Genomic DNA, 576,716 nt, shown 5'->3' with positions numbered 1-576,716 from the left:
GAAGAAAGGGAGAAATAGGATGGAGTCTGTAATCATGAATTCGCTTTTGTCGATGCGAGCAGGAATAAAAAGGAAGAAACAATGTTGCCACTGTTATGAATACGAATCAGAAGTGCCGAACCACACAGGAACTGTTACGATGTAAAGCGTCTGAAAGTACTTCACCCGCTACTACCTCTGCCTATGCTGTTGAACCTTCTGTGAAGTGGCCGAGCGATTCTAGGCGCTTCAGTCTGGAACCACGCGACCACTACGGTCGCAGGTTCGAATCCTGCCTCGGGCATGGATGTGTGTGATGTCCTTAGGTTAGTTAGGTTTAAGTAGTTCTAAGTTCTAGGGAACTGATGACCTCAGATGTTAAGTCCCATAATGCTCAGAGCCATTTGAACCAAGCCTTCTGTCGAAGAACATGTTGATAATCTGGAACTGTTCATTTTCTATCAGCTAAATTCGATGTGACGCATTTCATAATACTGTTCTATCTTCTTTTACGTAAGAGATAAATTTAACTGCCTCTTATTTTTCGTTACTAAACATACTCAGTGCTTAAAAAACAAACAATCTAATGGTTTTGTTAAACGCACGAAATAAAGTCTAGTGGTTTTGGTAGTTTTGAATAAGCTTTGTAGAGGGAAATTACATTTCAGTGCCTTCAACACTGTTGTACGCCTCTCTTTATTCGGAACCATTCTGAATTACCGTTTCCCACATGCACAGTGCTTTCACGGTTTTCTTACAGCGTTTGGATCTTTCGAGATACAGAACTTGGAACGCTTACTTTACGCAGATATTCCTATATTCTACCCATTGGAACAGCGTCGTAGACTTTTTCTGTTAACTGTCTTTGCCTTCATTCAATGCAACCTCCACATCGCAAACCTCATCAATACCACCTTCTGTTCTCCAGACTCGTGTCCCTTCACTTGTTAGTAGATGAGAGTGAATAGCTTGTCTAGCCATGTTTATTAGGGGAAAACCTGCTGTTTGTTTTGTTGAATACGAACGCCGAGCGGTGGTGTGCACCTTCACCAGACGAGTAAAATCGTTAAACTACTAAAAAAAAATCCTAAAGCAAACCACAGACGTAGCTCCGAACCTTTGAATTTATAGTCTTGACGACCCGCAATTCCACCACTCCACACTTATTCATGCCCCGAATCGTTTTCCGCCGGCCCTGCGCTGTATCATTTACGATGATGCAAGCGACGTTTAGATTACACCCGTCACCCTATTCCGGAAATAAGAGTAGGGGCAAAGCGGATCTGAACCGTGCCTTTTGATCTCGCGGAGCAGTCAGCCGCGATGATCACTGAATATGACGTCACGGCCGCCCCTCCACTCCAGCGGTGATGTCATGACTGTGGTGACGTCACTGCATGCGAGCCGGGCGGACCGGTGTCGCCTTTCGGAGTCACGTCTATTCCCGGCTTGCGTTCTCAGAACTGTTGACCCGCACCTGCGCATTCCGTACTACATTTCCTTGCCGTGTTTTGCCGTTTCTCACGGCTAATAGCAATCTTGTACTAGCCGGGCTCGTTAACGGAATGTCGCCGTAAATCTTACGTGCGAAGTCATGGCCTGCAGAGTTGGCGTGCTAAGTGAGGGCACAGATGGACTGCCGCAATAGTGCTACAAAATTAACAAACTGATGTATGTACATAGTCTCCGTTTGCCTGTCGTTATTTGCGTGTTTCTGTTGCACATTTATTACCTCCTCGTCTATGTAATAATTCATTACTTTAAGATCGTTTCGTAATTACAGTTTTCGCAGTACCGGTTTCGGCAGTTGATGACCATCTTCAGTTGTTATTAATCCACTAACGATTTCGTCATGATTCCAGCCGAGACCGGTAATGTGAACACTGCAACGTTTAAGTGCAAATTGTACTACAAACGCTTAAAATCTCGCATACTTCCAGTAGTGAATATGTAAGTTTTTAAGAATCCACCAAGCGTGTTCGTGATACACGCTAGTCTTCCTTGCCATTAATGATATGAGTCAGTCCTGCATGCAACATAAAGGTAGTGTGCGCTGCGGGATTGTTTCGCGGGCTTTTGAATTTGGCCATTTTTTTTTCAGTTCTTGCAACCATGTCTAACTAAGCTTTTCAAGAAGTAATACATTGTGTATCACCCACGCAACAATTTTAACGGCCGGTTTGCAGTGCCAGCAGGACTATATAATCGAGGACAATCTTCACCTACTCCTATCCTAAAAAAAGGCAAATCTTTCATCAACCTGAAGGATGTTTGAACACAGCAGTGCTTTACCAGGCACGATCCTGTTGAAGTTGGTAAACTGTTGCCTTTCTCCGACCTTTGAACTGACCACGTAGCCAATTATATGCGGACCTACAGTTTAACTGGGACTTCGAAACTAGACGCACCTCTGTATTTTACATACGATATTAATAATCAGTACCAGAAGTGAAATAAGTGATAAGTGGCACACTAAAATCTTTGGAGTGATCGGGGAACGAACTCAGGACCTTTCGTCTTGTAGTCTCGCACTTAAAAAAAAAAAAAAAAAAAAAAAAAAATCACCGAGTTACTGACTCTTCTGGTAGCGTTTGTATATTTCTCTATTTGCATTCCCTGTCCACGAATGCCCCTATGTGCTACCGTCTTTCGTATGGTGGTTTTCCCTCTTTGTCTCTTAAAAACAAGGATGTGTTTCAGAATCGTCTTTGATCGTCGACTTTTTATAAATATTTTCCCGTGACCAAACACTGCAAGTCATCGCCTTCCCGTTCCTCTACAACTGTCTTCTCTATCCTCATTGCTCCTCTTTATTCCTTAACTCTATTTCTCTGTTCATCAGAAAGGAAAGTTAAAGTTGAACGAATTGCTGAAGGCGAGGCCATTAATGACAGAGTAACAGCTCAGGTAGAGAGGAAGAGGGAGTATTCTGGTCTGTTGAAAGAATCATCCCAGTATTACCTTAAATCATTACGGAAACCACGGAAACCTTGAATGAGGATTACCGATCCGTGTTGTGTTGGGTTGGGTTTGTTTGGGGGAGGAGACCAGACAGCAAGGTCATCGGTCTCATCGGATTAGGGAAGGACGGGGAAGGAAGTCGGCCGCGCCCTTTCAAAGGAACCATCCCGGAATTTGCCTAGAGCGATTTAGGAATATCACGGAAAACCTCAATCAGGATGGCCGGACGCGGGATTGAACCGTCGTCCTTCCGAATGCTAGTCCACTGTGCTAGCCACTGTGCCATCTCACTCTTACCGATCCGTGATTACCTCCTGAATGTGATTCTAGTTCCTTAACCACTGCTCCGATTCGTTCAGTGATAACTCTGTATTATTTTGACACCCAGCAACTGTTCCTCAAAAGGTTCATTGCCACAATTTCCAAACACGATTGGTTGTCTTCAATGTTTTCAAACCTATGGATGTTGTGTGGCATCCTGTTAACTGCACCCAGAAAAGGGTGATCTAAGGTCCACAAATCCGCCCGCCCCAAATACGTGATGTTTTCTGTAAAATAACTGCTGATAAAGAGCACTAGGGGTTCTCGAGCAAAAATTTTTACATTCGGAGTTTATTATAATTTATTTATTTTTTGTCTGTCGCAATTTAAAATCTGTTACTAGTCACTGAATCTTCAGAAACTGAAATGGAAAACATAAAAATCAAATTTCAAATTTGAAAATCGTATTTCTTCCGCTTCACGTGGCTTACGTTAAAATAAACAAAGAATAAAATTTTGCCAGTACCTGTTGATTAGAGTATTGTATATGTAATGCTCATATGATATGTTGGCATATTAATTAAAGGCCAGGAGTATGCGTGTCTATGGGTGACGCAAGCTGAAACACATCTCCTCCCACTCCTAGCGCTACATACGCAGGTTTTCTATATGTGATATGAAAACATGAAAAGAATTTTCTTTAAAATTATAGCTCCGCATATCGTTGTCAGTGTTGCCAAGTGGAAGATAAACGAGCACTATAAAATAGTATTTTACGTGAGATGATCTTTAAAAGGACAGAATATTCATCACAAAATAACTTACGCAATAACACAATAGGATAGAGTCCCCATCCTAAAAGAAAGAAAAGTAGGATTTAAACGTCAGAATAACTGTAACCAGTGCAATATGCGTAAAGAACAGCAGCACACTGCTCAGCCGAGCGTATCATCATATCGACTGTGGTAGACGACATTCGGAGAGCAGATACACCGTGACTCATACAGAGCGTTTCTGATGGACGAGGTATCTCGGAGTGCAGATAGGAAGTGAAGTGAACAGGTAGTTCACAGATATTTGTATGGTGCAATTTTCATCTCCATCTATCTGAACATACGCGTGGGAAGAGGATCGTTTCCATGATCACTCGGAATCACGATGTCACACATTACCCGACACCATGGATGACCACTACGGAAACTGAAGTCTCCGCCGAAAGCCGCCGTGACCACAGAAACCACAAGCAGTAGACTCACCGCACCTCTCCCCCCCCCCCCCACCCCACCCCACCCACACCATAACCGGCTGACCCAAGTACCGGTTTAGGGACGCAGGCAGGCGCTCTCGCTCTCGCATCGCTGAATGCCAACCCGATGCGTCACAGGCGCCTGTTTAGAATCATTTAAGCACGTACCGGTAACTCCTCCAACCCACGTTTCTTTCAGGAATCACACCCTCATGCATAAAATAGCTCCAAAGATCTGATTACTTTGCAAATCGATTAATGAGTTAGATATTTGCCTTTAAGCTAATTTTTACACATCTCATTCTTTATGAACAATTTCATTTTCTGAATGTGTCTGGGCCCAGTCTGGGTCGACGGATCTACACGATCTACAGGAAAGCTACACACACCTCCATAAGAAATGCAATCATTACCCAAGAGAAAAAAGATGTGTCATAAAAACCTTGGGGGTGGGGGGGTGTCCACTGGGCCTCGCACCGCACAATAACCCTGGGTTCGGTGTGGGGTGGTGGACTGCTGTAGCCTGTTGTGGGGTTGTGTACCACTGCGGGCTACGGCCGGGAAGAAGCATCTCCGTCGTTTCTAGGTCCTCCTCTTGAATACACAATACACACACAAGTCACGGACGCTACAGTTTTAACTTCATGCGTTAGGAGAGCTGCTGTCGCGTCAGGTGAGGAGGCGGCCAGCGAACTTCAGTATGCGAAAGAGACCTCCGAGTCACCAAAGGCTGCCCACGCCTGCGAAAGGGATTCACAAACACCATAAAATTTTAACAGAATTAGAATTAGAATGGATTATTTTTAATGGAGAAAGATGACGCCAGCAGGAGGTTACCACGTAATCAGGATCACGTGACGAATGGTGGTGCCCTCTATACACCTATATACGTGCGAGAGCCCTCTAGACCATGATGCAGCTACCGTTGTTAGTTAGAAGAGTCTCCCGCAGTCGGGGACGAAACGTCGGAGAATAGCTTTACAACCATTTTATCTTGAAACTCTTCCATTGGTTGTTAGTACTTTCACATATCGATCACAGCCGGTCAGAGCGGAAGTTTTAAGTGAAAAAATCTTTATTCCTCCTTTCAATTTTTTCCTTGGAATTTGTTAGGTAGACAACTTGCAACTCTGATTGTGTGACCATTTTAGCCATTTACCAATACACAGGGTGAACCAGAACTCCACCGGCAAACTTACAGATGAGGTATTGTGGACCAAAAGATGAAAAGAAATCTAGTAAACATAAGGCTTTAAATCGGATACCTTAAAAGCTATGAACTCTCGTTCAGTAGAAGAGATATGTTTCTCAATATCAAAGATGAACAAGTGCTCATAGCTCTTTTAGGAATGCATTTTACAGGCCAGGTTTACCCGACATTTTTTTCTTGTTTTGGTCCATACTACCGCCGCTGAAAGTTTCTCGGTGGGGTTCTGGTTCACCCTGCAAATAGTGTTCGAATGCATACAAGGTGCGTTCAATAAGTAATGCGACCAAATTCATAAAAAAATCATTTATTGACTATATTCGTACAAATAATGCAAAATTTTCAAAATAGCACCCTCTTGCGTCGATACATTTCTAGAAGCGGTGTTTCCACGCCTTTTCCGGAATGCCTTTTCCGGAATGTCCTTTAGAGCTGATGTAACATGCGCCTGGATGCTTTCAATCGTGTCCCAATGTTTTCCTTTCATGATTCCTTCTAACTGAGGAAACAAAAAAAGTCAGCGGGAGCCAGGTCAGGACTGTAGGGGGGCTGGGGAGGCTGGTCTTGGCCACGAAGTCGTTGACAATGAAGGCACTGTGACTCGGCGCGTTGTCGGGGTGAACTTTCCACGTGTCCGTGATGTCGCTTCGGCAGCGCGAAACCCTCCTTTTCAGTCTTTCGAGCACTTCAAAGTAGAAAGCTGAGTTCACTGTAGTCCCGGTAGGTACGAATTCGTGGTGGACAATGCCTCTGACGTCAAAGAAGACAATGAGCATGGTTTTGATCCTGGACTTGCTCGTGCCGTCTCGGGAAGGGGTGACGTTGGGGTGTGCCACTCCGAACTCTGCCTTTTTGTCTCAGAAATCCACGACTCATCACCACTGATAACTGAGTTTAAAAAATTAGGATCATTTTAACACATTTCCAACATTTCTCGGCACCGAAACACTCGCATGTGCTTGTGTTCGTCGGTCAACACTTTTGTGACGAGTTTGGCACACACCTTTCTCATGTTCAAATCTTCGGTCACAATGCGGAAAATGGTTGTTTTTGACATGTTTAGAGTTTGTGCTATCAATTGAAGGCTCAGTCGTCTGTCAGAGTTCAAAAAGTCGCGCATACGCGTCACATTTTCGTCGACTTGTGCGGTTGATGGCCGTCCACTGCGAGGTTCGTCGGTGATCCCCTCTCGGCCCTCCATGAACGACTTGTGCCATCGGAAAACTTGTGATTTGGACAAGCAATCAGTCCCAAAGGCATGATGAAGTAATGGAAACGTTTCGGTGGCGGACTTCCCAAGTTGAACGCAAAATTCGATAGCGTACCGTTGCTCTACAGAATGATCCATTGTGCTGTGTTACTTAAACTCAAAACAGGGTTGACGGAAACGCACGTCCTGATTCTCCGGCAGCTCGCAGTCGAATGAGACAAAGAGCGTTTTGAAGCTAACACTCTCCTCCACCTAGCCCAGCTTGTTACAGCACGCTGTGGTGTACCGTTGCGTCAGAGAAAAATTGGTCGCATTACTTATGGAGCATAACAAAACACACTGTAAAACAAAAACAAGATACGGATCTTGAAGGAATTATCCGAATTGGAGGGAAATCGGTAGAGGTTATGTATATGTAGTGACAAACAAATGATTACGATTTCAGAAAAAATGGATGATTTATTCAAGAGAGAGCTTCACAAACTGAGCAAGTCAATAACGCGTTGGTCCACCTCTGTCCCTTATGCAAACAGTTATTCAATGCAAGCAGTTATTCGTCTTGGCATTGAAGGATGGACTTCTCGAATGTCCTCCTGAGGAATACCCTGCCAAATTCTGTCCAGTTGGGGTGTTAGACCAACAAACTCTCGAGATGGTTGGAGCGCTCTACCCATAATGTTCCAAACATTCTCAATTGGGGAAAGATCCGGAGACCCTGCTCCTGCTGGCCAAGGTAGAGTTTGGCAAGCACGGAGACTCCTGCCGTGTGCGGGTGGAATTTATCTTGCTGAAATGTAAGCCCAGGATGGCGTGTCCAGGCGCGTCTTCGGCCTGGAATCTCACTGACTAGAGTAGAATTGTCTTAAGTGACAGTACTGCCTCGAACAGAGCCTCGATGACCTGCGAAGATATGTCTGGAGCAGCCCCGGGACAGCGGTGGGGTACCAACCTGAGTGCCGCCCGCCATACGGCCCGAAGCCGGAAATGATAATCTGGTGTTTCATTAAGTAGCAGGACCCCTTTGGTTGCCATCTGCGGCACCGTTACAGCACAGCGGTAAATTGACGACATTCCACGCTCCGTTGTGTTGCACTTCTTCATGGCATGCCATCCTGGGCTTACATTTCAATAAGACAATGCCCGCCCGCACACGGCGAGAGTTTCTGTTGCTTGTCTTTGTGGTTGCAAACACTACCGTGGCCAGCGAGGTCGCCGGATCTCTCCCCAGCTGAGAACGTTCGGGGCGTTGTGTTCAGAGCCCTCCGACCACTTTGGGATTTTGACGATGTAACGCACCAACTGGACAGAAATTGGCACGATATCCCTCAGAACACCCGACAAGTCTCTCAATCAATGCCAAGCTGAATAACTGCTTGTTTAAATGCCAGAGGTGGATTAGCGCGTTATTCGCTTGCTCCATTTTTGATGCTATTTCTCCTCAATGAAACATCCACTTTTCCCGAAATTGAAATCATTTTTTTGTCTGTACGTGTACATCACATCTACCGATTTCTATCCCATTCGGATAATTTCGTAGTCGTGCGTCTTGTCTTCTCGTTGGAGTGCATTAATTTAAAAGATGCTTTGTAATGGAGCCCTAGAGCTTTATTGATGTTTCGGATTGCGTATTGTTATTATAAAAATATTCATTTGGAGACCATGCTTTGAGGTTTGAGCAAAACAATGTTTACGATGAAATGAATACCCCCTAGCTGCATACAAGCGTTATATAAATCAACGGAGACAGTTGAAAATGTGTGCCCCGATTGGGATTCGAACACGGGATCTTCTGCTTACATGGCAGACGCTCTATCCACCTGAGCCACCGAGGGCACAGAGGATAGTTCGACTGCAGAGACTTATCTCTGGCACGCCTCCCGTGAGACTCACATTCGCAACTTATTGTCCCGCACTATATTCATAGTGCGGATTCCCGTAAGAGTTCGGGCACTGTTTGTGCATCCGCACAGAAGAAGAAGATGCCCAAATGGCCGGTGAGCCTTAACTATATATATATAACAATGTTTGTTCTCGATCACTTCGGAGTTTCTGTTGCTAGATTACAGTTTTCATACAATTCTGTCTCAATGCTGACCAAAGAAGTAGCCTACTTGTATGGTGACTCGTGCACATCGATGGGCTTGCGCTTGTCTACTTCACGTGAGATATCTAATGACACCTCTGGTCACTTCTATAGCACTGTTGTGTATTAGTGGAGATCACTTGTAGAGCAACGGCTACCGCCGTGACGAAGTGTGTGAGCTCAGTAGCAGGCAGACAACCGAAGCAAAAATGCATTGAGTAATGTGTTTGAGTCGTGGAACGAATATGGACCTCTGGAGATCAGGCGGCAGCTACGTCAAAGATTAGTTCACTTTATGTGTTACTAAGAGACTTTAGGGTGAAACTTCCTGGCAGAATAAACTGTGTGCCGGACGGAGACTTGAACTCGGGACCTTTGCCTTTCGCGGGCAAGTGCTCTACCAACTGAGCTACCCAAGCACGACTCACGCCCCGTCCTCACAGCTTTTCTTACGCCAGTACCTCGCCTCCTACCGTCCAAACTTTACAGAAGCTCTCCAGCGAACCTTGCAGGACTAGCACTTCTGAAAGAAGGTTCGCAGGAGAGCTTCTGTAAAGTTTCGAAGGTAGGAGGCGAGGTACTGGCGTAAGATAAGCTGTGAGGACGGGGCGTGAGTCGTGCTTGGGTAGCTCAGTTGGTAGAGCACTTGCCCGCGAAAAGCAAAGGTCCCGAATTCGAATCTCGGTCCGGCACACAGTTTTAATCTGCCAGGAAGTTTCATATCAGCGCACACTCGGCTGCAGAGTGAATATCTCATTCTGGAGACTTTAAGGTGTTTGCCTTCCCTTTACAGAAGACTCTTGTAGGTGGGTCCTTAGTTAGGCCCGAGTTCTGCAGGGCGGACACGCGCAGCTTCATTTCGCGAACAGCTGCCTGCCTGCCTGCACAAACAAACACGCCGGCAGACGGCGTCTTCACAGGGCTGCCCGCCTACCGGAACAAACCGGCTGGCCCACGTCCGTCGGCAGCGTTGCGTAACTTACCTCACAGCTCAAGTACTCGCGTAATGTGCAAGCACGCGCTCCGGTGACGCAGCGTGTCACCGCTTCATTGGTGACACTAGGCGACGGGTGTTTAACGAGATTGAAAGTAATTATCACAGTTACAGGACTTTAACTGATGACTTTAACTGATGACGCTTTTAGAAGAAAGGAAGAAGGAAACGAGAGATGAAGGTTTGCTTTCAACGTTCCGTGGGCAACGAGGTCTACAGGACGCGACAGTGCGTCGGGCTGGGCAATGATCGGGTTGGGCAGTGATAGGGAGGGAAATTAACAGGCCGTAGCTTTGTCAAAGCAAATAGCAAGCATTTGTGTGCAGTGATTTTTGAAAACCGCAGAAGAAGCACACTATCTTATCGAAAGTACCCAGACACCTACTAGTGCATATTAATATGGGATGTGTCCACCATTCGCCTTTATGACGGCTTGAACCTTACTGGGGACACTTTCAGTGACGTGCCTGAATGTGTATGGAGAAGTGGCAGCCCATTGTTCAAGAGCATCCAGAGAATTAGGGTGATATCGGGCGCTATGATCTGGAGAGAACTCAGCGTTCTAACTCATCCCAAAGGTGTTCCATTGGATTCAGGTCGAGACTCTGGACAAGCCAATCCATTTCAGCTGTATTGCTGGCCGCAAACACTGCCTGACAGATATTTTTTCATGACAGGACGCATTGATGTGTGGCTACACACAGTCATCGTCTCCGAACTGGTCCTCTACTATTCGCAGAATACATTGTCGTAAAATCTGTTTATGCCGTTCCACATTTAGCGTTTTATTAAGCGCAGTAACGGGGTAGATCATATAACTAATGATGAAGTATTGAATAGAATTGGAGAGAAGAGGAGTTTGTGGCACAACTTGACAAAAAGAAGGGACCGGTTAGTAGGACATGTTCTGAGGCATCAAGGGATCACAAATTTAGCATTGGAGGGTAGCGTGGAGGGTAAAAATCGTAGAGGGAGACCAAGAGATGAATACACTAAGCAGATTCAAAAGGATGTAGGTTGCAGTAAGTACTGGGAGATGAAGAAGCTTGCACAGGATAGGGTAGCATGGAGAGCTGCATCAAACCAGTCTCAGGACTGAAGACCACAACAACAACAACAACAACAACAACAACGGGACAACACCCTAAACGAGAAGAACTCCGCTCTGCCGTGACACTATCTCCTCTGTGTTTCACTGTTGACACTACAGACTATAGCAGGCAACGCTCTCCAGCCACTCGCCAAATCGAAACTCCTTCCATGGGATTACCACAGGTATAGCGTGATACTCACTCCAAAACAGTCGTTTACAGTCATCTATTGCCCAGTGGCGTCGTTCCCTACATCACCTCAAGCGTCGATTAGCAGTGACTACAGAAATATGCGCCCTATGTGGAGCTCCTCTAATACTGTACCCCATTCTTTTTAATTCCTACACACAGCAGTTGTGCCAGCTGGCAGTAGCGCTTAGGAACTCACGAGTGATTTCATCAGCTGATTTCCTTCTATTTTTTACAACCATCCTCAGCGGTGCTCGACTATTCCTGTCCGTCAGGAAATGAAGCCTGCCTGGTCGTGCTTTAGCTATAGTTGTTCCTTCACGTTTCCACTCCACAGTCAGATCATCGGCAGTGGAATTGGGCAGATTTAGAGAGGCTGTAATGTGCCTTTGTATCTGTTTTCGTGTGACATCCAGTGACTAGTCCGAGTTCGAAGTCTCTGCGCTCTCATCAGCTGTTACTTCTCCTCTACTGATAACACTGCAGTCTCTGCCTTCTTTTATATATATATATATATATATATATATACTTCTCTATATATGATTCAGCTTTAGCCCTCCCCAATCTAATTGTTCGGAGATAGGACACATCACAGTGACCACAGCAGGAGCACATTAAAAACAATTGATGATCAGAATATTAATATTAACTAGTGTTAAAACTGCTACTTGGCTGAAGACGTCTCCTTTACCTGCTATTTTCTGATTTCTTTTAGAGTCAGGTGGAGAGTCGTCATTCCGGGCCGTAATAATATTAAATATAATGCAATAAATGGTTCGCATTACACAGAAACAGCAATCGGGCTTCATAACGAGAAATTTTGAGTGCAAGGTTTTATTTACAAAAAGTAAATGTGTGTATGATGGCGCATAATCGACACGTCGCCAAACCAATCGCTTTTCAACGTAGTTAAATAGCTGAAACTCACACGAATTCTGTATCATCGTTAGTAAAGAAGTACGGCCTATTGATTCTTAAAAAGAAACATAAATGGACTTAGATAACATTATTATTACAAACAAAATGACAGAATAAGGACGTATATCTTGACACGCAGACAGTCGCGAGACAAGAGGGTAACAACAAACTCCTTACTCTGTTTTAAAACAAATTATGACCGAAAATCAAACGCAGAAACATTTAGTTAAATGTGAAAGCATAAAGCTGGGTGCTGGCATCTGGCATCATGCTAGAAATAATGATGTAACCTCCAGAAACCATCTGAAGAAGAACCTGAAAAGATTCGAAAACCGTTTCATGAAATAATAATTATTCAAAAAAAGTGAGTGGTTGCAGTTTTATGTAACTTATTTACATTCAGTTAACAGTCACGGGTTCTAAAATACCCGTAATGGATAAGCTTGATTTAGTAAACGATGTAAGTTCCGTTAGAAACTGAAAATGGTTGGATTGCTGATGTTACGATCAGACTGATTTGCTGCACCGAGCCATAAGTAGTACGCGAAAGTGACTACGAAATCATTAATTATGTTTCTCTGTAGATACAGGAAGCAGTAGGCAGGCTAGTGTAAACAAACAGTTCAAATCGCAACCGTCTGCGTATCATGTACAGAACCGCTTATACGCGTTCGTAACTATAAACTTGAGTCAGCTCTTCCATTAAATTCAGAAAAAAAAAAACATTAGAGCGGACAGTTACGCTAAAATAAACCTCTTCACCACAGAGAAGAAGGTAGAATAAAAGAGTAGCGTTGGGAGAAAGTACATTTGGAAGGCGGTGGTCAATGAAATGCGACATGGATATTGGGAAAACTTAAAAAGATGAGATTGGAGGGCATCGAAATGTGCTTCTGTAAAAATAATTCGGAACTGAGCTCCCAGACTGTGACGTACTCACCCATTTACTAATTTCGAAGTAGATCTTTGGTACGTACAAATCTGGTGCTGCATTTCTGAAAAGTTGAAAGGGAAACTGCATCACCACTTTCGGGCGCCGATGCGGCTCTCAGCTTATTGTTCTTTACTTACCAGGCACCGAAAAAAGACTGTAATGGCAGTTGTGTCTCCTGCCATACATATTATCCACTCTAATTCATACATTCACAAAGCCATATTCGGAATTAGGTTAATATGTTTGACCCTTCGTAGGGTCTGTTTTGCATTTTCACACAATACAGTCACACTACCCAGTAACAGTGGTGATGTGAAACATCTACAGCGCTAAGTATTTGATTGAATGTTAAAAATAAGGATGGAAATAAAATAATGTCAACGGATAGAGAAACACGGATGGGTATACATAAATTATAAGAAACAGCCAAGGAAAGTTAAAACAGGTACTCCTGGCAATATGTCATTCACATCCTCCTACATGCCACTTGTGCATTCCACTCTGCATTCAACTGTGACACATAACCACGTATTGGTTTTACATCCAGTCTTGTTCTGGAAGCATTCTTGGACGGCCATTGTACTCTTGACGTGGAGTCTATATACATCGCCACCTTGACAACTGATTTCTTGAGATCTGTTGGTCATGGAACGTGCTTGACACTTGACAGACAGACTTCTTAAAAAAAAAAAAAACTCCCCCCGAACAGACCTCGGAAGACACAACAGAACCGACCGATCGTCGTGTCATCCTCAGCCGACAGACGTCACTGAATGTGGATCTGGAGGGGCATGTGGTGAGCATACCGCTCTTCCGCCCGGTGTCAGTTATCGTGACTGGAGCCGCCACTTTTCGTCAAGCAGCTCCCTAGTTGGTCTCACAAAGGCTGAGAGCACCCTACTTGCCACCACTGCCCCGCAGTCCCGGACGGTCACGCAACCAAGAGCCGACAGACAGATGAAGGAAACCTTCAAAACTACCGATGTAGGATGCTAATTCCTACATGTCTTTCCAATTGAAAACGGAAGACGAGAGAGTGCCTTTTTAAAAGCCGGACTCCAGCGTCTCTTGGTTGTGGGTAGAGAACCTGTATAGGGAGAGAGTGGCCAGCCGGACGATACGGCGGCCATTTTTCTGCCAAACTGCGGACGGGACTTTTGAATGGCCAGTAGTGGAGTACACACTCACCGAATCAAAAGCACAAGACAATATGGCGAAATCATTCGTTAAATGCCTTTCTTTACAGCTATAATATACTCATAGTAGCCTACTACGTACAGCACAGGAAAATTTGATACAGTGGCTATAAAAATTATTCGTTACTTGCATTTACCTCCTTTAAAGTTCGTTTACTAGACGTATTGCAATGAAAGTAACGTAAATAAAAAAATATACTGTATAGCATTTGTTTTGTATCGGAAGTGCATAACGCTAAAGATATAACGTACCTGTATTACGTCAGATGAATGAAAGTCGTAAGCAGTTGTTTACTTGTGACATCCACAAAGTGTGAGTCGTATCAGTACTTCTCGTCACGTCTTCAAACTTTTTGCATGTCACAAGTAAACAACTGCTTACGACTTTCTTCCGAATATATATATATATATATATATATATATATATATATATATATATATATCGTAGATAACAAAGGAAAAAGATTACAAAAAGCAGGTAATGTTAAATGTAGGTTACTGTAATAACTACCAAATATAACAAGAAAACTACCGTATCCCTTCTACCCCACAGTAAGTAAGTCTATTAAAAACTGTCTTCAAGAGTACCTACAATTATTTACTACGAATAATGTTTCAGCAACCACGACAACTGCAGAAAACGTGCTTACAACTTGCCTGCGTCAACAGTCAGGCAATAATACTGAAACCAAAATAATGCCTCTTACTTCGCATAGATAAGAGTACTTGGTTGGTTTCCACAAGGCTCCTGTTTGATTTATGTCAGCCCTGTTGACTGCGACTGCCCACTGCTTTCGTCTTTCTTCATTGCTTGGAAATGCTAACATGCGAAATCCACCTTTGCCTCTATTGAAACAACCAAATGCAGCACAACCTGGCATCGTTTACGAACGTCTGCAGAACGAATTACAGATGTCAAAAACAATACTGTACAATTACTAACGTGTTTACTTCAAACATGTAGGCCTACCGACTTCATCACAAAACGCTTCTTTATATCAACTCGTATTTAAGATCGCAAACGCTAATTACGTACTAAAAAGGATATACAACTAAATCGAACATGCATGCACAACCCATAACAAGCCCCTCAATAATTCAAATACCTTTTAATCGTTTGCAAAAGTCATCTGAACTTCATCTCAAAAGCACGGCGAACATAGGAAACGCGAGAGACGTTTGGCAGAAAAATGGCGCCAAAGCTGATCAACCAATCACGGGCAACTTCACCTATGGCCACTCTCGCTGTATACAGGCTCTTTGTGGCGAATCCGCCTCTCGTGACATCCAGCGGTCAGTTCCGCAGTACATAGTGGTCTCCGGATACTTTTGATTAGATAGTGTAATTCTTAATTTAGTTGCAGAAGGCATTTTCAGATGCATGCCGTTAGAATTACTCTGAACTGTAATCTGTTAGAAGGGTTGGGAGACATGCCTATGGGAACGTAACAGATAGAAATAGGCAATATGGTGAGTTATCTTTGCCAGAAAGGTGTGGTATTGCAATAAATGCAGTATTATCAAGGAAATAAATCTTATGCTCAAACTTCGTTCCCAAGTTCTGCAGTTGCTTCTAGGTAGTCTGCGCTCAAATAACTCAGCACAGAGAGGTTTTCGGGACGTTTTGCTTTCGCGTGAAAATTATAGCCGCTGCTATGTGCGTCGTTTTTGCAGCGACTAGCGTTTTCTGTAGTTTTTAGTGTTCCGTTGCACAGACGCGCGAATTTGATGCTCTCGCGGTTAATAGCGGCCGACAGTCAAAGCTGACAAATGGCCGAGCGAGAGTTAAAGGACCGCGTTAACGCGGAACGTCCTCTCACTTATCGGTGGTGCAGTTATTGGCTGTAGCGTACTGTTTTTGGCACACACCTGTCACCAGCCAAATGGCCAGCGTTAACGCGGGACGTCCTCTCGCTTACTGGCGGTGCAGTTATTGGCTGCAGCGTACTGTTTTTAGCAGGCACCTGTCGCCAACCGAATGGCGTCGCCGGTCAACTGTAGCTGCAAAGTTTTCTCTGTGTCTATCTTAAATTAATGTTGATTCCTGTTATTAATTCGTGACATTATGTCGGATGCTACTTCCAGCCACAGAGAATGAAGTCAATAAAACTGTTCAAAAAATAAAAAGTCAGTAGGCTTAGATGAAGTACTAATGTGTGTACTGCTTCACCGCATAGGGATTATGCAAGGCCCCTTAACAAATATAATAAGTGAATTCTTCACATCGCCGGCCGCGGTGGCCGAGCGGTTCTAGGCGCTACAGTCTGGAGCCGCGCGACTGCTACGGTCACAGGTTCGAATCCTGCCTCGGGCATGGATGTGTGTGATGTCCTTAGGTTAGTTAGGTTTACGTAGTTCTAAGTTCTAGGGGACTGATGACCTTAGAGGTTAGGTACCATAGTGCTCAGAGCCATTTGAACCAATCCTTCACATCAGGGGCATTTCCAGAGCAGTTAAAACAGGCACGAGTTCTACCTTTGTTGCCGGCCGTGGTGGACGAGTGGTTCTAGGCGCTACAGTCTGGAGCCGCGCGACTGCTACGGTCACAGGTTCGAATCCTGCCTCGGGTATGGATGTGTGTGATGTCCTTAGGTTAGTTAGGCTTAAGTAGTTCTAAGTTCTAGGGGACTGATGACCTCAGATGTAAAGTCCCATAGTGCTCAGAGCCATTTGAACCATTTGTACCTTTGCTTAAGAAAGGTAATGCAGAATACATAGAAAATTATCGGCCCATTTCCCTGCTGTCACCATTCTAAAAAATAATAGAAGCAATTATGAAATACAGATTAATGAATTACCTGAATAAATACAATCTTTTAAGCGAATCACAGTTTGGTTTCCGAAGTGGCAAAAATACGGAATAAGCCGTAGTTGAATTCACAAAAGTTGTACTTGATGCTCTTGAAAAAAAGATGAGTGTGTCACAGGCATATTTTTGGATCTTTCTAAGGCCTTTGATACAGTCGACCACAAGATTGTATTGAATAAATTAGAAGCATTAGGAATAAGAGGGGTGATGACTGGTTTCGATCGTACCTACCACATAGGGTACAAAGAGCAGAGATAACACACACTTCAAATAGATCCAAACATTTAGTAAAACACTTATCAGAACCAAAATAAATTAATATAGGGGTTCCGCAAGGTAGCATTTTAGGACCAATACTACTCCTGATATACATCAATGACTTTCCCAGTAGTGTTACTCGTGGTGAAAAAATTCTCTTCACTGATGACAGCAATATTATAGTCACTGAGAAAACAAAAGAACTCCTTGCAGAGAAAGCAAATGAAACTCTCAAGTAAGTTTATGATTGATGAATAAGCAAGAAAGTGACATTCAACATAAAGAAAAGTATACCATGAATTTCAGTTTGAAGAAAAAAAATGACAATGTTAAATTAAACGTAGATGGCACCTTTTAAACTGTGTAACAAATGCAAAATTTCTAGGAATGAATATTGATTCTCAGTTGAAGTAGTGTGAACACACAAAGACACTTGCAAACAGAATTTCAGCTTGTTATGCACTTAAAATCCTATCATGAGTGTGTAATATGCAGTGTCTTTTAGTTACATATTATTCACATGTACACTGAATGCTTAGCTATGGCATTGTTTTTTAGGGAACAAACGCACAAAATATGAACACAATTTTCAAACTCCAGAAAAAAGCACCGAAAATACCAGTCGATCTCATTGTAAAGATCTATTCAAAACACTGGGGATTTTAGTTGCTCCATGTGAATTCATTTATCAGACAGTTGTACACATCAAAAATAACACTAGTAATTACTGCACAAACAGCTCTGTCCATGACCATGTAACACGAGCTAGACTCAACTTTTATTTACCAAGAGAAAATAAACATAAAACTCAAAATAGCGTTTTCTACCAAGGAATAAAACTATACAAGAAATTACCAAAAGGGATTAAAGAAATCGCAAAAACATTTCATACATTGAAGGATAACTTAGATAAAACATAGTAGAGGTTTGATAAAAAAATGTTGTACAAATAAATAATAATAATAATGATTATAAAACATCCAACATTTCACAAACCACCTTCGCATTACGTTTTTTTCCTTCTTTTTTCCTTTGTAGAAATACTCACCCCCAAGGTATGCATAGCACAGTATTAACACCTCTGCCTCTTTCTGAGCTCAACATTTCACTCATTATAGAGGGATGCTGACTCAATTTTTCAGGATAGTAAATGGGAAGTTGTGGTGCAGAAAATGTCCCAGAGAGCACCAGTGTGTGTGTTTGTGTGTGTAGTGTGTGAAGTGTTATGAAACAATGTGGGTATAGCGTGTACAGTGACTGACAGTGAGATATGAGTGAAGAGTGTGGCATTACATTATTTAATAAGTTATTTGTAAAAAAACGTACTGTATATCAGGAGTACATCTAATGATTGTCTCTACCGAAAAGTCTGTAAATGTATGTGTATACGAATTAGCTTATTGTAAATTGGTCTAAACTTGTAGATGCTTTGACATGTCCTATATTCTTGTAAAAAGAGATCTACAGATGAATAAAGTTACTACTACTACTTCTGCTACTACTACTACTACTACTAACCTGAGTACTTAATTATACAATCTATATTTTATCTATCAGTATGTTTAGGACCAAGTATTCAGAATACGTTGTTGATCAGCAGAATGATGTTTTTATTTCTCTTGGAACATATTTCTGGAGTGTTCGGCTCGTCCGACTACCATGCGAAGCGAAGGAACCGGGTTCACCTGCCAGGGATTCTTCCTTGGTGGGAGGACTGAAACGGAATCCATTCAGTCTCGTGATTCCAGTTGAGGAGCTACATAAAAGAGAGATGTGGAAAGCCGAAAACGGCGGGGAGAGCGGAGTGCCGACCCCGTGCTCCCCCATAATGCATCGGTATGTGATCATACGGCGGAAGATGACGCGGCGGCTGTTTGGCGTCACGCAGTCCTCTGGGCCTGAGCGCAGACTTCAGTTTCTTGTTGTTATACTTCTGCAGTATTTATGCCGTACAGTGCCATACGTGACTCGCGCCTCTGCGTCTTATCACACTGCTGTTTTTTTTTTTCATTTGTAATTATGTCATGGTTTTTCTGCTGCAGTTCTGAGGCAGGCATGTTTCGCGAAAGTCAATGTTCCCTGGCCACTTTTCTACTGAAATCCAGTCATGTCACAAGTTAATAATCTGAGCACAAAACATCCTCGCAGCTAAATTCTCTGTATCAGAGTATGCGTCTGCTTTCATGTTTCCAGGAACCAAAATAGTTTGAAGATACTGCCAGCAAGTTGCGAATTCGTGCGATTCTTCAACTCCTACAGTTGATTTTTATTTTCTTTTTTTCTGCAGACATTTCAAATTTCGCTTTCCTTAAAGTAATAATTTCATTGTGCATTATATGTTCTGTTTTACCAACATTTTCTTAACATTTTTATTTTCTTGTATCTGCTTGTTGCATTTAGCACTCACGTACACATGACTGAAAATGCGTGTGCTGAGGTTACTGTCATCCATAGTCATTAAATGGTCGCGTAATTTAACTAGCATTATTCTTATATTGCCGGACACAATTTTTTTTTTCTTATATTGCGGGACACAATTGTTCTACATGCTATGGTACACTCTTTGACTCGTGTTTCTCAAATGCTATGGGATACCTTTTTCCTCCATGTTTCTAGTGGTCTGTATTTCTTGTGAACCTAACCTCAATATCGTACTGATCAAAAGATTCTTCTGTTTTGTTATATCTCTTGATGTAATTCAAGCACCATTCTGCAGCATAAAAACTTGCTGTTTGATTATTATTGTACTGTCTTGAGAGCCTCATTGTCTTGCTACTTCTGGCTGCACTACACTTCCTTTATCATCTTTATCTAACCCATTGATTTGCATAATCTCTTATACATATTCACACTTAATAAAATATATCACTTATACATGTTATGCAACTGAACGCTGAACTACCGCATTTTTCCATGAACAATTATTAAGGCCTATCTGTTTCGCGTTATTTCACTTGCTCAATAAAGCGTTTGAGAATGTTCCAACTTCTTGCAATCACTCGCTATTTTACTACCACGTACAGAATAATCTTTTTTCTTAGCCTCGACACACAACTCACACACAAACTAGTCCCTCGTATTCACTATTACTAAACATAACGATAGGTCGATGGGTCTTGAAGACTTAACAGACTCTAATTATTCCAAGCATTGTTATACTTGATAATGACTTAATGCGGAAATCATGATAGTAATATAAATCATGATAATAATATAAAATAAAGTCAATATTATTCAAACATAACAATAGCTATTTGTCTTGACGCTAAAACTTGTTGAGATGCCAGCCGACTAGTGCCATATCCTCTGTATTAGGCGTCACTGGGCAGTAATATTGGAATGCTTACCAATCCCTAGCCTTCCCCCTCCCCCATTTCACGATTTCCCTTGTCACGTCTTACTGAATGGGCAATAGGGAAACATGGGGATCGGCAAGTGCTCCTTTCCTTAGCTCAAGAGCATGATACTTGAGTAACATTTAACAGACGGAATTATCTTCGTATTATAACCTTAAAATTTGGCTATACAGGCATCACCACAATTCGTATTATTAACTTGGAGCGAGAGACCGAGCAACGTGGCGCAGTGGTTAGCACAGTTAGGACACTCAAGTCGCATTCGGAAGGACCAAGCTAGTATACATGAAGCAGTAAACAAGATCCGCATTCAGGACAAACGGACTTCAAATCCACTTGCCACCGCTTTGATTTCTCACCCCACCCCCAACGTTCTATAAGACCCCCCAGACATTGGAACGGCATGTTCACCTCGTTTTCCGTATCCGTTTACCTCCTCTCTTCCCCCCCCCCCCCCCCCCCCCACACACACACATACACACACAAGGATCCTTTACAATCTTTTGAATTTATCGTCACTCCTAACTCACACTGAACACCTCCGAACAACACACACCATCTGCTAACTCTACACCAATAATCCTACAGATTCCCCTCCCCTTCCAATCCTCGTACGCCTCTACCGACAAATCACACCAACCCTCCAACTACACACCCTCCACATACGCTACCAAAGAAATTTCAGTCAATTCGCTCTCTCAGACAGTGACATCCGGCCTGATATTTATCCCTCCTAGCACCTTTAACTCTGACACACCTATCCCACTTCATGTCAGGGGTCTTTGTCGCTCTTCATCCATCCCTATCCCTTTCGTCTTAATGCCACTACCCTACCCACACACCAATCTTCTCCGCTCCCTCGATGTTTCCTACCTCTGCCTCCCCTCTATCCCCATCCATCCCCCCACCCTAAACACCCACCTTCATCCCCATAGTTTTCTACCTAACAGACCCCTGTCGTTTCTACCCACACACCTCAACCTTCATGGAATATATTCTCCCCTTCTGAAATTCTTCTCTCCCGGCGCAGGTCCTTGATATTTTAAGTGAAAGTACAGTGCTTTTTCTTTGACGAATTTTCACCTTTTGCGATGTGGTTTTAAAATGTATATATTTTACGTAGTTTTTTAGCTGTTCAACCTTTGACTTCCTAATTTTAAAAATAAAATAGTTTCATGTTTTATTTTACATAGCTACAAATAATTTCAACTTATAATCTTCATTGCGATAGGGTTTGTAGCTGCTATGAATTCTTTTAATGCGTTAGTGATGCCGTCATCTGCCATTCTCTTTATTTCCTGTACGATTATACAGTTTCGAACTTAGGCCATCAAGTATCTAAAGCGGAAGCATAACACATTGGATCCATTCATGATATCACTTATGAATTTAACATAGGAATAACTCATATCCCAAGATATTCTAGGAGGATTATAATTATTTAACGAACGATTTTTTAATGCAGTCATAGCAGCAAGGTCGTACATGATACAATATACCGTTAAAGAATCGCCACACAATAAATTATAATCCTTCTAGTATATCTTGGGAAACGACTTATTCCTATATTAAATTAATAAGTGTTTCTAATGCATCCAATGTATGATGCTTCCATTTTAGATACTTGAAAATGGCCTAAGGTCGAAATTATACAATCGTATATCAGATAATGTGAACGGCAGCTGAAGGCATCACGAAATATTCAAATAATTTCATCCTCTTTATTGTCTTTAAAAGCATTTGCAACGTTTTTCCTTTTATAACATTACTTATCATCTTTGTTCTAGTTTTAAAATACTCATGGGTGAAGAGCGGAATACTGTACCGCCGACAGCCCACCTCTTGCCCATCTAGAAGGAAGAGAGATGAAACTATAATAGAGGAAAAATCGTAAATTTTCTCGTCGTTTTCTTGTCTCTCTGCTAGCGAACGCAGGTATTCTTAGTTTAACAATCCACCATTGCTTGCTTACCCATCCTTTTCTCAATAGCTCTAATGACTTGGATGTCAAAGAGACACCACAAAACTCTTACTGAAGTCTCGTGTATGATACACTCCACTTAGCATGACTTGTATGAAGTAGTGTTCCGTACACCCGATTTCAAGATGGTTTTATTTTATTCGTAAATGTTCATCTTGATCACACATTATTATGTAATTTACAATATGACCTGTTTCGGCTTTCTGTCATCATCAGACCTGTTAAAGTAACATCGAAGAAATAATAACGTAACAATATTAGGTTCAGTTGCCTAATGGCTAGATTCACAGAAAAAGCTCAAATAGTACACAATAAGGATAACATGGCTGACGGCCATAACATTATGTGCATCAACATCAAATAATTTGTACACGCAGGTGCATGAAGAAATCTCCATTTTATTGGGTATTGATCAGTGTCCTTATATCCTATGTTTTATGAAACTTAACCATTGTTGCTCCTTTATAGGCAGGAGCCATTTGTAATATGGTATTTGGATGTATTGTGTCCCCTGTCTGCATCAGATGAAGAAAACGAGGTCCGACGGAAGTGTTGGTTCGCTAAAAGGTGAGAATGTGTGAAAGTGGCGTGCGGTCAAAGTAGGAAGTTGGTGATTTGCAGGGTAGCAAGTCAACCGCTGCCCTACATGACATAATAGAGTCGCAGTGAGGAGAAGATACCGTTTTTCTGGTCAGACAAGTGAATGGGTTTCAAGGAGCGGTTTTCATTTTCATTGTCACCGTAGTGACTACACACCAAATGTGGAGTCAGTTTTCGTACTGTGTCCAGAACACCATATCCACCGCGTTTCTACTATTGTCCACCAAACGGTTATATAAATTGAAAGATGCAGACGTTGTCGAGAGTTTCGAAGAGAACCCTACGCAACGATTGACTAAAAATACGAAAAAAAATAACAGAAGTAGAATGAGTGGTCTTAATAGATAAAATGGTGAAGACAGAAGAAGACCAAATACGCAAGAAGAGTAGGCTCAGTAGAAATCTTTTGAACCCATACGAAATATTGTACTTAATTCACAAAAGAAGATATACAAAAATGCAACAAATGAAGCAGGCAAAACAGAAATACAGACGAATAAAATATAAGATTGACAACTAAGCAGGAACGGTTAGAGGAGTAATGCAAGGTTGTAGAAGCACGAGTGGCAAGGGAAAAGATATGTACCACCTACATAAAAATTAAAGAGGCCTTAGAGAAGAAGAGAGTGGCCTGCATGAATATTATGGGCTCAGATTGCAAGCCTATATTATGCAAAGAAGGGAACGCTGGGAGGAGGAAAGAATATATAGGTCTGTACAAAGAAAATGAGTTAAGACACTATTATAGTAAGTAAAGAGGACGAAAATGTTAATGAGATGGCAGAGGTGATAATGCTAGAAGAATTTGCTAGAGCACAGACTGACCTAAGACGAAACAAAGCCCCTGGAATAGGCGACATCAGCTGAGAATTCCAGAATTCTCATTCTGGAAACATCCCCCAGGCTGTGGCTAAGCCATGTCTCCGCAATATCCTTTCTTTCAGGAGTGCTAGTTCTGCAAGGTTCGCAGGAGAGCTTCTGTAAAGTTTGGAAGGTAGGAGACGAGGTACTGGCAGAAGTAAAGCTGTGAGTACCGGGTGTGAGTCGTGCTTCGGTAGCTCAGTTGGTAGAGCACTTGCCCGCGAAAGGCAAAGGTCCCGAGTTCGAGTCTCGGTCGGGCACACAGTTTTAATCTGCCAGGAAGTTTCATTAGCTGAGAATGTTTCAGATCCTTGGGAGAGCCAGCCATAACAAAACTATTCCACAAGGTGTGTAAGGCATGACACACTCAGACTTCAAGAATATTGTAATAATCTAAATTCCAAAGAATGCAGGTCTGATTATTACCGAACTGTCAGTTTAATAACTCATAGATGCTAAATAATATGACGAATTATTAGCAGGAGAATTGAAAAACTGGTAGAAGTCTACCGCGAGGAGGATAAGTGTTAGTTCTGGAGATAGTTACAAACACGCGAGGCCATGCTGACCCGACAACCTATCTTACAACGTAAAATGAAGAAAGAACCTACAGTATACCAATTGTGTGATTTATAGAAAGCTTTCGACTTTTGGCTGGAATACACTATTTGGAAACTCTGGAGGTAGCAGCGATAAATTATAGGCAATGAACAACTTTTACGGAAACCAGACTGCAGTTTTGAGTCGAGTGGCATGAAAGGGAAGCTGTGATTGAGAAGGGAGTGAGACCGGAGTATCTTACGGAAGATACTAGATTTTTGTTCCATACATACGAGAGTGTATAAGAAAACAGTATTCTGATACCGTAGTCTACCTGCGATAACGGATAAATAATATGGGATATTTGTGATAGGCAACAAATTTCCGTAAATTATCTCCTGTATTGAAACCCACTTTTGTATCCTTTTTGTGTACTGTTGATATCACTCTAGGATCATTTTCGTACTTCTCGCAAACGACACAGACAGAGTAGGCTTAACTTCCTCCCAGACAAATATTCATGACAGTCAGCTGATTTTCTGTCGTGTAACCGCTGCCACACGAATCGAATTCGCGTGACGTCACTCAGGTGCTTTCGCACGAAGAAGATTCGTTTCATACTTCTCCACGAGCACCCCCATACCTGCACCGTAGCTGATATTCAAGCTTATGCATAAAACAAAACCAAAAATTGCTTCCAAGACTGTAAAATGAGAACCCCTGTACTGCACTTTTAACTGTGATCGTGACCGTTGTATTTAGGCTTTTGACATAATTATATAAAATTAAAGTCAGGTTAATATATTTTTATACTTCGTATTTTGAAAATAACTTCCAGAGGTAGTTACAACCTCGCTGCTTTTTGGAGACTACCACTTGCAACCAATAAACATCGACATATTCTTAAAGAACTGTCTCTTTTATCTCGGTATAAACATAAATTTCACTGATTATTCATTCTTTTAATCTGTGCAGAGTATATGCTAAAAGGATGTTATGTGACAAGTTTAAACTGTTTGCCACGTCAGCGTCCGATCCGTATCCCAGCCGGCCGGAGTGGCCGAGCGGTTCTAGGCGCTTCAGTCTGGAACCGCGCGACCGCTACGGTCGCAGGTTCGAATCCTGCCTCGGGTATGGACGTATGTGATGTCCTTAGGTTAGTTAGGTTTAAGTAGTTCTAAGTTCTAGGGGACTGATGACCTCAGATGTTGGGTCCCATAGAGCTCAGAGCCATTTGAACCGAATCCCGACCGGGCACGCAGTAAATGATTGTTGTTGGCCCTTCCCTATAGTTTTGGGTTTATTGCTTTTCTGAAGCCCTTGATCTTCTCAAAGGTGCGTCATACATCTGATTCTGGCGATGCTACACGATTTTATAATTTAGAATGTACATGCAGAATGATTGGCGTTGTACCCACGACATGGAAGAAATCGCTCTTCTGAACCTTCACTCTACTTTTTTCCCGTACTAAATAGTTTCCTTGGTTCAGCACCTTGCACCTCTGCACGTAACATCATAGACTTATAAAATATCATCATAATTTCCTTATTTTTTATGTTTCCGTGTACTTTTTTCATATTTTGTTTAACATCTCCATTTTGTGTTTAATAATGATTTCTTCAAAAGGTCAAATGTAGACCAAAGAAGATAAACTTCTCGGGAAACAATAATTCGCCAGATGCTAAAAAAATTAAAAATTCCTTCGGCTTGTGCCAAAACAAGACCGTATCAGCTGCAAACTTACTTCAGTTTGTAAACGGGTCGCGAAATAAATTATCTGCAGATTCAATTTGTGTGGCTGGGGCCTGGCGTTGTACTGCAGCAAACGACCGAGAATACGTAACTCGTCCCCCTCTCCACATAAATCTTGAACTTCATTTCGATGCTGCTTGGTGAAAGGCCCCCACGTTTCTCACAAATCGTTGGCGCCTGCACGTGTTCTCGACAGACATCCCCCCCCGTTCCAAATACGATTTATTATGCGTTACGAACACTCTCGATATACAGGGCGTTCATAAATGAATATCGGGATTTTAACGCTTTATAATATTTGTCATATGAAACTTACAGTTATAAATGATATGTCAAATGAAAGAGCAACTCAAATAGTTTTACCAAGAACCTTATAAATGTTCAGTGTGATAACCATTTTTCACACGGCACACATCAAGTTCTCGCACACTCTTGGCACTGTGGATCGCCGAATATTGAATTCCCCAACGCTTTCTGAAATGGTATGTCCCATACGTCTAGCTCGAACTGCCACCCCGTGTTCAACGTCTTGCGCCCATGATCAAGTCGGAAAACTTTTTACATTAAGCACCTGAGTACAAATGACAGCTTCGCCATTACAGGTCGCTGACGACTGCGCAATTGAGCGCCTCACAAACAAAACATCATCATCATCGTCATCCGCCATTACACTGTCCTTTAACACGTTGTGTACGCGATAGTACCGCCATCCGTATATGTGCATATCGCAATCCCATGACTTTTATTTCCTCAGTGTAAAGTACAGTGGGGTTGAAAGGGACGGAACGGGGATGAATATCGTAATAGCAGAAGAAATATCACGAAATCTATAAATACAGGGTTATTACAAATGATTGAAGCGATTTCACAGCTCTACAATAACTTTATTATTTGAGATATTTTCACAATGCTTTGCACACACATACAAAAACTCAAAACGTTTTTTTAGGCATTCACAAATGTTCGATATGTGCCCCTTTAGTGATTCGGCAGACATCAAGCCGATAATCAAGTTCCTCCCACACTCGGCGCAGCGTGTCCCTATCAATGAGTTCGAAAGCATCGTCGATGCAAGCTCGCAGTTCTGGCACGTTTCTTGGTAGAGGAGGTTTAAACACTGAATCTTTCACATAACCCCACAGAAAGAAATCGCATGGGGTTAAGTCGGGAGAGCGTGGAGGCCATGACATGAATTGCTGATCATGATCTCCGCCACGACCGATCCATCGGTTTTCCAATCTCCTGTTTAAGAAATGCCGAACATCATGATGGAAGTGCGGTGGAGCACCATCCTGTTGAAAGATGAAGTCGGCGCTGTCGGTCTCCAGTTGTGGCATGAGCCAATTTTCCAGCATGTCCAGATACACGTGTCCTGTAACGTTTTTTTCGCAGAAGAAAAAGGGGCCGTAAACTTTAAACCGTGAGATTGCACAAAAAACGTTAACTTTTGGTGAATTGCAAATTTGCTGCACGAATGCGTGAGGATTCTCTACCGCCCAGATTCGCACATTGTGTCTGTTCACTTCACCATTAAGAAAAAATGTAGCTTCATCACTGAAAACAAGTTTCGCACTGAACGCATACTCTTCCATGAGCTGTTGCAACCGCGCCGAAAATTCAAAGCGTTTGACTTTGTCATCGGGTGTCAGGGCTTGTAGCAATTGTAAACGGTAAGGCTTCTGCTTTAGCCTTTTCCCTAAGATTTTCCAAACCGTCGGCTGTGGTACGTTTAGCTCCCTGCTTGCTTTATTCGTCGACTTCCGCGGGCTACGCGTGAAACTTGCCCGCACGCGTTCAACCGTTTCTTCGCTCACTGCAGGCCGACCCGTTGATTTCCCCATACAGAGGCATCCAGAAGCTTTAAACTGCGCATACCATCGCCGAATGGAGTTAGCAGTTGGTGGATCTTGGTTGAACTTCGCCCTGAAGTGTCGTTGCACTGTTATGACTGACTGATGTGAGTGCATTTCAAGCACGACATACGCTTTCTCGGCTCCTGTCGCCATTTTGTCTCACTGCGCTCTCGAGCGCTCTGGCGGCAGAAACCTGAAGTGCGGCTTCAGCCGAACAAAACTTTATGAGTTTTTCTACGTACCTGTAGTGTGTCGTGACCATATGTCAATGAATGGAGCTACAGTGAATTTATGAAATCGCTTCAATCATTTGTAATAGCCCTGTATTTCGAATTTGTAAAGCATGTTGAAAACGGCAGCTTTATATTAAAATAAAACTTCAGTTCACGGTTTCCTTGACACAAACGACATATTCTAGAACCGTATGAAGTTTCACTTGTACCAATAACTGTGCACTGACCACGCAATTCAAAAGGTTTGTACAGCGCCAGCGGACGGCCATCTGCAGTTTCAACTGCAGATTCTTACGAGATCATTTGCGGGAAAGACCATTTAAAACTTACATTAGACGCAGTTTGCATGTTCCACTTTAACACGAGTAGCACGATGAATGTCCCAAAATTCCCCAACAGCGTACTGGGTGCACGTCCATCCGTGCACAGGACAACAGCTCTCGCATTTGTTGTTCGATGGCGAGAAACACCTGCTAGCACTTACAGATGAACTACATACGAGATTAAAAGGCACCTCTACAGTAATCTTCTATTATGCTTCAGACCAACAGATATCAGCTATATGATTGCATAGAACTGAGGATAAGACTCGAGTAGAAGAAGTATAACAAAGTGTCAACAGCTACTTGAACATAATCCTTGAAGTCTCATAACCGAAAACCACTTTTATGAGCAGAGTGGGTGCCTTAATCGTTTAACCGAATTAAGTTAGAGAAGACCTGTAGTTAGCTGGGACATTCAATTATATCATTATCTGCCCTGCGAACCTACAGTTCAACGTGGATTCCGAACCACTGCGCGTATTTGCATTTTTCACATCAACGAACTCTGCCAGAGATAGAACAAGTGATAAATGACACATAATAATCCTAGGACTGACCGAGTTTCGAATTCGAGACCTTGGGATATGTAATCTAACGCTCTAACTCTGAGCCACTATTGATCATAATATTGTCAGGCCCCATGGGCAGTTAAACGAACTGGAAAACTGCGCAACTAAGCCTGCCGATAGATGACGCTAATTGTATATTATCTTGGATCTCCGAGGCAGTCGTGTCTTAATTTTCGTGTCACAGGTACAAGCAGCAGAGAAGGGAAAGCACCAAGTATTCGCGCAAAGTGGTGAACGAATTCGCACCGAAATCTCACTAATACCTTGAAGTGTACGAGGCGGGTCACTGAATATGAGACAAGCTGTCCCATAACAGAAGATGTTCAGAGTTATATATGTGTTAACAGTTTATTAACGTATGTAAAACTTGGTGGTACTGTCATTATGACAAGAAATGCGAAAAGTTATACGACACTAAGCACCAAGTACGTTGCCGACTTCGCAAACCTTACATACAGCTGATAGACAGAAGACACACTGGGAACTTCGAATGAGAAACATGGATCGGACATTTCGCACGAGTTGGGAGCAACATCTGCGACATGAAAGTGCCAAAATGCCATAACGTGTATCGTTGTTTTCAGTGTTTGTGCCAAAAAGGGAGAAACTACCATGTTGATAGTAATGAGTTTATTATTTGCACAATCGGTCAAGTGCCCCCTCTCGAAACGGTGTTGCCGGGCCATTTTAAGTCTCGGTTTCGTTCACTAAAAACAATCCTATGTATTATATGTATTACACATTCCAGCACCAGGTTGTTTGTGTCTTTTGCTCCGTCAATTGACTAAAATTGAAAAACCAGTTACCGTTACTTTAATTTGTCAGATACTGTGGAGCAACAATTTATGATAGCTCGCGCATCCGTTTATCTACACTTAACGCTTGCGCAGTGGAACCGAGGAAGGTGACCTGGTGGTTAAGGTACTGGACTGGTATTCCGCAGGAGAGGGACTCAAATAAACGCCCAACCAGCCTGACTTAGGCATTTCGTGGTTCCCCAAGCTTCTCAAAGGGTTTGCCGCGTAGTGTTCACCAGCCACAAACGTACCGTCAGAAGTGCCTCATTGAAGTGTACTAGGACAGCTTTTGTTCTCTATAGACATAAAAGACCTGACGAAAAAGTGAGCAGTAATCGGAGACTGCTTACATATGACGCTGGAGTGCACGGGAAAGTGTCATCGTTGGGTGATGGTGACGTAGTGACGCGGACAATGATGTGATGAGTGGCAGATTGCTCTAAATTTGGAAAAAATGTTAAGTTAATGCAGGTGAGGAGGAAAAACAATCCTACAATGTTCGAATAGAGTATTAGTGGTGTGTTGTTTGACCAATCACGTCGATTAAGTGTGTACGAGAAACATTGTAAGCGGCGTGAAATGGAACGAGTGCATAAGGTCGGTTGTTGGGAAGGCGAATACTCGTTTTACTGAGAAAAGGGATCTGCGGAAGAAAGTACTAAACCACCAGAGCGTAGTTTGAGGTACTGCAAGTTAGACGTTTGATCAAATTCAAAGACAGCAACATAAATAAGCTATTTATATACTGTAGTACATAGAGTTTCCTAGCAGTGTACAGGAAAATACTTGTTAATTATACATGTGGTGAATTCGAACACACAACTGATTACGTGAATAGACTAATTCTTACGAAACGCAGCGTTAGAGCGTTTTCTTCCGCCGACTCCTTCAATTACAGGGAAGCTAAACTCACCTATAAAGGAGACTGCGTACAGAACACTTGGGCGAATCGGTTCTTGAGCACTGCTCGAGCGTTTAGGATCCCCACGTCGGTTAAAGGAAGACATCGAAGCAGTTCACAAGCGTGTTGCTACAGTTGTTACTGTCAGAGAACCGGCATTTGCGGCTGACTGCCGCCAATGTCCATGTCGTTAAGGGACCGTGGAGGCAAAAGAAATTAGGGATCGTATGGGAGCATGCAGACAGTCGTTTTTCCTAGCTACGTTTGCGAGTGTAACAGAAAAGGTACCTCCCACCAAACATCATGTGATGACTTGCGGAATGTGTTTGCAAATATAAATGAGCATGTCGATGACGATGCTTTATTTATTGTGCTTCCTAAAAATGTATTTATTATACTAGGAAAAGGACTCATCTCAGCCGTAGTGGCTCATTTCTTTATAGTGGCTCATTTCTTTATATCGAAAGCCGTCACTATTTTAACGACCCTATCGGACAGCGTCCTCATGTATGAGTGCTTATCACGGGACTCCCTATGCTTGTATCTATTGAGAACAGCCAGGAGCAGTTAATTTCCCTACTGCAGAAATTCTCCATAGCAGCTCGTAGCGAGTGAAGTTCTGGCTTCACTGCCACTTTCCTCTTTTACGTCCCTGAGGAATGGAAGCTCGCCGCTGAAGAGTGCAATCCCGCTTGCAGAGGCTCCGTATTTAATATCCACCAGCCTCGTTAATCAGCATAACCTTGAGGGTTCCACCATGTCGTAGCGTGCAGTAGTCGGAAGAGCATCACCTGTATTTCTCACAAAATTAATGGCACAAATGAGAAATTAATATTTTGTGAAGCTTATATTTTATGATAAAGATAAGAAGACACCTGTGTTTTGCAACTGAAATTTATTCTTCTGTACCAAACATATTTCGTCTATTGCTGTTCAGTGGTCTACAATGCATGCATACAGTGCCCCACCACCGACCCTTCCTTCATCCCAACCCCAACACCCCACTCGATTCTCCCTTTGTACAGCTCCCATGATCCCTCAGTCAGTCATGTGACTAAGCAGTGCAAGCAGGTGAGGTGTACTACAGTACAGGTTATGTGCAAAGAAATATTTACTGTAAGAGACCTGTACAATCTGCATGTTGCCCATATGTAACAACAAATGGTAACATCAGCAGGACACAAAATGAATGTAAGCAAAAAAACACAAACATATAGTTATAAACAGAAGCAGCTAGATTGAAACAAATTGATAACGAAAAATTATAAATCTTATATTAAATATATGTAATTAAATAATTCTATGTGTGTTATAGGCAACTGGAGATGCCTAACATGAAGAGGCAAGAATAAATTTCAGTTACGAAAGACGGAAGTTGTCTTATCTTTATGATGAAATACTATGGAAGTTAAGAACTCGGCAAAATGGCAGCAACTATTAACATAATTTTTTGGCGAGAGGACGAATGCTTCGAGAAATACGCAGCTTTTACCGTAGTGTCTTGTGTTCAGTTCGTGTTATTCAAATATGTAAAACTAAGCTTCGCAAAAAGTGGAGTTTGGTTATAACGACGTACAAGGTAACCTACGCTGTGCAACATATGGTGACTTGCCGAGTATGTGTGTAGAAGTAGATGTAGTGCTTCCAGGAAAAAAAAAAAAAAAAAAAGAAACTGCTCATAGTCTTTCCCGTGTTTGTCAGTGCGGGAATGGGAATGTTCTTCGTCTGTAACGAACTCACTGGGAAAGGGATGTGAAACCCTAGTTATTTCACTTATTGGCTTTATGTACATTGTACTGAAACCGTCTGAATACGCTTCAGTGACGGAATGTAGACGTCTACGGAAAAATAAAATACTGCGAACGAAGATGGTATTTAATTACGGAAATTTTTAACGTAGAAAGACAATGTCTCTTCAAATTCAACTGCTCTCTTTGTAGATAACTGAGGCGAGTTTTTCCGCACCACATAAAGATATAACCTGGCAGTGTGACAATGGATCAGGGGGGACGATTTATGGCGGTGGCAGTGCATGTGAAGGACAACACGCATTCAGTAAGCAGAAGCGTGGGTCGCGCAAGTGTTGGCTGCAGCACCCTACTGGCTTGCATCTGGCGGGCAGTCGCTGAGGCCACGCCCACCTCCCACAACGTCTGCTCCCGGCTACTGGCCTAGTCGTATATTATCGCCCTCTTGCTGGCACTAAAGCTTGCAACGATTCAGCTGTGGAGGCTATTTGCTTCTGGCTGGTTATCCGAGGCCAGTAAAAGTCAGTGGTCTGAAACAGTCCTACTGATAACCAACGTAGGTGGTGATAAAGGTGTGCGTCTGGTGTTCGGGAGGATAGGGCAAAGTGCTGTGGTGTTCAAACCGCCCTTCGGCTTGATGATAGCTTTACAGTTATAACATGAGAATCGCACCGGAGTTTGTGACAGTTGTACAGTACACTTGTCTGGAAATGGAACGTATTGGCATTTCAGCGGAGCCCATGGCACTTCAAATATTTTTTTTTCTTTTTCACATTTATATCTTCGCCAACTCACAACGAGACAGTCGTATTATAACCTAAGCTAGACCTCGTTTGAAGATGAGCAAACTAGCCTGAATCTGGTAAAGGGAAAATAGGTTATCATAAAAAAGTGACTGGTCGCAGTTTTTTTCAACCATTTAGCATATTTTAAAATCAGTTTTTAATAACACGTTTCGTAGACTATAGCACGCTGTGCTATAGTGCTCGACAGGAAACGAGTTCTTAGTCTGCCTGTATGCTACCCGCGAAAGGCCGCTCATTCCAGCAAGAACCCAAGGCTACGCACGAATGTCTCTCCTCAGAATGTAGCCACGCTCAGAAGTGTCCCAACCCCTGTATACCGACTTTTGTGACTGTATAAAATCTTATTTGGACCAAACGCGTTTCATTTTATTCAAAGAGTGATCAGCGGCCATTTTTTTGGTTTCTAGATTACTACCATGTGTTCTCCATCAAACAAGCGTTCGATTGTTGACATACTAAACAGCAGTAACACTAAAACGAGAAAACATTGTATGTTAGTGCAGTGCAGTGTGTTAAAAATCGAAGGTCTATATACAGAAGAACATGTGGAAGTGAGCAGGCGTCTAAAAACCTGGCCACTAATGATGATTTAAATAAAGAGAAACATGTTTGATCCAAATAAGACTTTATGTAGACGCCGAAAACTCTATAATTCCCATATTATAAAAACTGCGGAGGAGAAGCCTGAAAAACAGTAAGAGAACATACAGGATCCCCATATGAGACCTCCCTGATTTCCATATGTAATTTAGAAAAAAAAGCAGTGCGATATAGATAATTGCGGGTTCCGATAACCTGAAAACTAACTCAAAAAAACTTGTACAAAAATTAATACTCTTCTATATGGACTATTCGTTAAACATGAAATGTTTAGAGCAGGAGTGTGCTGACTTGAAAGTGCTGCGGGCCGCAAATATTCTTGTTATTGAACGGATATAATTACAACAATATATTACTGCAGAAATATGTCGTTTTCAGCAGGCGCAAGTGGGCAAAGTGAAAAGTAAAGCACCTTGAGACAACTTATTATTCCGAATTGGGTTCCCCGTGCCCCAGCGCCATCTAGACGGGCGTGACTGAAAAATAATTAAATTCTACATGGTCCCGCCCTCGTCTTTACCTGAGGAAATGAAAGATGAGTAAAAAAAAAAAATTACGAGAACGGATGCTGAGGGGCCATCAGATCAACGACAGGCCACATGCATCAAATGGTTCAAATGGTACTGAGCACTGTGGGACTTAACATCTGAGGTTATCAGTGCACGAGACTAAGAACTACTTAAACCTAACTAACCTAAGGACATCACACACATCCATGCCCGATGCAGGATTCGAACCTGCGACCGTAGCAGCAGCGCGGTTCCGAACTGAAGCGCCTAGAACCGCTCGGCCACAGCGGCCGGCCACATGCATCCCTGGCCTAGAGGATACACTGTCTCATGTCTTATCCATCGCTGTAGAAATGTTCGGTCCAGGAAGTCACGAACGTACTAACTCCAGTGCGGTGGTGATGCACCATCCTGCTGGAAGGTCATATTTGGCTGAAAGGGAGAAAGCAGAGGGATAGTTCATTGCTCAAGCATGTCCGGATAAACGGTTCCTGATACTGTTTGCTCGATAAAGAAATATGCCGTCTTTCATCAGCGCATATCATACATTCAACTTTCTGCTGCCTCTGACATGTTCCCGAGCGTTCCACTCTGTGTGGAAGGTTGTTTCTTCAGCGAAAAGGTTTGTTATATCCTGTAGTTGGGATTTTGCCCTATCCGGTCTAATGACTCATAGCAGATTTATAGCGAAGGTGCAACTCGTTTTGCTTCAGTGCTCGCACAATTTGAAGTTTGTAAGCGTGCAACCGATGGCGTTAAAGCAACAGCTTGTGAGCTGTTTAGTGAGGGATGTTTAGTTCTCTTGATTCTGGCTCAACTGATTTTGTTGGGGTTGTTCGGAAGGTCTCTCTGGTGGTGGTGGTGGTGGTGGTGGTGGTGGTGGTGGTGGTGGTTAGTGTTTAACGTCCCGTCGACAACGAGGTCATTAGAGACGGAGCGCATGCTCGGGTTAGGGAAGGATTGGGAAGGAAATCGGCCGTGCCCTTTCAAAGGAACCATCCCGGCATTTGCCTGAAAGGTCTCTTTGATCAGCGCTATCATTTCACCAGACGTGCTTCTCCTGCCAGAACCTGTCTGTCCCCTTACACTCATAGTGGCTAGCAGTTTGTCATACCAATCCTAAATCGTCTTAACGCGTGGTGGCTTTCTTTCAAATTCATGTCTGAAAATTCTTTTTGGACAGAAGTGGGTGGTTTTGTTTCCACATATTGCACCATGCATTGAGTTCTTCCTTCAGGTTCAGTCGTTTCTGGTAATCGCCAAGGAATCGTATAAAAAAAATACACACATAACTTTGTGAGTTGCTTTAAATGATGCCGCAAACTGGAACTATCTCTGAATCACAGTTACTTTTTAATTGCATTTGGAAATCACGGAGGTTTCGTGAAGACAACCGTCCACAACGTCCCGCTATCTTTTCAAAAAGTCGGAAGTTGGAAACTATTACAGTCTGAGCATTGTGGTTTGTTGTAAAACGATTAGCACCTTTCAAAGATCGTTTTCTCGTTATGTCAGAATTACAGGGTGTGCTCCTGCTCGTACCGGGTCAAGGCGGTATTCGAGTTCTGCCCGCGTGCCGGTCAGTATTGCAGGATCAACAGTTCTGCTTGCTTCATTGATTCGTACACGAAGAGTAACAGCGTCTTGACTGGTGTTGCTGACGCGCAATCCCTGGTGTAACCCCTCAAAAAGAAGCCTAGTGGCGTGACGTTGGGAGAGTGTGATGACCGTTTGATGGGGCCATCTCGAGTTACCCACCTCTCAGGAAATGTGTCGTTCAGCACAGCCCTCATGTTCAAACTCCAATGTAAGGGTGTGCCATTGTGCTGGAGGACTGTGGACGGCTGCACTCTTCGATCTATGCCAGCAGGAAATATTCGATCATGTCCCGGTAAACATTTCCCGTTTGATACTCTTTATGAAGAAAAACGCATCTATCGCCAAAACGTACATTAGGCCACACCAAACATTAAGCGGATGTGTTCACGCGTTGTGTGTGGATTTTTGGAGCCTCAAATTCTAATATTGAGGTGATTCACATGTCTAGAAATGTGGAACGTAGCTTCATCTGGAAAGAGGCACTTTGTCAGGCAGTCGTTGTCAGCATTTACAGATGTCAGTAAGGAACACGCAAATGTATGCCGCAGAGGACAATCGTCTGGCTACAGTGCTTGGACCATTTGTACTTTGCACCCAAAAAGGCGTGACCACTTGTGCAACACTTTATGGCCACTAGAACTTCATTCCTGCAATTGGCATAGTGCACGACGCATCGACTTCCGCGATGTGATTTGACATGCAGCTTGCAGTCGGTCAATACGTGCTTGATTCAAATGGCTCCAAACATTCTGGGACTTAACATCTGAGGTCATCAGTCCCCAAGACTTAGAACTACTTAAACCTAACTAACCTAAGGACAGCACACACATCCATGCCCGAGGCAGGATTCGAACCTGCGACCGTAGCAGCAGCGCGGTTCCAGACTGAAGCGCCTAGAACCGCTCGGCCACAACGGCTGGCATACGTGCTTAAGACGTAGGGTGCTGCGCACTTTGTGGAAGATATTCGACATTGCGTGTCTCTTTAAAATTTTTTAAGCGCCTCATTATGCTTGTTTTTGCCGGTGGTGCCCTCCCATATTGGTGGCGACAATTCCGCAGTACCATTGTCACAGATTTGTATCCTGGATGCCTGATGACGCATTACACTCCTCCTCTGTCTTCATTTTGATGCACTCCATGCAAAATCTGCAACAAAGGAAAAGGGGAAAAAAATTGAGAGCTTCCTGAAGTTTCACAACAAACAACGATTCTCTGTCACAAGTAGTTTCCAAGTTATGATTTTTTGGAATGATAGCGGGACTTTATGGACACTATATGCTTGTTGTGATGTGGAGATATTGTAGTTGAACACTTCCGGTGATTACGACACGCAACAGTCTCGCAGCCATCTCAGGATGCGGGGACTTGACTTGCGGATTTAAGGTGTAGCGCGAGCTGCAGCCGACAGCTGGCAGGCACGTCACATCGGCGTTCCTGGAAGTCGTCCGGCGTGCAGACGTGCTCTCTGGCCGCAGTCACGTCCCACAAAGGCATGTCCGGCGCTTCACTGCTAGGTGCCGGACTGCTCTCTACAACTTTCCGTGCCATTTGCATCTCTTGTACGGTTCTTCTTCATTTTCATTTTTTAACTCATCTCAGTGGACGCAGCCGAAAGTGACAACGATCTCTGATTAGCAACCCGCTAAAGTGTACGATCGTCGGGAAACTACTCCGCAATATCGGTAGCAAAAAATCAGTTTAGTCGTACATGATTGACAAAAAATCTTCATAAGCGAACTGAATACTAAAAAAGATCTATGTACCTACGCCACTCCCGAAGTTGTACGGGTTACTTAAAACACACAAGAACAACAATAGTCATCTTGTGGTGTTGGGTGAGGCGAGAGAATCTGAAATGTATTTGGCGTTTGTTGCGTTTGGTTTGCGTGTGTGTGTGTGTGTGTGTGTGTGTGTGTGTGTGTGTGTTTTCAGGACGGGGGCAGAGAGAGGGGAGAGAGACAGAGACGGAGAAAGAGTTCTTTTTTTTTTTTTTTCTCGTGAGTAGTTTAATGTCGGTGTTATTTGTATAGTTCTTCAATTGTTGCGAAGAGGATTTTAATGCAGAGTGGTGCGTATTCATTGAATACTTTCTTTCCTTAAGTCAGTTTCACTGTTTGGTGATTGCGTGCTATTAGGTGGTCTGCAAGTACTGTGTATGAGCTATTGCTTTTCAGTGCTGTCGAGCTGTTCTGTATACTTGGTTCTGAAATTCCTGCATGTTTCATATCTCTCTCTCTCTCTCTCTCGCTCTGCCCCAGTGCTGAAAATACACACACACACGCACACACACGCAAACCAAACACCACAAAAGTCCAATACTCTTCAAGTTCGCGCGCCTTATCCAGCCAAACACACTACGAAACAAATGTATACTACATAGCCACAACAACACGTAATAGCGACGAAAACTCTGCCTATGTTTTGAAAAAACGGAGAAAGTGCAGTGTCAAGCGACCATAGGTCACGAAATCAGCCTATTCATCTCGCCATCAACATATGAGAAAGCACTACAACAAGGAAGCCGTAAGTTTCACACAAAAAAGCGATATACACTCACTTCCGTTTGTAAAAGCATAATAAACAAAAAAATTACGTTTTGCAGTCTGCAGATGAGAAGTTGTAGATTGTGTAGCAGAATAGCTACCAACATTAATGTCAAATAGCATCATATAAGGTACGTAAACTAATACATACATCCACTCTTTTGGCCAATTTAGCTATAAATAGAGTTTCGCTAAATGTTAACATGTAATAACAATTTTACAGTAAGAAAATAAAAAATAACCTGTTGAAGATAGCAAAAAAAGTGCTGAAACATGTCTGGGTAAAACACAAGAGGAAAATGTGTCTTGCATAAGGCGGAATTCCTTGTTCTAAGAACAACAATACCTGCTGTCGGTGAACTCGACTGCTCGTTTACTAAGTTCTTGGCAACATTACTACGGCGGCATCTCGGCTGATCGCACACTTATACCAAGGATTCGGCAAATTTTATTTGCAATCTAAATGGTTCCATCGTAATGGAAGTTTAAGCTCTGTTCCCCTGCTTGCAGAAATTATAATGAATTAAAAGGCATCATACTTCTTGCAAGAACACAATTTTTGTTTTGTTTAATCTCTAAACATTTTTCACCAGAGGTACGGCATCATCCGGTTTCTTTTTTTTTTTAGATTACGTATGTACTGTATTTTACATTCTTTTACATTTTGTGTGCCCTATGACTGCCAAAAGAACCTGTCGCAAGTCTACAGTAATACACCATTTCATCTGCAACACACACGTTAAGGCAACGCCTGTATTGAATATTTGCTTATAATATAAACTCTAAACTATGTGCGTATGTATATATACCAGAAACAAAAACCGAAAGAAATCCATTGAATATGCCACAACTGTGGTGAAAATGTTTGTGGATTAAAAGTTGTGTTCTTGCAAGAAGGCGGATCCTTTCTAATTCATTATCAAAATATTTACTGGTGTAATCGTAGGACATAATATGCTTCTTTCTGGTGCCGCTATTAACCATAACATTTACTTTTCTTAAGGGAGAAACAAATTATAAACTGCCACAGTATTGCGGAATTTGAAAGCAAGCCAGCGGTAGCGACCAGATACTAATGCAGTTACACAACAGCATATGCCTCTGGTGCGGGAACCGAACCGCTCTCTCACTAGCTGAAAGCAACACAATGAGTATATCCGTAGCGTGTTGCCGCACAAAGGGAAGTTATGTTAGCGGGAGGAGAAAGCGACGGGTCCAAACTTCCGCAGCCACAGAGCCGGGTTTGCGACCTGAGCTCGTCGCCGTGTAATCCAGTAATCCGGAAGCGGCGCTGCTTTCACAGCCCGGGTGCTTGCAGCGGCGGCCGACTGCGGCGCTGTCGTCGGCGGGAGAGATCCGCGGGGAACCCCCTACCCTACCACCCCAGGCGGCAACCAGACCCAGTTCTTGCGTGCTAGCGGACAGCTGACAGCTGTAGCCACACACGCAGCCCGTGCAGGCTGCGCTACACATGGCAAGGGGTGTAAATATCGCGCTGGGTTTTTTGCTGCTGCTCGCCGAAGCATCTGTTTTTGTCTGTCATATTCATTCCTTCATGACAGCTATTCTAATTTCGAAACGAAATGACGTTGTCAGATACAAAATTTGGTTTCTTAGCGAAATCACTCAGAAATACTCGATACGAAGCTATTTTTGCGAAACTGCAGGCAGGATGTCGCAAAGTACTTACAAAATATCTAATACTATTCGCCACAGGCAAATCTGCTGGAAAACTGAATTGCAGTGACACTCGTGTACGGAGAGAGAATACATCCGACGTCGGCCGCGGTGGTTTCGCGGTTCTAGGCGCTCAGTCCGGAGCCGCGAGACTGCTACGGTCGCAGGTCCGAATCCTGTCACGGGCATGGATGTGTGTGATGTCCTTATGTTAGTTAGGTTTAAGTAGTTCTAAGTTCTAGGGGACTGATGACCACAGATGTTAAGTCCCTTAGTGCTCAGAGCCAATACATCTGATGTGCAAATATTTGTATTCATAAGTCGGTACGGTTTGATGATAAAAGAAAGTAAATAAAATAACATCCCGTCGACGACGAGATCGTTGAGACGGACAGCAAGATCGGATTGGGAAAGAAATCGGCGATGTCGTTTTCAAAAGTTATACGTCATTTGTGGAAACCACGGTAAATCTAAATTTGTATGGCCAAACGGGGATTTGAGCCGAGGCCATTGTCGCACACGCTGCGCCTCCTCGATCCGTTTCGAAGAAAGAGAAAAGAAAGACGCCCGTCACCTTCTTCATAAGGTTAGATTACATCACGCGAAAAATCGAAGCGTGATCGATTATTAGATACAGAATGTTCGTTTGTATTCTTGCGTTGAGACTTGACATAACAAACGTAGGATTTACTATCGATGAAAATTCTGAGGTCAAGATCAATATAACTTAGATATCGAAACAGTTTTCTGTAGCTCTCAAGTGATTAAAGTTAGTTCATTACTGTTCTGAGTAAAGACAGGCGATGTTGGCAAGTGATCGACGTCAATTTCGATTTTATCATCAGTGGATGATAATAATCGACGGAAAAACATTGATGTTACATGATGAATTTATACAATGGCTTGAAAAGCAATATGCACCATCCGATCAAAATTATCCGGACACATTAGTGAAAAGTAATATGGGATACGTCCATCCTTCACCTGTATGACGGCGTAAACTCTGCTGTTGCAATGCTCAGTGATTCGCTGCTTGTCAGTACATGACTTCTGCATCGTCTTTGTATAGCTGTCGTTGCTCCTTACCGTTCCTGCGTTACAGTCACACCACCAAGAGCCGACATGGGCAGAGTTTCAATGGTTGAAAATTCCCTGTTGGCATTGTTTCTCTGGTGACATCCCATGTCTAGTCCTCATTCGAAGCCGCTGACCTCTCCTGACCGACCCGATCTGCTGTTCTGCTTTTCTGCTGACTACAGTATACTCCCTGCCTTCTTTTATATTGGCTCGTCTGTCTCTGGTGACATGTAATGGTCATTTCCGCAATATATAGTCGTACCCGGATACTTAAGATTAAATACCCTATATATAAACATCATATTTATTAATAAATGAATACAACAATAATCAACATTACGCACCCCACACCTTTCTATCTACAGTCTGTAGAAACAACTTTTTTTAGAGGTTTTCACCTTTAGTCTATTGTGTTGTTGACAGAGATCATATCGTACTTTTGAGAACATCTTTTCATAAACCGACAATGTGACTTTTGCGTCTCTGAATAGGTACTATCTATGTTGTTATTGCATATTTCTAATGGACCTTGTTTGAGCATTTGAAGGAGATTTTTTTTAATCAATTGTGCTATAATCATAAGTCTGTTCCTGTTCCAGTTTTCGTGTGCTATTTTAGAACATTTACTCCATCAGTCACAGTGGTTCCTCTGTTTTTCTGTATCGTATCAACGTGTTGTCGAACCTCACTGACAGTCATTTCAACAGCTGCAGTGATACATGCTCAAGCACAATGAAAATATATGTCCTCGAATCTCTGATCGAGCAACGTCGTTATGTCCAACATATTAACATATTCATTTAGTAGTAATCGCTTTTTGATTTATATTGCAATGCTATCCTTTAGATTCTCTCCAATAATCTGTATTGGTTGAATGTAAAATATTTTGAGAATGAACCCACTAGTTACTGGTTTTACTTTAGTGCTTTCAACGTACTTTTCTACGCAAATTTCAGGAGCAGTCACGTATACAACGCCACAGAATGTTACAGTCGTCAGCCAGACCGACATTTTCTGCGGTGCATGAGCATGGCAGTTAATGATATTATTAATCGTTGGATGCCGCTGTAAAAAGTCTGTCAGTCACATGAAACGTTGAAGTCCATCTAGTGGATACTTCTTGAATTGGTTTGGGAGTCGATCCTTTTCGTAGCTCATCGCAGCAGTAATGAACTCAGGCAGTTTGTCAGTTCTTTGTGTGGTGTCACCGCCAGACAAAACACTTGCTAGGTGGTAACCTTTAAATCGGCCGCGGTCCGTTAGTATACGTCGGACCCGCGTGTCGCCACTATCAGTGATTGCAGACCGAGCGCCGCCACACGGCAGGTCTAGAGAGACTTCCTAGCACTCGCCCCAGTTGTACAGCCGACTTTGCTAGCGATGGTTCACTGACAAAATACGCTCTCATTTGCCGAGACGATAGTTAGCATAGCCTTCAGCTACGTCATTTGCTACGACCTAGCAAGGCGCCATTATCAGTTACTGTTGATGCTGTAAAACATGTACCGTCAAGAGCGATGTTCACCAATTATGGATTAAAGTTAAGTATTCCAGCAGCTACGTACGTTTTTTGTTAGTCTCATTTCCTTGACCTGTTCCAGACCTCACGCCAGCCTGCGTGAGCTAAAACGCGTGCCTTTCGGCTTCCTCTCATAGTGGGTTGGCTGTCTTGCCAATCCACAACACTTTCAATAGAAAACTACCTCCGAATCACCGGGATCCCGGTTTCGGGAATTTCTCTGCCCTGGTGTGTGTGTACGTGTTGTCCTCATCATTCCATCATCAGTCATGGAAGCGGCTAGATTGGACTGTGTACAGATTGGGAATTTGTACGGGTGCTGATGACGGCGCAGTTGAGCGCCCCATTAACGAAACGTCATCATCATCATCATCAATAAAAGAATTTGCTATTGAACTCAACCTGTAGGCAAATCATGATATATGAAACTTCTTGACAGGTTAAAACTGTGTGCCGGATAGACTCTCGAACCCAGGATCTCTGCCATTCGTGAGCAACTGCTCTACCGACAGAGCTACCGAAGCGTGATTCACGATTCTTCCTTACGGCTTTAATTTCGCACGTACCTCATTTCCTTCACAGAAGGAGATGAACTTCAGAGAAGTTCTCTTGCGAAATTTGAAGGACTAGAACTCCTGGAAGAAAGGATATTTATCACTCTGCTCGCGAAAGACTACCGGTCCAGCACACAGTTTTAATATGTTTCTACGTCAGCGCACTATCTGCTCGGAGTGAAAAATTAATGTTGGCACGATATGACGTTTTCTCTCAAATGTTATTCTCACTCCTTTAACCACTGTTCTGGTGTTATGAAATATGTGCAAAGAACGATTCGTTTAAATAAAAAATGTGGTCGGTGGTAGCAAAATATCTAGAATTTTTTACCAACTTCGAAGGACGATATTGAATCTTCGACAGCTTAAATCTCATCAGAGCTAGTTTCCTTACAAAATATGGGCAGTTTATTAGCATTTTCTGTCAACGCGATGCGCTTTTCTGTCAACGCGATGCGCTTGAATTTTTACAGCACCTCTAATGCTGCTCTCGTCAGTAACTCTAGAATGCCAGTAAAAAGAATTCATTTAGTCGAATTGATTAGAAAGCAGCATTATGCTGTCGTAGAGACACCACAGTGATCTGTATATTCTAACTGTCTGATAAAGAAAGTCTAAATCACTTTTTTTTATTATATTTTCGATAATCGCGTAACAGTTGCTGCGACAACTTAGATATGAAGGTTGCCCGTTCTGGATGAAAACAGCCATCGAAAATACAATAAACGTTGTGATCTAGACTGTACTAATCCGACACTCGTATTTCTAGCTCTCGTTCATTTCTGTGGTACGCCAGTAGGAATTCTGCTACAAGTGGAGTCTCTCGCGTTCGTTTGTCACTATCAGAAATTGCCCATTTCAACATCATCATTTCCAGGGACCATTGTCCCATTTCAATACGGGGTCGGCCCTGTTACTATGAATTTGGCATTGTTAGTGTCAGAGGGTGGCCAGATGCCCTTCCTGTCAAAAAAAATGGTTCAAATGGCTCTAAGTACTATTAGGACTTAACATCTGAGGTCATCAATCCCCTAAACTTAGAACTACTTAAACCTAACTTAACCTAGGACATCGTACACATCCATGCCCGAGGCAGGATTCGAACCTGCGACCGTAGCAGCTGCGTGGTTCCGAACTGAAGCGCCTAGAACCGCACGGCCACCAAGGCCGGCCCCTTCCTGTCGCCACCCCTTACCCCCCCCCCCCCACCCCCACCCCCCTCCCTCACGGGTAGGAAGTAGTGTACCCAGCTGTCTGCGTCTAGTGTAAGCCATGAAATATTGCGAACGTTTTCAAATGTCTGCGAGTCGTGTAACTTAGGCGGGACATGGGGACCAGTTCGGTATTCACCTTGTAACTGCCCATTTCAACAAGGATAGTAAATACTTTCTGGTCAACCAACAGATATGCCATTTTGCATTTTTTTGTAATTCGCCATACTGGTAGCTCTCTATAATAGACAGACTTTACTCTTAGAAATTTGGTATGCGATTATGTTATTTAAAAACGATTTCAGATACACGATTTAGCAGTTTACACAGTAAGCGCGTAGCGAACGAGAGCCATTTACTGTATTTTTCGTCTCCGGATCAGAAAAGTGGTATCTTCACAGACGTGTTGAATGCGTTGCATGGTTACTCTTCAGAGTACAGCTGAACAGGACAGGACACACACTGTTCACGTTTACATTCTGAGTGTTCAAGTGTTCGCAGTTTTCATTATTTTTGTGTTTTATCTGTTAGATTACAGGTGTTGTACATATGGCGGACGAAGGCAAACATAACTATTGTCTCATAGGTAAAAACGTTACAGATATTAACTTTGCACTAAGAGTATTTAGCATTTGCATATTACCACTTAAGGAAAACTTCGATTCGATATCTAGAATTGTCAAGAATTTTGCACTTGTGTAAGATCTTTAGTGTAAGTCTCGAACGTAAAACAACAGTTCGCTGAATGTTTGCGTCGGGTAACAACAAACCGTAGCCTAAATTATATGCCTGTTAAACGAACGTCCTCTTAGAGCAGACCTTATATTGATGTGCATACTCCAACGGAAACTGTTTATCTGTGTGCCAACACAGACGGTAATTTCTACAGGGATTCGGTGGCACTAATACGCTACAAGGACCCTTTGCCGTTAGCTTCAATAATTACCCTCGTCTTTGCTGCACGAACGAAAAGAGTAGGATTTACAAAGCAGGGCAGGAAACACTTTGCACGTTCCTCGCGAGAGGAGAGGCGTCTCGTTAATTAATTATATTAGAGGCGAACATCCTGTCGTTAAACTAATCTCCCGACGGCATAACAGTCGACGTCCTGAAAGCGGCCGACGGCTAATTGCTTTAACGAGAGCGAAGGGGGGGGGGGGGGGGGTCTGCAGGCTCCCCTCCGCAAGCAAGTTGTGCCCTCCGACAATTCGATCCGACGCGAAACGCTGGCCGTAGCCGCTTCTGTAATCACGCCTCTGATGGAACAACTCGCCACCCAGAAGAAAAGGCTACAGTCGAGGCCTTTCCACGGGTCAGGCGCAGTGAGCAGTAACGGCTCCGTGTAACGACGCGCCACCAAACGTCAGTCAGGAGATGTTCGCAGTAGCAGCGCAAACAGAGCATCTGTCCGTCTGCAACGAGGTGTGGAGCATCTGGCGTGTCTACATACGATGCGGGGCAGATTCAGCCGCCTGTCCTTCCCTCACGCCTGGTAATGTAAGGCACATCTTCATAGCGTGGTGACAGACAGCTGTCCCTAAAAATGGTGGAGTAACGTGTGTGAAGATAGAAAGGATTAGAAGGATCCAGAATGAGATTTTTACTCTGCATCGGAGTGTGCGCTGATATGAAACTTTCTAGCAGATTAACACTGTATTCAGGACTGAGACTCGAACTGGGGACCTTTGCCTACTGCGGGCAAGTGCTCTACCATATGAGCTACCCAAGCACGGCTCACGACCCTTTCTCACAGCTTCAGTTCTGCCAGTACCTCGTCGCGTACCTTCCAAACTTCACAAAAGCTCTTCTGCGAACCTTGCAGAACTAGCACTCCTGAAAGAAAGGGTATTGCGGAGACATGGCTTAGCCACAGCCTGGGGGATGTTACCGGAATGAGATTTTCACCCTGCAGCAGAGTATGCGCTGATATGAAGATTCCTGAGGCAAATGTCCCGAGTTCGAGTCTCGGTCCGGCACACAGTTTTAATCTGACAGGAAGTTTCATATCAGCGCACACACCGCTGCGAAGTGAAAATCTCACTCTGGAAACATCCCCCAGGCTGTGGCTAAGCCATGTCTCCGCAATATCCTTTCTTTCAGGAGTGGTAGTCCTGCTAGGTTCGCAGGAGAGCTTCTGTAAAGTTTGGAAGGTAGGAGACGAGGTACTGGCGGAAGTAAAGCTGTGAGGACGGGGCGTGAGTCGTGCTTGGGTAGCTCAGACGGTAGAGCACTTGTCGGCGAAAAGCAAAGGTCCCGAGTTCGAGTCTCGGTCCGGCACACAGTTTTAATCTGCCAGGAAAGTTTCATAACAGCGCACAATCCGCTCCAAAGCGAAAATCTCATTCTGGACGCTTACATCATGTCACTCCTGGGCGCATCTGCATCTCGTCCTGGCTATTCTGGACGCTAATGCCTGTTTTCAGTATCCGAGGGACAGCGGCTTTTACCCAGCCTGGAGATGCAGTTTAGAACACTTGTGCAGACACTTTTACGGAGAGGCCTTTCTGCCGAGCCTCGGCCTCTTGCTAGGATAAGCGGCGTTTTACTGGTAGCCTCTTTGCGGGTGACAAAACAAACGATTGTCAAAGCAAGGAACCTGGTTGTGGTGACAGACTGGTGTGTATCTTGGCCGACGTCTAGGTTGGGTCGACTTGTGACAGTCTGATTGCGAGTTGTCGAAGTCAACGTGTGTTAAAGTAAAAGACCACCTGAAGTGACTTGGGTTCCGTAGAAATGTCAGCAGATTCCATCTCTGCACAACTGTTACAAACGACTGTGGATGCTGATTCGGTGATTAAGTAATCGTACTAAGTGGGTGTGGTGGGGACGTTCTGAGCTGTCTTAATTTTCCCTTGGCGACAGGTGTTGTCCAGCATGTGTTGAAATAAACATTTGAAAAAACTGGCCGGAATCGGCACTCAGCGGAGGATTGTTACTAACGTGAATGGGATTTGTGAATATAATTGTCTGCATTCAGCTCCTGTAAGCATTTGTCCGATTGGTCAAGATGTAAAACAACTGGGCGGGGTGTTTCAGGGGTTACTTATTCTAGGTGTCTACTAGCTGTTTTCGCGGACTTAGGAGACAAATTGTGCGCCCTCAGGAGCGCAGGTGGTGTTTTAAAGTGGTGAACATATTTTAAGAGGCGCTTGGCAGCCCTTGGTGTAAACGAATCAACTCGTGGACCCTGTGGGTGATATTTTAGAAGTGAGTGAGTGTGCTCCCTGCCGCCGCTGGATAAGCAGCTGAGCAGCAAGTCGTATACTCCTGGCTCACTCATTTGTTACATAGTTTAATTCTTAATTTCTTTGCGTGTTTTTGGTACTTGCATTGTTTAATTCATAAATTTCGGGCGTATTATAGTATTTGAGAGTTGTAGCATCGCGTTTTAGTACCTGAATAGTGTAAATTCGCTTAGTCTCCTTCCGCCGCCGAGCAGTGTCAGCAGTGCGCAAGTAGCAGCATTACTGCATTTACTAGGCAATCTTGTATTTTAATAACCGTTTAAATTTTGTTGATTTGTTTGCGCTCTCTGTAGATTAGTTCAGACGTTCTTTGCAATACAGTTTTTAGCATGGATAGGGACTGCTACTGCTGTGTTCGGATGCAGGCTGAGTTGGCATCCCTTCGCTCCCAGCTTCAGGCAGTGTTGGCTTCGGTCACACAGCTTGAGGCTATTGCCAATGGGCATCACTGTGGGGGTCCGGATGGGGGTTTGTCGGGGACGGCCAGCTCGTCACACGCATCCCCTGATCGGACTACTACTGTGGTTGCCCGGGATACTGCCCGCATTGAGGCTGATCCCTCACCTGTGGTAGAGTGGGAGGTCGTCTCAAGGTGTGGCAGGGGGCGAAAGACATTCCGGAGGGCTGAACGGAAAGCCTCTCCAGTTTGTCTGACGAACCGGTTTCAGGCTCTGTCTCAGGCTGATACTAATCTTCAGCCTGACATGGCTGCTTGTCCTGTTCCAGAGGTTGCCCCTCAGTCTGCAAGATCCGGGCAGTCGCAGAGGGTGGGCTTACTGGTAGTTGGGAGCTCCAACGTCAGGCGCGTAATGGGGCCCCTTAGGGAAATGGCAGCAAGAGAGGGGAAGAAAACCAATGTGCACTCCGTGTGCATACCGGGGGGAGTCATTCCAGATGTGGAAAGGGTCCTTCCGGATGCAATGAAGGGTACAGGGTGCACCCATCTGCAGGTGGTCGCTCATGTCGGCACCAATGATGTGTGTCGCTATGGATCGGAGGAAATCCTCTCTGGCTTCTGGCGGCTATCTGATTTGGTGAAGACTGCCAGTCTCGCTAGCGGGATGAAAGCAGAGCTCACCATCTGCAGCATCGTCGACAGGACTGACTGCGGACCTTTGGTACAGAGCCGTGTGGAGGGTCTGAATCAGAGGCTGAGACGGTTCTGCGACCGTGTGGGCTGCAGATTCCTCGACTTGCGCCATAGGGTGGTGGGGTTTCGGGTTCCGCTGGATAGGTCAGGAGTCCACTACACGCAACAAGCGGCTACACGGGTAGCAGGGGTTGTGTGGCGTGGGCTAGGCGGTTTTTTAGGTTAGATGGCCTTGGGCAAGTACAGAAAGGGCAACAGCCTCAACAGGTGCGGGGCAAAGTCAGGACATGTGGGGACCAAGCAGCAATCGGTATTGTAATTGTCAACTGTCGAAGCTGCATTGGTAAAGTACCAGAACTTCAAGCGCTGATAGAAAGCACCGAAGCTGAAATCGTTATAGGCACAGAAAGCTGGCTTAAGCCAGAGATAAATTCTGCCGAAATTTTTACAAAGGTACAGACGGTGTTTAGAAAGGATAGATTGCACGCAACCGGTGGTGGAGTGTTCGTCGCTGTTAGTAGTAGTTTATCCTGTAGTGAAGTAGAACTGGATAGTTCCTGTGAATTATTATGGGTGGAGGTTACACTCAACAACCGAACTAGGTTAATAATTGGCTCCTTTTACCGACCTCCCGACTCAGCAGCATTAGTGGCAGAACAACTGAGAGAAAATTTGGAATACATTTCACATAAATTTTCTCAGCATGTTATAGTCTTAGGTGGAGATATCAATTTACCAGATATAGACTGGGACACTCAGATGTTTAGGACGGGTGGTAGGGACAGAGCATCCAGTGACATTATACTGGGTGCACTATCCGAAAATTACCTCGAGCAATTAAACAGAGAACCGACTCGTGGAGATAACATCTTGGACCTACTGATAACAAACAGACCCGAACTTTTCGACTCTGTATGTACAGAACAGGGAATCAGTGATCATTAGGCCGTTGCAGCATCCCTGAATATGGAAGTTAATAGGAATATAAAAAAAGGGAGGAAGGTTTATCTGTTTAGCAAGAGTAATAGAAGGCAGATTTCAGACTACCTAACAGATCAAAACGAAAATTTCTGTTCCGACACTGACAATGTTGAGTGTTTATGGAAAAAGTTCAAGGCAATCGTAAAATGCGTTTTAGACAGGTACGTGCCGAATAAAACTGTGAGGGATGGGAAAAACCCACCGTGGTACAACAACGAAGTTAGGAAACTACTGCGAAAGCAAAGAGAGCTCCACTCCAAGTTTAAACGCAGCCAAAACCTCTCAGACAAACAGAAGCTAAACGATGTCAAAGTTAGCGTAAGGAGGGCTATGCGTGAAGCGTTCAGTGAATTCGAAAGTAAAATTCTATGTACCGACTTGACAGAAAATCCTAGGAAGTTCTGGTCTTACGTTAAATCAGTAAGTGGCTCGAAACAGCATATCCAGACACTACGGGATGATGATGGCATTGAAACAGAGGATGACACGCGTAAAGCTGAAATACTAAACACCTTTTTCCAAAGCTGTTTCACGGAGGAAGACCGCACTGCAGTTCCTTCTCTAAATCCTCGCACAAACGAAAAAATGGCTGACATCGAAATAAGTGTCCAACGAATAGAAAAGCAACTGGAATCACTCAATAGAGGAAAGTCCACTGGACCTGACGGGATACCAATTCGATTCTACACAGAGTACGCGAAAGAACTTGCCCCCCTTCTAACAGCCGTGTACCGCAAGTCTCTAGAGGAACGGAGGGTTCCAAATGATTGGAAAAGAGCACAGATAGTCCCAGTCTTCAAGAAGGGTCGTCGAGCAGATGCGCAAAACTATAGACCTATATCTCTGACGTCGATCTGTTGTAGAATTTTAGAACACGTTTTTTGCTCGAGTATCATGTCGTTTTTGGAAACCCAGAATCTACTATGTAGGAATCAACATGGATTCCGGAAACAGCGATCGTGTGAGACCCAACTCGCTTTATTTGTTCATGAGACCCAGAAAATATTAGATAAAGGCTCCCAGGTAGATACTATTTTTCTTGACTTCCGGAAGGCGTTCGATACAGTTCCGCATTGTCGCCTGATAAACAAAGTAAGAGCCTACGGAATATCAGACCAGCTGTGTGGCTGGATTGAAGAGTTTTTAGCAAACAGAACACAGCATGTTGTTATCAATGGAGAGACGTCTACAGACGTTAAAGTAACCTCTGGCGTGCCACAGGGGAGTGTTATGGGACCATTGCTTTTCACAATATATATAAATGACCTAGTAGATAGTGTCGGAAGTTCCATGCGGCTTTTCGCGGATGATGCTGTAGTATACAGAGAAGTTGCAGCATTAGAAAATTGTAGCGAAATGCAGGAAGATCTGCAGCGGATAGGCACTTGGTGCAGGGAGTGGCAACTGACCCTTAACATAGACAAATGTAATGTATTGCGAATACATAGAAAGAAGGATCCTTTATTGTATGATTATATGATAGGGGAACAAACACTGTAGCAGTTACTTCTGTAAAATATCTGGGAGTATGCGTGCGGAACGATTTGAAGTGGAATCATCATATAAAATTAATTGTTGGTAAGGTGGGTACCAGGTTGAGATTCATTGGGAGAGTGCTTAGAAAATGTAGTCCATCAACAAAGGAGGTAGCTTACAAAACACTCGTTCGACCTATACTTGAGTATTGCTCATCAGTGTGGGATCCGTACCAGATCGGTCTGACGGAGGAGATAGAGAAGATCCAAAGAAGAGCTGCGCGTTTCGTCACAGGGTTATTTGGTAACCGTGATAGCGTTACGGAGATGTTTAATAAACTCAAGTGGCAGACTCTGCAAGAGAGGCGCTCTGCATCGCGGTGTAGCTTGCTGTCCAGGTTTCGGGAGGGTGCGTTTCTGGATGAGGTATCGAATATATTGCTTCCCCCTACTTATACCTCCCGAGGAGATCACGAATGTAAAATTAGAGAGATTAGAGCGCGCACGGAGGCTTTCAGACAGTCGTTCTTCCCGCGAACCATACGCGACTGGAACAGGAAAGGGAGGTAATGACAGTGGCACGTAAAGTGCCCTCCGCCACACACCGTTGGGTGGCTTGCGGAGTATAAATGTAGATGTAGATGTAGACATCTGTAGCGTCATTCTGGTGGTACGGTATTTGAAACTGCTATCCTGTGCGCGGGCGTAGAATTGGGCTCCCGCCTACCATGGTGACGTAACATTTGGGGCAGCGAAACGTCGCGAACCGAGGGCGTGAAGAGGGAACGATTTTCGACTTTACGGATTCAACGCCTGTCCATAAATGGGATCGTATCTCAAAGACTAAGCATCTGATTCGAGTGACCAAAGTTTTGTCCTGAAAACGAGTGCCGTTGTCCGTTATTCTGGACTAGCGTTACATATCACTGGGCTAAAACGTGAACGATAAGCAGAGGCGTCTTATCGGAGTGTGTGGCCATTGGCTAGCTGGATGTGGACTTGACGAGATGTAACTGGTGGAGACAAGTTCCTTTGTTGACGTGTAGATTTGAAATGTGAAGTATTTGTGTGTGTCTTGTTCGCTTTTTGACTTTGAACTGTTATCCTTGTTTTGTTTTCATACAAGATTATCGACGAGAGTTGTTAGATAGCAGATAGAGGCGGTATAGTGGCTCTTTGCGGCGTATAATTTCCAGTCTGTTAATAGCTCGTAGTTCTGACAGTCTTTTTGTAAATACACTCCTGGAAATTGAAATAAGAACACCGTGAATTCATTGTCCCAGGAAGGGGAAACTTTATTGACACATTCCTGGGGTCCGATACATCACATGATCACACTGACAGAACCACAGGCACATAGACACAGGCAACAGAGCATGCACAATGTCGGCACTAGTACAGTGTATATCCACCTTTCGCAGCAATGCAGGCTGCTATTCTCCCATGGAGACGATGGTAGAGATGCTGGATGTAGTCCTGTGGAACGGCTTGCCATGCCATTTCCACCTGGCGCCTCAGTTGGACCAGCGTTCGTGCTGGACGTGCAGACCGCGTGAGACGACGCTTCATCCAGTCCCAAACATGCTCAATGGGGGACAGATCCGGAGATCTTGCTGGCCAGGGTAGTTGACTTACACCTTCTAGAGCACGTTGGGTGGCACGGGATACATGCGGACGTGCATTGTCCTGTTGGAACAGCAAGTTCCCTTGCCGGTCTAGCAATGGTAGAACTATGGGTTCGATGACGGTTTGGATGTACCGTGCACTATTCAGTGTCCCCTCGACGATCACCAGTGGTGTACGGCCAGTGTAGGAGATCGCTCCCCACACCTTGATGCCGGGTGTTGGCCCTGTGTGCCTCGGTCGTATGCAGTCCTGATTGTGGCGCTCACCTGCACGGCGCCAAACACGCATACGACCATCATTGGCACCAAGGCAGAAGCGACTCTCATCGCTGAAGACGACACGTCTCCATTCGTCCCTCCATTCACGCCTGTCGCGACACCACTGGAGGCGGGCTGCACGATGTTGGGGCGTGAGCGGAAGACGGCCTATCGGTGTGCGGGACCGTAGCCCAGCTTCATGGAGACGGTTGCGAATGGTCCTCGCCGATACCCCAGGAGTAACAGTGTCCCTAATTTGCTGGGAAGTGGCGGTGCGGTCCCCTACGGCACTGCGTAGGATCCTACGGTCTTGGCGTGCATCCGTGCGTCGCTGCGGTCCGGTCCCAGGTCGACGGGCACGTGCACCTTCCGCCGACCACTGGCGACAACATCGATGTACTGTGGAGACCTCACGCCCCACGTGTTGAGCAATTCGGCGGTACGTCCACCCGGCCTCCCGCATGCCCACTATACGCCCTCGCTCAAAGTCCGTCAACAGCACATACGGTTCACGTCCACGCTGTCGCGTCATGCTACCAGTCTTAAAGGCTGCGATGGAGCTCCGTATGCCACGGCAAACTGGCTGACACTGACGGCGGCGGTGCACAAATGCTGCGCAGCTAGCGCCGTTCGACGGCCAACACCGCGGTTCCTGGTGTGTCCGCTGTGCCGTGCGTGTGATCATTGCTTGTACAGCCCTCTCGCAGTGTCCGGAGCAAGTATGGTGGGTCTGACACACCGGTGTCAATGTGTTCTTTTTTCCATTTCCAGGAGTGTAGATTGTGACAAGGCGTTTATTAGTGGAATACGAGTAGTGAGAAATTTAACCCTGACTCGCGGTTCAGCGAGGCTGGAGATCAGTATTTGGCACGGTATAATAGTGCAGCACTGCTGAGGTTTGATCTGGGTTCGCCAATGAACGTTTATGAATAAATTTGTGGACCAGTAAGTTGCGTAGTTTCTCTCTCGCGCCGAACATCGCTGAAGACGTCCTCACACGGGACGCGTTCCTCATCGCGAAACTCACCAGACGTGACGTCCGTCTTTATTGCTGCACGCTCTGAAACGACCAGGGACATCTTACGGAGCACAACGTGCTCTTCATCGTGATTTGCGACCTCATCCCTCTCCAGTGGTAATTCCCCGAAAATGGACGCGCGTGAAGTAGCTGCATTGACTCTGTTAAAGATCGTCAAAGAATATTCTGGAGTCGCCGACGGCTTGATTAGTGAATTGCTGGGAGAATGGTTAAGGGCCACCACCTAATACTGTGCAACTGATATACTTACTAGTACAAGTTCTTTTGTTATTTTGGTTGAATTTGGAGCTCATTTTCGATTTCGAATTGAATACTCGTATAGGTAAAGTACAGTGTTTAATGTTACTCTCCGCATGCATAATATCTATTTCTCGATGTTTGGTTGACTAACAACACACTGAAGTAACGTAGTTCATCACATAGATTTCAAAATAGAAATTCGTTTCGAAATTTCGTTTGAATGGAGGAGGAGATTTTTTCGAAACTGCTCGCCGTCACTGAAAAACATATTTCCCGTCAAGATAAAAATGTGAAGCAGTCCATAAAACTAAGAGATGGGTATATATATTTTACACAAAATTTCGTAATAGCAGAAACTTACAGAGAGTAACTTGTGTTTACTGCCTGACGTGTATTGGTAGTCACGTTAAGATTTATGGCCACTGGGGAAACATTCCAGTCGTTGGCTTATAAAACACGAATTGTAGCAATTCTTTATTTATAATAAATAACATGCACTACTGCAGATAACTTTTCTATTAAATTAATAAGAAAGACCCAGAATCTTTTAGAAAACAATAGGTGAAAAACATGATTGGAAGGAAGTGGACAGGGAACTGCTGCTATAGTATTCGCAGCTGACAATGCTATCAACTACGCTAGGGCTTCGACATGGCGTGTGGGCCTCCACATATGGTATTCACCGTGTAAAGACTATATCTACAAATGTCAGTACAGTTTTCCGTAATTCCTTCTCGAAAGAAGACGAAGTAAATATTCCAGAATTCGAAACCAGAACAGCGGTTAGCATGAGTGACATAGAAGTAGATATCTTAGGTGTTGCGAAATAACTCAAATCACTTAAGAAAGGCAAGTCTTCCGGTCCAGATGGTATACCAATCAGGTCCCTTTCAGAGTATGCAGACACAATAGCGACTTTCTTAGCAATCATATACAACCGCTCACTTGATGAAAGGTCTGTTCCTAAAGACTGGAAAGTATCACAGGTCACACCAATATTCAAGAAGGGAAATAGGTGTAACCCACTGAATTACAGACACATATCACTGACCTCAATTTGCAATAGGATTTTGGAGCGTATACTGTACTCGAACATTATGAATCACCTTGAAGAAATGACTTATTGATACATAACCAACACGGATTCAGAAAATATCGTTCTTGGGCAACACAGCAAGCTCTTTATTCACATGAAGTAATGAGTGTTGTCGACAAGGGATCTCAGATCGAATCCATATTCCTAGATTTCCAGAAGGCTTTTGATACCGTTCCTCACAAGCGACTGTTAATCAAATTCCGTGCATATGGAGTATCGTCTCAGTTGTGTGACTGGATTCGTGATTTCCTCCCTGAGAGGTCACAGTACGTAGTGATAGACGGTAAATCAACGAGTAGAACAGAAGTGATATCTGGCGTTCCGCAAGGTAGTGTCATAGGATGTCTGCTGTTCCTGATTTACATAAATGATCTAGGTGATAATCTGAGCAGCCCCCTTAGATTGTTTGCAAATGACGCTCTAATTTACCGTCTAGTAAAATTATCAGACGATCAATTCCAATTACGAAATGATCTAGAGAGAATTTTTTGTATAGTGCGAAAATTACCAATTGGCACTAAACAAAGAAAATTGCGAGGTCATCCACATGGGTACTAAAAGAAACCCGATAAATTTGGGGTATACGATAAATCGCACAAATCTAAGGGCTATCAATTCGACTAAATACCTAAGAATTACAATTACGAAGAACTTAAATTGGAAAGACCACATAGATAATATTGTGGGGAAGGCGAAACAAAGACTGCGCTGTGTTGACAGAACACTTAGAAGATGCGACAAACCCACTAAAGAGACAGACTACATTACACTTGTTCGTCCTCTGCTGGAATATTGCTGCGCGGTAAGGGATCCTTAGCAGGTAGGGTTGACGGAGGACATCGAAGGGGTGCAAAGAGGGGCAGCTCGTTTCGTGTTATCGCGCAATAGGGGTGAAAGTGTCACTGATATGATACGCGAGTTGGGGTGGCAGTCACTGAAACAAAGGCGGTTTTCTTTGCGGCGAGATCTATTTACGAAATTTCAATCACCAAATTTCTCTTCCGAATGCGTAAATATTTTGTTGACACCCACCTACGTAGGGAGAAACGATCATCATAATAAAATAAGAGAAATCAGAGCTCGAACTGAAAGATTTAGGTGTTCCTTTCTCCCACGCGCCATTCGAGAGTGGAATGGTAGAGAAGTATAAAAATGGTTCGATAACCCCTCTTCCAGGCACTTAAGTGTGAATTGCAGAGTAACCATGTAGATGTAGATGTCATTATTTGATATTTACATACGACAAATTATACCGAAACTACGTGTTTCGCATAGATCATCACTGTGCTGTAGCACTGAAACAGTTTTCGTAGCATACAAGTCATAACACAAAAAATATCAAACACCAGACTATCGATATTTAGTTTCCTGTTATTTTATTATAATAAATCGTATGTGAAACGACGCTTTTGCAAGACATCACTAATTCGCTGTTGCTCTGAACAGTATAAATTCATAGAACGTACTCTATAATGAAAAAAAGCACCAAATACGAACTCTAACATCGTACAATATGGCGACTTGTAAGGTCTGCTCGTGACGTAAAACCGATGCCGCATCTCATTGGCCACGTCCCTCTCCTCGAGGACGTACCACGTTTTTCATTTCGCTGTATAATGGAATGTGGAATTCCACGCTATGACGTCACCAGCTCGTCGTCCTCCCTTGAGAAGACGGTTTAGCAGTGCGTGGATTCTGGCCATAACTACAAGTAGAATTTCGTGCCATGCCAAGGAAGTTTAGAGGAGGAGGCGAAAGGGGATTTTCAAGATGTGCCAGAATGGCAGCCTGAATGATCACTGTTGACAGAAGGCAGGCATCTTCACTCTTGTCCTAGTTTGGCTCTCAGTTTCTACCTAGCTCACATATATGCTCGGTAAATATTCTGATAAAGGGAATAACGTTACATTTCACCATGGCTATGTTGTAGACATAAAGGGACACATTCCAGAGCCGATATGTGCCGTAGCTACAATCACCGAGCATTGTGTGACGATGGAGACAGCACTGACCTAAATAAAAAAAATTCGGTGCGTGTATCCTAGGGAAACAGCACATTAACTTCAGCGGGGAACACTAATTATGACACAGCAGAAGGTCACTAGCCAGTTGCGTGTGTCGAGCGCATTAGTCAGAGCGCCACATGGCACGAGAGCGCCAGAGGTCGACGGACGCGCTCCATATTTTGTTTCTTCTTTGTTTCACAGCTGCTATGCTTCAGTGCCCCATGACAGGCAAGGCAAAGGAAATAATGTAGTGATGACTCACACTGGTTAATAGTTTGCTTTAAATTTAATGTGTGTCCACGTGATCAGTCCCTGCATGCTGTGCAAAACTAAGGATTCTCCAAGCTGTTTCCACGACAAGTGACAACTGTACTTTTCTGATATAGTCTTGCGGACGAGCGTCCAGCGTATCAGTTATGTTAATGAATGAGGACGTGCTTAAAGGTGGTGCCTCCGAGAGTTCTTTTTTTGTGAAAGCACTTAAGGCGTGTTAAAGAAAACAGACTAACACCATTCTACATCTTTGTTCTTCACATGTACTTATTTATCAACATAGTACCCTGGGGAGGATACATTTCTCTCAACGAGATACTACTTGAAACTTCCTGACAGATTAAAACTTTATTTCTGCCAGTGCGTCGTCATATCAGCGCACACTCCGCTGCAGAGTGAAAATCTCATTCTGGAAACATCCCCCAGGCTGTGGCTAAGCCATGTCTCAGCAATATCCTTTCTTTCAGGAATGCTAGTTTGGAAGGTAGGAGACGAGGTACTGGCAGAAGTAAAACTGTGAGGACGGGGCGTGAGTCGTGCATGGGTAGCTCAGATGGTAGAACACTTGCCTGCGAAAGGCAAAGGTCCCGAGTTCGAGTCTCGGTCCAGAACACAGTTTTAATCGTCCAGGAAGTTTCATATCAGCGCATACTCCGCTGCAGAGTGAAAATCTCATTCTGGAGGTACTACTTGATTGATACAATCACTGTAGAGTGTTTTGACTTTCTTGACGGAGCCCCATGTCACCTCTGCTTGCACCGTTTCATCACTACCAAAGTGGAGTCCTCAAAGGTGTTCTTTAAGTTTTCGATACAGATGGAAAAACTGGTGGGGTAATTCGGGACTGTATGGAGGGTGATGGACAACAATGACCTCAAGGCATCGGATTGTTGCTGATGACGCAGCGTTCGTGTGTGGTCTGGCACTGTCATGCTGAAGGAGGGGGCGCTCTATGTGTGGACGAACTCTTCTGCTGTTAGAAAGTCGATTACAGCACGCTGTTTCTCACTCACCGGTGTAGTTGCGTTAGATATATACACTGCTGGCCATTAAAACTGCTACACCACAAAGATGACGTGCTACAGACGCGAAATTTAACCTACAGGAAGAAGATGCTGTGATATGCAAATGATTGGCTTCTCAGAGCATTCACACAAGGTTGGCGCCGGTGGCAACACCTACAACGTGCTGACATGAGGAAAGATTCCAAACGATTTCTCATACACAAACAGCAGTTGACCGGCGTTGCCTGGTGAAACGTTGTTGTGATGCCTCATGTAAGGAGGAGAAATGCGAACCATCACGATTCCGACTTTGATAAAGGTCGGATTGTAGCTTATCGCGATTGCGGTTTATCGTATCGCGACATTGCTGCTCGCGTTGGTCGAAGATCCAATGACTCTTAGCAGAATATGGAATCGGTGGGTTCAGGAGGGTAATACGGAACGCCGTGCTGGATCCCAACGGCCTCGTATCACTAGCAGTCGAAATGACAGGCATCTTATCCGCATGACTGTAACGGATCGTGCAGCCACGTCTCGATCCCTGAGTCAACAGATGGGGACGTTTGCCAAGACAAAAACCATCTGCACGAACAGTTCGACGACGTTTGCAGCAGCATTGACTATCAGCTCGGAGACCGTGGCTGCGGTTACCCTTGACGCTGCATCACAGACAGGAGCGTCTGCGATGGTGTACTCGACGACGAACCTGGGTGCACGAATGGCAAAACGTCATTTTTTCGGATGACTCCAGGTTCTGTTTACAGCATCATAATGGTCGCATCCGAGTTTGACGACATCGCGGTAAACGCACATTGGAGGCGTGTATTCGTCATCGCCATACTGGCGTATCACCCGGCGTGATGGTATGGAGTGCCATTGGTTACACGTCTCGGTCACCTCTTGTTCGCATTGACGGCACATTGAACACTGGACGTTACATTTCAGATGTGTTACGACCCGTGGCTCTACCCTTCATTCGATCCCTGCGAAACCCTACATTTCAGCAGGATAATGCACGGCCACATGTTGCAGCTTTTGTACGGGCCTTTCTGGATGCAGAAAATGTTGGACTGCTGCCCTGGCCAGCACATTCTCCAGATCTCTCACCAATTGAAAACGTCTGGTCAATGGTGGCTGAGCAACTGGCTCGTCACAATACGCCAGTCACTACTCTTGATGAACTATGGTATCGTGTTGAAGCTGCATGGGCAGCTGTACCTGTACTCGCCGTCCAAGCTCTGTTTGACTCAATGCCCAGACGTATCAAGGCCGTTGTTACGGCCAGAGTTGGTTGTTCTGGGTACTGATTTGTCAGGATCTATGCACCCAAAAAATGGTTCAAATGGCTCTGAGCACTATGGGACTTAACATCTGAGGTCATCAGTCCCCTAGAACTTAGAACTACTTAAACCTAACTAACCTAAGGACATCACACACATCCATGCCCAAGGCAGGATTCGAACCTGCGACCGTAGCGGTCGCGCGGTTCCAGACTGAAGCGCCTAGAACCGCTCGACCACATCGACCGGCTCTATGCACCCAAATTGCGTGAAAATGTAATCACATGTCAGTTCTAGTATAATATATTTGGTCAATGAATACCCGTTTATCATCTGCATTTTTTCTTGGTGTAGCAATTTTAATGGCCAGTAGTGTACTTATATGGATATGGTGTCAGTTCTTTAGGACATTCCGAAAGAACAGACACCATATCCATATAAGTATATAGTTCTGGCAATACCGGTCATGACCTTCCTCTTCTGTTCGGATGCACACATATTACCCGAAGTCTTACCGAACTTGGTAAGAATGTCTTCCACAAGTAATGAGTCAGTTGGGTAGTGACACTACGAATGTAGTGGTGTGGACATATAAGGTGAGAATGTGGGTCTCGAGGGAGGCGTGCGTGAGATAGTCCCTGCAATCGCACTAACCTCTGTGCCCTCGGTGGCTCAGATGGATCGAGCGTCTGCCATCTAAGCAGGAGATCCCGGGTTCGAGTCCCGGTCGGGGCACACATTTTCACCTGTCCCTGCTGATATATATCAATGCCCGTCAGCAGCTGAAGGTATTAATATATAATCCGAATTTAGATGCGTTACACTCCGCCATTTCGGAGCTCTCTAGCGGCAGAGGGCTACAACTTGCGTTACAGGGAAGCGGGAAAGTCGACCGAGTAATACGCATCACAAATAAATCGGAGGCATTGCGTTTCAGCACGCCGTCGTTCACTGGATATCTGTAATATCATGCAATATTGTGTTTGTGTTCGGTGATCGTGCTCGAGTACAGAATTAAACGCACAGGCTCAAATCTCGTTACCGATGCATACAATAATGCTCTTGAATACTACCAAGAGGACCGCTGACATTAACGTCCACATTCCTAGGACACATCACGATTTATTGATCACTGCATTGAGATTTGCACTTCGTTTGAATACACTGCTAATAGCAAAATATCGGCCGAAGATTAACACATGGATTACTAATAGTGAGCACCAAACCACAGACGCAAGATGGTGGAGACGGTATTACCCTGTGGATGATATTCAGCAGGGCTTTCATGGGACAAGTGGTAGCAACGGAAGGAACCACGTCACCTCTGGACGACGTGAACATTATTCCAGACCACATGCTTCACTCTGTGCCTGATCTTTGATGTACTGCCCACCAAATTCGCCTGATCTGAAACAGATGGAACACATACGTGATGCTTGTGGGGAGCAAGCAGCGCGCCAACGAACCATCGGTCCGTACCGATATTTACGGGAACTGCGTGAGCTGTGTGTAGGTACCTGGTGCCACATACCTCCGGAAACCTGCCAAAGTCTTTCGAATCAGTGTCACTCAAAATCGCCATTGTGTTGCGTTCGAGAGATGCTACGAGGGCGTTCGAAAAGTCGGTGCAAAGTCCGAGAGATGGCACCACCGGCGCGTATCAAGGTCATGTTTAGTTATTAGTATCTTTGGAAAGAACGCACACCAAGTTTCAGCCATATTGGTCAATTTGTTTGTGTTTGGCATTCGTGTGAATCAAGGAAGTCGAGTGATTGTCAATAAATGGACGAAGAAGAATTTCATGTGGCGATTAAACATATGAAAGGCAAAACGCCTCAGGAGACTAAAGAGAACCTTGATAAAAATTACGGTCACTCTGCACATTCGATTAGAAAAGTTACTTACTGGTTTCAAAATTTTCGGAGTGGTGATACGGGCACAAGTGATGCTGAACGTTCTGGACGCTCTGTGGAGGCTACGATTCCAGAAACCAGTGATAAAATCCATGATATGGTGATGGATGACAGAAGGGTTAAGGTGCGTGAGATTGCTAGTGCTGTGGGCATCTCGAATGAACGGTTGCATAATATTTTGTATAAACATTTGGACATGAGAAAACTATCCGCAAGATGGGTTCCGCGATTGCTCACGCTTGACCAAAAACGGAATAGTGTGAAGTGTCGCAAGGATGGTTTGCAGCTGTTCAGGAAGAATCCGCAGGACTTTAAACGTCGTTTCGTCGCTGTGGATTAAACATGGATACATTACTGTACTCCTGAGACCAAAAAACAATCTAAACAAGGGGTACCAAGGGAGAATCTGCACCGAAAAAGGCGAAGACCAGTCCTTTAGCCGGAAAGGTTATGGCGACTGTCTTTTGGGATTGGCAAGGGATAATCCTCATCGACTATCTGGAAAAGGGTAAAACTATTACATGTGCATATTATTCATCGTTATCCGACAGTCTGAAAATCGAACTGCAATAAAAGCGCCGGCGATTGGACCACAAAAAATTCCTTTTCCATCACGACAATGCACCAACACACACCTCAGCAGTTGTGGTCGCAAAATTAATGGAAATAGGATTCCAACTCGTTTCACATCCCCCCTATTCTCCATACCTGATCACCTCGGACTACTATTTGTTCCCTAATTTGAAGAAATGGCTGGCAGGACAAAGATTTTATTCTAATGATGAGGTGATTGGAGCAAGTAATAGCTATTTTGCAGACTTGGAAAATTCCTATTGTTCGGAATGTATCAACAAATTAGAACAGCGTTGGACGAAGTGTATAAGTCTAAAAGGAGACTATGTCGAAAAATAAAAAAGGTTTACCAAAACACGTTTTTATTTTTGCACGGACTTTTCAAACGCCCCTCGTACTAAGAAGGTGGTCATACTTTTTTGGCTCATCAGTGTGTTTTTGTGGACGTGGAAGCCGTAGCAGAGTTAATGCAAAACGCTGTAGCGACTGAATGTTAGGCGACTGGCGGCAGGCAGGGCGTGCGCGGTGCCGCCTGCGGCCACTCTGGCTGCGCCCTGTGGGAAGCCGAGCACTGGTCGCGGGCAGGCTTAGCGCCCCTACCCCTACCCCTGGAGCGGCGCCGGTAATTGCGTCTCGAGGCACTCTGCGGGATGCCGAGCCCTGCAGGAGATTGCCTGCGTCGCTACCCGGGAAGCCACGGCTCGCCAGCCCCTGAGTCCGTATGTTGCGTAACTAAATCAAAATCTGTTCTAAAGCTGGAGGCCGTTCCATTCACCGAATATTCTCTCGTTTCAAGAGCGCCTCCACCTGCGCTGCTCGATGTGGTCACGCACTGCTTAAGGGGGGATTGCGTTTACAAAACAGGAATACGTTTTGAAGTTGTATTTTATATGCTTTTAATGTCATTTATAGGAAAACTAATTTTCATGGTATAGCCTGGTAGTGCATGAAACTGTCGATATCTAATCGGTGAAATATATGTAAGCCAGAGTTTCACCCGAGTTCTAGACCCGAGATATGAATCAGGTAGGCCGGCATCGGTGGCCGAGCGGTTCTAGGTGCTTCAGTCCGGAACCACGCGGCTGGTACGGTCGCAGGTTCGAATCCTGCCTCGGGCATGGATGTGTGTGATGTCCTTAGGTTAGTTAGGTTTAAGTAGTTCTAAGTCTATGGGACTGATGACCTCAGAAGTTAAGTCCCATAGTGCTCAGAGCCATTTGATATTCTGGTTGCAAGCTGAGATATGGGGCAAAGTGCTTGGAATTTTGCATGAATTTAAAATTGTACTTGTAGAATTATAATTAAAAAATTATGAAAATCCTCCTCTTTGACCTATTCCAAAAACCTCATCAAAGGATTTTATATGTAAATGTGTTATATTCATGTAAAGCGTGGTATCATTGCCATATCTCCAAAACTGTGGATTTGGTGCATTTTTGAAATAGTGTGTGTTTTTCATCAACGTCTCCCCTTAAGGCCTTTGGAAAGACACGGCCGACTTACCCCTGAAAAGACGCACATGGGGAAGGAGTACAGTGTCACGATAACGTTGACCGGAAATTGTAAGCTGTTGCAAGATATGGAAATCAGTACGCCCATGCAACCTCCCCACACCATAACACCTGCACCACCAAACCAGGCATGTTCGACACTGTTCCAGGGTGCATTACCTGTTCCCAACTCTCGCCATACCAATATACGTCCAGTGACGCTACCCAGACTGAATCTGCTCTCATCCGAGCACCCGTCCCCACTACTCGTTGATCCAGTCTCTGTGCTCTTGGCACAATCGCGATTGATGTTCGGCTGTCAACGGAGCACGACATTTTGGTCGTCGGGCAGACAGACCACCCCACTCCCACGCAGATGCCGCGCACCGCGGTGTCAGAAACTGTGGTTGCAATTGCACCTGCTATTTGACTTGGGTCCCTTCTTGCCTGTTGCACGACGCAGCGGTCACCTGCTGCTGTAGTTGGCCGTGGCAGGGCACCTCCTCTCCTTCGGGCACCAGTGTCTGTAGTTCGGAACGTTCCCCATGCACGTGAAACAGTGCTGTGAGCAATACCAAACTCCTGGGCGATAATCGTCGCATTTCGTCCTTCTTCGAGTCTGCGGATGATTCTTCCCTATGTGAAGTCATCGAGATACTGTCTCCGGGCCGTTTCGTAATGAAGAACACCACCACAGTTCACGTTAAGCGCTCGCTGACTGACACACACAGTCTTTTCCCTTCCCCTCAAATATCTCGTGTTGCGGGGCGCTATAGTCACGTTGACGTCACGCTATGTGACGTCCGCCTTTCTGTGCACGACTGTGAATCCTCTGAGATCATGCTCCCGTATTTTAATTCATTTCCCGCAAACCGTTAGTACGTCACCTTACTATAGCTACACTCATGTTCATAAATTAAGGACAATTGCAGAATGTGGTGCCACACAACGTGGCACTACACAAAACTGGCGTTAATAGCATAGGCACATAGGGAACACACACGACACAGATCTGCAACTCCACGGTATTGGTGGTAAGTTGAGAAAACCGTCCCGAAACACATGTGCAACAAAACGCCACTGTTTCCTGCGCATGTACCCCGACATCAATATGGGACATGATCACCATGCACACGTACACAGGGCGCACAACGGGTTGGCATTTTCTGGATCAGGTGGTCGAGCAGCTGCTGGGGTATAGCCTCCCATTCCTGCATCAGTGCCTGTCGGAGCTCCTGAAATGTCCTAGGGGTTTGAAGACGTGCAGCGATACATCGACCGAGAGCATCGCAGACGTGCTTGATGGGGTTTAGGTCTGGAGAACAGGCAGGCTACTCCATTCGCCTGATATCTTCTGTTTCAAGGTACTTCTTCATGATGGCAGCCTGGTGGGCCGTGCGTTATCATCCATCAGGAGGAAGGTAGGACCCACTGCACCCCTGAAAAGGCGGACGTACTGGTGCAAAATGACGTCCCGATACACCTGACCTGTTATAGTTCCTCTGTCAAAGACATGCAGGGGTGTACGTGCACCAATCATGATCCCACCCCACACCATCAAACCACGACGTCCATACAAGTCCCTTTCAAGGACAGTAAGGGGTTGGTATCTGGTTCCTGGTTCACGCCAGATGAAAACCCGGCGAGAATCACTGTTCAGACTATACATGGACGCGTCCGCGAACATAACGTGGGACCACTGTTCCAACGACCATGTGCTATGTTCTTGACACCAGGCTTTACGGGCTCTCCTGTGACCAGGGGTCAGTGGAATGCACCTTGCAGGTCTCTGGGCGAATAAACCATGTCTCTTGAGTCGTCTGTAGACTGTGTGTCTGGAGATAACTGTTACAGTGGCTGCGGTAAGGTCTCGAGCAAGGCTACCTGCAGTACTGCGTGACCGTCTGCGGATACTGATGGTGAGATATCGGTCTCCTTGTGGTGTTGTACACTGTGGAAGTCCCGTACTCTAGCGCCTGGACACGTTTCCTGTCTGCTGGAATCGTTGCCATAATCTTGAGATCACACTTTGTGGCACACGGAGGTGCTACGACGTGCTGTGTTTGACCTGCCTCCGGTCGCCCTAGTATTCTACTCCTCATAACGTCATCAATATGTGTTCTTTGAGCCATTTTCAACACACTGTCGCCATTAGCACGTCTGAAAACGTCTGCACACTTACTCGCTGCACCGTACTCTGACATGCACCAACACACCTCTGCGTATGTGCAGTGCTGCCAGCGCCACCGTGCGACGACCGCAGGTCAAATGCACCGCATGGTCATACCCTGAGGTGAATTAAACCCGCAAACCGCCCACGAGAGCGTCATTTCACCATGTATCAGCATTATCCTTAATTAATGAGAGCATGAGTGTAGTTCGTCCTTAAATTATGCAGAGCAGGGAAATTTACGACCTGTTATTCTACTGACGTGAGTCCACATTAACAATAATTTAGCACATTTTCCATATGTCCAATGCATTCCAGAGGACGACGGTTCAACTTCCAACCTGATTTACGTTTTCCTTGATTTCCCAGAATCGCGTTGGCAAATGCGGGGATGGTTCTTTTGAAAAGGCACGGCCGATTTACGTTACCATCCTTCCTTAATCCGCGCTAATGAACACGATGTCGACTAGATATTAAAGACCAATCTTCTTGGCTTTCCAGCTTAGTGCAATCATCACATAGTAGAAAAGAAGCAGAGTGTTTAATTTTTGTCCTAGAAGAGGAAAGAAATAAAACTTAAGTATGATATGTGCCTACAGTCATATTCTTTCAGAGAAGAGGCCACATAAATAACTAAAAAAAATTGTATGTACCGGCATTCAGCAGTGAAAGTAACGAATACTTCGTACGGGAATGCCTGTTTACAGAACGGAATACATTCAGTACAAAATTTAGCCGTTACTTCTAAAGCCCTAAGGGGAACTTATCTTTTATTTCACAGTAAAAGTGAAGCCCTACACTACACTGAATAATAGCACACAAATTCTCATATTATAGTTTGACACTGTTTTGAAAGCTCTTTATAAATAAAGCAGAAATTTAGGGGGAAGTGTTCTACTGGATCGTGAAAGTTTTTCGTGTTTTTATTAAGAAAAACAGTAGCCGTTCAAATGTGTGTGAATTCTTAAGGGACCGAATTGCTGACGTCATCGGTCCCTAGACTTACACACTACTTTAACTTACGCTAAGAACAACACACACACACACACACACACACACACACACACACACACACACACACACACACACACATGCCCGAGGGAGGAGTCGAACCTCCGGCGGGAGGGGCAGCGCAATCCGTGACAGGGCTCCTCAAACTGCGCGGCCACTCCGCGCACAGTAGCCGTACGTAACTGGTTAGAAACTGCTTTGGAGGCCGGAATGAGAGAAGTAGTCGTCAACATGGATCGAGGATTCCTTTTCACTACACAGAACTGGCGGCCCTTGCCCCTTATTTTTATGTGACAGCAATAAAATGAGTGGACACACATTTATAAGCGATTTGCATATGAGTTCATAGATAGTACGGTGCCCTGCCATCGTGAGGTATTTCCAGCGGGTCCTTTGGGTCAGCGTCCATTTCCATTACACACTCCATCTTTGAAGCAACGAAATCCACGATCAAACAAAACCCAGGCTCTTCTGAAGGAGCTGGGCTCTGAATTTTTGTTGTTCTTCTCTTTGGAATACTCTGCTTATACATTCGTACCCTTTTTTTATAACTCTCGCTTTACTTTGATTATAGCCGGCCGCGGTGGTCTAGCGGTTCTAGCGCTGCAGTCCGGAACCGCGGGACTGCTACGGTCGCAGGTTCGAATCCTGCCTCGGGCATGGGTGTGTGTGATGTCCTTAGGTTAGTTAGGTTTAAGTAGTTCTAAGTTCTAGGGGACTTATGACCTAAGATGTTGAGTCCCATAGTGCTCAGAGCCATTTTTTTACTTTGATTATATATCGGACAATTATGACCAAACAGGGAAATTTTCAAACATTGCAAATTCACAACAGCTTTACTTTCTGAGATTCGTACTCGGTGTCCAGAATGACGTATAACACTTATACTTCTATTCATAACAAAAGGTTGTTCTTTCGAGTCTGTTGAATAATCTCATGAGAAGCGATTCTATTTATTGACACGTGTCGAATTCAAAAAAGTCAAAAATTTTTGATCTACTGTTATCGTGCTCAGTTCGCGATGCTTGGCCACCACCATTGTTAAATTCAGTCTGTTATAAAATTTCGTCCTTCCTTTCTCGAGCGAAGCAAAGATGGCAGCACTTTGTGTTAATTTCAACCGAGCTATCAAAATTTGACCAGAAACAGGCTCTCATTAGGATGAAATTATTTTTTCTCACACATAGGCATTTATTTTAAAGCCGTTTACACGTCAACATGACCTTAATTTTGCTGCAACATTTCAATATCTCGAAGTACAATCTTTGACTGTGCATTAAAGGAGAAATACGAGCTACTGTTAGCCTCAGCAGCGTCGTACGGCCAAATGTGTGACGCCAGCTGCTGTAGCAAGACAGCAGGTTTCTTGGAACGGGGCAAGGCCAGAGACGGTGTACAAGCTTAGATTGTGGATGGATAGGGAAGGTATTCTATCGAGTTTGTTGCAAGGCAATCGTCCTGGCATTCACCTTAAGCGAATAAGGGAAACCCCGGAAATCTTAAATCTGGATGATTGGGTGAGGATTTCTAACATCACTTGCTATGCTTTGCCGGAAAGCAGCATAAATTTGCAAAATTTTACAGTACACATGTGTCGCTTCAACAGGGTTTGTCAAGAATACAGAACGCTCATAAGTGGAGCTGAACACTTCACTCGTTATTACTGCAGGAAACGTGATAGAATGCAGTAAGCACTAAAAGGCTTGCATACTTTCAGGGATCGCAGCGGTGACTGTGAGAAAAAGTGATAGCATAATTTCAGTCCTGGTGTTAATACCCCATGAATTAAAAGCAAAAAGAAGTCCGACTCCAGACGTATCTGTCTAGATCGGGCAGACGCTGCCTGTGATTCATTGCCGGAGGCCGCTCCCCGCCACCAACCGTGTTTACGCGCTGCTGCCTGTTTACACGGTCCGTGTCCCTGGCCGACACGAACGTGTTTGTTTACGCGCCCGCCTGCAGAATGTCCGTCCTGTTCCTAGCGCCTCTGAGAAGCGTGCTTGTTGCTCTTCTGATGACGAGTCTTCACCACATCTCGTCGCGACTCTTTCCCGGTTCGTTAACCGCCCCGCTAAGTTTGCTCGTGTCTCACTACCTGCCTGCAACGTCGTCTTATATTTATTTGTACCCGTGGCCAAGCTCAGACACAGTGGCATTACAAAGCATTAGCACACCTAACATTACGCAGGGTGACAATTATTGAACTATACGAAAGAAACGTAAATTAGCTACAAACTAAGGCGTGCACACACTTTATTCAACGTGTAAAAGTCACTACAGATATTCGGATCTAGGTCAAGAGTCGCATGTATTCAAGTCCGTAGAATATGGCGGCCAATCAAGGTCAATGCCAGTGGCCTCTGGATACACCAGAGTCATATTGCGGCCCCCAAAGTGCTCCTCGAGGACACCAAACAGTCTCCTGCTTCGATGGTATGAACCACATCTTGTCGAAATCAGGGTCAATTTGGATAATAGGGATGAAATCATCTTCCAAAACCTTCACGTACCGTTCGGTAGTCACCGTGCCATCAAAGAACATCGCTGTGATTATTCCGTGACTGGACACTGCACACCACACAGTCACCCGTTGAGGGTGAAGAGACTTCTCAGTCGCGAAATGCGGATTCTCAGTCCCCCAAAAAAATGGTTCAAATGGCTCTGAGCTCTAAGGGGCTTAACATCGGAGATCATCAGTCCCCTAGAACTTAGAACTACTTAAACCTAACTAACCTAAGGACATCACACACATCCATGCCCGAGGCAGAATTCTGGCCCACCCTTAGCCTTGATGACAGGTTCCACTCTCGGAGGAATACGTTCAGTCAGGGGCTGGAAGGTTTCTTGGGAAATGGCAGACCATTCTTCACGGAGTGCTGCACTGAGGAGAGGTATCGATGTCGGTCGGTGAGGCCTGGCACGAAGTTGGCGTGCCAAAACATCCCACAAGTGTTCTATAGGATTCAGGTCAGGACTCTGTGCAGGCTAGTCGTTTATCGGGATGCTATTGTCGTGTAACCACTCCGCAGCACGCCGTGTATTATGAACAGGTGCTCGATTGTGATGAAAGATGCAATCGCCATCCCCGAATTGCTCTTCAACAGTGGGAAGCTAGAAGGTGCTTAAAACAACGATGTAGGCGTGTGCTGTGATAGTGCCACACAAAACGGCAAGGGGTGCAAGCTCCCTCCTTGAAAAGCACGACCACACCATAACACCACCGCCGCCGAATTTTACTGTTAACACTACACACGCTGGCAGATAACGTTCACCGTGCATTCGCCATACCCACACCTTGCCATCGGATCGCCACATTGTGTACCGTGATTCGTCACACCACACAACGTTTTTCCACTGTTCAATCGTTCAATGTTTACGCTCCTTACACCAAGCGAGGCGTCGATGGGCATTTACCGGCATGATGTGTGGCTTATGAGTAGCCGCTCGACCATGAAATCCAAGTTTTCTCACCTCCGTCCTAACTGTAATAGTACTTGCAGTGGATCCTGATGCAGTTTGGCATTCCTGCCTGATGGTCTGGATAGATGTGCGCCTATCACACATTACGATCGTCTTCAACTGTCGGCGGTGTCTGTCAGTCAACAGACGAGGTCGGCCTGTACGCTTTTGTGCTGTACGTCTCCCTTCACGTTTCCGCCTCACTACCACATCGGAAATAATGGACGTCGGGATGTTTAGTAGTCTGGAAATATCGCGTACAGAGTTATGACACAAGTGACACCAAATCACTTGACCACGTTCGAAGTCCGTGAGTTCCGCGGAGCCCCCCATTTTGCTTTCTCACGATGTCTAATTATTACTTAGGTCACTGATATTGAGGACCTGGCGCTAGGTGGCAGCACAATGCACCTAATATGAAAAACGTATGTTTTTGGGGGTGTCCGGATACGTTTAATCACATAGTGCAGCTGCGGGGCTCAGCAAACTGTGGCAGATAAAACACTTTTGATATTCTCTGTGGTTTCCATTTAGCTACCAATCATTACTTACTTTGCGAATAGCCCTGGTACAGGTTGACCGCAATTTTTATAGAGGAAGCTCCAGTGGCGTTTACATAAGCCTTTCTGTCCTCTTACAAGGTCGTATTAACGAATTCCATTAAACCTGTTTGATGGTGAAAATACAGGACATTATACAAAAAATCACCAATAGGCCTATGATCATACAAGACATCATACAAAAAAAATTAGAAATAGACCTAAACATGAAGTAGGTCGTTTTTAATATCTTTAACTAGCTGTTCGCAATGCTGGACTCACTGTATCGGAAACAAAACATTGCAAACGTGAACATAATAATAAATTAAAATAGAATAATAATATCTGTGTTAGTATAGGCCCTCAAAATAACAATTTATTGCTTTCTGTCGAAGCCCTCTGCTCTGTGATGGATGCTACATTGGGAACACCATAAGGAAAACTTGGAATGTCGCTTGATGAAATCTCAAAAACCTTATTTCCTACAGTTTTCTTGTTGTAATCGAAGTGTTGTGCGAACTTGAAATGGTCCAAAAACTCATAAAGAAATTTTAAAAATTGTTTGTGTAAAGCTGCTTATACAGCGTAGGCTACCAGGCCGGGTAATGATACCAGTGCACTCTGCTGGCTGCGAGTGCACTCAAATACACTCCTCGGGTTTGCCTGCTGGATAATAATTTCTAAGTCGCATAGCAGGTTGTTACGGTACTTATTCCTGCAAGACGTTATTGCAAAGAAATATGCGACTAACACATTGTTCTGCGACAAACAAGAGAAGTTAATTTGCAGCAGTGCTGCAGGGAAAGCCTGAGAATTCACATACGCACACATATTTCGAAAGCAGCCGAAGAAATGATGAACAGCGTGAAAAAGTGGTGAAAAATGGGTGAGTGTTGAAAAACAAAATTACTCGTATTTCGGCGAACTTACACTATTCTACCCTCCCAGCTCTATAGTAACTGGTACAGCTGACTCGTCAGCTCCTCTACAGTGCTGATTTGGCAGTAGCTTTGGACAGCTAAGCACCGAATCCTCAGAAGGGCGGCGGTGAGTCACGGATTTGAATAAGCACTTACCATGAGTGACTACGTTAATGAGGAAGAAGAGAACTTCTCAGAAGCAGCCATCATTTATTTCGGTGTCGGGTGATGGAATTCCGTGAACAGTCCGCCACGCACCGAGAGCCAGAACGTTAGTAGATAGCAGATGCCGTGGAGAAGCAGGGGTTGACGTGGCGACGCAGTAACTCAAATTTGGCTGCTCGCCCGTGTGGCGATTGTTGCTTGGTACCGGGGTGACTCTGCCAATTACACTACTGGCCATTAAAATTGCTACACCAAGAAGTAATGCAGATGATAAACGGGTATTCATTGGACAAATATATTATACTAGAACTGACATGTGATTACATTTTCACGCAATTTGTGTGCATAGATCCTGAGAAATCAGTACCCAGAACAACCACCTCTGGCCGTAATAACGGCCTTGATACGCCTGAGCTTGGATGGCGTGTAGGGGTACAGCTGCCCATGCAGCTTCAACACGACACCACAATTCAGCAAGAGTAGTGACTGACGTATTGTGACGAGGCAGTTGCTCGGCAACCATTGAACAGACGTTTTCAATTGGTCAGAGATCTGGAGAATGTGCTGGCCAGGGCAGCAGTCGAACATTTTCTGTATCCAGAAAGGCCTGTACAGTACCTGAAACATGCGGTCGTGTATTATCCTGCTGAAATGTAGGGTTTCGCAGGGATCGAATGAAGGGTAGAGCCACGGGTCGTAGCACATCTGAAATGTTACGTCCACTGTTCAAAGTGCCGTCAGTGCGAACAAGAGGTGACCGAGACGTTTAACCAATGGCACCCCATACCATCTCGCCGGATGATACGCCAGTACGGCGATGACGAATACACGCTTCCAATGTGCGTTCACCGCGATGTCGCCAATCACGGATGCGACCATCATGATGCTGTAAACATCCGAAAAAATGACGTTTTGCCATTCGTCCACCCTGAGTCGTCGTTGTGTACACCATCGCAGGCGCCTCTGTATGTGATGCAGCGTCAAGGGTAACCGCAGCCATGGTCTCCGAGCTGATAGTCCATGCTGCTGCAAACGTCGTCGAACTGTTCGTGCAGCTCGTTGTTGTCTTGCTGTTTGTGTATGAGAAATCGGTTGGAAACTTTCCTCATGTCAGCACGTTGTAGGTGTCGCCACCGGCGCCAACCTTGTGTGAATGCTCTGAAAAGCTAATCATTTGCATATCACAGCATGTCCTTCCTACCGGTTAAATTTCGCGTCTGCAGAACGTCATCTTCGTGGTGTAGCAATTTTAATGCCCAGTAGTGTACAATTGCAATCAGGGCCGCACTGACGGGTGGCGAAATAGGCCACAGCCAATGGCGCCGGCACAGGCACAGGAAGGCGCCAGAACTAAAAAAAGAAAGGGGTTGAAAACTTGAGCGGTCTAACACTTCTGCTGAGAGACTTTTCTGCGGAACGTTGGGCTCTGGCTTTTCACAACTGGTAGACATAAACTCTGTCCGGACAAGCCTCGGATGGCTGGACGGCACCGACCGACAGTCGTGCCATCCTCAACAGACTGTCATCATCGGAGGCGGATATGGAGGGTCGTGGCGGCATCGCACTGCTCTTCCCACCGTTGTCAGTTTCCGTGACCAGAAGCCACTACTCCTCGGTCAGCTAGCTTCTCAACTGGCTTCTCAAGGCTGGCTGGACGCCGCTAGGTCAACAGTGCGTGGCGGTCCGGATGCTCACCAATCCACATGGCAACCAAACCAAGTCCGACAATGCTTAACTTCTGTGATCTGACGGGAATTGATGGATCGACTGTGGCACGACTGTTGATCAGGTAGTATACAGGCACACTGAGAATTTGTTTCCTATCTAGCAGTGGAGCACAGCGTGCTGTAGTCTACGATACCTTTCACTATGAATTACTCTAATATATTCTGACAGTTGAAGAGAAACTACGACCAGTCACATGTGTTTTATTACTTTGCTTTTACTAGTTTCAGGCTGGTTTACCAATCTTCAGACGAGGTCTAGGTTAGGTTGGAATGTGACAGTTTGGTTGAGAGTTGGCGAAACCAACGAATTTGAAAGCAAAGAATCTGGTTGCTTAACCTGAAGTCTAAGTGAGGTTGGTATGTGACAGTTTCGTTTTGAGTTGGCGAAGCGAACGAACGTAAAAACAAAAAAATTACCGATATTATCCTGTTCTTTGTAGAAATGCGAACACACTCCATTCTCGCCCTAGTGTCGCTTCCCACAGCTGTCACTAACTCGAAATAAAGACAGTTTAATAATTAATCGGAACAGTTACATGACTTTTTCCACCCCTCGTGGGTCTATATTCTGCCTACGAGAAGAATTGCTTCCCTCGGCCTGTGACTGTAAACACACAGTGTTGTCACAGTGTCACGTTAGCAGTGTTATTTCGGCTATTGCGGAATAGACATAGTGCTCTTGGTTCTCACAGCTCATATTTTTGACATTAGTATTCCGATTACAGTAGAAACTCGAATGTCTGGAAGCCGACGGTGAATCAAGTGTGTTATTTCACCGAGGGCTTCCACTTTTCGTCTGCTTCTGCCGACTGAGTACTGCAGCGAGACGTGACGGTGGATGAATCAAACAAAAAAGGTGGATGGGATACGTAATTAACGTGTACCTCCAACCAGTATATTCGATGCCCCCAAGTTTCGGTTGGTTCAAAAATGGTTCAAATGGCTCTGAGCACGAAGGGAATTAACTTCTGCGGTCATCTGTCCCCTAGCACTTAGAACTACTTAAACCTAACTAACCTAAGGACATCACACATATCCATGCCCGAGGCAGGATTCGAACCTGCGACCGTAGCGGTCGCGCGATTCCAGTCTGTAGCGCCTAGAACCGCTCGGCCACCCCGGCCGGATTTCGGTCGGTACCATCTCCTGTGCACATGACAAAGAATTCAAGAATAATCCTTCTATGACTTACACTAATATTGATTGTTGGTCACTGTGCCTATAGACAGGTAACTTTGTGACTCTTAAGTTTAATCCTCGTGGAAAAAAAAAGAGGAAGAAGAAGAAATTCTCTGTCAGTTGTCATCGGCTGCACTGATCAGGTTCCTGGTGTCGTAAGACCATTGGAAGTTGGCGCTACTTAACTGTTAGGTATTCAGTTGTTACTCTAGCGATAATCTTATCTTGAAATATATGCAGCTGATATTGGTGCCAAATAAAGCAGTGTGGAGTTAGTTAACGAAATAACTGCATTAAAGTTCCAGAACTGTTGTAGAAGAGCACTGACGCGGCTTCCCATGTGGATATTTTGGAAGTTTTTTTTTTAAGTATAGGTGAAGAGATGCTTATGCAAACATCGAGATAACTTTGAGGATGTCTATGACAATGCCAGTGTGTGCAGCATCTTGTGGACGCAGTTTCAGCGAATGCAGAGGCTAAAAAACTTCTCCCGGTCGAGTGCTGGTGACGGCAGATTGTCAAATTTAACTATGTCGTTAATAGAATATGATGTAGTTCATAAGCTTGACTTCAATGACACAATCAGTGAGTTTGCTTCGCCAAAAGCAAGGAAAGGCAAAGCATAAAAAAAACATTTCCTGGAATGTGGTACTACCTCACCTTTAATTATCACTCTTTTTCGTTTATTTCTACGTAATAATTTATCCCCTTGTCATAATTTTTGAGGAGCAAATGAAATCCGTTCTTTAATACACGTAACACTAAAGTCGATGTAGAGTAATTGTCAGAGAGAGTAAGATACATATTTTGTTTTACTTTCACTTTTTATTATGCTTATGCTACTTGTAACTTTACCACAACGGTTCATTGACTTTGTGTGCAGTACGTTTCATCACTATAATTCATTTTACAGTTCTTTTAGATAAAGTTTTTTTGTAATTAAAACTACACACAAATCTATAAAAGCTGCTAGATCTGCGCATAAAAAGTTGCTGAAAGGCAGTTCTGCAGAAGCGGCAGATGTGTTTAGCGGCGCATTTTGTAAATTTGTGGTTGCCGTTGCTAATGCAAAGTTACAAGATCGATCTTCCTGCTTCGGTGCTTTTATTTTATTTTATCCTCCGTCTTTTTCTCATTGTGCAGAAGAATATACCAATACGAAGTTGCACCATCTGACTAGAACAAAAACAACTGCCGATACTGATCCCATGCTCTCTTACGTACTGTAGAGTAACACTGTAGCAGACACACTGGAATTGCGTTTTATATACTGTTCCTATTTTATTATGTTTTTGAAGCCGCGTCACAGTGCATTTAAACCACTCATCTCCTAATTCGGCAATTTCGTTTGTTTCAGGTGAGCGCAATATCTGCAACTGCTGCCTCGAAAAGATGTCTGCCACCCGACACGTATGTATCATACACCAGCAGAAACACAAGTCGTTCCATTGTGGAACAAGATTATTATTATAAGTTTGTCACCATTGAAATAACTAGAAAATAGACATCATCAGCAGTATCACACAAATCAATCGTCAATTTGTGACCGAAATAGCCAAATTTATGCACCTTTACTGTTGCGCCTAGCTGCCGACATGGACGGCCTGCCCGCCAAGCAGATCAGTACAGCGCGTTGCCAGCAAACATGGCACGCCGCATCAGGAACAGCAACTACCCTTTCTCGCCGCAGTTTATAATTGTGTCATACTTTTTGCAAAGTTTACGAGTTGGACAACAGCTTCACGGCACCGCGGAGGACTACAGCGTACGTATATATGAAAGCTGCAGCCAGTGAAATTGCCCCCGTACAAAAATCTGTGATACTTGCGCCCGGTTTTCCTGGAAACTACCTGGTTACGACGTCACGGCCTACCTGTTCGCCGGGAGCGATGCTCCATCAGAAATGCCGTATGCCTGCAGTGAGGTCCTGTGTTCCCTGTTCCAGTCGCGTCGAAGCCGCTGTGCAAATGATCAGCAACATCCTGCTGCCGAAAGAAGACCATCAGTGGTCAACATAGTGTTCTGCGATAACGCGTGTTGCAGTGGTTCTAATTGTTTACATTCTGCTTTTATTTTTTTTTATAATGCATCCTCCGCCCTAATATGAAAAATAGTTTTATTCATTGTCACTTTAAAAATACTTTCTGAGTTATTACTTGAGATATTTTATGATGCATACTGTATCCTTCTAAAACCTATCTTAATACACAATTTTTATAACATTCACATACCCTTCACTTGGCAATAATGATATACAGAATTATACTTACAAAGGAAAATTTTTTGAAGTCACTTAGCGCTAGGAGTGAGAAAAGTATTATTACAGGTTATTTCACCTACATAAACTGTCAGAAAAAATGCAGACCTATCAAGGAAAATGTTATTTTATTGACAAGTGAGGTGACAGTTAGTTCATGATTGTAGGAGTATATTACAACAAATTCAGACAAAGTGAAACACACTTGTCACATTAAAGGATGTCCAAAGAGTGGTATCAATAGACGCTGTAGTCCCCCAATGGCGGCAATGCAGGCGTGTATTCCTAAATGCAAACGATCATAAAGGTGCCGAACGGCATCCTGCGATAGATTATCCCGAGCGTCTACATCTACATCTACATCTACATTGATACTCCGCAAGCCACCCAACGGTGTGTGGCGGAGGGCACTTTACGTGCCACTGTCATTACCTCCCTTTCCTGTTCCAGTCGCGTATGGTTCGCGGGAAGAACGACTGTCTGAAAGCCTCCGTGCGCGCTCTAATCTCTCTAATTTTACATTCGTGATCTCCTCGGGAAGTATAAGTAGGGGGAAGCAATATATTCGATACCTCATCCAGAAACGCACCCTCTCGAAACCTGGCGAGCAAGCTACACCGCGATGCAGAGCGCCTCTCTTGCAGAGTCTGCCACTTGAGTTTATTAAACATCTCCGTAACGCTATCACGGTTACCAAATAACCCAGTGACGAAACGCGCCGCTCTTCTTTGGATCTTCTCTATCTCCTCCGTCAACCCGACCTGGTACGGATCCCACACTGATGAGCAACACTCAAGTATAGGTCGAACGAGTGTTTTGTAAGCCACCTCCTTTGTTGATGGACTACATTTTCTAAGCACTCTCCCAATGAATCTCAACCTGGTACCCGCCTTACCAACAATTAGTTTTATATGATCATTCCACTTCAAATCGTTCCGTACGCATACTCCCAGATATTTTACAGAAGTAACTGCTACCAGTGTTTGTTCCGCTATCATATAATCATACAATAAAGGATCCTTCTTTCTATGTATTCGCAATATATTACATTTGTCTATGTTAAGGGTCAGTTGCCACTCCCTGCACCAAGTGCCTATCCGCTGCAGATCTTCCTGTATTTCGCTACAATTTTCTAATGCAGCAACTTCTCTGTATACTACAGCATCATCCGCGAAAAGCCGCATGGAACTTCCGACACTATCTACTAAGTCATTTATATATATTGTGAAAAGCAATGGTCCCATAACACTCCCCTGTGGCACGCCAGAGGTTACTTTAACGTCTGTAGACGTCTCTCCATTGATAACAACATGCTGTGTTCTGTTTGCTAAAAACTCTTCAATCCAGCCACACAGCTGGTCTGATATTCCGTAGGCTCTTACTTTGTTTATCAGGCGACAGTGCGGAACTGTATCGAACGCCTTCCGGAAGTCAAGAAAAATAGCATCTACCTGGGAGCCTGTATCTAATATTTTCTGGGTCTCATGAACAAATAAGGCGAGTTGGGTCTCACACGATCGCTGTTTCCGGAATCCATGTTGATTCCTACATAGTAGATTCTGGGTTTCCAGAAATGACATGATACGCGAGCAAAAAACATGTTCTAAAATTCTACAAGAGATCGACGTAAGAGATATAGGTCTATAGTTTTGCGCATCTGCTCGACGACCCTTCTTGAAGACTGGGACTATCTGTGCTCTTTTCCAATCATTTGGAACCCTCCGTTCCTCTAGAGACTTGCGGTACACGGCTGTTAGAAGGGGGGCAAGTTCTTTCGCGTACTCTGTGTAGAATCGAATTGGTATCCCGTCAGGTCCAGTGGACTTTCCTCTATTGAGTGATTCCAGTTGCTTTTCTATTCCTTGGACACTTATTTCGATGTCAGCCATTTTTTCGTTTGTGCGAGGATTTAGAGATGGAACTGCAGTGCGGTCTTCCTCTGTGAAACAGCTTTGGAAAAAGGTGTTTAGTATTTCAGCTTTACGCGTGTCATCCTCTGTTTCAATGCCATCATCATCCCGTAGTGTCTGGATATGCTGTTTCGAGCCACTTACTGATTTAACGTAAGACCAGAACTTCCTAGGATTTTCTGTCAAGTCGGTACATAGAATTTTACTTTCGAATTCAATGAACGCTTCACGCATAGCCCTCCTTACGCTAACTTTGACATCGTTTAGCTTCAGTTTGTCTGAGAGGTTTTGGCTGCGTTTAAACTTGGAGTGGAGCTCTCTTTGCTTTCGCAGTAGTTTCCTAACTTTGTTGTTGTACCACGGTGGGTTTTTCCCGTCCCTCACAGTTTTACTCGGCACGTACCTGTCTAAAACGCATTTTACGATTGCCTTGAACTTTTTCCATAAACACTCAACATTGTCAGTGTCGGAACAGAAATTTTCGTTTTGATCTGTTAGGTAGTCTGAAATCTGCCTTCTATTACTCTTGCTAAACAGATAAACCTTCCTCCCTTTTTTTATATTCCTATTAACTTCCATATTCAGGGATGCTGCAACGGCCTTATGATCACTGATTCCCTGTTCTGTACATACAGATTCGAAAAGTTCGGGTCTGTTTGTTATCAGTAGGTCCAAGATGTTATCTCCACGAGTCGGTTCTCTGTTTAATTGCTCGAGGTAATTTTCGGATAGTGCACTCAGTATAATGTCACTCGATGCGCCTTTTGATGCGGTTCGGAAATGGTTGTTGCAGGTCCTGGTAAACAAGTAAGTTCCCACTTCATCATGACCGTACGTATGCAATTGACGAGAGATCTGGCGATCTTGCTGGCCAGGAAATGTGTTATACACAACGAAGAGCACATTGCGCCCGGCAGCTGTATGTGAGCGTGCAATGTCCGTCTGAGAAAGCACATCACCTTGCTGTCGAAAAAATGGCAGTAGCGTGCGGATAACAACCTGTGCAATGTAGCGGGCACTGCTTACTTTGCCGTGCAGGAATAATAAATGTGATCATGAGTTGTAACAGATGGCTCCCCCCACACCATGAAGCCTGGGATGTGACCTGTGTGTCATCGGCGAATGCACTCCTGAATAGGCAGCTCAGTACATCTACGCCATACACGTGTATGTCCATCACTCGCATGCAAACAGAACCTACGCTCGTCACTGAAGACAACAGAGTGACATTCCACTCTCCTGGAAAGTCCTTCACGAAATCACAGTAGCCCTGCTTGGCGGTGTCCTGGTGTCCAATGGTAGTCTGGCCAAGAGCATACCTGATCTCAATCCTACGGCAAACAGACTGTTCCCAATGGTCCTTGATGACACAGGAGGTGAAACATGGGCCCGGATTTCGTCCGTGGGTTATGATTGGTTGGCCATCGCTGGTCGCACAAAGAGTCGGTCTTGACGTGCGTCTGTGATACGCGGACGTCGAGAACCTAGCCTATAGGTGTGGGATTTTCCACAGGTCGCTATTGAAAACAGCGACAAACCACCGATACATTCTGCCCAACATGTATAGCAATGCGTCAATACGTCCATCCAGCTGTCGATGATGATGATGTTTGGTTTGTGGGGCGCTCAACTGCGCGGTTATCAGCGCCCGTACAAATTCCCTCCAATCTCGTCACATTCGTGAATGATGATGAAATGATGAGGACAACACAAACACCCAGTCATCTCGAGGCAGGTGAAAATTCCTGACCCCCCGGGAATCGAACCCCGGGACCCCGTGTTCGGGAAGCGAGAACGTGAGCACGAGACCACGAGCTGCGGATTTCAGCTGTCGATGGCCCACAGTGCGACCCAGTTCAAATGGCTGAAGCTATTCGACAGGAGTATGTGGTCGTCGCTGGGGCATGGCTGTAGCCTACGATGAGTGTTGCAAACAACGTTCACCTCTAAATTCAGTACAGTTATTACTTGCAGAGTCAAACCACGGGGCGCACAGACAGGCCACCTGAACACCACGGGATCGCCGATAAGCGTGACAAATCAGTTACTGACAGTACAACACCTCACCAAGCACAGACTATGTCCCAGTGCCACTAAATATAGCCCTTGAAGGTGTTGCATTTCTTGCGGCAGTGTGTGTGCATAATCCTGGCCTTTTAATTAGTATAACAACGCATCTCATTGACGGGTATGGACCCCTTTTTTACTTTACATTTTTTTGACAGTATGTTCGTTAAATATACGTCAAAGATACTATTTTTAAATTCTGTTCTTTTTATTCTTATATTTTCCGATGAAATTTATGAAGCAGCATTCGTAAGTGAAAATTTTGTGAATGCGGCTGACAATAAATAAAATAATGTTTGATCACTTCAAATGGCTAAAATTTTAGCATTATAGTTATTGTCGGAGCAACTCCAGTCCTCATCATCAGTACACCAGGTAACAGACCTCGGCTCTCCTACCTGCCGGAGGAAGTTTTGTAGTTTGGACATTCCCTCGATGCTTTCTGGGAGCAAATTTCACTATGCGCGGTCCACAGGACCCAAAAAAAAAAAAAAAAAAAAAATTGGCTCTGAGCACTATGGGACTTAACTTCTGAGGCCATCAGTCCCCTAGAACTTAGAACTACTTAAACCTAACTAACCTAAGGACATCACATACATCCATGCCCGAGGCAGGATTCGAACCTGCGACCGTAGCGGTCGCGCGGTTCCAGAGTGTAGCGCCTAGAACCGCTCGGCCACTCCAGCCGGCTCCACAGGACACCGTAGGGTATGCATGCATTTGTTTATCCTTCGCCTTCTTTTAGCCTTTATTGTTTTGGATACTGATTCACTGAGTAGACTCAGCCACAAGCTATAGGGAGCCTCGCGGAGCCTAAATGTGTGCATAGCAATCTTTCTACCCTCTGTCGGGAAACGCTTGCCGTAGGGTCCACGTGGCATCTCGCGTGCCGCCGTTAGCGGAGAGTTTACGGTGAGGCGAGATGAGAGCACAGGCCCGCAGCCGGCAGCTGCGGCGTGTCGTGGGCGCGCGGCCGCGTGCAGCGGACGTCCGCAGGCCTCGCTTTACGGCTCCGCAAATAGACCGCCATCTGCAGGGAGCTGCGCCACGTGCCACTGACCACCGGTGGACAGAAGTCAGGACTATGGCCGCCAGCTCCTCGCACCTGTCGCGGTAGAGGTTTCGCATCTGAGACGATAAAGGAAAAAAGAATATGCTGTTTCTTCCCTTGTGTTCGAATATTGGGGAATTACGCTGTTCTAAACTTCACCACAATAAAGCGAAATGTGAACGTACACTACTGGCCATTAAAATTGGTACACCAACAAGAAATGCAGATGATAAACGGGTATTCAATGGACAAATATACTATACTAGATCTGACATGTGATTACATTTTCACGTAGTTTGGGTGCATAGATCCTGACTAATTAGTACTCAGAACAACCACCTCTGGCCAATGAGTCAAACAGTGCTTGGCGTGTACAGATACAGCTGCCCATGCGGCTTCAACACGATACCACAGTTCATCAAGAGTACTGACTGGTGTATTGTGACGAGCCAGTTGCTCGGACACCATTGACCAGACGTTTTCAATTGGTCAGAGATCTGGAGAATGTGCTGGCCAGGGCAGCAGTCCAACATTTTCTGTATCCAGAAAGGCCCGTACAGGACCTGCAACATGCGGTCGTGCATTATCCTGCTGAAATGTAGGGTTTCGCAGAGAGCGGATGAAGGGTAGAGCCCCGGTTCGTAACACATCTGAAATGTAACGTCCACTGTTCAAAGTGCCGTCAATGCGAACAAGAGGTGACCGAGACGTGTAACCAATGGCACTCCATACCATCACGCCGGGTGATACGCCAGTATGGCGATGACGAATACACGCCTCCAATGTGCGTTCACCGCGATGTCGCCAAACACGGATGCGACCATCATGATGCTGTAAGCAGAACCTGGATTCACCCGAAAAAATGACGTTTTGCCATTCGTGCACCCAGGTTCGTCGTTGAGTACACCATCGCAGGCAGCGTCATGGGTAACCACAGGCATGGTCTCCGAGCTGATAGTCCATGCTGCTGCAAACGTCGTCGAACTGTTCGTGCAGATGGTTGCTGTCTTGCAAACGTCCCCATTTGTTTACTCAGGGATCGAGACGTGGCTGCATTATCCGTTACAGCCGTGCGGATGAGATGCCTGTCATCTCGACTGCTAGTGATACGACGCCGTTCCGTATTACCCTCCTGAACCCACTGATTCCATATTCTGCTAACGGTCATTGGATCTCGACCAACGCGAGCAGCAATGTCGCGATACGATAAACCGCAATCACGGTAGGCTACAATCCGACCTTTATCAAAGTCGGAAACGTGATGGTGCGCATTTCTCCTCTTTACACGAGGCATCACAACAACGTTTCACCAGGCAACGCCGGTCAACTGCTGTTTGTGTATGAGAAATCGGTTGGAACTTTCCTCATGTCAGCACGTTGTAGGTGTCGCCACCGGCGCCAACCTTGTGTGAATGCTCTGAAAAGCTAATCATCTGCATATCACAGCAACCTCTTCCTGTCGGTTAAATTTCGCGTCTATAACACGTCATCTTCGTGGTGTAGCATTTTAATGGCCAGTAGTGTATTTCTTGAACGTGATTTCGGAAACATTACAGATCGAGGTAAAACTGGTCGATTTGGACCACTGTAGACGGTGTACAACTCGAACCAGGTGAAGTAACTCTCCACCGCTGACGTAGCTCGTAGTAGCGATGAGGCGCGTATGCGCCAGTCACTGCAGTAATATTGGGCGTCTTGGAGAGGAGGCAAAATGGCAGAAAGGAACTGCTGTTTTTCGACGTGACCACGCGGTGAATGAAGATGCCCGCCTTCAAGAATGTATTGTCACTCTGCAGTAGTACGTGTGCGACTTTGAAATCGTTAAAAGCGAGTGTCTCAACGGGACTCGAACGTGGGACCTTTCTTGCAGCTGAATTTTTAGTAGCGCAATGTATTCTGGAGAATTTCTGCGGAGTTTGGAGGGTTGGAAGAGTGGAGATGAGGTACTGGCGGAAGAGAAGGTGTGAAGGTGGGTCGTGAGTCGTGATTGTATAGATCTGCTGGTAGAACACTTACCCGCAAAAAAGAATGGTTTGCAGGTCCGATGTCCCGTATGGCCGACAGTTTTCATCTGCTAGGAAGTTTCATGTCCGATCTGTGGGTATATTGGAGCAGGCTATATAGCTCGCCTACAACAAATTGTGTACCACTCGCAGCCATTTAATGCGGCCTAGTAACAATGGCCGTTAACACATCTTCTAAGGCGGCAACAGCTGTATTCAGACGTTTGCATGCTTACTTTCCTGGGCTAAGGAACACTAGGTCACCCAATCGCATCTCGACCGCCCCGCTAAACCACCCGATCATAATTTCATAGAAAATTTCCGGGATTATTTGGAACAGCCGGTAAACTTACCAGTCAGCATCTTCGCAGTTTGGTAGTCTACGGGATCTAGCCACCAATGAGCGGCTTCGACTGGAAGTGTGATACCTGAAGGAACTAGTGGACTCTTTCTCGGCGAACTGTTGTCGGCGAACGTTGGGGGTGTCAGACGGCAGTAGCATGGTGTCTCCTGAGGCTGACAGAGCTTTAGTGTAGTGTGCTTATTTTGCGCGAAACAATGTTAAAAACACGGGAACAGGAACCTTGTGAAACCAAAGATACATAACATATAACAGTAGATACAGTTATCTGTTTTTACGGTTGCTGTTGTGCTCATCAATCTGAAGACTGATGTGATGCAGCTCTTTGTGCCAGACCGAGTTCTCCAAGCCTCTCCACATTTCCGTAGCTACCGCAACATACATCCAATCGAACCAGCTTTTTGTACTCAGGCCTCGGTCTTCGTCTACAATCGTGACACCCCACGCCTCCCACTTTATTATTCCTTGATGCCTTTGATCGTGTTCTATCCATTCTTTCAGCCAAGCTATGCCACCACTTATTTCCATAACTCTTCAAACAGCGCGTTAGTGGACTTCAAACAGCGCCGCTTGGGCTGCTTTCGTAAGAGGTGCATTCTGTTTATTTACGAACTCAAAGGCATTCCCATGCTTAGGCAGTAAACGTCTGGAAAAGTGCGGGAATCCCTCTTCGCTGCCTCGGCCAGGGCCCTATAGCGACAGTCTGTCATTGTCTTCTTCCGACATGTTTCGAATTGTCAAAAATCTTTCCGTACAGCGTTTATGAATCTTGTGGGTATTTGCAACAATATATTCTTGTATTCGTGCTGTCGTGTGTGATCGTCGAATGAGAGGAAGGCAAGCGGTGAAATCCAGTGCTGGCACATTGCATACACGACATCATTGTGGCGGCAGCGCTTAACGTCCAAGTTTGACTATCGGATGACCATCATAAGCGTAACATACCCTCACTCCATGATACACGGCGGAGAGGCCTGGAACTTTACCCAGGACTTTGGCCCAAAGTGTGGTAACCACGTAGCGTACGGCACCACAGGTCTCCTTCGCTTGCTGGCCACATATTGACGGTGAAAAATTCTTCCTACACTGGGATTCGGGCCGTCTTCCCTCCTGTGGCGCGTCGTCTCACTAGCGATCTCAGAAAGTCGTTTGTGCAACCATGATGTGTGTTACCCTTTCGGTATTTAGCTATATTTGTGTATCCTCTGAGGCCGCCAAGAATTAGGAGATGGTAATACCGGGTAGTTATAACTAAAATGCAGAAATTATGATTGTGAGGATTGGTTCGAACGTAGCTACTCATACAGGCACAGTATGGGTTGTAATTACCATATGGCAGTGAAACTTGGTAGATATACTAATGCGTTAATACGGAACCGATTTACTATCGAATACATTAGTTCCAGTTTTGGACACCAGATGCAAATCTACCGCTGTGAATGCAAGAAAGACATACAGAACTGTTTACATATGCAATGGTTTAGGAATGCGACGTCAGCAAAAATGGTCAAACAAGTAAGAAGAGATCACGTTAATTTTTTTATTAACCGCCACTCTGAAGATTTGTTCAATATGAACACCGGAGACTTCGACGAGATGCTGTACAGTGCCAGATTTGCACCTGGTGACCAAAATTGGAACTAATTTCTTCCAGCGTAAATCGGTTCCGCATCAGCGCAATAGTATATCTACCAGTTTTCACTGCCATACGATAATTACAGCTTACACTAGACATCCGTGAGTAGCTGCACTTAAATTATAACTACTCACAAGGGAACCTCCCCATCGCACCCCCTTCAGATTTAGTTATAAGCTGGCACAGTGAATAGGCCTTGAAAAACTGAACACAGATCAATCGAGAAAACAGGAAAAAGTTGTGTGGAGCTATGAAAAAAATAAGCAAAATATACAAACTGAGTAGTCCATGCGCAACATAGACAACAACAAGGACAGCATGAGCTTAGGATCGCCGTGGTCCCGTGATTAGCGTGAGCAGCTGCAGGACGAGAAGTCCTTGGTTCAAGTCTTCCCTCGAGTGAAGAGTTTAATTTTTTTATTTTCAGACAATTATTATCTGTCCGTCATCACTTTTTTGGGAGTGATTATCACATCCACAAGAAAACCTAAATCGGGCAAGGTAGAAGAATCTTTTTACCCATTCGCCAAGTGTACAAGTGACCTTGCGATCAAATGTTTTCGGTTCCCATTGGAGAGGCACGTCCTTTGTCGACTAATCGTACGGTTTTGCGGTGCGGTGGACAGATACGCCAATGAACGAACGGACAGATAATAACTTTGTGAAAGTAAAGAAAGTAAACTTTCACTCGAGGGAAGAGTTGAACCAAGGACCTCTCGTTCTGCAGCTGCTCACCCTAACCACGGGACCACGGCACTCTTGAGTCTACGGTGGTGGTGGTGGTTAGTGTTTAACGTCCCGTCGACAACGAGGTCATTAGAGACGGAGCGCAAGCTCGGGTTAGGGAAGGATTGGGAAGGAAATCGGCCGTGCCCTTTCAAAGGAACCATCCCGGCATTTGCCTGAAACGATTTAGGAAAATCACGGAAAACCTAAATCAGGATGGCCGGAGACGGGATTGAACCGTCGTCCTCCCGAATGCGAGTCCAGTGTGCTAACCACTGCGCCACCTCGCTCGGTCTCTTGAGTCTACGCTCTCCTTAATGTTGCCTATGTTCCACACGGACTACTCAGTTGGTATATTTTGCTTATTTTTTTCATAGTTCCACACAACTTCTTCCTGTTTTCTCGATTGATCTGTGTTCAGTTTTTCAAGGCCTATCCACTGTGCCAACTTACAACTAAATCTGGATCTGGGGGGGGGGGGGGGGGGGGGGGGGGTGCGATGGGGAGGTTCCCTTGTCAGTATATTTCAGTCTGCGTTTCGGTTCCATGTGTAAGTCAGCCCGACAGGCATGCGTGTTTTAAGGAAAATGAAGGGAAACTGGGTAGGTGTGTCCTGGAAGGTGAAAACTTCTTCATACAGTTGGAAAATGTACCTATACATATCGTTAGCCACTAAATACTGTTGTGTCTTGGAAGAATATCCAGTAATTGATCTGCGCACGTGATAAAAGTCTTGGGCTAGTATTACAAATAATTCGAGTAAAAACCTTGTCAAATTGGAACTCGTTGCTCTATTTATGTACAACCGAGGCATGTAATCTACCTGGTGCCACCTTCATTTCCGAGATGAATTCTGTATTTCCAGTCCAGTTACCAACACCCTGTATTCCACCGCCCGTAGCTGATAATATGGCTTCGGCTGATGGCCTCGGCCATTACTGATGGAGCCACGCCTGCCAGTAACCATTACGAGTATTGCGGCGGCAGTTACGTAGCGTGTACGCGGCTTCGTTACGCAGATAGCTGAGGGACGGTCCAGGCCAGTAATCACGTTCCAGTGGCGCAGTTACGTTAGGGAATAATCAGAGCAGCTCATCGCAGGAGCCATCACGGTACAGATAACGACGGGGAGAGGAGGTGCTGCTGTTAGGACACGGGTCGCTCATTCTTCGGGACTACGATTCAGATACCATTCGGTGGTTTTCCTAAATCACTTGAGACTAATTGGATGGTTCATTTGAAAAAGACACGGCGGATAGCCCTCCCGATTCTTCTCCTGTGGGAGCTCATGCTCCGTCTCTAATCTAGATCTACATCTGTACACCGCAAGCCACCTCATGGTGTGTGGCCGAGAATATTTTGAGTACCATCGTCACCTCGCTCTCTACCCTCTTCCTGTCGCGAATCGTCTACAGGGAGAACTATTGCTGATAAGCCTCCGTTTGAGACCAAATCTCTCTATTTACACCTTCCTGCTGCTTTCTTGAGATATATACAGGGTGTTACAAAAAGGTACGGCCAAACTTTCAGGAAACATTCCTCACACACAAAGAAAGAAAATATGTTATGTGGACATGTGTCCGGAAACGCTCACTTTCCATGTTAGAGCTCATTTTATTATTTCTCTACGCCGGCCGCAGTGGTCTAGCGGTTCAGGCGCTCAGTCCGGAACCGCGGGACTGCTACGGTCGCAGGTTCGAATCCTGCCTCGGGCATGGATGTGTGTGATGTCCTTAGGTTAGTTACGTTTAAGTAGTTCTAAGTTCTAGGGGACTGATGACCACAGATGTTAAGTCCCATAGTGCTCAGAGCCATTTGAACCATTATTTCTCTACAAATCACGTTAATCATGGAATGGAAACACACAGCAGCAGAACGTACCAGCGTGACTTCAAACACTTTGTTACAGGAAATGTTCAAAATGTCCTCCGTTAGCGAGGATACGTGCATCCACCCTCTGTAGCATGGAATCCCTGATGCGATGATGCAGCCCTGGAGAATGGCGTATTGTATCACAGCCGTCCACAATACGAGCACGAAGAGTCTCTACATTTGGTACCTGGGTTGCGTAGACAAGAGCTTTGAAATGCCCCCATAAATGAAAGTCAAGAGGGTTGAGGTCTGGAGAGCGTGGAGGCCATGGAATTGGTCCGCCTCTACCAATCCGTCGGTCACCGAATCTGTTGTTGAGAAGCGTACGAACACTTCGACTGAAATGTGCAGGAGCTCCATCGTGCATGAACCACATGTTGTGTCGTACTTGTAAAGGCACATGTTCTAGCAGCACAGGTAGAGTATCCCGTATGAAATCATGATAACGTGCTCCATTGAGCGTAGGTGGAAGAACATGGGGCCCAATCAAGACATCACCAACAATGCCTGCCCAAACGTTCACAGAAACTCTGTGTTGATGACGTGATTGCACAATTGCGTGAGGATTCTCGTCAGCCCACACATGTCGATTGTGAAAATTTACAACATTGCACTGACTGCAAAACCACGTTCGTGATGAACACTAACCTGTTGATGCTACGTACTGATGTGCTTGATGCTAGTACTGTAGAGCAAAGAGTCGCATATCAACACAAGTACCGAAGTCAACATTACCTTCCTTCAATTGGGCCAACTGGTGGTGAATGGAGGAAGTACAGTACATACGGACGAAACTAAAATGAGCTCTAACGTGGAAATTAAGCGTTTCCGGACACATGTCCACGTAACATCTTTTCTTTATTTGTGTGTGAGGAATGTTTCCTGAAAGTTTGGCCGTACCTTCTTGTAACACCCTGTATACAAAGAAGCAACTTACTGGTTGACCCTTAGAGGAACGCAGGCTGTGGGGAATCGTAAGAGTAAATCGCACCGTACGTTGTTTAGTACATTAAAGAGCCAAAGAAACTGGTATGGGCATACGTATTCAAATACAAGTGTATGTAAACAGGTAGTATACGGCGCTGCGGTCGGCAGCGCCTGTACTGTATAAGACGACAAGTGTCGGACGCAATTGTTATATCGGTTACTGCTGCTACAATGGCAGGTCATCAAGTTTTGAGTGAATTTGAACGTGCTGTTATAGTTGGTGCACGAGAGATGGAACATAGCATCTCCGAGGTAGCTCTGAAGTGGGGATTTTCCCGTACGACCATTTAGCGAGTGTACCGTGGATGTCAGGAATCTGGTAAGACATCAAATCTCCGACATCGCTGCCGCCGGAAAAAGATCCCGCAAGAAAGGGACCAACAACGACTGAAAAAATTCGTTCAACGTGACAGAAGTGCAATGCTTCCGCAAGTTGCTGCAGATTTAAATGCTGGGCCATCAACAAGTGTCAACGTGTGAACCATTCAACGATACATCATCGATATGGGCTGTCGGAGCCGTAGGCCAACTCATGTACCCTTGATGACTGCACGATGCAAAGTTATACGCCTCGTCTGGGCCCGTCAACACCGATATTGGACTATTGATGACAGGAAAGATGTTGCCTGGTCGGACGAGTCTCGTTCAAATTGTATCGAGCGGATGGACGTGTACGGGTATGAAGACAATCTCATGAATCCATGGACCCTCCATGTCAGCAGGGGACTGTTCAAACTGGTGGAGTCTCTGTTAATGCTGTGGGGCGTGATGCGTCTAGATACGACTCTGACAGATGACACGTACGTAAGCACCCTGTCTGATCGCCTGTATCCATTCATGTCCATTGCGCATTCCGCCGAACTTGGGAAATTCCAGAAGGAGAATGAGACACCCCACACGTCCAAAATTGCTACAGAGTGGTTGCAAGAACACTCTTCTGAGTTTAAACGCTTCCGTTGTCCACCAAACTCCTCAGACATGTACATTATTGAGCATATTTGGAATGCCTTGCAACGTGCTGTGCAGAAGAGTTCTCCACCCCCTCGTGCTCTTACAGATTTTTGGACAACTCTCCAGCATTCCTGGTGTCAATTCCCTCCAGTACTACTTCAAACATTAGTCGAGTACATGCCACGTCGTGTTGCGGCACTTCTGTGTGCTCGCGGGGACCCTACGCGACAATAGGCGGGTGTACCAGTTTCTTTGGCTCTTCAGTGTATAATACTATTATGCTAAGGATATTAGTAACTGACAGTCGTATTTCACTCGTAGTAAGTTTTGTTGGGTTCATTATATGCGATAGGGATTAGCACTGTTATCAAATAACCACTTACAAAAATGAATGCAGATGATTTCTTCTTTTGACACCAGTTTCTTGCAAGAACCTGTGTGGTGGAAGAAGTAATGCGTTTACTGTGGCTCGGTCTCCTCAGCTCTTGGAACTTAGAGATAAATGTTCATCTGTTGAACATGTCTTGTGATATGAACAAAGATTTTTGCTGATGGGCAAGGTTCGTGACACTTGCAGTCAGTGGAATTCCTAGTACGAAGAATTGCGTTATAGAGTCTGGCTTGGTGAAAGGCGTAGCTTGAACAGCCGTGCAGTGGGTGATTTAAATCTGCCCGTTCTCAACGGTGGTCTTCGACAAATGGAAAAATTAAAACTTTGATTCTTTGGGGATATGGAGGATTACACATGTGCCCATTTCCCATTCTTAGTATTGACGATGTGTGATGCGAATGTTTTAACATTAAATACTGTGTTCTCCTAGGACTGAATGGTTGAATTGTTACAATACTTTGTCCACTCATCTGGTAGATTTCCGAGAATAATTTTTGTTGCTTCTTCAGTTTTCTGTCTGGTCTGATATGGCCGATCATGATTTCCTTTTCGGCGCCATCCTCTTTATCGCTCAGTTATTTGATGCACATATTCTAAGCTTCGTCTTCACCCTACAGTTTTTACCCTTTACAGCATCCTCCAGTACCATGGGAGTTACTCCTTGATATTTTAACTCGTCTCCCATCACGCTGTCCCTTCTTCTTGTCCATGTTATCCACAGGTTCCTTTCCTCCCTATTCTGCGGAGAACTTGCACATTCCTTATCTTATCATTTGACATAATTTTCAACATCCTTCTTTATCTCCACAGCTCATGCGCTTAGATTCTCTTCTTCTTGCCCATGATTCAGTTCCATAGAATGCTATGCAGCAAACTTACATTCTCGAAAATTTATTCCTAAAATGAAGGCCGATTTTTAATTCTTTGACTACCAATGTTATTCCACAAACATTAATTTATTGTTATTTTAATTAATGTCTTGGTCAGAAGTAACAATATCAAAAGAATGTTTCCCGCCGTTCGTTTTGCAATGGGCTTGGGAGGGTGGGGCGAGAGGGGCAGGAGAGGAGATGCAGGTAAGTACCTCCACGGTTTCAGATGACGACTGCTCAAAACCTACAAGACGTACGGAAAACGCACACACATCAGTGGACACAGCGTCTCTCCGAGTTTATCAGGTGCTCGATATGTGACATGGCGAGCTCAATTCGTGGGTACAAGTCGTTGACGTGATGTGGCGGGGAAGGCAGCATGGTTTGCGAATCTGGTAGTTGGGTTGCGTATCTGCAGGTGCGACCTAATTCGATGTGACGATACGGTGACGGGGGTTATACAATGAAACTTGAGGACAGCACAATGTACAGATGCAGTCTGTAATTGTATGAATTCCGCTAACCATTAGTAGGCTTCCCTTTACAGTGGGATCTGGTACATTGTAATAACATGCAACAAATTCCATTTGGTTCTCCCACTAGCTATCGTGAAACACACAATGTTTCGTTGGTAGTTAAAGGGTTAAAGTAATACACTTTTTTCTGCCAGGACTGCCCTGTTTTCCCGTACTAGTCTGGTCTTTATGTCCTCCTTGTTTCGTCCGTCATGAGTTATTTTGTTTCACCTACCTTGCGGTCCCCAGTTTTAATGTTAAGTTTATCAATAATTCTATCCACATTCTGTACTCATTAGACTGTTAATCCCATTCAACAGGTCGTCTAAGTCTTCCTCACTCTTACTGAGAATAGAAATATCATAGCGAATCTTATCACCGATATCATTTCACTGCCGGCCGGAGTGGCCGAGCGGTTCTAGGCGCTACAGTCTGGAACCGCGCGACCGCTACGCTCGCAGGTTCGAATCCTGCCTCGGGCATGGATGTGTGTGATGTCCTTAGGTTAGTTAGGTTTAAGTAGTTCTAAGTTCTAGGGGACTGATGACCTCAAAAGTTAAGTCCCATAGTGCTCAGAGCCATTTGAACCATATCATTTCACTCTGAATTTCAATCCTGCTCCAAAACCGTTATTTTGTTTACTATCTGTACCAATCCTCATATGACCCCTTCGCTACAGTAGATACAAAACATGCACATGACGGACGCACAAAGAGGGGTATACGTTCTGTGATGTCAGTTTTTGCTGCACGGTCCGGTGTTTCGATGTCTTTCGTCCCATGCTGTCCTCTCAGCCGGGGAAGTGGAGCAGACGGCGATATTGTCCAGCAGGAGCCGGCGCCCTTGGCATTGGCCGCCGCCGCCGCCGCCGCCGCCGCTGTCCTGTCCTGTCTGAGGCGGGCGAGCCCTCCACGTGTCGTTGACCCCGCGGCCGTCACGCCCACGCAGCCTGGAAAACCTGCTGCCACCCACCCTGCTGTACTCTCATTGCCGCTCGTAAACAGACCGCAGCTGAGACGAGCAAAGCCATTCACAGCCATCGGAGAGCTGCGTGGAAAACTCAGCATCAGTGGTGACAGTCTAAATTCGCTAGCTCAGTGAAATATAACTCCCCTCCCATAATCGTTAACACACTTCATATATTTCTTGAATGATACCAATTTCTCGCACTGCCTGTTATTGTTAAGCTTAAAGGGGGACATTCTTGGAAAACACACACTATTTGAAAGATGCACCCACACTACAATTGTGAAGAGACGGCAATGAAAGTTTGTACCATGCTTTACATGAAATTAATAGATTTATCGTTAAGTTCCTTTAATTAAGTATATTTAACTTCTTATGTAATTTTAAAATTTTATTTTCAAAAATGATATGTGTATCGCTTTCTCAGAAACGATTCATGACATTTCTACAAAATTTTCTCTGTTCATTCTCATTCATTTAGTAAGTTGCTCTCATGTGCCTTTTCACTCTATCCAATAGTGAAAATTGTAATTCTGTAAGTATAATATAAAATTTATACAAAATTCCAAGCACTCCGACCCAAATATCAGCGTACATTCAGACTTTCAAAATTTATTCTTGAGAAAACATTTATTCGATTTACAGAAATAAGTGTACAAAATTTCTTAATTGTAGCCTTCATAGATTCTGAGAAAAGCGTACCTAAAGTAAAAAGGAAAATTTTCGGGATATCCAATTTAAAGTTCAACCTAAAGTTTTTCTTAAGTCGCCTTTGAAGCGGGTCCGAGATTTGTACTTAGGGTCCTCTTGCCCTTTAAGGCTAGTGTCTTGTCTACCGTCTTTAGCCTTTACCAGGTCTTCAATTGAGTTTTCAGCTGCAGACAGACGCTGTACATTTATTTTTCTCAAGATGTCTTGAGTGAAATTTCCTATCTTAAAGCCCATTCTCTCTATTGGCTTCATCCTCCGTACATCCATATAATTAACAGTCTAAATTCGCTAGCTCGCTGAAATACCTCCATTATGGCTCTCCTCCCATAATCTTTAACACACGCTATACATTTCTTGAATTGTAACAGGTTGTCGCACTTCCTGTTATTGTTAAGCTTAAGCATCAGAAGTTACAATTCTGACACCTATAGCAGATGGAAATGTGGTTTTAGAGCATCGTTTCCACATGAGTGAATTTAGATGGTGGGTTTTGCCATGAACACAGTTTTTTAGAAGTTCAGGGACGGCCAGAAACCTGTAAGTTGGCTTGACAACATCCAGGATTCAATATGGCAGCCTATTGTTGTGAATGAGTTGTTATTCCTCTGAGCCTGTAGATAGATGTGTTGCTTCAAAAAGTGGCTGTCGCAGGAACGTCGCGTCATACATTTAATTATTTTTCAGGCACGTCGGATGCGATTTTATCATTGAAACTTTGAGAACTTATTGTCCGCGACCTCCAGTAATAAATAAAAAACAAACTGAAAATTGACATTTTCTGTCAGTTGCATCTACGTCGCCCTTAAAGCATCCTTTTATTTCAACTTATTCACTACTGCGTAATTTCGGCTGTGTAGCCATTCTCAAGCGTCTCTAATATATTACATGTATGACATAATTATACAGAAAACATTCCTTGTTTAGTAGACAGGATATAAACAGAACGTACAGAATAGATATACAGAAAGGTAGAACATCATATAATAGAATATTTACCTGTAAAATTTTTAATTGCATTTTCGGTCTTTAGAATTGTAGACTTGGCACCAGGTGTTGCAGGAGTTAGAAGAGGTTATGATTGGAGAGTGGCATAACATTCCACTGGAGACTATGTAAACATTATATGCTAGTATTCCAAGAAGAGTCGCGGCTATATTACGGGCGAATGGGGGTCCAACACCTTATTAATAAATCATTTCCAAGTAAGTACAGGTCTTCACGTTAGTTTTCCTATCCCCTGTATTTCCTCATTCTGTTTCCACAGGCAATAGGACAGGAAATGGCTAATATTGTTTGTAATATTCTTCATGACGCATGGCACAGGATTCGCGGAATATATATGTACTTGTAGATAGTGGGTTTCGTCCTAAACTGTAGGTTCCTTCTCGGAAGTTGAACCTCCGTTATCAACTACTTCAATTTCTGTTTAACTTGTCCAGTCATCGTTCCAATAGTTTGCAGATCAGCTATATAGTGCGTTCCTAGGTTTCTTTCTACGTCCATCTCTTCTGTTATAGAAAAGGAGGCACATAGTTCCTCTATTTCAGTTACCTTATGTCGCTACATTTGTCTAAGAGCTGTGAAAGTTGTTCTTGCATCCAGTTGGTTCCATACTCGTAGAAACTTAACTCTGGATTAGCGTTTCAAATTAGAGATTATAAGAGTAAGCAGGCGATCCAGTCTAAATTTTTTTCTTGATAGATAACTTGAACAACTTTTTTTTAGGGAGGAAGGGTGTAATCATTAGCACACGCGTTTCAGGGATGTTGGGCGTCTTTTCCACTTGAGAACAACGCGGTGACCTTGCCGTATTAATCAGCTTGATAGTCTGTGCTACTGACATGTAAATTAAATCACATTCGCGATATGATTTAACCTTTCAGTTTTCCACTCCTGAGCGTTTCCGTCTTAGCTTGTGGGCCAGCCATTCAATCCATCCGCCTCTTATACAGAAGACTGGCGAGAGCTGCAACGTAGCAGTAGAATCATCAGCGTTTAAGTGAACCTCACGCAGTGAGGTGGTGCAGTGATTAATGCACTAGACTCTCATTCAGGTGCAGTGGAGCTCGAAACCCCGCCCGGCCGCCGATATTGGCATGTACCGTCGTTTCCAAAATTGTTCTATCCGAATGGTGAGATCGTATCTCGGATTTAATGGTGAATCGTTTTCTTCGTCATCCTTGCCAGCCGTGAGCTTGCGTTCCATATCTAATAACCGTGACATCAGCATGACATTAAGTTCCAACCTCGGTTGCTTCTGTCACGTGAGTGGACCCGTCTGCTCTACTTTTACCCACCTCCTAGTCAGCGTGACCGGCTGTGTTTTTTCTTCCAGAAGTGTAATTAAGCAGAGCGCGTTGTGAGCCTGCTGTAATTGAATCGGCGGACAATGGCACGCAGCGGCCCCTGCATTGTGCTCAAGCGTTAAGCCCTGCGGTCGCTCGTTTTAATCTTCTCCGACGCGGTTTATTAATAAAGATGACACTGCCTGCCGTCTGCTTGGACACCGTGCCAGATTCCTCGACACTTCATTAATGCCTCACTCGATAACTGCTTTCTCCAACTGAAAGCATGCACTCTCCTCTCCATTTCAGCTTGCTTGTTTTCGCATCACACCTTTTAACGGCGTTACCTGAATGGTGAAATAAATCAAAGGAGACGGTAATTGAACCCATACATATTATGAGGATCGGTGTACGTATATACACTGATCAGCTAGAACATTGTTGTTATAAACCCCGTCCAGGCGCTAGCAGTGTCACCTGGCGAGGAATGACTGCTGATCAGAAACACGCCGCACGAGGTAGCCGCGCGGTCTCAGGCGTTTTGTCACGGTTCGAGCGGCTGCCCCCCCCTCCCTTCCCCCCGCCCCCCCTCCCGTCGGAGGTTCGACTCCTCCCTCGGGCATTGGTGTGTGTGCTGTCAGGGACCGATGACCTTCCAGTTTGGTCCCATAACATCTTACCACAAATTGCCAATTTTTTTTTCAGAAACACGCATGGTGCATGTAATATCAGTGAGCGTATTGTCCGTGAGTAGAATGGGAAAGGAGTGCCATCTGATTATCGCCGAGGGCAGATTGTGATGGCCCGGCACGAGCATTTCGGCAAGTGCACGAATTGTCGAGAGTTCCAGGATTGCTGTGGTGGGGAAACACGTGGCAAAACCAAGGTGAAACCGCATCCAGACGTCGTGGGGTTTGTCGGACACCCCTCATTGCAAATGTCGGACGTCTTAGGCTGGGCAGACTGGTAAAACAGGACAGGTGGCGAATTGTGGCAGAACCAACACCGGGCTGGGCAGAGTACGAATGTGTCAGAACTAGAAGTGGGTCGTTCGCGGACTGACGGGTCCAAAGGAACGGCTCATCAAGATGAACGGAACGAGCGAGGAACGAATTCAAAGGAACAGTCTGTCATAGTTCACTTCGGTCGCGGCTTTCTACTTATAGTTCCCGGGAAAGGGAAACGGTCGGTCTCGTTCCCGCAAGGGCACGTCGGCCGGTCTCGTTCCAGCCTCGGCCCCGTTCCCGTCTGTCTCGGTCTCGGTCTTGCTCGGCCGGACTCGTCCTTCTTCGTGTGGCCTCTCGTCACAGTTCCACTGCCAACTGTTCCTGGTTAGTTCAGTATCGAGTTGTTCGTTTCGTTCGCTGCGCACGCCCATTCTAGATCTGTTTCAAACCTTTCTTGAACTCTGAACTTCTGTTTCTTTTCGTATTCTGTTCAGCGTCCATGACCGGTAATTAGAATGTATTTTATATTTACGTAAATTACATAAAAATTACGTGGTACGTAATACATATATCTTTCCACGTAACAAAACGGCATATCAGTTTACTTCACTATTTCGATAAACAGCAGAAGATTTTTTGTTATTGCACATGCAGAGGAAGTCGGCACGGCACACACGAGTGGCCATTTCCGTCTTTTTTTGACCCAAGGTAAAAGAGCATGTTCATTGTTATGGAAGGCAGACCGACTTACAACCGAATGAAGCCCGCGCTCCATAATCGAGTGTCTGGTGTCAGATTTTGTAAAGAGAATATGATAACCTCTACAATATTATTTCAGTGTTACAGGGTGGCGCACGAAAAATCGGCCCCGAGTACTAGGCTCCTCATTGTCGCCCACCAATCGTCATCTGTTGTTTCGAATCTGTTGTCTGCATTAGCTTATTTGTTATTTCTTCACTGCCTAATTAATACATGTTTATCTGTTCTGCTCGTAGAGGTCAACGAATCGTGCGTAATTGGCGAGTAGTCTGTACTCGGGGCCGGTTTTTCGTGCGCCACCTTACATCATTTCACTACGATCAGCCACATAACGCTACAGTTGGCTAAACGAGATGTTTTGCAGAATCACGAAAACTACAAGTGTGTGAGAATTCTGTTATGAATAAAAACTCTCAGGGGGAGGCAAGTGCCCTCTCTTGGCGCCTTCCATCTTCAGTCACCTATGCTACTAATTGTCAGTGTTTCATAAGAACCATATACCAAGCACAAATGAACGGTGAACGAGTAGAAATGAACGGTTCCCAAAACAGATCAATCACCAGTGAGCTAGTTTCCAAGGATGAACGAGTTTGCCTATCTCTAGTCTAAACACACAGTGCTCCGAACACTCCTAACGATAGGCCTCCGCAGCCGACGACCCATGAATGAGCCAATGTTAACACCATGACATCGGCACCTAAGACTGAAATGGGCACGTGACCATCGGCACTGGGCGTTGGTACAGTGGCAGAGCGTTGCAGGGTCTTGATGAATTCCGATGCATTCTTCATCATGCAAATGGAAAGGCGCGAATCCGTCGTCTTCCAGGGAACAGCTCCTTGGCACTTGTACTGCGGGACAGAGACAAGTTGGCTGCGGTCCCATTATGCTCTGGGGAATATTCACGTGGGAATCCAGTGGAGCTCTTGAAATGCAAGGAATATCGTATACAGGTTCCAGACCACGTGCAACCCTTCATGACCATCATGTTTACCTACGGCAGTGGCATTTTTCAGCAAGATAATGCGCCACGTCACATGGCAGGGGGTGTGATGGAGTTGTTCGAGGAAGACAGTGGCGAGTTCCAGTTGATATGCTGGGCCCCCATCTCGCCCGATAGAATACGTCTGATATGTTACTGATCGTGGCGTCAGAGTTCATCGCCACCTCCCCGGAATTTCCGGAAATTAGGTGACCTGTGTGTGCAGATGTGGTACCAGCTCCCTCCAGCGACCTACCAAGGCCTCATTGCTGCCATGCGACGAAGCGTCGCCGCTGTTATCTGTGTCAGAGGTGGGCATATCGGCTATTAGGTCGGTGATCGTAATGTTTTGGCTGATCAGTGTATGTATGTAATTATGTGCATGGATGTATGTTCCACGTCTCCTTCTAACCACTGGATCGATTTCAACCAGACTTGGTGCACATGTTACTTACTGTCTGAAAATCATCGCTGTGGGATAATATCCACTTACCTATCAAAGGTGTGCGGGTGAACAAGTAGAAAATCCCACGACGCGAGCCGGCGCTGTGGCCGAGCGGTTCTAGGCGCTTTAGACTGGAAGCGCGCGACCGCTACGGTCGCAGGTTCGAATCCTACCTCGGGCATGGATGTGTGTGATGTCCTTAGGTTAGTTAGGTTTAAGTAGTTATAAGTTCTAGGGGACTGATGACCTCAGATGTGAAGTCCCATAGTGCTTAGAGCCATGTCAACCCACGACGCGTGAATACCCTTACCTTAGTCATCCAATATTTGTGAATGAAAGCACTTGCAACAAACTTTGCACATAATTGCAAACGTTTACGAAGCTTTTTCTCGCTGACGATCCATACAAAATGATGAAAGGACAAAATTTCATCGCTTCACTACATTTTGGCTCTTCGTGCAATAAACCTACTGCATGAAGCCTGACGTTTTAATTTATTTCTTAACTAATAACTGTTTCCGCGACACTTTTGCACACAGTATTCACATGTGCGACTGAATGCACCAGAAAAATTACGTCATTGCGTAACGCTTAGTTCAGGAGATCTGATGCCATAAACACTGAGATGCATGAAAAATTGGGCGCATCATGAGGACATTTAAATTCATTACTTTGTCGCTACTAATTCTATTTGCAACACTTCCCGTAGACACTCTCTGTAGCTGCCGCTGAACGTACGTACAGAAATATTGTAGGTGCAGGTCCTAAATTTTTCTCTTTTACATAGTAATGAAGATAGCAATACCATACGTATAATAGTAATGAAGATAGCAATACCATACGTATAAATCCTGTAACACTTTAGTACACACACTTGTTTAAATGATCTAAGTAACGAATCATGAAATGGTTGGAATCTGTAAGTAGAATTAACCCATATAGGTCAGTTTCAGTTACCCTACTTTTTGTCAATTTTCGTTACTTGCGTACTCGTCCCGTTATATTCAACAATTAGTATTAAAAGTCATCGCTGATTCATAATATTATGACATCATGCGCTATACTGTACTGGATTTAAAGGTTCGCTTGTGCTTTTCGTACTCGCATAAACTACGATAATAATTTATTTCAGTCAGGTATACTTCTCTTTTTCTGTTCTTATTTATTTTCGTTATCTTTAATTCTTGTCGATATAATTTGAGAGTGAGTAAATAATCACGTGAACTGTGTTTGTAATTTTATCGTATGCTACATTCGTTTGTTTACGAATATGATCAGTTGCTTTCAGAGATTGCCCCTGTTAGCGTTTCTGCCTTAGGAGTGACGTCATTGCTCAAAGCCGACGAGTGGAATCGGACACTAGAATTGACCCGATTACGCTGTTCCCATGGAGACGTTTTACAGGTGGCCGTTACTATAGTTGAACTGAGGCTTTGCTCGAAGTTATCAATGTTGTGCTTATAGAATATCGTGATTTATAAAAGGCTGGGAGAATTAGATGACATTTGCAATAATTATAATGTCTGAGTAAATCAGATAATTAATTAAAATTTGTAATAAGAGTTACGTGGCTACGTCAGTCGTAAATTAGATAGTGTGGCGTTTTTAAAATGTCTTTTCCCTGTAACGTGCAATATCATTATTCGTAAAAGATTTGGGAAATACTGTAAAATATAAAAAAAAGTGACGGAGCCAATTGGTAGAAAATGAAATACGTAAAATCTAATACGTTCAGTGAAACATTTAAAAAAAAAATTATTATACAACCTTATTGAATGAGAATAAGAAAAAACAGCAATCTTCCATTCCATTACTTCTTTAAAATAGTCAAAAAAGGTTGTTTCGTGAAAATCTAATTGTTCGCTTAAAAGAATTAAAGACTTTTTTCATAAAGTAAGATCGCGTTAGCTGCAGCTGAGGTAATGCTAAAACTGTCGGCTACAAAGTACTGCTTAATTCGTGGCAGTACAGCCACTAGGAGCAGCTATCCTCTTGACAACAAACAGCTGCTCAGCATGTCGCCAGCTCCAGCAAACGGGTAAAACAATACCACTTTTTCGTTTAATCGTCGCACATTTTATGCAGGACTAATTTCCTTGACTACAATGCACGCTTATAATCTTTACAGTGCAATCAATTTGAAGATGGCCTACTGTATGTGCCGAAACGGGACATTTGAAATAAATGATATTTTGTGATCGTAACTTTTCTTTCAGAAGTAAAAAATTTGGTACACATATTAGTTACTACCCGGAAAGAAATACTGTGGAGGCAAGAAACAACAGTCTCCTGTTGGGATGAGCGTGATAACGGGGAGAGAGAAGGGTGTGGAGAAGATGGACAGACAGCGAGGGGGAAGGAGGAATGGGCACAGATTGGAGGCGGGGGGAGGGGGGGGGGATGAACAGACAGACGGGGGAGGAGATGGACAGAGGGAGAGTAAAGGAGGAGATGAGTAGCACAAGACTAAGCCGGGTACTCACCTATTTTATTAATAAAACGGCAGCTGGGTAATGAATGAAAGTGAAGACGTTTTCATAAGAATTCCCTGTCAAAGCAGTACAAATCTAGTGATTCCAAGGTCTGCTTATTGCATTCGGACTAATGCGATGCAGTCCAGGCAGAATTATTGAAAGTGCGGATTATAGAAATGGTTCCTAAAACAGCTGGAGCTATAATTACGAATGTAACAAACAGTGTATGTAATAGTTCAATGAAAGCTAGATGAACTCTCTCTATGGTGGCCAGTATATTGATGGGTATGCATTTCCACAACAAGCCAGTTTCATCTGCGTTGTAGATCTGTGCCAACAATTTTTTTCTCTTTTCTAGAACAAGCCTTAATTCTTTACGAAATGGTTGAAGAAATGCAGCGTTTGTACTTACAATTTCCACACAAACTTTTCTAGTACAGTTGTTGTGCTGTTTACGGTATATGCCAGCCACATAGTGCCTGTCTTGAAACGTGTGTGGCCTATTTTAAGCCGGCCGCTGGTGGCCGAGCGGTTCTGGCGCTACAGTCTGGAACCGCGCGACTGCTACGGTCGCAGGTTCGAATCCTGCCTCGGGCATGGATGTGTGTGTTGTCCTTAGGTTAGTTAGGTTTAAGTAGTTCTAAGTTCTAGGGGACTTATGACCTCAGCAGTTGAGTCCCATAGTGCTCAGAGCCATTTGAATTTTTTGGCCTATTTTATCCGCAGATCTTTCCGTTGACCCTGCAACTGGACTCTTCTTATAGAAATTTCGAGACAGAGAGTTGGTCGTCAGCAGGGACTGGGCACACAACAACAGCATTAACACTGTGTTTTGTAGAGTGAAGAAATGTTATCTGCGAGCTAAGTGCCGGCCGCGGTGGCCGAGCGGTTCTAGGCGTTACAGTCTGGAATGCGCGACGGTCGCAGGTTCAAATCCTGCCTCGGGCATGGATGTGTGTGATGTCCTTAGGTTAGTTAGGTTTAAGTAGTTCTAAGTTTTAGGGGACTGATGACCTCAGAAGTTAAGTCCCATAGTGCTCAGGGCCATTTCATTTTCAACGAGCGAAGTTCCGCAAAACATGTATCGTGTTTGTGTGTGTATTCCAACAAAATATGGGAATGGATATTTCGAAACTATGAGAATATAATGTGTAGTGTGGGCTACATAAGCCAGCAATGTTGAAAAATTAAGAACTGAATACAGAATAACCATTACCGACGCCACAGAAGTGCAGAAACATGTTTTGGATTTATACCAATTAAAGTTGTTTGCACAATGGACGGGCCTGACATACACTAATAAATAGTTCCGATTCATTGTCCTTTGAAAAGGATAATGACCCACATGACCCTCCGCTTACAACCATTCCTGGATGTTCCATTTGAAGTATCGATAGCTGCGATACTGGTTGAAATGGTTGAAGAGGTTGAGAAATGGCGACATGGTTCACGTCTATTGGGATGTCTTGCCGTATACTCCGTACAAGAACAAACTGCATTCTTCCTACACTCTCCATACACCATGAGCGTGTCGGATATTTCTGCATTGATAAATCGATCGTCCGTTCACGACCTACTATTTGTACTGTCACACACTGACTAGCAAGTCGCAGTGCAGTCGGTGAACACACAGGCACATTGTAAGGAAACTCCTCAAAATACGATATCTCTTAAACTACTCACATTACTCTCCTGCAACAAACACCACTGACATTCTAATTTACCTGACTTTTAGTTAATGTGAATAAGCAGTGTTCCATCTGGAAAACTGTATGTTTGCCCACCCAAAATACTGTGTCTAAATATTATTACAATCTGTTGACTGGGTAACAAGTGGTTCAAATGGCTCTGAGCACTATGGGACTTAACATCTATGGTCATCAGTCCCCTAGAACTTAGAACTACTTAAACCTAACTAACCTAAGGACAGCACACAACACCCAGCCATCACGAGGCAGAGAAAATCCCTGACCCCGCCGGGAATCGAACCCGGGAACCCGGGCGTGGGATGCGAGAACGCTACCGCACGACCACGAGATGCGGGCAACTGGGTAACAACACGAGCCCCTGACTACCAATCCATTCTGTGAAAACCGCACATCAGTAGCACTTGCCATTTTCTGCAATATTCGCCGTGCAGTTTTGAGGTGATTACCTCTGTTGTATCCAATACTACTGTATGTACCTGCAAAATTATGTCATTGTGCGATACCTAGGTCAGGAGGTATAACGTCATAAAGACTGAGTGCTTTGAAAAACTGGCTTTTGCTTAAAACGGAGCGCAATATACCCAGCCTGCAGCCTTTCACTGTTTGATAATGAGAACACTTGGCGACTTGCAACAACCTTTACAAGTAAATTGAAACCTTTTCCAATCTGTTTCTTGCTTACATGCTTAACACGAGATATTTAACACATTAACTGATTTTTAAAGTAATAAGACTTTTGAAGCAGCTCTAACATGGGAGTCCCATTCTTGGAAGAATAGAGGGTGGTGGTTTTCTAACTAGATACTAATTTTGTTTAATGCTAACGCATTTAGTGGAAATAAACACTGCTTAGGCGTGTTAGTGCAGTGCGTTGCAACTCATTTAAAAGGCACACTGTGGAAGGCTGACGAGGGGAGGCCACGACGTCTGGAACGCGGATTTACCGCAAACTTCGTACACTCGTAGTACTCCATGAGGACAACAAAATGTGTAACCAGTAGCGCGTACTTCTCAAGCGTTACTGAGAAAATCGCAAGATAATTTCGGCCGTCAAATATATATGGCTGTGCGTGGCCATTTTTAACACGAAGCGGCGGCAGCCGAGTGGTTAGCGTTAAATCCCCGTTAATACCTTGATCCGTATATCGAGTCCCGTTCGTCAGTTTTTTTAAATTTCAACACAGTCATTTTCTTTACTATTTATACTACAATTGATATAATGGGAAAATACGTGTAATCGGATGAACTTTTATTAAATTTACAATGTTATTTGGCAGTCTAAAAATTTTTATTATCACAAATAATATAATATTCATAACTATCGACTAGTAAACGACCAAACGCATAAAGTGATACTGAAAATGTATGCTTGTCCGTGATTTGAGAAATCCATATATACCTGGAAGGATCCCAAAACTACTTGTTACTTGCAAGTCTTGACCAGCATAGACGGCTTTCGAAAGATGTACAATTAATCGTCGGTTTCGACATTACGATTACAAGTTGCAGGATGGTATTTTTCGTAAAAACATGGAAAACATAAAGTTAAACGGCACCAGCTGCATTGAATAAATGCTATATTTCCACATACGCAAGGTCTTTTGAGGTTTTCCGTGGAAAAATAAATCTCGTTAACATTTTCGAAAACCTCTCTTTCAGCCAACAATTTGGAAGCAAACCATGCATAACGCAGTATTTCCTTAAATATCGGCGCTGACAATTGGTCATGCAGTATCGAGTGTATTTTAATAGCGTCTTCACGAGAAGCATTTTCTCGTTCTCTTTCGATTCAATACGAACAGTTTTGAAGACATGGACATGCATACGTTTTCAGTATCTCTTTATGCGTTTGGTCGTTTACTAGTCGATAGTTATGAATATTATATTATTTGTGATAATAAAAATTTGTAGACTGCCAAATAACATTGTAAATTTAATAAAAGTTCATCCGATTACACGTATTTTCCCATTATATCAATTGTAGTATAAATAGTAAAGAAAATGACTGTGTTGAAATTAAAAAAAAAAACTGACGAACGGGACTCGATATAGCCATTCAGCGATTACGGCGCTTGAACGCTAACCATTCGACTGCCGCCGCTTCGTGGTAAAAATGGCCATGCTACAGGGTGTTACAAAAAGGTACGGCCAAACTTTCAGGAAACATTCCTCACACACAAATAAAGAAAAGATGTTATGTGGACGTGTGTCCGGAAACGCTTAATTTCCATGTTAGAGCACATTTTAGTTTCGTCAGTATGTACTGTACTTCCTCGATTCACCGCCATGATTTCATACGGGATACTCTACCTGTGGTGCTAGAACATGTGCGTTTACAAGTACGACACAACATGTGGTTCATGCACGATGGAGCTCCTGCACATTTCAGTCGATAGTTATGAAGATTATATTATTTGTAATAATAAAAGTTTGTAGACTGCCAAATAACATTGCAAATTTAATAAAAGTTCATCCGATTACACGTATTTTTCCCATTATATCAATTGTAATGTAAATAGGAAAGAAAATGACTGTGTTGAAAATAAAAAGAAAACTGACGAACGGGACTCGATATAGCCATCCAGCGATTACGGCGCTTGAACGCTAACCATTCGACTGTCGCCGCTTCGTGGTAAAAATGGCCATGCTACAGGGTGTTACAAAAAGGTACGGCCAAACTTTCAGGAAACATTCCTCACACACAAACAAAGAAAAGATGTTATGTGGACATGTGTCCGGAAACGCTTAATTTCCATGTTAGAGCACATTTTAGTTTCGTCAGTATGTACTGTACTTCCTCGATTCACCGCCATGATTTCATACGGGATACTCTACCTGTGCTGCTATAACATGTGCCTTTACAAGTACGACACAACATGTGGTTCATGCACGATGGAGCTCCTGCACATTTCAGTCGAAGTGTTCGTACGCTTCTCAACAACAGATTCGGTGACCGATGGATTGGTAGAGGCGGACCAATTCCATGGCCTCCACGCTCTCCTGACCTCAACCCCTCTTGACTTTCATTTATGGGGGCATTTGAAAGCTCTTGTCTACGCAACCCCGGTAGCAAATGTAGAGACTCTTCGCGCTCGTATTGTGGACGGCTGTGATACAATACGCCATTCTCCAGCACTGCATCAGCGCATCAGGGATTCCATGCAACGGAGGGTGGATACGTGTATCCTCGTTAACGGAGGACATTTTGAACATTTCCTGTAACAAAGTGTTTGAAGTCCCGCTGGTACGTTCTGTTGCTGTGTGTTTCCACTCCACGATTAATGCGATTGCAAGAGAAGTAATAAAATGAGCTCTAACATGGAAAGTAAGCGTTTCCGGACACATGTCCACATAACACCTTTTCTTTATTTGTGTGTGAGGAATGTTTCCTGAAAGTTTGGTCGTACCTTTTTGTAAGACCCTGTATATCTGACGGCCGAAATTATCTTGTGAATTTCCCAATAACGCTAGAGAAGTACTGGTTACACATTTTGTTGTCCTCACGGAGTACTACCAGTGTACGAAGTTTGCAGTAAATCCGCGTTCCAGTGGTCGTGGCCTCCCCTTGTCAGTATAACTTTGCTCCTTGTGATGTCAGCGGGTGGACGCAGTGGGCACTCGCCTGCTCGCTCTCCAGTTTTCCAGGAAACAGACGACGCCACTCAGACGAATTACCAGAGCTTGTAGCTGCTGTTTACTCGCGACGCGTTTACAGCAAGCACCTTGTCAGGTAGTGCTCAACCAGAGCGGCAGAAGCGCCCCATTACCGTGTCACGTGGAACGGATCGGCGCCTGTGTGGGTGGGACGAGGACAGGCGGCAGCCAGTAATTAGCCGCGGCCGGACGCCGGGATTGGCAGCAGTGGCGGCCAGGCGCTTGCAACGCGGCGCCGCTTCCGCCGCCAGCAACAGGTGGCGAACGCAGCGCGCGCCCTGTCTCGCCAGACTTCGCGGAACGAACCGCTGCTCGTGCTGACCTCAGCAGAACCGGCCGAATATCGGGTTACTGTGTTCGCGTAAATGCAAAGTACTCGTATTTCCGTAGAGGCTCTCCGGAGACTCAATGATTCATTTTATTCAGGTCCTCAGACGAAAGTTTGTCGATATAACTTTGAATGTTTATGTCCTACTTACTTAGCAACAAACTGCAGGTCTAAACAAACTCACTTTTTCCCCTCTACCTGGTCTGCGGCAGCTAACGGCTATTTAGCCACCTAAAAGGTGAATAATTGACACACAGTACAAATCAAACACTGAGGTGACGGAAGTAATGGGATAGCGATATGCACATACACAGATGACGGTAGTATCGCGCACACAAGGTATAAAATAGCAGTGTATTGGTGCAGCTGTCATTTGTACTCAGGTGATTCGCGTGGAAAGGTTCCTGACGTGATTCTGGCCGCGCTACGCTGTAGGCAGTTCACGAATAGCAAGTGGATAGGAGCTCCGCCGTGCTGTGCTGCTTTTAATTCCAAGTCCTTCAGCACTCTTACTGGTCGATTTGCAGGGTAAACACATCACTAACGCAGTAACTGCAGAACGTGTTTCCCTTCGGGCTGATGGGCGATCATAGCGGAGCGGGGGCATGCGAGAAGTATTTTTCTCGCACGTTATCGTCCGCAGCTCGTGGTCTAGTGGCTAGCGTTGCTGCCTCTGTATCACGGGGTCTCGGGATCGATTCCCGGCCGATTTGGAGATTTTCTCTGCCCGGTGACGGGCTGCTTGTGTTTTCCTCATCATTTCATCATCATCATCCTTATCATTCGTGACAGTGCCTAGATTGGACTGTGAAGAAACATGGGACTTTCTACGGGCGCTGATGACCCAGCAGTTGAGCGCCCCACAAGCCAAACGTCTTCATCATCCCACATTACAAAAATCTGCCGAGTTAGTGGTTCCTTACCGAACAGTCAAGAAACCTATCCATCACCTGTGTCATATTTTTCGTTGTTGTGCTTCCGTTCGTGGATCGACACACAACAATGAGGTCGCTAGTATCTGTCACTGTTGTTCATCAACTACGGAAAAATGAACAACAAACTGGTCAACGTACAGAGTTCGTACTCCTCCCTGGACAGTCAAGTGGCAGTCACGTTGCAATTCACACGAGGAACACTGTTGCCACATCCGTGATTTTACACTGTTACAGGAATTTAGTTCAGATGTAAAGGGAGTCTCTGGCCACACGGCATATGGCCGGCGAAAAATGCAGTTCTGTGTCCCTTTTGTGCACAAAAAAAAAACTCCGCCCGAAGGCCCGATGGTACCGGCCCGCCGCCGTGTCATCCTCACCCACATGCGTCACTGGATGCGGATATGGAGGGGCATGTGGTCAGCACACTGCTCTCCTGGCCGTATGTCACTTTACGAGACCGGAGCCGCTACTGGTCAGTAAAGCTTGCCTCACAAGGGCTGAGTGCACCCCGCCTGCCAACAGCGCTCGGCAGACCGGATGGTCACCCATTCAAATGCTAGCCCAGCTCGACAGCGCTTAACTTCGGTGATGTGACGGGAACCGGAGCTACCATTGCGGCACGGCCGGTGGCCTTTCGTCCACAGTGCTTCAACGTATTCACCTTGAGGGTGAAAAATCAGTCTCTACACTTCAACAGTCTTCTGTCCGCCCCGATAGCTGAGTGATGTTCTCCTCGACCTAAAGATTTTTACACCCCACTGCTTCGCTCCATATCCAGCAACAATATCGAACTGAGACATCCGTCCAAGCGGTGGCCCATGGTTTGGCGTCATATCCACCAGCCTTTTCTTCCCTCCAACGTCCAGACAACGTGGTATCAAGCCGCAAATGAAAAATTCGCCACAAATCAACGTCTTCACGCCATCGAACTAACAGACTCTCCACTTTGTTCCATTTGCCACCTCATGGATGACGATGTCCATCAACTGACTTGAGCTGCCACCAGTGACGTCTGCAAACTTGCCCGACAGTTCGTTGCCTGTTACCTCCGCGTTCCGCCGGACTCGATTGACCCATGGACTTTTATCCATCCTGAGGATACATATTTCCCCCCCCCCCCAACCACCACCAAAAATCATGCGATTGTATGGGTCAAGGGATGGACGATCACCTACATGTATAATGATGGCGAAAAATCGCGACTTGATTTCTGGCAGTACTTACAAACCGGCCACAGTGAAGTCGAACACCGACCGCGCTACCGCGCCTTCTTCGCCAATTACTTACATGCGATCTTTACGTCACCCGCACTCAGTGGGATGGTGCCACACACTGACAGCACTCCCGCCCCCAGCCCTCTCCCCCCTGCTGACATCGGAGACTCCCCGCGCTACTTCCTATATTGTAACCCACAGTGGAGTAGGCGCATGGACACGCGCCTCCTTTCTTTTATGCACTATACGAGATCACACTGGTTTTTCCCCCACTTCACTGTAGATTGCTTTACTCCTCTTAGCTTATATCAGCATTATTATTCTCTTTTTTTCCTACACCTTGTTCATAAAAAAAATGTTCGCTTTGTACGAGTATAATGTCTTGTGTTATTTCCGCCGGGAGGATGGCATTTCTGTTGTATTTAAGTTTGTACCAATACAGATCTTTTCTTCATTTACCCTGTTCCTGGTAAAAAGGTTCAAATGGCTCCGAGCACTATGGGACTTAACTTCTGTGGTCATCAGTCCCCTAGAACATAGAACTACTTAAACCTAACTAACCTAAGGACGTCACACTCATCCATGCCCGAGGCAGGATTCGAACCTGCGACCGTAGCGGTCACGCGGTTCCAGACTGTAGCGCCTAGAACCGCTCGGCCACCCCGGCCGGCTCTTGGTTAAAAAAAAAATAAATAAATCAAAAAGCTACTTTGAGGGAGTGATTCAGGGACGGGAGGGGGGAGACATCACGGGCAGGCCTCGGGTTGCGACCCCTGCCCGGCTTGTCTCCACCTACTCATAACTGAACACACTAAACAAAAAAACAAAAAAGTGGCAAAAAATTCAGAAAAACATAAAAATATACAAAAGAAAAAGAAGTTGGTAGGAAAAAAGCCCCATAGTCGTAGGTAGTTGGTCGCTGGAAATAATAAAAAAAGAAAAAATGTGGTCAGCATGCTGGATTGCCGTCGTACGGTCCGGGGTTCGATTCCCAGCAGGGTCGGGGATTTTCTCCGCTCAGGGACTGGGTGTTGTGTTGCTTTCATCATCATTTCATCCCCATCCGGCGAGCAGTCGCCCATTGTGGCGTCGAATGTAATAAGACCTGCACCAAGGCGGGCGGTCCTGCCCCGCAAGGGGCCTCCCGGCCAATGGCGCCAAACACTCATTTGTATCAGTCTTCTGAAAATGTTGACAAATACCCAATTTTTATGATTCTGGACGCTTAGTAAACGTTGCAATATTTAAAATCCTCGATTCCAGCATCATCGTGAAGTTTCCAGCGGCAGTAGGTGGCTACAGTGGAAGCTCTCGCCTTTTCCCAGACTGCGATATTAGCCTAGTTTCGCCGTCAGAAAGTGAGCGTTAATTGCGCAGCTACGCGGAGCAGGTAGTTAGGTTTCCGAACAATGCCGGCGGGTCCCACGGCGTTTGTGGGCGCCGGTCCGCGGACGTGAGTCAGTGGCAGGCAGACTGCAGAGGCGCCGCTGCAGGCTCATCGCGAGAGGAAGTGGCACTTGGCGAACGGCAGCCGGCAGACGGAGCCAGCGCCGGCAGGCCCCAGTGCAGTGCAGCGGCCGCCGCTGCAGCCAGCCGCCATGATCCGCTCGCTGCGCACCACAGTCCTCCGGAGCAACTCGGACCGCGCCGCCAAGTGGCTGCGACGACAGGTAGGCCAGAGGCCACAGCTGCTATAAGGCATCTAGGTCAGGGGTCTCCAAACCTGCGGGCCACATTGATTCCTCCACGAAGTCATAAGGGCCAAGATCTATCTAGTGGGATTAAAGAACCCTAGCACTCCATGATCACCGTCATGTAACGCTAAGCGAAAGATGAACTCGCAAAAATCTAAGGTTGTGGGAATAACCAGCGCTAAAACGACTACGATTTCTATTTGTTTTCATAGTTTTGATTGGTGGACGTACCTGACCGAATTTATGGCATATTTTATTCTGGCGAGTTTCACCGACAAAAAAGTATGTCACTTCAATTATTCACGAAAGCTTCCTGCAAAGTTAACGAAATCTCAAAATCACTGTTAGCAACACTATTACTGTAAGATGTAACAGAGGTAGAGTATGTCAACGCATTATTATTTCAAGCAGCGCAACAATAAGTTTAGTTATGTAGTCTTGTAGCGAGTAGTTGAGCCAGAGCATATATTTGGTAGTTCTGTTGCGTGATTGTGTCTACGTTGCGAGTGTCTCACGAGTTTTTTTAGTGTCTTATGCGCTTTACTAGTAGGTGTGGGACAATTCAAAGTTTGGATTCTAAGAGACCAGGAAAATCTGAAAATCGAAATACGTAAAGAAAGTGAAACCTTGCTTAAGAAGCATCTTCCATAATGATTGATTACGAAGGCTAGTCGTCGAAGTGGCGTCCATTTGAAAGACTGGCACTTGACCCGTGACTAGAATAAAATGCAAAGCATTTTTTTACTTAAAATGTTTTCGCCAAGGCCGCGCGGTATTAGCCGAGCGGGCTAAGGCGCTGCAGTCATGGACTGTGCGGCTGTTCCCGGCGGAGGTTCTAGTCCTCCCTCGGGCATGGGTGTGTGCGTTTGTCCTTAGGATAATTTAGGTTAAGTAGTGTGTAAGCTTAGGGACTGATGACCTTAGCAGTTAAGTCCCGTAAAATTTCACACACATTTGAACTTTTTTGTTTTCGCCAAACTAGTCTGTTAACCTTTTTTTTCATTATCGCACGGAGAATGGTCTGTGTGTTTATTGGGAATAGCCACAAATTTAACCATGACCTTCCGCTTTGTAAAGATAGAGCTCCGACAATGTCGCGGTGTATTGGTCACGATAGGCCTCGAATCTCAATTGCTGGCAGTATAGGCACCACCTCAAATGTTTGGCGGTTTGCCGGCCCTCGCGGGCCGTAGTTCCGAGACCGCTGATCTAGGTCAACAGGTACAGTGCGCCTTCGTGTATTTTCGAAAGGCACCATACTCAGTTTTCGAAAGGCGTTCCACACTGTCGATAAATAATGAAGACGCTTTCTGGCTGGAGGGAGCACTCTGTCATCAGGCCACATGTGGCCCACCGTGGCCATCCGACCGCCGTGTCATCGTCAGCTGAGGATGCGGATAGGAGGGGCGTGTGGTCAGCACACCGCTCTCCCGGTCGTTATGGTGGTTTTCTTTGACCGGAGCCGCTACTATTCGGTCGAGTAGCTCCTCAATTGGCATCACGAGGCTGAGTGCTCCCCGAAAAATGGCAACAACGCATGGCGGCCCGGATGGTCACCCATCCAAGTGCCGGCCACGCCCGACAGCGCTTAACTTCGGTGATTTGACGGGAACCGGTGTATCCACTGCGGCAAGGCCGTTGCCGGCTGGAGGGAGGAATCCTCGAAATATCCCCTGGGTAAGGGTAAGCCGTCTCCATCACTTCCTGCTTCCAGTAGTGCTAGTCTAGCAGACCGCCGTACACTTGCGTTGAAGTCTGCAAGAACAAGAGAGAAGTATAGAAACAGTGAAACGCATGGTCGGGTCGTGAAGCTTGGTAGGAAAGCACAGGGCGCATAGTGACGTTTTGCTGCTGTGGTCTTCAGGCCGCAGACTATTTTGATGTAGCCGCCTTGCTAGTCGAATATTGCGACCAACATCGAATTGAACCTATTCATGCCTTAATTAGAATTATATATTAATACCTTCAGCTGCTGACGGGCGTTGATATATATCAACGGAGACAGGTGAAATTGTGTGATCCGACCGGGATTCGAACCCGGGATCTCTTGCTTACATCGCAGACGCTCTATCCACCTGAGCTACCGAGGGCACAGTGGATAGTGAAACTGCAGGGACTATCTCTTGCACGCCTCCAGCGAGACCCACATTCTCACCTTACATGTCCACACACTACATTCGTAGTGTCCCGGTCGGGGCACACATTTCCACCTGTCCCCATTGATATAATTTCAACGCCCGTCAGCAGCTGAAAGTATTAATACATAATTCTAATTTTGTTCTAGACGGGTGCAGGTCACCAATGGTGTCTGTTCTTTCGGACATGTGCGACAGAACAGACACCGTATCTATATAAGTATATTCATGCCTTCGTATCGTTATAATATCTCCGCTCCTTCTTTCCCTCCAGACACACTTCGCGCCATTGCCAATTCTGTTACTTTTCCTTCTTTTAGTGAAGTTGCCTCATAAATTTCTCTCCGATTCAGCTCAGTATCTGTTCGTTACTTATTCGAGCCGGCCGGTGTGGCCGAGCGGTTTCTAGGCACTTCAGTCTGGATCTGCGCGACCGCTACGGTCCCAGGTTCGAATCCTGCCTCAGGCATGAATGTGTGTGATGTCCTTAGTTAGGTTTAAGTAGTTCTAAGTTCTAGGGGACTGACGCCCTCAGATGTTAAGTCCCATAGTGCTCAGAGCCATTTGAACCATTTTTTAACTTATTCGAAATGCCCATCTGATCTATAGCAGTCTTCTGTGGTACGCAACATTTCAAAAGCTGTTGTTCTCTTCTTGTCTGTACTGTTTATCACACACGTTTCATTTCCGTGTAAGGTTACACTGTAGGCAAATACTTTCAGAAAACAGTTTCTAACACACAAAAGGTGCCTCATATGAGATGATTTTCTCTGTAACTTACAAAATGATAAGTCAAAGGAACATGCATTTATGCTTTCTCTTTCCATTGTAGCGGATGGTGCGAACGCAGCTGTCTGATGATTTGCAGTTACAAATAAATACTAGTCCCGAAATCGATTTTGCAGTAAAGAAATTAAAGAGGTGTTCAAACGAGTGCCCACTTTGTTGAATACATCGATGTGTCTGATGAATATTGAGGCTAGGCCATCATAATAGTATTGGTTTTGGCCAAAAATTTACGAACAATTGGTGAAGTATGCCAAGGTGTATTGCTGTGTTGCAGAGGTGAAAATTCTCTCGCGACAAATCTTGACAGCTATTTTTCGTATTGCTTCACGCAAATGGCATTGAACTTATAAGCAGTGCTGTTTATTGATCGTTCAACCCCCTGGTAAGAAGTCGCGGTGCTCCAGGCCTTTGAAATCCAAGAACTTTCATATTTGACGGCACCTGTCGCGCTTTTTTCGTTCTTGACTATCCAGGATGCTGCCACTGCGACGACTGACCGTTAGCTTCGGCATCATATTCGTAAAAGCTCGTCTCATCACGTCCTATTACGAAACGCTTCAGTAGTTCTGCGTCGTGGTGACTTCGTGTAGCGTCTCGTTAGCTATTTGCATTCGCCGCTGTTTTTGTTCGAAATTGACCCATTTTGGAACAAGTTTTGCGTCACTCGTTTCATATGCAATACATACGACAGATTTGTGGCATGAACCAGTGGATATGCCTACATCATTACCGACGTCTTTAATTGCGGCTGTGAGATGGTGCGGTTGATCAAGACTGAAAGACCACGGTCCGCATAGCCATTCTAGGTTTCCGTAAACCATTGGGAGCGCAAGCTAGAGCGATTCCTCCCAGGAGTCCGCTGTCTATTTTCTTCCCCATCTTACCTCTAGTGAACTCCACGGCGACAATATTTTGATCTTCATCTTTCCTTCCTTAAAACACTACAAAACTATTTTTGCCATGCAGTTAACTATTTTCCATTCTTATCATTAACCCTGTAACCACTACAACACTACTTTTGCCACAAGGTTAACTATTTCTCAGGCAGATGCAAAACTTTTCAGAAGCTCAGATGCTGTTAGTACTTTTGTTGTTTATATATTTTTTATAATTTATCGCATATACCACTTTCATGAACTGACAAACTCAGGCAGTAGCTAGTTTCATCATATTAAAGGTCGTAGAACTGCTGTCTATAACATAATGGGGCAGACTTTGAACAATCTTTGTGCTGTCAGCATACAAACAGTACAAATGTTACTTGTTTATAGTGATCAAAATAACCTGGAGAAATTTCTTTTTGATTTACGAACATTACGTCACCCTCTCTTTATGTATTTCGTGTTGCTAAGGTACCAGACAAATTAATACATTCTGGCGAGAGCCGAAGACATAATTAACGACACACAAAGGTTGCCAAATTTACTTCCGTGGCTACACAAGCAATACTTTTTATGTTTTAAATTTTCGCACATAGTAGCTATCAAACTATTTTAAATATTTCCATATATCCATTACGGAGCTGCATCAAACCAGTCTCAGGGCTGAAGACCACAACAACAACAACATCCATTACGGATATACCCAAGTAAGTCGCTAATTTTAAATATTACTTTATTTTCTAACTTAAGATCTTACATAACGTAATCAGCATTTAATATCTCTTTTGTATGCTATTCTGCAGCTACAAATTGTATTAAATGGAATGAAATAGTAGTCCACCACAACTGCATTTATATCCTTTTTTACTTATTGCCACCGGTTTCGAGCATTGCGGGTTTTCAAGTGGTACCTAAATATAATCAAGCTGTTATCAGTACATAAGAATGTATAAATGTGTAACATTTGGCTGTCTTGTAATTTCTTACTTACGCAATAATATCGTGAATGCTATGTTTCAAATGGGATGTAACATCGTCTTGTATATTTGTAAATGGTGTTTTTACTATCGATATATGTGTCAGAGATACTGTTTCTTTTCAAATACTTATCTTTGATGAAATTCGATTTATAGTGCGTAAAAATTAGGATTGTATTTGTTCTGAGTGATCGGTCATAGATTTGAGTTAGATTTGACTTTTTTTAGGAGTTCTCAATATATTTTTTATTCTTTAGTTCTGTTTGTTCACTTAGGAGGATGTTATTTGCATTTTTTGCCCGACGTGTACAGATTTCTATTTCCTCTAAGATGCTCGTGTAGCTTCCTTTTTCGGCTCTCTGACGAATATAAAGATTAGTACTTATGTCTACCGTAGAGTGTTGACTTCGCCGAAGATGCGTACTAAATATGGAGATGTTATTTTCATTTTTTTTTATAAACTATTTGTACCTTATAGTATATTTTCCTCCTGTTTGTCCGATGTAGAACATATCACAGTCACTACATTTAATTTTGTATTTTCCTGATCGGTCGTCTTCCTGAACTTCGTCTGTTTTGGGTATTATCCTCATTCCTAGTTTATTTTCTGTGCAGAAGCTAATTTTAACATTAGTATTACGAAATGTATCAGTTATTTTTGCGAAAGATTTTCCGTATATGGTAGTATAACGTATATTTCTTGTTTCTTTCTTTATTTTTTCACTAATGTTACTTCCTCATTTTCGTGTGCATATCTGGCACTGTATATTTCATAATTACCTATTTTAATATCTCAGGAACCTGTGCTCTTATTTGTGTCATATTAGGTGGTAAAGTTGACGCTGTTACGCGTTTTGTTCATTTATAGATGAAATTTGTTGATTTCTACGCTCTTTCCATTAAAAAGAATGAGGGTATCATCAACATAAGCTGATTACTTTGTAAATCAACAACAAGTAAAGTAACTCGTTTTGCCACCCGGGTGCTAGCGCTAGAACAGGGTATTTTTACGCTATCATAGATTGTGGGGTTAGATTTCCCCTTACTGAATAAAATATGAAGACAGAATTGGATATAATTAAAACTGTAGCTACAAATAACAGCTATTATCATAATATAGTCGATAAAATATTCAGAAAGGAAATTAGGGCCAAATGCGGTAACGAATATGAGGAAGTAACTTCAGTCAAAATAGAAAGAAAGAAGAAAGAAAAATTCACTACACTACCATACATGGGAAATATTTCGCAAGAAACAGGTAACACATTTCGTAATACTAATGTTAAAATTAGCTTCCGCACAGAAAATAAAATAGGAATGAAGATATTATGCAACCTAGAGAAACCTCAGAAAAACTACCGATCAGGAAAACGCAAAATTAAGTGCTGTGACTATAACATAGTCTACATCGAACCAACGGGAACAAAATTGACTATAAGATAAAGAGGACATGTAAGCAAGATGAAAACAAGCTCTTTATATTTAGTATGCATCTTCGACAAAATCGGCACTCTATAGCAGACATAAGTACTCATTTTTATATTCTTCAAAGAACCGAAAAAGGAAGCTACATGGGCATCTTAGCGGAAATAGAAATCTACACACATTTGGCAAAAAGTCCAAACAACATCCTAAATGAACAGGCAGAACTCAGGAAACAAATGTATTGAGAATTTCAACAAAGTTTTTATCGACGACAATTAATTCAGAACAAAAGACAATCCTGTTTTTGATTTACATATAAGTCGATGTTCGTCCAAGATAAAATTCAAAAACAAACCTTATCTCTGACACACATAGCGAATATGTCTAAATATTTTAATAAAAGTACGTCCTATCTGAAAAATAGCATTTACAATGTTATTGGGCAGTCAAAAATCATAATACGACAAAATATTACATACATACGGATGTACATAGAGATAATAGCCTGATTATGTTTTGGCATCGCTTGAAAATAAGCAATGCTCGAAGCCTGTAGCAATAAACAAGAAAGATATGAAAAAGAAGCTCTGATGGACTGTAGCTCAAATACATTTAATCAACACTTAGCCTGTAACTGCAAATGAAACGGGTTCACAGTTACAGAAAGGTACTTTTCGCTAGAAGAAAGTGAGAAATATGTTAGAAAGGTAAGAAATAAATAAGAGCGAGAGAGATAGAGAGGTGATGATGATGGCCATGATGAACAATTGGTCCTTCTATGTGCTGACACTTCCCTTGCAATGATTTGGTAATACTAAACAATCGTCCTAGTTACATATTTGATAAACAACACAGAAATGGAGAAAGAACTACAGTAACACCCTTCTAATATAGTAGGATAAAAGCAAGAAAGTCAGGATTCACCTGAGAATGGATGCATGTAAATCGTTTATGGAGGCTAGTGGTAAGTTAACCCGCTACTCGTCAAAATCTTGTTCCAATCTCGAGACAGGTACACTAAGAGTTTCCAGTATGCTTTAACGTTGCACGTATAATCGAAATATTATCTAACTGAAAAGTGTGGCAGCCTTTTTCAGTTGGTCATTTTCGGCAAAAGTTCTATATATGAGGAGAAGGGAGGGAGGGGATTCTGTGTTCTGTTGTTGCTATGAATGGACCAATCAAAAATTAACGGTAAAGGCGTGACCGTTAAGAAACAACTGAAAAGTTTGCTGGAATAATTGCCTGAAGCAGTAGGGTATGGGCAGTTAAACACTGCGATGCTGCATTGATACCCGTCCACAGCAACAAGCGGAAGGCGAAATGAAACAATGATTTGCATATTAATGGCCTAAGAAATTTTTCACAAGGGCTTCTTTAAATATTTATTACTACCTGTGGCTCTGGAGTCGTATTATGATTTAAAGGACTTAAATTCTAGAATACTTTCAGTTACAGAGTGGTTCATACGTTTCGAGGAAGCGAAAAGTGCAGTGACTTGGCCGCGTTTTGCATAGTATAATGGGCAGCAAGAAGATGTAAAGAACATAGACTGTGATGTCTGCGTCCTAAGACAACATTTTCCTCCTGCTGGAATTGAGAAATGTGACTGCTATTTATTTGAATTTGCAGCGGGTGCTAGTGCATCCGGAGTAAAAAAGTGGTTCGGAGCATTTTTTTCTGTGAGATTACGTCATCTAATTCAAAGGGATTACATCGTTCTCCCACATTATCATACTTCCTTCAAGTACATCTATTTTTAGACGACTGTTGTGAGAGTTTTTAGAGTACGTGGCTGTTGTTTGTATTGTTGGTAAAGTAAGTGAGACAGAGAAAGCTACAGTCTATACATCTACAGTGGCTGGAATTAAAAATGAGACAGTAAGAGCTATCTATGCAACTGAGTGCCCTTTCAAGCCGAGACACCTGTGATTTATGAAGTCCAATAAATTATGTTAATAATAAATGGAGTCCAATTCGCTGTTGCCTGTCAGTCACTTTTTATCCGCCTCGCTCGCAAAATATCGCTTATTAGAAGCATATCTCTGTCAGTGCGACGACCTAACAATCGTTGATGTCAATCACATCCTCTTTCAGACAAACGTTACGAGTGAAGCAGAGTTAATATCTTTAAATGGACTCATGAATATTGGTTGCTACCGACCGTTTTACACTGAGGGATTATTCTTGAAATCTGATGTATCCATGCATTTATTAACCGTTTCAATTTCAGAGCAAATTTGATATTCTGTTAACTGTTCTGTTTTTAGTTTCATTTATGTATATTGGTATGAAATTGTGTAGTAGTGTTTACCTGAACGTCCGATAATAATAGGATAGAATGTCCAAAATAAATCTACAAGTGTGTTAATAACCGTAACGGCACCCTCCAAAGTTAAGAAATGTTATTTCGCTATATTTAGAGAAGCTCCTAACTTATTATAAATAAAAAGTAAGTAATCTTAAATAAAAAAAAGGTCAGGAATACCACTAAGAGAAGCACCGAAATCTACGTACTCAAGTGACAGATACATTACTGTCATTTGTATCGTGTTTTCTTGCGCGACAAGACAAATGGTTCAAATGGCTCTGAGCACTATGGGACTTAACATCTGAGGTCATCAGCCCCCTAGAACTTAGAACTACTTAAACCTAACTAACCTAAGGACATCACACACATCCATGCCCGAGGCAGGATTCGAACCTGCGACCGTAGCGGTCGCGCGGCTCCAGGCTGAAGCGCCTTTAACCGCGTGGCCACACTGGCCGGCGCGACAAGACACTCTGAAGAGCTTTGAACAAACAATAAAAAAAATTTTAAAACATCTTCGAAGCCACTAAACTTAAGGAATTCACCCAGAAAATAAGAAATTTTTCAGAGATAGCCAAACTACTGATTTTTTTTCCTGGCCCATTTAATATGGAATGACCCTTACAGGATCCCACTGGCCCGATGCGACTAGTGCCGGAGTGGACAAACGTATTGTTCTTCCGGCCGAGTACGGTCACACAGCCATGTGACGAACCTTGAGTGAGGAAATGGGGTCGTTCGCGTCAAGATAAGTGTCCATATGGACAGCGAGACAATTCACAGAACACGACGATCTGTCAGCACGATGAGTGTTCTCTCGGCTTATTTTGACGCCACAACAGAGAGAGGTGCGCCTACAGTGTAGCACCAAGCCATACTGGAGTCAGGCGTACCACCATAATATTTTGTTTTCAGACGATTCCGGTTCTGCGCACGGAGCTACGATGGACATGTCGGTTTGTGGAGGCTCTGAGGAGAACGAACGTCGCCAGATAGCATTCGTCAAAGTCAACCGGGCCCGGCAACTCGCCAGATGGTGTGAGGTGCCATTGGTAAACAGCGCGATAGCCTCCGGTTCGCATAGCCGATGATTTGGACAGCAGTCTTCAGGTATCTGAGATGTTACGAACAGTCGCTGTGCTCTGTCTTCGAGGTCTTTCAAACAGATAACGCACAACTACATGTTGCCAGCACTGTCCTGATGTACCTCGTTACATAGCAGTTCGAATGTTGCCTTAGCCAGAATGTTCTGCAGATCTCTCAACCACTGAAAAGATCTGATCGTGTCCTGCTGAGAAACTGATTCGCCACTACTCACAAGCCACTACTATATATGAAGTCGGTATAGAGTTGAAGTAGCGTGGTATGACGTGACTGTATCTGTCATGAAAGACGGGTTTGATTCGATAGCTAAGAGCGTTATAGCTGGTGCTGCTGCCAGAGGTGGCATCTCCGTGTATTTAATTTCGCACCTCTGTATTCATTCAGGTCAGCTACAAATTGTACGCCGTCTCTTCCTACAACACTATACACGCATACTAAGCAAAATTTCGTTCTTTGTTGTTCTTTCTGGTGTTGCTGTTTGGGTACCAGGAGTGTAACGTGGAAGGGACGTCAGGAAAGTTGGATGTGCTAAGTATTTAAAGCGCTTTCAGGAAATGTACAGAGAGGCTCAAAACAGGGCCGGCTTGTAGGTCTGGTCTCTTCTCAGTCCACGGACGTGTGTTTGATTCTCAAGAAGTTTTGCCTTCGGAAAAGCGGCCGCTAGGTACGCCCAGCCTTGGCGGAGAACTGCGCCGTGGGAGCACTTCCCGCGCCGGCTTGCGCCATTTGTCTGCAAGTGCTCGATCGCTGCGGGCCCGCAAGAGGATTCGCTTGCTCCAAAAAAGTAGCCTGCTGTTCGTGGCGCTTGACTGCCACAGGGGGTATTCCAGTCTCGTGTTTTGGCTCTACTGCGTTTGTTAAGGCCGTGTGTGGTATTGTGTAATAATAAAGTGAAGCAAACGAATGATACAGACAGTAGGGAGAATACGCAACCCAGTGCAAGTTTCCTCCTAGTTAAATCTGCATTCAGCAGACCGTATATCCTTCGCACAGGGGAAAGCTGTGTTTGAAAAAGAAAAGCCCGCATCTTCCTCATTGAGTCGTTACACAAACAGTTCCTTTCCACTTAGCGATCGCTGACAGCCACGTTGTTCTCGGTGGCTAAGCTCATTACAAGAAAATAAACAAATAGGTAGCTTTTGCTATGGGAGAGGAAAGCTACCATACGATATCCATGGATGTATATATGTATGTGCCCTGGATGTGTATGTATGTTTCTCATCTCCTAAACAACTGGAACGATTTCTATCAGGTACACATATTCCTTACTATCAGGCAATGATCGCAGGGGGTCCAACAACCAGCTACCTATCATAGTTCAGGAGATATGACGTCATTAACAGTGAGATGCATTAAAAACTGTCGCACTGTGCGTGATGTTTAAATTTATTATTTCCTTACTAGCAACTCTATTCGCAACACATTTTGCAAACAGTATCCGCATCTGCTGCTGAATGTACCTATACGTGTATATCCTGGTACGACACATAGGTCAGGAGATATGACGTCATGAACAGCAGGATGCGTGAAAAGCTGCCGCATCGTGCATGAAGTTTTGATACATCTATTCTTTACTACTGAGACACTCCTGTAGATCAGTCACCTTAAGCAAATCCCTGACATTTCGCAGCGCCTTTGACAGGTTTCGATTGCGAAGCTGAAACGGCGGAAGGCGAAAACAATAGCCGTCTATAGACCTAAAGTATGTGATCAAGAACATCCGGACACCTGGCAGAAAATCACTTACAAGTTCGTGGCGCCCTCCATCGGTAATGCTGAAATTCAGTATGGTGTTGGCCCACCCTTAGCCTTGATGACAGCTTCCATCCTTGCAGGCATACGTTCAATCAGGAGCTGAAAGGTTTCTTGGAGAATGGCAGCCCATTCATCACGGAGTGCCGCACTGAGGAGAGGTACCGGTGTCGGCCGGTGAGGCCTGGTAAGAAGTCGGCGTTCCAAAACATCCCAGAGGTGTTCTATAGGCTTCAGGTCAGGACGCTGTGCAGGCCGGTCCATTACAGGGATGTTACTGTCGTGTAACCACTCCGCCACAGGCCGTGCATTATGAACAGGTACGCGATCGTGTTGAAAGATGCAGTCGCCATCTCCGAATTGCTCTTCAACAGTGGGAAGCAAGAAGGTGGTTAAAACATCAATGTAAGCCTGTGATGTGATAGCGCCACGCAAAACAACAAGGGGTGCAAGCACCTCCATGAAAAACACGACCTCACTATAACACCACCGCCTCCGAATTTTACTGTAGGCACTATACACGCTGGCAGATGACGTTCACCGGGCGTTCGCCATGCCCACTCCCTGCCATCGGATCGCCACATTCGTCACTCCACACAGCGTTTTTCCACTGTTCAATGGTCCAACGTTTACGCTCCTTACACCAAGCGAGGCATTCACCGGCGTGATGTGTGAATTATGAGCAGCCACTCGACCATGAAATCCAAGTTTTCTCACCTCCTGCCTAAGTGTCACAGTACTTGCAGTGGATCCTGATGCAGTTTGGAATTCCTGTGTGGTGGTCTGGACAGATGTCTGCCTAGGACACGTTACGACCCTCTTCAACTGCCGTTGGTCTCTGTCAGTCAACAGACGAGGCCGGCCTGTACGCTTTTGTGCAGTACGTGTCCCTACACGTTTCCACTCCACTATCACATCGGAAACAGTGGAGCTAGGGATATTTAGGAGTGTGGAAATCTCGCGTACAGACGTATTACACAAGTGACACCCAATCACCTGACCACGTTCGAAGTCCTTGAGTTCCACGGAGCGCCCCATTCTGCTCTCTCACGATGTCTAATGAGTACTGAGGTCGCTGATATGGAGTACCTGGGAGTAGGTAGCAGCACAATGCACCTAATATGAAAAACGTATGTTTTTGGGGGTGTCGTAGACACGCGAAGCAGCTGCGCCTATCGAACAGAAAAACTATCCTTCTGTATTGGATACTATACTGTGCATATTTCCTTGTATGACTGTTTCCTGACGTACGATGGAAGTCATCCCCTGATATTTTAGTACATGGTCAGTCATCCTGTCCCATCTTCTTGTGTATGTTTTCCATACGTACCTTCTAATTCTTGTCAGTGTCCTGCATATGTACCTTTCCTCACTGGTTGTCTCGCGAAACTCCTGATCTCATATCAGCCATCCTAATTTTCAGCATCCTCCTATTGCACTAGGTCTCAAAAGCTTCGCGTCTCTTCTTTTGTGATTTTCTAACAGTCCAAAATTCACTTCCATACAGTGCTGTGCTCCCAACACACATTTTCAGAAATTTCTTCTTCAAATCAAGGCTGATGTTTGATACTATTTTAGAGCTGAAATGTCCTCTTTGCCTGTGCTCGTCTCCTTTTTATGTCCTTCCTTCGTCCGTCGTGTCTTATTTTGCTTCGAAGGTAGAAAAATTGATTCACTTCGTCCCCTGTCTTGATTTTAAACTTATTATTAATCTAATTTCTGCTACTCCTCATTACTTTAGTATTTCTCGGTTATTTGTCGCTCCATAGTGTGTGCTCATTAGACTTCATTCATTCAACAGGTCCTGCAGTTCTCCCTCATTTCTACCGAGGATAGCAATGTTATCAGCGAATGTTATCGTTGATATCCTTTCACTCTAAATTTTAATGCCACTCTCTAACCTTTCATCTATTTCCGTCATCGCTTTTTCGATGTACACACTAAACCAGTGGCCGTCAGAGAGCCAATACGCAGATTGTGGGGCGGTACCTCGGTCCCCATATATATTGATCTTATTATTAACTGGTAACCTATATAACGTAAATTGGTATTTGTGTGTTATGAGCCCCCATAGAGTAGCTATAGTAAGGCACAATAAGTTGCATCCCCCCCCCCCCCTCCTCTCAGTACTGTTTCTTACTCGTTAGCACCAATCGGAATTATTTGCGTCGAGTTTTCTCCGTTTCAGATTGCTACCAACATCAGCAACCCCAAAGTTAGGACATTGTAATTGCGTGACGAAGTGTTTTTGTGTCGTCTGTGTGAGCCGATGAATGATCAATAACTGGAATTGCACTTACGTTGAAATGCATTACAGTCAATCTGGGTAACTTTGTACCTCTATCTTCTATTTTTTGAAAATTCTGGTCGCAAAGTAGGAATTACACCTCTTAACAGACAATGTAACATTTCACATCTACAATTACTGAGTGCTGTGGAAAGTCACAATGTACGATATTTATGCTCTATTAGAGTAAAATTTCATTTTTACTACTGGTACATAGTTACACGGTTATTTAGGTCAACCTAAGACAAGTTTTTTCTGTATCGAACGCGCTGACCAACTTTACACGCGTCAAAAGGAAATCAGCTGTTAATAAGGAGCAAAAAAATGTTTATTCAGTATTGCAGGTTCAGTTTGAAATAACAAGATACTCGTATCGACCAGGCATTGTTCAATTTCAGTCATTATCGTCAGAAGCTTTCCTCACAGTCAACGCATTTAAAAAATAGCAGAAGCCCAAAAGTTTGTAAGAAGGTGGAAAGATAATTAAAATACGAACTAGAAGTCACAGAGGTAGTAAAAGTGTTATTTTTAGTACAAAATAATACAAGCAGATGGAGCAGCAGCCATTTGAAACAAGAGTACTAGACCCTGATTGAGTGTATGGAGTAAGAGATGCTTACAAAATATTTTTAATGTCAATTTTCTTTTGCTCATCACGCTGTACAACAACATTCCTGCCGGCCGGGGTGACCGAGCGGTTCTAGGCGCTACAGTCTGGAGCCGCGCGACCGCTACGGTCGCAGGTTCGAATCCTGCATCGGGCATGGGTGTGTGTGCGATGTCCTTAGGTTAGTTAGGTTTAAGTAGTTCTAAGTTCTAGGGGACTGATGACCTCAGAAGTTAAGTCCCATAGTGCTCAGAGCCGTTTTTGAACAACATCCACAATTAATTTAATTTTCCTTGCTAAAAATAAATAGCGCATTCGAAGATGACCATCTCTATAATGCGCATTAACGGATCCGTGTTACTTCCGTGTCAATATTTACATCGTAGCAGCTGATTGGTATGAGCCGCGCACGCCCGTGAGTTGACGTACTAGAAGACAAACAATAAAACGTTCGACGCGTCACATCCTATAAACCAACAATTGCTGCACTACTTACCGCACTATCCCTGTGATAAGCGGCCAACTTTACTTAGCTCATTGCCAAATTCATCAACGCCAGTCGAAATTACGCAAATCATAAAATATTGCGGTCTCTGTCAGTATTTCACTGAGCAAGAAAACTGCAATGTTAAGAAGCTGTTAACGTTGGCTGACGTTTCAGTATTCGGCTGTTAGTTGCCAGCTGCATATTATTATAAATTGAGACTGAGAACCGCGGGTCGCAGTTTGACGACCACTGGACTAAACAGTAGGAGCAGCGATTGCATTCCTGTCATACATCCTTTTTAATACGAGGACTCCGCTCTTGATCTCATATTACTATTGTTTCCTCTTGGTCTTTGTTCGCAGCTTGCATCCATTTTTCTGAGAGGTTGCGAATGTCTTAACACGGTATTAGCGACGCTTTCCCAATCCGAAAGCACACAGTGTGCGGAGAAATGGAGCGAGAAGCCACCTTCGCTTTTTCCTCTGTCTCTGAGGTAAATCGGGACTCCCTCGTTACTCTCCAGCGCTCGCGAAACTAGGCCTTGCTTTACTTTTTTCTAGCCAACCACCGAAGAACTGAATACGAGCAAGGCTTCGTACTTTCCCTGCTGCACCAAACAATGATCTGCAGAAATGCAAATGTGGAGACCGCTGAGAAGGAGGCCACAAACCTCCCTCCGTTCCTTTCTTTCTCATGCGCCTTCCGCTGGAAACAATGCAGGCCGCTCTTGCTTCTCGAGAAGTAGGAAAGCGAGTACAAGATAATTATACCCTCTGCTGTTCCGAGCGAACTCGTTCCTCATGCTGTACAAAAGCGAAGTCCTGAACCGTTCGTCGCGAAATCTCTTTGCGAATACTGCTGGAGAGGAAGGACCGAGGACGTGAAACATTAATCTGCACTGCTTGCCCAGTACCATTAAAACACCTGGTGACCACGACGGAAAGTAGTCTGTCCAGCTAGCTGCAGCGCTCCGCAGTCTGTTTGTTTTGTGGCTGGGCATCGCGTGCCTTTGCTACTGCTGGTGAACACGCTACGACCCTTCTTCCTCACGTAACTCGTACATCACGGTGTTTTAATTCGTTTGTAAACAAGACTTCTGCAGAGCATAGCAGGTCCTCTGTTCCTTCGTGGAAACCTCGAGAAGGAGAAAATATTCCAGAATAATGAAACAGCGGCTCGAAGCTCTCTCTTTCAATGATTTTTTTTTTCCTGTTGTCAGAAGATCAAGCCAAAAGTCTGTTAGCAGCGTTGATGAAGAAACCTCGTCAACAACAGGCTTTTAGAATAAAAACGTATGTTTGAGTTTAGTCCATATGATATGATACCTCCTCTCTAATTGGCAAGGAATCATGAACAAACCGTTACGACTGTCAAATAGCGCAGAAACTTGTTCAAAAGCATACCTCGGTTGGGAACAGAACTGTGGGTTCTGGCTTGGAGCTTCCAAGAAAAGGCTGAAACCTGCTTCAATAACTTGTCTGAGACGGGAGAACGGCAATTGTGGACGACGGGTAAGGGTGAAAATTCGCACAGATTTCCCTCGAGAAACAACTGACAAATTTATGAAGGAAAACTCTGTGACCGCTGCTCGCCGCGAAACTCAGTGCCGTATGACAATGTTGCCGGTACGCAAAGTGTACACTGATGAACCAAAACATATGGCCACTGACCACCCCGACGTTGGATACTGCCTGCTGCACGTGACGCGGTAACAAAAACATGTAAGCAGAGCAGACGCGGACGGGTTATCACCCTAGTGAAGATATGGGCTGAAGATGGGGAAATCCATTGAGATAAGCGACTTTGACAAAGGACAGATTATTGTTACGCAGAGTCTGTAAACGAGTATCTCGAAAACGGCAAACCTGATTGAATGTTCGCGCGCTACTGTCGTGAGCTTCTACGGAAGGACAGTGAAACTTCCACTAGGCGCTAAATGGTTGGACGTCCACGACTCTTCACAGAACGTGGGGTTCGGAGGATTGTCTGCTCTGTAAAATAGGACAGATGGTGATCTGTGGTATCTCTGCCGAAAGAGTAAAATGCTGGTGCACGCACATCTGTTTCAGAATACACCGTTCATCGTACACTGTTGAACATGGAGCTCCGCAGCAGACCACACCTACGTATTCACATGTTGACCCGACAACATCGTCAATTACGATTGCAGTGGGTACGGAACCATCTGGATTCGACCGTAGACCAATGGAAACGTGTCGGCTCTTCGTCAGCGAGGTGTACAAAATGATTCCAATGGATCTAAGAACTATGGACTTAACATCTGAGGTCATCAGGCCCCTAGAAATGGTTCAAATGGCTCTGAGCACTATGGGACTTAACATCTGAGGTCATCAGTCCCGTAGACTTAGAAACTACTTAAACCTAACTAACCTAAGGACATCACACACATACATGCCCGAGGCAGGAATCGAACCTGCGACCGTAGCAGGCGCGCGGTTCCGGACTGAAGCGCCTAGAACCGCTCGGTCACAGCGGCCGGCTCGAGGTGTACAGCAGCTCGAAACATGCAGCGAGCCAAGGACCCAGGCTGCTGGGAGCAGTATTATGCTATGGGAGACATTCTCTTTCGCTTCCATGGTACCTGTGGCAGTAATCGAAGACTCGCTGACAGCTACGAACCGCCTGCAACCCCTTCATGCCTGACGTCTTCCCCGAAGGCGATGCCGTGTTTCAGTATGGTATAATTGTCCGTGTCTCGGATCCAGGATCGTCCTATGGAACCCATCTGGGTCGCTATTGGGCGCCATCACCACGTACACAAATCAGCGGCCCATTATTTACACGAATTGCATGACCTGTGCGTAGACATCTAATGCTACATAACTCCACAAACCTACTAACAAATTGTCGGATCTCTGATAACAAAGCAGAGCAGAGGCGAACGGGTAAACTTCGAGCGACGATACTGTCTGCAAAAGGACAAATCCACTGACATAAGCGACTTCGACAAAGCACAAAATGTTATGGACCGATACCAGCGAACGAACATCTCTGACATGACGGATTTGGTCAGCTGTTCATGTGCCACTGTCGTGGGCCGCTATGGAAAGTGATTGAAGGGCGATGAAACCATAAGTAAACAACAAGGTATTGGACGTCACGAAACATGGAAGTCAGAGGCTTGCCCGGTCTGCAAAGTTCGATAGAAGGCGATATGTGGTAGATCTGTTGAAAAACTACAGCGCTAGTCGAGGCACAGGTGTTTCGGAGCGCAATGTTCCGCGCACATTGTCGAATAAAGAGCTCTACAGAGGACAAGCCTGACATGTTCTCATGTCTACCGAACGACCTCATTTATTATGACGGCAGTGCGTACGGCATCATCGATCCCGGACGGTGGATTAATGGAATCGTATCGCTTGATCGAATGAATCACATTTCTTGGTACATCGGGTCGATGGCCGTGTCTCGATACGACTTGCGTGGCGCGGTGCAAGTTTCAAGCCTAGATGAAAGTGCATCTGGATACGATCATCTGCTTCGTAAAGTAAGAAACGTGATTCCTGGTGACAGGTTTCCATTGATTCTATGGCCCATTATCGATGATTCCGTGGCCACTGCAATCGTAATTGATGATGTCGTTGCATCAACGTGGGAAAACAAATGGATCGTCTGTTGCGGAACACGTCATCAACAATGTGCTATGAACTGTGTGCTCCGAAACACTTGTGCCTGCGTCAGCATTGGACTCTATTGTCAGATCTGCCACTTATCCACGAGCTCCTCGTTCTTTCTTGGGTTGTGGATGCCCACCCAAAACCTCCTCACCTACTCGTGGTTTCACCATCCAGCAGTCACTTTTCACAGATGCAAACTACAGTAGACACTGAACAGCGGACCAGCTACACCGTTTCCGCGATGCTCGTCCCCAGGAGCCGCGCCATAGCAATCTGCCCCTTATCAGAGTCGATTATGTCAGTGAATATTCCCGTTTACGGGCCGTGTCGTCGCTTTTATAATTCTCCTTGCGTTTCTGGTCCACTGAGGTCACGAATGTCATAGGATGACACAGTGTTGAACTCATTGCGCCTGGCGTAGAGGAGCAATTCGACGTGGCATCGACTCAACAGGTCGTTGGAAGTGCCCTGCAAAAATATTAAACCATATTGCCTCTACAGCTGTCGATAACTGCGAAAGTGTTGTCGGTGCACGCTTTTGAACACGAACTGACCTCTCAGTTATGACCCATAAATGTTCGAAGGGCAACCAAATCATTCCCTCGAACTGTCCAGAATGTTCTTCAAACCAATCGCGAACAATTGTGGTCGTCAGTAAAAAATCCGTCATTGTTTGGGGACAAGTAGCCGAACATAAACATTTCCAGTCAATGATGGGTTCAGTCGGACTAGGGGACACAGGCCATTTTGTATAAACACATCCCTCACCATTATGGAGGCACCACCAGTTTCCATAGTGCCTTGTTAACCACTTGGGTCCTTGGTTTCGTGGGGTCTGCGCCACGCTAGAACTCTACCATCAGCTCTTACCGATTGAAATCGGGACTCATCTGACCAGGCCATGATTTTTCATTAGCATATGGTCACGAGCCCAGGAGACAAAGACACTTGCGTGGTGGCCTACTGCCATAGCTCATTAACGCCAAATTTCGCCGCACTGTCGTAACGGATACGTTTGTCGTAAGTCCCATACTGATTTCTGCGGTTATTTCACGCGGTATTGCATGTCTATTAGCACTGACAACTCTACCCAAACGCCTCTGCTTTGGGTCGTTATGTGAATGCCGTCGGCCACTGCGTTGTCCGTGGTGAGAGTTAATGTCCCAAATGTATCCTTGGCACCACTCTTGACATTGTGGATCTCGGAATATCGAATTCTCTAACAATTTCCGAAATGGAACGTCCGATGCCTCTAGCTCCAACTACCATTTCACTAGTTAATTGTTGATTATATATGCTGCATACGTGTTTGCGGGATATGAGAAATGGCACTATGTGAGCGCATTCCGGCACCGGGCACCAGCACCAGAGCTATATAGTGGTGCTCGAAATGAATTGCAGAAGAAGCCAAACATCGGAGAAGAACTGAGAGACTGTCAGCTGGCGGGACATTTGCCCTAGCGAGACGTCCGGACGGAGGAGAGTGTCGCACTGTGCAGAGCGCCCCCCCCCCCCCTCTTTGCTCATTAAGCAGAGCCAGAGGCGGCTCTAATTAGCGACTTCCTCTCGGCCATCGCTGCCGGAAGCGGGCGACAAGCTGTCTACGTGCCGCTCCCGCAACTACAGCAGCGCAGGTGCCAAATGGCTGGCCGCAGCCGCGTCGCAGCTCACGGAATGTCAGCAGCGACTCTGGGACATCGCAAGTTGCCGATCACTTTTCCCTATTTCATGACTATGAGTTCCTTCCCTCAGACTTCACGTTTCCAGCACCTAGCACCACGAGAGCCTCCCAAAATATAACTCAGTTGTTCGGAACATAAACAAGCAAATCAGACTATTTATTGCCAAAATGCACTTCATCATTTGCTTGGTGGAGTAATTATTAATGGTAGGATGGCAGTATCGATTAGAAAAGCGAAGAGAGTGTGGCAAAGTTCTCTTCTTTTTGTTTCCAAGGAAGCTCAAATGCTTTATTGCTAAAGTGATCCAATAAATTTAAGTGACATGGCTGAAAATTTTGTTCTTTGCCGTGTGTTTTAATTTTTGTTCAGCGCAGTAATTATGCAAAACGCATTATCGAAGAGTCTTTACTGTACCTGTATACATACGATATTGTAGTTCCTCTGTTATTCTGATTACGATGCAAAGTTCCTTTGGACATGCATGCATGCATGTTTCTCCAAAGGAACTTTGCACCGTAATCAGAATAACGCAGGCCCTGCAAAATCGTATTTATCTCCGATAACGGGTATAAGGGACTTTCACGTACAACTTCTGACCTGTGTGGAAATATACATAATAGATGTACGAGTACAGGTCGTAGACGAGTTTGGGTATAGCCGTTAGTTGCGCACGGGTAGCCAAATGGTAAGGCGACCGCTGGCAATAAGCGGGAAATCCGGGTTTGAGTTCCGGTTTGACATAAATTTTCATTGTCGTCATTCCATTCTACAGCTGATGGTTTTCCTTATTCGCAATTGCGAATACATTTATTGTATAACTGTTCCTGTGTCTAATTCATTAGTATTCAGTCATAGATCAATCATTAATACACTTAGCAGAGTTCTAGAAGACCTGTAACAATATGGAACACTAAGACTCGAAAACATTAAGTTCTTAAATTGTCCTTAAATAAATTGCTCTTATTCTTCGTTTGGATTTTAGACGGACCGAATATATGGCACAATCATTTTGTTCTACGATCCTTTTTCTTTTAAGGGTGTACCAAGAGACATGTTTCCAGCACACTCGTAAACTCCGAAACCAATCTTGTCTTTGAATTTCCGTTGCGCTCGTGAAATTTTCAAAGCCAAGTCGGTGTTGCCGAACACGTGTGCAAAGAAATGAGTAGGTGAAGTAGCATTTGTATTGCAGCAGATAAAATAATTTGACGATAAATATCTTACCTAGTTGGACATCTATGCAACTGGACTAGACGTGTTTCGTACTTTTCATTCTCTTCTCCAAAAGAACTGCGATCTGTTTAAGATCCTGGGTTCTTTTCAGCCAAAAACAAGGAAAAATGATAATGGTTCCATCAGGGAAGTGGGAGGTATTACCTATTCCCAGCGTTCACCTTACAACGAAAGCAGACGTCTCGAAAACCTTGGTCAGAACTGCGGGACTGGAAAATTATTAATTTATTTTGTTGTTTATTATCTCTGAGAAATATTTAAAAAAGAGTTCCCGTAGAGAATTTTAATGCGTTACGCGGCGTATGTGGCTGAAAGTTTAATATATGAATTTATTTTTCGCAGACCCTTCTACAGTGTTATAAATATGTTGAGAACGTTGACCTCTAACTTCACGCCACATTTATAGAGTACACCAAATGCTGCGCTATCTTTTTTCCACATGTAATTCTCCTCCCGCTTCTTAGCTGAGGCGTCATTGCGTCAACTACACAGAGGGTCCAAATTTTTGACCCTGGTGTTGCCAAAGGGGGGACTGAAAATGACAGATCTCGTGAAAACCTTGGAAGTTACTTTCAGGCAAAACAATGGCTCCGTTTTAGAAAACTTTCATTTACGGTTGTGCTGACTGCACACGTCTCCTACGATGCCGACCAGCGACGCCTGAAGTGGAGCGTAAAGGAACAGGCAGACATACATTATATACTGTTTATACAGCGGTTGTATCTTTCATGTTTTCTCATTTGGTATACGCGGTAAATCTAGAGATAATTAATAACAGCAGTCGCCTGGAGCTGTTCTTCCTCGTTAGTCGGCGAGGATTGTGTGCCAGCGTAAACGCGGTAAATCTAGAGATAATTAATAACAGCAGTCGCCTGGAGCTGTTCTTCCTCGTTAGTCGGCGAGGATTGTGTGCGAGCGATAGCAGTGAGCCGCTGCAGCATTCTGCGGTCGCAGTCGATCAGCGGGCTGACAGCTGCTGCGACCGCATCGACGGCTGCGAGTAATCGAGTTGAGCGCGGCGCGGCCGCAGACAGGCGAGTGTCAGCTGAACGGCGGTGGCGGTCGACCACCGGCCGGTCGATAGCTGTAGCCGGGCGACGCGCTGGGCACCGGCGTGCCTGGACAGCGCGGCTCAACAGCTGGATCGACGTCCCAACATGGGAAGCGTGTGAGCTTGTTACGTGTGCACTATGGGAAGATCCCCGACTACGTGGCTGATTGGAGTGTGATTTATTTTCTGATCTGATAATACGAGGGGCGTTCAATAAGTAATGCGACACATTTTTCCGGAAAGCAGGTTGGTTTTGTTCGGGATTCCAATACGCGCTATTATTCCCCACTCTTTTGGCTACAAAACCCTATGTTTCAACACAATTTCCGTTCACAACGACAGCCTCACCCCACATTACTAGGAGGGCCTGTATGCAAGCATGGTACCACGCTGCTGGTCGGTTCTGCAGCTCGTGGTCTCGCGGTCGCGTTCTCGCTTCCCGAGCACGGGGTCCCGGGTTCGATTCCCGGCGGGGTCAGGGATTTTCACCTGCTTTGAGATGACGGGGTGTTTGTGTTGTCCTCATTATTACATCATCATTCATGAAAGTGGAGAGACTGGACTGAGCAAAGGTTGGGAATTTGTGTGGGCGCTGATAACCGCGCAGTTCAGCCCCCTACAAACCAAACATGATCATCGTCTACTGGTCGGCGTCAGAGCCGACGTCTTGTTGCATTGGCAACTGCCTTCAACCACGTACTGCTTCCGACTGTAGGGTGGATGAGGAAGAACAGTCCAGTCAAGTTTTGTACGCTCATCTTGGGTGTGCAGATTTGTGTGACTTCTAGTTGTGCAGCGAGGTGTTTGATGTGAACCGTCGATCACCCTGAATGAGTGGGTCCACACGTTCCAACATTGCAGGAGTCATAGCAGTGTGTGGCCGGCCTGCATGTGGCAGTTCGGACAGGTTTACACGACCTTGTTGCGATGGTGACCGACGGCTATCCTAACTACTTACCGTGCTTTTGTTCTCTGCCAGGTCTCTGTAGACAATCTGCAAGTACCTATGAATATTTGAGATGCTGTGATTTTCCGCCAAAAGAAAGTAATAATAATAATAATAATAATAATAATAATAATAATTCTGTGCGGCTCAACTGCGTGGTGCAAGTCTTCCAATTGGACGCCACTTCAGTGACCTTCGTGTCCCTTATCAACCCCGTGATCCTATCGGGGAAAGTGGACCAACTGTTTAACATTGAATCCGAGCCACGTGTCGTAGCTGACGAATCTTCACATCATTGAGAGGTGAAGTCTAGGTTGAAGGTAGAGTGACAATTCCGCGGACCGACCATGGCAGTGACTGATTTCTTATAACTTGTAGCTTTAACTAGTTGCGAACATCATGTGTAGTGCATCTACGTACAGGTAAAGAGTAATGAGACGCGAATATAACGACCGCTGAAAGTGAGAAACAGGGGTTTTGAAATTATTAAATATACTGTTTTCTGTTGATACTATATGACCGTACTATGCCGGCCGCTGTGGCCGAGCGGTTCTAAGCACTTCGGTCCGGAACCACCCTGCTGCTGCGGTAGCAGGTTCGAATCCTGCCTCGGGCATGGATGTGTGTGATGTCCCTAGGTTAGTTAGGTTTAAGTAGTTCTAAGTCTAGGGGATTGATGACCTCAGATGTTAAGTCCCATAGTGCTTGGAGCCATTTGAATTTTGACCTACTACCGATAGTGTAAAATATATTGCCCCTTTTACTGATAAGAACTTGAAGGCAACAGTGCATTTGGGTTGTGAACAAGCGTCAGAGCAGGCCTAGTGGGGAGAGGGGTGGGGGACATTTATCGCACTCTCACCGTGTGCAATGTGGAAAACGCTGTTTAGGTCACCCACACTGCTCAAGTTTAAATCTGAATCAGCACGCAGAAAAAGATGGACCTTGTTTGTGCTTAAATTATATGACACTATAAATATCGGCTTTGTTATATTTATCCGCAGCTCGTGTTCTCGCTTCCCGGGCACGGTGTTCCGGGTTCGATTCCCGGCGGGGTCAGGGATTTTCACCTGCTCTGAAATGACTGGGTGTTGTGTCGTATTCGTCACCATCATTCATCCCATTACAGTTGGAGGAAGGCAACGGCAAACCACCTCCATTAGGACTTTGCCTAGTACGGCGGTGCTGGTCTCCCGCATCGTTCCCATACACTCTGTCAAGAAGCATAAGACTTCATTTCCATTGTTACATTTACACACACTGTACCCGCTGAAGAAAACAGGAAATATACTGCAATATTGCAGAAAGACTTCGGAGGAATGTAACCACTGCACATGATTACTGGCAGCAGTGATCACGAGAATGTACGTTCGCAACAGCACCAGTCTCCGGGCTGCCATGTGGCACTGCCGAGAGGGAAAACCATCGTGTTCGGCGTATGGCTCTGTCACATCGTATCGCGCCTGCAGCATCAGTTCGAGCAGCAGTTGACACCACAGTGACACAACGAACTGTTACAAAATTGGTTACTTCAATGACAGCTCCGAGTCAGAGCCCTGTAGTGTGCATTGCACTGACCCCAAACCACCACCATTTGCGACTTCAGTGGAGTCAAGTGAGAACTTACTGGAGGAAGCGGTGCAGGTCTGTTGTTTGTTCTGATGACAGCTAGTTCTGCCTCGCTGCCAGTAACGGCCGTTTGCTGGTGAGAAGGAGGTCAGTTGGATGAGAATGAGGTCACTTGAGGACCTGCAACCAATCTGTCCGCGTGCTAGACACACGAGACCCACACCTGGAATTATGGTCTGGTTTACGATTTCGTATGGCAATAGGAGCACTTTCGTGGTTATCCCACGTACTCTGACTGCAAATTTGTACGCCAGTCTGGTGATTCGACCTGTCGTGTTGCGATTCATGAACAGCATAATAGAGGGTGTTTTCTAACAGGATAATGCTTGCCCACATACCGCTGTTGTAACCCAACAAGCTCTACAGAGTCTCGACATGTTGCCTTGGCCTGCTCTAACACACGATCTGTCTCCAACTGAGCACATCATCGGACGATGATGTGCTCGATTGGATGATGTGCTCCAACATCATCCACAACTAGCATTAACCGTCCCCGTGTTGATCGACTAAGTGCAATAGGCACGAACTGACATCCGGCACATGTACAACACAATGCTTGCTTGTTTGCATGATTGCAGTCAACATTCTGGTGGTTACAACGGTTATTACTGTACCAGCATTTCACATTTGCGATGTCTTTCCTCGCGCTTACATAGACATGTGATCTTGCAATGTTAATCACTTGAATATGTTACCTAGACAAATGTATTCTCGAAATTTTATTACTCTACATTAAGTATTACTCGGTGCTGCGATTTTTGGCTCAAATGGCTCTGAGCACTATAGGACTTAACATCCGTGGTCATCAGTCCCCTAGAACTTAGAACTAATTAAACCTAACTAATCTAAGGACATCACACACATCCATGCCCGTGGCAGGATTCGAACCTGCGACCGTAGGAGCCGCGCAGTTCCGAACTGAGCGCCCAGAACCGCTAGACCACCGCGGCCGGCGTTGCGATTTTTTCCGTCAGCGTAGTTTTAAGAAACAAGAGAATATTCCATTTCTGAAATCTTGCTTCTCCGAACTGCTTTCTCATTCACATATATTTGAAGTTCACTAATTTATCTCTGAGAAATAAAATTTGTGGTACAGCCGAGCGAGCTGTTGCGTCGCGTTTAACAAGCCGCTCCACTTGGCGTGGTGTGCGCCAACTAACGCCTATTATTCTGCATTGTGAGGCTGGCCTTGGACCTAATAAACAGGCCGCCCGTGCACTGCGCGTGCGTCGCAGAACGCGGGTCACGCGTGTTGGCAGCACGGGGGCTGCCCACTTGTGGCCGGCTTATTAATTTGTATACCGAGTTCAGGATCTGACGCAGATAACTAAAAGTCCAGCACCTAAATGTATATGTCACTTCTACAGCTTCCATTAGCGGAAAGCCCAAGTCTGATATACACACTCCTGGAAATGGAAAAAAGAACACATTGACACCGGTGTGTCAGACCCACCATACTTGCTCCGGACACTGCGAGAGGGCTGTACAAGCCATGATCACACGCACGGCACAGCGGACACACCAGGAACCGCGGTGTTGGCCGTCGAATGGCGCTAGCTGCGCAGCATTTGTGCACCGCCGCCGTCAGTGTCAGCCAGTTTGCCGTGGCATACGGAGCTCCATCGCAGTCTTTAACACTAGTAGCATGCCGCGACAGCGTGGACGTGAACCGTATGTGCAGTTGACGGACTTTGAGCGAGGGCGTATAGTGGGCATGCGGGAGGCCGGGTGGACGTACCGCCGAATTGCTCAACACGTGGGGCGTGAGGTCTCCACAGTACATCGATGTTGTCGCCAGTGGTCGGCGGAAGGTGCACGTGCCCGTCGACCTGGGACCGGACCGCAGCGACGCACGGATGCACACCAAGACCGTAGGATCCTACGCAGTGCCGTAGGGGACCGCACCGCCACTTCCCAGCAAATTAGGGACACTGTTGCTCCTGAGGTATCGGCGGGGACCATTCGCAATCGTCTCCATGAAGCTGGGCTACGGTCCCGCACACCGTTAGGCCGTCTTCCGCTCACGCCCCAACATCGTGCAGCCCGCCTCCAGTGGTGTCGCGACAGGCGTGAATGGAGGGACGAATGGAGACGTGTCGTCTTCAGCGATGAGAGTCGCTTCTGCCTTGGTGCCAATGATGGTCGTATGCGTGTTTGGCGCCGTGCAGGTGAGCGCCACAATCAGGACTGCATACGACCGAGGCACACAGGGCCAACACCCGGCATCATGGTGTGGGGAGCGATCTCCTACACTGGCCGTACACCACTGGTGATCGTCGAGGGGACACTGAATAGTGCACGGTACATCCAAACCGTCATCGAACCCATCGTTCTACCATTCCTAGACCGGCAAGGGAACTTGCTGTTCCAACAGGACAATGCACGTCCGCATGTATCCCGTGCCACCCAACGTGCTCTAGAAGGTGTAAGTCAACTACCCTGGCCAGCAAGATCTCCGGATCTGTCCCCCATTGAGCATGTTTGGGACTGGATGAAGCGTCGTCTCACGCGGTCTGCACGTCCAGCACGAACGCTGGTCCAACTGAGGCGCCAGGTGGAAATGGCATGGCAAGCCGTTCCACAGGACTACATCTAGCATCTCTACGATCGTCTCCATGGGAGAATAGCAGCCTGCATTGCTGCGAAAGGTGGATATACACTGTACTAGTGCCGACATTGTGCATGCTCTGTTGCCTGTGTCTATGTGCCTGTGGTTCTGTCAGTGTGATCATGTGATGTATCTGACCCCAGGAATGTGTCAATAAAGTTTCCCCTTCCTGGGACAATGAATTCACGGTGTTCTTATTTCAATTTCCAGGAGTGTATTTCAAACAAGGTAATTCCACATCACTAGAACAACAGTCAGCAGTATTCGAAAAACCTTGCATATGTAAATGCATAAAACTGCAGCCACCCCCTTTTTTGAAATAGCTATTTGTGTCCCGAAACAGCTTTCGAACCTTTCCAGGCTAATCTTCAGATGGTGTACGGGAAGTTCCATAACTATTTCTAAGCGTAAAGCTGGGTGCTGGCTTGCGACAGTATGGGCGGCTTTTGTTGTTAATATCCATCTGTCTGCTTCCATTGTGATGGCCAATTTATACCATATCACTCACTTTTACATATTATGTATGCATATACACTGTGTTAACGAAACTTTGCCAGCATCCAGCGTGTAACAGATGTATAGCACACGCTGGATGGTGACGAGGTTTCGTTATCACAGTATGCAATGATGACAAATATTAAAATCATATAAACTGTCAGCCCTTTTTATTTGTACGAGCTCTTTGGTTCAAATGGTTCAAATGGCTCTGAGCACTATGGGACTTAACTTCTGAGGTCATCAGTCCCCTAGGACTTAGAACGACTTACACCTAACTAACCTAAGGACATCACACACATCCATGCCCGAGGCAGGATTCGAACCTGCGACCGTAGCGGTCGCGCGGTTCCAGACTGAAGCCACTCTGGCCGGCGCGAACTCCTTCCCCACAGCTGCGTGTTAATGACGTCTCCACAGCAAGTAGTATTAAATCTTAAATATGTGAGGGACGTGGCGCTAAAACCTACAGGTAACGGGGTACAGGAATTGTCTCGAGAGTGTTACGAGCCTTATCTATAGGCTGCGAGGAATCTACATGCAATAAATGGTGGCCAAACCTACATTTTTTAGCTGCGAACCCAGAAAGGAGAAACGAACAAACCCGTGAGTCGTCCAACGTTCGCCGGTAGTGAAGCGACATGTAATGGATCGAGCACGTGCGGTCGCTAGTAGAGAAGGCGAATGGCCGCCTTCGGTTTGTTAGTAGAATTCTAGGAATTGTACCTCATCTATAAAGTAGACCGCGTGCCGAAGGACCACCACCATGTAAGATTAGAAGAACACATCGAAACAATTCGGAGGCGTGCTGCTAGATTTGTTGCCGGCAAATCCGAGTGCTAATGAAATGCTCCGTCAACTGGAATGGCAATCCTTGGAGGGAAGACGACGTTCCTCTGTTGAGGAAGTTTGCAGTACCGGCATTTGCGACAAACGGCAGAACAATTCTACTGCCACCAAAGTATATTTCGTATAAGGACCACGGAGACAAGATATGAAAAATTACGGCTCTTATAGAGACGAACAGTCAATAGTTTTTCCCTCGGTTAATTTACGAGTGGAACAGGGCTGGGAATGATTAGCTGCGGAACAACGTACCCTCCGTCATGAACCATATTATGACCTCAGTAACATGTTTGCAGTTGTAGATTAGGATGTTAATGGTAATATTTTATTTAGTGTGATGCCTGACGAATTTATTCGTTATGATAGAAAAATAGCATATAACAACTGTCGCCATCTCTTTCTCTTCACTATTTTTACGAGGTCACTGATGCGTCTTCTCTCGCTAGAGCGCTTGCCACAGAACACTCTGTGTGTGTCTCTAATGGGAACAGCCAGGAGCGGTTCACTTCCCTGCTGTAGAAGGAATTATCTAGAGAAGTTCGCAGTGTGTGTGAAGTTTTGGCTTCATTGTTCCTTTCCGCTCTTGAGAAATGGAGGGTCGCCGCTGAAGAGTGTATTCCCACTTGCAGGGGCCTCTTATTCAATATCAAACGCTGCCGTCCATATGCATGCCCCTGAAGGTTCCGCCATGTCGTAGTGTGCCGTAGTAGCAGTACGAGGAGGAGGAGAACGACCTGTATTCCTCGTGAAAGCTATAACGCAAGTATTAAAATAATATTTCTAGCGAGATGACGTAGCTACTACAAAATAAACAGCTTTAACCAAAGTGCCTTGGCCGGCCGTGGTGGCTGAGTGGTTCTAGGCGCTTCAGTCTGGAACCGCGTGACCGCTACGGTCGCAGGTTCGAATCCTGCCTCGGGCATGGATGTGTGTGATGTCCTTAGGTTAGTTATGTTTAAGTAGTTCTAAGTTCTAGGGGACTGATGACCTCAGCTGTTAAGTCCCATAGTGCTCACAGCCATTTGAACCATTTGAACCAAAGTGCCTTGTGTTCGGTTCGTAGAGTGTGCTATCTGAAAATACACGAGAGCTATTCGGAAAGTAAGGTCCGATAGGTAGCGAAATGGAAACCACAGTGAAAATTTAAAAAAAAATTATGTGCAACAGTTAGCTACATCTTCCAGCTACTTCTCTACACAGTCGCCGGTCCGACTTAGTAAACTGTCGTAGCATTGCAGCAACTTTCCGGTACCCTCGTCGTAGAAGGCAGCCACATGTGCTTTCAGACAATTTTGTCTGTGCCAAAATGATGCTGTCTTCGTAGCCAATTCACTTGAGCAGAGATGAAAATCAGAGGAAACCAAGTCGGTGCTGGCCGCGGTGGTCTCGCGGTTCTAGGCGCTCAGTCCGGAATCGCGCGACTGCTACGGTCGCAGGTTCGAATCCTGCCTCGGACATGGATGTGTGTGATGTCCTTAGGTTAGTGAGGTTAAATTAGTTCTAAGTTCTAGGGGACTGATGACCACAGATGTTAAGTCCCATAGTGCTCAGAGCCATTTGAACCATTTGAACCAAGTCGGTGCTGTACTGTGGGTGATCAAATACTTCACACTGAGAACGCTCCGCGAACGCCCTCATTATTCCTACAGTGAATGGCTAAGAAGTGTCATGAAGGACATGCATAACAGTTATGTTATGTGGGCTGTATGAAATCAAGCGAAATCTCTCGGCAGACACACATACTTGGCGAGAAAGGCTATTTTCTACGCATCTTTACGAGCTCACTGTGCGCTCAGAACTGAAACGAGCGACAAGCTGCAATCAACGGGCATACTAGAGACGCTGCCCAACACACCTGTGCAAAGCTTCATCGGATTTTCACTGTGGTTTCCATTTCGCGCCCGATCGGACCTTACTTTCCGAATAGCCCTCGTAGAACTAAGGTTCCCAAAAAGCTGGAGTTCGAGCATCAAGATGAACTTGCGTGGAGGAGCCAATGTGTTTCGGGTTTTCGGAGATTGGTCACACGTACTGTATAGCATATGGCTGGACAACAATCACGCGAAATCTCTGTTCGTTCACGAAACCCAGGAAGCAGTTGATACCGGCGCCCAGCTTGAGTCCGTGCTCCTTGACTTCCGTAAGGTGTTAGATACGGTTGCGCACTGTCGCCTGATGAAAAAAATATGAGCGTACGGAATATCAGACCAGCTTTGCGATTGGACCGAAGAGTGTCTACGAAACAAAACGAAGCATTTCATTATTAACTGGTTGCTTCATTTTGGGAGTGACCAGATAGCGAGGTCATCGGTCCCATCGGGTTGGGGAAGGAAGTCCGCCACGCCCTTTCAAAAAAGCAACCCGTCATTTGCCCGAAACGATTTTGGGAAATCACTGAAAACCTAAATCAGGATGACCGGACGCGGGTTTGAACCGTCGTCCTACCGAACGCGAATCCAGCATGCTAACCATTGGACCACCTCGCTCGGTCATTACTAACTGAAAAGTAACTTTTGGCATACCCCGAAAGAGTGGTACAGGACCAGTATTTTTCACAAAGTGTATACCAGGCTGATTGCGGTTGGAACTGCAGTACACAGGAAATTCGCAACAGTAAAAATCTGTAACGAAATATACGATAAATAGACGGACAAACCCACTATTGTGTGAGTACACGATCGTAGAACAATCGCTGCAAGCAGTTACATCTATTGAATACCTGGGAGTTTGCGTACGGATCTGTTTAAAATAGAACCACGTAAAACTTATCGCCGTTAAGATAGATGCCAAACAGATTCGTTTGGGAGAGTTCTCAAGAACTGTAGTCCACGCGCTATGAAGGTAACTTACTAAACACTCGTCTAACAGATACCTGAATATTGTTCGTCTGTTAGGGACACTCATCAGACAGAATTGACGGAAGAAACAGAGATCCAAAGAAGAGCAGTGTGTTTGGACACAGGTTCGCTTAGTAAGAGTAGAAAGCGTCACGGAGATGGTCATCTCACTCCAGTGGCAGAAGACACAAGAGAGGCTTTGTGCACGACGTTGTGTTGTATTGTTAATGTACGTTACTAGAAGACTCATCAAATAAATTGCATCTCCCACGAATACATCGCGGAAAAACCAAGAAGATAAACTAGAGATATTCGAGATCACTCTGAGCCTTACGTGCAGTCGTTCTTTCTGCCCGCCATTCCAAGTGACACAGGAAATGAGGGATGGTGGTACACGAAATACCCTCCTCCACACACCATAAAGTGTCTTGCGGAGAGTAGATGTCGACATAAAAACTTGAGTTGGTGACGCTGCAAAAAAAGGCATCCATGCACATTGCCCAATGGTCATGACGGCAAAATGAGAAAAATTGTGGTCCACAGCGAAAGTTGCCGGCAGTCTTTCCTCCTGCCTACCTTCCGCGAATGGAACAGGAAAGGAGCAAAATGGAACTGGTGTACCGCGTGCCCTTTGTCACAGACCGCAAAGATGACTTGATGTAGATGAGGATGGAGCGCGTCCTAAAGTGAAACCTAGGAAATTTTGCTGGGTAGTGTGCTGTAACTGGTGCCGTCGAAAGTAAGAAAAAAAATATTGATTAAAAATGGTCAAATATTTTGTTAAATGATTTGTCTTACTTTAAAAATAAAACATATTAGAGAAACATTAGACGCACCTTTGACTGATGCTCATAATCATCCACAGAAAGAGATGTGCCAATAGAGAATTTAAAGTTCAATGTTTAACTTAAATTTTAAAGATCTATTTCTGCTCGATTGTGTAGAGGGTGCAGTCTGCTGTAGTGTGCCCTTTACATTTATTTTTTTTCACGTATGCCGAAAAGTGTACAAAAGTTATCTGTAACAGTAGCATCTGATCTGCTAAAACATTTTACCACTTGACTTCACACAGAAAGAATATCTCAAGGACACAGAACAAAAGACTGCATGGTCTACATGCTCCAACTTGCTTTTGCCCAACATAATTCAGCAACACGATGTGGTGTGGACTCAACAAATCGTCGAAACACCCTGCAGAAATATTGATCCGTGCTGCCTCTATAGCCGTGCGTAATTGCAAAAGTGTTGCCGGTGTAGAATTTTGTTCACAAACTGTCCTCTCGATTATGTTCCATAAATGTTGATGGGATTCATGTCGGGCGATCAGGGTAACTAAATCGTCCTCTCCAATTGTCCAGAATGTTCTTCAAACCAGTTGCAAACACTGTAGCCTGGTGATATGACATCATTGTTTGGGCACATGTAGTCCACGAATAGCTGCGAATAGTCTCCAAGCAGGCGAACCTAACCATTTCCACTTCAATGATATGTTCAGATGGGGAAACACAGCTCATACCATCACGTAGCTACCACCAGCTTGCACAGTGGCTTGTTGACAATTTGGGTACATCGCTTCGTGGGGACTGCGCCACGCTCGAACCCTGCCATCAGCTCTTACCGACTGAAATCGGGACTTACTGACCAGGGCCCGGTTTTCCAATCGCCTAGGGCCCAACCGATATGGCGACGAGACCACGAGAGGCGCTGCAGGCGATGTCGTCCTGTTAGCAAAAGCATTGGCGTCGGTCGTCTGCTGCCACATCCAATTAACGCCAAATGTCGCCGCATTGCCCTAACGGACACTTTCGTCATACATCCTACATTGATTTCTATGGTTATTTCGCATAGTGTTGTCTGTCTTTTAGCACTGACAAATTTACGTAAACGCCGCTGGTCTCGGTCGTTAAGTGAATGCCGTCGACTACTCCGTAGTCCGTGATGAAATATGGTTTTCTCGGCACACTCTTGTAACACTGTGGATCTTGTAATATTGGATTCCGTAATGATTTCTCAAATGGTATACCCGTACGTCTAGCTCCAGCTGCCATTGCGCGTTCAGAGTCAGTTAATCCGTTCGTGTGGCCATATTCACATCGGGAGATTTTTCACATGAATCACCTGAATACAAATGAAACCCCGTCAACGTACTTGCCTTTTATACCTTGTTTACAAGCGATACCGCCGCCATCTATATGCATGCATATAGCTATCCCATGATTTTTGTCACCTCAGAGTAAAACTTTAAGTAAAATGTTTAAATTCTCAATCGGCACCAAATTTATTGTAAATGATTTCGAGAATGATACAAAAGTGCGTCAAATGTTTTCCTAGTCTGTTTTATTTCTTACTTTTAGTCAAATCAGCGTACAAAACATTTGATGGTGTACAAAACATTTGACGATTGTTTTCAGTGTCGAGTTATGTTAATAAAGCAAAACGAGGATAATGGAATGTAGTCGAATTAAGTTGGGTGATGCTGAGGGAATTAGATTAGGAAATGAGACATCTCGCGTCCGTCGGCCGTCGTAATTTAATATATTATTATTGTTATTATTATTTTTTGATTATTGCCGACTTACGTGGTGGGCCTTAATAAAAATGATATTTCATTTAATTTTGATTTACGATTAAATGCTTTCCTGAAGTTCTCCTTTTTAACAATATTGATCTCAAATTATTTGTTACGTTAATGAATGTTAGACTCGCTGAATCTTTTAAAACATGAGCATATAAGTTGAACAATGTAATAAACTTTTCATATTAATTTCCTCGGCTAGTCAGTTCACTTTAAAGCAAGATATCTTTAGTTATTAATTACAGTTGCGGCCCACACACGCGCGAGAGTATTTTTCTTACCTCCATTAACCATTGTATTGTAGTCGGAGTCCTGGCTCTGGCTCTCGGCTATGGTACTGAAAATAAGAATCTTAAAGCTACGTATTTCTGCAACTTCGTGCGGCTGTGGAGAAAAATTAATATTATGTTAATAGCGGGCGAGTATTTCGCTTCCGCTAATTTTTCATAAGTTAATATTGCCACGTAATGGCGTCGTTGGCTGCATCGGCCGCTGCGATTGTTGAACTGTAAATTACTTGAATGCAGGTCAATTCCAGGAAGGTGGACATGAAATCGAGATCACCTCTTACAAATTAAAAGTGCACAATAATATTAAATTAATATATTATCTGCTTAACTCATACAAATATGCTTACATTTGCCAGCACTCGAAAGATGTCCGTCTATACACACTCAAGACAAAAGAGGAAGTGAAGTCGACTACAAAATTAACAAAAGAGCGTATCTTGTCGTCTCTTTAGATCATTTTGTCATAAATTATTTCTTTGCAATCTAAATCTGCACAGAGAAATTATTATTTTACGGCTACATGATATAAATATATTATTCAATTTTTTAATGTCTCTTCTTTATAAATACTGTTTTTTAAGTCTTTTCGTAATATTGCACTGGGGACGCTATAGACACTTAAAGTAGTAAAGGAGTTTTGCTATCTGGGAAGCAAAAAACTGATGATGGTCGAAGTAGAGAGTATATAAAATGTAGACTGGCAATGGCCAGGAAAGCCTTTCTGAAGAAGAGAAATTTGTGGACATCGAGTATAGATTTAAGTGTCAGGAAGTCGCTTCTGAAAGTATTTGTATGGAGTGTAGTCATGTATGGAAGTGAAACATGGACGATAAATAGTTTGGACAAGAAGAGAATAGAAGCTTTTGAAATGTGGTGCTACAGAAGAATGCTGAAGATTCGATGGGTAGATCACATAACTAATGAGGAAGTATTGAATAGGATTGGGGAGAAGAGAAGTTTGTGGCACAACTTGGCCAGAAGAAGGGATCGGTTAGTAGGCATGTTCTGAGACATCAAGGGATCACCAATTTAGTATTGGAGGGCAGCGTGGAGGGTAAAAATCGTAGAGGGAGACCAAGAGATGAACACACTAAGCAGATTCAGAAGGATGTAGGTTGCAGTAGGTACTGGGAGATGAAGAAGCTTGTACAGGATAGAGTAGCATGGGGAGCTGCATCAAACCAGTCTCAGGACTGAAGAGCACAACAACAACAACAATGATTTCCGAAATGGAATGTCCCATACCTCTAGCTCCAACTGCCTTTCCGCGTTTAGTGTCTGTTAGTCCGTTCGTGTGGCCATATTCACGACGGAAACCTTTTCACATTGATCACCTGAGTACAAATGACAGCTCCGCCAACGCACTGTCCTTTTATACCTAGTGTACGCGATACCACCGCCATCTGTATACATGCATATTGCTATCCCGTGACTTCTGTCACCTTAGAGTAAAATTATAAATAAAATGTTTAAATTCTCAATCAGCACCTAATTTGCTGTACATGATTTCGAGCATGATTCAAAGGTGCGTCAAATGTTTTCTTAGTCTATTTTATTTCTTACTTTTAGTCAAATTACAGAACATTTGACGGTTTTTTCAGTGTTTTTCTTTTCGAGTTATGTTAATAAAGAATGCAAAATAATATATTAAAATATCGATAATTATTCTAGTATCGTTAAGATTATACAGATGAAGGGAAAATACAAAAGTTTCGATTTATGCTGCGATGTGATATTTATTTGACACTTTATCGACATGGGAAGCAGCAGCTGTTCGTAAAATGTTTGCTTTCTCCTGAAATCATTAATTAAGTTTTTCTTAATTGCCCTCATTACTATCAAGCAAAGCCATTAAATCTTCATTTACAGAACTAAACCGCACGCTGCATTATTTGATTCCCTATTTGTCCATGTCACACTCTTCGTCTGGGTAAGAAAAGTCTGACGAAAGACATTGTGTAATTTGTAGGCAGTTTTGTTTCCGAACCTCTCAGATATTTGATCGTGCGTGTCTCCGAGACGGAAGAATGTTGTTCAGTGGCAAGTGGTCAGAGGTTTCGAGTCGGATACGTATCGTTGCTATGGGGCAGATACGCCTCACAGCAAATTATGCGACTTAAGTTTAGGCCTTACCCTCTCTTTCCCCAGCATCTCCCCCGTCCGTCCCATGCCTTCCCAGTCCTTAACCCCGACCAGCCTTTCATTTCCCCCCGTACTTCTTGAATCCCTACTCCTCTGTCCCTCACCCCTATCTGGACAGCACAGTCTCATTTTTACAGCCTCCAGGCCGCCGCTATAAATCGCGGCGGTCGCGCCTTTACAGCGGCACAACCAGAGAGACGCCAGTGTGTCGCTGCGCGGCGTGCAGGTCGATAACCGAAGAAGCCCGTCTTCTCGCTCCGGCCAGCCTCTCCTTTCAGGGAAATCACCATCCGTGCCGTACCAGGCTGCCGTAGTTACGGTACCACAGGCTGCACAGCTGATCGCCAGTCCCCTGTTCCTCCATTCTCGGGGCTTTTTTTTTTTTTTTTTTTCATCAGTCTACTGACTGGTTTGATGCGGCCCGCCACGAATTCCTTTCCTGTGCTAACCTCTTCATCTCAGAGTAGCACTTGCAACCTACGTCCTCAATTATTTGCTTGACGTATTCCAATCTCTGTCTTCCTCTACAGTTTTTGCCCTCTACAGCTCCCTCTAGTACCATGGAAGTCATTCCCTCATGTCTTAGCAGATGTCCTATCATCCTGTCCCTTCTCTTTATCAGTGTTTTCCACATATTCCTTTCCTCTCCGATTCTGCGTAGAACCTCCTCATTCCTTACCTTATCAGTCCACCTAATTTTCAACATTCGTCTATAGCACCACATCTCAAATGCTTCGATTCTCTTTTGTTCCGGTTTTCCCACAGTCCATGTTTCACTACCATACAATGCTGTACTCCAGACGTACATCCTCAGAAATTTCTTCCTCAATTTAAGGCCGGTATTTGATATTAGTAGACTTCTCTTGGCCAGAAATGCCTTTTTTGCCATGGCGAGACTGCTTTTGATGTCCTCCTTGCTCCTTCCGTCATTGGTTATTTTACTGCCTAGGTATCAGAATTCCTTAACTTCATTGACTTCGTGACCATCAATCCTGATGTTAAGTTTCTCGCTGTTCTCATGTCTATTACTTCTCATTACCTTCGTCTTTCTCCGATTTACTCTCAGACCATACTGTGTACTCATTAGACTGTTCATTCCGTTCAGCAGATCATTTAATTCTTCTTCACTTTCACTCAGGATAGCAATGTCATCAGCGAATCGTATCATTGATATCCTTTCCCCTTGTATTTTAATTCCACTCCTGAACCTTTCTTTTATTTCCATCATTGCTTCCTCGATGTACAGATTGAAGAGTAGGGGCGAAAGGCTACAGCCTTGTCTTACACCCTTCTTAATACGAGCACTTCGTTCTTGATCGTCCACTCTTATTATTCCCTCTTGGTTGTTGTACATATTGTATATGACCCGTCTCTCCCTATAGCTTACCCCTACTTTTTTCAGAATCTCGAACAGCTTGCACCGTTTTATATTGTCGAACGCTTTTTCCAGGTCGACAAATCCTATGAAAGTGTCTTGATTTTTCTTTAGCCTTGCTTCCATTATTAGCCGTAACGTCAGAATTGCCTCTCTCGTCCCTTTACTTTTCCTAAAGCCAAACTGATCGTCACCTAGCATATTCTCAATTTTCTTTTCCATTCTTCTGTATATTATTCTTGTAAGCAGCTTCGATGCATGAGCTGTTAAGCTGATTGTGCGATAATTCTCGCACTTGTCAGCTCTTGCCGTCTTCGGAATTGTGTGGATGATGCTTTTCCGAAAGTCAGATGGTATGTCGCCAGACTCATATATTCTACACACCAACGTGAGAAGTCGTTTTGTTGCCACTTCCCCAATGATTTTAGAAATTCTGATGGAATGTTATCTATCCCTTCTGCCTTATTTGACCGTAAGTCCTCCAAAGCTCTTTTAAATTCCGATTCTAATACTGGATCCCCTATCTCTTCTAAATCGACTCCTGTTTCTTCTTCTATCACATCAGACAAATCTTCACCCTCATAGAGGCTTTCAATGTATTCTTTCCACCTATCTGCTCTCTCCTCTGCATTTAACAGTGGAATTCCCGTTGCACTCTTAATGTTACCACCGTTGCTTTTAATGTCACCAAAGGTTGTTTTGACTTTCCTGTATGCTGAGTCTGTCCTTCCGACAATCATATCTTTTTCGATGTCTTCACATTTTTCCTGCAGCCATTTCGTCTTAGCTTCCCTGCACTTCCTATTTATTTCATCCCTCAGCGACTTGTATTTCTGTATTCCTGATTTTCCCGGAACATGTTTGTACTTCCTCCTTTCATCAAACAACTGAAGTATTTCTTCTGTTACCCATGGTTTCTTCGCAGCTACCTTCTTTGTACCTATGCTTTCCTTCCCAACTTCTGTGATGGCCCTTTTTAGAGATGTCCATTCCTCTTCAACTGTACTGCCTACTGCGCTATTCCTTATTGCTGTATCTATAGCGTTAGAGAACTTCAAACGTATCTCGTCATTCTTTAGTACTTCCGTATCCCACTTCTTTGCGTACTGATTCTTCCTGACTAATGTCTTGAACTTCAGCCTACTCTTCATCACTACTATATTGTGATCTGAGTCTATATCTGCTCCTGGGTACGCCTTACAATCCAGTATCTGATTTCGGAATCTCTGTCTGACCATGATGTAATCTAATTGAAATCTTCCCGTATCTCCCGGCCTTTTCCAAGTATACCTCCTCCTCTTGTGATTCTTGAACAGGGTATTCGCTATTACTAGCTGAAACTTGTTGCAGAACTCAATTAGTCTTTCTCCTCTTTCATTCCTCGTCCCAAGCCCATATTCTCCTGTAACCTTTTCTTCTACTCCTTCCCCCACAACTGCATTCCAGTCGCCCATGACTATTAGATTTTCGTCTCCCTTTACATACTGCATTACCCTTTCAATATCCTCATACACTTTCTCCATCTGTTCATCTTCAGCTTGCGACGTCGGCATGTATACCTGAACTATCGTTGTCGGTGTTGGTCTGCTGTCGATTCTGATTAGAACAACCCAGTCACTGAACTGTTCACAGTAACACACCTTCTGCCCTACCTTCCTATTCATAACGAATCCTACACCTGTTATACCATTCGGGGCCACCGGAGCTTTTCGAGTGGTCCGCATCGGTTACGCACCTCGTGCAGTGGTTTGGCGTTCTCTGCGTTGAGCAGTGAAATACTGTTAACGACGATGTCTTTGCTCTAATATTATTGACTTTTCCATACACTATCATTCTGATGACCATTCTGTTCAACCAGTATATTGAGGAAGCAATGAAATAATAATTTAACAAGAAAAATTGTTTTAAAAAATGTTTTGAAGTAAAAATAAAATTGGTGGTGAAAGGATATCAAAGATGAGACTTATTGATGGCATGGCAGTTATTTGTGAAACTGATATAGAATTACAGGACCTGTTGAATGGAACGAAATGTATACTAAGCACAGAACACGGCTATAATGAAAATAAAAGGAAGACGAAAGAATTGAGGAGCAGTAGAAATAAGTTTGCCGACAAACTTAACATCAAAGTTAAGGACCACTTACAGTGTGTATGTGTGGGTGGGTGGGTGGGGGGGGGTGTCAGGGTTCCTCAACCTCTAGTTTATCAACACCCATACGAAGATTAGTAGAAACGAAGTTGGTTAAAACGTGTAAAATACGATAAAAAAGCAGTCTGAGATAAAATCACACTGACTCTCTACCAATCTCACCCATAATCACTCGCACAATCACATGTGAGATAGCGTTAAAATGGTGAGATGGTATGAAATTTTCAATTAAAACACAAGTAAGACAGGAGAAAAAACTAAAATAGATTCATAGGAATATGTGGCTGGCTGATCACTTACAAAAACACGGATGAACTAGCCAGACTGAAAAAACATTAAAATTGTCACCCTAAAATTTAAGGAACAAGTCAGACGTTATACAAAAATTATTCGTGTCATTGCCATTGTTACTGCGCGGCTGCCACACGAGTATATAGGTACCGATATGTAGGTTAAGGATTAGAGTGGCATTCGTGTCTTTCCGACGAGCGTGGCGTATTTGCGGAAATGTGAACTGTGGCGACAGTATTACCAAATGCGTCCAAACAGAGCCGAAATGCTGTTATTCTTTTCATGGCTGCCGAAGGACAAACAACAGTAGACACGAAGAATGTGTATGGCGCAGCACGTCCGTCGACAACCACCGTTGTCGAAACGTCGGAGGTAATTGCGACAAAGGGTGTTGCTGCTTCATGATAACGCACGTCCCCGTATCGCAAATGTCGTAACGCAGAAGCTGCAGCAACTCAAGTGGAAGACGGTCGAGCACGCGCCCTATAGTCATGACTCCAAAAAATGGTTCAAATGGCTCTAACTAAGCATTATGCGACTTAACATCTGAAGTCATCAGTCCCCTAGACTTAGAACTATTTAAGCCTAACTAACCTAAGGACATCACACACAACCATGCTCGAGGCAGGATTCGAACCTGCGACCGTAGCAGCAGCGCGGTTCCGGACTGAGGCGCCTAGAACCGCTCGGCGGTTCCTTAACATAGATCTTGAATACTCGATGGTTCCTGTCGGACGAGGATGTTCGGCAGGCAGTTGCGGAATTATTCACGCAGAAGGACACGATGATGTACCACACAGGTACCTCCAAAATGGTGTATCGTTGGCATGATTACCTCGATGCTCACCTCATTAGCATACCAATTCTGGACTGTACGGCATTCGAACGGAAACTTTCTTTTGCCCCTTATACATGATATTAGACGCAAATAAGGATAATTCAGCACACCTTCGACTTACAAGGGCAACCGATTCGGCTCAAATTTGGCAGGTCGCTTGTGTACAACCCAAAACGAAGGTAAGATATTATGGCTCAAAATTCTCCCGTTTTTGAGAAAAGTACCTTAAAGGTTTTAACGGACAATCGACTCAAAATTGGCGGGATCGATAGATAATTGTAAATAGAGCATTTATCATCGTCAGGTATGGGGTCTACAAATGCATACTTTTCCAGAAATCGAGGAAAGAAACTTCTACAACTGCCGCTTATGTACCAACGTGGTAAATGCTTTTCGCCGAGATGCCGATAGCGCAACGGCGCCATGCGAAGTGGCCGTGCGGTTTGAGGCGCTATGTCACGGACTGCGCGATCCCTCCCGCCGGAGGTTCAAGTTCTCCCTTGGGCATATGTGTGTGTGTTGTTCTTAGCATAAGATCGTTTAAGTAATGTATGAGTCTACGGACCGATGACCTTAGCAATTTGCTCCTTAGGATCTCTCACATATTTGACCTTTTAGCCGTCACGGTAGCTCAGCGTTTTCGGTCAGAGAGCTGGCTAGTCTCTGTAATAAAAAAACTGAGTGAAGGGATCAACAATGAACTTTTACGGATGTCATCTGACGTCCGCTACGAGCAAATACAACTAACAATTACGAACAAAAAGCAAAAAAAGGGCAATGTAACTGGCTGGGAAGCAGAGAACCCGGGTTCGAATCTCGAGGAAACCTAGTGGATGTTATTCTTCTCGCTTGTATTTTTCCATATCTCAATTGATAGGGATAGGAGGGTTAAAAAGGTAAGTAAATCAATAAGAAATGATAAAAAGGTAGACAAATTTCTGAAACCTCTTGCGATAGTAAACAAGTAAAATGTTATCCCTGGTCACTTTACAATGGGTCTTCCATTCACTGTTACGTGTCCTCATTTTTCTTCGAACAACTAGATGGATGGCACTTTTCTTATAAACATTCCAAACAAATAGACTCGCGGCACCAAGAACATCTAATGAATGCAATATTTCGACAACTACACTGTTCATTCCGAAGAGTCGGCGGAAAGCAAACTTGGTTTACATTTAAAAACATGTCTTTTTCGGGAGTTAATTTTGATGCCTACCACGCTTACGATATCATTGCCTGAAAAATCGGTGCTGAAAGCTGGTTATCAATTATGCTGTGAATAATTATTGCATCGTGCAGTTGTGCAATTCACGCTGGGTTTCCAGAAGCACAGTGCAGTTCTGAAGCCTCGGAATGCAGTTTTTAACCTGGCGACTGAAATAAACATCACACGGCTGGTACACAGGTGTGCAGTTTGGCGGTATTACTTTTTCCGTGAACGTCGGTTGACCCTCGTCATCTATAAATATGGTCTCATACGTTAGAGTATTAGTTTCTCCACCCCAGGAATCGAATATTGGACAAAACTTGTTATCAGCATCGTACGGTTTTAAAACATTCTCAAGTAATGTTCTGTAACTCGCATTTGTCAATTTCCCGGTTTTAGAGCAAGAAATGTAAACATTTTTCGACGAGTCGGTTAAGTGACTGACCTCTTCTATAACCCGAGGACCAAAATTAACATTCGTTTCTTTTAAACACAGGATGTTCCACAGGGTAATTTCAGCCACCTCTCGGAAACGATGTTCTTCCTCCGCGCACATTCACCCCCTTTCCTTGCGGATATATGAAAGTTGTACCGGATGTGTAGCCGCACAGTGTAATAGTTGCAAGTATAGTGTAATCTTATGTTTGTGCTGTATGATGATGATGATGATGATGATGATGATGATGAAGAAGATAAGAAAAAGAAGAGGGCGAAGCCCTGTATCGGCACATCTCGAGTAGCACCAAGAGGGCCGCCAAAATTAAGGCCCCATCCGACGGACGGATCACCGTCAGCTGCGTCACATGCACTCATTTCATGGAACCCTGCGCACATGTGTGGAACTTATTCGAGGAGATTCGCGCGAAGTCTTGTAATCAGGTACTTGCCGCCACCACATCTCCTCCCCTTTCCGGCCAAATACTACAGTAAAAACTTCGTCCAGCACCAGAACCAACTTACTCGCGAGTCGAGAGGCTCTGTACACGGATAGGTTAACGATCTCCGCTACGAAGCCAGATATCTAATAGGTTATTTACACTGAAGGGCCAAAGAAACTGATATAGACATGCGTACTCAAATACAGAGATACGTAAACATGCAGAATACGGCGCTGCGGTCGGCAACGCCTACATAAGACGACAAGTGTCTGGCACAGTTAGATCGGTTACTGCTGCTACAATGGCAGGTTATCAAGATTTGAGTAAGTTTGAACGTGGTGTTATAGAAGGCGCACGAGCGATGGGATAGGGCATTCCGAGGTAGAGATGAAGCGGGGATTTTCCTGTACGACCATTGCACGAGTGTACCGTGAATAACAGCAATCCGGTAAAACATCAAATCTCCGACATCGCTGCGGCTGGAAAAAGATCCTGCAAGAACGGGACCAACAACGACTAAAGAGAATCGTTCGGCGTAACAGAAGTGCAACCCTTCCGCAAATTGCTGCAGATTTCAATGCTGGGCCATTAACAAGTGTCAGGGTGCGAACCATTCAACGAAACATCTAGGATAATTTTCTTTCGGAGCCGGAGCCACATTCGTGAATCCTTGATGACTGTGAGACGCAAAGTTTTGCGCCTCACTTGGGTCCGTCAACACCGAAATTGGACTGTTGACTATTGGAAACATGTTGCCTGGTCGGACGAGTCTCGTTTCAAATTGTATCGAGTGGATGGGTGTGCACTGGTTGGAGACACCCTCATGAATCCATGTACCCTGCATGTAAGCTGGGGACTGTTCGAGCTGGTGGAGGCTCTGTAATGGTGTGGGGAGTGTGCATTTGGAGTGATATGGGACCCCTGATACGTCGAGATACGACTCTTGACAGGTGACACGTACGTGAGCATGCTGTTTGATCACCTGCATCCATTCATGTCGATTGTGCACTTCGACAATTCCAGCAGGACAGTATGCAAGATCCCCTCGCTTCTAAACTGGTACTGTTATTACTCAGCTTAGCCGCGAGTCCGTAGAGGGTGGTATATGTGACGTACAGTATAACTGGTCAGCACATCCACCCGGGATTTGCGAGTGTAATTCGGACCTTCCATTATCCGCCTTGGTGGGTCGTGTCGTCTGATTTCCTCTTACCTGTGCGCGGTGCAGCTCTCGTAAATGTCGTCCCGTGAAGATTCTTCATTGGCGCATTGGATGTCTCTGTTGGTGGAAGCTAATTATCTGAAATTGCTGTCGATCAACTTTGGGGTATCTATTTACTCTAAATTAACATTCAGAATACCGTAATATCCTATTAGATCAAATATGAAACACTCATGTCACAAACTACTCGTAACCGAGAGCATGGCTACCATCGAACAAGACAGGAAGAGCTCTTAACGCCGCCTGCCGACTTTGGCGCACAGTCCGTATCTCTTACTAGTTTCGTCACAGTTCGTGGATTTCCGATCAAGTTCGTACTTACTAATATATGCAATTGTTAATGAACGGGTGTGAATTTTAACGAGGCAAAATTATGATAAATAGTTTTGAACACCCAGAGGCTCCTCCTAGTATTCATGTTGTCATAAATGACTTTAATTATTGAATATAAATAAACAAAATCGGTGACTTAGGCGCCTAAATGGCAGTACTTCCTCTCATGTATATTTCCCAGGCTGACGCTTGTTGCTACGGTCCAGCGCCGAGTCCCACCCCACTACGCGCGACATATGGTAGCTTCGTCACCTAGCCAACCAGTGTGGGAAATACTCTCCGACTCATGGTCGGCTACGGACTACAGCACTTCCTAACTATAGTGAATACATCAATAAGAGACAATAATTTATTAAAACTGGTAAAAATGTCTTCCTCACGTAAGAGGCACCTTACAAGTACGACACCCCATACGTTCAGGACTGCTGCAGAATGGCTCCAGGAACACTTTTCTGAGTTTAAACACTTACGCTGGCCACCAAACTCCCCAGATATGAATATTATGGGATGCCTTGCAACGTGCTGTTCAGAAGAGATCAACACCTCCTCGTAGTCTTAACGGATTTATGGACAGCCGTGCAGGATTCATGCTGTCAATTCCCTGCAGCACTATTTGAGACATTAGTGGAGTCTATGCCACGTCGAGTTGCGGCACTTCTGCGTGCTCGCGGGGACCCTACACGAAATTAGTCAGGCGTACCAGTTTCTTTGGCTCTCCAGTGTATATTTATTGTGAACAATAATGGTCCTAAAACAGTCCCTTGAGGTTCGGGCGATGTTACCTTCACGCCTGGAGTTTTTTCTCAGTGAAGAACGACTAGCTGCAATAACAAACCATTCTTTCGGCTGCTTTGCGTGCAGCTGTCGTAGAGGTGTTGAACTCCAGCCACCCTTGAGTCTGCTGGCAGTCGATGAAAGCAGGCGAGAGGAGCTAGCAGCCAGCCCGCGCTCTATTAAAAAGAGCCGCCAGCGAGGGCGTCCGGCAGAGTGGGAACGATGACGCGGCCGTGGGCATTAGTATTCCGGGAATGGCGGCGTTACGTCAGAAACGAGGCTCCCGCCCCGCTTCGACCCGCCCGAGCCGCGGCTATAGCTAGCTGTATGCCAAGGCCGGCGCCTTGCGCAAACGCCGGCCGCGGCCGTACATACCACGGAGCCGCTCCCGCCTCCCTCGCCGGCCGGCCCAGTCCCAGTTTCCGTCCGCGATCGTGAGATCATTTCCAAAGCGGGATACCACAGCTACCTGCCCGGCCAGAGATGAAAGACGCGGGCTGTGGGCTGCGTAACCTCTCTGAAACAGGCGAAGGACGCCGCGCTGCATTCATAGTTAACATCGGCTCAGGCGAAAGGCTCTAGCTCGGCGTAGTCTCTGGGACCTGTGATGTGTAGGGTGGATCGGAGGAATGAGGGACAGTGCCATTGCGCGCAGTTTATACAACAACCTGCCAGAGCTGTGACAGTTTTGTTTAAAACGGCCACAATGATTCACATTGTTAACTACACCAGTATTTTAATGTTATGAAATCGAACTTCCTTGCGAAGGCAGCACTGTATAAAACATTCTCGGTTTACTAGCCGCGTCAAGTCTCGAGCTTCGACGAAATCCTCAATTGTGTTTGTCAGGAACTCAAAAAAAATGGTTCAAATGGCTCTGAGCACTATGGGACTTAACATCTATGGTCATCAGTCCCCTAGAACTTAGAACTACTTAAACCTAACTAACCTAAGGACATCACAAACATCCATGCCCGAGGCAGAACCGCACGGCCACACTGGCCGGCTTTGTCAGGAACTACTGACTGTCATGGCTGCTGGTATGGTTATCATGTACAGCCCATAGAATGGCTTGTGGTTGGTCGGCCTACGTCATCGTTACGTCACACTACCAGAGATAGTGTCAGTGTCTGCACTTGCGGCCCCACCACTTTCGTAGGAAAGTAAACGATTCAGCGGCTTTGTCTATCTGACCGTGGAAGCCAGCTCTGGTCTAATAAGGTAAGAAATGAGGAGGTTCTAGAGGATTATATGGGTAAATCAACAATAAGAACAAGTGACAGAATGAAAGGATGAGTTTTTAGAAATTAGCGAATAATTTACATTGTGCGTGGGGGAACTGAAGATGGCACAAACTACTGTAGGTGGAGGTAGAGACAGGAGCACGTGCAACAAGTAACTGAGGGCGTTGGCTGCAAGTGCTGCTCTGAGGTGAAGAGTTTGGTACAGGAGAATAATTCGTGGTGGGAGGCATCAAACCAGTCAGTATACTTCAAATGGTTCAAATGGCTCTGAGCACTATGGGACTCAACTGCTGAGGTCATTAGTCCCCTAGAACTTAGAACTAGTTAAACCTAACTAACCTAAAGACATCACAAACATCCATGCGCGAGGCAGGATTCGAACCTGCGATCGTAGCGGTCTTGCGGTTCCAGACTGCAGCGCCTTTAACCGCGCGGCCACTTCGGCCGGCAGTCAGTATACTGATTAAATTTGTAGGAGGGCGGAAACATTTACGCAGACGGAAAATGGGATGGAGAGACCAGTTGGACAAGGATCATCAGATACTTGGAGCAGGGGAAGAGGGTGTCAAGGACTGAACGCTGTGGAGGAGGCTGCTTGAAGAGGCGTTTAATCGACTCGGTTTGTGGAGCCAGGGGGTTAAGAATGTACAGTGTCTGTATACATACTGGCGCTAGTCAAACGTCAGACAAGCATAGTATTATCCTACTCATTCACAAAAAATGTTCAAATGTGTGTGAAATCTTATGAGACTTAACTGCTAAGGTCATCAGTCCCTAAGCTTACACACTACTTAACCTAAATTATCCTAAGGACAAACACACACACCCATGCCAGAGGTATGACTCGAACCTCCGCCGGGACCAGCCGTACAGTCCATGACTGCAGCGCCCTAGACCGCTCCGCTAATCCCGCGCGGCTACTCATTCACATTTCGTTACTAGTTACATCACACATTCACACACTTCTCTCTCTCTCTCTCTCTCTCTCTATCTCTCTCTCTCTCTCTCTCTCTCTCTCTCTCTCTCTCATCCTTTCGGCTGACTAGGACACCATAGCGTTAGTTCCGCACATTACCCTCTTCATATTTTCTCATATCTGTGTCTGAGAAACTGAGTCAAAATTATTCCGTATAAAAAGAAATCTTGAATTTAGGAGGCTGAAACTAGATCAGTATTCCCATCACAGATATCGAGTCTTCAGTTTTCCAGTAACACAAATTACTTGTTACTGTAAAATCACAGAGGCGCTTACATGTTTACAAACACTACTGCGTGCTAAGTAGTATTTGACTGTATAGGATACATTATGTAAGAGACATGTTTTAACCAACATTTTAAATATGGTGAATTTAGTGCGCTTTTATTTCCTTGCGCAGTCTGTTATGCGGTTTGATTATCTAGGAGAAAATAGTGTTGCGGGTTTTTCGTTTTTTTTCCCCTAAACGTAAAGTCAGTTCGTTTCTTGTTCCATGGTCATGGATTCAACTGTTAGTGCCACTATTACTAACGCTTTATTTAACGTGCACAATGCATTCGTTGACGTGCCTACATAATGCGATAGGAATACCAAGTTTTTTTAACACGTGGTTATAGCGCGCCAGATTTCTATTTTTGATTATAATTATTGTCTCTCTTTTGAATAATTTATTATTTTGACCCTGTTATGTGCATTTGGTCGCCGAAAAGCGATTCCTTAGGACGCTTAAATAGTACCAGCATGTAATTCGCGGAGTTGTAGTGCATTGTTTTCGACACCTGACCCACTGGGTCTGATTTAAATATTTTCCAAATTTACAGACGTATTTCATGTGAACAGCAGCTCAGTTTCCCAACAACACCCACTTCCAGTTCAATACGTTATTTAGCGTCCGTTGCTACCTCCCTCACACCTCTCACTGAATCTGAGTAGAGAAGCACTAATGAAGATCTCGTCTGCAGAGAGGTAGCCAAGCACACTTGTACCGCTCTCCGGCAATTACAGTTCATTGGACGTAACGGGAAGAGCTGAACATCCCGCCACTTGTCGGAGAATACGACTGGAAGAACGTGTTCCGCCCTATGAAGCTCATCTACATCTACATGACTACTCTGTAATTCACATTTAAGTGCTTGGCAGAGGGTTCGTCGAACCACAATCATACTATCTCTCTACCATTCCACTCCCGAACAACGCGTGGGAAAAACGAACACCTAAACCTTTCTGTTCGAGCTCTGATTTCTCTTATTTTATTTTGATGATCATTCCTACCTATGTAGGTTGGGCTCAACAAAATATTTTCGCATTCGGAAGAGAAATTTGGTGACTGAAATTTCGTAAATAGATCTCGCCGCGACGAAAAACGTCTTCGCTGTAATGACTTCCATCCCAATTCGCGTATCATATCTGCCACACTCTCTCCCCTACTACGTGATAATACAAAACGAGCTGCCCTTTTTTGCACCCTTTCGATGTCCTCCGTCAATCCCACCTGGTAAGGATCCCACACCGCACAGCAATATTCTAACAGAGGACGAACGAGTGTAATGTAAGCTGTCTCTTTAGTGGACTTGTTGCATCTTCTAAGTGTCCTGCCAATGAAACGCAACCTTTGGCTCGCCTCCCCCACAATATTATCTATGTGGTCTTTCCAACTGAAGTTGTTCATAATTTTAACACCCAGGTACTTAGTTGAATTGACAGCCTTGGGAATTGTAGTATTTATCGAGTAATCGAATTCCAACGGATTTCTTTTGGAACTCATGTGGATCACCTCACACTTTTCGTTATATAGCGTCAACTGCCACCTGCCACACCATACAGCAATCTTTTCTAAATCGCTTTGCAACTGATACTGGTCTTCGGATGACCTTACTAGACGGTAAATTACTGCATCATCTGCGAACAACCTAAGAGAACTGCTCAGATTGTCACCCACTCACTGGATACATTAGTCATATAAGAGCAGCGGCTGCCAGTCGTCCAATGGGGACGGCGTGCTTGGAGGTTACCGGGGACGTCTTTTATTGGCTCGTCAGCCCACTTTCACCTGCAGAGCAGGCGGCTGGATTCTCGTTCAGTGCTACGAGTCTGTTTGCGCTCTGCCGTCTCGCACAGCTAAAGGCGGGTGCACACTAGACCAACAAACGACAACCAATCTCTTCGTTATTAAAATTATATTAATACCGTCAGCTGCGCACGGGCGTTGATATAGATCAACGGGCACAGGTGAAAATGTGTGCCCCGACCGGGACTCGAACCCGGGATCTCGTGCTTACATGGCAGACGCTCTATCCATCTTAGCCACCGAGGGCACAGATGATAGTGCGACTGCAGGGACTATTTCGCGCACACCTCCCGCGAGACCCACATTCTCCCCTTGTATGTCCACACACTACATTCGTAGTGTCACCACCCCAACACACTCATGACTCGTGGAAGACATTCTTCCAAGTCCCGTAAGAGTTTGGGGAATACATGTACATCCGCACAGAAGAAGGAGGTCATGACTGGTATCGCCAGAACTATATACACTCCTGGAAATTGAAATAAGAACACCGTGAATTCATTGTCCCAGGAAGGGGAAACTTTATTGACACATTCCTGGGGTCAGATACATCACATGATCACACTGACAGAACCACAGACACATAGACACAGGCAACAGAGCATGCACAATGTCGGCACTAGTACAGTGTATATCCACCTTTCGCAGCAATGCAGGCTGCTATTCCCCATGGAGACGATCGTAGAGATGCTGGATGTAGTCCTGTGGAACGGCTTGCCATGCCATTTCCACCTGGCGCCTCAGTTGGACCAGCGTTCGTGCTGGACGTGCAGACCGCGTGAGACGACGCTTCATCCAGTCCCAAACATGCTCAATGGGGGACAGATCCGGAGATCTTGCTGGCCAGGGTAGTTGACTTACACCTTCTAGAGCACGTTGGGTGGCACGGGATACATGCGGACGTGCATTGTCCTGTTGGAACAGCAAGTTACCTTGCCGGTCTAGGAATGGTAGAACGATGGGTTCGATGACGGTTTGGATGCACCGTGCACTATTCAGTGTCCCCTCGACGATCACCAGTGGTGTACGGCCAGTGTAGGAGATCGCTCCCCACACCATGATGCCGGGTGTTGGCCCTGTGTGCCTCGGTCGTATGCAGTCCTGATTGTGGCGCTCACCTGCACGGCGCCAAACACGCATACGACCATCATTGGCACCAAGGCAGAAGCGACTCTCATCGCTGAAGACGACACGTCTCCATTCGTCCCTCCATTCACGCCTGTCGCGACACCACTGGAGGCGGGCTGCACGATGTTGGGGCGTGAGCGGAAGACGGCCTAACGGTGTGCGGGACTGTAGCCCAGCTTCATGGAGACGGTTGCGAATGGTCCTCGCCGATACCCCAGGAGCAACAGTGTCCCTAATTTGCTGGGAAGTGGCGGTGCGGTCCCCTACGGCACTGCGTAGGATCCTACGGTCTTGGAGTGCATCCGTGCGTCGCTGCGGTCCGGTCCCAGGTCGACGGGCACGTGCACCTTCCGCCGACCACTGGCGACAACATCAATGTACTGTGGAGACCTCACGCCCCACGTGTTGAGCAATTCGGCGGTACGTCCACCCGGCCTCCCGCATGCCCACTATACGCCCTCGCTCAAAGTCCGTCAACTGCACATACGGTTCACGTCCACGCTGTCGCGGCATGCTACCAGTGTTAAAGACTGCGATGGAGCTCCGTATGCCACGCAAACTGGCTGACACTGACGGCGGCGGTGCACAAATGCTGCGCAGCTAGCGCCATTCGACGGCCAACACCGCGGTTCCTGGTGTGTCCGCTGTGCCGTGCGTGTGATCATTGCTTGTACAGCCCTCTCGCAGTGTCCGGAGCAAGTATGGTGGGTCTGACACACCGGTGTCAATGTGTTCTTTTTTCCATTTCCAGGAGTGTATTTATATGGATATGGTGCCTGTTCTTTCGGACGTGTTGGGGTGGGACACAACGAATGTAGTGTGTGGACATATAAGGTGAGAATGTGAGTCTCGCGGGAGGTGTGCGCGAGATAGTCCCTGCAGTCGCACTATCATCTGTGCCCTCGGTGCCTCGGATGGATAGAGCGTCTGCCATGTAAGCACGAGATCCCGGGTTCGAGTCCCGGTCGGGGCACACATTTTCACCTGTGCCCGTTGATCTATATCAACGCCCGTGCGCAGCTGACGGTATTAATATAATTCTAATTTCGTTCTAGACGGCTGCAGGTCATCAATGGTGTCTGTTCTTTCGGACATGTCCGAAAGAGCAGACACCATATCCATATAAGTATATAATCTCTTCGTTGGGAGAAATTTGCTTAGTGTGTACGGGCGGGAAATCGGAGCCAACGAAGCAGTTCGCCTTGGTTGCAGCTCGGACTGCCAGCAGTAACATCAAAGACTTGGCTCCGATTTAGGCTTTGGACTGAGCTCCTAGTGTGGACGCCGGGTCGAATGTTTAGTGGTTCAGTATCGATTTGCTGTGTTTATGCTGTCTAAAAATACTGGAGTATTGAACAGAATATTGACATAGCATTGAAGCTGGCAGTAATAACCTGAACGTGAATGTTTATGGGATCCTACGAAGTGCGATTTAAAGAACAAATCGATACGTTTAGTAGCCTGGAGAGAAAGAAGTGAGTTGGTAGAGAATAAAGTGCACGACGCGAAAAAGAAAATTGAATCCTTATGGATATCTTTTTACTGCAGGTACAGCTCTCCTAAAAGACGTATCATATCTGGAAATTTTAGGGCTTACACAGTTAAATAACAATTCGAAATCTGTAGCTCTAATTCGCAAAAATTTCAGTTCAGCTTCAAGGTGAGGCTTTAATTTTGCCCCACCGCACTTGTCTCTTTTTTTTGAAAAGAGACGTCGTCCACCGGCGTCATTTCTTCTTCTTCTTCTTTTTCTGGTAACAGCTTCTTGCATTAAAATAAATGCTGCACATGCGACGACTGCAAAATCCTCTTATTCCCTCATAATATCGGCCGGTGAAACTGTTATTAAAAGGCCGGCCGAAGTGGCCGAGCGGTTCTAGGCGCTTCAGTCTGGAACCGCGCGACCGCTACGGTCGCAGGTTCGAATCCTGCCTCGGGCATGGACATTTGTGATGTCCTTAGGTTAGTTAGGTTTAAGTAGTTCTAAGTTCTAGGGGACTGATGACCTTAGAAGTTAAGTCCCATAGTGCTCAGAGCCATTTGAACCATTTGTTATTAAAATGCTTCTTCATAACACTATTGACATGGGAGCAGTCTCGAGAGGTTGTTAGAGCCAACTACAATTCCACATGGCTGAATCCTCGAGTCCCAGCACCTGGTTTGTGAGAATGACAGCTCGAACGCCAATGCACTGACGATCAACGTCGGCCGAATACAACGGCTGCCTTCTTTGGCATAGTGTATAGCTGTCTTAAGAGTGACAAAACAGCACTTTTATTTTTCGCGGGCGTTTTGTTATATACCCCTTAGATATTGTCAAGCACATTCGAACATACATTGTTGCACATGGAAGTGAGACTGTGAAGTGTAGCGGTTTTGAGTGCAGTATGCAATTATTGTTAGTTACCTTTATGTGAATACTTCCGTTATTGTACTAGGAGAGAAAAAAGTGGTCAGCATAATTTCTTTATTTACTTATTTAAATGTTAAGAAGGAAATTCGAATGTAGTTTGTCCACGTATCTCACTTGCGCTGAGGTGCAGTAAACTATTTACAGGTACATACATATGTTGGGGGAATATCATACAATGCCACGGACTTATAAAAGGAGGCATGGTGTTCTTCCGATGTGCAGTTATGACTCTCAGACTCTTGAAAAGGCGGCTGTTGCTATAAGTGCAGGTGGAATTTCGTGCAGAAAGGCATCAAGCAGATTTAAAACACCACGTTCGACATTAGAGAATAAACACATAACTGGAAGGAAACAGCTAAATAGACAGTTTGCGGGAATCGTAACGGAAGTATGTAGAGAGTAAGTGGAAATCAGGTTTCTCTGTCTATATCAACACAGCAAATTTATGTTTATTTTTCCTGAGATTCCAGGTGATGATATCGTAGACTAACATCAAATTGTCCAAGTGTTACCGATTCCCAGAGAAGAAAAGGCTAAGTTTTTATTCAAAAATGTTCAAATGTGTGTGAAATCCTATGGGACTTTACTGCTAAGGTCATCACTCCCTAAGCTTACATACTACTAAACCTAAATTATCCTAAGGACAAATACACACACCCATGCCCGATGGAGGTCTCGAACCTCCGCCGGGACCAGCCGCGCATCCATGACTGCAGCGCCTTAAACCGCTCGGCTAATCACGCACGGCTAAGTTTTTATTCGTAGAGCAGATATTGTAGATTTGTGATTTGTGCTATTAGTAGATTGTCAGCATTAATCAAATATTTTCTAAATATGTGTGTCAAAGTTTTTCTGAACATGTGTCTTATGCTTTCTGAACACGAGTAAATTATTTTTTTGCCACGTGTTAAATATTTTCTAAACACGTAAAAAGAATTTCTGAGCAGGTGTATTTTATAAAAAAAGATGGTGTGTGTCCTAAATAACTCATTATATGGAGTAATATGGTACTTTGTATGGAAATTCAATGAACGTCTGAAATTACAGTATCAGACAGGGTAACATTGGACAGTTTTAGCTGATAGGATCTGGTTACTTAAATAATATTTACTGTCATATTCTTTGATTACATAAGTTTTCAGTGTCATCCCAAATCTGTCGCAGTTTTTGTTGCGTGAATTTAGTATTCTTTGTGAAGCTACCTGAAATAATATTAAAATTACGTCTGATATTACCCCACGTTACGGTATTTCTGTTCAGTTAGCTGCTACCACGCAGATTGTTGTTATCAGTTAAAGCAAGTTATGTATGACTATTGTTTGAAGTGCGTGAGAGAGCACTAACGGACATTGGAAGATCCACAGAACAGCAGATAAATCAAACTGTGTATTCCTTCTTTCCTGCGACCGACATCTTTATCCAGATACGCAAATATCTGAAGCCGCATTCCGAGCAACGTGTCGGTTTGGAACGGTTCACTTGTTATCGTCGGTGGCGCTGCTGCGGCTGACGCAAGCAGGCGTGTCCAGGAAGGGACACAGGGCGCGGCGCTGAAGGGCTTGAAAGGGCTGGGCAGCTGATAGGACCGGCTGGCAGCCGTCGGAAGGGCGAGCCGTCCCCTGATAGCGGTATCTGGCCGCCAGGGCCGTAGGGCGGGGCGCAGATGCGAGGGCCGAGCCTTGCGCCGCTACACTATGCAATCACCACACAGCCTGTCCTCTGTACGGGAGCAATCAGACTGCAGAATATCTAGAGTTGTGGCAGACGCCTTGTATTTTGTCTATCCGCAAGAGCGGCGCTCTACCAAAACTGCGGTTCGGTATGTTGGTACACTATATAAATGACGTAGTAAGTGGTAGGATTACCGGTAGTATTACTAGGGAAAGAAACATAAATTAATGCGTAAGAGAGATTTTTTTTATTTTGCACATAATTAAAACCGCACATCATTCAGTGTTTGTCCACTGTGTCTTTTATACCTTTACAGAATGTAAATTGTAATTTATAAGGTATAAGAATAAATTGATTACGTATCGTCTGCCCTTTTATGTAGCCAAGACAGTTAACTTTTGGTGCAGGTACAGCTTACATGCACAAATATAACAAAATTTGTATAATTATCGTTGTTAATTTGTAATCAGTAGAACGTTCTTGCCCCGCGGGATTAGCCGAGCGGTCTCAGACGCTGCAGTCATGGACTGTGGGGTTGGTCCCGGCGGAGGTTCGAGTCCTCCCTCGGGCATAGGTGTGTGTGTTTTTCCTTAGGATAATTTAGGTTAAGTAGTGTGTAAGCTTAGGGACTGATGACCTTAGCAGTTAAGTCCCATAAGAATTAACACACATTTGAACATTTGATAAAGCACGTAAAACAACCAAATGAACTATTTTTACGCAGATACGAAGTCTTACTAGAATATGAAGATATTTTTGTGAATAAAAATGGAAATATCGTAGTTTCCAGTTGCACACGTGATCATAATCATAATCCAATGAATTTTTGCATTACAAAACTCATAAAATAATTATCACAGTATACTTCATGTATATTTCGAACATCCCGTTACTCATATTTGCACTTAATCGTCATCGATGACCAAACATTTTATGAGTTTGGTTGCGAGCTCCAAAATAAAAATCCCACCAACTTCATTATTTAAATCTTTAGTATCGTTGTCCACTGCCTTAATTTTACACACTATGAAAACTAGTAACACTGTGTTGGATTTGAACTGCGTGATAGACGCACCAAGTTTTCCCACGTAGGAGGTACCTAACAGTCTATGCCAAGGCAATTGTATCAATATCATTAGTTTCACGACAGTTCTTTTTGTACAGTTCATACACTGCCTAAACTTCGGAAGTCTATATCTCTCTCTATTACTTCCTTGATACTGATTACTGATTAACTGGACAACGATAGCCGCCCAGGGTGGCCGAGGGTTCTATGCGCTACAGTCTGGAACCGCGCGACCGCTTCGGTCGCAGGTTCGAATCCTGCCTCGGGCATGGATGTGTGTGATGTCCTTAGGTTAGTTAGGTTTCAGTAGTTCTAAGTTCTAGGGGACTGATGACCTCAGAAGTTAAGTCCCATAATGCTCAGAGCCATTTTTGAACCAACGAAATACGAAATGGATAACAACAATGGGAAATTTTGTTGAACTAATGTTTTGCCCACAGCTTTGGGATTAAAACAATGTTCACACTGAGGCTTAAATGGAACCATGTTGAACTAAAACTGTTTCGTTTTTCATGCTGTGTGTGCGGGCCATCCGAACATGGTCTTCAGTCATTACGCAGAAATAAATGGCTCAAGTCAAGAAACTGACTGGTTTCGTATTTATGTTTCGAAAATGGGTCCATAGCATTTTAGGAAAAATTATTGCAGATACTTGATGATTGTACATCGAGTATTTTGACAAGAGGAACGAATGGTCGGGAATGCACAATTCAGGGGGCATGAGGTCATGAGCGAGTAGTATGTGCAAGGCATATGTTTGTAAACTGCTTTTTTCACAACAATAACTGACCATTGCACAAACATAGGTGGCTCTACCTTGAAAAATAACATCCTGTCTTCTGCGATGTGTCACAGCGTACACCTTCATTTAAAGCTAATCCCGCACCTCCATTTAAAGCTAATCCCGCGCGGCCGTGCGTTATCGAACACAGCTGTTGTCATTTCTAAATTTGAAATATTTCGTGAGCATGTTAGCACGAAAGAGAACTGTAAGATAGGAAGCGGGGGAGCGAGAGTGAGAAGAGAAAGCCATTCACGGCAGACACCACCGCAGCCATGAGTTCTACACATACAAACGCTCATTTGGAAGCTGCAGACAAGAAGTTCATCCGCAACAGTTTAAAAATTCCCACTAAATCTGACAATAAGATATCTGTACAAAATGAGAAGAATGAAATAAAGAATACTTCTGAAATTCCCTGACAGATAAAAACTGCGGGCTGGCCCGGGCCTCGAACCTGGAACCTTTGCCTTTCGCGTGAAAGTGCTCTGCCTACTGAACTATCCAAGCACGACACACAACCTGCCCTCACAGCTTTACTCCCGCCATTATCTCATCTCGTACGTTCTACACAACACAGTATATGCTTTCTTTCTGGGGTGCTAGTCCAGCAAGATTCGCAGGCTAACTTCTGTGAAGTTTGGAAGGTATTGGCGAAAGCAAACCTGTGCGGGCGAGTCGTGAGTAGTGCTTAGCTAGATCAGCGTAAATAATGTAAATAAATATGCACCTATAACCCTATGAAGAAAACAACATAGATAATAAATTTGCGAACTTTCGTGTGGAAAGCTGAGAGTGCTGGAAGTGATAGGATGGGAGGTGTGTGTGTGTGTGTGTGTGTGTGTGTGTGTGTGTGTTTTAGGGCTGTTGATAAAATATCTTCGGTGTTTATTCACCGATATATCGATACCGAAATGGCAATACTGAGTGCCGATATTTTTATTTTGTATTACATTTTTCGCCATTTTCGATAAATATTTGAAGTTGCTCTTTTGAAATTGTAGTAGAACATGAGTTTACTTTCACTGTGTGAAGGAGTCTTTCTACTTTTTGGGCTTTCATCACTTCCAGTATCTCCCTTTGACTGTGTGAAACAATTATAGATGGCACAGCACAAAGCAGTAGTCCGATTGCTGTGGGGTGGTGACAGTGTGAATGGGATAACCAGCACACCAGTTGCGTTAAAAACAATTTTTAACGCAGATAGTGTGTTATTTCTTCACATCGGCATTGCTCAAAAACAGTTTCTGACACTGATGAATAAAAATCTAAATGACAAGGTTTGTCTTTGTGTTGGGCAGGGACGTGTGGGGTGGAAATCGGCGCTCGGCGGTACCAACAAAAACTGCAACGTTTAACTTCACCACACAATTTTGACGGTCGCAGGTTCGAATCCTGCCTCGGACATGGGTGTGTGTGATGTCCTTAGGTTGGTTAGGTTTAAGTAGTTCTAAGTTCTAGGGGACTGATGACCACAGATGTTAAGTGCCATAGTGCTCAGAGCCATTTTTGAACAATTTTGACACTACAGCTGCTAGGTCGCTGGCGTTTGCAGAAATGAAAAAACAGAAATCGACGTGAAGTATTCCAGACAAATCCGATGTAACGACGACGGACCCATCGAGCACCTTCTGTTGTGCGACTTACATGCAGTTACCATTGTTAGCAAAGTGGTTACCGCCAAGCGTGAGCGTGCATCGTTTTGCGTTGAATTCACGCTCTAAGGCTGACAAACAGGCCGCTAGCTTGTTGATGTCCAGAGTATCTAATAATAATTATTCAATACTTCAATATACAGCTCTAACACTGGCGGTATATTTACAATGTGCAGCTGATATTTTTTTAGCCGGTACGTCGATATTTTTTCTGTCGATGTATCGGTAACACTTTAGATATATCAGTGCCGATAGTGATATTTTTTAAAATATTGATATATCAGACTCCCGATATTTTTAAAAATATCGAAATTCCTAGAGTGTGTGACTAAGTAAGTGCATAAGTAGGCGCTGTCGTGTGTTAAAATGTAAAGCGAAAAACACTTTATTTCAAAGAACAAACCCAATCTATTGAGGTATTGAATTCGCTGGCTCAGAACCGAACAAAGACGATACAAGACAGCCAAAAGTAAAATATGTAGACTTCGTGTTCTAGCAAAGTTTATGTGACATTGTGTAAAAGATATCTAAGATTCCAGATAAAGGTTGTGTAAGGCAGCACATGTTTGCTTTGGCTCTTTTTTTTTTCCGCCTGGGACCACCTACAGTATTAACCACGCGTCTTTAAGAGAGCCTTTCTCGGGTGTGATGTAGGACCTATGCACGATGTTGCATTGGCGGTTTATGGAAACAGAATAAGCTCTTCTGCAGCTATCGTAGTATTAGAAGTACTGTGCTGTTATAAACCTAATTGCGGGGAGCTATTAAGGCTTTTCAGGAAAAGCTACGAGGAACTCGATTTTCTACCAAATGCCTGTATGCGTCGTTATAGCTATTTCGACAAAAGAATCGCTTTGTATAGCCCATTGCGATATGAATATTAGAACCTCTATAATCCGATAATAAAAGCCGCACAGAGACAGTACTAATTCCTAGAACACGGCCTCTCAGATAGAGAAGTGTGTGTGCGTGTGCGTGCATGTGTGTGTGTGTGTGTGTGTGTGTGTGTTTGTCGTGTAGTAAAATGTCACTTCACGCTTCCCATAATTCCTTTCCCAATGAAATGTGAATAACAATTTTCATTTGCAGTAATTACGATAAGAAAAATGCCAACAATTGTTTAACGCTCATTTGAAGATTAATCTCGTACAACACGAACATGTGATTGTAAACGCATCATTGAAATCAGTCTGCAACACCGCGACTTGCCATTGAATCGCGTTTATCGACTCGAGTAGCTCTTGTAGCACACATAAGACTAGCGTTCTCATTAAGATGTTGAGGCGGCCGCCATATTCACCCCCCGGGCTGTCATTCCTCGTTAGTGCGGCAGTGGTTTTGGCGCGTGTGCGCAATGAAGTGCGTGCGGAGCGGTGACCCAGTATCTGCGCGTGGGCCCGCGCCTCTAATTCGCCGTCGCATTCCGGGCACTTGTCGCGTGGCGTCACATCCGGCCGCCGGCCGCTGCGGCAGACGACGCGCCGGCTGCTCCCGAGGGCCTGCCGAGGGATTTCGCCTGATGTCATGCAGCCCACACAACATAACTGTCACGCGTTTCCTTCTTCATGTCGCTTCTCGAGCGCCGTCAGCATGGACAATGAATATGCTCCTGCAGCGTTATCGATGGGAAGTGTTCGATTACCCACAATGCAGCCGGTAATTGGCTCCCCCTGAGTTTCATCTCTGCGCAGACGAACCGCTGGATATGAAGACAACGTTTTGGCACAGACAACGAGCTGTAGTCCAGCGCGGAGAATTGGCAGAAAGCACAGGCGGCTGCCTTTTATGACGAGGGTATTGGAAAGCCGGTACAACGTTATGACAAAGGTGTAGCTAACTGTCGCAAAACATTTTTGATTTGTCACAGTGGTACCCATTTCGTGGCAGATTAGACCTTACTTTCTGAACAACCCCGTATAAAAAGAAAGAAGAAAGGAAGATTAGGGTTTACTGTCCCGTTGACAACAGGTTATTAGAGACGGTTGTATTACTACAGTAGGTATTGTTTGTGCTGCAGTGATCAATTAATTTGCGCCTGCTGACCCCTTGATTCCCTTTAGAACCATTAAAAGTACTACAATCCAATTGTAGTGTAGCTAGTTATTCCAATTCACGCAATAAGTGTGTGTGATTAGAAATCTTCAGCTGTTTAAAGCAGGAGGTAGAGAGCGAGAGAATCACTAATAATTATTTTCACTTGACTATTTTCTCGTCGCCTATTGTCGGTTCTTCCTTTTCTTGGAACAGTAGTGTAGCTTGTTGATTCCTTCATGCTAAAGTTGCAAAGAGATGTGTGGGTGTGATTTATCCATACATTAAATCAGTAATACCATGAAGCAGGAAGGTAATTTCCCTTCAGACTTAATTTGTTTCACATTTTGTTGTCTCCAGAGTTTAACACACTTCTTTTGACTCGCCATTACTGCATACAACCGCTTATTGCCTGTGTAATGAAGATGCATGATAAGTGTCCAAGAAAGAGTGTGACTGCTCCTTTAGACATGCATGCATGCCTGAAAAAAAAAGGCAAGCCGTGACGCATGGACGACGCCATATGGAAGTTTGGGTCTGGCAGTGATTCGTACACGGACAGTCGACGCAATTAAGGCAACCGCAAGCGTAAAGCAGAAATTCGGGTTCGAGTCCCAGTGCGGCAGAAGTTTTCAGTGTCGTCGTTCCAATATACAACCCATGGTGGCTCATATTCGCAGTTAGAATACATTTCCTGTATAACTTGTTATATCTCACTACAATAACTTTTTTATAATTTCTTCGCGCCAAAACGTGACACGCACTTCGTGTGGAGAAGGACAACGATATAACAATTTCAGTACCTAGATACGATTACATAATTGATAAAATCAATGTCTTTGACCAAAGAATTGCAGCTGCTTCATATTTCATGAAAACAGTAAGGAATACTATCTTCTACTGATTTTGTCTTTTTGAACAATAGTGGAAAGCGTGAAGTATTGGTATGATTCTGAATCTAAATATCTTCGATTTTAAAACATGAACAAAACTGTGAAGTACGTCAGAAATAGAAAAATAATTATGTTATTAATAATTCAGTTAATCTTATATCAGCATCATGCTTCATAAGTGTACAATCTCATCAAAATTAGAGAAAATATACAGTTTGCGGTCTGTGGACCGTGTTTTCTGAATTGTAATGTATCAGGTTATCCGATAGTTGATGAAAAAATAGGTATATTGACCATTTCCATTGCAACATACATCTACAGCTACCCTCTGCAAACTGACGTACAGTTTGTCGCGAAGGCTACATAGTGTTTCAGAACCATTTACCTACTTCCTATTCCATTCATGAATGAAACCCACCCGGATGGCCGAGTACGTTAACGCGCCCCTTCCAAGTTTGGGGAGGAGAGCTAGTCCCGGATCGAATATGCCTCGGGTATCAACGACGAGGGCTGATGACCCAGCCAGCCTACATGTGGGTTTTGTGGGTTGTAGGAGTTTCCCACACCCAGCTACTGGAGGTAAATACCTGGCTGGTACGCATGTCCTGTCTCAGTTACGCGCTAGACGAACATTTAGAAAACGTTTTCACACTTTCACCTGAGAGTTGCTCCAGACCCAGACAGATGAGGTACACAGATTCCGTCCCGGGGGGAGTGTTGGTGTCAGGAAGGGCAGCCGGCCAACACTTGTCAGTAACACTGCCAACAGTGGCTAGCACACAGGACTCGCATTCGGGACGACGACGGTTCAAATCCACGTCCGACCATCCTGATTTGAAATGATAATTAAATCAAGATCCTAAGCTGTCGACAGGCGTAGATATACATCAACGGGGACGGTCGAAAATGTGTGGCCCGACTGGGAGTCTACCCCGGGATCTCCTGCTTACATGGCAGACGCTCTGACTAACCGAGGACACAGACGATAGTGCGACTGCAGGGATTTATCCCTTGCACGCTCCCCGTGAGACCTACTTCCCAATTTAACGTCCACACACTACATTCGTAGTGTCCCTGCCCATTACACTCATTACTCGCGACAGACAATCTTACCGAGTCCCGTAAGAGTTCGAGCAATGCGTGTGCAAGGTCAATGGCCGGTTTGCCATAACTATATGAAGATGGTATCTGTTCTTTCGGACATGTCGGAAAGAACAGATACGATCTTCATATCCTGATTTGGGTTTGCCGTTATTTCCCTAAATCGCTCGAGACGGGATGGTTCCTCTGAAAAGGGCACGGCCGATTTCCTTCACCATCCTTTCGCAAACCGAGTTTTTGCTCCGTCTCGAGTGACTTTACTGTCGATGGGAAGTTAACTAAATTTCCCTCATCAACATTCTCCAAACCCAGCAATAAGTACCTGACATTGTAAGAAGGACAGCGACCTCTACATCATTATAAAAAGCTTCCACAATAGAGGTTTTATTGCACGCATCCCAGTTCATACATATCCTGACTACTAGTTTGAGCAAGGTCATATTGTCATTTTCAGATCATCAGATATGAGAATTGTAAACCCCCTATGGCACTTTACCATCAGGCCATCGAAAATATGGACGTAAACACACCCCCATGCAACACCAAATACACTAAAATAAAAGCCATACTGTATCAGTAAGGCACAGAGGTGCCAAACAAGTCAGATAAAGCACACGAGGGGAATGTGCTTGTATTTAGTGTGGCATGGGAGTGCCTTTTCTGTGACTTTACCTCCATGTTTTCAGCGACTAGATGGTAGTGTGCCACACGTAGTGACTTTCTAATTCTAGTATATAATGATCTGAAGATGAAATATAACTGTGCGGAAAGTAGCAATCAGGATATGTATCAACTGCGATATGGTAATAAAAGTTGTATCTTGACATCTTTTTTACATCCATATGACAATGCCGACTTCGTAGAGGAAGGGGGACGTCAAGGTAGAGGAAGAAGAAGATGATTCCATTCATGAACGGTACGTGAGAAGAAAGGTTATCGGTACGCTTTTGTATAAGCCGGAATTTCTCTAATTTTTGCGTCTTGGTCTTTACGCGAAATGTGCAAGATGTTTCTCGAAGAGTAGTAAACATTATAGGAGCAGCTATTTTTATCTCATCATGAGAATGAGTGCACTCTTTTTCAGTCCTCACAAGAAAAAATCAGTGGCACTACCTGGAATCGAACCATGGTCTACCGCATGCCAGACACGCTTACCACTCAGCAACAGAGGAGTACTTCAGACGTTAATAGGATACTTAAGAGTAGTCTAAGGATGGGGCTTGATCTCGGTGCAGTTTCCTTACTCGAATCACGATCAGGTATTTACATTATCGGCAGTTTTTAAGCTATTTGATTTTCTATATCGCTTTACACGTGTAAACTCGAGTGCAGTCCTGAGACATTGTCCACGACGCTTTCACCTGGCAAGCATTTGCATGTCTGCTAGGAGACTTATTTCGTCTGCGGACGAGTGTAGCAATCTTGCGTGGTTTATAGCCCGTAAATCACTTTTATTTCTCGCCGCAAAGAGCCTTTCACTAATTTTACGCACGGTGGAAAGCACGGAGAGGTAATATTAGCTTCGCTTTTACTTTTCATAAACGTCAGGGCAGTGGACAGTCACATTTAAGTTGGCTAACCGCGTTACTGATAGCGAAGCGAATGCTGCGCCACAGTCAGCCACACTTCCTTACGCACGAATAAGTCGTTATTCCTGTTTGTGAGAATTTGAGATTTCTACAGGTCAGCTTTAAAATGCCTGCAAATTGTTACCGACTGATATATACTACAAAATTGGAATATACTTTTCGAATGCTAAGAGTAGTTGAAAGTGGTGCCTCGCGTCGAATATGGCCCGAAATGAAGAACTATGAATATATTCAATCAATGCCACTCGCAGCTTGTTATTATGGGATATTAAAAAAAAGAGAGATTAACATATGACACATCATACTGTACAAAATTTACGTAGCCACCATTTGCTCTGAGCACTATGGGACCTAACATCTGAGGTCATCAGTCCACCAGAACTTAGAACTACTTAAGCCTAACTAACCTAAGGACGTTGTACACAGCCATGCCCGAGGCAGAATTCGAACCTGTGACCGTAGCAGTCGCGCGGTTCCAGGCTTCGCGCCTAGAACCGCTTGGCCACCGCGGCCGGCTGTAGCCAACATTGGTCAATTATTATATAGCAGAGAATATCTGTTTTATAAGGTTAACTGGTATTGTCCGTAAATTTCCTCTATAGGCTTGATATATTTGATGAATAACAGCTCACCTTAAAAACCACTATATGCTCTTATTTTAGGATATTATTTAATTTCTGAATTAGTTTCAGTCGATTAAGAATCTACTAGTAGACACATATTCAAAATTAGTAACTGCAACGGTTACTGTTTATCGATATATAATAGTCGAGCAAAAATAGTCCACAAATAAAATTTCACTCAGAAACAGCAGCTTGTAGTGGTTTTACGGTGAAATGCTGTTCATCAAGTTAATTGCTACCTCTTAGATTTACGGACTGAAAAAGAGAATTGCTTTCAATGTGGCTACTTTTCTGCTTGCTTGAACAGAAACCAAAGAGCAAGAACGTAGCCTAAATTGAGAACTTAATACTTGCAAAGAATTTAAGTAAATAATTGTTTGAAATGGTTGAAAGAACATGTTCAATGCATTGGAAGCAATTTTAAGGAGAGCGTATCACGTCGAACTGTGACCTACCAGTGAGTTATTGAAGGGCGATGTCTAACACAGCAAGAGCATTGTGAACTGAAAGTGACAGACTGGAGGGATTCCGCCTCCTGCTTGATGTACCCATCAGAAGCGCTTCCTGAATGCCCTTTATAAGTTTGTCTGCGAAGGGTGCTGGAAAACATTGGGTATCATCTAGGGACGGCTGTCATCACTGAAGCAACCTGTTTTCGGTTATGTCAGTTTTTATTCTCGCCGGTTTAACCTGACTGTTAAAACCGCTCATATTAGCCGGTTTCTGAAATAATCGATTTTCTGGTTTTTTTATTCCTATTATTTCATGTAATAAACGTAGAAGTCGAACAAATTTTGACTCAGTTCCAAGATACATAGAATCAAAATATTAAATTACATAGGCAAATAAAACTTAGTCTGTCCACCGATCGCTGCTTTTCTCCGAAAGTGATAAATCGTTTCATACTAAAAAGATCACCAATTTCTCCTATTGATTATAATTTTATGGAATCTGTGCTCAAAAATCGTGTTGTAATCGAGGATGATAACACTGTTCGGGCGGGCATTACTAATAGTTACTGCTAAAGGGTGAAAACTGAGGTTCAAGAACTCTGTTATTCGTGTTAATTTGTCCATTTTCAAGGGCTACAATCAGATAAAGGAATATTACGTAGACACAGGCAGCAGAACAATTACTTCCCATTTCTGTTGTATACTATGAAAGCGTTGTTGTTAACTTTTTAGTTTATTACTGCTACCATAATTTCCTTCCTCTTTTACTATTTCGTAGATACGGCAGACAAATCTTTAATGTTTTAAAGGAAAAAGGAAATGAGGAATTGTACTCCATTGCTACGTCACTTCGTAAAAATATTCCCAGCAATTCTGCAGTACAACTGATAACAACACAATATTTCAAAGAACGCAAATTTTACGAATTAAAGTCACTCTTTAAAAAAAAAAAACCTTAAAACGAAAAATTTAACAGTTCTGCTATTTCGTTTATTTACTCGGTTATTAGTAAAACGAAAGAAACACATGTTACTAATGAGACCATACAAATACCGCAAAACAGCGGCTATTCAGATCTAAAATACCGGTGTCGGTTTTAATCAGTCAGTTTCTCCCATCCCTAAGCATCATGGAGAAATCACTCGACCTTGAGATGGCCCAGTATGCCCAGTCCAGTACCCATTTAGAAGGATTAAGAGAAGACTGGCCCTTCACCTAAAGGCTGGAGGAAACCTCTTTTCCTGGCGTACACAGTAGGCACAGAATGGAGCAGATAGGTGCGATCTGGAACTGATATCTTACAGCATGGCTGCAGTAGACCTGTCCCACATCCGACCCCCCAAATCTCGTAAGAAGACCCCTTCCTCTGCTGCATTTTTAATGTTTCGAGTTTATTTCCTATTTCTCGATTTCGAGGAGTATTAATCGATGGCACTTTTTCTGATTAATTTCGTAGATACCCAACAAGATTTCTTCACTGAGTCTGATTTTGTTTCCATTCAATAATTTTATCTTCATTTGCAATCGTATGTCGTTGGTATATGAATTGAACTATCATTTGTACTTACGTAATAGCTTTATTATCTAAGTCGTTAGATACGCTGGATTTAAACACATGAGCATGTAAAGTCAGCATCCATACTCGCATCAATAATATCAAAGAACGTACTTTGTTTTGATATGTAAAAGGTAAAAGATTTAATTTGTATACGTAATCAACTTTCAAAAAATAATGTGTAACTGTCAAACGTTTGAGATAGCATACGATTTGCACGTTTCTGACAGATCCTTTGGGCACGAAACGTTCTCAGATACACCGAATCTGTTATGTCAAAAATGGCAGTTTTAGAATCATTTAGAACCACTTGGACGGATTTCCGGTGACAGCCCATGTGGTCTACCCACTTCGGTGTGACTTGCTTCCCAAACCACCTCCCACGCAGTCACCTCACAACACTGACAACGTACCGCCAGTGTTTTGCTTCCCACGTACTTTTATTGCTAAATTGTGCCCTTTCCCAGTGTTCTTTAGTGCTGAATCACGATGGGTACCTGGCACCCATTTTTGTAAAACGCTATTAATGAAGAAAAAGAAAATGGAGATTGTCCTTGATGACGAACAATTTGGTTTTAGGAAAGGCAAAGGCACCGGAGAAACCGTTCTGATGCAATGTAAACAAAGAGTTAAGAAAAATCCAGACACCTTCATTAGATTTGTTGATCGAGAAAAGACGTTCTATAACGTAGAATGATGCAACACGTTCGAAGACCTCAGAAAAATACATCTAAGCTTTAGAGAAAGACGGGAAATATACAGTATCTTCAAGAACCAAGGGAAAAATAAAACAGAACGGAATTCCAAGAACGAAGTGCTATTATTAAAAAGGATGTAAGACAGGGATGCAGTCTTCCTCCCCAAAATTCTTCTGGGCTGTTGACCGCATTGTCAGTAGGCCTATATAAAATTGTCTGATTTTCTGAAATTTTATCGAAGTGACAACGCCGTGGAAGCCTAACCTTACATTCCTCCCCTGCTGTTCAGTCTCTACATCGAAGAAGTAATGACAGAAATAATAAAGGTTCACGTGTGGCATTGGAATTCAGGGTAAAAGAATATTAACAATAAGATTCGGTGACGACATGCTATCCTAAACGAAATCGAAGAGTTACGGAACATATTGAATTAAATGACTGACTTTATTGTTACTATAACGCCGATTCAGCATTGACGAGTGCAGCGGGAAACAGGAACATGGTACAGTTTAAAGTCAACAAATATAAGAATCGCAAAAAACACCACATTCAAAGTTGAACGAAAGGAAATGAAATTCATCGGCTTTAGTGGCAACGTCAAGTCCGTCTCGTTCACTGAACACCACCGTGCAGTTAGCTACCGGGCTCCACACCCTACTTCGAGTTCTGGGACTGGACTGACAAGGGAACCTCCCCATCGCACCCCCCCCCCTCCCCCACCCCAGATTTAGTTATAAGTTGGCACAGTAGACAGGCCTTGAAAAACTGAACACAGATCAATCGAGAAAACGGGAAGAAGTTGTGTGGAACTATGAAAAAAAAAAGCAAAATATACAAACTGAGTAGTCCATGTGCAAGATAGGCAACATCAAGGAGAATGTGGTTAGCGTGAGCAGATGGAGCACGAGAGGTCCTTGCTTCAAGACTTCCCTCGAGTGAAAAGTTTGATTTTTATTTTCGGACAGTTATCTGTCTGTCCGTCTGTAACAAACTCCTATGTTTTCATCACTTTTTTGGGAGTGATTATCACAACCACAAGAAAACCTAAATTGGGCAAGGTAGAAGAATCTTTTTAACCATTCGCCAAGTGTATAAGTCAGGTGGGTCGACAACATATTCCTGTCATGTGACGCACATGCCGTCACCAGTGCCGTATAGAATATATCAGACGTGTTTTCCTGTGGAGGAATCGGTTGACCTATGACGTTGCGATCAAATGTTTTCGGTTCCCATTGGAGAGGCACGTCCTTACGTCTACTAATCGCACGGTTTTGCGGTGCGGTCGTAAAACACAGACACTAAAGTTATTACAGTGAACAGAGACGTCAATGAACGAACGGGCAGATCATAACTTTGCGAAAATAAGGAACTTAAAATTTTCACCTGAGGGAAGAGTTGAACCAATGACCTCTCATTCCGCAGTTGCTCACGCTAACCACGGGACCACGGCGCTCCTCAACTCCCATTTTCCTTGCTGTTGCCTATCTTGCGCATGGAGTACTCAGTTTGTATATTTTGCTAATTTTTTTCATATTTCCAAAAAACTTCTTCCTGTTTTCTCGATTGATCTGTGTTCAGTTTTTCAAGGCCTATCCACTGTGCCAACTTATAACTAAATCCGAGGGGGGTGCGAAGGGGAGGTTCCCTTGTGAGTATGGATCGAGAGTAAACCGGAAACAGACTAAACTAATTAGGAGGAGCAGGAATGAGATAAGTGATTAACTTAATATCACAATTGCGGACCACGAAGTAGACAAAGAGAATCAATTCTACTACATTGCGTGTTCCGTAAATCTACCAAGGAATTGTCGAATACATACCAAGTAGAATCGCTGCTGTACTGCTTTGTAAAAGTGGGCCAGTATTGTAGAACCAGTTAGTCATTGTATTTTGGCTCTGCATTGTAGGTGGCTAATGGGAGTGCAATCACATTTTCGGAAGAGTCCGGCGTGTTCTGATGGTATTGGCCCTTCAGCTGGCGATGCTGTTGTTTTCAAGCTCCATCTTTAGAGCATTGCTACTAGTCTGTAGGTTACTCCACACCCCAGGGTGCTTATCAACGTCTCTCTCTTTAACGCACCTTGACATGTGGATACCATACCAACGAAGTTTCCTGCTTTTTGTCGCGCTTCACCGCTGTCGTCGGTACTCTGTTCCCTTCGTGTCGTAATGCTGCCGGTGGGGGGGAAATGTTCCAGCGCGTTGCTGCGCTGGCTGCTGCACGTCCCGAGCTTCCGCGGGCGGGCAGAGCGCCGGCTGCGCGCGGCTGTGCATCGCTTTACGAGCGCCCGGTCCCGTTTTACGAGTACGACGCGCTGCCAGCGAAGCACCTTCGACGAGGCACGATCTGCTCCTGTCACAACCAAGTCCGGCCGCTGACTGGCAGAAAGCCGCCGGATTCAAGGCTCCGCTGTTTGCTACTCGTCGGTTTCATCAATGTATTTGCCAGTTTTTGTAATCTATACTAAGAGCAAATCGTGAAGTGCTGTATAATTAGTCCATAAACTATCAGGTGTATTCAAGTTCCAAGACCACGTAACTACACTGGTGGAAAAATATCCTAAGAAAGAGTCGTGCGTGAAAAACGAAAATTGCTAGGCGTGTTTTTTCATCAGAAATATGATTTTTATTATTTCTCGTTCGATCTGCCAGATACATATTACAAAGAACAGATAAGATTAATATCAATCACAATAAACGTTTGGAACTTACAATGTGGAAACAAATTATATCAGTTATTACATTACAATTATGTCAGGGAAACTACATTATTACATTAAATGGAACAAAAATCACATAAATTGAAGACAATTAATTACACAGTAACATTAAGATTGTGGAGCCATTTCCAGGCCTTGTCCGTTAACTTGTGGAGCGACATCAGAGAGCCGTCTCTGAAACAATGAATGTTACAAACCAGAAGATGGTCCATTGGTTGTACCTCGCCACAGTCACAACACGAATCGTCTGTATAGTCCCATTTGGTTGTTTGCTGTCTGCATCGTACAACTCCCGTGCGAAACCTGTTTAGAGCCGACCAGTGTTTCCTGTTGAGATTGAAGCCTTCAACCCTTTTGGTTGGGTCGTGGATTAGGTGATGGTTTTCCACGATGCCTCTTCTCAGACCCTGCCATGCATTCTTCCATTCAGCATCGATACCCTCTGTGCCCAATGTTCTGCTCCAGACGATAGGTTTCCTGGACTTGAGTCTCGTGGGTCCTCCCATGTCGGCCTGTATGGGTAGCCTTGGGTTTGCTTCAATTTTTTCTACTATGTCCTGGGTTGCTTTCTCTACGTATGGAAGCAGGAGCGATGTTTGCCAGCACCGGAAGCCACTCAACGGGGGTTGGCCTGAGAGTGCCGGTGACTGTTCTCAGAGTGGCATTTAGTTGTACATCCACTTTTTTAGAAATATGATGTCTATTCAGATTTCGTGGCAGTGACATAAGAGAGCCGCTAGTAACGCCAGTGTGAGGCAGCAAATCAGGCTTTGAGCTTTCGTTACCTTTGATGTTGGACGTACAGCGTTGATGGTAGTCAAGACTGTCTTTCAGCCGACGAAAACGCCACTATCAACATCTCACTGAGTTTCAACGAGGTCCTGTAATAGGGCTACGAGAAGCTGGATATTCCTTCCGGGATATTGCAGAAAGACGTGCCAGGAATGTACGTGACTGCTGGCAAAGGTGATGCCGAGAATGTACGGTCGCTAGAAGACCGAGCTCCGGACGGCCACGTGGCACTACCGAGAGAGAAGATCACCGTGTTTGGCATACGGCTCTGGCACATCTTGCTGCATTTGCAGCAGCAATTTGAGCAGCAGTTGGCACGACAATGACACAACGAACTGTTACAAATCGGTCACTTCAAGGACAACGCCGAGCCAGACGCCCTGTAGCGTGCGTTCCACTGACCCCAGACTGCCACAGCTGGCGACTTCAGTGGTATCAAGATAGAGCTCATTGGAGGGCACAGGGGAGATCTGTTGTGTTTTCTGATAAAAGGTGGTTCTGCCTCGGCGCCAGTGATGGCCGAGTGTTGGACAGAAGGAGGCCAAGTGAGCGCCTGCAACTAACCTGTCTGCCACGTAGACAAAGTGGACCTGCATCTGGAGTAATGGTGTGGGGTGTGATTTCGTATGGCAGCAGGAGCACTCTCGTGGTTATCCCACGCACTGCGACTGCAAATTTATACGTCAGTCTGATGACTCGACCTATTGTGTTGCCATTCATGAACAGCATAACAGAGGATGTTTTCCAACATGATAACGCTTGCCCACATACCGCTGTTGTAACGGATCAAGCTCTACAGAGTATCGACATGTTGCTTTGGCCTGATCGATTACCGGATCTGTTTCCAATCGAGGACGTATCGGACAACATCGGACGACAACTACATCGTCTTCCACAACCAGCATTAACCGTCCCTGTATTGACCGCCCAAGTACAACATGCATGGAACTCCAGCCCACGAACTGACATTCAGCACCTGTGCGACGCAGTGCATGCACGTTAAATATGTTATCTAAACAACTGTATTATAGACATTTGATTACTCTGCATTACGTACGTCTTGTTCTTGGGATTTATTTCCGTCAGTGTATATTTCTTGGGACAGACTGCAGATTGCGGTTGAGTTTAAAAACACGCCTGCGTTCCTTGAATGCACGTACAGGAGCGACAGAATCGCACACAGTTCAGCCCCAAAATAAGTAGAGAGGAAAACGTAAAAATAGAGACACTGGTTCTGCCACGGTCGTATCCTCAAATACATTTAATGACAATTTTAAAAAATGCCATAAGTTAGGAGTTTCATCTGCATACATTTCTTGTGCATATTACATAATATTTTTCATGCAGAAAGAAGGTATTCTCTCTAAATCAATACGAAGTGCTGTCTTCATATATCGTTTTATACGATATTGATATTAATTTACAAATACAAAGCATTCTCTGCACGATAAATCTTTTGGAATCTTTCCCCAATCCTAGCTTCCGAACTGTATCCAATGACTTCGCCATCGACGGGGCGTTAAACCCTAGCATTTCTTCCTTTTCTAAGAAAAACTACGTGACCATTGTAAACTCAGGAATGTGTCTACAAAATATGTGTTCGAACGGGTGTCTGTTGCTACATATACGAGTGCTTCACACCTCCGTTTATATATTTGTTAAATGTGTTCAAGATGCTCAACGAGCTGTAACGTCAGCGTTCAAAACATGCGATCGTTTTCAGTGGGGGTATGTTAGGAAAAGGAAAAGCATCTGAACCTTTTGTAATCTTGTAGTTCGTGAAAATAAAATAATTAAAAAACTGTCGAACTGTATAACACGTCGTTCTGTTTGGGAGGAGGGGGAGGAAGGAAAAATCGTACCCTTTACTGTAGACAGGAGAGAACGCATGCTTTCCGTTAAATGTAGCATATATTGTAACATACGTAATTTCCTGTTGATTAGGATAAGGTAATGTAAAATCGACAACAAATATGTGCAGACATGTGAAGATGGTTTCATGCTCAAAATTACTAACATAAAAATAATTCATTGTTTACATGCAACTGTGATTGTTCAATTGTTTTTCAGCGTTACTAAATGTATTTAAGGAAAAAATTATAACAACACAATCCTTATTTTTCATTTTCACATTTTTTTTTACATATTTTGGTGTCTTTATGCTATCGTCAGCGGTTTTCTTTTAATTTTAATTGACAGCATATTTAGTTGCTCATTGTACTGGCTACGATGTGTAGAACACGTGATGTTTTTGTATCCTTTTTCATTTGCAGTATTTCAGAAAAACTGCCAATACAGCGATGTTTACTCATTTTCAGACATGCGTTTCCGATTAATTTTGCGATTGTCTGTGAAAAGCAGTGAGTGTTGCATACGATGTCGCCCTTTTATACCATGCAGATTTGACCTTTTTCATTCCCTTAAAATCATGCTTTTCTTAAAATACAAAAAAGGGAACAAAATAAGGACGATTAAAGTTTAACGTTTCGCCGACGTCACTGAGGCGATTCTAAGCTCGGAATGGAGAAAGATGGGTCTAGAACTCGGAAATAGCTAAGTTTATCGAACTGACACAGCATTCGCCTTAAATTATTTACGCAAAACCGAGCACGTAAGAAACAGTAAGTGGGCATACGTGCAGCTGAGAGGTACCAACTGACAGGGGAGGATATGGAACTAAGACCGGTACGTTTTAAAGGACTATTAGTTCAGTTTCACTCATCATGATCTCAATTTCTACCTTACGGTCACTTTCAAGTGAAAGATTTCGTGCATACACACACGTTTCTTCCGGCATACTTAAGCCTTTCCCGCCAAATACAGTTCAGTTGTTGTAGCCCAACTACGTTTCTTCGCCATCTTGTTGCTGGATTCCACTACTTGAACTCTGACTCTGGCAGAAAACATTTATCTGTGCCAGAAGATCCTTCAATCTTTTTTCTCTTGTGCGTAGGCGCGAAATCTTTTACGTGAAAATTATTCTATGCTTGACTTAGCTGCAGTGGTAACTGAAACTAAACTGACAGGCAAAAGCAAAAATATTGTCCTTCAGAAGGTTCAATGTGGCAGTGAACCGTGCTGCAGAAATGATAATCTAAAACTGGTACACCTGGAATAATTCAGAACGCAGGTAAACACAATAACAAAAATGGCTCTGAGCACTATGGGACTTAATATCTATGGTCATCAGTCCCCTAGAACTTAGAACTACTTAAACCTAACTAACCTCACATCACACAACACCCAGTCATCACGAGGTAGAGAAAATCCCTGACCCCGCCGGGAATCGAACACGGGAACCTGGGCGCGGGAAGCGAATGCCGCACGACCACGAGCTGCGGACAAAACACAACAACATACATAATCTGATTAAGGGCACTAGCAGTAGCGGCCGAAACGGTGGTTCATCATTTTAGAACAGAAGACTTTTCTGAAAAAATATGTAGTTGCTTAAATAGTACATTAGTTTTGAAGGACAAAATTTGTTCGTGTATATTTGATGCAGACAGTGTCGTCAACGTCTTTCTTACTTTCACCTCAGGACACAGAACTAATTGCAGAGGAGAATGATGACGAATTTCCTTTGGTCTAATAAGCAAAGAGTGTGACCCAAATTAGACCAATTGTGACAGCAGTTTGCCGCTGTGTATTTCCCAACAGAAGTGGAACACGGAGCTGTTAACACTGGTGACGAGGTCTCACATGCCTGGGCGAAGTGCACAGTTTATAGAGCTAATATAAAACACTATATAACCCACATAAAAACGAAGAAACAGCAGACTGATGTAGATCACTATAAACTTTACGCTTTGCTAAAAATGTAAAAGTATCGTTTTCCAAGCTCCTATAAAGACAACAGAAAATGGCATTACTCATTCTAATCTTGAAAAGTTGTGAATGACATTGGAATGAGGATGTAATGGAAGACCACCAAACAACTTATCAAAGAGGAAATAGCTCGCTCTGGGATGCTCAGTTACAAGTCAAAAAAATATAGTAGCACTCACCTCAACTTATTAATACAGGAATCAAGTTCTCTAAAAAAAGTCTGAGATCATTGCGTGTATATTACATTTCATTATTTATAACGACGTGTCTGTTACTGCGATCATCAGATCTGTAACAACGATTAAAGAAAGACAAGACTGAAAGGTGCGAATTATAAATTATCTGGCGACAAAAAGATAAAAAAGTAAAACTTAAAAGCGAAAAAAGAATCAGTCACCAAAACTTGGAACTCGTGAAACAAAGTTCGGCATGCTAGCCGACAGATCGAGCTAGTGCAGAATAAGTTGCTTTCATTTCTTCGTGTCTGTTGTAGAATTTTTGAACATGTTTTCTGCTCGCGTATCACGTCATTTTGGAAACCCAGAATCTACTCTGTAGGAATCAACATGGATTCCGGAAACAGCGATCGAGTGAGACCCAACTTGCTTTATTTGTTCATGAGACCCAGAAAATATTAGATACAGGCTCCCTGGTAGATGCCATTTTCCTTGACTTCGGAAGGCGTTCGATACAGTTCCGCACTGTCGCCTGATAAACAAAAGTAAGAGCCTACGGAATATCAGACAAGCTGAGTGGCTGCATTGAAGAGTTTTTAGCAAACAGAACACAGCATGTTGTTCTCAATGGAGAGACGTCTACAGACGTTAAAGTAACCTCTGGCGTGCCACAGGGGAGTGTTATGGGACCACTGCTTTTCACAATATATATATATAAATGACCTTGTACATAGTGTCGAAAGTTCCATGCGGCTTTTCGCGGATGATACTGTAGTATACAGAGAAGTTGCAGCATTAGAAAATTGCAGTGAAATGCAGGAAGATCTGCAGCGGGTAGGCACTTGGTGCAGGGAGTGGCAACTGACCCTTAACATAGACAAATGTAATGCATTTCGAATACATAGAAAGAAGGATCCTTTATTGTATGATTATATGATAACGGAACAGACACTGGTAGCAGTTACTTCTGTAAAACATCTGGGGGTATACGTGCGGAACGATTTGAAGTGGAATGATCATATAAAATTAATTGTTGGTAAGGCGGGTGCCAGGTTGAGCTTCATTGGGAGAGTCCTTAGAAAATGTAGTTCATCAGCAAAGGAGGTGGCTTACAAAACGCCGGCCGAAGTGGCCGCGCGGTTAAAGGCGCTGCAGTCTGGAACCGCAAGACCGCTACGGTCGCAGGTTCGAATCCTGCCTCGGGCATGGATGTTTGTGATGTCCTTAGGTTTGTTAGTTTTAACTAGTTCTAAGTTCTAGGGGACTAATGACCTCAGCAGTTGAGTCCCATAGTGCTCAGAGCCATTTGAGCCATTTTTGAGCTTACAAAACACTCGTTCGACCTATACTTGAGTATCGCTCATCAGTGTGGGATCCGTACCAGGTCGGGTTGACAGAGGAGATAGAGAAGATCCAAAGAAGAGCGGCGCGTTTCGTCTCAGGGTTATTTGGTAAGCGTGATAGCGTTACCAAGATGTTTAGCGAACTCAAGTGGCAGACTCTACAAAAGAGGCGCTCTGCATCGCGGTGTAGCTTGCTGTCCAGGTTTCGAGAGGGTGCGATTCTGGATGAGGTATCGAATATATTGCTTCCCCCCACTTATACCTCCCGAGGAGATCACGAATGTAAAATTAGAGAGATTCGAGCGCGCACGGAGGCTTTCCGGCAGTCGTTCTTGCCGCGAACCGTACGCGACTGGAACAGGAAAGGGAGGTAATGACAGTGGCACGTAAAGTGCCCTCCGCCACACACCGTTGGGTGGCTTTCGGAGTATAAATGTAGCTGTAGATGTAGATATGAAATGCAAAAATTCGCAAAAAACTCACACTAACTCTGGGAGGGCAATCAAGAAAATGTATATCGCGATGTTTCAACGGGATTTTTAGCTTCATGTTGTCGAATATGCGACTAGTGCCTTAACTTTTGCGCTACGTCGATTGGTGGAGATCGTTATTTGTATTACTGTATTGCTACTGACATGTATAGCAGTCTGGAACACACGTTTTTCATAGGCTCCTGCAATTATTGAAAGGTTCATTGATGAACCGCACATTAACAAACTTCAGGTTAAGGTTTCCCTCTTGGCAGACTGTTGCAGTCCACTTCATGATTAGCCGGCCGCTGTGGCCGAGCGGTTCTTGGCGCTTCAGTGCGGAACCGCGCTGCTTCTAAGGTCGCAGGTTCGAATCCTGCCTCGGGCATGCATGTGTGTGATGTGCTTAGGTTAGTTAGGTTTAAGTAGTTCTAAGTCTAGGGGACTGATGACCTCAGATTTTAAGTCTCATGGTGCCTAGGGCCATTTGAACCACTTCATGATTACTTTAGATTGCGGTGCAACTGCAACACACTTAAATGAACCAGGAAGTACAGAAATAGGCGACTTGGTTTCAAGCTTATTCACCTGTTCCAGACGTCCTGAGCTTTGTCAGATCATTCAGCCAGATGCTGAGCTAGCTCCATCAGAATGCCCAGGGCCAACATCTATCTCATTTGGTGTTCGCCATACAGCTTTATAATGTGTCTGTAAGTAACAGTGAATAGCAACATGCAGCTGACAGTGCTGGTACAAGATCACATACAACTAATTATCGTGATTATTTACAGTAAATATACGAAAACGCTAATCGCATTTAGAACTAACCACGAAGTGTCAAGCTGTAAACAGTTTTTTAAAGTAGTCAGGCTTGTACGTGGATTATTTCTCTTCATCAGTACCTCTATGACGGCTGTTATGGCACATTTCAGGGCAACAAAACAGGGCTACATCACAATCAGTGGAAATCCACTAACAGACACACTGAGTTTGGCAGTAATTGCAGAAGACTTTATACAAAGATGTATCCGTAATCTTGGAAATATTTCAGGTAAATACTCTATGGAAATATCGACTGACGAAAGCAAACTAACAGCCTTCTGTGGCAGACTCCTCACTGAACGAAGTCTGTGTAAATAAGGGAATGTTAAATAGACTGAAATAATTCAAATATTTTGGTTTTAACCTAATATTCATGGCAGATGTAGACAGCTCAGAAGAAAGTTGTGAAATTGAAGAATAATAAACAAGGCATTGAAAGCAAATCTTGTGTCACAATCTTATCGGCCTGTACAATATGTTGGCGAAGTATGTGTTTTGTTATTGTAGAATGTGATGAACTTCACATTGAAGGGACTAGAAGAAACAGCTAATGATGCCTTTGTGCCAAACAACACGCTACAAAGAATGGGTCAGGAAAAAAAGAAAGGCTCCTACGTGGACTTGAAGTACAACCAGTATTGGTGCTCATACAATAATATTAAGAAAACTTCGCAACGAAATATGACCGAGACGCTCAGAATCAGTTCTTAAATGGTAAGTTATTCCGCTGTTCGGATTACATGTTAATGAACAGATTCCACTATCATTAGCTTGATCGACCAGCTCACAAGTCGGAGAAAGGTGACCGCATATTAACAAAACAGTGTGGTGCTCAAATTATCTGTCACTTAAGCCTTAATAACAGCTTTACTTTCTAAGATACCACTTCACAATAGGAGCGTGGCTAATGGTGCTCCAACCGTCAGCCAGACTGAGGTTACGCAGTATACTAGTAAAAATGGTTCAAAAGGCTCTAAGCACTACAGGATTTAACATCTGAGGTCATTAGTCCCCTAGACTTAGAACTACTTAAACCTAATTAACCTAAGGACATTACACACATCCATGCCCGAGGCAGGATTCGAACCTGCGACCGTAGCAGCATCGCGGTTTCGGACTGAAGCGCCTAGAACTGCTCGGTCACAGCGGCCGGCAATGTACCAGTAACACTGGTGTATAAGTCAGTATGTACATGATTTGGCGCTACCGTTTCATCGAAATAGTAACACCGAACACACGGTATCACTTATAATCGCAGAGCTTGTGGCGATTTCTCAGTTGTAACAACGCGTACCACCTGACAACGGCGGCAGCAAACATCCTCCTTTGTTTTTAGGTAATCTGGTTACATTTGCTTGTATATCGTAATTACATTTCACAGCGTTGGTAGTAAACTTCCTCCTTTGAAACTTTCTGTCAAATTAAAACGGTCTGCCCTGCCGAGACTCGAACTCGAGGCATTTGCCTTCCGGGTCAAGTGCTCTACCGACCTAGTTACCAAAGAACGACTCACGACCGGTCTTCACAGCCAGTACCTTATCTCCTACCTTCCAAAATTCGGCTCGTGAGTCATGCTTGGGTAGCTCAGCCGATGTAGAACAAGTTTCGCCAATTATTTAGAAGCATTATTCGAAGACCCTCCGGCTACTTGGAGTGTTTCAGGTGCGAGACGGGTAGTATGAAGATAACGTTCGGTTGAAACGCTAAATTTATGCCAGAGGTACTCAGGGGACTATGTTGCTATTTATCAAGTAGACATTCTGGATTCACCCACTGGCTCATTGCAAGGCCCTGTTTTTCGTGTGCTTTCTTACAATGAGCCGGCGATGGACGCCTTGTTTCCTCCTATTTTCTTTTCCGTTATAAAACTAAAAAAAAAAAGTCGCTAATGCGCTTGCCCGCGAAAGGCAAAGGTCCCGAGTTCGAGTCTCGGCACACAGTTTTCATCTGCCAGGAAATTTCGTATCAGCGCACTCTCCGTTGCAGAGGGAAAATTTCATTCTGGAAACATCCTCCAGGCTGCAGCTAAACCATGTGTCCTTCCTTCCAGGAGTGCTAGTCTTCCAAGTTTCGCAGGAGAGCTTCTGTGAAGTTCGGCAGGATGGAGGTGAAGTACTGGCGGGAGTAAAGCTGGGAGGACGGGTCGTGAGTCGTGTTTGGGTACTTCAGTCGGTAGAGCACTTTGCCGCGAAAGGCTAAGGTCCCTAGCTCGAGCCTCGGTCTGGCACACAGTTGTAATATGCCCGGTAGTTTCATATCAACGCACACTCCTTCGCAGAGGGAAAATTTTGTTCTCCTTTGTTCTGGTATCCTGGTACATTTACTTGTATACCCTAGTCACACCTGACAGGGATGGTAGCAAACATTCACTATAGTTTTAGATTACCTGCTACATTTAAGCTTGTATATCTGAATCACGTTTTACTATAAACGACTTACATGATGGGGAATAACTGGTGGTTTTTTTCTTTATTCTGTTTTTGCATCTGAAATGGCATAATTCGGCCACAAACCATTTATCACGGTTACAGAACCATACTGTTAGTTTCTTGACGTCTGTTGCTTCGTCTGCCAGCGCTGTTGGTGTCCTCGGTGTTTAGCCAGCAGCAAGGTGAGAAGCGTTGCAGTTGGGTTGCTGGCCAAGGTGCTTTGCACCAGCGTCCCGACTTGAGCCTCTGACCTCTCCCCCAAGTGCCTCATGGGTCGCAGGCTGCGGCCAGTTACTGCACATCGTGCGGTTTGACCTTGCCCAAGGATGCGTCATATGCAGCGCACGACATAATATCGCTCGTCATACGTAAACTAAGTTAAGTGGAAGGAATTAGGATCGTAGCGTGCGATCCTGGTGTGTTTCAGTTTGACCTCCTTCGCCGACCTTCCACCATCTTCTCATAAGATAGAATTTTCTCACTCTGTGAATACTGATGGAGCGATCTGTTTTACTTGCTAAAAAACATGCAACGGCCTGGACCGCATAAAATATTTCTTTATTTAAGACAACCGGTTTCAACAGTTTTTGCTGTCATCTTCAGGTCTTAAAATTTTTATTATTGTGAAACATATAGGGCCTACATTTTACGTTGAACCACACGCCAAGTTGTCAAGCAGATAGAAATCTGCACATTATCAAAGGTATGTAAAAAATATTTTAGTTATGACAAATTTTTTATAATGTGCTGTCGAAACCGGTTGTCTTACATAAAAAAATAATATTTTATGCGATTTAGGTTGCTGAATGTTTTTAGCAACCTTCCCATATCTTATCCGACAGAATCTACACTTCAATGAATGACAGGGATGATGGTTCGGAACGATTCTCGTGGCCGACTTCCTTTGTCTGGTATTAGCGTTACTCTCTCGTAAAGCGGAGGTCGTGAGTTCGATTCTCATCTCATGCACAGATAGGTGTTTTAAATGTATCATTATTGTGGGTATCCACGAAATACATTAGGATGTAATTCGTAGATCAAAGCAGGGTTTGGGGTAGGGTTGATTCGGGGAAAGAGACCAAACAGCGAGGTCATCGGTCTCATCGGATTTGGGAAGAATGGGGATGGAAGTCGGCCGTGCCCTAGATCATAGCGAATTCAGGTATCAAATACTTTTTCTCGGAACTCATAATAATGTAAATCGTAAAAAATGTTTATTCTAGCTTCAGTACTCGAAGGCTGGCTGCATAGATGTGGGGAAAACATATTAAGAAGGTAAAATTAACCACCTTGTGACTGGGAAAAGAATGGTGACATCTGACACATGGCAACACTTAATATACACTCCTGGAAATGGAAAAAAGAACACATTGACACCGGTGTGTCAGACCCACCATACTTGCTCCGGACACTGCGAGAGGGCTGTACAAGCAATGATCACACGCACGGCACAGCGGACACACCAGGAACCGCGGTGTTGGCCGTCGAATGGCGCTAGCTGCGCAGCATTTGTGTACCGCCGCCGTCAGTGTCAGCCAGTTTGCCGTGGCATACGGAGCTCCATCGCAGTCTTTAACACTGGTAGCATGCCGCGACAGCGTGGACGTGAACCGTATGTGCAGTTGACGGACTTTGAGCGAGGGCGTATAGTGGGCATGCGGGAGGCCGGGTGGACGTACCGCCGAATTGCTCAACACGTGGGGCGTGAGGTCTCCACAGTACATCGATGTTGTCGCCAGTGGTCGGCGGAAGGTGCACGTGCCCGTCGACCTGGGACCGGACCACAGCGACGCACGGATGCACGCCAAGACCATAGGATCCTACGCAGTGCCGTAGGGGACCGCACCGCCACTTCCCAGCAAATTAGGGACACTGTTGCTCCTGGGGTATCGGCGAGGACCATTCGCAACCGTCTCCATGAAGCTGGGCTACGGTCCCGCACACCGTTAGGCCGTCTTCCGCTCACGCCCCAACATCGTGCAGCCCGCCTCCAGTGGTGTCGCGACAGGCGTGAATGGAGGGACGAATGGAGACGTGTCGTCTTCAGCGATGAGAGTCGCTTCTGCCTTGGTGCCAATGATGGTCGTATGCGTGTTTGGCGCCGTGCAGGTGAGCGCCACAATCAGGACTGCATACGACCGAGGCACACAGGGCCAACACCCGGCATCATGGTGTGGGGAGCGATCTCCTACACTGGCCGTACACCACTGGTGATCGTCGAGGGGACACTGAATAGTGCACGGTACATCCAAACCGTCATCGAACCCATCGTTCTACCATTCCTAGACCGGCAAGGGAACTTGCTGTTCCAACAGGACAATGCACGTCCGCATGTATCCCGTGCCACCCAACGTGCTCTAGAAGGTGTAAGTCAACTACCCTGGCCAGCAAGATCTCCGGATCTGTCCCCCATTGAGCAAGTTTGGGACTGGATGAAGCGTCGTCTCACGCGGTCTGCACGTCCAGCACGAACGCTGGTCCAACTGAGGCGCCAGGTGGAAATGGCATGGCAAGCCGTTCCACAGGACTACATCCAGCATCTCTACGATCGTCTCCATGGGAGAATAGCAGCCTGCGTTGCTGCGAAAGGTGGATATACACTGTACTAGTGCCGACATTGTGCATGCTCTGTTGCCTGTGTCTATGTGCCTGTGGTTCTGTCAGTGTGATCATGTGATGTATCTGACCCCAGGAATGTGTCAATAAAGTTTCCCCTTCCTGGGACAATGAATTCACGGTGTTCTTATTTCAATTTCCAGGAGTGTATGTTGGCCGTTCTTTTGAAAGGCGTGTGTGTGTGTGAGAGAGGGAGAGAGAGAGAGAGAGAGAGTGAGTGTGAGTGAGTGAGTGAGAGAGAGAGAGGAGGTGGGGTGGAATAAGGTAAACAACACCGTTTACAAAATTATTTAAGACGAATGTGCTTAAAACCTGTAAACTTAAAAAGATGTAAAATGCAAATTCGCGTAGACTCACGCTCAGTCTCATTTTAGTTCACGTTCATCCGCAAAACCATCCTGTCACTACTGAAACCATAAACTTGAAATATGCCACGTGCTCCAGAACCCTCTAATAATTTCATGAAGTAGTAAAGAGAATGTTAAACTGACAGCTCAGGAAAATTGTAGTTGCCTGACAACCTACAAAGGAAATGGCTGAGCCAGCGACCCTAGACCTTTGACACACAGCGTAAACCATGAGTCGAATGTAAAGCACATGTAACATAACAAATGAATTTAAGGTTGGTTGAACGCCAGACAGTCGCACAAATACATATTTACATCCAGGCAACGACAAAGTAACTGCCTAAGGAACAAAGAACATCCTCCTGTTAACACAATTTATTGCCTGTTTTTGATTACAATTTTTTCATTAGTTGTATTCCTCATTACAGAGGAAATTACGCTGTTGAACTAAACTGCTGTTTATGACACTGTTAAATGGAATCCGGAAGCAAGTACCAGTTACGAGAGCAGGGTCGTCGACGATTCCTCACGCTGAAAGCAAGTTTATTAAGCACGCTTCGAGCTGAACTGCCTGCTTCAGCAGAGAGCTCCAATTTATACATACATAGAATTTTCTAAAAAAAATCCAGTTTTTCGTAAATGAATAAATCCAAGTCGCAGAACCTATCAGAAATTACAAATCTTGAGTTACTGCATACAGAGCCCACAAGTCACCGTACGGCGAATGACAGAACATACTTTGTGCCACTACTAGTCATTCCCTTCCCTGTTTCACTCGCGAATGAAGCGAGGGAAAGACCTCTGACTATTTGCCGCCGTTTCTTTCTTTTTTTCTTTGGGCCTTGTCCGCGCCAACGCGGGGTCGGCCTTGTTATTACGGATTTGGCAGTGTTAGTTGCAGAGGGTGTCCGGATGCCCTTCGTGCTGCTACTGCGAAACACCCCCCCCTCCTCCGGGACGTAAGTAGCGTACCCAAGCTGTCTGCGTCTAGTGTAATCCATGAAATAGTGCGAACGTGTTCAGATGTCTGTGAGTCGTGTAACTGAGTCTGAACGTGGGGACCAGCCCGGTATTCACCTAGCGAGATGTGGAAAACCACCTAAAAACGCATCCAGGCTGGCCGGCATACCAGCCCTTCTCGTTAATCCACCGGTGCGCCTACCCGAGTCCAGGAAACAGCGAATTAGCGCTCTCGGCTACCCTGGTGGGTTGACAGTTCGCCTCTATAAGGCGCCTTATTTCTCTTATCTTTCTTCGAGATCCTTAACGTGAGATATACAGTATTTTGTCGTCAGTAGAATCATTCTGCAGTCAATAGCAAATGTCGGTTCTCTAAATTTTCTCAATAGCGTTTCGTGAAATGAATGTCGTCTTCCTTCCAAGAATTCTCGCCACAGTTCACAGAGCATTTTTAAAACTCGTGTGTTGATCGAACCTACCTGTAACAAATGCAATAGCATGCTTCTGAATTGCTTCGATGTGTTCCTTTAATCCGACCTGCTGGAGTCCCAAACTCTCAAGCAGTGCTCAAGAATGGGTCCCACGAATGTTCTATAGCCGGCCTCCTTGATGAGCTACACTTTCTTAGAACTTTCGAAATAAGCTGAAGTCGGCTACTCGCTTTTCCTACAACCGACCTTATGTGTTCGTTCCATCGCTTTGAAACTTTACGCCTGTATAATGTATGTGACTGTGTTATGCCACACACCACTAATACTACATTCGAACTTTACAGGATTGTCTTTTCTACTCATCTGTATTGACTTACATTTTCCCACATTTATAGCAAGTTGTCATTGATCACGCCGTCCGCCCCCGGTAGCTGAATGGTCAGCGTGACGGATTGTCAATCCTTTGGGCCCGGGTTCGATTCCCGGCTGGGTCGGGGAATTTTCTCCGCCCAGGGATTGGGTGTTGTGCTGTCATCATCATCCTATCATCCTCATCGACTGCAGGTCGCCGAAGTGGCGTCAAATTGAAAGACCGGCACCCGGTGAACGGCCTGCCCGGCGGGGGGTCCTATTCATACGATTAAATAAATAAATAAATTCATCACGCCAAACAGAAATTCTGTCTAAGTCATCCTGTGTCCTCCTACAGTCACTCAACGATGACACCTTCCCGCAAACCACAGCGTCATCAACAAACATTCGCATATTGCTGCTCTGTCCATCAGACCATTTATGTATACAGAGAACAAGAGGGTCCCTACCACACTTACCTGGGGCACGCCTGACGATGCCCTTGTCTCTGATGTACAGTCACATTTCAGGACATCTCAACTGGGCTGTATTACCTGAAAAGTCTTCGAGCCATTCACCTGTCTGAGAACATATTCCGTATGCGTTAACAGTTTGCAGTGTGGCACCGAGTCACACACATACCGGAAATTTAAAAATATGGAAATCTGGCTGTTGCCCATCGTCCATGATTCGCAGGATATAGTGCGAGAAAAGAGCAAGCTGAGTTTCTCACGAGCGATGCTTTCTAAATAACTAGGTGCTGATTAGTGGACAGAATCTTTTCTGTCTGAAAGAAATTTACTCTATTCGAATACGCTCAAGAATTCTGCGGCAATCCGATGTTAAGGATATTGGTCTGAAATTTTGCGAATCAGTTCTTTTAATGTAGGGATGCCCATTTCTATGTCTACTATATGGAAGTCTGCGGGGTCTGTGCGACGGTCAAACTATGGTAAGCCTGTAAGATCGTCTGTGTGAATGATTTTTTTAAACCTGAAATTTAAAACTCAACTTTCTTTTACTGTGTTCTGTTGCCACACCACACTGGCTGACGAGTGACTGGATAAAACCCTTCGACCCACTTAGCGATTTCACGTAGAAGCAGAAATTTCTCGGGTGCTCGGCAAGAACTTCCGCTACCGAATGATAGTAGCAGTTGTATACTTCGCGCCTCTATCTTTTTATAGATCCACGTATTTCCACTAACATTTACCTGTCCACACTTCTGCATTCTTTTTTTGGGCTGTAATTACAGCAATCTCTATTTCATCTTTTACTGAATTTTGTTATTAAACCGCGATAGTTTTTTTTCTGTACTTGGATTAACTCGGCACGTACTTCTCTAGAGCCTGATTTACAATGTTTAAACGTTGCCCATAATTCATCTACCTCAGTTATATTAAACATACACTGTCTAAGTAGCATGCTAACGACAGCGTATTTGCTCTTTCTAGTATAAGAACTCTCTGAGCGTTCTTGAAGGATTTATTAACTTTAGATGTTACGGCGACATCATGATCACTAATACTTGTCTGTACGGTGACACTGTCGATAACATCAGGACTGTTTGGTCCTACTAAGTCAAAATATTTACGTTACTTGTGGATTGTCGAACTAGACGCACAAGACGGTTTTCGGAGACTGTGTTCAGACATGCTGCAGAAGATATGCAGTGAATACATATACGTTCAATTGCGTTTCTACTCGGTTGGTTAAAGTCATCTGGAGCTAATACTCGTATTGCATGACCGGGCTATTTCCGCGCGACTGAGCGTAGACTTTCTTTGAACGATTTTACAATTGTTACGGCAGAATCGGGTGGCCGGCGAAAAATTTAGTGATTAACTTGTGTCCACCTAGGGCAATCATCCGCATGTGGATAACTTCGCAGTCAGGCTCAATTTTAGTCTCGATAGAACACTCCCCGGCCTAAGACGTCTATCCTGCCTTTTCGATATACGTTCCATTGCTCGTTAAATATTTCTGACCTTTCTATTTCAGGTTTAATCCAAACCTCGGTTCAGAGTACGAACTGAGCGCGACTGCTTTCCTGGAGAGCGGTAAATCCGGGGACTTTGTTACGAATGCTAAAGCGATGCAGTCCTTCAACCAAGGGAATAGCTTACAATACATTAGTTCGTCCAATCTTGGAGTATTGTTCGTTTGTATGGGACTCTTACCAGTTGGGTCTGATTCGAGAGACTGCGAAGGTCCAAAGAAGAGCGGCAAGATACGTGACTGGTACATTTAGCCATCGCGAGAGCGTTACAAATCTCACAGAAAGTTTGAAGTGGGACACACTTGCAGATAGACAGTCCGCTAAACGGAAGGGGCTGCTCACTAAATTCCGAAATCCGATCTTCATCGAGGATGTAGAGCATATATTATTACCACCAACTTTCAAATCGCGCAATGATCACCATTCAAAGATAAGGAAAATTAGAGCTCGTACTGAGGCGTTTAGGCAGTCGTTTTTCCCTCGCACGATCCGCGAGTGGAACAGGTGGGGGGGAATATGACTTTGGCACGAATTGTGACCTCCACCACACACCGCTTGGTGGCTAGCGGAGTATACAGGGTTATTACAAATGATTGAAGCGATTTCACAGCTCTACAATAACTTTATTATTTGAGATATTTTCACAATTCTTTGCACACACATACAAAAACTCAAAAAGTTTTTTTAGACATTCACAAATGTTCGATATGTGCCCCTTTAGTGATTCGGCAGACATCAAGCCGATAATCATGTTCCTCCCACACTCGGCGCAGCATGTCCCCATCAATGAGTTCGAAAGCATCGTTGATGAGAGCTCGCAGTTCTGGCACGTTTCTTGGTAGAGGAGGTTTACACTGAATCTTTCACATAACCCCACAGAAAGAAATCGCATGGGGTTAAGTCGGGAGAGCGTGGAGGCCATGACATGAATTGCTGATCATGATCTCCACCACGACCGATCCATCGGTTTTCTAATCTCCTGTTTAAGAAATGCTTGTGCTTTAGCCTTTTCCGTAAGATTTTCCAAACCGTCGGCTGTGGTACGTTTAGCTCCCTGCTTGCTTTATTCGTCGACTTCCGCGGGCTACGTATGAAACTTGCCCGCACGCGTTCAACCGTTTCTTCACTCACTGCAGGCCGACCCGTTGATTTCCCCTTACAGAGGCATCCAGAAGCTTTAAACTGCGCATACCATCGCCGAATGGAGTTAGCAGTTGGTGGATCTTTGTTGAACTTCGTCCTGAAATGTCGTTGCACTGTTATGACTGACTGATGTGAGTGCATTTCAAGCACGACATACGCTTTCTCGGCTCCTGTCGCCATTTTGTCTCACTGCGCTCTCGAGCGCTCTGGCGGCAGAAACCTGAAGTGCGGCTTCAGCCGAACAAAACTTTATGAGTTTTTCTACGTATCTGTAGTGTGTCGTGACCATATGTCAATGAATGGAGCTACAGTGAATTTATGAAATCGCTTCAATCATTTGTAATAGCCCTGTATATGTAGATGTATGTCATTTAGCCCTACTCTTAAAATTATGACATTCGAAGTGTCTTTGCTTTGTATGCGATGTGATGTCGCTTTTTGCCTATCGATTGGCGAGTGTTCGTCAAAGGACCGCAGACTATTGCCTAGCCTAAAAAGAATGCCATGGCGAACAACATAATGTATGTGGCAATACTGGTGGTTTTTCGTTTCGGCACTGCAGGAAAAGTAGAGTGTACTCAAACCGCAATATTGTTTCTACAGTAAAATTCTTAGATTTACTGACTGGCGCGCCTGAGAAAGAAGAAACATCGGCTCAAATAGGTAGAAGTACTGAATTTATTTATTTATTCTGGAAACATTTGTGCAACATTTTAAAGTGGACAGCTTGTTTCGTATGCTGCAAAAGAACGCCTTGCCCAGCCGGGACTCGAACGGCGTCCAAGTAAGGAGTGTCCTTGGCGAGACGAGGGCCCACATTTGCACACAACGGGACTCTGTAGCACGGAGGCCATGGCGCCGTTCCTGGCGGAAGAACACTCCCAAATAAGGACCTCGTTTCGGCAGCGGGTAGCGTCTCCAAGCAACAGACGGCGCCGCTTTTACACTTGATTGCCCTTGTAACTGTAATCAGAGAAGAGTCTGCGAGCATGGAAAAAAAAAAAAAATAGCGGTCATTTGTGTATGCTAGAAGTCTTAAGAAATGTTGTCGTCTTTATTTTTAGTCCCTGGCAATTCAAGAGATATACAAGAAATCTTGTGAATGGCGTGTGCAGTAGAATACAATGAACACATAGATATCTAATACATATTGTAAGTAGGATGTTGAGGTTTTTATGTCGGTAACGCCACGTAGCGCTGTGTATGAAAGTCACTGACTGCGCTGTGTGCAGTCTGTGGCTGGGTGGACTCATTGTTGGAATATTCGCTTGTGCAGTGTTGGGCAGTTGGATGTGAGCCGCCAGCAGCGGTGGATGTGGGTAGAGAGATGCCAGAGTTATGAGAAGCTACTATAAGCGGACGATCTGGACGTGTGTAATCCAGAAAAAGGAAATTTGTAAAGATGGATGTCATGAGTTGATAGATATATATAAATGATGAGTTTTGAACATTATTAAGGTAAATACGTTGTTTGTTCTCTATCAAAATCTTTCATTTGCTAACTATGACTATCAGTAGTTAGAGCCTTCAGTAGTTAGAATCTTTTATTAAGCTGGCAGTATTGGCGCTCGCTGTATTGCAGTAATTCGAGTAACGAAGATTTCTGTGAGGTAAGTGATTCATGAAAAGTGTAGGTTATTGTTAGTCACGGCCATTCTTTTGTAGTGATTATTGAAAGTCAGATTGCGTTGCACTAAAATATTGTGTGTCAGTTTAGTGATGATCAGAATAAGTAAAGAGAAAACTGTTGGAGTACGTTGAGTTTTGCTCAGTTGTTTGAAAATCAAATAACGTAGAAGTTTACCAGCACAGTTATGCTTAATTTTTCAAAGGGAACGTTTCAATATGTGTAAGAACTGTTCGTTAATGACATCGGGAGAGATGCGGGCGTGGGAGATGTAATGCGAGATTTGACGTGTGTCCACAAGTGGGCTCTTCGTGTCCGCCTTGCGACTGATCCGTCTTCGCTGCCAAGCGGAGGACCCGCTTTCGATTTACCGTTACCGTCAGGGAATTTACCTTGTTAGCTGGATCGTGACGTCGGTAACTGAACTTCATGAGAACAATAGACAAGCTCCCGAAACGGGAAGAACCGGCTCCCAGTGTGAAAACCGACGTTTATGTCCAGAAGAGGATTTATAACACGTATCTCCGACACTGCAGTACAACGGTGGTTTAGGTCGGGCCATGGAATGAAGAGGGAAAAACTATGATTATATTGTAAAACCTCGTCGACAACTAGCAACACGAGTTTCGGTTGTTCAGGATGGAGAAATGAGACGGCTATGACTTGTTTATGTTTTGACATCATTAAATGATTTAATGAAACTGTGGAAAACTGACGTCTGGGCTAATCCAACCACTTATGCATAGGATTGGAGTACTGTAAACTCTGTGACACCTGGTTCTGTGCAGAATATACACTAGTGAGGTGCTTAATGGTGTGTTGGTCCACATTCGAAACGCAATACAGCGGCGATTCTGCGGGGCATGGAGGTAAACGGACTCAATGCCCACTTACAGTAACTGCGTGACAAATGGTTCAAATGGCTCTGAGCACTATGGGACTTAACAGCTGTGGTCATCAGTCCCCTAGAACTTAGAACTACTTAAACCTAACTAACCTAGTGACAACACACACATCCATGGCCGAGGCAGGATTCGAACCTGCGACCGTAGCGGTCTCGCGGTTCCAGACTGAAGCGGCTAGAACCGCTCGGCCACTTCGGCAGGCAACTGCGTGACAGCTAATACCTGTATCTTGTATGTTTGTGTATATGTATGTTAACCGGGGACCTAGAAACGACGGAGAGACTCCGTCCCCGCCGCAGCCGCAGTGGTGCACAACCCCAAGACGACTACCGCAGTCCACTTGCCAGCCGAAGTGGCCGTGCGGTTAAAGGCGCTGCAGTCTGGAACCGCAAGACCGCTACGGTCGCAGGTTCGAATCCTGCCTCGGGCATGGATGTTTGTGATGTCCTTAGGTTAGTTAGGTTTAACTAGTTCTAAGTTCTAGGGGACTAATGACCTCAGCAGTTGAGTCCCATAGTGCTCAGAGCCATTTGAACCAATCGCAGTCCACTTAACCCCTCCGCCGCACCACACCGAACCCAGGGTTATTGTGCGGTTCGTCCCCCGGTGGACCCCCCAGGGAACGTCTCACACCAGACGAGTGTAACCCCTATGTTTGCGTGGTAGAGTAATGGCGGTGTACGCGTACGTGGAGAACTGGTTTGCGCAGCAATTGCAGAGGTAGTCAAATGGCTCTGAGCACTATGGGACTCAACTGCTGAGGTCATTAGTCCCCTAGAACTTAGAACTAGTTAAACCTAACTAACCTAAGGACATCACAAACATCCATGCCCGAGGCAGGGTTCGAACCTGCGACCGTAGCGGTCTTGCGGTTCCAGACTGCAGCGCCTTTAACCGCACGGCCACTTCCGCCGGCACCGAGGTAGTGTAACTGAGGCGGAATAAGGGGAACCAGACCGCATTCGCCGAGGCAGATGGAAAACCGCCTAAAAACCATCCACAGACTGGCCGGTTCACCGGACCTCGACGCAAATCCGCCGGGCGGATTCGTGCCGGGGACCAACCGGGCGGGCTTACCTGTATCTTACTGGCTGACGGTCTGTAGGCGCGGTGCTGGCGCCCGATAGCGTTTCACATGTTTTCAATTGAGTTAAGTTCACGCGAATTTGTTGGCCAAGAAATGAACGTGAGTTCACTTTCACGCTCATGAAACCAATGTAGCACGAAAATTCTGACGTACGACTTAGACATATGCACGCTTCCCCTGCTAGAAGATGCCATTGCAGTCGGGGAAGACATCCAGCATGAAGAGATGCAGGTGGTCCGTAATAATGTTCACGTAGCTCACAGCTGCCGTGGTGCCGTCAACTACCACAACTGATTCCATGGAAGCCCAACTCAATGTCCCCCACAGCATAATACTGCCCCACCGGACTGCGTCCGCGGTATTGTGCCTGCCTCGTGCAGCAGTGCACTTGGATAACGATGCGTCCAGACACAATCAATTCATTATATCGACCTAATACCACGCGAAACGTGATTCAATCGACCAAGTGATACGTTTGGATTGATCCACGATCCAATCTCGATGGTCCCGTACCCACTGCATACGTAACTGACGCTGTAGCTGGGTCACCATAGGAACATGTACAGGTCGTCTACCGCGGAGCCTCGTGTTCAACAATGTGCACTGAACGATGTGCTCCGAAACACTTGTGCCTGAAAAAGCATTGTATTCTGTAGTAAGTCCTGCTGCAGATCGCTGCATATTTTGATTTACAGAGTGGACAATACTCCGACCGCCTTGTTCTGTGAGAAGGCGTGTACGTCCAGTGCGTCGTCGCCTACTCGTGGTGTGGTTTAACGGTCCTTCATACACGCTCACGACAGTAGCAAACGTACTTCACCGTGTCAGAGACACTCGTTCCCGCCGGACCGCAAGAATCTGCTCTTTGTTAAAGCTGCTTAGCTCAGCGGGTTTCTCCATTAGCTGTCCGCATCGTCGCTAGAATGTTTCCCTATTCGCCGCTGGGCGTTTGAGAAGTCCGTGCAAAGTCCGAAAGATGGTACCACCGGCGCGTATCGAGGTCATATTTAGTTACTAGCATCTTTGGAAATAACGCACACCAAGTTTCAGCCATATTGGTCTATTTCTTTGTGTTTGGCATTCGCGTGAATCGAGGAAGTCGAGTGATTGTCAAAAAATGGAAAAAAAAAGAATTTCGTGTGGAGATTAAACATTACTTTATGAAAGGCAAAACGCCTCAGGAGACTAAAGAGAAGCTTTATAAACATTACGGTGACTCCGCACCTTCGATTAGAACAGTTTGTAAATAGTTTCAAAATTTTCGGAATGGCCATATGGGCACTAGTGATACTAAACGTTCTGGACGCCCTGTGGAGGTTACGATTCCAGAAATCATTGATAAAATCCATGATATGGTGATGGATGACAGAAGGGTTAAGGTGCGTGAGATTGCTAGTGCTGTGGGCATCTCGAATGAACGGATATATAATATTTTGCATAAACATTTGGACATGAGAAAGTTATCCGTAAGATGGGTTCTACGATTGCTAACGCTTGATCAAAAACGGAATCGTGTGAAGTGTTGCAAGCATGGTTTGCAGCTGTTCAGGAAGAATCCGCAGGACTTTAAGCGTAGTTTCGTCACTGTGGATGAAACATGGATAAATTGCTATACTCCTGAGACGAAACAACAATCTAAACAATGTCTTACCAAGTGAGAATCTGCACCAAAAGAGGCGAAGACCAGTCCTTCGGCCGTAAGGGTTATGGGGACTGTCTTTTGGGATGCGCAAGGGATAATCCTCATCGACTATCTGGAAAAGGGTAAAGCTATTACAAGTGCATATTAGTCATCGTTATTGGACCGTTTGAAAACCGAGCTGCAAGAAAAGCGCCGGCGACTGGACTGGGAAAAAAGTCCTTTTCCATCACGACAATGCACCAGCACACACCTCAGCAGTTGTGGTCGCAAAATTAATGGAAATAGGATTCCAACTCGTTTCACATCCTCCCTGTTCCCCATACATGATTCCATCGGACTACTATTTGTTCACCAATATGAAGAAACGGCTGGCAGGACAAAGATTTTATTCTAATGATGAGGTGATTGGAGCAAGTAATAGCTATTTTGCAGACTTGGAAAATTCCTGTTATTCGGAATGGATCAACAAATCTCTCTACACGTTATCACTCCCACCCCAATAGGATGTTACTGGTTCTTGCCACCACAGCACTTCTTTCCAGGTAGCAAGTAATATGTGTACCAAGTTTGGTTTAAATCGATCCACGGGCTTAGGAGAAGTTTATTCGCAGCTTTGCCCCCAGACACACGTCACACATACTTCACAAGTATTTAACATAATTCACACATTTTTGTGTACATATTTTACCTGTATCTGTAGCGAATTTCGCACTGCAGTTTTGTTTCCACACAGCTCAATGTTTGTTACGTCGTACGTCCTGAATATTTGTCGTTCAGTGATATAAATTCTTACGTTTATTCAGTGGCATATGTGAATACTTTCTGCGAGATATGCTTAGAAGTTAGCAAGAAGTAATAAATTTAAACATCATACATGATGCGGTGGTTTCTCACGCATCTCAGTGTTTAGTCGCAGGTTCGAATCCTGCCTCGGGCATGGATGTGTGTGATGTCCTTAGGTTAGTTAGGTTTAAGTAGTTGTAAGTTCTAGGGGACTGATAACCTCAGCAGTGAAGTCCCATAGTGCTCAGAGCCATTTGAACCGTCTCAGTGTTTACGACATCATACATCGTAAACTATTTTTATACAAAGATATAATTCTGCAGGTATATGTGCACACTGTCTGAAAAATGTGTTGAGAATCCAGTTAATAGTAAATATATGACATATTAAAACGTCATTGCTGATATGGCAGTTTTTACTGCAAGAACATCGAAAATATAATAAGTGTTAAACTTTTTTTTTCTTTCATCGTGTCAGCTAGAAAAATTCCGTAAAGCTTTGAAATCATTTGTAAAGTTTGCTGCAAGACACTGCTCTCATTCTCAGATACTGGACGAATAAAGTGTGATAGGCAGATGGTTCTTACCCTCACAGCGATTCTTTACAGGCAGTAAGTGGTAAGAGTACCAAGTTTGGTTGAAATCGGCCCATTGGTGTTCCAGGCGATTGGAACACACACACACACACGTCCCACAATGTTTATAATATGCGTGGATTTAAACTATGGCTAATATCACATCAAGCAAAAAAAGTTTGCTTTAACAGTACATACACATTCATATAGCATACACATAAATTCATAATTATAAGTTAATTAAATTTACAGTATTGACAAAGCACGGAAAGTCTTCAGACATATATCCAACTGCCGAATGTATCTAAGCGTTGTCCTTGTTGCCATATGGAACTCTTTCAGATTGTCAGCAAATGACCATATTCGACACGCAAGTATAGTATGCTGAACCACAATCACAGTTGGGCGATCTTGTTGATTACCATTTGTACACTGAGTCAACACATCTTACACTATGTATCATTCTGTTGAGCTCTTCAAAAAATGGTACCGTGGACGAGATGCAGGGCATCTTATGCGGTTGAGGGATATCATCGTTAAGCCACATTTCTGCCCGTCGGTCTGTTACTATTACTCCGTCGTCTATCAAAAATTTTGTACCTAATAGAGGTGGATGCCGGGTGTAAAGTCCACTTTTATTAAGTGCAGGAACGTCTTCATGCACTGGAGGATAAGGATTATCAGTTACTTTTGTAAATTCCTGCTTGAGAGCAGATTCTCTCCGCACAAATGGGAGGGGGAGGGGGTAGCCATGTGGTTGAAACTAAGCAACCGGTAAGTTGGAGCCTTTCTGATTGTTCCTGTGGTGATGCAGCGCAATATTCTGCGTCGGGATACACCAGTCCCACAGAGGAAGTGTAGGAACAGAAGAACCACGCGTCGTACCACAAAGGTTCCGTAAAATGTTATTTTTGTTTTTATCTTTGTGACTGTTAGCAAGTGCCCATTAAAGCTGAGCGGCCTGTCAGGAGCGACTCATAGTTAAAGTGGAGTTCTGTTGTGCCTCAGCTACTCCCCTATAAAATATGCCTTTGTATCTTTGTTCACGAGCTTGTTATTAAGGTACAAACTGGTGACTACTGATTTTGGCATCACTTGGCTGTAACCTCCAGTTGCGGAAGTATTTGACAATAATTTGGAGGTCTGTAGTCAAGACAGATTCAGTAACGCCCAGAACTTGGTCGCTTGCAGCAAGAGCGCAATCGTGGTGACGGTTATTTTAGCGTTATAAGACTTGCACTGCAGTAATGGGTAGAGCTGTAACGGATTTAGGATTGTTTTGTATTGCCGTTGCACTGATCGATGAAGTTCGGGTTAACCATTTACACAAGTACAAGAAATAATTAAAGACATTAGGTGTAGGCGCTACTACGAGACGAAGTTACTTCCACGGGAAAGGAAATCGATGCGAACCACATCAAACCCGCCAGAAGATTGATGATTCAGGAGAAGAAAACGGAAAGAAAGAACAATTCTTGAAGTCTCAGCGTTACTGATGGTCGCTTTGAGCTTTGTGTGTGTGTGTGTGTGTGTGTGTGTGTGTGTGTGTGTGTGTGTGTTACCTGCAGTTCTCAGCGCATCTGAAAAGACAGAGGGTGGAAAACTGGATCGTTACGGCAAGTTGAAACCGAGAGAGGGAGAGGGTGATGATACGTATACGTGCGTATTATAAACCCTTTGTCTCGAAAATATTTCTCTCCTTCGTACCTCCTCTGTGTTACGTCAGATGACGTGTCACTGATCTCATTTGTACGTAGATGCGGTATACGCGAGGTGCCTGTTTGCTTCCATCGCCGTGAGTGGAATGCTTAAGTTCTAATAAATGTTCATCAACCTGCAGTCTTCTATAGTTGTTGTCCCCTGCGCAGAAGCTGTAAGAATCTCCTAGCGCGAAATTGATATTACGTGATAATTAAATTTCCAATTAGATTGTTTATATGGCATGTCTCGCACTTTTTATTGGTAGAACACGAGAAACTCTACAATTACATTCCGTTTTAGTGTCACAATAATTTCCATTCTTCAACAAAATAATGAACTGCGTATTTCCGTAATTACAGCTCTGATATTTACAAATTAGGCATTACTAAATCAAGTCTTAACCGAAGCCGCGACAGACAACATATCTGCTCTCTGACACAGTCGAACCAGAGATGATATTTACAAACGATAGATTACTAATAAAGCCTTAACTGACACCGACCGCGACAGACAACTATATCTTATGTACAGCAGAACCATTTCGTCCGCCATCTAAGTTAGGCGCGTTCCGAAGATCACCTAAGTGCTTCGTCTGTCTCTTCGTTTAGCAGTTGTTTATTATTCTGCTGGTTATTAATACGTGTAAAATAATGGAATGATCGCACGCTATTGTGAGAGGCTTTTATTTGAAACACAAGAAAATACGCTGTTAGGTTGTCTAATATTAATAACAGAAGATCATCATTTTGGCGCACAACTTTCGAATGCAGCAGCTAATCGCGGAGAAGGGCTACAATTTAGGCGGTCTTTCTCACGATACCCGTACCGAACAAACCATCTGTTATCAGTACCTCACACCACATTACGTCATTTTCCCACTGCTGCCTTCTCAACGGCTCCAGAAGAGCTTCCTATACTTGAATATGGTGGTTGTAAAACCAGAAATATTACGTCCTTTGCCGCGAGGGGCTCATTAGCCGCAAATGCTATAGAGCGAGGGATGGGGACAGATGGTGGACGCTGCGCTGCTGAGACACATTCGACTGCCAGGCTCGGTTCGGCGTGTGGTCTTGCCAGTGCTTTGTTGACGGGCTTTGTAGCAGCGGCACGTGCCGGAAGCGTCCACAATGGGGCAACCACCGCGGCGTTAATTGGCGACCAACAGACCCTCCGCGGTCCGCCGCAGCCTTTCTGGCAGAGTAGCGCACCCGCCCCTTCCTTCGTCTGCGGCCCTTGACTACTGGCCGTGAATCATCAGCTGGAGAGCCCTCGGTCTCGGGGAGGAGGGCTGGCGTCCGTGTTCGCTGGTTTTGCGTTTGTCTCCTTGCTGATACGTCTGATTCGATTGCGACAGCAACGTTACGCCCTGGGCGACAGTAGGTTGACAGCCTGACGCCTTCGGGAAATTATTTCGCAGCCCACGTGCATTACCTCCCATTGTTGTCCACATCATGCCCAGGAACTCTGAGATCGACGGAACTGCACCGACCGTGTTGTTTCACATTGACCAGGTATGGAATGGCGTCATGTTGTAAAAGCGTTAGTTAGTTAGTTACGAGCTTCATTTATCAATCTCACGGTAACCGTTATGATGTGGAACGTGTCAAGTGCATAAGAAATGTACACATGAAATGTATGTATACATTAAGCTTAAAATTTTTATTACGTACCCCATTCCCTTAAACAGCACAAAATGCACGTATTATACCTATAGGTTTATTTATTACTGTTATTCAACAATTAATCGATGTCAAGGTGATACGATATCAATTTATTATTAAAACTGTTACTGCTGCCTGTCGGACATTTTATTTCATCTGGTGATTCATCGAAAAGTTTTACAGCGGCATATTTTACCCCTTTCTGTGCCAAAGATTAGTAGAGGATAGTGTAAGTATTTTTTCTTCTGCCATTATAATCATGAATGTTCAAAATGGTTCAATTGGCTCTGAACACTGTAGGACGTAACATCTGAGGTCATCAGTCCCCTAGACTTAGAACCACTTAAACCTAACTAATCTAAGGACATCACACACAGCCAAGCCCGAGGCAGGATTCGAACCTGCGAATGTTGCAGCAGCGCGGTGCTGGACTGAAGCGCCTAGAACCTCTCGGTCACAATGGCCGGCAGTCATGAATGTCACTGTTGTTTTTAAACTGGTCCATGTTGTTATGAACTTTTAAAGAGAAGCCTACAAGATGTACGACTATGAGTCCAACACATTATTCTAGCCACTTTCTTTTGAGCAGTGAATACTCGTTGCCCAAGTGTTGAGTTAACCCAAGAAATTATTCCATATGACATCAAAGAATGAAAGTATGCAAAGTATGTTAGCTTGCTAATTTCCGTATCCTCAAAATTAGCAGTTATTCTGATTGCAAAAGTTGCTGAACCTATTCGCTTTAGGAGATCCAAAATATGAATTTTCCAAGTAAGATTCTCATTAATATTGTACACCCAAAAGCTTAGTATTCTCTACCCTGGCTACTGACTTCTGCTGATGTGTTATATTTTTTGAAGGAGCCGTACTCTTGGCAGTAGAAAACTGGTTGTACTATGTTTCTTTCCTTTTTTTTTTTTTTTCAAAGTTCAGAGCAAGCCCATTCGCAGAAAACCAATGAATAACTTTTCCAAACACATTATTTGTATCATTTTCTATTGAAGTTTCCTTTACTGGATTAATAATGATGCTTGTTTCATCATCAAAAAGTGTCAGTTTAGCTTCTTGTTTCAGATAAGAAGGGAGGTCATTCACATATATCAAGAACAGAAGGGTACTCACGATCGAACCCTGTAGAACATCTAATGTTATTTCATCCCAGTTAGATGCTATGGGAAACTTCCTTAAATCACTTAAACCATATAAAGAAATTGTTTGCTTCCTGTTCTGTATGCATGACCTAAACCACTCATACGCTGTTCCATTTATACCATAGAATTGTAATTTCTGTAGCATAGTATCATGGTTCACACAATCAAACGGTTTGGATTAGTCACAGAAAACTCCTATTGGTGACATTTTACTATTTAAAGACTCTATTATGTGGGCAGTGAAATTGTATATTGCTGTCTCAGTGGAACAGCATTTTTGAAATCCAAACTGTGATTTACTAAGTATCCCATTACTGCTGCGATGGCTAACCAACATTGAGTTCGTTACTTTCTCGACAATTTTTGAAAATGTCTTCACCGTTTTGTCGCTTTCAGGAAGAATACTGTTCTACAGTTACGTATATAGTCCGCTTCCCGGATCGTGGTGGAGGGACGCCGTAACAGTATTAACCACTTTCCGTCCTAACTCCATTCGTGTACTTAACGAGGAGGAAATGAATGTCCATATGAAGGTTACTTGCATATTGTGCACTCCCATATCAATTCACGTGTTTGTCAATTACAAAACCTCTATTATGCCAAAACTGCTGTGGGTCTAGAAAATACATAACGCCGTGGATATTTAGAATCTAAATGTAATCATACTAATACTAACTACTTGATCAAGATAGGATGCATAGTATGTCCCACCTCCGCAGTACATGTGTCGTCGTGCAAACACGTTACAGCTCTCAAACACTAAAAGGCCACGCTTCATGGTAACACTGGACACTATTGTCACAGACTGAAAACATGGAACTTCTGGTCAGGGCTCTTTTTACTCTAAGATCATATCTGGATGCATTTGTGACATGCACTGACTGTGTGCATTGAATATCGCACGTGGACAAATAGTTTGTAAGGGTAGAATAAGTAATAAGTATATAAGGGTAGAATATATATTAAGAGATTGATCTTAACTTTCACGAACAACACACAGGGCGAGATGGGCATAATGCAACAAAATAACAAGCCGTCAGCTCAGACCTGGATATGTTACGGGTAATGTCTGGAATGGGCTGAGGACAGCAATTGGAGCCCATCAGCCACTAATAAGGGCTCTTTAAGACATAAGGTAATTTTAATTTCGTCCAGTATTTACCGTGTGTATCTTCACTTTCAAAACATTTCATTGCGCCTCCCACGGGAAGACCGTAGTTCTGTCGCAGCCATTGACAAAGCATTATTTGTGGGATATTACGAGGCGTGTTTTTTAAGTAAGGTCCGTTTTGTTGTAGACACTAGTAGTTCGCGTACATACCGCAACGGGCGCGTGTGTCGTGTACCGGCATGCCTTGGGAACAACTATGCTCAGTTGCAGCTCTGTAGCTAACCTGTACGGTTCTGTTCTGTGCTTTCAAAATGTTTAAGACTATCAACTCGCCCGCCGTGTGTGAGGTTCGCTCAGTGATATGGTTTTTGTCAGCAAGGAACCTGTCTGCTGCAGAAATTCATCGACAGATTTGCGAAGTGTACGGTGATACTGTTATGAGTGAAAGCAAAGTGCGGAAGTGGGTACGAGAATTGAAAGATGGCTGTGACAACGTCCATGATGAGGACCGCTCCGGTCGCCCTTCTTTGATTACAGACGATTTGGTGGCTTCAGTTGAAGCGAGAATTCGTGAGAACAGGCGCTTCACAATAACAGGTCTCTCAAACGAATTTCCTGACGTGTCGAGATCAGTGCTTTACAACATTGTTTCTGAACACCTAAAGTTTAGGAAACTGTGCTCCCGTTGGGTCCCGAAACTCCTAACTGAGGACCACAAAAACCAAATATTTGAGTGTGCGATGAAGTTCTTGACTCGTTATCACGAAGAAGGTGACGGCTTCTTGGCCGGCCGAAGTGGCCGAGCGGTTCCAGGCGCTACAGTCTGGAACCGCGCGACCGCTACGGTCGCACGTTCTAATCCTGCCTCGGGCATGGATGTGCGTGATGTTCTTAGGTTAGCTAGGTTTAAGTTGTTCTAAGTTCTAGGGGACTGACGACCTCAGATGTTAAGTCCCATAGTGCTCAGAGCCATTTGAACCATTTTGAACGGCTTCTTGAGTCAGATCGTAACTGGAGACGGAACATGGATTTCGCACATCACGCCCGAATCGGAGCGACAGATCCTGGAATGGAGACACACACACTCGCCTGTAAAGGTGAAGGTCAAACAGACTCTGTCCCGGCGCAAAATCGTGGCGTCGGTGTTTTGGGATAGGCATGGTGTTTTGTTGGTCGACTTCATGCAACGAGGAACCACTATCAATGCAGAAACATATTGCCAAACCTTGAGAAAGCTACGCAGAGCGATTCAAAACAAAACTCGCGGCATGCTGACAAAGGGAATTGTCCTTCTCCATGAAAGTGCAAGACCTCACACTGCAGGTCACACCCGCGATTTATTGGACCGTTTTGGCTGGGAAGTTTTAGGCCACCCACCCTACAGTCCTGATCTTGCGCCGAGCCATTACCATCTGTTCCTCCACCTCAAACAACACCTCAGTAGCAACCGTTACAATGATGACGACGACGTGAAAACGGCAGTGAACACTTGGTTATCGGAGCAGGCGGCAAGTTTTTATGAAGAGGGTATTTTAAAATTGGTTGAGATGTATGATAACGTGTTTGAACAAACTTGGCAACTATGTCGAAAAATAGAGTGAAGTATGTACTTTCTGGAAATAAATTTACTTTTTTGAAATAACCTTTTGTTGTGTACTTATGTTCAAACGGACCTTACTTAAAAAACATGCCTCGTAAAAATGAGTAGGCAGTCAAAACCGGTACAGCTACTGTGAAATAAACTAAGCAGTGATAAGCTTTAATTTGCTGTGTAATTTTTTCCAAACCCCTGTTTATGGAGCCTACTCTTATTTCTCGATTGTCCAAACTTTTGGAATCTTACGTCTTTTGGAACGTAGCACACTGGTCAGTGATAGTGAACGACGATGTATCTTCATCGTGTCACGGACACAGACCGCAGATGGAATGCGGACGGAGTGAGAGCGCGCTAGAAGAGTGCGTGAGCAGTGAGTGACGTGGCGGCGTTTCTGTGTGTTGCAGGCGGACCCCAGCGCGGCGTTCCTGCGCGCAGCCCGAGCTGGTCAACTCGAACGAGTCCTCGAACACCTCGACAACGGGGTGGACATCAACACGTCCAACGCGGTGAGTACGCGGGCCGCGCTACGCTGCTACTTCCGTGCGCTTGCTTCGCCTGCGATTTAACACTTTCCTGCCCGACGGGACTGAAAATCTCGTCCTCTTTCTTGTGTCATGAAACAACATGGCGTTGGATTCGTGCCTTCGCATTCTGTGGCGGCAGGGGCGCCGAGAACCAGCATTGGGTCCGGGGCTGGACGTATGATTGGGCCCAGTTTCTAAATATAGCAATCCAATTTTATTGTTATTTAAAGAAGGTTTAACATGATTTAAACATAACATAATTGGGGGAGCATTGGAACTACACAAAAATATTCATTAGGATGAAATAAAGAACAAATTTAATTTCTTATTAAACTGACAACATATGTTCACAAATTCAGTTTATACTATGGTACTGCATGTTGCACGAGATAATGCCGGCGGAATTCTAACGGACTTATAGTTAGTTTTTATGGTGTAATAGGCTGAATCACAGCACGCAGTAGCATAAACGCGTGTATCGTCTAGCCACAATTAACAGCAAAAGTTCACTTTCGTGTGTTACAGAGCCCGTAAAGATTACAGAAAATTATATACACTGTAGCATGTCATTGCATTGTATCTAGAAAGCAGACGCCCCTGAAGAAATTTCGCGAAGTGCTCCGACGCAGAGCAGGAAGTTTTTTATCCAGGTGTGTCACAATAGCTGGTCCTAATTTTCTGATATCTTAGAGGACGAGAACATAAACATTACTTATCAGTAATAAGTGTCTGCAGATGCAACGTTCTCTGTACAAAAGCCACTGCTGATCACGCAGACCTTAGGTGGTTTTGTTTCAGCTGTTATTCTTACCACTGAAACAATAACCTACCGAAGTTACTTTCTGATACTAAGTCACAGAACACCTTCTGTGAAATTTGTTGACTTAGTTTCGGGCATTAAAATTCATAACAGTGTTTTTCTTCGGCAGTGTGGAGTGATAGGCTTCCTGGTAACAGAACTAAGACTTGAAGTTAAATTTTCTGTCTCCAGTTCGTAATTTTTTTCCGAGCACATTTTCTACGTTCACATTTCCGGCTTCCTCTCACATTTTCGCCCATACTTAGAGCAGACTGCGGTAGCTACAAATGTAAATAACACTTATAAATATATTTGCAATTTTCGTTATATTTAATTATGAAAATTTCGTGCAAAGAAAATAGCTTATAGCACAATTGCGTGGAATGTCATCGCTAAGATGGTGTTCTTAATTTCACACTACTTCCACGGTGAAGTCCTTCCAGCAGTTTTACTTCTATGTACAGTTTCCTTCATCCCAGTATAAGTTCAAAACGACGCACTTCTGAATATCGCTTTATTAAGAAAAAGGGTTTGATTTCACACCCTATATTATTTACGAAAACTGGGAATGGTTATTAAATGTCGAATATGTTCTATTACAATCAACAGCATTTGGAATGTAATGTAGCAAAACAATGGTCATAAACCACGTCAGAATATGCATGTGAGCACGCTGGTAACTGCTTAAACAAAGCCCGTCGCGTTTCCATTCTCCCACAGAATCTCTGAAAGAACCAACGTGACCAATCAAATGAATCATGAATGAATGTCAAAATTTTAACTTTCTTTTGTATATTCATTTAATTTATTTTCTCTTCAGTTTAAAAGATAAGTTTGAATATTATACTGATTTGTACATTGACTAATGTCTGGTGTCCGTAAAGCTGCGTTTATGGAGTGCTCCCTCCCAGTCTTTCTTCGCTGAATGTCTGAAGACCAAGCTTCTTTGATCGCGAAATAATGCTACACTAAGTAATTCTTGGTATTTGTTTCCAAACATAGGCTTCATTTTCAATCCGTTTATCGATTCTTTGGAACATAGTACAAGAGCGACTTCATTATAACTCAAAGTTTCGCCATTTAAAGTGCTAGATTAGTTTTCTAGGGTCCTGTCACATAGTTTTTCTACTTTATTTAATATGGTTATCCTGATTTTGAAGAGAAGTATGAACGAATTGTCTCAGCCTAACTGGAAAGAAGATGCCAAGCCAAACAAAATAACGGTTGTTGAATTTCACTCCAGACTAATCAGTCATGGGGAACATATTCTTTTTTCTGAAGTTTACACTGAAGTAGAGATGTAGGAAATGCACGGATATTGCCATATGCTGGAAATTTTTTTGGATCGTTAGGTGAGTCAGATTTTACTACCACTTCTGTTCCCTTGGTTGTAGAATTTAATGTGCTTAATGTTCTAACATCAGAGGATCGTTTTGCTGTTAAAACCTACTGATTCCCATCCTTGAATTAGTTTTTACCTAAGAGTATGAGATCTGACACAAAATGTTGTACCTGGTATGTTTGTCCAACACTATTTTACCATTCTGCCAGTCAGTACGATGTTAACATTGCGTGGCACTGCAGTAGCCACTACGCAGTGAACCGCTTATTGTTTGACCTTAAGCTGTGGTTTTAATTTCATTTCATGTTCATTGTTACAGCCAAGTCTAACATGTGAACATGAACATGACTGTTATGGGCATCCGCGAAACCTGGTTAATTCCGTGTGTCGTTTCCACCACAGTAAGTAGTTGCAAAGTTGCACTAGCTGAAGTGTCAGCACCGCGTGAGATTTTCCTCCGTAACATGCCACTCCCTGCGGCGGCTACACTGCTAACCCCTTTGTTCCGTGCGCAACACGTTGCTGTAGCTGAAGTTAAAAAAAAAAAAAATGCATTTCGGCCACGACGGCAGCTGCGCGATGAGGAACGGTGCAGTGCTGACAATTTCGTGTCATACCGATAACTTGCCGTGGCAGGAATGATGCGTGAACGTAACACTGTTTCGTGAAACCGCATTACAGTAACACAGTTTTCGTGAAAGCGCTTCACTCATGGCTACTCACCTCCAATCACAGTACAATGAATCAATACACTGGTAATAACACAGCGCTACCAACTACTACTTTGCATATCTTGGCATTTGTTACACCGACGATGGATTCCGGTATCTACTGATAAATATTGGATCAGAGGCTACTGCCAGACAATAAAAAGTGATTTATCCTTGGCGTTTTGCAGACGCTCACCTTCAGCACAATTCTCATTAAATTCGAAGCAAGCATCAACATCATTTTGAATGACTTCTGTTCCCTTATTGCCATTGCCATAAAAGGAAGTTATACAGGGTGTTACAAAAAGATACGGCCAAACTTTCAGGAAACATTCCTCACACACAAAGAAAGAAAATATGTTATGTGGACATGTGTCCGGAAACGCTTACTTTCCATGTTAGAGCTCATTTTATTACTTCTCTTCAAATCATATTAATCATGGAATGGAAACACACAGCAACAGAACGTACCAGCGTGACTTCAAACAGTTTGTTACAGGAAATGTTGAAAATGTCCTCCGTCAGCGAGGATACATGCATCCACCCTCCGTCGCATGGAATCCCTGATGCGCTGATGCAGCCCTGGAGAATGGCGTATTGTATCGCAGCCGTCCACAATACGAGCACGAAGAGTCTCTACATTTGGTACCGTGGTTGCGTAGACAAGAGCTTTCAAATGCCCCCATAAATGAAAGTCAAGAGGGTTGAGGTCAGGAGAGAGTGGAGGCCATGGAATTGGTCCGCCCCTACCAATCCATCGGTCACCGAATCCGTTGTTGAGAAGCGTACGAACACTTCGACTGAAATGTGCAGGAGCTCCATCGTGCATGAACCACATGTTGTGTCGTACTTGTAAAGGCACATGTTCTAGCAGCACAGGTAATCCCGTATGAAATCATGATAACGTGCTCCATTGAGCGTAGGTGGAAGAACATGGGGCCCAATCAAGACATCACCAACAATGCCTGCCCAAACGTTCACAGAAAATCTGTGTTGATGTGATTGCACAATTGTGTGCGGATTCTCGTCGGCCCACACATGTTGATTGTGAAAATTTACAATTTGATCACGTTGGAATGAAGCCTCATCCGTAAAGAGAACATTTGCAGTGAAATGAGAATTGACACGTTGTTGGATGAACCATTCGCAGAAGTGTACCCGTGGAGGCCAATCAGCTGCTGATAGTGCCTGCACACGCTGTACATGGTACGGAAACAACTGGTTCCCCCGTAGCACTCTCCATACAGTGACGTGGTCAACGTTACCTTGTACAGCAGCAACTTCTCTGACTCTGACATAAGGGTTATCGTCAACTGCACGAAGAATTGCCTCTCCCATTGCAGGTGTCCTCGTCGTTCTAGGTCTTCCCCAGTCACGAGTCATAGGCTGGAATGTTCCGTGCTCCCTAAGACGCCGGTCAATTGCTTCGAACGTCTTCCTGTCGGGACACCTTCGTTCTGGAAATCTGTCTCGATACAAACGTACCGCGCCACGGCTATTGCCCCGTACTAATCCATACATCAAATGGGCATCTGCCAACTCCGCATTTGTAAACATTGCACTGACTGCAAAACCACGTTCGTGATGAACACTAACCTGTTGATGCTACGTACTGATGTGCTTGGTACTAGTACTGTAGAGCAATGAGTCGCATGTCAACACAAGCACCGAAGTCAACATTACCTTCCTTCAATTGGGCCAACTGGCGGTGAATCGAGGAAGTACAGTACATACTGACGAAACTAAAATGAGCTCTAACATGGAAATTAAGCGTTTCCGGACACATGTCCACATAACATCTTTTCTTATTTGTGTGTGAGGAATGTTTCCTGAAAGTTTGGCCGTACCTTTTTGTAGCACCCTGTACACAACGGTGCACTTGAGGTGTTTTCCACTGCTGCAGCTAAAGCATCAGGTGATTGGATTTGTCGTTTTGCTTATCACTGTACACTGAGACTGAAACAAATCCGAGGCTGAATGAAGTTATCTGACCTTTATCCCTTCCCTCGTTCTGTCTTTTCTCTACATTGCCCCAGACTAGTGATTAGATTCTGTAATCTTAATGTCACTTAAATCACGCTTGCACTGTAGCAAGCTCTCGAGACGAAATGGAGGCATTCTGCAGTTAGCTCTTGGTGTCCCTAAGTACAAAACCGTGGGCCTTACTTTTTCACTGGTGTCCAAAATTAAAGCAACAAACAGGAATTATGCAAAGTTGCGTTTATTTTGTCACAAAACAGTATAAACAAGTGACAGTAAAGTAGAAACAATGTAAAAAATACAGAACGTAAACAACTGCTGCATGCATAAGGACAGACAAAAATGTTCTTTGTTTTTTCCAACTTACGGGATTTAGACACACATTCCGACATCTGGTTAATGTGTTTAGTGTGGAGTGTGACCACCTATGGCAACAGTACAGGTCTGACAACGATGGGGCATATTGGAAATGATGTTATCAAACTCATGTTGATGCAAAACACCCATTCTTTCTGCAGAGCTGCTCGCAAGTCTTGGATAATGGGTGGTGGATGCTAACGTGGTGCAACCCGTGTCCCTAGTGCATCCCAAACTTCCTCTATGGGATTCAAATCAGGAGAACGAGCAGGCCACGCCATTGATGCAAATTCTTTCTTTTCCAATAAAATATCAACCACTCGTGCTCTATGAGGTCGAGCGTTACCGTCCATCAATACGAAGTCTTGGCCCACAGCACCTCGCAACAACCCCACATGAGGTCCCAAGATCTCGTCACGATACTTGACAGTAATTAAATCTTGCCGATTCAACCGTACAAGTTCATGAAGAGGTGTTAGAATCGTAAACATAATCTCTGCTCACACCATTATGGAACCTCCTCAATATCGGTCTCTTTCCACAATGTTTGGGTCCTGAATTGTGTTCCACGTTCCCTACAGATGCGAATCCGCCGAGAATCACTCTCCAGACCAAATCGGAACTCACCTATGGAAAGAACATTGGCCCACTGTTCGACCGTCCAGGTGGCATGTTGATGACTCCATCCTAGACGTTCCCTTCTGTGAAGACGCGACAGAGGTACACATACAGCAGGTCTCCGGCGATAAAGGCCACTCTGCAGAAACCTGAACACCGTTTGTCTCAATGCAACACGCCCAGTGGATGCTGCGAGGTCAGATGCCAGCTGGCGTGCGGTACTACGGCGATACCGTAGTCCCCTTACAGCCAAATAACGCTCCTCTCTTTCTCATGTCTCACGTGGTTGGCCCAGGCTCTGATCTTTGGGATACGGTTCCGGTCTCTATACAATATCAGCAGAACGATTCGCGTTAAGCCTTCGAGCCATATCAGTTTGCGATGTCCTGCTTCCATTCTTCTTATACCCCTCCGTCGCAGAGAGTCTGGTAGGCGTCTTCATTATGCCTTAGAGCACCGTCCATGACTATGTACACAGCGATTATGGGTTTGGACTACCCAGCATACACTGCTTCGTATGATAGATGCTCTGATGTCACCGCTGGCGTGGTTTTTCGTTGGCTGGAATGCTATCTTCCGTGCAGAATATGATCGCACGGACTTGACATCTGTTGACAGTTTGTATGATTATATCGTGAATTAGACACGTGGCAGAGAAATAGTGGTTTGTTTGATATAATTTTGGAAACTGGTGTATATAACTACTCTCCGATAGATACCCGTTCTGGGTGCAGCTGGAGGGTAACAGGTGTGCGCTAGGACGGTGGTTTTTAGGAACAGCAAGGGGAATCCCAAAGACGGCATAGTTATAGTAATTCCTGCAGTATTGGTCGATACTCTCTGCTGTTGACGCGAAGAGAACTGGAAAATAGTGATGAGAGGAGCCAACCGATTTTTTGCTCTTATTAAGTAGATTTTCGGTTGTTTATTGGTCCCAGTTATAATCGCTTTAAAAAAATAATAAAAAAGAGAACTGACAATCAATAAACAGGGAATGAAAATGGGCAAAAATTCAATTTGCCGTATCAGTTATGCTAAAAATTGCAATTTATAAATAAAATGTTTTAATTGGTAAAATTACCACTGGTTTCAAATACAGTATTAATGAAAACAAAGTGAAGCAAGCACCGCTCGGTTAATAACAGTCTCGAGCAATAGCCACGTGATGCTAGAAGTCGTATAGTATAGTATTATTGATCTACGACGTTCATACACGACAAGGCAAAAGTTTGGATAGTAGATCGATATGAGGCATCATAATGGCGTCCGGTTTGGGGTATCTGTAGTTAAGGGCACAACTTAGCTATGCCAAGAGCGGAGGCCATCTTGAAATCTGTTATCTTGTATTTGGGTTACGTATTTCAAAAGGGTAGCGGGTCATGTGGTACATATTTTGATGTGCCTCTGCCTCAGGAATACTCATGTGGTATGTGTTTTTAAGATATTTTTATTTGTGTTGGACTGAACACCTGTTAAAGTTTATGTCACTTGCCACAGTTGACATTATAGCATATGCTCAATATGCCTCAATTACGCTGGACACACAAACTGACTCTTTTTTTCGCAGTCCTGCTGCAAACGCTGCAAGATCTGTGGGTCAACAGACGCACATGCCTCCTCAGTACGCTGGCAAAGATGGGCTACATTGTTGGTTTTTACCTCATACACAGCTGATTTCGAATGTCCCCACAGATAAAAGGGAAGAGATGTAAGGTCAGGGGAGTGTGGCGACTATTCGATAGGACCCCTCCTATCGATCCAGTGACGTACGAACTGTTCATCCAGAAACTGACTTCAGCAGCATAGGGGGAGGTGCACCGTCTTGTTGGAAGAATGTTGGAAAATCACCCTACAGATTCAACAGCGTTGGAAGCACATAATCACAGAGCATGTGAAGATACCTCTCCCCATTGAAGGTTTCACCGATTAACGCCGGACCTATGATTCTTGTGTCCCAAACCCATACCAAACCATCACTTTTCATCACCAGCACCTTTACAGGGATTCATGCACGAAGGGTTGGTATCTGACCAGTAACGGAGATTCTGTTTGTTTGCTTCTCCTTGCACACAAAAATTATGTTGCACTGATCCAGGGCCCATTCTGCATCCGCCGATCAGGGTCATCCTCCGAGAGATGATGTTGCAACTGTAACTTGTGCAGGTGCCATTGATAGGTATGGAAGACACGCAGAAGTGAACGCTGACTGACGCCGGATATTGCTAATTAACTGGCGCTTACTGCGATTGGGACTTTTCACAAATGATGCCACAACTGCCGTTGCAGTTTTCTCATTGGTGACTATTCTTGGACGTCCACCACATGGCTTGTCCACTACAGAACCTGTCGCACGTATTTTTCCCAGTAACTTGGATACTGTCTCAGCACGTCGGGCATCGAAGTCAGCAGCAATCACTCTGGTACTTCGTCCACCACTCACAATCACAATTTTAAAGCGTTCCTACTGTGTGAGTGCCATTGTGACCTGCAAGAATAAACAGATTTGATCACCTCATTGTAATTTCAAAATTTTACAGATCGTAACTCTTAGACAAATAAAGATATCTTAAAACAGATTTCAGTTTGTATTCATGAGAAAGAGGCAGTTCAAAACGAGGTGCCACATGACCGCCTTCCCATCTGAAGCACGTAACCCAAATTCAAGATGGCAGAATTTAAGAGGACCATTGCTGTCTCCATAGCTCCTATAAGTTTGGGACCTTCCAACAGATACTTCATACCAGACGCCATTATGGTCCCTCACACCGCTGCACCGTTCGACTTCTATGGGGCTGTATCCAGACTATACTTAAGGCCAGCTTATTAGACGGTACTCGGTGCACGCATTCTTTTATCCGTTCGTAGGACAGCCAATTTAAACGTCATTTTCCATGTGCAACCTTATGTTGGTGGAAATGCAACTATAATATTGTTGATTTGGTAACACTGATCTCTATATTAGCCTTTGAATGATGAATGTTGCCTTCTTTGGACATGTTCAAAAAAACCATTATGATAGAAAATTTATGTATTTTACAATAACCGTCCGATATTTTCCAACTGAGCCACCCTGGCAGATCCAAACTCTTGCGAGACTTGCCCCCCTCCCCCCATGAGGCTTGGTCATCGCGGATTGTGCCCCCCCCCCCCCCCTCTCCACCCGCACCCCTTTCTCGTCCACTCGATGGCCCTCTGTGGAGGCTATAGCTCAGGAAACTCTCTGGTTGTGATAGTTCAGTATTTCTGCCCACAGATGACAGTAAAATACAGATTGTCGTAAAGAGCCTATATAATACGGAGACCATAATAGGAAATATACACCAACGGCCTTGCCGCAGTGGTAACACCGGTTCCCGTCAGATCACCGAAGTTAAGCGCTGTCGGGCTGGGCTAGCACTTGGATGGGTGACCATCCGGTCTGCCGAGCGCTGTTTTTGTCAGAATTCGCGCGAGAAATACTGTCACGTGTTGACTGTCAGAAGACATGGATCTGACACTTGCACCACAGCAGAAATTCTAGCTTGTTATTTAGCATGTGGCTACTATACATTTAATGTGGAGTAAATTTCGCATGATGCAGTGTATATTTATTGTAACTTCCCGGAAAGAAATGGGGAGTCGACCAGGAGACAAACGAGTTTCATTTCTAATTGTTTCAGATGCTCTGAAGTGAATTCAGAGGTTTCTTCTTGTATACTCATTGTTGGAATTAGTAGTCTCTAAGCTTTATATAGTTTTCCCTTCCCGGCGTAATATATTTTAGATGAGATTTTTACGAATTTAATGACTATGTCTTACATTGATTGGGACAAGCCAGAAAACATAGTTTCGTAATGTTGTTTAAAAACGCTAAAGAGTGAAAGTACAACTATATAGTATCTGTTTTGCTAAAACGAAACTTACGTTATTACAAATACTCGCGTTTTATATGAATAGTTATTAAACATAACAGACAATTGTCAAGATTAATTAATTAATTGACACTTATATTGGATAAATGCAATTCAAATAAAGTAACAAATAATAATACGGGTACAACGAGGATCGAACTACAGAAAGCACTATTTGTAGTCTAGAACTCTACTTACTGATCTGCACGCGATTTTGTGACAAATGAGCGGAGTGTTTTGTCGAAAACAGTGCTCAGAAATTTTTGAAGTCGGTTTTTTTATTTCCAAGACAAGTAATGTGTAGACTGACACAGTTTGCCAAGAAGATTTGTTCAACAGCTAGACTTTTTTTTTACTGTGAATAATGCTGAAGCATCTTAACTACAAAACCGAAAAACATATGCTAACAACTTGCCTCAGATCTGCTGTGACATGCGTACAAATATGTGAAGTTTGAGGTTAGTCACTCCCTCTTGACTGGATACTTTAGAATGCAGCAAGAAGGTACAGATTTTAGTCAAGAGTTCGATATTGACAAATTTCTGTTGCGTCTCGTACAAATCGAGGGCATACACTTCGCTTTGCTACAGAACGTGAAACTCCAAGTTGGAAGCACCCGTGAAGAATTGCACGGTCCAACTGATCTATACAGTGGTCTGTAATTTTTATAAGCTGTTCTACTCATTGCTATTATTGTGGAACGTTAAGGTGCTGTTAAAAACGAATCATTGCGCTAAAGAGACATAATTGTGAAGCATTTGCAGCGTAGAAGAATCCGCCCACATTTGATGTTTAGAAGAATAAGATATGCTGTTAAAAAAGTTGCACAGAGTCAATTTACATGCCAAACGTCACATCTCACAATAACTACGTTGCCACTTGTATTATATGCAGATGGAAAGCAAGAACGACTTAACTTAGCATAGATGAGGGTACTTCGTCAGTTTCCCTGTGTTAATTGTATCTCACCTGTTCATTGCAACTACATGCTGCTTTCTTCTATTCTTATTCCGCGGAAATTTGAGCATTCGAAATCCACCTTCGCTTTTGTTGGAATGTCCGTAAGCAGCAAACTGGCAACGTTTCTGAACGTCTGCAGAATGAAATACAGATAGTCAAATACATATGGTACAAATTGTGTCGAGCTTACTTCAAAACCGTACCGGTACTGATTTCATCACAAAATACGTTCTTATCTGACCTTGTATTTAAGGTCGTAGGCGTAAACTCTATGCAAAACGCTGTCTGACTAAAGTTCAAACATCGACAACTAGGTCAATACACAGTAACCCAAGTTCCATGCATCGACATCGGACTCAAACGCGTAAACATGAGTTTTGTGCCTACGAACTACGATTTGCAGACAGCATTGGTTTTCTGTTATCATTTGACGAAAACTGCTGCAAAATCGCATCGAATGTTTGTCGAAGCTCTCGGCGAACATGCTCTTCGGAAAACACAGTGTTTAGAGTGGTTCAAAAATTCAAACGTAGTGATTTTGACGTGAGAAACGACAACCGCGGGAAACCACCGAAAAAGTTCGAAGACAACGAATTGCAGGCCTTATTGGATGAAGATGTTACTCAACAGGAACTCGCGGAACACTTGAATGTGACGCAGAAAGCCACTTCTCTACGGTTGAGAGCTATGAGAAAGGTACAGGAAGTGGGAAAATGGGTTTCTCATGAACTGAGCGAAAGACAGCAAGCAAATCGAAGGGCCACTTGTGAAATGCTGCCCGCCAGATGCAAAAGAAAGTCGTTTTCCATCGAACAGTGACAGGTGATGAAAAATGGATATGTTTTGAGAATCGTAAGCGTCGTAAATCATGGGTGAAACTAGGAAAACCATAGACATTCATTGCAACACCAAATCGGTTTGGAAAGAAGATAAATGTTCTGTGTTTGGTGGTATCAGAAGAGTGTCATCTATTATGAGCTGCTAAAACCTGGTGAAACCGTTAACATTGATCGCTACCAACAGTAAATGATCGACTTAAATCGAGCATTACGTCAAAAACGACCATATATGGAAAACGGCAACACACAGTCATATTGCTCCATGATAACGACCCATCATACACAGCAAAACGGGTCAGGAAAACGATCGACGCGTTCAGTTGGGAAATACTAGGGCACGCGGCTTATTTTTCAGACTTGGCTCCGTCCGATTATCATCTGTCTGCATCACTGGGACACGCTCGCTGAACAATGCTTCATTTCGTATGAAAATGTACGATAATGTCTCGCTAACTGGTTCGTTTGAAAAGGAGAACTTTTTTTGCGTGGCATTCATAGCCTGCCGGAGAGGTGGGAGAAATGTATAAATAGTAATATAGATTATTTTGAATAAAATATTGTTTATCAGTTTCAATCAACAGACGTCTAATTATTGCAACCAAATTCCCGTTTCATAGTTCTGCACCTGGTACAGAGTCCATAGCAAATAACTCAAATACATTCTAATCGCTTCCAACTTCTGAAAGCATTGCGAACATGCGACCCGAAGAGCCCCGTGGCGATTCCATATTTTTGTTTCATATAAACAAGCTGGTTTTTTTCGGATATTGTTCTGTGGACATTTATACTAGCCAATAATCCGTTTGTGAATTGCTAGATTGTAAATATATTGCTCGTATTCTACATTATGTAGTTCGCATCCGTTTTTCGTACTTTTTCGCATTTAATAGAGAACTCCATGTCAGCAGCTTTTAACAGGATCAGATTCAACTTTATTACATCTTGTTGTAGAATGTGTATGTATTTCTGCTTTGAATGATGTGGCTTCTTGCAATTGAGTATACTTTGTAGTATTCGTGACAGAGTACTTAGTTGTTGTACCAGTTACTATTACTGAGCAAATATATTCTACGTCGAAGTGCACATTTATACTGCCATGAGACTGCACGGCACCGATGTGATGTGAACGTACTTCCTCTGTCCTGAATGCTGCTGCATTTAGTTAACTCTAGTTGTACAAAATTCACTAGTAGATCCAATGATGAAACCATGACACTGTGTATTATTTGCTTTTAAGTTTTCATTAGACTGGGAAGCTGACTAAAGTACATTGATTTCTGTTAAAATATATTGTTTTGTAGTACCTGTTACTAACATGTGAACACATATGGGTAATTACTGTTTCAGTTTTAGCACTCGAAAGGGAGAATATCTTAGTCAATAAGAATAAAAAGCATACTCAATTGCAAGAAGCAGCACCATTCAAAGCAGAAATATATAAGCCCTACTCATTCCGTAACAAGATGTAATATACTTAAATACCTATTCTGTCAAAAGCTATAACATGAAGCTCTACATTAAAAGCGAGAACGTACGAAAAACGGATGTAAACTAATAGAAAATAGTCCGGCACAACATACAAGCCGTGGATCAATGGTTCAAATCCTACTTTGATCTCCCTTTTTTCGTTCAGTTTGGCACACCTCTATCTTTTAAATGTAAAATTTATCAATATATGATAATCAACACATATCTAATCATCATATACAACGAAAAATACACGTCGTCTTGTTTCTAATCTTCTTCACGCAAAATTCTAGTTTTTCCGTGTAAATGTAAATTATTAATTAATATTTTATTAAAGATTATTAATAAAGATTGCTTAAAATAAGAAAGCATAATAAATCAATTTTTAGGACAAAAATGAAAAATCAGTTACTCTTTATTTGGACATTTGTTTTACAACACAGAAGTGGTCTCACACGAACCAGAGTGATAGGCATCATGGAAACATGGAAAACAGTAATTTGCACAGCGTCGAACACACCATATAGACGTTGCACATTTACAGTTGCCACTATACCACGGCAATACAAACCCAAAAGAACTGATCTAGGGCCACATTAACGGATTTGTCGCGAGAAATAATAAGGCATTCAAGCTAATATATCTATCCAATTACGTTATATTTTCAAGGTGTTTAAACTGCCAGACGATTTGGAATGAATGCACGAAGCGTTGTCACATGTCACTGCCGAACACCGGCGTGATGCAGAGCGGCACGTCATAAAAGGAAGAGACAATATGACGCAGCGATGCCTTCGTGGATCGTTGTAGCAAGACAGTTCCAGTGCAGAAATGTATTTTTCAGATATTGGAGGAGCTCGGAGATCACCACACTACTTACTGCAAGTAATGCCTTCAGTGGCCTCAGTGTTATACGGTGAAATCCTTGCAATACAGTTTTGTCACACATGTCTCCCGCAGAAAAGCTACCATGTGTCAGGGCGAATTAACACATTTGCCGAGAGTAGGCTATTCAAATTTTGTCGCCCCTACCGACCTCTACAATTTGATGCTTCACAATCACATTGATTACGATTTTTTTGTCAGTGAAACTGTAACTTTCGGATTTGTGCACTATCGTCTTAATTACACCACTTTTTCCCGTGGTTAGTATAATTGTGAACCAGAAGTTCGATGTGTCAGATCCTAGATTATTTTTACAACACAACGATTTAGTACAGATTGCACGAGAGTTAGTTTTTGAGTATATTTCTGAGCTAACAAAAGCTCTATCATATACTACCAACAATGCACGTTCGGTAAACGCAATTAGATAATTCTGTTGCGCTTACTTACAGTTTAAAAGCAATATATTCAATTACCTGGTAACAATCGGGCTGATGATGAAGATAAAATTCAATTAAATTATAAAAGTTTCGCAGTACCTTCTTGCGCGATTTTCTATTCTCAAAATCATCAATTGCATCGTCGTATGAAATCTTGTTCATTAATTCTTACCCTAAGCACAAAAGTCCTAAGGCGCTTAGCTTTTCTTTTCTTAAACTACTCTGTGTGATCAAAAGTATCCGGACACCCCAAAAAACATACATTTTTCATATTAGGTGCATTGTGCTGCAACCTACTACCACTTACTCCATATGAGCGACCTCAGTAGCCATAAGATATCGTGAGGGAGCAGAATGTGGCGCTCCGTGGAACTCACGGACTTCGAACGTGGTCAGGTGATTGGGTGTCACTTGTGTCATATGTCTGTCCGCGAGATTTCCACACTCCTAAACATCCCTAGGTCCACTTTTTCCGAAGTGATAGTGAAGTGGAAACGTGAAAGGACACGTACAGCACAAAATCGTACAGGTCGACCTCGTCTGTTGACTGACAGAGACCGCCAACAGTTGAAAAGGGTCGTAACGTGTAATAGGCAGAACATCTATCCAGACCATCACACAGGAATCCCAAACCGCATCAGGATCCTCTGCAAGTACTATGACAGGTGGGAGGTGAGAAAACTTGGATTTCATGGTTAAGTGGTTGCTCATAAGCCACACATCACGCCGGTAAATGTCAAACGACGCCTCGCTTGGTGTAAGGAGCGTTAAGTATTGGACGACTGAACAGTGGAAAAACTTTGTGTGGAGTGACGAACCACGGTAAACAATGTGGCGATCCGATGGCAGGGTGTGGGTATGGCGAATGCCCGGTGAACATCATCTGCCAGCGTGTGTAGTGCCAAAAGTAAAATTCGGAGGCGGTGGTGTTATGGTGTAGTCGTGTTTTTCATGGAGGGGCTTGCACCCCGGGGATGACGATTGCATCTTTCAACATGATCGACCACCTGTTCATAATGCACGTCAAGTGGCGGAGTGGTTACACATCAATAACATCACTGTAACGGACTGGCCTGCCGAGATTCCTGACCTCAATCCTATAGAACATCTCTGGGATGTTTTGGAATGGCGATTTCGTGCCAGGCCTCACCGACCGACATCGATCTCTCTCCTCAGTGCAACACTCCGTGAAGACTGGGCCGCCATTCCCCGGAAACCTCCAGTACCTAATTAAATGTATGCGTGCGAGAGTGGAAGCTGTAATTGAAGGCTAAGGATGGGCCAACACCAGACTGAATATGAGCATGACCCATGGAGGGCGCCACTAACTTGTAAGGCATTTTCAGCCAGGTGCCCAGATAGTTTTGATCACATAGTGTAGATCTTGGACCATTTTTCACTCTTTTTAAGTTAGAAAAGCTTCTCTCATCTGTACAATCGTCACTGGTGTTCATGGAGCCATGCGAACTGTTGTATCCAAGTTTGGATAAACGTTTTGCAGGTTCTGTTTTCGCGGGGACAAAGATAGACTATTCAATGATCCAGAATCTGGTTTTACGAAAATTCTATCAGAAGAAAGGTGGCATGGAAAATGTACGCATTCTTGAACTAAGACAGTTACTAAATCATTAAGATTCTTCCAAGAAAAGGGCTTTTTCCATAAGGGTTGACGATGAAAATCAAATCATTTTGGTCAGAAATGAAAACTTGTCATTGAACCTGTTATAGGGCTCCTGCCGTTTTTATTAATACGGATACGAGTCTTATCAATGAGGAAGACAAATGTGTTAACCCTGATAGTATCATTCGCAATCATTCATATTTCTTCACTGGTTGTTTCATTGTAGATTTCCGTTCTTTTCCGTTGTCTTTTCCGCATGTCTTTTGTATACTGCGTCGACACGCTTAATTCCGTCACCTTTACTTCGAAATACTTAAAATTGTCTCTTTCAGCTACGAAAAACTTGCAAAGAGATTCGTAAAGATCGGCAACAGTGATCAAATCTACGGTAGACGCCTGAATTCGCTATGTTTATTTTTTCCAAAAAAACATTCCACACGACAACCATTATCGTCGTTTCCATTTTTTCTAAATTCAAAAGTGGGTCCGTTTCGCGCTACAGGCTTTTCAGTACAGTCATCCTTAATTGATTCCAGAGTTTTAAGGACTCGTGCCATGAATCTCTCAAACTTCTGCAGGGTGCAGCAGAACCGACTAAGCAGTTTTAAGGAGGAGGGAAAAAAACTGTGTGTATAGAGAAAAAACGTTTTTATTTTGAAAATTATGTCCTCAAGATGACAGCTGTTAGCATCAATACATTGTTGTAAACGATTCCTGAAGTTTCGAGCAGCTCTTGCACACATATCGCAAAGTATGGTATTCATTTCGTCAATAATCCGCTCTTTTAACTCTGGATGGGTGTGAGGACAGCTTTTGAAAACCTTTTCCTTCAGATATCCCAAAAGAAAGTAGTCGCAAAGGCTCAAATCTGGTGACCGCGCAGGCCACCCGACATCACCCCTCAAAGAGACGAGGTGTTCCGGAAACATTTCTCTCAAAACATTAAGTGAAATTAGAGATGTGTGAGCAGTAGCTCCATCCTTTTGGAACCACAAGTCCTCCAGTCCATGTTCTTCAACAATCTCGTCCATTATGGGTTGCAGAAAATTTTGCAACATTGAAACATAACGTGTGGAGTTCACTGTCACGGTCACTCCTTCCTCCTCAAAAAAGTATCGATCACAGATCTGTTGATTTCATAACAAGCGCGAACAGAAAAACCCCGATGTGCACCAGTTCAGATCATGTTGGCTACTGAAATGGGGTCAACCACTGAACAAAGGCAGACCACGCGCAACTGCCTACCCCCACCACAGACCCAGCGGTAATCGATAGAAACTCCTTAGTCGGTTCTGCCGCGGGTGCTGTACGAGGTGCATTCCAGTTCTAAGGCCTCCGATTTTTTTTTCTAATTAACTACTCATCCGAAATCGATGAAACTGGCGTTACTTCTCGACGTAATCGCTCTGCAGACGTACACATTTTTCACAACGCTGACGCCATGATTCCATAGCAGTGACGAAGGCTTCTTTAGGAGTCTGTTTTGACCACTGGAAAATCGCTAAGGCAATAGCAGCACGGCTGGTGAATGTGCGGCCACGGAGAGTGTCTTTCATTGTTGGAAAAAGCCAAAAGTCACTATGAGCCAGGTCAGGTGAGTAGGTAGCATAAGAAATCACTTCAAAGTTGTTATCACAAAGAAACTGTTGCGTAACGTTAGCTCGATGTGCGGGTGTGTTGTCTTGGTGAAACAGCACACGTGCAGCCCTTCCCGGACGTTTTTGTTGCAGTGCAGGAAGGAATTTGTTCTTCAAAACATTTTCGTAGGATGCACCTGTTACCGTAGTGCCCTTTGGAACGCAATGGGTAAGGATTACGCCCTCGCTGTCCCAGAACATGGACACCATCATTTTTTCAGCACTGGCGGTTACCCGAAATTTTTTTGGTGGCAGTGAATCTGTGTGCTTCCATTGAGCTGACTGGCGCTTTGTTTCTGGATTGAAAAATGGCATCCACGTCTCATTCATTGTCACAACTGACGAAAAAAAAGTCCCATTCATGCTGTCGTTGCGCGTCAACATTGCTTGGCAACATGCCACACGGGCAGCCGTGTGGTCATCCGTCAGCATTCGTGGCACCCACCTGGATGACACTTTTCGCATTTTCAGGTCGTCATGCAGGATTGTGTGCACAGAACCCACAGAAATGCCAACTCTGGAGGCGATCTGTTCAACAGTCATTCGGCGATCCCCCAAAACAATTCTCTCCACTTTCTCGCTCATGTCGTCAGACCGGCTTGTGCGAGCCCAAGGTTGTTTTGGTTTGTTGTCACACGATGTTCTGCCTTCATTAAAGTGTCGCACCCACGAACGCACTTTTGACACATCCATAACTCCATCACTACATGTCTCCTTCAACTGTCGATGAATTTCAATTGGTTTCATACCACGCAAATTCAGAAAACGAATGATTGCACGCTGTTCAAGTAAGGAAAACGTCGCCATTTTAAGTATTTAAAACAGTTCTCATCCTCGCCGCTGGTGGTAAAATTCCATCTGCCGTACCGTGCCGCCATCTCTGGGACGTATTGACAATGAACGCGGCCTCATTTTAAAACAATGCGCATGTTTCTATCTTTTCCAGTCCGGAGAAAAAAAAATCGGAGGCCTTAGAACTTGAATGCACCTCGTACATTCATCCTCTCTAACTCACCAACATGTCAGATTTACTGTCTTTAGCGGTTTCCATTTCTCGATTTCAGTCATTAATTTTTGGTACAGTTGTGTCGAACTTATAAAAAAAATTCTTGACGCAAGATTCAGCAGCCATACTTGCTACTAAGTTTAAAGAGTGGACAGGGCAAGGAACGACAAAAACAAATGGTGTCTGGTTTTGAATTTTAGCCTGCAAGCCATTGTACAGGCCAGACATGTTCGCAGCATTATTATATGATTGTCCACGACAGTCTTTAGCATTTATGCCCAGTGTTTTGAGTTCCGAAATAATGGCGGAAAACATTTCTTCAGTATTATGTCCCACTGAGGGCAGAAACTTGAGAAATCTTTCACACGGTTCGCCTGGTTCCAAAGCGTATCTGATGTGTGGGTAAGTTGGTCAATATATGCTATATCTGGTGCTGAATTTATGATTAAGGGAAAATATTTCGTTCTTCTTATCTCGTCTCCAATCTGTTTAAGGCTTTGTGACACATAAAGAGAATAAACTCATCGCAAACGCTCGTTGTAAGTAACTAGTGCTTCCAGATCCTTGATCCCAAATCCTTGTTGGCTAAAAAACGATCTAATTCAGCTAATAGTTCCAAAATTATACAATAATTTCCATTGTGTGGGTCAACGAACTTTTCATTTTTTTTTCCTCCGAAAGCGAGGCGTCTTGAACACAGTCGTTTCACTACAGCAACAAACCTCTTCAGAACGTTTCTCCAATAAGTAATTTCTTCATCAATCTGAACATGCAGTAAATTGTCAAGTCGGCCATCAATATCACTTCAAACTTTTAAACTAAGGATAGTAGGTTAATTACGCACAGAGTTTTCACGCAAAGCTACTTGGTGTTCTGCATATTTTTTTCAGTCATTAAATCCTTTGTTCTCAAACTGAGTCTTATTCTCCAACGGGCTGAATGCCAAACAGGGCCCACAGTACACAAATCTTTTACATTCAGAATAAATCAGCCAATTTCGGTCATTGATTTCATTACTTTTCATTTTTCTCTGGAAGATACTCAGTGGCAAGAAATGAGGCTATTCGCGCATTTTTTTCACCTTCAGAGAAATCACAAGACTAGTCTTGATCGAAGCCGTACCTTGCGATAATCTGCCTCAAGGTATCGTTGGTTTCCCATAAAGCAGGAGCTTTGTTTAGATTTACTGTTATTTGCACTTGGTCGTTACTTACCGTCTGCTTCTGAGACGCACCTTCATTTGTTGTATTTATTGATGATTCCTCTAGTGCCTCTTCGTCAAAAATATAAATATTCATTTTTTCAAAAGTAGGTTGTTCAACAGATGACTGTTGTTGTTGTGAGCTGCGGAGTACAAATCTGTTTCATCTTTTCCAGATTATATTGTATCAGTGGACGTTACTGAAGTTCTTGGTCGTTCAGCACTACTTCCGCCTCCACTTTTAAAAACTGTCAATTTGTATCGTTTCGCAGATAATCTCTTCATGTTCTTCTTATTTCATTTTGGCCTTCTTTTTATCCTCAGCTCCACTAAGTCGCTTTCTTCCATCACTCATTCTAGCAGTTTTTTTAAATCCAGGAACTGAAATAAAAAGATTACAATGGCTGTATTATTTGTCTTACCTAATTAGCAGTATCCTTTGTTCAGACATTGAATAATTGCTTAACGTAAGTACAAGAAATTTATTTAAGTATGATATAACGAAAAAATAAAAATTTCTTTGGGTAGTTTCGGAAACAGCTGTTTATCAAGTTAAGTTACGTCTTACTGATTCGTTACGTATGATTTCTTGTAATATATTATGATTACTTTCCTACTATAAGCTTGCACGCACCGGTGATGTTATGTTATGAAATTATTCATATAAGTCACGAAACACACTGAAAAATTGCAGCAAACGACCAGAAAAGTGTGCCAGAGAAATACTCGTACTTATTATTATTTGGATACGATAACTTGATTGCGTTTGTGCTGGCACAAGCAGAGAAAATGTGCACTGGTTGAGAGATATTCACTTGTCTCCGTCCGCTGCCAACATTAAGCTGCCCGTAGATGTGAAGTGGTAGTGTATACATTGTTAAGGGTAATGGTGCTAGTATTCTTGCAAGCAGCAGACGCTGCCTTGCACTTACCACCTCTCAGCTGTACAGCTTTAATGTTGGGGCTAGGCCATTCCCAGCAGCCACCACGCGAATCGTCAAGTTACCGTGGCCAGATGGTATTGGAAATTAAAGGACGCAATCAACCGAGGCGGCTTTTATTTTATTTTTGAAGTAAATATAGGGCGGGACTTGCCTGTTAGTATCGCCGTTCTATATGAGCCGCTGAGAACCAAAGTGGCGTAAGCGAAAAAATTTTAGTTTTTGAGCCATACCACTCAGTTTACTCACAATGCACGGAAATTAGTTGTGGAGAAGTGGTATAACGATAACTCCCACAGGAACCACTTGGAGCTCCAAATGGATTCTTCCTCTCATAGTCATGTTGTTCTTTGTTGTTTTGCGTGTTTATTTACGCTCTAAAATCAAAAAGGTATTGTAGCAGTGCTATAACTATTAGCATTTTTTCTTTCTTTAGATTTGTTATACACAGATCTCATTAAAGCAGAAATTGTCTTTGTAAGGGAAGTTTACTCTCCATTTTGAAGTCTAGGATAAAGCCTACACGAATCAAGTAGCGATGTATCACATTAAATACTGAAACCATAAAGTTCATCCCTCTCAACAATGCTGTCCGTCTTATCACCGAGACAAAAAGGAAGGACATGATGAAACTTCTCCCTTACATCCCTCCGATGCACCATGCTGTTTCAACCAGCTGACAACTGCTAAGTTCGGTTGAGGTATCTGACATGTTGACCCTTTGGCAGAAGAAGATGATGTGGACGGTGAAATCGAGTAAACAGATATGCTCAGTTATAAAGCCTCTTGATATATCAACACGACAAGAATTACATTTTAAGAAATTTCGGCATTTAGAAACAACAATTTATGTATGATCCGTAGATGAACGCACTGCTGAACTATTAGAGAGCTCGGTAGCTAGCATTCCAGTAATTAACAACAATAAAACAATTATTTTACCTAAATTTGTGAGAGAAAAGTGCATAATGGGAGCAGTAAGTGCAGACTCACATTTACTGTATCACATTATGTTTATATTGTATAGACAAACTGTATTTGTGGGGATTAAAAGACAGCGTATTCCTTCTCAGGTATTCACCTTCACCAAAAACAGTTGTAAGGGGAGTGATTTATACCACTTTACTTCTGAGAGGAAAAGTGGTACTCCAACTACAAATTTCTTGCGCTTGTAACAGTATACATTTCGCAAAATGTGTTGTAACATCTAGTGAAATACGTACCGGCAGTGCTGTATGTGCGAAATGAACAGCATAATTAGTCAAGACACTAGGTTGATAGTGGAGTGTGCAAATGCATAACGCTAACAAATAGAGGAGAACAGTAGTTATTATATGACCACTGAGTAAGGTTCTGTTCGGCAAAATGTAGTGACCAAAAACAGATTTTAGCAATTTTATTGACAAAACTTTCGTAAATGTAGTGAATATTACTGAAAGCAGTTCTGTGATATGGGAAAACCCTTGATTGGATACAAATATCGGTAATGGGTTTATATAGAGAAGTCACATTTTGTGCCACTGTGGCACAACAAACTTTACTAAAAATATTCGTTTTATAGAGATCTTTGCTGCAGTCTGTTATTGAAATTACTTATTTTCTTAATACGCTTGTATGAATACAAAAAACTTCGGTCAGTCAATCACAGCACAGGACATAATGTATAGTCAACCAGTCGTACTAGACCTCGGGCAAAGCAGAAAATCAGTCTGCCACCACAACAGGGCCACCACTGCGCCCCCCCCTTTTCCCCCTTTCCCATTCGTTGGTGGTGTGGTGGTGAAACCAAACTGTCACCCGGTTCTAGGCGCTACAGTCTGGAGCCGCATGACCGCTACGGTCGCAGGTTCGAATCCTGCCTCGGGCATGGATGTGTGTGATGTCCTTATGTTAGTTAGGTTTAAGTAGTTCTAAGTTCTAGGGGACTGATGACCTTAGAAATTAAGTCCCATAGTGCTCAGAGCCATTTGAACCAAACTGTCACCTTCCAACCTAACCTAGGCCTTGGGCTAAGCCACAGATCAGTCTGTCATCACAACCAGGTTTCTTTCAGAAACAGCTAAATATGTGTGACAAGGAAGAATATATACTATGATTGGCTGACGAGATAACATGCCCTATGCTCTGATCATCTGATAGAAAGAAGGTGATCAGAAGAATCGCCTTAGAAGCAAATCGAAAAGCTGCCATTCGAATGATAACTTGCCATATTTTGTGCTTTTCGTATTTATACTTGCGTATTACAAAAATATGCAGTTTCAGTGATATACCATGTTAAAGAGCTCTCTAAAATGCATCATTTTTTGTGTAGTTTGTTGTGTTGGAGCAGTAGGAAGTGCGCCCTTACCTTAGTATCAACCTCTCAGCAATTCCTTTATTCAGTTACTGGTTATCTTAATTCATCTCATTACTTGTTATTATATCTCTGTTTTGGAAGTGTTCCTTAAGACCTTTAAGGATGTTTTCTCCCGCCCAGCATTTCTTACTAGTACTTTGATTCTGATACCATTTTATTATCTGTTTTGCAGAATGGACTAAATGCTCTCCACTTAGCAGCAAAAGATGGCCATTTGGAAATTGTGTCAGAGCTACTCAAACGAGGAGCAACTGTTGATGCAGCCACGAAGAAAGGCAACACAGCTCTTCATATCGCATCACTTGGTAAATGTTACGTGGCTCTTAATGAATTAAAATATTCACTCATTGAATAAATTTAACCTTAAAACATTGAGTTACATTTAGTCTAGAATTTGTAATGTTTTCATATGATCAATTTACCATTTTCATAATTACTAAGAGAGAGTAAATATTCCTATCCTATATCTGCACTCTTCACCGTCATACAGTATGTGACATAGGGTACTTAGTGAGCCATAATTATTTTGCCTACTATCGTGGATGTTGTGTGATTAAAACATCTGTTGGTACAGCTCTCTGTAACCACAGTTACTGTGATTGTACCATCAATATCATGAGATGTATGTTGGGGAAGTAATGTTTCATGCTTTACCTTGGAACATCCCACTTAGAGTGTTAAGAATAAGACTGTATATGATACACTGTCTTTCCTGTAGTATCTATCTCTAATGACCTTGATGTTGATGGGATGTTAAACCTTACTCACCCTTCAACAGTGGAAAATCCAGAATGGGATGTAACAATATTATGAAAAGGGTAGTTGCTACCCACCATATAGCGGAGATTGTGAGTTGCAGATAGGCGCAACAAAAGGACTGTCAGAAAATGAGCTTTCAGCCAAAAAGGCCTTTGTTGGAGATAGAATGTACAAACACACACACACACACACACACACACCCTGAATTTGAAGTGGAGCATTTGTAAAAAAGTAAATAAAAAATAGATATATCTTGTGAAACAATAAGAAAATGCTTGTGAAAGTTGACAGCATGTGAAATTGTAAGGCACTGCTGTATGTTTAGATGCTCTCAAAGGGGGAGAATGGAACAAGAGAAGGCAGTTGTAGTAGCATGGTTTTGCGGTACCATAGGTGTGTCATCTGTACTTCATCTGTGGACCAAAATGCATCAGTAAAATAGAGGTGGGAAAAAATGAAGAGTTTCAAGGTAGAAAGTTTCTCATCTTTTAGGAATCAGGACATTCTCAAACTCTGTGTGGAGTGCAACACAGCTCTTGACACAGTTATAGAATTACAGATTTAGCAGTCTGTGTTCATGGCTGCAAAACAATGTGTCAAACTGGGAAACAACGACCATCTAAGTTCTGTCCTAGGTTGTTAAGAGTTCTTTGTACTATCCAATTTGAGGATGATTTGGGAGGTTACCCCCAATGATCTCTTTGAATGCTTACCCGGGTAACACTACACACAAATGTCTCTAAAAATGTAGCATTGGAAAACAATTATTTAAACTTAAATTATGTAAAACAACTATGAAAAAAACTCATTATGTTGATTGATGTGATGTGTGAAGTTTTGTCTTGAAATATAATTTCATGTTGTTGATTTTAATGTGAGTTGCAGATAGGCACAACAAAAGGACTGTCAGAAAATGAACTTTCAGCCAAACAGGCCTTTGTTGGAGATAGAATGTACAAACACACACACACACACACACACACACACACACACACACATTCTCACGCAAATGCAACTCACACACCAGTGTGTGTGTGTGTTCTGTCAGCCTTTTATATTAGCGAAGTACCTTTTATATAGCAAAGTAATCTCCCTTCAAAAAATGTTGAGTTAAAACTATCAGTTATTTGATGTACAATATCTTTTAGTATACTTTCTGTCCAAATTTAGCTCCCAAATTCACAGAATCAGTTATATGAAAACTGGAAATTTCCAAATCCGGCCACCTCTTGGATAATTTTGTTTGAAACCTGATGGCTGTAAGAATGTATTGTAACAGCAAGAGAAAGAAAAGAGTTAAGAGTTCGTATAATATATGCAAGACACTCTGGAAAAGTGTGAGACCCCAGATTTAAAGTGAGTGTTAGCCTTTCAGCACTTTTTTCAACCAATCTTTGCTTTGTGAGCAGAAGAGTTGATGGTTTGTCAGTGAATGTTCATTATGAAGCTCCCTTACTTTCTTTTGTTGGAAATATAATATAATTAATGTAATGAAGTGGCTCAGGATGAAGAGGCACTTGTGTGTTTGGGGTGGGATGTGGTGGTGAATTGTGGTGAGGGTGCAGGGCAATCATAGCTCAGGAAAACAATATCAAAAAGTAAAATATTTTGTTGACATTCGAGCTATTATACTAGTAATACTGCAGCACAGTGGCCATGCCCCCTTTAGCACCTAGCACGATGGAGTCATGGTGCGCTGTGACAGCCAGTTGTTGACCTAGGAGCAGGCCAGTACATCTGCACCCAGGAATGCTGACACCCAGAAGATCGCTCAACAGTGCACACTCCTCTTAGATGTAGCATGGCTACTTGTGGCAGCAATGCAGAAGCCTGCCTGAAATCTCATAGGGGATTACAGCTGCCACAAGAGGAACTCTCACCTGCGAGCGAAGGTGCGAGATGCCAAGCCTGCCCCACCAGCGTAGGAGGGCGGCGGCTGTACTTTATCCGGTCATGATCTACTTGCTGCCCCCTAGGACAGGAATCTGGCTACTGCTGGAGTGAGCCTGGAGGTGATTCAGTGGTAGAAAGGTGCCAAATTCTGGGAAGAGGACTTGGTGTTGGATGATGATTCGGTGGTTGCAGAGGTCCAAACTCTTGGTGGCCATAGCCATCTGGCATCTGTTGTACTCTTCCCATCATAATAGATGCTGTTTGACTGCAGATATCTCTGCTACCGTAGATGGTTATTTACAGTGATTAGAAGTTCATTTTTTGTGGTAATGTTTTATTTGTTATACCTGTCCACCATCCAAAACGTGGTCTGCAAGGAGAGTGGAATTTTCTTTTAAACATATATTTTCCATTCAGATCCATCCATTCTCATTACTATTATTCTTATTTGTTTGTTTCAGCTGGGCAGGAAGAGGTAGTGAAACTGCTGGTTAAGAGTGGAGCTGCAGTCAATGCACAGTCGCAGAATGGCTTCACTCCATTGTACATGGCTGCTCAAGAAAATCATGATGGTGTTGTAAAATTCCTTCTAAGCAAAGGAGCCAACCAGAGTCTTGCCACAGAGGTATTTAGCCACAAAAAATACGTATTTTACTTTATTATTATGAGTAATTAATTCTGTACTATTCAAAAGGAAAACAGAAAACAGATTCATTATTAGCCAGGTGACAACCACTGCTGAATTAATGTCTTCAGTTAATGTGTAGGTGATTCTCCAACCTGCTTTCTAATGCCACCTAACCACTTTCCACTAGCCCATCTACTCTGTCTTTTCTTATCTCTTGAAATCCATCAAAGAACTTCCTTGGTCTATTGACCATTCAATATTGACTGTGTATTCCACTCACCTCCATTTAATTTTTGCAACAATCATAAGTACATCTTCCACTGCAGTTTATTGCCTTATCCATTTGTTTGTTTTCCTGTTTCTTGTTGTAATTGTCAGAGTGCATCTCTCCATTGCTTGCTGCTCAGCCCTTCAATTTTTGAATGTTTTTCACATTAAAAGGCCATTGTCACTGCTGTAAATCAAAGTTTGTGATACACACTGTTTGTAAACTTTCTGTTTCAGACACAGCGTAAGCTTATTTTGAAAGCTGTGTAACACTTGGAAGTCATTTTTACTCTTCTGTTATTTTTATTACATCCATCTAAACCTGCTCCAGTTGAACAAACTCACCAACTGACTTCATTGCTGATTTATACTGTAGTGGTTATACCTTAATTCAGTCATATTGTAATTGATTTTCAGGTCTACTTTCATATTTAATTTATGAAGGTCTTGATTTCGTTGCTGACATTTATCTACACTTGAGGCAAATGGTCCATTGCCATCAGTAAAATGAGGGTGGTTCATGATTTATTAAAGGACATTTCTTCTTTATTTTCAAAGTTTAAGGGTCTGAAAACTTCCTTGCATGGTTGAGAATAGTTTTGGTCTTAAGGAATTGCGTTACCAGACTCTGTTTGCAATTGTGAATTTAATACTCACTTAATGAAATTTGATGGAACATGTAGCCGGGAGGTATACAACCAATATGCTAACATATTTTGAGTCAGTGTCCTTTTTCTCAATGTCTGCAAGTTCAGCCTTTGTTGAATCTCAGTCTAAAGCTTTCTCAAAATCTGTTAATCCAAGGAAAAGTGCTAATTGATATTTATTATTCTGTTTTGTAATTTCAGTCATAGCTTGCAAGTGTTCCTTTGTGCTAAATCCTCTTCCAAACACAGCTTGTTCCTTTGATTGGTGATAATTTTAGTGAATATTCTGTACATTACTGAGAGGATGCATATTGTTTGAACCACTATAGTATAACATGTTCTTCCAGCATCCAGTGCTGCCAACTTTTGTTCTTTTCTTTTTCATTTGCCTCTTATCATGCCAGTCCTTGTCTGTATTGTTTTGTTCTTGCTACCATCATTATACTATCAGTCTTGTCTTCTTGCTTTGATTCTTCCTGTGAAATTTTACGGTAAGAGTTACTGCTGTTGGTCTAACTCTGTTTTTGGGAAACTATCTTGTAGGTATGTGGGCAATGATATTCTGGATGTAGGAAATGAAGTAATTTGCTGGAACAGAAATAAAACCTGTCACATGTACATTACAGGATGGTTTCACTCCATTGGCTGTTGCAATGCAGCAGGGCCATGATAAAGTTGTCGCTGTACTTCTTGAGAATGACACAAGGGGTAAAGTGCGCCTCCCTGCCCTTCACATAGCTGCGAAGAAGGATGACTGCAAAGCAGCAGCCCTTCTGTTACAGGTATGATTAATTGGTGTGCTGTAAAAGTAAAAATTACATAGATGTCATAGATATTTGTAAAGGAAAGTGTAAAGAAATACATAAAAAACAAGACTTTTTTACTTGTTTTTTGCAAGAAATAATATTTTTACACCTCAAATTCTTGAACCTCAAACACAATTAGATTTGTTGAAAATGTACATGTAAGTTCGGTGAACTGTCTTGCCAGGAACTTGTGTATAAATTGTAGAGTAGTCATGTTCATGTTGAAGTTTTCTCGAAGAGTGAAACACTTTGTCAAGATGTCTGTATGAAAAATTGTACAAACGTGTAAGATATGGTTGAAAATGTTAACTGCTTTACCAGTTTAAGAATACACATTTTGACTGAATAGTTACAGTAATATAATAGCTTTATGATAAAATGATAAACACATTATGGGATTTCCTTGAACAGTTTTATAAGCTTGTTTAGTGGTGAATGTTAACAGAATTGGGTGCAGAAAACATTGGTTTAGGTATACTTCATTTTACTACAAAATATAAGAGTTTGAAACATTTCATGTATTTACATGGTTTTAAAGTTTTGATGTGTTCTGTGTATTAAACTACCTTCATAATTTCAGAATGATCATAATCCTGATGTCACATCCAAAAGTGGATTCACACCACTGCACATTGCAGCTCATTATGGAAATGAAAATATTGCCAACTTGCTGTATGAAAAAGGGGCTGATGTGAACTACTCTGCTAAGGTAAATAATTTTAAATCCCTCCTAAAACCTTTAAGATTGTTACTTTTCCATATGTTATGAAATTGGAGGCAAAAGAAAATCAAGACAGCACTCCTTGCACAGAAGCGAGTAGTTTATTCTAAAACTAAAATTTTATATAAATATTTGGTGATATTTTGTTTGAAATACTGTTTTCATATTTTATGAAGATTGACTTAAATGTGATGTATCTTCTGTTTCAGCATAACATCACTCCACTTCATGTAGCCTGTAAGTGGGGGAAGATTAATATGGTGTCACTATTGATCGACAAGGGAGCCAATATTGAAGCGAAAACTAGAGATGGGCTGACACCACTACATTGTGCAGCTAGGTCTGGACATGATCAGGTCGTGGATCTGTTGTTAGAGAACAAAGCTCCTATACGTTCGAAGACTAAGGTGGGTGTCCTGAGGGAAGACATTTTTCATCTTTGTCTGGAAGGTCTACAAAATACTTATCTACACTGCACTCAAAACATTTTCAAGCTATAAATTTTGTTATTAGCATTCATCAGGTAGACAAATTTTTATTGGGCGTAAAACATCCAAAGCAAACAATTTTATAGCTTCACAATACTCTGTTTATCTACTTGAACTAAAAGCATGCACCACTTCAGTTTTAAAAAGCCACGTAAAATAGCAGTGCAAGTAGCACAGAAGGGAAATACTAATTGAGTTGAGATAGATGTACAACTACATAAAAGTTGCCAGAAGTTACAGTAAAATTTGACGGCTAGGAGTCTGAATGCAGTATACAAGTGTTAGTGTTTTCCTTCAGGTGAGAGTTACTGCCCAATCTCTGTTCAGGGTTTGAATCTTTGTTTGCAGAAATTAACATTCAACAGCAAAGTTTAATTGTCTATATTGTTTGCAGAGATTGAGTACAGAGATTTTGTTTGATCATTACTCTTTTCTCAACCTAAATTGTCTGTTTCTGTTATAATTATTGCGTTTATCTTTGTGCCTGAAAGGTCTCCACCAGAAGAACTCAAATTTCAATCCTGAGTGATATCTTGAAAAGTTGTAGTGGTTCTTGTTTTGTAAGATAGCAATAACAAACAGAAAATCGATGTATTCAGCAGATGCCACTCTAATATAGCCACCCAGTAATTATTCATGCAGACAATGAAGCAGCAGTCTGTTGACAAGCCCCTGAATGCCGTCCTAAATGGACTGTACCAGTAAATTTAATCTATTTTAGTTTACATCTGTTGTTGTGTAAGAAGTACACACATTATTGTCGGTACTTATAACAATTATTCAATGTTTATGCTTTAGAATGGTCTTGCGCCACTTCATATGGCAGCACAAGGAGATCATGTAGATGCGGCTCGAATCCTCCTATATCATCGGGCTCCTGTGGATGATGTGACTGTGGACTACCTGACAGCATTACATGTTGCTGCGCACTGTGGCCATGTTCGTGTTGCCAAATTGCTTCTAGACCGGAAGGCTGATCCAAATGCCCGTGCCCTTAATGGCTTCACACCACTGCATATTGCATGCAAGAAAAACAGGATAAAACTTGTTGAACTGCTTTTGAAGTACAATGCCTCAATTGAAGCTACAACAGAGGTAATGCTTTTTAGTTCTTTTTGGTACAGACATATTTCATTTCCTTGAGATGATTTAAAGTTCTAGTTATAAGCTGATTGTTCAAACTTATTATAAAGTGCTCCATTGTTTTGTATTTACATTAAAAAGTTCTTTTGTGTATATTTAATTGGAGGTAGATAACTAATATTTGCACAGATGGTCTTTTTTTTTTGTTTTTTTTTTTGCAAAGTGGTCTGAGAAATCATTGGGCAACATATTCAATATTGTAGTCTTAGCAAGGTTGGCAAGGTTGTTTGATGTTAATTATTATCCCAATTTCTCAGATACAAGAGGAGAAGTAAATAGACTTTGTTCTGTTATGTGACAGCAGTTGTGGAACCTGCTAGAAATTTTATGCCACCAGCTGCCTGAATAAGAATTAACCATTATTGTGACCATGGAGTTGTGCACAGTTTATGGTAAATGATTAACATTGCATTGACACCAGAGAAGAAGTGATATGGCTAACTTTTAATACACCCACTCAATTAGTTTGTTTGAAATGTTTTTCAAGAGAGAACCAGTTCAATTGAAATTACCCTAGCGTGCACAATTGTAACTAGATACATGGATTTATTGAGTTTGCTGTACTTTTCAGTCACCAATAATAGATTATAACTGCATGCAACTGTCAGTATGATACAGTTGACAAGTGAGATTTAGGATGAATTTTCTTTTTTGCAACTGTATTCGTTGTGCATGAACTGTCACTGTGTGTCATCAAATAATTATCATATAATTTTTATGCATATGCAAATTGCTCTGATGTTTGAAATTCATTTATTTTTTCCAGTGAATCTAAGCAGAAATTTTTTTTGGCTATAATTGAGTAATATGTAACTTTTGATCACTATATTTCAGTCTGGTTTGACACCTCTTCATGTGGCAAGTTTCATGGGCTGTATGAATATAGTCATTTATCTTCTACAACATAATGCAAACCCCGATATCCCAACAGTTCGAGGAGAAACTCCTTTGCATCTAGCAGCCAGAGCAAATCAGACTGACATAATCAGGATATTGTTACGGAATGGAGCTCAAGTAGATGCCAAGGCTAGGGTAAGTGTTCAGACAGAGAAGTCCAATCAGTGGACTCGTTTTATGAGTGTTTTCACATGTAGTTCACAAAACTGACGTTATTAACTTTTTTTTTTTTTTTTTTTTTTTTGGGGGGGGGGGGGGGTTGGGTATTTACCCAACTACTTGTGTGGCCTTTACCTACACATGTGCTTGGAATCAGCTATACGTTGATGTTCAGTGTTAATGAATTATATTCATTTTACTGTGTTTTTATTAGCTGCTTGATGTAAGTTGTGTGGAAAATATATGTTTGTGTGCAGCCAGTTAGAGATAGGCACTGTGTTGGAGAAAGCGTGCTCTGTTAGCCACAGGGAATGAAATAGTTCAGTGGATTAGCTGACTGAGATGTTGTCACTCCCTGTACCAAGTGTCTATGTGGCTATGAGCATACCAGGGGCAAGAAGCACCATTTGATTGTGGATAGGTCACTGGTTTCCAACACATGAATAATCCCATCTCTGAGGTAATGCCCACAGTGAGATATTAATTTGCCACCATGTCAGAGATACACATTGAGTACCACAATTCATGGAAAACTGCTCTATCAATAGAGTTAATTGCAATGGACAATGAAGTGTTGATTAATAGTGTTGCTGCTGACTTGCATATTTTAAAAGCAGATATAGTGGTTACAATACAGCAAACCATTTGCCTGCTTAGTACTGAACAACAAGCAACTAGTGAGCAGCCATACCACCTAAACCAACTGCTTTCTGTGGGGCATCGAAGAACGGTGCTTCTTCAGAGCTATAACATGCACATGCAGCTTGACTGTGAGCTAGCAACATTCTCAGTCTTGTTTATGTGCTTATTAATGATCCAGCACCTCAGCTATTCGTTTGATGACCTCACAGAATGATTCCATATGTTACATGTCTGTGTATGTATTAAGGCATAGTAGACTACTTGTAGCAGTGGAGTTCGAATACAAAGGTGTAGTTTCTGCAGGGCAACGATATCTTCAGTGAATATGATTTTCATTGGATACGAATCAGCTCAAAATTTATTATTTTATATGGAATGGATGTATCTGCTTGTGTGAAAGGTTATTGACAAATCTTATTTTCTTTGTATTTATAGCAACTGGAGTGAATATTTTCTGCATAAAATCATCAGAGTAAGAGAGAATGGTCTTATTGCAATTGAATATTTTTAATTTTTTATTATTTTTATCTATTTATTTTTATGGAGGAAACAAAACTAAGAGGCTGAAATAACATTTTTGTTTTAGTATACCGGTATTGAAAAACTAATAGTTCCCAACTAGTGTCATTCAAAAACAGGCAGTTCCTGTGTATGAGTCTTAATGCCCAGAAATGCAACTTCTTAAACTTTTTGCTGAAGTGTTTCACTTCTCTTACCCTCCTCCAGTTTTTTTTAATTATCCAAAAAGTTCTATTACTGTAGTGATTCATGAACTGAACTCATCAGCTCATTGATATTAGTGCCCATTGTAATGTAGTATGTGTATTTCATTCTTTACATGAAGATCAGTATCAGTTATTAAATAGAATCAGATAATCTTTTGACAAAATAAGATAGTAATCAGTTCATTTATTCACCACTTTCAGATGATGTTACAATCACTACATAGGATAAGAATCATGGTGCCATTCCTGTGCACATAGCTGTACTATAGTGTATGTTCATTCATGGTTTTTTATATGCTGTCCTGATGAATTTTGTAAAATACATAGATAACTTTCAGAATTGTCAGCAGAGATAACTTTTATACAAAGTTGAAGTCACAAATTGATAGATGAAGAGGCTGATTTGTTTATCTTTGCTCATCTCCCATCTTTGGAAACAGCTGTGTACTGGTGCTTATAACCCGAAACCTGTGTTGTACAGTAAAAATAAAGTTTACAAAAAAGGCTAAAAAGTGTTTTGTGTAGTTAATACAGTATATTTTGTATAATTTATGGTTTCTTTGCTTATCACAATACAGTAATTACAAATAAATGTCACTTTAGTTATTAATTTATCACACAGAAGTACAGTTATCTAAAAATATGAAGTATTTTACAGAATATAAATTATGCACATTTATTCTGTTTTCAAGAAAAATGAAACAATCCTTGACCTTTTACAGGAAGAGCAAACTCCACTCCATGTGGCATCACGTCTAGGAAATACCGATATTGTTATGTTGTTGCTACAACATGGTGCAGCAGTTGATGCCACTACCAAGGATCTTTACACACCATTACACATTGCAGCAAAAGAGGGTCAGGATGAGGTAGGATGTCCTGATCAGTCCTGTCACAGGTTCTATTCATCAGAATGTGGACATAGCTTGTTTACTTTTTTTTTTTTTGTAGGAAAGATATATGGATTGACAGAAAATGAATTGTGTTAATTAATAAAAATGCATGAAATAGTAGTTAAAATGGTTTAAATTCAGAGCTCTTTATAAATGCATAAATTCATAAGCTTTTAGTTCGGTTTGAATTTTTAATCCTTGTTTTCTCTGTTACATCATGTAATGGGTTTTTCTTCACAACAGGTCCCTTGTCTCTCATATCTCTTTCTCTTTTACACTCTTAGTCAGTTAATCATAAATTTTAATGAATTGCATTTCTTCACACCAGTCTAATCTCGAACATCAGTCTGACCTTCCCCCTAATTAAATTTTGCTTCTCATTATTCTGAAACAAATAAAAAGGGCGGAAGGAAGATTAGGGTTTTACATCCTGTCGCCATTGTGGTCATTCTGGGTAGAGCACAACCATGGAATTTTTCACAGAGTGAAAAGGAAATCAGCTGTCTCCTTTTTAAGGAACCCTTAGGGAAATTAGGGAACCATTTAGAATCTGGTTGGCTGGATGCAGATTGAACAGCTACGCTCCTAAAGCAAGTTCAGTGTGCTAACAACTGCTTCACCTCATTTGGTTCAGAACAAACAGTTAGATCCAGTGACTACTTATTTGCAAACTCTGTTGAAGCTGTTATTCAGGCTTGCCGTGAGCCCAGCTTTTTTCTTTCTTTCTTTCTTCCCCCAGCACAGGCTCCTAGCCTCTGCTAATTACTAGGCACTTTGTCAAAACTTGCTTGCTTTTTACAGAACTAGGTCTGTTCTGTCAACGTATCAGGAATTCCAATAACTGTGCGAGCTAAGTCCACAGATCAAGATAAAAAGCAAGGGTTTCTTCAAGCTTTGCTATTTAGTGTGTCTTCACGAAGGGCATGTCAGATTCACATGTATTCTGTTATTACAACTTTTAACCTTTCATACAATGTGCACTTCATTTTTCCACCTCTGCCAGCATTCTGTTCCCTTTTCTACCCATGTCCCCATCCCCATTACTACCCCCCCCCCCCCCCTCTCTCTCTCTCTCTCTCTCTCTCTCTCTCTCTCTCTCTCTCTCTCCCCCCCCCCCCCCTCCCTCTCTCCCTCCCCCTCACCCCTCTCTCTCTCCCCCTCCCCTTTCATCGTCACTGTTTGCATACCTATTCATTTTGTATCCTTTGTAGTATGAGGGGTGTTCAAAAGAAATGGTACGAAACAACACTGTGGATACAACTGAAGTTTTTATTCAAAAGTAATCACCAGAGGCCTGAGTGCAGCTGTCCCACTGTTTCACGAGCTGAAGGATTTCGTGTTCCTAGAATTCTTGTGGTTGTGATGGGAGCCAGTCCTCCATTCTGTCCTTCACTTCATCATCTGTGTTGAAGCACTTCCCTTTGATATGTTTTCTTAGTTGACCAAATACGTGTAAGTTTGCAGGGTGATTTGTCTATGCTGTAGGGTGGATGCACAAGCTGCTCCCACTTGAACTTGGCCATTACGCTTTATGTGAGATGGAGACATGAGGCTGCATGTCACTGTGGAGCACAACCACTCTCTCCAAGCAGAGCCCAGGCTGTTTGCTCATGATGGACTTGTGTAGCATATGGAACTTCTCGCGGTACACTTCACTGTTAATGGTTTTTCTGTGCTTGAGGAATTCGATGAGTATCGCTCCTTGGATGTCAAAAAAGACAGTGAGCATCATGTGGCCTGCTGAGACCAGAGCTTTGAATTTTTTATGGGGAGGTGACGACACTACGTTCAAGTCCCTAGAAGTCTCACTATGTTATCCCAAAGCAACATATACAAATTTCAACCAATTTGGTTGTATGACATTTCATATCTTTTCATTTGAACACTCCTTATAACTGTCAGTTTTACTAAATATGAAATTTCAGATAAGTATTGTTTTATCGATTTATTTAGATTGTTGCAAGTAATGTGTTGAAATAATTCCTTTTTTAAATTCAAAACGTTGTACGTAATCAACATTTACAGTTCCAACACTGTCAATCTGAAAGGAGAAAATATAAAAATGAAGCAGACAAAAGAGCATACAAACATCTAAAAAACAATACAGACTGGAAGTGTAAAATCACAGACCAGGAATGGCAAGAGGATAAATGCAAATCTGTAGAAGCATGCATGACTATGGAAAAGACATTTACAGGAAAATTAAAGAACAAAGGAGAATCTTTATGAATATTAAGAGCTCAGAGTGCAAGCTAGTACTGTGCAAAGAAGGGATGGCTGAAAGGCATAAAAAATACAGAGGAAGCAGATGGAAATTATTTGGAAAATATGATATTGTGAAGAAGAATTTAACAGAGCACTGAAAGATCTATTTGAAATGAGGTACCTGGAATGGATAAGATACTCTCTGAGTTTATGAGATCATTGGGAGAATATAGCATGCAAATTATTCTGCTTGCTACACAAGATGTATGAGACAGATGAAATACCCACAGATTTGAAGATGATTGTAATAATTCCAATTCCAAACAAGGCAGGAGCTGATAGTAGTGAATATTACTGAACGATCAGTGTAATACATCATGGGTGGGAAATACTGACACAAATTATTTACTGAAGAATGGAAAAATTTACTAAAGCTAAACTATAGAAAATGTAGGGACATGGGAGGCAGTACTGGATTTATGACTTACATCTCAAAAGAAAGGCAAACCTAGATATCACATCTGTAGATTTAGAGGAAGATTTTGACAGTGTTGACTGGAACACACTCTGTGAAATTTTGAAAGTAGTAAGAATAAAATAAATGGAGCAAAAGGTTATTTAAAACTACAGAAACCAGACTGCAATTATAATTTTGAAGAAGAGAAGGGAATGACAGAGTTGTGGCCTTTCCCTGATGTTATTCAGTCTGTACATGGAATAGGCTGTGAAGGACACCAAGGAGAAATTGGGAAGAGATTTTTAAAATCCAAGTAAAAAAAAAAAATCAAAATTTTTGCTTTGCCGATGACATTGTAGTTCTGTAAGAGTCAGTAAAGGATTTAAAAGAGCAGTTGAAAGGAGTGGATAGTGTCGTGGAAAAAAATCAACAAAAATGAAACGTGGACAGTGGAATGTTGAATTAAATCTGGCAATGCTGAGAGAATTACATTAGGAAATGAAGCACTAAAGTTAGTTGAGTGTTCTTATTTGTTCAAGAATATAGTGACATTGATGAAATAGGAAGGATGTTAAATGCAGACTGGTAATAGCAAGAAAAATATTTCTGAAAATGAGAAGTTTTTTGGAAGCTATTTGTGTAGGTGAAACACAGAAATAAACAGTTCAGACAAGAAAAGAATTAAAGCTTTAGAAACGTGCTGTTACAAAATAATGCTGAAGATTAGATAGGGAGATGAGCTAACTAATGTGGAGGTAGTGAACTGATTTGAGGAAAAAAGACATTTTTGCCACAACTTGACTGACAAGAGGGATCATTCGACAGGCATCATGGAATCATCAATTTGGTAATGGAATAGTGGTGGGGCAGGGAATGGAGGGAGAGCAAAATGGATGTAGGTTTCAGGCAAACTAGTATTCAGACTGACGGCCACAGCAACACTGTCAGTCAGTGCCATTATCAGATCTATTTTCCCTTTCAGACTGACATGTGTAAGTTATTTTGGGGATGTGTTGTTAATATTAGTACTGTTGTTTGTTTCAGGTTGCTTCAGTCTTGCTGGAAAATGGTGCTTCCTTGACAGCAACAACCAAGAAAGGATTTACACCACTGCATCTTGCAGCTAAATATGGAAACCTTAAAGTTGCAAAACTGCTATTACAGAAGGATGCTCCTGTTGATGCTCAGGGGAAGGTATAGCCATAAATATCTAATGACACTATTAAAGCTATATGAAGCTATGTAGTTGTACTCTCTGTGCCAGTCAAAAGGAGTATCTGTTGATACTTCCACAAGAGTGTTGCCATATTTTGTAAAATAAAAAAAGTGTGACTCATTATTTGTTTATTACAGTTTTTCAAAGCTAAAGTACATGTTTATATTACATCACACAAAAAAATTACGTATTTAATAGAGTGCACAAAATATTAGTAGTGTGGAAGTACACATCCAGAGAATACAAAAAGTAAGTATTTATCATTTTCAAGGTCTCGTTAGTCAGATTCAAATTGATTCTAATTGTATTTTAATGAGATTCTAATTGTATTTTAATGAGCTTTTGGCACTTTTAACAATTGAATATCACTCTTTGCAAATTTAAAAATTTCTAAGTAGGGCATGCTTTCTTAGTTCACTGCCACATGGATTCTGCCTTGATTAAATCTGTTGAATGCCTGTTTCTTGTGTCGCATAACTTGTTCTCTGAGAATGAAAAGATTCACTCAATAAAGGGTCTGAAGCCAAGGATACTGAACAAACGTCTGACCACTTTGTAAATATTTTATTCATATTGCTCAGGTACGGAAGAAAAGGTTTTAAGCCAGTTTGCAACATAATAACCATCTTCATTCCCACAGCTGCAAAAGTAATCTCAATGACTGCTGAGTTCCTCATACAGGTCATCTATAAAATATTTTCATTTAGGTGAAACAGTTCTATAGCCTTTACAAAATGTTTGAGCTCAGTACCTTCCGGTAGAGAAAATGCTACAAGGGATACATAGGAGTTGTCCTCTGTCATATCATACGTTTTTTGCAGACACTGAAGCATATTGTTATAAAACCTGTTAAGGTCTTCAGTTCCCTTTTCCTGTAATTTCATAGAAGATCCATTTAGGAGTTCATTTGCTTTGTACCAAAGAAGTTTTCTTTCCTTCCCTGGTGAATTTTAGAACTGAGAAGTCTAATTTGTTTGTGTGTCTCTAGTAGACTTTAGACCTTTCTAGTGTTATACCTACCATTTCCAGCTAACTCCTAATGAACTCCAACATAACCAAAGAAATGATAACAAAAGTTGTTATTCAAGAAGACAAAGTTTAAGATTGCATTTATTCCATAAAATATAATTCATAATAGAATTAAATAAAAAAATAAGGACTTACTAACTCTGTGTAAAAAATAAATGAAGGAAGAAAATTTTGTCAAAAAAATGGAAGAACCTGTTAAAAATGGAGTATATGGTAACCCAACTTCATAGTAACAGCTTAAATCAGATTTCTAGAGACAGTGATCTGAATACAATCCTCTCAGTATAATCTACAAGAAGGGCAACAGAAGTGACCAACAAAACTACTGTCCCATATGGTTGACATGCACCTTAAAAATTATTCAGAGCTCAAACATAATTTGAACAGAATGAGCTCTTTTGTGGCATCTAGCAAAGATTTTGCAAAGACCACTCATGCAAATCCAAACTCACCTGTACTTCATATGATATCCTGAAAGCTATGGGATGGAGGCAATCAGGTAGGTATTGTACTTCTTAATCTCTGAAAGTCAATTGACTGTACGTAAACTACGGTATGATTGTATGAGATAACAAATGAAATTTGTGACTAGATTGAGGATTTTTTGGTCGGGAGAACACAACATAGTATCTACATTGGGGAGTCATCGAGAAATGTAGAAATCAGGTGTCACTCATATATCTGTTACCTGGGAGTCAATATTAATAATTATGTCAGATTTTTTACAGTTTGTGGAGTTAGTTATTGTGAAGTACTGTCTGAAAAAAGTTGCATAAATGTTCAATCATATCTTGAAAAGATTTCAATGTGGTGGAAAAATTGGCAACTTGCTTTAAATGTTCAAAGGTGTAAACTTACACACTTATTCAAAATGAAAGAAAAACTTAGTATCCTATGAATACAATATCAGTGAGTCACAACTGGAATCAGTCAACTCATATAAATATCTGAATGTAACAATTTCTAGGGATACGAGATAGAACGATCACATAATCTCAGCTATAGGTAAAGGCAAGTGGCAGGCTATGGGTTGGTTGGTAGGATACTTGGGAAATGCAAAGAGTCTACCAAGGAGATTGCAATCCATTCTAGAAATTTGCCCAAATGTGTGGGACCCATACAGATAGGACTAAAAAGTGGTATTGAATGTATACAAATGAATGCAGTATGAACGGTCACAAATTTGTTTGATCTTAGGGTGATCTTCATGAGATGCTGCAGATGCATGAAGATAGATGTCATTTATTTTGCGAGAGCTTACTTACAAAGCATCAAGAAAGAGTATTAAGTGAGGATTGTAGGAATATACTGCAACCCTGACATACAGCTCACATTGGGACTGCAATGACAAGAATAGACTAATTACAGCATGAGACACATTTAAGTAACCATTCTTCCCATTCTCCATGTGAGAACGACTTGAGAAGAAACATTAATAGAATGAGAAATATCCTTTATCATGCACTGCATAGTTTTTTGCAGAGTATGGGTGTAGATGTATACAGTATCACTGAGCTGTCCATTGGTTATAGGTTACTATACTGACATCAGTATTTAAGAGAGATATCAAATTCACATACAGAGACTATATTTGCAGCAGTAAATTAGTCACAAGAAATATATGTTTAGTCATCACTCAGTGAGTAGTGCAATGTAGTACCTTGTGTGCCCTGAGATGGCAACATATTATTTAGTTTCTAATTGAACTTGTTTAAAAATAGGATATGTAATAACTGTAGTGATCTACACTAAGTGACCAAAAGAATCTGAACCCCCCCCCCCTCGCCCCCAAAGAAAAAAATATGTTTTTCATCTTAGGTGCATTGTGCTGCAACCTATTGCCAGGTACTCCATATCAGCGACCTCAGTAGTCATCAGACATCATGAGAGAGCAGAATGGGGCACTCCGCGGAACTCGCAGACTTCTAATGTGGTTAGGTGAATGGGTGTCACTTGTCTCATATGTCTGTATGTGTGATTTCCACACTTCTAAAGATCCCTACGTCCACTGTTTCTGATGTGATAGTGAAGTGGAAACGTAAAGGGACACATACAGCACAAAAGTGTACAGGCCGACCTCGTCTGTTGACTGACAGAGACCGCCGACAGTTGAAGAGGGTCATAATGTGTAAGAGGCAGACATCTATCAAGACCATCACACAGGATTTCCAAACTGCATCAGGATCCGCTGCAAGTACTATGACAGGTAGGCGGGAAGTGAGAAAACTTGGATTTCGTGGTCGAGCGGCTGCTCATAAGCCACACATAACACTGGTAAATGCCAAATGATGCCTTGCTTGGTGTAATGAGTGTAAACATTGGACGATTGAACAGTGGAAAAACGTTGTGTGGAGTGACGAATCACAGTACATAATGTGGCAGTCCGATGGCAGGGTGTGGTTATGTTGAATGCCCGACGAACGTCATCTTTCAGCGTGTGTAATGCCAACAGTAAAATTCGGAGGTGGTTGTGTTATGGTGTGGTCATGTTGTTCATGGAAGGGGCTTGCACCCCTTGTTGTTTTGAATGGCACTATCATAGCATAGGCCTACATTGATGTTTTGAGCACCTTCTTGCTTCACACTGTTGAAGAGCAATTCAGGGATGGTGATTGCATCTTTCAACACAATCGAGCACCTGTTCATAGTGCACGGCCAGTGGTGGAGTGGTTACATGGCAGCAACATCCCTGTAATGGACTGGCCTGCATAGAGTCCTGACCTGAATCCTATAGGACACCTTTGGGATGTTTTGGAACGCCAACTTCATGCCAGGCCTCACTGACCAACATTGATACCTCTCCTCAGTGCAGCACTCCATGAAGAATGGGCTGCCATCCCCAAAGAAACCTTCCAGCACCCGATTGAATGTATTCCTGCAAGAGTGGAAGTTGTCATCAAGGCTGAGTGTGGGCCAACACCATATTGAATTCCAGCATTACCGATGGAGGGCACCATGAGCTTGTAAATCATTTTCAGCCAGGTGTCTGGATACTTTTGATCACATGGCGTAGATTACGAATTGTGGCATTTAGGACAATTTAGTGTGGAAGAAATGGAAGAATGTTATAATGAGGGTAAACTTACTTTAACTGTGTAAAATCTATAGAGGCAAATGTGTTGGCAGTGAGAAAAGATTTACACTTGATCAAACAGCCAAACACCAGCTTAGAGTGATATATTGTATACTTACTGGGTAGTTTCACATAATGTAACATGGCCACAGGCAGTTTGTTGCTACTTTTCAAATTTGGGAACATAAGCTATTTTTTATACCATCCTCTCTATGCTTCAAACTAATATCAATTGTTAAAAGTCTTTTTAAAGTGTTACCCAAGGACACAACTGAAACATATGTCTGCATATACTCCAGTCTCGTCCCCTTGATCCTCTATGAGATGGCTTTGCTCAGAATGTCAGTTAGCTTGCATCATAAATGATATGTTCTCTATGTATAAAAGAATTAATGTGTTTTGCAGAATGGTGTTACTCCTCTACATGTCGCAAGCCACTATGATCATCAGAATGTGGCACTACTACTTTTAGACAAGGGTGCTTCTCCTCATGCAACTGCCAAAAATGGACATACTCCACTTCACATAGCTGCAAGAAAGAACCAGGTAATATGCTACTGTAGGCAGATATAAATTATTATTCACTATGGTAGTATTGTTAGAGTGTAGTTAGTGTTATTTTACTTCCATATGGACAAGTTGCTTTGTAAGGGAATCACTTTACCAACTATATTATTCTACATTTGTTAAGAGTCTACATTGTTAGGGAAAAAGTCAAATACTTCTCATGACTTCATATTGCAATTTGAAATACGTATCTTTCATTTAAGACTGATGTTTTTTTATGTTTCTCCATTATTTTACTTTGAGTTTGGTGTAAATTAATTGAACATTTTCACAATTTTTTGTTGAATAATAGAGAAGTGAAACCGACATTTATGTACAGGCCCTGATTTACTGTTTGATTATAATTGCCCCATTATTCATTATAGTAGTGTATTTCAAAACCAGTCTGGATTGGAAACTGATTAAATCAAAGTAAATATTCCCTGAGTGAAGAGGTCAGTATAGCAAAAAATATGGCCATTCACCTCACCTACTTTTGGTTCCACTAAGCAATTCTTACGCAGTTTACATTTATACTTTGTTGGTATATACAAAATATCTGTGAGTGTTTATTAGACTGTAATATTGCACATCTTTCATTCAGTTGTATCTAAATTCTTACATTCTCAGGTATTTCATTCTTTTATAAAATTTGTGTTCAAAGTCAGGGCATTCATGAGGCTGTTTAGTTTTGTGGAAAATGACAATTCTAATTATTAGTCTGTTGCATGAATGCATGTCATCATTCGCCTTATGAATAAGGTAATGAGTGATCGTGAAACTATAATATGATACGTTGCCACCTATTCATTTTGTTTAGAATGACATTATGAATTATCTGGTATTACATTCTATGATTATAATTTGAAAATGACGCGTTCAGAAGTGTGCTGAGACTAGCTACAAAATGCACTTGCATCCATAATCATGATTGTAATATGTGTTAATACTGTGGTGTTCAGATTGTTGGTTCTTGGTTGTAGAAGATGTGTTTAAGTCAAGTATGTGCTTGCAAAGGAGATGTAGTAAGATACAGTTATTGATCACTGGAATGTGGACCAATGTCATTAGTTAAATTCCAAATCTGTTTATGGAGTTGAGAACTTGTGGCACCACCAATGGTGAGTCATTCATCTGAATGGGCCTTAACCTCGCCAGCCTCACTGGTGTTAAATGATATTTGATTAGACTGCGTGCTGGCACTGGATTACTCTTTCTCTCTCTTTCTTAAATTTACATCAACTTTCAGAACAAAAGCAATGAGACATTATACTGCACAGTCTTATCATCATAGTCATGCACACAGTGAAGTTACATATTTGACATTCTGTCCACAGTTTGTAATAAAGCATGAAAAATCACTTCAGTAGAACCTTATTCAGGCAGTAATATTGAGTGTATTAATTAAACAGTCAGTTAATCAATAAAACAGTCAATTAATCAGATTAAAGCTGGTTAATCAAAGAGGTAAAGTTTGCATATTTTAACTTACCAAGTGTTGGGTTCTTTCTTTATACCTGTATTTCAATGAGATTGCTGCTAAATTAATGCCTTGCTTATTCTCTTTTCGCATCTCCTTGGGCTGCCTCACTGTTTAGCACATTTATACAGTTGAAAGAACCTTCCTATCATCGTCATTTTGGATCATTAAAATTGCTTTTGTTGAGACTGTTCTATACATTGCAACATTTGAGAAAGATCAGAGTAATACTTTATTTCTTCTGTGTTGAATTAGTGTTTACAAACAATTTTTATATCTAACAAGAGAACTAGAGTTATGCATGTATATAGTAGGTGTATGTGACATTATCTGAAACCAGTGTAATTGTGTCACCACCTATAGGCCAGTATTGAATCAAGCTTGAAGTAGACAATTTTGTATGAAGGTATGTGCAAAGCTTACACTCTTGTTGCTGTTTTATCTGTCTCCCAGGGTAGAAGAATCTATTTAGATGCTATAGTGGATTTTTTGCATTGAATTTAGGGTTCCAGGGAACACAAACTCAGTTAATATTATAAAAAAATCTGTTGTTGCACTACACTTTATGGTATCTAAAAGAACCAATAATGAGTTTTTAAAATCTTGTATTATAAATTTTTCCTCACTATTTGTTACTACTGTGCTTTCGTTGGGAAGTGTATCTGCAACCTTTAATAATTTTCAGATGGATATTGCGACCACTCTCTTAGAGTATGGTGCCAAGGCAAATGCTGAGTCAAAGGCTGGTTTCACACCCCTTCATTTGGCATCACAGGAAGGCCACACTGATATGGCATCACTGTTGATTGAACATCAGGCTGATCCTAACCACAAAGCCAAGGTACCAGTCACAATTAGTGTAGCCATTATGTTAACATTACTGATGATGTGCAAATACATTTTGTCACTCTTCTTTTTGTTGTCAGAATGGTCTCACTCCCCTCCATTTATGTGCCCAAGAAGATAAAGTCAATGTTGCAGCTATATTGGTGAAGAATGGTGCTGAGGTGGATTCTACAACAAAGGTGAGTGGTGATATGAATGATAATTATTAACTCCCTCAAAGGTCAAATTTGTGTCACACATATGTAGTATTTATGCATTAAAACATACAAAAGCTTCGTGATATATTTTATTGTACCGCACCACGAGTAGTGTGAAAACAGTTGGCTTCTTGACAGATGATAGTTTCTGGGCACCTACTGTCAGAATGAAAAAGCTCTTGTTACACAAAGCTCAAATGAAAGTTAATAGTGGTATTGTATTGTATTTAACATTTTAAAGTGCCTTCAACTTTTTCTTTTCCTTAATTGTCTCTGTCCATCTTTCAGTTCAGTACAGTCCTTTTTGTGCCAAAGTAATACAATGATATTAATGAAGACACATAAAATACAGAAATATTAAAGTTATGCATTGAAAAATGCTGTGAGCAGTACTTGCCTTCAGAAACTTCAGTTCTTTGTACAACAAGCAGAAAGAGACACAGCACCACGTAAGGGACACTTAACTTTCAGAGCCTGATTCCATTACTTTGCCTTCCTTGAAATGTTGATAAATATTGTTATATTTTGTAGTTGTTTCTTTGGATTTGGCTTTTATATAGGTTCAACACTGCTATTGTTTTCACTTAAGTTTGCTTGTATAGCTTTCTGATATGTAATGCTAACTTCAGTTGGTGGTTAACAGCAGATTTTTAAAAAAAAAATTAAAAAAGGGGAGTACAAGTTAGAACACTGTGAAGACCCCTTGTTGGGGTTACAGTGAAGAGCTCAATGGGAGCGAAGGTGGACAGAATGGCTCTCGGTACAACAGAACTAGTGGAAGAAGCATTGGGATGTAACAAAAGCCACTTTGCATCTGACTTGGATCAAACAGCAATATGATCAACTTCTGTTCATCAGCTGCAGCCAATACTTAAAATTGTGAAATTAGCCCCTCCAGTGTTAACCACTGAGTTCTGTTTGTAAACTGAACCTTGTAATTCCAGCTAGAATAGTAGAGTGGTTTGATAATCACATAATTACACCAGGAGATAACAAATCTACTATCATGGCACAACCAGTCTGTCAGATTCTGGGGAGACTAGGCTGAGACGTTATGTCCCAAACTAGTGAAAATCGGAGTCCTTTGGCCAACTCAAGCCCAAAATCAAAACTATGTTTGGCATGCTCAACATTTCACTCCTGAAGCCAGGAAAGCTGTACAAATGAAGAAAAAAGCTTAAAGAACAAATACCTAAAATTTTAGCGATGCAAAACACAAAGCTGCCACTTGAGAATGCCATGTATTTTGGAAATTACAGACTGTTCAAAATTAAAACAGACAAAATAATCTTTAAAAACACACATGTAGTTGTATTCACAGGTTCACTAGACATTCTGAAATCCATAATGGAATTAAAATTTGTGAACAATGGATTAGTGACATTTTCCTTGAAATATGCTGATAAAATGTACACAGTAATTAATGCACATATGATGATCAACCAAGAAAAGAACCCCGAAAAAATAAATAAGGCATGGGAGGTGGTAGAAAATACCTCTAAAATTTCACAAAATCATATCAAAATTCTAATGGGCAATTATAGTGCACTGTTTGGGAAAGGGAGAAAATCCATGAAAACAGTTAATGACTTCCCTGTGCACAAATGAACTAGTCAGAATGGTTAGAGACTTGCAGCACTGTGTAGAAATTTCAATGTCAAAATTATGTCAAACCATTTTAAGAATACCCATAAAAAGTAAAACCATTGTAGTTATGCAAAAATGTTGATGAATTTCAAATTGATCATATACACAATCTCATATCATCATCACATCTTCAGGAGGTTTTAAATATACAAGTATGCAAACATTACCTAACCAAAGTGAAACCAAAGCTTAAAATTAATGAACCAATCAAATTAAGAAGAAATGATGCTAGGATAGACTGCTTAGCTTTTTGTACATGATTTGATGATTCTGTGTCAGGATATTGAAACAGTGCAAAACAAATATAAATTCTTAAAGAAACAGTGGAAAGAGTAAGGCTCTAAGTATGATCTAGCAGCTACCTGGAACTGAAAATTCTAAAAAAACTAAATACTGAAAAATCGAGAGAGTTTTTCCAAGTCCAATATTTATGTAAAAAAATTCAGGAAACTGGCTTGAAAAAAATTGGTTATGAAATTCATTATCTCAAAACAGAAAACTTTCACACTTACAAAAGACGTCTGTAACAAAAATTTATCTCAAAATACATCAGAGATACTAGAACACACCAATGTTTTCTTATGGGGCTGAAACACTCATTTTTAATAGAAAGCGGGCGACTGAAGTAATCTGAAAGATAGAATGAAAAGTAATCAGGAAAATTTTAGGTCCAAATTATACCGAAGAAGGAACATACAGCTAAGAGAAAATAAACAAATTTAAAAGTGTACTAACATGTATTCAGTTATGTGAAGACACATTTTAAAATTGTTCTGTGTATTAAAAGAAAGAGACCAACCAGGTTAATTACATGGGTTATGGAATTCTATGAAACATGCAATGAAGTTATCTGGACATATATAACAGGTCTAGGTGAAACCAAGTTAATTGTTGAATGTTTTTATTAATCACCTGATTCTGCTGTGACAGTTTTTATTGGCACTGATTGACAGCCGAACTGCACAGACTCCTGGGGTAAACAAAACACTGACTGACTGACCTCTTTGACTGACTTCCCTGCAGCCTCACTGCGTCACTTTTAATACAATTTTTAACAATTGCTACATTGTTAATTTATTACAAAAGTAACTTACAGTTAAAAACAATTTCATCTAAACTAACTGCTGTTACATTTGTACAGATTATAAAATATAATTTAGAATAACATATTATTTTTTATTATCATCTTTGGTCCTTTGTTTGAAAATTGATTTACAATCTGATTTCAACAATTATTTTGATTTTACTTTAATTTAGTAATTAGTGATTGTACAAATTTTGTTGCTAACATTAGTTCAAAGTATATACATCGTGCTTCACCAGATTACATAAATTAAATTCACACTTGTTGTCGTATGTGCCAGAGTTTTGTAAATTTGGGTAGTGTAACTAACCTGCGTAATTTACAAGCACCATTAATTACAATGAATTATGTAAAAATGAATAACAAATTAATTTGCATCACTGGATGATAATTGTTATTTTCATTTGAGTTGGAATGAAATTAGAGGCATTAGTTATTTATGCTAACATTTCCACAGACTCTTAATATTTGTTGCTAAACATTTATTACTTCAATTTTTCGATTTGATATATAATCTGGCATATGTACATAATTTTGTTAATGAGATCAATGTAATTACAATCATGATAATGTACATCATTTCAGAATATTCTCTATATATTTACATAGAATAATAGGTTTTTTGGCAAATTGAACTGAATGATACACGTAAAAGGCCTTAGGGAGCATTGAATCATACGATAAATACACGGATGCATATAAAAAAAAGTGGTATCAGACACTTCATAATAATCTTGGGAGAGGCTGTAGCATTATAAGTGCTAGAGTCATTCAAAGAGTGCCTGTGATCAGCAGTGCGTAAATACCCAGATCATGCATTACTAGGTGGAGGCAACTCTTAACCTACCGAATATAATATAGACTGGATGTCTAGAGATTCATTGCAGCGGGCTCAGACTCAGTTATTACAAAGTACTTTTGGATACATTTTCTGAAAACTGTCTTGAGCAGCTAGTTCGGCATCCCACATGCAGTGGGAATATCTTAGACCTAGCTACAAATGGTCCACACCTTATCAACGACATCTGTATTGAAATGGGGATTAGTGATCATGACGTCATTATAACAACTATGGTTATGAAAGCTAATAAATCAGTGAAGGCTAAGAGAATGTTGCTACTAGAAAGAGAAAGAAGCAATTGTCAGCATCTCACTTAAGACAGTGATTTGACATCTCTTAGTTCCAGTAAGATGGATGCAGAGGAATTATGGATGAAGTTTAAATAGATTGTAAATTAGGATCTGGAGACTTATGTGTCTAGTAAGTGGATTAAGCAGTAGAAGATCCATCATGGTCTAATAATGAGGTTTGGAAAATGCTGTCGAAGCAGAGACTGTTGCTCTCTTGGTTAAAAAGGGAATGTACAAATGATGACAAGCAAAGGTTGGTAGAGATTCGTGCGACTGTGAAAAGATCTATGCCTGAAGCATACAACTGTTACTGCTGTCATAAATTAGCAGATCTGACAGAGAACCTGAGGAAATTCTGGTCTTGTGTAAAATTGCTAAGTGGGTCTAAGGCCTCCACCCAGTCGCTTATTTGTCAGTATGGTGTGGCAGTTGAAGATAGCAAAACAAATGCCAGAGTTTTAAATTTCATGTTCAATAAATCATTCATGCAGGAGAATTGTACAAACATACTGTCGTTTGACCATCGAACAGACTCCTTGTATGAATGACGTAGTAATAAGCACCCCTGGCATAGAGAAACAACTGAAGGTGTTGAAAACAACTAAGTCACCAGGTCCGGATGTAATCCCAGTTCGGTTTTTCGAAGAGCACTCTATGGCATTGGCCCCTTACTTAGCTTGCATTTATCGCAAATCTCTCACCCAGCATGAAGTCCCAGGTGACTGGAAAAAACTGGAGATGTCTCCCTGTGTATAAGAAGAACAAAAGAATAGATCGGCAACATTACAGTTCAATATCCCTAACATTGGTGTGCTGCAGAATCATTGGACATATTCTCAGTTCGAATATAATAAATTTTCTTGAGACTGAGAAGCTTATGTCCATGATCAGCATGGTTTTAGAAAGCATTGCTTGTGCAATACTCACTTTGGCCTTTTCTCGCATGGTGTACTGTGAACTATGGATGAAGGGCAACAGGCAGATTCCATATTTCTAGATTTATAGAAAGTGTTTGATGCAATGCCCCATTAAATCTATTAAAGAAACTATGAGCTTGTGTAATAGGGTCTCAGATATGTGAGTGGCTCAAAGACTTAAATTATGGAGCCGAGTATATTGTCTTCAACAGCAAGTGTTCCTCAGAGATAAGGTTTTTGTCAAGAGTGCCTCAGGGAAGTGTGATAGGACTGCTGCTATTCTCTACATGTGTAAATGATTTGGCAGCCAGGGTGGGCAGCAATCTGCAGTTTGCTGATGACACTGTGGTGTACGGTAAGGTGTCCAAAGTTGAGTGACTGTAAGAGGAAACAAGATGACATAGACAAAATTTCTAGTTGATGTGATGAATAACAACTGTCTCTAAGTGTAGAAAAATACAAATTGATGCAGATGAGTAGGAAAAACAAATTCGAGTGGATACAGTGTTAGTAGTGTGCTGTTTGACACAGTCATGTTGTTTAAATATCAGGGCATAATCTTGCAAACCAATATTAAATTGGTTCAGCATGTGAGTATTGTGATAGGAAAGGCAAACTGTCGACTTCAGTTTATTGGGAGAATTCTGGGAATGTGTGGGTCATCTGTAAAGGAGACTGCATATAGGACACTAGTGCAACCTGGTCTTGAGTACTGCTCAGGTGTTTGGGATCCATACCGAGCTGGTTTAAAGGAACATATCAAAGCAATTCAGAAGCGGGCTGCTGGGTTTGTTACTGGTATGTTCGAACAACACGCAAGTGTTACACAGATGCTTTGGGAACTCAAATGGGAATCCTGGAGTGAAGGCAATGTTCTTTTCAAGGAATGCTACTGAGAAAATTTAGAGAACCAGAATCTGTAGCTGACTGCAGAACAATTCTGTTGCCTCCAACATACGTTGGGTGTAAGGACCATGAAGATAAGATATGAAAAATTAGCACTCATATGGAGGCATTTAGACAGTCATTTTTCCCTCGTTCTATTTGTGAGTGGATCAGGAAAGGAAATCACTAGTAATGGTACAGGGTACCCTCTGCTATGCATGGTAAGGTGGATTACAGAGTATCGATGTAGATGTAGAAATCCAAAATTGAAACAGCAAAATAGATCTTTGCAGTTAAAGAAGATCTGTAGGAATCAGGAATAACACTACTTGAGGCAGAAAATTCTTGACTAGGCCGTTGGACTGACAGAAAAACCCAAGAAGATCAAAACAACTATGTTGTACAAGTGAGAAAGAGCCCATTTAGCGAGAGATGAAGTGATATGAGCACAGGTAAAAGCTAAAACAAAAGCTTGAAAATTGTGCATCATATAGTCCAGGAGGGCCCAAACATGAATATCATCTATATATAATATGAGGATGATCACTATTATTATTATCATTATTATTATTATTATTATTATTATTATTATTATTATTATTATTGTGTGTTGTTGCTGTTTTTGTTTGAGTGAGTTTGTTTCTATATTGATTTGCAGGCAGGCTATACCCCTCTCCATGTGGCATCACACTTTGGACAACTCAACATGGTCCGTTTCCTATTGCAACATGGTGCAAATGTGGACAAGAGCACAGCCGTCGGATATACTCCATTGCACCAGGCTGCTCAGCAGGGTCACATGCTTGTTATCACATTACTTCTGGAAAATAAAGCCAAGCCAAATGCTCTCACAAACGTAATACCCTTTTTTACTGATCTTAAATGTTTTGACTAATTTAACTACTCTTGTTCTGTTCATTGTCTTTGAAGTATTAATCTAAATATTTAGTTTTTCTGAACTATGCAAAAAAGTATTGACATTGTCCGAAGATACTGACATTGTTTTGAGTAGGTAAGTAGGTCGTCATACAAATGCCTTGATTACAATGACATCATAAGTACAGACTCTTATCTACTCAATCACAGGTCATTTCTGAAGTGTCTGACTCCAGTTATCACTGCACTGATAGCCAAGTACTTGTGAAGTTTTCTGTCAGTGATCACTATCTCCCAGAGTACGTTATCAGCCATTGCGTAAGATGATTGGATGAAGGAATGCTTTGGGTCCTCCCAGAGTACTTTACCAGTTGTCGTGTAAGGTGAATGCACGAAGTGATGGTTTGGGTGGCTATTGGACATCACAGATGATGCCATTTTCTCTATATTGTGGGTAGTCTTCCCCTTGATCATTACACCACAGAAAATGTGGAGCCTGAAATGATAACTTTTCTTCAAACAATTTCTGGAGCTGTCTTTCTACAAGATAGAGCTCACCCACATTGTACAAAGATTGTTGAAGACTTTCTTCTCTGCACAACATATACTGCTTCTTCACTGCCCTGCTCATTCAGCAGACATTTGTACCAACAAAGGAACTTATCTTGAAGCTGAAAATTGAACTAATTTCTGGGGAATATTCTGAGCATATTTGATTTGATGCAACATGTAAAGCGTTTTGTCACGGCTCATGATATATCTTAATTAAATACTGATCTGAGGCTTGCAACATTCCTTTATTTTTCAACCACATTTCATTACTTTGAGCCACTATGCCTTGTATAATTACTTCATGGTGTTGCAGTTTCACGAACAAAGGCACATAATTCCTTAATTCAGTGAGAGGAATGGTAGATAGATTGGATGCAGAAGTTTGAACATTATGGAATTGTCAATAGAAAATTGCAACATACGACAAGGTTTTCTTCTTGTTATTTTATGATAACACTGTCTCTCAGTAATCTAAATTACAACTGTATGACCTATTTCAGACTTTTTTTTGTTGGTTATTAACAATAATCAGTTGTATTAAGAGAATGTAAAGTTGACTTAGTAATTAATTAAAACACAAAACACACACATGCCATGTTGCCAGGAACACAGATTACCAAATTATTTATTTATCCTCTGATAATCACCAGAGAATTAAAGATAAAAGCAACAAACTACTGCAAGATGTCAGCACAAAAAACACAGTTGTTCCCAATCCTCCCACAAGTTCTGAGGTATTAATTGATGAACTCTGAAAGCACCACAGCTTGACTGTACCATTGATGTTTAGTCTTTGTCAAAAAAAATCAGTTTCCTGCTTGTCTGTGGTCATGCACTTGCAGCTGAACTTTCTCATATTAATCAGCTCACAAATGTAGTAGTACTGCAAATCAAAGTGTATCATTCAAACATGATGCAGGCAGTTGCATCTGCAATCACAGATCACAGTTATTGGTTTTTGAAGGTGTTTAACTTGCAAATCAGAGCAACCTTGAAGGGTAAATTACTTCTTGAGCTGCAGTTGACAGGCCAAGTGTTCAGCTTCTGTGGTTGTTGGTAGCACTACCATTTATTGCTGTTCTGAATTCCACGAAATTGTTGCCTCTGCTAACTTGAAAACCAAAGACCATTATTGATAGAGATCTGATACATAACCAGTGTTGCAGAAGCCTTGAATTTCAGTTACTCCACTTTTCAGAAAGTTAGTCCTATGTTGACTTTGCCGTTTGAGTATCTCATAATTCATTTCACTGCTTCTTTATGGTTTTTTGATAATTGACATACAACCCATACATCATGTACAATCTCTGGTCTTGTGTCCTAAGCCTAATATAGGAGTGAGCCAATGGCTTGCTGGTAAGAAATGTGATGTAGCACAGGTTCTTAGTCAATTTTCCCCATTTTTATAACTTCAAACGAGGTTAGAGTGGTTGTGCAACAAGGCTGTAATATACCTTACCAAATTTTGTATGGACACTGGACAGTTACTTTGATCAGTTATTAAAAATGTGCATTTTTCTGTCTCATTTTAGCCTCAAACCAAATGAGTTCACCAATGTCTCTCATCTTAAAATTTTCTTTAATTTGTTCTTTAATCCTTTCATCCACTTTATGTTCTTATTCAGTAAGATGATCTAATCATCTACATATGTGGCCAGAAAGAGTATATTTTGCATCTTCATTATGCAAAAAATATGTGGATCAGATTATGACTTTTTCGTTCATTTTATGTAATGTTACATCTAACTTCTAATACAGAACATGTGAAACCTGTTTCAGACCATAAACTGCCTTATTTAGTTTGCAAACCTTCTTCTCTCCCTTCTTCACATGTCCTTCACCTTTATGATTGTAAGTTTCTTCATGGAGATTGCCACATGGGAAAAAAATTTGACCATTAATGTGTTCAATGTGAAGATCAAACTGAGTTGTTGAAGCTAACAAGGTATGAAGTGAAGAATGATAAACACAGGTTAGAACATCTCATCAAAGTAGTTCACACCTGGTTTCTGGGAATAACTTTTTGTGACAACATGAACTGTATAACAATCATAACAATGACACAAATTGCTGGATGGAGCAAAAGGTAAAATAAGGGAAGGCAACCTCTCACCTATAGTGGATCAATGCGTGGAGCACAGAAATGTGTAACAGGAAACAGCATTCATACTACTTTTTGACCACTAGCTTATATCTACCAATTGCACTCACACACACAACCACACAGTCACCCACACACAAACACTCCCAGGGTCAATCATACTAGCCATGGGAGTGTGTGTTTGGGTATTTGTGTGGTTGTGTATGAGAATGTGTGTACTGTTCCCAGAAAACAAACTACTGTGTGAAGACTATTGTAAATGCAATTTTCTATTGTGTGTTTCTGTTGCTCTATGCATTCATCTGCTACTTGTAACATTCAATATCATCAGTGACCCCCTCCCATTTTTAGCACCCATTTCTAATTAATTACCTTTCTGTCCAAGTCACATTTTCAAGTAATGACTTACACTAAAGTGCCAGAGAAATTGGTATAGGCATGCATATTCAAATACAGAGATATGTAAGCAGGCAGAATATGGCATTGCGGTTGGTAGCGCCTATATAAGACGACAAGTGTCTGGCACAGTCGTTAGATTGGTTACTGCTGCTACAATGGCAGGTTATCAAGATTTAAGTGAGTTTGAATGTGGTGTTATACTTGGTGCACGAGCGATGGGACATAGCACATCCAAGATAGTGATGAAGTGGGGATTTTCCAATACGACTATTTCATGAGTGTACTGTGAATATCAAGAATCTAGTAAAACATCAAATCTTTCATGTCACTGCGACTGGAAAAAGTTCCTGCAAGAACGGGACCAACAATGACTGAAGAGAATCGTCCAGCGTGACAGAAATGTAACCCTTCTGCAAATTGCTGCAGATTTCAATGCTGGGTCATCAACAAGTGCCAGCATGTAAACCATTAAATGAAACATCATCGATATGGACTATAGGAGATCAAGGCCCACTCGTGTACCCTTGATGACTGCAAGACACAAAGCTTTATGCCTCGCCTGAACCTGTGAACACCGACATTGCAATGTTGATGACTGGAAACGTTGCCTGGTCGGATGAGTCTTGTTTCAAATTGTATCAAGGGGATGGAAGTGTACGCGTATCGAGACAACCTCCTGAATCCATGGACCCTGCATGTCAGCAGGAGACTGTTCAAGCTGGTGGAGGCTCTATAATGGTGTGGGGCATGTGCAGTTTGAGAGATGTGGAACCCCTGATACGTCTAGATACGACTCTGACAGGTGACACGTATGTAAGCAGAACATTGTTGAGCGTATCTGGGATGCCTTGAAGCGTATGGTTCAGAAGAGATCTCCTCACCCCTCATACTCTTACGGATTTATGGATAGTGCCGCAGGATTCAATAGTGTCAATTCCCTCCAGCACTACTTCAGACATTGGTTGAGTCTATGCCACATCATGTTGTGCCACTTCTTTGTACTCACAGGGGCTCTACATGATATTAGACAGGTGTACCAGTTTCTTTGGCTCTTCAGTGTGTATTCATCATTTAAGGCTTGCTTCCATTTTTCACAGTTGCCACAACTCTTCATTACACAAATTTGGTTCTTGAACTCTAGGGTAACAGCGGTATCATTGTTAAAGTATTTGGGATTATTTTGTTTTGTATGATGTGATGATTTTTTAATATCTGGCACCACATCATTGTGATTTTTGACTGGTGTCCCTATTGACATTGCTAATCACTGCCTGCTCAGTGTCACTTTGTGCCAACTCAAGACGAACTGCATTGCAGTTTACGTAAGTTGTATTGGTACTGTTGCTTTTTCAATAATGTTTGTTACTGCTGCTGGTTGAGCACTGCCGGTACCATTATTTTCAGTCTTATTATCTAGAAAATACGAAGGAACAAAATTGATATATTTGTTAATTGTAAGTTTATTGGTATTTGTGATGTCGTGATGTCTTTAACACACTTTTTATTTTGAATTTTTGGTGAACTCTGCATCATAGATCTTTGTATTTGATAAATATGTGTCAGTTAGATGGTACGCTTTAAAACCTTCACAATATTCAGTGGGAGTAAGGTCTTTGTACCTATTTTCTAACTGTGTTCGTTTCTCTTTAGAAACATGTACAAATGTTTGACATCCCAAGATTTGTAAGTGACCCAGGTTTATTTGATGACCAGTTTCTACTTCTTCGAGAGTAACATTTTGAACAGCTTTTGTTGGAGATTGATTTTGCAAATGAGTCAGTGTAAGAGCATCAGCCAAAAACTGTTTGCTCCATTCTGCATCTGCCAGCATTGATCGTATTTTTTTCAGTGCTCATCTTATTCAGCTATCATGCAACTTCATTTTGATCTTGTGGGTAAGGGATTGTCATCTCACATTACAAGACACTCACTTCCTGAATGTCGAAATGACTGAAAGGTATAGTGTCCTCACTTGCCACCCACATGGCCAAAGTGTGCTGACCCGTGCTCACACTTTTCGTGCTAAGTGAAATACTGAAAATAGTGAATACATCTGTTGCTTTATATAATGTAAATTTTGGTACAGTAAAAGTCAGTACATATTGCTACTATTATAGTTCTTCAATTAATTATATGACATCTTTACTTCTCAATGGTTTGGACCATTACTTTTATAATGAATTTAATAAGTGAACTGCAATTTTATGTAAGTTGTGATGCAAACAAATTATTATAATTTTGATTGAATTGTCTCATGTTGAGAAATTAGGAGTAGTGATCTGTATTACTTGGTAAAAAATTTTCTATTGCCAAGATCGCATGAATTCTTCTTTATTTGCCCATATACTTCTTCTAAGGTCGATCATCAATGTATGGAACATGTCATGCAAACCTAAAGAAATGTACAAATTTGAATTTTATTGCGAATGGTGGTTTTTAAGACTTACAAGGCATCTGTGAGTGACATGTATTTGGACATGGCCATGTGCAGAAGGTGCTATTTAATTGTAAATGTTTCATTTCTGACAAACGTCTGAATAATGTGCTACATTTTATCCACCATTATAACAACATGGCATAAGGTTCTAACACACATTGTAACAAAAATTTTTTGAGTACCAGAAGATGACAGTTATGAGGGGATACAAAAAAAATTTAAGTTATATATTTTAAAATTGTTTACAAAACAACCTTATCCTTTTCAAAATACCCTCCATTACGGCTAATACATTTGACCCACCAGTGCTTCCACTGTTTTGCAGTCATCTTTAGAAATGGCTGACAATTCCTCCCTCATATTTTTTCTTGACTTCTTCAACATTGTCAAATCAGTGTCCTTTCGTGTCCCTTTTCATGTGTGGAAATAAGAAAAAGTTTCACAGAGCCAGGTCAGGCGAGAAAGGTGTGTGGGGCAGTGGAACCATGCCATTTTTAGCCAAAAATGGTCTAACAGAGATGGCTGCATGTGCAGGTGCATTGTCGTGGTGGAAGAACCAGTTTCCTGTCTGCCACGAATCAGATTTTTTTTTATGAACACTGTTGTGCAATCTTCATAAAACTTCCAAATAAAGGTTTGATTAACTGTTTGACCTGGGGAACAAACTCTGAATGAGCTATGCCCTTGGTATCAAAAAAGCAAATCACCATTGTTTTGATGTTTGATTTGTCTTGACGACATTTTTTTTGGATGGGATGCTGATGACATCTTCCATTGGCTTGACTTTTGCTTCGTTTCTGGGTTGTAACCATAGCACCAGGACTCATGATCTTTGACAGAAAATGTGTATCAGTTTAAAGCGGTTGTCTCAAAGCATGACTTGTTGCAACTCAATATTCCTTTTGATTATCAGCCCGAGGAACAAACTTGGGAGCAACTCTTTTCATCACCAAATCTTCCATTAAAATTCGCTGACCAAGCTCCAAGATAACCTTCTAATCTCTGACAGTTGACCAGTTGTCTGTCGATGGTTTGTGAGCACAATCTCTCAAATTTTTTCAATATTTTCTTTGATTCGGGCAGTTGATGGGTGTCCAGAATGAGATTTGTCTTTAATTGACATGTTTTAAATCAAGTAACCACTCATACACTTGAGTTTTTCCCATAGTGTCATCTCAGTAAGCTGTTTTCAATATTAAAACAGTTTCAGCAACATTTTTACCAAGTAGATAACAAAATTTCACTGCTGCATGTTGTTCACTTAAACTTGCTATCATAAAAGAACAAAACAAGAATATAACAGCGCAAGCAAAAACAGTCACTGTGGATGAACAGAACAAACCAGGTCAACGACACAGGCAGCACTGACTTGGCAGTGAGTTGCGCTAGACACGCTTAGTGGCAGAAATGTGTACTACACAAGCTCTGCCCACAACAATGTTACTCATGGTTTCTTTTTGCTGTCGAAACTGCTAATTGAAAATGAAGAATAATTTATGCCATCTTGGCTGTAGAAAGTCTGTTTTAGAATATTATAGTTTTATTAACTGTTTTGTTTAGTATATTGTTACCATTCTTGTGATGATAAGCATCTGTGCCACAATAAAAGGGGGAGTGACGGCAAGTTAAACTTGGCAAGGAGGCTGCTGTAATGATCTGTGACTGCCCTCCCCTATCAAAAAATAACACGAAATTGTAAAAAAATAACACAAAAATTGACAAAAGTAATTGTCGTACTGTATTGTATAGGCTCCTGTATGTCAATGAAAGCATGCTGAAAGAAGACACAAGAAACAGAGCACCTCAAATTAAAGTAAATAAACAAGAGCAAAAGAATTAAATTAAGCATGGGAAAATACCAGATCTAACTGTTAAACTGATGGTGTTCTGAGTGTTGAAGTGGGGCTTTATACATCACACATGCTGAAACTTCGAAGGTATGTTCATTATTCGGTGCGCTCACAAAGTATCCTGAAAAAAATAGTAGCTCTATTTTCTGCTACCAGGTGAAAACATAGCTCTGTAAGCAGTCAGAATGTGTTCTGGATGCATGGAAAGGTGAGGAATGGTTAAATAAATGAGAATAGTGGTTCTGGCACATTTATTAGGATATGATGATAAGTTACAATAAGTGTTCATATAGCTTCCTGACTCAGCAATGTGCTGCATCTGTAACATGGCATTGTCAGCAGTTGCTTGCAGTATATCCAGTGTAATCGGGGCGATCTGTCATCATATGCCATCCTTTAGGATACTTCATGATAGACATTCTCTTTTAGATATACCACAGCCAGGAGTTACAAGGACTTAGACTGGGGCATCTGTAAGGCAACACATCTTGAAATTGCCTAGAGGTGAAGCAGTTGTTACCAAAGGTTTCTCGAAACAAATCTTTCACCTGGCAAGCGACATATGTTGTTGCCCCATCTTGCATGAAAATGGTGTGAACACAGTTGTGTTCTTGCAAAGCTGGAATCACATGTTACTTAAGGAGGTGCTTATAACATGCAGATGTCAGTGTACAACTAACAGGTGCACAAGATGTCATCTCCTTGAAGAAAAATGGACAGAGAATGAAGAAGCTTGTGAAACCACACTACACAGTCACACAAGATGAGTGCAGTGAATGTTCCTTCACAACGTGTGGTGGAGTAGGGCCCCATATGTGACAGTTCTGACCATTTGTGGGACTGTGGAGAGTAAAATGTGCACCTTCTGTCCAAAGAATATTCCCTGGGCACATGTTATCCATTTCCATGCTCGTCAAAAACCAAACTGCAAAGTCTTGGTGTTGTAGCCTATCTTTGGGCTTCATTTGATGCACATTCTGAATATGAATGTAAAATGCATGGCAAAATCTTTTTATCTTTTGACCAGTGGAGAGAAAATTCCTGTGATGCAGCATGAGCACTTGCATAATTTTTAGGCATGTGCTGCATGGGTGGCTATAGCTACAGCAATTTCATCAACAAATACCATGGAAATGGTTTGCCTCCCTCTCCTTGCTGCACCACATAATTCATGCGTTTTTTTCAATTTTCTTGATCACATTCTTTAGCCCAGTTATTGACATGGGGCCTCGTTGCATCTGTTTCTGCTGGCGATATTCTCAAAATGCAGAATGATATTGCTGTCATTCTAACAATACAGCTTCACCAGCAGTGCACTGTCATTCTGATACAACAGCTTCACCGGCAGTGCACTATCTTTCTTCTCAATAGCCATTCCATTTCATACAGAAAATGTCAACCTTCATTACCCTTTACACCAAAAGTCACTTCGGAAATGTAATCAACATGCCTCACCAAGCGACCAACAGCTTACTGATGTCAAAACAATCAACTGCTGCTTACAGTGTCATATTTCCACTTGGTGGCAGAATGTAGAACTGTTGTTATTTTTTCCATATTCCATGAGTGCACTGATCAACGGACGTACCTACAATGTTTCAGCATCCTGTGATGTATACAGCCTGCACTGCGGCACTTGGAACACAATCAGTTTAATTATAACCACCTGGCAGTCTGCTAGTGTGAGGGTTTGCCATTAAAAATACAAACGGTTGAAAAGGGTCACAAAAGATGAGTTTACATTTCAGTCTCTCTCTCTCTTCCCCCATTTATCTATGCATTTCTTTCACACACAAGCATGTAACTGCACCCAGTAAATTATGCACACAACAGACACATACTAATAGCATTTTTGAATGTCCTTGTAGTAGGCCTGATACATTAAAATAGTGGAAACAATAATTCTTTTATTGTATTCCAGCAAGGACAAACTGCTTTGTCAATTGCACAGAAACTGGGCTATATCAGTGTTGTTGAGACACTGAAAGTTGTGACTGAAACAACAGTAACCACCACCACCACTACTACAATCGAAGAAAAGTACAAGGTCGTAGCACCAGAGTCTATGCAAGAAACATTCATGTCTGATTCTGAAGATGAAGGTGGTAAGTTGTTGAACAATATTTCTCTTTTACATGATTGACTGTTGGAGTCAGAAATAGTATGTATATTGGTTGAAAAGAAGTTTGATATACTTTTAAGTAAAATTGATCTATAATTGCTGCCTGATTCTTGTTGTAAATGACAAAAGGAAAAGCTGTTTCTTCAGATGTGTTAGAGGAAATAGTGGAAAAAGAAAGCAGAAGTTCACAGCCGTTGACAGTGGTTTCAAAGGTGAATTGCAGCAGTGGTTAGTTGTTGAAGGAGACTGAAATTGACACCAAGAGGTAGTTTGTGGAGAGAGAGAAATTTGAGGAAGAATTATGAAAACTGAATGGGAAAATATCTAATAAGAGTTAACAATAGTTTATTTAGAGCTTTCAGCCAAGTATTTCGTTTTCTCGTAAGTTCATTCACTTTTCTTTACAATGTAATCACAAAGAATGCCTGGGAACATATCTCCCTGCAGCACAGCTACAACAGAATGATTGCTGGCCTGCCTGCTTACACATATCATACACAAAGTCGATCACAATATAACTAAATAAGGTGGATTGGTTTTGTAAACTATTTTTTTCCTGCAGTATACACCATTATTGTCGACAATATATTGCCATTTCTGAGGAAGCTTATAAATGACATTCTTCCAAAATGTTGGGGTTTTCAGGTCGATGAACTCTGCGATGTTCAATCTGCAGTCCTCCAAGGAGGTGAGGTGCATGCCTTTCAGGAAATTCTGCAGGGAATGGAATAGATACAAGTCAGAAGGGCCATGTCTGCCAAATACAGCAGTCAGGGTAACACATCCCACTAAAAAGAGCACAGCTTTTAATGGGTCACTATAGAAATATATAGTCTGGTGTTCCCGTGATGAAATACATGATGTCCCAAATCTAGTCACCTTGAGACGATCCAACTGCAAACAGTATGTCTTGGAAGTGATAGTCTCATTCGGAAGAAGTTTGTAATATAGGATGCATTTGCAATCCCACTAGGTGCATAGCAGCACCTTCCTCGGATGCAGCCATGGTTTAGGAACCGATATTGGTGGCTATCGTGCACCATGATTTCCTCTTCCGGGTGTTCTTGTGTACACAATCCACTTCTCATCTCCAGTTATCAGTCTTTCCAGAAAAGCAGCATTCTGATTGCATCTCAATAAGGAACCATAGATGGACAGACACTGAATTAAATTTATTTCACTCTGTTCATGAGGAATCAATATGTCATGAATATTTATGTAAACCAGCATGAGCGACATTGAGCTCCAATGTAAACACCTGCATTGTCATTTGTGAATTGTTGACTATCATGTCATTAAGCCATTCCTCGTTTGTAACTGTAGGTTGTCCAGATTAAGGTTTGTCTGTTAGGCAAAATTCTCAGCTTGAAATTGCCTAAACCACTTTTGACATGCTCCAGCCATTACTGTATCATTCTGTATACAGCACAAATCTGCTGGCATTGTGGGGTGATTTTCCCCTTACAATATTAAAACTGCATAACATGTCAGAAATGTTTCTTCGTACTTTCCATAGCTTGTAGACGCATGTTCATGCTGTTCCATCCAACACAAACTGACATATCCAGCAGTGTGGCAGGTTGTCAATCTCTATGTGATAGTGACAGTTAGGCAACTGTGTTACCCTGGTGGGCACTGTGGGTGCAGGGTTTGCAGGTGCTGTAGATGGAAGGTGTGAGAAAAATGAACGAACTTATGAGACAACCCAATACTAAAATCTGAATAATTATACACTGGAATGAGAACGTCCTCAATATCTGTAGGTACTTGTCATCTGGTCCAGAATACCTTCTCAAATTCTAGAATATACTCATATGTTTTCATAAAATTATGAATGACAGTTATACAATTCACAGAATGCATGTTTCTTCTGTGTGTTCAGTTGAATTAAATATGAATGAAGAAGAAACCATTGTTCAATTAATAGAGCGTAGTCCCATGACAAGCATACTCTGCAGTTTCCTTAAATATTCATGTAGAAAAGTACATGAACATTGACATGGTTTTTAGTCTTTTTATCATCAGCAGTTGAAACACTTTCACACAGGTGTTGGAGCACAATGCTTTAAATTTTGTTTGTGGATAATTGCTGTTTGCCAATAAATTGCATTCATGCTCTTCACTCTCATATGACGAATCAAGAACTCACAGCAGTAGTGCAATGAAAACCCACATACCACTGTGAGAGACAGTCAGCTTTACTTACTGTCCATTGTCAATTAATTATATTGAAATCATATCTAGAGTCTTTTTATTACACTTTTTTTTTGGAGGGGGGAGGGGGCGGGGGGAAGATGCAGGGGGGGTTTGAGGGCGTGTATTAGTTTCCTGAAAGGCTCAATGCAGCCTGCCATGAATTCCTCTCTTGTGCCAACCTCTTCGTCTCAGATTAGCACTTGCACCTTACATCCTTAATTATTTGCTTAGTGTTTTCCAATGTCTTGTCTTCCCTTACAGTTTTTACCCCCAACAACTCCCTCTGGTACTATGAAAATTATTCCTTGGTGTCTCCATAGATGTGGCCTATTATCCTGTACTTCTTGTCTGTATTTTACATATGTCACTTTCTTTGCCAATTCTGCGAAGAACTTCTCATTCCTCATTTCATCGGTTCACCTAATTTTCAACTTCTTTCTGTAGCATCGCATCTTAAACACTTAACTCTTCATCTTTTCCACTTTTTGAGCAGTCCATACAATGATTGACTCATTAGACTGTCCTGTAATTCTTCTTCACTGAGGTTATTCATCTTGCTCTGATGATAACAATTTCATCAGTGAATTTTATCATTAACATTCTTTCACACTGAATTTTAATCCCACTCTTGACGTGTCTTATATTTCCATCATTGTTTCTTCAGTAGTCAGTTTGAAAAGTACTGGCAAAAGACTACATTCCTGTCTTACACCCTTTTCCATCTTTGCACTTAATTCTTGATCTTCAGTTGTTATTGTTCCCTCTTGGTTCTTATATAAATTGTATATTATCTGTTTCTCCACGTAGTGTACTTTTATTTTTCTCAGAATTTCAAACATCTTCCACCATTTTACATTGTCAACACTTTTTTCTAGTTGACAAGCCCTGTGAACATGTCTTGATTTTTTTCTTTCGTCCATTATTAGTCGCAACTTCAAACTGCCTCTCTGGTGCCTTTACCTTTTCAAAAGCCAAACTGATTGTTGTCTAACAGATCGTCACTTTTCTTTTCCATTATTCTGTGTATTATTATTGTCAATAAATTGAATGCATGAGCCGTTAAGCTGATTGTGTGAGAGTTCTTCCACTTATCTGCCCTTGTATATTCGGTATTGTGTGGATGATATTTTTTTGAAAGTCGATGGTATGTCTCCCTGAATAGTTGGTTGGTTGCCACTTTAAATTTTATATATTTTCAAGAAATGTTATCTCACCCTTCCACCTTATTTGACAGTAAGTCTTTCACAGTTCTATTAAATTCTGACTCAAATAGTAGATACCCTATGTCTTTCGTATCGACTCCCATTTCTACCTTAATCAAGTCGTCAAGCAAGACCTCCCCCTTAAAGAAGCCTTCAGTGCACTCTTTCCATCTGACCTCTCTCTCCTTGACACTTACCAGTGGAATTGCATTGTTAATTTTACACCCTTACTTTTAATTTCACCAAAGGTTAATTTCTGAACATTTTTCCTGCAGCCATTTCACGTTGGCTTTGCTGAAATCCCTTTTTATTTCATTCCTAAGTGACTTATATTTCTGAATATTTTTGTATTTCCCCTTCCATCGATTAGTTGATGTATTTTTTCAATTACCTAAGGTTTCTTCACAGTTACTTTCCTTGTACTTAGTTCGTGTGTTCAACTCTGGTCATTGCCCTTTTTAGAGATGCCCATTCCTCATCAACTGAACTGCCTGCTGTGGTGTAACTGTATATTGTTATAAAACATCTCATTTGTCAGTCCTTCAGTATCCCACTTCTTTACACATTGATTCTTCCAGATGAATCTCTTAAACTCCATTCTACTCTTCATCATCACTAAATAGCGATCCAGCCTATATTTGCTCCTGGGTATGTCTTACGATCTCTGTCTGCCCAATGTGTAATTCATCTGGAATCTTTCTATATCTCCTGGCCTATTCCAAGTGTACCTCCTCCTCTTGTGAATCCTATTCCCATTGTACCCCTTTCTGCTGCTGGTGGTATTACGCTTTATTCCTCTGTCCTGAAATCCTTGTCTTCTTTCCATTCATTGACCCCCCTTGTATCTAGACAGAGCCTTTACATTCCCCTTTTCAGATTTTCTAGCTTCCCTATCACATTCAGACTTGTGACTTGTGACCCTTTTTTTTGGGGGAGGGGGGGGGGGGGGAGAGGGGGAGGAGACCTGACAGCGAGGTCATCGGTCTCATCGGATAAGGGAAGGATGGGGAAGGAAGTCGGCCGTGCCCTTTCAAAGGAACCATCCCGGCATTTGCCTGGAGCGATTTAGGGAAATCACGGAAAACCTAAATCAAGGTGGCCGGACGCAGGATTGAACCGTAGTCCTACCGAATGCGAGTCCAGTGACTTGCGACATTCCATACTCTGACTTGTAATATGTTACCTTTTTCTTGGTTATTGACTCTTTTTCTCATTGATACATCCCCAGTGGCAGTACCCTCCCAGATATCTGAATGGGGGCTAACCCGGAATCTTTTGCCATTAGGAGAGATCATCCTGACACTTCTCAGTTTCAGGCCACATGTCCTATCAATACACACCATTTGTCTTTAATCCAATTGTTTCCATTGCCTTCTGCATCTTCATGCCATTAACTATTGCTGATTCTTTCATTTTGTAGCAGTAGTTTCCAGCCACAAGGTCAAGAGGATGACCTGAAACTCTGTCAGCTCCTCTGGCAATCATCGACTTTGTTGGTAGAATGAGGGTAACTCTTTACACTGGGAGTCCTTGGTCACCATTGACGATGATTTTTAATTAGAATTTAAGCAGCAGCTGGGATTGAACCTGGGATCCAGGACGTTTTTATTACTAGGTAAAAAACACTACCCTGAGATCAGGAGTCTTATAGACTGTTACTATTATTGAAAGAGGTTCCTCTGGCTGGAAAGTATCTTTCTTTATGGTGAAGCCATATATCATTCTCTCATCACATAGCACATAATATAAATTTAAATTTTTGTGACTGATGTGTTAGCTTCAGTGGTCAATTCTTTGATTACCAGTCACAAGATATCACCCATTAAGTTTTTAGTCCATAAGGGTGGATGAAAACAGTGTCTAAATAGTCAGTAAACACACATGATAAATTAGTTCCTCACATTATAAGCAACTGTGCTCTCTTTTGTAAAGCACTAAAGATAGTGTCAAAACAGTTGTTGTTATATAGAGGGGAAAGCTGTAAAGTAGTTGTTATTGGATAGTCAAAAATTCAAATTAAACTATTGAATGGTATTAACTTTTTCATCACAAATAGATTTAATTACCTATGTGTGTGCTCTTGATTCCAGAATGAGATATTCAATCTGCAGCAGAGTGTGCGCTGATATGAAACTTCTTGACAGATTAAAACTGTGTGCCGGACTGAGACTCGAACTCGGGACCTTTCCAAACTTCACAGAAGCTCTTCTGCGAAACTTGCATAACTAGAACTCCTGGAAGAAAGGATATTGCAGAGACATGTAAAGTTTGGAAGGTAGAAGACAAGATACTGGCATAAGTGAAGCTGTGAAGACGGGGCGTGAGCCGTGCTTCGGTAGCTCAGTTGGTACAGCACTTGCCCGCGAAAGGCAAAGGTCCCGAGTTCAAGTCTCGGTCCAGCACACAGTTTTAATCTGCCAGGAAGTTTCATATCAGCGCACACTCCGCTGCAGAGTGAATATCTCATTCTGGAAACATCTTCCAGGCTGTGGCTAAGCCATGTCTCCGCAATATCCTTTCTTCCAGGAGTGCTAGTTCTACAAAGTATGCAGAAGAGCTTCTGTGAAGTTTGGAAAGTAGGAGACGAGGTACTGGTGGAAGTAAAGCTGTGAGGACAGGGCGTGAGTCGTGCTTGGGTAGCTCATTTGGTAGAGCACTTGCTCGCGAAAGGCAAAGGTTCTGAGTTCGAGTCTCGGTCCGGCACACAGTTTTAATCTGCTTTTGATTATTTTTTAAATGAACATAATAACTTTTTTAACTTGAAGTTATTCTTAAAATATTTATAATTTTTCAAGAATCACATTATATAATAAACAACAAAAATAATCAATTATTGATAATATAATGTAAACGGACTGGTGTAATGAATAGATTTTTTATCTGTCCATTTACATTACATTATATAATGTGAAATTCATTGCAAAGCACTTTTGGTTTCATTTCATGTATCAAACATTACATAGAACACACATATGTCCATATAGGCAAAAGAATGAAATCTCTTAATTAAAAGGAAGGGATGGGTGCTGTGCTAACAGTTACAGTGATGTACTCCATTTCAGACTAGAAGCTCCATGTGAACAAAAGCAGGATTATGAAGTGCACCTGCTCTACTGTAATACCCCTGATTTACCTAGATATTTCTGACCTATGTCATGCAGTTAGCATTTTGTATCAATAATTTTGTCTGTGTCACTCATGTAATTATCTTTTCTCTACTCTTCCATTTCTTTTCTGTCTGTGTCTTATTTCTAAATTCCACTAATCTAAGATTCATTTATTTTCCCCTCAGTTTTATTGTGTCTGCTGTTTTCTGAATATCCAACATTTTTCTTTTACCATATGCATACTTCAGTTTCAGCTGTAAGTTTTTTTTCCTTTTAAAATTTGTTCTTCTATCCTGAGCCCTACTCTGCTCACTAACCAGGAAAATAAAAATTAAGACTTATGTCTGAACAGCTATAATCCTTAGTCCATAAAACGTGTGAAATGTAGCAGGATCAATAATAGGAGTAATTTTATTTTTTCAATTTTTGTCTGCTCCTCGACACTGATAATGAACTACAACTAAAGAATGTGCTTCCAAGCTGGTTTCATGACATGTGAAATATTACATTGGGACCCCACATCATTTACCACCTTAAAATATTTTGGAAATCTGCATAAACTAATAATTTTACTGTAACTGAAAATGAGAAATTTCTAAGAATTAAATATTATAACATACAAAACAATGTTTTCTTTTTTGGTCTTTAATAGTAACATTCCACTTAGTTCAAATCAGGGAATTTTTTGTAATAATACTTTAGCCTTGACATAGTGAGTATGGTTTAATTGTGGTCTAGTATCAGACATTCAGTGATATACGTTTAGCAGATCTTATCACTCGAATACTAGTGTGATATTGTTTTTGCTTTGCCAGTGAGCATTTTAACTGCACTGTGGCTGATTGTGGTTGCTTCTGAAGACTACTAACATTTCTAACATATTCTTGTTGATAGAAATAAAGTTACTTATCTACATAAACCTGCTCCAGCTTCCTGTGTCTGAGGCATATACTCCTCCCTCAGAAATATGTCTATTTATGTCTTTTTTGTGTCTGTGTGTCTCACTTAGTTGGATAAGTATGTGTATGCCAGTTATTTTTCTTCCTGTTGTTGCCGTATCTCTTTAAGGGCAATTTATAATAGTGAGTCTCTTGCAACCAACAGAATTGTTATGAAAACTAAAAACTTGTATGAGAAGTGCAGCTAACTAGGATGTTCTACATGTACAAAGCAAACTTCATTGTGATGATCTGTTAATATAACATTGATAAATGACATTTTGCATTCAACACTCACACATACTTTGAAAAGAAAATAATCCACAAATAGCGAATGATTCATAATGCAGGGACATTAAAGTTAAATAAGACATCAATGAGAGCATTGCCTGAAAAAAAAGCAATTTTCTGTATTCAAGTCACAGGTTGGTGCACAGTTTTAATTTACCAGGAAATCCAAAAACATTACACACTCTGCTGCAAAGGAAAAGATCCGTTCTGGAAAGAAACCTTAGGATAATGAGAGTACCGTGAATATAGATGGTAAGAAGAAAAAGAATAGATGGACAAATTCATATGTTTTTCTTAATTGTGAAAAGTTCATGTAAGAATCTTTACAACATTGCTGAAACAATAATTGATTAGAGTGTACTGAACAGATCTGAGTATGAATTTTGACTTTCCTCGCTCCTCAGACAGAGTAATTTAGGATATTTTTCTGGCTCTTTTGATGCTGTACATTGGTACATGGATATTCATGTTTCAATATAAAATAAAATTGCAATGTATAGAATGAAAATTTTTAAAAATATACATATCTCTAGTCTAAATGCTTAAAACATATTATAAAAACTGAAAGTGAGAAACAGTGTTTAGAAATGAAGGAAAAGGGTGTGCGTATCTGTTTGTACTATTCACTTACTACATGCACATTAGGTTAGCACAGAACTAGCATTGAAAAAAGCTCCTCAATATGACTACCTTTCTGTGTGAAATGATAATTAAATCAAGACCCTAAGCTGTCAACGGGGACAGTTGAAAATGTGTGCCCCGACCTGGACTCGAACCCAGGATCTCCTGCTTACATGGCAGATGCTCTATCCATCTGAGCCACTGAGGGCACAGAGGATAGTGCAACTGCAGGGATTTATTCCTTGCACACTCCCCGTCAGACCCACATTCCCAACTTAATGTCCAAATACCACATTCGTAGTGCCCCTGCCCATTACACTCATTACCTGCAGCAGAAAATCTCACTGCGTCCCGTGAGAGATCGAGCAATGCGTGTGCATACAGCATAGAAGAAGGAGGTCAATGGCCAGTTAGCCTTAACTACATGAAGATGGTATCTGTGTCTGAAAGAACAGCAATGCTGTTTTTAAATTTGAAGTGGCAGGTCAGGCTTGTTATGAACATTGATTGAATAGTAATCTAAATGCTAACATATTAGGCACTAAGGGATTTTTAAGTCTTAGTTTTTACTAATATAGTTTTATATGCGATGGGCGCAACAATTTCTGGTACAAACCTAGCATTATGAAAAAAAGTTGGGGAGTGGCTCCTGCAGTTAGCAATGAAAATCCAGGACCTATCTATGGGTCATATTGCAAAATGATCCAACAGAACTAAAAGCGGTATGATTCTAACAGACAGTTTTACGTAAGTCATGGTTAGTTCTTTACTTTATTCTCTTCTTTAACTGGTAATGATTGGCAGAATTATTATTTCACAATTTTCAGGGATACAAGTTCTGAAATTTGATCAGAGTTATAGTACTGGCACGTTTCCCAAGTGGGCAGAATGGTAGCAATAAAAGTAATCTTTATCAATTTTTAGAAAGTTAGGTGGCTTGTAATTAATTTTTGAACTTAATCTTCATTCTAAATTGGATCCAAAAGACATTAAGAAAAGGCTGATTATTTATATAAAGCAATAGAAAAATGCCAGTATTATTATGGTTGAAAGCAGACCATTACCATAAAAGGTGAATTAGTCAGCCAACTTGCTTCTAAGGAAGAGCTATTCAGCTTGGAAGCTAAGAGGCGAGGAAGTAGTCAGTTCTGTTAACTGCATTGTGTTCGTCATTTTGAAGTTAACAAATATGTGAGCATTATGTATTCCTTCTTATAAATTTTTATGATTCCTTTATTCTTTATGTATTTCCTAACACTTGTTTACCATTCACCTTGATGAAATCTTAACTGTTTGCTGCATGCCATGGAATGTGTTGGTGTGCATTGGAATGTAGATTGATCTAACTGTAAAATTGTAAGATTTTAACATTGGCCACTATTGAATTATGATGCACAGCTCCCTGTTGATATTTATAACATTTCATAGAAAGAGTAAACTTCATGGAAGGTTGCATTCTGTATGTCATAAAATACTAAAGATTGTTACCTTTCTTCTGATGTTTCTTTTTTGAGCTTCTGCCTAACTTCTCATTAATAGTAACAGATCAAAACATGACAGTGACTTCTTTCCCTTAACTAAACTTGGTTTGAATGTAACTGCTCCTATTGTGGTCTAACACAAGTGCTTCTGAATTTCTGTTTTATACATTCAGTACTAACTTTTCTGAGTATGCTTTTTTGTTCTACAGAAGTAACTGTCTAATCATGTACCTTATTCTTTTATATTGTTGCTGTGTTCAGAAGCCACAAGAATGAATTAACTCTTAGTGCATTCAGATAACATATGTGTTGAAATGTGTTGACACATGCCAACTTTAGTTCTTTTTGTACACCTAAGAGTTGATTTATTCAGATTGGGATCCCTATTTACATCCCGGGCATGGTAGTTGACTGCGGGTCTTTCTGTCTTCTTTATCCCAAACTCGCAGGTGGTGACGAAGTGTTGGATATGGCGATGAATGTTTACGGAAAACCTACCCATGCCCAACATGTCTACTTGCCTTACTACCAAGGTCAAATGCAGTATACACGTAAGTGTAATTGTCTTCCATCTTTTTACACTATGTAAAGATATATTTTTAGAGAATTTTCAGTATTTTAGTAGATGGTTATGGATAAAAAACTTATGTCTGTAGAAACATTGTAGTTTTGCTGTTGGTATGTACTGATTACTATTGTTTAATTATCCACTTTCTGCTTGTGATTATCCTCAAACATATTTGTAGACTGTGTAGTTATCTTTTACATAATGGCTTGTGGTTAGAGGTGTAATCATTTCCATAGCTTGCTTGTTGCTTGTAGTCAGATATTGCTGGGTTGTGTAGATGCTGGCACTGCAAACATCATTTTAGGCCAATGTAGTTCCCAAATTAATCATTTTTTAATCAAATAAAGCTTTAAAAGTTCTGTTCATAACAAGCAATAAATGGTTTATTTTGAGTGGGCATCCTTAGCAAAACGGATTCCGTGAAATAAGTAAATATACTTAATCTATGATGTGTCATCAATTAACCATAGTATATATTACAAATTATCTGATGCAAAGGATGAGCAGCAGAAAACTTTTAACTTGTCTTCGATTTATTGCTCATTTCATAGCATTATCAAATAGTTGTTTAGCCAGACATTGTCTCTAGTTACTTCTAATTATTAAACTTAAAGCCATAAAAATATCTTCTGCATGTGCATAAATCATGTTTAAAATGTTTATATTAAGTCACATTCCACACTGTTGTAATTGGTGTAACGGGAAATAGAGCACTTCGACCAGATCTGTATTTGGGAGAACCTCCACTTACGCTCCAAACATAGTGTTTCATATGAGAATTATTTCCTTCTGGGTGTATTTGTTTTCTGAGTCAAAATCTGTCTCATTTGAATAGAGAAAGTTATTGCACAATATTAAAGCTAAGTTATGGTTCTACAGGTTACATAACAGTGTAATGATTTATAGGTTTGGCACTATTTTGTCTGGTGAGTCTGTTTCATGTAACAGTATTTCTGTGCACATATATGATGCTGTTGTGTTTGTGTGCATCAGAGATAATTTCCTGCTTTTGCAGACTACATTTCTTGATTTGTTCCATTATCTAATGACTCACGATCAGAGTACAAGAACAGGTAATTATGCTGTTATTACTTGTGTTAACAATTAAGAAATTCTTTTTTGTGTGTTTCTAAATCTCTCAATCACTTGCAGATTTCCTATTTTGATAAGTTCTATTGAAGATGTGTTTCCTGTCACAAGAATATGGGTCTATTTTCTGAATACTGAACTGTGCAATGTGGGTTTCAGTTAGCTGTGCCTTGATATAGTACACTACTGTGGCTAATTTTATGTTTTGATTACAGTCATGTTATGTGACTCCACCTTTTACTTAATTCATAAGGACCTTTTATTACTAAAGAAGGATGCAGCATTCACTCAAGCACGACACTTGGCAGTTTTCATTATCCAGTAGGACAAAAAACCAGTCCAAGTTGCAAATATTTTATTTTTCATTCAGTGACTTGTTTCGGTCTGAGACCCATTTTCAAATCAACATAACAATGTCGAAAATGGAATTTCTGAAGATGTAAAAAAAAGTGAATGTATGTTACACATTTTTTTGACGTCTTCAGAAATGCCATTTTTGACTTTGTTATGTTGATTACTTTGTTATATCTAAAAACAAAGATGATGTGACTTACCGAACGAAAGCGCTGGCAGGTCGATAGACACACAAACAAACACACAAAATTCTGGCTTTCACAACAAACGGTTGCTTCGTCAGGAAAGAGGGAAGGAGAGGGAAAGACGAAAGGAAGTGGGTTTTAAGGGAGAGGCTAAGGAGTCATTCCAATCCCGGGAGCGGAAAGACTTACCTTAGGGGGAAAAAAGGATGGGTATACACTCGCACACACACACATATCCATCCACACGTATACAGACACAAGCAGACATATTTAAAGGTCTTTAAATATGTCTGCTTGTGTCTGTATATGTGTGGATGGATATGTGTGTGTGTGCGAGTGTATACCCGTCCTTTTTTCCCCCTAAGGTAAGTCTTTCCGCTCCCGGGATTGGAATGACTCCTTACCCTCTCCCTTAAAACCCACTTCCTTTCGTCTTTCCCTCTCCTTCCCTCTTTCCTGACGAAGCAACCGTTTGTTGCGAAAGCTGGAATTTTGTGTGTCTATCGACCTGCCAGCACTTTCGCTCGGTAAGTCACATCATCTTTGTTTTTAGATATATTTTTCCCACGTGGAATGTTTCCCTCTATTATATTGATTACTTTGTTATGTTGATTTGAAAGTCGGTCTCAGCCAAGAACTAGTCATCAAATGAAAAATAAAATATTTGCAACTTGAACTGTTTTTTTTTTTTTGTTCTATTGATTGACAGAAGTTGCTGACCCAAGTTACTCCAGCATGCTGGAAGTTCGTAAAGTTTTCATTATATTCTTCTACCATGAGTCTGTGTTTTATATCTCTAATAGTGTTGTTGAGGTTATGCCCTCTAATCCCCCATCCTTTGTTTTAAGGCAATTCTCTTGAGCAACATACCTCAAAAATACACTCCTGGAAATTGAAATAAGAACACCGTGAATTCATTGTCCCAGGAAGGGGAAACTTTATTGACACATTCCTGGGGTCAGATACATCACATGATCACACTGACAGAACCACAGGCACATAGACACAGGCAACAGAGCATGCACAATGTCGGCACTAGTACAGTGTATATCCACCTTTCGCAGCAATGCAGGCTGCTATTCTCCCATGGAGACGATCGTAGAGATGCTGGATGTAGTCACGTGGAACGGCTTGCCATGCCATTTCCACCTGGCGCCTCAGTTGGACCAGCGTTCGTGCTGGACGTGCAGACCGCGTGAGACGACGCTTCATCCAGTCCCAAACATGCTCAATGGGGGACAGATCCGGAGATCTTGCTGGCCAGGGTAATTGACTTACACCTTCTAGAGCACGTTGGGTGGCACGGGATACATGCAGACGTGCATTGTCCTGTTGGAACAGCAAGTTCCCTTGCTGGTCAAGGAATGGTAGAACGATGGGTTCGATGACGGTTTGGATGTACCGTGCACTATTCAGTGTCCCCTCGACGATCACCAGTGGTGTACGGCCAGTGTAGGAGATCGCTCCCCACACCATGATGCCGGGTGTTGGCCCTGTGTGCCTCGGTCGTATGCAGTCCTGATTGTGGCGCTCACCTGCACGGCGCCAAACACGCATACGACCATCATTGGCACCAAGGCAGAAGCGACTCTCATCGCTGAAGACGACACGTCTCCATTCGTCCCTCCATTCACGCCTGTCGCGACACCACTGGAGGCGGGCTGCACGAAGTTTGGGCGTGAGCGGAAGACGGCCTAACGGTGTGCGGGACCGTAGCCCAGCTTCATGGAGACGGTTGCGAATGGTCCTCGCCGATACCCCAGGAGCAACAGTGTCCCTAATTTGCTGGGAAGTGGCGATGCGGTCCCCTACGGCACTGCGTAGGATCCTACGGTCTTGGCGTGCATCCGTGCGTCGCTGCGGTCCGGTCCCAGGTCGACGGGCACGTGCACCTTCCGCCGACCACTGGCGACAACATCGATGTACTGTGGAGACCTCACGCCCCACGTGTTGAGCAATTCGGCGGTACGTCCACCCGGCCTCCCGCATGCCCACTATACGCCCTCGCTCAAAGTCCGTCAACTGCACATACGGTTCACTTCCACGCTGTCGCGGCATGGTACCAGTGTTAAAGACTGCGATGGAGCTCCGTATGCCACGGCAAACTGGCTGACACTGACGGCGGCGGTGCACAAATGCTGCGCAGCTAGCGCCATTCGACGGCCAACACCGCGGTTCCTGGTGTGTCCGCTGTGCCGTGCGTGTGATCATTGCTTGTACAGCCCTCTCGCAGTGTCCGGAGCAAGTATGGTGGGTCTGACACACCGGTGTCAATGTGTTCTTTTTTCCATTTCCAGGAGTGTATGTCACACTAGCTCTCTCTCAATCCACTACCTTGCCCTTGCTGTTACATTTCACTCATAAGCAAAATATAAGTCAAGTAGATCAGAATCATGGTAAATTGAAGCTTTTAGTTGGCCCACAAATGAATCATTTCATAGAATGTTTTCTGTGAATGACAAACATTTAGGCGAGGCCCACCATATTATTTTAATATGATGTGAAATGTCATTACGGTGTGCAGTTCATTGTAGAATGAAAGTTTAATGCAGAACAATATATAGTGAGGTGAGATGTATCTATTTTGTGATGAAATCAGATTTTTTCCAATAGCAGTACACAGAATTATGAAAAGTTCATAACATTGCAAATCCTTGGTAGGTGAAGACATTAATATAGGAAGACAGTCTCCCAACAGATTATGTGCTTGTCATCTTGAGGAGATTTGTAAACTTCAAAGAAATTTCATTCAGAGTGGCCACTGTCATCTTCTTTTCCCATTAAATAAAGAATATTTTATCAGTATGTCACTCACTTTACTTCTGTAAAGACTTCATGCTAAAGAAAGTGAGAGCTGTACATTGGATCAAAAAATTCGATAACCACTCCCAGTTAAGTCATTATAACAGTATTGTAAAATATTAAGTAAAGTTATTCAGAAGTCTAAATGTTTGTATTTGTCCTCCAGAATTAATAAGTTTAATAACAATATCAAAACAGTATGGAAAGTCATAAGGGGTGAGGCTAGTGTAAATTGCTGCAGTAGGATCCAAAACCTAGTTCTGAACATTGAAGATAAGCAAGTATGCAGAGAGACTGAGTCAGTGGCAACAATCTTTAATGGGTGATTTGTAAGTGATAATGGCTCCTTAGAAATGGTGATTAAAATACTGAAAGAACATTTCCCTAATTCTGTAGAGATGATAGCTATAACCCCCAAAACAGTACAGGAATTAAGGAAATCCATCATTTCTTTAAAAAGCAAATCTCAACAAATGGTGACAATATTTTAGCCTAGCTGCTAAAAGACTGCTGTAATCAGTTAAGTAAAGTTATAGCTCATATATTCAGTACCTCCTTCAATCAAGGTATGTTGTCCAACAGGATGAAATAGTCTATTGTGAAATCCCACTACAAAAAAGGCGATGCAATAGATGTTATAAATTATTACCCTATCTCCCTTTGACTGCATTTTCTAAAGTCTTTGAAAAATGAATGTGTGCCATAAGGATTGTAAGTCACTCTGACAACTTTCACATAATTAGCAAAGACCAGTTTGGATTCTGAACACGTACTCTGCAACTGAAGTCAGGTTTTCATTTAAAACTAATGTTTTGGTTTGCCTTGATAAGAATATATTGTTGCCTGTTGGCATATTTTGTAACCTGTCTAAGAATTTTGACTATATTGATGACATGATAGGATACTTACAGAAAAAGTGCACCATTATTGAATCTGAGAGCAAGTGGGAGATTGGCTAAAATTCTATCTACAAGACAGAAAATAGAGAATAGTGATATATGGAAACAACATGCAGGTTTGAGGGATAGAGACCAACTGGGGAATGGTATGTTACGAAGTCCCGCAAGGTTTTGTCCTTAGTTACACGATATTTCCTATATGTGTCAATGACCTACCTTTGTTCGCAATAAAACAAATGACTTCCCAATGTTTGCAATTGACACAAGCATTCAAATAGACAATAAAACATCCACCAACTTAAGAGTTTAATGGCCAACTAATTACTTGAAGATGTTCTGAACTAGTATGCAGTAAATTCTCTAGCAATAAATCTCAACAAAACCAATTACACCCCATTCCATTCTGATCACAAATGCCCACAGGAGATAAATATTGCACATGAGAGCCAACACATACAGAATATGCCTAACAGACTTAACTAGGAACACCACATTCTCCAAACCTTGAAAAGGCTTAGTGTAGCAACATTTGCCATCTGAAAATTAGAGACCTCCGTGTCTCAAAACTGCCTGTTTTGACTACATCCATTCACTGATGTGTTAAGGAACCACCTTCTGGGGCAATTAATCAATATAAAAAAGTCTGTACCATTCAAAAAATATAATTAGAATTGTGTCTGCAGTGCTTTCGAGAATGCCAAGTCATTATCTTCTTGAAGCAAGGAGGGAAATTAATCACTACCTCACAATATCTCTTTTTAATCATGATCTCCATGCTTCATAGTCCTTCACAATGTGAAGCGAGTGAGTCATATCACCTTCATAACACAAGAAGTAAATGTATCATACATGGTGATCTGAAGAATGTGTTTTTAGTGCAAAAAGGGGTAATGTACCATAGCACAGAAATCTTCAAGTCACTTCTAAGTAATATTAAGATACTACAATAACTGATCATTTAAAAGTAATTAAAGGAGTTTCACATGAAAACAGTTAATATTCTCTAGATGAATTCTTCAACAGAGACAGATAAGACCATTTCCCATATGTGTCTTTGTTTTCCCATTTTAATATTTCTTGTTGCTTTAAGTACACCTTGTAAATCTCATTGCTTGTGTTCTGTAAAAATTGTCTTTGTGCTTTATACATCAATCTCTATGTTTAGATACTTTATGAATTCGTATTTCTAACCTCTGTGATTGTTAGTGATATGAACATAATAATGAATTAAATGTTTTGACCCATTTCACAGCCACACACTATCACATGATAATGCAATTATGAAATATGTATCACGCTAAACAGAATAAATAACTGTCTGTTATCCAGCCCTTCATCTTAAATCATTGTAAGAATCCTGGATACTTTTCTGGGGAATGATGCTATTGCAATTTGTGTGTTGTAATGTTCAGCATAACAATTATGAGTTGAGGAAAAGCCTTTGGATAACGGAAAGTTTGGAATGTGAAATACAAGATAGTACATTTAAACTTGCATTGGGGAAGATTTCCCACTTTAAGTCAGCTTTCCATTTCCACATGCAATACCTTTGCAACAAATGCTGAAGTAATTGTTATTCAGACACATTTTCATGTGTTATAAATGACAAAAATGATTTTCCAAAACTGTGCTCTCTCATCTACCATGTATGTTAATTATTACAGTATGACCTAGATTTTTGCATTAGTATAAATAAACTAGTTTTTTGTAAATAATCTAGTTTTCTGTATTATGTCATTATTTTTAAATCTCATAGGTGAAGATCCAGGAATGAATGATCATCAGCAGTACCGGTACATGACAGTCGATGACATGAAATCACTTGGTGATGATTCTTTGCAAATTGATGTCACTAGGGATGAGAGGATTGATGCCAATAGGTTGTCAGTTGGTAAGTAATTCTACTGTAACTCTGTGGGATCCATGTACTTGAATTATTTAAAATAATTCTTCTTCCATCTCCAGACGTTCTTATATTTCCAGTTAGTTGTTCTGGTCCAGTAGCCTCCACAGTTAACAGTATATTCTTGCTTTCTAAACCTGAAATTAATGCAACATACATTAACTTCCACAGTCTCCCTGGATCTGTGATTCAGGTAATTCTTAGTTGAAAAGAATTCTGTGATACATTTGTAGAACATATTCTTTCTGGGCACACAACCTGTTAAACATTTCCTTGCCATGATATTTTGTAACAGAATTTGTTGATGAAATATTGTGGATAAACAATGTCTTTATCTGTCTTGAACACTGATGAATTATATAATCTAACATGAAGGTAGGTCATTGCTTGCTAAGTAGAGGAGATGCAGGTGTATAAAAAAATGGAAAAGTGCTTAGCTTTCAGACACCTTCTTTAAAGCTAAAGCACTTATCTTGGATGGCGTGTGTGGTGGGCATAGAGATGGACACAGGTATTGCATAGGTTGGGTGGATGGCAGAATATTGCTTTGGGGCAGATGAGATTGATGTAGGAAGAAAAATTATTTCATGAAGATTGTTACCAAAGATCTAACGCTGCTGAAAGCAGTTGGATTTACAGAGAATCAACCAAAACATATACAACAGCCTTGTGGAAAAGAATCATTATTATTTTAAGAAACTCATGTAAGAAAAATGGAAAAATTATGAGGAGACAGGATAGTTGGCATTACTTACATTCAAGAACCAAAATTTCAAGTACTGTGAACAGAAACATTTAAAAGTACAAAAATGTGGATAATTATAAACTAGTTTTCTCTACTTTTAAATGTGTATTTTGACAGCTCCTGAAGGTTAATTATTATCCTAATCATGTTGTTTCTTTGTAATTTTACAGTTTTTTCTTGCCAGCTTGTGTATTTTAGTTATTTAATATTATGTAAAAGATAACTATCTTAGTACTTGCTGCTCTTTACATACATTAAGGACTTAATTCTGCTAGATTTTTCAATTTATTTTATTTTCTTATTGCGCATACCAAGAAACTTTAATTACAATTACCATGGAATAATAAACGTCTTTTGTCATTTTATTCCAAAGAATAATAATATTATTATGCCAACATTATCAAATCAAACACTTTTCAAACACATTAAAAATACAAATAGTAATTTGCCATGTTCCCACATCATCCCCTTCATAGTAGCATAGTCAGTATAAGACTATAACTAATCTTGCTGGAAATCGAATTTCACGGCCAGATCGTTGTTCTTTTTGGTTTTTCATATTCTGTAGAGTCTGGGTGTTATTCTGTGCTGAGGGTTCACCAGAATGTCTCCAAGGTGTTTATTATTCTCATTAATCAGGTAGGCAGGTTTTAATCAACCAGTGGAAATATTCTTTATCTGGCCTTTCACTTTTAAGTCCAAAAAAATTTTTGATTCGTTTCAATCACTTCATATGGAGGCCCTAACGCCTTCTTCACTCGGTCAGCCCTTACAAACACATGTGTTATGTTGTTGAGGTCCTTATGTGTGAATGAGGTTTCTTTTGCTTTGTCGGGATATTGTACAGGTTTCAGATGATTCATATACAGCTTCAGTTGTGACACAAATTGGCGTAAATCTGAAGCCCTTTTTGTGCCATACCCTTGACAAAAATCACTTGATATCCTGATGTGCAAGCCATAAACCATTTTTGCAATTGTAGCTTTAGAGTTTTCTCTAATTCAGCATCAAAGACCAAGAAGGATCACAGGTATTACTGGAGTCCATTTAGCAGCTGTATGGCCATGGATGGCTGCTTTGAGTGTCTGATGAAATCTTTCAATTTTTCCATTTGATTGAGGATGATATGGTGTAGTTTGTGTTTGATTACAACTACATAATTTTGATAGCCTTGGAATAGCTTTGAGTTAAATTGTCTTCCACAGGCAATCACTATCAGGTGATCCAACAACTGAAAAATGCTCATGCTATTGCTCCTGCTTGTATATCTCGAAGAGATACTACTTTCATCCAATTTGTAACTTGTATCGATGCATATTGAACAATAAGTATATTCATCCAAAGGAGACATTGGTCCTATCAGGTCAAGGTGAATTATTTTGAAGTGTTCCTCTTTACAGGGAAATTGTCCTAGTGGCTCTTGAACATGTCATGATACTTTATTTTTCTGGCAAGCATTGTATGTTTTACCTCAATTTCTGACCTCTTTTTCATGTGTAAAGTGGGTATTTTAATTTAAATGATGTGTGGCCACTGGAGTGTAGTTGATGAAGCTCCTAGCCATCTTCTCGTGCCTGGGCTATACCTTCATAGTTACCTGGAACTGATTCTTCAAGCCTTGATAAGCTATCAGCAACAACATTTTCTTTACCAAATATATGTCACAGGTCTGTAGTAAACTGTGAAATATGCTGAAGATAACGTAATTGGAATGGCATTGCTTTCTTTTTATTTTGCTTGAAAGCATACGTTAGAGGTGTGTGGTCAATATAAATATGGAAGTCTCCTCCTTCTAACAGATATTTAAAATATTTGACAGCCATGTATAAACAAGCAGCTCTCTGTCATACATGGAATACTTGTTTCATGCCATTGTGAACTTTTTTTGAAAAAAATCCAATTGTTCTCCACAATCTATCTTGCCACTGCTGCAGTGGAGCACCTGCCGCAGCATCTGATGCACCTACAAACAATGCAAGTCGACTGTGCGACCCAGGAAGTGTCAAAAGCGTAGTATTTGCAAAGTCTTCTTTCCATTTTTGGAACTGAGCAGTTGCTTCTTCTGTCTTCTTCCATCCAGTCAGTATGTCTTCAGTCATTTTTAGTTGTGCCTTTCAAGTAATCATTCAGCAAAGCTTGATTTTCAGCAGCATGTTCCAAGTGCCGACGATAGAAGTTGATGATCCCTAGGAACGTCTAAGATCACGAACTGTTTCAGGTCATTTGTAGTTCATTATTGCCGCAACCTTTTCTGGATCTGCCTTTGTTTCTGTAGGTGTAATTAATGTCCTAAGAATGTTAGCTGTTGTACACCAAATATTGATTTGTCAACATTTATTACAATATCATATTAATTCAGCTGTTTAATGAGTGAGTTTAGATGCTCAACATGTTGCTCTGGAGATTCTGATGCTATTGAAATATCATCCAAGTACGGGAAACAGAAATCTAGTTCTAGCCCATTGTGATTGCATGGAATATTTAACAGAAACTGAAATTCAATTTTTGCAACTTGCAATGTATGTGGGTCCAAACAACGAGCCTTATTGTATGCTGATGGACCGGTCGATATAGTGATGTAATTCTGTACTTTTTGCTTCAACATCTTTGGTACTATGATAGATTTTGTTAGTTTAGGAAATTTTTCCAAAAGTTTAGAAAACTGGCATGTTGCCTAGAGTGAGCTTTGTGAGTCTTTAGCATTCGTAGTGGTTACTTCTGCCGAGATCTTTACTTTGGTGATATTGTTTATCAGTTTTTTGTTTTTGAGATCAACGAGTAAACCATAATGATGAAGGAAATCAGCCCCCAGTATTCCTTTTGATATGTCTACTGTAATGAATGGCTGTTCAGAATTGTATTTAAGCCCTAAATCGAAGGTTTATACTTGGAACATCAACTTTTTATCTTTGAATCATTTGCAGCATAAAGAATGAAGTCAGAGGGTTGAACATTCTTGCCTTTTGAAACTGGTATAACAGACAAATCCCACCACTACCTACCAGAAAATAACTTCCACTATTCCAGTCTTTAACAAACAGGTGATATTGGCAGCTTGATGTGAGTACTGGGGTAGAACACTCAGATGCTGTTATGTTTATCATTTCTAGTTTTCCTTGTTTGACCACTGACAAGGCTGAACACATTTTTCAGGCTTACAGCATGTGTCAAATTTAAAATGATGATAGCAGTATTTTCTGTTTTTATTGAATTTTGCTCTACTTCTACTACGCGATCTTGCATGCTTGCATTGCAAAGCATTTTTATCTCATTTTCCATTTCTTCAGTTGTTAAGAGAAGATCTTGGTCTGACATGGATTGTGATGTTGAAAGAATGGACTGAACTGATGCAGTTTCAGCCTCCTCTACAGAGTGCATTTCAATCATATGATCTGTCATTTGAGCAATCTTATCCACTGTTTCGTGAGATATAACTAAAATACATTCTATGCTACTAGGAAGTTTGTCAAGCCAAAGTTTTTTCAAAATCTTGATTGACACATTAGTTTCGGCAAAGCCCCGGATTTTTCTTAATAATTAGCTAGGCTTTATCACATAGTTCCAAACCACTCAAGAGCTTTTTTAATTTGATGCTCTTCACTTTCTTTAAAGATGGTCAGAAGTTGTTCTTTTGCAAGAGAATATTTATTGTTCTTGTCACTTGTAACTAGATCACAGACGTTTTCAACAAATTTTGACTCCAGCTGAGCAAGCAAATAGTTGACTTCGTCACTTCAGTAATTATACCAGCAATTGCAAATTGTGTGTTGGACTGAGAAAAGTGGATGTTTCGTTTTTCCATCCAAAATGACAGTAGCTTAATGCTTACCTTATCAATTTCCAGTTTGCATTCAGGATTATTACCTTCAGGTTCATTTACTGTTGACATTTTGCATATTTTTTAAACACCATATGCGATGAATTCAGGTTAAAAAATTCGCGAAAATTTGACTGCAGTTACCTTGAAAATGTCATTGTCTTACTGGTCATGTTGGGGTCACCAGTTTGTTGCTCTTTGGATTCATTAAGGACTCAGTTTAATTGCATTTTCAATTTATTTTATTTTCTAATCTTTCACACCAAGAAACTTTAATTATAATCACCATGGAATAACAAACTTCTTCTTTTCTTGTTTTATTCCAAAGAGTTATAATATTATTATGTCAAAGTTATCACAGAAAAACTTTTCAAACACATTAAAAACAAAAATAGTAATTTGTCATGTTCCCACAGACATCAGTGATAGAAACTGCATTATTTCCTGGAAGTAAACTCAGATATTTAAGATGCCCATTGAACTAGATAACACAAATAGACCACTCTCTGACATTTCAGTTAATAGCAATAAAATGAGAGCTTAACTCATATAAATATAAAAGTTGGGTGGACTGTGATACTCGCTAAGGCAATGGAGGTTTTTTAAAAAAAAATCATACGTGACATCAGTGTAAATACTTGATCTTCAAGCATAGAGGCAGGAATTGCCAACAGTACCATAGAGAACAACAGTAAATAAGGCTTAGACAAAAACAAACTGTGGAAAATCCAGGATGGATTGTATCAATATTATGAAAAAGGCAACTGCTACTCACCATATAGCAGAGATGCTGAGTTGCAGATAGGCACAACAAAAAGCCTGTCAGAAAGTGAGATTTCAGCCAACAAGGCCCTCATCGGAAATGGACAACATGCTCACGCGTGCCCCCCCCCCCCCCCCCCCCCCCCCCCCCCCCACACACACACGCACACGTGACACAGTCTTTGGCAGTGAGGAGGAGAGGAGGAGGCTGGGGCGCGAGGGGGAGGATAGCAAGGTAGGAGTGGGGGATGGCAAAGTGGTGCTTGTGGGAGTGTACAGGTGCGAGGTGGAGATAGGGTAGTGAAGCTAGGTGCAGTCAGGAGGTTAGCTAGAGGGTGGGGGAAAAGGGGTGTAGCAGAAAAGGAGAAAAGTAAAAAGACTGAGGGTACGTTGGTGGAATAGAGGGCTGTGTAGTGTTGGAATGGGAACAGGTAAGGGGCTAGATAGGTAAGGACGATGACTAATGAAAGTTGAGGCCAGTAAGGCTTCGGGAATGTGGGATACATTGCAGGGAGAGTTCCCATCAGCGCAATTTAGAAAAGCAGATATTGGTCGGAAGAATCCAGATGGCTCAGGCTGTGAAGCAGTCATTGAAATGAAGAACATCATGTTGGGTGGTGTGCTCAGCAATGCGGTGGTCCAGCTGATCCTTGGCTACAGTTTGTTGGTGGCCATTCATGCGGTCAGATAGCTTGTTGGGTGTCATGCACATGTAGAATGCAGCTCAAGTGTTGCAGCTTAGATAGTAGATCACATGACTGGTTTCGCAGGTAGCCCTGCCTTTGACGAGATAGATGATGTTTGTGACTGGACTGAAGTAGATGGTTGTGAGAGGATGTATGGGACAGGTCTTGATTCTGGGTTTATTACAGGAACAGTTCACAGTTCTTGCAGAATAATACGGTACGTATTGAACAGTCACTGTCGGTGCCTATTTGAATTACACTTATTTCACAGTTAAGTTGATGCATTATTGTTGACCTCACCAGCAAGGGTTTCTTGTCTGAAAATCGGCTGTGGACTGACTGACTCGAGACAAAAAATTGGGCCTTTATACAGGGCTATTACAAACGATTGAAGCGATTTCATAAATTCACTGTAGCTCCATTCATTGACATATGGTCACGACACACTACAGATACATAGAAAAACTCATAAAGTTTTGTTCGGCTGAAGCCGCACTTCAGGTTTCTGCTGCCAGAGCGCTCGAGAGCGCAGTGAGACAAAATGGCGACAGGAGCCGAGAAAGCGTATGTCGTGCTTGAAATGCACTCACGTCAGTCAGTCATAACAGTGCAACGACACTTCAGGACGAAGTTCAACAAAGATCCACCAACTGCTAACTCCATTCGGCGATGGTATGCGCAGTTTAAAGATTCTGGATGCCTCTGTAAGGGGAAATCAAGGGGTCGGCCTGCAGTGAGCGAAGAAACGGTTGAACGCGTGCGGGCAAGTTTCACGCGTAGCCCGCGGAAGTCGACGAATAAAGCAAGCAGGGAGCTAAACGTACCACAGCCGACGGTTTGGAAAATCTTACGGAAAAGGCTAAAGCAGAAACCTTACCGTTTACAATTGCTACAAGCCGTGACACCTGATGACAAAGTCAAACGCTTTGAATTTTCGGCGCGGTTGCAACAGCTCATGGAAGAGGATGCGTTCAGTGCGAAACTTATTTTCAGTGATGAAGCAACATTTTTTCTTAATGGTGAAGTGAACAGACACAATGTGCAAATCTGGGCGGTAGAGAATCCCCACGCATTTGTGCAGCAAATTCGTAATTCACCAAAAGTTAACGTGTTTTGTACAATGTCACGGTTTAAAGTTCACGGCCCCTTTTTCTTCTGCGAAAAAAACGTTACAGGACACGTGTATCTGGACATGCTGGAAAATTGGCTCATGCCACAACTGGAGACCGACAGCGCTGACTTCATCTTTCAACAGGATGGTGCTCCACCGCACTTCCATCATGATGTTCGGCATTTCTTAAACAGGAGATTGGAAAACCGATGGATCGGTCGTGGTGGAGATCATGATCAGCAATTCATGTCATGGCCTCCACGCTCTCCCGACTTAACCCCATGCGATTTCTTTCTGTGGGGTTATGTGAAAGATTCAGTGTAAACCTCCTCTACCAAGAAACGTGCCAGAACTGCGAGCTCGCATCAACGATGCTTTCGAACTCGTTGATGGGGACATGCTGCGCCGAGTGTGGGAGGAACTTGATTATCGGCTTGATGTCTGCAGAATCACTAAAGGGGCACATATAGAACATTTGTGAATGCCTAAAAAAACTTTTTGAGTTTTTGTATGTGTGTGCAAAGCATTGTGAAAATATCTCAAATAATGAAGTTATTGTAGAGCTGTGAAATCGCTTCAATCATTTGTAATAACCCTGTATATCATCACAGTAATAGGTTCTGAAACTATAACATTGTTTGATGTTTAATTTACAGAAATTACAATTAAAACATAACTCTTTAAATTAACTGAATAAATTTAAAAATTGGCTCTTTTTAACAGTTTCTTCTACCATGAGGATTAAGCCAAATTATTTGTTTGTTGTTGTTGTTGTTGTTGTTGTTGTCTTCAGTCCTGAGACTGGTTTGATGCAGCTCACCATGCTACTCTATCCTGTGCAAGCTTCTTCATCTCCTAGTACTTACTGCAACCTACATCCTTCTGAATCTGCTTAGTGTATTCATCTCTTGGTCTCCCTCTACAATTTTTACCCTCCACGCTGCCCTCCAATGCAAAATTTGTGATCCCTTGATGCCTCAGAACATGTCCTACCAACCGGTCTTCTTCTTGTCAAGTTGTGCCACGAACTCCTCTTCTCCCCAATTCTATTCAACACCTCCTCATTAGTTATGTGATCTACCCATCTAATCTTCAGCATTCTTCTGTAGCACCACATTTCGAAAGCTTCTATTCTCTTCTTGTCCAAACTATTTATTGTCCATGTTTCACTTCCATACATGGCTACACTCCATACAAATACTTTCAGAAACAACTTCCTGACACTTAAATCTATACTCGATGTTAACAAATTTCTCTTCTTGAGAAACGCTTTTCTTGCCATTGCCAGTCTACATTTTATATCCTCTCTACTTCGACCATCATCAGTTATTTTGCTCCCCAAATAGCAAAACTCCTTTACTACTTTAAGTGTCTCATTTCCTAATCTAATTCCCTCAGCATCACCCTATTTAATTTGACTACATTCCATTATCCTCGTTTTGGTTTTGTTGATGTTCATCTTATATCCTCCATTCAAGACACTGTCCATTCCGTTCCACTGCTCTTCCAAGCTCTTTGCTGTCTCTGACAGAATTACAATGCCATCAGCGAACCTCAACGTTTTTATTTGTTCTCCATGGATTTTAATACCAACTCCGAATTTTTCTTTTGTTTCCTTTACTGCTTGCTCAATATACAGATTGAATAACATCGGGGACAGGCTACAACCTTGTCTCAATCCCTTCCCAACTGCTGCTTCCCTTTCATGCCCCTCAACTCTTATAACTGCCATCTGGTTTCTGTACAAATTGTAAATAGCCTTTCGCTCCCTGTATTTTACCCCTGCCACCTTTAGAATTTGAAACAGAGTATTCCAGTCAACATTGTCAAAAGCTTTCTCTAAGTCTCTTTCTCCTGATAACGACGTCCTCTTGAGTAGTCCCCACCCGGAGATCCGAATGGGGGACTATTTTACCTCCGGAATATTTTACCCAAGAGGACGCCATCATCTTTTAACCATACAGTAAAGCTGCATGCCCTCGGGAAAAATTATGGCTGTAGTTTCCCCCTGCTTTCAGCCGTTCGCAGTGCCAGCACAGCAAGGCCGTTTTGGTTAGTGTTACTAGGCCAGATCAGTCAATCATCCAGACTGTTGCCCCTGCAACTACTGAAAAGGCTGCTGGCCCTCTTCAGGAACCACATGTTTGTCTGGCCTCTCAACAGGTACCCCTCCGTTGTGGTTGCACCTACGGTACGGCATCTGTATCCCTGAGGCATTCAAGCCTCCCCACCAGCGGCAAGGTCCATGGTTCATGGGGGTAGAATTATTTGTTTAAATGATGAAATTAACAGATATAGTTATACAAACAATACTTTTGACAAAACTGGTAATTATTTTGGAATTAGTTTAGAACTGGCTTTGCTAACATGTTTTCGAATAGAACCAAATAAATACTTTAAGAATCCTAGTGATTCTTTTTCCAAATGTTTTATCATTATTACAGAATATGTATTTGTTTGTAAGTCAACAATAGAATTTAAGTTATGAAAAAATTACTGATTTCACCCTATAATGAAAGATATTTACTAGGAATAGTCAAAATAAATCAGGAAATTAATTACATGCACAAAACTAAGCACAAAATTAGATCAGGTGCTATACTCTTGAAAACTGAGGGCCAACCTTTCTCTTTCATGAAAATGCAGATTATACTTACATATGTTAATGATAATTAGTCAAAAATGAAAAAAAAAATCAATTTAAGGAGTCAGATGGCAAAACAAGAGAGGAAGTAAAAAGATCTCAGCTTGCTTTGTCACAAGGTGAATGCTCCTCTGTGGATGGAGAGTGGGACTTTGGATGGTGGTTGGTGACAGGAAAGAAGAGGCACAGTAGACCTGTTTTTGTACAATGTTGTGAGGGTAATTACAGTCTGTGAAGGCCTCAGTGAGACCCTCAGTGTATATTGAGAGAGGCTGCTTGTCACTACAAATGTGGTGGCCAGGAAAGGCTAGGCTATATGAAACGGACTTCTTGGTATGGAATGGGTGGCAGCTATCAGAGTGGAGGTATTGCTGGTGGTTAGTAGGTTTAATATTCACAGAGGTACTAATATAGCCATATTTGATGTGGATGTCAACGTTAAGGAAGTTGGTTTGTTGGGTTGAGTAGGACCAGGTGAAGTGAATGGGCAAGAAAGTGTTGAGGTTATGGAAGAATGTGGATAAGGTGTCCTGGTCTTTGATCCGGATCATGAAGAAGTCATCAGTGAATCTGAACCAGGTGAGAGGTTTGGGATTCTGGGTGTTTAGGAAGGCTTCGTCTAGATGTCCCATGAATAGGTTGGCATAGGATGGTGCCATTCGGATGCCCATGGCCGTACCCGGAATTTGTGTGTAGGTAATATCTTCAAAGGAGAAACAATTGTGGGTGGGATATAGTTGGTCATGGTGACTAGGAAGGAGGTTGTTGGTTTTGAACCTGTCAGGCATTGGGAAAGGTATTGTTCAACAGTAGTAAGGCCATGGGCATTAGGGATGTTAGTGTAAAGGGAGATGGCATCAATAGTGATGCTCAACGTGTTATGTACTAAAGTAACAGGAATTGTGCAGAGTTTGTGGAGGAAATGGTTGGTATCTTTCATATAGGAGGGTAGGTTGTGGGTGCTGAAAGTGTTGGTCTATGAGAGCAGAGATTCTTTCAGTGAGAGCACGGTAAATGGCGACAGGGAGGCATCCTGGGTGGTTGGGTTTATGGACTTTTGGAAGCACATAGAAGGAAGGAGAGCAGGAAGTGGTATGGGTGAGGACAGAGATGAGCCTAAGGATTTGAGAAGAGACTGGAGATTCTGCTGGATTTCTGCAATGGGGTCACTTGGCAGGGTGTGTAGGTGGATGAATCTGACAGCTGGTGGGGTCCTTCTGCCAGGTAATCCTTGCAGTTCAAAACAAGAGTGGTGGAGCCTTTGTCAGCAGGTGGAATCATAATGTTGAAATCAGTTTTTGGATGGTGGATTGTGGTTTTTTCCACAGATGTAAGGTTAGTTTGTATGTTGAGAGATTTGGGAAATGATGATGAGGCAAGGTTCAAGGTTAAGAAATTCTGGAAAGTTAACAGGGGCTGATTTGGGGGCAGTGGGGGTGGATCACAGTTGGATGGAGGAGCGAACTGAGTCAGTCAGGATTTAACATTGGTCCTTGATTGATTCTGATTGGTAGGATTGGTGGCGAAAAAGAGTTTCCACTGTAGGGACCGGGAGAAGGAGAGAAGTTCTTTAAGAAGTCCTGCATCATTGAATTTGGGAGTGGGGCAAAAGGTGAGGCCTTTCAAAATGACTGATACTTCTGTGGGGGTAAAGCTTTTGGAGGAAATGTTCATTACTATGTTTCAGGTCTGTTTATGTTCTGGATTCTGTGTTGTTGTGGGAGGGAGTTTTGGAGGGTGGGCTAAATGTAATAGGTCTGTGAGCCAGGATTTATCAGCTATGAGGGGCAGTGGGGCAGGTTTGGAGATTTTGTAGAGGTTGTGGATAGTGGTAGTCTAAGGCGGGAGTAGGAAGTGAATAGGGCGGAGAGCTTTTTGAGGTGGCATTGTGCATGCACATGTAGTTCCTGGAGGGTACGAGTTTCATTGTGTGCTATAGGATCCAGGAATTGGAAATTGCATAGCAAGAGAATTTTGCTACCTGTGAAATCAGTCACGTGATCTGCAAGCTTAGCTGCAACTACTGAGCTGCATTCTATGTGAGCATGACATCCAACAGGCTGTCTGTCTGCGTGAGTGGCCACTGATAAACTGTGGTGAAGAAACTGCTGGACCATACTGTTGCTGAGCATACCAGCCAACTTACTGTTCTTCATTTCAGTGACTGCTTTACAGCGTGAGCCATCTGGATCCTTCCCACCAACACCAGCTTTTCTGAATTATGCAGGTATGAATTCTCCGTGCAATATATCCTATGTTCCTGTAACCGTCCTGTCCTCAACTTCTGTTAGTCATTTTCCGTACCCCTAGCCTCTTCCTAGTTCCCATTCCAGTCAGTGCACCCTAAGTCTTCCTACTTCTCTCCTTTTCAATTAACCCTTCCCCCTCTCCCTCTGTCTAACCTCCCGACTGCACCTAGCCACCTTACTCTCTCTCCACCTCAACTCAGCACGCTCCCACAACTGCCCTTTACCGTCCTTCACCTCTACCCTGCTATACCTCCCCTTCCCTGCCCCAGCCTCCTTCTATCCCCACCACCTGATTTCCTCTCCCATCATGTGCTGCTGCTTCAGCTGCCAGAGACTGTGCTCTGTGTGTGTGTGTGTGTGTGTGTGTGTGTGTGTGTGTGTGTGTGTGTGTGTGTGTGTGTGTCACTTGCTGACAGTCTTTTCTATGTACCTATCTGCGACTCAGCATCTCTGCTATGTGGTGAGTAGCAGCTATGCTTTTCATAATATTAAGGCCTAGTTAAATCAGTTCTATGGTTCAGTGTCATGTGGATGTATTTAATCGTATTTAGGCAAAAATAGTAGGCAACAGAGTTTACGGTGAACTGGTACAAGTACCATTATATTGCTTGACTCTGTGTGGGAGCAGTAATTACACGTCAGAATAATGAAGTGTCAACTATTAACATATATATGGTAGTTCAAATTGCTAGGGAAAATATGCTGTTAAACCATAATATTTCCCTCCATTTTTACCAGGCTGAATCATAACTTTTATTATGACTGCAGTCTGTATACCTCCTTTAAACTATGAATAATTTATCTAAACTTGTTCAGAATTTTTTGAGTTTTATGAATTTAAGTCAAGTTTCCATTTCAGCTCCTGGTGGTATAACTGAAGTCATTTTAGCGCCACAACACACAAAGGAGAGTTATGTACAGGCCGTCAACCAATATAACACTCTGCATGCACCAGACAATGTCGATATTGCACGCCATCCTGTACACATGGGGTAAGTACTTTTCTTAGTCATGCATCTGATGATATTTCAAGTTTTGATTTCTGTGCACATTGTAATTGTCCTGCATGGAGCTGTATCTGTGGGTGCATAGACACACACCAGTTATCTTCCGTATGGTAGTTCATGCTACAGAATTTTATTTCATATAGAATTTTTGGAATCTCACAACACAGAAATATATGGAGTTGCTAAACTATTGTGGTCTATGTATAACTTGAAACAGTTGTGCAAGATGACCACTGATTGTTACAGAGACACAGCACTAATTCTCTGGGCTTGTAATTAAGGAGAGTAGCTTCAACCATCCATCTGTTGTTGTTGTTGTTGTGGTCTTCAGTCCTGAGACTGGTTTGATGCAGCCCTCCATGCTACTCTATCCTGTGCAAGCCTTTTCATCTCCCAGTACCTACTGCAACCCACATCCTTCTGAATCTGCTTAGTGTATTCATCTCTTGGTCTCCCTCTACGATTTTTACCCTCCACGCTGCCCTCCAATACTAAATTGGTGATCCCTTGATGCCTCAGAACATGTCCTACCAACCGATCCCTTCTTCTGGTCAAGTTTTGCCACAAACTTCTCTTCTCCCCAATCCTATTCAATACTTCCTCATTAGTTATGTGATCTACCCATCTAATCTTCAGCATTCTTCTGTAGCACCACATTTCAAAAGCTTCTATTCTCTTCTTGTCCAAACTATTTATCGTCCACGTTTCACTTCCATACATGGCTACACTCCATACAAATACTTTCAGAAATGACTTCGTGACACTAAAATCTATACTCGATGTTAACAAATTTCTCTTCTTCAGAAACGCTTTCCTTGCCATTGCCAGTCTACATTTTATATCCTCTCTACTTCGACCATCATCAGTTATTTTGCTCCCCAAATAGCAAAACTCCTTTACTACTTTAAGTGCCTCATTTCCTAATCTAATTCCCTCAGCATCACCCGACTTAATTAGACTACATTCCATTATCATTGTTTTGCTTTTGTTGATGTTCATCTTATATCCTCCATTCAAGACACTGTCCATTCCATTCAACTGCTCTTCCAAGTCCTTTGCTGTCTCTGACAGAATTACAATGTCATCGGCGAACCTCAAAGTTTTTATTTCTTCTCCATGAATTTTAATACCTACTCCGAATTTTTCTTTTGTTTCCTTTACTGCTTGCTCAATATACAGATTGAACAACATCGGGGAGAGGCTACAACCCTGTCTTACTCCCTTCCCAACCACTGCTTCCCTTTCATGTCCCTCGACTCTTATAACTGCCATCTGGTTTCTGTACAAATTGTAAATAGCCTTTCGCTCCCATTCAACTTAATTTAAATTATTGCCTCTTATTTTGACTACTGGAAGTAAATAGGTGATAATTATACTAGTGATACCATGGTCAACTCATGTTTTGTGCTTGTCAAAACTGAGCCAGTGTTACATGTTCATGATCATGCCATTGATTGAACAAGTGGTGGAACGTGCTGGGTAGAGTTTTCAGCAAGCTTTCTGTGATGAACACAAGATATCACCAACGAGATTGCATGAAGAAGGAAGACAGTAAATAATTTAAATCAAGTTAAGTGCATGGATTGTGTAATAAAGCCCAGATCTACATCTGTGTCTGTATTCCATAGGCCTCGAAGGCACATAATGCACTAGCATTGCTTTTTCATCTTTTGTACTCCACTCAGTGTGAACGAGTACATTTCCATATTAGGCAATATTTATCTCATCTTATCTTTATGAATTTTACATGAGATGTTTATGTTTGTGGAAGTAAGTAATACATTTGTTGTCTTGAAACATGAACTCACAGTATTTTGAAAATAAGCCTTTATGCGAAGCACAGTGCCTCTGTGGTGTAACTTTTATTAGAGTTTTTTTTAACCTTTCTGTGACATTCTCATACTGTAGGATAATACTGGGAAAAATGTACATGTCTCAAAAATTGGCCTCAGATTAAAGGAAATGGTTGTCAAATTATATAAACTCGTACAGAGAACAGTATGAAACTGAAACTCTGGCTATAGCAAAATCTGAAAAGGTCAGCTGCAAAATGGAAATGTGCTGCAACACAGGTAAATAGAAAATGAGGTAGACAGAAGAAATTTAAAACATATATATTTTGTAAATATCCCTGAAGAAAATCAGTAGCCAGTCACACTTTCTGAATGAATGATTTATTTCACTGTAACTTGTGTAAGACCTGCTCCCATTGTCAGACAGCAGCAATCATTTTTCATGCAAAAATTTCAGATTTTTGTCTTGAGCAAAAGTTTTCCTTTATACATTACGGCATAGAGATCTGCTTCATTGATGGATAAAATGCTGAACCAACCTCACTGCCATCTGAAGATGGGGCTAGGCTCGAAACTAGTTACAGTGAAACAAATCATTTATTCAAAAACTATGGCTAGTTGCAGTTTTTTAATTAGCAATATGTAGAAAAACACCTACAGTGTCTTAAAACAATCATGGATAAAATAAATATATTGTAAACAGAGCAGAAGGGATGATGCCTGTACAAAATCACACTAAAGGACAGCCACTGAGGGAAGATACAAATGCATCAAGAGTTGAGTAATTTGGCTGTAGAAGTTGCAGTAAATTGTAGAAATTGATGGGATGATGAAAAGATGGGAACAGGAGATAAAGAAATACAAGACTTAATCATCACTTGAAAGAGAATTAACTTTTCAGAAGGATGTAAGTGAAAGGATAAATTAAGGAAATGCACTCCAGGAACGGAAACCTGAAAGAACAGAGAAAGGAGTGTTATCAACTAGAAGGTCACTGAGCAGATGCTCACATTTGATAAAGATGAGATGGGAAAAGTTTATTGACTTCAGTTACACCACTTAAACTAACCATTAAGATCTTCCATCAACAAGGCCATCTCTCTTTCTCTCTCTCTCTGTCTCTCTCTCTCTCTCTTTCTCTTTTTCTTATGGTTTAGTTAACAGGATATAAAATGTTTGAGAAAAAAATTAAAAGAAGAAATACTTACTTTCTGGTGCCAGTCATCTAGCCAATGCGTGGCTGCATGGCTGCGACTGATATGGTTCTTCTCCAATTTACACAGTGAACTAAACATACCCTTCTCTTGTGGGGAGGAATCTGTCTTTCCCATCTGTCTGTGTCTCCTGTAATCGCATGGTCAAATGTGACATTGTTTTACAAGGTGCTGTTGCATATTGTGTCTGGTTTAGGAAATGGGAACCAGCTGGCTATTTATCTAAGTGGATGTGAAAAACTGCCTAAACACCACAGCAAGGCTGTCTGGCTCAGCGGCTCCTGTCATTAATCTACAAGGCAGATCCAATCCAGGGCTGATGTGCCTCATTGTGTTCTGGCAGTGGGTGATTCAATGAGCTTAGCTGTCCAAGCAAGTTAATTGAAGAAATGTCAGTAGTTATTGCTCCAGCCTTCAGTTATAACATTAGTGACAGAAAAACGTATTTGCATTTGTGGCAATGTCTCTCAAATATGATGCCATTATTATGAAACAACTCTATTTCTCAATTCACATTTATATTCTGCTCTTCTTTCCCACATTATTGACACTTATGCATTTCTGTGTCTGATATTTTTATTTGTGATGTGTCTTTTATCATACTTGTTATATGGCGTTTGCAGACAAATTACTGGTGTGTGTGGGAGAAAGTGTTGGAATAGTACAGACTAAAATTTATTGCAAAGAAATGTACAATGGTAACAATGAGAAATAAGAGGAGAGTAGTAACAGATATCAGTGTTAGAGGACAAGTACTAAAGAAAGTGGAAAGTGGATAGTTTCTAGTGCCTGGCAAGTGTAATAGAAGACAGGAGAAATGAGAAGAGTATCAGTAAAAGGGGAATGCAAGCCCATGGCTTACTGCAGATTGTAAGAAGTCTTGTCCAGATCAAAGATGTGCCATCAAAAAATAAGCAAATGCCATACCAGGAATATTATGCTCCTGTGCTTATGTGTGCATAAAAAATATGGCTAATGGAGAAAAGGCAGGTGAGCGGCATAGAGGCCTGTGATAAGAAATGTCAGAGAAACAGAATAGGAGTTACTAGAATAGGTAGAGTAAGGAATGAGATGAGGAGAGAAATAGTGAAAGAGAAGCTCATAGAAAAGACAAGATTAATATGCTATGAACATGTCAAAAGAATGGAAGTTGGCAGCGAACTGAATAGGCTCATGAAATGACAATAGGGGGCAAGAGATCTAGGGGATGAATGAGCGACAAAATGTTGGTTGAACTGAAGGAATATGTGATGAAGAGAGGAGCAGCCTGGGACAGAGTATAGATATAAATGTTGTGGGAGGAGAGGAAAAGATGGAGAGGCTTATATTGTAAACAGACCCAGACAGGATCTGGAAACTGTAGATGATGATGATAATTATCATGGTGATACTAGTTTTGTGTCTATATTCCCCATCCGTGTGTTAATTTCTTGCTACACATTGTTCACAATTATAGTCTGTGCACACGAATATCATATGGACATATATAGATGCTGGCTACTTATTTGAGTTCATGGAGCAACTCAGTCCCCAATAACTAATCTTCCTCTTTGTTTCATAAAAGTGTTTTGTTCTACAACTTAATGCTTTTTCTCTGAGTAAGACACGTAAGATCAGCTTCCTCTTAATGTGCTCACCAGCTAATTTGCAGAAATCCTAATTTTGATTTTTAATTTTTGTAGACTAATTTGTGACATTAGAGGGCATTGGAAGCTTAACTACACTGGTAGGTCTTATGTCTCCACTCTAGTATATTGGTAAACCTTGAATTATAACAGTGATTGCAATGAGTAATGCCTTGTATATTTCATCAAACACCTTGTCCAAGCTAATGTGAGAAGCTTCAAGTGTATTTATATTATAATTAGTTTTCAGGGGCAGCAAATGGTAATGAGGAGGGTGTATGACTGAGAAAAGTGCAAGAAAAAAGGGGGGAGGCTTTGAGAGTGGGGGAAAAATATTGGAAATAAATTTAGTTTCAACATCTTTGTGTTGTAGTTGATGTCATAAGAGACAGCATTTGCTCACAAGGAGGTACATAGGGAAAGTTATACCTTTATGTACTTGAAGTGATTGAGGGAAGTAACAGAAAATTAAATTGCATTGACTCTTATGGGGCATGGAATCCCACTTCTCCCAAATACAAGCCCAGTCTTTTAAACAATATGCCATTCCTCTCAGTAGGTAAGTGTTATACACTGTGACTAATGAAAAAGTGCTGTTAACACATTGTGGATGTCTCATAAGTTCATAGCACAAACATATAATAATTTCATTATTAGTTTATTCCATGCTTATTATTGAGTAATTTTTGTCATTGATTCTGTGGTGTGGCTGTAATAGTAAATTCAGATAGATACATAATGATAATTTTTATAAAATTTATTTATTAAATTAAGAACACTGAAAAAATGCAAAATTTTAAATGAGATGTGCCTATCAAATAATGGAAACAAAGTATAAAACTATGTTAATATTAAATACTGTCAGGATACTTTTGACTCTAGGGTGTTCAGAAATACAGAAAATAATCAGATTAGGGATGATGCTTAAGTTGGTATGCCTTTAGTACTAGTAGTTGCCTTCTTCTAGTAATTTGTTATTTTCCGTTCGTTCATGCATCCGTTTACTTTTCCTTCAGAACAAATTCTTATAAATCCCGATTTGGTGTCAGTCGACCCAGAAATATGTTCATCTGAGCACCATTAGATAATTTGAATATGTTGTATGCCAGTCTACAATTAAATGAAAACCCTATTGTGCTTTGTTATTTTCAATTTCTTCTTTAATTCTTATTCAGTTGATTGCCAGTAGTGTATTATGTCACTGTTTGTGATGTTTTTACGTTTTCCTCCATGTTTTTCCTTAAGTGTACATGGTTTTCAACTTTAAGCCTTGTGGCTTAATGGATTAAGTGATTATTAGTCATTTACATGTAGTGTTAGCTCTAGTGTTAGCTCATTGTTTTCATTTGAGGCTTTTTGTACAGTTGCTGGTTGTTATGATTGGAATTCTTTAAGTATAAAAAGAAATTGTGTAATGCTTACCACTGTTTCAAATTTTCAGAATTATCTGTCCTTTTGGATGTTCACTTGTATCCACCATGTACTGGTTATTCAATACCATTCAATATACATATCCGCATCTGTACTGCATACTATTAAAATTTTTCATGTTGCAGATTTCTCATCTGACAGAACAAGTACTTGTTTACATCAGTGTTACACAATGTTATGTAGTGTGTTCTTGAAAATCACAACTGCAAATAACACTTAATATGATACTTGAATGTCATAGTTCTTAATGCTTATTGTTCGTAATGAAATTCAGTCATTTCGGGCATCATGAAGGGGGAAATAAATATATTTCTTGATTGGATCCTCCAGTCAACAAATATTTTTATATTTACACTATTAAACTCACATTGTATCAACAGGAATCATATTTCTAGTAGTACTCATTGCTGTCAGTAAGAGAATTCCATTTGTTGCACTCTCTCTCTCTCTTTCTCTCTGTTCTTTTGTGTTTGGGGTGACAGCTACCCAGTGGTTATTCAGCCAATTTTGAAATAAATATAGTACTGTGACCTAAAAAGAAATTGGATTGTGTTATTTGAGATTTGATGTTTTTTCTGATTTCTCCAATTGCTAGTTTTCAGTTTGTCTCCGTAAAGTGCTGAAGCTCAAATATTCTCTGTGGTTATATGTTTTATACAATTGCATACCAACTGCTGATATATGGTATTTCTTATATTACTCAGTTCTGCAAGACATCATTTGGAGAAACAGTCTATTGGTGTACCAGTTTGTTTAATGAAGAAGCAGTGAAACAGTAACCTGTAATGACTATATTCAGAGAATGCCATTATTTTATGGGTACATCTCATGTGGCTCCTTTTTTGTGTATTACTTCATACAATTAATGTTCCATGTTCTAATTCAGAAAGTGACTGCATGATAGGCTACACTAATTTTTAATGTTGTCATGAGTGTGACCATGTGTTTTCTAACAATGGAACATATTTGGTTTTCTTTTCTTTGTTTGCTGTCCGATAACAGCCATTTTTTAACATGTATAACATCTTGCTTGAAAAGTTGTTAACTCACAGAACTAAAATTTTTATTGTATGTGGATCTTGAGACATATTTTTTCTATTTATGAAAATCATTACAGAATTTTAAAAATGACAGAGAGTCTTCTTCTTGTTCTGTCCATATCACACATTTGCTTCCTTGTCTTGGAAACAATGGCAAATTCATCTCACGAGTCATATTTCACCTAGACATCATCAGTGAGTATCTAAATAATTAGAATTGCATATCTGTGAGAGAGGTAGGATGGGCACCAGAGTGTATTAGTGTTGTTCGTGTTCAGTGTTGTTATCAAGTCTGATAGAGTATAGCAGAGGTGTGAACACAATCAGATGTTGAGAGTCATTTTAAAGAACACAGAGATGCTACATAGTCATGTGAGACAGCTTTATCAGCATGTGACAGAATTTGAATGGGGCCTCATTATGGGTCTCCATTTGGCCAGCTGGTCGAGTCTTGCAGTAACTAGGTTTGGAAGGCATTTGGATGTGGCAGTGGCCTGATGGACAGCATGGGAATGTGAGGACAGGCATACTCAATGTTAAGGTTCCAGTTGGCCATGTCTGACCTCTACATGGGGAGATTGCCATATTGTGCACAAAGCACATCTGCAGCTCCCATCCAAGAACAAGTAATGGACTCCCTTTGACAGTCAGGGTCATCCCACTCCATTGTTTGGAGACTAGCAGTCATTACTGTCCGAGGCATAGGCTGCTATTAACAACACAACACAAATGGCTACATTTGAAATAATGTTATGGTTCGGCATCATGGACTGCTGATGAATGGTGTTGCAGTGTGTCCTGCAACGAATTGTGGTTCAAATGGCTCTGAGCACTATGGGACTCAACTGCTGAGGTCATTAGTCCCCTAGAACTTAGAACTAGTTAAACCTAACTAACCCAAGGACATCACACACATCCATGCCCAAGGCAGGATTCGAACCTGCGACCGTAGCGGTCTCGTGGTTCCAGACTGCAGCGCCTAGAACCGCACGGCCATTTTGGCCGGCTCAACGAATTGTGGTTCTGTGCTACTCGGATGACCATTGTGGGCAAGTATGACAGCAAAATGGAGAGATATCTCAGTCTTCCAATGTTTAGGAGAGACACAGTAGTGTTGCCCCTGACATCATGGTGTGGGAAGGTATTGGGTATGACTTCAGGTGACAGCTGGCAGTGAGTAAGTGAACTCTGCTTACACATCAGTAGGTCACAGACATCCTGAACCCACACATGTTACCCCTCACATGACAGTACTGTGATGCCATTTGTAACAGTACAATGATCATCCACTCAAGGTACTAGTCTTTATGAACTATCTGTGTGATGTTGAGGTACTCATGTGGCCAGCAAGATTCCTAGATCTGCCCTCAATAGAGTATGGGTGGGACCCACTCTGACTTCAACTCCATCCCGGAAGTTAAGGATCAGGTACAACAGTTGTGGGCCAGCTTGACCCTGGAGAGAATACAATGGATTTATAATACACTTCGCAACTGAAACAGTGGATGCACCCAGGCCAGAGTGAGTGCAATGCAATACTGGTAACTAGGCTAATACTGCCAAGTTCTTTGTAAATTTGATTCAATAGCATAATCACTGAACTAACAATACCTACCCTCTCAACACGTGAAGTTTTGTTTTCTTCTACCCTTCTTGATGCTTCACTTTTTTTTCCTCAATCACTATAGTTATCAAATATTGTGAAAGCTTTTGTATAATGTGAAGTGAAAAAACCATTGTGTTTGATGTGAATTGTCTATACTAGTTCATTTTGACTAAAAGTGAATTGACAGCTCTTATTGGCTGATATTGATTTTTATTGCTTTGCACTTTTTAGTAACTTTACATTAAGATGGAAGTAGTGCCAGATACTGGGCATATAAGTAGCAAAACTTACTTACATCTAAGACATTTCTCAAAATAGTATGAGCATTGCAGCTCCAAAATTTGAATTCAGTACATCAATGATTGTGCACAGTCAGACATTTCTTATAGACATAAATGAACTGAACTAGTTATAACCAGTGTGGAAACCTTTCATTCCATGCAGTGCTCTTATGTGATATTTTTCTTTCATTAAAAACTTAGAAGCCAAACTTAAAGCAATCTTTATATGCTGAAGCAGCAGCTCATTCTCTTTATTGCATAATTAGTTATTGTCTAGTTTTAGTTTTCTTAAGTGTATCAATATATCGAAGGTACGACTAATTAGCAGTTTCATCAGTTCAAAAGGAGACAACTGCCTTATTTCTCTGCAGTCATATGTCACTTAACTAGTATAATGAAAGCAATACATAGCTCACACTTAGAAGAGGTGAACAACAAGTGGGATTTTGAAATGTAAACACTTTTTGGCAGAGCAGATAAGATACTGAACTAACTTGTGGAAGGTCATCTAGCCCAGATAACTTGTGTGAGTGTTAGTAAAGAAGTGCCAGTGAGGAGGAAGAGTTTTGACAATAATCAGATGGGGAAAGATAAGAAGTGGGAGAAAATGAGAAACAGAGAACATCACAGGTGAGCATATAATAAGAGAACAATGTGATGTGATGTATACTGGGCAAGTGGAAGATGGCAGAATTGAAATCTTCCTAAAAGACCTTTCCATCTCAAAATTTAACACACAATTTTTGGTCTGTAACTTATGCATATTCTGAAGAACATTCACACAGACTTTCCTGTAGAATTGTTCCTGAATTTGTGTTCTTATGTATTCATTTCTGTATATTTCTTGGCTTTTGTAACATTGTTTTAAACCATGTCAAATAAAATAAGAAATTATTGTAATTGTAGAAGCAACTTGTTTACTCAGTCAGAGAACAAAATATGTTAGTCGTGGTACTGTTTATTGTTGTGTATTCTTAACATGAAGCCCCTGTGATTTATTCAATAATAAGTAACTATTTTGAATTGTCCTTTTTTATTTTTGAGTTAAATTTTTCTTTCTAGATAAAGAATAGAGTAGCTCAGTGTACTTTACATTTGTCAATTCTTACTGATTGTGACATGATGGATGTTCACTAGTTGTATCACTGCATAAATAATTTGTCAGGTAATTTGTTATTTGGTTTTGGATCATAAGAGACAATTCTTTTTTATACTAATATTGAGTGGTCTTAAGTGTAAATAGTAAAGAAAGAACACCTATTTTGTTTTTGGACTACATAGTAAATACATTCTTGTAGCATTTACAGAGATATAGTTGACATTTGGATCTTTGAACTCTCACATCCTTCCAAAATATTTACTTGTAAAGGGCGGTGCAAGAAGAATGTGTGGATTTCAAACTAGTATAATTGTGTCTGTTTTGATCACATACAAAATTTACTCACATCACTACAATTGGTAATGTATCCAATATATAAATTGTCACTATTTCACATATTAAAGAGAACGTCAGGCAGAAAGCAGCCTTCTTCGTGAATACACATTAAAAGTCTTCCTTCAAAATTTGCCATCACTTTCGATAACATGTCATGTGAAACAGCAGCAATTTCTCGACATATTGCAACTTTCAGGTCACTGAGTGTATGAAGTTGGTTGCAGTACACTTTACTTTTTAGGTAACTCCATAACAAGAAGTCACAAACCAACAAACCTGGCAAGCATGCTGGCCAGTGAGAATCGCCAAAACTTGAAATCACGTACTGGGGAAACACTTCTTGAACAACTACCATGGAATCATTAGCCATGTGAGCTGTGGCTCCATCTTGTTGGAATCACATCTGCCACATTCATCCCTATAGTCTCCAGTTGCAGCCACATGAGACTGCGTAGCATTGAAATATAATGTGTAGCATTTACTGTTGCGCTAACAGTGCTTTCTTAAAAAAAAAAAAAAAAAAAAATAAGGCTCAACGATTCCTGGTTTCACCACACTGTCCCTTTTGCAGTCTGCAGTGGTTTTTGATGCTGTTCTTGTGGATTGTCTGCTGATCAGTAGCAACTGTTTTGTTTATTTACATAACTGTCTAAGTGAAAGTGTTCTTCATTGTTCATCATCAACACAACATCATCAGCAGCAAGAACATCAGTCATTCTCTCACAAAACTGTCTCTGTTCATCATAATTACAATCATGAATCTTCGGCACTATTATAATTTTGTAAGTATGAAAATGCAGCTCATCCTTCAGGATGTACTGCAGCGAGTGACGAGACAAGCCCAGAGTTGGATCACGCTGCTATGTGGAGTGCTGAGGACTTAGAAGAACATATACCCTTTTTGTATCGACATCGTCCTGTGTTCACACTGTGCGAGTACAACCAGCCGACATCTGCTTCATGACTTAATCAGTTGTGCGAAAAGGGGCAACCCAACACAATATTGTATTGTGAACATATATCGAACCATTTTGTGGAACATTGAAGTGTGTACAGAAAAGCCTCTGAACTGTGATACAGAGTCATTACTTTTGAAGTAATGTTCAACAGCAAAAACACAACGATGCTCGATCCACTGTGCCATTGCTACTGAAACTGGGTGCTCTAACCTACAAAACATTAGCTCCCCTATCCCACCATTCCACTCTCACCAATGATACTACACAAGTCAAATTCATGCTTTCTTTTTGCGCCACCTTTTATTTCTATATAGCTTGGATTACATGAATTTTATTTTAAAACCTGAATTGTGAGTGCAAAATGAAGAGCAAATTGTCATTTTTTAGAAATATGTATCAATTTTGTCTCTGTTCTACATTTTTCTCCGTCATCCCACTTCATTTTATTGTTAAAAACAGAAAGCCAGTCAACGTAGCTGTGTGTATATGAAGCAATGATCTGCCTGATAGCATCGTAGAAGTTAAATATAATTAATCAGAGTCTCAAAGTCAGTAAACATTTATTTTTTGCTTTCTCATTTTTCAGACAAATAATTGTTTACATGTGTGGACGATTGTTATTAGGCATTAGGTTAGCACAGAAAAAAGTCACTGCCTCCCTCCATCCCACTCCCGGCCTCTTCATACCCAGTAAACCAAGAATTAACTGCCTTTTGTTAGCATAAGCTGGTTTTCGAAGTAGCACTAATTAGTACAGCAGCTAAACAGATAACACCACATACTGAATAGCTTTCCATCTCTATGGACATACTTTATGTTTCTTTTAACAGAAAATTTTTCTGGCTTTAGAACCACATCATATTGTAAAATAATTGTCACTGATTGGATTAAACCAATATTTCAGCCACAGTTGTAGTGAAGTATCTCCAGACAACGAATGGAGTAACCATAGCCAAAACACGTTTTATCTATTCAGCGATAGCTTTCTTACAACACGACACAGCTCTACACCCAAAAAGCCTTTATTGTAACTGATTCCCGTTGGGGAAGTCCACCAACTTATAAACTTATATTTTGATTGCTTTGACCATTATTCTTGTTGGTCCAAAGATAAACATCTGTATGGTGTGTGTATATGTAGATGGATCTCACAGAAGCTGACACACACTCTTAGGTACTAAAATTGATTTTGTGCAAGTTTTGAGGAGGTACATAAACAGGGTGTATATGACGCGGGACAACTGAGAGATCCAGGAAAAACCCGGGAATTTTTTCATCCGGGAGAAAACTGGGAAAAACCTGGGAACTTTTTAGAATTCTGGGAATGTTTCATTGTTTTAGCTTTCAGTTAAATTTTTGTGATTCTGACTGGTAAGAACCAATACTCCAACAAAGGATATTACTGTATCCCGCATCTGCAGGATAATATTGCAGCAACAAAACATTAACAAGAGGAAGAAAAAACGAAAATAAAACTTAAGTCACCAAGGAAATCCGCCATATACAACAACAAAACAGAGTGCTCATACAAGCGTCTGCCAACAGCAAAGTGTGTCAAAGGCTTTAGAAAGACTGTGCAATGATTCATAATGACAAATTGCCTCTGATGAGCGTGATGTGACAGCTGTTGACATTAGATTCATTTGAGCAGTTGCGGGCCAGGAGGTATCAAATGAATTAAAATATGTTCGTTCGCATAATTATGGAAGGCTAAATATTTTATTATTTTCAGGTTTTATTTCCACCTTTCTGACAATCAAGCATTAATCACCTTGCAGAACAATGAAGCTATTTTTGTCACTTAGCTAAAGAGATTTGGCTTTTATTAATCTTTTGTGCTGAGGCAGTCCATTTATTTGAAACGAAGTGTTTAATTTCACACTGTTGCCTAGTTTCAACTGTTCGCTGCATTTCAAGTGCATGTTTTCCATCTTCTAGCTCGCATGGCATTATGCCATAATAAAGAACCAAACATGAGATAATACAATACTGGTACTCAAAAAAATTTACATCCAAATCTGGACATATGAATGTGCACTTTAAACCAAATTATTCATTTTAGTATGTTTCACGAAATTCCAATGAACTTGAAGTGCCCTCTGATGTCTTGTTTCTTTTGTGACATAGTGCAAGATCTTTTAATGTTTTACACATACGAACATATGGGCTTCCTGTGTCATCGTAGCTGCGCAAGAGCAGTGGCGCCTATTATCTGGCACTCTCTGGCAACTGCTGAAACAAATCAGTTTCTAACAGGTCACGGGAAAACATTGCGGATGGTGGTTTGAAAAGCATTACTTTCAAAGTAAATTTCCTTTTACACAAGATGAACTATATGCAAGAATGTACAATGAATTTCTTAAATCACAGAGCGTTTGACTCTCAATTAAAAATCAACTCTTTGAGGATGACCATCTAGAAGAATTTTGAGCCCAGAAGATCAGACACTTACGTCATTATTAAAAATTTTACTGGCACATTTGTGTGATATATCATAAACACATGCTAAAAAGATCAACATTATATGTGGAAGCTTAGCTTCTCTTGCAGCTTATTAATCTTCGAGACTATGATTATATGTGAAACCTCGTGTTTTTCTTGTACCAACACTATGTATAGTAATTTAAACCATCAACCTTTCTTATTTGTGTGTTCGTGCTACTTAAGAGTGATCTTGCTTTTGGCTGACTACATCACGTGTCAGGAGGCAGTATTACCTGAAGAATCAAGGAGTATGCTACAGTCCCACTTATTACGCACATAGGTACCACAAAGACGCAGACATGCACAACAAAAGACAAAGCTTGTGGCAAACAGGCCATCATCAGAATTGGCAACACACACACACACACACACACACACACACACACACACACACACACACACACACTCTCACACTCACACTCACACCACACGACCAGAGACTGTGCTCATGTTTGTGTTAGTTGCATTAGCATTTGTGTGTGTGTGTGTGTGTGTGTGTGTGTGTGTGTGTGTGTGTGTGTGTGTGTGTTTTGTGCAATTCGGATGAAGGCCTGTTTGGCCGAAAGCTTTGTTTGACATTCTTTTTATACATCTTCCAGCCATTTTCATATTGTTTCAAAGGCACTGTATGCAGTCTTTACCTTTTTTTGTTGTGTTGTAACCTTTTAAAGTCTTCCCTCTATTATTAAGCAAGAAACAAACAAAAATAACAATGCAAATGTAGTATAGTCCCCAGAAAATAGCTGTGGAAGAAGTGACAATGTACTGAAAGCAAATGACATCAGATTTAATTATTACTTACAGTGACAACAAACATTGCACCACTAATAAGCGACTAAATACAAACAGACTGCTTTTTCAGACACTGGTTCATCAGATCACTAGAAAATAGTAATACTGCTGGCTTTGGTGGTATTTCTAACAGGATATTAAGATCGTTTGCTGACTTGATGGGACTACCCCTAAATTACCTTTGTATTAGTCTATGACTCAGGGCATATTTTGTGGAAGATTTAAATACAATGTAGTAACACCACCTGTAAAATTTGAGATAAGCAAAGCAGCTACAATTACATAACCATTTCATTCTGTCCAGTTTCTCAAAAATTTTTTGAGGAAGTGACCTCTGACACTATTCTGTCTCATTTATCTGAGCAGATATTGTTACCTGTGTCTTAATGTGGCCTTCATAAATCTTCTTGTACAGAGAAAGCGATACAACACCCAACAAATTAAGTCTTGGCAGACCTAAACTAGAAAAATTACACTATTAGTGGTATATTATATGGATGTGACAGAGTCTGAATGAGTGGACAAGAAAATTCTACTTGATGGTTGAAGATTGTATTAGAAACCTGTATTTCACCAAGATTATAATCTAGAGAACCACTTAAATAGTCATCTTCAAATCAGAATAAAAGCATGCAGTGTCTAAATCAAGGGAATAACTAAGACTCCTTGTCATCACAGTTTTGAAATCCGTAAGGAAATGCCACACAGGCAGTACCAGTTAGTCTGGCTGCTATTTCACTTTGATAGTGTGGTTGAGAATGATGACTGTACCCCTGTCATACACAACAATGCTGTTTGTGCTATGTTTAACATACATGTACTGTAAATATGACAGTGAGTAACATTTCCTTAAGGATGTTAACATTATAATGACAAAGATATTGTGATCTTACCAAAAAAAGTTTTTAAACAAAACATGCACCATCCTCTTCATGTAATCATAAAATTCTACTTGGCAAACTCATGTATTATGACAGTCTTCATGCTTGGATGGAGTCTTTCCTTCGTAACAGAAAGCAGAGAGCTATAAAATACTGAACACTTCTTGTCTGCAGGAGTTAAATATTTAGTACTGCAGTTAGACCTACATAAAAGTACATAACACTGTCCTAACTTTCAGAACTTTTAGTTCTTTCCTCAAGGAAGAAATAGGAATAGGTTGGGCAGGTTTTAAAGGATGCCCACTCCTGAAAATGAGAGGTATCTTCTTATGTGAATGAGGCGAGACAAACTTTCCTTTGGACACAAAGTAGAGTGTTACACACTGTGTCACAGAAATGAAGCTGACATCAGAATGGAGCAACATAACATTGGTTCTTATCCACTCTTGTTCTTAATGTACAAAAATATCACCCAATGATTTTAAAGGGTAGTTCAAAAACTTTTTGTTGGTGATATAAATGTAATAATCAAGAGACCAAACTCAGCCTTAAAAGATACAGCTCAAATGATAGCTGAACAGGCATCATTGTGGAAGACAGAAATTCACCTAGACTCTTAGTAAGTAGTTTTAGACAAGCAAGAAAGACCTCATTTTCATGTAAAGTGCCTCTTTGTCTACAGTTCAGAGTGGAGTTATGTACTCTGGTGCAAATGTATCCAACATGCTCCCATTTAACAAAACAGAAAGCCCTACCAATTCAAAAGAAAAACACACTTCCTTTAGCCACTCCTGCTCTTTATCTGATTATTTATATTCAAGGACTGAACATTTGTGTTAGGTATATGGGAAGCTGAAGTTTTCATTGTAGAGCTGTATGACTAACAGTTGTGTATTGTAAACTGCTTTCTGTATTTATACACTGACTGGCAGGAAAGACGCAACACATAATAAGTGATGTGTAATTATCTGTTTGATCAGAGTGTAGCTCTTTATCCTATGGTTTTGGATGAGGTATGTTATTGTTATGTTACTGGCATTTCATTTCGAGCAAACAATGAAGTGCTGATTGTTTACTGCATTAGCCTTAATTTTTTCCCCCTTGCGTAATGCCCGTTTCTAAAAAACTATGTTTTATGTAAAACAATTGTATAAAGATTGTGTTCACAGAATTCAGACTGTAATGTTAAAAATTTCATTTTGAGTTATTTAAGTGCTTTTTTAGGATCATTCATCCAGTCCACATGTTTAATTTCATCATTCATTGTATCATTATTCATTGTGTCATCTAACAGGGAAGATGCATCTATTTTATTACTAATTTATAATATCCGTTCTTATTGATTATATGTAGCAAATCTGTAGTCATTCAGAAAAGACACCTTGTGTTTATTCGTATCAATCATACAGCATAGAGTGACTACTGAATAGCCATATGAAAACTAAATTTTCTAAATTCTATCAGTCCACATCCTCTGTTGTACTGCTCCCAACAGCAGTCTGGGACTACAATCTTTATTCTGGTGATGAAATTCTAAAATATTTGTCTTGATGGAGTGGGGAGTCCCACAACCTGTAAAACACGTCACTGGATGTGAGGCAGTAATGTTTTCTCGCACTTTTAGCACTTATTGTTGTGTGTTCTGTTGTACGCATTTCAATCACATATGTTTGTGTGATTTTTCTGTGATTATTGTAATCAGCTTTCTGGAGTAAACATCCATTAGCCCTGAAGATGTTGCAAAAGCTGTTGCTTTGGTGGAATTTGATTGCAGCATGCATTACATTGCAAAAATGTAGTGAACTACACCTTCCACAATTTCCAGAACCATAAGAAAGTACAGGGAAATTGGGGACTATGCAAGGAAACCAGTATATGCCTCCAGAAGAACTACATCGGCAAGAGGTGACCACTTACAACTTACAGCTTCTTCACACCATCACTACTGAAGAGCAAAATCAACACCACCAAGTTCAGGAGGTCAATGTTAGTGAGGGAACAATCCAAAGAAGGCTGGAAAATGCCAATCTTCAGTCTAGAAGATCTGTTACCAGCCCAGAACTCAGAAGAGAGTATCACACAGCTCAACTACATTTTGCAAGGGAATATTGTTGCTGGAGAATATAAAAATGGGAGAAAGTGTTGTTCACCGATGAGTCATAAATTGGCCTGAAATCACCTGACAGTAAAGAGACTCTTGTAGAAGGCCTGGGGATATGTGTTCTCACTGCATGCTCTCATCCAGGGAGGAAGGGAGCCTTACAGCATATCTGTATGCGGAGAAAAAACTTTTGGAGCATGTTGTGCTTTTCACTTTATTGTTCTGTCTTGTTGTTACACTAATGCACGACAGTGCCTGTCCATATATTGCAAGAATTGTGCAAGAGTGCTTGGGTGAAATGGAGGTTCATGCTATGGCCTGGCCAACTCTGAGCCCTGATTTTAATCCTGTTGAGCATATACAGTACCATCTGGGGAGAAGTGCATGTCAGCACTATTCAGAATGCCGCAAGACCTGTAGGAGGCACTCCTGAAAAAGGACATTACAGCCTTAACCTGGAGCTTGCCTGTAATATTGGATGCCTTTGTTGGTGCAAGAGGAAGTAATGCATACTTTTGAAGCTGCAAAGAGAGGTATGTGAAGTGAAGTGTAGGAAACCAAAAGAGGGGCATTACCTTCATGAGTTTCCACAAAATTTATGTGAAGTGTGAGTCCACTTGTATTACTTCTGCATCTCTGACTTAATTTGTTTATGATTGTCTATTTTTCACTGTTAGAAAGTTATTTGGGACCATACAACAACATTTTATTATAAAATAATAGATTAGTATCATCATTCAAGCAATATATTGCGCATACTAAAGTTACAGAAAAGAATAATAAGGAAAATGTGTACTGCCCATCCAAGGACATCATGTCACCCACTATTTGAAAAACAACAGTTATTAACAGTTCCCTCCTTATACATCTATGATATTATCATCTTTCTACACAGCAATTTATAGTTATTTGAGAAAAATTGTTTCAATCACACATATAACACGAGAAACAAAGACAATTTTATGCTTCCCACTCATCGCTTAAACCTACCGGGTGATCAAAAAGTCAATATAAATTTGAAAACTGAATAAATCACGGAATAATGTAGATAGAGAGGCACAAATTGACACACATGCTTGGAATGACATGGGGTTTTATTAGAACCAAAAAAATACAAAGGTTCAAAAAATGTCCGACAGATGTCACTTCATCTGATCAGAATAGCAATAATTAGCATAACAAAGTAAGACAAAGCAAAGATGATGTTCTTTACAGGAAATGCTCAATATGTCACCATCATTCCTCAACAATAACTGTAGTCAAGGAATAATGTTGTGAACAGCACTGTAAAGCATGTCCGGAGGTATGGTGAGGCATTGGCGTCGGATGTTGTCTTTCAGCATCCCTAGAGATTTCGGTCGATCACGATACACTTGCGACTTCAGGTAACCCCAAAGCCAATAATCGCACAGACTGAGGTCTGGGGACCTGGGAGGCCAAGCATGACGAAAGTGGCGGCTGAGCACACGATCATCACCAAACAGCTCGCGCAAGAGATCTTTTACAAGTCTAGCAATATGGGGTGGAGCGCCATCCTGCATAAACATCGTACGTTCCAGCAGGTGTTTATCAGCCACGCTGGGGATGATGTGATTCTGTAACATATCGGTGTACCTCTCACCCGTCACGGTAGCAGTCACTGACGTTTTGCTGTCCAGCGCCATCTGTCGGACATTTTGTGAACTTTGTTTATTTTTTGGTTCTAATAAAACCCCATGTCATTCCAAGCATGTGTGTCAATTTTTACCTCTCTATCTACATTATTCTGTGGTTTATTAAGTTTTCAAATTTACGCTGACTTTTTGATCACCTGGTATATGCGCAGTCTCCTCAGTATATGGCAATGAAAATTCATAACAAGCTAAAAGGAAAGAATGTTCTGAGTATGAACCTAGAGATACTGAAAACAAAGCTATATGATATACTTGTCAAATGCTGCTACTACACTATTCAGGTGTTCATGAAGGATGAACTGAACATTTGAGCAGTATAAATTTACATATAGTCTTGTTTGTAAATGTAGCTGTCCTTCACAAAAGGGAGGGAAGAAAAATAAAAGTTTATATTAATACTAAAATTCTTTGTACCAATTAGGCCTAAGTTATGTCATCCATTTTTTTATGTGTCTCCTGTACACTAATCATATGATTAGAAATTGTATTTTATGAGATGAATAAAACACTATTCACTATAATAGCAGCTAAAACTTAAAATAAAAAAATGCAGAAATTGAAGTGTTGTGCTTTTCATGCTGGTCAGTCTAGATGTAAGTAACTATTTCATTTGAAAAATACCAATGTAATGAAGTAAATATTAAGATACCAAAAGAAGGTAAACAGTAGATATTGAACATTGCTGAGGAAGCGGCAGCTTTTTTAAAATGACAGTTTTCTTTTTAATTTAGCTGATATAATGACAGATAGTCCTAAGGAAGTACAAGGATAGTTAGTTGTTAGTACAGTGTATTTTGTTGAATTATATCTTGACTAGCTCCTCACCCATAAAGATTATCCTTCTTAGTTGTACCTGTGGAACATATTGAGTGAATGAGTGAATTAATTATGGTTATCTTTTTTCGTATCCTTTACTGTTTCCTGACTTTTTGTTTCCAGATATAGTGAACATGATCAGAATGACCACAGCATATTCTAGAAAATATTCCCAAGATATGTGTCAGTCATTGAAGGTTGTTTCACTGCTCAATTTTTATACATTGTTCTGGCTCCATTAGGGGATACCTGTGAACCACTCATAACATAACACCCCACAACTGATTGAATAACTTAAAATTTTTTAAGGGGTTCTTACCATCATGTATGAAATTTTTGAGAGGTTTTCTTAAGATGCTTACTATCATGTATGAGAATTTCTTGTGGTTTTGTAGCCTTCAGTCCATAGAATGGTTTGATGCAGCTTTTTCTGCCAGTCCATCTAGTGCAAATCTCTTCATCTCAGCGTAACTGCTGCAGCCTACATTCATTTCAACCTGCTTACTACAGGGTGTTTAAAAAATGACCGGTATATTTGAAACGGCAATAAAAACTAAACGAGCAGCGATAGAAATACACCGTTTGTTGCAATATGCTTGGGACAACAGTACATTTTCAGGCGGACAAACTTTCGAAATTACAGTAGTTACAATTTTCAACAACAGATGGCGCTGCAAGTGATGTGAAAGATATAGAAGACAACGCAGTCTGTGGGTGCGCCATTCTGTACGTCGTCTTTCTGCTGTAAGCGTGTGCTGTTCACAACGTGCAAGTGTGCTGTGGACAACTTGGTTTATTCCTTAGAACAGAGGATTTTTCTGGTGTTGGAATTCCACCACCTAGAACACAGTGTTGTTGCAACAAGACGAAGTTTTCAACGGAGGTTTAATGTAACCAAAGGACTGAAAAGCAATACAATAAAGGATCTGTTTGAAAAATTTCAACGGACTGGGAACGTGACGGATGAACGTGCTGGAAAGGTAGGGCGACCGCGTACGGCAACCACAGAGGGCAACGTGCAACAGCGGCCTCGGGTTTCCGTTCGCCGTGTTAAAACTGCGGTCCAAATGACGCCAACGTCCACGTATCGTCTCATGCGCCAGAGTTTACACCTCTATCGATACAAAATTCAAATGCGGCAACCCCTCAGCACCGCTACCATTGCTGCACGAGAGACATTCGCTAACGATATAGTGCACAGGATTGATGACGGCGATATGCATGTGGGCAGCATTTGGTTTACTGACGAAGCTTATTTTTACCTGGACGGCTTCGTCAATAAACAGAACTGGCGCATATGGGGAACCGAAAAGCCCCATGTTGCAGTCCCATCGTCCCTGCATCCTCGAAAAGTACTGGTCTGGGCCGCCATTTCTTCCAAAGGAATCATTGGCCCATTTTTCAGATCCGAAACGATTACTGCAATACGCTATCTGGACATTCTTCGTGAATTTGTGGCGGTACAAGCTGCCTTAGACGACACTGCGAATACCTCGTGGTTTATGCAAGATGGTGCCCGGCCACATCGCACGGCCGACGTCTTTAATTTCCTGAATGAATATTTCGATGATCGTGTGATTGCTTTGGGCTATCCGAAACATACAGGAGGCGGCGTGGATTGGCCTCCCTATCCGCCAGACATGAACCCCTGTGACCTCTTTCTGTGGGGACACTTGAAAGACCAGGTGTACCGCCAGAATCCAGAAACAATTGAACAGCTGAAGCAGTACATCTCATCTGCATGTGAAGCCATTCCGCCAGACACGTTGTCAAAGGTTTCGGGTAATTTCATTCAGAGACTATGCCATATTATTGCTACGCATGGTGGATATGTGGAAAATATCATACTATAGAGTTTCCCAGACCGCAGCGCCATCTGTTGTTGACAATTGTAACTACTGTAATTTCGAAAGTTTGTCTGCCTGAAAATGTACTGTTGTCCCAAGCATATTGCACCAAACGGTGTATTTCTATCGCTGCTCGTTTAGTTTTTATTGCCGTTTCAAATATACCGGTCATTTTTGAAACACCCTGTATATTCAGACCTTGGTTTCTCCCTACTACTTAACCTGCTATAGTTATGTACATTTCAAAACTGACATTTCCTTGATTCAACAGGATGTGTTCTATTAACCAATCTCTTCTTTTAGGCCGGTTGCATCATGCATTTCTTTTCTCTCCAGTGCTATTCAGTACACCGTCATTATTTACTCTTACTCAGTTTACCCATCGAACCTTCAACATTCTTCTATGACACCACATTGAGACAACACTTCAGATAAATACCTCCAGAAAAGACTTTTCACACTTAAATTTATGTTTAATGTTAACATACTCTTCTTCTTCAGAAATGCTTGTTTTATTATGCCAGTCTATATTTTTTATTGTCTGTTCTTCAGCTGTCATTCATTATTTTGCTACCCAAATACCAAAACACAACTATTACTTTCAATACTCTCAATTCAAAAACTAATTCCCTCAGCATCCCCTGATTTAACCTGACTACATTCCATTACTCTTGTTTTATTTTTGTTGATGTACATCTTATAACCGCTTTTCAAGATGCTGTCCATTACCATTCCTTTGCTGTTTGTGACAGAACAGAATTTGTTATATTGCTTGTAAATGCAGTGAGGTGCTAAGTAGTCTGTATGGTAGTTCCATATAATACATTTTATTCTTTTAATTTTAATTCTTACTTTGGCTACTTTATTTCATATCAACTTGCCATCTATTTTTCCCCTCCTTTTAAAGGGATGTTTGTGTTTCTCATTCAGTTTAAAGTTCTTTCACTGTTCATCAAAAGCAGTAATTGAAGCGTTATCACTTATGTATGTAGCATGAAGAGGTTCTCCAGACATCACAATTGAAATATTATCTGCTGCTGTTATCATATCTGTTGCTTCTCTCATTATGTGTAATTGTTATAGTCTGGTCCACAAATAAAGTCTTGTGGGAATCCCATCATTATACTCTTAGAAGAGAGATTATTAATTGCCGAACATAAATGTTTATTGAATTTGATCAATCTATAGTCATAAGATATCAACCACTGGACATGGATGGAAGCCCGAGAAATTTTTTTCAGTATACTCATAAGGATTACAGTGCTCAAACCAGCCCACCACTTGTGTCTGTATATATATATATATGTGTGTGTGTGTGTGTGTGTGTGTGTGTGTGTGTGTGTGTGTGTGTGATAGACCTTATTTTGTATGAGGTATATTTGATGATTTTTTTTTCTGTGTGACTACACAGAGAAGTTAGTATTATGAACTTTTGTAACTTATTTTAGTATATTCTTAACTTGGAAGTCATCTGGAAAAATAATCAATTTTTTATGAACACACTTCCTCAAACTCTTTAATAGTGAAATCCACTGTTTATCAGCTTAAACTTACAGGAAATCATTGTTCCATCATATGATATCCTTAAAGAAAATAAGATCATTGTATTAATATAAATCTACAATAATATGTAAATTATAATTGTCAAATATTTATTGTGCTCTATTTAATTTTCTGTTTTTACCAACTAACATTGGTGTGTGTGACTCACACCCTGTCATGCATGTCAAGTAAACATGTCTTGCTGTAAAACTACTTCTTGTGTACTGTAATTGCAAGGATAATAAGTGTTACTGTTTACTGAATGCCATGACTCAGTTGTACATATTTCTAAACATTGCTAAGTAACTGTTATTGGACACTGTATGTTGCAGTGTGAGCCTGAAATGCAAACAAAGACCTCTTTAACAAAAGCATGAAGTGTATTGTAATTTACTTATCACACCAAGTTATTTTTGTGCGGTTCTGTTATAAATTTATCCTTTAAATTAATACACAAACTATGATTTTGGAATTACTGTATTTACAATATGGATGTGTCAAGCATGCTCAACCAATAGAGTTACTTGGAAAGATTTTAAGCAACTGCATCATGTTTGCAAATCGTATAATTTTTGTTCTGCACCTGCCTGTTGCCTGGAAGCATGCCACTCACAGACTTACTCAAATATCAGGCAGTTTTAATACCACATGATTTTTTTTCCCTTCATCTTGTGCAGCATCATTTTAAACAGACTTGATGATTCTTTGGCTTGCCTTGGACCAATTCCATTATCAGCAGCGATGTGGCGTGAAAGGTATTTCATTGACTAGAGATTCATATAATTGTGTTTTCCTTGCCATAAAAATATTCAGTGTTTAGATTTATAAACTGTACAGCTGAGCTGTGGCCATATTTTGCTTTAAATAAAAATATATACTTATGTTGATCATATTTTTATTTTGAAATTTAGTTGCAACAGTAATGAAAAGGTATTTGTGTCAGAATATTAAATCCTTGCAAATGCAATAGCCATCACAGATTGCTCTATGTATGTGAGATATTTCTTGTAAGGATTGAACTGTTATTCATAATTTTGCCATAAGTCAGGACCTAGTGTACTGTATCTGCAAGACAAGTCTAGGAACAATAAGAAATAGGTTAAAATGTTTTTCTGCCATACCCGTACAGTTTTAACTTCTTTCCCTCCATCTTTACAGAAGGCTGCAGAGTTATTTTGTTGATGAAAGTTATGCACTTTCTTCTTCTCTGTCTTCTCAGGAATGAATAAGTGCTTTGACACAAAGGCCCAATAGATTAATGTATTTCATTGTACAATACTTTATGTTATTAACGTATTTTATATAAGTGTTGTTAAATTTACTTTATAGCAGAAATTTGTAAAATTCTTTTGTGACTTTCAGAACTGTGTATTTGGTACTAATCATTTTGCAGTGAATGTTTGAATATGTGCACTGTTTCATGTTCCAAAGCATCTCATTAACTCTCTTTGAAAGAAACTTACAAAGAAACTGTTGTTTCTACAGAATTGTGCATACAGAAGGTATATTGCAGGGATATGTGAATGGATGAAATTACAAGATTAAGAGATTTTAGGTAATGTGTAAGCCTCACAACTTGGAAAATATTTCGTGTGTCAACATATTATACTGCAGAGCAACCAGTGTGTGATATTATGACTTGGATGGCATGGTGATGATCTCGCAGTGACATATGGTACACTGCTGTTTTTGAACGTTTTTCTCCACAATAGAACTGCCAGCCAGCCAAATTGCACTTCTGCAGAGTACTGAATGATAGTGTTGAAGATTTAAATATACATTACTTCTGCGATTCAGTGATGAAGAACTGAGTTCTGAGTACTTCAGTGCACAGACTTGATTATACTTACAAATACCTATGTGTATATGCTTTGGGCTATAATGATGTGTAGCATGCACTACATAGTGCACCAAAATCAATTTTCCTTTTTCAGTCCCATGGGACACTGGTAAAAGAATCTTGATACCTCTCTGTAAAGCACGAATTTTAGTAATTGTACCATTGTGGTCATTATATGAAATGTATGTTTGAGGAAGTAGCATGGCACTTAATCCCTCTTGGAACATGGACTGTTGAAATTCTGAGAGTTAGGTTCTCTGTGATGGATAATTACTTATTCTGTCTCCCTCTAGTATTTGTTGGCATATCTGTTGTGTTCTTGCACTGTCTAATGAAGTAGACCTCAGGTGTGAAACACAGTGCTCATGTATTTCAGCAACTAAATTGTTTTATTGTCAAAATTTGGCATCTGTTGTTACTAGGCTCGTATGTTGCTTATCTGATATCTGCAGTAAATAATTTAAAATGACTGTTTTTTACAAAATGAAAATATTTTGGAGAGAACATGTATTATGACAGAAAATGTTGAAATTAGAATTCTGTTTGAAATTTGAGCAAAAAATTTACTGCGTTTTTGAAATTTTTATTATTTGATTGACAACATTCTGAAAAGGATAGGTTGTAACTCACTGTTAAAGATGAGCTATTGAGTTGCAAACAGCTGCAATGAAAGACTGTTACACACTTGGCTTTCAGCCAAAGTTTCTTCAGGAAAGAAAACACACACACATCCACCCAAGCAAGTGCACCTCACACATACATCCACCCAAGCAAATGCACTTCACACACACGTATATCAGCACTATCTCCCACCACTATGGTCAGAATGCAACAGTTGCATTGAACAAAAGCACAGTCATGGGTGGGGCGAAAGGAGAAGGAATAGTAGGAAATGGTATGAGGGGGGGAGAGCACTATCTGGCAGACTGTGCAGGGCTAGATTGCAGAAGGACAGAGCTGCCAGGCACAGCATCGGGAGGCTGTGGGGGTGGGAGGCTTGAGAGCAGAAAAGGAGAGGGGCAGAGAAGGGGAAAAGAGTGAAAAGAGTGGTGCACAGTACCAGTGAGAGGACTTGAATTGGGAGGTGGTTTAGGATAGAGGGGGCAAAAAGTGTTGGATAGAGGTTGTATGAACAATAAGTTACCGTTGGTTGAAGCCGGGATGGTTTTGGGAGTGGAGAATGTGTCCTATAACTCCCTTCTGCACAGTTCAGAAAAGCTTGTGTGGAAGGGAGAACACAGATGGCTCAGATTGTAAAGCAGCCATTGAAACCAAGCATGTTATTTTAAGGTGCATTTTGTGTCATAGTGTTATCCACTTTTTTCTTGGCCACAGTTTGGCAATAGCTATTCATCCATGTGGATGGCTGTGCAATGATTGCGGCAGAGCTGGTATATGACATGGCTGCTTTCACCAGGGGCCCAGCCTCTGGTGGGGTAAGATAAGCCTGTGACAGGACTAGAATAGGAAGTGCTGGCTGGATGGAGTGGACAGGCCTTGCATCTGGGTTTTCCACAGATATATGATCCCTTTGTCAAAGGGCCGAGGTTAGGAGTGGCATAGGGATGGACCAGGATGTTATGGAGGTAGGTGTGGTGATGGAACACCACACCTCCACAACACCTGAGTGTGCTTGAGGTGCCTTTGCTTGAATGATTGTGAGTGTTTTCTTTTATAAGTAGGCTTTGGCCAAAAGGTAAATGCATAACAGTCTTTTCATTGTACATGTCTGTTACTCATCTTTCAATGTATCAATTTCATAATACTTTTGATGTTCTCAACTGGACTTCCATTGTTTGTTATTTGATTCATTATTTATGAGTCATGGGGTTAGTTTCATACATGTATTTTAATGATATTTATGTTACATAGATTTTCATTAAAGGTCCTATCACTTCCTTATAACACTGTGCACTTTAATATTTAAGATTTTACATCAGATGTACACCTGCTTTAAATTTAAGTGCGAAATGGGGAGAAGCTGACCATGGCAAAGTGGTCAAATTAATACAAGCATGTATGAGGGAGGAAAAATGGTGTGTTTGTATTAATGGGCATGGGTCTCAAATAAACACACATCACTTATCACAGTTAGCTGTAGTTTACATTATACATTGTATCTAACTGTTTGTGTGGAATTCCTATCAGTGTAGTGTTTAATTAACAAAGAGGGCATGACAGTTTGTGAGTTTTTATATGTTTACAAATTATAGAATAGTAAAAGTACCCTTAGAAACTGACTAACATTTTTCTTTTATTTTTTGTTTGTTTGGTGAAACAGCATTCCCCATTGGAGAAAGTAAGTGCAAAACTATGTGTTTTACATCAAGGAATGTTGGTGTTTGCATGCTGTTTGTGGTGGCAATAAATCACATTGCACGTCATTCTGTTATCTTGTATTCTAGAAAATGTTTTGAGTGGTTCATGAGCTTTGAGACTTTAATAAAGCCCAAGCAACAGAGTATTTGAAAATTTCTTCATAACAGTCCTACAGGAAATTTGTTTATGAAATTCTGTGTGTTTTTGTTGGGATAAGACAAATGGATGTAGTGATAGACTGGATAACTTCATTCCTTAGGTACTAGTGGGTGTGTTCAGAATAGAACACAACAACTTTGATTGTTTGTTACAAGAGAATGGGATTAAAGGGAAAGATGTCTGTGCACTCATGAAGCAAAAAAGAGAATGTTTGTTCAAATGAAACATGAAATAGTGGAGAACACATCAGGTAATTTCCTGAAAATAACAATGAGCGTTATTTAGAAATGTCATATGCCATATTATGGTAACATTGACGATAATCACTGTGAAAATTACAGAGTACACCTTATTGTCTAAAGAATGAGAGATGATCAAATACCAAAATTAATAAAGCAGCATCATCTCATCAGTAAACGATCACTAGGTTCACCATAAAACTATGGAGACAACAGTGATGAAATCAAGAAATTTAACACAGATGCGTGAAAGAGGGCACAACAAGCAGAAGTTTAAGACAGTAACAATAAGAGGAAGAAAAATAAGTTAGAAGGATAGAAACATTCCACAATTGACTAAGCCTCAGGTAGTGCCTCTGATCTTAAAATAAAAAAAAAATAAAAAATAAATAACTCATTTCATTGAACACCAAGGGCTCATGAAGTAGCTGACTGATTTAATAACAGCTGAAAAGTGAAAACTGCATTGAGTTTCAAGTGCATGATGCTTGTACAGAATTGGGCATAAGTCTTGCTGCAGTTGAATTTTCACCCTTTATTTTAACTTGGAGATGGAAACAAAATTTGGGTGGATAAACAAGTCAAAAATACTGTAATCAAATTGCCATTGATGCCATTTGCATGGGTGGAAAACTAGTAGATTTTTCCACACTGGAAATGCAGTTCTGCATATATCACGGTATTGGTCAATGAATTTGTGACACATGAGCTACAAATGTCATTCTACTGCCCTTTACGTAATAGGGCTGAAAGCAGGGATATCTTTTCTGTTTATTAACTCTAAAATCAGTGTGTTGTAGCACATGTCTTACAGAAGAAAATCTTTTCACAATTACAAAGCACCCATTTCAAAGCATTCTAGCAGTTTAAGTGGTAATTATATTTTTTTATGGCTTTGTTAGGTGAATCAGCTTTTAAAGATATGAAAAACATCAGAACAAACAGCAGACAAATAATCCCCATCCCCACAACCGCTCATGTATTCTGGGCAGGAACAGATAAATGAGATTACAATATAAAATTACGAATCATTTGGTAAAGCTCTGAGGGCTCTGTTGTAGCAGTACTCATTTATTTTGTTTTGGTGAAAGTAAATGTTGTTGGAATGTAAGTAACTAGAAACTTGTGTGCTGTTTCAATTTTTTTTATGTATAGTAGATATCAGTCATCAGAGCTTGAGGAATATGCCTCATCTTTCAATTTCAATTTAGTTTTGCTTGATTTTCAAGGACTTCACTTAACTGATTATTTATATTGTTTATGTTATTCATTTTATCGGTGTAGCATGTACTTTATGAATTTAAGAAAATGTTGTACCTTTCAGTGATATTGATGCACACTGAGAGGTACTATAGTAAAATTTATGAATTTTTGAGAAAGGAATTGTTTATTGTAGAGTAAGAGTTCAGAGCTTTGTTATGTTTTGTTATTACATCCTTCAGTTTATATTCAGGAAATTATAGTAATCTCTTCCTTGCATGTATTGGAATGCAGTAGTAGTTACTTGTGTACAGCAAGTTATTTATATCAGAGAAAAAATCAGTTCATTTATAAGTTTCTGAAAAAAGGAATCAGTTTCCAAAGATCAATAACAATTTTCATTCTACATATGGTTATAACTTTAAAATGAAAATGCATGAAATCATTTAAACACAAGCTGTAATCCTCAAACTTCTGTTAAAAAGCAGAATGTGGAAGTATTAAACAATCACATAGGCTTGCCTTTCATGATTCATGTCTCTCAGGCATTACTAGTCATAAATTGCTGCATTGTAATGTGCTGCCTGTTTAACTCTCACTTAGATATGAATTACATTGCACCTTTTAACTCACATTTCAGTTAGCAAGAACATTAATTTCTGACTATGGTGCCATTACTCAATGCAGATTACAGTCAAATTCTGGGGGAAAAGAAAGATATTATATACAGCACCTCGAAATATTTAGTTTCAATGACCAGGACTTTCCACCTCTAAACCAATGATATAATTTGGCTTGGGATATCTGGAGTATTTCATTACATACTGTAGTAATCAGGTAACACAGGAATAAATCATGTATCCTGTTTATTGTGCAGTATCTAGAGAAATAGCGGTAAGTTTAGGAATTATATGAATCATGGAGGAACTTGGTGGTTTTGGATATGTCTCAACATTTTTCTGGATTGGGTTGGTGAAGCCAGTAGGAAATGTGAATGAGGGCAACTGTCATGCAAGTCAAACAACATCCAGTCCAAGCATTATTAGTGGCAGTATTTGTGGATTTCCTCTTTTATCTTCTATTTTGCTCAACACATTTTCTGTAATAATCAAAAAAGAAAAAGAATTACAGCAAACATAACTGCTATGTTAGTTTCCATGAGTTTTTCTCCCCTTCCCTCTTTTTGTATTTTTAAAACATAAGTCATCTTTTCAATATAGTAAAAGTTGTAGTTCTGATTTCTTGCTAAGTTTTTCAACTCTTTATCTAGTTCAGAATTATAAGTTTAAAGGTATATCAAACCTCCGATGTAATAATGTTACCGATAGTACAGGCCAAACAGTGGTGTCACAGGCGGAAGAGGGTGGAAATATGGGAAGACTGTAATTATGAAAGATGCCAGAAGGTTGCTTAGAATAAAGGCTTAAAGGGGAAGTGAGACAGGGACAGAAATAAATGGAATGCTTCCAGCATGCACATGTTGCTCAAGTGGTTCTGTTGACTCTGAATCCTTATACATGAAATTCAGTGATCAGGTGGGCCACAAAATTAGACCTTCTTCTGACCATCTTCTGAGAAGATTTTTGTTGAGTTCTTTGTGAGCAGTAATATGGTATTGACTGGTGTTCCAACATGAAACAACCACATTATCTGTCATACTGCCAGTGTACATCTTCTAGCATAAGAGGCAATCTGTTTTGTGGGAATTCTAATGTTAATCCATTAAAGCATCCCAGAAGAATACATTTTCCTTGTGATGGTTGCTAATAATACCTGCCTAAAAACTGTATTGAATTGAAACATCCTGGCATACTAAAACTGTGTGCAGGGCTGTGACTCGAACCTGGAACCTTTGCCTTTCCAAGCACTACTCACAACTCACTCTCACAGCTTTACGTCCACAAAAAATGAGGTACCATCAGAAGTAAAGCTGTGAGATCGAATTTTCATCCAATATACCCAAGAAATTGTTTTGTGAAGATAGAGAAAAGTTACATTTGTCTCTGTAGATAGTTTCTCAGTGAGCTTTTAACTTATAACTAAAAAATTAAAAACCACTGTTTAGGATTTGCACTTTTTCTCTGCTATGCAGTCTTTCTCATTCAATTTTGAGGAAAGTACCCCGTAAAAGACGCCAGTTTTTCCACATCTTATAGTCTGACAACTTGATAGTGAATTGCTTTTTATTTTCATTATTGTCCATAGTTATTGTGATACTTCGCAAATATGTGAACCACCAGACTTATTTTGAAAAGTCTGCAGTGAAAAATGTACTCACTGACCACCTTACATTTGCTGGGGTTTAGGCCATAAATTGCTGCATACAAAATATACCTAACATATCAAAATTGTTTTTAATGATGGAAGGAGAGTAATACTTCTCTCCGTACTGGGGAAACGAGTGATATATTTTGATGTTTCAGTCCGATGAGCTACAACACATCACTTTCAACACTATCGCCGCATGCTGTGGAGATTTGTGGTTTTGTTTCTCTTTCATATGTGGTTTATGAAGTCAGCTACAATCACATTTTAAGTTAACATTGCATTAAGAGTTACTTTCATTTTGAAACTAGAGTTAGACAATTGCAGACTGAGCAGCAGAGTTAGCTATATACTGTATACACACACTAACAGTTTCATTTACAAAACATTTAATAACTGTTTTTGTTTACATTTTGTTGAACAAATGATGTGTGTTCCAGTGAGCAATGATTGCGAAATGGGATTTAGCTACTGATAAAACTAAAGTATGCTGGGTTCTGGGTGTTTAATGCTTACCTTTTTGCTTACCAATTTTCAACTTACTGGTTTGGGCGTGCATGATGCAGGCAGTGCAAATGAAGTGAAGTGCCATTTTGCATATTTTTGTAACAGTTATTACACAATTATTTATGTTATCTCTTGAATGTGTACAGTTACAGTGTTGTGTGCTGAAACACTGGTTTGTCTGTCTTTCTTATTTTGAAAAAGTCCAACAGCATGGGGTGAAACACACAATGCTAATTGCAATACAAATCTGCACAAGCAGTAGCAGAAGATACAGAAAAATTTAATACTATTCCTGTTGCAATTAGACTAAACATGTACAATCAGCATCACATTCTCTGTTATCAGTCAATGGATTTTGCCAGACAGACATGCAAATCTACTATTCCTGTGGTACTTGATCATAGAAATTCCATTCTTCAGCTGGGATATACTGTCATATGCCAAGAAAATCTTTCTTCTTGGCTTTTTTTTACTGACAGAAATTTATCGTACAAGATAGGAAAAAGCTGAAGTGTAATCTCACAGCAGATTTCTTTTTCCAGTACCTCTCGGCTTCTTTGCAATTCTTTAACAAATCCACAGTTTCTGAGTGTTCCGACTTTTTCTTCTGTTTTGTATGGTAGGGCTGTCAGATGAACTGAGTAGGCAGACATACTCAGTTATTTTAAATGAGCCTCTGTGCAATCCTTGGTCTAGTGCACTAAGGCTCCTTAAATCCTTTGGTTCCATCTTTCATAAAAGGAAGTCATTGTCCTCAGTGTTGGCAATGAATGGAATCTAGTTTTCTGGGTGAAAGGATATTCTGTTCCTCTCTATAAGGACAAAATATCTGTGACATGGTAGGAAACTATGCCCTGTAATGAGGAATTTCTGTTCTACGGCAGTTAAATATATACAGATGATCAAATTTTGGAAAAATTTCCTAATATTTTGAACATCTCTCACAAAATCTGCAATATTTAGGCTTACGTTCAAATGAAAGTCACATGAACAATGCGAATTATTATCAAAACATCCTAGTTTCACTGATTTTCTCTGATTGCTGCCCTTCACTTTGTCTAATGCACCTAGTTTCACTGATTTTCTCTGATTGCTGCCCTTCACTTTGTCTAATGTGGTATACATTCTGTAAAAGTTCTGGAAACAGTCGGAATACACGTTCAGCTCATTCATTACGTTGAATGTACCTATTTCTTACCTCCCTTCAACCATTATGGATGTGTGCAGTGTCTTCTTCACTGCTGAACATTTACAAGTTGCAGAAAATCCAATGAATCAATATCTTCATCTGATGAAGATGACATTTCTGATCCATTCCACATGTATCTGAGAGCACCACTTCAGTGCACATTGCTAGTGCCATGCTCCAGACTAACTGCCACCAGGTTTCTGTGCCATGCCATTTCTGTGTGAATTGGGCCCTAGGCAGTAGGAATGGATAGTATACCGAACTGTAATGATGCGGAAGTAAGGATCCATGCTAGATGAATAAGTGGCAATAAAAAAGAACAGCAGCAAAAAATAGATGCCAGAACATAAACAGTGATAATGAGAAATGTGTGCAGTGTCTTTCTACATGAAGTGTGGCTAAATTGTTTATATAATAGACCTTAGAAACCCTCATACTACTTTTTTTTATGAACATTAAACTGCAGAAAAGTGAGTTATGAAGATGAACTAGTGAGGTAGGAAAAAACAGACTAAACAAAGCTAAAACAGGAGATATGCTGTACTACACATATTGAAGGAATCTCAGACATGGTAGCGAGACACATGAAAAAAATTAAAAAAATAAAACCTTATAAATGAGCAAATCATGCTACACGAGAATCAGATGGCAATTTTAATGCTACAAAAGTAAGATGGAAACTAAAGAATGATTTCCCAGTGAGAAAGCTTAGAAATTATATCCGAAATGATAGAGGTAACACATTAGTGAAATTTGTCAAGAACAACAGTGTGTTTGTCCTTAACATATTCTAGAAAAAAAACAAAAATGGACTCCTCTCGAATAGCATATGGCAATAATTAACACCTAAATCCTTCTCAATGAGCTCTGATTTCTCTTATTTTATTATGATGGTCATTTATGCCTGTGTGAGATTTTTACGTTTGGGGTGATTGAAATTTTGTGAAAGATTTCACCAGAACAGAAAAATGTCTTGACACTCTCTCACCTGTTTCATGATAATACAAAATAAGCTTCCTTTCTTTCAATTTAGTAATTTGTTTTGATCTTCTGATGATGTTACTAAATGGTGAACAACAGCATCATCTGCAAACAATATAAGAGGGCTGCTCAGATTGTCTCCTAAGACATTTACATAGATTAGGTATAACAGAGGGCCTATAACTGTTCCTTGGGGAATTTCAAATATCACTTCTGTTTCACTGGATGACTTCCTTTCAACTACTACAAACTGTGACATTTTCTGGTAGGAAATCACCAACCCAGTTGCACAACTGAGACAATACTCCACAGGCAGTTTGATTAGAAGCTGCTTGTGAAGAACAGTGTCAAAAGCCTTTTGAAAATTTACAGATATGGAATCAATCTGGGATCCCTGTTGATGTCACTCATTATTTATGTGAATAAAGAGCCAGTTGTGTTTGACAAGAATGATATTTTCTGAATCTGTGGTGGCTGTGTGTCAATAGATTGTTTTCTTCCAGATATTCTGTAGTGTTCAAATACAGTACATGTCTCAAAACTCAATTGCAAGTCACTGTCAGTGATATGGATTTATAATTCAGGGGATTGCTTCCATTTCCTTTCTTGCACATTGGTGTGACCTGTGCAGCTATCCAGTCTTTAGATATGGACCTTTCATCGAGAGAGCAGTTGTATATGATTGCTAAAAATGGAGCTATTTCGTAGCTTACTCAGAAAGAAACCTAATTGGTATGCAGTCTGGTCCAGAGGACCTGCCTTTATTGAATAACTTAAGCTGCTTTGCTGCACTTGGGTAACTACTCCTAAGTTATTCATGTTGGCAGCTGTACTTTATGTGATGTGAGAATATACAATGAAAATGTGGCAAATTAAAACTAATTAAAATAATAAAGAGTATGAAGAATACAAGACACAGACGCAGATTGGGTGGATATTTTGTTTTAAGATAGCAGATGGCATAGTAACCAACAATAGAGAGAAAACTGGACAAACATTCAAAGATGAAGTAATGTCAGATGAGGTTTGTAAAGTTGTTTGAAATATGAAGTTGATGGCATTTCAATAGAAATGTTTAAAGCTGGAGGCAAAATATTACAAAAGGAACTTGCAAAATAGTTCACAGTATGTCTGTAGAGAAGGTGGTTCCCCAGACTGGAATGGCTGTGTGTGTGCATAGGTTCTGGAGGAGTGTGGGACTGCACAAGCATTTGTTAGCTCTGAAGGAAGACTTCGCAAGAAAGCTAAGTAACTCTTCATCTTTTATACGTTTTTCATATTATGTGCATTGTGCTGCCACCTACTGCCATGTGCGTCATATCAGCGACCTCAGTAGTCATTATACATTGTAAGAGAGCAGAATGGGGTGCTCTATGGAACTCACGGACTTTGAATGTGGTCATGTAATTGGGTGTCACTTGTGTCATATGTCTGTATGCAAGACTTCCTTACTCCTAAACATCCCTAGGCCCTCTGTCTCTGTTGTGATAGTGAAGTGGAAACATGAAGGGACATGTACAGCACAAAAGCGTACAGGCCGCCCTCGTCTGTTGACTGACAGAGAGCACTGACAGTTGAAGAGGGTTGAAGAGGGTCGTAATGTGTAATAGGCAGACATCTATCCGGACCATCACACAGGAATTCTGAACTTCATCAGGATCCACTGCAAGAACTATGACAGTTTGGCAGGAGGTGAGAAAACTTGGATTTCGTGATTGAGTGACTGCTCACAAGCTACACATCACTCCAGTAAATACCAAATGACGTCTCATGGAAAAATGTGTGGAGTGACGAATCATGCACACAATGTGGTGATCCAATGGCAGAGTGTGGGTATGGTGAATGCCTGGTTAACATCATCTGCCAGCATGTGTAGTGCCAACAGTAAAATTCGGAGGTGGTGGTGTTATGGTGTGGTCATGTTTTTTATGGAGGGGGCTTGCACCCTTGTTGTTTTCCATGGCACTATCACAGCACAGGCCTACATTAATATTTTAAGCACCTTCTTGCTTACCACTGTTGAAGAGCAACTTGGAGAAGGCGATTGCATCTTTCAACATGATCAAACACCTGTTCATAATGCATGGCCTGTGTTGGAGTGTTTACACAACAATAACACCCCTATAATGGACTGGCCTGCACAAAGTCCTGACATGAATCCTATAGAAAATCTTTGGGATGTTTTGGAATGCCAACTTCATGCCAGGCTTCACAGACCGACATCGATACCTCTCCTCAGTGCAGCATTCCATGAAGAATGGGCTGCCATTCCCCAAGAAACCTTCGAGAACCTGATTGAACGAATGCCTGTGAGAGTGGAAGCTGTCATCGAGGCTAAGGGTGGGCCAACACCATATTGAATTCTAGCATTACCGACGGACGGTGCCATGAACTTGTAAGTCATTTTCAGTCAGGTGTCTGGATACTTTTGATCACATAGTATATATTAACATGTCCCTGATGTAAATACTGCACTATTATGCTGGACTTGAATATGTTCATGTCAAATCAGTGGAAATCAGTGGAAGAGCGAAAATAACATTACTCCCACCTAGTCTGGAAACAATGATATTGATATTAGTATGTCCCAGAGTATTTAAAGTACTGACTTCTTTTGATCAGTTGATAATGAATTTATATTACTAAAAGTTTTACTTGTTTTGATAGTTTTCTCATGACAACACATGACTGCGAATGATTTGCCTGCCGGAGATTGCAATGTATCCAAGGCAGCCTGCACGCTCAGTGGTAGCGCGCCAGCCTTCCACTCTGGGGGCCTGGGGGCGAATCTGCCGGGGTCCCGACACATCCATTGTAATTTCATGATAAGACGTACCGAGAACAAACCTGCCAACAGATGTTAGTTTGCATACAGAAAGTCTTTTACAAATTGTGTTAGTCATGAAAAGGGCCTTTTCTATAGCTAGGACATTGTTTAGTTTAAGCAGGTGCCCGAACTGGTGATCCTCTGACGCGACGTGAGGATGGTAATATAAAACGGTGTTTTTCTGAACTCTTTCAAAATTCCCTGGCATTGTCCTGATGTGATTGGCAGCATGTTGAATGCAATCCATTGATTCCTTTTTGTTTCAAGGTGGTTTGCATCCGGATGGGTGAACTGGAAGCTTGAAGAATCCCCATAGGAAAGAAGTCCGATGGCGTGAGGTCTGGTGATCGTGGGGGCCATATCCTATGAGCACCTCTGCCAATTACCAGGCTGTCCAAAAGTTCATTTAAATATCCACGCAGAGCACAACTGTTATGTGCGGGCACCCCATCATACTGCAACCACATGCATTGCCATATGTCCAGGGGAACATCTTCCAGCAAGCCGGCTAGAGTTTGTTGCAAAAAGTGAAGGTAATTTGCCCCGGTAAGTCGAGGAGGCAGACAGATCAGCCCCCAATCAGATGGTCACCCACAATGCATGCTCAAATTTTGAACAAAAATCATTTCTGGTGTCCATAGATGTACGTGACATGAGTATTTCCCTTTGCCCGATAATGAACATTTCGAGTGTTGTAAAGGCTGTCCATGTGGAAGGTGCACTCGTCGGTAAACAACACAATAGTGGGGAAGTCAGGATTTCGTGCAACGTGTCACAGAAACCACCAGCAAAACCCTAGCGTGTGTTCATAGTTCGCCACAAGATTTAGGTCTTGTACAGGGTGGAAACTAAGTGGATACTAGCTGTCATCCCTCAAAACCTCCAGACTAACTAGTGAGTGACCCCATGTCATGTCTAGCTGCTTGAATACTTGTTGTAGGTGCTTCCTCAAAGCACTTGAGAACATTCTCTTCAAATGCAGCATCCTGTCGTGTTCAAGGTTTCCAAGCATCACCATGATATCCCCCTAATGAGCCTGTTTCACCGAATTGCCAGTGAATTGTGTAAATGTTCGTGGGTGTGGGTGGTGTCTTGCTGGATATCATTCATCATACAATCATTGAGCTTCATGCACGTTACCGTCAGCTAGTCCATAAACGAAAACCATATCTTGTTGTTCTTGAAACAAATACTGTACCACCATCCTTACTGTATGACTAAAGTGCAGGTGACGTGTATGTTCTCTGAAGCTAAGCTTATGTGTGAGGTGGAGACAAACAGTGAGACCTATTTGACACATGTGCATATCACTTTGGGGCAGTGATGGGGCTAGGGATGTTTGTATGTGTGAACCGACAACCATAGCACTGCCCATCAACAGAATAATGGAAACAGGGCAATCCCATGGCCAATCAGAGTCTGTGGCGCCAAATTTCCATAGTTTAAAAATGGTGCATTGTCAACCTGCACATCATTAGTAGTTATGGTTCCTACAAGTGTCAGCTATCCACGGTTAAAATTGCATGACATAATTTTTCTCAACCCTGTATACTATACCATGTCATGAGAAGTCTTAGCAACATGATAGTATGTCATCAACACTGATTTTACAGGCTGAACTACCACCATGAGTCCGCATGACACACTAATAGGATATAGCTAAAGTTCGTCATAAGGACTTCACTCCTAAGACTGCATAAGAGCAAAGGGCAGTTACCTCTTGCCATATCCCTCACCCTTCTGACAGTGGACATCTTGTAGTATGCCCATAATACCTTGAGAATTTTATTCAGTGTGAAGAGAGAAAAACTAACCCCTTTTTTCCCCATTAGAAGTGGTAGGTTACTGGCATTACTTCAAAGGGGAAGAGAGCCTGGAGGCTAACCTATGTGCTGTCATTGTTATTTATATGTTTTGCACTTCAACTTTGCTACACAAAAAGATTGATGTTCTGTACTTGGATTTTGTCTATGCTTTGTGGTTGATTGAAAGTTCTTGCTACATACCTATTTTGTGATATTTTGCTGCCACTATGCGTTACTGTGAAGAAAATGTAGGGTTATTTGTCTGTCTCATTAAAATAAAAACACAATATTATGTTGTTTTACTTGTGTATAAGAAGTATAAACATGTTAATGTAGTTATGAAGCAAATGAACATACTTTTTAACTGACTAATAGTATGTGCAAATCTCTCTCGCTCTCCCTCTCTCTCTCACTCTCTCTCTCTCTCTCTCTCTCTCTCTCTCTCTCTCTCTCTCTCTCTCTCTCTCTCTCCATCCCTGTGTGTGTGTGTGTGTGTGTGTGTGTGTGTGTGTGTGTGTGTGTGTGTGTGAGAGAGAGAGAGAGAGAGAGAGAGAGAGAGAGAGAGAGAGAGAGAGAGTCCGAGACCGCACAAATATGCTCATAAAATAATGTATTTTGATATTAGTATGTCCCAGAGTATTAAAAGTACTGACTTCTTTTGATCAGTTGATAATGAATTTATATTTCTAAAAGTTTTACTTGTTTTGATAGTTTTCTCGTGAGCTTCTTGGTGGATGCTCGTGGGGGTGCAATGCGTGGATGCAGACATTCCGGAGTGCGTGTAATTGTTCCACCACGTAAAGCGGCAATGCCAATGCGCATCACATGCCGCTATCTCCGCAGGGACAGGTTATCAAATCCACCTCCCTTAATGGAGGGTGAGGCACTTGCTAGCAGAATCCTTGAATTAGGACCTGTTGGAGCGAAATTCCTTGGGTAAGTTCCCATTATTCTGTAACTGCAGTGTTGGATTAGATTTGTCATCTACTTTATGACAATTTTTTTATCTTTGCTTGATGGTGTCAATTGCAATCCTTCAGGAAGGAAACTTATTTGTAACAGATAGATTTGAATTCCACTTTTAAATCCTATAAACAGCTGACAAATTTGATTGAATTATTATAGATATATGTGTATATATAAGCCTCAGGTTGTGGAATGCTATAGTTTAACTTCATATCTTTTTATGTTTTTCAAAGTTCACAACAGTAGCAGCAATCATTTAGTAGTTCTGAAAATCTTCAAATTTCCTTTGCAGAAAATGGATGATGATTAAAAAATATCCGGCTTTAATTCTTAATCGCTACTCATAATTTCTCTGTGCTCTAAAAAGGTCATATTTGTCTTTTCAAGGTACTGCTGTTGAACAATCATATAATTTAGTTTAATTATAAACTGCCAAACATCTGACTATATGGAAGCTGTTACGAACATGTGATCAATGTGGTGTGTAGTCTGATCAAGCGAACTGTGTGGTTGGAATCAATTATTTTATTCTTTTTAATCCATACTTTTGAGCATGAATGATGTGTACTGTAATGGGACTAAATGCAATGTTTCATTTTCATTTTATTTGGAATACATAAATTACTTTGCCTTTTTTCATCCAAAGTGCAGCTTGGTCAGGCATACTAAGAGTTGTATTTTATTATTGTCATCACAAGTTATTGTCTAACACATGTTTTTTTGTATGCATTCAGACCAGTGATTATAGAAGTTCCTCACTTTGCCTCACTTCGAGGCAAAGAACGTGAGATTATAATTCTGCGTTCTGACAATGGAGATACATGGAGGGAGCACACACTTGAAGCGAGTGAAGAAGCTGTTCAGGATGTTTTGAATGAAAGTTTTGAAGGAGAAGGCAAGTATACTCTGCTGCAAAGTGAAACTATAAGAAAGATAAAACAATGCCTTGCTGTAATGCTAAGTAGTAAGTTCATTTGTGAGAGGACTCTGCAAAGAGAAAGACAAAGTAACTTATTTACTCAGCAAGCAGGAGAACATTCCTCAGGGTGGAATCCGCAAGGTAGAGGTAAAATTGGTGGCATGCAAGAAATGCACTAATGTTGGTGATCAGTACCAGACTCATTTCAGCCATACCTAAACAAGCATCAAGAAAAAATGTAAAATGCAGCCCTTGACGAACAAATATTGGGAAAAGGGAAGAAAAATCAATAGTGTGTTCTGCATATAAAATATGATGTGAACGTAAATATTGATGGAGGTGGGCGTGTAACAATGAAAAACAGCAGGACTCTATGGAGTTAAACATCTAGCTAGGGGATTAGGCATGCAGAAGGTGGTATACTTAGGGAGAGTAATATAGTGTCAATTTTTCCTCCAGCTGTATATTCTCTGTTCTGATTACTGATTTGCTTATTGATATTTTCGTTACTGAATGGAAAAGACACTGTATTATCAACAAAACAACTAAGAATTATTTCACTAACTGCTTTTACCCTTATTGGTAGTGCACAGACTGCGAAATATATAATTCCATAAAAATAAACAAATTAATTAAAATAGGAATACAGTAATGAGATGAAATACATTTTTAAACTTTTTCTTCTTTTGCTAATAAGTCATTAATGTTCTTCTTGAATATATGGTTCTCAGACCTGCTGCAGGTCACATTGTGTAAATTTCCTCAAGGCAACTACTTGACATCGCCAAGTTGTTGGTACGGTTTACCACTCACAAGTACACGTAGTAACATAGTTCAGCAGTCCAGCAGCAAAGCTGGAAACCATATATTCACAGATATGCCAAGAAAGCCTGAAGAATCACATGTACTCTTCTTGTATTTCTTGTAGCACAAGCAAGATCTCAGAGGGAAAAAAATATTTTTTTAATTATAAGGACTCTAAATTTCAGTATCATCTGTTTTTATGACTGTTATAATCACGAAGTCACTTTTTTCCACCACATATATGATGAACATCTTGTTTCAGAAATGAGCCAACTTGAAGATCTCCATACAAATCGTATAACACGTATTCTTACGGTTGACTTCCCACATTACTTTGCTGTTGTATCTCGAGTGAAGCAGGAAGTGCATGCTATTGGTCCTGAAGGAGGCATGGTGTCGTCAAGTGTTGTTCCCCAAGTACAAGCAGTATTTCCACAAGATGCCCTTACCAAAAAGATCAGAGTTGGAATTCAGGTATGATAACAAATACAATGATGAAATTTTCAGAATTCGTTAAATTGACAGCGATAAACTAATTAAAATCCCATGCTATTTTTTCACTTTGGTGTTTAAAATATGCATGAGTCATCTAGGAATAATTGTGTCAAAAAAGTGTTGTCTAAGTTAAGAACATAAGGGAGCTAATGTCATTGTGCTATAATATTTTATTTTTAGATTCTAAAACTTTTTTGTCTCCAAAAACAGTCAAATGAAAGGCTTTTTGATGAACATATTATTCTCTAACAGTTCCTTTCTTACTCCTTTTGTGTCTGTTAACAGTGACCTCTTTGTTGGTTAGTACTTTTTTCCCATATTACTTCCTATTTCTTATTTAAAATTACTGACGGGATCTTTCAGTTTTGGATCAATTAATTGGCAGAATTTTGTGTAGTAATATTTCATAACTGTGATAAACACATGCCACTAAAAACACACAATAATGTCAGTTCAAATGAAAAGATTTACATGGCAATTTATATGTAATTAACGTTTACAAATCTAACATTGACGAAATCTTTTTGGGCTTACATCCTGGTGGCTTCATTGAAATTCTGCAATGTTTCAACAAAGCCTGAAAAGATTTCATCACAGTATACTCTGGACATTTTATTTCACATATAAATCTAACTTTGATCTTTATTTGTACCACTTTTTCATTATTGTATATCGATGCTGCCTTTTGATCTGCAACTCTCAGTGATCTTACTTTTATCTAGTATTTTCCATCATATTTTTTCCATTCATGTGTGTTGCGAGTTCTGGCAGAAAAAAACCATGTGTTTAGGAGTTTGAAATAGAGTGTATATTGATAAGTATATCTGTCAGCCATTCTGTAACTTTCACTTGATTTTGTTAACTGTTAACTTTCGATTTTTGTCATTTTTAATATTGACAAAATAGTTCATGGGTAAATAGCAAGATGTATGTATCCAGTGAGCACAATATTTTGCCAAGTGACTATGTTGCCATCATCAAGTGCACTGACAAGCTGTTCTTCAGTGCACCAAATGATGACAACGTGATTGCTTCCTGAAATATTGTGCCTTTTGGATTTTAAAATCCAGCTGTTCACCAGTAAACTATTTTGTCATGAATTATGCCAGGAGAAGCTGAATAAACACAATTTTATTGTTTGCTGCTGCCTTCTTCAGGCTCAACCTATCTCTGCTGATTTGGCAGCAAAACTCCTTGGGAACAGAGTTGCTGTTTCACCTATTGTCACTGTTGAGCCAAGAAGACGAAAATTCCACAAACCAATCACACTGACAATACCTGTTCCACAAGCAGCAAATAAAGGGATGATAAATCAGTATTCTGGAGATGCACCAACACTCAGGTTGCTGTGCAGCATTACAGGTAAAGCATACAGAGGATTTCTGTTTAACGTAAGTATACTAACCGGCTGTGAAAACCTTCATTGTATTTTCATACTGATTATTATTATTATTATTATTGTTATTATCATTATTATTATTTGTATTTAATGTTCATTCTGTAGTTAAAATCATAAAACAACATTTTCTGATATTTACAGGTGGAACAACACGAGCACAATGGGAGGATGTTACTGGTTCTACTCCTCTGACATTTGTGAAGGACTGTGTTACATTTACTACAACAGTTTCAGCACGATTTTGGCTAATGGACTGCAGGAACATAGCAGATGCAACCAAAATGGCAACTGAGCTATATCGTGAATCTATACATCCCCCATTTATGGCAAAGTAATACTATCTTATTTATGAGATTTCCTCATTTTTCCATTACTGTCCAGGAGTAATCTATTGAAATTCTCTTATTTTACAGATTTGTTGTATTTGCAAAACGAGTTGATCTGTTAGAAGCAAGACTGCGTGTGTTTTGTATGACTGATGACAAAGAAGATAAGACACTGGAACACCAGGAACATTTTACAGAAGTGGCTAAAAGCAAAGATGTTGAGGTAGTCTGTTGGACCTACTGCATGTTACAGAAAATAACCAAAATAATGTTGATGTTAGAAATTCTGTTGGATTTTTTTATTCTTCCTTTATACAGGTGCAAGAAGGGAAGACAGTATACATTGAATTTGCTGGTAATCTGGTTCCTGTGATGAAGTCTGGTGACCAACTACAAATGGGTTTCAGAGCATTCAAAGAAAATCGTTTACCTTTCACTGTACGAGTAAAAGATCCAGATGAAGATACTGTTGGTAGAATACTTTTTATGAGAGAACCAAAGGTCAGCTATTTCACTAACTTAATATATTTGCAGAAAAATATCAAGAATTACGAATGGCCATGTTTTTGTAAGATATTTCATGGTAAAAACAGATTATGTTTAAGTTTTTGTCTGTAAGATGTAATATGTTACATATCCCTTTGTGACTTTGCTTTACCATAGGTGTTTTTGTCTGTAAGATGTAATATGTTACATATCCCTTTGTGACTTTGCTTCACCATAGGAATACTTTCTTTTCTCTTTAGGTTGCTAAAGGGGAACCAGCTCAAACACCTATTTGTACTCTCAACATTGTGCTACCTGATAATGTTATTCCTGATGCTGGACCATCAGAACCAGACTTGCTGGAACTAGAAAAAAATTACAGTTTCCTTAGAGATGGCATTAGTAAGTAAAAGAAAATGAAAAAATGTTCTAATTGTTGCACATATTGTGGGTTTATTCCATTCTGCCTCTTAATTTTTTCCTGCAGGAGAATCATGTATAACATTATCATTTAATATGTACTTTGTATGACGATGATCACTAGTTATGTTGATTTGTGAGTCAGTGTGTGCCCAGTTTTTCATTGACACCTAAGAAGACTCCAGTTTTTCTGGCTTGTTGCTCTGTGAAATCTCTTTTCTTCTTTTCTGTCTCATTTTCCCTGCAATTGCTCTGAACAACCTCTCCAGTAACTCATGTCTTGACAAGAGCAAAATATTGTGTGTGGCATTCTCAGTACTTACCTCCAGTGCCATTATTCAAACACATCAATTATTTCTTACTCAGCCTCTCCCACAGCACCGATCTCAAAATTGTATATCAATAACATAAAATCTTTCACTTTGACTATCAGGATTTTCAGCTGCAGGGAAATATTTCTACACTGATTGTCCTATAACTTATCATTGAGCAAAATGTCTTCAGGTGATTAACATGATAACACATTTTCATAAAAAAATCCTTCTATCATTTTGAAGATTGACATGTTCCTGCTATGTCCTGAGATATTGTATTGAATCTTAAACTCAGATTAATGAGAAAGTTGCAGAAAATGTGGAAACAGGTACGCTACACATGCGTACTACCATACTGGCCGTGCAGCTTCTAATATCTGCACCATGGTATTTTCATAGTAATAACAATCTCAACAGCTTGTTTTAATTTCTTTGATGTCTTATATCAGTGATATGCTAGCTCCAGTTGAGAACCATCAGTACACGTGACACACCTTCTCCGGAACTGAACTACACTGATGCTTATCAAAGAATTAAACAGCTCTGCTTGAGTACTTCATGATGTTCCTTCACCTATCAACCTTAGTTACATGAGAATGATGGTGGTCTGATCTCCTGGAAGTGCTGTTGCTTGTTGAAAAGTGAGTTGACAGTTGCAGATTTACTCTTGGTACACTCCAGTCTCACTTGATGCCACACCCATTTATTAACAGTATTTACAATACCAGCTGCTTCCATGCCATTTCAAAATACATGGTTCGTTAGTTTCATGTTGCATGGATCATTTGCACAATAATAGTTTCATGTTGCATGGATCATTTGCACAATAAATCATTATGAAGTTGAATGAGTCACTTTACAAACACGTGGCAACTTAATTTTTAAATATGGCTACATACTGAACATTTATAAAGTGGGTGTTGTAAAAAATAATCTACAGATGTCAGTTAGTAATTCCTACCCACCATATTTTACACATTATAGTAATAGAAATTCTCCTACAGAATAGAAAGAGTTGTCAAAGATAAACTTGAGTTTGTTTTCAAATTTTACTTTGCTATCTGTCAGACATTTTGTATCCTTGGATGAATTATTAAAATTTTTTTGTTGCAGCATTGTGCAGCATTTTTTGTGCTAAAGGTAACCTTAGTGAGAAGTAATGAAAGTCATTTTTTCTGCTGCTATTGTAATAATGCACATCATTGTTCCATTTGAACTGCAGTGAATTATTTATGACAGACTTTGTGAGGGAGTAGGTATATTGTGCAGCAGTAGTCAGAATGCCCAACTCTTTAAATAGATGTCTACAAGATGATCATGGGTGTACAACACTTACTTCTCTTATGCACATTTTTGAGCATTGAAGACTTTCTTTCTTAAAGATGAGTTACTCTAGAACATTATTCCACATACCATCATTGAATGAAGATACGCAAAATATGTCAAGTTACTGATTTGTCTCTCCCCAAGATTTGCAATGATGCTAAATGCACATGTGGCTGAAGTAACCAGTGAATAGTCCAATAAGACATGTCAAAACCTAACCTGAAATTTTGTACACAGGAAGAAGACAATGAAAGAAATGCACTGCCAAAATTTTAGCTGCTCAGAGGCCTGCAAGTATTTTGTAAAAAATGTTAAGTTACACATTTTGCCACATGAAGAACAGCCTATAACAGTGGATTGTACCGCCCTGACCACATAGCACGTGACTTGGCGAAACCCTCATGCAGTGCCGTGCAGCGGGATTATCCGGAGTTCACAGATACTGATTTTAAGCATCTAAAGCCTGGTTTTCAGTGGAGCAAATGGAAGTGAGCACATGCAAATGAGCATTTGCAGAAAATTCACTACCATTCGCTTGTATATGGGTAGAATTATTTATACTAGAGGGAACGGAAGAGAACACAAGGTAGCAAACATTGCCTATGAACGCTGTGTTATTAATTTTTAGTTTGTGGAGCTAATATTTGCGGCATGCAGAATGCAATTCTATCTTGTTAGAGCCACAATATGAAACTTTGCTATTCAGTGAGGATTATTTTCCATAGCAAATGCACTGTTATTGAAGGAGTGTGCAAAATGGTGCAGGGAAGGAAGAATTTAAGTGTCTCAATTTGTATGGAAATGTGACATTAATGGAGATTGTGCACTTTACATGGAACTGCAGGTCCATATCTCCTTAGCACTGGTCCAAACTTTTCCTTGTATGCCAGCTGCTGTTTTTGCCCTGGCTTTGCATTACCATTGAAGGGAAATTTATAAAGAGAACACTAATTACCAAGATCAAGCATCATCTCGAGACAACACAGCTAGTATTTCCACTGAGCATGTAAGGTCTAATGGTCTTTTTTTTTTCCTAAAATAAAAATTGTCTAGTGGCTAAGTGCGCACTTTGTGATCCAAAGATCATGGAATCAAATCCTGTTCAGACCACAACTTTTTCACTATGATTTTTAATGGAGCACTCACTTCTCACAGATGTTGGAGTGGCCACGAAAGACATGTGGTTCGGATTCCATGTTTCCAATTAGGTAACTGGTGAAGGTTAGGGACATGTAAATAGCTGCAATGACACCCAGCTGAAAGACCTGTAAGAGGCCTACCAGGTACACTAGACAGAATTCTCTTTTGCTCGTGCTTGTTAGGTAGTTTGCTCCGACGAAAACCTGGCTTCTAATAACTCCATATCAACAGCTCAGTTCTTGCACATGTAATGCTGATAAAAGTGGCTAGCAGAGAAAATAAAATCATGACAGTGTTTGGTGTCACAGACTACTTCCATCAATGAGGACTTTTAATTTGTTGAAATGAAATGCGTCTTGCAGTACTACATTTTGTAACAATTCCTGTTGGTCATTCCTTATAATAATGTTTGAAGTTGTACATTTGACTGCCAGTGAAACAGTTCTTTGTTTATTCCCTGTAGTTGTCACAAAAATGTGAAGTGTGTTTTGAATGAAAAAAAAAGCATTTTTCTTGCACCAGGCACATTGGACAAAGGAAAAATTGACGCAGTCAGTCTCTTTGCAGTAACCACTAGTTTTATTTAGACTAAACTGGGATGGAGTCAGAAATGGTCTTGGCCGTTGTTCTGCATATTGCGATGCATGCCAGACATACTTGATCAAATTCGTAAAATGTGGCGAGGAAAACTGGTAATGCACAAATGACTGTAGCTTAAGAATACCATTCTGCTAATAAACCTGAAATGAGAGAGAGGATCAGAAATTATGTTGTCTGATAATTTTCTGAAAAATGCTTTCCACTGTAAAAAAAATTCTTTATTGAGAGGTTGGATCGCACTACTAGTTCCAGGCAGAGTCCACATTACTTTTACAGATTTTTTGTTGTTCTCCACAAAATTAGAGGCATAATTATGTCCAGACCATGAATCCAACAAAAGCAATGAATTAGTTTCTGCAGCTGGTAGGAATATGTTTGGAAGGAAATGTTGAAAATTATTTTTTTCCATTTTTCATGGTTTTGATGTGTCGATTACAAAATGTAATTAAACAATCCATTCCTTATTTTTGGTTCTAATTTGCCTTGCGGTTCTTGAAGACAGATATACTGCTGCGAAAACAATAAACCACTCGTACTTATCACTGGCATTATCGTATATGAATGTGTCATTGCATTCATTGATTGGGCAACCGACTCCATCTGTTTTTCACCCCAAAATGATAAAGTGCAGTGTGCATGCAGTTCTTCCATGACACCTGACTGATCAGTGTTATAAACAGCAGTTACGGGGATAACAGCAAGTTATGTCCTAACGTCAGCTATGTATTTCTCTATAGCATTGTCTATCACTGGCAGCTGCTGTACATGTTTACATGATGTAAACTTGGTAATTTTGCGACTTCCTGTTCTGTACGATTTCATGAACCTGCGTAGCCAGGTCAACAAAGTCTGACTGATGACTTCAGGAGTTAAGTCCCATAGTGCTCAGAGCCATTTTGAACAAAGCCTGGAAATTAGCGATATTCATGTGAGATGCAAATCAGAGTGCCCAGTCTCATAGATCTCCATCAGTAATGGTGCATAGCCTCTCACGAACAGCTCTAAATCTTTTGAACAATTTTTCATTCAGATGGTATCAGGTTTCCGTTTGGCACATATTTCTTACTTCAAGTAATTCATTCTTCCGTTTCTACAGTTCATGCTCCAATTTTATGAAACAGAAACGCCTTTGCACACTGCATAACTTCAAGCGTTTTTTCCGTCCTTCGTTTAACCAAAATTTCATTGCCTTTTCTTTGTTGCTGAAAGCTGTTGCAGTACGTGTTCTTTTTAGGCATGGAAGGTATTCTTCTTCAGAACTGTTACTGGCACAAATGACTTTGTCCAAACTGCAATTCATGGAATCATCTCAGTTATTTCCTATTTCTTCTAACGTATCCACAATTTCAAATGAAATGTTGATATCATTCAAATGAATGTCAATGAAATCAACTAACAAATGACACATTTGTACATCCTCAGGAGAAGTAGGTGATTTTTGCTGGGAACCACATTCTTCATATTTCATCATTGCTAAATTGAGAACATTAATTGGATTCCACATTATTGTGAAACTGGAAGAAAAAAAAGGTACTATTGGCAGGCATGCCTTATGAAGGCACAGTAAATATTAATTCAGCTTTATCTGTATTGTCAATACTTACCAATCCTGCAAAAAGCAACTGATAATTTGTAATAGATGTTACTTGAGATGGTGATTCGAGAGAATTGTAACTGTGTACTGTAGTGTCAGAGAAACTATCAGAAAACGGTAACCTGAAATGTCCTTTAAAAATTACTATTGAATCCTTCCTAGTCGTCGAATATGGGGTATCTAGGAAACCTACTTCCTAGACAATGATTCAGGCAAATCGTATTAATGAGTTTTATTACAAAATGAACAATTACACTACGTAACTTTGTGTCATCTATATGTGTCACAAGCAAAGGGCGACAAGCAAAATAAGCAAGGTTCTTCAGCATAACCAATCCTAATACAGGTGAAGTAATACAGTTGATTCTTCTAATCAGGTCGTTTGTCTTGAAGCTTCTGTAGAACTGGGCCACGGCGAGTCGGGCATGGCACTTATGTTCTCTTCGCATAGAGGCTACTGCTGTCATGTTGTTGTCCTGGAGAGGGGTTGGTCAGCATTCAGTTGGCCGATGTCTTCTTCACAGCCCTCTCTACTCTCTCATTCCCGACTGGCATGACAGCGCTTGACTTTACACCATAACAATTATGATCAGGTCGTGCCACGTTTCCTGTATACAAATGTACTGCTGACCTCTGCTATGAGTGTGCCTAGTTGTGCATGTGCAGTTGCTGCAGCACCAGTAGTGGTGTACATTTGTACTGCCGCCTGGCACACTATGAGTTTGGCACTTTTCAGCTATTTTTTTTAATACTTGCAGTGCCTCTTACCAGCTAAAATTTTGACAGTGCGTTTCTTACGTTGACTTTTTCCTGTGTAAAAAATTTCAGTGTACATTTCAACATGTCTTACAGGACCATTCCATTGTAAGTTGTTTTAGGAGTTGTAAATGTGCTTTTACCAGTTTAAATTCTCATCAATATGAACATCTAAGAATTTTGAAGTTTCGTCCCTATTTGTATTTCCTCACTGCTTATCATTGGTGTAGTACCCCTATATGTGCAGAACTGAATGTATTGTGTCTTTTTAAAACTGAGGGTGAAACCATTCACAAAGACCAATCAGTGGTACCTTTAAGAACATTATTTACCATTTCTTCTGTTTCTGTATGAATGCTTGGATTTATTATAACACTAGAGTCATCTGCAAAAAGACTTAATTCTGCTTGATGTATATTGAACAGAAGGTTATTTACATACACGAGGAACAATATTGAACTTCAGATTGAGCCTTGGGGAACCCCATATAGGATTTCTCCACAGACAGTCCCCAGACTACATTGATTAAATTGCTAAATATAATTTTCTGCTTTCTTTTAATCAGATGTAATGTTATCCACTTGTTGGTTACAGCATGCAACCCATAAAACTTCAGTTTATCTAGGAGATTACTGTGATTCACACAGTTAAATGCCTTAGATAGGTCACAAAAATAACAACAGGTGCTATTTTATTATTTAATGCTTGTGAAATTTGGTGAGTGAATATGTCAGTGGCATTCTCCATAGAACAACTCTTCTGAAATCCAAACTGTGATTTGCTGAGGATGTTTTTGTTGCTCAGATGAGATACTATTCTAGAATACGTCACTGTCTCAAAAATTTTGGTAAATAATGTCAGCATTGAAAAAAGTCAGTAGTTATTGACATCTCTCCTATCCCTTTGTTATGGAGTTGTTTGACAGTGGCATATTTAAATCTCTCTGGAAAAATGTCTTGAGTTAGAGGTGCATTACATATTTTTGATAAGGCAGGGCTTACTATACAAGAACAAATCTTTAGTACTCCATTGTAAACACTGTCAACATGAAATGAGCTTTTATTTCTGAGAGAATGTATAATTTTCTAAATTTTAGAAGAAGTTGGTGATAGAGTCATTTGACTGAATTTCATTAGAGTTATTTTTTTAACATACTGCTGTGATTTTTCTCTTCAACTGTTTGCACCGATGCTTTCTACTATATTTAAGAAATGATTATTAAATGTATTTGCTAACTTTGACTCTTCATTTATAACCCTTCTACTCAGTTTAGTAGTGGTGTTATCCTGTTCTCTGACTGCTAGTCCTGTCTCTCATTTCACTTCTGTATAGCCTCAATTCTGTTGTCTGACTTATTGACTTCTGACATAATGAGTATGTTCCTTCATTTTTTGATAATCTTTCACAGTAATTGTGAGAGTTTTTTTTAGAGTACCATTACTTCAGGATCTCTATTTGTTCTTACCAAGAGATACATTTCACTTTTCCTTCCACAGGATACTTTGATTTCTGTAGTGATCCCTAGTTTTGTACATGGCTTACCAGTACTAAGTTTCAGCGACACCAGGAGCTTGAATACATGAGCAATTACATACTTACCAATCACATACCTACTCAAAATGTATAGGTAATGGAACTATGTTTGTCTTTTCTTTGTAGGTGTACTGGCAACTACATTTTGAACTTACTGAGCCTCATGTAGATCTGTATCAGTACAGAAAGTCGTTTCAAGTATTGTGTGTATTTCCATGGTAGCTACAATGATATTCACATAACAGAATACCCCTGCTCCATCTCTCTATTACAAAAACAATAAATGTACAGAGAAGCAATATTCACAAGGAAATAGTACAGAAACATACTGACTCGTCTACTGTAGTTACATTCTTTTAAAAATGGTGTTAACATGGATGTAGGAACATAGCAAAGGCTACTAATAACAGTAAAGTGGAGGATGTGCTACTGGCGAGGGATGGGGAGAAGAGAGAATAAGAGAAGGGGAAAATGATATCCTACATTTCCATAACCTGCCTGATCTCAGCCATTGTTGGTCCAAGGTCTGGTACAAGATCATTTTTCCATATGAGCAACTTATCATTTGTTCCACAAAATTTCGGGAGAACTGCCAGACGTTTGTAACTTCTGCTACAATATTTCGGCGCAGACTCTTCTGGCCATCTTCAGGTGATACTGGCGAAATTGCACTGAGATCTGATATTTAAGGCCCCGGCGGCACATGTTTGGTGAATTCACTTGGCGTTGTGCGTGCGCAACTTGAGTGCATTCGATTCTGCCGTGCCATGTGCCCTCCGTGGTGAAAACTCACCACATCTATGTAAATTTGATAGTCTTCCCGCTGTTCCATCACAGAACTACACCAGCTACAGAGGACACGGAAGTTTTTCAATGATTGATTCTTTTGTGGCGGTGTTCGTAGCGACAAACACTTGGCTGTAGAAATGGCTTACGAAGTCACCGCCACACTTTTAATAGCGGGCCGACCGGTCCGCTGGAACAGTGAACAGAAAGATGAAAGCCCAAACACTCAGATTAAATAAAAGTCGGTACTTATCTTTATTCATGAAGATACAGAAACACAGTAGTGAACTCGGTGTCTACAGAAATCTGTCTAGTTCGAGTCGGAGCGGCTAGGCCAGCGTCGGCTGACGACAAACAACAACTCTGCCGCGATGAACACACAACTGACTAGCAAATACACAATTCGGCGGCGAGTATACAACTGAGCGGCGAATACAGAACTGTCCTAGCGCTCGCGACTCCAGCGCTTAAGAAGCCAGAAGCCAGCGGTGGCGCGTGCAGACTTGTGGCGATTTCCTGTATCGCTGGCGCTGCTTATACGGACGGCGTCCGGACTTTGATGCTGCCAACCTTTTGGCAGCGGGCTCGGTTGGCATTACTGCCTAGGATATAACAGATTCCATGCTAAATTCAATTGAAAACCGCCGTCTCGATTAATAAGAGACTCACTGTAAGACAGTCATATTTCCACGGATTCATTAATAATACAACTCCAAAAGTTAGACATATGGGCAACAATTTTTGTCTCACTGTAATTTATGACATGACCAGTGGAAATATGTGTTCAGCGATGGCAGACTTACAAGGCTGAAGAAGATGAGTATGCCGCTGATGTTCTACAATGCGATCCTGCACAGTATGTGTTATTTGCCCTAAATAAGATTTCTGCATTCACACAGAATCCTGTAAACACTTGCCTTGCGCAGCTCTAGGTTGTCTTTGACAGATCCCAACAGCAACGAAATTTTTGCAGGAGGGTGAAAGATTGCTTTCACTTTATATTTTCTTAGTATTCTGCCTATTTGTGCTGAAATATTACCAATGTATGGTAAATAGGCGGTCATTTTAAAGGCCTCTTCCTCTTCTTTGCACTGTCCTTTACAGGTCTGCATCACTTTTTCCACTTGCTGGGATGAAAACCCATTCTTCAGAAATAAAGTCTGCAGGCGCTCCAGTTCTGTTTGCTAACTATTAGTGTCAGAGATGACGTGGGCTCAGTGAATCAATGTCTTCAAAACACCGATCGTTTGTGCCAGATGGTGGCAATTAGCAGTTTGCAAGTAAAGATCTGTGTGAATGGGCTTTCTATATACGGAATGACCAAGCATGCCATCGCACTTACATTGCACCGAAACATCTAAACATGGCAGGCAACCCTCCTTCTCCAACTCCATAGTAAATTTTATGTTTTCATGTATAGAGTTGATGTTGTAGGAACTCTCGCAGCCAGTCCAAACCATGAGGCCAGACTATAAAAGTATTATCAACACATTGCCAAAATACTGTTGGTTTAAAATTGGCTGAGGTGAATGTTTGCTCCTCAAAATCTTCCATAAAAAGATTGACCACCAAGGGAGACAAAGGACTCCCCATGGCAACACTGTCTGATTGCTCATAAAACTCATTGTTAAATAAAAAATATGTAGAGGAGAGGGTGCACTCAAACAACACTGTAATGTCAGCTCCAAACCTATTGTCAGTGAGATGTAGTGAGTTCACAAGATGTACATTTGTAAAAAGTGAAACTACATCAAAACTGACCAACAAGTCATAACTTTTCAGCTGCAGTAACTTAAGTCTGCTGATGAAATCACTAGAATTCTTTATATGATGTGGACACTTTCCTACCACTGGTTTGAGCAAAGATGCCAAGTACTTTGCTAAGTCGTAGATGGCTGCTCCAATATATCTAGTGATTTTTTTGTGGCGATGTTCGTAGCGACAAACAATTCGCTGTAGAAACGGCTTACGAAGTCACCGCCACACTTTTAATAGCGGGCCGACCGGTCCGCTGGAACAGTAAACAGAAAGATGAAAACCCAAACACTCTGATTAAATAAAAGTCGGTACTTATCTTTATTAACGAAGATACAGACAGTAGTGAACTCCGTGTCTACAGAAATCTGTCTAGTTCGAGTCGGAGCGGATAGGTCAGCGTCGGCTGACTACAAACAACAACTCTGCTGTGATGAACACACAACTGACTAGCAAGTACACAATTCAGTGGCGAGTATACAACTGAGCGGCGAATACAGAACTGTCCTAGCGCTCGCGACTCCAGCGCTTAAGAACTCAGAAGCCAGCGGTGGCGCGCGCAGACTTGCAGCGATTTCCTGTCTCGCTGGCGCTGCTTATGCGGACGGCGTCCGGACTTTGATGCTGCCGACCTTTTGGCAGCGGGCTCGGGTGGCATTACTGGCTAGGATATAACAGATTTACTATTTTTCTCCAGGTTTTCCATGCTCTTTCCTATCACCACAATATCATCTATGAAAACCTGATTTATCTTTTTCCCTATGGTGACTCCTGTACAGTCTTGTGTTACTCTCCTCAGGGTCTTGTTGAGTGCCATATTGAACATGGTTTATGATGTATCTCCCTGTCTCACTCTTGTTTTTACCCCAAATGTTTCATAGAGCTCCCTCCTGTACTTTCTCTCCATTCTTTGATTCCATCGCACATTTTAGTTAGTTGTCTGGTATCCCACACTCTGCCATTATCCTCCACATCTCCTCTCTCATTATGCTGTCATAAATGCTTTGCTGAAGTCTATAAACATACAGAAGGTATCCTGGTTGTGCTCCCAGTTCTTATCTAGTATTTGTCTTTAGTGTGAATATTTGGTTGGTTGTTGACTTACAGTCTCCGAATCCTGCTTGTGCTGTGTCTAATGTTTCTTCAGTGTAAGAGTTGAGTCTTTTCAGTTTAATTCTTGGTGTTGTTTCATAGTATGTGCATAGTAGAGATATACTTCTGTAGTTCTGTGTCAACATTTTGTCTCCCTTTTTGTTCGTGGGACATGCAGCAGCAATTTTCCGTTCCTCTGGCATTGCTTCTTTCCTCCACACCTCTTTTTATCAATTCAGCTAACCATTCTTGTCTCCTCATTCTTTGAAGAGCTCTGCTGATATCACGTCTATGCCTGGGCCCTTCCCATTTTTCAATTATTTTATTGCCTCTTTCACCTCCATCAGAGTTGGTTCTTCAACTAATGGTTGTACGTCCTGATTGTTACGTGCCCTGTACTCATTGTTGTAGGTGTCTACTGGGCTGTTCAGCAGTTCTATATCTCCTCCAGTTCTCTAGATTCCCTTCATTTGTAGTGATCAGTTTTCCATTCTCATCCTTCATTATCATAGGCTTAGTTGTGTACTCTTTTCTGCAGCTTCTCAATGTCCAGTAAAACTGTTTAGTATTGTTCTGGCTGTAGCCCTCCTTGCCTTTTCTGTTTATTTATTTATTTATGAATGAATGATCTTTTCTCTTCAGTTCTCTTGTGACTATTGCTCATCACTGCCTGTCTGGCTGTCTTCCTGGCCCCAACTGCTTTTTTTGTTATCTTCTAATAGTTCCTGTGCTGTCTCCTTTATAACTGCTATTGTCTTGTTCTATTTTGTATCGATATCTTCACCTTCTTTCCTATTGCTTTTGTTTTCTAGTTCTGTTAATCTACTTTTAATCTTTATCTTAAACTATTTCTCCACCTCCTCATCTTTTAACCTGCTCACATCTTCTCTTTGTGTTCTTTTGCCATTGTTGCTCTTACTTGGTTCTTTTGGTAATGATTCTTCCATTAAAATGAGATATTCTCTGTGTAATCTTCACACCTAATAACACATGTGTGTAACATAATTTTTATTTGTTAATTTATGTAGGTCATCCAGATGCTATTCATCGGGCTGACATACGCCTCTCAGATATATCAAACCTTCTTGGATCAGACTGGGTGGCCTTAGCTGGTGAGCTAGGAGTCTCAACTTCAGATGTAAATCTAATAAAGACTGAATATCCAGACAATGTGAATCAACAAGCCATGGTGATGCTGCGATTGTGGCTTCAGACATCGGGTAATAAAGCAAATGGTAAGTTAGTAATCTCCAAAAAACAATGTATTTCTGGTATAGATCATATTTTCTGTACATTCGGGTATTCATTACAATAGTTTGATGAGTGTAGAGGTGAAATTTTCATGTCTCAAGTGATATTTATTTGTTTCTTACGTTTCACATTCATTTATCTGTGCAAGGTAGCCCCAGAAGTTGTAAACTTTGTTGCTAGTGAACATCGTAGAGGGAGATTGCTATTTATATCACATGCTATCACTATCATTTCAAAGGTGTAGTGCCTCTAAGTGGGTCGTATCAGTATGAAAGGTGCTGTTCTCTAAAAAATATCACCTTTAGATAGTCAGAAACTTTGGGGCAGTGTTACACTTATTATTAATTCTTTATCCTCAACTGTAGACACAAAACATTTGCAACTCTCATTTTCAGAACTGTCTTTGCGTCTTACTGTGACTTCCACCATTAGGTATTTGCAGTATTACAAAGGCAAATGTTTGGTACAAAGTATATTCTGTAGAAATGTTTCTATATTGATTATCAGTTTCTGATCTCACAGGTGTTACTTTTTGTCTCTACTTGGATATTGTCTGAATAATTAATCTTTTTCCTTAATGGTTTCCTTTTCGTCTGTATGACAGTGTAGCTTGTATTTCTGCCATATTATATTTTGATTTGCAATGTGGATTTGCCTAGTCAAAGTTCAGTGTGTATATGAATGTAGTTAGTGGTTTATTGGTTGTTTTTCACGAAATTATATTTTATTGCATTTCAAATTAAATTACCTAAATATGTTCATTTCCTTTTTTAACCATGTTTCTGTACATCATACTGAAGCTACACAAAGATTCATTTCCATTTCTAATATCTAGTTTAATGAGATATGTAGAATACTGTGGAGATAGTTGCTATAGATTGGTTCATATTCTAGGATAGCAGGGTCAGTTTGTCCGTATATCTGTAACTACTTGGCATACATTGACCATTTCAGTAAAGTACTAACAACACATTGCTCACCATCACCATATTTTTTTCCTATTGTGGCCAGTCATTGATGCCATAACTTAGCCACACTCATAGCGTCAGGTACTCTATCTCTCTCTCTCTCTCTCTCTCTCTTTTTTACAAAATCGCAGAGCATTTACAGTTCCTTTACACGTGCACAAATTAAGTTCATTAATCGACATTAAATATTAGGCTGTTGCATAAGTTTTGTAGCATTTTTCTGTAAGGAAGCACAACAGGTGCATGTAACAGGACTTTAGTCATCACTACTATATTCTTCTTCACTATTATGACAGTCTGCTAATGCTGGGGTAACTTTTCAGTTCCAAAACTGTAGAAGTCATGTGGTACTGAGGTGAAGAACTCATTGCACCATGTTTGGAGTGCATTTTCATATGGAAAGGAAGTTCTTGGTAGGTTGTTGATAGGGAGCAGAAACAGTGAAAATCTGTGAGTACAAAATTAAGTGAATAAGATGGGTACACAATAGCAGTTGCTGCCAATAAATGTCAGAAGTGTTGGTTACATCTCAGGGAACCAATTTGTGGTACACCAAACGTCGCTATTCCACCAGATTCATAAGATTATCTTTTGTGAATGTGCACAGGTCTTTGTACAGGGAATTGTTGCTTTGTTCAGGCTCAACCATTCCTCTCTTTCCCTTGTGTTAATATAAAGATGCCATTTCTCATGATCGGTAATGATACAGGACAGGAATGTTTAGTGTTGTTCACGAGCCAATTAATGATGAGCAAGCAGTGACGCACACATAGCCACCTACTAATTTTTGTGATTTTGGCTTAGAGCATATGGTACCAATACACCTAGTTTTTGAATCTTCTCCACTGCATGCAAATGTCACATGATGGTGGAATGATTACAGTTCATCACATGTACCAGTTATTGAGTACACTGATGTGGATCATTGTGGATTAATGCGCTTAAACGATCTTCACCAAACCTGAAGGTCTTCCTAAACATGGAGAGTCACTAATGTCAAAACGATCCTCCTTAAAATGAGAAAACCATTTTCTTGCCATGCTTTGTCTAATGGCATTATCCCCATACACAGCACAAATGCTTCTGGTTGCCTCCACTGCTGTCAGCTGTCTATTGAACTCAGAACTTGGAAATGTGATGATTTCTCCACTAGGCACTCCATTTTCTATGTCCACACTCCACTCACTATCTCCAAATGACAAAATTATGATATGCAAACTCAAATAGCAACAGTGTACCACAAAATAAAAAATGACACTTTATAAATAAACCGGTAGCAGCTCGAATACCAATATGCGAAACAAAAATGCTACAAAGTTATTCATTTCACAGAAATATTCTCTGTACTTCGAGGAAATTTGAGTTTGTCATGTCCACATAGTTAACATTACATAAATTATAATACTATATATGGCCTCAAACTGACAGTCTTGAATATTGCACACAAACAGGCTTAATGAAGAAACTTAGCAAAGTCTTAGGAAGTTGACACTACAGACTGAACTCAGTGCCTACGTGTCTGCTATTTGGGTCATAATTGCATTATTGATGCGAATGATAAAGCAGAAAGATTTAGGACTTCCATGTGTACTTTATACAAGAGTTTATAAGAAAATCAATTATTAATTTCCAGGAAATGTGTTGGAAAAAGCACTTCGAAAAATAAATAGGGATGATATTGTGAACCAGTGTGTCTTTAATGTGGAGCTTGTGACAGATGACATGGAACGTGCTGTAGCTAAAGTTCATCTTGACCAATCTGGTTTTGACAACCTCCGAGAGGAGCTTGGACCATCTCGAGATGCAACCCTTCGACGAAATACAAGTCTTGATCCATCTTACACAGAGCAAGATTTAATGAAGGTACTTACCTTTTCAGTTTTTCATATAATTTTATTTATTCTATTTTTTATATTATTAAACAATTTCTGCTTCTACAGGAGTCTGAATCTGTTGAAGAACTGGTAAACTCCGAGAAACAGGCCAAAGATAAAGGTAAAATTTGATAGTGTTTCCATATATTTAGTAGAAAGGCCTCAATTTAGTAAATTGTCAGCCTTTTGCCCATTTACAGGTGATGAAAAAATGGCAGGACTTGAGCGGAAGGATTATGTAGAAGGTGAGAAAAAGTATGCAGCTGAAGAAAAGGATGTTAAAGGAATTATGGAAGATTTTCTGTCTCATGAGAAAGGACAGACATATAGAAATGAGATACAGAAAGTTTCAGATCAGTTAGAGAAGCTAGATGTTTCATCACCCCACATTGTTGAGACAACTGTAATAACAAAGAAAGGTGAGATGATGTATTTGAATCCACAGTTATAATATAATTAATTGGCCTCGATGTCAATCATTTGAAGCCTATGTATAAATACACATACTGTCTCGAAAACATCTGATATAATACTGTCTTTATTATTTTCAGAGATTCACTCACCAAAATCATCCAAGACACCACCTCCAAGTCCAGCAGAATTCCAAGATAATTTAGGTATATAACCCATGTAAATATTGTAGAATATATTTTTAAAATATTTGTCACTGTTTTACATTTTTCAAAACGTGTTGCAATACTAGTAATGGAGTGCACATATTAGGGTTGAAGGTCTTTCAGGGTTGCCACAAGTTCTGGATATCAGGGAATTTCAAACGTGTCAGAGAAATTTCAGGGGGGGGGGGGGGGGGGATTTTTTTATGAGATGTCATGCATTGTCACTGGCTGGGTGCTGCTTCCCTACTCCTCATTCTTAGTCCTTCTCCCCTTCTTACCACTCCCCTCAGCTTGCAGTTAGTGCTGCCACCACTTCTTGCCGCTAGCCTAGCAGCTGCCTAGCAGAGGCAGGGAGGCTTGAGGAGTGGTTTGTTTGGATCTGATTCTCAGAGATTGTTGACGCAGCAGCCAGAGACGGCGGTCAAGTATGCATGAGTTGTGATTGTGTATGTGCTCTCATTTCCTGACAAAGGCTGTGGCCAAAAATTTAGTTGTGAGGCTGCGGTTGTCTTTTCTACATGCCTGTCTGTGGCTCAGCGATGATCTTTATGGTGAACTGCTACCTGTCTTCATTAGTACTGATCCTCAGAATATTTGCACAAGTTATCTGCTGCATAGATTGATCACTGCAGTCTCATTTCATCAACATGGTGCCTTTGACATGCTGGCACATGAGTAGACTTTCATGATGGCCAAAACTGCACGCCATTTCTGCATATATGGAGCCCATCGTTTCCCACTAATGTGCAAGCCCCGCCCATTGGATCTGGTCTCACTGATCTACCTGCAGGCCGGATCTGTTTGCGTGTGGCATAATGTGGCGGATTTTCATGGTTTATCCATGGACCTATGACTGCAGTGCTCCTCGGTAGGCCAGAGGCCGCGGGCGATGGAGTTTAGGTATTGTGACTGTCTCACCACAAGCACATTGTACAGTGCAGTGTTTTACAGACTTTTATTTATTCTAGTACGTTTTGGCACCTTGAAAGTAGTTTATATATTAGAAAGTATGAGTGATAACAAGAAGAAAATGGTGGCAGTCACTGGCAGTTTGTTCACTACGTACTTATATATTTCTTGAAAGAAAAATAGAGCCAACATTTTATTGGTGGTCACCTATGGTGTTGGTTTACACACTTCTTTCAAGACACCTACATTTTTCTGAGCTTATTTCTGTAATCAGTGAAGATATTTTAAATCTGTCTTGTGACACCAAGAAAATGCGTAGTTTTGTCACCAAATGTGTTTCGTTTTATTGAAATAAAATAGCAATAGTGGCCTTAATGAAACACATATACCATTTGGCTTGCTTTCTCCATCTAAAAACAATTCATTACAAAAGATGTTCATGTTAGTACTTAAGATTTTTGATCACATTGGGGAGAAATATGAAAGTCCTTACATTTTTTTGTCAATTTATATCTTTACTTACCCTTGAGATCACAAAATTTATCAGGGAAAAATGCTAAAACTTGTCTGGAAATCAGGGAATTTCACTTGGGGAAACTTATGGCAACCCTGTCTGTATCATCCTTTTGAATCACATCAATGTTTTTTTAGAGTAGTTATGTTTGTGTGTGTCAAAAATCTTCAACCATTATCATGGGTGAAAACATGGTTCATTAACTATAAACAGTCAAGAAGATGACCCAGGCACTGGAAGAGAATAATTATATTTTATGTTTATATACATTATCTTAAAAACATTATCAGTCTTTGAAAAGGAAACCACATCAAAATAGCATGTTATCTAAGAAACAAAACAAGAAATAAATTTTCAAGTCAATATGTGAAAGAACCAGAAAGTCATGCTGTCAAAGTGAGTTACTGTGTTTCAGAGATATCACTGATCAGTGATCAGATCTTGTGCTACACAAGAAAATTTTAATACTATTCAAAAATGTGATTAACAGCTCAGAATATATGTGACTCGTGGTTATTTGTATCACAACAGGTAGACAGTCAGAAAGAAATGTCTCATATTTGTCATCTCATGAAGAGTTTTCCTGTGGCCCCAATGACTGAGTATTGTTTTATATTCTTTGTGAATGTCACATGTTGTGTTAAGAGATAATAGTGCTGTCACGTTTGAGAAAATGGCTGACATGTGAGTGTTAGACTGTGTGTGGTAAAAGAAATCTGAAAAACTGAATTTGAAACATGATTCATATTGATGGGGTGCTACAGCTGCACTCTGTGTTTGTCATCAATTAAAATTGCTGGATGAATGCTGTTGACTAATCAGACCACCAGATAACATAGGGATGCAATGTAATGCAAGCTTTCCATTATTAAAAAAAAAACATGATTATCATTCTTTTTAAACAATGTTATTCAAAGGTTTTGTACATGCTGGATGTCACAAGCAGTAAAAATCATAGTAAAGAGGCAAGGAAATAAATAACCACCAACTTATGTACATTTTCAGAGTGGGAAGAGAGGAGGTCTTAGAAAATACTGTGACAGCATGTAGACGTGGGTTCGTTTCTTTTAGTCTGAATTTGAAAAGGGAGTTGAAGGAATGATACCACATAGTGTCACTGAAGAAGAACATTTCAGAACTGCACAATCCTCAGAGAAAGTAAGAGTGAGTGCCTTTTGTGGTCAGCATTGTATGGACCTGATGAATATTTGGGAAAAGCAGGAAACAATCATTTGTGGGAATATGTCATCACCAAGTTTGCTAATAAAAACTTAGTTTTGCATTATTGTGCAATATCACTCACAAGATTAAAAACCAATGCTAAGATTGCAGGGGAAATCGTGCCTCACTGCCATACATCACAAACCCTATATATGCAAAATTTCATCTGTTCAGGCCTCTGACAGAGGATTACCATTCTTGCTATTTTGAATATTTTTCATGTTGGAATATGGGCCTTTGTTTAGAGATTAATAAAAACTGTTGAGATGGATAGAAATGATATTTAAAAGTGCACAATTTTTCGTGAATGTTGTAGCTACATGACATGTAAATTGACACTGATTCCTTGAAAGTAAAACAGAAAAAAATGATAAGGTACTAACTTCTGACTGATTCTTATATCTAAGGCATATTGAGAAAGCAAGGGCTGTTTGCTTTTGTATAAATTTTACCATCTCAGAACAGTGTTGGACAAAAGCAGCATCATCTATTGATTGTTTACGAAGTTACAGAAGCCTTTGTTTCATTTCAGCCATATTTGTTATGGGTGAAAGGAAACAATAATGACTTCAAAAATTGTTGCTTCTGTCAGTTATGAAGAGCATACTCTTGTTAGATTTTTATGTGCAAAATTATCTACAGTTGCTTAATTTCATCAAATATTGTGCCTGATTTGTGGGACAACAGTATTGAATGAAGGAAGAGTTAGGCAAAGTGGCTTAACAAGTAGATATGATGAAGAGTTGATTGGCAGGCCCAGTCTCTAGACCATGAAATCATGCAACAAGTGGACCAAAGAGTGCGATCTGATGAGCAAATGATGATTGATACTGTAGCTACAAATTTCCTCGTGTCAGACACACTGCATTTTTGACAATTGCACGGAAAATTGTGTGCATGTTGATGGCAAAGATACTAATCAACCAACACAAAGAGCAAATAATGCCAAGCTATTGAGCATTTTTGAACTACTATTGACAAGATGGATATGATTTGTTTTCCCACATTGATGTGGGTGGCAACACACAGGTAACCTGCACCAGGCCAGACACACCTGGAGCAGAGCTGAGTGGGTCTAGCACTTCAGCTTCCCTCAATACTGCACTGCTTTGTGCTGGTGTGTCAGTCAGATGGTTATATGCCAAAGGCAGTACAAATGACAAACAGGAAGACTTGTTTGCAACACAGTGGGACTATTTCCAAGAGGCAAATATTGTAGCATACTTTTATAAGCAGGATTTTATCACTAGCATTTATTTTCATCTTTTTATCCTTCTGCCAAAGCAATAACTATATTACTTAAACATTAAGTTGTGATATTTATAAATTTGTACATTTCAGTTATATGATATGTAAATGTCTGAAATTATGGTTCATGATATAGCCAAAAGCGTGAAGACACTCAGATCAAAATGTAACAATGGAGATTCCAACTTGGGGTATCAACAACACCCCTTCCTAAAGTGGTGTTCTGTTGCCCATCCAACCTCCACAGCATCCCAGTCCATCCCTATGCCACTCCCAATCACAACACCTTGCCACAGGAATCATATTCCTGAGGAAGACATAGGTGCAAGATCTGCCCAATCCACCCATCCAGCACTTCCTATTTGAGTTCTGTCACATGCTTATCCTACCCCATCAGAGGCTGGGCCACATGTGAAAGCAGCAATGTCATATACCAGATCTGCTGCAATCGTAGCACAGCTTTTTATATTAGACTACCAACCAGATGTCAACCAGGATGACCAGCCACTGCCAAAGTGTGGCCAAGAGCAAAGTAGGCCATCCTGTGGTGCAGTATGCTGCCAAACATAACATGCTTGATTTCAGTGACTGCTTCACACACTGGATCCTCTCCTCCACCACCAGCTTTTCTGAACTGCACAGTTGGGAGTTATCATTAAAATATGTTTTCTGCTCCTGAAATCATCCTGGCCTCAGCCTCCTACGTATTCTCTTTTCCACCTTCTTTGTGTGCTTCCCTTTGCCAACACACCCACCTTTCCCCTTTCCTGATCCTCTCCTTTTTTGCTCCTCATTCCTCCCCCCTCCCCTCCCCACTTCCCTGCCTCACAGCTACATGACACTGTGCCTGTTGGCAGTGTAGTTCCTGCATGCTCTGTGAGACAGTACTCCCTTCTCTCCCCTCCCCCTCCCACCCCCCTCCCCCCTAATGCACCCATAACCTACCATCCCTTCCCCTTACAGGTTGCTGCTTCTGTTCTACATGACAGTTGCAGTTCAGTCAGAGTTGCCACTGATGGCAGTTGTATGTGTGTGAAATGTGCTTGTTTGTGTGAATGAATATGTGTGTATGTTTCCTTTTGTGATGAAGGCTTTGTCTGAAAGCTAATGTGTAAGTGTCTTTTTCTATTGTGCCTGTCTGCAATTTAACATGTCATCTTTACGGTAAGTAGCAATCTTTCCTCGTACTGTTCAGATTAAAATGTATTAGTCCTGAATGTTGGCAGGACTTTGTCAGTACCACAACAGAAAAAAAAGTCAGTACACATTGTTGAAGCAGACATTGAAATAACTTTTCTGAGCAGTCGAAAATATTGCTCTGGGAGTAACATTTTATAAAAATCTTGTAAATTTGTGGACTGGACAAAGAGGTAATTGAGACAAGTGCTATACTGCAGATCTATCAGCTCAAGTTGAAAGCAATGATGTACATCAGCAGTCAAAAACGACAGCAGTCTGACAAATAAATCAAAATGTCTTTAAGCATGCAAAGTCTTGGAATCTGTTTGAGAACTCATCATGATATGTTCGGATTAATGAAACTTATGTCAGTCATGTCATGCACACAACTGAGTGTCTCGGGTTTCAGGAAATGCTACATCTCATGAACCTGAATTTGATTTTTCCATAGTTTCAGCTTTTATTTGAAACCACCAATCTTGTCCACAATACCTGTTACCAAATTATTCTCCTCTTGCACTGATAGATTTAATGAATTGAAATAATTGATGGCATTGAATGTACAAATAAGGTCAACAGTCCAATCAGGATCGCTCATATGCTTATCCTGTGGAATGTTGTGATTTCTTCTTGCAAATTAAGGAACCTCTTCAGGACTTGGCCATGCCACCTAACTTTGTAGTGGAATGAAATATCGGGCGACATCAGACAGGAATTCTTTAAATGTAAGAAGTACTGATCCGAGTGACTGAATATAGTTCACTGCATGAACAATGGCCCTCATTGTATAATTTTCCTTATTGACTTAGTTCATAGTGCCTCTTGACATTTCAGGAAGTGAGCTGCAGCTGTCAATGAGGCCTCGACAGATTCCAGTTTCTCCACTATCTAGTTAGCAAGACCATTTTGCACTTGCTGCATTGATGATGCACCATTTGTTGTCCTGCTGACCATGTGTTTCCATTCCACTCCAAAGGAACCAGTTATCATCTCCAAAATGTCAAAATACCTGTAGTAATAGTGTCCTCCTGTGAGATGAAACTCAGAAGCTCCTTTGTCACCTCTAGCTAAATGTTAACTCTCTCATGAAACTCCCCAACTGGGCTGTGCATCACATGTTGGGTGCCCTTTTAGTCAGCTGATGGTGTACATCTGCAGCCATATTCACTGTATGACGAGAAAGTATTCAAACTTCTGCTGGATACAAAACCTGCCTCGTACTCTCCTTCAAAAAATGTCTTCCATTCTGTGGGATTTTGAAAACTGTTGTGCAGCTCACTTGTACTGATGGCCCCTTGATGTCATTTTCTCACAAAATGGTTATTATATATCATTCATATTGCCATTGGTAACTGTTACTACTTAGCTATCTAGGTAGGCACTTCTTTCTTAAACCTTTTTAACATGTTATTTATAAGATTGTTCCATCTTTACTTTCTCTTTTACATTTTTTTCTGTAAAGGCTGCTTTCACTTCAGCCACCATTTTCTCTCTTTTGTCAGAAGACAAGTGCATTATTTCATCTTTGTTTCAGTTGTAGTGGCATACCTGTGATTTTTTTCCAGCTTGTAATAGTGCAGTTGCATGTTAAGCACTTTGCATGGCATTCAAATGATAAAAAAAGTAAAGCAGTTCCCATTTCGCATTTAACAATGTGATACCTCCACTTTTTATTTTCTTGGACAATTTTGTGGATCCCATAGTACTCTTAATGTAGAATATAAAGATATGCCTTACTCCAGCCAGCTTTCCTTTCTCGTGTCAGCCCTCAGCCACAATAATCAGCGCACTTGGAGCACTAAGTGGTAGTGCTGTTTGACCAGGCCAGTCTTAAACCATCACAGAATCAAAACAACAGTCAATGTAGTAGCACTATTTACCTTCGCCAAAACTAGAAAAACTCAAGCAATGTCTTTACTTGAACCTAAATGTGGTAGTTAATGCTTTCTGCATCGTTAAGGGTACTCTTTCAATTGATTTCACGGAAAGTGTGTCAACAGTTACAGCTGACATGAATTGTGAAACAAGACATGCCATCCAGAAAGGATGGGCAAAAAGCTATCATCCAGGATACTCCTTCATAACAATGTTTATTAATATGCCACTTCCCATACCAAGGATAAGATTCTGTATTCTTGACCAACCAGCTATCACCTCTTCTGGCACCCTAAACAATTGCTTGAAGATGACAAGGAACTAACGACTACTCTTATCAACGTATTCAGTTCCCTGGTAGAGCACTTCTATGCTGAGGAATTGAAGAATCGAGTGCATTGTTACAAAAAACCCTTAAAAGTGAATGGTAATTATGTGGGTTTCTGACATCTCTTACTTTTTTAATGTCTCCTTCTATCCATACAACTTCTCTCTCTCTCTCTCTCTCTCTCTCTCTCTCTCTCTCTCTCTCTCTCTCTCTCTCTCTCTCTCTCTCTCAAAATCACCTCCTTGTGTCCATCTGTATGTGCAGGCTAATCTCAGATATTGTTTTAGGGATTTGACTAATAGATACTAATGGATAATTCTCGAGGAAGGTTTTTGTATGTAATTTATAAAAATTTCACGCAAATGGTTTGAATTACAATGAATTAAAGTTAAGTTGGCGAAACAATGCCTTTGCCATAAGATTGAATCCCAGCCAGATCAATTTTTTTCATGCTGCCTGTTAACAAAGCATTCGCCTCTCAGGGACATGGAAATGTGGCTCAGATTCCACATTACACTGTAGCTCCCCTTTTCCTAGTTGGATAACTGGTTTGGGGACATGCAAGTTGCATAAGTCACATCTGGCTGATTGCTATCTTTTCAGATGAATGGGACTCAGAAATTTCCTGAGGTCGAATAATAGGATTTTGAAGTACTTCTAGAGATGTTTGAGGGACATGTATCAAAATATGACAACACTTTCAGACTGCCAATTTTTGCTTCTCTTAGATTACTAGCTGCAATTCACACTCTTAATTCACTGCAAATTCATTGAACAATGGGCAGTGAGTTACTCAACTTTTAAGTATTCTAATGAATGTGGCCAATAACAAAAAGATAACCACTTCATTGTTGGGCAGTGATGAGAGCCTTACAATTTAAAACACACAAATACTTTTACCCATAGTTTTGCTGCACTCATTTGAGAAAATTGCATAGTGAAGAAATATGCAAATCCTAAATATGTGGTGTTTTATTTTTTATGCCTCAAGTAATACGTTTTCTGAAAAACGTATTTCAGCAGTGCAGCAGATGACTCAAATTTGTTTTCTTTGAATCAAACTTAGATGCAGACATGATTCTTTGCATGGTACAGTGAAAGTAGCCTGCCATAAAGAGTCAATCACAAAAAATTGTGGCAGTGAGTCTCAACAATACATCACAATCTGTACTAATCTTCACAGGAGAAATGCTGTAACTTGGTCTAAACATGTGCATCATGTGTCCCCCCCCCCCCTCCCCTCCCCACCCACACATCCCACCCACGCCCCCTCACCCCCATCTCCCAGCCCACACACATCAGCCAGCCTCCGGTACATATTGAATCACTCACCCACTCACACTCATAATTCAGATACAATATTTACGTTGTTTGTAAACTTATTACTTATGAATACATCCCGAAGTGCTCCCCTCATTGCCGTGAGATATCACTCCAAATGCCAATTCTTTCTGGAACACAGAACAGTAATGCCTCCACACAATTTTCCTGCCATGGCCTGCATAATTTGTATGAAAGAATGAAAGTGATGATAGTCACTTACTTAACATTGTTGTTTGAATTTGATTCATGACCCACAAACAAAATACTCTATGCCATTCAAATTGTCTGGCTGCAGATACTTATTGCTACATATGCAAAGCCAGGCCAGGTCACTAGTAAATACATAAATTGAAGTCTTGTGTCACATTTTCTGTACCTTCAGGCTAATGTCAGGAACTACTGTAGGGATTTTATCTGTTTATGACTAAAAGATTGATTCATGAGGATGACTTCTGTATATAATTTATAAATATTTAGTGGCAATTGGCTAGATTATGATGAACCAAAGCCCCCACCACTGTGAAAATAATGCCATTGCCACGTAGTGGTACAGCTGTCACAATTCTAGAGAGCAGCAAAGTTTGACTGAGATCTGTGTCAAGCCTGGTGGTGTGGAGGTAAAGCGTGTGTTTGGATACCAAAAGGTTATGTGATTGTATTCCAGATGGCCCACAAATTTGTAACTCTACCTTTTTAACCTTGTATTCACCTCTCAGTGATGTAGATATTCGCCATAACAAATCGTGCTTCAGATTTGGTGTTAAGCTGTAGGTCCCCATTCTGCAGTTGGATAACTGGTTAGGTACATGCAAGTCGCCGGAGTGAAGTCCAATTGAAAGACTTGCACCAGGCCATTGAGCCACACAGAATTACTATAATCTATACATATTTTCTCCTTGCATACATATTATAAGTTAAAGTTCCCCGCTGCCATTTTCTGCCTGTATGTGAAGGCCACTCCCAGGAACTACTGTAGACTTTTTGATACTCATGCCAAACTAGCACTGGAGTGAGTAAGTTCTCAGATGGCCCAAATGTTACCTATTCCGTATTTCATTAGTGTTTGCAGTGGCAACTCATGGCAGTGATGAGAGTTGCGACAACCATGCTGGCTGCAGCAGTGTGGCACCTTTAATGCCCATGCAGTCACCCGTAAACAAAATTATCGCTACACCAGATGAATCATCATGCTTAGTGTGACCCATGCAAAGCTGGGGTGGGACACTAGTGCTTTGTATATAATTTTTTTTTTTGGGGGGGGGGGAGGTGAGAGAGGGAGAGAGAGAGAGAGAGAGCAGTTCTTTTGTTTTGTGTTGGTTCCTTATGATGTGAAGGTGTAGCAGAAAATAATTTTTTGGAGATGAACAAATCTCTGCATGTAATACATTGAAAGAAGAATATATGTATATTAATAATGAGGATACATGTCTGTTTTAAATTTAATATGTACAATCTGAATGAACAGCTCTCTGCCACCATTGCAGTGTGCACGGCTGTATTACTAATGACCAATCTAAACAGATGCAGATGCATAATGTTCAATATTAAAATAGGACAAGCTACAATTGGCCAAGTAAGTGCATTTAAATATCTTGGAAGCACAATAACTGAAGACTTGAAATGTTACCAGGAGGTGAAAACTCGAATTGCCATAACGAGGGAGTCATTCAACAGAAAGAGGAGACTGTTACGTGGCAAATTAGATAAAGGTCTAAGGAAAAGGCTTGGCAAATGTTTTGTCTGGAGTGTGGCACTATATGGGGCAGAAACATGGGCACTGAGATGAGAGGATGAAAAAAAGGTTAGAAGCAATTGAGATGTGGATGTGGAGGAGAAGGGAGAGGATAAGCTGGATGCAAAAAGGGAGTAATGAAAGAGTTTTAGAAAGTGTTGGTGAGAGAAGATATCTGCTGAAGGTTATAAGAGAAAGGAAAAAGAACTTGTTGGGACATTCATTGAGAAGAGAGTGCTTGTTAGCAGATGCTTTGGAAAAACTGGTTTATGGGAGAAGACTGAGAGGAAGGAGGTTCAAGACGATAGGCGACATAAAGGAAAGAGGAAATTATGCGGATCTGAAGAGTATGGCAGAAGACTGGACAGCCAGGAGAACTACCATGTGAAAACCTGCCTTTTGGCAGAACATTAATGATGATGGTGAATTGAAACAGAATTACAACCAGAAATAAACTCACTTTGCTGTTGTGATCTTACATCAACATATGTCAAGGTTTTGGTGAACATTTGTGGTGCGGAATATGGCTTCAGAGTTACTGCTGTTGTTCTCCCATTACTATTCATTTACAGCACTTGAATAACACAAACAATGAGCCAGATGAGATCTACAAAAGACTTAAAAACTTATTTGCCACTGCTGTTTAGAGTTGACTGAGTCATTATATACATTATTTTTATTTGTTTTGTATAAAGTGGTACTGTTGCAGCAGTGTGAAAAAATATCAGATGTAAGATAGAAGTGACACTCTGGCTACATAAGCTCTGTAACAGAATAAAAACTAGTGTACTATGGGAAGAGACTTTTTGTATCAGTAGTGGTCAGATTTTTTAAAGATTTGCTTTAATAGAGAATACACCTTCATTGGACCATAATAATTTTTTTAACATACTACCTCGAAGTGAGCTTTAAAATGAACAAACTGTAACATAAATGTTATGTATCAGAACCAAAGGTCAGATAGGATAGGATTCAGCAAGATGTTTCAGAGGAAAGTGGCCCATCAGAAGAGACACAGTTGGGCAGTGTGGCAGGGATATCAACAATAAAATGCCAACAACAGATGAGATTTGAAGCTATGGGAAGGTGGAAGAGAGCAGATAGGACAATTGAGAAGACAGTAATAAGTGCATGAAAGGGAAATTTGAAGCAAGTTGTAGAGAAAGAGGCATAAAGAAGGAGATTCAAAGTGAATAGTCACATGTGAAAAAAAAGGTGTCATCTCCTTCCTCTTGTTTTTTGTCATTCTCTTTCCTTCCCTTTACATATTTTCCCTCCTTCATTATCCACTTTTAAAATGAATATAAATTACTGCTTCTCATTTTGTGGTCCCCTTCCAGTACATGATTATTCTTGGCTTTTCTCTCCTCTTTATTGTTGCCTCACTTGCACCTGTAGTTCCAACGTGTTGTTGCTTTTTATCTCTAACACTTCTCTGTTGCTTTCTCTTTCGTACTGTCTAGCTGTGATTTCTTTGATCTAAAGTTCTGGATAATTTTAATGTGTTATCACTGCATAGTCCTGATTCTCTAACATGTTACTTTTTTGGACAGAAGTTATGTTCTCTCTAATTTTTGAACTGTTTATTACATTGTGATTATCACTGATCATTGGCATAATTTTTATTTTTCAATGATTATTAAAGAGCTATAAAGAATAGTCCAGTTATTTGGTAACTCTTTTGTAATCAATAATAAATATAATTATTTATCAAAATATCTTATATAATTATTTATTTTCATATGTGTGTAACTAGTTTGCCAATATTTTAGTACATTTCTGTCAACCTTTGAATGGTACAGAGTATATATGTGACTCAATCTGGGAGAAGAATGACAGGAAAGCTCATATTTAGTATGGCTGAAATCCATGTTTAATGCAAGAGAAATTCTACAAGGAAACACTGATATAGGAATTAGGAAGTTCATCTTGTGTATTTGGTTAATATGAGTGTATCTGACAAGTGAAAAGTGCTGGGGACCCAAACAGAAAGATAAATAACATTGAAATCTGTATTAAAAGAAACATTTAACATAGAAATGAGGGAGAAGGAAAATGACTATCAGGCTGCTTTACAAGAATAGTTCCCTGTGTAACAATAGCACCCAACTGTCATGATCAGCTGAAGATTCGCACCTTCTTTGCAGTTGAACTCTCACCTCTCCTTTTGTCATTTTTCACTTTCTATAGGACTCAGTAGTTGTGATACTTGATAAGATGGTTGTTATCCCTTTTTGAACAGTATCCACAGTATCACTGTATTTGATGCTTGCTGCATGAAGTCCTGTATTCAGTGCATGTGATCAGACATTCTGTCATGACCCATCATATTGAAAGCCACTGCCATCACTAAGTGTTGTTGCTGTGAAATTTTCTTGTCTTCATTGATTTTTTCATTGATACATTGTTTCTGAAAATCAGAAATTCACCATTAATTCAGAATATTACAAAACTTTAGTTTGTAGTGATGAAAGTTTTTTCTTCCTGTGATTGATGCAGTCACCGATCCAAAGACTGGTTTAACCCTTTTGGTCACAAATTATTTTTTTCCTAAAAAAAACAATTTTTTTTCTATCCAGACGTAAGTGAATGTTACATTTTACACAGTAAAATTTGCCTTTGCAACCCAGTTTCGTGCACCTGTCAAATGGTTTTTTTTTTGTCACTGACCACTGGAAGATGCTCAACGTTGTCCAAACGAACTTCAGCTTCTGGACGAAGCTACCTTCCAGTCTGTTACAATTAGAATGGGTTTTTCTCTTATTCAGCTTTAGGTTGGCTGCACTGTAACAAATTCATATGCAACAATAATGTTCTTTTTGCCAATGCATTGTCGTTTGGATGGGATGAGTGTTACGTGATTATCTCAGTGTCACTTATCATGCAGTTTATGGTCCCTGCGTTTAGGCTACTCAGCTTACAATATACCGTATGATGTAAAATGTCTAACATTACCTCCATCATTGTCCTCTTGTTCAAAATTATTGCCAGGATCATCGGATAGATCAACAATTCCAGATGAATTAAGGAGCTATATAACTTCTTCTGTAAGTGGCCTTCATCTGTCTTGGACATGGGGAATTGTGAAATCACTGTAAGATGACTAAAAAGACAGCAGAATAATGTCCTAAATTTCTGTGCTATTACAACCTTTCAATCACACTGTCCTCATTTGGAAACATGTATAACGTTATAAATATGTCACTTACCTTTCTTTCTGAAAGACACATTTATTTTTACTTTCAAGAATGCACTCCTCTATACACAAATGCAGCTGTTGGTTGCGAAAGCTATAATTTTGTGTGTATGTTTGTGTGTCTATCGACGTGCCAGCGCTTTCGTTTGGTAAGTCACATCATCTTTGTTTTTATATATATATATATATATATATATATATATATATATATATATATATATATATATATATATATATAATGGAAGGAAACATTCCACGTGGGAAAAATTATATGTAAAAAACAAAGATGAGGTAACTTACCGAACAAAAGCGCTGGCAGGTCGATAGACACACAAACAAACACAAACATACACACAAAATTCAAGCTTTCGCAACAAACTGTTGCCTCGTCAGGAAAGAGGGAAGGAGAGGGGAAGACGAAAGGAAGTGGGTTTTAAGGGAGAGGGTAAGGAGTCATTCCAATCCCGGGAGCGGAAAGACTTACCTTAGGGGGAAAAAAGGACAGGTATACACTCGCACACACGCACAGTTTGTGGATGGATATGTGCGTGTGTGCGAGTGTATACCTGTCCTTTTTTCCCCCTAAGGTAAGTCTTTCCGCTCCCGGGATTGGAATGACTCCTTACCCTCTCCCTTAAAACCCACTTCCTTTCGTCTTCCCCTCTCCTTCCCTCTTTCCTGACGAGGCAACAGTTTGTTGCGAAAGCTTGAATTTTGTGTGTATGTTTGTGTTTGTTTGTGTGTCTATCGACCTGCCAGCGCTTTTGTTCGGTAAGTCACCTCATCTTTGTTTTTTACATATATATATATATATATATATATATATATATATATATATAAAAAAACAAAGATGATGTGACTTACCAAATGAAAGTGCTGGCAGGTCGACAGACACACAAACATACACTCAAAATTCAAGCTTTCGCAACAAACTGTTGCCTCATCAGGAAGGAGGGAAGGAGAGGGAAAGACGAAAGGAGGTGGGTTTTAAGGGAGAGGGTAAGGAGTCATTCCAATTCCGGGAGCGGAAAGACTTACCTTAGGGGGAAAAAAGGACGGGTATACACTCGCGCACACACACATATCCATCCACACATATACAGACACAAGCAGACATATTTGAAGACAAAGAGTTGGGGCAAAGATGTCAGTCGAGGCAGAAGTGCAGAGGCAAAGATGTTGTTGAATGACAGGTGAGGTATGAGTGGCGGCAACTTGAAATTAGCGGAGATTGAGGCCTGGTGGATAACGGGAAGAGAGGATATATTGAAGAGCAAGTTCCCATCTCCGGAGTTCGGATAGGTTGGTGTTAGTGGGAAGTATCCAGATAACCCGGACGGTGTAACACTGTGCCAAGATGTGCTGGCCGTGTACCAAGGCATGTTTAGCCACAGGGTGATCCTCATTACCAACAAACACTGTCTGCCTGTGTCCATTCATGCGAATGGACAGTTTGTTACTGGTCATTCCCACATCGAATGCGTCACAGTGTAGGCAGGTCAGTTGGTAGATCACGTGGGTGCTCTCACACGTGGCTCTGCCTTTGATCGTGTACACCTTCCGGGTTACAGGACTGGAGTAGGTGGTGGTGGGAGGTTGCATGGGACAGGTTTTACACCGGGGGCGGTTACAAGGATAGGAGCCAGAGGGTAGGGAAGGTGGTTTGGGGATTTCATAGGGATGAACTAACAGGTTACGAAGGTTAGGTGGACGGCGGAAAGACACTCTTGGTGGAGTGGGGAGGATTTCATGAAGGATGGATCTCATTTCAGGGCAGGATTTGAGGAAGTCGTATCCCTGCTGGAGAGCCACATTCAGAGTCTGGTCCAGTCCCGGAAAGTAGCCTGTCACAAGTGGGGCACTTTAGTGGTTCTTCTGTGGGGGATTCTGGGTTCGAGGGGATGAGGAAGTGGCTCTGGTTATTTGCTTCTGTACCAGGTCGGGAGGGTAGTTGCGAGATGCGAAAGCTGTTGTCAGGTTGTTGGTGTAATGGTTCAGGGATTCCGGACTGGAGCAGATTCGTTTGCCATGAAGACCTAGGCTGTAGGGAAGGGAACGTTTGATGTGGAATGGGTGGCAGCTGTCATAATGGAGGTACTGTTGCTTGTTGGTGGGTTTGATGTGGACGGACGTGTGAAGCTGGCCATTGGACAGGTGGAGGTCAAAGTCAAGGAAAGTGGCATGGGATTTGGAGTAGGACCAGGTGAATCTGATGGAACCAAAGGAGTTGAGGTTGGAGAGGAAATTCTGAAGTTCTCCTGTAACCCGGAAGGTGTACACGATCAAAGGCAGAGCCATGTGTGAGAGCGCCCACGTGATCTACCAACTGACCTGCCTACACTGTGACGCATTCGATGTGGGAATGACCAGTAACAAACTGTCCATTCGCATGAATGGACACAGGCAGACAGTGTTTGTTGGTAATGAGGATCACCCTGTGGCTAAACATGCCTTGTTGCACGGCCAGCACATCTTGGCACAGTGTTACACCGTCCGGGTTATCTGGATACTTCCCACTAACACCAACCTATCCGAATTCCAGAGATGGGAACTTGCTCTTCAATATATCCTCTCTTCCCGTTATCCACCAGGCCTCAATCTCCGCTAATTTCAAGTTGCCGCCACTCATACCTCACCTGTAATTCAACAACATCTTTGCCTCTGCACTTCTGCCTCGACTGACATCTCTGCCCCAACTCTTTGTCTTCAAATATGTCTGCTTGTGTCTGTATATGTGTGGATGGATATGTGTGTGTGTGCGAGTGTATACCCGTCCTTTTTTCCCCCTAAGGTAAGTCTTTCCGCTCCCGGGATTGGAATGACTCCTTACCCTCTCCCTTAAAACGCACATCCTTTCGTTTTTCCCTCTCCTTCCCTCCTTCCTGATGAGGCAACAGTTTGTTGCAAAAGCTTGAATTTTGAGTGTATGTTTGTGTTTGTTTGTGTGTCTGTCGACCTGCCAGCACTTTCATTTGGTAAGTCACATCATCTTTGTTTTTAGATATATTTTTCCTACGTGGAATGTTTCCCTCTATTATAATTATATATATATATATATATATATGACCAGCAACAAACTGTCCATTCGCATGAATGGACACAGGCAGACAGTGTTTGTTGGTAATGAGGATCACCCTGTGGCTAAACATGCCTTGGTGCACGGCCAGCACATCTTGGCACAGTGTTACACCGTCCGGGTTATCTGGATACTTCCCACTAACACCAACCTGTCAGAACTCCGGAGATGGGAACTTGCCCTTCAGCATATCCTTTCTTCTCGCTATCCGCCAGGCCTCAATCTCCACTAGTTTCTAATTTCAATTTGCCGCCGCTCATACCTCACCTGTCTTTCAACTTCATCTTTGCCTTTGTACATCCGCCCCGACTGACATCTCTGCCCAAACTCTTTGCCTTTACAAATGTCTGCTTGTGTCTGTGTATGTGTGGATGGATATGTGTGTGTGTGCGAGTGTATACCTGTCCTTTTTTCCCCCTAAGGTAAGTCTTTCCGCTCCCGGGATTGGAATGACTCCTTACCCTCTCCCTTAAAACCCATATCCTTTTGTCTTTCCTTCTCCTTCCCTCTTTCCTGACGAGGCAACCATTGGTTGCGAAAGCTAGAATTTTGTGTGTATGTTTGTGTTTGTTTGTGTGTCTATCGACCTGCCAGCGCTTTTGTTTGGTAAGTTTCATCATCTTTCTTTTTAGATATATATATATATATATATATATATATATATATATATATATATATATATATATATTTCCCACGTGGAATGTTTCCTTCTATTATATATATATATATATATATATATGAAAAACAAAGATGATGTGACTTACCAAACGAAAGTGCTGGCAGGTCGATAGACACACAAACATACACACAAAATTCAAGCTTTCGCAACAAACTCTTGAGGGAAAGATGAAAGGATGTGGGTTTTAAGGGAGAGGGTAAGGAGTCATTACAATCCCGGGAGCGGAAAGACTTACCTTAGGGGGAAAAAAGGATGGGTATACACTCACACACACACACACACACATATCCATCCACACATATACAGACACAAGCAGACATATTTAAAGACAAAGACTCTTTGTCTTTAAATATGTCTGCTTAAATATGTCTGCTTGTGTCTGTATATGTGTGGATGGATATGTGTGTGTGTGTGTGTGAGTGTATACCCGTCCTTATTTCCCCCTAAGGTAAGTCTTTCCGCTCCCGGGATTGGAATGACTCCTTACCCTCTCCCATAAAACCCACTTCCTTTCGTCTTTCCCTCTCCTTCCCTCTTTCCTGATGAGGCAACAGTTTGTTGCGAAAGCTTGAATTTTGTGTGTATGTATGTGTCTGTTTGTGTTTCTATCGACCTGCCAGCGCTTTCGTATGGTAAGTCACATCATCTTTGTTTTTAAATATATTTTTCCCACGTGGAATGTTTCCCTCTATATATATATAAAACCTAAACTCAGAAACTCAGAAGATATTAACCAGTTGATGGGAGGTACAAAGATTACTTGGAAGCGCCCATGTGACTGTGCACATTCAGCTTTGTATTGTGGTACCACAGATTGACAGGAGATGTTGACACTGTTCTGAAATAAACACTCTGCTTGTGACAATATGAGGACAACAATTACAAATTGTAAAATTTAATGAATTTTTATATACTAAGCATTTATTTAGTATGTCCCTATATGAGGACGCCATGACCAAAAGGGTTAATGCAGCTCTCCATCAAAGTCTGTTCTAAGCAAGACTCTTGAATTCCACGTAACTACTGCACTCTAAATGCAGTTAAACTGGCGTAATTGAAATCAAGCCTTGTTCTCGCTTTGCGATTGCTATCACTCCACTCCCCCCCCCTCCCCCGCAGTCCCCCTCTCTCCCCTCCACTCATGCACACACTCTTTCCTCCATTACCAAATTAACTATTCTTTGTTGCCTCAGGATGTGTTCAATCAATCTATCTCATCTTTTAGTCAAGTTGTGACATAAATTTCTACTCTCCTCAATTTAGTTCAGTAGTTCTTTATTATTTATCTATCTGACCTCCAGCATTCTTCTGTAGCAGCACATTTTGAAATCTTGTCCTCTCATTTCATCTGTACTGTTTATCATCCATGTGTTGCTTCCTTATAGAGCTGCACTTATTTTTTAACGTGTAAGTCTAAGGATAGATCACTATTCACTGTAAAAATGACATGTTGAGTTGCAGGCAGACACATTGAAAAGACTGTTGCACATTGAACTTTCGCCCAAAGCCGTCTTCAGAAAGAAAAAGACACACAGTTCACCCAAGCAAGCACACCTCACCCACACGTGACTGCTATCTCCAGGTGCTTCCTCTTTAATTCTCTCTGTCCCTCTCCCCCAAACAATTATTTTGTTTCTCATACGTCTACACTCCATTCCAAATATTTTACTTTTGTTGACGTTTGTCTTATAACCTCATTTGGAAACACTCTTTTCAGTTCAGTTGATCTTACAAGTCCTTAGTCATGTGTGACAGAATTACAGTGTCATCGACAAACCTTGAAATTTTTCTATCTCTTCTCCATGGACATTAATTCCTTTTCTAAATCTGTCCTTGGCCTCATATACTGCTTGCTCTGAATAAGAATTTGACAACATGGAAAGAAGGCCGCATCCCTGTAGCCCTCTCTTCTCTATTACTGCTTTCATTTCATGCCCTTTGACTCCTATAAATGCAGTGTCTTTTCTGTAGAAGTTCAGCATTTCCATAGAAGTTCAGCATTACAAATTTCTTCATGGATTATATTTATTATTTATACTCTTACTTTCAAAATATGCTTTGTTTTGTGTTAATTTACTAAGTTCCTGAGATGAGTTTCTATTATTCTCTATGAAATAAAAAAAATGTATTATATCACTTTCTTTCAAGAGTATTGTGTCTTGCATTTGGAAAGAGTGCTCCATGAAGATGCAAAATTTGTTTCTTACAGCTGACAATATTCTTGACAGATGTTTATCACAGCACATTTGTATAAAAATGAGATGCCAAGCATTACAAACTCGTCTTTAGACAGTGTAACATCTGATTCTTTGCTAAACTTTTTAGCTTCAGTTTTGTCTTTATAATGTAAATTAAATTACAGAAACTACATCACCTTTTTTTAAACTGCCAGAACATTTGTTTTAATGCATATAATTCATCACACTGCATGAATCCTGACTTACATTTTTCTCAATTAAACTGTCAAATTTAATAAATAAGGTATAATTTGCACAGTATTTTATGGTAGAGTGTGACATTGCTTAACATTCCTACTTATTAAGTATTAAGTAGCAGTATATTTCATCCTGTAATCTTTTTTTTCTAATCTGTATCTATCATTATACTTTTGATTAAAAATGTACAGAGTCTAGTAAGTATACTGACTACATTTGTTATGTAATATGCAAATTTGTTTGAATTAATTTCACATATTTGTTGTTCTATCACTCATTTCCCATAAAGGTTTCTCGGACGGCAAACCACAGCTATTTGGGTCGCATGCTGAAAGTCGCACTGCACTTGACACTAGCATAGATCTTAGTTCGCATGATGGCCACATTCCCACTGTCAGGCTGCATGAGGAAGGTCCAATTGTCACCTCCACGCCACAGCCACGCTTGAAACCTGTGCGCAAAGCATCCAGATCTTCCCATGATGACCCTTCTACAGCTGTAATGGATGATGTTCAATGGGACTTTGGTTCTGACAATGAGACACAAGGAAATGTTATTGTGAAAACCATCAGAACTATATATGGGGATCCAAATGCCATTGAAAATGAGAAATTCATCCAAAATGAGGCTACAGTGAGTGGGAAAGTTGCTTTGAGTCCATCTGGCAAGCTTGAAGATAAAGAATGTTTTAGCCCCACCAAACAAAATTCAGAAAGTAAAGAAGATGTGGAAGAGCCACAATTTAGTGCTGTGTACACACCAAAACCAGCACTCCGCTTAAGCAAGGTTTCTGGAAGTGTTACAGACAATGTACTTGTAAATGTTGGCAGCAGTGTTCCAAGTAAAAATGCCATCTATGAAGAAACAAAGTCTGTAACACATTCGCTGCAGTCTTCTCCTGGTGACAAAAGTGCTGATGGTGATGCAGTTAATAGCCTTGCTGTGAACATGAATGATGAGAGGTGCAGCACCAATTCTGTGACTGTGAACAGTGATTCGGATGTGGAAACTGACAGTATGGCATCTCCACTGTCAGGGATGAGGGTATCCATCAGGAGAAGGACCATTGGCAGCTCCAGTGGCTCCGATGTCGCACTGCATGAAGGCAACGACCTCTCAGATGATGACCATCCAGGTACTGGAAGCTCAGCCTACTGAGACAAATTAAATGAATGGAGGAAAACTAAAAGATTCAAATTACTATGCAGTGTTAGATGTGTCAGTGATTGAAACTAGTTAATTGATTTTTTTCATTGATTCCCACTCTGGAGTTACATACTGGATTACACCAACACTGCATAATTAGTTTGCAGCCAGATGTTCTCTTGTCACAGAGTTTATTTATTAAAAAGAACAACTTGAATGGGGGATATCATAAAATGCTTGCAGGCAAGAAGTTCCAAAGCTCTTGTGGAGCTTAACGTATGATTATAAATATCTTGCTAAATTATTTTTTTGCTCATGGGAAATTTATTAGTCAGGTTTCAAATGCTGTAAAATATCAAGCATTAGGAAGTCAATCTAAATATTTGATCTGTTGAAAACCTGAAAGCTTATATAGTGTGTAGTGCTCTTAATGTAATAACAAACACGTTTTCTGTTTAGCAGTGTGTTAGTTTTCTGGCTGACATAGAAATCTAAATTAGTGACATCTTTTAGTTTCCTACCATTTATTTATTTCTATTTCATGCATTATTACCACAGATGTGTAGTACAGAGATTTTATTTCTTTGTTGAACAATTTAAACAATTCCTTCTGTCACTTTTGTATATATTATCCTGTATGCTTCATTTAGCATGAAAACTAACTGTTGAAGTAGTAGTTTGCTTTTTTCACTGATTTATAATTTTTTAATTGACTAACTCAGACAGAAGAGCTGTGACTCCTCTTTCATTGAAAGCAATGAGCTTGTAGCATGATAAATGGCTTTATGTCAACTGTATTATATTTGTTTTATTTTGTAGTGAAAAATTCACATAGCTTTGGCAGTAATAAGAGTATCAATTGTTTTTTATCTTCTGTTTACAAACTTTTATGTATAATATTTGTATTGAATTTGCTTTTAACATATGCATGTTCTTTTAGTGTGATGGTGAGATGTAAATAATTTCTTAATACATTTTTTTGCTGATTTGTAGCAGAAACATAATGTATGAAAATTTTTATGTGGCAGGACACCATCATATTTCATATAAGATTTCATTGTGTTACTAAGCAGCAACATGAATTTTTCTGAGGCTGCCAGTGCTGGATTGTGAATGCTCCAAGTAGCAGCTCTGACTCTTTGTATTATTACTACAGTGTTTGCCAGTAGATGGTATGGCTTGAGTCGACGCTGGCTCATCCCAGCTTGCTTCCTGTTGGCTCTGTTAGCCTGTGTCGCGCTGCATGGCTGTGCCTCCCCATACACTCTAGTGATGCACCGCTTCTTATCCCATGTCGTTGCTGCTCATGGTAATATACATCCTCCTATAGCACATAGCAGCACAGTTGTTACAAAAGGTCATTTTTAATTTCCAAGTTTTCTGTGTACTAACCCAAACAAAGGAACTAGATTACAGCAAGAATGAATGCTGCATGTTAACATAATGTCTTCATTCTTTAAACTGTCTGTAAAATGCATGGAGACTTATTGTAGCAACTGTGATGCATTTTACTTTTAGTTTCCTAAGATTTGATCTTCTTCTAGTACCTTTGTAGTTTGAATACATTAGTTTTATTTTTAGTTGTAGTTGATTGTTTTGAAAACTGTAAATAAGTATTAACACATGAGAACTTCCTTATTATAGCAGGGGCATGTGGTCAACTAATCTTACTTGGGGAATTACTGTTAAATTCTCAAAATTTTCATCTGATTACAGGGTCTGATTACTTTCAAGGAACAGATCAACAGATCTTCTCTGAGACAGTCACCACTGATTTTGATCCAGCAACACAAAGAAAGTAAGCTGATCCTCTAATCATGGAATAGTATTATAACCTTCAGTGTATCTGAATAGTAACTTTTGATTACTAATTTTATTAGCTACTCTCTTTTTGACAGGAACCTCTGCCTGAAATCTCAGAGATTAAATCTTTTGTCCTTCATGGATCATTTTTATCACCGGAAATGGAAAATCACCATAATTAGAGAATGATTCAAATTTTGAGTTCAGTTTGTAGAATGATCCAGGAAATTAAAAACACAGCTTGTCAGAACAAGAATTTGTTTTTCCAGTTCAGTGGGAAACCTTGAAATGACCAGTTGTCTCTCAGTTCCCATTGGATGTTTCTATCAGTTCTGAAAATTGTAACCCAGCCATGTGAGCTGTTTTTCATAGTTTGTAGTGTTCATTCTTGGCGCTCATGATCATATTTGGTTCTCCTGACCATATTTATGTTGAAGGAAGACAATCTATATCAGTTATGTAGGAAAATCAGTTTCACTGAAAAAGTAAGTTGACTGACCTTACTACCAAAATAAACTGTTGGCACACAAGTTGGGAGGGGAAACACATCTTACAGTGAGCAGTGGTGGAAGAAGTTGCCAGGAACTCTCAGAAGTAGAAGAAATAAGAAAGCATATAAGTAATAGAGGTATTGTCGTAGATTGCTTACCTGGCACAGATCATTTTTACATTCTGTATCGCCACTGTAGCTTTTTATAATTTTCTAATTACACCTGTTAGGCCAGTATTACACTATCACATTTCTTTGTCAAAGTTGATATGTCAAATATCTATGTCAAAGGAATTTGATTGTGTAAGAGGGAACTTCGTCAAATCTCACCTGTCATTAAATAAATATGATAAAATCTAGGGCCTCGCAGTAGAGTTGATCATAAAATTCGCTTGTCTTCTGTTCACTGCAGTGTGAAATGTTACCACTTGGAGCACTAGCATCGCTGCAGCATTCTGTCACCAGTAGTGTGTGTGTAAACATGAATGCGAAGTTTAATTTATGTGTGCTGTCAACTACAAAATTAATAGAAATGTATAAAGCTGATGATGTGCTTTACAATGTAAGGCACAGTGAGTACAAAAATAGATTAAGAAGACTGGAGAGCTACAAAAAAATTGCGGAGGTCATTAGCCCAGGTGCAGGGCTGACAATATGAAAAAGAATATTATTGGCCTCTGCTCAAGCTATTCTTACAAGAAAGCAAAAGTACGTATCAACTTATATATATATATATATATATATATATATATATATATATATATATATATATAAAAAAATAGAGGGAAACATTCCACGTGGGAAAAATATATCTAAAAAGAAAGATGATGAAACTTACCAAACAAAAGCGCTGGCAGGTCGATAGACACACAAACAAACACAAACATACACACAAAATTCTAGCTTTCGCAACCAATGGTTGCCTCGTCAGGAAAGAGGGAAGGAGAAGGAAAGACAAAAGGATATGGGTTTTAAGGGAGAGGGTAAGGAGTCATTCCAATCCCGGGAGCGGAAAGACTTACCTTAGGGGGAAAAAAGGACAGGTATACACTCGCACACACACACATATCCATCCACACATACACAGACACAAGCAGACATTTTACAAATGTCTGCTTGTGTCTGTGTATGTGTGGATGGATATGTGTGTGTGTGCGAGTGTATACCTGTCCTTTTTTCCCCCTAAGGTAAGTCTTTCCGCTCCCGGGATTGGAATGACTCCTTACCCTCTCCCTTAAAACCCATATCCTTTTGTCTTTCCTTCTCCTTCCCTCTTTCCTGACGAGGCAACCATTGGTTGTGAAAGCTAGAATTTTGTGTGTATGTTTGTGTTTGTTTGTGTGTCTATCGACCTGCCAGCGCTTTTGTTTGGTAAGTTTCATCATCTTTCTTTTATATATATATATATATATATATATATATATATATATATATATATATATATAAGGAAACATTCCACGTGGTAAAAATTATATATAAAAACAAAGATGAGGTGACTTACCGAACGAAAGCGCTGGCAGGTCGACAGACACACAAACAAACACAAACATACACACAAAATTCAAGCTTTCGCAACAAACTGTTGCCTCATCAGGAAAGAGGGAAGGAGAGGGAAAGACGAAAGGATGTGGGTTTTAAGGGAGAGGGTAAGGAGTCATTCCAATCCCGGGAGCGGAAAGACTTACCTTAGGGGGAAAAAAGGACGGGTATACACTCGCACACACACACATATCCATCCACACATATACAGACACAAGCAGACATATTTGAAGACAAAGAGTTTGGGCAGAGATGTCAGTCGAGGCAGAAGTGCAGAGTCAAAGATGTTGTTGAATTACAGGTGAGGTATGAGTGGCGGCAACTTGAAATTAGCGGAGATTGAGGCCTGGTGGATAACGGGAAGAGAGGATATATTGAAGAGCAAGTTCCCATCTCCAGAGTTCGGATAGGTTGGTGTTAGTGGGAAGTAGCCAGATAACCCGGACGGTGTAACACTGTGCCAAGATGTGCTGGCCGTGCACCAAGGCATGTATAGCCACAGGGTGATCCTCATTACCAACAAACACTGTCTGCCTGTGTCCATTCATGCGAATGGACAGTTTGTTACTGGTCATTCCCACATAGAATGCATCACAGTGTAGGCAGGTCAGTTGGTAAATCACGTGGGTGCTTTCACACGTGGCTCTGCCTTTGATCGTGTACACCTTCCGGGTTACAGGACTGGAGTAGGTGGTGGTGAGAGGGTGCATGGGACAGGTTTTGCATCGGGGGCAGTTACAAGGATAGGAGCCAGAGGGTAGGGAAGGTGGTTTGGGGATATCATAGGTATGAACTAACAGGTTACGAAGGTTAGGTCCCACCAACACCAACCTATCCGAACTCCGGAGATGGGAACTTGCCCTTCAGTATATCCTCTCTTCTCGTTATCCGCCAGGCCTCAATCTCCGCTAATTTCAAGTTGCCGCCACTCATACCTCACCTGTCTTTCAACAACTTCTTTGCCTCTACACTTCTGCCTCGACTGACATCTCTGCCCAAACTCTTTGTCTTTTAATATGTCTGCTTGTGTCTGTATGTGTGGATGGATATGTGTGTGTGTGTGTGTGTGTGTGTGTGTGTGTGTGTGTGTGTGTGTGTGTGTGTGTGAATGTATACCTGTCCTTTTTTGCCCCTAAGGTAAGTCTTTCCGCTCCCGGGATTGGAATGGCTCCTTACCCTCTCCCTTAAAACCCACTTTCTTTCGTCTTTCCCTCTCCTTCCCTCTTTCCTGATGAGGCAACAGTTTGTTGCGAAATCCTGAATTTTGTGTGTATGTTTGTGTGTCTATCGACCTGCCAGCACTTTCGTTCGGTAAGTCACCTCATCTTTGTTTTTTTATATATATATAGGAAAACATTCCATGTGGGAAAAATATATATCTAAAAAATAAAGATGGTGTACCTTACCAAACAAGGAAGCGCTGGTATGTTGATAGACACAATAAAAAACACCCAAATACACAAACGCACACACAAATATTCAAGCTTTCGCAACCCAAGGTTGCTTCATCCGGAAAGAGGGAAGGAGAGGGAAAGACGAAAGGATGTGGGGTTTAAGGGAGAGGGTAAGGAGTCATTCCAATCCAGGGAGTGGAAAGACTTACCTTAGGAGGAAAAAAGGACAGGTATACACTCACGTGCACACACACACGCACGCATGCACGCACGTGCACACACACACACACACACACACACACACACACACACACACACACACACACACGTCCGTACATATACAGACACAGGCAGATGCCTGTGTCTGTACATGTGGGGACGGATATGTGTGTGTGTGCGAGTGTATACCTGTCCTTTTCTCCCCCTAAGATAAGTCTTTCCGCTCCCGGGATTGGAATGACTCCTTAACCTCTCCCTTAAAACCCACATCCTTTCGTCTTTCCCTCTCCTTCCCTCTTTCATATATAAATATATATATGTATTTTCTGAGCTCTCCAGTCTTCTTAAGCTATTTTTGTACTCGGGATGCCTCATCAGCTTCATAAATTTCTATTAATTTGGTTGTTGTTGCCACAAAATGTAATTATTACTTTGACCTACAATAAAAATAGTTCTTAATGCACATAAAGTGCATTGAACATTTATTTGCTTTCAAATATTGGTACTTTAGTGCTTTATAAATTGCTCCACAAGTTTCAGATATTATTTTAGTTAATGTGCACTGTGTATTATAGTGCTGTACTGGAAGCTAGTGTAACACTCTCTCCTGCAGCAAGAAATCGAAATCTTACTGTGAGTCGGTCTTCTGCAGATATAGCAGTTCTTAAGTGAGTATTGTGCTTTGTGATATGATGAGACACTTCACTGAGCAAATACTGAAATGTACGCTCATCCATTCTTGAGTAATTTATGTACGACTTAAAAATCCATGGCTTCACTCAGGTATGTTTCTTTTTCTTCCCCCCCCCTCCCTCCCCGTGCCGCTTCTCTTCCAATTGCGGCACACAGTGCTATTATGGTACATGCAACTGCTGCGCGTAATAACAAGTTGTTGTCAGCCATCTTGAACTTTGACAAAAAATATGATGACGGGGTAATACCCCTTTTTAGCACCATGTCAGATATCTTTGTCAAACAAATTTGACAAATATTTGATCATATCTTTGACGAAGAAATATGATAGTGTAATACCGGCATTAGCTGAGTGTCTTGTTCAGAGTAGAAGGGGCACCAGAGGCCTATGACTCGTTCTCCTACCACACTCTTCCCATACCCTCAGCTAATTACCTGTCCTTGTCATAGTGCCAGGCAATGCTGTGGCAGTGGATCTGCACCTCTACAAAGCCTCACTTCCAACAGATTGTATTTAAGTGAACACATTTGGACAGGTATATGAGAACACTTTGCCAGTGTTCCCTAAGAAATACAAGAGAATAAGCACTGAAGCAGGCCAACCGTACAAAGACTGCCATTTTATTTTATTTATTCTTCCTTCTTCGTTTCCCCTCTAAACTCATGGGCACATAAATTTAACTCAATGCAACACTAGTTTAGTTCTGATATTCATACATGATTATTTGGTTTGACAAACTCACTTTTGATCATGAAGCAATCACAATGGCCTAGGAAAAGGAATATATAGGAGTCTGAACTTTAATGCAAGTGTGAAATGCGTTGTGTCAGAGCACTTATTACTGAATTGTAGCCTTGTCCTATAATCTGCAAAATGTGTAGGCTTCTCTCTTCAGTTGAGAAGGCAGTAACTACTGCTGAGCTATATCACATTTCATGTTTAGCAACTTGAAGTGACTACAATAGTCTTCAGTAATTGTTTCACATTTCAGTTGTTTTCCATATCACCACTAGTTACTGATGTATGTGGTACCAAGTGTGAGTTACTCTGTGATTTTATTAAAGTGTAGCTATGGGAGGTGATGCATGATTGATAAAATGAAAAAATATAATTACAGTGTCTTGCATAGGCTGCTTGATGGAATTTGCAACACATATATAATTTATTGAAGGTGAGATAGTGTGATACAGAGATTTTTTTAAAATTTGGTTATTACTTTAAAAGCTCCTAAATTAATAGTAATACATCTATGATGTATAACAGACAATTTCAACATAAGTCACGAGAATAATCAGCTCTTTCCTCCATTTTTAATTTTACATTTATTAATATAAAAGATACATATTTATTTCTACTTACTTTAAACAAAATATATTGCACTGTTCTGTTTTGATTAAAAAGAAAGTACAAAAGCTTGTGCCTGTCCACTCTGTTCCCACCTGAAGGAAGCAAGTATTGAAATTATCATCTTTTCCGTGTCCCCAATTAGAGTTTTGAGTGCTTTGCAGTTTCAGCTAAGCATATTTTCTTTTTATTTGTTGTTTTGCAGTTGCCTTTGCCTTTTGTTTGATCCTGTGTAAACCAAACTGGTTATAGTTTGGAGCTACTGTCACCACACTCAGATCATTTTGCAGGGGACTGTTGTATTTTAAATAAGTGGATCCCAAGCTTTCCTTAATTTGTAATATCTACTTGAATTGAGAAGACTGTCATCTTGATATTCTTCTACAGTCTGTAATAGGAAAAAACCAATCTTCTTTCAAAACTTGAACTTTGTAACAGTAAAGATAATGCACAGTGGTGGATTGAACAATGTGGGCTTCTTATGAAACAAGCTCAAGCAGCTTTGATATTGTCTGGTGTATGAAAAGTCAGCACACAACCTGGAAGATGCTTTTTCATTATTGAGCCTGTTTCCTCAAAATTTCATATCCATGTGCTAACTGAAAATGTAATGGAATGTGATTGTCGTGTCACTAATTGAAGTGATGACAGAATTCTCCAAGTGCAATCTTCACACTGCCATTGTCAGCACAGAACTAAATCAGGCAGTGTGAATCATATTTGGAACTATTAGAACAACTCCGCTCCAGTGCCTCCCATTACTGAGTAATATGGCACCTCCCCAGACTAGACGGCAATGGCCTTGCCGCAGTGGCTACACCAGTTCCTGTCAGATCACTGAAGTTAAGGGCTGTTGGGTATGGCCGGCACTTGGATGGGTGACCATCCGGGCTGCCATGCGCTGTTGCCATTTTACGGGGTGCACTCAACCTCGTGGTGCCAATTGAGGAACTACTTGAACTAATACTAGCGGCTACGGTCAAAGAAAACCATCATTACGACCATGAGAGAGGTGTGCTGACCACACGTCCCCCTATCGGCATCCTCAGCTGAGAAAGACACAGCGGTCAGATGGCCCAGATGGGCCACTTGTGGCCTGAAGATGGAGTGCAGAGTGCCAGACTAGATGACTGGCAGCCCTCAAATCACAGCTGCCAAAATGTAATGCCCACTCATCCCCTTCCATTCATATCGACATGTCTCATTAAATGACAGCAGTTAAGACTGTAGCTGTCGCCAACCAACTCAATGACTTCATCGTTAATAATTACTGGACATCACTTTTGGAAGATCAGAACATCAAAAACTCCCACCTCATGGCAAGTTCAACTTTGAAGGCTCCATTTTCCCAGAAGACAGTGGTATCTGCAAAATGAGCCTTATTCAGTGAAGAGCTATTCAGTGGAGAGCTTCAGCTGAAGTGGAACCGAAAAGCAAAAAATCGCCCACCTGGCCTTGGCTTGCCCCAATACATCCTTCAGGGGTGCATTACAAGACATCCATGGCCTCACCACCAAAGCAATGGAATGGCTGGTCCCAGTGACGCGCGCGCGCGCGCACACACACACACACACACACACACACACACACACACACACACACACACATGAATGAACTTACACATTGTGATAAATAAATTAAAAAAAAAAACCAGATATTTATTCTGTCCAATTCACTTTTTTTTTTATCACAGACATGGGTCACTGAGGCCATACATTCCAGTGATTTGGTGGTGAGGATGTATCAAGGCAAACCAAATGCATCTTCGGTGGCAAAAGTATTTTGTGCACCACACCAAGTGTCCATGTTAACTAAATGGCAAGATGGTATGAGCTGGTTTCTAAAATATGTTACTCAGCATTAACTGCTGTCCAGAGCTCCACAAAAATTAAAAAAAAGAAAAAAATTGCTTCTCTGAATCATCCTGTAGTTTTGATGAGATTGATTATGGACTCTATTTCTCTTTTCTGCCTGTCTTGCAGAGCTGCAAGTTATAACACTGAAATTTTCTCTACATATGTAGTGTATACTGTATCCTACAGCCTGTGATAGAGCACACCCTTGTAATTCGTATAACATTCTTATGGATGTACAACTACACTTAAACGATAACATTTCTGTTTGAGGAAAGAGCAACACCAACACCATGAAAGATGGAATGGATGCTGGTTTTATCCATTAGAATAATGCGGTCTTCTTCTAGTGGTTTAAAACATTAAGAAAACACTTCTTAAAAATACTGCTGTTCATTTCCAAATGATGATCAGTTTCAGCAGAACAAAGTCCTGTTATCCATTCACGATATGCAATAAATGCATTGTCTGCGAAAAGAAGTTGAGCTCTGCTTTTAGTGTAAACACTGTTGTTATAGGACCAGCATGAGCCACTGTGGTCAGCCACCTTGACCTCTGAGTATCATCAGGTCACCATTTGTCTTGAAGTGATGCCAGACATACTTTTTTGTGTCATTCTGTAGTCGAATTAAATTGGATGATGCTAGGGAATTAGATTATGAAATGAGACACTTAAAGTAGTAAATGAGTTTTGCTATTTAGGGAGCAAAATAACTGATGATGGACGAAGTAGAGAGGATATAAAATGTAGAATGGCAATGGCAAGGAAAGTGTTTCTGAAGAAGAGAAATTTGTTAACATCGATTTATGTGTCAGGAAGCCATTTCTGAAAGTATTTGTATGGAGTGTAGCCATGTATGGAAGTGAAATGTGGACGATAAATAGTTTAGACAAAAAGGGAATAGAAGCTTTCGATATGTGGTGCTACAGAAGAATGCTGAAGATTAGATGTGTAGATCACATAACTAATGGTATTGAATAGAATTGGGGAGAAGAGAAATTTGTGGCACAACTTGACTAAAAGAAGGGATCTGTTGGTAGGACATGCTCCGAGGCATCAAGGGATCACCAATTTGGTTTCGGAGGGCAGTGTGGAGGGTAAAAATCGCAGTGGGAGACCAAGAGATGAATATACTAAGCAGATTCGGAAGAATGTAGGTTGCAGTAGGTACTGGGAGATGAAGAAGCTGGCACAGGATAGAGTAGCATAGAGAGCTGCATCAAACCAGTCTCTGAACTGAAGACCACAACAACAACAAGCCAAAGTCCTGTTATCCATCCACAATATGCAATAAATGCATTGTCTGTGAAAAGAAGTTGGTAAATGCAACAATTTGTAAAATGTTAACCTTCAGTAAATGTAGGATATTTGTCAAAAATTGCAGCTCTTTGATGATGGTCATCATTAAGCTAAACAATAATATTAGTTAGCATATTTGTAAGCACTTTCAGTGCAATTGTATATATTTTCCATTTACATTTTTTATGACAGTTTTATGTGAATTTTCAGAAAAAAAACTGTGGAAAATTTCATAGCACTTAATTTAAGTATGTTTACTACATAATTTTTCATTTTAGTTTCTTTGTGTACTACACCATAAAATTTTGTCAGTATTGCCTCAGCAGAATAGAATCCCCATTACATTGTCAAATCATGTGGTCCTAAACATTTGAAATGGTCAGGGAATGCAAGTGCTTCTCTCATCCTTATGAATAGGACACAGTCCCTTTATTCATAATTTCCAACTCAAACAGTGTGAAGTCCCCATGCCATGCAGACTGCATGTGGTGCTGTATGTTTTTATTGATTGTCTTCTGTAACTGGGCAAGAATATAGAGCTTTGTTTGTCAGCCAATTTGTCCTCTATTTTAGCAGCTGATAAGACAAATACGATATGAACATTAAGACTGTATCTGAGTAATGAAATGCATTAAGTTAAAAGCTCACCTCATAGTTGAGGCCCGGATTGTCATTATATACATGAACAAGGCTGAAAACATTACTAAGTTTTCAGATCAGATCTTCTTCAGAGCTAATGGAATACACATACACCAGCATAACTATATTATCTTGGCTGACTACATTGTACCGACTATGCTGTTTGACTGGTTTCAGGGTTGTATTGGGTGGAGGAAAAGGAGGTGGGGAGTAGGAGGCAGGGTTGGTGGGAAGACTGCCTTACGGCTGGGAGGGAGAGATAGCGACGGGAGAGAAATGGTAATTGTACAGGAGAGGAATGGCACACCAGTGGGCTCCCTGTTCATTATTTATATTCCCCGACGGAATTTCAACTACCAAGGTTGTGTCTGATCTGCTTGTGTGTCCCTAATTACTATGGGAATTAATTCTATCGAAGAAAAAATCAACAAAGGAAACTAATAAATTATGAGACGGGGTTACTGGTTGGTACTTACTTTCAGGAGATTAAATGTGTGATCCTGCACGTGAAAATTAAAGCAATACATTCCATAGCTTTCTGCACCAGTAGTTCCCTTCCTCATGGAGGACAGAGGGGTAGGTTGGGGAATGTTAAAAAGGAATGGCAGGTCACTCAGAGCTCAGCAGTTGTGAGGATGAGAGTAGTTCCGAAAGCTAGGAAGGGTATCACTTTTACGTGTCTATCAGCAGTAGCGCGTATTTCCCCTCCAGATTGTAAGTACTGGCCAGTAATTCATATCGTAATGTATTAAATTATTGATGTAATGTTTTATCAAGGGGACAGGCACATGTAATAGATTTTGTAAGTCATCAGCCACTCACATTTCTCGTTTTAGACTTTATTCTCGTAACCTGTATGGTTTTCAATAGTACCTTTCGAAACAAATCATACCTACAATTTTAGATTCTGTTGGTCGGTTAGGTTAATGTGATTACAACTGGTGCAACAAGTGCATCATTTCACATTATTTGAACAAAACCACTAATAAATATTGGGTTGATCAACCTATTTTCGTAGAACCACACTATTTTATATTGGTAAGCCAGTTTGATATCAAGTAGATTTCTTCTGCAAAGGTTTGCTCTGTTTGTCAATAAAGTTATGGAATTGCGTCTCATGGTTAAGATAATTATAAAGTTGTGTTCCAGTTGCAGAAATTCTGTAATGTTAAAAAATACCAGATTTTTAATATCTGAAGTCATTGAATCAATTTTGTATTTCTATATTTAATTGTCCTATAACAGCTTTTTTACATTACAGGACAGTGACCACCCGTACAGTAACTACGTCATCCACAGGGGAACCAAGTGATGGCCTAAGACAGTCAATGCAAGAAATAGTTGATAAATTCATGCAAGATGAACGTAAACAGCCATAAATTTTAAATGTTAAAAAAAAACTGGTATTTTCTTCTACAGAAGATATACTGCAGAAGACAATTTACGTTTGATTTGGACTGTAATTATTTATTGTGAAGTAAAGCATATTGCTTGAGGATGGTGCTGCTTAAAATTTTTCTTAAATATTTCATTGCTCTATTTCACTGTGGGATTTATAAAACTTATAAACAGAAGATTCAGAGAAATCTTTCATGTTAGACTTTGAGGAAAATAAATACAGCAACTTATTTTCAGATATTTTGAGCTTTGAAGTCTATTTTGTATGAGTTGTGTTCATCAAACTGGACTGTAATATATATTTGTGAAATAACGTGTCATTTGTGACTTAAAATAAGTTCATTGATGTGCAAAGATATAGAAAGAGAAGAGTGTCAAAATCTCAAAAATTAATTTTGTTTTCTTCTGTTTCCTTTTTAAAATATTACTTTAGATCTGTAGTTGCAAATGTAGAGTATACATTGTTTTGTCTGACACTATTGAACTGAAAAAGTAAATTCTTTCAGATTAGAAACTGAAGGTAATATTGGTTCAATGATTTTCTTGTTGCTGAACCCCAAAGAGCAAGCTAACAGAAAAGCATTGTTGACAAGTGAACAGCTGATATTTAAATTGTGACAATTTGTGCTTCTGATTGCAAACAAAATTGAAAGGTATTAATTTTTGATGTAATTTGTAAATATTTTGAATAATGGAAGTGGCTGTTAAAGAATTTTGACCTGCCCTTTTTTTCTATTGTACTTATCGGAATAAATATTTTGAGAAATATGCACCAGCTCATTTATACTATGCTTTTCACAGCACAAATTACTACACTGCCTATTGTGTGGTGCTATGTTAGTGCCACAATAGTAAAGAATGTCATAGATTATCATGCATTTCTCAGCTTGTTTGTTCCTCAAAAAGTTATAGTGCAGAAATGAAGAGACTAGTTGATGAATTTGTAACAGAAGCTAATTGGAAAACAAGTATATGTTGTAATAATGGAATAAGGATAAACTGATTATTGAAGCAGCAATATAAATTAATTCATAGAGTTGCATAATGTATCAAAATAGAAGTGTGCCTAATTTTTCTCAATGAAATTTGTCTTTCTGAGTCACTGATCATCAGCTCTTACATTGCTCCTTGACAGAAGATAAGTGTCACTGTTAATACGCCTGTTGATTTGTATGCCCTACCTGTTCAGCTTTGAATGTAATTCTTAGGAATAATGGACTTGTGAACTTCCAATTACAACCAATAAAGCAGAAGGAGCTAAGTGCAATTACAACTGCATTTTTCTTCTTCATGCAGTACCAGTATAATTGGAATGTGGCCAATGCAAGGTACAGTTTTGTGAAAATGTTTTCTGCTGTGGAGATTGATTTGGAATTCCTTGTAGAAGCTCTAAATGATGCATTGGTGCATGTATCATATTTTCTAATGTCCTGGAATAATGTATTATTCTCTTAAGCAGTCTGGCAGTCTGTAACACACACACATGCATGTGTGGCCATAGGTGCACACACACACACATACACACACACACACACACACACACAGATATGTGCTTTAATAGATGCCTTTCACAGACATAATAGACAGTGATCTCAGAAATGCAAATTATTCAAACAATAAATGTAGATACCTGTAGAATTATTAGGAGAGTCATATTTTGTATGTGGCAATGGAAGTTTGTTTGACTGTTAGCTAATTTGAAACTGAATTTTGAAGCCATATGACTTGCAGAAGCTAGTTACTGTTGAATATTGAAATTTTTAATAAATAGTTACAAGAAGAATTCATAATATTTTGTATATATAGAATATAAATTACATTAAGCTTTATTGAAGGTACTTCAAGATAAACGCCAAAGGCAAGATTGATTCTCATGGTCTTCGATGCTGAAGGTATATATTGACGTAATGGTACAAAATCATTTTGACTTTCTAAAATAATAACTTAACCTAATGTTGCTTGATTGGTGGAGACCTAGGTTAACAGCACACAGCATTATTCACAAGTGTTGTTAAACAGCTGTTCATCAACAAAATATTTGCACCCAATACTTGGGGGAATTGGTGAGTGATAGGTAGTTGCTGTTGGAAATACATACGACTTTTTAGATCAATGTTGTGAAATATGTGAGATGTAAAATTTCTTGAAAGTCCTCAAACCCATTACACTGCAGCTTTTACTAGTAATTCAAGACCAATGATATATTAGCACTTGTATCGTATTTTCTAAATTGTATTCATTTTGCTCCATTTGGAGTACCATAGTTTACAATAAATGGTGTCAGATACTGCATGGGAACTATTGTTTGCACAGGTACAGTCTTTGTTCTTCTTCTGTGTTTATCAGTAGGTTATGTTGTGGTGACTTTTTTTTTTTAATTGGATCTTTCATAAGCAGACATTTTGTGGTTTGTGGGTGACCTTAAATGGAACTGTCAGTAATGATTTTTTCACCTATCTCCTGGCATTTGTTTGCATTCCATACCAAAATGCAATACTACTCTACTATTCACAAGAGAAAAATAGTATGCCTAACAAGAAATAAATACCTCATTCCAATTAAATTTTGCATAAAGAATAATACTTTGACTAAACAGTAATAGTAACAATATTAGTAACTCCAAGTTTTCTAAATTTAAAAAAATGTGGAAAGTAGTTTGTCTACTGTTAATTGCTTGAGAAGTGCAACAAGTTTTGAGATCTTTTATGACACTTTGTTTTATTTTGTAATAAGAAGTGTAAAGAAAATATTTTAGTCCATCTGAGAACTGTTGTATAATATTTCTGTGATGTTTGAAATAAATGTTATGAATGGAAGATGTGAATTACTAAACAACACTTTCTTATTTAGGTTATGCAATGTCACCAGAGGTTTTGTATATATTGTAAAACATTAGTAGAATTATTATGCTTAGAATAACTTCTGTAAGCACAGATTATGAAACACTGCATAGATATTTTCAGAGATTTTTATTTTCATATAGCAAAACATTGTCTGTATAAAATATGTTCATTATGTATGACTGTCATGGATTCCTCTTTCTTGCTATATTCTTGTCACCTTAAACATAAAGTTTAGGATATTGGTGACATGAAGAAATACTGTGGGACAGAGTGTATAAATATGTCAAGTTCCAGGAAGGTGGAATAGTGGGATTTAAAATATTATTTTATAATACTATCAGAAATGGTCATTTCAATATAAGTTTTTAAAAGTAATGGGGCCACTGCACAGAAGTTGCACTGTAGCAGGTTAGCACCAATTTGTTGCCTTATGTTACGTTAAGGACAAACTATGAACTATGTAATGAAAATATATATATCTATCAGAAAACAGCTAAGTGATTAATGTTTGTGTATTCACAGTAAAAAGCTTGATTAGCTTGTAAGAAGTAAGAAACCGTGTGTTTGTAATTTCCGTCATTGTGTGTGAGACTTTTTTTAATTTATGCAACTAAAGTTTAAAATGCTATTATGATGCATCTATAGCTTCTAAGAAGTGTCAGTAATGTAATATAAATAAAATAAAGCCACCTCTTATTTGTTTAAATCTTGTTTGATGTGTTGTGTTGCTTCTCTATTTGGTGTTTTCTCTTCTTCTTCTTCTTCTTCTCTATCCATCCTTACTTCTAACTTTATTTGGTACTGCTATCATGTCTGTACTGAATCAGGATCAGTGTTTACTTATACACTGTATTTTACATCCATCTCCTTTTGATGGTGTTTCCTATGTCTATGGCTCCCTCCCTCTTAGCCTTGGTTCTGAGTGATCTCTGCCCATTTTCTTCCAGGATCTAGGAACAGTCATAAAGTTTTAAGTATCACCATGAAAAAAAATACAATGGAAAATGCAGGATGGAATGTAACAATACTATAAAAAGGAATGTTGCCACTCACCATATAGCAGAGACGCTGAGTCACAGATAGGCACAACAAAAAGATTGTAACAAATAAAGCTCTCGGCCCGTAAGGCCTTCATCAAAAATAGACGACTGACACTCACGCACGTGCACTCACACACACACACACACACACACACACACACACACACACACACACACACATTCAACAACTAGCCAGAACTCAGTCCCACGTACTGTTCCTGCAGTGTTTCTTGGCTCATAGAATCCCCCCAAATTGCCTTACCATAAAATTACCCATCTCCGACTGCCAAACCTCCTTCCACAATTATCTCCACCTGGTCAGATTCCACCAGTCCTTAGCCCCCACCAACATAGTCCTGCAAAACCCTATCAGCCAAACCCAAACCTCATTGCAGTACCTTCTCTCCATCTGCAAAATTCTCTTGCTATGCAATCCCAAATTCCTGGTACCTATAACACGCATTGAAACACTTTCCCTCCCAGAACTCGAGCAACATGCACAATGCCACCTCAGAAAGCTCTCTGCCCTGCTCACTTCCTACTCCTGCCTTGAAGTACCACTGTCCACCATCTCTATAACTATCTCCAAACATCCTTCACATCCCCTCATAGCCGATAAACCCTGTCTTGCAGAGCTACTACATTTACCCCACCCTCCAAAACTCCCTCCCACCACCACACCGAATCCAGAACCTAAAAAGATGCTAAACACCGTTACGAACCTTTCTTCTAGAAGCCTTAGCACCACAGAAATATCAGTGCTTTCCAAAGGCCTCACCTTTTGCCCCACTCCCAAATTCAATCATGCCGGATTCGTTAAAGACCTTCTCTCCTTCTCCCAGTCCCTACAGTGGAAACACTTTTTTGCCACCAACCCTATCAAGTAGACCCACCGAAAGACCAATGTTGAATCCTGCCTAACCCAGTTCACTCCTCCATCCAACAGTGATCCACCCCCACTACCCTCAAATTAACCCCTGTTAACTTCCCAGAATTACTTAATCTCAAACTTTGCCTCACCATCATTCCCCAAGCCCCTCAACATGCAAACTAACCTTACATCTGCAGTCCACTGTCTAAAAACTAATGCCGACCTTATAATCCTACCTGTAGACAAAGGCTCCACCACTGTTGTTTTGAACTGCAAGAATTACCTGGCAGAAGGACTCCGCAGCTGTCATACATCCACCTACAAACCTTACTACAGTGATCCCATTGCAGAAATGCAGCAGGATCTCCAGTCACTCCTCAAATCCTTAGGCCCATCCCAGAACCCCTCCCTGGAGCCCATCTCTCTGCTCATCCCTACCACTCCCTGCACTCCTACCTCTACATGCTTCCTAAAGTCCATAAACACAGCCACCCAGAACGCCCTCTCTACTCTCATTGACCAACACCTTCAACCAGAACCTACCCTCCTTTATAAAAGATGCCAACCATTTCCTCCATTGACTCTTCACAGTTCCTGTCCCTTTACTACACAGTGCCCTGCTCATCTCTATTGATGCGACCTCCTTTTACGCTAACATCCCCAATGCCTATGGCCTTATCACTATTGAACACTACCTTTCCCAATGCCTAACAGTTTACAAACCAACAACCTCCTTCCTAGTCACCATGACCAACTATATCGTCACCTACAACTACTTCTCCTTTGAAGGTGCTACATACAAACATATCTGCGATTCGGCAATGGGCACCCGCATGGCACAATCCTATGCCAACCTATGCATGGACCATCTAGAGGAATCCTTCCTATACAACAAGAATCCTAAACACCTCACCTGGTACAGATTCATTGACAACACCTTTGTGATCTGGATCAAGAGTGAGAACACCCTTTTCACATTCCTCCAGAACCTCGGCTCCTCCGCATTTGTTTCACCTGGTCCTACTCAACCCAACAAGCCACCTTCCTAGATGTTGACCTCCACCTCAAAGATGGCTATATCAGTACCTCTGTCCATATCAAACCTACTAACCTCCAACAATACCCCCACTTTGACAGCTGCCACCCATTCTATACCAAGAAGTCCCTTCCATACAGCTTAGCCACCCATGGTCATTGCATCTGCAATGACGAGTGGTCCCACTAGAAATATACCAAGAGTCTCACAGAAGCCTTCACAGACTGTAATTATCCTTCCAACCTAATACAAAAACAAATCTCCTGTGCCTTATCTTTCCAGTCTCCCACCACCTTCCCAAGTCCCACTGTCCGGCCACAGAGGAGCAATCCCCTCGTAACTCAGTACCACCCAGGACTGGAGGAACTGCATTACATTTTCCGTCAGGGTTTCGACCATGGCCTGAAATGAGAAATATCATGCCCATTATCTTTCCCATACTCCCACAGTGGCATACTGCCCTCCACCGAACCTACACAATATACTCATCCGCCCCTACACAACCCCTGCTCCCACCCTCTTTCCTCATGGCTCACATTAATAAGTTTCTTTTGGTGGAAAACCAGAGCATCACAGGTATCCATATGTGCTTGCAGAATTTCTACAGTGACATGGCTGTGAACTAAAGCTCAGAGAGTTGTTGGGCGAGGCATCTGTCATCATATCAACAAGGTTATGCAAAACTGTCCAATATCCCAAGTTGCTGCTGGCTGCACACAGCTGTGACTCCTGCAGTGTTGGAACATGTGGACACTCTCATTCAAGGTGATCAACGAACCACAACCAAACACCTCACTGCACAACTGGAGGTCTCTGTTAGTTGTGCAGACACTCTTGTCCACCAGTTGGGATACTCAAAAGTGTGTGCTCACTGGGTTACTCGCTGCCTAACAGAAGACCATAAAGAGCAACAAAGGACCATCTGTGCAGAATTGCTTGCGCTTTGCAAGCCTGAACGTGACAGTTTTGTGGAACATCAACACAGGCAATGAAATATGGGTTCATCACTTCAAACAGGAAACAAAATGGCAATCCATGGGGCAGTGCTATCCACCTCTCCTTCATTTAAAACCAAACCCTCAGCCTGTAAAACCATGGGGATGGTCTTCTGGGACTCTGAAGGTGGTGTTATGTTTAATGTCCTTCCTCATGATGCAACGATCAGCTCTGAACTGTATCAGGAAACTGAAGAATCTTACATGTGTCTGCTCACCTGGAAGGAGCTCACAAAACTTCATTGGACTGTTTTTCCTTGTCTACCCCACAATCCGGATCTCGCACCTTCTGACTTCCATCTGTTTCGTCCAATGAACAATGCACTCTGTGGGAAGTGTGATTTGGAGCAGAGTGGAAGATCTAAACCAGAGGCTCAGATGATTCTACGATGGTATCGGATGCGAATTTTTGGACCTCTGCTATAGGGTGCAGACTTGTAGGGTTCCCCTCAATAAATCAGGTGTGCACTGCACGCAGGAAATGGCTACTGGGGTAGCGGAGTAAGTGTGACATGCACATGGAGTTTTTTAGGTTAGAAAACCCCTCCCTATGGATTAAAGACGATTTGTCTGTTAAATCAGCCACAGTGATCTCAGAGAACCTTGGTCCTCGCAGATCAGAGATAGAAAAGATTAATATGATTTTAGTAAACTGCAGGAGCATCTGAAAGGTCCCAGAATTAGTATCGTTTACTGAAGGTTATAATGCACAGATATTATTGGGAACAGAAAGCTGGTTGAAACCAGACATCAATGACAACAAAATTCTATGCTCAGATTGGAATGTTTATTGTAAGGATAGGTTAGTCGCCAATGGCGGCGGCGTGTTTATTTCAGTAAAAAACGTGATAAAATCGAGCGAGGTTGTCACGGATTCCGAATGTGAATTAATCTGGGTGAAATTGAGTGTCAAAAACGGTAAAAAATGGTGGATCAGATGCTTTCCCCTTCGGTCCCCACATACAGTGGGCTGGACTCTACTTCTCTATTTTTCTTTAAGAGAAGTTAGGGATTTTTCTCTACTTTAACCATATGTACAGCATGTTGGACATTTGAGTTGTGTCCAGAATTTTTTTTGTTAAATTTAGTTTTCAGCTGTTGGCTACACTGAGAAGTTTTGCTCATTGTGTCATGGCCTCCGCTATGGGCACTATTTCTGCGATGTCTTCCAGAAAGAAACTTAAGTACGAATGTTATACTCAGTTTTCTAGTATTATTTATCATTGTTATTGTTGTAAATAGATCAAAGAATTGTATTACAATCTGTGTAGTAGCATAAATCCGTGAGTTATTATTATTTCAAAGAGTAAATAATGTAGCCGGCTGGACAAATGGCTGCAGCTTTGCTTTTGCTGTAGAGTGTAGTTGATCATTGACCAATATCTCTGGGTGCAGTATCTACTCTATCAGATCCCTGTGCTTCTCATTTCTTAGTGAGGTGTATGAAATTAACTGTGCATAATTCTTTCGTAATTACTATTTTGTAATTAACTTTGAAGATCCACAACTATTTCTCCTCTCACCTATTTCAGGCGTGAATGAACGACTCACAGATGCTGAAATCGAAAGAGAACTGCTAAGAGTAATAGAGGGCAGTGACTTCAGTGACGTTAGGGACTTCTCAGATGAGGAAGACCTTGATATTACTACAAATACAGACTTGTATGTTCCTGAAGCCGAAAGTGAGAGTTCATCAGACATGGTAAACCTTCCATTATTAATTTCATTTACAACAATAGTTTCCTTATGAGATACCTACTCAAAAAAGTACTGAAGTTGGAAAACATAGTGCATTTCAATTATTTGTCAGAAAAACGTTTTTTTTACTTATAATTTCTTCTTTCAGAATGAAACTGAAAATAATAACCTAAGCCCAAGCACTTCAACTATGAGAAAAGGGGCTGCTGGAAAATCAAATGTTTTGGATAAAAAAGGATCTACTATTGATCACACAGCTGATATTACCGAAAAGGAGTGGTCAGTGCATGACATGGCACTATGGACACCACTAAGATATTTTGAGCAGTATTTTGGAAATGACATGTGGCGTCTCATTGCTGAGCAGACAGACATAAAGGTGCCTCAGGATAACCAGGTTCCGTTAAATGCAACAGCTACAGAAATTAAGAAACTCGTGGGTGCACACATAATAACAGGTTGTATGAAACTACCAAGACTGAGAATGTATTATCGCAGTAGAATGAGGGACCCTGCAGTAACTACAGATCCAAGGAATCGTATGTTCAAATTGGGGAACTACTTTCCTTTGTGAATAATCTGAGTGTTCCAGATGAACTCAAGAGAGATAACAAACTATGGAATGTGCAACCAGTCCTTGACAGTATTAGGAGAAAATGTCTCTCACTGCCAATTTCTAGCCACCTTTCGATAGATGAACAAATGATTCCTTTCATGGCAAACATCTCTTAGACAGTACGTCAAGAACAAGCTGAATTCAGTCGGTCTGAAGAATTTTGTGCTGATAACTTCTGATGGGCTAGTACTTGACTTTTTCATTTACCAAGGAGCAAGCACTTGGCCTTCTGGACAACCAGAGCCAGATCTCGGTTTGGGAGGTTCTGTGGTGAAGAAGCTGGTGGAGAGTAGGTTTTCCAGTGAGCATGTTGTGTATTATGACCGATGTTTCCCATCAATTACACTATTACAATACCTGATGGAAAGAAAAATATATGCAGTAGGAGCGATTTTAGTCAGCCATATTCCATCTGCTCTCAAATCGAAACTCACTGCAGACGAGGAATTGATGAAGAGAGGGAGAGGTTCCTTCGACGAGTTCGTCAGAGAAGATGGAAAAATTTCTATTTTGAAATGGATCGATAATCGTTCTGTAACAATAGCATCTACATTCTCTGGTGCTTCTCCTTCTAATGTAGTGAAAAGATGGGACAGAAAAGCAAAAGAGTGACTATAACAAATCAATGGGAGGTGTGGATCTTTGTGACAGAATGATTTCCTACTATCGAATCTCCATATGCATGAAGAAGTGGCCTGTAAGAGTCTTCTTCCATTTCATTGACATGGTAATTGTGAACTTGTGCATTCATCACAAAAAGGATCAGCAGGCACTAGGTGTAGGAAAGATATCGGTCATGGATTTACTAGATTTCAAGATTTACATTGGTGAATCACTGAGTTCGGCTGCAACTGTTGCAAGACAGGACATTGACTCTTCAGAATATGAATCTGAATTTCATGAAATGACTCCTACAAAACGTACAAAAATAGTTCAAATTCCAAACAGAGATGTTAGGAGAAGTGAGAGCAAACATTTACCTCTGCCCAATTACAGACAAAAATAATTGGATGAGATGCTGTAGCAAGGGCTGCAAAGCTGAAACCAAGTTCATATACTCAAAATGCCAAGTGTATTTGCGTATAACTAGTGACAGAAAATATTTCTTTGACTTCCAGAATTGAAATCGAGTATAATGTACTACCACAATTTCAGAATATCTATGACAAAACTGTTTTTCTTTTGTCATAATTTTGTAACACTCTGTAAGTAATGTTTCTTAATGATAAATAAATAATATAAAACTTATACTTGTCTTCTTCCTTGGATGACCATGTATCATCAATAGTTACTTTGAGTCCCAGTGTTCAGCCGGCTGGACATAGGAAAATCTCTTCCCGGATGAACAGTAACAAAAAATTAGAATTACAATGCTCATTCGTGATACTCGTATGCAAGGCTCTTATAATAAAATATTTGAAAAAATAGAAAATTTTTTCTTGGGACTGAAGAGGGTATAGACCACCTGGATCAGGATCTTGTAGTTGTAGAGCATTCAGACAGAACTTACAGAATATCATTAGTAATTTTTCTGATCATGCTGTTGTAATAGGGGGTGACTTCGGCTTGCCAGTTATAGATTGGGAGTGTTATGCCATCCAAACTGGTGCCAGAGACAGGGATTCGTGTGTTATTGTTCTGGATGTCCCGTCCGAAAATTACCTTGAGCAGATAGAGAACCAACTCGTGAAGCTAACATCTTAGATCTCCTGGCAACAAACACATGAACTTACCGAAATAAGGCTGTGACAGCATCTATGACGACAGGTCCTACAAGGAATATGAAGAAAGGCAGGAAGATATACATCCTCAGCAAGGGTGACAGGATATAAATTTCAGAATATCTCAGCAGTCACCATCAAGTATTTGGTGACGAGGATGAAGATGTAGAGAACAAATGGAAAAAATTCAATATGCCATAGACAAGTACGTTCCGAGTAAGGTTTTGAGGGATGCGAAAGATCCATCATGGTGTTAGAAAAGCGCTACGTAAGCAAAGAGCACTTCATCTCAGATTCAAGAGAAGTAAAAGCCTAGCTGACAAACAAAAGCTGAACGAAGCGAAAATGGGCGTAAGGAGAGCAATCAGAGAAGTGTTCAATTATTTTGAAAGTAAGACGTTGTAAAGCGGCCTGAGTAAAATCCGTAACAGATTTTGGTCGTACGTAAAATCAGTAAGTGGGGCAAAATCATCTGTTCATCTCTCAGCGACCACACCGTCACCGAAACTGAAGGTAATAGAGAGAAGGCCGAAATACTGAAATCGTCTTCCAAAGTTGTTTCAACGCGGAAGAACGTAACACTAGCCCTCCTTTCAATCGTCGTACGAGCGTCGAAATGGCAGATATTGAGATAACCGATCGCGGAACTGAAAAGCAGCTACAATTATTTAATAGTGGAAAGGCATCAGGACCAGACGGGATACCTATAAGCTTCTGTAAGGATTATGCAGAAGAACGTGCTCCCCTTTTAGCAGTAATTTATCATAGATCACTTGAGCAACGAAAGGTACCTAACGACAGGAAAAAAGCGCAGGTCATTCCCGTTTTTAAGAAAGGCCGTGAGTCAGATCCACACATTTAATGACGTCAATCTGTTGTAGAATTATGGAACATGTTTTATGCTCAAGAACTATGGCGTTTTTGGAAAATGAACATCTCCTCTATAAAAGTCGACATGGGTTTCGCAAACACAGATCCTGCGAAATTCAGCTCGTTCTCTTCCTCCACGAGAACCACAGCGCAGTGGACAACAGCCCTCAGGTTGATGCTGTGTTCCTTTATTTCTGTAAGACATTTGACACCGTCCTGCATTTAATGAAAAAAAAATACGAAGTTACCTAGTAGCGGAGCAGACTTGCGATTGGATTCAAGACTTTCTTGCAGACAGAACTCAACACGTAGCTCTTAACGGAACAAAATCGACAGATGTAAAGGTAATATCTAGAGTGCCACAGGGAAGTGTGATAGGACCGTTACTGTTAACTATACATATTAGAAAGCGTTGGATGATCTTTAATGCTATTCGCAGATGATGCAGTTGCCTATACCAAAGTAGCAACGCCAGAAGATAGTAAGAATTTGCAGAACGACCTGCAGAGAATTGATGAATGGTGCAGGCTCTGGCAGTTGACCCTGAACGTAAATAAATATAATATATTGTGCATAAATAGGGAAAGAAATCCAGTTCTGTACTGCTACACCATCGATGACAAACAGCTGGAGACAGCGTCTGCTGTAAAATATCTAGGCGTAACAATCAGGGCGACCTTAGTGGAATGACTACATAAAACAGATAGTGGGAAAGCAGACATCAGACTCAGATTCATCGGAAGAATCTTAAGGAAATGTAACTTATCCACGAAAGAAGTGGCTTATAAAGCGTTTGTTCGCCTGATTCTTGAGTATTGTTCGTCTATCTGGGATCCCTATAAAGTAGGACTGATAGAGGAAGTAGAGAAGATCCAAAGAATAGTGGCGCGTTCCGTCACAGGGGATAGTTTAGCTGGCGAGAGAGCATTACGGAGATACTAAACAAACTCTACTGGCAGACGTTGCAAAAGAGGCGTTGTGAATTATGGAGAGATTTACTACTGAAATTCTGGACAGCCCTTTTCAGGAGGAGTCGAACAACTTATTACTCCCCCTTACTCCCCCCCCCCCCCCCCCCCCCAGACATACATCTTGCGTATTGACCACGAGGAGAAAGTTCGAGCCAATACAGAGGCTTACTGACAATCATTCTTCCCAGGTACTATTCGCGAGTGGAACAGGGTTGGAGAGATCAGATAGTGGTACCCCCCGCCACACACCACTAGGTGGCTTGCGGAGTCTGATGTAGATGTAGATGGATGATGGGAAGGTTATTTATGTAGCAAGACGTTGGCTCTGACGTCAAGCAGTGTAGTGGCTCCATGCAGACATACATGTCCTCCCAGTTAGGTGGCATAAGACCATCACATTGAATGGAGATTATGTAGAAAATAGAATTTTGTAGCCAAAAGAATGAGAAATAGTATCGTGTATTGGAATCCTGAATAAAACCGACATTCTTACCGAGAAAAAGGTGTTGGATTACTTACTGAATGCACCTTTTAGTATGGCTTCTCTACATCTACATTTATACTCCACAAGCCACACAACGGTGTGTGGCGGAGGGTACTTTTACGTGCCACTGTCATTACCTCCCTTTCCTGTTCCAGTCGAGTATGGTTCGCGGGAAGAACGACTGCCGGAAAGCCTCCGTGCACGCTCGAATCTCTCTAATTTTACATTCGTGATCTCCTTGGGAGGTATAAGTAGAAGGAAGCAATACATTCGATACCACATCCAGAAACGCACACTCTTGAAACCTGGACAGCAAGCTACACCGCGCTGCAGAGCGCCTCTCTTGCAGAGTCGGCCACTTGAGTTTGCTGAACATCTCCGTAACGCTATCACGCGTACCAAATAACCCTGTGACAAAATGCGACGCTCTTCTTTTGATCTTCTCTATCTTCTCTGTCAACCCGACCTGGTACGGATCCCACACTGATGAGCAATACTCAAGTATAGGTCGAACGAGTGTTTTGCAAGCCACCTCCTTTGTTGATGGACTACATTTTCTGAGGACTCTCCCAATGAATCTCAATCTGGCATCCGCCTTACCAACAATTAATTTTATATGATCATTCCACATCAAATCGTTCCGCACGCATACTCTCAGATATTTTACAGAAGTAACTGCTACCAGTGTTTGTTCCGCTATCATATAATCATACAACAAAGGATCCTTCTTTCTATGTATTTGCAATACATTACATTTGTTTATGTTAAGGGTCAGTTGCCTCTCCCTGCACCAAGTGCCTATCTGCTGCAGATCTTCCTGCATTTTGCTGCAATTTTCTAATGCTGCAACTTCTCTGTATACTACAGCATCATCCGCGAAAAGCCGCATGGAACTTCTGACACTATCTACTAGGTCATTTATATATATTGTGAAAAGCAATGGTCCCATAACACTCCCCTGTGGCACGTCAGAGGTTACTTTGACGTCTGTAGACGTCTCTCCATTGAGAACAACATGCTGTGTTCTGTTTGCTAAAAACTCTTCAATCCAGCCACACAGCTGGTCTGATATTCCGTAGGCTTTTACTTTGTTTATCAGGCGACGGTGCGGAACTGTATCGAACGCCTTCCGGAAGTCAAGGACAATGGCATCTACCTGGGAGCCTGAATCTAATATTTTCTGGGTCTCATGAACAAATAAAGCGAGTTGGGTCTCACACGATCGCTATTTCCGGAATCCATGTTCATTCCTACAGAGTATATTCTGGGTTTCTAGAAATGACGTGATACGCGAGCAAAAAACATGTTCTAAAATTCGACAACAGATCGATGTCAGAGATATAGGCCTATATTTTTGCGCATCTGTTCGACGACCCTTCTTGAAAACTGGAACTACCTGTGCTCTTTTCCAATCATTTGGAACCTTCCGTTCCTCTAGAGACTTACGGTACACAGCTGTTAGAAGGGGGGCAAGTTCTTTCGCGTACTCTGTGTAGAATCGAATTGGTATCCCGTCAGGTCCAGTGGACTTTCCTCCGTTGAGTGATTTCAGTTACTTTTCTATTCCTTGCACACTTATTTCGATGTCAGACATTTTTTCGTTCGTGGGAGGATTTAGAGAAGGAACTGCAGTGCAGTCTTCCTCTGTGAAACAGCTTTGGAAAAAGGTATTCAGTATTTCAGTATACTACCCAACGCCATCTAGCAGCGCCACTGAGTGGTAGGGCCCGGCTATCATCCTGGCAATTTGGAATGGAACAAAACAGTAACAATGCATTGCAGTAAATAACAATTTTATATATTTCGTGCAAGGTATGTACAAATTTTACAACTGCTTATGTTAAAAAGGCAGAATTGGTCAATACGAGCGGTAGTCATAAAATTTTGACTATCACGTCGAAAAAGTAAAGTTACATAATAAATTTTTTGTTTGTTTGTGGGTACATGTCCGCAATCCTGGTATGCACTGAAACACACAGTACTGTAGAACACTGCTAAAGGAGCCAAAACAATGTGGCGCATCCCATCTCCACTTTATACAGTACTTCGACGAAGGGGTTTCAACGTGTACGAGGCCAGCAAACATGCACCTGCAAACATACAAAAAATTATTACATAACTTTATTTTGTCGAGGTGACAGCGAAAATTGAGGACTGTCCCTAGTATAATTAGCTAGATGCTCAGCAATCTCATCAGATTTACAAGTATCATATTGTCAGACATATTTGATATGTGTTCTCCTGCAGGGCAGACATGTGACTAGAAGTACATCGTGCCTGCTTCCAAGTTTTTAAATCAGAGCAGATATCCTCGAAGTGCATCATATACGTCCACGTTCTTAGATATGCGCACATGGATTGCTTTGAAGTATCTCTACGTGTTTGACACGAATACTTTAACTATTTTAGTCAAGTAGTTGGAGCGTATTGTTACAGAAAAGACGGAATGAAGTGAAGGAATGAAGAAAGAAAGATGGAGTAAATATCTTGTGAACAACAAGATCGTTACAGAAAGGAAACAACTCACTTTTGACCGGTGTTTATTTTTGCAAGTTGTTTACTGGTCTTTAAGCCATTTCTCGCAACCTAGAAAAGAAATCTTTAGATCCTTGCATAAATCTTCCTTCAAATTTCTTCTTTGCATGTCCTGCACCACTTGATTTGTCCTTTATGCACAGAACCTTCCTGTTTTTCTCGTGTATGGAGATTGCTAACAGTACATTTTTTTGGCCATGGCTCATTCTCTGCCTCATCACGTGCCCATACCATTTTCAACGCCGTTTTTCCACCTCTTCGATGATGAATGTACAGTCGTGCTCAAAAGTATCCGAACGACCTGAATTGCATTTCGCCTAATTCGCATGCAACCGGCATAACGCAGCTGTCTAGCAGGTCCTCTAATCGCTCCTTGGTACAGTTGTTTGACTATTGAAAATGGTTCCAACAAGTCATCACTAGAAAACACTGCTCTGTATCGCAATAACTCAAGATGTAAAGTAATACCACGATACTACAAATATCAGGGAACACCTTATCACAGATAAGACTGTCCATAAGGCTTGTAATCTCACATTTATTACAATAAATGACATACCTGAAACTTGACTACTCTCATTATTACGAAAAAATGGTACAAATAGCTCTGAGCACTATGGGACTTAACTACTGTGGTCATCAGTCCCCTAGAACTTAGAACTACTTAAACCTAACTAACCTAAGGACATCACACACATCCATGCCCGAGGCAGGATTCGAACCTGCGACCGTAGCAGTCGCGCGGTTCCGGACTGCGCGCCTAGAACCGCTAGACCACCGCGGCCGGCTCTCATTATTACGTCAGATAGGTAATGCACGTAGTAAGTTCGTCGTATTCATGATTTACTCTTGGAAATAACATACCGTACTTATTATTTAACATAAAATGACATTAAAAATTTAAGTTGTTCACGAGCAGCTTGTTGAGAATATGTATGAACTTCAAATGACTCGACGAACCGCCTCGTTCTGCATATGGATTCAAACCCAGGTCATGTAGACTAAGCAAAGATTTCGTGACCGACGAAAACTAACAGTCATTCCTGATTAGGCATACAGATAGTGATATACCTCGATTTTAGACAGTATCAGTTAACAAATATCAACTTAAAAATTCCATAACACAGTCATTTTTAACAGACGCGAATTCGTACTGTCCCTGTTAACGAACTACGAGAGATGTTAAATATTGCTTCTTCACAAGTAACTTACTTGAAATGCCGTGAGGTAAAGCTTTGTGTTGGAGAGGGATTCGAACCCAGAACCTAATCGGATTGATATCGAAGCACAATCAACTGTGACATATCGGATTTTCTCGGCAGTAGTTAGATGTTTTAGCTGAAATGACGAGACGGAACAGTTCCAGTCTCACTAACTGTTACCTTTTTTATCCCTTCTGTGGAAGAGCTTCAAGCAGTCAGGTCAAACATCGATAAGGAAATCGCAAGAAAATACTTTCGCCTCATAGTGCAATGGTGAAAAACTTACAATGCTGCACAACAGGTAACGCCTCTTTCCGCTGCTGGCAAGCAAATTTTGGGTTCTAGGAATATGTAACTTTATCTATGAAATGCCACATTTGTATACCCTTGAGTATGTCACAGCATACCAATTAAACACAGACCCAATCTAAATGAGTAGTATTTTACTAATTCGTGTCCATAGAGGCACGCTTGTGTACAGATACTCAGTTTTATTAAAACAGACTTCCGTCGCAAGGTTATCGTGGGTAGTTTTATTTCATTTCTTATAATACAGTGCACAATTTTCGGAAGTTTTCATTTAGTGTTGTTAAAACAATAGTAAACATGAGAGAGGTATTAATCATCAAGGATATACGCGAATTCTCTGATGTTATAGATAACAGTCTGACAATGCACATGCAGTTTATTGATTATATCATGTAGAAAACTTGTTCTGAGTTAAAGCTGTCAAACAAGGTTTGAAGAAGAATAAAATGCCACTACCACACGACAGCTAATGTAGAAAATACTCTTCTGACGTATTTTGGCACGATGCGCTCTCCCCATACATAATACAAAAGTTTCGAGATACATCTGCTGCCTGGCTGTCTATTAAACCTGAAAAGAACAAAATGTCGCAGAAGTTAGTTCTTTTTTGACATGTGACTATTTTGGGTTGAGAAGTGAAGGGAATTATGTTCAAAGTTCCATTAGATTGATAACTTTGCAGACAGCAGAATTGCGTTTTAAAAAACGTAGTAGTGAATGTACTCGAACTCGCGACATCTTATCTACAGTGCGCGACACTTACCATGAATTCAACAATTCCTCCAGAACTTCTGCATTCCACTGCGCTGTGAGATAATGCATATGGCCGGGTCTAGACTTCTGTGAGACAAAGAGTTACAGCTTTTCTTTTGCACTGCACGACGTTTTCAACAAACAGAAAGCGCAATAGAGTAGCTCAAGTGGAAAGGAACACTTCCTATTTAAATTTCTGCATCCCACCCTGTTGACTGTTCTGTGTAGGTGGCAGTTACGTGATTTTATTTCGGTGATTACAAAATAGAGTCGAATGTATGCACTGGGTAGCCGAGGCGGCTAGTTCATGGTGATTCAGTCAACCAAGTGAATGAATTTACTGAACATGCTGCAAATTACTACAGGGAGCCTGTGTGTAAGAATTCTCATCCAGTGTGGCGCAACGACGTTACGATAGAAAAATGAGTCACAGAGAAGAGGATTTGGTGGTCTGTTGGACTGATGATAGGTTCATATACCTACAGTCTGGGTTCGATTCCAACTCCTGTCAATGATTTTATATCGGAAGAGACAGATCCCTTTCTCTTCTGGCTACACCAAATGAAGAAGATGTAATGGCACTGTGGTGTGAAATTCACATTAAAAATGATATTCCTTCTCTACCAAGTAGACATTAGTTTGAACCACAATAAAGTCTGGGGTGGCTGCATGTAGAAACTCTATCACCAGTAGCCTTTCTTATACTAGTTATTCATTTCTAGTGACGAAACAAACGTTATGTAGGGTCACAGGACACTTATTCCATCTTTTATTTGAGCTTATGTATGTCGATAAAATTGATTCTGAACTGGGAATGCAACTCAGACCGCCCTTAACGCGGAATTTGATCCATTCGTGACAATACAGCTCGGCTGCAATTTGTTGTTTGTTCAAAACTGCAGATTCCTCAACATCTCCACATGTTGCGCGTGAATGGGTTCGAATCCTGGTCCGGCACTAAAGATTTCATTATGTATTATCAAGCTCTAGCATGAGAACACCTATCTGCTGGTGGATAATAATTTTGATGTTTAATGTATTTTCATTCGTTGTCAACACTAACGATGTCTGACGTTTTTGACTCCCAGTGAGACACAGACCTATTTGCGAGATCACTATAAGTTCAGAGATGTTATTCCGAGCTGCTGGTGGAGCAAAATTCGGTAGCTGACGTCTCTTTGTGTTAGTCAACAACGATATGTGTGGTGCTCTATTCCCAGTCAGCACTGAACTCTTCGACATATTATTTCTAGTTCAAACATACTCACATGTCGCTGCTGTTGCAACAAACCCATATTTAACGTTCGGAAGGAAAAAATTAATGTTTCGTCTCGTCATTTCAGCTAAAACATCTAACTACTGCCGAGAAAATCCGATATGTCACAGTTGATTGTGCTTCGATATCAATCCGATTAGGTTCTGGGTCCGAATCCCTCTCCAACACAAAGCTTTACCTCACGGCATTTCAAGTAAGTTACTTGTGAAGAAGCAATATTTAACATCTCTCGTAGTTCGTTAACAGGGACAGTACGAATTCGCGTCTGTTAAAAATGACTGCGTTATGGAATTTTTAAGTTGGTATTTGTTAACTGATACTGTCTAAAATCGAGGTATATCACTATCTGTATGCCTAATCAGGAATGACTGTTAGTTTTCGTCGGTCACGAAATCTTTGCTTAGTCTACATGACCTGGGTTTGAATCCATATGCAGAACGAGTCGGTTCGTCGTGTCATTTGAAGTTCATACATATTCTCAACTAGCTGCTCGTGAATAACTTAAATTTTTAATGTCATTTTATGTTAAATAATAAGTACAGTATGTTACTTCCAAGAGTAAATCACGAATACGACGAACTTACTACGTGCATTACCAACCTGACGTAATATTGAGAGTGGTAAAGTTTCAGGTATGTCATTTATTGTAATAAATGTGAGATTACAAGCCTTGTAGACAGTCTTATCTGTGATAAGGTGTTCCCTGATATTTGTAGTATCGTGGTATTACTTTACATCTTGAGTTATTGCGATTCAGAGCAGTGTTTTCTAGTGGTGACTTGTTGGAACCATTTTCAATAGTCAAACGATTGTACCAAGGAGCGATTAGAGGACCTGCTAGACAGTTGCGTTATGCCGGTTGCATGCGAATCAGACGAAATGCAATTCTGGTCGTTCGGATACTTTTGAGCACGACTGTACATTGGAGTTTTCATTTGCTTCATTTCTTTATTTGGGATCTTCTCTCGTCTTGAAATTCCACAACCTCTTCTCAAAAAATCCATTTTCAAGGCTTCAAGTCTTTTATCTCGTTTTGTCATTTTCCGGGATTCCGCTAAATATAAACAGATACTTTATATTATTGCTTCATATGACCTTTTTCATCTTCACTACTTTGAAACATAACTCATCTAATGAACAAATGCTCATAACTTTTAATGTATGCATCTTAGAGAACATGCTTACTGGACATTTTTTCTTGTTTTGGTCCATACTATCACTTCCCAAAAATATGGAAAGCGAAGAGCGTGCAGAAGAAGAAATTTGTTTCACAGTATCGAAGATGAAAAATTGCTCATACCTCTTAAGGTAGGTATGCAGTTTCGAAGCTATGTTTACCGTGACTTTTTTGCTTCTAGTATCGTGTAGTTTCAACTGTATGCGTTTACGCCATTAATTGTGATACACCCTGTATATAACATCAGCCAAATGTGGAGTTTCAGAAAATTGATTAAAAAACAACGCAAGGAGCAGCTCAAGGGAAATATTTGGAATAATGAGATTACTGTGATTTGATACAGGACCAACAGCAGTTTGGGTACACCAAAAATGATGTAGCATGTCCCTACGTAGCCACTCTCAAGTGTGTGTACTGTTCGCTTCCACTGCAATTCAATCATTTGATTAAAACTTCACACTTAGTAGCAGTAGTAGCAGTTGTTGTTGTTTTATTCATCCGTAGATCTCTTTTTACAAGGATATACGAGGGTTGGAACTTTAATAGTGGCAACTATTTATTTACAGCTCGTATAAAACAGATACGTGTTTCAAAGTTTTACTGACCTTCAAAGTAGTCACCAGCATTGCGTATAACCCGTTGTCTTCGATATGGAAGTCGCAGGATACTCTTAGCAGTGCCAGTTGTGTTGACAGTTCGAGAGACGCGGCCTTTTGCCCGACGAATTTGTAGCAGTTCTGAAGCGAATGCCATGAAGCGTTTCCTTTTGTTTAGAAATCGAGTTGAACTCGCGAAGGCTTAAGTCAGGGGAGTGCAGTAGGTGGTATAGCACTTAGCAGCCCCATCAGTCAAACTATCAGTAACAGCTTGCACTGTATATGCTTGAGCATTGTCCTGCAAAATGATGGTCAGGTCCTGCAGAAAGTGTCATCACTTCTGTCTCTATGCTGTTCATTTTTGGAACACAACCTACGACCAGCTTCGAGACAGTTAAACTGCTGGAGATACTCTTTAGGCAGGGGAATGTGTTGTCTGGATTTATTCTGAAAAAGACTTACTTTTCCACCCATGACAACATGTATTTGACCATGTGTGGCCCAAGATCCACCTCCTAATCTTCCATGAATCATCTGTACCAATCTTCCCTTCTCAGTTCTGTTTAGGTGTAGGCCATGTCTAGTGAAACTCCATCTGTTGATAGTCCTGACGGGCACCAGAGATATGTAAGCAAAGCTGGCTGGCCTCAGAGCCATCCGTAAACCCACATTGATTCGCGTCATAGTTCCATCAAGGTGTGGTCGATCATGACGCCGGAACACCTCAATAAAGTGTACATTGCTGCCATAAGCCAGTGAAGCTGTCTTGTCCAGGTCACCATCCATGTCATATGCCCCATCCCTATCCAAACTGTTTCCCGCCCCACCCACTATAACTACATGGTCCTCTTCTGTAAAGTCCTTGCATAAAGACCCAAAGTCCTCTATGTCATGATTTAGCCGTGCATTTGGTTCGGAGATACTGGTGGCGTGGTACGCTGCCCCTAAGCTTTCCTGTAACTGAGGGCCTACACCTCGCCAATGGCTACTACCTAGCAGCAGCACTTTCTTCTTCCTAAGACTTTGTACATTCATAGGCTTCTCAGCATCGGTTGAAGACTGCTGCACATTTCCTGCTCATCGTCCTACCTGAGGCTCTTCTCCACTTAACCCTGGCAGTAGTAGATAGATACCTGTTTCTGGTGTTGATGATAAAACTGTCAAATTGCATTCTCTTTCTTCCTATCCTCCTACCAGCTGCCAGTTCCAAACCACCCCCTCCTCCCTGTCTCCCTTGATCCTTATCAGTTCCTTCCTTGCTTCCTCCAACTGTGAAGGACATAGATTTTCCCTTCCTGTTCCCCAATCAAAATGATCCTACTACATACTCTGCAGTTCTAGGAGAGAGCCTCTTCTGTTCTCCGAACATTCTCCCCACTGTATCCCCCCCAGTGAAAATATTTCCTACAAGATTGGCAACAAATCCCTCTTCTCACTACCCTATAACAGCTCCCACATTTCTCATTCATGGTCAGTTTCGAAAGAATAATTAAGTTTAAATTCGAAAGAATAATTAAGTTTAAATTTGTCAGCGACACAAAGGACTTATGTGCGGTTGCTGTTGTTTTTGTACTGATTTAGAGATGCAATGACAGAAGAATGAATTAGTAATTCTTTGCTTTTAGAGCATCTGCGTTACCAAGCGTGTTTGGTCAGTTTTTTAAACGTTTGTAACTCGAAAAACTTAGGCCTAGATCGCGTCTATCTTAACTAGTAAACAATACGAAATGTGTTACGTAAATACGATTTCGAAACGTTTAATTACACTTTTATTGCGACAAAAGACACTGATGAAACTAGTTACTGTCTTTCCTTAACAAATTTTGCACTGTCGAGAAAACGTGAATAGAATTTTTTGTGTTTATGTTATGCAAAATTTCGGGCTATGTCGCGATTATCGGGACGTCAGATAACACGAAGTTTTTTCAAGACCAAGCTCTGCTGGGACGCTAATATTCAGTTGTGTGACAAGAACGCACATAACAGCAAGTATACGAAACAAAGAAAATTTAAATTTGACTCTATTTCCTCTTAAATAAGTTTTTTAATGGGCAAAGAAAATATCTTGATCTAACTCGGCGCCCATATTGGCCTTCAATGACGAAAGGTGGAAGAACGTACAACACAGCAACTTCCATATTGGTAAATATGACTCTGTAAGTACGGATTATAGTATTTTGCTGGATTTCTGAAAAGTTTTAACGTACTAAATGACTAAACGTAGGTTACTTTGATAGATTTAACTTAAGTATTTTTGAATACGAAATGCACTTTGTTCTGTAACCATTCCTTGTCAAGTGAGCCTCCTTAGATTTTGCCCCAATTTTACCCCATGAATTGGGGTAATGTTGGGACAAACCATTTTTCAGGCAAAAAACAATAAAGAAAAAGGATTGTCCAAATGTTAGCCTACCAACTCTTTATTTGTACCAGTATTGGCTCCACCACAATGATTCAAAAGTAATCGTAACATAGAAATTCTGAAAAAATTGATAGATCAAACACATTAAAGAATTTGAGAAATTAATGAGTAACAGCGAACAGATGCAAAATGATGACAAAATGCAAATAACCAAAAAATAAAAAAAGTGGCACCTGGTAAAACTCAGACTAGCACTTACAGTTCTGACTCCTTAACAATAAAAACACCTTGACGACCACTTGCTCCAGCGGGCTGATGATTTGGACAATGTCTTGTGCAGCCTAGATCTAAAAGATCATATTTCTAGGGCTACTTCCACTTTTTCCACATTTTTCCACAGGGAAGACGACGTAACCCTTAATTGTTCTTTTTGTGACTTGTCTTGAACGCGATTTACCTTCATATGTGACAAGTACATACATCCCCTCACACACTTTCTCTGTCGGTTCTCATTGTCTGTAACCAGGCAGGTTGGTGAGGACTCATCAGTGTCTTTGGATCCACCGTCTTTGTCCTCAGCATCCATGGTTACACTGTCATCTGATCCTGCATAGGGTACAGAAGATGTGCTTCGTCAGGATCTCTGTCTGTATCCTCTTTGTTTACTGTTGTCTTTGTTAGGTGAGGATCACTCCTTACAGTTTAAGTTCTTTCTCTCAAAGTGGATGGCTCATTCCTCCTGACAGCAAGAACGTCTTCTGCAGGAATACTCTTTCCTGTGGGAATATTTACTCTTTTACGCCTCACTGTTTGATGCTTCTGAGTTGCTTCATTTCTCTCCTGCACGAGTTGATCCACGAAAGTGTCACCAATGATTGCAGTGAGGTTTGTTCCCCGGACCATCATGAATGATGGAAGCCTTTCCAATACAATTTGGTGATTCGAGGGGAAGGTGCCAGTTTCCCTGAGGCATGCTTTTACATTATGTCCTCTTGAGGTCATGCATTCCCACGGCTTCTTGAGCATGGTGGGAATTTGGTTCTTGGGCATATAGCAGCACCTGTTGTCTATTGCCATCTGTTTCCAGGGATCTTTTGCCACTGTACTTTCAAAGCTTGAAAGTATGCAATGTCAAGCAGCAGCAGAAGCTGCACTGCATTTCGTGGCAATGCAATGAATTATATATTGTACTCTTCACACAACTGCAGCATTTAAAGATTGAAATGTGAGGTCAGGTTGTCGCATGTAACAGGCTTAACACGATCTTGGCGTCTCAAGAAAGGCAGGAGTAACTGAATAAGCCAATCCTCAAATCACTCACTGTCAAACCATCCACCTTTGTTCTGTTATACCTAGCTCCTGGTGGCCAGTTTTCTGTCCATGTGTCACACAATTTTTCGGCTTTGTGATTTATGTAAAGGGGGACGAGTGTTCCCACTGCATTACCACACACCATTAAGGAGGTGCAACCTTTTGACAGGTTTCATATTTGTTCAGTATACTTTGGACACCTTGCAGTAATTATTTTCGAACACATTGGACCATCAACTGAAGTGGTTCGTCGTAATTCCATACATTCTCAGGTGGAACGCCTCCGATCTTTATCTCCAAATTGTCAAAGAATGCATTCACGATTTGTTCATCATTTGCTGGTCTTGCATATGTGATGTTTTTCACTGCCCTTAGTGTCAAAACAGCATTGTGCCTTTGCATAAATTGTTTTGCCCCATCTATTCCAGGGACGTTATTTTTAAATCTGGCTTCCTGAGACATCTGTCAAAGTATGTCTATACCATAAATAGTACAGCAAAGAGAGTTCTGATGCATTTTGTTTGTGCAGGTTGCATACATTCAGGAGCAAGCATATGTTCAGGGGCATATTTTTCCCCTTGCCCTCCCCTTAGTCTGTTGTTATGTTAACTAATTTATGACTCCCTGGCGATAATCTGTCCCTCTGTGAAACCCCCAACACCTCCCTCTCCTTCCTCAAACCACTGGGAAATATCCAACCCCCCTTCTCCTCGCTAGTATGAATACACATTTGCTATCAAATAAATTGAGTAAGTCATTAAATTGATCAATTGTCACCCCCTCCAACCTCTGGGAAATCCCCAGCCCTCGTCCCCATCTGGAAATTGGCGGGAAAAAGAGTTAGTTTGTGCTGAGCTATTGGAGAGGAAGGACACAGGGTAGTTTATTTTCTTTCATTTTGAATAATACCCTGTTGGAAATTGGTGGGAACAGCTCAGCCCGTCCCCTTCCTCTCCTCACCCAAGTTGGAAAAATGGTGGGAAGTTCTCAGTCTGTGCTGCACTGTCAGACTGGAAGATGCAAATGTTACCTTGTTCAGCAACTACATGTCCTAATTATGTAATTAGACTGTTGCAGATAGGTGTTGTCTTGTAGGAAAATTTTCTTGTGTGTTTCTCCTTGATGTGCAGGGACCAACCGATCTAGTGCACACTGCAACCACCAGAGGATGTCCCACACCACACCCCTCTATCCTCATCCCCAAAGTTGGCGGGAAAAATCGCTCAGTATGTGCTGAGCTAGCGACCTGGAATGATCTCACAACAGGAAATTCAACAGCATTACAGAGAGCATAATAATGTATTGTTTATTTATAAAATTAATTTGCATACCAATTTGCACAGGTTGGGTCTCTTTACTCGGCAGGAAATTCTCATCATTCACGGATATTTATTTAAATTTGGAAGCTGCTGGTCTTATAAAATACAACAAAAAGAAGTAATTAAATACATAAACACTTCACTATTTTCTCATCACACAAGAAATACCTCCATGAAATCGTCGTCAACATAAAATACTCACCGCATCTAATTACAATGTTTCAGATCACCCTAAACATTTCCAGCAAAAAAATTGCCAATCACGTCTTTGTAAGTGCTGCACCACAAAACACTTGGAGTCCAGAGTGCTGGAGTGGGAGGCACCAATCGCCTGTGCAGGAATGCTTCTTACCAGATATTAGCTTCTCCCGAAATCTGATACCATTTTCTATTTTCTTCCCAAGCACACACTTTCCACATAATTTCAGTGGAAGCAGCAGCTCTATGTGCTCACTCTGTTGTGCATGTACTGACTGAGTTAGTTCACAATACCACCAGAAGAGGGCATCAGGAGAAGCAACCTCCCCATCTCTTCTCCATCCAAATCCCTCCCTGCTTGGTCCTCCAATTACTTCCTATCAGACAAAGCATCAGGTAGTGGCAACACTTTGATACAGATATCTGGAAAATTCCTGCCGAAACACATGCTCTGCTTCTTTCTGTCTCTCTCTCTCTCTCCTCTCCCTCTTTCTCCCCCTCTCTCTCTCTCCCTCTCTCTGTCTCTCAGGTGGCTACTTCCTGCACAGCGAGTTCCTGTCATGTAACATCACAGACAACACTAACCCTTCTTTCCTCCTGAAGAAAGTAGTTAGTATATGGTAAATCCCAAGCCCTCCCCAAAATGCTGGGCTGTGGATGTGTTGAAAACAGTCCATTTGCACTACACCCACTCAATCAAATTAATTGACTAATTTATTAAATCGATGCTCTCTATGTGGGACAGTTTTTCCTTGCTTCCTATTGGTCAGTACTAGAACTAGCATATTTGGTGGGAAATTTTGGGCTATTTGGGATTTGGTCCCACAACTGCCTGCTTTCGAAACCCTACTTGTCTCTGTTTTTGGATTTTCCTGGCATTCTGTTGGTGGATATTGGCACAGTTAGGTTGTTTGGTGGGATGTCCATTACAATGGAGGTAGCTGAAAACGACAGTGAAAACTTCAAATTTCAGCTCAATTGCGCTATGTCCTTACATAATTTGCAGGACACAGCACAGTGATTTTACTGGAGTGGGTTCAGAATACCACTATCAGAAGCAACAAATTTATTAATCGGGAATTTGATGCCACAAATGGAAGCAGTGCTGTATAAAATGCTAATTGTAATTTCGTATTTCAGTGGGAATTCATGCCATCATGGTTGTATAATTTCTGATCACCTACAAGTCCGCTAACTGTACTTTTTAAAGCACTATAGAATTCCCGAGTTGGTTCTCTCTGCTACAGCAGGAGGAAGAATGAGGGGACCGGTCTTCTAGCTGATACGATAGTAGCAACAAGTCCACTTCTATTTAAACAAATACTATTCCACCTTTCCACTGGGAGACAGAGTTAACTGGGATAGACTGAGAAGCCACACAAAAAAGTCGGCACCAATTGGAAGCACTTTGTAAACACATACAAAAAAATGGTTCAAATGGCTCTGAGCACTATGGGACTTAACATCTATGGTCATCAGTCTCCTAGAACTTAGAACTACTTAAACCTAACTAACCTAAGGACATCACACAACAGCCAGTCATCACGAGGCAGAGAAAATCCCTGACCCCGCCGGGAATCGATCCCGGGAACCCGCGCGTTAAACACATAAACTTAAATCTCACTCCATTCCATAGTAGCTGTCACAATTAGGTATTGGAGATCGCAGAAACTTCTTCCGTAGGGCACCACCGCTCACTGGGCAAGCCGCCAGCTGCACACTCGTCACCCAGCATCCACACGGCAGCTGTTGCAGATGCTCAGAGGTTGGAGAGAGTGCCAGCACGACTACCCGGCTATCAACCATCAGTTTACAATTGGTGGAGAGCGGGGGGGGGGGGGGGGGGGGGGGGGGGGGAATAAATGTCCAGCATGAACCCTCGGAATCGCGAAGACTGCACAACAAATACTGAGTATTAGTTTGCTGTTCACTCTCCCAGAGGGAAATACAGCTACGTCATCTGCAGCCTCGTGCCCCTCCGAACCAGTCAGCAGTGGCTCTCACCTTGAGCTGGAAATGTCCATTCGTTCTGGGCATTAACTAGCTCCGCCACATATCTGTGAGCCGAGCTGAGTCTTCCTAAGAAACCAGCCACATATTTTTCAGTTTAATTACAATTAAATATTACGATTGCAGCACCAATCTGATGACATTTTAGAACGAGAAAAATATCGGAAATACCTTCTCTTGATGGTTGTGGCTCTGGAAATATCAATTTTTCACATAAATCTATGTCCTCCTTATCACTGGACATAATTTCCCACATGAAATCCTTCATAACCCTTACGGCTATTAATGCGCTGAAATCACAGTTTTCCGTGCCAAATCTACAGCCTACCTTATGATAGGACATATTCTCACCAATATTGTTTTCTTTGCATATGTCAGAACACTGACCTCAGTAACTTTACACTTGAACATATGCACATTTCAGACAAGCGGTGCGAATATCGTTTATATGTGTATAGCGTCCGAAAAAAATATGGTATGTCCACACTCACAACGGCTTGGTGTTTCGATTCTCATCAGTTCTGGGAAATTATTTACCATTTAGGTCTCCCAGCGAATCAGATTCGAAGCAAATTGCACGTATTTTCAGTCAGCGCTTCTGGAGGGTGCTGCTTCCCACCAAGACTCTCTCAAGCAAGTGCTATAAAGCACAGGCGTCCAGTAGTATGCGATAATTAGCAGCGCTCTCGCAGAGGAAAGTGTTGGAAAGACATCACCGATATGGGTTGGTGTGCAAACATCTCAGTCGATAGTGCGACAAAGAACATGTAAGGATATGCTTAGGAGAGCTGATGAGTGGATGTTCTACATATCCATGATGTTACAGACTGATTGCCTGCCCCGTCTGCACACAATGGCAGACCCAGTTGAACCTTGGATTGGAATACTGTGCAGGCGTTTACGAAATGAATCTACCACTCATTATGGTCGGATATACTCGTCAATGCGTTGAAATCACAATTCCACACTTCAAATGAATCCTCCCCTTACGGCCAGTACCCTGACTACTTTCCACACACGTCTGGTGATACGTCGGAACACTGTCCACAGTAACGTTACGTTCCAACAGCGTAGCATTCCCGACAAGTTGTGTGATAAAATGTAAATGTCGTATGACTAGGGCCTCCCGTCGGGTAGACCGTTCGCCAGGTGCAAGTCTTTCGATTTGACGCCACTTCGCCGACTTGCCTGTCGATGGGGATGAAATGATGATGATTACGACATTACAACACCTAGTCCCTGAGCGGAGAAAATCTCCGATGCAGCCGTGAATCGAACCCGGGTCCTTAGGATTGACATTCTGTCGCGCTGACCACCTTTTCCTCTGATCCTTGTGTTTGGTCGTTGCGGACGCCACATGACATCCGTTCAAGTTCGTTTGTTGATCCTTCCACTCAGTTTTCTTTTATTACAGAGGCCAACCAGTTCTCTGACCGAACACGCTGAGCTACCGTGCTGGCGCCACTCAGCTACCTGGGGTGGACAGTTGTGTGATTATCATTTATAGCTGTATAGAGCACGAAAAATTATGGTGTACCCACACTCACACCAGCTGGGTGCCGATTCGCACGGCCTACCATAGCTTCCCAGTAAGTGCATTCTGATTTGTGCTTACAAATACATTTCCAGTCACATTAATGTGATCACATGTGAAAAACCTGAATAACTACATTTTGCAGCGCAGACTGCGGCAAGACGTGAAGACATGCAAGATGATAATCAATGATGTTCTGGAAGATACCGACAGGAATGTGGAGCCACGAAGGCTCCAAGTACTATGGCCAGCTGCAACTACTCTTCTCGGTTGTGGATCCATAGCACGTACTACTCGTTCGAAGTGGTCTCACAAATTGTCGATTGGGTTTAAATGCGGAGAGTTTGGTGGCCAATGGAGTATGGTAAACTCATTCTGATACTCTTCGTACCACGCATGTACACTGCAAGTTGTGACACATTGCATTGTTCTGCTGGTAGATGCCATCATGTCGAGGAAAAACAAACTGCATGTAGGGGTGGTCATCGTCCCTAATGGCAGATGCATACTTTTATTGAAATTTTGAACATTCCAGAATGACGAGATCACCCAGGGAATGCCATAAAAACTTTCCCCAGACCATATCTCTTGCTTTCAGCCATTTCACACTGTACATGCTACAGGCTTGCCAATAATAATGATGTGGTGTGGTGGCCCTCAACTACGTACCCTCTGACTAAAGTTGAAATATTCAAAGTTTTGACTGCTTTCATTGTCTAGGGGCTGGGATATGCAGCTGCCGCATTACATACCAAACAGTGCTGAGTCTACAGTATACAATATGAATATACACATGAATCGAATGGTCGAAGGCTCCTATCACTCGGCATTCGGCAAATACTAGTAAAGTGAGGGAAGAATTCTTCTCTTGCATTTACATTCACTCTCTTTCCTTCTACCTTCTCAGTGTACTTTCTTACCCACTTACACAAACGGAGTGGGGAAAAATCCGGCTGATGAAAGCAATGTTCATTTACTATTCAACGTCTTTTGTAAAAGATGAAGTAAAGTGGTTAAAAAAACAGGCACATCTAACTGATTCTGGCTCACATCGCACAATATATGAACTAACATAAAATGCAGATAATGTACGAGGCTTATTCGGAAAGTAAGGAACTATCAGTCGCAAAATGGAAACCATAGTGAAAATCCGATGAACTTTTGCACAAGTGTGCTGGGCAGTGTCTTTAGTATGCACTTCGATCGCCTTACGTCGTTCTTTTTAGTTCTGAGCACACAGGGAGCACATAAAGGTACCTAGAACAATAGTGTCTCTCCCCAAGTACGAAGGCCCGGTGAGAAATTTCGCCTGAAGCTATGCAGCCAACATTACATAACTGTCGTGCGCTTTCTTCTTCAAGACAATTCTCAGCCGCGTTCTGCAGGGGCAATGAAGATGCTCCTGCATCGTTTTCAGTTTGAAATATTTGATTACCCACAATACAGCCCGTAATTGTCTCCCTCTGAGTTTCATCTCTGCTCACATGAATCGCTGGCTATGAAGACAACATTTTGGCTCAGACAACGAGCTGTAGGCCAGCGTAGAGAATTGGCGGAAAGCAATGGCGGCTGTCTTCTATAACGAGGGTATTGGAAAACTGGTACAACGCTACGACAAACGTCTAAGTCGGATCTGCGACTATAGAGGTAAGTAGCTGGAATTTGTAGCTAACTGTTGCAAATAAAACAGTTTTGATTTTCACTGTGGTTTCCATTTCGCTTCCTATCGTTCCTTACTTTCCGAACAACCCTCGTATTTCAGTAATGGTATACTGTTATTAGGATCATCACTACGAAATACGAAAATAATTGATTACGTTGTAAAAAAACGTTGCGTCAAGAAGAAATAGTATTCATAGTGATTAACGGATTAAATTCCAACCATCAGGTAGCATTTGTTCCTCAAAGAAAGTGTGTGAAGCACCTTCCAACAGCTCTGGCAATGTACGGATTGAAAAGGTGACACTTGTTTGCATCTGCACTTTCTTCTCCATTGTCAGAATTAACCGCCTTCTGAATATTTAACGTAATTTCCAAAATATACTGTTTATGATTTGGCAGCTGTTGTGGATGTTGTCAGGTAAACGACTAAACTAGTGCACAGTCACACATCCCAGTTACAGCTTACTCATCTAACAGCTTCAACGATCAATAAAAATTTAATTTTCATTGTTTCATACAATTATTGACAAAATTTAACAATTTAAAATGTCATCATGATCTACCCATTAAGATGCATAATGTTATGCTAAAGGTTTAAAGCAATAAGACAAGCATTAGCCTACAGTTGGACACTGCGTGTTTGTGTTTAGACAGCGCAACTGGCTGTAAGCTAACACCCAGACAATGTTCACCCAGTAGCACTTAGCAGCTGCTACGTAACTTTATACACAATTTCAAACACTTACGAAACTTTTCTAGCTCTTACCACGACAAAATGATAAAGGAAACAAGTTTCTCGCGTTGTGCATTTGCGCTGTTCATGCAGTGAAAATGCCGCATCAGGCATGGTGTTTTAATACATTACTCTTAACTTTATTTCAAATATATTTTTCCTACTGTGTCCACATAACCACAGAATGTGCCTCCAAAATTATATCATTGTACGACACATAGTTCAGGAGATATGACATCATAAACAATGTGATGCGTGAAGAACTAGCTTTCGCTTAAAGCGGAACACAAATTACCCAGTATTTGGTAACGAGAGCGCTTTGTGATTTCGAACAACTTTAAACACAATTTCAAACCCTTTCTAAGCTATCCTCGGCTTTCATGCTTAATGTCAACTGTGCAATACATTAACTCATTTGTAAAGTAGTCACGAGTTTGAAGCTGTTTTAGATATGGGAGTTCGTTTCTTCAAGGAATCGGGGATTTATCGCTTGTCCCTAGAAGAATTCATTTAGTTCTTGCAACGCAGTCTGAAAGTAAATATCAAAGTACTGTTCATAAATCTAATAGTACTTGTCAGTGTTACGTCTACATTGCACTCTGCAAGCCATCTAGTGGCGTGTGGCAGAGGGTACTTCTGGTACCACTAACCGATCTCCCTTACCCTATTCCACTAGCGAGTGGCGTGTGGGAAGAATTACTGTCGGCAAGCCTCTTTACTGGTTGTAATTTCTCGAATTTTCTCGTCATGGTTATTAAGCGAGATGTATGTTCGAGGAAGTAATATTTTGTCCGACTCTTCCTGGAAAGTGCTTTCTCTAAGTTTCAATAGCAAACCAATCCGTGATGCACAACGCCTGTCTTGCAACGTCTGCCAATGGGTTTGCTGAGCATCTCAGTAACGCTTTCGCGCCGACTAAACGGTCCCATGTCTAAACGCGCCGCTCTTCGTTGGATCTTCTCTATCTCTTCCGTCAGTCCTATCTTGTAACAATTCCATATTGATGAACAGTACTCAAGAATAGATTGAATAGCCTTTTCATAATACACTTCCTTTGTGAATGAGTTACATCTCCTTAGATTTTTTCTTTGAAGCTCAGTCTGGCACCTGCTTTTCCTACTGTTTGTTTTATGTGGTCATTCCACTTATGGCCGCTCTGGATTGTTACTCTTAGAAGCAGTGGTTTACTTTTTCTATGTATGTGCAATATGCAACGTTTATTTACGTCCGGGGTCAACTGCCAGAGGCTGCACCATTCATCAATCCTCTGCAGGTCCTTCTGCAAATCGATACTGTCTTTTGGCACTGATGCTTTGTTATAGACAACCGCATCATCTGTGAACAGTCTTAAGGGGAGTTGGAACGCCCTATCCCGACAATGTTAAATTTAGTGACTTGGCTTCCCTTATTTCAGGAACCGCTGTAGCCAATGACATACATTAAACTATATGTTCTGAGTATACTGAACTACAATAACTGCATTCCAGCCACTGCTATCGGAAATACAATTTTTTAATTACACGGTTAAAATTTGTGTACTTTTTGTAGGTTATCACAAATAATTTTAATTACACATAACATTACGTTCTTCTTTTAGTTCAGTAGACTCAAGATATGTATGCTATTACTCCAGAAAAATTTGAATACTCCACTCGAAGTGGTTTCTGAGATTTAGGGAAAAATGCAACAGAAAATGTAAATTTTCAGGAACGGCTTCTAAAGTTTCAAAAGACTGTAACTCACTTAATACATGCTTAATTTTTTATTTTTAATCACTCAGAAGCACCCTGCACCACACTGAATATCATCCTCTAGATCGTTTTCCAATCTTTTTCTTCTTTTCTTCTTTCTGGAGTCCTTAGTGGCCAACTGTGCTGCATACTCTGCTTTATCAATGCGAAACTTATCCATCCATTCAAGTTCTCTGATGCAGTTTGCTCCAGGACTAATTCCGATAAGCTGTAGCACTTTCATCCTACCAACGTTGCCATCATTAAAAGCAATAACAGCATCACTGACCCCCCACTTCAGTGACTTCATTCCAACAAAAATATTTTTTGGTAAACGAGTCCATATAAGATTATTGAATGAATCATTGGGATTTTGAGTCAGACCATACAGACACTTCTTCAGTAATCCAGGATTTGCCAGGTCTCTGTAAATAGGTTTTATGATACCCATGACTGCTGCTGGGATGGAATGTTTATGGCTGTATGAACAGTTTGAGTACTGGGCATTGCAGTAATTGCACCATGAATCAGGTCCAGGAGGGCAAAGGTGGTGTACTCGTTTTTCATCAGTTGACAGTCTGTGGAAGAAGGAAGCCCATACTGTCTGCTTCATTTTCAACAAATCCTCTGTATTATTTCTAATGCCTATCCCATAATACTGCTGTAGTTCATCAATCATTTTGTCTGTCAGCCTGCCTCACCAGAAAGTTTCTTGTCTCTCAAACTTTGTTTCAACTTTCTCAATCTAGTGCCTATCCTCTTGTGGACATGACCAACACATTCCAGTTTTGTGATAATCTTCTCACCACAAGGCTGAGCGGCTACTATACTGTTACATGCTTTTGAGTCTCCATCACCCAAGAACTTAGAATAACACATTCCCCTTTCGTTCACAGATCGACTAAAAATTTCAATAGCTGCAGAGGCCTCCATACCACCACTTGTTCCTTCATAATTTCTGTCACAGATACGCCCTTCTTCATTCCCTGATTTACACTTATAAGAATGTTTGGTTAAAACATGGAAATCTATTTCCTATCCAGTATCCACACTGGTCACTGTAGCAACAGAATTCTTAGAATTGTAGCTGTGCTTCTGCCAAGAGCCATAAAAAGCAACTAGTATGTCAGTCATGCCATTATTTATTTCAACAGCTTCGTTTGCAGCACCCTTCATTGACTCGCATGCAACAGATACCACAGCAACTCCAATAAATCCTGGGTACTTGTCGATTTTACAATATGGACGTGGCATATTCATCATGGCACACATTGTTTCTGCTGCAGTGTGTCCTTTGCCAATAGCTCTCAATCCATAAAATCACCTAACATTTACTTCAAAATAATTATCTTTACACTTATCAGAATTCCAAAATGAATGAGTATATTTACAACTGGCACAATTAATGATAAGTTTCCTGGCTAGTCGATTTCATACCTCACTGTCTTCATGTAAACTAACTGGCCCTCCACATATTTTACAACACACACATTCACCCAACACTCTTCTTAAGATGTGTAAAACTATCAGAATATAACCCAATCTACCATTTACGTCACTTTTGTTTTGAGAAAACAGTGTATCAAAATGTTTTATTTTAATCTTCGAAGCACCAATGGGCATTTCTCTAGATACTGACGAGTTTGACTGTATTTCATTGCCTGTAACTTCACACACCACAGGTTGAACACAATGTTTCCCTTTATTCGAAAATATATTACCATGAAACCCACGTTTCTTAAAAACACTTCGTTTTGGCGTCATACTTAACATTTTGAGAGATTTACCAATATATTCGTCACTTTTCCTCGGAAAAACGTTAGCACTTCGGCATACAACGTGTGTTTATACTATGAAACGATACGATACTGTTTTGGACAGTACTACCAATACAACCACATAATTTAACCTTTATAATACAGCAATCCACAGCCGTCTATATAAAAAATTTCCGATTTTATTAGATCTTGAAGCAATGCACGTAAAAATTTTAACATTTTACAACATTTAACAACTAACCGGTGTAGATATTTCAAAAATGAAATAGAATACTTCCTATGTGAGTTTGTAAGTGATATATATATATATATATATATATATATATATATATATATATATATATATATATATATATATATACAGGGTGTTACAAAAAGGTACGGCCAAACTTTCAGGAAACATTCCTCACACACAAATAAAGAAAAGATATTACGTGGACATGTGTCCGGAAACGCTTAATTTCCATGTTAGAGCTCATTTTAGTTTCGTCAGTATGTACTGTACTTCCTCGATTCACCGCCAATTGGCCCAATTGAAGGAAGGTAATGCTGACTTCGGTGCTTGTGTTGACATGCGACTCATTGCTCTACAGAAGTAGCATCAAGCACATCAGTACGTAGCATCAACAGGTTAGTGTTCATCACGAACGTGGTTTTGCAGTCAGTGCAATGTTTACAAATGCGGAGTTGGCAGATGCCCATTTGATGTATGGATTAGCACGGGGCAATAGCCGTGGCGCGAAACGTTTGTATCGAGACAGATGTCCAGAACGAAGGTGTCCCGACAGGAAGACGTTCGCAGCAAATGATCGGCGTCTTAGGGAGCACGGAACATTCCAGCCTATGACTCGCGACTGGGGAAGGCCTAGAACGACGAGGACACCTGCAATGGATGAGGCAATTCTTCGTGCAGTTGACGATAACCCTAATGTCAGCGTCAGAGAAGTTGCTGCTGTACAAGCTAACGTTGACCACGTCACTGTATGGAGAGTGCTACGGGAGAACCAGTTGTTTTCGTACCATGTACAGCGTGTGCAGGCACTATCGGCAGCTAATTGGCCTCCACTGGTACACTTCTGCGAATGGTTCATCCAACAATGTGTCAATCCTCATTTCAGTGCAAATGTTCTCTTTACGGATGAGGCTTCATTCCAACGTGATCAAATTGTAAATTTTCACAATCAACATGTGTGGGCTGACGAGAATACGCACGCAATTGTGCAATCACGTCATCAACACAGATTTTCTGTGAACGTTTGGGCAGGCATTGTTGGTGATGTCGTGATTGGGCCCCATGTTCTTCCACCTACGCTCAATGGAGCACGTTATCATGATTTCACACAGGATACTCTACCTGTGCTGCTAGAACATGTGCCTTTACAAGTACGACACAACATGTGGTTCATGCACGATGGAGCTTCTGCACATTTCAGTCGAAGTGTTCGTACGCTTCTCAACAACAGATTCGGTGACCGATGGGTTGGTAGAGGCGGACCAATTCCATGGCCTCCACGCTCTCCTGACCTCAACCCTCTTGACTTTCGTTTATGGGGGCATTTGAAAGCTCTTGTCTACGCAACCACGGTACCAAATTTAGAGACTCTTCGTGCTCGTATTGTGGACGGCTGCGATACAATACGCCATTCTCCAGGGCTGTATCAGCGCATCAGGGATTCCATGCGACGGAGGGTGGATGCATGTATCCTCGCTAACGGAGGACATTTTGAACATATCCTGTAACAAAGTGTTTGAAGTCACGCTGGTACGTTCTGTTGCTGTGTGTTTCCATTCCACGATTAATGTGATTTGAAGAGAAGTATTAAAATAAGCTCTAACATGGAAAGTAAGCGTTTCCGGACACATGTCCACATAACATATTTTCTTTCTTTATGTGTGAGAAATGTTTCCTGAAAGTTTGACCGTACCTTTTTGTAACACCCTGTATATATATATATATATAGGTTTGTTTTATGCTGTTGCGTAACATTTATTATTATTTTTTATATTCTCAAGGAAAGGACAGGCGCTTTATTTCAGTTTCTATAATAATGCGTAACATCACCAACAACTTTAATCTGATTCATTTTTTCTTTCCGTTTTTTCCGTTCTAACTCTCCTTAAGGAGCAATCGATGCTGTCTACTAGATCATTTATATACATTGTTAACAGTAAAAGTCCTATCACAATTTCTTTGGGTACTCCGTATTTTCAGGTAAGACATTTAGCGCAGTGTCACAAAAACCCCCGTCTCAAGCATCAGTGTTGACAGCATGACTCTCCCAGTGCATACCTGGCAGGTTGAAGTCATCCATCATTACAACAGCATGATCAGGAAAATTGTTAATTATTGCTAATATCAGTAAGCTACACCGCTCTTTAAATGGTTTTACTTTTTAAATTATTCACGATGAGCCCATTTCGGCATATTGCCGTCATCAGGTGCTCTGTAAATAGATAAGTAAACGATGGTCTTAATGTAGTGGTCTGTAACTATGACCATAAAAGTTATAATACATCGTTAGGTGTTTTTACCTTACATGCAATAACGTCACTGCCATGTTCTGTCTTTTTTAGAATTATTAGTTTCTCCTCAGATGTACGCTGGAGATGCATATCTGATTTTAGTTGGTTTCTATGTACGCTATTTTTCTTGACAGCGTGGATGAAATGGGTCAGCGACATTGCACATTTACATAGTTGCCATTATAAATAAGTAGTGGGTGGAAGTTCGCTTGTTTTTTTTATTAGTTTTAGAGATTTGATATTAGTTACGTTTTTGTCTGTAATTTGTTTTGGTTTTATTTGAGATTTTTATTTTTTCTTAATAATTTTGTTATTGTCTATGATTTATGTTTGCGTTATGGCTTTGCTTTATATTCTTCGCTGTTACTATAGATATGTGTTACTTAGCGTCTGTGATTTATTACTTTACCCGTTTTCTTGATTTATATGGTGAATAAAGTTTTCTGTGTACTTTTTTCGCTTTAGGTCAGTTTGTTCGTTCAGTAAATTTGTAGGATTGCTATAGGCATGTGAATATATGTCTATTTCCTCAAGGACGTTCATGAATGCTCCCTTCTGGGTAATATGGAGGATTTCTAGTGCTTCGCTTATGGGTTTTACGTTCCATTTTTCTGTTTGTAGAAGTTGAAAAAATATGGATGGGATATTTTCACTTTTTCTGGTGCGATCTTTGAGTCTAATTATGAAGATCCTACCGGATTGTCCTATGTAGAATTTGCGGTATGTGTTACATAAAATTTTGTAAATGCTGGGTTTGTTGTGTATGGGAATTTTCGAGCTGTCTTTATAGATTTTTTGTTTGAGGCTGTGAGTATTTCGATAAGCAATATTTTTATTGAATAATTTGTAAATTTTGTTTGAAATGTTTCCTAGATAAGTAGTGATTACGTATGTTGTTTCCTTCTTTTTCGTTTTCTGTATATTTATAGTTATTTCTTCATGTATATTGTGCCTCTATGACTGTGTTTTATTCTGGTATAATTGTGTTACAATTTGGGGCCATAATCGTTTTCCTGCGGTATGTATCCCAAAGAACAAAAGATAGTCTGTAAGTTCTCTCAGAAGCGCTCTACCACTACATCTCCTAATCCAAGCGGTCTATAAAAGCATCCTATCACTATTTTTCACCGGCCTTTAGCGCTTAACTTCAGCCAGATTAATTCACATTCGGAACACATGATAATCTCGCTAGATATTATCGAGTTCTTTACCGCAATAAGTACATCGGCACCGTTGATGACTAACCTATCCTTACCGTAAATGTGTCAATCTGAACTTAGGATTTCGTTCCTGTTCACTTTCGTTGTCAACCAACTTTCTGTTCATAATACTGTCTGGGCTTTATACCCTTCAATAAACGATACTAATTCTGGGACGTTTCCCTGGATGCTCCTACTAATACTGAGCGAAAACGAAACTTCAGAACTGACTGTATTTACTAGGGTGAAAGAGATTAAGCGCAGCAGAACAATGTAATAAGATAATATGTGCTTTTGTAAAAATCAACGAGAATTTCTACCTTTATTTTACCTTTCGCTACGATTCCTATAGTAAAAATAGCAACATATGCGTCACAAGACACGCGTGAAACAGTTCTTTGACCTTTGAACAACTCAGTATCTTCTGTATGCGTTTAGACCAATGGTACAATGGAGTTGATGTTTACTAGCTCTTATCTGGAACAGTGGGAAAGGAAGTCAGATTTGTTTTCCACTCTGTTATGACAGCAACAATATTGTAAGAGTTAGACCTAGCGGGTCGACTACGTTAACGCCCTAACTTCCGAAAAGCAAGGAGCACTTGTATTTAGGTTCGCAAATGAAATTTGGAGGTGATGAAACACCGATGTTCTGTGTCAAAATCTGTCCTGTCTGAGAGCTTTGTCATGCTTATCAATAAATGAATAAGGCTGTCAAATACAAATTGAAACGGATCACTTTTCTTAGGCTGACGCTGACGTTCCTCCTTCCGATGAAATTAGCAAAATGTACAGAGAAATGTGAACGTCACGAATTTCCTGGAATGTGCGTGCTTCCTCTTTTTAGTTGCCTGCAAAATCACTCAACACCTATTTTATACTTCACCATTCCTTCTACCACTTGCAAAATTACTCCTGTTGGTTTTTTTTTTTTTTTTTTTTTTTTTAGCTGCCTCCGTAGGTGAGCGGTCATCGTGTCTGACTGCCATGCGGAGGACTGGGGTTCATTTCCAGGTACTACCACGGTTTTCCTGAATGAAAGAACTGGAACAGGGTGCACGTAGCTTCGTGCGGCCAGATGAAGAGTTACTTCAATGGGAAGCGGCGGCTCTTAAGTTCTGGTAAGCTGACAACGGCGCGGAGACGGGTGTGCTTTAGTCATCCTCCATACCGCAAGCAAATGTCGCCATTCGGCAGAGGTTGGCTAGATGGCCGGTCAGCACAGCACCGTTGCTATTTCTTTTACTTTATGTTGATATTAACAGCCTGGCCAAGAACCAGAAATGCCACTATAGTGAGCTTATTTGCAGCCCTGTTAACACGTTGACTGCCGCCTAAAGTCTTGTACCCGGCCTTGCGTGGCCGTGAAACACCCATCAATCGTGCGGCAGACAACGTGTTCGCTCCCTGTGTCCTTGACTAGAAAATCCTTTATGAACGTCCGATATCATCTACACTAAGCAACCCACCCTCCCTCGGCATATTCACATGGTTGACACTGCCATGCGCAGCACGCAGCATATGCTCATCATCAGTGAACACCAGACCTGTTGTTCAGTGTTCCTTTCAGGGTCTGCTCGCTCTTACTGGCTACAAGACTTGCAACTACTAGGCAAGTTAGAGCTGGTGGCTCAGATACGTTTCTGTACTACAGAGTCCGCAATAAAAAATGTATACTCACTTTAAAAAAAGTATTACTTATATGTTTATTTTACATTTAATAATTGATCATACATGTTGTACAACCTACAGTTTAGCACATGGTTAATTTAAATGTTCAAAATGTTCACCGTTGGCGGCTATACACATAACAGAACGACGAGCGGTCGCGGCAATTACGTCAGTCAATGTTACAGTGGAGATCGCTGCACATGTCGCTGTAATCTCCTGGCGAAGTTCCTCCAGCGTGCGTGGCTTATTTCGAAAGTTATCTTTCACAGTTCACAGATGTTAGATATGGCAACTGTGGAGGGAACTCAATGGGCCCTCTTCGTCCGATCCAATGCCCCGAAAAACTGTCATCCAGGAAAGCTAGTACGGCTAGGTGGTAGTGTGGTGGCGCCCCATCCTGTTGGCAGAACACCTCTTCATCAGTTCCATGAAGTGCACGTATTCCTGGCAAAATTGATGTTCGTAACATTTTCAGGTACACTTCTCCAGTGACAGTACCATCAAAGAAAAAGGCTATTACTACGCCCCTAGATGACAGTTCACAGCACACATGAACCCCTGGTAGATTGACCACTTTATGCGCATAAACATGCGGATTTTCCTGTGCTCGGTACACACTGTTATGCCGATTCATGGTTCCATTAAGTTTAAATTGTGCCTCGTCGCTCCACACTTCCTTCATCACAAATTGTTCATCATCAGTTACCATATGCTGATACCATTCGCAAAATTGTATTCAGCGATCAGGATCGTCATCATTAATCGCGTGCAGTAATCGAAGAATGTAAACTTTTCACTCTGCAGCGTTCAGTATTCTTTGTACACTTGTACTGCTAATGCCCACTTCACACGCACATTGCGTAGCAGATTCCTGTGGAGAGTTAACTAACGTGTCCAACACGAGAGCTGATGAAGCGGGACTTGTAACCGTACATTGTCTTCCTGATCTTCCTTTGTCAATATCACAAATCGTCCCACGCAGTTCAAACTTGTCAATGATACATTTAATTGATAGGTGGGTTTGCGGTTCTGTTTCAAACTCCTGCCTCCACTGACAATGCACTTCAGAGGCATTATCAAACTTGCAAAACCACTTCACAATAGATTTTCGTTGCTTGAATGTCAAGCGTGTTCCAGGCTTCTTGTTTTCTCAATACTGAGATGAAAGTACTAACATCTGTTCAGCCAAAGACCATACTGCAATATACTCGTAACTCGAATCGAACGACGATACCGATATCTCGATAGAGCCTGTCAAGTAGTGTATACATTTTTTTTGGCGGACTCTGTATTTGGCATAGATAACTTTATTTTTTGAGTTATTTAGATATGGCATTAAATAAAATTGGGATAGCAGATTCCCTTGTTAGAATTCTGTTTATTTCTCGAAATAGTAAATGGATAATTTTGGTTCATTTCTACGAAATAGCGGGAAATTTTGTTGAATGGACTGAGTGTTGATAAGTCTTGTTCTCGCAACGGCTTTTCCCCAGTCCATCAAACACTTGGAATGCAAAGTTGTTTGTTGGCATCTATACGTGACTGATGAACCACTCTTGTAAAAAGAAAAGAGGACAAATTACATACTGTGACAAAAATAGAATAACATATAAATATAAAAAGACTTACTTAAAAAGCAGACTGTGGCTCGTATACAGATTGATCGTTAACGCTTTCTTCGGACACCCCATTAATGTTTCTTCCAAAGAAATAAAATTGAAGGTATAGTTTTAGAAGAGCATTGCATTACGGTTCACATAATTAATGACATGGAAAGCACTACAATGTGGGTGTAGTTCTGCAGAAGAAGAACTTTTGTAAGCAAGGAGTGCAGCGTTTGTTGATTATAGACTAACTAGTGTCTAGTTAAGGTGAGGCAGGATCGTTATGTTACTGTGCATAAGTGAATTCTCCTCAAAGAATTATTAGGTAACACCAACCTATAGACCCCCTCCCTCTCCCCCCACCACTCCAAACACACAAACATATACACACATAAAACTAATAATAATAATAATAATAATAATGAAAAATCCTCAAACCTACTCTCTCTTTCACATGCGCGCGCGCGCACACACACACACACACACACACACACACACACACATACACACGTACATTGAAGTGTTTAGCTTTTGCGAATGACCTTGCAATCCTCACAAATAATAGAAAAGAAGCCACTAACGCCATAGAGAAGTTACACGAAATTGCGCAAAGAACTGGTCTGCAAATCTCATATGAGAAATCATCCAGCCATCAGGGATCAACCTAAAGGCCAATGAGGAAAGAATAAAAAAAAAACTACAGAAAGCATATAAACTCACGTGGAAGTATTATAACAAAAAGTCCATATCCATTAACGCAAAATTGAGGCACTACAACACTGTCGTACTTCCGGAGGCACTGTATGCATCTGAAACAACACAAATAGGTGGGCAAACTAAAATCAAAGAAATAGAGAAACAAGAAAGGAAAATTCTCAGGAAAATTTTTGGCCCGATACAAGAGCAAGGAATCTGGATGAAGAGACCAACATCAGAATTGTACAAATACACAGACAAGATTACGGATACAATAAGGATAAGAAGAATGCAGTTCTACGGACATATCCACAGGATGAATGAAAACAGAATTTCAAAGCGAATTCTGAAAGTCATCAACTCAGGCAGGGGAAAAACAAAATGGATAAAAGAAGTTGAAGACGACCTCAGACAAGCACACATAACAGTAAACGATGCAGAAAATAGAACTGAATTCAGGAACATCATCAAAAAACATAAATTTGACACCACAACACAGAAGAGACCAGGATGCAAATGGACAGCGGAGCGAAAGAAACAACACAGTGAACACATGAAGAAAATTTGGGCTCAGAAAAAACAGAAACAATCATCATAAAGGAATTCAAGTTCAAACGCTCTCTTTAAAGGGGAATAATCGAAAATAATAATAATAATAATAATAATAATAATGAAAAATCCTTAAACCTACTCTCTCTCTTTTAGACATACACACAAAATGGCACATACACCTTCGAAATATTCTAAACAAAGGCCAGGAACGCCTTCAACGTTCCACTGTCCGCCATCTTGTTTTCACACGGTCAACAGTTACACTGTCTGCCATCTTGTTATTACAGCTGGTAAACAGTGAAACAGTGACAGTGACAGATCAATACACAGAACATCACAGTGAAGGAAATGAGGAAAAAAGAATACGTAAGTGAAACATAATGTAAATACACACACACACACACACACACACACATACACACAAACTTGCACATAAAATTAATTAACTTAAGGCATAGCCATAACATTTTGGCTCTGAGTACTATGGGACTTAACAGCTGAGATCATCAGTCCCATAAAACTAAGGACTACTTAAACCTAACTAACCTAAAGGCATCACACACATCCATGCCTGAGGCAGGATTCGAACATGCGACCGTAGCGGTCGCGCGGTTCCAGACTGTAGCGCGGTTCTACGCTCGGCGACCCCGGCCGGCCATAACAGTTTCCAAATCGTAATTTTTGCTTAACTATTTTGTCTACATTTCGTTGTATATGGTTGCAGATGACGAACTGTAAAATAAAACAGACACTGTCAAAACATAATACAGCAGGAAAACCACACCGTGTGGTAAAAATGTATGAATACATAATTTTACGAGTTCTTCAAAAATCTGTAATTACGACTTAAAAACTAATATTTACCTGTATAAAAACGCTAAAGAAAATTCTCTATGTTTAATAACCATAAAATAAAAGCAAAATGATAATCCTGCAACTGCAGTGAAGCAAGTGTGTGATAAAAAACCAAATTGTGTTTTGCTAAAGGCGGACACCATCCAAAAGCATATGTATTGTTAAAGCAAAAACGGGCAAAAAAACTTCAACCTCAAGACGACAATAAAATTAATTTTAACCGTTCCTGCAACAGGTGCTTCGACAGAAAGACTATTTTCAGCGTTGAAGAAAATCAAAACTTATCTGCGAACTAACACAGTCACAAACATACTTTCTCACCTTGCTTTCTGGTCCCGGCGGGGGTTCGAGTCCTCCCTTGGGCATGGGTGTGTGTGTTTGTCCTTAGGATAATTTAGGTTAAGTAGTGTGTAAGCTTAGGGGCTGATGACCTTGGCAGTTAAGTCCCATAAGATTTCACACCCATTTTTTTTCACCTTTGTTGTTCATTGAATAGCGATTGCTCAAGTCTGTGAAACAAGTATCATTCTACGAATTCAAAATTGAAGTTTACGACAAGAATGATCATAGAGCTGAATTGCAATACAGGGTGTTACAAAAAGGTACGGCCAAACTTTCAGGAAACATTCCTCACACACAAATAAAGAAAAGATGTTATGTAGACATGTGTCCGGAAACGCCTAATTTCCATGTTAGAGCGCATTTTAATTTCGTGCACCTACGCTCAATGGAGCACGTTATCATGATTTCACACGGGATACTCTACCTGTGCTGCTAGAACATGTGCCTTTACAAGTACGACACAACATGTGGTTCATGCACGATGGAGCTTCTGCACATTTCAGTCGAAGTGTTCGTGCGCTTCTCAACAACAGATTCGGTGACCGATGGATTGGTAGAGGCGGACCAATTCCATGGCCTCCACGCTCTCCTGACCTCAACCCTCTTGACTTTCGTTTATGGGGGCATTTGAAAGCTCTTGTCTACGCAACCCCGGTACCAAATGTAGAGACTCTTCGTGCTCGTATTGTGGACGGCTGTGATACAATACGCCATTCTCCAGGGCTGCATCAGCGCATCAGGGATTCCATGCCACGGAGGATGTATGCATGTATCCTCGCTAACGGAGGACATTTTGAACATATCCTGTAACAAAGTGTTTGAAGTCACGCTGGTACGTTCTGTTGCTGTGTGTTTCCATTCCATGATTAATGTGATTTGAAGAGAGGTAATAAAATGAGCTCTAACATGGAAAGTAAGCGTTTCCGGACACATGTCCACATAACATATTTTCTTTCTTTGTGTGTGAGGAATGTTTCCTGAAAGTTTGGCCGTACCTTTTTGTAACACCCTGTATATAGAAAACTATGAGTACTGGAACATTTAATATCATCCCTATTTGTGTGGATACAAAACAAGTATTTTTCGAATATCTGGTATCGCTCAGTTGGCCTAATCCACCCAAGGTTGGGCTTTGTACTTTAATAGACGCAAATTATTAGATTCAGATAAATTTGAGAGTGTCAAATTAACAGCATCTGCTGTACAACAGTTATGCTTATCGACAAATTTATACAGCCACTACCAATAATAATAGCAACATCAATAATAATAACAGTAAGATGCATAACTTATCTGACAAAAGAAAGAATTGCTTTCGTGGAATTTTCTTGTTTTGTGCATAATTAAGCACAGTTTAGGACGATAACGAAATACTGTGCTACTTTTCGAAATTCTCCATTTTGCATTTTTGTGTAAGTGGGAATTTTCGTGCTTTTCCAATTTTTCGGACACATGTGCAAGATCCCTAAGAGGTGTTTTACTTCACGAATTTACTTCTGGGCTGAAAATCAGATATTCTTACGCTATACCCACACTTCCTTGGTAAATGTTCCTTTGTAGTCCAGCTTAGGTATTTTATTTCGTCACTCTCTCAGTCGGAGGATCTGTTCTCGGAGGCCCTAGTTTCTTTGCGGCTAACTGTTCCTGGTAATTTACGTTTTTGTTCCCAGTGTGAGATTTTCATTCTGCAGCAGAGAGTGCGCTGGGATGAAACTTCCTGCCAGATTGAAGCTGTGTGCCGGATCGAGGCTCGAACTGCGGACCTTTGCCTTTCGCGGCAAGTGATCTACCGACTAAGCTACTCATGAAAGCTGTAAGTGAAAGCCACTTCCCGCCCAGTAAACAACCAACTTCAAATGCAAAGTGCCGTCTGTGGATGTGATTACACTCAAGTAGTAATAGTCACTTGACTGGAATACAAATCGCCGTCGATCCCTCATTTAAGTGAATATCAGAGAACCCAGTGATACAGCTTTTCGTGAATTTTCATATATGCAATGTGGGACTGACAGCACAGATAAACCTGACCCGCCACAAGATCAAGGCCGAGCGGTTCTAGGCGCTACAGTCTGGAACCGCGCGACCGCTACGGTCGCAGGTTCGAATCCTGCCTTGGGCACGGATGTGTGTGATGTCTTTAGCTTAGTTAGGTTTAAGTAGTTCTAAGTTCTATGGGACTGATGACCTTAGAAGTTAAGTCCCATAGTGCTCAGAGCCATTTTTTTTTAAACGCAAGATCAACAGATTTCAGAAGCATGAATAAATCTACAAGCTCGCAATCGACGGTGATGTGTTTTAGGCACTTATGATTCTCACAACGGAAACTCCCCACCACACCCACGTCAACTTTAGTGGTAAGACGGCTCAGTGGATACCCTGTCATGCGGACAACATTCGCAGGAGTGGCTTCGTGGTTAAGGGGTCACGGTGGTGTAGTCTGAAGCGGACGAGCTATGTTCAGAGCTCTCTAATGCCATTTGTTTTTATTTTTTCTCACAACATTATGAGCTGTCAGTCTGGTCACTGAAATGTTTGCTGTCTTGGCAGTTGTCATGCCATACATTGGTTATAGAATACGAGTCATGGGTTAAGAATATGTTACCGTTGCAAGTAAGCCTGATGTCCGCAGCTCGTGGTCTAGTGGCTAGTGTTGCTACCTCTCGATCACGGGGCACCGGGTTCGATTCCCGGCCGGGGTGGAGATTTCCTCAGCCCGGGGACTGGGTGTTTGTGTTGTCCTCATCATTTCTTCTTCATCATCATCATCATCATTCGTGACAGTGGCTAGATTGGACTGCGAAAAAATTGGGACTTTGTACGTGTACTGATGACCGCGCAGTTGAGCGCCCCACAAACCAAACATCATCATCATCATGTAAGCTTGATGAATAGTGACAGCAGGCGAGATACCAGATAGACGTCTCACAGAAATGAATACCAACAAAAATACGGATGTGAACTTGTTACAACAAAGGAATTCAAGAGTCAAAACTTCCAAAACGGAACGCAGCTTCAGAAACGTTAAAAACATGTATTTTGACAGAGCACAGAGAAATTCTGTGATTGTGAAATTGCTGCGTCCATTTTTTGCAGCTTACTGACAAACTATTATGTTTCTCTTCGGAGTGATCACATTCACATTCATACGAACACCTAAAACGAGCAGCCGGCCGGAGTGGCCGTGCGGTTCTGGGCGCTACAGTCTGGAGCCGAGCGATCGCTACGGTCGCAGGTTCGAATACTGCCTGGGGCATGGATGTGTGTGATGTCCTTAGGTTAGTTGGGTTTAATTAGTTCTAAAAAATGGCGTGTGACGAGGGCCTCCCGTCGGGTAGACCGCTCGCCTGGTGCAAGTCTTTCGATTTGACACCACTTTGGCGACTTGCGCGTCGATGGGGATGAAATGATGATGATTAGGACAACACAACACCCAGTCCCTAAGCGGAGAAAATCTCCGACCCAGCCGGGAATCGAACCCGGGCCCTTTGGATTGAGAGTCTGTCGCGCTGACCACGCAGCTACCAGGGTCGAAGTAATTAGTTCTAACTTCTAGGCGACTGATGACCTCAGAAGTTAAGTCGCATAGTGCTCAGAGCCATTTGAACCTAAATCGAGCAAGGAGGCACATCTCACTCACGTACCAGGCGCACAAATTAGGTGCGTCGGTAAGAGATTCACTGTCACTAATGCTGTGCATGACACACCAGACCTGTTTACCAGTGGAGAATTCGGTTGACTTGTCGTCTTGTCATAAAACATTTGCGTTTCTCATTCGAAAGCCACTTCCATTCGGCTGCTAATAGAGTAGTTGTGCAGAATGAACTGTCATTATACACTGAAGCGCAAAAGAAACTGGTTAGACATGCGTATTGAAATGCAGATGGCTCATTACTTTGTTGCTACTGAGGCGTGATAAAGTAGGCTTTGTGGTAACGGCAATTCATACTGCGGCGACGAAGGCAACGACTACTCGGATGAGGACATTAGTTATCGTCTGCTTAGAGCAACCATGTTACGCAGTCACATCTTAAAAGGCAGTTCGGAGAGCTGTTTGCGTCTGCGCCCCTTGGGGAAGTCCCTCGATGAATTACGACGTTCCTCTTCGCTGCTGGCTCGAGGTACTACAAAGACTCAACTTGCAAGTCACTGGAGACAGCCAGTTCTACTTCAGCCTTAATGTCATCTTGATTATGACATTACCAGCTACCGTCTAGAATAGCTTAACCTAAAATCAAATTCCTGACTACTACAGCGGCTGTCAATGAGCACGATATACACAGCAGTATGATTTTTCTAGCATTTCGTTATCACCTTAGTGACCACTTCTGACGCATATTGCTTAATTCATCACATACTGGCCCGTCTTTATCAGGTAAAACTTATCATATGTAAAAAAAATGGTTCAAATGGCTTTGAGCACTATGGGACTCAACTGCTGTGGTCATAAGTCCCCTAGAACTTAGAACTACTTAAACCTAACTAACCTAAGGACAGCACACAACACCCAGCCATCACGAGGCAGAGAAAATCCCTGACCCCGCCGGGAATCGAACCCGGGAACCCGGGTTATCATATGTAGAACGAGCAATCGACGTTACACTTTGACACACACAGACAGCTACAAGAACATAAACTAGGCTATGCTTCGTTGATTGGGACAGTGTTGTCCCGATAATAAATTAAAATAGACCCAATCCCACCCAGCAACCAGTCCAAGCCTTTGAGCAGGTTCACCTTGATTGTAAGACGAAAGCTGAAACCAGAAATCCTTGTCTCGAAAATCCCGAATGGAGAACCACCCCCCCCCCCCCCCTGTCGCACTCGTAGCTCATTGTGATTTGGCTAAGAAAAAATTTCTGTAGGTCGCCCTGAATACTTGTGCACTGAAACACACTTCACACACGGGTAAAGCCACACGCTACGGTACGGCTAACAACTTTATGCGGGACGTCAGCTGTTCACAAACAGTCTTAGTGTGTGAATAAAGTCCTCTCTGTGTCCAGTCGGCATCAGTTGAGTTGGTTAAAATGGTTGAAATGGCTCTGAGCACTATGAGACTTAACATCTGAGGTCATCAGTCCCCTAGAACTTAGAACTACTTAAACCTAACAAACCTAAGGACATCACACACATCCATGCCCGAGGCAGGATTTGAACCTGCGGCCGTAGCGGTCGCGCGGTTCCAGACTGAAGAGCGTAGAACTGCTCGACCACACCGGCCGGCTGAAATCCAGAGATATGTAAACAGGCAGAATACGGCGCTGTTGTCGGCAACGCCTGTATAAGACGACAAGTGTCTGGCGCAGTTGTTATAACGGTTACTGCGGCTACAAAGGCAGGTTATAAAGATTTAAGTGAGTTTGAACGTGGTGTTATAGTCGGCGCACGAGCGATAGGACGCAGAATCTCCGAGGTAGCGACGAAGTGGGGATTTGTCGTACGACCATTTCACGAGTGTACTGTGAACATCAGGAATCCGGTAAAACATCAAATCTCCGACATCGCTGCGGCCAGAAAAGATCCTGCAAGAATGGGACAAACGACCACTCAAGAGAATCGTTCAACGTGACAGAAGTGCAACCCTTCCGCAAATTGCTGAAGCTTTTAATGCCGGGCCATCAACGAGTGTCAGCGTGTGAACCATTGAACGAAACATCATCTATATGGGCTTTCGCCTGCCCCTGTCAACACCGACGCTGGGCTGTTGATGACTGGAAACATTTGACTGGTCGGACGAGTTTCGTTTCAAATTGTATCGAGTGGATGGACGAGTACAGGTATGGAGACAATCTTATGAATCAATGGACGTTGCACGTCAGCAGGGGATTGTTCGAGCTGGTGGAGGCTCTGTAATGGTGTGGGGCCTGACACATATAAATACGGCTCTGACAGATGACAAGTACATAAGCATCCTGTCTGCTCACCTACATCCCTTTATGTCCATTGTGCGTTCCGACGGACTTGGGTAGTTCCAGCAGGACAATGCGACAGTTAACACGTCCAGAATTGCTACAGAGTGGCTCCAGGAACACTCTTCTGAGTTTAAATACTTCTGCTGGCCACTAGACTCCCCAGAGATGCACATTATTGAGAATATCTGGAATGCCTTGCAATGTGCTGTCAGAGGAGATCTCCACCCCCTTGTACTCTTACGGATTTATGGACAGCCATGCCGGATTCATGGTGTCTGTTCCCTTCAAACATAATTGGAGTCCATGCCACGTCGTGTTGTGACACTTTTGCATGCTCAGGGGCGCCCTACCGATATTTTCTTGGCTCTTCACTGTAGGCCCCTCCTCGTACCCCGCTTTTGCAAACGGACGTTACACCACGACAAAGACACAAATTTGAATTTAGCGAACAGCGGAAAAAAACTGGTAAATGAGAGGTATGAATACGGGTCGCATGCATAGCTGTGCAACACCGGGACCACTTGACCATGACGCCATCATTCATTCATCTTGCTCTATATTGTACTTGTTTTCCTTGGCCTGTCCTGTGTTTCTATTTTGCTTTTTTTTTTACATTTCAGTACACCTTCTTCCTGTTTTCATGTGTGATATGTGTTCAGGATTTGAACGGGCTGTTCACTGGGTCCTCCTACCATAAAATCAGAGGAGGGAGTGTGGGGGGTGAGGTTTGATGGGGAGTTTCGCTTGTCAGCGCCTCAAATGGATTACTGAATGATAAAATTCATAACTTAATATACTATAACTCATTCAGAAACCCACTAAATAGGGTTATTGTCAATACGACTTTAACGTATACTGACATCCGATCTAATTTTACTATAGTATTTTGGGGGAAGTGAATTAGCATATATGAGGAGTGTGCTATCATCTAGCAGAATTTATTCAGAACGAAAGGGGATAAAAGACTGCCACAGTGTGCTGCCACTTGGTGGCACTGACGTGAACTTCTAGTTGAGTGGCAATACACATTGTGGATCGAGCACATTGTTAATCAAATCCATATGTATTTGGCCCATAAGGCAACTGCGTCATGGAGTTGCGCATGCACAAAAGCTCCTTAAAACGCGCACGACTAAAGGTGTGCTCTCGACACTGTTGCCAAGTTTCACCTATCTGTTGGAGCAATAGCACGGTAGATATAAGTGCCGTATCTTTCAGATTGCAGTATTTATATTACGTTTAACACCATTCAAAGAAAAGTAACTAACAAATCCGCAGAGCGTCGAAAGTTAGGGAGTTCATGTGCTCTTACACAGCAGCCGCCACTGGTAATACTAGGGCGTGATGCGAGACAATAACTAATAGTCCTAAACAATAACATAATAATAATAATAATAATAATAACGACAATAATAATAATTACAAGAACAATACTGTTACAATTTTGAAAAGCAATTACTATTACGAATATGTTTCGCCTTGCCAGTGGTGATTGATTCAGGTTGGAGCAAGCGGCATGGTACATCGCAGTTCTCATTATTGCCACAGGATGTCACTCTGAACTCCAATTAAATGTGGAACAGAAAACATTCGTGCCTCCTGAGAACTTCCCTTCTTTCGTTTGAGTTTTATAACAGTTACACTATTCATTTCCCTAACGTTGTTCTCTGAAATTTTAGCATAGTTCTATGCATGTATAAATAAAATTACTGCTATGCAACACAAGTCGTCCAGCCATTGATATTTAGTGCTACCTGTGCAAAGCCGGGGTGGGTCGACAATATTGTGAAAAAAACTGCCTAGCCTCGAAATAAAACACATAGCTTGAGTGCAGGTATGACATGATATTGTAACTGACCTATCTCATTTCCCACTAAACAGGAACAAGAAAGAAAAGAGAGGTATAGTAAAACTTTTACAGTTCTTCCCTATTAATTTCAAAGTATATCCCAGCTCCGCTCAGAATCTAACAATTTTTCGCAACATTAATCCCAACGCCTCCCAGGAATGCCCATCCTGTAAAGCAGATTTAGTGAATACCTGTCAGTGAATACTTGTCAAATTCACGTGAACTCCACAAGCACTAATTTCCGCTACCTGAACATTTACTTTTATGAACGTACAATGCAAAGTTTCTAGTTTATTTTTGGTTCAAATGGCTCTAAGCACTATGAGACTTAACATCTGAGGTCATTAGTCCCCTAGACTCAGAACTACTTAAACCTAACTAACCTAAGGACATCACACACATCCATGCCCGAGGCAGGATTCGAAACTGCGACCGTAGCAGCAGCGCGGTTCCGGACTGAAGCGCCTAGAACCGCTCGGTCACAGCGGCCGGCTTATTTTGGGTATTCAAGGGAAGTGATTCGAGCTTTACATTTTCATTTGATGCGTTATATTTCATATCTGTAGACTAAACATTTTTCAAACAGTAGTTATCAATAGTCGACATATTTCGCCACATAGATTCTGAGTACAAACACTGTGATCTTTAGTTGCTAGTGGTATTGTTGCAGCAACATTCTAAGAGAAGCTAGAGAGTAAGTCGGATGATGGTTATACTACTGAGCTGTCTGAAACATCTTGCAGTGTACAGAGGATGATGAATTTTGGGATATGATTTTGGAAAAGATTAATTTGACACATGTAGGTATGAGATAATGTTGTTGCTGCACTGCTTGCTTTGCGTAGTTATATTGTATTTGAATAATGGAAGATATAAAGGAATTTTTCTTTATTTGTTTGGATTAGTAAATTTCATTGCTCAGATAAGATTAAATAAAGTTAGATTAAATAAAGTTATCAGGTCACGTGGCTTGCACTTAGAGGTTGTAGATTTACCACTCCTTTGCCAATTCAATAGCTAATTTCATGGCAGGGTAACATTTCTTGTAGAAAGTAATTTTTGTAATTATCGTTGTAATTGTCAAAAGATGAGTTTTAATTTTCGCAATACGGTTTTGCAAAGTTTAGGTTTTTTTCAGTCATTTAGCAAGTTGAAATGCTGCCCCTGTCTTCTCAAGAAAGAATTTCTTTTTTTGGTCGTGTGTAACCACATTGCACTCTACGGAATACAGTGGCTAAACTCCAAGCATGATCTACTTAGAGTAGTCACATGTTCTCACATTGCACTATACAAGGTTTTGTTTCCTTTTAGCTAGCTTGCTGTTGCGCTATATTTTTTGTTTTCACTTCGAGCAGTTCCGAGTTTCCGTTGCCACAGATGAACCATTTCAAATTTGTTAGGCCGGTTTCAGCTTCCAGTCAGATTGCAGTTGGCCTATTCTCTGCCAGATTTTCAAAATTCATTATCAGTTCAGTTAGGAAAAAGTTCATTTCAATCTATTTCTCACAGTGCAGAGCTACATTTGCATGTGTGTCACTTAGTGTTTAGATGATTGTTTAGCGAGTTTGTCTATGTATTATGTAAATCACAGGTCATTTTTAAAGAAATATATCGGTCATTTATTCTTTGAAAATTCGTTTGGAAAATTTATGTGTGATTTAAAAAAAAATTCTGTTAGCATTTTGTGAGTTGGCATTGCAAGACACGTATTGCTATGCCACACTTTGTAGCAGTGCTCACTGTACCGCATACAATGCAGTAACACAGGACAGCGTGTTAAGTTTACAGTTCTGGCTTTCTAATTTAGTTTGTGGAAGTTAAATACAATTGTACAATTTCGCTTTTGGCGACTCATTTATCAGGCAGCGTTTCCCCAACTACACCACTTGCATTATTCAGGATTACAATACAGATACACAAAGTTAAAGATAGGACACTAGTCCAGTGTAGGTTCATTTCACAAGACAGTGGACACCTCGTTTCGGAATAGGTTTTACTGATACCAACACTGAATGTTGTTTTACGTGTTCTGAGTTTTGGTAATTAAACTTTTGAAAAATTAACATTTTAATTTTTTATCTTTTGTAGCTTGACAATGTACAGGGTGTTTATAAAGGATTATCGGGGTTTTAACGCACTATAATATTTATTACATTAAACTTACAGTTATGAATGATATGTCAAATGGGCCGGCCGCGGTGGTCTAGTGGTTCTAGGCGCTCAGTCCGGAACCGCGCGACTGCTACGGTCGCAGGTTCGAATCCTGCCTCGGGCATGGATGTGTGTGATGTCCTTAGGTTAGTTAGGTTTAAGTAGTTCTAAGTTCTAGGGGACTGATGACCATAGATGTTAAGTCCCACAGTGCTCAGAGCCATTTGAATCATTTTTGATATGTCAAATGAAAGAGCAACTCAAAACAGTTTTACCAAGAACCTTATAAATGTTCAATGTGAGCACCATTCGTCACACGGCACACATCAAGTCTTTAACTTCAAACCCAAGCGCTGGATAGGCTGCAAGGGGCCCAATGACAGGGCTTGCTTTGCATGGCCTCCACGTTCACCCGACCTAACGCCATGCGATTTTTTCCTGTGGGGCTTCATCAAGGATCGTGTGTACGTGCTTCCGCTACCAGCAGACCTCCCTGAATTAAGAAACCGGATTGAAGCAGCTGTTGCTACAATCACTGAAGACGTTTGGAAAGAACTCGGCTATAGACTTGATGTGTGCCGTGTGACAAATGGTGCTCACATTGAGCATTTATAAGGTTCTTGGTAAAACTGTTTGAGTTGATCTTTCATTTGGCATATCATTTATGACTGTAAGTTTAATATAATAAATATTATAAAGCGTTAAAACCCCTATATTCATTTATAACCCTGTATAACAAACGCCTCTCGTTCTTTATGTTCATTTAATCTCAATTACAGAGTTGATGATGGCAGTAGCGGAAGCGATATTATAAATTATTATTTTATTAAGCGATATAGACGGTTTTATTCACAAAACTTCCGCGCAAGACGTAGAAATTCTCTTTGGAGCGCTTTACAAAGTCACAGAGAACTACAGGGTTACATTAAAAAACGGTAGTCGGTGTCATAATCCGGCAACTATAAGCGATAGGAATTACTTCTATGGGTCGTAAAAGTCGTTGCACTCTCTGTTGTAACTTGGTGTAAAGCGCACGTGAATGTATATACTCGGCCTGGGTGTACACTAGTGACGAAAGCAACCTCTGCATGACGTGTCATTACCAAGTAACATAGTTTGATGAAACGTGAACCATACATAGAAAGAACTGGTACAGTACAGTACAGAAGGTACCCGAAACAAATAGGCAATAACACTAATAGAAATGACACCTTTATTCAAAGACAATAATTAAGCTGAAGACACCGTGATTCATGGTGGTCCCCTGGATATCACAAAATGTGGGACGTATTTCTCAATACGGTGTGTGATCACCACGCTCTACAACGTGCTCCCATGCTGGGCACAAGTTTGGGAGCGAGTTATTCTGGCAGGACGTTCCGTTATTCCAACAGCGAGGTTGGAAAACGATGGATGGTCGTTGGTGCATGTGGACTCGTAGCAATACGCCTCCCCGGCGCATACCACACGTGGTCGATGAGAGTTAAGTCGGGAGAATGGGCAGACCAGTCCATTCACCAAATATTCTCTCTTTGCAAAAGCTCCTCCACCCGTGATGTTGAGCTTGTCATCCTAAAATATGGAGTCAGAGTCGAATGCAGCCCTGAAAAAGAGCACGTGGTGAAGGAGTACAGTGTCACAATAACATTACCGGCGAGCGTACCGTGTTCTCTACACAGTGGTTCCCAACATGTGGTCCGCGGACCCCCAGGGGTCCGCGAGCTATGCCAGAGAGGTCCGCAAGAAGCTATTAGAATAAAAAATATATTAAATATATTTCGTATGATAACAGATGTTTTGTTTTGGCCGCTTCCTGCATGAGCAAAGCTTTAGCGAACGCTAACTTTTGCGTCTAGCGTCTTCCTAGAGCCAACTGACACTAGCACACTCTAGCGCAAAACTACAATTAGATAGAGGCAAATATTTCTGCTGTATGCCGTTAGGCAGCGCGCGCTGCCTCTTTGCAGCTGACAACTGACACAGAAACTCGCATTTCAGATGCCAATCGGTCATTGTTAACGGTGTTGACGGTGTTGTTTACGTATTCAGTATTCTGTATTAAAACAGTAGCGTTTGTAAAGCGTTGTTTTTCGTGGAAGCTACAGTTCGCGTAGTTAAAAATGGATCGTTGGTTAAAAAATGGTTCGTTAAAACGAGGAAGGCCTACAGAAATAATGGACTCAAAGGTCAGATTGAACTCATCTCATTAAGAACTGAAAATTAAAACTAACTGTATACTGATGGAGTACTGTGTTGTACCTGTATTTTTTCAAATAAATAAAACCTTGTATGAAATTTATGTTTTCTTATTTTTCACACATGTTTACTCAATGCCATCTCAAGTGTAGTACACTTGAAAGACCAATACACTCAGTTTTAATTTTTTCCTGTCATTTTTAGTTCATACTCAATTTTTATTTTTTTAAGGGGTTTGTTATACTAAAAACCCAGATTTGAAGACAAAGATTTTGAGCAATAATCAAAAATTTAACAATAACAATGATGGCTAAATTGAAAAAGTTTTAAGCTCAATATTTTTTCAATAACGAATGAGAATGTTTTTTCTAAGTACCAAAAATAGAAAACGTATAAAAAGACTCTTAATTTGGCTTTCTTAGGTACTTGATACTGCGATATGACAAGGTACCAATCATGCTCGATGAGGGAGTCATCGAGAAAATTCTGTTGGGAACCCTTGCTCTACAGAGCTGCGGCAATACTGAAGCGTAGCCATACAGACGTATACAAGAAAGGAGTTACGTGATTGGTGAGGACGACGCGCGAAGCAGCCACACCCAGCCCATTGTAACTGTCAAGAGTTCTTTCAGTGACTGCTATAGCCGGCATTGGTGGCTTTAACCCTCATATACCTGCATTTAATGATTTATTTGTCCTATAACTGAAAAAATCCATTATATTTGCTGTGTAGTGATCTCTTTTACTATACAATCAGTATCGAGGTGCAGAAATGGGTGTATAAACAAAAATTATGTCGTGTATGTGCACGATTTCATCTAAAACTGAGGGGGCGTATTCTTAAGTCAAAAAAATCGTTATATACGTCGCTATATGTTAATTTGTATGTAAAGTGATTCTTTTATTCCAGAGGCTTCTGAACAGTCATCGAGAACAGGTGCTGATTGAATCGCAAAAGATGCGGGAGTTTTACTGTAGCTTGGATCGCCGCTGAACTGTGCCCAGAACGGTTGCTAATAACTGCTTATAGATATTTTGTTCTCTATCCACTATTTTACCACCAACAGGTTATATATTTATTTTTACCTAGTTGAGTTTCAAATGTGAAATGTCAATCCTGTAAAGACGCGGCTTCATAAACATGTCTAAAGATTTTATAAATAAATGTTTCCCTGAGACATTTAAGTCTCTTTTTATTATCTATGATAATGATCGAAGCAGACGAAATAATTAAAATTTGTACTGCAAGTGGGACACGATCTCGGGTCTTCTTGCTTGCTAAGCAGAAATGCTAACCATTACATTTCCACAGCACCGTGGGTAAGGTTGCTGCACGAAGCATTACGTCAGTGCTGGGGGCCTTGCCAATATCGGAGACCCCTGGCAGTAGTGACAATATGTAAGGGGAAAATGCATTGAAGTTTGTGTTGGGGAGAGCACTCAGGTTAGGTACTTTGAGCAGCAATGATGTCTAGCGAGCTGTGGTAGTGTAATGGTTGCCGGCACGGTAGCTCAGCGTGTTCGGTCAGAGGGTTAGCTGCCCTCTGTAATAAAATAACTGAGTTAATCGATCAACACCTCGTACAATAGCTACTGTAAGCCAACCATTACCATGTGTAAAAGAATCATTAATGTCTATGCTAAAATTCAGTCTGCATCCACAGAAGACACATGGTCCATCGACAAGTGCAGTAGCAGCGGCGTTCTTCACTGTATTCTTCTTCTTGTCTGCAGCAGATATTGTGAATTCGATGTTCTCAATTGTTTTGTAAATTGTCTGCTTAGTACGACGACGAATACGTCTGTACGGCATCGTACGTCTTAAACAGATGTCTTACGACGTCCGCCCCGAGCAGATGGAACGAACAAAAAGGGGGGGGGGGGGAAATGGTTAGCGTTTCCGCCTCGCAAACAAAAGACCTGGGTTCGAGTCCCGGCCGCAGTACAAACTTTTATTCATTTCGTCTGCTTCGATCATTGTATAAAGATTGTTAATCAAACTACGTATTCAATAATTACGAATCTGTAACTATGTTGCGACAGAAAATGTAGAGAAAGAAGAAGAATGGCTACCAATTACAATTTTTTATATAGGAAAAAAAAAGTGAAGGAAATAAGAGCATGCAACACACATCTGTGCTCAATTTATGAAAACCAAGTGCAAGAGAACGTTCACTGTTTTTAAAGATGCAGCTTTCGCCAGACATATATCGCTGGTCATCATAATTAATACTGTCTGCAGAACTATACACAAATAAATCGGGTAAAGATTTAACTACTGAGATGAGTGGGATTAAATGATACCCATAGGCTGTAAAAGGTAAGAATTTATTTAGTCTGCAAGAGCAACATTTCCAGTAAACATTATGTCCATAAGCTACTTTACGATAGGTGGATTCACCGAGTAGTTCACTGCAACCTGTCCGCCGTTTCAGTGAAGAGACCACAATGTGTCGCCTAACACGCTGCACACTCCAATCCTTCGTAGATAACGCGACGCAGGTTGAATGCACAAGTAGCCTGGGCCACGATATCATACATCTGGTTCAGCCCTCCACGACTTGTGGTTTGCAGCTGACCCTTCATCTAGAAGGACTAGTTATATACAGCCGTTAAACAGAACACATTGCCTGCAGTACGAGGGTGCAGTGAGCGCCCAGCGTCTCCCGACAACATTATTATTGCTAGTTTGCTATTTCACATTATTTCTATACAGAATAAACAAAAAAATATATAGAAAACTATCCTATGCAAAAGAAGTTTCAACCATTATTACAAAAGTGTTTACAGGATGATTATGTGTACAGCTTATCACTGTTCAAACAGAGGAACAAGAGTGTAAATATCACAATAAAATGGTAACAGAAGTAGTAATTAACATTACCGCTTGTTTCCTTGCACTTGAATGTTTAAAAAAATACTGAACAGATCACATGAGTACAAAATACTGAGGACACGGAACAGTAAATTTTGACCAGTCTGCTATCGTCAATCGGGGCATATTTATTTAATTGTTAGCACTAAGCAACACAGCTATTTCAGACAATTTCGGTGTGAGATGAATTTGTTCCTTCTTCCAAAGTAAAGCAAGTTTCCGGACTTAGGGCAACGGAAGAAGGAGGAAAGGGAACTTTACAGTTCGGAATACTTGACAATTTTCAACAGAAAATAAACTAAGTTTCAAAAATTTCTCGGTCAACAGTGATGTGATGCATGTTTAGGGGCTTCATATTTTGGCTTGAAGAACGTGTCCAGAAGGCGAGAGAGGGAATGTACTGTGCGGAGCAGTTAGTGTGGGTTGTTGGAGAACACGCTGGGCGCCGACTGGATCAGGCTGACGATGTCCTGCTGGAAGGAGAGCGGCTCCGTGCTCGGGTCGTACCGCTTCACTGGCTGGCCGTCCTTGGACACCAGGAACTTCTCGAAGTTCCAGCGGACGTCCGACAACAGGAATCGGTTGTAATCGAGACTGTGCTTGTCGGAGAACCCAGTGCGGGTGGAAGGGCACCGACTCTGCGAAAATCAGAACGTTCCATTGGTTAAACATTTAGCACAAACTCTATTCCATTACTTGAAATAAGACAGTCTCGGTTGCTGTCTCATTTCAAGAAATTCATAACTGGTTGCTGTCTCATTTCAAGAAATTCATAACCGGTTGCTGTACCAGGTGCCTAATACGGAATGGAACCAATTTTACTCTATTCCATGAGTTGTTTTATGAAGCAGAACGCGAGAGCTACTAAAAGTCTTTGAATAGACAAAGGGGCATACGTCTGTTGAATTCCCCTTGAAATGGGTGAACGAGGACTTCCCTCCTTTCTGCAACTCCATTTCGTTTAAGTAAAGGGTTGCAAAACAGTACTTTTCTGTTTTCCTAATTATGTTTCACTACCTTCAAATTTGTGAGGGAAAATCGGTCTCTAGTTTTGAAGTAAAATAAGAGGTGGTGTAAAGAAGTAGCCTTGTGAAATTTCAAATTAAATAATTTGTGTGTCAGCCACTTTTTCTTTCATGACGCGTTTCGAGAGTTTATACTCTCATCTTCAAGTGGAAAACAGCGATATCTTCTTAAGTGTGTATCAGCTGGGTGCACTAGTTATTTGTTTTGATTTCATTTTGCCACAGAAAGTGTAGCAGGCACTTGTTATCGTCATATGACACTAAGATTATACATCTGAAATGGTGATGGAGTTACAGTCTGCTCCAGTGTACAGAGCCCTGCAGTTCGTCATAAATGAACACACCAAAGATTGTAGCGATATAAAGATATGGTACTTTGCCTCATGGATCATTCGTGGTTAATTTACATTGTGGATCAGAGGTACTTATATCAATTATAAAATTTTTTCTTTCTTTATAACATCTCATTGAAAGTTTTACACTGCAAAACATATGACAGTAACATAAAGTATATATACATATATATGTATGTATGTATATAAAACTTGCAGACTTGGTACACACACACACACACACTATATATATATATATATATATTATATATATATATATATATATATATTATATATAAAACTTGGAGACTTGGTGTACTGTTCCAGTTTCTCTACAGTGTTTTGGGATATTTCATTTATTTATAACTGACTCTGGAAGAAGAAGGTAGAAAGAATTATAATGACTGGTCTAGTGTACCCATAAAGTTCTTAAAGAAGCTCATTCCCCCTGTTTCATCTTTTTTGTGTGTGTGTTCTGTCCATGTTTTCTGTTGTGAATGAAAATTTCCAGCTCTTCATAAAGATTGAGTTTGTGGTCTTTATTCATTTTGTGAAGTATTAGCAGATTGTCCTCCATGTTACCAAACAAATGTCCTGTGTCCTGAATGTGTGTAGCTATAGCAGATTTGTTGGCTGTGTTGTACCTAAATGCATTAAAGTGGTTCTTGAATCCAGTTTGAAAGTTTTGTCCAGTCTAACCTATATGTTGTATAGAGCACATCTTGTATACACCTGAGTTGGAGAATTGATCTTTATGGATTTTTGTACTGTGTGGCATTATATTACCTCATTTATTGTTTGTGGAGAAAGCAACTCTTACATTGTATGATCCCAATACATTAGCAATTTCTTGTGATATGGTACCTAAGTTGGAAAGGCATACTATCCAGGCATCTGCTTGTTTGTCGTTGTTATTTATGTTTCTGTGTATTCCTTTCTTAACTTTCTTAGATATTTTCTCTATGGGTGTAGGTTGAAAGCCATTTGCGGCTGCTATCTGTTTGATGGCAGCAATTTCATTTTGGAGTGTTTCCATACTTAATGGCAACATAGATCTAAAGGCTGCTCATTTGTGTGTGTGTGTGTGTGTGGGGAGGGGGGGGGGTTGCATGCATGCATGCAGAAGGTTGGAATTTACATCTGTAGTCCTTGGTTTTCTGTAAATAGGAAGCATGTGTTCACTTTTTTTTTAGTGATGGTGAGGTTCAAAGCACTTATTGACTTCTGACTTCACAAGTGAACAGAATGTTCTTATGCAAGATGTTCAAGGCCTGAATTATTGCCTCAACATTTTGTTTGCCTCCCCCCTATGTTATTATTAATGTGTCATCATGTCTTTTGCAAAACTTAATGTCTTGTACATACGGGTTTTTGTTAGTGAACACTTTTTCTTCAAGCTGGTTTGTGAAAACGTCAGCTATGGTCCCTGATATACTACTGCCCATTTCTAGGCCATTCGGTTGTTTATATTTTTTATTGTTGAAAGTGAAATAGTTTTAATTAGGTACCAGTTCAAGCAAATCAATGAATTCAACTATTTCAGCCACTAATAATCTTTTGTGTTTTATGAGACTGTGTTTGATAATTTCCACTGCTTCATCTACGGGAATGTCGGTGTATTCATAACATCTAGTGATATCATCTGGATCTGTCAGGAACAGGAATGTTTAGTGCCTCATGCCCTACTGTTTTCGACAGATTAGTCTGTTTCAAATGTGTAGTTGTTCCTCAGAATCTCATTTAGTTTATGTGTCAACTTATGGCATGGGCTGTTTCTAGAGTTAACAATAACTCTCACAGGACAGTCCTCCTTGTGAATCCTTAACTATGACTCCAGTTGTGGTGCTTTTGGGTTCATGGATACGCATCTGTATTTCTCCTCCTCAGTAAATAAGAAGTCAGTTTTCTTTAAGAGTGCCTTGATCTCAACTTGAAATTTGTCTGTCGGATCTTTCTTTATCTCTTCAATACTGTTTTGTTGAAGAATTATAACGTTCTCTCAATTTAAACTTGTTCATGTACAGTCATCAATGTATTGCCCCTGTCTGCTTTTGTTGCTATTGCTTCGTGTTCTCTTGGTTTCTTGTTTGTGGTTTTGAGTGTTTTACTGTCCTTATTGGATGTATTTGTGCGTTTTTACTGTCCTTATTGGATTTAAAAGTCCTGCATTTTGTGCCACTGAGTTCTCATTCCAATATATTGTTTACTTGTGTGCTACTGAATTTTTTGTATTATTACTGCCGAGGTTGACAATAACACAAAAATTTCAATAACTCAGAAGGTAGTGTATTAGAACGAGAACTGAATGGCACAAAATGCAGTGCTTTTAAACCCAATAAGAACAGTAAAACACTAACCCAATAAGGACAGTAAAACACTCAAAACCATAAACAAGAAACTAACAGAACATGAAGCAATTGCAACGAAAGTACTGACACAGATATTTCTTTATTTGAACTTTTATTGTCAAAACAGTCATAGTTTCCTTTTAAACAGTTCAGCATGGGCAACATAAGGAAGTAGCCTTACAGTGAGGTGAGAAAGTTACGGGATAGTAATATGCTATAGATGACGTGAAAATGTTTCCGACGGGATTATGGCTGCAAGACGCGACCTTAGGACCAAGATTTGCAAATGACTGTAGAGATAGTCTTCTGCGTTCGACGTTCATCTTGAGGACAGACCGTAAGTACCACATAAAGCTACGTTCGCAGTGAGAGGTTTGCCTCGGAGATTTGTGTCCGCCAGAAGTCACGAAGAAAAGTATCTCGGCTCACGTACTTGTACACTCCTGGAAATGGAAAAAAGAACACATTGACACCGGTGTGTCAGACCCACCATACTTGCTCCGGACACTGCTGCAAAGCGACGCTAGGGATATTGGTCTGTAATTTTGCGGGTCCGTTCTTTTGACCTTCTTATGCACGGGAGTCCCTGCGCTTTTTTCCAGTCGCTTAGGACTTTGCGCTGGGCGAGGGATTCGTGATAAATGCAAGCTAAGTAAGGGGCCAATGCCATAGAATACTCTTTGTAAAACTGAATTACGATTTCATCCGGACCTTGTGACTTATTTGTTTTCAACTCCTTCAGTTGTTTCTGTACGCCTGGGACGCTCATTACTACGTATGTCGTCCCTTTGGGGCAGCCACGGTGTGTTTTTACGATTCTCCTGCGTGGCCGACTTCTTGAAGGTGATATTTAAAACTTCGTCTTTCGCTGGATGAAAGCCTTAGACCCACTCAGCTAGAATTTTCTCGGGCAGATCTTTTACTAAGATATGACAGTGGTAGCAGTTCTATGCTTCGCGCATAGATCTTTTCACAGATGCACGAATCTTCATTAACCTTTGTTTGTCGTCATTTGCGTGTTCTCTTTTGAAGAGAGTGCAATAGCCTCTGCTTTCTCAACAATTTTCGAATCTCGTTATTAAAGCATGGTGAGTCTTTTTCGTCCTTAATCCACTTACTAGGCACATAATTCTCCAAACCACGATTTACAATTTCCTTAAACTTTGCCCACATTTGCTCCACGTCCATCTGACTGGAACTGATGTCAATTCACTGTCTAGGTGAGATGCTAACAACTGCTTATCTGCTCTTTCTAACAGCAGCACTCTCTTAGCCTTCTTCACTGGTTTATCAGCTTTCGTAACCACAGTTGCTATAATGACATCATGATCACTTATTCACTTTTCAATACTGGCGTTGTCGATAAAGGCCGGCCTATTTGTAGCGACAAGGTCTAAGACTTTTGCACTGCATATGGAAGTATTTAAGTATTTCTCACGACTGTCAAACATCCCAGTCTGTCTTGGTAGGTTAAAGTCGCCTGCAACTAACAATGCTTGATCCTGATCTGGCAGCCGCGCAGTCCAAGGCGTCTTTCCACGGTTCGCGCGGCTCCCCCTGTCGGAGGTACAAATGGTTCAAATGGCTCTGAGCACTATGGGACTTAACATCTGAGGTCATCAGTCCCCTAGAACTTAGAACTACTTAAACCTAACTAAACCAAGGACATCACACACATCCATGCCCGAGGCAGGATTCGAACCTGCGTTCGTAGCAGTTGCGCGGTCACGGACGGAAGCGCCTAGAATCGCTCGGCCACCGCGGCTGGCTGTCGGAGGTTCGAGTCCTTCCTCGTGCATGGGTGTGTTGTCCTTAGTGTAAGTTAATTTAAGTTAGATTAAGTAGTGTGTAAGCCTAGGGTCCGATGACCTGAGCAGTTTGGTCCCAAACAAACTTACCACTAATTTCAAATTTGATCTGGTATTTACGCGCTACTAGCAGTAGGCTCTCTTTGAACGACTAAAACTGTCACAGCGGAAACGGGTGGCCGGTAAAAACACCCAACAATTAACTTGTTTTCACCTACACCTGTTGTATGTGACAGGATAACTCCACTGCCACCCTTCACTTCGACCTCAACAGACAGAATATTTTTGTCAACTGCAATGAACACTCCCCCTCCTACGGCCTCTAATCTTTCTGATATACGTTATTACACGCATAGCACTTCCAGAGCCAAAATCAGTGAATTAATACCGAAACTGTTGGTTCGTTTCCGACCGCTACGGTCTCAGGTTCGAATCCTGCCTCGGGCATGGATTTGTGTGATGTCCTTAGGTTAGTTAGGTTTAAATAGTTCTAAGTTCTAGGGGACTGATGACCTCAGAAGTTAAGTCCCATAGTGCTCAGAGCCATTTGTTGGTTTGTTTACATCCTTCAGGAAGAGGAGCGAATCGTAGGCGTACCACTTCCCTGTTCATTCGTGGTGTCTTACAGGACCAACACTTGTTAAATTCATGGAGGAATTGTGACCTCAGATTGTGAATTTTACTGCCTAATTCTTGATCGGAAACGTCGAATAAAAATGCGAGTTGGTGGGCTACAAAACGTTTGGCGGTGCGGTTATTGAATTCGAGGAATGTAGTATCCATAACTAACGCCAGTCTCTAAATTCTTCAATTAGTTAAAGGTATTGTTTTTCGTCCACTCCATCTTCACAAACTGCTACTGAAAGTAGCACCCCTAGATACAACCCAGAGTCTATCTGTGAAATGACTGCGCATGCGCAAGCGCAGTAGAAAGTTTATGAGGGATTTGTGCTGTGTTTTCTATGAGCGAACGGATACAGACACATTACCTGCTAAATGTGCCGGGCACAATTCTACGCAACCAATTTCTCAGTGTTAACCTAGCTTAAGAGAGATTAGGACTCGTTCAGAGGTATACAGACAATGATTTGTATCTCGCTCCATTAGCGAGTGGAACGGGAATGATGCAATCTACATCTACATTCTACATTTATACTCCGCAAGCCACACAACGGTGTGTGGAGGAGGGCACTTTACGTGCCACTGTCATTACATCCCTTTCCTGTTCCAGTCGCGTATGGTTCGCGGGAAGAGCGACTGCCGGAAAGCCTCCGTGCGCGCTCGAATCTCTCTAATTTTACATTCGTGATCTCCTCGGGAGGTATAAGTAGGGGGAAGCAATATATTCGATACCTCATCCAGAAACGCACCCTCTCGAAAATTGGACAGCAAGCTACATCGCGATGCAGAGCGCCTCTCTTGCAGAGTCTGCCACTTGAGTTTGCTAAACATCTCCGTAACGCTATCACGCTTACCAAATAACCCCGTGACGAAACGCGCCGCTCTTCTTTGGATCTTCTCTATCTCCTCTGTCAACCCGATCTGGTACGGATCCCACACTGATGAGCAATACTCAAGTATAGGTCGAACGAGTGTTTTGTAAGCCACCTCCTTTGTTGATGGACTACATTTTCTAAGGACTCTCCCAGTGAATCTCAACCTGGCACCCGCCTCAGCAACAATTAATTTTATGTGATCATTCCACTTCAAATCGTTCCGTACGCATACTCCCAGATATTTTACAGAAGTAACTGCTACCAGTACAAAATACAATCCGCCAGGCACTGTACATTGGCTGCAGGAGTATGTAAGTAGATGTATATAGCACGTAGCGCTGAATTTGTTGATAGTAGATTCGCTCTCCCCCTCACACACACACACACACACACACACACACACACACACACACACAGCCTTTGCCTCCAGCTCCGGTGAACAAGAACATGCCGTTTTGTACATGGCGCGCACCTTGAGGAATGTGAAGAGCGGGTGCTCGTTGTCTCCGTTGACCTCCGTCTTGGCGAACATCTGGAAGTTGGGCTGGAAACCGCTTCCCGGCCGCACGTAGGCGATGCCGTTCAGGATCTCCGTGGCATTGGCGCCCGGCTCTTGCTGTGGAAAACACACTCAAACTTAGTACCTACCTCTTGGAACGAGAATTTTGGAAAATGATTCAGCCGATTTCTCTAGATTGATTCTTCCACGTGAATAAAGCTACAAACTTGGGGTGAATTTCAACTTACGCATCGAAACTAGAAGTCTACCTTGGCACCAATTGTAAGTTGCTGGGTCATGTTGTACTGGGTAAGGGTCTCACTGGTGCAGCTAGCTCGGTCGGTAGTTTGTTATCAAGTGAGCTTCGATTCAAGAGGGCGATAGCACAACAGGAAGCGTATTGCATGCTCCGTTTCAACAGACTCAATTCAGTTACACCTGTGAGGCGTGATTTTCATCGAGAGCGCACCGCTGCACATCGTACAGCTCATATCATTCGACGACGGCACCGTAAGTTTCAAGACAGCGTAGGTAACGGTACCTGAGAAGGTCATATGCACATATGGCCGGAAGTGCCTTCTATTGGAGGTACGCGGTCTAAAAAATGGAAGTAAAAGATCTTTGACAGTGTGGGCTTCATAGACTGAAAGCACACATGAGAACATACTAGGCAAGTGGTAATGTTCTGTCTGTATTAGTGTTTTATCTCCGCATTGAAGAGGCAGTCGCCGACAATCCTTGCCCACACGTTAAGTCTAAAACTGTGCTGACGGTTTGCTGGCACCATACCATGGCCATTCTCCGTACCCCACAGGCGAATATCGAAAACGTTGAAAATACTGCCCCTCGTAAAAGTGGTCTTATCCATGAATAGGATGGACGACAGAAATCCCAGCCACCGTGATGGTCTGAGCCACAAACCAGTGACAAAACCGTCGCCGCGGAGGCAAGTCCATTGGTAACATAGAGGCCTGCACGCATTGTAAGCAATGCAGGTAATGACAGTTATCGTGGACAATATTCCTCACGATCGTATCACTTAGCCTACGCTGGAAGACCATCTTCCTGGAGCTGATAGCGGGGTCATATACCACAGTGTTCAAAACCTGTTATCTCTACCTTCAAGCGGTTGTACTTCTCTTGAAACGCATTTTCGACCATAGGTCATTTGACCTTTTTTGCTCCTTATCCTCTTAGTAATCGTTTGTTGCCGTTTGTCTCCATTTATCAAAGTGAACCTGTATAAAGGGAAATCCACGTCTCCCCCTTGTTCTCGTTCAAGATGTAGAGCACGTTTAACAGCGTTTTCCGTTAGTTCACAGAAATCCACTCTTCGTTCCAGCTGAAAGTTAAGACATTCCTTATGTATTTGTCTGGCATGTTTATCGAAGACGTTTGTATTTCAAACCATACGCGATCCCGTTAGTACAAGCTCTTTGTGATGCTGGTAAATAACAACATGAAGTGTTGGGCTACGTTCCGTTTAAGTGGAAAGATAAACTGCTGCAGCCTAACAATATCATATACACAACAGTCAAATACTTTAGTCGTGTACGAAAGAAACTTTCTAAAGCTTCACGTATTTGTGCCGTTTCCAGAGAAAAGATTTACGGCCTGTTCTTCTGCGTGGAAAAAAAGGTTACAATAATGATCCACCTGGGTACGTTTCACATTTGCGACTACGTAAAAAAATTTCATTTTTCAACAGGACGGAGCACTATCGCACTGGCACCTGCATGTGAGATAATTTCTTAAAAATGAACTGTCTGAATGATCGATGGAGCATACGGATCTCGCAGTCCACCGTTAGCCTGCAAGGTCCCGTGCATAGGTAACAATTCACCCCAAGTTTCTGTCTTCACTCTTGCAGAAGATAAGGTCTTGTCCAACCAGACGAATATTTTTGAAGGACCCTGTGCTAGCGAGAATTAGTAAGCGATGCTTTAAAAATGAAATAGTTTAATAAGCTAAAGGTAGCGGGCAATCATATTTATAATAGCTGAACTTAATAGTATGTGTTCTAATATGTACTCAAAGAAACAAAGGAAATTTCTTTAATTTTTGTCCCATTTTAACTTTAATAATTAGTAATCACAAAATAACTATGAAAGCCGAGCACGTCTACAGCTGTCACTCACCAGACCAAACTGATTACAAGGAAAACCGAGGACAGCGAGGTCATCCCCCATACTGGATTGTAGTGCATTCAGTCCATAGTAATGGGGAGTGAAACCTCAGTAAGTCGCCACGTTGACGACTAGCACCACCTGTTCAAGAAAAAAAGACAACAACGTTTTTCGAAAACATGCGTATATTATTCTCATTAAGGAAAGTAAATGTTAATGTGGTAGTTAAAGTAAGGCTCGAACAAAGCAACAGTCCTGTTTGTGATAAATATAAATCTCTCTGTTAAGCGTTACAATTGTCAGGTAAATATTTGAACTTTTCTCACTTAATTATTCAAAAGAAACATAAAGAGTTAGGTTTGCTGAGTTTCTTTGAGATTGTCATTGTTTTCTGAGACCTATATAGCCTCTAAATGATGACTCCAGCACTGGAAGACGGAACGTTAGGCACAGAAATGTGCCTTGGACCGCGGCCTAATGCCAGTAAAACAAAAATCTGCAAGTTCTTAGAATTTTTCGTTCAAAGTTTGAACTAAGTTATTCATCGATTTCTTTATATTTCCAGTCTTCCCTGCCTGTAGACTGGTATCTCAGGTTTTTAAGTGGGAGTCTGTTTGTCGATATGTGAAATTGTTCCCAAGGTTGCCGTACTCATTACGTTTCTTAGGCACTGTATGTTTTTAACTATTTTCGTCAACCCTCTTAGCTCGTCTTCATCGGAAAACCTCGAAAGAGCTCCCGCGCTGTGGACAGCACAACAGTGGCTAAGCTTTTCAAAGGATCAACATTCCACTCAGCATAACATAACCTCTCTGTCTGTGGGACGCTAATATGTAACAGTCCTTGTTTGGTACAGAAACATCGGGAACACGATCTGGAGTTTTCTGTTGCTCCAGTCACGTGACTGGACTCAGTGCTCCTTTTTCCTTCTTCGCAGAGTTGGTTTGTCTTGTTAAGCACTTTTCCTCCTGCAGGTACCACAGTCGTACAAAATTTATGAAGTGACGGTCATTTCCTTCATCGACTGTAATTATTGTTTATTTTCCAATATTGTCCGATTTAGGCTATTATGTCATTTTAAAGTGATCGAAAGTTTTGCATTTGTCCTCCATATGCTGGTAACTGGAAGGCTCGGTGACTTGTCCTCGTTCAAGCCCTCGCACGATCTCTGACACTGAAACAGGGTTGTGTGTTTGCACTGCTTACTTTCACTCTATTACCTCGTATGGTGTTGCATTCTATGCGACACCGTGCGCTCACTAGGCCTACAAAAGGGCACTCTAACATATCTATTGAGCTAGTTCGCGAGATTTGTAGAGGCCGTTGTTCATATGTCCTGGAATTCTAAGTATGGTACCCTTGTGCAAACTTGTCATTATGGCATTAGTTGTTGACAATACTGACTTCAGAAGAAACTGCAACATTAATTCAGTGGACATTTGGCAGAAAAACGATGTGCACTTGGGTAACATTTGCTTAAGCGTGATACAGAAAGGCGCGCATGGTTCCAAGGAACTCGAGAAATACATCAAAAAAGCTCAACACGAAGAAGAAGTTGTACGACATAAACGAAAATTGGTAGACGTGTTTCTACATCTGACAGACGATGTCTATTCAAATTTCACGCCAGTCGCATAAGAGTGGGGCTAGTGGCGTCACTATGAGCATTAAAATCAGCTTTGTTTTAAATACACGGTTTAACAATGTTGAGCGTTAGTTACCTTTGAGATCGGACGTGGTTAGTTGACGTTTGTCAAGAATGCTTTTCAGGCGACAAAGACACCATTATCAACATCTCACTGAGTTCGAACGAGAAGCTGGATGTTTCTCCTACGATATTGCAAGAAGGCTTGGCAGGAATGTAGCCACTGTACATGATTGCTGGCAGCAGTAGTGACGACAATATAAGGTCGCCAGAAGACGGCTTCGGACGGCCACGTGGTGCTACCGATAAGGGAGATCATCGTGTTCGGCGTATGACTGTGGCACATCGTACTGCGTCTGTAGTAGCAATCTGAGCAGCAGATGGCACCACAGTGACAGAACGAACTGTTAAAAATGGGTTACATCAAGGACAGTTCGGAGCCAGAAGCCCTGTTGCGTGTATTCTACTGACCCCAAAGCATCGCCATTTACGACTTCAGCGGTGTTAGGAGAGGGCAAGGAGGAGGTCTGTTGTGTTTTCTGATGAAAGATGGTTCTGCCTCAGTGCCAAAGATGGCTGTTTGTTGGTTAGAAGGGATCCAGTTGAGAGCCAGCAACCAACCCGCCTCCGTGCTAGACACGCTGGACCTTATAATGGTACTTGAATTACGTAACCATTACGGCACCTCACCTAAACCTCTCGATACCAGTAATATTCTACTGTGTTTCTGTAAAGTAGTTGACATATTTCTGAGACAACATTCAGATTTGATTTCGTTAATGTAGAGGTACTTTGATTCATCGATATGTTTATATTGCAATGATATTATTCTTATGTGTATTCTTTCTTTTGTCACTATGATCTTTGACGTACTTGTAACTCTTGATTTTTGTGCGCGTAAGCGGTTATTAGTTAGAGAGTCGGACCTTGAAAAATTCAAGTCTCGGACGTCATGTTGGAAAGACGCATAACGTAGTCAGCTTATAAAATGTGAACTTTAACAGTGAGGAAGATATTTTCAAGTATGTTTTGTATTGTGGAGTGATGTTTTGTGTGTTACGCGATATTGCAACAAAAGCAATAAAAAGGAAGTGTAACTTAAATTCGGAGTGCTGATTATTTTTTACATCACCATTGTGCTAACTTTAAAAGGTTTAATATTCAAGAATGGTTTGTGAAACACATCTATAAAACTTTTGAATATCGCAGAATAACACCTAGGTCTTTTTGCATCCGAGCTTGGAATCATCACTACCTAGATTTTCGACGATAGAGCCATGAATTCACAACGAGACCAGCATGAGAAACACGAAAAGATGAGTTCCTAGTTTATCCATTATTTCATGAAATGACTTTATTAACTGTGCTCTAATGACAACTGCCACATAATAACTTTGTTGTTGCCCGCAAATGCAGTACTTAGCAGCGTGAGCAACAGCACAATCATTAAATTTTGACCTTTGTTGTGGTAGGGTTGTTAGAACCTGCACCTGGAGTTATAGGCTGGGGTGCGATTTCGTATGAATCAGGAACTCTGGCGTTGTTATCCCACGACTCCGACTGTAAATTTGTACGTCAATCTGGTAATTCGCCAGTTGTGCTGCTCCGGACGGAGTGGCCGTGCGGTTCTAGGCGCTACAGTCTGGAGCCGAGCGACCGCTCCGGTCGCAGGTTCGAATCCTGCCTCGGGCATGGATGTGTGTGATGTCCTTAGGTTAGCTAGGTTTAATTAGTTCTAAGTTCTAGGCGACTGATGACCTCGGAAGTTAAGTCGCATAGTGCTCAGAGCCATTTTAACCATTTGCTGTGCTGCCATTCATGAACAGCATTCCAGAGGGTGTTTTCCAACAGGGTACCGTTCACCTGCATTCCGCCATTGCAGCCCAACATGCTCTACAAAGTGTCGACATGTAGCCTTGGCGCGGTCAATCACTGGATCTATCTCCAGTTGAACACATAGGCGACATCATCGGATGACACCTCTAGCAACCAGCGTTAACCGTCCCTGTGCTGACCGACCAAGTGCAGCAGAAAGGAGCTCCATCACATAAACTGAATACGGCATCTGTACAACACATTATATGCACATTTGCATGCTTGAATTCAACATTCTGACTGTCGCATCGGTTATTAATGTAGCAGCATTTCACATTTACAATAGCTTATCTCGCACTTATACAGGGTGTTACAAAAAGGTACGGCCAAACTTTCAGGAAACATTCCTCACACACAAATAAAGAAAAGTTGTTACGTGGATATGTGTCCGGAAACGCTTAATTTCCATGTTAGAGCTCATTTTAGTTTCGTCAGTATGCACTGTACTTCCTCGATTCACCGCCAGTTGGCCCAATTGAAGGAAGGTAATGTTGACTTCGGTGCTTGTGTTGACATGCGACTCATTGCTCTACAGAAGTAGCATCAAGCACATCAGATCGTAGCATCAACAGGTTAGTGTTCATCACGAACGTGGTTTTGCAGTCAGTGCAATGTTTACAAATGCGGAGTTGGCAGATGCCCATTTGATGTATGGATTAGCACGGGGCAATAGCCGTGGCGCGGTACGTTTGTATCGAGACAGATGCCAAGAACGAAAGTGTCCCGACAGGAAGACGTTCGAAGCAATTGATCGGCGTCTTAGGGAGCACGGAACATTCCAGCCTATGACTCGCGACTGGGGAAGACCTAGAACGACGAGGACACCTGCAATGGACAAGGCAATTCTTCGTGCAGTTGACGATAACCCTAATGTCAGCGTCAGAGAAGTTGCTGCTGTACAAGGTAACGTTGACCACGTCACTGTATGGAGAGTGCTACGGGAGAACCAGTTGTTTCCGTACCATGTACAGCGTGTGCAGGCACTATCAGTAGCTGATTGGCCTCCACGGGTACACTTCTGCGAGTGGTTCATCCAACAATGTGTCAATCCTCATTTCAGTGCAAATGTTCTCTTTACGGTTGAGGCTTCATTCCAACGTGATCAAATTGTAAATTTTCACAATCAAAATGTGTGGGGTGACGAGAATCCGCACGCAATTTCTCAATCACGTCAACAACACAGATTTTCTGTGAACGTTTGGGCAGGCATTGTTGGTAATGTCTTGATTTGGCCCTATGTTCTTCCATCTCAATGGAGCACATTATCATGATTTCATACGGGATACTCTACCTGTGCTGCTAGAACATGTGCCTTTACAAGTACGACACAACATGTGGTTCATGCACGATGGAGCTCCTGCACATTTCAGTCGAAGTGTTCGTACACTTCTCAACAACAGATTCGGTGACAGATGGATTGGTAGAGGCGGACCAATTCCATGGCCTCCGCGCTCTCCTGACCTCAACCCTCTTGACTTTCATTTATGGGGGCATTTGAAAGCTCTTGTCTACGCAACCCCGGTACCAAATGTAGAGACTCTTCGTGCTCGTATTGTGGACGGCTGTGATACAATACGCCATTCTCCAGGGCTGCGTCAGCGCATCAGGGATTCCATGCGACGGAGGGTGGATGCATGTATCCTCGCTAACAGAGGACATTTTGAACATTTCCTGTAAGAAAGTGTTTGAAGTCACGCTGGTACGTTCTGTTGCTGTGTGTTTCAATTCCATGATTAATGTGATTTTAAGAGAAGTAATAAAATGAGCTCTAACATGGAAAGTAAGCGTTTCCGGACACATGTCCACATAACATAATTTCTTTCTTTGTGTGGGAGGAATGTTTCCTGAAAGTTTGGCCGTACCTTTTTGTAACACCCTGTATTAACGTATGATCTTGCTATGTTACTCATTTAAATATATTAGCCGGACAAATTTATTTTATTACTCTACATTAATTATCATTTGGTGTTGCGGTTTTTTTCCGTCAACGTAAGTAAATAAATGTGAAACTTTCTGGCAAATTGAATGAAACTGTGTGGCAGACCGGGACTCGAACCTGAGAGCACTGCTTTTCGCGGGCGAGTCCCGTACCGACTGACCACTTCAGCGTACAGTCCACTGCAGAGTGAAAACACATTCTGGGAAATAAATATGAACTGGACAACGCTATCCCTAGTGCTTTCTTCTGGAGCACATGACAATGCTGCACTTATTGTTGAGGCAGATATCTGGCTTAACCGGACTATGGCGAAAGGATTCGTAAGAATAGTGTTAGTGAATGGTGTCGACCTTGCCGCGGAACTTTGAGAGGCTGATGTTGCGCTCGCCCCAGATGTCCTCGGCGGTGTAGTTGTAGATGGAGTCGCCGTCGTTATAGTCGTTGGAGCACTCCACGGAGGCGACCCGCTGCACGGCTTTGGCCGCCCCTTCGCCCACTGCCAGCGCCGCCAGAAGCAGCAGCACCGGCCCCATCTTCTGCAACACAAGTGCACACTACCTCAGCGCATGCGCCAAATAATGTAATAACGTTCACTGAAGAGCCAAAACATGAAAACAACAGTCCACGGCGAGGCTCAATGTTACCTCGTTGTGTTGCTGCCACGTGACGCGTTAAACAAAGTATACAGGGTGGTCCATTGATCGTGACCGGGCCAAATATCTCACGAAATAAGCGTCAAACGAAAAAACTATAAAGAACGAAACTTGTCTAGCTTGAAGCGGGAAACCAGATGGCGCTATGGTTTGCCCGCTAGATGGCGCTGCCATAGGTCAAACGGATATCAACTGCGTTTTTTAAGCTAGGAACCCCCATTTTATTACATATTCGTGTAGTACGTAAAGAAATATGAATGTTTTAGTTGGACCCCTTTTTTTGCTTTGTGATAGATGGTGCTGTAATAGTCACAAACACATGACTCACAATTTTAGACGAACAGTTGGTAACAGGTAGGTTTTTTAAATTAAAATACAGAACATAGGTACGTTTGAACATTTTATTTCGGTTGTTCCAATGTGATACATGTACCTTAGTGAACTTATCATTTCTGAGAAGGCATGCTGTTACAGCGTGATTACCTGTAAATACCACATTAATGCAATAAATGTATGTAGTTAATCTTTATAGACAACTGGTCCAAAAGAGGTTCGTGTAATTAAAGTTAAAAAAGATGATTGGCCCTGAAAGACAAAGACCATAACAGACAATAAATTGGAAAAAAATTAGAAGTGAAGCGTGAGGAGAAGGAAAAAGATGAAGAAGAGCCGGATAAGGAGAATATTTGTGTTTCTGTAGTTGCGCAACCTTTTTAAGAGGAACTTATGGATTTTTTGTTTGGGTTTGTTATTTCTTGATACGGAGAGATATGGAATATTCTGTATTCGCTTAGTATTAACAAACATTTCTAACAGTGTTAAGCGTAGTGTCAAAACTATGCGGTCCACTTTCTCGTTGTGTGACGTTAAGCCCATCTTTGTGTTTACGGAAGAACACGCTTTCACCCTCAAGGCACAGTACCTCTCAAGAAGAGGGCCTGAGCGCGTCTAGAACTGAAAAACTGTGCAGCATGCTTTAACATGATAATGCAGGACACCAATGCAGGCGCTGTAAATTATATATGAACTACAACTACCTGAATATGACGCTTAAAAGCCCGCAACACGGATTCAATATTTACAAAATCACTTGTGTCTGGTCATAGACGTCAAGTTGTTTTCTTTATTCTCAACAAATCTTGTAACGTATTTTAATGTTACCAAAAATTCTATGTGAAGTATAGAGTTACGTTACGAAGCAATAAGTTTCGTTCAATTACGGCATACCAGCAATTATTACCAATGTAAACTACGCCATATTTGAGTTTTATTTCATCATTTACTAGAAGAGCCTACCTTATCTCAAACAATTTGTAGCCTGTAATGAATATGTACGTAATTCAGAGACTGCTTCTCAAAATGACTATCTATTAAAAATGTGTGATTGGCACATGCATAACATTTCTTTTCTCACATGGGAGCTTGTCTGCTGGTGGTTACATCAGGCACGTATCTAGTGTATAAATTATTGGAGGGTAGGAGGGCGGGGGGAGGGAGGGAGGGAGAGGACTCACATGTTGTTGTTGTTTTCTTCCCTCCCCTCTCCCCTAGATATAAATCTGCGTTATCATCACTTTTAATGTGTCACAGATGATTCTGATAGTAACAAGAATAATATTCTCTTTAATTAGAATAAATAATAATAGTCTGTTTATATCTGTGCTTAGTATTTAGTTATAGCACAGCTTCCGACAAATCGCAGTTCTGAGAAATACAGCATTTGAAAAGTATTCGTCTGAAAATCTGAGACGTACGCGTAGCATCATAGTGTGCGCTCACCACTGTCAGTTTTTCACTTAGCGCTACAATGGGAACAAAGGTGTGCAAACTATGGCTATATAAATGAGAGAAATGCTGTTTCTTTCAGTCGTTTCCACCTACGGTCACAAAGTGGGTCCTTCTATTAGTTTTTCCTAGTGGACGGTCTTTGTCTTACTCAACTTCCTGCAGATTGCCGGCTGTACAGGGTGGTTAGGAAAAGTCTGAAAAGCTTGTAAGGGTGTTCCAGGGTTGGTAGCACTGAGAAATAATTGTTAACAAAAAAATCCGATACGTTGCGTCGTTTCTGAGTTCATTAGCGCTGAAGTTAGCCAATCAGGCCACTGAGCGTGCAATTGAAGCAGCCCGCCAGATACAATTAGTGTCAGTTGTCCTCACAGCTTAGATGACAACGCAGGATGCTGCTCAGCCTTTGTCTCGGGTTAGATCCTTACTACCCTCCTAAGTCCAATTTTTATGTCGCTCTCTTGTTCGGTTTTAGAAAACCAAGCGAAGAACACGTTTGGCGAAACCATCTCTAGCGAGCCGCTTGAATTTACTTGTGCAACGGCCTGTTTCGCTAACTTTAATGTTAATTAACTCTGAAACGGAGCAACGTCTCGAATTTTTTTCTTAACAATTATTTTTCACCACAACCTAGCACGCAACACCCTTGGAAGTCTTTCAGACTGTCTCTGACCACCCTGCATATATGGACTTGCGAACCGTCGGATTTGTTGCTGACAGCAGATACGATCAGTGTGTGAATGTGTTTTACCTAGCTAGGCCGCAAAACCTATCCACGTGCGTAAGCCCTCACGCAAAACAACAGAAAAGTATCCTATGTCAAAACGTGGTGCGTGATTTCTAACGTTTGGTTGCCATTTTTTGAGACTCATTTTTCATACTACTTTACTCTCTGAAAGTCAGATGACAAATTTTGGAAGTGTTGTACGTAAAACCATAAAAGCTTTTACTAGAATGTTTTAATGGGTCATAACCGCATGACCTGGTCATTTGTTGCGCTCCTGGATCAGATGAAAGACAATACTGAACACTGAAACTTCCTGGGAGATTAAAACTGTGTACCGGACCGAGACTCGAACTCGAGACCTTTGCCTTTCGCGGGCAAGTGCTCTACCAACTGAGCTACCCAAGCACGTCTCACGCCCGGCCCTCACAGCTTTACTCCTGCCAGTACCTCGTTTCCTACATTCCAAACTTTACAAAGCTCTCCTGCGAGGAGAGCTTCTGTAAAGTTTGGAATGTAGGAGACGAGGTACTGAGCAGGAGAGCTTCTGTAAAGTTTGGAATGTAGGAAACGAGGTACTGGCAGAGAGGGCGGGGCGTGAGTCGTGCTTGGGTAGCTCAGTTGGTAGAGCACTTGCCCGCGAAAGGCAAAGGTTCTGAGTTCGAGTCCCGGTCTGGCACACAGTTTTAATCTGCCAGGAAGTTTCATATCAGCGCACACGCCGCTGCAGAGTGAAAATCTCATTCTGGAATACTGAACACTGTTGTATTAGTCTATCTCCTACCATCATCGCACTGTTGATCGCAAGTAGTAATTCTCTTCTTTCCAACGAACATGCTGTGGCAGCAGCCAGTTGAGGATTTCATACACGCCACAGGAGTTTATGTTAAAAAAGTTAGTTAGCATTATATAACTTTCATGATAAATTCTGCTCTCTTAAAGTGCAATTCTGCGCCGACAGACGAGATCACGAGCCAAGGCCTTCCTGACCTTTCGGTTACGGCACGGTAAGAGGTAAATACGTTAAGCGCCGAAGGCCTCGCGACAAAACAAGAGTTGTTCTCCGTGACAGGTTCAGTCACAACTGCCTCCTTGACTCAGCCAGTTCCTGGAACTACGGTTCACTTCCGGTTTGTGAAGAGAGATGGCCGTCCCCTTTGCAGACTGTAGTACGCCGTGCCCTTGCTGTTGCTCTCGTCTTGCGACAGGCGAAGCTTGTCATACAGACAAGATTTGTTTTTCTATCGTTGACTGAAGTTCAGTGTGAGGTGAAGTAAAGGATTGAAGAAAGAACAAATAAAGGTAATAAAATACAGGAAAGTCACCATACTTCGCCTTCAATCACTGGGAATCACTATAGGGAATCCAGGATGGATTTTTTCCTTATAAATATTTTTTGAGGCTATAGCTGGCGCGACCGTAAAAAATTTTCTTTTTTAAGCGCACATAGGCGCGATAGTTCACTTTCTGAAAAAAATCAACTCCTGACGAATGTAATTTTTTCCCAAGGTTGTTTCCAACGGAGCGCTGCAGACGATTTTGTTGACGGATTCTCGATAACCGACAATGTTCGTAGTGTGGATGAGTGTGGCAGAGAGCTGATACTCGAGTATGATACCTAGGGGTACCACGTCACCTGTTCTTGCTTGGCAACTTCAACGGAGCCGTCAGTTTTCATTACTAAAAAAATGGTTCAAATGGCTCTGAACACTATGGGGCTTAACTTCTGAGGTCATCAGTCCCATAGAACTTAGAACTACTTGCCGGCCGAAGTGGCCGTGCGGTTAAAGGCGCTGCAGTCTGGAACCGCAAGACCGCTACGGTCGCAGGTTCGAATCCTGCCTCGGGCATGGATGTTTGTGATGTCCTTAGGTTAGTTAGGTTTAACTAGTTCTAAGTTCTAGGGGACTAATGACCTCAGCAGTTGAGTCCCATAGTGCTCAGAGCCATTTGAACCATTTTTGAACTACTTAAATATAACTAACCGAAGGACAACACACATATCCATGCCTGAGGCAGGATTCGAACCTGCGACCGTAGTGGTTGCGCGGTTCCAGACTGAAGCGCCTAGAACCGCTCGGACACACCGGCGGCTAATTATTCCAAAAGACGAATTATTTTTAGGCCGATCACACAGTGCCCAGCTGATGATCATGCTTGACATTTGTCTGGATGGAGGGGAGGGGAGGGTAAGGAGGGGGACAGAGAAAAGGAGGGGGCTCACCTCGTCAGAGTGATGTAGATACTTTGGCCGTACAGGATTGCAGGATTGTACGGGGGCTGCTACATGAGCATTAGCCTTCTTAATAATCCTCACTTGCTTTATGTTTTGTGATAATACAGGGTGATTCAAAAAGAATACCACAACTTTAAAAATGTGTATTTGATGAAAGAAACATAATATAACTTTCTGTTAGACATCATTACAAAGAGTATTTAAAGAGGTTTTTTTTCACTCAAAAACAAGTTCAGAGATGTTCAATATGGCCCTCTCCAGACACTCGAGCAATATCAACCCGATACTCCAACTCGTTCCACACTCTCTGTAGCATATCAGGTGTAACAGTTTGGATAGCTGCTGTTATTTCTCGTTTCAAATCATCAATGGTGGCTGGGAGAGGTGGCCGAAACACCATATCCTTAACATACCCCCATAAGAAAAAATCGCAGGGGGTAAGATCAGGGCTTCTTGGAGGCCAGTGACGAAGTGCTCTGTCACGGGCTGCCTGGCGGCCGATCCATCGCCTCGGGTAGTTGACGATAAGGTTTCATAACTAACCTTTTTCGTAGGACTCTCCATACAGTTGATTGTGGAATTTGCAGCTCTCTGCTAGCTCTGCGAGTCGATTTTCCTGGGCTGCGAACAAATGCTTGCTGGATGCGTGCTACATTTTCATCACTCGTTCTCGGCCGTCCAGAACTTTTCCCTTTGCACAAACACCCATTCTCTGTAAACTGTTTATACCAACGTTTAATACACCACCTATCGGGAGGTTTAACACCATACTTCGTTCGAAATGCACGCTGAACAACTGTCGTCGATTCACTTCTGCCGTACTCAATAACACAAAAAGCTTTCTGTTGAGCGGTCGCCATCTTAGCATCAACTGACGCTGACGCCTAGTCAACAGCGCCTCAAGCGAACAAATGTACAACTAAATGAAACTTTATAGCTCCCTTAACTCGCCGACAGATGGTGCTTAGCTCTGCCTTTTGTCGTTGCAGAGTTTTAAATTCCTAAAGTTGTGGTATTCTTTTTGAATCACCCTGTAAGTTAATTAGTTTTACTTGCCTGTCACGTGGAAAGAATCAACGAAAAAAGATAGAGTAATTATTGGTTGAGCTCCATTTGGATGGGAAAACGATCGCTATGGGCTGTATTCTGTTCAAGGAATCGTTCTGAAGCTCGCCTTAAGTTATTTATGAAAGCCACGGAAACATCAGTGTGTCTCAAAAGGTACGCTACGACTTCAATATGTTATAGCACCCAGTCTAACAGTAAGATATTCACACCATGTTTGGCTTACGTGACAGACAAACTCACAAAGTTTTGCTTGTACGTGTTCCAGGTTGTCGTGAGTGAAGCATAAAGGCAATGGTATAAGAAAAGGCTCAGAGTGTGGAATGGTTACTCAGGCCAAATGTGACACGCAGGTTGGTGATATAGGATTTCTGTGCTGACAGAAATCGCTGATGTGAAGCATCATACTGAACGACCTGGAAAAAGTGAAGCCGACACAGAACGGATACCGTTGGATTTTTAACGCCCACCGTAGAAGCCTGTTCGGAGGGTTTCAGAGAAACCCCTAGGGCGACTATGCACTGTGTCCTTCGGAGACATTTACATATGTATCCGTACCGATTGAAACTGTTGCACGCAGTGAAACCGGACGGCAGGCCATAACATATGCAATTCGCTGTGGATGTGGAAGTTCTTCACTGTTTAGAAGCCGGCCGAGGTGGCCGAGCGATTCTAGGCGCTACAGTCTGGACCCGCGCGACCGCTACGGTCGCAGGTTCGAATCCTGCCTCGGGAATGGATGTGTGTGATGTCCGGTTAGTTAGGTTTAAGTAGTTATAAGTTCTGGGGGACTGATGACCTCATAAGTTAAGTCTCGTAGTGCTCAGAGCTATTTGAACCATCTGAATTGTTTAGAGGAAGAGGGAATTTCCTAAAGAACCTAGCGTTTTCTGACGAAGCAACATTCCACGTGTATGGTAAGGCAAACAAACACAATGTACGCACCTGGGACGCAACCAAACCATTTATTGTGACGTAAGAGATACACAATTGATGCGGATACATTGCGATGAGTATGGATAGAGCTTGAGTATAGATTGGATGTTGTGTGTGTCTCCAAAGAAGCACATGCTGGAGTTGACTGAATGGCATAACAACTTTGTGAGTTAGGGCATCACATAAGCCAGGCATGGTGTGAATATAATTAGTTTGGATGCAGTAATACTTTAAAGTTGTGTCGTACCTTTTGAGAGAACCTGCATTCATAACGGTAGATGGACGGAAATTCCGTACCCTGCTCCTTCGGAATATGGGTCTGGTGCCACACCTGTGAGTAGTAGGCTACTTTACTTCGGCGTCCAGTAGAAAGCTGAGCTAAATACGGGGTGTTTATAAATGAATATCGGGGTTTTAACGCTTTGTAATATTTATTACATTAAACTAACATAAATGTTCAGTGTGAGCACTGGCATAGCTAAGTACGCGATTGGTTGAACTTCACTGTACTCAAGCGCTGGGTAGGCCGCAAGGGGCCCAATCAGAAGGCTTGCTTTGCATGGCCTCCAAGTTCACCTGACCTAGCGCCATGAGATTTTTTCCTTTGGGGCTTCATCAAGGATCGTGTGTACGTGCCTCCGCTACCAGCAGACCTCCCTGAATTAAGAAACCGGACTGAAGCAGCTGTTGCTACAATCACTGCAGACACTCTTATCAACGTTTGGGAAGTACTCGGCTATAGACTTGACGTGTGCCGTGTGACAAATGGCTCTTACATTGAACATTTATAAGGTTCTTGGTAAAACATTTGAGTTGCTCTTTCATTTGACATACCATTTATAACTGTCAGTTTAATATAATAAATATTATAAGCGTTAAAACCCCGATATTCATTTATAAACACGCTGTATATACACTCAGCCTGAATGGAAGTTTTGCACTGTTTGACAAAGTATTTGCCGTAGCACTCATAATGAAACAAGGGACGAGCTTAAAGACCCTTGGACAGTGTGGTCATTAGAGCATGAGCAGTTGCATAGTTGGAAGAGACGGGGAAGGAAATCGCCCGTGGTCTATTCAAAAGAAAAATTCCAACAATCGTCTGAACTTACTTATGGTGACCATGGAACACGCAAATCATGGTGAGAGGACAGGGATATGAACTCCACTACTGCGGATTATGAATCAGTTGTCCGCTAAGCTCAGAACGAACGATTTAAGATCGCGTGGTTGGCTTCTAGTGTTAAAATCGCAGTATTCCTGATGCATAATCCGGGCACCCTGTGTACCAGAATCGAGTTGGCAGTACAGCCCGCTTATCTATGGTTAGTTTTGGACATTCGTCAGTTTGGGTACACAGTTTCTCGAGGGCTAACACCTAGCACATTTTATTGAAAGGCCTCGACTAGAATATCGGAAACAAACCTTTTATTTTACTTGGCATAGCTCTGAAATAGTAGAACGAGAAAAGTGAAAGGAGTGATTAGAAGTCCCCAAAAGTTAACGTCAGCGACTATTAATAGTTTTAGTAGGAACTTCATGCCTAGCACTGTGGGATGTCAGTGTGAAGTGGGCGGCAGTAACCTGTAAGTAGATAATCAGCAGAAGATACCCTGATATTCCGTTTTATCTAACCGATAGACAAGAAATGTAGTTCACTGCGTCCCGCCAATTTATTTCGATACTACTTATTTTTCACAGGGTGGATTTCATTAGCAGCGAGACAGTGGCGACACAAGCTTAGGTTCGGAAAATTTCTACAGCATTTTTAATCAACGCATACTAAAACAAAATTACGGCAGTAACTGTTTGTCTATCCTGACTGATGCAAAATCAGCTAAGTGACTACGGCGCGTGTGTAGCGGTGTTGGGCTCTGATGAGTGAAGTGATTCATCATATTTTATTCTACACTCATGGCAGCTTAGCGCCAGCATCGTCTCGTATTGTGCACATTTCTATAAGTGGACGACCAGAACAGCAGTTGGAGAAAGACAAAAGAAATGTTAGTGTCAAGCGTCCCGTTGACCTATAAGTCATTATTGATTGAGATCTTAGTTGTAAATGGCTGGGGGAAGCAATTTGTCGCCAGAGGAACCACACAGTATTTGCCTGAAGTGATTTAGAGAAGCCACGAACAATATAAATCTGGACTGTGAATCCCGTGTGTCAACCAATGCGCCACATTTTCCGATTGTAACAGCCGACTTGCTACTAAAATTCACACGGAAGAAATATTTCAAAAGAATTTCGTAACAAAAATGCACAATAACAGATGACAAGAAAAGTATAATGGGTATTAAAAGAAGAATTGCAATAACTAAACAAGCCTTCAGAAGTAAGAGTAATTTATTAAAAAGCAGCCTCTTTGGTAGAAGGACAAAGAAAAAAAATTAATCGAGACATGTATGTTGAGCATTGGTTTCGATGGGCGGACTCTGGGGAGACAAGAAAAGACAAAATTAGAAGCAATAGGGCAGTGGATATGGAAAAGATTCACAAAAACATCCTCTATTAAAAGAAAGTCTAAATAACACATACTAAAAGATATTAAAGAGAAAAGGACATTGATATACAGAAGAATTGATACGAAGAAGAAAACTGGGGAAACAAAGAGACAGGGCCAGAATATCCATGATGCGAAGTGTTATCAGTGGAATGAACTGAAGCAGCTAAAACAAAATGGTAAAAATTGCGAGGGTCAGAGAAGGATGGATACAACAACAAGGCGTTGCCTGTAGTGTTGAGTGATGAATAAGCCTCGGTGTCAAAGTGCGAACTGTGCGCAGTATTACACGCACGTAAAATGATTCTACAGTACTTCGGGAAGTATTTCTATTCATTGAAGACATATTTCTCTATCTCGCCTCGAAGATTGTGAAAACAAACAACAGACTATACATCGGCAGCCGCTTATAATAGGAGAGAAAATCACTGTACAGAGCAGTAACTATGTTACAGGTGCCGCCACAAAGACTTTACTTGTCTGACTAAATGAGGAAAAACTGAACGAGCAATAAAATATTTCCTGGAAGTATGTTCGCAACAACACGAGTTGAAAACTTCACTTGCCTGATTAGACGAAGAACTGAACGAGTAATATAGTATTTCCTGGAAGTTATGTTACATAGGTATATGTCTCGGCTACACTATGCATACTGAAAGCAAACTCCAACGACAAAATTTGTAGTTTGTTCAGGGACATTTTCTGAGTATCTAATGTAAGGGGCCGGTGGTCTCCGGTGGCTTACTAACGAGTAATAATATAATCATAATTACTCATGATTTATACAGCTTGTTACCCTTATTACTCTTTTTTGCGTTAAAATACCTTCGCGACAGTGAAAAAGCCTGAAACATACCATCAATCCAATATGGAAGTAGTCGGTCTGTCGTAGGTGCCTATGTACAGATGCAACAGCATAATTCGTAGTGCCGCTCTTCCATTGCATTAAGTGACCCAGCACATGTTCATGTCGGCTAACTCTTCATCAGTAAACCGATTCATACTGCTGTGTATCACTGCTAACGTACAACGCTGCAAGAAAAACAAACCAAATACATAATCGGAAAGTGCTGAATGCAATCTTGAGAGGAAGTGAGCAATATGTTGTCAACAGCAACTACTGTTAGTAAATGGAGCAAGACTGTTTCCAAATAAGATAAACATCGCACTTTTGCGCAGATATTTGAAGTGGGGTACAGATACAAAGACAAATGGGTATAAGAAATAAAAAATGCAATCATTCTATAACGAGTCATAAAAGGCTACGGATCACTTGCACCAAAATAGTTAGAAATTATCCCTCAGCACCGTCCAGAATTTTGTAGGCGGAGTTAGGGTTTACCCTGTACATTCGACGTAAGGACGATAATAATTCCATGACATGTGCTAGGTGGAACAAACTTTACATGGGAATATACATTAAATTTAAAAGTACAAAGAACATTGTAGAAACAATGTTCGTTGAAACCCACAGTACATAAGGGCCGTGATTGCCAAACGTTTCATTTGATGGAATCTAAGACTCCTGGTATGTTTATTTTTAAGGTTAATAAAACTTTTAAAATGAAAAAAACTTCTCACGCAGTGAATACTTACATTTTAAGTCATAACTAGTAACACAGGAATCATAACAAAGTTTTAAAAAATTACTGCCGTCAAAATGTGCAAAAGAGAAACGCCGTATTATTAATAGTTTTTCGTGGAGCGCTTATTCGTTTCCCGTGGACAACCAATGTTATGCGGATCGGTTAGGGAAACCTCGCACCAGGCAAACATTTCTTGCAAGTTCTTGACTTTTCCTGTAGGGCACATCGTGAATGCGCTCGCTTGAGGTTTGCTGCTCCCAATGCAGCAGTCTATCGATATTTCGAAGACTAAAATTAATAACATTCTACAGGTAACAAACAACGGGAAAACGTTATCTAAACCTACGATCCAAGGCGTGTAAATTTTATTTGACTACCACTGTAAATATCTACAATACTTGCTGTGGTAGCTTCCACACGTTAAAAATCTATGAGCAGTACAGCACAGCTTTCCTGTCATTAATGATTAGTTCATAATAATTAAATTTGAAATAATTTCATTTTTTACCTTACGTCGTTCTTACTCTGACTCACAAGCGAACAGGCAACCTTTCCCAGCCGATCCTAAGTGGCGTTATGAGACAATCTTGACAATACCTGCTTCAAAGTTAGCCGTTGTAAAATTCTACCGGTATTTCCTTTTGTCGTTGGATTCAGCAATATTTACTTCACGGAGTTTTATAGTCGTTGGCCTATGCCTCTCAGTAGGAATATCTCTGGAGAAGGCATAGCGTTCTGAGAATGTCACCAACAGTAAACAGTAATCGTCACGTGATTCACGTATAACGTCACAAGTTTATATTTTGTGCTAAGAGTGAAACCTCAACTGTACACTGATTTATCCTGTTTTTAAACAAGTAATAGCAATCGTGAATAGTTGTTGCTGCTACGAATGAAATCGGAATACGTCAAAGAAGGAAAGCTACCTCTCATGGGTAAGTACTACAAATACGCAATTATATTTTTATACTAGTAGGAGGCACTTTATTTGTTTAAAAATATCGAGACGGCGTAATCGTGAGTTAATATCGTAGGGCTAATTTATGTCACTGTATTGCTATACATTTATGACGCAAGTGCTAGATGAAATCGGTAGTGTGGGAGTGTGCAGCCATTCAATCCGCTGAATATATACAAATTTTGAGAAATGTTAACCTGTTGATAAGGACTTAATTATCATATATAAATCTTATCTCCGGATTATTCAGATTTCCAAAGTGATGTTCTTGTTTGTAGTTGTTACAACGGGAAACTGTAGCTCTAGTTTCTGTGATGTATGTAATAAAAACGTTCGCTAAATATTTTAGTTTCTCTAACGATGAACAAAGATTAAGCGCTTGGCACTATAAAGTGAAAAAGGAGGGATTTCATCGCTAAAAATTTCTTTGTTTGATAAATCGCTAATTTCCTGCATGTCATAGTTCTAAATTCGATGTTTCTCGGTGTTAATCGCGCACACAAAGTTGACACCCGTTGCGGTCGCTCCCATCAGCCACCGCGCTGAGTGTCAACTTTGTTTGCGCGTGCAATAAATAATTAAGTGCCGCGCAAACTGTAAACAAAACAAGACGAAAGTGGCCGCGGTTCTACCTTCTTTTTCTACACCAAAATATTAGCGACATGTGACCCTTGACGAAAACAAGCGAAATTCCCCTGCATTTACACTCCTGGAAATGGAAAAAAGAACACCGTGAATTCATTGTCCCAGGAAGGGGAAACTTTATTGACACATTCCTGGGGTCAGATACATCACATGATCACACTGACAGAACCACAGGCACATAGACACAGGCAACAGAGCATGCACAATGTCGGCACTAGTACAGTGTATATCCACCTTTCGCAGCAATGCAGGCTGCTATTCTCCCATGGAGACGATCGTAGAGATGCTGGATGTAGTCCTGTGGAACGGCTTGCCATGCCATTTCCACCTGGCGCCTCAGTTGGACCAGCGTTCGTGCTGGACGTGCAGACCGCGTGAGACGACGCTTCATCCAGTCCCAAACATGCTCAATGGGGGACAGATCCGGAGATCTTGCTGGCCAGGGTAGTTGACTTACACCTTCTAGAGCACGTTGGGTGGCACGGGATACATGCGGGCGTGCATTGTCCTGTTGGAACAGCAAGTTCCCTTGCCGGTCTAGGAATGGTAGAACGATGGGTTCGATGACGGTTTGGATGTACCGTGCACTATTCAGTGTCCCCTCGACGATCACCAGTGGTGTACGGCCAGTGTAGGAGATCGCTCCCCACACCATGATGCCGGGTGTTGGCCCTGTGTGCCTCGGTCGTATGCAGTCCTGATTGTGGCGCTCACCTGCACGGCGCCAAACACGCATACGACCATCATTGGCACCAAGGCAGAAGCGACTCTCATCGCTGAAGACGACACGTCTCCATTCGTCCCTCCATTCACGCCTGTCGCGACACCACTGGAGGCGGGCTGCACGATGTTGGGGCGTGAGCGGAAGACGGCCTAACGGTGTGCGGGACCGTAGCCCAGCTTCATGGAGACGGTTGCGAATGGTCCTCGCCGATACCGCAGGAGCAACAGTGTCCCTAATTTGCTGGGAAGTGGCGGTGCGGTCCCCTACGGCACTGCGTAGGATCCTACGGTCTTGGCGTGCATCCGTGCGTCGCTGCGGTCCGGTCCCAGGTCGACGGGCACGTGCACCTTCCGCCGACCACTGGCGACAACATCGATGTACTGTGGAGACCTCACGCCCCACGTGTTGAGCAATTCGGCGGTACGTCCACCCGGCCTCCCGCATGCCCACTATACGCCCTCGCTCAAAGTCCGTCAACTGCACATACGGTTCACGTCCACGCTGTCGCGGCATGCTACCAGTGTTAAAGACTGCGATTGAGCTCCGTATGCCACGGCAAACTGGCTGACACTGACGGCGGCGGTGCACAAATGCTGCGCAGCTAGCGCCATTCGACGGCCAACACCGCGGTTCCTGGTGTGTCCGCTGTGCCGTGCGTGTGATCATTGCTTGTACAGCCCTCTCGCAGTGTCCGGAGCAAGTATGGTGGGTCTGACACACCGGTGTCAATGTGTTCTTTTTTCCATTTCCAGGAGTGCATATATTCATAACTTTAAGATCATTTCAGATGTCAGATGCTAAGAATTATCCCTTTGAAATCCACAGTACCTTCGAACGGGATCACTGTGTACTAGCGGTACATTGTATGTGCACTATTAGTTGACAGTTGGCGTGGTGGCTGCTTAACTGACAGTTCCCTCGGATCGGAAATCACCTAATTTGTTGACTTACACATGCTCGAGAGTCTTACCTACAATTTTTGTATTATTTATCGACAGTAATGAAAAATTAAAGTAGATAAATTTACGACTATGAACCGAATGTCAAAAACTGATTTTTGGAATCTGTTTGCACATTGCATTTATTAAACACAGCGTAGCAGTAATTTTTACAAAGTGTATTTAAATGTGCCTGAAAGAATTATCAAAATGATGTTCACTAAAGATCATTGCCATTTGTGTTTGATTCGAGATCATTATTATCATCATTATCATAGCTTGAGGGCGTGGTATTGCTGGTAACTCAATCGACGACCATTTCTATTATTCCTTATCGTGTCCAATGTTCTTGCTCCAGCTGCTGCAATTACCTGCAGTAACATTGCCAGTCCTAGGCAGTAACTGAGAGGAAAGCAGTTTCAACAAGATTCTGCTATTTTTCTTCATGCCCCAGTGACATTCTTTTTCGCGAAATTGTGTTTTATTTTGGCCCACGCTAGTTCTGTCGGAATTAGATCGCTGTTGTAGTGCTGTAAACGGACCGCTTTGTGGTCTCTGCTGTGAGCGATTTTATCCACGACGCACACTTTCACGGCTGGTTTGTCTTCTTGTATTCTACTTAATAGTTCGGCCCTTTTCATTGAGTAGTTGCAGTTTATTTGCCTGTCTCGCAACCACTCCAACATCACAATTGTGAAATCACATTTATTAGTCATTTTGTCGAACTTCCTGCTGTGGAAGGCGCAATATCCACAGATTTGGGTGGAATATTAGGAACCACCATGTGTGCACCCCCACGTCGACGTCCGTTAGTTTAATACAGTTCAAGAAATTCGCTACTTATTGGAAACAGTTTCTTGCATGAAACTTTCTGTCAAATTAAAACTGTATGCCAAACCGGGTTTCTAGGTTCGAGTTCATAGTTTCAATTTGTCAGAAAAGTTAAAATCAGCACGCACTCTGCTGCTGGCTCAAAATTCGTTCTAGTTTCTTGCATTTTCCTGTAAGTACTTGCCGAATTTGTCATTTCGTGGAAGTTTTTCACGGAAGCTGTGTCTGTTCAGAACCGATGCGAAAATATCAGTATGGAAAGGAGAATGACACAAAGACAAATGGGCCAAAAAAATTGTACCATTGGAATCCATGATCACATGTAATTGGCACCATCAGTCAAGGAAATGCGAAATGAGTTTACCAATGAATTTGTTTCAGAAGAAGAGAAAGTAGAATGGCAGTATAGAAGTTTTTAAATTTTAGCTGATTAATGTTACGGCAAACATTAATGCTTTACATTTTTGATAAAAGTATAAATACTACTTGCATCGAAGAGCAATGAAAATGCAGTCTCTTTGTGTCATACCACGCTTATCTTTGTTTCCTAAGGAAAAGAAATAATGGTTGGTAGAATACGGCCGTGGCTCTGAAAAGTTCAGCTAGGGACGTGAGACAGACGATAAATTCATTAGATGCTTGCATCAACTGGGAGCGGAGTGCTGAAGCACAGCCTTTTATTACTTTTTATTAAAATGGGGAAGCACAAAAAATATCTTTGAAAGTAAACAAGTTCGAATGTGTGTTTATTGTGCTGATTAAAACAGAAATATACGAAAGACCTGATCATTTTTATTACTTACATTCATGGTTGTTGTTGTGGTCTTCAGCCCTGAGACTGGTTTGATGCAGCTCTCCATGCTACTCTATCCTGTGCAAGCTCCTTCATCTCCCAGTACCTACTGCAACCTACATCCTTCTCAATCTGCTTAGTGTATTCATCTCTTGGTCTCCCTCTACCATTTTCACCCTCCACGCTGCCCTCCAATACTAAATTGGTGATCCCCTGATGCCTCAGAACATGTCCTACCAACCGATCCCTTCTTCTGGTCAAGTTGTGCCACAAACTTCTCTTCTCCCCAATCCTATTCAATACTTCTTCATTAGTTATGTGATCTACCCATCTAATCTTCAGCATTCTTCTGTAGCACCACATTTCGAAAACTTCTATTCTCTTCTTGTCCAAACTATTTATCGTCCATGTTTCACTTCCATACATGGCTACACTCCATACGAATACTTTCAGAAATGACTTCCTGACATTTAAATCAATACTCGATGTTAACAAATTTCGCTTCTTCAGAAACGCTTTCCTTGCCATTGCCAGTCTACATTTGATATCCTCTCTACTTTGGCCTTCATCAGTTACTTTGCTCCCCAAATAGCAAATCTCCTTTACTACTTTAAGTGTCTCATGTCCTAATCTAATTCCCTCAGCATCACCCGACTTGATTCGACTACATTCCATTATCCACGTTTTGCTTTTGTTGATGTTCATCTTATATCCTCCTTTCAAGACACTGTCCATTCCGTTCAACTGCTCTCCAAGTCCTTTGCTGTCTCTGACAGAATTACCATGTCATCGGCGAACCTCAAAGTTTTTATTTCTTCTCCATGGATTTTAATACCTACTCCGAATTTTTCTTTTGTTTCCTTCACTGCTTGCTCAATATACAGGTTGAATAACATCGGGGAGAGGCTACAACCCTGTCTCACTCCCTTTCCAACCACTGCTTCCCTTTCATGCCCCTCGACTCTTATAACTGCCATCTAGTTTCTGTACAAATTGTAAATAGCCTTTCGCTCCCTGTATTTTACCCTTCCACCTTCAGAATTTGAACGAGAGTATTCCAGTCAACATTGTCAAAAGCTTTCTCTAAGTCTGCAAATGCTAGAAACGTAGGTTTGCCTTTCCTTAATCTAGCTTCTAAGGTAAGTCGTAGAGTCAGTATTGCCTCACGTGTTCCAATATTTCTACGGAATCCAAACAGATCTTGCCCGAGGTCAGCTTCTACCAGTTTTTCCAGTCGTCTGTAGAGAATACGCGTTAGTATTTTGCATCCGTGACTTATTAAACTGCTTTCTTTGGGATCGGAATTATTATATTCTTCTTGAAGTCTGAGTCTCATACATCGTGCTCACCAGATGGTAGAGTTTTGTCAGGACTGGCTCTCCCAAGGCCGTCAGTAGTTCTAATGGAATGTTGTCTACTCCGGGGGCATTGTTTCGACTCAGGTCTTTCAGTGCTCTGTCAAACTCTTCACGCAGTATCATATCTCCCATTTCATCTTTATCTACATCCTCTTCCATTTCCATAGTATTGTCCTCAAGTACATTTCCCTTCTATAGACCCTGTATATACTCCCTCCACCTTTCTGATTTCCCTTTGCTTAGAACTTGGTTTCCATCTGAGCGCTTGATATTCATACAAGTGGTTCTCTTTTCTCCAAAGGTCTCTTTAATTTTCCTTTAGGCGGTATCTATCTTACCCCTAGTGAGATAAGCCTCTACATCCTTACATTTGTTCTCTAGCCATCCCTGCTTAGCCATTTTGCACTTCCTGTTGTTTTCGTTTTTGAGACGTTTGTATTCCTTTTTGCCTGCTTCATTTACTGGATTTTTATATTTTCTCCTTTCATCAACTAAATTCAATATTTCTTCCGTTACCCAAGGATTTCTACTAACCCTCGTCTTCTTACCTATTTGATCCTCTGCTGCCTTCACTACTTCATCCCTCAGAGCTACCCATTCTTCTCCTACTGTATTTCTTTCCCCCATCCCTGTCAATTGTTGTCTTATGCTCTCCCTGAAACTCTGTACAACCTCTGGTTTAGTCAGTTTATCCAGGTCCCATCTCCTTAAATTCCCACCTTTTTGCAGTTTCTTCAGTTTTAGTCTACAATTCATAACCAATAGATTGTGATCAGAGTCCACATCTACCCCTGGAAATGTCTTGCAATTTAAAACCTGGTTCCTAAATCTCTGTCTTACCATTATGTAATGTATCTGAAACCTGTCAGTATCTCCAGGCTTCTTCCATGTATACAACCTTCTTTTATGATTCTTGAACCAAGTGTTAGCTATGATTAAGTTGTGCTCTGTGCAAAATTCAATCAGGCGGCTTCCTCTTTCATTTCTTAGCCTCAATCCATATTCACCTACTACGTTTCCTTCTCTCCCTTTAACTACTACCGAATTCCAGTCACCCATGACTATGAAATTTTCGTCTCCCTTCACAATCTGAATAATTTCTTTCATTTCGTCATACATTCCTTCAATTTCTTCGTCATCTGCAGAGCTAGTTGGCACATAAACTTGTACTACTGTACGTTCGTGGTATCTGTAATTATGTGGCTGATTCGTCACAGTTAACGTTAGATATTTTTGTTGATAGATAAAAATGATTTATCCGGGATCACGCTATCTACCGCTTAACAAACTGCAGAACATAGCACATTTTATCAAGTAGCCTATTTGGCAGGTCGTATGTGTATTTCACATTTCAATAATAATGTTTTATTGACGTTATCTTCCTTATATATTCTTCAATAAAATCCTTTATCTGCTTAGCATATTCCAATGCAGATATCAGCAACTGTCTGAGATATAGCAGCTACTTAAATGGGAAACAATCATTAATATGTTCCTCCAGTTCCTAAGACACATAGTGTAAATGTTAATCTTTCTTCGTATTAGGTTGGTCACCGGTAATCAGCATTCTGTTGTGAAATTTCCTCGACTGTAATTAGAAGCCAGCAGAAAATGTCAACCGACTATTGTGCGAAGTTTTGGAATAATGATAGGGAAAGCTTTTGTTATACTCTGCGACAGCAGCGCCCCAGGCGGCCAGCAATCTATACTTAAGAATTCGATATTAGATGAGTGCGAATTGTATAGTCTCTATTGACTTGTAACACAGTTTTTTTAACGGAGAGCGTATGTTGTCATAAAAAAGACAATAATTAAAAAATGAAACTACATCTGCCTTCTTTAGTGTCCTAAGGGCTCAGGGAGGTATGAAGCGGTATATTACAGAACAGCTTATTTACGATTCTCGTGTAACCTACAGACATTTATTGAAGAATTTCGATTTCTTGTAAGATACAATAAAGGCTAGTAAACAGCAGAAAACTTGACATTTGCAGGAAAACATACTATGCCTACTCAAAACGTGAAGTTCTGCTCTCTACGTTTCCACCACAATCAGTGAATGAGTATGGAACGCGGAAAACTTGTATGGAACGCATTACCTAAATCATTTCACGTACCAAATAAGCCACCACAACTGTAGATAAGAGGAAAAGAACACAGACGAAATAATAGAACTCAAAAAGCAATAAAGCTGTTTTTTCAGCCAAAAAAAAAAAAATTCCGCTATTGTTGCTATTGAGCCACAAACGGCAAGTATCTTTAACACATTCACCTTTCAAACAAAGTAGTTACATTTACAAAAATATTGGTGCGTTGGAAGCAGAGTGAAGTGTTAAGAAGTTATAAATCATTAGACTCCATACAAAATTGTTGCGTGTCAAGGAAAGTAGCCGTTCTATATTCTCCTGATTTCAACGATATAAGCTGCAATTATAAACATATCCGAATGCATTTCTTCGCCAATAGGCTATGTTGTAGCTTATGGCACAGAATCAATGAGATTCGTCTGTTTTTACATTTATTTCACGATCATTCGTGTCTATCGATAATTTACTAATGCTTGGAACGGAAAATATAACAACTATTTCGTTAATTAAGTAGAAAAATAATTAAAAGCCAACGTTAATCGTACGGATGCTTTCCCGTCGCTAGGGCCGCTGGTGTCGTTCCGACTTTCAGAAGGTAACAATTTTCACACCAGTGAGTGTCGCGACTGTGTTAGTCTGGTTGGTGTAACTATATAGTGTTGTGTCCTGTGTGCCGATTATTAATGCCAAAAAGCAAAAAAGGAACGTTGATAGACTATGCCGGTTATCTGGTGTCAGTTTCCATTGGGTCCGTTCTGAGCCAGGTTACAAAAATTCTATCACGCGCATCAGAATGCTCGTCCCATAGGTACCATGCTATATAACCTAAGCGGGAGGTGTTACAGTTTTTGAAGGTATTTATCGTTTACTGGGAGTACAGATGGCCTGTTATCACTTTCACTGGAGACTCAACACCTTTTTAAACATTCAAAAGCTTATTAAGTAATTAACAGCAACATTAAATATAACCCGTCAGTGATTTGCTAAATACAACGGTATGAACGACCAAGTGCAGAATCTGAAGTACAGCACTACAAAAAAAACCTATCAAAATATTTTATAGTTACATTTTCTTCACCACAAAACGAAACAAAATATAATCTTATAGAAAATGCTGTACTTGTCTGTCAGACGTAGGAAAGAATGATGCTTCTAGAACACACACACACACACACACACACACACACACACACACACACAGGCGCGCGTAGTGCTGTACTTCAGATTCTGCACTTGGTCGTTCATACCGTTGTATTTAGCAAATCACTGACGGGTTATATTTAATGTTGCTGTTAATTACTTAATAAGCTTTTGAATGTTTAAAAAGGTGTTGAGTCTCCAGTGAAAGTGATAACAGGCCATCTGTACTCCCAGTAAACCATAAATACCTTCAAAAACTGTAATACCTCCCGCTTAAGTTATATAGCATGGTACCTCTGAGACGAGCATTCTGATGCGCGTGCGCGCGCGCGCGCGCGCGCGCCCTGAAAATATCTAGAACCATACCTCAAAATCTCAAGATGATATGGAACTGCACATGCAGCCTTAAGCTAGAAAATTATACGCAACTAGACAGTATAGAATAATAATATCAATAAATTATTTTAATCCCCACCATTCTGGGGCAATTGGGTGTCTAATATCTAGAACCATACCTCAAAATCTCAAGATGATATGGAACTGCACATGCAGCCTTAAGCTAGAAAATTATACGCAACTAGACAGTATAGAATAATAATATCAATAAATTATTTTAATCCCCACCATTCTGGGGCAATTGGGTGTCTAATATTTAAATCTGACATGGACTTATTTTAATCCAGTTTCAGATGGTGTTTCACATGTAGAATGGTTTGATACGTCTTCTATCAAGATTAAGGCTGATAGTGAAAACATTGATGGTAGAAAAGCATCATCCTGTAGCAGTAATGGTCGTACAATTCCGTGTGGTCTGTCATAAATGGCTCCTAGAAACTGGAAGATTTATGTTTCGGTATGGTTAACAGAAAATCTTTTGGAACTTCGTGTCTCTCTGTAGTTCCGAAGGTCCTCAGAACAGAACGACCCTACTGAATGGCAATTCCTTTAAAAGAAATTTCTTATATTTTTAATTCTTCGTAAAAAAAATCGAAACGCGTTCATATTGATGCTTTGCCGATCATAATTTTTTACCAATTTCTGCGTCCTGTTGGGGAAAAGTGGAAACTACAACAACAGAAAACGACTGATCTTACGAAAATCATGCCCAAAAATATACATAAATCGCCCCCATGAAACTGCTTTTGTCGTTTCTCTGCCTATCTGCAGAAATGTAAATATTTTGGTCAGATGATGTGACAGTTGGCTCTTTCTCGCCACTTGCAGAACTTGGTCCAAAACGATTGTGTAACTCGAGATAAACAGGGAGTTCACGAGCGCGTGTGCGTGCGTGGGTGTCTGCTAGCATGCAATATAAAACCTCTGGTGACGCAGCTTCACTTATGTTTGATATGAGCAACGGACACCCACAGAAACCGAGCAATAAATGAGTTTGTAGCGCCAATGTCATAGCGAGCTTGATGGTACAGTATCACAAACTCAGTTATTTGAAGAAGTCTTCTTCAAACTCCAGTCCAGTTATGTTTATTTGTCTGGACTCTCTCTCCTTTGGACAGTTCTGGTCAATTTTCCAATGGATCCTGCAGAGTATTATCTTGCCTAGATCAGTAAGAGATTCTTCTCTATAGGGAATATGTTATCAAAGGATTGCACAGGATTGGATACGCCTTCATCGTGGCATAAATAAAGACGGATAATACTATGCTCAGACGCCGTAAGGCAGTTATTGAATCACTGGTACACCAGGGAATGTTCTGGCCTGCATGTCACTTGGAAGAGCGTGTCTGGGCGGACTCCAGGGGTCCAAGTTTATCGTAGCACAACGAGCCGACGGGTCGGACAGTTCAAGGAGCATAGATAGCGGGGAGCGCCGCGTGTGAGACCTGGTTGGATATCGCTTCGCTCTTTTGTCGCTCACTAAACTCGCAGCCATTTACGGATGGCAGGCCTCAGTACACAAATCTTTGCAAATCACTTAGAAGTACAGGGCTATTACAAATAATTGAAGCGATTTTTTAAATTCACTGTAGCTCCATTCATTGACATATGGTCACGACACACTACAGATACGTAGAAAAACTCAAAGTTTTGTTCAGCTGAAGCCGCACTTCAGGTTTCTGCCGCCAGAGCGCTCGAGAGCGCAGTGAGACGTGAGACAAAATGGCGACAGGAGCCGAGAAAGCGTATGCCGTGCTTGAAATGCACTCACATCAGTCAGTCATAACAGTGCAACGACGCTTTAGGACGAAGTTCAACAAAGATCCACCAACTGCTAACTCCATTCGGCGATGGTATGCGCAGTTTAAAGCTTCTGAATGTCTCTGTAAGGGGAAATCAACGGGTCGGCCTGCAGTGAGCGAAGAAACGGTTGAACGCGTGCGGGCAAGTTTCACGCGTAGCCCGCGGAAGTCGACGAATAAAGAAAGCCGGGAGCTAAACGTACCACAGCCGACGGTTTGGAAAATCTTACGGAAAAGGCTAAAGCAGAAGCCTTACCGTTTACAATTGCTACAAGCCCTGACATCCGATGACAAAGTCAAACGCTTTGAATTTTCGGCGCGGTTGCAACAGCTCATGGAAGAGGATGCGTTCAGCGCGAAACTTGTTTTCAGTGATGAAACATTTTTTCTTAATGGTGAAGTGAACAGACACAATGTGCGAATCTGGGCGGTAGAGAATCTTCACGCATTCGTGCAGCAAATTCGCAATTCACCAAAAGTTAACGTGTTTTGTGCAATCTCATGGTTTAAAGTTTACGAAAACCGATGGATCGGTCGTGGTGGAGATCATGATCAGCAATTCATGTCATGGCCTCCACGCTCTCCCGGCTTAAACCCATGCGATTTCTTTCTGTGGGGTTATGTGAAAGATCCAGTGTTTAAACCTCCTCTACCAAGAAACGTGCCAGAACTGCGAGCTCGCATCAACGATGCTTTCGAACTCATTGATGGGGACATGCTGCGCCGAGTGTGGGAGGAACTTGATTATCGGCTTGGTGTCTACCGAATCACTAAAGGAGCACATATCGAACATTTGTGAATGCCTAAAAAAACTTTTTGAGTTTTTGTATGTGTGTGCAAAGCATTGTGAAAATATCTCAAATAATAAAGTTATTGTAGAGCTGTGAAATCGCTTCAATCATTTGTAATAACCCTGTACATTACTATAAATGTGAGTCGAATTTCTCGTTATACGTGGCACTGATGGACTGTTTCTTAGATTATTAATTCACTAATATTTGCAATTTAGTCGCGTTTCACCTGGCGTAACATTTGTCCAGTGGTCATTCTGGAAAATCTGCAAAATATTTATCTGTGGTTGCGATGACTTCATGGACTCAGGGCTTCTTCTAACAACACAGTTCTTCAGATTTGCAAAAAGATGGGAGGCGAAGCATCTTTGTGGGAACTCCTATTGAGTAGTGAAACTTTTTTTTTCTTTTGCAGTGCAGGACTCGTCCCACATATTTTTAACACGTTTTTATTAGGTCCTTTCTTCTCTGTTTGTCTGTTTATTAATTTTCCAATTAATTTTAAACTAATTTCGCCATAAACTAGAGTCCCGAAACTTTTAGCATAGCTCAGAGCTGGATGACAATGCAATAAGAACTCACTTTCTTGTCTGGTGAGGGCTCAGGATACTTTGTGTACCAATGCTACTTCCCTCTTTCCCTGTCTCAGTCGCGATTTTTTCGTAGTAAGAACGAGTGCTTCGCTAATGTCTCGCAGTAAGAACGATTGCTTATGAGCCCCTGTGTAAGGTCGAGGGTGTTTCTTTTTTACCTTCAGCTCTCTTCGAGAGATACACGTGAAGGAACGAATATACTGTTGGCTCAGCTACGCCTGTTGTAACCTGAACAAATTGTTTGAAATCGATTGAAAAATTTCACACACACAAAACCTAAAAGGAGAAAATTATTATTTAAATATTTTTTTAACATAACACGTTTTGAAAAGGGATTAAAAACTATAAAATAAGTTGTTTTAGTCCCGTACTCATTTCTAACACAATACAATTTGTCCTGAAAATGTGAGCTTGTGAATTTTTAATAGCTACGAAAAAAATTGTAAAATTTAAAACTAAAAGCGTGGGGTGCATGCATTAGGTAATAGTTAGGCGTGTAGAGAGTAGCTTTCGTTGAGAAAAGTCGCTCAGCAGTCTGTATTATTTGCAGTGCTATAAAATTGTTAGTGACTTAAGTGACCTGTTCATGCGCATCAGTTATCTGTTGCATGCGCTCAAAGTTTTTCATTTTAAACTTTACAAGTATTGTCGTAGTTGTTAAAAACATACAACAGCAAATTTTCAGGACTATCTGTATAGGGTCAGTAATATGTATGAGGCTGGGAGAAATTATTTTATAGTTTTTAGTGCGCTTCAAAAATCTGTTATATTAAAAAGTTTATTTCAATAATTATTTTCCATTCAGTCGATCCAGATTACCTATACATTATTCGCAGTTATTGTTATGCCATTTTCAAGTTGGTTACACTGACGGAAATGGAAAATGATTACCACGAACAACTTGAACAAACGCTACCAAACTGATGCTCTCAAATTTTCATGGCTCTGCGATGTGCCGATGAAAATCTCATCCTCATGCGAGCTTATTGTCAGTACTGAACAGAGCCATTCCCACGGATGAAGAATGGTGTGAATACACGATGGTAATTGCGTGTATCTAAAGTTACTGGAACTTTTGAAGTAGAAATCGCAATACAGCCTGGGCAGAGGACATGCGCGTGCAGTTTATTGCTTTCTTTCGGATTTGGTGGAAGGTGAATCATTGCCATGAGGAACATGGGGACATCATACTGACCCTAGTTCAGTGCCTGCATAACGAGCGGTGACGAGATAAGCTCTGAACAAGAGTGGTGCAGTGACAGTTGGCACAGGTCCTTCCAGGAGGAGGACTTGGCGAGGAGGTAGTAGGCTTGTTCAACGGACACTGACAAATAGGCTGATGACAACAGCTGAAATCCGTCTAAAGTTATTGGCAGAGTGTCCCGTGAACCATGTCCGCCCCGATAGCTGCATGGTCAGCGTGGGCCCGGGTTCGATTCCCGACTGGGTCGGCGATTTTCTCCGCTCAGGGACTGGGTATTGTGTTGGTTTCATCATTATTTCATCACCATCTAGCGCGCAGGTCTCCCAATGTGGCATCGAATGTAATTAGAGCTGCACCAAGGCGGCCGGACCTGCCCTGTAAGGGGCCTTCCGGCCAATGACGCCAAACGCTCATTTACATTACCGTCAACTGTCGGGAGCAAAGCACTGGAAGATAGAGTGAGATTTCTGGTTGGCATGCGGCGTTTAGCGTTGACGCCATACTTCTGCAAGATACTGCAAGACCCTACAATGTAGTCCACACTACGAACGCCTTGAGGAATGTACGTTCACCCAGTACGTGCTGTGTTTTCATGCAAGCCAATAGCCAGGAATCTTAAAGAACTGATATGCATGTTTTTCAGGCATTGCAACAAATTCCTCTTGACGATATTCGGAGGCTGTTTGATTCCATGCCAGAACTAATATAAGAGTGATTTCGTGTTACTGGGGTCACACTTTGAGGTGTGCATGTTATTTTGGTCACTTTATTTCTTACGTAAATTGTCTTCCTTACGTAAATATTGATATGTGTATCTCACACAAAGCAGAACCATGTCGCTTGGTAATCTTTGACAGGAGCTACAATATCCTTGTGTTGCTACACCGGCTCTGCCTGAGAACGATAGCAAAGTTACAGATTGATGGAATTGGATTATGAGTACTTTTGATGCATTTATAGAGAGAGAAGCTAAGGAGATTAGTGAGATTTTTCGGGAATGTTGAGAGATTGAGATAAGCATGCAAGCACGTGGCATTGTTTTGTGTTATTAAGATTGTGGGAACGAAGCTCCGATAGTAGGATTGTTATATGGATTGCTCTAATCGGAAGATGAGATTCCCCTTGCTCAAAGTTATTTATTAAGTCATGTTATGTATATGCTATTGTGAACACTCATTTGATTTTTTGAAGAATTACTTTTGAATATAGAGTTTCGTGTGAATTTTGTCAGGAGTCACTTATTAGCAGTTAAAATTTCCACACTTCGTTCAGTTTGTTATGTACATACGCAGATTGCACTTTGCGGTACGGAATTTTCGGTCGTATTTTTTAAATGTTACTTTACTTCTGTATGCTGCTTTAGATTTGTAGTGTTGAACAAATAATATTAAGTGTTTTTACAGTTCATTGTAGCCAGAGTTTTGCACAGGGCACGAGTTTTTTTGAGAAATTTTGGTTGACAGTTCTAAGAAGATCTATTCAGACAGAGAGAAGCAGAAAAGCGGTTAAGTTACAACACGTCAAACTCGTGATTACGGATATTGGTTCCGAACGGAATTGAACATTTAATACCCGTTACATGATGAATACTTTCACAAAGTTTGATAAACACTGAACCGATGCTTCGTGATTCACACTTCCTGTTTCAATTTTTCAATTTTTAAAAGATAATCTATTCTCCATTCCAGAAAACACTGGGAATAATATTTCTAGCAGATGATACCGTCTTCGCCTTAATTGGAGCACGAGTTTCTTCTAATTCTCTTATTGTTGCATCTTTCACAGAGTGAAGTTGTGAACTCAAAATCTCAGCCACTGTAGCAAATCAGCGTACAAAATCAATTTGATTCTTTTAAACTGTGTAAATACTGCAGAGAGTTTCTGCGTTTCCTTTTATTGGGCATTCAACAAATGCGGCATCAATCTTTCACAAACCTTTATCAAAGATAATTACTCACGTGTAGTGTTTTGTACTCTTTCTTTCGTTACCGGCATTAGCTATTCTTTACACCTTTCTGTTTTCTTTTGTAATTACAGTTTTGGGAGGTGTTTGGGGTAAACCTGTTTTCTTTTTCGACATAGTCTCCTTTTAGACTCATACACTTCGTCCAGCGCTGTTCTAATTTGTTGACCCCTTCCGAATAATAGGGATTGTCCAAGTCTGCAAGATAGCTATTAGTTACTGCAATCACCTCCTCGTTTGGATAAAATCTTTGTCCTGCCAGCCATTTGTTCAAATTGGGGAACAAATAGTAGTCCTAGGGAGCCAAGTCTGGAGAATATGGGGGATGTGGAACGAGTTGGGATCCTATTTCCATTAATTTTGCGACCACAACTGCTGAAGTGTGGGCTGGTGCATTGCCGTGATGGAAAAGGACTTTTTGCGGTCCAATCGCCGGCGTTTTTCTCGCAGCTCGGTTTTCAAACGGTTCAGTAACGATGAATAATATGCACCTGTAATAGTTTTACCTTTTTCCAGATAGTCGATGAGGATTATCCCTTGCGAATCCCAAAAGACAGTCGCCATAACCTTTCCGGCCGAAGGAATGGTCTTCGCCTTTTTTGGTGCAGATTCTCCCTTGGTAACCAATTGTTTAGATTTTTTATTGGTCTCAGGAGTATAGTAATGTATCCATGTTTAATCCACAGTGACGAAACGACACTTAATAGTCCTGCGGAGTCTTCCTGAACAGCTGCAAACCATCCTTGCAACACTTCACACGATTCCGTTTTTGATCAAGCGAAGCCCATCTTGCGGATGTTTATGTAAAATATTATGTACCCGTTCGTTAGAGATGCCCATAGCACTAGCAGTATCACGCTCCAGTATCACGGACCTTAACTCTTCTGTCATCCATCACCGTATCATGGATTTTATCAGTGATTTCTGGAGTCGTAACCTCCACAGGGCGTGCAGAGCGTTCAGCGTATGGCCACTCCGAAAATTTTGAAACCACTTATAAACTGTTTTAATCGAAGGTGCAGGTAGAGTCACCGTAATGTTTATCAAGCTTCTCTTTAGTCTCCTGAGGCGTTTTGCCTTTCATAAAGTAATGTTTAATCACCGCACGAAATTCTTTTTGATCAATTTTTTGACAATCACTCGACTTCCTTGATGCCAAACACAAAGAAATAGAACAATATGGCTGAACCTTGGTGTGCGTTCTTTCCAAAGATGCTACCAACTAAACATGACCTCGATTGGCGCCTGTGGTGTCATCTCTCGGACTTTGCATGGACTTTTCAAACGCCCCTCGTATACAGACGGCGGTAACATCGCGTACACAAGGTACAAAAGGACAGTACATGGGCGAAGCTGTCGTTTGTACGTAGGTGATTCATGTGAAAAGCTTTACGAAATGGCTTCGGCCGCACGACGTGAATTAACAGACTTTTAATGCAGAATGTTAGTTCTAGTTAAGCGCATGGTTCATGCCGTTTTGGAAATCTTTAGGGAATTCAATATTCCGAGATCCAAATCGTCAAGAATGTGCCGAGAATACCACATTTCCGGCAGAAATCAGTATGGGTCGTACGACGAACCTATCCTTTAGGACAGTGTGCGAAATTTGGCGTTAATGGATTATGGCAGCAGACGATCGACGCGAGTGCCTTTGCTAATAGCATGACATCGCCTGCAGCGCCTGTCCTGGGTTCGTTACCATATCGGTTGGACCCTATACGACTGGAAAATCTTGGCCTGTTCAGATGAGTCCCGATTTTAGTTGGCAAGTTGTGTTCGAGTGTGGCGCAGACCCCACGAAGCTATAGGCCCAAGTTGTTAACAAGGCACTGTGCGAACTGGTGGTGGCTCCGTAATGGGGTGGTCTGTGTTAACATGGAATGAGCTGGGTCACCTGATCCAACTGAACAGATTATTGATTGGTATGGTTATATTCGGCTACTTGGAGACCATTTGCGGACGTTCATGGACTTTATGTTCCCAAACAATGATGGGATTTTTGTGGATGACAATGCACCATGTCACCGAGACACAGTTGTTCGCGACTGGTGTGAAGAACGTTCTGGACAATTCGAGCGAATGATTTGGCGAGCCAGATCGCTCGACATGAATCCCATCGAAAATTTATGGGACACAGTCAACAGGTCAGTTCGTGCACAAAATCCTGCACCGGCAATTCATTCGCAATTATGGACGGCTACAGAGGCAGCGTGGCTCAGTATTTCTGCGGGGGACTTCCAAGTACATTTTGAGTCGATGCCACGTCTAGTTGTTCCACTATGCTCGGGAAAAAGAGGTTGAACACGATATTAGGAGATACCCAGACTTTTTCACTTTAGTGTAAGCAGTGTAATGGTACTTGAATTACGCAAATATTACGGCACCTCACCTCAACCTCTCGATACCAGTGATACTCTACTGTGTTTCTGTAAAATAATTAACATTTTTCTGTGACAGCATTCAGATTTGATTTCGTTAATGTAGAGGTACTTTGATACATCGCTATGTTTATATTGCAATGATATTATTCTTATGTGTATTCTTTCTTTTGTCACTATGATCTTTGTCGTACTTGTAACTCTGATTTTTGGGCGCGTAAGCGGTTATTAGAGAGTCGAGACTTGGTCGTCATGTTGAAAAGACGCAAATTGTAGTCAGTTTATGAAATGTGAACTTTAACATTGAGGAAGATATTTTCAAGTATGTTTTATATTGTGAAGTGATGTTGCAACAAAAGTAATAAAAAAATGTAACTTAAATTCGGAGTGCTGATTACTTTTTTAAATCACCATTGTCCTAACTTGCAAAAGTTCAATCTTCAAGAATGGTTTATGAAACACATCTATAAAACTTTTGAATATCGCAGAATAACACCTAGGCCTCTTTGCATTCGAGCTTTGAATCATCACTACCTAGATTTTCGACGATTGAGCCCTGAGTTCACAACGAGACCAGCGAGAGAAACACGAAAAGATGAGAGCCTAGTTTATCCATTATTTCATGAAATGACTTTATTAACAGTGCTCTAATGACACCGCCGGCCGTAGTGGCCGTGCGGTTCTAGGCGCTGCAGTCTGGAGCCACGCGACCGCTAAGGTCGCAGGTTCGAATCCTGCCTCGGGCATGGATGTGTGTGATGTCCTTAGGTTAGTTAGGTTTAATTAGTTCTAAGTTCTAGGCGACTGATGACTTCAGATGTTAAGTCCCATAGTGCTTAGAGCCATTTGAACCATTTTTTTCTAATGACACCTGCCACATAATGTAACTTTGTTGTTGCCCGAAAATGCAATATTTAGCAGCGTGAGCAACACTACAATTATAATTAGTTTTTGACTGTTGTTGTAGTAGGGTTGTTAGGGCAGGAATTAACAATTTTCTACAGTAATCGTATTGATTTATATAATACAAGACGCGGGAAGTAAGAAGATCGGATCAGATATTAACATCGGAAATTCCGAGAAGTTAACTTCCAGATCCTTTGGGTCATGGGGGGGGGGGGGTAATGTTTCCTTATCGGAAACATTGTCCTGAAGATAATAAATGGTGAAAGGACAGCATACATTTACGAACTGTAACAAATCAGTTACAAATACCTCACAGAGATCTCTTTGCAAATTCTGCTGTGATTTCAGTGACTCCTGACAACAGATCAAACTTCCTTAATACTCTTCGGAGTCCCTGACAAGAAAGGAGAGCCCTTCCGTTCCAGCACTTTGACAACAGCTCCAAGGTAAACGTCCTTGTCGTCCTTGGAACGCAGTCGGCGCTACGTCGACGACAACTGGTGTGGCTGTTTCTCAGCAAACAGCTAGCCGGCATCTCGCATTAACTACAGAACAATGCTTATGTCGCATTAGTGGGCGGGACTAGCAGGTGTTGTTGCTAGACTGAAACAGCCATTTGCATCATTTCTCAGTGTTGAGGTTTCCATTGCGAGTGGCTGTTGTCCTTCAGCATGAGCGGAAACGATTTTGGAAAACCACGACGGCCTGAATCGGGAGGACAGGGCGGAATTTGTAACATCAATCCTGTAGAATTCGTGTTGTGTGTATCTAAGCCCAGCACTACCTGAATGAACAAGTTCAAGAAACACAACAGAGGTATGTGTAGACATCATTTATACATTCTTTGCTAAAATGGTATGTACTGAGCTGAGCTGTAATAAAAAATGTCTGATGAAATTTAAAATAGAACAATAAAGGTAGATTTTTGGTAGTTAATGAATAACGCAACCAGGTGGTTTCACCCGCGTTACCATGTAATATCCCGTATGTTCCCCGCTTTGCATCGTGGTCAGAAAGTATAAGTTTTTAGTGCAATATTAAGCAGTAACTCAATGAGTAACCTTGACTGGAGATTAACTAATATCACAGACAAGGATCAAATACACATATCTGCCTTTCTGCTTACGTTTTCCCTTCCATAGAGGAAGACAATGTGTATTCATTTTAGGACTCAATCCTGCCATTAGAGAGAAGCATATGCAAATGGTGTATTGTCGCCATTGTATCGAACTCGAGAACTGAGGGGCTGAGAATGCAAATGGTACAAGCGAATTTCACAACCAAAGCTAAAGTGAGGATCTCTTGTGAGTGAAAGATGTACAAGCGATTTCGACATAGTGCCGCACTCTGTGATGATAAAGTTTAAGCTGGACTGTGTTTAGAATACTCTTGTATAAGTGAAACTGAGGACAGCTGGAGAATTGCTGCTATCTTTAATGAAGATTGAGGCATACGTTTATACGTTTTTTTGAAAGCACAGCAGTAGCTTAATATGTACGCTTTTAAGAGAACTTATAGTAATATTTAATATATGTTTAAATTGGCCATATTTTGAAATACCGCTGTACATCTTAAGACAAAACCAGTATACTGACATAATACACTATAGCGTCCTTGAACTTTACCTTATACATATGGAACGCAACAAAGATTTTGGTTTCTCTGAAAAGGCAAAGAAACTCTTCAAACATTTATTTGTTCTTCAAAACAAGATGGAACCTGTGAAACAGGTCAGCAGAAAGTTTTCCGTAATGGAAATGAAAAGCGAAAACTTTCTTTCAATTAAAGCAACGGATGCCACAGCGAAGTTGCTAAAGACACAGAAGGAAACAAAATACAGTGGAGGAATATCAGGTGCATTTGAAACAGCAAAGAAAATCCTCTAACAATGCAGTTCATGTGTTCACTAAACGATGATCTTGAGTTTATAGTAGCGGATTTTAGGAGGCCCAAGACTTTTCCCATGTCAGTACCTATTCCACAGTCTTTGCATCAAGATGACTTTGAAATAAAATTTGATCATCATCATCATCATCATTTAAGACTGATTATGCCTTTCAGCGTTCAGTCTGGAGCATAGCCCCCCTTATACAGTTCCTCCATGATCCCCTATTCAGTGCTAACATTGGTGCCTCTCCTGATGTTAAACCTATTACTTCAAAATCATTCTTAACCGAATCCAGGTACCTTCTCCTCGGTCTGCCCCGACTCCTCTTACCCTCTACTGCTGAATCCATGAGTCTCTTGGGTAACCTTGCTTCTCCCATGCGTGTAACATGACCCCACCATCTAAGCCTGTTCGCCCTGACTGCTACATCTATAGAGTTCATTCCCAGTTTTTCTTTGATTTCCTCATTGTGGACACCCTCCTGCCATTGTTCCCATCTACTAGCACCTGCATATCCGTAACCTCAACCTTGTTGATAAGGTAACCTGAATCCGCATTCGGGAGGACGACGGTTCAATCCCGCGTCCGGCCATCCTGATTTAGGTTTTCCGTGATTTCCCTAAATCACTCCAGGCAAATGCCGGGATGGTTCCTTTGAAAGGGCACGGCCGACTTCCTTCTCCATCCTTCCCTAATCCGATGAGACCGATGACCTCGCTGTTTGGTCTCGTCCCCCAAACCAACCAACCAACCAACCAACCGTAACCTGAATCCACCCAGCTTTCGCTCCCATACAACAAAGTTGGTCGAAAGATTGAACGGTGCACAGATAACTTAGTCTTGGTACTGACTTCCTTCTTGCAGAAGAGAGTAGATCGTAGCTGAGCGCTCACTGCATTAGCTTTGCTACACCTCACTTCCACTTCCTTCACTATGTTGCCATCCTGTGAGAACATGCATCCTAAGTACTTGAAACCGTCCACCTGTTCTAACTTTGTTCCTCCTATTTGGCACTCAATCCGTTTATATTTCTTTCCCACTGACATTACTTTCGTTTTGGAGATGCTAATCTTCATACCATAGTCCTTACATTTCTGATCTAGCTCTGAAATATTACTTTGCAAACTTTCAATCGAATCTGCCATCACAACTAAGTCATCCGCATATGCAAGACCGCTTATTTTGTGTTCACATATCTTAATCTCTCCCAGCCAGTCTATTGTTTTCAACATACGATCCATAAATAATATGAACAACAGTGGAGACAGGTTGCAGCCTTGTCTTACCCCTGAAACTACTCTGAACCACGAACTCAATTTACCGTCAACTCTAACTGCTGCCTGACTATCCATGTAAAGACCTTTAATTGCTTGCAAAAGTTTGCGTCCTATTCCATAATCTTGTAGAACAGACAATAACTTCCTCCTAGGAACCCGGTCATATGCCTTTTCTAGATCTATAAAGCATAGATACAATTCCCTGTTCCACTCGTAACACTTCTACATTATTTGCCGTAAGCTAAAGATCTGGTCCTGACAGCCTCTAAGAGGCCTAAACCCACACTGATTTTCATCCAATTGGTCCTCAACTAATACTCGCACTTTCCTTTCAACAATACCTGAGAAGATTTTACCCACAACGCTGATTAAAGAGATACCTCTGTAGTTGTTACAATCTTTTCTGTTTCCATGTTTAAAGATTGGTGTGATTACTGCTTTTGTCCAGTCTGATGGAACCTGTCCCGACTCCCAAGCCATTTCAATTATCCTGTGTAGCCATTTAAGACCTGACATTCCACTGTATTTGATGAGTTCCGACTTAATTTCATCCTCCCCAGCCGCTTTATTGCACTGCAATCTATTGACCATTTTTTCCACTTCCTCAAATGTGATCCAATTTCCATCATCATTCCTATCCCATTCTACCTCGAAATCTGAAACATTACTGATCGCATTTTCACCTACATTGAGCAACTCTTCAAAATATTCCCTCCATCTGCCCAAGGCATCCACAGGATTCACCAGCAGTTTTCCTGACCTGTCCAAAATACATGTCATTTCCTTCTTACCTCCCTTTCGAAGACTGCTAATTACACTCCAGAACGGTTTTCCAGCAGCTTGACCCATAGTCTCCAACCTGTTTCCAAAGTCTTCCCACGATTTCTTCTTGGATGCTGCAATTATCTGTTTGGCTTTGTTTCTTTCTTCAACATAACTTTCTCTGTCTACCTGGGTTCTGGTATGTAGCCATTTTTGATACGCCTTCTTTTTCCTTTTACAGGCTGCCTTGACTTTATCATTCCACCAAGCTGTTTGCTTCATCCTACTTTTACACACTACTGTTCCAAGACATTCTTTAGCCACTTCTAGTACTGTGTCCCTGTACCTTGTCCATTCCTTTTCCAATGACTGTAATTGACTACACTCAACTAACTGGTACTTTTCTGAGATCGCAGTTATGTACTTGTGCCTGATTTCCTTATCCTGAAGTTTCTCCAATCTTATCCTCCTACATATGGACCTGACCTCCTGCACTTTCGGCCTCACAATCCCAATTTCACTGCAGATTAAATAATGATCAGTGTCATCAAAGAATCCCCTGAATACACGTGTGTCCCTCACAGCATTCCTGAATTCCTGATCTGTTATTATATAGTCAATGACAGATCTGGTTCCCCTGCCTTCCCAAGTATACCGGTGAATGTTCTTATGTTTAAAAAAGGAGTTTGTGGTTACTAAGCCCATACTGGCACAGAAATCCAAGAGTTGTTTCCCGTTCCTGTTGGCCTCCATATCCTCTCCAAATTTACCCATAACCTTTTCATACCCTTCTGTTCGATTTCCAATCCTGGCGTTAAAATCACCCATGAGCAGAACACTGTCCTTGTCCATTACTCTAACAACTGCATCACTGAGTGCCTCATAAAAACTATCCCTCTTATCTTGCTCTGTCCCTTCACAATGCGACCGAGCGAGGTGGCGCAGTGGTTAGCACACTGGACTCGCATTCGGGAGGACGACGGTTCAATCCCGTCTCCGGCCATCCTGATTTAGGTTTTCCGTGATTTCCCTAAATCGTTTCAGGAAAATGCCGGGATGGTTCCTTTGAAAGGGCACGGCCGATTTCCTTCCCCATCCTTCCGTAACCCGAGCTTGCGCTCCGTCTCTAATGACCTCGTTGTCGACGGGACGTTAAACACTAACACCACCACCTTCACAATGCGAATATACTGACACAATCCTAATTTTCTTGCTAGACACTGTCAAATCTATCCACATCAGTCGTTCGTTTACATACCTTATTGCAACTACGCTGGGTTCCATTTCTTTCCTGATGTAAAGCCCTACACCCCATTGTGCTATTCCTGCTTTGACTCCTGACAGGTAGACCTTGTTTTCTCCCACTACCTCTTCTTTCTCACCCCTTACCCGAATGTCACTAACAGCTAAAACGTCCAGCCCCATCTTACTTGCAGCCTCTGCCAGCTCTACCTTCTTCCCAGAGTAGCCCCCATTGATATTAATAGCTCCCCTAGCTCCCCATCTCATTACCATTTGTTTGCCAAGTCGTATCTTAGGAGTCCCTGGTTTGTCAGTTAGAGGTGGGACTCCGTCACCTCCAAAGGTCCGAGGCATTTTACTCTGATTATTGCCAGCATCATATTTAAAGTACCAGGGAAGCAGGTTGCTAGCCTTACTTGCCCCGAGTCCCATTGGGTTTTACCCCTAACGGCTGAGGGACTAACCGGTGGATTTGGTAGTCTTTGCCGTATGAGCACAAAGGTGACCACGACTCAGAATATGTCCGAGATGCCCAGCCTTATTCCAAAGTAACTGGTATCCCGACTGTCGGGACCACTTACTTGGCCACTCATACGTTGCCCGTGGTTCATGAACTAGGACATGACTACAGGAACCCACACCATGAATACCGGTGAATGTTCTTATGTTTAAAAAAGGAGTTTGTGATTACTAAGCCCATACTGGCACAGAAATCCAGGAGACGAAGAACTACATCCCACCACTGTATCACGAGTTCTACAAGAAAATATCACATTCCCAGACAGTAATTACCATGGGTGTAAGAAAAGGGAGTGGAGAAAGATAAGGACGTGGTCAAACAAGAGGACGAGGAAGAAATGCGAAACACAATGGCACAGCATCACCAGTATCGCCCAGGAAGGACATTCTTCTACAGATACCATAAAAGGAAATGGTTATGGTTATGTAGACACTGACTGTGATGGGATTGTGGAAAGTAGCTATGAAAGATCTCTCGTATCTGTTGAACCCCACCAGTATTTTAATTTGATTTGCTATTTACCTATTGTTTTTCAGCTTGTTATATTAGTTTTGCTTTATATCTTGCACCAAAAAATGTCAAAATATAGCACAGTAAATAAAATGTTTTTGCACTTGTACCTGGTTTTTGTATACAGAGACTAACTGACCATTACGAAAAAATATCGTATGTTCGATAGTAACTCACATAATTTATAAACAGCCATTTAACTTTGGTAGTCAGTTATTCTATTAGCTTCAGCAATCACTTGTACCACTTGTACTTTCAGACCCTCAATTACACTGATGTGTTTGAAATTCATTAAGACTGATTAAATTAATTACGAGTAGATATGGAGTTGTAGAAAATTAAAGATGTTATTTGATAAGTAAACGTCGTACATTCACATGTCTTGGAGAGAACAATAAAAACAAAAAGGTGTATAAAACATTGTCGTTACTATTTTACAAATGGTACTAATCCCATTTAAAGTTTTGTTCACCGATTCTGTCTCTATTCCGTGGCCCAAATTATTTTTTAAATGTTGCCCCATATTTCATTGCCTTCCCTGAAGGCTCGTATAATAAACTATAATATTTCATGGCAGCGGGATGTATCCTACAAGCAGAAGCATTGTCTGCTTGCAGAATACAGAACGAGGTGGCGCAGTAGGTAACGCAGTGGACTAACGTCGCGTGGAGCAAGATTCAAACCCCTACAGTGAGCTAGACTTACGTTTTACATGGTTCGCAAAAATAGCTGGAGCTGGATTCCAGGATGGTTCCTTTGGAAAATATTCGATCTACTTCCTCGTCATTCATTACAAGCTTATGCTAAATGTCAATGGGACTTTCAGCCGTAATCTTCCTTCCGCATATAATAATCGCGCATGTGCCATCGGCAAGTATTTATATGGACGTCCAGGGCACATTCGAACCCTTAAGCGCACGAATGTATTATCAGAATTAATTATAGTTACAGCAACGAAAGCACGTCCGTTAACAGATTCAAAAGTGTCAGAGGATACTAAGCTGAATTTCATATAATGAATATATGCAACTATATGTAAAGCGACTGGTGCCAGCACAACAAATTAAAAATATTTACAATCTATCCCATTAGATATTTAGAGTGACTGTAACCAGAGGTTTAGCTTTAGACGAAAGACAGTGCAATTTAATTACGATTTACACCTGTGAAAATATATTTCAATCAGATTTAATTTGTGACAGGACCTGGCAAAGAAGGCAACAAGAAACCAAATATACAGACGAAACAGAAGACATTTAGCATTAGAATTCATGATTAAAATTAATACTGTATTTCTGGAATACTGAATCACAATTTACAGTGATGGAATAAGGCGAGAGAGTAACAAACAAACAGTTATGATCCGGCTGGAGTGGCCTAGTGGTTCTAGGCGCTACAGTCTGGAACCGCGCTACCGCTACGGTCGCAGGTTCAAATCCTGCCTCGGGCATGGATGTGTGTGATGTCCTTAGGTTAGTTAGGTTTAAGTAGTTCTAAGTTCTAGGGGACTGATGACCTCAGAAGTTAAGTCCCATAGTACGCAGAGCCACTTGAACCATTTTGAAACAGTCATGATGCAAAAGGGATACTGATTATTAACCAGAGGAATAGTGAACAGCGGTCTAAGGCGCTGCAGTCATGGACTGTGCGGCTGGTCCCGGCTGAGGATCGAGTCCTCTCTCGGGCATGAGAGTGTGTGTGTTTGTCCTCAGGATAATTTAGGTTAAGTAGTGTGTGAGCTTAGGGACTGATGGCCTTAGCAGTTAAGTCCCATAAGATTTCACACACATTTTTCAGTAGTGAACAAATTGTGAAATGAGTGAGATACTAGTAGATGATGATGATCTCGTGTGTCGAAAAAAGTTTTGAAAACTGATAAATAGTAGTAGAATAATCATTATTTTATCCCGTATTATTATAAAATGGGTTTGAAGCATTTCTGGTACCATTAATTGGCTCCAGTTTGGTCCCCATTTAGTTTTTGTTACTATTTTCCATCTTAGAATTGTCTTGAATTCCCTAGTTCCTTTGATCATAGATCACCTCAAACAGTCGGTTGTAAGAGTAGATTAGACCTCCGTGTCAACAGGAGACTAAACCTGCCTCCTCTTCCCTGTAACGAGGAAGACGCTGGGAAGCATGACTCATAATTTCATAACTACTCATTTTTGTATTTCCTGGTGGTCGCTATACTCTCCATAAAGCTATTTTCACGCCATTGTATCGAGATGTTACGCGAAGGGCGAGAAAGAACTGAGCAGCTATCGCTAGCGTCCTCCAGACCTTGGCGCTTCTTCGCAGTTTTCTACTGCCAGTGGTTACGCAAATGGTTCATCAGGGATAACGCGACTGCCGCCATAAGGGTAGTTATTACTTGCGGTTTACTACTTCCGTTCGCTAAAATGGCAAAGATAAGCGCACTAATTGCCATGTGAAGCTACAAGTTTGTAACACCATGAAGCTGATCTCCTCTTTTAATTCACTTTCACTGTGATTGCCTGGTGGCGTGGTACGGGTAGTAATATTTTCTCCGCGTCTACACTATCTGATAGAAGTACTCTGACACTGCTATGTAATGCGGACCACTATTAGATGTCACCAGAGGCGGACACGCCAGTATGAAAGAAGGCGGGCAGTATAGTATTGTCATTAGAGAAGCAATAACAGGCGAGTGGGTCTGCCAAGACAGTTCAGTTACTTTGAACGTGGATAAGTCATTGGATGTCACTTGAGGACAGTTCCGCAAGGGACATTTCAGTTACTTTGAACGTGGATAAGTCATTGGAAGTCACTTGAGGACAGTTCCGCAAGGGACATTTCAGCCTTCTAAATCCACCCAAAAGTCGACTGTTGGTGATGTCATTGTGAAGTGAAAAAGCAAAGGAACAGCCACAGCTAACTCAAGCCATGCAGGCCTCATATAGGTCTACTGACGGACAGGGACGGTCGAACATTGCGAATGTTGAAACTTCCTGGCAGATTAAAACTGTGTCCCAGGAAGTTCCATATCAGAGCACACTCCGCTGTAGAGTGAAAAATTCATTCTATTGCGAAGGTTGGCTATAAAAAGTCGGATGAAATCAGGAGGAGGACTCACTCGTGAGTTGCATAGTGCTACCACTCGTCGCGCTAGCACAATGACTGTACGTACGTAGGGAGTTAAGGGGGATAGGACGGACTGACTCACAGCAGGAGTGGCACCAAAGGACATTTCCGTTTCCACTCTCTATAATTTTACAAATAAATTCATAAAACTTTGTCAGCAAGACCAGGAAGGATTCAGGATTCATACTCACAGCGGTGGAACTTAAAAAACATAACAAAATAAATTTTTTGTACATGTGAAATTTCATAATTTTTCCACTTACTAATAAGACCCCATGTCATTCCAAGCATTTGCGTCAATTTTTATCTCTCTATCTACATTATTACGTGGTGTATTAAGTTTTCAAATTTATACTGACTTTTTGATCACCCGGTATATTATGTATTAAATCAGAAAATATGCTCTCTGAGCACAACAGAAAATTGACCATTTGATTAAGGAAAAACAAAACTACGAAATGTAGTGCATCTGCTATTCACAAATGAACCATTAACGGCTACTTTAACATACACTTTTTAAACGACCCAGTGGAGAACTAGATGTTTGTGAACGTCAGGTGAAAAGACGCCAACAACTCCTTTCCATTCGGAACGAACTTCATCCAGCCTTGTGCTTAAGATGATTACGGTGAAACTTCGAGATATTTGACAACCATACTAAAATATGGTCACTGAAATAAACGAGTACGCGCGTTGACACACACACACACACACACACACACACACACACACACACACACATTGAATAAAAATATCCATAGCCAGTTCTTAAACATTTAGCTTAAATAAAGCTTTTGCTGACACGCTCACCCAACAGTGGCAGACGTTACAAGAGAGTCGTTGCGCAGCACTGCGGTTTACTGATACAACTGCAAGAGCGTACGTTTCTAGAAGGGCAACGAATATATTCCTTCCTGCTACGAAAGCTTTTATATAACGAAAAGACCATGAAGGCAATATTAGAGAGGATCTATCTCGCGCAGTGGCTTAGCAACAATCATTCGTTCGGTGCACTGTTCGCGAATAGCACAGATTGGGGTTGAGGTGATAGTGGTACGTAAGTGCCTTTCGCCACACACCATAAGGTGGCTTGCAGAGTGTCAATGTATGTGTATATGGACATGTAGATGAAAAAGGAGAAAGAGACGTACGGTGACTTGAGTTACAGTTATTTTACGTCTTACCTTCTCTATGCTGATGTGAACAAAGTGAGCTGAAGTCAGTGGGCTGTACTCAGATAAATGTTAGACACATCTCGAATAACACACACAGATTGCGTCACGTGGTGAGGAATACAGCGCACAATGGCGTGTAGACACAGAGTAACTTGCGTCGGAGGTTAAGGCGGGAGATGACTGGAGGCGAGGTCAGTCCCCCAGAGATAGCCGGTTGTGAATCGCACCTGCAGTCGGCGAGGTGAGCTCACGGCAGAGTCACGTATGCTGCGGGTGGCGGGCTGGTGGGCACGTTCAACAGCTGTTTATCTGCCGCCGAGGTATCCGACGCCACTTTCTTCTGTTCCCGGTCATCGGTACGAGACGCCGAGCACGTCAGCTGATGGCCGCTGGCGTTGAATCACAGTAACGGATAGTGAGAGGCAACAAAGGCGGCCACCTCACCACTGCTTTCAAGAGCAGCATAGCAATTAGAAAAATTTGTCACAGTGAACTTTGAACAAATCGGAAGCTTATTCTGGCCGTTGAGAACTGTAGAACAGCGCCCTCGCGGACAAGGTTTTAAGAAATTTTGGCACCTTTGAGGTCGAATTGGAGTGATAACGTTACTAAAATGAGAGGTGGATGTTCGAGAGAATTTTAGAACAAACGATTACGAGTAATCGAATAATTTCTGCGGTATCACGCCTTTTGGAACGGCAGCAAGTCTTCCTTACTTTCAGACTGATCGGCAGACTCAAGAAAACCGAGCGAGGTGGCGCAGTGGTTAGCACACTGGACTCGCATTCGGGAGGATGACGGTTCAATCCCGTCTCCAGCCATCCTGATTTAGGTTTTCCGTGATTTCCCTAAATCGTTTCAGGCAAATGCCGGGATGGTTCCTTTGAAAGGGCACGGCCGATTTCCTTCCCCATCCTTCCCTAACCCGAGCTTGTGCTCCGTCGCTAATGATCTCGTTGTCTACGGGACGTTAAAAAACACTAACCTAACATAACCTAAGACTCAAGAAAACGGCGTTGTTACGTTGCTGTAGTTAATTATGAACCATACAGGGTGACCCAAAATTCGAGTTTTCGGGCGCCACAGAATACTGTTAAGCAGTCCTGGCAAACGCTGATATGTTGTGAAACGTGGTTGTGGTGCAATTAGAAGGCCTGCTTAAATTATAAGCTTAATAAGAGTAAACTGTTGTTTAAGGTATTGTAGATATTAAAAGGTCTGTGTTGTTAAGAAGAACGATGCAATACTCGTTCGGACAACACGGGTCGTATGTATCCACCGATACCAGACAGCTACTTTCAATTAAAATGTCCTCCCCTGTACGGGAATTCAATTATGTGTGTACGAGTACAGGTTGTGATGCAGGAACGACGATATACGGAAGTCTGGGTCTGGCTCTAAGTCGTCCACAGATAGCCAAAGCGGCTATGGCGACTGTTCGTGTGAAGTGGGAAGTACGGGTTCGAGTCCCGATCTGGCACAAATTTTACTGTCGTCATTCCATTATACAGACGGTGATTTTGGTATTCGCAGCTCCGAATAGATTTCATGTATATTAAGGTATTTAGTCAAACATTACCTGTATTATGTTCGAAAGTACAGGAAGGAAAGTAGGTGAAAAAACCTCATCGCTTGAGTGATAATATCCTTACTCTGAAAAATGACAGAAAAACCTAGGCAGGTGGCAGACAACCTGAGTAAAGGATTCCCAAGTAAGCACTCAACTGAGAATGAAAGACATCGCGAATACACAAGACCAGATGAGAAAAATAAATTGGTGTGGCCAACTGAGATTGAGATGTTTCGAAACAACTTGAGAATGAGGACATTGGATCTTTTCATGAACGAATGCTGTATGCGATCGAGTTTGTGTATGTTAAGAAGATATTCTACAGAATGCAATTGTGATGTTTTGTTCCTTCATCAATTTTAGAAAAATCTCAGTTTCAACATAGTGGCGCTGTGAGAATGTCATGATTGAGAGTCGCTACCCTATTAAAATACAGAAGTTAATGGGTGACTAGCTTAGCGAGATGGTTGTATTGTGGTGGCATCTCGGATTAATTATGACTTTTGCTGCTTTTGCTGCATCAGGGCGACTTCTGAGAAGTCGCACGTTAATAGTGCCAACATATTAGGGCTCATATCTGTCGGAGAGATGGTGAGAGACAGTCCGGAAATGTTGGTTTTGATTGCGTCGATCATTGCTGTAGGAGTAATTACCATTATCGTTGTAGCTACAAAAACACATTGTACAATACGTTCAACAGGTTTAATTGTGTCTGCTATAGACGTGCTTGAGGTCGACTGTTACCGACCACGCTAGTCAGTGGACTTCGGGCTTTAAAGAGACGTAGCAGCGGAAACATGGAAATGCAGCACAAAGATATTCAGTGAGCTCCACCTGAACACCAAGAGAGAAAATCGAAGCAGTCATCAAGTACGTAGCGCATTCTAGACGTTCAGTATGGTAGGTCACGATTCGATTTGCATTCGTGATGAAAGACGTAGTAACGCGTCGGTGAAGACCAGTCCGCAACTGTTACATAATTTGTGATGCAACATCCATGAGGAAATGTAATTACACGGATAACATCACTTTTACTGAGTCACGGGTACACGGGTACAGATCTTTGCTGACATCTGCTGGTACTGTGTCTTAATCAGCTCGTTAATCTCGAAGCAGCTCGACGCAAGTATTAAGGGTGTCACGGGAGAAAGTTTGTACAGTTTGGAAAATATACAACAGCTGATGTTGAAGTAAAGAAGGTGACGCCAACCCAAGGCGATGACGTGTCTTTTAGCCAATGATTGTCGATATTCTCTAGTTTTGGCCCGTTGTTGAGTATCACAAATTAATAAGCAAATATTATTGAATGCTTTTAGGTGTCATATAAAGAACATGTAGCGTTTCAGGTTTTAAATTTAGTGCCATAAAACGTCTTATAACGTTACAATAATATCTTCAACACCTAGCAGACAGCATCCTAGACACCATAAAGACCTGAAAGACGTTAGGTGCACATGTCAGCTGTTTCTAGCGAAAATCTAATTGTGAGCGTATTGCTATCCGTATGCCACGTATTGCGAAAAATTTCCCCATTGATTTTAAATACATACATGCTGTTGAGGAAAATTAATGCCAGAATACGTGGAAATTGTGATTATTTTATGTGTTGGGAATGTGGCGCAACTAAGTAGGCTGCGAGAGTCCCAGACACATGTTACTTGGGTGTTGCCGCTGGAGCAGTTCGGGCGTCTAGTCTTTATGTTTAGAATAAAGTGTGTGTTTTAACAGTGACTATTCTTTGCCGAAGAAGCTGTATACCAACTCAAAACTGGTACTTCCAAACGGGAAAGTAATGAACATCAAATCTGTCCCTACAGAACCAAAATAAACAGTAACCTTTTACGTGAAGATTTCGTAGCCTCCAGCGTCGTTTAGGTTATAATCTCTCATCAATAATTTATATTAAAAAAAGCCTGATTTAGAAATTTGTCAGGTATAGAAAATAAGGGAGTGGACAAGGTGTTTAATATATTCTGAAAGCTGCTTTAAGTCTTTAGAGACAGTGGACAGTAAACAACTATACACAACTAGATGCAGTTGGATAAGTTATGCTGTAACTCATAAAAGTGCAACTGAAACTTCCGTTGAGCCCGATAATGATGGTACTAGTGTAACCTGAGAATGAAATAGTTTTTAATTGTTTGCACAACGGTCGCTGTCTCCCCTCAGGTAATACGCCTACTCTGCGTGAAAATATGACCTGAATAACATACAGGTATAGCAGTGGGATAATGTTTTAGATTGTATGTGTGAGATGTTTTGTAATGTCCTATTTCATGAACTAGCTTAAATTTCAGAATGCTGTTTGTCGTAGTATTACCACTAAACTGAAATATAAATCGTTAGAAGTTAGATGCAGAAGAAATTGTGGACTGTCACATACGGGATATATTTTGTACAAATGTAGCGATATAATTTTGCGCTTCTTTAGCGAAATTAGCTCGGGTTTGATCATCACTACCACTAGGGACTACGACATTGTTAGCCTCAGTGAAAGGGAAAGAATTACAGGATATGTTGAACAGAATGAACAGTCTAAATTGAATAGGGTTGAGAGCTAAGGCGGAGCTAAGGAAAAGTAGCAGAAATGAGTTTAGCGACAAATTTAACATCAAAAGTGGGTACGACGTGGCGGTCGAAGTCAAGAAACAGTGCTAGCTAGGAAATGAAGCACGAAACAAGTAGCATACGAGAAACAGATTATTGTAGGCAAAGAGGGCATTTTTCGCAGAAAGAGGTGTATTAGTGTCAAACGTACACCTCAGTTTGAGGGAGAAAATCCTGAAAATTACGTCTTTGGTGCAGCATTGAGTCATGAACAGCGGAAAAATCTGAAAAGAAGACATAGTATTACATACAGATGCTGAAAATTTAGCAGAATGGTAAGAAATGAGGTGATTCCTTGAAGAATCGATGAGAAAATGAATATATGGAAAACTCTGACTAAAACAATGGAGAGGATGATAGTGAGTTTAAGACATCAGGTAATAACTTCCATGGTACTAGAGGGAGCTATAGTGGGCAAACACTGGAGGGTAAGACAGTGATTGGAGTATAGCCTACAAGTAATTGAGGACGTTGAGTGCAAGTGCTATTCTGAAGCTGTCACAAGAGAGGAAGTCGTGACGAGTCGCGTCCAACCAATAAGAAGGCTCTTGAGGGGGAAAAAAATAGACGTGGAGGAATGGGGTGTGATACACTTGCCATCGTGTGGACAAATACGGCAGTTCTTGAAGAAATACCGGTATGTTGTTTACATGCTCCACCAGAACTACTGTCCAACGGTGGGTAACGCATTGCATGAACCTGCTGTCTGTTAGGAGGCCAAGGTTCTGTGTAGGCTGTAGCGCAGATGAGTGCAGTCAACAGGAAGGAGTTGTTACGTGTGGCACACAATATCTTTCTGGAGGAGAAAACGTAGGCAGCACATTTATTCAGCGCTTTGGGTCGAACGTAATCATTGTCTAGCGGCAGCGGCCGACAATCCAAAACGTACAGGTCAGGAAGTGCGACACAGTGTCAGTGATTATTCCCATATTTCCAAGGTCATCATAAGTCTCCCGAGCAGTACGCGTAGATGCATGTACGTATGCTCACCGGACGACATTTAACTTCCAAAGTGTGGCGCGGTCATTAAACTACTTAACACTTTTTGAGCCATAGAACCCAGAGACGACAGTAGCTAACGATAAAAAAAGTCGTGGTTCTAAATACTGAGAAGGAACCAGTTTCTGGATTAACATCCCGTCGAAAAAGTCGTTAGAGATGGATAAAGGAAAATTCCTTCAGCGACGTGGTCACTAGAGAATAAACAGAAGCTCGAATTCGCGGAAGATGAGGGAGGAAACCGGCCGTGTCTTTGTTAAAGGAATCATCTATTAGCCTTAAATGATTACTGAAACGACAGAACGATTAAGTCCTGATGGTCAGACAAGGATATGAACGGACATCCTTCAGAATGCGAATCCCCAGGAATGGAGGAGGAAATCGCCCTTGACCTTTTCAGAGTTTCCTATAATTCGCCTTAAGCGATTTAGTAAAACCACAAAACAGCATACTCTCTTTGGGCAAACGTCGATTTGAACACCACATCCTTTTAGTGCCTTAATTCCATCTACTGCCTCACATCGCTCGAAATCTGAATGTTTTCAGTGAAATTGTAGAATTTTCGTAAAAGGCCAAAATCCCCGTTTTCACGGTATAACAAAGAAACAATAATTTTTGTCATAATTTGAAGCGTAGTAGAAGATTTTAGTAATATATTTTTTGCATATGTATGTAAAAACCTGAAGATGAAAAAGTATCTCGATATTGAGGGTCAGTAGACGAAAGAATCCTAATGGAAGTATTTGGTTGTCGCTAATTAAAAAGTTCTCCAAACAAAATAACTGTGACTAATTTATTACTGGATGTTTTGGAGAAAAATCTAGGAGCTTGTTACGAAGATTCCATGGCAAAGAATATCGAACTAAATTTTCAAACATTACTGCGTGACCTTTTCAGAGTCAGGCAGTTATGTGAGAGTCTAAAAACTGTGTACTTGCTCACCACTTATATTAAAGCGTGGAACAATATACCACTTTCCTCTATTACACTTGAGCAGTGTCTCTGGTATGCACCTAAATAGCGTCATGTCGCTCTTTCCAGTTCTGAACACACAATGGGCGCTTAAAGATGACTAGGAAATAGCGTCTCCCGCCAAGTATGGGTGCCAGCCGAGATATTTCGCCTGATTTCACTCAACCCCACATAACATAACTGTCACGCATTTCCTTCTTCATGACAGTTCCCGGCCGCACACTGCAGCGCCAATGAGGACACTCCCACATTTTTTTCGACGGGAAGTGCTTGATTGCTCACCATAGAGGCCAGACTTGACTCCTCCTGATTTTCATCTCTGCTGAAAGGAACCGGCCATGAAGACAACATTTTGGCGCAGACATCGAGCTGCAGTACAGTGTAGCAAATTGTCGGAAAGCACAGGTGGCTGTCTTCTATGAGGAAGATATTGTAAAGACGGTACAACGCTACTACCGATATCTAAGTCGGAGCAGCGACTATGTAGAGAAGTAGCTGGAAGGTGAAGCTAACTGTTGCAAATAGAACATTTTTGATATTCGCCGTGTGGTCTCCATTTCGCGACCAATCGTCCCTTACTTCCCTTCTTGCCGAATAGTTCTCGTGTTTCGTGCACCCGTTAATCAAGAGACGTGATTCTTCTGACCAGGTGGTCTGATGTCGATGATCCCGTGCACACTGTAATCTTAACTGACGATGTCGTGGGGTCAACAGGGCAAGACGTAGGGGTCGTCTGGCGTAGAGCCCCTTGTTGAATAATGTGCGCTGAACCGTGTGCTCTGAAACATTTAACCGAGTGAGGTGGCGCAGTGGTTAGCACACTGGATTCGCATTCGGGAGGACGACGGTTCACATCCCCGTCCGGCCATCCATTTAAGTTTTCCGTGATTTCTCTGAATCGCTTCAGGCGAACGCCTGGTTGATTCCTCTGAAAGGGAACGGCCGATTTTCTTCCCCTTCCTTACCCCATCCGAGCTTGTGCTACGCCCATAATTACGTCGTTGTCGACGGGGCGTTAAACACTAATCTCCCTTCCTTCCGAAACACTTGCGCCGGTACCGGCAAAGTACTCTATTTCAGAATTTCCACAGATCGCCACCGATTCTGCTTTACATAGCGGGCGAGCCTTCGGCCTACACGTTCTGTCTTGAGGCGTAAACGTCCACCTTTCGCCTATTCGTACTTTCACCGTCTCTCAACCACTTACCACAGGTGCTCATGATAGTAGCACCGCGAACGGTCTATCAGCTTCGCCGTTTCCGACGTGCTCATTCCCAGGCCGTAACAATCCGCCATTTGTCAAAGTCGCTTATGTCAATGGATTCCCCCATTTCTTCGCTAGAGTGATTCCCCATTCGTCTTTCTCCGCTTATATTCTTTCTTTAGCGCTTCACGTGTCCGGAATATCAGCCGTCATCATTCAGTCTTGCAGCGTGTAGTATTCGTAATGTTTTGACTTATCACTTGATACTGTCAATGCCTGAATGACAGGCATCTACTGTTTGTTGGAACAAAATGCCGCTAGCGTTCTGAAGGATTGTCGACTTAATGCTGTGCGATTTTCTTGTCATAGTTAAAGGTAGTCAAATCGGCATTAGACTGTATCTCTTGCTGCTAGATGAATGCGATGATCCAAAAGGTTTATTATAACGTGACAAGTAGCATAATTTCGTATAGCGTTCTGGTGCACGTGCGGGCGCTGTGGTGGTCTATGCTAAAAAGAATCCTGTCTGGATCCGTGGCCTGCTGCCACTACACACGGTATTTCTGTGCCCACGTGCCGAACCCTAGCGTGGAGCGTGCAAGGCTGTGGGCTTATTTCTCCACCCACACATTTTTAAACACCCCAGGGACGAACGGCAAGTCAGTAATTTTAGATGAGAACTGGATGTGCAGTCTTAGCACTAGGTTCCAGCATGACGAAACTCAGTTGGTATCTTCCCATTCAATACATGTCAAGAGGTAAATCGCTTTTGATAACCCCGACTAACTGATTTATACGAGTGACCTCTAGAAACCGGCTGTTCGGGTCCCGATTTAGTCAGCACTTCCTACTGAGTCTAATGTTTCTTCTCCTTCGCTGCAAAAAATACTCAGCCAGGTTTACCAAAATCTTTAAGGACTAGTAGGAATCCGACAACTAAAGCACGTGTGTCTAAAAAACAGTAGAGCGTTTACAATGGAGCGAACGTTGATCGCAGAATAGAAAATGCGGCAGCTGGAAATGCAGTTGCAAAAACGATTTTGGAAGGTTTTCTTGACCAGCCACAAGCGTTATTGGAAAATCGGTTTACGAAAATCAGATTAGGTAGGTATATGTCAACGATGAAACGAATCTCTGGATCATATCCAAACTTCAGCAGGTATTAGCTGTTGTTTAGATTACCCTATCCTCAGGCATATCGCCGACTGAATAAGTATGCGACATTATCAAATTCAAATGGTTCAATCACTATGGAACTTAACTTCTGAGGTCTTCAGTCCCCTAGAACTTAGAACTACTTAAACCCAACTAACCTAAGGACATCACAGATGTCCATGCCCGAGGCAAGAATCGAACCTGCGACCTCAGCAGCAGCGCGGTTCCGGACTGAAGCGCCTAGAACCGCTCGGGCACAGCGGCTGACGTGATATTATCACACAGAAACGAACGAGTCAAATTCGTATGTTGTCCTATCTAATTACTGCAAGTTCGTATAGAAGCAAATCGCCTGGCATTAGCGCGGATAGTCATTCAACGTCCGCTCTAATCCAACACTTGGTTTCGCTGCAGCCTGTAAGCATACCGTGGCCAGGATAGCATTTACCTATTTTGTGTTAATTTCTTTCATTGATTTAAAGCTGTGCGCCCATTAATTCCATGCAAGCAGAATATTCCAGAACAGCGAAGTGACAGTAAGCGCTGCCAACAATGCGATATTATTTTTCTAAATAACGTCATTGATGCGTGCTTTACTCCTCTGTTGAGTTGCAGGTTTTGCCTGTTTGTTGTAATTTTGTTCCATCTTTAACTCATTTTAATATTATAGTATCGACTTTCATCGTTGGTTGACATCTGGGTACTCTGTAGCGATTCCACCGCCTTATGATAACTGTTTCTACCATTTCTAAGTGCCTGGATTTTCATCTATTTCAGTGGGAAGTTGGTAGCTCTGCCTTCAATTTTCTCCCCCCCTTTTTTTGTACTGTCCCATGAATTTCAGATGCCTTAGTCCAGAAAGTTACTCCTGGTGCCTAATTTAAGCATTTGTTTCGTAGTATTTGTAGTTGGTTTACTTTTGTGTTACAGGTTGTTCCACATACCGCACTTCCGTGTACTTGTGTGAGTTCGATGGTCGTTTGGTATAACTACAATCTGTTTTTGTATTTAGATCTTTGCTTCGTAACATCGACATTAGCCCTCGGATAATTTTGAGAGTTGATTTTTTTTTCTTTGTCAAAATTTGATTGGTGAATGTCAGTTCTTTGTAGAGCCGGGATCAGAAGTGTTTTGTTTTTCTTGCGAACGTATTCGATCTTCGTAGTCTTGTAAATTCTCAATACAATACGGACCGATTCTTTGTAAACAGTATAGCCGCTGTTTTGGTTGCGCTGATAGTGATTTTTTTATATGCGTTCGGGATTGTGATTTATCCAATTGCCTTTGCATGTGGCCTGTCATTTGTGATACATTTCTTTCTGAAGTGGAGAACGCTGCCTCGTCTGCGAGTAACTCGTACTGACGTTAATTTCCAGTGTTAAGTCGTTTATATAAAAAATTAGATAATAACGATGAGATGACAGATGTCTCAGGAATTGCTGCTGTTGTGAACTTGATTTTTGACATTTTGCCTTCTGTTTGGACCATTAGTCTTCAATATTGAAGGCAATTATCAATGACCTTGATCCAGCTGTCAATGTCTAGCACTCTCGCGATTTGGCAGAATTTGCGATGTTACTGTGTTGATTTCATACCATACACGTATTAGACAGGGAAAGTAATCATAGTATGGCACAATGTACTCTCATTCGTGTTTCTTTCTAAATGAATTTTATTGACGTTTGGAATTTTATAAATTGACATTGTTAAGCTAAAATTACGTTTGACATTCAAGCAGACATTTTAGCAATCTCCATACATATCCCAAAGATAAGATGACATTGATTAGGAAGGTAACCGAACTTTGTAAGCCGGCCGGAGTGGCCGAGCGGTTCTAGGCGCTACAGTCTGGAACCGCGCGACCGCTACGGTCAGAGGTTCGAATCCTGCCTCGGGCATGGATGTATGTGATGTCCTTAGGTGAGTTAGGTTTAAGTAGTTCTAAGTTCTAGGGGACTGATGACCTCAGCAGTTAAGTCCTGTAGTGCTCAGAGCCATTTTTGAACTTTGTAAAAGTGCCGCATTTGATAGGATGGCGTTATAGATCTCCTCACAACTATCCTGATTTAGGCTTTACGTGGTTTCCCTAAATAAATTGAAGCAAGTGGTGGGACAGTTCTCTTCTAAACAACAAAACGGATTTGGTTCCACAATTCTACACTCCTGGAAATTGAAATAAGAACACCGTGAATTCATTGTCCCAGGAAGGGGAAACTTTATTGACACATTCCTGGGGTCAGATACATCACATGATCACACTGACAGAACCACAGGCACATAGACACAGGCAACAGAGCATGCGCAATGTCGGCACTAGTACAGTGTATATCCACCTTTCGCAGCAATGCAGGCTGCTATTCTCCCATGGAGACGATCGTAGAGATGCTGGATGTAGTCCTGTGGAACGGCTTGCCATGCCATTTCCACCTGGCGCCTCAGTTGGACCAGCGTTCGTGCTGGACGTGCAGACCGCGTGAGACGACGCTTCATCCAGTCCCAAACATGCTCAATGGGGGACAGATCCGGAGATCTTGCTGGCCAGGGTAGTTGACTTACGCCTTCTAGAGCACGTTGGGTGGCACGGGATACATGCGGACGTGCATTGTCCTGTTGGAACAGCAAGTTCCCTTGCCGGTCTAGGAATGGTAGAACGATGGGTTCGATGACGGTTTGGATGTACCGTGCACTATTCAGTGTCCCCTCGACGATCACCAGTGGTGTACGGCTAGTGTAGGAGATCGTTCCCCACACCATGATGCCGGGTGTTGGCCCTGTGTGCCTCGGTCGTATGCAGTCCTGATTGTGGCGCTCACCTGCACGGCGCCAAACACGCATACGACCATCATTGGCACCAAGGCAGAAGCGACTCTCATCGCTGAAGACGACACGTCTCCATTCGTCCCTCCATTCACGCCTGTCGCGACACCACTGGTGGCAGGCTGCACGATGTTGGGGCGTGAGCGGAAGACGGCCTAACGGTGTGCGGGACCGTAGCCCAGCTTCATGGAGACGGTTGCGAATGGTCCTCGCCGATACCCCAGGAGCAACAGTGTCCCTAATTTGCTGGGAAGTGGCGGTGCGGTCCCCTACGGCACTGCGTAGGATGCTACGGTCTTGGCGTGCATCCGTGCGTCGCTGCGGTCCGGTCCCAGGTCGACGGGCACGTGCACCTTCCGCCGACTACTGGCGACAACATCGATGTACAGTGGAGACCTCACGCCCCACGTGTTGAGCAATTCGGCGGTACGTCCACCCGGCCTCCCGCATGCCCACTATACGCCCTCGCTCAAAGTCCGTCAACTGCACATACGGTTCACGTCCACGCTGTCGCGGCATGCTACCAGTGTTAAAGACTGCGATGGAGCTCCGTATGCCACGGCAAACTGGCTGACACTGACGGCGGCGGTGCACAAATGCTGCGCAGCTAGCGCCATTCGACGGCCAACACCGCGGTTCCTGGTGTGTCCGCTGTGCCGTGCGTGTGATCATTGCTTGTACAGCCCTCTCGCAGTGTCCGGAGCAAGTATGGTGGGTCTGACACACCGGTGTCAATGTGTTCTTTTTTCCATTTCCAGGAGTGTAGTTGGTGGTTCTACATCTGCATCAACATATGTACTCCTCAAGGCACCTGACAGTGTGTGGATGAGGGTACTTCTGTTACCGCTGACTGATTCCCCCTTCTCTGTTCTATTCAAAATGGTGCGTGAGAAGAATGATTGTCGCAAACCTCCGTATCAGTTCTAACTCTTAGAATTTTCTCGTTTTGGTCATTTCGCGAGACGTATGTGGGCGGAAATAGTATGTGGTCCGACTCTTCCCGGAACATACTCTCTCAGAACTGCTATACTAAACCTCTCCGTCCTGCACAACGCCTGTCTTCTAGTGTTTGCCACTGGAGCTTGTTGGGTATCTCTGAAACGCTCTCGTACCGACTAAACGATCCCGCCACGAAACGCGCCGCTCGTTGTTGGTTAGTTTCTAACGACATGGTCATGGACTGAACTTTAGAGGCAAATCTTCTTTTACTCCTTTTAGAACAAGCTACGAGGGTCATTTAATAATTAAAGAGACAAATTGATCTGGAGAAAAAGCGTTTATTTTTACAAAACTGTACGTTTTTCTAATTTGCAGCTTAATCCTCTTGAACATTTATGCACTTGTTCCAACGGGCTACAAGCTTTTTTATTCTGGCTGCAAAGAACTCTTTCTCATGGTGTTTGAACCAATTCCCACAATTTCCTGGAACCTCTTCCCACGTAATGCCTCTTCAGTGCACAAACGAGTGGAAATCTCTAGTTGCTAAATCAGGACTATAAGGGGAATGAAGCGGTACTTCCCAGCCCATTTTGTCGATGGTTTCACGGGTTAGTTGAGCGATCTGAGGACGTGCGTTTCTTGCTGGAGAATCACACCTGTCCTCTTGAGATCCACGACGTCTTTCTCTCATGGCTGGCTTCACCTTGTTTAAAAGCAAATCCGAGTAGTATTGTCTGTTCATTGTACGCTGCTCTTTGAGATAATCACAAAAAACTGAACCTTCAGCTTCCCAAAACAGCGCCAACATGACTTTTCGTGCTGATACTTGGGTTTTGAATTTTTTCGTGACAGATCTTGTTTTTTCGATTCTGGCTCATAATAGTGAACCCAAGTTTCATCACAAGTTAAAATGTTGTTGAAGAAGTGCTCACTTTCTCTTTCATAACGATCCTTTAGCTCTGTGCACACTCTCAACCTTGTTTCCTTGTGTAGCCGCATCAACTGCTTTGGGACGCATCTTGCACATGTTTTGCGGTGCTTCAGCTTGTTACAGATAATGTTATGAACTGTACCACTACTAACTTGAATATTATCAACTAACATTTCCACAGTCACGTGGCAGTCGGCAGGAATAATGTCATCAATTCGACTTTCGAGTGAGGGAGCTGAAACTGCAACTAGTCGGCCAGAACGGTGTTCGTCAGTCACTGAGCCAGGACCTTTTTTGAACTGCTCTACCTACTTGTAAAAATTTGCTCGTTCAGTGAACCTTCACCATAAACGTTAGACATTTTACAGTATATATTCACTGGTTTCTCGCCTTATCGAGTAAAAAACGAATAACAGAACGTTGTCCACCTAATGAGGACGTTTCAAGCGGACTCCCCATCTTGAAATGTGTTTTTCAGGCTATAAACAAAACGATGTTGATACATCAGCTGATCAGGGCTCATCCCCAGTGGTGCCAACTTAAAACCATAAAAGTACCAAACTTGGCCCACTAACAGTTTTTTTCCCCCAGTCCAATTTGTCTCTTTAATTATTGAATGACCCTTGTAGTTCTCTGTCCACGAGACATTAAACCAAAGCCTTCGCTACGATAGCGAGAGGTATGTTCTGCAGCAAGCGGTAAATTCACAAAATACTAATTTTGCTCTAGAGGAAAGATACTCCGGTTAAAATACTTTACCACCATTACTCATACGTGGCAAAAAGTTACAGGCGTTGTTTACGATTAGCATTTGACGTTACTCTTAACTACAGCGAAAATGCTGCTTTTTATCAAATCCAGTGTAGAAAACAACAGCCTCCCAACAGAGCAGCTGTTCCGGGATATCAGTGATACGAACACAAACAAGCGTAATGCAAGCTAGCGCGCCAAAGAGCCATTGTGTATCGCTGTGAGAGCGCACTTCCTGTCTGTATATCGCTTTCCGGCTACGTGTTCACACTTGGCGTGTCCCCGTCAATCATGCTTTTTACGCCAGTTACGGTGTAGACTCATAAAACGACACAGTCTGTAGAACTGACACTTTCAGTGCCCTGTACGTGACACCGGACGAGTCGTTAGCGATAACGTGATTCACTGCCGTATGACTACACAACTCACTCGTGTAGACCGCAGTGTACACGACAATAGGCGGGCAGGATAAGAATGAACGTTAGCACCACCATTGTTACTGCCAAACCACGTTATTATTGCACTTGTCATGCCGTGGCCGTGACCGGAAACTTGCGGTAACGTGACAGTAAATAAAAACCAATCTCATTTTGTCGACTGGCGCATACACTATGGAAGTCCGAATAGCTTCACGAACAAGTTGTCTGGTGGTTAGAAACGTAGACCACATTCGGATAGGCATTAGTAAACACACGAAACGAGCGAAGCACTCTCACTGCAAGGTGCAACATTATCATGGTCAACTAATATTGTGTCACAGGATTACTGAATCGCTGAGCAAACGAAAAAAAACTAGTTCGCTTAGGTGTGAACGAGCCATTCGTAAGTCACTGTAGTGACACACCAGTCCGCTCAGAGGAGAGAGTTCGACAGTAGCAACGTTGTTCGAAGAGTAACGCTCAAAATGCAACAGGAAGTCAATTTGAGGTCCCTAAAATCTGTCGCCAGTTACGAAGACATACAGAACTACTAACGTTCCGGATACACTAACGATTTATCGCGCAGGGTCTACATTATTATCACATATTTGCTGACGATGCTGTTGACCGCTGATGGTATCGTTGTTGAAGATCGTAGGGGAAAGCACAATGACGTAGACAGTATTACTGCATGAGAGCTCTCTTAAAATGCGCAGGATGGTGTCGATAATAAAGAGAAAGATACCGATAATGTCTGATTATAAGACTAGTGGGAAATTCCTGAGCCAGCTCCATCGCTGAATCCTTCAATCACGAGGTGTGGTTTCTCAAACCATGCGATAATTTTTCGAACTCACTCTCAAAGGACAGTTCTAGCGGAATGTTTCTATATTCCCGCTAACCGTAAAATGTCATGTTATCGGTAGCGTTATCCCCTTGTTTTCAGTATAGTACAAAATGTGTTCGCAAGACCACGTCAGTTTTAACGATCCTAGATTTCATGAAACTGTTAATTGGTGGATGGATGAACATATCAGTGATGTAGATCAAGAAATAGACGAAAAAGACGATTTTACAACAGCGAATGATCAAAAAATGGTTGTAATGGCTCTGAACACTATGGGACTTAACAACTGAGGTCATCAGTCCCCTAGAACTTAGAACTACATAAACCTAACTAACCTAAGGACAGCACACACATCCATGTCCGAGGCAGGATTCGAACCTGCAAACGTAGCGGTCGCGCGGTTCCAGACTGAAGCGCCTAGAACTGATGGGCCACAACGGCGAGTGATCACTGTTCTGCTAGCGAACAGGACGGTAATTCAGAGGAACAACTTAGGACAGTCGTGATGGTCACGTCGCTGTCTTTCCAGTAAAATACTTAAAGTGTTAGTTAAAAATCAAATTTGTTCTGAGTGGTGATGAAGAAAAATGTGCCGGCCGGTGTGGCCGTGCGGTTAAAGGCGCCTCAGTCTGGAACCGCGTGACCGCTGCGGCCGCAGGTTCGAATCCTGCCTCGGGCATGGATGTGTGTGATGTCCTTAGGTTAGTTAGGTTTAATTAGTTCTAAGTTCTAGGCGACTGATGACCTCAGACGTTAAGTCGCATAGTGCTCAGAGCCATTTTTTTTGAAGAAAAATGTAGATCCCAGGACTGAATGTTAATTTTGTAGACTTTCTTTTTCTACCTATCGATTGAAATTTTTATGTGCTAGTTTAAACCCTGAAATTTAGTATTATATGAACAATTACTTGCTAGAAACGTACTGTAATGTTTCAGAATTTGAAATTCGGTTCTCTGACAGTTCGTTTATTTGTACTATTAAAATGAAACGCACTAAAGTATGCGATTTTGTGTGATGAAATCTGAAATATTGGAGGTACTACGTGTAATAAAATCAACAAGGAGTATTTAAACAAAAGTGATTGTAAAAACAATTGCTATATGTTGAGAGTCAGCTACGAATTTCTTAATCAAGCGTTGATCCTCTGAAGGTGTCACCGCATTTCGCTACAATTTGCTAGCTTTGCGACTTCTCTGTATACAACAGCATCATCCGTAAAAATCCTCTTGGAACTTCCGAAGTTATCCAGTAGGTCATTTATATACACTGACAGAAAAAAATCGTAGCACGAAGGAGGAGTTTTGCGACGTAAAGGAAAGTTGGTAGGCGTGTTTCTACATCTGAAAGATGATATCTAGGCTTACTTCAATTTCGTGTCAGTCGCATGAGAGTGGCGCTAGTAACGCCACTATGAGGATGCAAATCAGGTTTGCTTCAAATACATGCTGTAAATGTAGTGAGCAACAGTTACCTTTGAGATTGGACGTAGTGAGTTGATGTTAGTCAAGAATGTCGTTAAGGTGACAAAGACGTCTTTATCAACACCCCACTGAGTTTGAGCGAGGTCGTGTAATGGGACTATGAAAAGCTTGATGTTTCTTCCGGGATATTGCAGAAATACTTGGCAGGAATGTTGTCACTGTACATGCTTGCTGGCAGCGATAGCCGCGAGAATATGGGGTCGTAAGAAGACGTTCAGCCACATGGCACTACCGAGAGGAAAGACCATCATGTCCGGTGTATGGCTCTGGCGCGTCGTACTGTATCTGCAGCAACAATTTGACCAACAGCTGGCACAACAGCGACACAACGAACTGTTACAAATCGGTTACGCCAAGGGCAGCTCAGAGCCAAAAACTCCGTAGCATGCTTTCTACTGCTCCCAAACCGCCGGCCGCGCGGTGTAGCCGAGCGGTCTGAGGCGCCTTATCACGGTCTGTGCGGTTCCCCCCGTTGGAGGTTCGAGTCCTCCCTCGGGCATGAGTGTGTGTGTTGTCCTTAGTATAAGTTAAAGTCAGATTAAGTAGTGCGTAAGCTCAGGGACCGATGACCTCAGCAGTTTGGTCCCAGAAGCTCTTACGACAAATTTCCCAAACCGCCGCCATCTGCGACTTCAATGTTGTCAAAGAGAGCTCATTGGAGGGCGGGAAGGAGGTGTGTTGTGTTGTGTTTTCCGAGGAAAGCTGGTTCTCCCTCGGTGCCGTTTGTTGGTTAGAAGCGAGCCAGTTGAGGGCCTGCAAGCTGTACATCAATCTGGTGGTTCGACCTGTTGTGATGCCATACATGGACAGCATTCCTGGTTTTTTCCCAACAGGATAACGCTCGCCCACATACCGCTGTTTTAACTCAAAATGCTCTACGGAATATCGACATGTTGCCTTGGCCTGCTCAATCATTAGATCTGTCTCCAGTCGAACACACACGCGACATCATCGGACGACAACTACAGCTTCATCTACAAACAGCGTTATCCGTCCCTGTACTGACCGACCATGTGCAACAGGCGTAGAGTTCCATCCCACACACTGACATCCGGCACCTGTACAACACAATACATGCACGTTTACATGCTTGCATTCAACATTCTGACTATTAACCAGTTATTATGGTACCAGCATTTCACATTTGCAGTTGTTTATTTCTGGCTGTCGGCCCCCGGTAGCTGAGTGGTCAGCGCGACAGACTGTCAATCCTGAGGGCCCGGGTTCGATTCCCGGCTGGGTCGGAGATTTTCTCCGCTCAGGGACTGGGTGTTGTGTTGCCCTAATCATCATCATTTCATCCCCATCGACGCGCAAGTCGCCGAAGTGGCGTCAAATCGAAAGACTTGCACCAGGCGAGCGGTCTACCCGACGGGAGGCCCTCGTCACACGCCATTATTATTATTATCTCTGGCTTACATTAACTTGCAATGTTAACCACTTTAGTATGTCACCTAGACAGATGTACTCCCGAAATTAAATTACTCTACATTAATTTTATTTAGTGTTGCAGTTTTTTTTCGGCGGTGTATGCTGTGGTAAGTAATGGTGCCATCACACACTCTTGGGGTACGCCGAAGTTACTTTTACGTGTGAGGACTTCTCTCCAAATGGTTCAAATGGCTCTGAGGCTCTGAGGACTATGGGACTTAACATCTGTGGTCATCAGTCTCCTAGAACTTAGGTTTAAGTAGTTCTAACTAACCTAAGGACAACACACACATCCATGCCCGAGGCAGGATTCGAACCTGCGACCATAGCGGTCACACGGTTTCAGACTGAAGCGCCTAGAACCGCACGGCCACACCGGCCGGCCGGACTTATCTCCGTTGAGAATGACAACAACTGTGCTACAACTCTTAATCCAGTCATACAACTGGTCTGATCATCCATATGTTCGTCTTTTGTTCATTAGGGGCAGAGCAAAGTGACTTTCCAGTCGGCGTCGTATTTCCCCGACGCCTGTGTCACTAGTCGCAAGGCTCAGAAAGGCACCTGTAGGACGACAAAGGTTAATTACAGCGGCAGCTCACACGCGCAGTAGCCGCCGTGACGGGATTTCCTCGGCCAGGTAGACGCCGTTTATAGCTAATCTAATATGAAACGATTGCCATTTACTCACTTTAACGCGGTGGCAAATGGATACTAGGAAACCCGCCTTACAGCCCCAGCCGCGCAGAGACTCTCGTGAAGCACTTTTTAAAGCTGTAAGCACGCTGAGTCCACTGTCCTATCAGTTCTTCGGTAACAACTGTGGGATGGCGCGTATTGCACCGACCAACTATAAGCGATAGCAGAAACATGATGAATGCAAGGAGTGCTTAATAAAATTATGAATTCCGAGTACATACACTATCTGATCAAAACTATCCACGCACCAGTATGTAATGCGGATTTGATTACTAGAGTCTCGAGGGACGGAGCCACCGGTATAAAATGAGGCGAGGAGTATTGCGTTGTCAGTGGAGAAGCAATAACAGCAGATTGGTTCGGTCAGGAGAGGTCAGTGACTTCGAACGTGGACTTGTAATTGGCTGCCCATGTGAACTGCTGCTGATGTAACATTGGCGTGGAAACGCGAAGGAATAACCATAACTAAACCAAGACCAGGCAGACAGCATGCACCGATGGACAGGCACGATCGAGCATTGCGGAGGGTAGTGTAAAAAATAGTATGCAGTCAGCAGAAAGAATCACTCGTGAATTACAAAGTGTTTCCAGCAGTCCAACTAGAACAATAAGTTTGCGTAGGAGGTTAAAAAGAATGGGCCACATTGGTCGAGCAGGTCCTTATGAGCGACTTATTTCTGTAGTGAATGCTAAGCGACACTGTAACTTCCCGCCAAAATGTGTCTTAAATGTTCAGGTAATTTGATTAAGCAAATGCGAATAAGTTCTGAGGGGCTGTATGGGTTTGACAGATACTAATTATTATGCAACATGTCTTCAAAATATTTGACAAGACTGGAAAATTCAGATTGTTCGAAATGTTTCATCATTATGATGCTATGTTTTACTCGGTCTTGTATAGCTTGAGACCAATATGCTGAGAAGAAGGCAGGATAAAATTCTCCTTCACTGTGGCAATCGCGAATGATCGAACGCATTCTTACAGTAGGTTCATTTTCCAAGTAGCCACACATAAATTCCAATCTGTGCTCTAATGACCAGTTGGGAGGTAAACAATGAGCGAATTGATGAAGCCACGCTTGTGGATGACTGTCGTTGCCAGAAATCTTAAATGTTTTGAATTTACGTGTAGTAATAAACAGCTTGTGGTCAAAATCATCATGTCGGCGAGTCGCATGTTGGTCACTGTTACGTCGTGTCGGCCGTTCCATCTCAAAATTCGGTGCACCATGCCAATTTCTGTCATAATTTCCAAAATACCCTGTGTTGTTACTTTGTGACTTTTCCTTATTTCTGAATCCCTCTTCCCGTGTCGGAGCGTGAGTCTCCACTGAAATATGTAATTCTTGTGTTACGTGTGTCAACTGATCTTGTACTTCCCGGATGTATATTTTGTGTACTGTGTATTGATTTGATTCTGATTTTGTTTAAAATTCTGAATTTGTTCATACTCTTCTGTGTCAGTGAAGGCTATCGGTCGTGTGTTATTCAGATTACCATCTACCTTTGTAGATAAGTTAATGAACTGATCCGAAAGTTCGGCTACTTTCTCCGATAATGAAATGATTTCCTCATTGTCTTTTTCTGAATCAAGTTTCAACACTTGAGATGGTGTAAAGAGCAACGACGCAGGACACGGGTGACAGGAAGCGAGTGAACTGGAGTGATGAACGCTATACCCTGTGGCAATGCGATGGAAGGGTTTTGGGCTTGGCGAATGCCTGGAGACCGTTATGTCCCATCATGTGAAGTGCCAACAGTGAAATACAGAGGAGGTGGTGGTGTTACGTTATGAGAGCGTTTTTCGTGTTTACGGTATGGTCCCCTTATTGCGCTGAACAAAACGCTACATGCGGAACGACATAGCTGTTTACTGCTTACAGTATAGGAACATTTCGAAGAGGATGATTGTAACGGCATGACAATCCACCCTGTTATGGAAATGAGCGTTTGTCCTCATTGGCCGGGAGGCCCCTTGCGAGGTAGGTCCGGCAGCCTTGGTGCAGGTCTTATTACACTGGACGCCACATTGGGCGACCTGCGCGCCGGTTGGGGATGAAATGATGATGAAGACAACACAACGTCCAGTCCCTGAGCGGAGAAAATCTCCGACCCAGCCGGGAATCGAACCCGGGCCCGTAGGACGACAATCCGTCACGCTGACCGCTCAGCTATCGGGGCTGACCACCCTGTTATAAAACAGCATCTGTGACGCAATGGTTCGTGGACAGTGACATACCTGAAGTGTACTGGCGTGGCCAGAGTTCTGACCTGGACCCATTGGAACACTTCCGGGATAAGTTGGAGCGCCGTCCTCGCTCCAGACCTCAACGTCCAACATCACTACCTTCTCTGCATTCGGCTCTTGAGGAAGTATGGGCTGCTATTCCCCAACAGATATTCAGACACCTTATTGAATGTGTCAGCAGCGGAGTTCAAACCGCCCTAACGTCGACGTCGACGAACGACACAATAACCCTGGGTTCGGTGTGCAGAGAGACTTTGCAGGAATGTAGCCACTATACTTGCTTGCTGGCAGCGGTGGACACGAGAAAGTACGGTAGTAATAAGACCGGGCTCTGGACTTCCACGTGGTACTACGGAGAGGGAAGACCATTGTTCGACGTTTGGCTCTGGTGCATCGTACTGAGCAGCAGTTGGCCTTACAGTGACACAACGAACTGCTACAAATCGATTACTTCCGCCGAGCCAAACGCTCTGTTGCGTGCATTCCACTAACCCAAAACCACCGCCATTTGTGACTTCAGTGGTATCACGCGAGAGCTCATTGGAGAGCAGGGAAGAAGTCTGTTGTGTCTGATGAAATCCGATGAATAACTAAATTATTGGTACTCTATATAAATACAATTAATTCTAGTTAATAACTCGTTGACCACTGTGCATTTAATCATAAGATGGATGTAATTTTGCAACGTAGAATCAAAATGGTGGCATTGACATTGATGACAAACGTGTACTTAGCATATACTGATGAAATATTATTACCATTTCGGTATCAAATTAAGTAACAAATAATAAAAAAAATAAGAAAAACCACTCCGAGTGGATGCCTGTTAATCGTTTGAGATGCAATAAGTAAGTTTTAGTAAATATAGCTTCTGGGTCTCTCAGCTGTATCAGAATTGAAAATTTTAGGATTTTGTCCAATCTTGGGTAAATTTCTGCGGACATCCACGGTTGTCACCAATTTACATCGTGCTGATCCTAAAAACACTAAAGAATAAAGACTAAAGCGATATAACGGATGTAGCTGGCGCGTGACCCTGTAAGTGAAAAATAAAACTTTTTTCCAAGTTTTACCAGATAGGACTGACGAAGTACATCGAAAAAGTTCAAGGAAGGCAGCACGTTTAGTATTGTCGTGAAATATGGGAGAGAGTGTCACAGAAATGATGTAGGATTTGGGCTGGAGGTCATTAAAAGAAAAGCGTTTTTCGTTGCGACGGAATTTTCTCACGAAATTCAAATCACCAACTTTCCCTGCGAATGCGAAAACATTTTGTTGACACCGACCTACATAGGGAGAAACGATCACCACGATAAAATAAGGGAAATCAGAGCTCGTACGGAAAGATATAGGTGTTCATTCTTTCCGCGTGCTATACGAGATTGGAATAATAGAGAATTGTGAAGGTGGTTCGATGAACCCTCTGCCAGGCACTTAAATGTGATTTTCAGAGAATCCATGTAGATGTTATACGAAATAGAAATTGACAGTGTAGTTCTTAACTGTACATCCCAATACTTTAGCTTACAAGCGTTTTTGTAGACACAATGCTATCTGCCCCTTGATAACTCGCCAGAAGACGCAGTCTCTGGACAAACAAGAACAGCGTAGTGGTGATGCAGCACGAGGGATGATATTACTGGTACATGTGGAGTTCTCAGAGTCTGCGTTCAGCCAAGTACCCATCTGCCAACGTCGTAGTTGCTTCAATTCTATCTTCATGCGACGAGGCGTATATCTTCAGTGATTGTTTTAACTGCCTTCAGGTGGGATTTGTTCTCTAGAAGCTTTAGCTGCACCTGTGTGAGCCGAGCAACGATTTTCCATTTTGAATCTGTTATGTATTTTTGCCTTCGTTTAGAGGAAAAAGAGCTAGTTTACAGTGTTCGTACACAGTTGTTTTGGGCTCACGCAAATCTGTTCTTAGAAGAGCTTCAGTACTCCGTAATAGTGAAATCTTCCCGAACTACTCTTTCCAGGCCGGCCGCTGTGAACGAGCAGTTCTAGGCGCTTCAGTCCGGAACCGCGCCGGCCGAAGTGGCCGTGCGGTTAAAGGCGCTACAGTCTGGAACCGCAAGACCGCTAAGGTCGCAGGTTCGAATCTTGCCTCGGGCATGGATGTTTGTGGTGTCCTTAGGTTAGTTAGGTTTAACTAGTTCTAAGTTCTAGGGGACTAATGACCTCAGCAGTTGCGTCCCATAGTGCTCAGAACCATTTGAACCATTAGTCCGGAACCGCGCTGCTGCTAGGATCGCAAGTTCGAATCCTGCCTCGGGCATGGATGTGTGTGTTGTCCTTAGGTTAGTTAGGTTTAAGTAGTTCTAAGTCTAGGGGACTGATGACCTCAGATGTTAAGTCCCATAGTGCCTAGAGCCATTTGAACCATTTTACTCTTTCCAGGAGAAACCACAATTTATTCAACTACCGCTAGTCAGAGTCCTTAGGGTTATATATTAAAGGGTAAGCTCATGTCTATAAATGCAAATACACAGTTGAATTCACGTTATTTGTTCTAGTTTGAAGTATGCAGATATAAGTATTCAACAAGTAATTCGCTGGAATAGGATTTCGGTATCCTAACCTCCCTTTCCTGTCGAGCTGAAATTTTAACACAGTTTCTAGTGCGAGAAACCGGTGCCGTCTGTGTGAGAAGCACGTGGTTCGCAGCACCTGTTAGCGTGGTTATAAAAGCGAGACCATCAGCGGTGATATCAAAGGTCGGCGCAGCATCGCAACTGCCGCAGGCGTTAGCGCTGCCCGTGGAGGAGCGTCCTACTTGTTGGCTGCACACAGAATAGGCGCATCGGGAGAAAGCGACCCAGGCGGGCTCTTACGTGAGAGCAACAACCAGCCTGCCGTCACACCTCTGCAGGGAGAACCGGAGCTTCACCGACGTAGTTTCTTAGGCTGTTCAGGGTTATTTACTGAGTATTTCGGTACAAGAAACCTGTAGACTGCAGTGGCTCTTTACAGCATCTATACATGTTACCGAAAGTCCCCCGCTACTTTTTTTCTGACTATATGTGATTTCTAATCTCAGGAAATACCTTAGTGGTTCTGATACGGTTTCTACCAAATGAAATACTGACTCACGATGAAGATTTGTGTATATGGTTGTAAAACTGTAAATTTGTGGAGATCTTATGGGACCAAACTGCTCAGGTCATCGGTTCCTAGGCCGGCCGGTGTGGCCGACCGGTTCTAGTTGCTTTAGTCTGGAACCGCGCGACCGCTACGGTCGCAGGTTCGAATCCTGCCTCTGGCATGGATGTGTGTGATGTCCTTAGGTTAGTTAGGTTTAAGTAGTTCTAAGTTCTAGGGGGCCGCGCGTGATTAGCTGAGCGGTCTAAGGCGCTGCAGTCATGGACTGTGTGGCTGGTCCCGGCGGAGGTTCGAGTCCTCCCTCGGGCATGTGTGTGTGTGTGTGTGTGTGTGTGTGTGTGTGTGTGTGTGTGTGTGTGTGTGTGTTTGCCCTTAGGATAATTTAGGTTAAGTAGTGTGTAAGCTTAGGGACGGATGACCTTCGCAGTTAAGTCCATAAGATTTAACACACATTTGAACATTTTTTAAGTTCTAGGGGACGGATGACCTCCGATGCTAAGACCCATAGTGCTCAGAGCCATTAGAACCATCGGTTCCTAAGCTTCCACACCACTTAATCTAACTTAAACTAACTTACGCTATGGGCAACACACACACACACACACACACACACACACACACACACACACACACACACATGCCCGAGGGAGGACTCGAACCTCCGACGGAGGGAGCCACGCGGACCGTCAGAAGACGCTTAGACCGCGCGCGGCTGTATGTGATTGATTACCACTACGCCGGACTAGTGGGGTGATTCTCCTTAACGTTTAAAAACCGTCGAAGCAACGTAGATGACTTCGAGCCAAGAAATTTAATATGACACATGGGACGGCAGATGTCGGGAAATTCACCAGAAGTGGATGGCAAATGTTGAACATTTGACGACTCCAGATGACTTACCCCGCCACACATGCAGCGGTTGGGCTCCTCGAGTCTACCGTCGTTTATAAGGGGCTGTGTTGTACATCGCTCCGCTACGTAACTATTCTTCCGAACCTTGTATAAATACGATCTGTTGTAAACGTGGAAGTACAAAATTATTTTCGTCGCTGTAACCAAGCGGAAACTGCTCTTATTTTGTGAGTCTTCCATTTTGTCACTTCTTTTTTTGTTTACGGACTTTATTTAGTAAGAAAAACGTACGTAATTTACTGATAACTACGCTATTCGGAAGCATATACTCATTTATTTGCGACACAACACGGCAGGTTTTTGTTGTACGGCCGGCCGCGGTGGCCGTGAGGTTCTAGGCGCTTTAGTCCGGAACCGCGTGAGTGCTACGGTCGCAGGTTCGAATCCTGCCTCGGGCATGGATGTGTGTGATGTCCTTGGGTTAGTTAGGTTTAAGTAGTTCTTAGTTCTAGTGGACTGATGACCACAGCAGTTACGTCCCATAGTGCTCAGAGACATTTGAACCATTTTGTTGTTGTTGTACGGTACTGTATTTTGCAATAAACCAGCAGACACCGCGAGACCGGCAAATAAAATACCAAATCTTACGTCAGTGTAAACAGATAATTGTCTTAACTCATTGCAAAGAACACTGCCTGCCACACACAAGATCCGAACCCTGAGCCCCACGCGCTGAAGTCGAGCACGTAGGCAGAGAGCCACACCGACGTGAGTGCTTGACTTTGGGTGGGATGATCAGGTGCGGCAGACCGACATGCTCAACCGCTGCGCGTTCGGCGAGGTACGTCGTCTGGTGACGTCAATTGTTCTACAATTGGCATGCACTTTTGAGGGGTATTTCCGGATATTTGTGGCCTCATGTGTCTTATATTAAATTACTTGTCTCAGCGTTATCTACGACGCTTCGAGGAATTTTAAACGTTAATAAGAATCACCCTGCATACTTCTGCTCGGTCTGCCATTTCTATCAAATAATAAAAGAGAAAGGAAGCTACAGCTACAGCAATAAATTAAAAACTTGTCAACACATTCATAGTTTAAAATAAAAATTGAAAGTTGCTGATCTGCTGTCTGTGAAGTAGTATGTCTTTATCTGTTGTAGCCTTTGGGAACGGACAACTTAAAACCAAAAATAAATTTCTCCAACCTTAGTTTTCATTCTTTGACATGACCCATTTCCTGCACCAATTTTGTGCAGTGTGTATTTGTGCCATTCTCTGTAATGACTTCAAGATCGACAATATGAACGAGATACCAAACTTGAATCTTTCTTCCCAACTCTTAGGCGGGAAAAACAGAGCTGTTATTCCACTAATAACTTCTGGGGCAGAATTTATGGACGGAAAAAGCCACCATTCAGAGAGAATTTTAAAGGTCAAGCGAGAGGAACCGCAACGGAGCATCGTAACAGTAGATATAAATACGTCTGACCTTTTTGTCGTTTACCGTAATCACTGTGTACTGGTGTCGCAAAAGTTCATGTCCGAGAGCTATCGCGATAGGGTTGGGAGGTTATCCCATTTACCCAATGGAAGGCACATGATCTATTGGCTTACATTTTTGTGCTTTCTACAACACTTCATTCGTAATAGCCTGATTTACGAGACCTGTGACATCTTAGATAATGCACAAACAACTTTTATTCTGGTTTATTCAATGATTCTTTAAATGCAGCACGTGTTCGATGGTGATGGTATCTTATTTTCAACGTCGTCGTAAACAAATGGATTTCATTCTGTTTACATCTTAGATTGCATTTGTCGCATGTACGTACATGTCATCTTATTGGCAGGCAGCGGTGAGATGTGAAGTTTGTGCGTTGCCTTCACCACTGGGGAAACATTATAGTTGACCGAGCCATTACAAGAAATTTTACACATTTGCATCCGTATGTAGAGATTATTTACTTTGTGAAAACATAATAATTGGATCCTTTTACCGACCTTCCAATTAAGATGATACAATTGCCGAAAGGTTCAAAGAAAACTTGAGTTTAATCTCAAATATATACCTGACTCATACAATTATAGTTTGTGGTGACTTAAATTTACCATCGATATGTTGGGAAAATACATGTTTAAATCCGGAGGGCCGCGCGGGGTAGCCACGCGGTTTGGGGCGTGTCTTGCCAGGGTTCCGGCGGCTACCCCCGTCGGAGGTTCGAGTCCTCCCTCAGGCATGTGTGTGTGTGTGTGTGTGTGTGTGTGTGTGTGTGTGTGTGTGTGTGTGTGTGTGTGTTATCTTTAGCGTAAGTTAGTTTAAGTTGGATTAAGTAATGTGTAAGCCTAGGGACCGATGACCTCAGCAGTTTGGTCCCAAAGGAACTTACCACGAATTTCCAATTTTCCAAATCCGGAGGTACGCATAAAACATCATCCGAAATTATCCTAAATGCATTCCCTGAAAATTATTTCTAGCAGTTAGTTCATGAACCTACACGAATAGTAAACGGTTGTTAAAACACACTTGACCTATTAGCAACAAATAATCCTGAGCTAATAACAAGCATCAAGACGGATACAGAGCTTAGTGAACACAGGGTGCTCGTAGCGAGATTGAATACTGTAATCCTCAAATCCTCCAAAAATAAACGAAAAATGTTCCTATTCAAAAAAAGCGGATAAAAGTTGAGTTGACGCCTTCCTGAAAGACAGTCTCCTCCACTCCTTCCAAATTAACAACGTAAGTGTAGACCAAATGTGGGTCGAATTCAGAGAAATAATATGGGCAGCAGTTGAGACATTTATACCAAACAAATTAACAAGCGATGGGGCTGATTCTTCTTGGTACACAAAGCGGGCCAGAATACTCTTGCAGAAACAACGAAAAAAACTTGCCAAATTTATACGGACGCAAAACATTCAAAATTGTAGATCTTTTACAGAAGCTCGAAATTCAGCACGGACTTCAATGCAAGATGCTTATAATAGTTTCCACAACGAAACTTTAGCTGAAAAACTAACAAAAAATCCAAAGAGATTCTGGTCCCTGTGAAGTATGCTAGCGGCTAGCCCGACCGGTTAGCTGTGCGTCTAACACACTGCTTTCCGGGCGGGAAGGCGTGTCGGTCCCTCACACGAATCCGCCCGGCGGATTAGTGTCGTGGTCCGGTGTGTCGGCCAGTCTGTGGATGGTTTTTAAGGCGGTTTTCCATCTGCCTCGGCGAATGCGGGCTGGTTCCCCTTATTCCGCCTGAGTTACACTATGTCGGCGATTGCGGCGAAAACACTGTCTCCACGTACGCGTACACCATAATTACTCTACCACGCATACATTGCGGTTACACTCGTCTGGTTTGAACGTTCCCTGGGGGGGGGGGGGGGGGGGGGGGTGGTGTCCACTGGGTGCAGAATTGCACAATATCCGTGGGTTCGGCGTGGGGCGGCGGTGCGGTGAGTTGATTGCTGTAGCCTGTTGTGGGCTTCTGAACCACTGAGGTCTACGGCGGGGACGAAGCCTCTCCGTCGTTTCTAAGTACCCAGTTCCATACAGTACAGTACAAGACGATACAATACAATGCTAGCGGCAAATACAGTCAGTGTCTTCTCTGCGCGATAGCAATGGAAAAACTATCGACGACAGCGCTGCCAAAGCAGAGTTACTAAACACAGCCTTCCAAATTGCCTTCACAAAAGAAGACGAGGTAAATATTCCAGAATTCGAATCAAGAACAGCTGCCAACATGAGTAACGTAGAAGTAGATATCCTCGGAGTAGTGAAGCAACTTAAATCACTTAATAAAAGCAAGTCTTCTGGTTCAGAGTGTATAGCAGTTAGGTTCCTTTCAGAGTATGGTGTTGCAATAGCTCCATACTTAACAATCATATACAACCGTTCGCTCGACGGAAGATCCGTACCCAAAGACTGGAAAGCTGCGCAGGTCACACCAATATTCAAGAAAGGTAGTAGGAGTAATCCACTAAATTACGGGCCCATATCGTTAACGTCGATATGCAGCAGGATTTTAGAACATATATTGTGTTCGAACATCATGAATTACCTCGAAGAAAACGGTCTACTGACACACAGTCAACATGGGTTTAGAAAGCATCGTTCTTGTGAAAAACAACGAGTTCTTTATTCACATGAAGTGTTGAGTACAGTTGACAAGGGATTTCAGATCGATTCCATATTTCTGGATATCCGGAAGGCTTTTGACACGGTACCACACAAGCGGCTCGTAGTAAAATTGCGCGCTTATGGAATATCGTCTGAGTTATGTGACTGGATTTGCGATTTCCTGTCAGAGAGGTCACAGTTCGTAGTAATTGACGGAAAGTCATCGAGTAAAACAGAAGTGATTTCTGGCGTTCCCAAAGGCAGTATTATAGCCCCTTTGTTGTTCCTTATCTATATAAACGATTTGGGAGAGAATCTGAGCAACTGTCTTCGATTGTTTGCAGATGACGCTGTTGTTTATCGACTAATAAAGTCATCAGAAGATCAAAACAAATTGCAAAACGATTTAGAAAAGATATGTGTATGGTGCGAAAATTGGCAATTGACCCTAAGTAACGAAACGTGTGAGGCCATCCATATGAGCGCTAAAAGGAATCTGTTAAACTTCGGTTACATGATAAATCAGTCAGATCTAAAGGCCGTAAATTCAACTAAGTACCAAAGAATCACAGTTACGAACAACAAATTGGAATTACCAGAATAGTAAATTTACGGACTGCTGATGTCCAAAGAGATAGAAAACTTTGGTACAAGGCTCCACCGTGATTTTATGTCAACTGAAATACTGAAAATACTGTCCGGTGATGAGGCTTGCATCCTCGGTGAGAGAACGGAAGTAAGTGTTCCGAGTATATTGTGGTCCAAGAGAATTACGCTCGCAGAGAGACTGTGGAAGTCGTTCAACACATTTCTTCTGCGTCAACATCTCTACCAGCGGCTTTATGGTATATAAACCAATCGAGAACTCGCTAGCAATAACTATACTAAAGGAATGAAAAAGATGTAAGGAATTAACTCAGAATTAGAACTGTTATTTTTATTGCGGGAGCGGAATTAATTCTCACATTTTGAAGAGCAATGAAATCAAACAAAGTTAGAAACACTATTTCATTACCGTTTTTGGTGGTTTCCCTAAATCTCTCCGGGGGTGAGAGAGGGGGAGAGTGTTCGGACAGTACTTTGAAAAGCGCCACACCTGACTTCTACCCTACTATGATCCGCGTGAGCCAATATTCGGTACGCCAGGATGCCTTTCAAAGGGAACAGCCGATTTCCTTCCCAATCCTTGAAACCTTCCGAGCTTGTGCTCTGTCTCTAATGACTTTGATGTCGACGGGACGTAAGACTCTGATCTTTCCTCCTTTCTTCCAATATTCCTTCTTCAATGACTTTGCCATCGACAAGATATTCAGCGGCAATCTTCGTTTCTTCCATACGTCAACTTACACTGACGATTTCGAGTAACACCTTCGATTTGGGGAGGATTTTAGACTGTCTATCCTTCACCTATGCAATGACCAGTGTTATAATCCTTTTACAGCATGCTAAATATAAATCGCATAACAAGCGTCACAAATCTGCTATCTCATAGCTAGTCTGATAGTAATTGCAGTTGCGGAATGAATAGTAGCAATTACCTGCCCTAGGTAGCTTAAAACAAAATCTTTACGACGATGACCTTTCATGGCCGCAGTATCTGAACAATCATAAATTTGCTAATCGTTTCAGAAAAAAATCAACTGCACGCAAAAAAACATACGAAAATGTTTATTTAAATGTAACAGCCCGCTGTAAGGCAAGCTATCGCGATTCGTTGGTGCAATGAATGGTCTTCTCAAAATACAGTACGTTAGTTTGCATTACTGAAGCGAGGACAGGATTGGCTTCTTCATTAGTGCAATTGCTGTAAGTTTCTCGTTGTAATATTATGTGCTACGTTTCGTTTTTTACGCGCCTTGGGTTACACAGGGGAAGGTTTGAAATGTGGAAGACTTCCAATTACAAGATGAGCTATTTGATTGTTTACAGAGAAGAGACGATCTCTCCCCAACTCTTATCTCCAGATCACAACTCTCGAAAGAAAAGAAATTTGGATTTTCCGTTTCATCGATGACCACGACATCATTATAAAAAATGGTTCAAATGGCTCTAAGCTCTATGGGACTTAACATCTGAGGTCATCAGTCCCTTAGACTTAGAACTGCTTAAACCTAACTAACCTAAGGACAACACACACATCCATGCCCGAGGCAGGATTCGAACCTGCGACCGTAGCAGCAGCGCGGTTCCGGACTGAAGCGCCTAGAACCGCTCGGTCACAGTGGCCGGTGACATTATTATAGACAAAGTACAGGCGCGGACTGGGGATGAGATGAGGAAGGAAATCAGTCTTGTCGTTTCAAAGTGACCCTCCTGTTAATCGCCTTAATAGATTTAGGGAAATCACGGAAAACATAAATCTGAATCACCGTCCTCCGGAATACTACTACGCCACCTCTCTCGGTCTAAACAGCTTGAGTTGACCTAGAGCCAGCGTGTGAAACGTCAGGACAGTACGACCCAGTGAGAGCGGAACGCCCTTGAGCGCTTAACCTCAGCATCACCTCGCTAACAAGTCAGCAAACAACCCTTTGTGTCGTTCCTGTCGCCGCCTCGAACCTACAATTACATCAGTCCGTCGTCCACAAGTACATTACCGGACAAAACAGCAGGAAAAATCCATCAGCATAGGACGAAACAGCTGCCACATAAGTGATTAATATGCGGGTAAATAACAGGTTCAAGTTATAGAACAATGCTAAAAGTACCAATGATAACTAAATGACGCAAAATAATTATAATTTGGAACTATCACAGGCTAGAATATGAGGGTTTCGACATCAAATAACAAATCAATTGGGTGTTTAATGTATCCCCTAGATATTCAACCAGGTTATTTTGAAGAGCGTACGCTGTTCGTCATGGGATGACCGTGTTTTAAAAGAACGCGTTATAGAGCGCTAAAGCCACACACTTTTAAGACGGAATGTGAACTCTGGGGTAACGGAGTAGCAGGCCAGATTATATGTTTAATAATGTATGAGTGCTAGCCAAAGAATGCAATATTTGTAGAAGGAAAGCCCGGGAAGCAACTGGAATCTCATTCTTTAGAATGCGTTTTTGACAGAGATGAAGCTAATGGCTTCTGGCTTCGTGATTTCCCACCATCGAGGACGCAGCTACTCAACCATAGCACGCGTGGAACATAAACAATTACCAGGAAGCAATCTTAACAACATCGAAACAATAATATTTTGATAATATTTCTGATCTGTTTCAATTCCTACGGTTAGTATGTACCCAAAGATGACGGCTCACCCATGGTATCCTGAAGATTTTTTAATAACTCCACTTCATCAAAAAAGCTGTGGAAAGAATTATAAGTGGACTCGACACTGATTTTTCGCCAATTTTCGCCTACCAGAATATTATTGGAGACGATCCCAGCAGAAAGTTCGAAGAATCGTATTTTGAAAAAGTTTGTAAAGTAATGTGGCGGGCCTAACAACTCAGAAAATCTTACCTTCAGTCGGTATGCATTGTGGAGCCAAACTCAAACGACAACATTTCTGTGATTGTCCTGCGATTGTTAAGAGTATTTACGTATAAGGAATTTGTGGTCTCCGGTATCCCTTTACAATTTAGTTATGATTTAATCCGTTTGATACCGCAATTATCTTTCAGAATAGTGGAAAAGGATATAATTTGCAAGCACAGACGAAACACGTAGACTCCTATCACAGTGGGTTCAATCTAATATGTCAGTATATGTAGTGCAAGGAACAAGCCCACAATTGAAAATAATTTACTATCGGCGCAATTACACTAATTTCAAAGCGAAATGACTGGTTTCGGCCGTCGTCGACCATCGTCAGATTTTAAAACACATGGCGTGGTTACCTCCGACCACTGTTGGAACCACACTGTCAATTGAGTGTCATTTAACTTTGAAATAGTATAATTATGTTGGGCAATAAATTATTTTCCAAACAGTGTCATTGTACATAGGCAGTTCGACTGAGAGGTTATTCTTTCCAAACATACAACTGTTCCATTACAGGTATTCTTGAAAATGTGGACTACCAAAGTCACGGCAGAGTCTACAGTGACGCACCATCCACTGTTTTATACGCAACATTTCCGCGGTAGCAACAATCCGAATAGCAAGGTAAACTGGCTGTGGTACCAGAGTCTCACTATGTTCTTCACACGTCCCCCATAAGGAGAAGTTAATCCGTGTCGTATCTGGTGAGAGAGCTGGTTAAGGAGCAGCACCACTACGACCAAGCCATTGTAATCCGGTCGAAATACAATTACCCTTTAACGAGCCACGTCATATTACGAATTCCTTACACCAAAATACTCAGAAAATATCACTGAGCAGCTTACGAAATATTTCCGATGAATTTCGGGTTCATCTAGGAGCAAAGCCTATCCACAATACATCAGTGATTACAGATGTTGATATAACAGTTCTGCCAACTCTTAGCAGTCATTTGAGTTTTGCAAAGAATGCTGTTTTTGGTGCAATGAAGGCCTTCTCTGAGCGAAGTGGTGAAATTTCTTTGGCCAGCATTGTAAATGCGATAGACGTGCTATTTGGAGGCAAAGCAGGCGCAGCTACGCAGTGGATGCGGTTAAGTACTCCACGCGCTTGCGTTACACGCGTGCGTCGGTGACGCATCGAGCCGACGACGAGTGTTTTGTGTGACGATGCGGCCTTGACGCCGCCCACGCGCGGGCTGACCACATGTGTGTCTCGGACATTACGCAAGGCAGCTACGCTCATCTCGTAATACTCGCAGCATGTCAAGGAACTTGGATATGCAGGAGGTGGTATGTTAATAGGAGACATCCAGGCCACATCAATGTGCTAGAGAGGTCACATTTCTGCTCAGCAGCTGCGTAAATACGAACTTTCCACGGTGGACTACAAACTCGGAATGTTATTTGAAGTGAAGTATTGATGGATACACTAATGAATACATATTAATTAGCTCTTTAGGTACAATAATGGCAAATGCAGATCCCAACAGTTCTTTCAAGTAAAGACGTCGCTTGTCGTACTGTCTGTTAAAAGTGCGACCCGCTATGGAATAGTCACTTTACGAAAATGTGGAGCCCACATGAAGTGGGCACGAAGGCTGAGGGCACCCTTTCTTTGACTAATGTGGAAGTAACAGAAAAGATGAAATATTTCTGTTAGCAGAGACATAAAGACTAACATAATATACAAACAGTTGGTTAAAATGCAACATAAAGAAGTATACATGAGATTCAGACTGAACTACCAAGAGACACGAAATGGACATGAATAAGTAGAGTGCTTTTGATCAATGGCTTCTTTTATTCGTGCGGCTGTGACAGAAAGAATGAAATATAATTAGGGAAGACGCAAAGACGAACGGGTAATATACAAATAGCTCGATAAATAGCCATGCAAAGAAGTGTACATGTGACTGTATTGAAATTTATTGCACAAATTGATGAAAGACCACTAAAAATTACAGATTTGCGAAACTGTAGACGATTTATGACTTTGTGAATTTCGTATAATGCCGCTAAGTGCAGCAGTCAGTTTCTAAACGACATGGCGTGGAATCAGAGAGATCTTGGATGTGATAATAGGGTATCTATCTGCATGCTGCTTGAATACCATAGAATCAGCAGTGGTCGCTGCAAAATTGTGCCGAACAAGTCACTGACCAACGATATCCCAGACGAATTCGATGGGTAACATGTTGGATCAACGCGTGTGGCAGGAAGCAATAGTATCCGTCATTTTACGATGGAAGCTTACAGATTCCTCATAAAATGTGGCAGGACATTGTCCTTATATACGAAGGGAAATACGTGTGTTTACTTTGGTGCCGGAGAATGTAGCCTGTCAAACTTAGGTCACCACGACAAGGTCTAACACGTATGAGTCGATCAGTGTAGGATGGGTTCAAGCATGACTCGTCCATGAACACAACATTTTAAACCTGTTTTGTTGGTGGATGATATTTTACACGTTCCGTGGTTGTACGGTAAAATACGTTTTATTTCGACTACCAGTCACCAAATAAAAAAAAGTCTAAAAGATTTTATTATTGCTTGCCATTAACCTTTCAAACATTTTGTTTATCAGTGTAACCTCCCCCTCACTTATCGACCTTAATGACAGTGAAAAAAAAACCGCGTGTACCTAATGGAAATTTGGGAAAGCAATCGTCACCGAAGTTAATCTGTCGGTAAAGAGGGAGGAAAGGGTTACATCTAAATGAAAGGAAAAATGCAAATGAAACTGGTGGAAATTAATTTTGAAAAGGGGTAAAGTTAATAAAGGAAGTAAATGTGCGGTCGTTACGTTAACAATTAACTAGCGGTAATTAGATATTTGAGATTTGGGGGAAATCACGCTCGCCAGTTCTAAGGACAATTACTATAGTAACTGAAAAAGAAAGGTTATTACACATATAATTAGCACTAGAAGCGTGGCAACTGAAGGTTGACACGTGTAGTGTGAAAACTGAAAGTTTGTCAGAAGTAATAAATTTCGCTACACTCTGACTTAATTTAGCAAAAGAATTAATAAAACCGGAAAATCGAAAGTTAATTTAGTGACTGAAGTTAATAGTGAGCTTTCTTCCTGAAGCACATCGAATTCCAGTAAAATACGGTTAGTCTTGGACTACCTCAACAATCATTTCAAAAGCAACTTGACTCTACGCAATTTAGAAACAAGAGATTTAACTTTGAACTTGAATTAAATGATTCTGAACAATTAACAATAGTAAAATATAGTACGTACCAAGCTGAGCTGCAGTCAAAGGTAAGCTAAAATATGCTAACAAAACTCGCACTCTTAATTTGTGCTCGTGTAATCTAAATGTTGTAGCCAGCTATGAATACTTTAACTGAACTTTGAAATTAAAGCAGTGAAATCTAATTATATTATTTTAATGCTGGCGTTTGAATTTCAACGACACTCGGGTTCATTTCGGAAAAGGAAGGGACCCTGCTTGGCAATGCAATTGGGACAATGAGCAACAAAGGTTCATGCTAAGTTGCTGTAATTTTGCGAGGCAAATGGAACAATTTGAAATGCTGAGGTCTGCCATACAGTTCTGAAACTTTACGTGCTTTTAGTCTTCCTTGTTGGTTGATTGAAGGTTTGAAGCCGTCGATCGAGGACGTGGCGACAGTCACTCATTGTCGGCCGTCGCTGTTGCAGAAGTTGGATGTTGGCGCGCCTTCTTCTCAACACGGTCACCAGACGAAACGGGCTCTTGATGTGCGCCAGCTAATGCTTCCCGTCCGCGACACCATGTCAGAAACTATCATCGCAAGTCGAGCGCAATTACATGCTGCTAAACCCCGAAAGCGCGGCAACTCGCGGGAGCTACACACAACACACCTGCTCCACTCGCTACTCCAGCCGGACTCCCTCATGCTCTCCCCGCGCTCCACGCGGCAGAGTTAACACTACCAAAGATCCTACACAATTTGATTCTTCACACGACCTATCGATGTAATCGTTCGATAGCAGTTTTCCCTAGGCAAGACCCAGCGTAAAAATACAAATAATCTTTACACAACAACCCAATTATACATCGACATAAATGCATAAATATATATATACAAATAGTAAAACAATTACAATATATAAAGAGACAGAAATGTCATATCTTGAGGTAACAAAACAAGGAAAAAAAATAATAGTACAATAGATGGAAATAGGAGGATATGCATTTCCGGCGTTACATCAGATGGTTACAATGCATGTGTAAGACGAAATATTAATCAGTTTCTGAGTGTTTACAGCGCCATAATGCCAATAAAAATATCCCACTTATTTCCGAAAACATGCACTTTCCATTTAACGCTAAATACATCGTAGACTCGCTTGTCACTGTTGTGTGTATTGCTATCAGCACCATCACAGATGTTTCGAGTGAATGGGTCGATGTTACGACTGTGAAACTGAACAGCCTGATTTCACGTTGTACTGGTAGTACATATTAAAATTTGTGTGCACTAATATAGGTATTAAAAGTTGTCATGCATTCATAGCGCGTGTTAATACTTCTGGCGTTAGTGTGTAATCGAGTTGTTCGGTATCCAAGTGCTAAAAGAAAACGCATGTTTTCGGAAATGACGTCAATGTTTTATTACTATCATGGCAGTGTAAACGCTCAGAAACTGATAAATAGTTCGTCACGTAACTGTATTGCAGCATTCTTAGGATGAACGAAATGTTCGAGCCTGTAACGATAACGAAAAATAAGATGTTTTAAAAATATACTATTTATTTAGTTATTGGTAGCGGTTATAAAAGTATTTTACACAAACGGAAGGCAGATTACGGTTTAACGTTCAGTAGACGACGAACTACATAGAGAAGGGAGCACACGTTCGAAGAATGGAAGGATGGGGAAGGAAATCGGTCGTACCCTTTCAAAGGAACCATCCCGGAATTCGCCTTAATCGCTTTAGGAAACTCACCGAAAACCTAAATCTAGATGGCCGGATGTTGATTTGAACTGCTGTTCTATCCAATGAGCCCGTGTCTGACCTATGCGCCACCTAGCTGGGCTCTTTTTTTCCCCCCATAATATTTTGCCGAATAGCACATCATAACGCCGTTTAATCTGAGGCATTTTTTGTTCCTGAACAATGGAAACACTCTGCGCAGATTCGTCCATAACTGCTCAATCGCCTTTTCCAACATTGCGGAAGAATCTGTACTGCTCCTTCGGCTTTGATCATAAGATGGCGGACGTCGCGAGTTGGGATCATATTGTGTGGTTCACTACCCACCAGTCGCAGCAAACGATGCTCTTTTATCCCTACCGCTGTCGCAATTACGCGTGGAAGCCGGTATGTCACGGTGTCAAAAACAGATTTTCTGGAGATCAATCATTCTGAACAGTTCACATTCATCTAAATAATATTGCAAGAGGAATGGTACGTATTTTAGGGGGTGGTAGTGTATAACAATTTCAATAAAACATCCCATATAACGACAGTGGCGGATAAAGAAAAACCTCAGTTTTGGGGCGCTAGTGGTGTCTTGAGCTACCTTTACTTTTAGCGTAATAAAAAATAGTCGCGTGCAAAGTTTAAGAAAGTTTAAATAAAACTGGTTATTCACATACACAGCACAATGCCATAGTATGATATAAAAAGGTTACAGTTGTGGTTCTCTTCCTTAAATGATGAATTCTATGCGCCTATTCTTTCTGGCAAATGGGTAATCACATCGTCAATACGACAATCAATGTCAGGAGGAGTGTTCAACAGAGCTAAGCCATTAAGTCGATCCTCCTTCATTGTCGACCTCAGCCTTGTCTTTGTACGTCGCACTGTTGAAAAACTTCTTTCTGATGTAGCAATAGATGCAGATAGCCAAGCAAATATTTTGTACAGCTATCTGTGTGCCAGACAGAAAGGAATAAAATGAGATGACGCGGACGTGCGCGCTGTATAGGAAAGTACAACCACTCGATAATTCGATTCAGTCGAATCGACTGACGAAACAAACAAACGAACGAATAGCGTGCGGGCTGACTGTCGGGGCTGACGCGGGTACAATGGGGGCGGCCTCGAAGGGGGCGGCGCGCACCCCGCTTACGTATCCGCCACTCTGTAACGATCGTCCAACTTAATCAGTTCCAGAAGTAATACTGGTTACAGAAATACGTGTTCACTTTGAGTGTTGGTACTCCAATTGCTATCGATTGTCGTTTTTGTTTTCAAGTTCAGGTTGTGAAACGGTTGTTTGAGTTTGTATAATTTAATTTTTCAGCCGTGATTGTGATTTTTTAGACAGTTCTTCTATAACGTTTAAACATGCTGCACTATTTAAAAATGGCGATATGGTACTTGTGCAGTGGTTTTATAATGGAAACGCTGCTCCTGCTTGTAGAGAATGCGATAGATGTGAAATCTTCTCGGGTGATCAGCCGAGTAAAGGCGTCGTCTTCTCGCAACGTTTCGAAGGGTTTCGTACCCATCATCTTCAAACGAAGATGATGGGTACGAAACCCTTCGAAACGTTGCGAGAAGACGACGCCTTTACTCGGCTGATCACCCGAGAAGATTTCACGAATGGAATACGCCGAGAAAGTCTCAAATCACATTTAATGCGATAGATGATTTCCTAACTGCAGAGTGCCAGATTCAAGAGTGTTACACGTGTTTTCACGAAAGTGCGTGAGGATGATGCTGTTCCAGCAGCCATATTTCATCTTTACGTGCAAATGAAAAGAGTGAGGATGAAATGAAAGACATTCAGTTGTTAGAATGTAGTCCCTCAACAAGCACTTGCAGAAATTCTACTTGTTGTTTTGTTCAGAGTTTCGTTGTTCCAAATACAAGAGTGCTGTAGATCGCCGATTAATCCCATTAGACTGTTTACTGATGAAGACACTTTCATTCGTAACTCACATCGGCAATCCGAAAATCCACATGTCTTTTTTGGAGACGCATCTTCAAGAACGCTTTTCTGTAAATGTGTGGTATGGTACGATAAGTAATCAGTTGACTGAGCATCCTTGTGTTAGTGTTCGTGATACAGGGCCCCGTTATCTAAATTTTCTTCAAGACAAGCATTCAGCGCTATTGGAATAGGTTCCTTTGGCTACAAGGACGTGTATGTTATTCCAGCATGACGAGGCCTCTGCACATTCTATGTACTCGTCGTCAGCTGACACGTCACCCAATCCTAACACTCCCCGGATGATGGAAAGACGGAAATGGTCACTTTTTTGGCCAACAAGATTTCCATGTATCACGCCTTCAGATTTTAGGTTGAAACGAATAGAAAGAAAGAGAAAACGCAAGAGTTACTATTTGAGTTACGAACAGTGCTGCTTTCGGAAAAGTACACCAAGAGAACCTCAGAGGAGCTACCTGTGCTGTCGTCAAGATAATTCGAAAGTACATTGACGTTGAAGGCTAGGCGCTTCAGTCCTGAACCGCGCGACTGCTACGGTCGCAGGTTCGAATCCGGCCTCGGGCATGGATGTGCGTGATGTCCTTAGGTTAGTTAGGTTTAAGTAGTTCTAAGTTCTAGGGGACTGATGACCACAGATGTTAAGTCCCATAGTGCTCAGAGCCATTTGAACCATTTGACGTTGAAGGTGGCATTTATTAATATCAACTTTGAACTTAATTATTTGAACTTCTTATGAGTACTTGGTTTGGGTTGCATTCTAATAGCTGTGTCTCTATAGCAGATAAAAAAGTGAGCACATGTTATATGGAATGTTGTTCTTGAATTAGTCTATATTGCAATCTCCTAAAATATTAACTATTCATCCTGTAACGTCCTATAAATGAATAATATGCAAGAAGTATGTAGGTTTCATAGAACTTAGGATCAGCATGTTCTTTAAATTTGGTTCAAAATGGTGCAATCAAATCATAGTGTTAATAACAGTTTGTGGAAGACGCAAGAAAATCCTGACCTACGTGCTGCTGCTTTGGATTAATAAAAACTGGCGTGATTAGTTTCTAAAATGAAACACGTCTTCATGATGCAGGTGTGAGCCTGTGTCCTGTTTACAGTGCGCGCCCGTCCTTCACAAATAGAGGACTGCGGAGGCGCTCGTGACTCAAGCGGCACTTAACCAGCGTATATGACCTGCAGTGCTGCCAACACACGGCTACTGATCAGGGTATGTGATCAGATGGCAGCAAGTCCTCGGCCAATGGACCTCAGAGAAGCTGACAACGAACAGCACTCACAGATTTCGTATTTGCCAGAATAATGAAAGGTCTTTGAAATTTTCCAATCAACGGTAGATATACTGTAGTCCTTCAGTAACTATGATGAGATCCGTTGCTTATCATATGGCAGAGGCCTTTAAACCGTGTTTACCTCTCTTTTTTACATTATATGAACATTGTCTTATTCCTTTTGTAACATTATTATTGCATGACTGTATTTCACCACCACCACCTTAATCACACGATGAAATCTTGAGACCGAACAGCAGAGACATCAAATGCTTAAAGAAATATTGTCTTCATGGGATGTAGTTTTTTCTCTTTTTGATGCATTATTTTCTTTTATTTATTGAAATGATTTCTGCAATACTGAAAAGGAAAAAATTGTTTCTTGTTAGTCCGTCAGGTCAGCACCGAACATACTACAATTCTTCGACTGCTTAACTCAAAACGGCTCATCAAGAAGAAAGTTAAATTATGACAGTCCACTAAGATATATGCACTTCTTGAATTATATTTCAGTATAGTTCAAAGTATATCAGGTCGTTCCCTGAAGCGCAAACGGACGTTGGTTTTTACTTTGTTCAGCGTGCAGCGTTATGCTCGAAACTATCGTAATGAACTATGCACTCTCTATGACTGGGCACCCCCCATGAACCATGGACCTTGCCGTTGGTGGGGAGGCTTGCGTGCCTCAGCGATACAGATAGCCGTACCGTAGGTGCAACCACAACGGAGGGGTATCTGTTGAGAGGCCAGACAAACGTGTGGTTCCTGAAGAGGGGCAGCAGCCTTTTCAGTAGTTGCAAGGGCAACAGTATGGATGATTGACTGATCTGGCCTTGTAACAATAACCAAAACGGCCTTGCCGTGCTGGTACTGCGAACGGCTGAAAGCAAGGGGAAACTACAGCCGTAATTTTTCCCGAGGGCATGCAGCTTTACTGTATGATTACATGATGATGGCGTCCTCTTGGGTAAAATATTCCGGAGGTAAAATAGTCCCCCATTCGGATCTCCGGGCGGGGACTACTCAGGAGGATGTCGTTATCAGGAGAAAGAAAACTGGCGTTCTACGGATCGGAGCGTGGAATGTCAGATCCCTTAATCGGGCAGGTAGGTTAGAAAATTTAAAAAGGGAAATGGATAGGTTGAAGTTAGATATAGTGGGAATTAGTGAAGTTCGGTGGCAGGAGGAACAAGACTTCTGGTCAGGTGACTACAGGGTTATAAACACAAAATCAAATAGGGGTAATGCAGGAGTAGGTTTAATAATGAATAGGAAAATAGGAATGCGGGTAAGCTACTACAAACAGCAGAGTGAACGCATTATTGTGGCCAAGATAGATACGAAGCCCACGCCTACTACAGTAGTACAAGTTTATATGCCAACTAGCTCTGCAGATGACGAAGAAATTGAAGAAATGTATGATGAAATAAAAGAAATTATTCAGATTGTGAAGGGAGACGAAAATTTAATAGTCATGGGTGACTGGAATTCGAGTGTAGGAAAAGGGAGAGAAGGAAACATAGTAGGTGAATATGGATTGGGGGACAGAAATGAAAGAGGAAGCCGCCTGGTCGAATTTTGCACAGAGCACAACATGATCATAACTAACACTTGGTTTAAGAATCATGAAAGAAGGTTGTATACATGGAAGAACCCTGGAGATACTAAAAGGTATCAGATAGATTATATAATGGTAAGACAGAGATTTAGGAACCAGGTTTTAAATTGTAAGACATTTCCAGGGGCAGATGTGGACTCTGACCACAATCTATTGGTTATGATCTGTAGATTAAAACTGAAGAAACTGCAAAAAGGTGGGAATTTAAGGAGATGGGACCTGGATAAACTAAAAGAACCAGAGGTTGTACAGAGATTCAGGGAGAGCATAAGGGAACAATTGACAGGAATGGGGGAAATAAATACAGTAGAAGAAGAATGGGTAGCTTTGAGGGATGAAATAGTGAAGGCAGCAGAGGATCAAGTAGGTAAAAAGACGAGGGCTAGTAGAAATCCTTGGGTAACAGAAGAAATATTGAATTTAATTGATGAAAGGAGAAAATATAAAAATGCAGTAAGTGAAACCGGCAAAAAGGAATACAAACGTCTCAAAAATGAGATCGACAGGAAGTGCAAAATGGCTAAGCAGGGATGGCTAGAAGACAAATGTAAGGATGTAGAGGCCTATCTCACTAGGGGTAAGATAGATACCGCCTACAGGAAAATTAAAGAGACCTTTGGAGATAAGAGAACGTCTTGTATGAATATCAAGAACTCAGATGGAAACCCAGTTCTAAGCAAAGAAGGGAAAGCAGAAAGGTGGAAGGAGTATATGGAGGGTCTATACAAGGGCGATGTACTTGAGGACAATATTATGGAAATGGAAGAGGATGTAGATGAAGATGAAATGGGAGATATGATACTGCGTGAAGAGTTTGACAGAGCACTGAAAGACCTGAGTCGAAACAAGGCCCCCGGAGTAGACAATATTCCATTGGAACTACTGACGGCCGTGGGAGAGCCAGTCCTGACAAAACTCTACCATCTGGTGAGCAAGATGTATGAAACTGGCGAAATACCCTCAGACTTCAAGAAGAATATAATAATTCCAATCCCAAAGAAAGCAGGTGTTGACAGATGTGAAAATTACCGAACTATCAGCTTAATAAGTCACAGCTGCAAAATACTAACACGAATTCTTTACAGACGAATGGAAAAACTAGTAGAAGCCAACCTCGGGGAAGATCAGTTTGGATTCCGTAAAAACACTGGAACACGTGAGGCAATACTGACCTTACGACTTATCTTAGAAGAAAGATTAAGGAAAGGCAAACCTACGTTTCTAGCATTTGTAGACTTAGAGAAAGCTTTTGACAATGTTGACTGGAATACTCTCTTTCAAATTCTAAAGGTGGCAGGGGTAAAATACAGGGAGCGAAGGGCTATTTACAATTTGTACAGAAACCAGATGGCAGTTATAAGAGTCGAGGGACATGAAAGGGAAGCAGTGGTTGGGAAGGGAGTAAGACAGGGTTGTAGCCTCTCCCCGATGTTGTTCAATCTGTATATTGAGCAAGCAGTAAAGGAAACAAAAGAAAAATTCGGAGTAGGTATTAAAATTCATGGAGAAGAAATAAAAACTTTGAGGTTCGCCGATGACATTGTAATTCTGTCAGAGATAGCAAAGGACTTGGAAGAGCAGTTGAATGGAATGGACAGTGTCTTGAAAGGAGGATATAAGATGAACATCAACAAAAGCAAAACAAGGATAATGGAATGTAGTCTAATTAAGTCGGGTGATGCTGAGGGAATTAGATTAGGAAATGAGGCACTTAAAGTAGTAAAGGAGGTTTGCTATTTGGGGAGCAAAATAACTGATAAGTAGAGAGGATATAAAATGTAGGCTGGCAATGGCAAGGAAAGCGTTTTTGAAGAAGAGAAATTTGTTAACATCCAGTATTGATTTAACTGTCAGGAAGTCATTTCTGAAAGTATTCGTATGGAGTGTAGCCATGTATGGAAGTGAAACATGGACGATAAATAGTTTGGACAAGAAGAGAATAGAAGCTTTCGAAATGTGGTGCTACAGAAGAATGCTGAAGATTAGATGGGTAGATCACATAACTAATGAGGAAGTATTGAATAGGATTGGGGAGAAGTTTGTGGCACAACTTGACCAGAAGAAGGGATCGGTTGGTGGGACATGTTCTGAGGCATCAAGGGATCACCAATTTAGTATTGGAGGGCAGCGTGGAGGGTAAAAATCGTAGAGGGAGACCAAGAGATGAATACACTAAGCAGATTCAGAAGGATGTAGGTTGCAGTAGGTACTGGGAGATGAAAAAGCTTGCACAGGATAGAGTAGCATGGAGAGCTGCATCAAACCAGTCTCAGGACTGAAGACCACAACAACAACAACAACATGACTGGGCAAGGCAAGGAGACGACATTTTGACAGAATTGTACAAAGGACATAGTGAATATTTGACATATATGAAAACAACATCTCTCCGAAGCGAGGTCATGCTCTTTTGCTTACGAGTGGGCAAGGATACCGAAAAACAATTACCGCTTCGCAGTAAATATCTAGGAGTATAGAACAGTTTTTGGTAGAATTCCAGTAAACAAGCTACATTCTAGGAACATAACTGGACAGATTGGATAGATTTTGGTTTAATCTGAGCTTTGATTAAAGCTTCAATTTCTCGATATCACTGTATGTAAATATTATGTGAGGTTGTTTAATGGAAATTGCAAGAGAAAAGTGTATATACTGCAAGCATAAAGGTGACGTTGATAATTAAGAAAGTCCACATCAGACACAGAAAAATACAGACAGATAGTTCAGAAGGAACGAAAGGCTTATATAACACTATCCGGAGTATAGCACCTGCACAGTCATTATATACAGCTGCATCTGGCAGTATGCTAATGCTTGGCCTCTGCTTTCGTTAGAACCATTTGGGAAACAGTGAAACAGTGGACATGGACCTTACACCAAAATACACAAATTTAAATTCTGGATGAAATCTACATCTTCATCTACATGGCTACTCTGCAAATCACACTTAAGTGCCTGGCAGGGGGTTCATCGAACCAGCTTCACAATAATTATATATTATTCCACTCTCGAGTGGCGTACGGAAAAAAGAACACTCAGATCTTTCCGTGCGAGTTCTGATTTCGCATATTTTATTATGATGATCATTTCTCCCTATGTAGGTCGGCGTCAACAAAATATTTTCGTATCCGGAGGAGAAAGTTGGTGTCTGAAATTTCGTGCGAAGATTCCGTCGCACCGAGAAACGCCTTTGTTTTAATGTCAACCCCAGATCCTGTGTCATATCCGTGACACACTCTCCCCATTTCTGGATGATACAAAACGCGCTGGTCTTCTTTGAACTTTATGGATGTACTCCGTTAATCCTTTCTGGTAAGGATCCCACATCGCGCAGCAGTACTCCAAAAGAGGACGGACAAGCGTAGTGTAGGCTGTCTCTTTAGTGGATCTGTTGCATCTTTTAAGTGTTCTGTCAATAAAACATAGTCTTTGGTTCTCCTTCCTCACAACATTTTCTATGTGTACTTTCCAATTTAAGTTGTTCGTAATTGTAATTCCTAGGTATTTAGCTGAATTTATTGCTTTAGGTTCGGTAAATGAAATGAAACAGTAAAGAAAGGTCACCACACTGAACCTTAATTCATATAACTCGTTCAAGGTGAAACTTATATATTCAGGGTATACATTTGGTACTCTAATAATTTAGAAAGAATCAAATTTATTAACCTAGTATGCTGTTCATTATATTTTGTTATTAAATTTTAAATCAGTTGCAATCGTTGAAGAATAAATTTCCTGTTGTTAATTGTCAGAACGAATTGTCGGAACATCCCCTATTCACCAGAATTCGCGTTCTTCAGCTTGTAGATATCCCCACAAATTTGCATCCGGAAAACGTTTCAGATTCAAAGAAGAAGTATCGAAAGATGTACATCGGCCTTTATCAGACATTTCGAATCACTATTTAGAACTGGAACTTAATCACTGGAGACCGCTGAGCAAATTGCTGTGACTTAAAAAGTGACTACATGGGAAAAGAAATAGATTTTTTGCTTTAGAAATAGCTTCACTGCCAGGCCGAGGAGAATCTCCTTGCCCTCGTTCAAATCATGTGCGTTCTCTATTTCCCGTTGATCGGAGGTAATCGAAGCCAGCAGGTGTTTGACCTGCGCCAACGCGACAGAACAGGTTTCAGAGGAGATGGCGAATAGCTAATCAGGCGTAGAGGGGCAGGGCAGAGCTCCGATTCAAGTTGGCGGACTGGTTTTGATGCGAAGGAAGCCGCTGGTTTTTCTCGATTCATTCATTCACCGCCGCTCAAAGTCGTCTCGGTCAACGCTCCCGCCAGCACGAAAGCTGGGACCGGTTCCCGATCAAGGTGTGTGGGTCAACGCTGCTCGACAACTTGTCTCTGTGATGTGCATTTCTTCTTCGCACTGATTAAGACCGCTTACCTTAGTGCTGAAATGATGGAACATTTTACAGTATGCCATGATCATATACCCAGAATTCTATTACTGACACAGAATTGGGAGAAAATAAAATGGAGACCACGGTATGACCCCCATTTGCGGAGCCTGTTTCCTGATATTGGTAACGAACTGGCGATTGTTTTTCTGTTATAACTAAGTGTAACAAGATTTGGACAGAAATATGGAAACAGCAAATACACAATATATTACGATGTAGGAAATCCCTTGTCACCGAAAACAGCTTCCTGTCGCCTCAGAATGGATAAATACGGATCCTGTATGGTTTTAAATGGAATCTTACACCATTCTTACTGCAAAATACTGACAAGTTCAGGTAACGATGGTGGAGCTGAATAGCGATCAAGCACCATACTCTCCAAAGTAGACCACAAAGGCTCAATAACATTGAGATCTGGTGACTGTGGCGGCCAGGAAAGGTGTAACAATTCACCCTGATGCTCGCATAACCAATCCTGGACAATGCGAGCTTGTATCACATCCTTGCCGTTGGGGAACAAACGTTGTACTAAGGGACGAACCCGTCGAGCCAGAACGGTCACTTAATCCGTGGCAGTAATGCACTCTCGAAGAGCAACCATGGGGCCCACGGAATACCACTACATGCCTGCCCTAATTATCATCGAATCCTCGCCATGTTTGCGAGTTGTACACAATCCATCAAGAAACCGATCCCCTGTTCTACAAAATCGTTCTTTGCAGCGACGTAGCGTCTGTTAAGGTGAATGGCAGAGTGAACAGACACAACTGTGTCTACGCGGTTTCTACGTGGCGATGGAGACAGAGTGTTACACTCTTTTGGTGTGAGGGAACAGACAGGGACTTTCAGCGGTGGGCTGTTTTTTTAACGGTACTATCAGTTCTGTAAATTAGCTAGATATGCTTTAAGAAGTGTTGTTAGAATTGGAAAATATTCGCTGCTAAGCAAAAGTTGATATGTCAATAAGATGGTGCATCCCCGCGTTTTAGAATTAATACGAGAGACTGTGTAAATTAATACTTCGATGAATGGTTTGGCAGAAGAGACTGGCCTCCACGCTTCCTAGGTATCACACCCATGGATTTTTCAGTCTGAAGTATACTAAAAAATGTTGAACATTTGAAGGGACAAAATTTGAAAAATACAATCCGGTAAGTTTTGGGACAAAATTTGTAAATCGTTGTTGAAAAGATGCAATGTTTGCTAAGAACAACATGGAAACCACTTTCAGCATCTTTCGTAGTTTCGTTGAACTCTACACGTGTTTTTGTATTGATAATAAATTTCAATTTTCGTTTATTTAGTTTTATTACACGAAATGTATTTTTGACAGTTGACTTACGGCCCATCCTGTATACGCTTTGAGAAGCCAGTCTGAACGAAAACACCCTGCGCCAACAGCACGAACAAACCGTTCATGGTAGCACCACAGTGAAGGAAGGAAGGAAGGAAGGAAGACTAAGGTTTAAGTCCCGTCGATGACAGATTCATTAGAGTCGTGGCGCAGGTTCGGATTGGAACATTCGCCTTAAATGGTTTAGGAAAATCACGGGAAACGTAACTCTGGATGGTCGAACGCATAGTTGAACCACTGTCCTTCCAAATATGAGCCCAGTGTCCTAGCTCTGCGCCACCTCGCCCAGTAGAACTGTTTCTGCCAAACGTACTATAAACTAGGCGAGTTCAAAGGTTTATTGAAAGCAATACCGCCCAGGGGGAATGCAGTCTGGTCTGGCGAGTCTACTTTTACATTGTTTCCAATCGCAGGAATTAATGCGTAAACACTACGGGAAGCAAAAATATGTGGGTCCTAATAGTGGAACATGATGGTGGTTCTGTGAGGGTTTTTTCCTTGATTTGCAGTGGGTACTATCGCCACACTGAAAGATAGCTGATAAGGCTTATATAGCCGTTCTACGTCATCATGGTTGTTCAATGGGCAGACATTATTACTCTCAGGGAACAGCTTGTTTCGAGATGACCATGCTCTTACGAACATGTAAGAAAATGACCAAGACTGTTTCATTGAGAGTGGGATCGAAATGAAACGTTTCCCTTAGGTTTCCCAAAAGGTTAATCTGTTTGGGAAAAACGATCTCTCAAGCAAACAGAACAGTTTCCTTACACGAAATGCCACCGAACAATATTGATAATCATTCAGAGTTTCAAAGCTTCGATTCTCAGGTAAATGAAAACCAAGTTATTCCCTCTACTATATTAGGTGTATGATTATTATTTTACCCATTCCCTTCATTTCGAAATACCTAAGGCCAGAAATATCTCAATTTCCTTAGAAATGGTAAGACTATTGTACCTAAACGGCAGCAGTACAAATGCGAATCAAATTGTACGACAACGAAGTAATCAGCCTAGAGGCAAGACGTACCAGTCTCCTGCATTATACTTGCCGTAACCGTGATCTCTGTGTTTCCTGGTGAAAGTTAGGTTCACTGGGAATCTCTCTGCAAACAGACATATTTACTCCTGCAAAATAACGGGGAAATCCCTGGACCTTCCTCATTTCGCTCACTTTCTCTGCTACCGATGAACCGCCATTAGCGTACAATTTGTGTAAATTCCCATCTTCATAACACACTTTCTGCGAACTGCCTATCAAATGTTTTTTTGTAAGACACTCACTGTAATATCTCCGAATAAAACATGCAAACATAAAAAACGCTTTCCTTTTATGGACGTCATGCCACTTTCATGCATATGTATTTTCCGGTATACCAAACTTCAACTTTTTGTTGATACAAAAGTAAAAATATTCCTATCCGATGAAGGCAGTACGGTGGTACAGTTCTCATCGAAGATAATTTTTTAGAATGATAAACCAGCACTTGTAACACGCTGAAAGTAATGAAAAAACACTTGTTACTGTGTAACACAATAAGGAAACTGCACATGTGTGATATATACTTATTTATTGTAAATCACAACCTTGGAATCTGTTTATTCGGCCGTTTTTCGTTGAGGAAATCTCCGCATTTTTACTCACATATTTCAGGCATTTGCATTTACTTGTATCGAAGAATCTGCTTACTTTTAATTTGCATTCTACATCCCCAGAAGCGCTTCCGTCTGGAACCGCGCGACCGCTACGGTCGCAGGTTCGAATCCTGCCTCGGGCATGTATGTGTGTGGTGTCCTTAGGTTAGTTAGGTTTACGTAGTTCTAAGTTCTAGGGTACTGATGACATCAGATGTTAAGTCCCATAATGCTCAGAGCCATTTGAACCATCTGCAGAAGAGACACTCCATAAAGTGTATGTTCCACCCACATCCATGTCCGAGGTAGCAATCGAACACTCGACCTCCGCTAGGTTTTAATTAAGATATGCAACAAACGGCTGACGAAAGAAAACCGACAAATTATTCCTAACAAAGCGAGGAAAAAAATATTACATTACGAACTTCCTCGGAATCTGTTAACGTATTAGTTTATTGTTCTCCCAGTATATCGCAAACGGAATCAGGTGAGAATATTGTCATTTTACTAATAACTTCAATTTGTGTGTACTATAACATATACTTTGAACGCAGGTTCTAAAAAATTGACAAAAAGAGAAATGGAGAGACTGAAACTTGGAAAACAGATGTCTTTTATTCCAAGCGATAAACTACACAGAAAGAAAAAGTTTTCCAAAAAAGTGAAGGAAGGAAGTGTATTGACGCCAAAAATTACTAATAAAATGGGAGAAGACTGCATTCCAATTCTCGTCCGTGTCGAATATTTAGAGATGAGACACCAGTTCAGTTGGAGGACAACAACCTTGGCCCTATTCGCATGAAGCGATGTAGGAAATGATAGAGATCTTACATTAGGATAGTCTAGCGTTAATTTAGACTATCCGATAAGCCCAATACCTTAGCTATGACGCCCCATCACTAGTACAGCTGATTAATTGTGGTATAAAGAGGTGCTACGACGATAACACCATGAAATAACTACTGTAATCTTAAATCACCATGCGCTAAGAGACTCTCCAGTAAAGATTGTGAATCGGTGCGTAACTGATGTATTGTAGGAAGGAGATGGCTTCGGCTTATTTGTCTCTTAATTTACTGGGTAATTTATAGAATTTTAAACACGTTGTTAAAATTTGGAGTGAATGCAGTTCGTAGTGCTTTTGAACCTCGATGAAAACCATAGCCCAACTATAGCGGGCAGGCGAATACAAAGTACTTACTGAACAAGTCAGCACCTGTTTGCGTCAAAAGCAATTTCTTTAGCAGATCAGTGGATCTGAATCATGTTCTGCCCGAGAAACTGTATTCGACCATGACACACAGGAGGTAGAAGGGGACCGTTTGGTGCGTAGTAACTGCGTTTCTCCAGTTTCATAAACGTCTTCACTGACTTAGTCACCAACAGGATTTGCAGATATCTGCGCCTATCTTCTGTTTACTTTGTATCATTCTTAATGTTACGTCTATCCCTTCCTTCAATGAACTTTTGGATCATTCTTGATGCCGACCGGTGTGACCGAGCGGTTCAGCTAGCACGGTAAAAAAAAAAAAAACCGAGTTAACCGATCAACGTCGAACTTAAACGGGTCCGCCCCGAGCAGATGCAACGAACGACGCGAAGAAACTGAGATTAAAAAAAAAAAAAAAAACTGTTCTAGGCACTTCAGTCTGGAACCGCGTGGCCGCTACGGTCGCAGGTTCGAATCCTGCCTGGGTATGGATGTGTGTGGTGTCCTTAGGTTGGTTAGGTTTAAGTAGTTCTAAGTTCTAGGGGACTGATGACCTCAGATGTTGAGTCCCGTAGTGCTCAGAGCCATTTAAAGCATTTATCATTCTTGATGATAATGGGAGTACACTGCGCGTGTGATTTTTATTAGCAAGAAGAAATCAACATAAATTCTTCTTCTTATAATGAATCAAGGAACAAGTTAATGCAATGCATTACGGGCATATCCCTTAATGTTATAAAAAAAATTCCATAATATCAACAAAAATATTTTTTCTGAGACGTAACAACAGTCAACAAGATGCGTAGAGTTTTTACGGAATCAGAATCAACTTTAGCTAAGGCAGTAACTAGGCTGCCGAGGAAAGTGGCACAGTTGTAAGACAGTGGATTCTTCACATTCTAGCGGACGGAGGTTCAAATCTCCGTCCAACCATAAAGACTTAGGTTTTTCGTTGGTTTCCTCCAAATAATTTTAGACAAATACCAGGATGGGTCCTTTCAAAAGGGCAGCCTATATCCTCCCTCAGTCTGGGCATGTACTCCGTCTCCAATAAACCAGTTGTCGACGGGACGTTAAACTCTTAAATCTTCCTACCTTCGTTTTTTAGTAACTGGCGTGAGCGCTGTCAATGTGGGCTCGTTTAGCTTTGATTAAAATTATACACACATAGGTATTAGGCGACTAATAAGTAAGTCTGGACACTTTCCATGTCCCCTGATATGGGTCCTGACAGATCACGGAAAGTGTTACCGCATACAGAAAAGAAAACTTTCTGTGGCCTAATGCACTGTGTTACGCTCGTCGTTGGTGCGGTCAACCACTCACGCCCCATTCCCGCTCAAATCACTCCCTTAATAGCTCCCAATTGACCTTGTTTGCATCCTCGTCGGTCGTATAATGTCATCGTGGCGCTTCGCCCTCTACCTCGACCTTCCTCAGTGCTCTCCTCATACTTATCTCCCATTTACATTTCACTATCTTTGAACGCGTAAGACCTTCTTTTCCTTCTTTTTTCTTGGCAACTGTTTTTCATTACGTCTGTCACTCGCAATCATTCGTTGCTGTTACTCTTTGAGAAATTTCTGTTGTTACTGTACGAGAGGTAACTCCAACTAGCTAACTAGCTTCTGCGGAATTTTCTGACAAATATGTGCCAATATGAAACAGGAACTATAGACGGTCTTTTCTTAAGAAAGATGCAGTCATTTGTCATGATGCAGCGCAACTGCTAAACAAAACTTGTTCATCCGTTGTAAATACACGTCTGTCGTCACGTCCAACAAGACAAAAACAGACAAAGCGTCCTATCATTAATCAGCTACATTCCTTACAGTTCAAAAACTGGATAGAATGTGCTTTAAAAGAACTCTTAGTGGAGTAGAGTGCTTTGCTTCACTTTTATGGCGTATGAAGAAAGCGAAGGCAACACACTGATATATCGTGTTAGGTACTTAAATTGATTCTCGCTGTTTGTTGGACAGAAAATACATGTTTATTTTTGTAGAACGGTGCAAGATAAATGACTCAAAGTAGTCTTCTTTGGGTAACAAATGGATTCCGCGAAATACGGTTCCTTTTAGGTGACCCACAATGGAGCCAATTTTAGTGACCGTTAAAAGATTTAGAGTATTGTTTAGAAAGGCCATGCTGCGTGGTCCAAAACAAATAGTAATCGGAAGGGACGAGGTCTGGTGAATACAGTGGGTAGTGTAAGACATCTCATCGAAATCCCTTCAAGTCTCATTCACTCGGGTTGCAGCATGTGATTTGGTATTGTCATGAAGCAGAATAACTGTGTCATATCTCTGAGCATATTACGGGCGTTTCTCTTTAAGTGCGCGATTCAGATTGAGTAACTGTGCTTCATAGTGTTCAGCGTTCACCGTTCGAGCCGATATAAGCAGCCCACGACACACGGCACCGACCAGCAAGCATTTTGTCACTAACTTCAAAATAATTGTCTTTGAATCGTCGAAACCAATCTTTGCACGTTGCTTCAGACAGCGCATGTTCTCTGAACGTTTCCAATGGCAAACGATGACTTTGCGTAGCATATTTCTTGACACGAAAGCGAAAGAGTAACACTTTTCGCAAATTCTGTTTTGTAGACGCAAAACCCGTGTTGAAAGCACTGAATAGGTAGATTCTGTCAATTCCACTCGAAAAACAAGCATTGATCTGAAAGCCTGATGTTTCTACTGTTCTATAGCTCTCGTGTCGCTGTGCGCTGTGCTGTACTGGTAGAACTACTAACCTCTCTTCGTCAAGAACGACGGTTAATTCAAACGACCGACAGTTCCACTGCCCTTTATCGGCATTTAAAAGCACAGACATGATCCAGCGAAAAGCAGCGCGATTCGTCATGGGGACATTTAGTCAGCGCGAGAGCGTTACGGAGATGCTGAACAAGCTCCAGTGGCGGACACTTCAAGAAAGGCGTTACGCAATACGGAGAGGTTTATTATCGAAATTACGAGAGAGCACATTCCGGGAAGAGATGGGCAACATATTACTACCGCCCACATATATCTCGCGTAATGATCACAACGAAAAGATCCGAGAAATTAGAGCAAATACGGAGACTTACAAGCAGTCGTTCTTTCCACGCACAATTCGTGAATGGAACAGGGAAGGGGGGATCAGATAGTGGTACAATAAGTACCCTCCGCCACACACCGTAAGGTGGCTCGCGGAGTATAGATGTAGATGTAGATGAGCAAAGTCAAGAATCTTCTAAGAATCCAACAAAAAAAAAAAAAAATGGTTCAAACGGCTCTGAGCACTATGGGACTTAACAGCTGTGGTTATCAGTCCCCTAGAACTTGGAACTACTTAAACCTAACTAACCTAAGGACATCACACACATTCATGCCCGGGGCAGGATTCGAACCTGCGACCGTAGCAGTCGCGCGGTTCCGGACTGCGCGCCTAGAACCGCGAGACCACCGCGGCCGGCTAAGAATCCAACACTTAGTGTAAATAAGCGGTACCATATTTATTAATAACAAACAATTACCGAAGTGCTAAACCGTAAAGGCCGCTTCATTTTCTTCAATGGGTAAAAGCGCTTCAGTATCTCTTTCCTACTGCTATTAACATATCTAAAGTTGATTTTACTTACTAGTTTGTGGTTATTCTTAAAGTTTTGTTTTATATCCGTTTATGCCGTGTTTGTGTAAAATGATGATGATGATGATGATGATGATGATGATGATGATCATGATGATGATGATGATGATGATGAGGTCCCATACTCCGAGGAGCGTAGGGGACGATGCGGGAGACCCGCACCGCTGACTAAGCAAGGTCCTAGCGGAGGTGGTTTGCCATTGCCTTCCTCCGACTGTAATGGGGATGAATGATGATGATGAAGACGACACAACACCCAGTCATCTCGAGGCAGGGAAAATCCCTGACCCCGCTGAGAATCGAACCCGGGAACCCGCGCGCGGGAAGCGAGAACGCTACCGCAGTAGTTACGTTCACACGTTATTTGGGAAACTGAAGACGTACCTGAATTCGAAAGAAATATGAGAGAAAAACTTCAAAGCATGAGACACTACTGTTTTTGTTTGGAATTAACAAAATTTTTTGAAAACAACATTGGAAAATCTTATAGCTTAAATTAAGCATTTTGCTCAATCATCACCGAAGACGAAATTAGGACACCTAGTCAATTCTGAAACAGGTATCTGAACTTCGGATGATTATGAACGAACTGAAAGGTTCAAACGAGACGAAATAATTAACAGGTGGACGGCCAGACTTGTGTCCCACGTGCACAATATTTTGGCGCGCGACCACGTTGCGATCATCAAATGCGCTGATGAACATTGATGTCCAGCCGTTCACCCATGAACTACACCATCATGAATTGCTCCGAGAGAAGTTGAAGAATCAGAGATTCAAACGTAATGCTGTAATGTAGTCAGGCATCACGACAGTGCAAACGGTATCGAAAAGAGCACCCGAGCGGCTCCAATCCGATCATCTAAACTTTGTCTCCAGAAACAGGAAGCGACAAGAAGAAAGTTTCTAACTACGTAAAATTGATTCAAAAAGCATTGTAGGTGAAAAAACTGTATAAAATAGCCAGCATCCAGCCAAATGGGGAATTACGAACGAAAAGAAGGCATTAATAATTGTACAGCTACATGCTGATGTAAAGCTGAAAGAAAATGAAACGCTGATCCAGATGAAAACCTCTAAATACATTGATGTTTTGTTTAGATGCAAAGGTAATTTATTAATGAAATGAAGACAGAAACCAGTAAGACAGAAACTAGTCACAATTATTTACACCATTTCTTTTAGAAAAACAATGCTGTTATTCATTGATGTTTCTTCATCAGATGGCAGTACGCTCTATTTTTTAACACAATATATCAGAGGTGGTCAACCTTTTTAGACATGAAGTCTACTACACGCCACTTAGTCCATTTAGGCATCTTCTGAGTTAAATATTCGTAAAGGTTTTAGCACGAAACAGCGCCATAGCCAAAATTAAACATTTCAGTTACACAGATAACATAACAGATATTTCTCTCTCCATCAACAGTTGTAGCCTTGCTACTCAAATTGAAAGATATTACACATGTGAAAAAAAATTAAAATATACACCTTCACAAAGTTGAAAAAAGTTTTATGAGATACTAGGCTTTTGCATATCATTGCCAAGTTTATTACAATCTGGTGAATAATTTGTCACACCCGACCTTACACAGTCTGAAGGATGAGGATCGGTCAGTTTCTTTCTACACATAGATTTTACTGTGTTCATCGTTGCCTCACATAGCTAAGTTGATCCAAAAAACGATAAAACGTATCACGCTACTTTTACAGTGTTAGAGTAGGTTTTTAGGCTCACTAATTCCCAAAAGAAAAGTTGTCTTAATTGCATTCTGACTTCAAGGAAACGTCATTCTGAAATCGAATTATTTCGTTGTCTTGCTCAGTCTAACTACGAGACAAAAGAGTACTTACTTTACATGGAATATCTTTCACTGACAGTTTTCGGAAAAGTTGAGCTATGAAAAAATGGTTCAAATGGCTCTGAGCACTATGGGACTTAACTTCTGAGGTCATCAGTTGCCTAGAACTTAGAACTACTTAAACCTAACTAACATAAGGACATCACTCACACCCATGCCCGAGACAGGATTTGAACCTGCGACCGTAGCGGTCGCGCAGTTCCAGACTGTAGCGCCTAGAACCGCTCGGCCACCCCGGCCGGCCTTGAGGTATGAAAGCTAGTATAGGTTTCATTGGCTTGAAATCAGCAAATCGGTTTTCAAACTCTATCTTCAATGCTGTCAGATTGGCTGTATATTTCTTTGAAGTTTCTTGATCCAGTGATGTCTGTTGGTCTGACACTTCTGACGGTATTCAAGCACAACTTCCCACATTTAATTTCTGTAGCAGTGCTAGCCAAAAATCAAGTCCCGCAGCAAGCCCTGGGTGCTCTTCTCAACCAGCGCAACCCCCGCTCACATCGCGCCAATTTACAGTGCACAACGCAGAAGGAAAGACTGTGACTTGTCGCGAGCTTTACCAGCTACAAATACGGTGCGAAACACTCATTGTCAAATAGGCGCTATTTTCAAAAAGATTTTAGTTAAACAAATTTCTTTCAAAGGTACTGGAAGTTCGATTCATAAAACTGTGGCGATCGACCGGTCGATCACGACGGGTTGTGCATCTCTGCAATATATGTACGTCTGCTACCACCTGGTGGTGATCCACACAGTTTTAAAACTGCGAGAAGACAGCATACATTTTGTGAAAGATCTTCAAAAATGGTATAAATTATCGTCTCAGGATAAGAATTGACCAAATTGCCTAAGCTAAATATAATTAAGCAACAGTGTAAAGGCAGCCGCGCGGGATTAGCAGAGCGGTCTCAGGCGCTGCAGTCATGGACTGTGCGGCTAGTCCCAGCGGAGGTTCGAGTCCTGCCTCGAGCATGGATGTGTGTGTTTGTCCTTAGGATAATTTAGGTTAAGTAGTGTGTAAGTTTAGGGACTGATGACCTTAGCAGTTAAATCCCATAAGATTTCACACACATTTGAACATTTGTAAAGGCAGCAATAACACTTTTTAACGAGCACAACCAGTCACAAAAATTTACAGTTATTAGTATGATGAGTTTTGAGGCCTTAGCTTCAGAAGAAAATTTTGAATTTTAATGCAGAAAAACTCTCGGGAAGGCAACATTGTTACGAGTCCTGCAGTTTTGTCAGGTTCGCGAGGTGACAAGTTCAAATGTAGGTCTCACCAGGCGAATGTACAACGCGAATGAAACTGTAGAACTTGACAGTTTAAAATAAAATAACGGACGCGACCAATACAGCATGGGTTATACGTTACTAACTGTGACTGAGTTCAGACTTCATTTGTATAAAAAAAAAGTTGAGTGATTCCTCTCGTTACCATGTAACTGAAACGTCAGCATAGAGAAAGGAACCCCAGCAGGTGCGTGGCTAATGTTGGCGCCGTGCATTAGCAGCGTACAGTGAGCGTACTTACGGCGTCGTCCGGCTGTGTCAGCTAGCTGGGACGCTCGTCGCGCTGCGGTGAGACGACGGCAAGTGTCCGCCGGCTGAGTACTGTTGGCGGGGCCCCGCCGAGCTTATAACGGCCCCGTCACACGGCCGGCGTGGGGGGGCAGCAGCAGCAGCAGCGCTGCCCTCTGCTCTCGCCTGACGCGGCGCGCATCTCTCATATCCAACCGTCGGCGTCTTAAATACACTGTCGGAAAAAATTAGTACATGCGGAAAGAGGACGTCAGTTTTGATCCGGTGATGGCATATGCGACCTGAGGGATAGCAGATGCACTGATAACGGTTTCAGCTGCGTCCGGCAACAGATAGCGTAGTGGCATAGCTACCAGAGCACCATCTGTGTCTACAATTTAATGAGAAATGCTCACAGCCAGAAGGTCCCGGATGATGAGCTTCGCCCTGACATCTACCCTTCCTACCAACTCTAACCCCATCTTCCTGCCTCCTCCTCAGGGCTCCCTCTCCTCCCCCTCCCTTCTCCTGAGCGGCTTCCCCTCCTACTCCCCCCCCCACTCTCTTATGCTCCCTTTCAGTGTCTTTGCACTCCCTCCTGCTTTGTCTTCCCCCTTCATCTCCTGCCCCACCTGTCTCCTGCCTCTTGGTGCACTTGCTGACGCCCTTACTCTCTTCATCCTGCCCCCTCCCCTGCTGCCCCTTACTCGCCCTTACTTTTCCATCCTCTCTGACCTCTCCCTCGGCTAGTTTCACCTGGCAGTTTTATACTTCACCGTGTGTGCTCCATGTGGGTTTTGAGTGTGTTTTTCTGGAGTGTTTTTAATACTGTGGCCGACTTTTAACCTGTGCATGTGCATTCAGTGTCTTCTTTGTGTTTTAAGAATCGTCAGCTGTGTTTTTTAACTTTATGGTGCCTTTTTTTTTTTTTTTTTTTTTTTTAATTGTCCCCCATGAACGTCTTCCTGTCAGTGTATCTTTACCTCCATTATCTTCCGTTACTCTGTTTTATGTTCCCCTATTTTATCGCCTTATATATGTAGCATTTTATTCTTGTTTTAGTTGTCATGTCACTCGGCTGAAGAGCGGCGGATTGTGCCGCTGACATCCCTCCCCTGACATATGGCGCAGGGGAATGAAATCACAATAAAGGGGGAAAAAAAAACCAGCCAGAAGGCTCAATGCAGTGCAAACCTGTGAACCAAGCAGGCAACCGGGCCATGGACATGCACCCTCGCTTCCTATAGCCAAATGAGCTTGTTTGAAAAGGGACAAATGGTGGCTTTTCAAGGGATGTGATCGGAAAATTGCTACACCTGTGGATGATGTTCTGGACATTGTCACAGCATAAATGCCCACCAGGACTGTCCTATTGTAAGGGCTGCAGCGGCAGATCACACAGCTACACAGCACAGATAAGAGGGCCTGTGAGCCCAGGTGTGCCAATACTTACTGTTGTGAACTGTTTATCAGCAGTGGGACTTCGGGCACGCACGCCTCTAGACCATCTTCCACTCACGTCACAACATAGACTTATCGACTCGACTGGTGTTGTCAGCAGCTTCTCAACCATCTAACCACAAATAACATATTGTCAAGAACACAGTTTGGATTTCTGAAGGGTTCTGATATCGAGAAGGCTATTTACAACTACAGTGAAAATGTACTTAATTCATTAAATAACATGTTACAAGCAGCAGGTATTTTCTGTGATTTGTCAGAGGCATTTGATTGTGTGAACCACAACATCCTTTTAAATAAATTAGAATTCTGTGGTGTCACGGGCAGTGCTGCAAAATGATTCAAGTCATACCTCACTAACAGGAAACAAAGGGTGTCAGTGCAAGGGACTAGTGAATTAAGTCATCAGTCATCATC

At 41.8% G+C, this 576,716-nt stretch overlaps 2 protein-coding genes, 1 non-coding gene and 2 pseudogenes across 4 annotated transcripts; 3 read left to right on the top strand and 2 right to left on the bottom strand.

Moving 5' to 3' along the window:
- Positions 1-61,220: 61,220 nt before the first annotated feature.
- Trnar-ucu lies at positions 61,221-61,295 on the top strand. Its single transcript has one exon. It is a non-coding gene; the product is annotated as a tRNA-Arg (tRNA).
- Positions 61,296-112,271: 50,976 nt separating this feature from the next.
- LOC124784057 (ankyrin-3-like) lies at positions 112,272-403,717 on the top strand. Its single transcript, XM_047254070.1, has 37 exons — positions 112,272-112,384; positions 214,819-214,920; positions 238,160-238,292; positions 241,101-241,264; positions 242,808-242,963; positions 243,568-243,696; positions 243,918-244,115; positions 244,995-245,291; positions 246,174-246,371; positions 248,485-248,631; positions 252,362-252,511; positions 257,041-257,181; positions 259,347-259,502; positions 259,588-259,686; positions 266,027-266,224; positions 275,505-275,688; positions 285,991-286,092; positions 293,195-293,329; positions 306,215-306,347; positions 334,004-334,021; positions 345,925-346,149; positions 346,914-347,074; positions 348,165-348,376; positions 349,555-349,759; positions 349,938-350,127; positions 350,210-350,345; positions 350,441-350,623; positions 350,869-351,010; positions 362,953-363,159; positions 365,777-366,006; positions 366,084-366,138; positions 366,218-366,436; positions 366,569-366,634; positions 386,639-387,484; positions 388,652-388,804; positions 389,212-389,293; positions 400,032-403,717. Exons 1-37 carry the CDS (start codon positions 112,313-112,315, stop codon positions 400,147-400,149), a joined length of 6,342 nt encoding a protein of 2,113 aa, XP_047110026.1. The 5' UTR covers positions 112,272-112,312; the 3' UTR covers positions 400,150-403,717.
- LOC124727435 lies at positions 113,934-114,051 on the bottom strand (annotated as a pseudogene).
- LOC124726245 lies at positions 224,064-224,181 on the top strand (annotated as a pseudogene).
- A 55,942-nt stretch (positions 403,718-459,659) lies between the features above and the next one.
- Positions 459,660-574,995, bottom strand: LOC124783948 (glutathione peroxidase-like). 2 transcript variants are annotated; one of them, XM_047254060.1, is made up of 5 exons: positions 574,852-574,995; positions 475,666-475,851; positions 469,869-469,997; positions 467,704-467,847; positions 459,660-460,860 (listed from the first exon to the last, which is right to left on the bottom strand). In XM_047254060.1, exons 2-5 carry the CDS (start codon positions 475,846-475,848, stop codon positions 460,636-460,638), a joined length of 681 nt encoding a protein of 226 aa, XP_047110016.1. In that variant the 5' UTR covers positions 475,849-475,851; positions 574,852-574,995; the 3' UTR covers positions 459,660-460,635. The 2 variants fall into 2 exon arrangements, with proteins under 2 accessions (XP_047110016.1, XP_047110018.1); XM_047254062.1 differs by having other exon boundaries at positions 475,666-475,848; positions 574,852-574,936.
- Between the last annotated feature and the right edge of the window lie 1,721 nt (positions 574,996-576,716).

Source organism: Schistocerca piceifrons, chromosome 1 (assembly GCF_021461385.2).
Source record: "Schistocerca piceifrons isolate TAMUIC-IGC-003096 chromosome 1, iqSchPice1.1, whole genome shotgun sequence".
NCBI lineage: Eukaryota > Metazoa > Arthropoda > Insecta > Orthoptera > Acrididae > Schistocerca > Schistocerca piceifrons.
This window is presented reverse-complemented; position numbering and strand designations above follow the sequence as displayed.

What these genes read in the sequence shown, in the direction of transcription:
- LOC124784057 (XM_047254070.1), top strand. Translation starts at nt 112,313, where the DNA reads ATGATCCGCTCGCTGCGCACCACAGTCCTCCGGAGCAACTCGGACCGC. An exon ending in ACCAGAGTCTTGCCACAGAG is followed by an intron (nt 241,265 to 242,807) that starts GTATTTAGCCAC and finishes TGTACATTACAG; the next exon opens with GATGGTTTCACTCCATTGGC. An exon ending in CAAAAGAGGGTCAGGATGAG is followed by an intron (nt 248,632 to 252,361) that starts GTAGGATGTCCT and finishes TGTTTGTTTCAG; the next exon opens with GTTGCTTCAGTCTTGCTGGA.